The following is a 540,296-nucleotide window of genomic DNA, read 5'->3' on the forward strand; positions in this document are numbered from 1 at the left end:
AGTACTACACATTATTGGGGTACTTTTTCCAACTGGAAGTATGCCTCTAGGAATAATGGTTCGCCAGTAAAATGTCATATGCCCCGTTACCTATGTGCCCTGTACATTAAATATAGTACGGACTGTTATGTGAAATATTGTGTAGTGTTTAAGCCAACACGCACATTGCTTTCATCGCCTGCGAGAGAGCGGTCACATTATGAACCAAAAAGCCACTTGAAGGTAGCTTGTCATCCAATGAAATATCAGATTTTGACCGTATCAAAATTGAAGTCAACAGACGATGGGCTTGAAATCGTGATAATGAATCATTATTATGTTCACATGAACAGTTTTGTCACTGCGTATATGATTTCTCTTGAATGAATGGTTCAAACTAATATTAAAAAAGTTTTCGCACGTATTTTAGTTAATTTTTTTAAATTCATAGTAGGGCTATAACATGAACCCATATCCTTGATACATGTATTATTGTTGAAAACGATGTGGAAGGTTGAACTTTTCAATTGTGATTCATTTATGTGGCTACTCCCTCATTACTACTTTTATCCGCATGAAGAGAATAAAATTAATAAAACTGCTTGCAATACCACTTTTTGCGATTTTTATCATTATAAGAATGTATATTTTGGATGCTACAACTGACATTTCTCAATGAAACCATAATCTTTTATACAAAAAAAAAACAAAAAAAAAACACTAATTTGGAAATAATAACCATTTTATCCAGTACAGTAACTTTATGACATTGTGCCATCTTCAAGCGCAGAGTTTATATTGATTAAAAATATATTTGTTTCAATTGGACTGACACAACACATAAAACATACAAATCAAACTGAGAAAAACACAAAACAATAAACTTCACAAAAAGTAACATTACGATGATACAGACCCTTTGTGACCCCGAGGGATTTATTCTATTTTTACTGTATTCTATTATGCTTATTTTGCTTTTTCGTTATTTTCATAAATTAAGAACTAATCAAATTAAATTCAAAAATATTTATACTTCAGACAATTTTTGAATAACTATCTTCTAATGGGAAAACGGGGGGGGGGGGGGAGAAGAAAATTATTCATGTTCGCAAGGGGGCCACAGGAATGAGAAATGGTTGAAAGGGGGCCAGGGACAAAAAAAGGTTGAGAACCACTGCTCTAGACCATATTATCGATCAGAAATTAGAGATATGCTTGATTCTCACTGAGGAAGATCAAATCCTAATGATCCAGCATTCAGATGACGAACTGAAGAAAAAGATGGAAATACTGCAGAAAACCGGTACGGACCGAACCAAGGAGGAAAGGGCTTCCAAAAATTCTTGGGTACGAGCGGAAGAATAACCGACTCTTCAGAAAGGTGGACGAGAGAGGAAAACTGAAACTATTGTATGTAATTCCGAAGTGCATGCGAAAGAGTATGGCAATCAAATTCCACGATCTTATGGGACATTTCGCCACAGATAGTACAGTCGGAAAGATCAGGGAAATGTGTATTGGTTTCCGTACTTTAAACGCTGTGCAAAGCGTCATATAGCAATGTGTCTGGAATGTTTAGTCAATAAGTTACCCGCAGGTAAACAACAGAGATTGTTGCACGCAATCGAACCGGGAAAAAGACCGTTTGCAGTGATACATATGGATAATCTAGGACCTTTAGTCAAAAGTTCGAAAGGTAATCAGGAGCTACTAGTGATCATCAGCGACAACCTTACCATATTCTTACGGTTGTTTCCAGTTAGGAATACTACTACTACTACTTGTGTTATGAAATCAGCAATACTTGTGAATGACTTTGGACTATCGGATCGAATTGTAAGCGATCGTGGTTCTTGTTTTACGTCACAGCTATTCGAAAAATACTGCAAGGATAACGGAATTCACCATACGCTCAATTCAACGAAACACCCTAGAGCAAACGGGATGGTTGAAAGAGCAAATGGGACTATATTGTCATCGATAACTACAGGTATGGAAAACAAAGACCATAAAGACTGGGACGTGAAAATCAAGTTGGTAGAACGAAATCTGAACAACTATGTAAGAACAACATCTGAACAACATCTGGTAAGACACCATATGAGATGTTGCATGGATATTCTCAAAGGTTCAATGATGAGTTGTTGAGACGGTTAGCAGATGAGGAAAATATCTCATGGACTAATCCAGAGGAAGTACGAAAAGAAGCTCGAGATATAATCACAGCAAATCAACGAAAGATGAAGAACAGCTTCAATAAACTCAGATGTGCTGCAATAGTGTTCGAACCAGGCGAGGTGGTTGTTATGAAAAGAAGTCCGAGATCCATGGGACAACCGACGAAGACTCAACAGAAATATAGAGGACCGATGACTGTTACAGCGGTGTTACCGAACGACACGTATCGGGTGACTGAATCGGAGTCAACAATGAAAGGTCATCTGTACACGACAACAACGCACGTGAGTCAGCTCAAAGCTTGGAGGTGTGAGTCAGAATCTTCAATCAGAACAGTGGTGTATTTACAAGGGGGCAAAGCTGGCTATAGCCCTGGGCGGCAAATTTTGGAGCATAGAAAGAGGGGAGAGAAAAACAAAATTTTTTTAATTCACGTTTTTCACCAAGGTTTCTATTCTAGAATATATATGCACTTTTCCCAGCTGACCACAACGAACATTTCAATACTTCAATTTCGACTCTCTTTGAAAGTAAAAAGACAGAGCATTTTCTACAACGCAGGTTTTCTGAATACGGGGGAAAATCCTCTAATTTTTAACGACGCCCACCATATGAGTGATGTCCTGCTATAGGATGAGTAGACAGAACAGTGTTAATAGAAACAGTGTTAAGTGGCTATAAATCGAATGGATGAATTCCATTACAATACGATTTTATTAAACCTGTTTGGGAACCGAAATGGGATGAAGCTGGCCAATCCAGAACAACATCCGTTTGTAGTCCCTAATGAGACGTCATAATCATCATCAGCATCACTCTGAAGGACAAACACTGGATGATCCCCATAAAGATCAATGTTAAAATTGCCGATTTTAGCGTATAAAAGCGGAAATTTAGTGAAATTTCCTGCCACATCAACAATTTTAAAAATTGAATTGAATTTTTGATTTTCGAAATACTGAGTTCGCTTAGAGATACGAAGCCCAGAAAATCTATATATATAACATTGATTTTCTGTCTGTATGTCTGTTCTCTATACAAATCTACAATTTTAGATCGTTCGTCGCCAAATTTTGCATATATACCAAATGGGACCCGACTTGAACGATAGGCTACTTTAAAATTTCGTCAGAGCAGGGAAAATGCCCCAAATGGGCAAAAAACCGTAAGGCAACAATGGTTTTTGGGCCTCAACAATCACTTTCCGAACGTTTACTTTGATTACCGTGGTTCCCTAGCAATGCGTTTAAGACGTGTATATGCCTTTACAACGGTTTGTCACTTTTCTAATCCTGTTAGCATATGTATATGTATAATAGTTTATGCCTTTATAATGGTTTGCCACTTTTTTCAATCCTCCCAGTAATGAGAGCTTTTTGAATAGACACCATCATCAGCATCACTTTGAGGGTAAGGGAAAGGATGATCCCCCATAGAAATCAGTGTTAAAATTGCCGATTTTAATATAGAAATGCGGAAATTCGGTGGGGTTTTTTCTGTCACATCAATAATTTTAAAAATTGTATTGAATACTCGATTTTTGAAGCATTGAGTTCGCTTAGAGATATACGAAGCCCAGAAAATTAAATATGAAGCAATTAGCTGGACCTACTTTTGAGTTGGATATCCATGCAATAACATCGATTTCAACTTTTTATTTATACCTTCTCAAGAGCGAAAATGATAATTAATGTCCTCGTATTGTCTTATATTGTCCAATTGCATCTCAATCTATATAATTTAGGATGTTTTGAAATTAATTATGGGCCTATATAAATTACATTGAAGAAATTCCGCAGCTTTAATCAAGCATTTTTCAAAGGAAAAATAGACAGATCGATAACTTGAAAAAAAATTTCGAAATATCCAGCTCCCATTTAAAAGGGGGGAAAAAAAGGTTCATTTCTACGTTTCTTTAATTTAGATTTGTTTCTTGCATGAATCGCACAGGATGTCGCCATATTGGTTAACTTGTATGTCCCTCAAAAAAGAGAGAAATATCACGTGATCCAAAAAACCTCATCTATCTATCTATATAAAATTGATGATTTTCTGTGTGTGTATGTTCTCTATACAAATCTACAATTTTAGATCGATCGTCGCCAAATTTTGCATATATACCAAATGGGACCCGACTTGAACGATAGGCTACTTTAAAATTTCGTCAGACCAGGGCAAATGCCCCAAATGGGCAAAAAACTGTCCTACTTTTGAGTTTGATATCCATGTAATAACATTGATTTCAACTTTTTATTTATATCTTCTCAAGCATGAAAATTAATGTCTCCGTATTGTCTTTTGATATTTATTTGCATAAATTAATATAGTTTAGGATGTTTTTAAAATTAGTTATGGGCCCCGTAAAGTGCATCGAAAAAATTCCACAGCTTTAATTAAGCATTTTTGGAAGCTGAAACAGGCAGAGATGGATAACTTGAAGTTCAGGGGGAGGGAATCGAAATACCTAACACCCATAAAAAAAAGGGGGGGGGGGATATTCATTTCTACGTTTCTTTAAATTTAGATTTATTTCTTTCATGAGTCGCGCAGGACGTCGCCGCATTGGCTAACTTAAACACGGTTTGCATGTCCCTCAAAGAAAGAGGGAGATATCACGTGTTTTTAACAGCCTCATTGAAGAAAACCCGGGCAGCGCCGGGTATTATAGCTAATATCTATATAAAATTGATTTTCTGTGTGTATGTGTATGTTCTCTATACAAATCTACAATTTTAAATCGATCGTCACCAAATTTTGCATATATACCAAATGGGACCCGACTTAAACGATAGGCTACTTTAAAATTTCCCTAGAGTTCCGAACGTTTACTTTGGTTAGCGTGGTTCCCTAGCAATGCGTTTCAGACGTGTATATGCCTTCACAACGGTTTGTCACTTCTTTAATCCTGTTAGTATATGTATAATAGTTTATGCCTTTATAATGCTTTGCCACTTTTTCAATCCTCCCAGTAATGAGGCTTTTTGAATAGACGTCATAATCATCATCAGCATCAGTTTGAGGGTCAGGCAAAGAGGATGATTCCCATAGAAATCAGTGTTAAAATTTTACTGTAGAAATGCGGAAATTTTGTGGGATTTTCCGCCACATCAATACTTTAAAAAATTGTATTGAATTCTCGATTTTTGAAATATTCAGTTCGCTTAGAGATATACGAAGCCCAAGAGATTAAATATGAAGTAATTAGCCAAACCTATACTTTTGAGTTGGATATTCATGCAATAACATTGATTTCAACTTTTTATTTACATCTTCTCAAGCATGAAAATTAATGTCTCCGTATTGCCTTTTAATAGTTATTTGCATAAATTCATGTGGGTTAGGATATTTTAAAATTAGTTACGAGCCCGTGAAAAGTGCTTAGAAAAAATTCCACAGCTTTAACTAAGGATTTTTGGAAGCTGGAACAGACAGATGGATAACTTGAAGTTCGGGGGGGGGGGTCGAAATACCTAGCGCCCCTTAAAAAAAGAAAAATATATATTCATTTCTACGTTTCTGTGTAAATCTAGATTTGTTTATTTCATGAATCGTGCAGGTCGCCATAGTGGTTAACTAGGACACGGTCTGTATGTCAATCAACAAAAAGAGAGGGAGATATCACGTGATCCAAAAAAAGCCTCATTGTTGAAAACCCGGGCAGCGCCGGGTATTATAGCTAGTAGGTATATAAAATTGATTTTTTGTGTGTATCTATGTTCTCTATACAAATCTACAATTTTAGATCGATTGTCACCAAATGGGACCCGACTTGAACGATAGGCTATTTTAAAATTTCGTCAGAGTAGGGCAAGTGCCCCAAATGGGCAAAAAACTGTCTGACAACAATCAGGGCCGTCTTAAGAGCATCATGGGGGCCCCCGGGCCAAATGATTTCTTCGAGGCCCTATCAGGCAAATTTTCGAAAATCTCAACCGGATCCCATTTTTGTGAGGCCCCAGGGTGGGCCCATGCCTTAAGACAGCTCTGGCAACAATGGTTTTCGGGCTTCAACAATCACTTTCTAAACGTTTACTTTGGTTACCGTGGTTCCCTAGCAATGCGTTTCAGACGTGTTTTATGCCTTTACAACGGTTTGTCATTTCTCTAATCCTGTTAGCATATGTATAATAGTTTATGCCTTTATAATGGTTGGCCACATTTTCAATACTCCCAGTAATGAGGCGTTTTGAATAGACGTTAGTCATCATCAGCATCGCTTTGAGGGTCAGGAAAAGGGTGATCCTCATAGAAATCAGTGTTAAAATTGCCAATTTTACTGTAGAAATGCTGAAATTTGGTGGGGTTTTCACATTAAAAATTTTAAAAATTGTACTGAATTCTCGACTTCTGAAATATTGAGTTTGCTTAGAGATATATATACGAAGACCAGGAGAGAGAGAGAGAGAGAATTAAATATGAAGTAAAAAATTAGCCTGACCTATACTTTTGAGTTGGATACCCATGTAATAACATTAATTTCAAATTTTTATTTACATCTTCTCAAGCATGAAAATTAATGTCTCCGTATTGTCTTTTGATATTCAACTGCATAAATTGATATAATTTAGGTTGTTTTAAAATCAATTATGGGTCCGTAAAGTACATCGAAGAAATTCCACAGCTTTAATTAATCCTTTTTGAAAGCAGAAACAGGCAGAAATAGATAACTTGAAGTTCGGGAGGGGAATCGAAATACCTAGCACCCCTTAAAAAAGGAAAAAAAATATTCGTTTCTATGTTTCTTTAAATCTAGATTTATTTCATGAAGTCGCCATATTGGTTAACTTAGACACGGTTTGCATGTCCCTCAAAGAAAGAAGGAGATATCACGTGATCCAAACCGCCTCATTGAAGAAAACCCGGGCAGAGCCGGGTATTATAGCTAGTTGGAATATAAATAAATCATGGTACAGAACGGTAGACGGGGCCACGCGATTCCGTATATTGGTTCTATAAGGACAGCTCTCCTCGTGTGACTTTTCCTGAAGAAAAAAAAAGGAACAAATTTGGAGCTTTGCAGAACCCACACTTTTATGAATTGTATACAGTATTGCAAAACACAGCATTCAGTTATAAACGCAGGATCACCAACTAGAAAAACGGAAAAAAAGCTCCTGCTCATTGTACACTTTCCTGACGAAAACAAAGTAAGCATATATCAAATATAGATATTCATTTCTAATAAGTTCATACATTTTGTATTTTGCGAGAGTTTTCTTTAATGTCAATTTACGAACAATCCCCACAGTTCAATCTTAGGTAATTTGGATTCCTCTGTAATATACTTGTATTCAATAAGGTGTATAAGACGCATATTTCTATAAATTGAAAAAAGTTTGAACTAGTGCTCATTTAAGAAATTAAAGTAAAAAAGGAATATTTATTGTGTATTTTAGTTTCATTTTGGATGCAAAACCACATGAAGTTGACTCACATCTTGGCAGGGGCGTAGCCAGAAATTTCGTTCGGGGGGGGGGGGCAACCAAAGTGATAGAACAATAGATTTGGCGACGTTTTTCCCTTTTTCCGGTCATTTTCTCACATTTCTGGGGGGACCGGACCCCCAAGTCCTCCCCCTCGCATCCTGGTCTTAATACAGGGACAACAGTTAAATCGTGTTTTCTCTGCAATCTTTATATCGTCCTGCCTTACTTTTCAGATGTGTAACAAACACAACAGGTGAACAGTTTACATTTGCAGTTAGAAATATTTCTGTACATCAGAGAGATAATTGACACTATGTGCCAAAAGGGAAGTTTTACAAGAGAACCGTTCAAAGTGAATATATCCGTTATTTATTGAAATAAAGGACGATGTTCCTATGTGTAGTGTAACGAAACTGCAGCAAATTAATAGCGTTGTTTCAATATTGACGAAAGTGGACATGGTGCTTTTTACATGTACACAGTATTTTAATTGTTATGTTGTATTAATGCCCACATTTCATGGAACAAGCATCACGTTGCTTACGTTTTGAAAAACGTTATTTTGGAGACTGGTGGTGCTTACACTGAGAGAGATACGACGCATATGTGTTAATTTTCGTTTCAAAATATACAATTTCCAAGAGATAAGCTTACGACATCAAGTGATATTCAACTGTCAATTAAGCGAGCAGCATTTTTAAAATTGGTAAGCATTTTAGGAAGCATTTCTAAAATTAAAAAAAGGCAATAAATAAATTTTATGCCTTTAGCAAAAATAAAAAATATGCAGTGGATGCGGCCTTATGTTAAGTTCATAAACAAAATGTCATATATTGATGGTTCTTTTTTTCCCGATACAGCGAGGCATACGTTCATGCGGTTCTTTGTAAAAGAAATTCGGTACTACATTAAACTACATGTATTGCAATAAAAAAATACAGGCTACTGAATGAAATATCTAGATTCTAGAAACAAAAGGCCACAATGAAATATATATTAGTTATTGCTCATTTCGTTTTTAATTCTAACATAAAAAACAATTACAACTCAGTAAATCCCATGTTAATTCGATTTGGAATCAATTTAATATGATAAATTTGATTATTCAGACCTGTAGAATTGAAATTTTGGAAAATTGTCTGGAAACTGATGAATGTACAGAGTTTTGGAAACTGAAGTTTCGTGATGCATTTTTGGTCACTGATTTTAAATATGGTTCATTTTTGACTACCATGTAAAGATTTTGCAGAAAAAAATTTATTTCGATATAACAGGGGAAAATCTATAAAATGTGTATTATTCTAACTCTTTAAATACTAAATTAACTTTTCAAAGAATTTTTTACATAATGTTTGTATTATTATATTGTTTTATTATGTAGCTTTCAATACAAAAGTAGCATAGGGAAAAGAACAGAAGCAGTTTAATTAATGAAAATTTCTATGTTTGTAAACATTCACTGAGATATTTGAATTCGAAAATCTGAGGAAAGTTAGGAAAAAAAAGCCGCAAAAACTTACGGACAACGCTTCTTTCCCAACTTTTCTCCGATTTTGAATTCAGATATCTCTGCGATCTTCACTTAGGAACGTAGAAATTTCTTTGTTGGCATCCGAAGAATAACTTTCTAATTCGGTTTTTGGGCACAGGGTCTCCATATAAAAAGTTAATTTTTTTTATTTTAATAAATACATATATACAATCCCTTGAAACATGAATGGCAAGCTGAAATTCCTGACTTCGCATATTTACATGCCACCAGAATGACTCATATATCTGTCACCGATTTCCCATTTTTTCATATTCCCATTTTTTAAACCATCAGGCGATTGTTGGACATCGGTATATTCAAGCATTTAAATCATTCGAGCACAAACCACTGGCGTGTCCCTGTCCAAGTAATAGGGAAAAGAGCGTGCCTGCGCGATGTTGGACTTGGGTTTTGCCGCTCAAACGAGACAGTCCACGATCACCTAGATAACCTAAATGTGTGACTGTGTAATTTAGGTGGTCGTGGACAGTCACGCGGTTCACTCGTTCTTGTACCCCTTCGAGAATTTTAATCGGTCCACGAAATAATTTTGAAAAAGTATTTCATTATTTTTTCCAAACACACTTTAGGACGTGCGGTCAAAGTTAATATGCATAGAAATAGTCTGACGGAGTATACCAGCCAAATGTAGCGGGTTTTTTACTTTCGTTAGTGCTTCTTTCAGGGGCAAAACTAATGCTAAATGATTTTAGGATAGCCTACACATTTGGGATAAAAAAAAAGGAATTTTTGAAAGGGCACTTAAAGTGCCCTTTCAAAAATTCCTTTTTTTTTTTTCCAATCGAAATTATCTATTGACTGAATTTGAATGGTGTTGCTCGAGCATATTATGTTTCGGCAGGGCCGCTACTGGGGGGGCAGGCAGGCCTCGGGCGCTGGACCCGAGGGGGCGCAAACTTCATACTGAAACCTCTCCTTCAACATTACAAGGGGGCATCAAAATGCGCGTTTGCCCCGGGTGACCAAGCATCTAGTTGCGGCCGTGTTCCGGCGTCCCTGGTAAGCATGTGATCAGCATAACTGGAATGAAATCATCTTACTGCATAGGCAAGCTGGAATTCAAAAAAATTCCCCCAAAAGGTAAGGCTTTTACCCCCCCCCCCCTTCTCCTTACTAACTGTGGGAAAAAGTTCATGCTGTATAAATTTAATTTAATCTGCAAGAGGAAAAATATGATTTTTTGTCTTTCGGAGCCCGGCCAAACTGCAATGAAATTTAGGACTTGGTGCTAGGCCCACTACCAGGAGTGTCGAGCACACAAAAACAAGTGTCATTCGTTCTTTAACGAAAAGATTTGCAAATCTTTTAGTTTATTAAATGGGTCATTAATATTATATTAATAAATTAATTGCAAAATTTGGGATTCGTGGCGTGAAAACGTCGTGCAATTGAAGCGGTGCGGCGCATAAATGAAATATTGTAACTTTAAAAAAATATAGAGTAATTGAGGCCGAAAAAAACATCGTATAAACGGGGAGAGAGAGAGAGAGAGAGAGTCGGGTAAACAAGAGTTCACTGTAAATATGTAAATGTGATTTCGGGAATTCCCGAGAAATACGATTTTTCGTTCCCGAAGGCTTCAAAATGTCGGGAATTTGGAAACCTTAGTTACTGACAAGGAGTGGTTCTTAAACTTTTCTTACCCGCGATTCCCTAGTCCAAATCATGGCTCATCTGCAGCCTCCCAGAATATTTTAGTAGATATTTTCACTTATTAAAGAACCACTTCAAAGCATAATTAGGCACACAGCTCACCGCGACGCCTCTGACAAAGGTTGGTGACGCGCACTTTGAGAAACACTGACTTACTGGAAAGAAATAAGCCTCTGTCAACCTTAGCTTCAAAATGTACAAAAACAGCACATTCGATGGGGGGAAAGATAGCGTGAACTGAAATCATGATAACTAGAAACAAATTTCTTTGTTATCGATTGTATATTATGATGTACATGCTGTTCATACTTTAATTGGTAGCAATACTTTTATTCAAGTATTATTACCACTTAAGTATATGATTATCCTATATAATCATGACTTAAGTATATGATTATCCTATATAATCATGACTTAAGTATATGATTCTCCTATATAATCATGACTTAAGTATATGATTCTCCTATATAATCATGACTTAAGTATATGATTATCCTATATAATCATGACTTATCATAATCACAACTTATCACAATCCATAACTTCATGACTTCAATAAACAGCAATCAAAAACAGTGCCCCCTTATATTTCTTAGGTGATGTTCTAATGCTCGCAATGAATCAAACTTCCAGCCTGGCAGTCGAGTGGTTAGGGAGCTAGTCTCTCACTGTGCAGGTCTGGGTTCGAATCCCAGTTCGGGCATGGATGTTTACTAACACTAACAAATTCCCTGGAAGGATCATGCTGATCCCTTGGGAATACGTGAGGATCACGTTATTATTTATTTAAAAAAAAATTAATATGAAATGTGTGTGTATAAATTCAGAAATGAGGCAGTAATTCTCACTATGCATATAATTTTTATTTTGGAAAATCAAAGCTTTTCATAACTTATATATAAATGATTTTGGAATAATTAATAGACAAACTGAAAAAGTTAATTCATGCTCATAGACCATGTCCTCCTTTGCAAATTGGTGATTTGCTTTTTTGAATGACATCTTCTTTCTCCTTAGATGAAACAGCCTGAAAATCAGGGCATATAAAAAATAAAAAGAAGTACTTCTGCTAATATAAAATAGATAATCATCCATATTATACACTAAGATACATTCTATTTTGTAATGTGAATTGTAAATCTATGCACTATAACTTCAAATACTTAGAAAAATAAAAAAAAATGTTTTATAGGCCTATTTGCATATTTAATAGAGTGTAAACGTACAGATAAATAAAGGGTCTGCACGAAATCAATGGAAAAAAATTGGTATTTTAGACTATGTTACTGTGCAATGCAACATATTTAGCAGGGCTGGAGAAATCTCCAAAAGTTTGCATGCCCAGTCGGGCATGTGACTTGCAAAATATTGATTCGGATATGTATGATTATATGCCCAAAAAATATTACTAAACATTTTTACTGGATTTACTTACTTCCTTGTAAAAATAATTTTACATTGTTCACAAAATGCACAAAATAGCTTCTGATAGTTATTCATATATTCCTTTTAACAACCAGGGGTCAGCACAGTGCATGGCCTCAAAACTAGTGAAAATAGTGACCAAAATGTGTAAAAAAGTGAGCAAATAGTGACCAAAATATTTTTAAAACGAGACCAAATGGACAATGAATTTTGATTATTACCAAATTGAATGGATTGAAATTGAATTTAGTTTTAACTTTGAATTTCAATAGAACTCATTGAAATTGCTTTTTTTTTTTTTTACATAATAGTGTGAAATAATTAAATCAAACTCGAACGCATTCTGCTAACCAGAAAAGTTTTGAATAACTTATCAAATTTATCAACAACTATGTGTGAGAGAATAACATTACATTCTTTCTGAGTAACAGTAGCAATGCCCTCCCACCAGCGTCAATGGCCTACTGATGTATACATACACTGAAGAGCCAAAAAAACTGGTAAACCTGACTAATATTGTGTAGGGCCCCCGCGAACGCGCAGAAGTGCCGCAACACGACGTGTCATGGACTCGACTAATGTCTGAAGTAGTGCTGGAGGTAATTGACACCATGAATCCTGCAGGGCTGTCCATAAATCCGTAGGATTAAGAGGGCGTGGAGTTCTCTTCTGAACAGCACGTTGTAAGGCATCCCAGATATGTTCAATAATGTTCATGTCTGGGGATTTAGGTGGCCAGCGGAAGTGTCTAAAGTCAAAAGAGTGTTTCTGGAGCCACTTTGTAGCAATTCTGGACGTGTGGGGTGTCGCATTGTCCTGCTGAAATTGTCCAAGTCCTTCGGAATGCACAATGGACATGAATGGGTGCAGGTGATCAGACAGGATGCTTACGTACCTGTCAGAGTCGTATCTAGACGTATCAGGGGTCCCATATCACGCCAACTGCACACGCCCCATACCATCACAGAGCCTCCACCAGCTTGAACAGTCCCCTGTTGACATGTAGGGTCCATGGATTCATGAGGTTGTCTCCATACCCGTACACGTCCATCAGCTCGAAGACATTGGAACCGAGACTCGTCAGACCAGGCAACGTGTTTCCAGTCCTCAACAGTCCAATGTCGGTGTTGTCGGACCCAGGCGAGGCGTAAAGCTTTGTGTCGTGCAGTCATCAAGGGTACACGAGTGGGCCTTCGGCTCCGGAAGCCCATATCGATGATGTTTCGTTGAATGGTTCGCACGCTGACACTTGTTGATGGCCCAGCATTGAAATCTGCAGCAATTTGCGGAAGGGTTGCACGTCTGCCACGTTTAATGATTCTCGTCAGTCGTCGTTGATCCCGTTCTTGCATGATCTTTTTCCGGCCGCAGCGATGTCGTAGATTTAATTTTTTACCGGATTCCCGATATTCACGATACACTCGTGAAATGGTCGTGCGTGAAATCCAAATTTCATCGCTACCTCGGAGATGCTATGTCCCATCTCTCGTGCGCCGACTATAACACCACGTTCAAACTCACTTAAATATCGATAACCTGCCATTGTAGCAGCAGTAACCGTTCTAACAACTAAGCCAGACACTTGCTGTGTTATATAGGCGTTGCCGACCGCAGCGCCGTACTCTGATTGGTTCCATATCTCTTTATTTGCATACGCATGCCTGTTCCAGTTTTTTTGGCTCTTCAGTTTATATATGATGTATATTAATGGTCATCGTGCCACACCCCTAAGACCTTCAAGTCTATGTCCACCTATGGCTGGACTGGGAGAAGTGAGTGAGTCTACTATTTTACAGGCAGGGGGGGGGGGCACCAAAATAATACTGCCCTTGGGTGAGGGAGAAAATAAACCAGTTTTGAAATTGTTTGGTTTTTGAGAGAAAAATTTGTAAAAATATATATTTTTCTTTTTTCCCACACAACATACACCCCTGCAAAAAAACACACATTTACTCCTTTACCCAGAAACACAGGGGTGGGAAGTGACAAAGTCCATTTCGGAGCAGCTTTGAAGCAGCAAAATTCAGGATTCTGAGCAGTTTTGGAGCAGCAAAATATAGGATTCGGAGCAGATATTTATAAATTGGAGCAGGGAAATTAACAAGAATATTTTCGTTAACCCTCGCCCCTTTTCAAAATAAAACAACTGCACTGTCTCTTTTGCTATCAGCTTGTTTTTTGTTTTTGGTATTACAGGCTTTTGACAGCTTGTTTGAAAGAGAGGCTGTCATAAAAATTTTGCCACCAGTCTATTTAAGATGATTTTTGTCAAATGGGCTAAACATTTTCTATAAGTTTTCAATTTTTTCATACTTGGAAAGAAATTGTTGCAAAATGGGAGAGAATTTCGGAAGAATCAACACGACGTTTGGCGATTAAGTACTTATTATTTGGCGAGATTGGCGATCTGACACGCGTTATTTGGCGAGATTGGCGATCTGACACGCGTTATTTAGCGAGACTGGCGATCTGACACTCGTTATTTGGCAAAGTTTCTAAATTAGCATTCATAATTCGGCGGAAACGCACTTTTTACTCCCGGAATGAAAAATTTTTCACGAAACATCGGGATTTGAAGCAATGACGATCGACTACAGTAATTTCTGCTGCTTCCAGAGGCGACTTTTTTTTAAACGGCAACTGACTCGCATTTGCGCTTTAAAGCTGAAAGACCATTGGAAACCATCCTCAGTTGCACAATCACGGATATTATCGGGGTTTCGCGATGGAAAGGCCGATAGTTTAAATAAGGCGTACAGTTTAATAAAACACGCTCTTAGAAAGAATCGTTTCGCGGTAAGCAGGTACAAAATTTTTTTTGCGTCCTTTCGTTTGTTTTTGAATATGTTTACATTAGATGAACGCAGGTGTCGAGGAGATATGATCGAAGTGTTCAAAATTTTCAATGGGATGGACCATGAACTTTTAGTACACCGCCAATCGACTGCTTTTACAAGGGGACACCAGTATCGATTGGTGAGGGACAATGCAAGGCTATGGTGTCGCAGGGAATTTTTCTCTAATAGGGTTGTTAATAAATGGAATAGCTTACCCCCGGAGGTAGTAAATTGTAACACAATTGACACGTTTAAAAAGAAATACGATAAACATGTTGGGGTAAATCGAGAAGCTACCCATTCTTAGAATAAGACAACCATAAGTATTCTTTATGGGCATTATATAATATTTTATCATGTGTATATATTGTTTCTAATTACATTTTTAATTGGGTTGCTTTATTTTTGAAATATATGACATCCATATTTTTATGGGCATCTTTTTCTCAGCCACCTCGTTGGGCATTTTGCCTGTTGTGGCGTTGTTTTTGTATTTCCGAAATTCCGGGCATACTGAAGCAAAATTAGCTATTTGGCGCAGAAAAATACGAAAATACACTATTGGAGCAGGATGGCGCAAGATGTTAATTTTGGTGCAGTGTGGCGCAGAGTACCCACCCCTGGAAACAGCATAATTTTGGGGCCCCCCCCCCCGTAATTTTTAACAGAAAAAGAGACTCCGCTGCCTTCCCCGGTAAATTTCCCATGAACCTTGTAAGCACCAACGTGGCGACTTTTTTTCGCGCCAAGGAATCGCCGTTTTGCGGTAGTCAGTTCAAGATGGCTGACAAAGGGCACAATGAATAAACGCCAGGGGCTCCGCCACTGGACTTTCGTGGCAGAGTCTGGAACAAAGTGAGTGCACCTAACAGTCTGAGTGTTGTGTCTGATATTTCAGTGCTGCCATCTATACTTCAAATTGTGAGTGAAGTGTAATGATTGAATATTTGTAATGTTATAGGCCTGTTGCTCTCTGTTGCGAGACTTTTTAACGGGGAGATCGGCTCGCATTCGCGCCTTGAAATTGGGAACCACAGAAAACCAACTCAAGGCACATAAAAAATTACAAAAATATATATAATTTATATGAATCAACCTAATATGCGAAAATCGATAGAAATATATCGGGAAATACGGAAAATTAAGGTAAAATGAACACAAAAATCGAATCAACGACATACGGGGTTTATAAATGCGGTTGATGGATGCTGCTGTCAGGGTTACCTATTTTAGCGCGAAAAAAAGTCGCCGCGTTAGCGCTGACCCCCCCCCCCCCGTAATTTTCAACGAACAAAAACAAAGAATTCGCCCCCACCCGGGGTACCCGATTTACCATGGCCGTAATACAATTGGTTTTTTTGAAGGGGAAACGTAATTTTACTGTCCCTTGACTGTGAAATTCTGTGAAATAATTTTGCAAAGGAATTTTTATTGCCTTTTCTTAAATATACCATTCCATCAAAAACGCCGTCCGAGGCATTGCCCCCACGCTCCCAGTTTTAGATCTGATCACGGTATGTAGCAACCCGGGTCGCAAGTACGAACGAAAATTTACTATCACCCGGGGCCGGTATCCACTCTTTTTAACAGAAAGAGTAAACTCGGCACTTTTCCTCGTTCAATACCCGTGGAACCAGACCCCCGCCCTCTCCTATTGCGGTCATAATAGCGACTCGAGACAAAAACGTTTTAATAACTTCCGAGGTCTAAAAATGGGATTTTTGTACACAACACCAAGAATGGAGCGCAAGATGTCGATATTAAGTCAACAATCAGTACCGTGAAGATGCTCTAAATTAAGTTACGGCGAGAAGCGGATTAATATTAAAAAAAATTAATATTAGGCCCTTTAAATTAGGAAAAAAGTGTAAAGTAGAGGCCAAAGGCGCGCTCGGTGTGCCCACCGTTAAATCCGCCTCTATTTACGGCTCGAATGCATTAACTGAGTTTTTATCAGCCTGATGACCAATTTTCATCTGATTTGGAAACCCTTGCGTTACTCTAAATGTTGAATTGCAGGATTCTGTGATCTTTTCATAAATAATTCTCCTCTCGATCAAATTTGGGGTTACGGTTTCTTGCTGAGATTTAAATACAGTTAGAAAAACAGTACAAATTTTATTTGGAGATAGAGATCGTGATTTTCAATCGGATAATTTTTTTTATTGTAAGTAAATTCATACAAAATACCTGCGAGCTTCTTTAACCTTGTAAAATAAATTAATACGTATTAATAATACGCGTCTTTAATACGCGCTTTGGTATTCTCCCGTGCGCGTAAGTTAGCTTCTGCACGGGCTCTCTTAAATCGTCATTTCAAATAACATTAAAAAAAATTAACAAAAGTAACGATAGAACAAACAACAAATGTAACTTGCTCGATGCTCCAAGAAAGGAATTCGGCCCTTAGGACTAAAACTTTTTAAAACAAATAAAATAAAGGATCAATTTTAAAATAAGATGAAAATGAAAGAACGAGTGAGCACGTGGGGAAATAAGAATGAATGGTAGTAGGGGGGAAAATTCTTTGTGGTAAGTATATATGCCTTTTATCACTACCTCCTATATACAGGAGGTAGTGCTTTTGTGCTAGTTTTTTTGCCGACCGGCTTTTCCATAAAATGACGATTCTTTAACCAAGGAGCTTTCTTTCCAAGCGCCTTGAAATCAAGTTATGCTGACGTCACACGGTATAAGACGCCTTTGATCGTAGTTCAATGAAGGGAGGGAGAAAATTAGCGATATTGAACCGGTAAAGTGTTCCTCCTTGAAGAAAAGAAAAACACTGACAGTAGAATAGCGCGCGAGACCGAGGTTTTTTTGCTAAAAAAGTGGAAAAAGTGACCTGGGCCTGAAAATACGTAATAAAAGTGACCAGTTTCTAAAAAAGTGACCTTTAGGGGAAAAGGTGACCCATGCCGAGCCCTGTAACAAGTCATCATCTGAATGTGCCTTATCACTATTGTGACTGAGAAACTCGGTGCTGGTTTTTATCATACCAAAAATCTTATTTTTATTTTTCTTACTGCCCCTTGTCAGATTTTTTTCCCTATTGCCCCTCCCCTACTTGTTAAAACATCCCATTAGATTCACAGTCAAATTGATCAATTTTTGGACTATTAATGCTGATCTTCATAAAAATTAATGTGGTCACTAATTGAAAATCTAAGATCAGTCAATTTTAATTCTCTGCACTGTTGGTGTCTGAAAAGAAGTCTGTAAATTCCTGTTTACTTCACTCATAGAATCAGGGCCGATTTACATTCCAGGATCGGACTTGGTCAGGTGCAAGAGACACAGCAGCACAGGCCACAAAATATTAGGGCCATAAAAATTAGATGAAAATGCATTGACAGAAAATCGGAATGAAATTTGAGAATTTCATGTTTTAAAAACACTTAAAAAATAAAATTTCATTGTAAACAAATTTTAAAAAACACTATGATACTCATTATACCTTTTAGTTCCCAAAAATATTCATTTCATGAAAACATTTATGTGAAAAATATCTGAAAAAAATATTAAACAAAGCATCGCACAAACGCAACGTTAGTTAAAAATGGAATAAAAAGAAAACCTCATGAAAATATTGATGATTGCAAAGTCTCATATATATTATACACAGACGTACTGTTCCGAGACAATTCGGTGTTAGCGAGGGATCGATCCCCTTCCTTTTGGATCCGCACATGTCCCAGGGAGTTCCAGCGTCCAACATATTTTTTAATATAAATATATTTGTGCAATAAATTTCGCTTTGACTAAATTCAATTCAATAAGGAGAAAGGGTCTCGCTCTTGGATGAGGGATCCTGGGGAAAAGTGTGGGGAAGCAGCACGAGAAGAAAATATGGTGCAAAAGGGCATTGGCTAACAAAAAATTTGACAACCACTGGACCATATATTCTCTTTTTATTTAAATTTTTTTTAAATTTATTCAATCATGATATAATGCTGTATAATGATACTAAGAACATCAATCGATGGATTCTGACGAACACAAAGAACTGTGGTAACGAAAAACTTCATAAAAACTTCGTTTATCATTTTTCCCGATCAGTTATCAGAAGATGACACGAAGGAAACGTAATGTCCTTCTTACGAAATCATTTAAATGCTTCTTACTAAATCCGTTTGCACACAGATTTATGACTTTGCCACGTGCTGGCTATTCGAATTGCTCTGCCTTTTTTCACGATATAATTTAAAGTTCCTGACCACGAATTACTAAAATTTGCCGCCCCTCCGAACTTGCTATCCCGGCCCGCTTAACACCCTGTACTTACGGCACCAGGGCCGTAACTAGGGAGAAACAGGTAGGACTGATGCCAGGGCCGTTTTAAGAGTATCAGGGGCCCAACCAGGTAAATAATAGAAAATTTCAACCGTGCCCGGGTGGGCCCATGCGTTAAAACGGCACTGACTGATGCCCCGAACTCCGAGCCAGAGGGATGCGCAAATGTTAACCTTTCATCTCTCCTTCAATATTAAAAGGGGGCGCCAAAATGCGTGCTTGCCCCGGCTGACCACGCATGTAGTTGTGGCCCTGTACATCATTATGTATGTTGCAAGGTTTAAGGTGCATACAGGGCCGCAGCTGGATACTTTTTTAACTGGAGCTAGCAAGCTTTTGGCGTCCCCGTGTAAGGAAAGGTTAGAAGGAGTGTTTAAAGGGGAGTAATTCGGTGCTCCCTCTACTTCAGCACTCGGTACAGTGGACCCGCTCTCCCTAGTTGAGGCTTCGATAGTGCACTCTTCGATATTACCCGCATACAACGTTTTCTCTAGATCAGCGGTTCCCAATCTTTTTTGACCCACGGAGCCCTTTCCAGTATATAATGGCGGAGCCCCGTTGGACTATTTTTTATTTATTCATAAAAGTTACCGATTTATTTTTATTATTCAAAAATATTAATAACTAGCTGATACCCGGCGACGTCGCCCGCCCCGTAAAAAATGTATATACGTATAGCTTATTAATTATTTCTTAATCAAAAAAATTTCTGTATCAAGAAAAATTACTTTTATTTTTTAATATTTTAATTAAGAACTTCAAGCAATCGCTTGTGGATACACAATATTTTTTGTTTTTCCATCTGGTGTGTAGATGTACAAATTCTTGGGATTACCAACACGCGAACAGGCGACAAAAAGCTGTCCGTGTGGAAAACAGGGCTCGACTAGGTTGATACCTGCCACTGATAACGACTGGCCTTGCGCTTTGTTGATTGTCATGGCAAAAGCTAAACGAATCGGGAACTGTAATCGCTTGAAAATGAATGGCAATTCTTCAGTGATAATTGGGATACGTGGAATGAAGATGTCTTCTCCTCCGGTACATCCAGTTAGAATCGTTGCTTCAATTATGTAATTGTGCAATTTCTTCACGCAGAGTCTGGTGCCATTGCAGAGTGTCGGTGTCTCCAAATTTCTTAAAAGAATTACAGGTGCTCCGACTTCGAGGGTCAAGTTGTGCGGTGGCACACCCGGAATATCCAAAGAGTTCAGAAATTCTGCAGGATACAGAACTGTTTGGACGGAGTCTGTGACAATGTCAACCGATTTATAAGATGTGGAGTCTCCCGGAATAATTTTTAGAATTTTTTTTTTTTGTTGATCTTGTTCACACTGTCATTTTTCGATGCCAGAATCGCTCTCACAAAGCCCCTCATGGTTTCGGTGATTTTGTTGAATGTTTGGGAAGACTTTGTCTGCAAGTTCTTGAACTGAGATTAACAACTGGCAAAATCCATTTGGGAACGTAATGAGTCCAGTGCTTGGGTCTCTACGGGAATTCTTCCATTGCCAAGTTTGATCAACTGACGTGAAAATGATAGCAGTGCTGAGTCATTTTGCAGTTGAACTCGCTTGTTGGTGGATAATGCTAATTTTTTAACTTCGTGTCAGAGTGTTGATGATTTGAGGCAAGCATTGAGTTCATCAGCTGGCGTTAAACATTTTTATTCCCAATTTTGTCGTCGTAGTTGTTGTCCTCTGTTGTTAGCGACGTCATACGTCCAGCTTGTGCAGCGAATATTATTCAAACGCCTTTTAAGTATTTTTTAAATTGAAACTATACCTCTACGATGGGCGGTTGATGAGATAAAAGGCCGCATTATCACTTACAGGATACCCTGTATATAGGCTAGCAGAAATACCTGGCGCTCTTCCCGGGTTTTCTTCAATTACTGGGAGGATTGGAAAAGTTACAAACCGTTATACAGGAATAAACTGTTATAATAACAGAATTAAAAGTGTGACAAACCATTGTAAAGGCATATATACACGTCTGAAACGCATTGTTGGAAACCACGGTAACCAAAGTAAACGTTCCGAAAGTAATTGTTGAGGGCCCCAAAACCATTGTTGCCCGACAGTTTTTAGCCCATTTCGGGCATTTGCCCAGCTCTGACGAACTTTTAAAGTAGCCTACGGTTCAATCCCGGTCCTGTTTGGTATATATGCAAAATCTGGCGACGATCGGCGTAAAACTGTAGATTTGTATAAAGAACAGACATACATACATACCGTATATACTCGTGTATAAGCCGACCCCCCCCCCCCTTCAGGACCACCAAAACCGTAATAAATTGAAAACCCGTGTATAAGCCGACCCCCCAAAAATCCGTGCATTTCAGAGAAAAAAATTCTTATATTTTTATGCAAAGCCAACAGCTTACGAAAATTTACAACAGAAAATAATTCAAACTTTTTAATCCGTTTCTTTTAAGTTTCCAAGCTCATGATAATCCATCAGATCATCATAGGGGGCGCGGCATCTTCGTTTTTATCCTCATCTGGGCTGTCATCTCTATTGTCACTTTCAAAGAGGATATCTTCAGTTCCGTCCATCGCATTGCTGATGCAGCACTTTTTGAAGGATCGGCGGAAACAGAATTCCACGCCTCATGTACCCATTAGCACACTAGGCCAATGTCAGGTGTCTTCAAGGCACCACTTTTTGCAGTTTGTTTATCATCGGAACTCATTCATTTGATCCACAAATTCCTCAAAGTCTTTGAGAGGCTTGTCGATGCTCACATCTAAAGGCTGTACAATCAACGTTAGCCACCACCAGCCAATGATGTTTTCGATTTCTTTGCCTCGGCTTTGACATTATCAGTTCTGTGGGGTTCGAACATATCCCATACGAATAATGCCGGTTTCTCGAACACTGCTGCAAAAATTACTACTGATTGTGGGGGTCGATGTTTTCTCATCAAAAACTGACCCGAGTATAAGCCGACACCCCCCCCCCCCCACTTGAGGAACGAATTTTTAAACAAAAAAACTCGGCTTATACACGAGTATATACGGTACTTTCACATTTATATATAAGATTATTTTTTTCAAATTTACTGATTCTTTTTTCATTTTCGTCGCGGGCTGCGGTGCACTTGGGAGTTCACACGGAGCACCAGTTGAGAACCACTGGTCTCTAGATGGTTTTTTTTCATTGCGAAAACAACAGATAGACAGCCAGCCACATTCATATACGATACAAAAATAAATACCAAAAAGACAGACTGTTAAAAGACTGGGAGATATACAGTAGGAGATGTGCTACTTCTTATGGGAAAAAAAATTAAAATGTCTGTGAGGTAATGAAAGTACTAGTACACTAGTCTTTGTCCTTTAAGGACAGCTGGTGTCTTTATTGGATTACAGGACCACCTGACACTAGCATGATGGTGTCATTACTGTTGTTGCTTCTTTGTGAAGGGAAAAAGAAACCCTGTGAGAGATATATATATATATATATATATATAATACACCACTACATTTAGATGTGTCATGCAATCCTTATTCATGAATTTGCTTAAGATATAGAGCATCAGAATATAGCCAAAGGTTAGAAAATGTGATAAGAATGAAAAATTTTGGCTTCTGTATATAACTTTAAACAACTAAGATATTTCATATGAAAAACATATATATATTCAGGCCACCTTTATGAGACTTTTTGAAAAAAAACCGCTTATACCATCTTATGCCATTTAAAGATATACCATCAGAATGTACCCAGAGAATATAAAATGTGGTAAAAATGAAAAATTTTGACTAATAATAAGCCAATATATTTTTCAAGGAAAAAAATTATATTTAGGCACTTTTATTTGATTTTTTGAAAGATAAAAAACTGGTTTTTAAAAAAAACCACTTGGTTAAAACGAACGTGGTTTAAACCAAACAACCCTGGTAAATTTACAGCGCGAAAAGCCCTGTCAGCTCCACCAATGTGGGGGGGGGGGCATACAGAGGCACCCACACGAAGAAAACATTGAAGGGGGCTGAAAGTTGCTGGTAGTCCCGAATATACGGGACTCGCGCGTACGCAGGAAAGAAAGGCCCCCACATCTTGGTGCAGGGCCTCAAGCTGGAATATTTGTCATGGTCCTTCTATAGTGAATTTATAGCATGAAAAATAAAAAATGATAATTATCCAAGGGCTCATTCATTAAATGGAATAGCTTACCCCCGGAGGTAGTAAACTAACACAATTGACACATTTAAAAAGAAATACGATAAACATGGTTGGGTAAATCGAGAAGCTATCCATTCTTAGAATAAGACACCCATAAGTATTCTTTATGGGAATTGTATAATATTTTATCATGTGTATATATTGTTTATAATTTGTGTTAATTGCATTTTTAATTGGGTTACTGTTTTTTTTTTTTTTTTGAAATATATGACATCCATATTTTTATGGGCATCTTTTTATCAGCCACCTCGTTGGGCATTTTGCCTGTTGTGGCATTGTATTTGTATTTGTAAGGGCCCTGCCAGCAGCCCTATGTGAGACCATGTCAACCCATGTGGGAGCCATGGAGGTTGCATTGTTTTTCAGAAATTATTGGGGAGGGGGCTCAGTTCCCTCATAAAATTTATTGGGAGGGCCTCAAATGGCTCCGTCGCCCCACGGAACAGGAAAAATAAATTTTAAAGAAATTAAGTTTTATTTGAATATCAATATTTCATCAGCCATTGCAGAAAAATAACGTGTGGTGTGTAAAACACTGATGTTTCCACAAAAACTTTTGGCCCTGGGCTGCAATTTTGAGAGGACGGCAAATTTTAGGGGAAAGAAAAACTATCTTTCAAAGTCATCGATTTTTACACTGTGGAGGTGATGTAAAACTACATTTGTTTCAGCCGCCACAACTCGACAGCAGTAATTTACACTCTTAGTTACAGCCCTGTCTGCAGCACCCAGAAAGTGCTGCAACAAACAGATTCGGAATCACAGCCCTATAAAAATTTTACAGTACAATATACTGTACATTCAATATAATTTATCTGCAAAGTATCTCTCAGCAATGGGCCCCCACATCATCGAACAAGGCTTCTGGATTGAGATGCTTTGTGGGTATCAGGGCAGGATTTCCCAATCCCCTCCCCCCATCTGTTGTGAATTTATATGGTAAAAAACTGGAAAAAAATTCCTCTTGAGACTTCAGCCAGAAGCTCTGTGGGACCTTCCTTCATGGGAGAGCCATGTGGCTCACCCTCTGAAAATCATTGATATACAGCAGCGGACTAGACAGATTTCTGACTAGCGGAGCCCTTTTCAGTGTATAATTTCTATGGTGGAGCCGTGTTTAACTCGGGGGGCCCTTTTTAGTATATTATTTATATGGCGGTACCCTTTGGGCCTTTTTTTTTTTTGTTTGTTTATCAAATTTATTGATTTATTTTATTATTCTCGAGGAGCACCGGTTGAGAACCACTGATATACAGCAAGACCTCGGTATAACTTCAACCACTCTTAATGTCAACAGGCCTATAATGTCAGTTTCTTAAAGTCCTGCTAGCTTAACTGGCAAAACGTTTACTCGTAAGCAAATCACCCCGTTAATGAAGTTATATTTATTCAGTCCTCAGGTGTGACGTTATACCGAGGTCTGACTGATGATAAAATGGTGTCAGATTCGGAAAAGTGGTTGTTGCAAGGAGCGGAGCACCCCCAGATTCAGAAATGAACATTTTTTATAAGAATAAATTTGTAATTGTCTCCGCAAATATTGAACACACATGGCCCTCACATCCTAGAGCAGGGCCCCTCCCTTGTGAGGGCCATGATTGAATAAGTGAAGAATGAAAAATCCGCGTTTGCCGTCTGTGCGTTTTAAATCCCCTATCTGTTTGCAGACATTTGCTGCCCTCAAAATGGGAACTCTTGGGGAACTCGTATGAAGAAAAAGACGAGATCGTATGTGTATGTTTTGTGTGGAATGTATGTATGGCAGTAGGGACCTCTGTGCGTTATTAATACAGCACCAAAAAGGAAAAAACGTTCTAACAGTCCGATAAAACCGTAAGATAATAATGAATTCAACTCATAAATTGATTTTAAAAGGGTTTTAAATTAATAATTCTCTTAAAAGTGTTTAAATTAATTAATCAATTTGTTGTGTGAATGGTTTTAATTAATTAATAAATTAATTTGCACTGAATTAAAAAGTAATTGGTTGTTTATTAATTCTTTATTACCTTATAAACGAGTAAATTATTGCAGATCGGGCCATAGACTCATAGAAATTAGATTCATCGGGTCGCGATTTGAAAAAGGTTTAGAACCACTGTTTTAGGAGGATTTTTGGGAACTCATTATGTCTAGGCCTGCTCATCTAATACCTTCTCTTGCTCTAGAAGGTGTTGGCTCATCTCACTACTTTCTTGGGATGGATGCCATGCCCGCCCCCTTCCCCCAAGGGTGGTGTTGACAGGGCTCCAGCTCGAGGCAATAACAATTACTCGATGCGTGGCTCACTATTTAGAGGGCTAAGGAGGGTCGGGTACAAATTCTATTGTTGTGTTTTATTTTTTACATCATAAAATTTTTAATCTAGAAACCCACAATCTCAGCTTGTGAGTCGCCAACTTTTAAATTTTTTCGCTGATTTAAAATTATGATTGACCACAGATCAGTGGTCTTAACGCATGCGCCCAAAACGGGCGCGGGTCGGGAGCCTCAACAGAACAGAGACCTCAAAATGACAACAGTTTGATATTTTCGGAATTTACAAGGTAGGGCCTAAAAAAAATCACTTGGCCCGGGGGCTCATGATGCTCTTAAGACGGCCCTGCCACAGATATGGAGAAAAAGTGGAACTAACAAGCAATGCATCTAAACACGTGAACCGAAGGTTTAAAATCAACTGTTCTTAATTAGGGATCCTTGGAGATCAGTGGAGCTTTAGTGAGGAAACAATTAACTCATTTTTCTTATACAGTAAAACCCCTCTTAATGGAAACCTCTCAGATGCTGTTACCCCCTCTTTTACGGCCAAATAATAATTTACCCTTGTATAATAAAAAAGTATGCATTTCAAATCCCTGATTAATGATCACACCTCTTTTACAGAAGAATTTTTTTGTTCCACTGGTGTCCACAAAAGATAGGTTTTACTGCATTATACACTGAGAGGCCAAATTACTTGACAGTTTTAAGCAAATGAACCATGGCGCCACACTGTTGCCGCTAGAGAGCTAGGCTGTCATAAAAAAGGAAAGCTTAGTTCCTGAGTACAGAGCCGCAACTACAGGGGAGCAGGTGGGTCTGCTACCACGGGTGCCGGAGCAAATTTCCATTCTTTACATATAATTTAACACTACAAGGGAGGTGCCAAAATGCGTGCTTGCCCCGTGCTGACCAAGTACCTATGTAGTTGCAGCCTTCGTAGTATAGGTCAGCCGTTCTAAACATTTGGCCTGGTAAATCTCTTGTGTAAGTGAAAGGCTAGGCTTCGCAATGCAAATATAAGCCAATGATAGACATTTTTAAGACAAATCTAATGGTACTACACGTGCCACAACTAGGGAGAGCAGGCTGGTCTGATGCGCCAGGCCAGAGAGGACACGAATTTTACCATCTAACCTCTTCTTCAGCATTATAAAGGAGCGTCAAAATATCCGGGGAGCATGCTTGCCCCGGCTGACCAAGCGTCTATTTGCTGCCCTGGGTACTACTCTGGTTTTAATGGCTATCCTGGTCTGGACACCAGGTTCGCGTCCCGCTTCTGTAGCGAAATTATTTTGCCCTTTATCTCGAAAAGTTCGCAACGTAAATAGACGATATTAGTATCGTCTATGTATTAGCTATTTCAAAGACAAATCCGATGTGATACGATTGTCAGTAGCGACAATGCTCTGTATTGTTTATAAAAGTTTTCTCCGACACGGTCCCGCCCCCTTCACAGGGGCAATGGCTAAAATCGGCTCAATCCGATAGAGCCTGGTACACGTGTTCTTTTTGAAAGAAAGTACCGACAACGAGATTCAAGTCACAAAGAAAGTGTTCACATCGAAACTTACGAAACGATACGGCGCGTCGTATAAACGAGGTTTCGTAATATTGAAACTAAGGACCCCCCCCCCCAAACATTTTGAATAACTTTACACCTATGAATAAAGGTGTATTTATGTCACCTATATATGTCACATGTATATATTTTTCGGATATTTTTACTTGCATTCTTTGTATATAATCATTTACATGACCCCTCCCAGAGATTTCGGGATTCATGAGATCTGGGGGACCCAGGGGGATATACTCAGATTTACGGCACAACTCGATCCGTAATAAATTGCCTATGGCAACAGACCGGAGTTGTGCTTGGGTTAATGAGAGAGAGAGAGAGAGAATGAAAGTATATTTTTACTTCGACCGTGATCAAACTAGAATGGGGCTCAAGGTCAGAGGCGTACGCCCCAACAATTAAATACATTTTTGTTAATTAAATGCTTTTGGAAAATTGCCACCAACTCAAATTCTCTGAAAGAAATTCTGTGTCTCTCTTTCCCCCCTCCCCCCATAGATCGGCCTTCTTGGGTACGCTCCTGCTCAGGGACAGTCCCATTCCGAGGGCGTAGCGAGGGGAAGACTTGGGGGTTTGATCTCCCACCACCCTGAAATGTGAGAAAATGCCTAAAAAAGGGAAAAAATGACCAAATCTAATGCCCTATCACTTTGGTTTCCCCCAAAATGAAAATGATCCCCAGACGCTGGGGATCTACGCCCATCTCATTGACTTTGGTAGCAATATATGAAATGATTGTTATAATTAGAGCCTGAATTTCCCACTTAAAAATGGCAAAATATGAACTAAAACTGAGAAAATATATGTTAAAGAACAAATAACCACGCAAAAAACGCAAATATGTTTTTAAATGCATCTTTTCTATTTGTCTCGGTGCATATTCTCATAACATATTATGAGCAATATTAATTTGAAAAATTATAAAAATTTAATTAATCTTCCGCACAACTTGAAAATATGCACTTATTCTGAAAATTCTTCAATTTCATACATTTATACACACATTAATGCTAAAAACAGGTTAAAATATGTAAATGCAACGAACAGGACTAATCATAAGAAATTTATAAATAGTGCAAAAAAAAAAAAACAAAAAGGTAAATTTCCTGTCTCCTGCTGGGTGACCTTTCATTAAATTAAGTTGTATAATAACCAAGAAGGCCTCTACAGTTGTGTTTTCCAAAGTGAAATATCGCACCCTGGGGTGTAACGCTTTAATGTTACTTCCCGAATTCTATTTTTTATCCTCAAGTTTTTTGACAGCACAAGGAAATAAAACGACAACAGAGTTCAAATCAAGACATTTATTCAATTATTAAAACTAAACACAGTTACAATATTAATTCAGAAATTTTCCAACGATATTAAAAAATTTAGTTTAACGTTAAATTAAAAATATAAACGTATCAGAGACTTTTTCATATATTGCACTTATCTGGGGAAGGTCCGGAACTTCGGCATGTGGTTATAGGAGAGACACTAAGTCCGGTTTTGAAGTGGATGTCCGCTGAGACTGATTCTCACTGGCCCCGAGATCGGTGAAGCCGGCTGGGAGCCGTGTTTCCCATTTCAAGGTGCACTGTTTTGAATTAGCACAACATCGGAACCAAGAGTCTGGCGAAGCAACAGATGTGAATCTGTAGAAGAGACGATCGTCGGATGTCAATCCAGCGGGTGTCGAAGAGCTAGAGCTGCAGGAGATCGGGAATCAGGCGGCGATGAGGCGGATGTTGAGAACAGCCGTTATCGACACATCTATTTCACATAGTTGGCGATACCAACTAGACCAGGAACCCTGGGTAGAGACCTTTCCGACTTCACCCGGTTAGCGTTAGAAGAACCAAGCCATTGCTTGGCTTATGTAAAGCTACTATTAAAAGTTCGGACCTGCCGAGACACAAATATAAAATTAGATACTCATGATAGGATACGATTCCAAGCCTAAGGCTAGATGAGGTCACGTTACATTAGACCTGACTAGAAGATTAGCACCACTGTACTATAACATCGGAACACCGAACTCGTTAAACGAGTGAGGTGAAGAGAAATGAAACGAGATGTGATGTAATGCGATCGTTCAATAACCACAACTTGTATATATACGCTAGTGGGGAACAAGTATTTTGGTCCACTTGGACCGCGGAAATACTCTGTCACATCATGAAAAATATTACGTCACAACAATAAGAACATCATTATAATTTGCATATAATTTCGAAATATTAGTATAAACATTAAATTACCATTTGGCAACATGTCAGGCGAACTGGCCAGGTTCACCCAACACGACCAAAGACAATTGGAAAAGTTTACCAACGGAGGTCCGCGGCCATCCGCCGGCAAACGAAATACTTATGTTAACATAAAACTTAGAACATACGAAGGAAAACAACCTCCAATGAGACCAGGTGACATCTCTCCCGGGAGACACCAACAGATTAAGAACTCTAAAGGTAAGTACTCTCTTGACATTAATTAAGGAAAACATGACCCGGAGGACGTCATGTTACAGGGGAAGGGGACGATGCAATAATCCAGAGGCTCGGTAGAAGCTATGAATTTAGTATAGGATCCAATGGGTGGGCTTGAGTTAGGAAAGATGAGAAATTTTTTTTTTTAAAAGAAGGGCTATGAAACAAAAAGTTTGGGAAACTTTTCACTGAAGCAGCGATTCTCAAACGATGCTCCGTGTGCACTTCCCGGGGGGGGGGGGGGGCTCAGCAGCCACTCGAGAAAATAAAATAAATCAGTAAATTTGATAAATAAATAAAAGAGGAGCCTACTGGGCTCCACCATAGAAATTTTATGCAGAACAGAGGAGACCATTGAAGCATATTTGTGTTTGAGTACAGGTGATCATCTGGGGAGATTTTATTGCATTTAGGAAAATGTAATGGAACCCTTTCTATACGTCTCCCTATTATGTTTCTGACCTTACTCATTTGTACGCCGTTTGGCTTCAGTTGCTATACATCATCCCTGTATACAGGGCCTAATTTCTGCATGGGCAAATGAAGCCTTCATAACTTTGAGCCCCCAAAATTCAAACAACATACATTCACATCTTTGACTCTTGTCGCAAGAGCCTACTAATTCCTGCTTTATCCAGGGCCCTGCCTGTATACATTTCTATTAATCGACGTTTTCACTTCGATTCAAACTTCCAAGTCTTTGGAAAACACCATTTCTATCAATCGAATCACATAATTTTTCAATGGTAAAAACGCGTCACTGAAATACAGTGTTTCCCGGTTTTCAAAAACACATGAAGAAAAGTGGAATATAAATATGAAAAAAAAAAAATAAGTGGAAAAACTAAGCGGGATCGACTGTAGTTTCTCATGCATATTTTTTACTGAAAAAACCATAAAATTTAAGATGATTGACTGGTTCAATGGCTTTTGACAGGCACTGAAATAATTATTGAACGGGCTATGGTATGCTGATAGCCAGGGCCGTAACTAGGATTTTTGCCGACAAGGGCAAAAAATTTTGTAACAGTATTCTCTGTTCCCACCAAAAAAACTGCCACCCCCCATATTGCGCCACCCGGGGCAGTTTCCTCCTCTGCCCTCCCCCCCCCCCCCTCAAGCTGATAGCAAACATGTACACTATTAGTTCTTTCTTTATGAGAAAAATCTTTCAACAATGGAACTCAATATGTCAGGGGCCGTTCAAGTATTACATCATCATTGATGGGGGGGGGGGGTTTTCCGATTTACTGAGTTTTGATGACAAGGGGGAGAGGGGGGTTTGGATAATGCTTACGCCATCAACCACCCTTTACGAAAATGTGTTAGGATTCAGAGGGGCAGAGCTGATGACGAAATTTTGCTGACAAGGGGGGGGGAAGGGGTCAGCGTTTTGCTGACAGGGGTGGGGGAGGGAGGTCAAAAATGGCTAAAAATGTGCTTACGTAATACTTGAACGGCGCCTCGTCTACTTTTTGTTTAGATATAGAAACCAAAAGCAAAACAAACAAGTATAGGATGTTTTACATAAGGTTTAAATAACATTTTTTTTTCCTGTTAAATCTTGAAATGAATACTGTAAAATATTGCTTGAGACTTTAGCAACAGTAATGTTATGATAGTATAATATTTCTTCTCAAGCATAAGATTTTAAATCAAAACGACAGATTTTTTACATTTTTTTGGGAAACGTCTATAGAAAAAGGGGGGGGGTAATTTTCGAAAAAAGTTCCAGACATACGGTTTTCGCATTTATATGACGCGTCGTATAAACGAGGCTCCATTATTTAACCCTGAGGCCCCCCCCCCCCACCACCACCAACATTTTCGATAAGTTTACGCCTATGCTTAGAACCTGCCGACCAGGTGCACAGCACCCCTTGCTCAAGCTGCCCCCTGCATTCTAGTAAACTTTCTGGGCATGCTGTATTATTGGCCATAAAAAAAACTCATATTTTCCTCATTATGGTTTTTTCATGACAGTTATTGTGGATGAAAATGAGTGATCCTGGCCTTGTAGTAATTTCAGTAACATAAAAATTAGTTGTTTAAGGCCTTTCTTTCAAATTTCACAAGGAAGGAGATATTGAAGAAACACTTGCATCGGTTATAGAAACATAGTTCAATTGGAAAAAGTATATAAATATATTACGATTTTTCATCTTTTATTTTATTGGCCCCTCCCCCCAGCACACTTTATTTTTTTCTTTTTAAATTGTAAACAAATGCACACACATACACATCACACAAATACTGGACAATAACACATAAAAAGGAATACAAAAGAAAAAAAAAAGACATACACATATAACGAATATACACTATGTGGCCCCAAGGGACACTTAAGTCCTTACAGGAAGCCAAAAAGGCATTGTATTACTTTTTCTTTTTTTGGATACGTTGTACTTATTTGCGATAGAAATTCATATTTTCCTCATTATGCACCCATCACAGTTATCGTGGGGTAAGTCACAAAATAACTGATCCCGGCCTCATGGTAATTTCAGTAACATAAAAATTCGTATTTAAAGGCCCTCATTTCAAACGTCAAAAAGAAGGGATGTTAAAGAAACACTTGCATCACCTTTAATAATCATAATAAAAACACAAAAGTATTTTTTGGTGTTTTTTTCTATGTGCTCGAGTCCAGCAAGTGGTATTCATTATACATGCTCAGTAAGAATTTCTACATGCCCCAAGCATGTCAACAATAGATTTGTCCAGCCCTGATATGTCCCTAGTCTGGTAACTAAACCTGTAGGTGTCTTTGCACACATTCTTGTATGGTTCGCAAAACAATTTTGTTGCAAACCAGGACAACGGGCCTAGAGCACAAACAGGGAGAAGGTATTAACAACAATAGGCTATCATTGGATTTGTCTTAGCGATACCTTTCAGACATACCATTAGCTTTGACTTGCATTTACTTCTTGAGATATGAGTGTTTAAAGCATTTCCATTATGCAGCTTTTGGTGTTGTATTAGGTTTTGTCAGAGGATTTCAAAGATATATTCAAGTCAAGGAAAATAAACATCAATAACCTGTAAGCCAATATTGTTAAATTTATGTAAAATTGTATGGGAAAAACGAGTAAATTTACTAGCTTCAAAACCTGTTATTTCAGTCTTTTTACAGCAGGTGACTGAAAATCTATGGGCCAAGAACCAAACGTTGGTTGTAGGGGTTTCTGAGATGGGCCATATAAATTCACTTATAGTCCTGCCATGAATGTCCTGAATTCAAAAAAAAAAAAAATCCCATAGGTTGCAAAGCTGATCATATTAATTTTGAGTCATGGCTAAAAGAAGGTTAAGAATCCCTGCTTTACACAGTCATGGAAATTTTTTCCAGTACATTGTATGTCTGAAGTTTAGTCACTTTGAATAGTGAGCAGCCTCTTTGCATAGTGGCTTGTGTCTGAAGTCTGGCCAGACGAGCTATCTTATTCATATCCAAATTTGTTCTTATACAAAATTGGTCTAGTGTCCCTTTACTTTGGATAGAGAAGACTTCACGCTATATCTTTACTGAAACAAAAACTTAGTTTTTTCCCTTGGTTTTTATTTTATAACTAACTATTTTGCTTATAGTATGATGTACATATTTTCTGCATTTCTGTGACTCCACACAGTATCACTAAGTATTCACTGATTAGACTAAATAACACTGATTAGAAGCATGGCCTCCACAGCCTGTATCAGGGTCTCCCAGGCTGGGATCCTTTGCGGGCCCCTTTTGTAGTTAATTTATAGCATGAAAAAGCCAAAAAATGATAACCGTCCCGGGCCCCAGGGCTAGAGCCCTGTCAGCCCCCCCCCCCATGTGGGGGCCATGATTAGAAGAATGCAAATTTTAATATTGCTGTTTGCAGTTCAATGATGATTAAATGATAACATTTTAACATAACTACAGGATATTTAAACTTTTAATAAATTTATGGTGGAAGCTAATTGGTAGATTGATCAACAATCTTAAGAGATTTCACCCTACTACTTAACTGTAAGTGCATCTCATAAATGCTTCCTATGAAATTTCTGAAAATGGTATATAAATATCAGAAAAATAAAATATATTTGTAATTTATTTCGCAAGTATAAAGTTGGCATTATTTGTAATATTTCTATTTACGTAGCAATACTTCAGTATAATGCCAATCATTTTTAATATCCTCCTGCTTATGATGTAAATTCTTAGCATAATCCTGGAATTTGGTTAATTTGTTATCAATTTACCTCCTTAGAGAAACTCATTTTTATTCAGTCCCCAGGAGGAAGGGAGAGTGCTTTATTCTAATGACTTTATATGTATACCGCATATATATGTAAAATTATATATATATACCTCTATGGCCAAAGCATGTATTGGACCTTTCAATTCTGTGGCTAACAATTTGTTCACCATTCGATGCCTCTGGAATATTAATATAAAAAAAATCTCTTCAATTGGATAAAGTGAGAACAAATGTGCATTTTCAAATACAGTGAAATGCCTTTATAACAATACTCAAGGGATAGTAGAAACCTATCATCATGAAGGAGTTATCGTTACAGATGAGCATACTGTATATTAACTAAGGCTGTGTGGGAATCAATTAAAATTTTTAACTGGTTAATCAAAAAAATTTAATAGACTAATCACTAGATCGATTAATCACAAATTTTAACTGAACATTTTCAAATTCTATCATAGCAAACATAAGTGTTGGTAACTATGTAATATTAATTGATGCTGTAATAACATATTCCATTCATTTTATGCATCCATCCACTGAATGGACGTAAATAAATATAGAAATAGATAAAGCCACCCGCTCAAAGCTATTTAATATCGCCCCCCCCCCTTTTGACAGACACATGAATGTGCAAATTTTTGGAACTTGGAAAACGACTTTTGAATATTTACCCTACCCAGGGGGCAGATCTAGACATTTTTCGATTGTAAGCAAATAAAATATTTTGCCCCCCCCCCCCGGCCAATGATAATAAATGTGTAGGAAATTGTTAATGGACAAATATTCTGTAAAGAATCATAATAATTACATTTTTTTTTCAATATCCGTAGGTTCCCCAAGAATATTAATGGCCAATGGCAAAACTATAACTTGATGAATATAGAACAAAGTTCTAATTTTAATAATTACAAGTGAGCAATTTTTATTAAATATGCACCACTAACAAGGAAGGTGAAGCAGAGGACAGTCATCTGCTGAATTTAATGAAAATTAATAAGGCAAATGCATATCAAATAAGTAAGGCATATCAAAAATTTTATTTTGATAACTACAACTGAAACATAAGTTGAAACTCCCTGTTTCTGTTGTTACTCCAACATTCATGTTATAAAGAGATTTCTCTGGCCTTCAGTTTGACAATATCCCTTATTATTGCATCCATACCCATTTCTATGAGAATGTCATTTTTAATGGACATCAAAGCTAGTCTATTCAATCATTCTGGACTTATAGTCTATCTTAAATAAGTCTTTATTAATTTTAACTGTGAAAAACTGTGTTGGCCACTGATATTAGAAGAGTGAACAGTATTCTAAAGCTTACAAAAACGTTTGGAAATGAATCCACATAGCCATTTTTTGTGATGAAAGATGAGGTACAGAAGCTGGAGAGGTACCGGAAATCAACATAGTTGTAAATATTTGGAGTTAGTTGAAGGGAATCATGCCCATCAGTGCCACATTCCTCTTCATCATTCTAACACAGTTTCAAGATTCGAACAGGCTTTCTTCAAATCCTCTTTATCCCATGTTCGCAGATTGTCTATTTGATATAGAAATTCAAAGCTTTTGCTGTGGTTTTCCATAAAAAAAAGTGGAACCTTTCTTTCAGTGATGTGATCGCTTTGTAAAGCACAACATTAAAAAAGTTTACTTTGAAAGATCTTTTCCCAGCCCCAAAATAGATTCATCCTTACTTTTATAAGAGAATTGCTTTTTTATGTTCCTTGGGCGCAGAAGTTTTGACATGAAGAAAACATTGGGAGCGGGGAGCTGAAAGTTGTTGGTCGTCCCGTATATGCGGGACTATGTGTATACAGGAGAGGGAGGATGCATTACATTGTTTTTCTAGAAATTATTGGGTGGGGGATCAAATTGCCCCAGCCACTAGGTTATGGCGCCTATGCTTGGGTGCACTTCTTTGCCTGCAAGCACTGTTGCATCTGTAATAACACCATTGACTCCATCATCAGACCTCATGTTTTCAAGAAACCCTTAGACACTTTTGATGAGATTCATTGAACTTTGTAGATCACAGGTCACATTCTGTAACATTTTACTAACCATGTTTATTTTAAACAGTATCTCATGCCAGGTCAATAGCAAAGGAACTTGAAACTCTGCAGTTTTCGAGCAATTCCTAAACCAGTATTTTTGCTAAAAGTAACAGTTTTTGATCATGAGAGGCTTCATACACAGCATCATAAATTTGCTCAGGATAGTGAGGCTTGACTGTCTTTCCTCAACTATATTTCTACCTCTTCATCATTGGAAATCTACAGAAGAATTTCTCATACACAGATGTTTCTCCACCCCGCTTCTTGTCAATAGTGTATTTAGAGTAAGTTTTTAGCCATTCTACCCATCTTTCTTTCTCTGATCCTTTCAGTCATCTATCATTTTCTTCCCTGTCCTTTCCTAAAAAAAACCTGTCTAGGCGCCATAGAAATGTAACGCCTCCTGAAGTAACAATACACCCCAAGTATACAACAATAATTAATGAGTGACCTGCATATGTTCATGTGAATGTCAGTTTCTGTGAAAGATGATAGCAGTATCAATAGACTGAAAATAACCTGGTATGCCTTAAAATAACATAAGCATAAAAAAATTATTTTCAGTTAAAATAACTGTGCTCAGCTAGCAATAATCTAGTTAGCTAGCAATAAGGCTAGTTTGCCACGAGATCCAGGGAGAGAAACCCCAGTGGGAAGCGATTGTGGCCATGGCATTAGTGCCAGTCCGCCAGTTGATGAAAGAGTCCTTTTTATGGGGGTCCATTCAATTTTCTGCCTCTCTCTGCTTTCACCATGGTTGGCACCAAATTAACCATTATATCGCCATCGTTAATTCGCTAAGATTCGACCTTTTTATCTTTCTTGCTGTATTGTATAGTAATATTTTTTCTGAAAATATGCACTTTGGAAAAAACCTCTCCCTTCAGTTGGCGCCCCCTGCGACCACATAGTTCGCAGGATTCAAGATCCGGCCCTGACTCTACCCATGTTACTCTATGGAAGTTGTTCTCCTAAAATGTGTTTCAATAGGGATATACAGATTCACGTTTCTAAAAAAACTTGGATAACAAAATAAGTGATCCAACCCGCTGATGAACTCAAAAGTGAAATTCATGTCTCTGGTATAAAGGGGGAGGGGAGAGATATGCTGAACATACTTGTCATATCCTGAAATTGCTTAACTTGGATCTTTTCATTTCCCTTTTTTAAATCAGAAATTCTAGAAATCATTGCTAATTTTCATTGATTTGACTTGTGTTTCCCCATGTCGAAAAACTTTATAAAAATATTGATTCAAATGTTTTTAATTACCATCACTTATCTGAATGAAATGTTATGCATAGGAACATAATTTAAGGCGTTTAATCGGTTTAGTTAAATAAATCAAGTAAAATTATACACTGTTAATAAAAATTTTAATAGAATTTTGACTGGATTGATCGAGTTGATTAACTCATCTAAAATTTTTAACTGCGATTAATAAATGATTAATTAACTGACCTGATTAATCAGAACAGCCCTAATATTAACACTATTCAAAGTACATCTAGACCAAAAAGTAATATTGTTATAGAGGGTATCGTTATGCAGAATTTTCACTGTAACAGAATTAAAGAAACACAAAATGTATTAGATATCTATGATTGCCAATATAAAACGTATCCCACCATGGACTACAAGATAAGACGGGTAGGGGAAGGCTAATTGTGATGAACCCATTACCTAGTGATATAAAATTCTCTAGAATTATCTTTAGGAGGATACTAAGGGAATACTAGGTGCCTTTTTGGAATATACTATTCTCCTAAAGGAAGTACTTTAGGAGAATACTATTTGAAAGGACTACTATTATAAATAACTTCAGAATATTCTTATTATTTTCGATGAGAATATTCTCCAGAAGGACTACTATCATAAGTACTTATGAGAATACTCTTATCAAAAATAATAATTATATATTCTCAAGTTATTTATAATAATCCTTTCAGAGCATATTCTCCAGTTATTTATAACAGTAGTCCTTCCAGAGAATATTGTCAAGAATATTTGTAATAACATGTATTATAATAAATAACATCTATAAATAACTTGAGAATATTCTCTGGAAGGACTATGATAAATAACCAGAGAATAATTCTTTTTTATTATTCTCAATGTTACTTATCCTCCAGTTACTGATAATACAGGGTGTTTTAAAAAAGAATCATCCGATTTTAAAAAATCATAACTATTCAGCTTTTAATCCATTTTGATCTAATAATGTACAGGTAGAAAGAGGGAAATCTTGAGCTTCAAGCAGTTGTTGACAGGTAGCGCTAATGCTCTTCCTTCGGCCGCCACTTTAATGTTTGTCAAGATTGGCTTTTCCCACAGTTAGAAACTGATTCGGATGACTTCATTTTCCAGCAGGACGGCGCACCACCACACTGGAGCTTGCCATTCCAGAATTTTTGAACAATCACATTCTTACAGGGTTCCCAGCAAAATCTGCTCATCATTTCCCTGACCAAAAATGCATACACAGGGTTCCCACTCAAAAAATTATGAAAAGTAGGATTTGGGGGGGGGGGGCGCATCCCTCCTAAACATAATCATAGCATAATATTTAAAAAGTCCTTCAGAAATCCCCTTTTTTAAATTTGTAAAAAAAATTCAAAAATAATTTGTTTTTTCACGCCACTATTTCAATATCCTATAAGATTGACTCAAGCTAAAGCAACATGACAGAAATGACTTGGTAACAAAAACAATTTTTGGACAAAACAGTGTACTTGCAACCACAGATAATTCTATCCTGTCTCTCCTTACAATGTTATATTATTATTATTTTTTTTTAAGGAGTCTTCCAGAGTCCAGTGTGTAAACTCTCTTCCTCAGTGCATAGCAAATTACGAAGGCATGCAGCAAGTTTTTATAAGAATGACGCTCGTTTGAGACCACTTTCAAAATCACAGTGCAAAATGTATAAGTTGCAAGGTCCAATGTAAATAAGTCCAGGTGAACTGGATGGTTTTACTGCGGTTTCCATCTTTTTCAAAGGGATTTATTTACATTTTACTGTTCAATGCCAGTGTCATAATTTTTGATAAATAAAGCAAACTTTTATTTCTAGCTCTTTGCAGAGATTCGTAAACATTGTTTATGCTTCTGCATGTCTTAAAAATACAGAAGGAAATCTAATGCTATTGGGTAACATCAGTCACAAATCCTAGAATTAGTGGTTCTTAATTAGGGGTGTGAAAGAGCATTTAAAGGGTGTGAGATTAAAAACAAAACATGTTGACTGATTATTCAGGAAAATTAAAATCAGGGATGGCTTCCCAATCCCGATCAATTTCAAGAATTTTTTTAGAGAAAGTAAAAGCTCCAGCCTCTAATTTATCAGATTTCGGTCTTGCAATAAGTTTTCACGAGATCTTGAAAAAAGCCTCAAACAAAAAAAGAGCAAAATGTTTGGAGCTTTGAAATCTTTTTAGAAATGACTTGCACTATGGGGGGGGCAGTCATAAAAAACTCATCTCACACTTAATGGAGTATCTTTTACTGCCAGGCCAACAGAGGTAGCAAGCTTACCTCAAACAGACTTTTTCTATATGAATTTCACATTGTCAAAAATGCCTATAGCTCTTTCCGAACATTATACATTTTCAACCCATCTCTTACTAAAAAAATTCAGAAAAAACAATTCTCTCAATTTTACCCATTCGTGGTGCCTTGTAATGTCTGTTAACTGTGTGTAGCAAGGAGGAGAATTCTATAAGCAAAAATATATACTACTGAGGAGTTGTTTCATCCCATCCAACTGCCTTCCATATAACCCACAGGTAGAACCCCAACTCCCCCATCCTGACATATTTGAATTGCCCCCTCATACAGAGGCAGCAAAAAAAAACAAGAGGATAAACCATTTTCTCAGAAGAGATAGAAAAGAAATTAGAGTGAGAATTAAAAGGAAATTGATTACCGTATAGAAATATGCCATGCATCCCAAGGTGGACATATTGAGCTGTATAGTTATATATAACATTCTCCAGAAGGACTACTATTACAAATTACTGGAGAATATTCTTATCGAATATAAGATTTATTCTCAAGTTATTTATGATAGTCCTTCCAGAGAATATTTGTAATAACATGTATTATAATAATAAAGTTCTTCAGAATATTTGTAATAACATGTATTATAATAATAAATTTCTTCAGAATATTTGTAATAACATGTATTATAATAATAAATTTCTTCAGAATATTTGTAATAGCATGTATTATAATAATTAATTTCTTCAGAATATTTGTAATAACATGTATTATAATAAATAATCTCTGTACATAACTTGAGAATATTCTCCGGAACGACTATTACAAATAATGTGAGAATAATAATTATTATTTTTAAATATTCTCCAGTAATTTATAATAGTAGCCCTTCCAGAGAATATTCTCCGTTCCCATCTCCCTCCCCGTCAAGAAGACTGGTAATATTGAAGTTTTTAGCTCACAATGTGTGTGTGTGTGTGCAAAGCAACTTTGAAAGCAAGAAAATGAAATCAGTATGACTGAATTGCATAACTTGCAAATAAATATGAGTGATACAAAATTTAAGTGTATGTACATTGAAGAAAATTACATCTCTTTAGAATGAAGGTGATTATAAGAATAGCTTCCACTGTCAATCAACTTTGGTTGTACTCCTTGCTTTGAACTAACTTCCAAAAATTTATCTAATTTTAAAATAACTTTTTAAGCTTTCAATTTAAAATCTTTGTTTTATAAATAAAATTGGTAATTTTTTTAATTGAATGAAAGAAAAATGAATATTCTTGATTATTCTTCAATTTTTACATCCAGAAGAATATTATCAGAATATTCTCTCTTCATATCTCTATCCCATCAATGATTTCACACTACTACTCAACAACATATGAAACTTGTAAAAGCTCCTCTAGGGATTTCCCTAACGAATTGCTGTGAATCAGGGACTGGATGTTGATGACAGAGATATGGGTTTTTTTTTTTGTATTTTTTCACACTTTTCCACTTTAATTATTTTACTACCAATTTTAGAATCTGTATGGGACAAAAGAAATCCTCCTTTTGGAAATGTAAGGACATCTTAAGGAGGAACCTAAGCATGAAACTAGAAATGAGGCTCCTTAGATGCTATGTATGGCTGGTCCGACTGTATGCATGTGAAACCTAGACATTGAACAAGTAGATGTGCCAACTTCTGGAATCCAGAAATCCGAAGATTCTCCTGAGGGGGGGGGGGGGAACACAGAACCAATCAAAAAAAATTCTGAATTTTTATTTTTAAAGAAATTAAGGAAAAGTCTCTCCAACCCCCGCAGGCCCTGCGAAGAATATAATCATCCTGCATGCTATCAGTGATGGGCATACAAACTCTTAAAAGCAGTTGTATATTTTATTTTTTTGAAGACATATTTAATCAGAGAAAACAATTAAAAAAAACTTCAAAATATAAAATTACAGATGAAAAAGCTTCAATGTTATCACATGATATACAATCAATCTCTCTGTTATTGTGTTTGGCACATGGTTGTTAATAGAATCCAATAATAATTAAACAGGGATTTTGGCAACCAAGATCGTCCCCTGATAAATGGTTGCAGATAAACGTTAAGTAAACAAAGTCACGTCGTTGCTAGAATGCCTAGAATTACTAGCAGGCTCATCACTAAGAGTGGCAACTCTTTTGAGTCCGGTAATGGCTGACGATGCCTTGGAAATCGTTAAGATCGAGAATATCTAGTAGGCATCCATGTACTGATATTAAAAACAAAAAACAATAAATCAAAATTTTTTTTAAAGTAGTAGTGGTTTAGAATTATAGTGATAGATACTGAGAGACACCCAGGAGCAGTCTTAGGGCAGTGCGACCGGTGCAATTGCACCAAGTGCTAAATGAGTAGGGGGCGCCGAAACATGAGAAGGGCGAAAAATGGAAAAATGATTTCTACCCGCTCTAGGAGGAGCGCCAAATCCAAGGTAATAGGGCAGAAAAAAATTCAACATGATATGTTATGACATAAAATATCGCTGTTCCTTTGAACCCATCAAAACGAAAAGATTGAAACAAAAGTTTTTTTAATTAGGGGAAGTCAGGGACATAAAAGGGTCCCACTCGGGTAGAGATTTTGTCTCGAGCCGCCCCTAAGATTCTACAATCATGGACCCCCCCCTCATTCTGTTTTTTAAACTTAAAAAAAAGTGAGGTGCAAAATATATATTGCTTTATTCCATTGGGATCGTTGTCCCTAAAATATGCTTCACGACATTGTTTTACCCCTTGGTAAGGTACTAGGTGGAAGAGCGATGATATGTCTCACCAAATAGATCTATTAATTAAATAGTGTGCCAGTTTATTAAAACATGAAATTTTAGCCAAAGTCCCTGAGGTTAAAAAAAAAAATCTAGAGAGAAAAATAACCCCTTCTCAGTGCCGTTTTAACGCATGGACTCACAAGTAGAGGGACCTCACGAAAATGAGATGCAGTTAAAATTTTCTAGAATTTACTAGGCAGGGCATCAGAAAAACCACTTGGCTAGGGGGCCCATGATGCTCTTAAGATGGCCCTGCCCCTTCCCCAGGTCCGTAGCGTGCTTTCTCGGGGGCAGACTTTTCTTGAAATGGTTATGCTCAGAAAAAGGAGTTACAAGTGCCCCCCCCCCCCTCCCATTCCGCTCGGGTCACCGTCCAAGTTGCTCCGGAATAGTTACGGGCCTGCCCAAGTTGCAGAGCCCGGTGCTTTAGCTGGTGTTTGCCTGCCCCTTCCGTTTCTTAGTAATGGGTCTGTAAGGGATAATTTTAAATGAAGTTCACATGAGTTTTATAAATATGAAAGTAATCATACGAAAATATTACTTTCATTTAACCACTCTTATTATCAGTTTAACCCTTACGCGTGAAACTATACTTATTTTACCATATAATTCAATTAAAATAAGTATGAAGAAGATAGGCCTAGATCCTTTGTGATGAGTACCCTGCATAAATGTGTGACCTTTTTTTAATGTTTTTAAATCAAACAAGTTGGGTTTTTATGCTTGTTTACAAGTTAAATGGTGATAACCCCATTTTAGGAAGAAAGCTTTTCCGACTTCTTTGTCCCTTAATATCCAACCAAGAGAGGAGGGTTGAGCGATGGGGACGATCACCACAAACAGAGTCTGATAATATGGTAGAATGAATCTGTCCCGTATTGTACGGTACAGTACACTCTGGATCTGCACCTGGGGGGGGGGGGAGGCGCTGACCACTGTTTTTGCACCGGGCGCAACTAGGTCTAAGACCGGCCCTGGAGACACCCAGGCTCTGTCACACTCGGTGATATAAGCACATTGTCCCAGGAGACTCGGGTGCCTCTGGGGAACCTAACCATTTATAAAGCTTAAACAAGATACAAATACATGGGAAGGTGCCATTATGCACATTGCCAGAAAACAAGTATAAAATTTATGATCGAAAAATGGTAATTGAGGTAAGTAAATCAAAATTATAAATCACAGGTTATAAGTCACATAATCATCATAATTGAGAATAGTTCTTGATAAAATTTGATCAGGGATTCTCTTCAGGGATTTTCATAGACACTTTTTATTAATTGATAGTAACTAAATCTGAAGCCGGACTGGTCCAATCACTGCACCACATAGTTTGATTACGTCCAGAAGACATTCGTCAGACTCAAAAATTGCTACCTTCAATCAACTTCTCTGTAAGCGTGTGCCAATCAAATCTATCCTTGACTACTCTGGCTTCTCCTCTTCCTCCTATCCAAACAGATGTATGAGACGTATGTTAAGACAAAAGATAAACAACAAGTACTAGCCTGATGGTCAGTCAAGCCAATGGATGGATAATGGCACGTTTGAGGCTGAGCTTTTTTCCATCTAAAATGCAATCTTGGGTGCTTCTTTACATGAAGAAGCTGCCCTAATAAAATCGGACAAGCAGTCTCTAATCCTCAGTCAAGTCATGAAATGGCCAGGACAATAAGAAAATTTCACTGCAATCATACCAGAATAAGCCTTTCCTGGGTAAAAGCACATACAGGCTAATGGGACAATGAATTGGCGGATACCACAGCGAAGGAAGTTACAGAAGGCGGAATCATTAGAGATGATCTGCTGCCTTCCACATCGCACGCCAAAACAATCCTTTGGGAGGATCTACTGAATAAATGGCAGCAGAGGTGGGATGATAACACAAAGCCAGGACAATCATGGATTCCTGCAACATGTTGCAGCATAGAACCATAAGTGGTAACATGAAATTTCGTTATATGTTCATAACAGGTCATGGCCAGTTTCTGTCTAATTTTTACAGGTTCAAATCAATCCTCAGTGATAAATGTACATGTTTGGCCATAAGCACGCCTCTTCATTATGCAACTTTATGCCCAAGACTTAAAGACAATGCCTTCCACTTCAAAAAGTCAGTTGAACATCTGTAAATACCTTGGCTTGAGTGCATCCTGTAGGATTCACTAGAGTAGCACCCTGGAGATAGAGTTACAGCCCTGGAACCAGAATCAGATAAGAGAACCACCCATCCCTGTTAGGTGATCCAGTAGAATAAGATCTCAAGTACAGTCAAACCTTGTTAATGAGTCACTCTTGGGAGAGCAAAAATATGACTTAGTAAGCGGAGTGACTCGTTAAACGGAGTAAGCCATAGCTGTGCCAATTCCTGCCTGAGGATAATTGGGACTTCCAAAAAGTGACCCGGTAAGCAGAGTGGCGTGTTAACCGGGTGACGCACTAACGAGGTTTGACTGTATACACCCAGACAGAAACATCATACTAGGACTTTTTCTTCCACACCGAGCACAACTCAGGTCTATCATCATCTATGGGCGATTGACTACCTAGTGAGTTGTGCCAGAACTGTAACTGTGTGTGTACCTAACAGTCAGTGCATATGTAGTGTTGTGTTTGATTTTTTTTTCAGTGCTGCCATCTACATTTCATGTATGCATCATTAATTTCAATGTCTAATATTGGTGGAATCTGATGTAACAACATCAGAGTTGAAATGACGATGCCGATATAACGAGTATGAAGGGGTTGGTGCACGCATATTTTCCGAAAAACACATTTTTCAATTTTCAAATACCGTGATCTTTTCTCATCTAACTCTGTTCAAGTTTTTGTTCTGCCTATACTAGAAATATTTTAAAAATAGTTTGATACAAACTGCTGACAGGCATTATATATGATAATGTTTTCCACTAAAATGTTTCTTTCTCTAAGTTTTTTGTTAGTTAAAAGGAACATTTTTTTGAACACCATTCATTCAAATGTCTTGAAACTTTGTTTCTCTCAATACCAGGGCCATAACTAGGTTTGGGCAACCGGGACACTGCCCCCGAGCCAAATGGGAACCCTCAAAAAATTGACACATATTTTGTATAATAACAACCTTTTCAAGAAAGGCCCTGAAAGAAAAGTCTGCCCTGGGGCCCCTGAAAAGGCACGCTATGACCCTGCTCAACACCATGGTGATACATACTTTAAAAATCATGGCACAAAAATATAGGTAAATGTTAGTGATTTTTGAAAAAGTTGCATGTTGTTTAAAAGATTAGAGACATTATTAATTATCTAGTTAGAGAAAAAATAACTAACAATTAAAATCCTAAATGCTCTCGTTAAATTGTATAAAAATATCCATATAGTATTTGAGAAAAAGACTGAGTGCCTAAAGTGAATAAAAAATTTGTAAACGTTCTTTAAAGGAAGGAGATTTTTCCCATAGAAAAGCCAAGATCATGCACCAACCCCCCCCCCCCACACGATGTTTTTACATTGATATTGCCGATATAGTGAGTGCACTTGAGCAATGTTGTTGCATTGGACTACACCTATATAGTGAGTGAGCTTGAATGATATTGCTACATCGATATAGTGAGTGCGTTTGTGCGATGTTGTTAAATCAAATGCCACAGATAATAAACATTGAAGTTGAAATGACGATGCTGATATAGTGTTTTCTTTACGGGAGGGGGGACATACAATAATTAAAAAACTATTTGATAAATTTAGTGTTTAACAGGTATGATTGGATTTGGAGAAAAATACACTTACTTATTATTGTTTTTAACTCTGCCTCACATAAATTAGAACGTACCTTTTCAGATTTCCACAGTGTTTCAACACATGCCCACGTGACGTGAGCATGGCGGATGCAAGTTCACCACATCTACAGACAAAATGTTTGAGAGTCCAGATTCTGCACCCAGATTGGTCAAAACAAAAGGTTGCTGGAGCGCTGGCTGTTTGGCTACTTTCCTTTTGCTTTGCTAGTTTCCTCTTTGCTTAGCTAGTTTTACTTTTCATGCTATGCATCATTCTTCATATATTTTTCACTTTTTTCTCCCTTTTCGATTTTTTAATCCTCCTTTAAATTTTAATCTTACACTTAATTTTATTAATTTAACAAAAGGCCCTTCTCAGAGCCAAATCGCATTAATCACAATGGAGGATCTTCCTAGTAGTTACTGTTATAATAAAGTGATCAGAAATGAAGAGGAGGGAAAAACTGTAGTTTTCAGAGTAAAAGATGTAGTAAAAAAAGAAACTGCTGTGGTAAATGCTCAGGCCTGTAACCAAAAATTTTGTTCCAAGGAGGGGGGCTGAAGATCGAACAACAGATTTGGCCATCTCTTCCACCTTTTGAGTAATTTTCTTCCCCCCCTCCCTCGCTATGGCCTTGTAAGTACTGTATTAGCTTTTCGGTTATACCTGGGATCTTCAACGTGTGGCACATGGGCCACATTTGGCCCTTGGAGATTTTTGTCGTAACACATCAATCATTTTCAGAAAATGGTTGAAAATATTGAAAAATGATTTATTCCAGAAAATTAAAGAAATAATTTCGGAATCAATGAAAAATATAATTACCAAATTTATGAAAGAAGAAAAAAAAAATACTGCAGCATTTCTTTCTTTTTTCATAACATGTAACTACATGTAATTTCGGAATTTATGAAAGAAATAATTCTAGAATAAATGAAATAAATAGTTCTAGAATAAATGAAATAAATAGTTCTAGAATTTATTTAAGAAATAATTCCAGAGCAAATTGATGAAAATTCAGAATTATTGAAAGAAATCATTTTAGAATTTTTCAAGTTAATAATTCCCGAATAAGTGAAAAAAAAACTCAATGAGAGAGAAATATTTTCATAATTTCTGATAAAATTATTTCACAATCAATAATTGCATAGTTAGTGAAAGAAATGATTTCAAGGTACGTATAATGCAGTGAAAAGGAAAATAATTTCAGAATTGCCAAAATAAATAATTACAATATCATTTTAAGTGATTTCAGATTGAAACTAATCTCAGAATTAATTAATTTAATCAGTAATTAATCAAAAACTTTTTCGGGATTAACGAAAAAGATATTTCATAGCTAATCAAAATTGAAAAATAATGTTAATAACTTCAGAGTAAATAAATGTCTAATTATTTTTCTCCCTGTTCAACACAGGACCCCATTGACACCCCTTCTATTAAATGACACAAAATTACATAAGTTGGTGGCCCGCGAGCTTATATCAAATGAAATCAAAGTGAAGGCTTAAATCTTGTGGGTGTTGAAACTAGTGATGTCCCACTCATCCTATAATAATTCAAGGATGTTGAAGAAATTTTTAAGGTAATTTTCAGATAGTGACATTGCAAAAAAGGAAAATCTTGCATTTCTTGATTGTGTTCCGATTTTCCACATTAAGTGTATTTGAAAAGCATAAATGAGTGTTTAAAAAACGCAATAATTAATAAGCTACGATCATGATGGTACATGATAAGAATAATTATTATAATTAATTTTGCAATTAGTATAGTTAGTTTTTTATAATTCATTTATATTAAATTTTTGATTAAAAAACTACCTGGAACTTTTTAAAAATTTCACTGGAAAAGTCGGGGAAATTTTATCATGAAAATTTATTTTTTCTTAACACCCAGAATCCAAATTTATTTTGTTTTTACTCGGTCAAATGTAACCGATACGCTTATTGGTTGAATTTTTCATGTTTTATAAAACTACTTTTCTAAAACTTGTGTAAAACTTGAAAAATGCAACCAATAAGATTATCTGTGACATTTGCTCGAATGTAACTGATAAGCTTATTGGTTGTATTTTTCAAGTTTTATAAAAGAACATTTATACCACTTTTATAATGTAATCCCAGCCTGAGAATTATTTTTATAGCTTTCATATGCAGGTACACAAAATGAACTTTGAAATATTACGTTACTGACATTTTGTATTGCAATAAATGGAATACATTATTTTCAGATATCTAGTATCTTTGTTTTTCTGTAATTTAATCGAAATAGTATATGTTGCGGTTGAATAGAAACAAGCAAAACATCTCACCTGAACCAAACTTTTACCATCAAAAAGAGGTGATACTATAATGATCCTGATATGCGATGCTGAACCTGAAATGAAAAAGAGGAAAAATATTCAATTTGAGGCATTTATGCTTTGGTTATAATTCGGTGAAAAAGAGAAAACTCCATACATATATACAGTGTGACCTGCACTGTAAGGGCATCAAAGGGAGATACAAAAGTATACCTTATATTGGAATGGCTTGAAAATTTTTACTTACTGTAATTTCCTGCATATAAATCAGTGGCAGAGTATTATGCAAAGTTATGTATGGGATATATGTGAATTTTTGTTACTTTGAGAAAAAATGTTGTGTATAATATACTACTACTTGACTGTACATCTATCTCATATAAAACTTCTACAGAATTTCTAACAAATTGGCACATGCCAGAATGTGTGTTATGCTATCTGTCTTCCATTTTCTGAAATAAAGATGGAAATGCTTGGATTTTCATGTTATGTCAGTATTGTGGTGTAGGTCTGCCTGCTCTATGTGGAGATACTTTTTCAAATGGGGGACTAGCTCGCATTCGAGCCTTGAAGCTGGAAAAACCGCAAAAAACCAACTTCGGTCATCAACAACCACTATGTCGTTGATGGGGTTCGAACCTAGATACAAGACAAGAGTCCAGCACGATCCCCACATGATCGCGCAGTGGCTGTATAATATACTGCAGTGCATAATCCCTACATGCGAATTTCATTCATCAATAATAAAATATTTTGGAATGGAATGAGTTGTTATATAGACATGGTAATATAGTATGGTGATCGTAATAATAAAATAGATTTTGTTTTCTACTCGCTTTATATGACATCTACAGACTTAACCATCTATGGCCCACCCCCATAAAAATGTTGTTGCTGCAGTCGGGTCCTTCGCCAAACCTCTGTCACCAGATTCATCCCGTTGGGTGGATCTCTCCTGGATTCTTTGCAAAGGACTTGAAGATGGGTAGACACTCACAGGAACGAGGATTCAAGAACAAATAATCATCTTTATTTACATTAACTAAACATACTACTAAAACTAGAGTAGCCTTCCAAAAGTATTGTCTCTTCGAATTCTATTCTCAGAGTCCATTTAGGATCTTGTCCTCCTATTCTAACAATTGCATGCCACGTGTACCTTGCATGCGTTCAGTCTCTTCAAATTTTGCCCTTCATAACACATTACCCCCTTTTCTACAGTTGAGAATCCAGTGCTCTCGTTGACGGCACTCCTTTAGGCCAGCAAGAGCAGCAGTAACTTCAAGTCCCAATTGTATTGGTACTTCGACACAAAAAATGAGAAGTGATTCAGGATGGTCTTGTTGAATCCCTCCACCATCCCATCGGATTCCAGATGAAGCGGAGTAGAACACATCTTTTCCATTCCCAGAAGTTTGCACATCTGAAGGAACACCGCTGATGTAAAGTTACTTCCCTAATCGGAATAGATCAGCATGGAGACTTCGAATCGAGATACCCAATTCTATACCAACACTTGTGCCAGCGTCTCAGCCTCCTCATTGAGAAAAGGAAATGCTTCCGGACACTTGAACAGTCCATCACTACAAGTATATACTTGTTACTATCACGGGTTTCAGGTAACGGTCCTAGGATGCCCAAGGCGATTCTGTCGAATGATGCACCAACATTGTAGCATTTAAGTCGGGCAGCAGTTCACTTTGGAGGTCTTTTTCGGGCATCACAGGTGTCATCGGTACCAATAGAATAGCACACAAATCCTCCGTAGCATTCTGGTGATGATGAAATGTCCATCAGTCACGCTTCCGTGCGACCCTTTCAAAACTTCTTCCACACAGCCTCTGGGTATGATGAGTTGCTATCTGAAAGTCTCTTTCCAGCCTAACTTCCAATGATGATAGAGCATGCTGTTTCTCATCTCCAAGGAATCCCAGAGGGCCCAATATCTCTTTGTGGTCGTACTGGAAGAGGTGACATCTTGCCATGTTGGTCGATTCCCAGTGGATTCCTTCCAGTGTATGACCACTCGTATGTCCGGATCTTCCAGTTGTGCTTTTTAAGTGTTCTCGTCACTCCAAGGATCGTCACTCAAGTCCTGAGACTTTAGCTGTCTCACAATAGGGTCGGCAGGCTCGTATTTCCCTTCTAACTTGAGGCAACGATGGCAGTTCCGTGGGCATGGTCTACTTGATAAGGCGCAGGAATCTCTTAGTGATGCTCTCTTACGATGCTGGATCCTTCTCTTACGGCTTCCTGCCTTCTCAAGAGAGCTGTTTCGATCCCAGTATCGTCCATGCTCCCGTCAGAGATTCTTGCTTCTGGAATGGCCATCACTTTCCGCTGACGGACTTTGTTGTGACAACCTCCAATTAGGACGAAGTTCTGTTCTTTCATTGTACGCAACTGTCATTGTACAAATCAACTTTCATTGTATGAATTTCTGAAGAAAGTCCATGCTTCTTCATGTCGCCGATGACCGTGGTGATATCTTGTTTCAAGTGGGCAATATCCTCCTTGACAGCAGCTATGGATGTGTTGACAGCGGCGATACTGGACTCCACGCTAACTTTCACCTGGGCCATCATCTCCATCGAACTGTTCTCCTACCTCTTCCTTTTCCATCCTTCTTGTCTTCACCATTCAAGTCCTTGCAGCATCGTGCCACTGGGTCACTCGCCAAGAACCTGCCACCAGATTCATCCCGTCATGTGGATCTCTCCCGAGGTCTTTGCCAGGGCTGTTATTTCAACTTTTTCTGGGGGGGGGGCGGCAAAGCACATGTACTCAATGTATGTATATATTATATTTATTATACCACTTTTAGTGTATTTTCGAAAGCCAGGGGAGCCCCTGCCCCCCCCCCCCCCTAAATGACGGGCCTGGTCTTCGCTGAGGACTTGAAGATGGGTAGACACTTGTAACGTATCTATGGGCCCCAGACGTAAAAGTCTGAAGTCATCATCACTTAAAAACATAAATGTTACTTTTGGTTGTTTTTAACCGGCAGCGGTGGTCATGTGGCGACGATCAAGGTCGATCATGATGTTTCCGGCCTGCGATCACGATATGTAAATGAAATTACCTTGAAGCCGATTGGCTTGTCTAGACACGTACGGCTGGAAGTTTTCCTTCTAAATATCGGCCATACATTGTCACAATCACTCTATTTTGCACACACTCATTCGATTACTTCTTGCTTTTACTACTTTAGAAGCTAAAACTAGTTGGTCTCGGAATCAATCGTGAAATCTTAAACAGGATGTTGTAATAACAAATAACTACTTCTTTTGTTCCTGGCGGGTCCAGTGAAGATGTTTTAATGAAAATCTAATATGTTTCATAACAAATTTTCTGTTTGGTGACTGGCCGCCCACATTTGGTGATCAAAACCAGAGTGGTTTACTCTTGATGAAGCTTCTAACTTGGTTCTAATGGAGACGTTCAGTATTTCCTCCTACTTCCGACGTTGATTTGGCCAAACTCTGATGGACTTTCATCTGTAATCGTGGGGAGATCTTCTATCTGACATTAGCTGCTGGTGACTTGTCTTGAAACATGGAACTATTCAGTTAGTTCTAACGGAGTGAATGGACCTGCACCGTGATCGTGACTAAACGACACCAATCTAGTTAAGGAGTGGAAAGGTGATATTTGTCTAAATGGATATGGACTTCCAATGTTGGGACCCATCCATTGGAATACGAATATACATCCTATTGATACGAGCCATGGAATAGATGACTTTAACTCAAAAAATTGTTCCTAAAATTAAAAAATTTTTCTCAATGAATGAATGGAACTTAACTTAAAAAAATGTTCTAAATGAATGAACTGAATTTAATATTCATTAACCAAATGTAATAAAGCAATCAAAGTGAAAATTTCGAACTTGTTGTCTGCAATTTAACAATTATAAGGAGCGGTCGAGCACACAATTTGTAGCATCCCTTTAAAAGGCTTACATGCACGGTTCGAATTATCCAGAGTTAAGACAGACAAGTAGGAAATAAAAAACAAGTTTGTTTTGTATCACTTTTCAATTGTTTTATTACATTTGGTTAATGAATATATTACATTAAATTCAGTTCATTCATTTAGAAAAAATTTTTTTAAGTTAAGTTCCATTCATTCGTTAAGAAAAATTTTTTAATTTAAAGTCATCTATTCCAAGGTTCGTATCAATAGAAGTGGATGGGTCTCACGATTGGAAGTCCATATCCATTTAGACGAATATCACCTTTCCGCTCGCCGACTAGATTGGTGTCGTCTAGTCATGATCACGGTGCAGGTCCATCCACTCTGTTAGAGCCAACCGAAGAGCACAGTTCCCTGTTTCAAGACAAGTCACTAGCAGCCAATGTCAGATAGAAGATCTCCCCACGATCACAGATTAAAGTCCATCAGAGTTTGGCCTAATCAACGTCGAAAGTTGAAGAAAATACTGGACGGAAGCTATTGTTGTTCCAATATATAAAAAGGGAGACCCTTCTAGACCAGAGAATTTTTGTCCAATTTCTTTGATCTCCACGATCTTGAAGCTCTTCTCGTCTATCTTGAACAAAAGATTAAACACTTGATTACGAGTTCGTGAAATAATACCAGAGGAATAGGCGAGGTGCTGGGCGGGTTACAGCTGTGAAGATCATGTATTTACTTTGAATTATCTGATTCAGGAAAAACTCTCCAGACCAAGCCTTTATGCCCTTTTCGTAGATTTCAGAGCCGCATTTGATTCCATAGACCACGAAATTCTTAGAAAATTTAGTTGGACGTTCTTAGAAAACTTAGTGAGTGAACCTCAGCCAAGGTGATCTAGAATATGTACTACGGGTGGGGGGGGGGGCTAAAAAAAATTTATTTTTGCATTTTTGCAGCAGGAAAAATGTTTTTGTAACAGCATTTATCAGTTTTGTAGCACTTTAAAATTTTAGCAGCAAATAAAATACACAGTTTTTATATACATATATGCAGTAGCATATGCAGGATTACTTTTTACTTCAAAAAAGTGTTAGCTCAGAAGAACGGGGGTGTGTTTCCCCCCCCCCCAAAAAGGTACAAAATCTATAGAGATCTTTTTAAATTTTTAAATCATAAAAAGATTTCGAGAGACTTCTTGATATATATATATATATATATATATTTACATTCTCTACAATATCAACAAATGCGAGGCTAACATATAGTATTACAGATTTTAGAAATAATTCGAAAATCTGTGTTTTTAGATTTAGCTTGTAGACCTGGTAATCACTAATTTAAAAAAATCACTAAAGGAGAGACTTGAAACACTCATTAGAAAAGTAATTATTTTTCTTGTTTTTGTAGCTGATGCAAGTCTAAGTTGTGCTTTTGTTCTCTTCAGTTCTAAATATTTTTGAACATTTGATCTGGCTTCTTTTACCAGAATTTACCCATTTCATATTTAAAATAATAAGTGTTTCTTTTTGAGTTAGCTCTTGATCATTACCTCAGTCTGATTCAACATACTTTGAGATGACTTCTATTCCTTGCTCATTCTTAGAATATTTATTCGAAATTTTCAGAAATTTGAATATAGTGATTAAAAACTATAAGACTTAAATTATTTGAAAAGTAAACTATAGAAATAAAAACTGTAGAATAATGATTATAAACTATTAGATATTTATAATACAACGATTCTATTTTCATAAAAAATTCAATCCGAGTACATCTACTTTCATCATCTATTTTTCACTGATTTGTCATTACTCCATGTATATTTTATTCTTTAAGCATCTTTAACAGATTTCCAGTCTCTTGTTTTGTGTTTCCAAGTTTTACATCATTCACCAGCATGTTCAGTGTTCAATGGAAAATGGTTTCCAGATGACCATTAATTAAAATTACTTTGTCTAGACCATGGTCGTGGTTGGTTTGTTTGAAAGGTATTTGATGTAAAAAGCTTATTTAGGCAGACAAGCAGTGGTAAAAAAAAATTCACAAAACTTTTCTTTGGGTATGTGGTAGATACTCTGATGATGGAACGAAAAGAAAATTCATGTAAGTGTTGCACTTGTTATGTGTTTATGTGCTGCCATCCTTCTTCCAAATCAAAAATGAGAATGAAAATGAAAACTTTTTCTGAAAATTTCAAACTATGGCTGTATTGGATGGAATAATTTTCAGAAACCATTGTAATTTCTGATTCATTTTATCTAGCTGGAACACAACTCAAGATAGTATACAATAAATATGTGTAAGTTTATGAAGTAAGTGAATATAAATCTCAGGATGAGAGCTTTAATGATGATATAATGAGCCTATGTTATCTCTCACCATATTACTCATGGCATATACTAAATCTGAGTATCCCAAAGATAATTTTACTCATGCAGATTATATGCCAGAGAGGCACCAAAATTATGTCTTGCACAGGTGAGAATTTTGTCTTAAGCCTTCCCTGCTCCTTCACATGATTGTACAGAGGCTATTATATATTTTTTTAATAAAGGGACCTGTGAAAAATTGCGACCCAAATGTCCATAGAAAATAACAACCTAGGCAAACCACATTCCCAGTTGTGGAAGCCCCTAGCTGTCTGTATAACTGCTCTATCCCAAAGCACTGTAGCCTGCGTGGGATGGCCGTTAAAAAAATGACAAGTGCAGGGTGATTTATTTCATAGGTTTGTTAGATCATCTCATATTTTATGATACAGACCAATGTTTCTCATAATATTCAGATCTTAGAAGGGGCGATTGCCGTCCTCTGGAACTGTCTGTTTTGAAATCGGCTATAAACTGTAGATCCCAATACAATTACCCCCTGGTATGCAGAATATGATAATGATGTGACAAAAATGGTCACTGTAGTTGAGAGGGATGCTAGCTTGTTACTGTATTATTTTCATTATCAGAGTATCTACCACATACCCAAAGAAAAGTTTTGTGAATTTTTTCTTTACCACTGCTTGTCTGCCTAAATAAGCTTTTTACATCAAATGCCTTTCAAACAAACCAACCACAACCAAGGTCTAGGACAGTGATTCCCAACGTGGGCGATGGAATATTCCAGGGGACGGTAGAAGCTACGGGTATAACATAGGATCCTATTTGTTAGATTGCGTTGGGGAGTGATGGGAGAAAAAATTTCTCAAGGGGGCAATAGGACAAAAAAGGTTGGGAAACTATGGTCTAGACCAGTGTTTCCCAAACTTATTCAGCCCATCGCCCCCTTTTCAAAAACAAAATTTCCCATCGCCCCCCTGGAAGAGATGTTAAAAGCCCACATATTAAAAAGTTGAAAGATGCAGTGGCGAATTTTTGATTTTTTTACATAAATGTTTTCCTGAAACATTTCTAGTATAAAAAGGGTTAGAAATTCTAAAATAATTACAATTAAGAAAATTACAGTAAATTTCATTGCAAAACAAAAAAAAAATTAAATTTGTGAATTATAAAATTATAAACATATGCATATAACACAAAACATATGCATTTAGTTGCATTTATTGTGGTCAAAGTAATATTCACATCACACAAAAAATATCCATTAATGCGCAAAACTACAATTGTTACTTAGTTTTAATAAAAATAATTTTATTAATAGATGTTTTCTAAGTGTGATGATTGTCGCTTGGTTTTACTATGCAGTGTTCTCAAATCCTCACAATTAAATATCTGTAGGTGATTTCGATTTTTTTCGAAAGATTTGTGACTGCATTGAAACATCTCGCACATGAAAAATTTTCAGTTACATTAGAACCTCTCAATAACGGACACTCACGGTATGGCCGTCTTAAGAGCATCATGGACCCCCGTCAAGTGATTTTTCTGAGGCCCTACCTGGGAACTTCTCAAAAAATTAAACTACTTCTCGTTTTTCTGAGATCCCTCTTTTCTTCAGGAGCCCATGTGTTAAGACAGCACTGACTCACAGGACCGAAAATTTTTGCCGCTAATGAGGAGTGTCCGTTAATGGATAGTAAAATAATCAGTCTCAACGGGAGTCCGGAGACCCGTTGACATAATTCAAAAAGTGTTTGATAACTGGAGGCGTCCGCTAAAAACAGGGAGTGTCTGTTACGGGAGATTCCTCTGTATATCCCCATAAATTCCAGGCACGGTATTTGCTTTTACAGAAAGAAAAGTTAATAGCCATCTTCAAATTTGAACGTCACACCGTCTTTTAATGTTATTTCTGCCAATTTTTCTTGTGTAAATGTGATAATTGATATTGTGGAAGATTGAAAAGAAAAGTATCAAAAATTGTTATTTTTTTCATTCAGTACAGATTATTTATTTCATTGCAGATTGTAAGGATCTCTTGGGATGATCAGAGAGGTTACATAAAAAAAAAATATATTATTTTAATCTCCCTCTCCCCATTGTCAACTGCACCTTACACATTCCTGAAACAATTTAAACTACATTTAACATGTGTTACGTACTCCTATGAAATCGCGTATCCAGAAATTTTATTTTATACAAAATTATTCGCACCAACGCATGTTGGAGTTGAGTGTTCTACTTTGACATGGAACACAAAATAAGGTTTCGATGATAAGTTCCAGTGAATGCATAAAACTTCATTAATGATAAAATTCAGCCAATCCTTATTATTCAAGTTCGAACAAAGCCACTTGCAACACGGCTTAATTAGAAATTATATATATATTTATTTAATATGGAATTGATGCAAACTACTCGGCAGTTTCGATTTTATAGTGGCTGTCTTAGAAATATGCGCACATGGCTATCCAATTAGAATTAGTGTTGTTGTAACACACTAAATACACAATCGAGTTCACACTCTCTGAAGCATGGGTCGGCAACCAAATTTACCTGGCAATCTACTGCTTTGACTTTTCCCCTTCGTAGTTTTAAAATTTGATCATTTTTGTCGCACCACTGTCATTTTCTGCACACGAGGGCTAATTAGACCGGGACCTACAATTTATCGCCGATTCTGAACGGCAGGCTTATTTTTTATACTCATTGAGAGGTTGGTGCGCTAACCCCTCGATGGGGGACTCCCTGCGGTAGTAATTTCTTGCTGCGGTCAAGTCGCCGTTTTTTGTTGTCCCCCTGTGTCAGGGAAGTTTTTCTGACAAGGATGAACCGGGTATCGAACTCGCCACACCTCTAAACATCCTTTGGTACTTTAGGTGAGTATCTTATCGACCTGGGCTACCGCGCCCGTTTCAAAATTTCATCGTTAAAATAAATTCATTTTTGAAATTACCGATCTTGGGAGCTCATGAGACATTAGTTGGTGTTTTTGGTTTGTTAACCAAGTAAATTCTGAAACGAACTCGAACGCGAGTATTTTTTGTTATATTACCTTCTTTTTTCTGTCATGTTATTTCGGGTGTGTACAGTTCCTTAGGAGAAAATGAAGTTTCTCACCAAGGAAGATAATGAATGAATAAAAAAAGAAGACATCTGATATTTTATTTAGATAATTTCCTATACAAAACATTTTCCCGGCATTATATTCGCTGGGAAAACAAAATATTTGGACTCAAGTCACAGAGGCCCTAATTCCTGCCTTGCCCAAGACCTCTTCGTGTCTAAGTCGGACTCCGGCTAGCTGCCATTTATTTTTCAAATCGCCAGAGTTACTGCGATATTATATAGGTCCATATTTTAAGAAAATGTAATTTTACATTATTTCAAGCGCAGGTCTCTCACTTCTTTCTTGATTAAAACTGACAAGCATCGGGGGACTACAATTGACTCTCTCCCTCTTTGGTTTCTTCTACATATAATTCTGAATGACAATCATTCTAAATATTTACCATTGTTTTATGAATATATCTGAAAGCTCGTTAGATTACAATGAATTTCAACCCTTTCAGCTCAAACATATTAAAAGGAAAAAAATTCGGATGCAACCACGCTAATTAAACGTAAAACTACAATAAAAAATACTTTCAGAGATATGATTGATAATATAATTATATATCCTTAAGTAATACTATCAATATAAGGCGCAAAAAACCAACGATGTTCACTAAAAATACCCGGAAATTCATTGGTGTTTATTTCCGTGTATTTTTAACGAATATCGATGGTGTTTTGCGTTCTACATTGCTAAAAAGGTAATTTCATCATACTACACTGCTGGCCACCCAAATTGCAACACCAAGAAAGACAAGAGATATCGCAACAATATTTATTTTGTAGATAACATGTTGACCAAGCATCAAATGACTAAATTTATAGACTTCTGTGAAGTGTGGTTCCTGCCAAAATCAGTAGCCAGAGCAGCCGCCATTGTTGGAGATCACCGCTGCCACACGCCTCTGCATTGATTCAAAGAGACTTTGGATGTGTTCTTGGGGTACAGCAGACCAAGCAGCTTCCACGCGTTGCCAAAGTTGATCTGGTGTGGCAGCTGGGGATGTAATCTGGGTCAATCGTTGAGCAACCTCGGACCACATGTTCTCTATTGGCGAAAGATCCAAAGAGCGAGCTGGCCAGGGAAGCAATTCAATCTGGCGATTGATGAAGAACCTTTGGACAATGCGTGCCACGTATGGTCGTGCATTATCCTGTTGAAATATGGCTGTGGGCAAGCCCTGAAGGTAAGGAAGGACAACTGGCTCCAACACCTCGGAGATGTAGCGCTGGCTTTTTAAAGTACCGGCAATGCATACTAGAGGAGTGCGAGAGTGATATCCAATACCGCCCCATACCATAATACCCGGTGCAGGACCAATGTGGTGGTGCATAACGCAGCTGTTCAGCATCCTCTCTCCACGGTGTCTCCAGACTCGAATCCGACCATCGTGGTGTTGCAGACAGAAGCGTGACTCGTCAGTAAAGACAATTTCATTCCATTGTGCCGTCCACATCCTTCTTTCATCGCACCATTGGCGGCGGAGACGTCTGTGGTTCTGCGTCAAGGGTAGACGAAGCAATGGACATCTTGCGGACAGACCACTCTGCTGTAAACGCCGTCGAATGGTACGCGCAGACACTGGATGATGCGGTACAGACTGAATGTGCTGTGCTATGGTTCGTGATGTGGATGAGCGATCCGTCACTGCCATACGCACAATACGCCTGTCATCACGTGAAGTGGTGCACTGAGGTGGATGCGATCGAACACGTCGGTCCATCGTACCCTCCTGCATCCAACGATCACATATCTGCATTACAGTTGTTTGGTTTCGTCCAACACGACTACCGATTTCCCTGAAAGATAATCCACAATCTCGGTAGGCCACTATCCTTCCTCTGTCGAACTCGGATACTTGATCAAAAGATGATCGCTGTTTTCTACGAGGCATAATTGATCTTTTTTTTGAAAAAAACACAAGAAAAACACAATTGCCGTACTTCAAATCGTCGAAATCTCCAAGCCTTAAATAGCACTTTGAAGTGGCGCCACAGGCGCGCGTGATGTGCGTCTGCATTGAAATTCTAATCATTTGCATATCTCACCTCCGCTAATGCATGTTGTAAATTTCATATTATTTGCATGCTTCCTTCAGGGTGTTGCATTTACGGTGGCCAGCAGTGTATTAATATACTACGATGCTTAAGAATGAGTCGATTTCGAATTGAGTAAAATCACTCTTGAAAGGTCGTATGACAATGCATCATTTTCTTTCAAGGAAAAACACTACATAAGTCACCGTAAAAAAAAAAATTCAAGTCAAAAAAATAAATTTTAATAAATTTTCTACTAAACCGACACCATTGCGAGAAGAAATTTCTATCATCCGATGCTGAAGGAGCGTGTATCCCCCCCCCATATTCTTCGCAATATTCGAACAAGAAACGATGCTTGTTTGCGGAGATAGTACCAAAATTTCCCTTTTGTCCTTATTGTCATAATCAGTGCGGTTACGGATAACGCTCTTGATAAGCATTAATAGATAGTATAGGCACCGAAACCTAGGAGCTGAGGCCCTTTGCGCCCCCTCCCCCAATAAAATTTTTAAGGGGTACTGAGCCCCCCCCCCTCCCCCCCGCAATTAATTTCTAAAAATAAAATGCAATGCACGTTCTCTCTGTCCTGCGTACACGCTTGGCTCGTGTATACGGGACGACAAGCAACTTTATGCCTTTCCCCCTCCCAGTGCCGTTGGAGCCAGGGGTGCTGTGGGTGCTCGAGCACCCACGGAAGTTTGTAGAATGGGTCCGAGCACCCACAGAATTGATTCAAAAATCGAAATTTCCTACATGAATCTCAAGACGGGCACCCACAGGTTCAAAACACTTCCGACGCCCTGCCCCCTCCAATATTTTTTTTATGTCGGTGCCTCTGATAGATAGTACTGCCCAAGTGTTTTACATAAGTCATGAAAATCGGTCAATATAAGAGGATTTAGTAACATCAAAATTTTGGAAAAAAAACACATTATTGTACTTACGGTGTGGATTCAACAAACATCTCTTCCGCATAACATTCATTTCTTTTCGGACACCATCGAAATTACATATAGAAACACAAAGGCCCCAAGAGGCAAATTGTCCAACGAGGTGGCTGAAGCTGATATGCAGGTTTGAACCATGAAATGGAGGTCCATCCTTCAGTGCCGTCTTAACGCATGGGCCTACCCGGGCCTCACAAAAGTGAGATTTGGTTGAAATTTTCTATAATTTACGTGGTACGGCCTCAGAAAAACCACTTGGCCCGGGGGGCCATGGTGCTCTTAAGACGACCCTGCCATCCGTTGTATAACAAACACTTTAGGTATGTGACTTTTTTGCACGAAAATTCAAGACTGCTCATCTGTAATTCATAATTTAGTACTTCCATACGTTATCTTTGGGTTTAAGTAATTCAGGAACTTGAACGAACACATTACAAAAATTTTCTATTACGGCAGTTCCTCAAAGTGAGCGTCGGGGTTCCTAGTGGTGTCTTGACGAGCTGTTGACTATTGATGTTTGTGTCTGTTCCCAAGCGGTTCTTTTATATTAAAAAAAAAAAAAAAACAGAATGCAAAAAAGCCATAGCCGTAGGTGAATGAACAGGGATGCTAAAATCATGCCCCCACCTTGCCGCAGGGTCCCGAGGCTAGGCTCTTTGGTGGGCCACAATCTATATTGAATTTATAAGGTGAAAAAAAAATAACGAGAATCATCTCGAGACCCTGAAATCAGAACACTGATACCAGCTGCACTTTTTTGGGGGACGATAGTTCCAATAATGAATAGTCATTAGCAAAACCAGTCATTCCCAGATGGTGTTGAAATCTGCGACAGAAGGCTTTATTGATCAATTACAGCAGATGAAACAAGTACAACTACTGAGTGCAAATATTAGTTTTTTTTTCGCCCATAGGCACGGATATTTACGAAGGCTTTCTTTGGAAAAGGATTCCAGTTTCGAAAACTTATTTTTTCCTCTCGTCCTCCCATCCCCCCTTATGCTCATTCGTAGCCCCCCAATCGTGTCTGTAGCTAGTATCGCCCCCTTGAATAGTCCCATCGCCCCCTGGGGGGCGATATTGCCCACTTTGGGAAACACTGGTCTAGACAAAGTAATTTTAATCATCTGGAAACCATTTCTTAGAACACTAAACATGCCAGTGAATGGCGTAAAAAGAAATGGCATATCAAGAGAATGAATAGTAGAAAATGAATAGAAAACTTGGAAGCAAAATGAGAGACTGAAAATCTGTTAAAGATGCTTGAAAAAAAATACATGGAGCAATCACAAATCAGTTAAAGATAAGGAGTGAAAACAGATGTACTCGGATTGAATTGTTTGTGAAAATAAATTGAAGGAGTCAATTTTTTTGGAAAAAAATAGCTGGAAACAGCATTGAAGGGTTTTTTGTTCTGTGGATGAGCAGCAATTCGTTTTACCCCATTTTATATGCTGTCCGAAGCCTAGGCACCGAATCCTGGGGAAGGGGCCCCTCAAGCTAATTCCATTTGTAGCCCAAAGAAATAGAATTGTAGGGAAGAAAAATTATGTCATAGAAAAGTCAGCTTTTATTGTGACATAACTTCAAAATTTCTTAAGGGAAAATTTTGTTTTTGGGGCAAGATGGTGCCGAATTGAAGAATTTCGGCATTTTTGTAGCAGAATGTAGCAAATGAGAGAAAATTGTGAAAATTGTAGCAGAATGTAACAGATGTATGTACACTATCTACCAATAAGTATTTGGACACCTATGCAAATGACGATATCTGCGGTCCTGAGATACGTCACGCCCTCCACCGGTATATATCGTGTAGGAAACAACATCGGCATTAGTCGCATGCAAGATGCCGCGCCGGATAGCGCAAAAAAAAGAGACGTTTGACTACAGTCACGATTAATCCCCGTATATAGCTTTCACTATTAAAATATTTCATGTATGTGATGCACAATTCATTGACATTCAAATGACATTTCATTTTGACTGCGTATTATCAACATTAAATACAATAAATTTTAGCTCGACAGATACAAAGAGACGCATTGAGCTGGTTATGGACATTTCAAAGTGAAGACTTACGTGAGAATTTACTGCACTTTTCTATGAAATCAGCAGACGCAACACATCGGGACACATACTTGTGTCCCTGCAAAAGCCAATTCGGTGTACACACACATGATTTTCACGATGCGAAACGGTGACTACCGCATAGCAGCTATACACTATCTACCAATAAGTATTTGGACACCTATGCAAATGACGATATCTGCGGTCCTGAGATACGTCACGCCCTCCGCCGGTATATATCGTGTAGGAAACAATATCGGCATTAGTCGCATGCAAGATGCCGCGCCGTTCGGAGCTCTCTGATTTCGAGAAAGGTATAATTATCGGGTATCACAAAAATGATCGATCCTTAAGGGACATATCTAGCGAGCTGAAGCACCCAAAATCGACAGTGGCCTATGTGATTAAGAAGTGGAAGGTTAGCTGTGATTGTCGGAATTTGCCCCGAGTCGGCAGACCAACGAAACTGGGAGATAGAGACCGACGGGTGCTGTCCAGAGAAATTCGGAAGAACCGCACCCAACCGATGGCCCTCATCTGCGAGGAGTTTCAACAGGCATCTGGGAGTATTGTTTCAATGAATACCATCCGTAAGAAAGCATATCTGATTGGTTTTCATGGTCGTGCTGCTGCCCATAAGCCTTTGATCACCAAGTCCAACCGCGTTGCTCGGTTAATGTGGTGCAAAGCACATCGAAATTGGACCATAGATCAGTGGAAACGGGTTCTTTGGAGCGACGAATCAAGGTTCACCCTCTACCGTTCGGATGGCAGGGTCTGGGTCTGGCGTCTGCCTGGAGAACGTCTCCTGCCAGAATGCGTTGTGCCAACAGTCAAGTTCGGCGGAGGTGGAATTATGGTCTGGGGGTGTTTCTCCTGGTATGGACTGGGACCCTTGGTCCCCATTCATGGTAAGCTCAACGCCGATGCCTACTGCACTATTTTGGATGACAATGTGCTTCCTACATTGTGGCAGTTTCACGGGGTGAACCCCTGTTACTTCCAGGACGACAATGCCAGCTGTCATACTGCGAGGTTAACCAGGGCTTGGTATGGTGCCAATGGGGTTCATCGAATGGACTGGCCTGCCCAGAGCCCAGACCTGAACCCTATCGAGAATCTCTGGGACGAGTTGGATCGCCGAATTAAGGGGTGCCCTACCCGTCCAAAATCGGTGAAGGAAACTGGCATGTCTTCTCCAAGCCGAGTGGAAGAAAATACCACTAGCCGTCACACAAGGACTTGTGGAAAGTATGCCCCGGAGGGTTCACGCTGTAATTGCCTCTCGTGGAGGCTCTACCAACTATTGATTATGAATAAAGTTAGTTTTTCTTTTCTATCACAGGTGTCCAAATACTTATTGGTAGATAGTGTATAACACTCCTGTATGTACTTGGGCAACATTGCATTGCAGGTGAGAACTGCCTCGGGTTTGACAGATAAAATATCCATCACAAAGGGAATATTGCAGGGAGAAATCTTATCTCCAACCATATTTAATCTGTATTTAATCGGTTTAACTAATAATCTGAATAATTCCGAAACTCACCCGTTGCACATTGGCCAACAAAGAGCGATTCATTGTCTGTTTTACACAGATGATACAGTACTCTTCTCTGATAATCCAGTAGACTTACAAAAGAAAATAAGGACAAAACACTCACTCCCTGACAGACATAACTGGCTTTTCTTCGTGTGGAGAATATTTGACAATCGTGGCTTGAGTTTTACTATCTATGGACCTAAACTTGGTAAAAAAACACACCCAAAAAAATTTTCAGATTCTATGTGATCAAAGTTTAGAGGTAGTTATCAAATGCATATAATTCTACATCATTTTCCCAGTATAGGCTTGTAAAATCTAACTTTGGCATGGAACAATTTCTTCCGAATAACAATGATTTAAAATACAAGAGACTTTTTGTCCAAATTCGACTTGGAAAAGAACATATTTACATGAATAGAAAGGTGCTTCTCATTAACCCAGTCGAAAACTCTATTTTGTAATAAAAATTCTCCCGAGACCTGATCGCATGTTCTTTTTCACTGTAATGCTTGCATATACTATCAATCAAAATACCTAGACAAAACTTGACACAGGTATTAATGACACAGTGATCAATTCCTGAATTTCTGAAACATTATGAAACTAACATTTCTAAAATCTATTGGTTCTTGAATGATATTATAAAATTTAGAGATTTTTTTGAATATTGACAATTCACGATCAAATGTTGTCTTTTTTCTTTTCCTTTTTGCTTTTTTCATGTTCATATTTACGCATCATTTTTCTTTTATTCTGAATCTTTTTTTTTGATAAATATGTAATTTTTTGTACTGCTATATTCTGTATGTGGAGCTTCAAATTCATCAACTAATATCTGTTTAGTTTTCCCGTGTTGTTAACTTTTGCCTTTTGTCAATGGTATGTAACCATTGAGCTTATATTATTGGAGGGAGCATCCAGCCGCCGCGACGTCGTCTACATCTAACGCAAGGATACCACGTGACTCGGTGCAAACAAACACGATCCCCCATAGAGATCAATGTTAAAATTACAGATTTTTGCATAGAAATGCAGAAATTTAGTAAGGTTTTCCGCCGCATCAATAATTTAAAAAATTGAATTGAATTTTTGATTTTTGAAGTATTGAGTTCGCTTAGAGATATGAAGCCTAGAAAATTAAATATAACATAATGAGACAGACCCACTTTTGAGGTGGATATCCATGCAATAACATTAATTTCAGCTTTTTATTTATATCTTCTCAAGCACAAAAATGAAAATTAATGTCTCCGTATTATCTTATAGTTGTATTATCCAATTGCATCTCTCAATCCATATAGTTTAGGATGTTTTGAAATTAATTCTGGAATTATTTCTTTATTAATTATTATTTCTTTCATTACTTCTGAAGTTACTGCTTTAATCAATTCTGGATTTGTTTCTTTCATTAATGCTGAAATTATTTCTTTTACTAATGCTGGAATTATTTCTTTCATTGATTGTGAAATTATATCTCATTAATTCTGGCATTATCTCTCATTAATTTTGGAATTACAAATCTCATTAATTTTGGAATTAAAAATCTCATTAATTTTGGAATTATGTATCTCATTAATTTTGGAATTATGTATCTCAATTTTGGAATTATATATCTCATTAATTTTGAAATTATCACTTTTTCAATAATGCTATAATTATTTCTTTCATTAATGCTAGAATTATTTCTTTCATTAATTTTGGAGAACTATCTTTTACTTAAATTCTGGAATTACCGCTTATATTAATTTTTGAATTATCACTTCATTAATGCTGAAATTACTTATTTCATCGATTTTAGAATTATCTCTTCCATTAATTCTATAATTTTTTCTTTCATTAATTTTGGAATAATCCCTTTTTCTTAATTCTGGAATTATTTCTTTCATTATTAATGCTGAAATTATCGCTTTCATTAATTTTGGAACTGAAATTATGTTTCGTTAAAACTAGAATTTTTCTTTCATTTATTTTGGAACTGAAATTGTTTCATTAAAACTAGAATTTTTCTTTCATTTATTTTGGAACTGAAATTGTTTCATTAAAACTAGAATTTTTCTTTCATTTATTTTGGAACTGAAATTGTTTCATTAAAACTAGAATTTTTCTTTCATTTATTCTGGAATCATCTTTCATTAATTCCGAATTATCTTTCATTAATGCTGCAGTTATCACTTTCATTAATTCTGTAATTATCACTTTCATTAATTTTTGAATTATCTCTCATTAATTCAGGAATTATCTTTAATTACTCTCATGAAAGGAATGCCACATGCGACTCATGAAAGGAGCAAATCTAAATGAAAGGAACAGAAATGAATCTATCTGCCTGTTTTTGCTTCAAAAAATTCTTGATTAAAGCTGCAGAATTTAATTTATATGGGCCCATAATTAATTTCAAAACATCCTAAAATATATGGATTGAGATGCAATTGGATAATATAAGACAATACAGAGACATAAATTCTCATTTTCAAGCTTGAGAAGATATAAATAAAAATTTGAAATCAATGTTATTGCATGGATATCCACATCAAAAGCAGGTCTGGCTCATTATTTTACATTTTATTTTCTAGGCTTTGTATCTCTAAGCGAGCTCAATATTTCGAAAACCAAAGATTCAATTCAATTTTTAAAATTAGTGATGTGGCAGAAAACCCTACTAAATTTCCGCATTTCTATGATAAAATCGACAATTTTAACATTGATCTCTACGGGGGATCATGTTTGTTTGCACCGAGTCACATTATCTTCCGACGAAAGATGTTAGGGGACACCATTTTCAGCACTGCCAAGGCGAAGACTGCTGACGTCATGCTCCCTCCAGTAATATAAGCTTGTTGTATGTAACCCCAATGCATGTAAATAAAAATTAAAAGAACCAACCGAAAATTAGAGTTCCATGTTTCAAGACAAGTCACCAGTAGCCAATGTCAGGTAGAAGATCTCCCCACAATCACAGATGAAAGTCCATCCGACTTGAACGATAGGCTACTTTAAAAGTTTGTCAGAGGAGGGCAAATGTCCCAAATGTGCAAAAAACTGTTAGGCAACAATGGTTTTTGGGCCTCAACAATCACTTTCAGAGCGTTTACTTTGGTTACTGTGGTTCCCTAGATATGCATTTCAGACGTGCACATGCCTTTACAATGGTTTGTCACTTCTTTAATGCTGTACGTATATGTATAATAGTTTATGCATTTATAATGGTTTGTCACTTCTTTAATGCTGTACATATATGTACAATAGTTTATGCATTTATAATGGTTTGCCACTTTTTTCAATCCTCCCGGTAATGAGAGTTTTTTGAATAGACACCATCATCAGCATCACTTAGGTGATAAGGCAAAGGATGATCCCCATAGAAATCTGTGTTAAAATTGCAGATTTTACTGTAGAAATGCGGAAATTTAGTGAGGTTTTCCGACACGTCAATAATTTTAAAAATTGTATTGAATTCCCGATTTTTGAAATATTGAGTTCACTTAGAGATATGAAGCCCAGAAAATTAAATATGAAGTAACTAGCCGTACCTACTTTTGAGTTGGATATTCATGCGATAACATTGATTTCAACTTCTTATTGATATTCTCTCAATCATGAAAATTAATGTCTCCGTATTGTTTTTTAATTCATTCATTTCTACGTTTCTTTAAATCTAGATTTGTTTCTTTGATGAGTCGCGCAGGAAGTCCTCATATTGGTTACCTTAGACACGGTTTGTATGTCCCTCAAAGAAAGAGGAGATATCATGCTATCCAAAAAGCCTCATTGGAAAAAAACCCGGGCAGTGCCAGGTATTATAGCTAGTTCCAAATAAAAATGTAAAGCACAATTCACTTCTAATTTCTGACAGCAATAAAAATCTAGCAAAAAAGTTCAATGAGGCCGATTTTGTTTCTTGTTTATATAAATGACATATTCAAGCTGAATATAAATGGCAAATTAATTTCTTTCGCTGATGACACAATACTATATGTATTTCTAGAAGTAAAAAAAGGTGTACCCCAGGGATCTGTTCTCGGGCCGATTTTGTTTCTTGTTTATATAAATGACATATTCAAGCTGAATATAAATTGGAATTGGAATTGGCTTTTGGAATAGATGTCATAATCATCATCAGCATCAGTTTGAGGGTCAGGCAAAGGATGATTCCCATAGAAATCAGTGTAAAAATTGCTGATTTTACTGTAGAAATGCGGAAATTTGGTGGGGTTTTCCGCCCCATCAATAATTTTAAAAATTGTATTGAAAATTCTCGATTTCTGAAATATTCAGTTCGCTTAGAAGCCCAGGAGATTAAATATGAAGTAATTAGCCGGGCCTACTATTGAGTTGGATATTCATGCAATAACATTGATTTCAACTTTTTATTTATATCTTCTCAAGCATGAAAATTAATGTCTCCGTATTGTCTTTTGATATTTATTTGCATAAATTCGTGTGGCTTAAGAGATTTTAAATTTAGTTATGAGCCCGTAAAAAGTGGATCGAAAAAATTTCACAGCTTTAATTAAGCATTTTTTGAAAGCTGAAACAGGCAGATGGGTAACTTGAAGTTCAGGGGGTGGAGGTTTATCGAAATACCTAGCGCCCCTTAAAAAAGGAAAAATATATATTAATTTCTACGTTTCTGTAAATCTAGAATTGTTTATTTCATGAATCACGCAGGAAGTCGCCATATTGGTTAACTTGGACACGGTTTGTATGTCCCTCAAGAAAAAGAGAGGGAGATATCACGTGATCCAAAAAAGCCTCATTGAAGAAAACCCAGGCAGCGCCGGGTATTATAGCTAGTAGATCATAAAACAACACAAAATAAATCATTCTAAAAAAAAAGGAAGAAAATTCAAAAATATAACCATTCCTGCTATCAACTGAAAAATGCATGTGATTATATGACCATATGTGAATTCAGTGTATGCCAACTGAATAATTTTTTATGTTTGTATTTACACACATATATATGTATGTTTTCTTTGTTTCAGCTGAAAAAAAATGGGGGGGGGGACTAAAAATATAAATACCACTTTATAAAATATTTAACCAATTTGCACATTAACAAGGCTGTTGCATAACCCAATTAACTTGTGAATCTAATTTATATTGACCCACTGGAAGGACTTGTAGTCCCTTGGGGGTCACAGAGTGTCTGCGTCATTGTAATGTCATTTTTTGTGGGTTTTTTTCTCGGTTATTTTGAATGTATGTTTTATGTGTTGTGTTCCATCGAGTTAAAAAAAAAGACACAAGCGAAAAGAGCCGTGGAACGGACAAGTTACGCATCTGGAGGTGACAAGCGGGATTGCATACGTAAACTCGTACTATTCACAACAAAACTAATGAAATCCTGCTTAGCAAGTTGAACAGTTGTTACTTTGAATTTTATTTCAAATTCCCTCAATTCGGTGCAATTTTACAAATCTCTGAACACAGAAAATTACAACGGCCCTCAAAAAATGACACTAATATGGGTAAATGAACTCTTTATAGATAAAAAAGTATATTAATCATATAAGCATATTTTGTATTAAAAAGATGTTCTAAAATACCAATAAAATTGAGAAAAGAAATTTGTATAATGGATTTTTTTGACCATGTATATTCAAATACATATGGGGCCATGAAGGGTTAAAAAATTATGCTTCACACATTTTCAAAATACTCAAAAAATCGTCAACGAATAAGGTAAATACCAGGAAATACTAAAAAATTCCTAATGCATTTTGACATACTATGGATGTCGTCTTCAGAGGATAAGAGCATCATGCTGACCGAGTTTCCCACTTGGATTGAGTACCAAATCTTCAATCTCGGTTGCTCAGCGGAACGAAAAAACAATACCAACAAGTTCAAGTCAAACGTCGTGGCAAGAATGAAGCGAAGTGCCTACGTTTAAGTCTTTTGCAACACCCTGATTGGCTCTTGGAAAATAGAGCTATCCGATTGGTTTCTTCGAATTTTCTTTAAATTACAGCTCGTAATGAATTTAAGCCATGGCGATACGATCAGTGAATAAGATGTCAAGTGGTGTTGATTCACTGTCATTTACTAATTTATTTTTGAAGGCCCGGATGTATGTGCTTTCGTAGAAGTCTAAATTGGCTGCGGATTTCACTTCGTGAAAAACTCTCATTTCCTGAAATTTGAATCATGGCCTTCTTGCCAACAGTGAGCGGCGATGGTCAATTTTTTACATTCTTCATTTTTAACACAGCGAGAATGTTTATTTAATCTAGTTTTTATCTAGTCTCTGTGTTTGCCCTATGTAGCCAAGCGGGCAATCACCACATGAGATATAATAAATGCCCCATTGTTCATTCTGTGGTATAGCATCTTTAAGGGGGTTTGAAATAAAAGTTTTTAGTAGGCACATCTATGGCTGTAAGGCTAAGCTTTTTGAGAATCGGCATGATCTTAAGTGAGACTATTGGATCGTATGGTACATAACTAGACTTTTATTGAGTGGCTTCTCACTAATACCTTCCAAAGTGGTTTTTCTTACTGGTTTCATGAATTTTTTACTCACTTCATTAACAGCATTTGTGTAGAACCCCCTGTCTTTAGCAATTGCTCTGATGGTTTTAAGTTCACGGTCTAATGTGTTTCAATCTAAGCAAATGTTAAATGCTCTTCCGACATAAGTACGAAATGCTCAGAGTTTCTGTTGCATGGGATGGCAAGATCCAAAATGAGGTGGTAGTGAGACCCAGAAAGGCTTACAGACCAGTGATGCTCTCTCCCAACGTGGGCATTAATGCCCCCTGAGGGACGATGCAATGTTCCGGGGGGGGGGCAGTAGAAGCTACGGGTATAACATAGGATTCTATGGGTTAGATTGCATTGAGGGCGGTAGGAGAAAAAAATTTCTGAAGAAGGGTGCGATGTGACAAAAAAGGTTGGGAAACTATGCGATAGACCAAGGCTTGGAAATATGATTTTTGTTTAGTTACTTGTACATCCATGACAGGCAGTTCATTATTTGTTTCACACACAGCTGTCAATTGAACATGAGGGTCTATATCATATTTCCGAAACTTTTTGCTCCATTGCTCCTTTCATCAGAATTTTTTTTCTCTCATCGCCCCCTACTCAAGTGAACTTATAGGATCCTATGTTAAATCCAAATCCGTAGCTTCTATCAGCCTCTTGGGCCATTCCATCTCCCACCGGGGGGGGGGGGCGATATTGCCCACTTTGGGAAACACTGGTCTATATCATTCATAATGAGTAGCGATTGCTCCAAGTCATCTTTGGAACCGTCCCAAAGTATCATCCACATATCTATATATATAAAATTGATTTTCAGTGTGTCTGTCTGTGTGTGCGTGTGTATGTTCTCTATACAAATCTACAATTTTAGATCGATCGTCACCAAATTTTGCATATATACCAAATGGGACCCGACCTGAACGATAGGCTACTTTAAAATTTCGTCAGAGCAAACGCCCCAAATGGGCAAAAAACTGTCGGGCAACAATGGTTTTTGGGCCTCAACAATCACTTCCCGAAAGTTTACTTCAGTTACTGTGGTTCCCTAGCAATGCATTTCAGACGTGTATATGCCTTTATAATGTGTGGTTTGTCACTTCTCTAATTCTGTTACCATATGTATAATAGTTTATGCCTCGTAATGGTTTGTCACTTTTCCAATCCACCCAGTAATGAGACTTTTTGAATAGATCAGCATCATTTTCAGCATCATAATCAGCATCATTTTAAGGGTAAGGCAAAGGATGATCCCCATAGAAATCTGTGATAAAATTACAGATTTTACTGTAGAAATGCTGAAATTTGAGGTGGGGTTTTCCGCCACATCAATAATTTTAAAAATTTTATTAAATTCTCGATTTTTGAAATATTGAGTTCGCTTAGAGATACACGAAGCCCAGAAAATTAAATATAAAGTAATTAGCCGTACTTTAGCCCTTTTGAGTTGGATATCCATGCAATAAAATTGATTTCAACTTTTTATTTACATCATCTCAACCATGAAAATTAATGTCTCCATATTGTGTCTTTTAATATTCAATTGCATAAATTCATACAGTTTAGGATGTTTTAAAATTAATTATGGGCCCATATAAAGTACATCAAAGAAATTCCACAGCGTTAACTAAGCATTTTTGGGAACTGAAATAGGCAGATGGATAACATTTTAAGTTCAAAAGGGGGGGGGGGGAATCGAAATACTCAGTGCCCTTAAAAAAGTAAAAAAAAAAATTCATTTCTATGTTTCATTAAATCTAGATTTGTTTATTTCATGAGTCGTGCAGGAAGTCGCCATATAGTCGGAAGAAATGCCACAGTTTTAACTAAGCATGTTTGGAAGCTGAAATAGGCAGATGGATAACTTGAAGTTCAAGGGGGGAATCAAAATACATAGTGTCCCTTGAAAAAGGGAAAAAAATATTTTCATTTCTATGTTTCTTTAAATCTAGATTTGTTTATTTCATGAGTCGTGCAGGAATTCGCCATATTGGTTAACTTGGACACGGTATGCATGTCCCTCAAAAAAAGAGGGAGATATCACGTGATCCAAAAAGCCTCATTAAAGAAAACCCGGGCAGCGCCGGGTATTATAGCTAGTCTCCTATAAAATGAAAAGGGCATGGCGTTCAATAGCTGCCGTTCAATTGCTATTCATTATGTATAATATAGACCTACATGTCCAATTCACAGCTGAATTTGAAACAAATAATGAACTTCCTTTCTTGGATCTACTAGTAACTAAACAAAAATCATATTTCCAAACCTTGGTCTATCTTAAACCTTTCTCTGTTTCACTACCACCTCATTTTAGATCTTGCCATCCCATGCAACAGAAACTCTCAGCTGAGAAATTGAATTTGCTGGATGTTATGCTGAAACTGATATTTGGAAAGAAAAGTGATTTGTTTCCTCCAGGAATTGAAATCACTTCTCTTTCCAAATATCAGTTTTCGCATAACATCCAGAAAATTCAATTTCTCAGTATATTTCAGGCCGAAAAAATACCATCTCTTCACACAGAAACTCTCAGCGTTTCGTACTTATATCACGAGAGCATTTAGCATTTGTTCAGATCGAAACACATTAGACCGTGAACTTGAAACCATCAGAGTAATTGCTAAAGACAGGGGGTTCAACATCAAGATTGTTGACGAAATGAGTAGAAAATTTATGAAACCAGCAAGAGAAACCACTTTGGAAAATATTACTGAGAAGCCCCTCAATGAAAGTGCAGTTATACCATACGATGCAATAGTTTCACTTAAGATCAAGCTGATTCTCAAAAAGTTTAACCTTACAGCCATAGATGTGCCTACTAAAAACTTTTGTTTCAAACTCCCTAAAGATGCTATACCACAGAATAAACAATGGGGTATTTATTATATTCCATGTGATGATTGCCCGCTTGGCTACATAGGACAAACACGGAGACCCATAAAAACTAGATTAAAGGAACATGCTCTCTGTGTTAAAAATCAAGAATGTAACAAAAATCTACCATCACCGCTCACTGCTGGCAAGAGGGTCATGGATTCAAATTTCATGAAGCGAGAGTTTTTCACAAGGTGAAATCCATGACCAAAATTTAGACTTCTACAAAGGCACATGCATCCAGCCATTAAAAAATAAATTAGTAAATGACAGTAAATCAACACCACCAATCACATTGTCATAACTAAAATTCATTACAAAAGGGAATTTAAAGAAAATTTTAATAGACCAATAGGATAGCTCCATTTTGCAAGCAGACAATCAGGTTGTTGCAAAAGGCTTACATGCCTGCATTTCGCTTCATTCTTGCCACGACGTTTGACTTGAACAGATATATTGTTTTTTCGTTCCGCTGAGCAACCAAGATTGAAGATTTGGTACTCAATCCAAGTGGGAACTCTGTCAGCATGCTACTCTTATCCTCTGAAGATGACACCCATAGTGTCAAAATGCATTAAGAATTTTTTTTTAGTATTTCCTGGTATTTGTCTTATTCGTTGACGATTTTTTGAGTATTATTAGGCAAACTCATCTACTCTTCCGTATTTTCAAAATATTCAAGTATAATAAGTAAAATACATATGACATGAATGTCGCTCTCCACTTGTTAATACAAGATATACAGAAGACTGGATGTTGTGAAGATATTTATTATTTGAGATGTTAATTTTTTAAGGAAGGAAAAAACTCATCTCTGCCTCTACTGGGAGTCGAACCCGGGTCCCTCGATTGCCGGACGAGTGCTCTGACCACTAAGCTACAGAGGAGATAGAGATTTTCCTTCGCTAGAGCGTATATATGCCGAACGGAACCGTGCAATGGACGGTTTTTTTCCTTCCTTAAAAAATTAACATCTCAAATAATAAATATCTTCACAACATCCAGTCTTCTGTATATCTTGTATTAACAAGTGGAAAGCGACATTCATGTCATATATATAGCCCTCTGGTGGCTCGTCGTCCATGAGCTATTAGCTGGTCGGTTTCACCGTCCATTGCACGGTTCCGTTTGGCATATATACGCTCTAGCGAAGGAAAATCTCTATCTCCTCTGTAGCTTAGTGGTCAGAGCACTCGTCCGGCAATCGAGGGACCCGGGTTCGACTCCCGGTAGAGGCAGAGATGAGTTTTTTCCTTCCTTAAAAAATTAACATCTCAAATAATAAATATCTTCACAACATCCAGTCTTCTGTATATCTTGTAAGTAAAATATAGTTGGCAAAGCTAAGAATAGATACGAACCTGTAGGTACATTGTGCATAGGACTTTCGTTGATGACATCTAGATACTCTGGCTAAAAAAACATTTTACATAAATTTATTCATGCAAATAATCAATATATAGCAGAATCAACAACAATAAAGTTATGTAAAATTAATGACAGGCTTAGGCCTTTATGACTGCTGTTCGCTGAAAGATATGCAACTTTCATGGAATTTATACCCTGACATTTTGTCCACATTTGTAGTGGTATCTTCTGATGTTAAATAGGTCTCTGCAGCAAGTGAGAACAGTGCTGTGCATCGGATTACATACAGTTGCACAGGTTGCTAGATTCTTTATCAGTTGGGGCAAGCACGTATTTTGGTGCTCCATGTAATTTAAAAGGAACAGTTAACCAGTCAAGTGGTTACAACGGCATTTGCCGACACTGCCATACGTAATGGCGGTGCCGACACACAGACTTTTCAGTCTTTTTCACATAGATATGACAAAATAATTTGTCATACATGTGCTGCCATCTCACTGTACAGCCATCCTTCTAGTTTATTATCTCATCACTAGATGGAGTTGAACAATTATATTTCAAGGTCTGAGATTATTATTACTAATACATTTGTCATGTTTTGTAAAACTGCATCCCCATCGCTTTTTTTTTTTTGATTTCCGATTCCCATGCGAAGATGCATCTGTTTTATTACTCATATATCATTTAGCAAAGGTTCAACAACTATGGTTACACATAAATCCATCAACAGCATTTCTTTTAGTCACAGGACATTATGACAACCCCCCCCCCTCCCCTTTTGGGGTGTCATATTATGTCTCGACACATTCAAGCTATAAAAAACCATGCTATAAAAAATATTTTGATATTTACAACTTCCAAGAAAAGGAAAAAAAGGGGGAAAAGCGCACACATCTTCAAAAAAAGTGGGCACTGCGCGTAACGCTAGCTCGGAGAAATTAATTGGACAGTTGACTGATTAAAGGGAAAATTTAACACCCTATCTAGTCCAGCATCCGAGGCACCAGACCCATCTGAGCCTCTGCAGTTACGATCCTATACAGTTGAATAATAAAAGTGAATCCTACTTGTATCCCATAAACACCCAACAACGCAAAAATGTTAGCTTAACGAGAGCAAGAGGTGCAAATAAACCACAGATAAGAAACAACTAAACACAGTCGGATATAGAAAGCTTTCCTCACATGATGTGCAGATTCATGTGTTACTAAATCTCTGAAAATTCTTGCTATTGCAAAACATTAGAATATAAATTTTCTTGACATTGGCCTAGCAACACCAAAGGTACAGATGTTTCATAAATCATAGATTGTTCAACATTATAAAAAAAAAAAATAAAAGTAATTACTAATTAGTATAGCCCGGAAGTTTTGGCACTAAAAATGGTTCAAATAGACAAGCAAAAAGGCACTAAAAAAAGACGTTTATTATTTTTAGAAGGAAGAAAAAATAATTAAAAGCAAAGGTATTAGGGGTTCAAAAACTAGAGGAAAAATCAATTGCATTTAAGCCGTCTATTGTTTTAATTATAGTTTATAATAACTCTGCAGTATTATCCAAATTAAATTGACTTCAAGCCCAAAATAAAATGTTAGTAGACCCTCAGGATTATGGCAATTCCATTACCACCATTACCAGATGCAGAGCAGGTAGAGAAAATTATATGTGGGGCTCTTTTTTTCAAGTTATGAATAATCCTCGTTTATTTGTTGTATTATTATGAATAATCTTTGTCATTTCTATAGTTGAAACATGGCTATCTTGTTCTATTTTTGTAAAAGGAAAACATTTTTTTTTATATTACCACGTATGCAGGACTCAAAGTGAAGGGCCCTGTGTGGCCACATCTGTCACACATCCCTGAGGGCAACTCTGGTCAATTTAATTGCATACTAAATATGTATGTTTAATAAATAGCCATAGTGGTTTGCAGTGCATTTATGGTGCAAAAATACAAAATCAAAACAACATGGGCCCAGAGCCCTGTCTGCTCCTACCCCGCCTTGTGTGAGCCATGACGTCAATTCATGACCTCTTGAGAAAATCATCAGTCAGCTATACATATACAGTGCAGTCCGATGTCTGAGCAAGACATGTAAAGCATGTTTAGAAGAGACCGTTCCTGGCATCCACCTTGGGCCACTTGCGTAGTTTCTGCACCATACCTTATCCTCAGGTGCAAACTTTGGTTTGAAATCGGGATCCGTCGCCAGATGTTGACCCGGTTTCAACAGGTCCAACCTACTTCTCATGACTCTGTTGAACATCGCCGTACCAGGGGCTTGACTAGTTGAGGAGACAGGTGTCCTTCGATAGTGAAACAGAAATCTGTCAAGCCTTTCTTGGAAGGAGCCGCCCTTAATTTTCCTCAACGCATCCTTCATGGAGCGCACCGCTCTTTCAGCCAACCCATTTGACTGCGGGTGATACGGCGCAGCTCGGACATGGATGACTCCGTTCCTACGAAGGAAATCCGAGAACTCCTGACTAGTGAACGATGTTGCGTTATCACTGATGATTGTCCTGGGCAGTCCGAATCTCGCGAAGAGGGATCGTAATGCAGCGACCGTAGCAGCGGACGATGTCGAAGACACCGGAATTGCTTCCAACCACTTAGTGGCAGCATCCACTACTAACAAAACGATGTGGTTATCAAACGGGCCTGCATGGTCGATATGAATTCTGCTCCAAGGCTCCGTTGTGGAAGGCCATGGTGCCAAGTTTGATGGAGCAGCGGAAGCTTCGACTTGACAATCGATGCACGAACGTACAAAGTCCTCAATGGTCTTATCAATATTAGGCCACCACACAGACTGTCTAGCCAAGGCTTTGAGAGCACCCATACCTTGGTGACCCCCATGAAGCTCCGATAGCACGTACTTCCTGTACTTTGGTGGCACATATATTCTATTCGCACGAATAATAATACCGTTTTCCACTGACAAGTCAGTTCGGCAGAGCCAGAAAGGACGAATTTCAGCCGTTACACGCCTGGGCCAGCCTTGCGCTATGTATCTCTTCACTTTCAACAGAACAGGATCAGCATCTAACTCCTTCTGGAAATGAAATCTGGTCACCGCGCCATCATCCATAGATTCCAGCAATAATATTACATCAGCAGGCGTTGGAGAATCAGTCACAGTTGTCGGCACAGGTAGCCTACTGAAAGCATTAGCATTAAAAGATCCTTTCCGATACACAATGTTGTACGAGTACCCTGATAGTACAAGCGCCCATCGCTGAATGCGAGAAGCAGCCATTGGAGCCACTGGTTTAGTCTCAGAAAACAGGCTCACTAGGGGCTGATGATCGGTTACCAAAGTGAATGTTCTTCCAAGAAGATATTTCCGATACCGTGTAACCCCGAAGACCAACGACAAGGCTTCTCTTTCGATTTGGCTGTAGTTCCCTTCCGCTTTCGTCAGGGATCTAGACGCAAAAGCAATAGGACGATCGCCCACAGCTGAGGAATGAGACAACACAGCTCCTACTCCGTACGGACTAGCGTCACACTCGAGACGCACTTCCTTACTTTCATCGAAGTGGACCAGCAACGAAGACGTAGGCAATCTTCTCTTTGCTTCTTGGAAGGACTTCCTCTCCTGCTCAGTCCATTTCCAACATGAGTTCTTATTCAACAACTTATATAATGGTGCTAGCATAGAGGACATATTTGGAAGGAATTTTGCATAATAAGTCAGCAAACCTATGAAAGACCTCAGTTCATCCGCATTCTTTGGCTCAGGAGCTTTCTCAATGGCTTCCAACTTCGTTTGCACTGGATGTAATCCTTCTGCATCGATTCTATGTCCCAAATATTCTACTGACGTCTGCATGAACGAGCACTTCGAGGGATGTAGCTTGATACCAGCTTCCTGCAAAGTACACAACACTTTGCTCAGATTCCTTAAATGATCCGAAACAGAGCTGCCTGTTATCAGCAAGTCGTCTAGGTAGCATAACGCATTTTCATGCACTTGCAAGAGCTTGTCCATTTCTCTCTGAAAAATTGATGGAGCTGACGCTACCCCAAAAGGCAGTCTCGTGTACCTGAACAACCCTTTATGAGTGTTAATTACCAATAAGTCCCTGGAAGCTTCATCCAGTTCCAATTGACAGTACGCATCCGATAAGTCGATCTTTGAAAAAGTCACTCCTCCTGAAAGACGAGCAAACAAATCCTCGACCTTGGGTAACGGATACCTCTCGAGATCTGTAGCAACGTTGACGGTGAGCTTAAAGTCACCACACAGTCGGATCCTACCGTTCGCCTTTAGGACTGGTACTACAGGTGTCGCCCATTTCGATGACGACACTCGTTCCAAAACTCCTAAATCCAAAAGTCTACTTATTTCTTCTTCTACCTTCTTCTTATAAGCGTAAGGCACAGGACGAGCTTTGAAGAATTTCGGTGAAGAACAGTCTTTTCTTTTCAGACGGACCTTCACTTTTTTCAACTTCCCGAGGCCCCCCGAAAACAGTTCTTGATGTTCATCCAAGACGGCCTGCAAGTACCGTGACGAAGATTTCACGTCAACCTGGATCGCGTTTGTAGAGATAGCCGGATCAATAGTGCACAATACCCCTAGTTCACGGATCCAGTTTCGTCCCATCAAGATCACGGAACACTGATCCACCACCAGGATCGAAAGCATTTCACATTTGGATTCATACTTCACAGAAACATCCATCGCGCCCACTATCTTCAGACTATGCCTTGTAAAAGATCTGAGCTTTATACGAGTGTCTTTCAAAGGTGGAAATCGACATCGGTGCTTCTTGAACATCGAATAAGGCATCACCGAAAAAGGTGCTCCCGTGTCCACCTGCATTACCATAGGTAGCCCTTCAATCATGAATTGCACGGTACAAGGTGGTGGGAAATCAGACATCGAGTTCAACGTCAACACATCGAACGCCGAAGACGAGTTATCCAGCTGGTCGACTTGATTCACTCTGTTCGCACAACGTCCTTGGCCTTTGACTCCAACACTCCATTTGTTCTTCACTGACTTGCATACTCTGGCTAAGTGCCCCGTCTTCCCGCATGAATAGCACGTACTCTTGGCAAACTTGCAAGTTGAGGACTTGTGTCCACTTGCACCACAAGCATAGCAGGAAAACATAACCTTGGCTTGTGACGGGTGATGACCTCTGGAACTTTTCCGTTGCTGCTTCGCTTGCGTCTGCTTTACAAACAGCACTTCCGCTGGAGACGTGTTGTCACCACGCAGGTTAGAGGCGTTTTTCGAGGCCGCTTCCATCGACATCGCGATCTCTGACGCCCGATCGAAAGACAGATCTCTTTCCGCCAACAGCCTTCTCTGAATAGCGTCATCATTTATCCCACATACGAGCCGATCTCGTAGCATTTCCGCTAAAGTACGCCCATAACTGCAAAACCTGGCGAGAGTTCGAAGTTCGGCTATGAAGGTTGGCACAGACTCTCCCGGCTTCCTACAGCGACAGTTGAATTTGAACCGCTCTACGATCTCCGACGGAGCCGGTTCAAAATGATTCCTGAGAACGTCTATCAGTTCTGCTAGCGTTCGATCCGTGGGTAAGGCTGGGGACACCAGACTCCTTATCAAGCCATACGTCGGCGCACCCACCAGCGATAGGAATATCGCACGTCTGCGGACATCATCCGTAACTTCATTCGCAACAAAATATTGATACAATCGCTCGGCATACTCCGAAAACGGTTCTTTCGCGCGGTCGAATTCGCCGATTATACCGAAACCTGCCATCCGGAGCGTATGAGGAAATCGCTTGAAGAAACTAAGCCTACCTCGCTAGCGCTTGCTTCTATCTTGTTCCCGTCCTGCCGAGACGATGATTTTCAACTCCTGCAGACTGACGTTAGATCCCGTCCTCGTCGCCACTGAAATGTCTCTCACTAGACATTTATAAGAGTCAGACTGAAGGAGCATTCAGAATTACACAATAGCATAAATACGCTTTATTCCAACATTAGTACAATAGCTACGGAGAAACACAACCGACCGCCATGGCCGCTAGAACTCGAATCCCCAGCAATCGAACGGCACGCGCTCATTGAAGCTCGCGCTGTCCGCTGTTGCCAAGTCATACATATAAATGTAACACATATATAACACATGGCAACACCAATATCTCAGATCACTTATTTGCGTCTAACAGCCGTATTCACAGACAGAGTTTAACCGCAATCGCAGATTAAAGAATTAGCGATTGACACAGATTTGTAAAAATCCCGAATCCCTATCTGTTTCAATCTCTAATCCTTTAACCTGAGACTGTAGTTAAACTGCATCTGTGAATACGTCTGTAAATGGGGTTTTAAGGGAGGGGGGGGACGGTTCTGATGATAACTAGTACTGAGAGTTAGAAAATTTTCGAAAGAGCAATACTTTTGAAGTTCTCAATTCTCAAAATACCCAAGTTTTATCGATTATGGCCTCTAAAATTCACTAATAAACTTAAAACTATACTAAAATAGGCATTTATGACACGAAAATTTGAAAAAAGGCATTTTTACTAAAAAAAGTTTGAAAATAGGCAAAAAAATCATTTATATATATATATAAGCCCGGAAGTTCAGGGAAAATGCTATGTATATATATATATCGCATTTTCCCTGAACTTCCGGGCTTATTTAATTAGTGTTCCTAATAGAAATATTGAACTCAATTATAGATGCAATAACAGCATGGGTTGTTCAAATTCAAAATGAATGCAGGAAAATATTTCCGGAGGGAGTGAGCGCAAACGAAGCGCGCTGCGTTACTTGTTGGTCGATTTTCTTGCTACAGGGGTTATACTTGCCCTGTATATACAGGGGTTATACAGGTTATACTTGCTACAGGGGTTTCCTACAGGTATCATGGTCATTTTATCAAGAATGACCATCTTGCTTGAACCAATCAAGCAAGAACATCGACCAACAAGTAACGCAGCGTGCTTCGCTTGCGCCAGGGATATATCCGCTTCCCGCTCGCTCCCTCGCCGCAGCCTGCTGCGGCGACCTGCCCTTCGGGCGTGTGGCACAGCTCCCTCGCTACGCTCGGTCGCCCTGGGTAACTATTGACTTTGTTCCAACAGCACCAAGAGATCTGTAATTCAGTAAGGATAAAACCCGACGAAAGGAATGTACCGACAGTCCAATGAAGTAATTAATAACTATAATAACTTATAATTACTGACTATAAATATAACATAGGTTATATACATCAAAATAATAATTATTATAATAATATTACTTAGTTTTATTATATTAATTTGTATTTCTTATTATTACAGTATAAATTATTAATTACAATTGTTAATAATAACATTTATAATAAATATAAATTATTATTAATTATCTGACAAAATAAATCAATTTCAATTCATTAGTTCTCATTTAATTGTAAAATCGACCTTTTCTGCATATTCGTGACGTCACAAGATGCTATGACGTCACATAGAGCTGTTCTAACACAGCTACCACATATAAGCAAGTATCACACATTGGCGAGAAAAAAAAATTCGCCAAGTTGGCACGAAACCCGATCACGGAAATATAGCCAAAAAACCAAATGTCAGTTACCTCAAATGGATGATGTGCACAGCATAAGTGCATGTACCAAGACAGAAACGACATAAACTGCCTCCTAAAGTTAAAGTTGGTATCCTAGTAGGATATGATATGTGGTATTTACAAAATTATATACCAAATGGGACCCGACTTGAACGATAGGCTACTTTAAAATTTCGCCAGAGCAGGACAAATGCCCCAAATGAGCAAAAAACTGCCTGGCAACAATGGTTTTTGAGTCTCAACAATCACTTTCCGAACATTTACTTTGGTTACCGTGGTTCCCAAGCAATGCGTTTCAGACGTATATATGCTTTTACAATGGTTTGTCACTTCCTTAACGCTGCCAGTGTATGTATAATATTTTATGCCTTTATAACGGTTTGCCAGTTTTTCAATCATCCCAGTAATGAGAGCTTTTTCAATAGACGTCAGAATCAGCATCACTTTGAAGGACAGGCAAAGGATGATCCCCATAGAAATCAGTGTTAAAATTGTCGATTTTACTGTATAAATGCGGAAATTTAGTGGGGGTTTCCTACCACATCAATAATTTTAAAAATTGAATTGAATTCCCGATTTTTGAAATATTGAGTTCGCTTAGAGATACGAAGCACAAAAAATTAAATATGAAGTAATTAGCCAGACTTACATTTGAGTTGGATATCCATGCAATAACATTGATTTCAACTTTTTATTTGCATCTTCTCAAGCATGAAAATTAATGTCTCTGTATTGTGAGATATAGATAGCTTCTTTCTCAGCCAGAGATATCAAGGAAACAGTTATTTTCCGGATATTATGCCGAGGCGAGCTCGGAAAGAAAGGTCATCACGTCTTCGCCGGGACTCAAACCCAGGCCCTCTTGCATACCGGGCAAGCATGCTACCATCGAGCTCGCCTCGGCATAATATCCGGAAAATAACTGTTTCCTTGATATCGCTGGCTGAGAAAAAAGCCATCTATATCTTTCTAAACCGTCCCACCCGGGGGCCATTTCCTGAAGTTAAGAGAGGCTACTAACGCCTCTACTTCAGCGCCTCGCGACACAGTGCGTGAAGTTAGGAAGGCAGAGTCATGTGTCTCCAGTGATGTAGATGGTAGCATGCTTGCCCGGTATGCAAGAGAGCCTGGGTTCGAGTCCCAGTGGAGACGTGATGACTTTTTTTTCCAAGCTCGCCTCAGCATAAGATCCGGAAAATAACTGTTTCCTTGATCTCTGTATTGTCTTTTAATATTCAACTGCATAAATTCATATATTTTAGGTTTTTTTACAATTAATTGTGGGCCCATAAAGTACATCAAAGAAATTCCACAGCTTTAACTAAGCATGTTTGGAAGCTGAAATAGGCAGATGGATAACTTGAAGTTCAAGGGAGGGAATCAAAATACCTAGTGTCCCTTGAAAAAGGGAAAAAAATATTTTCATTTCTACGTTTCTTTAAATCTAGATTTGTTTATTTCATGAGTAGTGCAGGAAGTTGCCTTATTGGTTAACGTGGAAACAGTTTGTATGTCCCTCAAAGAAAGAGGGAAATATCACATGATCCAAAAAGCCTCCTTGAAGAAAATCTGGGCAGCGTTGGGTATTATATAGTTGGTATTAAATAATTTTTTTTTTTTATTGTTTGGATCCTTAATAATCTGAACAAGTTTTGATTTAGTAAAGATAATTAATTAATGCTAGATAAATTACCTCTTTATTACGAGAAATAAAATTCAAAATTACTAACCTGAAGCGCTTCATTCAATTTACCTTTGACTCCTTCAATAAATTTCTAAGGAAGGGAAAAATCTGTGTTAAGCATATATAATTTAAAAATTTAATCAGCAATTATTATCAGTCACACAAGTATTTATCCTTAATTGCATAGCTTTGCATATGTGCAAAGCATTTTTCACACTCTCATCACTGAGCTGATATAGGTTTTTGTGAAAACGGTAGGAAAAAGAAATACAGTCAATGCTTGCTATAGTGACCACCTTATGACTGTTTCATTATAACAAGCAGTACGATAAGTCATAAATGTTTTTCTATGCACCCCATGTTATCTGCTATCCAATATAATGACCCAAAAAAAAAAGTCATTCAGTCCTAACTCAGCTCTGTCCCATTTCTTATTTGCGAAGAAATAAACAAAAAATCTATGATTTCCTTTGTCAAAGTTGTGTTTGAGCTTTAACACTAGAATCGCAGCACTTTCGGTATACCTAGAACCACGAACTGGGTGAATTGACCCAAACTGTGAAGAAACGGTGTTTCATAGTGAAAATAGGAATTTATTTTAGGTTTTCCTGGGTTTTTCCCTTCTTTTATTCAAAGTTGTTTAATTGTGTATTCATAATAGAAAACTATATTTTTTATAAACACTATATTTATAAAACCGGCTTCAAAATTAGCTAAAAATTGATATAATGCTGTAAAAATAAGATTTAGTATACATTATTTACAATGCTAAGTACAAAAGCTTTTTTCAGTAATCTCATAATATGGCAAAGATGTAAAATGAGCGTATGGAATTAAGCATGAAAATGACTATAATACGATTCTGTCAAATAAGTATTGATTTCTTACTGGTAAGGAGAATTTAGGATGAGCACTGGAGAAATTTTTTTTAATTATTCTTGCGCATTCACCTCATGTTGAAATTGCACAACCCATGCAAAAATTAAGTTTTGTTTCCACATTTTGATATTACCTGAAATCAGACTTGTTTATTTATTTTTGTTTTTATTTTTATGGCTAACGAACAGTTACATGATCGAGAGCGCACTGACATTTACTCTTGCGCAAGGACAACAAGTATGATGAACCCAGCTCTTCAATAAGATTTTAGAGAAACTGCGTTCAAAAAATAGTTCTGGCCTTCTGTACACTGCTCTATACAAAATCCAGGATTTTTTTACACTGAGATCTAAGATGATGTAGAAAATGTGGACGAGCCACGGGACAGGCTTAGCCGAACACTTTCTGGCCATTTGATCACCTACAACTACGGCAAACTTTGTTGAATTGTAGTGTGAAATAGTTTTTGGAAGCTTTTTGAGACTACTGTCAATATCGACTGTCAGAGATGAAGCGTGCTGAGTAATAAAACATTTTTTTTCCCTTTATAAATTTTCATTGTGGCATCACTGTTTTCCTTTAGCTGTGTTTCATGAATCTGTAGTGTCACTATATTGCATCAGATAATATTGCTCTTCGATTTCATCTCAATGTCCCTACTAAGCTTGTATTTTTTTACTTTTAGCATTTGAGCCAGCTTCAGTGTAGTGAAAAAAGGTGTCGGTTGAGGCATTTTTCCCGTTCTTCTCAGTTGCATTGCAATGGCTTGATCAGTAATTTCACTATGTACTCAGAAAGAGAGAGATTCGTTGATGCCGATCCTTCCCAAGGTTTGGAAATCCGTTCAAAACTTATTTGGTGCAAGCCAGAATTTTATTCTGTTTCTCTGATATCATTTGCCTACAGAAATTTCAGCTACACGTTTTTTTCTAGAGTTGAGTTTTTACTTTCCCAAAACCTTTCTTGAGTTCTGTCAGAATTCCAGGTATTCAAGTGTACAATGGAAAAAAATATTTAGCTCTACTTGTCAGTGGCGTGGCCAGGTTTTGGTCCATGGGGGAGCGAAATTGTGAAAGGCGCCATTTTTTTATTTGTGCTTAAGGCGCAAACTTAAAATGCATTAGTGGAAAAAACTTTAAATTTCGCAATTTAAAAAAATCAAATTTATTTTGTTTTCAGTTGATGTTATTTTTAAAAAATTAAATTAATTACCTTTCAATTAATTAATGTATTTTAATTAATTTTAAATTCCATTTTATGTTTTGTGTACGTATACAAATGCAAACACCAAAACAACTGGGAAGTCACCCTAAAAGGTAGTTGGAAAAAAATTTAGATTAAAATATAAAAAATGATAAGGAGAAAAATAAAAAAAAAAGGGAAAAAATATTTTTTTTTCTCTCTCTCTCTCTAAAATTATTCCAAGATATGAAAGTACAGAGAAATCTTCATGCTTTTCCATTTAATCTGCTGGCAAACCTCACGACACCATAGTTCATATTAGAAAGTATTGTAAGCCCTCGGAGATGAGTGCTAATTGGAAAGATAACACCAGATAATCTTTAAAGAGTTGACTCCATGTTTCGTGGGCACTTTTTGTTTTTCTCTGAAATAGTATATGTATGTATCTTCAGTTACTTTTAAACTTTCCTCGTAATACATGGACAATTCCAGGCCCAGTCCAGGTGCCCCAACGGCAAAAGGGACTTCATGAAGATGAGATCCAGTTAAAATTTTCGAGAGTGAACTGTTAGGCAGGCATTTCTGAACAGGTAGAGGGCCTCAGAAAAGGCCCTTTGATGCTCGTAAGACGGCCCTGCGTAGACCACCAATGTGTTGTTGTCGGAAATAAAGAAACAAATAACGCCCGGAATTCTGCTTTAAAAAGCTATGAGTATATATATAGTGCATTTTTATTATTTTATTTCGGAAATATTCAACGGATTCTCAAAGATCGTGTGCTCGTGGCTCATCAACACCCCTTTTCTGAGGGACGTCTCAATGCGTTGGTGTATTGATGCGTGCTTATTCAGTTCTTTGCGGTAGGTTTTCTTTTTACATTAGACCAGGAGGTTCTCCAACTGTGCACCGCGACACCCTGGTGCGCCTCCAATCTTCATCAGGGGCACCACAGAGCGGTGACACTGACAAAGGTATTTCGAAAATATTTTTTGTTAAACAGTTTTAGGGAGCAGGCGGAGCTCGTGAATAAGTATCAAATAGGGGAAAGGGGCACCTCGTGTGGAAAAAGTTTGAGAACCCCCACGTCACGCAATTCTGGGAAGTCACGGATAAATTATGGTGAAGTCGGGGGGGGGGGGCACGGGTGCCAAAAGTTTAAGAAATACTGGGATTAATTGGAGGGGAGATATACGTGTCACACCGGCCATAACTTTTCCAGGAACCAGGAAATAATTTCTCAGATTCGGCACCCTGCTTTATATGCATAATGATGAAACAAACAGTGATTCATAGGAAAAAGAAACTACGCCATCAAAAAAAATGATGTGTCTGAAAAAGTCACATTTTAACATAAAACTATGCACTATCACCATATGATATAGCACAATATATTGCTGTACAAATATATATAGAGGGAAGACTACAATTTCCACTCCCATTGTCTACATATCAGAGTGCTATTGACCCAAAATTATAGGTTTTTATTTACCCACAATTAAGCAAAACTCTTCCAGAACCCCCTTTTGTGCCCCAAAATCTTGGGTTTTTAGGACTTTAAAAAGCTCATAGCTGTTTTCCACCTTTTCTTAGTCTTTGACACTGCCCTATATACAAGCTAGTAACTCTTGCCAAGGCACCTGCAGATAACGTGGCATTTGTAGGTGTTGTGAATCTAGCTAAGTTCCCCCCCCCCCATACATGAAGTGGTATTTCTAGGAGCCCAAGCTCTACCTAAGGCGCCCAAAGAAAAGGCGATACTTCTTGCAGCTTGAATCCTAGCCATTACTTCATAGGTTCAGTGGTCTGTACACAATAGGTTCCCGTGCCTATAATTTCTTCAAAAGGCGCCTTAGTCAATGCTCTTGGTGGCCCTTCAGAACAGAATGAGCATTACGTGAACGCCATATCCTCACACGTATGAAAGGTATTTCTAGGAGCTGTACCGAGAACGACCAATAGCAAGAGAAAAAAGTTAGAGCTAGAAGCGGGCAAGATTCTGCCCTTTAATAAAGGTGGGAAACAGAGGCTGATCTGAACATGTTTCCAGATGAAGAGCTTGAGAGCAATTGTAAAAAATGGTAATGAAAAAAACCTCCACTTTCTTTTCTTCTTCTCTTAAGGGTTAGTACAAACCCAATCACTGTGAAATTGCAAGCGGCGCAAATATTAATGTAGATTTTTTTTTCCTTACTCATCATTTTAGTCAATGAAGGTGTAAAATGAAAAAGTCAATATTTTTTAAAGTTTTTTTAAAGATCAAAATTCATTTAGAAAAATAGGCGCCAATGTAGGCAAAATTTTGACTGGGGGAGCAATCGCTCCCTCTGCTCCCCCCCCCCCCTGGCTCGTCACTGCTACTTGTCATTCCTTCATTGAATAAAAGATAACCTCCCCGGACAATAAATTGGCCTTGACAGGTCTTTATTCTTCACTATCTTCATTTAGAAATACTTTTTAGAAAAGGTAAGCAATTCCAAAAGAATTATACACCCCTTTTTCAATCACCCAAACTGTGGTTCTAGATATAAGCGCTTATATCTCTGAAACACGAAATGTGAAGATAATAAAATTTTCATTAATTAATACTCATATGATATCATGAAAAGTCACAAAAATTTTTTATTACCTGAGCGTAAGTTTATGAGATAAATGAAAACGAAGTTTTATTTGGGTCAAATTCACCCACTCTGCGGTTCTAGTGTTAATATTGGAGAATTTGATACATATGCGCATGCTAGTAATTAATTATTACATTTTTATTATGCTTTTCTAACCTGATGTATTTTCATTGAAACACTGCTTGCTTATTAATTATAAATTATATTACAAACTGAATATAATTTTTTATACTGTCCAAATATGAAATTCTCTTAGCCAACTTTTTTAGAAACGGGCCAAAGAACTAAAAGAAAAAAAATTAGCTGCCACGCTGTAAAATTTGAGGAACACTAGCCTTTTGAATGTTGTTGTCTGGTCATCCTGGCATGCTGGAAAAAGTGAGGGTTTACGATCACAATGTGCATTCAGCCAATTCAATGGATTTTTAAAATAAAGATACCAGTATTTAAGAATTTTCGAGAACTGGCATGCCAGAAAATACGGATATTCACAGCATACTGGTCTCTCTTGCTATTTCCTGATATGCCAGCTGAAAAGGGGGAATATGGTAATTGGAATTTTATACTTAGAAATGAAGTGGCAGAATATGTTATATATTTTGAAGACTGCCATGGTTCATTACAAATGAGGCAAGGGGTTATCCTTTACAGCTGTGAAAAATACAGTAAATATATTTTAACAACTTTATGCATATTTACTAAAATCTGTGTTTCATTTTTTGCACACACAAAAGTTTTTAAATCAATTGCTGTTTAAAATCTCAAATATTTTTTTCTATATTTTTTTCCTTTTTCCCATATGCAAAAAGGGATCATTCCCTTAATTGATTTAAATATTGAAATTGAAAATTTCTATACCATTATTTTGATATGTGGCGAGCCAGATAGAACTTCTAAGCTGGCTGTATCTATCCTGTGTGCCATAGTTTGCCCATCACTATCTTTGCCCATGAGTAGATGGGGTGGGTCTGTGAGACCCATGCACATGTATTCCTCTCATTTACTGGCAGGCAGCAAGAAGTATTTTCTTGAGGTAGTCGCTAATGTTTTGTTTGTGCTTGTTTATCTATTGTACCAACCATGACTCCCCTCCAAAGGTGAGACTGGCATGGCCCCAAGACTATTCTTTTCATTTTTATTTTTTCCGACTACTACTAAACCACACATGCACCTCATCCATATATTCCTCTGCAGAACTTCTAACGAATTAGTACATGCTAGAATGTGTGTACATGTTGTGTACCTAATGAGGTTTGTTTCTGTGTAATGCTTTTGTTATTTGTAGTGCTGCCATCAGTTTTTCTAACAATGATTGAATAATTGTACCACTGTAGGGCTGTTGCTCTCTGTGGCAAGACTTTTAACCGGGGAGATCTCACATTCACACCTCAAAGTTGGGAACCAATATTTTTTAGATTATAAATTCACTGTAGAAGAAGACAGTGAATCTGGCTTGGGGTCCTGATGCAGTATGTGGGAGCTATGGTGCCGATTTTGGGAATGTTGGCTATTTTTTCCCCCCAGAACAACTGAAAGATCTTTTTTAGAGTGTATGAGACCCAACCCATGTAGTCATGCAACTTTTTTTTTTCAAGGTTAGTTCATATCGTTATTTCTGAAACGACTGTGAAGATGAGATATGAATGTTTATATTTTTCACATCATATCAGATTTACTTCACATATATTAAAAAAATCATTTTAAGGTTTTTATCATTAATTTTTCGATTTAGTATGATATGAGTAACCCAGAACTGTTCATTTGAAATTTAATTACAAAATAATGCAGCAATGGTTAATTACATTTATTTTGTGTTCATAATGCAGCTAAAACGATATAATCATCAGTCAAAATATTATAAAAGATGTAAACTGAAGAGCCAAAAAACTGGTACAGGCATGCGTATGCAAATAAAGAGATATGGAACCAATCAGAGTACGGCGCTGCGGTCGGCAACGCCTATATAACACAACAAGTGTCTGGCATAGTTGTTAGATCGGTTACTGCTGCTACAATGGCAGGTTATCGAGATTTAAGTGAGTTTGAACGTGGTGTTATAGTCGGCGCACGAGAGATGGGACATAGCATCTCCGAGGTAGCGATGAAATTTGGATTTCACGTACGACCATTTCACGAGTGTACCGTGAAAATTGGGAATCCGGTAAAAAATTAAATCTACGACATCGCTGCGGCCGGAAAAAGATCATGCAAGAACGGGACTGACGAGAATCATTATACGTGACAGACGTGCAACCCTTCCGCAAATTGCTGCAGATTTTAATGCTGGGCCATCAACAAGTGTCAGCGTGCGAACCATTCAACGAAACACATAGATATGCGAAGGCCCACTCGTGTACCCTTGATGACTGCACGACACAAAGCTTTACGCCTCGCCTGGGCCCGACAACACCGACATTGGACTGTTGAGGACTGGAAACACGTTGCCTGGTCTGACGAGTCTCGGTTCCAATTGCTTCGAGCTGATGGACGTGTACGGGTATGGAGACAACCTCATGAATCCATGGACCCTACATGTCAACAGGGGACTGTTCAAGCTGGTGGAGGCTCTGTGATGGTATGGGGCGTGCATGCAGTTGCCGTGATATGTGACACCTGATACGTCTAGATACGACTCTGACAGGTACGTAAGCATCCTGTCTGATCACCTGCACCCATTCATGTCCATTGTGCATTCCGACGGACTTGGACAATTTCAGCAGGACAATGCGACACCCCACGCGTCCAGAATTGCTACAAAGTGGCTCCAGAAACACTCTTCTGACTTTAGACACTTCCGCTGGCCACCTAAATCCCCAGACATGAACATTATTGAACATATCTGGGATGCCTTGCAACGTGCTGTTCAGAAGAGATCTCCTACGGATTTATGGACAGCCCTGCAGGATTCATGGTGTCAATTACCTCCAGCACTACTTCAGACATTAGTCGAGTCCATGCCACATCGTGTTGCGGCACTTCTGTGTGCTCGCGGGGCCCTACACGATATTAGGCAGATGTACCAGTTTTTTGGCTCTTCAGTGTATGATTATTTTATAATGTAGGGCCCCACACGACACTTTTGGCATCCAATACCCCCAACCTCCTCCAATGAACCCAACTACTCGTCACATCTTAAATTCGTCAAGCAAAATATTCCTCAGGCACTGCAAATTAGTCATTCAATTGCCAGTTTCCCATTGATTTTGATAAGCAATGCACCACCATCACAAATACAGTACAATACACGATGCACCACAATAATGTAATGCACTGCAATACATACATGATGTGTCATGATATTCAATACAGCATAATAAGCAATACACTATGTTGTATTATCACTTTATTTAAATCAAGAAAAACAGCACATACACACGGAGAGCAAGATATACACATTGCTTGTCAGTCCCCCCTGCCATCCAGATGGCTTTGACTGCTCAATTCTTTGGCTGGTGATGATGATTATTACACATATCTCCTCCTCCCCCCCTTTTTTTCAAAGGTTGAGCCTATTAAGGGGTTAAAACAATTCTTCCACTTCTAGTTACATATGGCACCCTGACAGCTGAGTTGTCACTCGAATTCGATGGAGTTGCTGCAGGACAATGTTCCAATGAAGGAAAGTCCAATTATTATTCTTTCTCTGGGTGGAAATTTGATGATGGGATTAGATGTCTTCTATTTCTTCTATAGATGTTGTTTTCACACTTAATCAAATAAGATTTTGGGAATGAAGTCTTTTGTAGCACTACACTAGTAGCTCTTCTTATCCATACTACTTCTTCCTGTAATTTCTTGAGATCTCTCACCCCATGTCTTTGGTTGTAGTTTTGGCATTATCTTTCGATTCTCCTTTTTCCCTCGATGGTTTTTCTACCTACTGCTTGTGGTTGCAATTGACCTTTAGCCATTGGTAAAGTTGTTTTAATTCTTCTACTTATCAACAACTCTACCGGACTGAATCCATTTTCTAGAGGAGTTGCTCCATATGCCATCAAAGCAATGTATGGATCTTCTGACTTAATCAGCATTTTAACTGTTTCAACTGCTGACGCAACCAGTCCATTACTTTGAGAAAACTTTGGACTACTAGAAATGTGTGTGAATACATACCCTTTAGAAAACGCTTGAAATTCCAATGTACGGACTGGATCAAACTGAGGCCCATTGTCTGATCGAACAATATCTGGAATGCCATGTCGAGCGAATATGGACTTGCAATGGTTTACAATTTCAGCAGCTGTTAGTCTATCAAGTTTTGCAATTTCAGGAAAATGAGAATAGTAGTCAGCTAAGAGGAAATATCATGAGTTTTTGTACTTGAACAAGTCCATACCAATCATCTCCTATGATCTTTTAGGAAATGATGTTGGAATGAGGGGTTGGTGCCTGTTCTTAGGTTCTTGGATACAAGCCGTGTAATTTTTTACCTTTTCTTCTATTTCTTCACTTATTCTAGGCCAATAGACATCTGGCACTAGCTCTACATTTTGTAATTTCAGGTAATTCCAAGATGACTTTCGTGAATCTGATTTAAAACTTCACTTCGATGTGATCAAGGAATGATGATTCTACAGCCTCTCATCATTATCTCATCCTGGATGGAGATTTCGTAACGATGTTGCCAGAAAGGTAGACAAAAGGAATTGACATCTTTCTTTGCAGGCCATTCCATCATTGTATATGATGAAAGTTTCTGACAAACTTCATCAGCAAGTTGTGCTTCTTTCAGTTCTTCCAGTCTTTTCAATGAAGCCAGTAGAGTATCTTTAACCATTTGGACATGTACCTATTTTGTCTTCCAATTCATTTGTGTTGTTTGGATACATTTGAGGACTCCCGGATAAAGCATCTGCTGCATGCAGTTCCATTCCTGGAATGTGAACTATCTCATAAGAGCATCACATCATCCTCAATTCGATCCTTTGTAGCTTGGTGATAAGTTGTCCAAATGTTTTCTGGAGAAGATAGGAATCAGATGTGTATGATCACTCTGTATCTTGAAATGAGTTCCTGTTAAGTAATCCTTAAATTTCTCACAACCCCATGCAATAGCTAAGGCTTCCTTTTCGATTTGGGTGCATCAAGTTTCAGCTGTGGTTGAAGTTCTGGAACCATAGGCGATAGCACCAATCTGACCATCATCTTGCTTTTGGCGTAAGGTAGCTCCCAAGCCATATGAAGATGCAGAGACAGTAACTATGGATTCCTGGTTGGGATTGAAGATTTTCAAAACAGGATCAGATGACAGTATCTCCTTCCATGCCCGTGTGGCATGGTGGTAAGATGCTCGTCTACCATCGTGAAGGTTGTTGTCAGGGTCCTGGGTTTGAACCCAAAGGAAGATATAGATAAGATATTTTCCCTAACGAACTCGAGACGACCACCGATAGACAGCGCCTTCACTTCCAACCCATCTCACTAAAAGCAGTAAATTGCAATATAGCAATATGGCCACAGTTGGTGTTTGGTGAAGTAGTAGTAATATCTCCTTCCATTTAAGAAGAGCATTTTGCTGAGGTATATCCCAGACATATTTTGTTTTGTTTCTGAAAAGCATAGTTAGAGGAGAAAGCACTTCTGCATAATTTGGAATGAAATGAGCCAAGTAATTTGCCATGCCCAACATCTTTTTCAATTCCTTCATATTTGTTGGTGACTTATACTCCTTGATAGAAATGACTTTCTCATCATCTGGGTGAATTCCTTGGCTATCAATGATTTGACCAAGAAATTTAATTTTGCTAGTTGAGACGATACATTTTTCTTTTTTCAAAGTCAAATGAACATCTTTCATTTTCTGACAAACTTCTCTCAATCTCACATCATGCTCTTCTTGAGTAGACCTCTGCACTAGTATGTCATCCATGTGACAAACTGTTCCACTTGTGTTTTCCAGAACTTGTATCATTTTTCTTTGGAAATGTTCTAGAGCGGAAGAGATATATTCCAAAGGGCAGTCTAAGAAATCTGAATCTTCCAAACGGAGTAATAAATGTCATGAGATAAGATGACTTTTCACTTTAGCACCAGATAAGAGATTTAGTGTGTATTCCACTTTCGGTAAAGGATGTAATTCCTGTAGAAAATTTTTGTTCAGCTTGATCAAATCCACACAAATTCTCAATCTATCCATCACTTTTGGGCACTATTACAACAGGAGAGCACTACTCCATTGGTTCAGTGACTGGAGTTATGACTTTTTGTTCATCCATCTTTTTTTATCTCGATTTCTGTCTTCTTCAAATGCGGTTTAGGTACTCATCTTGGCAATGTTACTGCAGATGGAACATCAAGCTTGAGTTACATGAAACAAATTCCTTCATGAGTCCAAGTCCTTTGAACAGTTCAGGAAACTCTTTTTTCGGATCTATTGCAGTAATCTGTTGAACAGCACTGATATTATTGTGTCTTAAGCCAAAGAATATCAAAGCTGGTTCCCCAAGAAAGTTTTTCAAGCCATCGATGACACAGATTTTTTCTGTGCATTGCTTGATTACATAGCTAAGAGGTGCTTCAAACATGCCCAACACTTTTAACAGAGTGTTATCTGAACCACAGAGAGTTCTATCAGCTGGTTTCAAATTCAATTTCTGGAACAACTTGATACAAAGTTGCAGGTATCACTGTATGATCTGCTCCACTATCTAGTCAAAATTTCAATTTCTTATTCACAATATTGACAAAAACTATCCATCCTGGTTCATGTTGTGTCAAATATGACCCAAGAACGAAATTTTTGAATGCTGGTTTGGTTTCTTTGCTAAAAAAATATTTCTGAAATGTTCCAGTTTAGAACATTCAAAACATTTGGCATCTCTAGCTGGACATAATCTTCTCTCATGTTTTTGCTTGCCAAACCATTTGCATGTCTCAGAATGTTTGGAATCTGAAAAGTCCTTGCTCTTTGGTTTATTTTTCATACCAGACTTTTGAGATTGAAAGTGATCAGATTTTCTCGAAGACATTGCATGTATAGTAACGGTGTGGTTTCTGTTTCATTGAGTTTATGTTGTTGCTGCTTGATTGATTCACTGAGCCTAACTTGTTCTACTGCTTTTGATAGTGCAAGTTTGGCATTGCAACCTTTCACACTCAGAGCTTTATCTTGAATACCAACAGCAATATGATCATGTATCACATATCATATCAATTGTATGATCAGTTGATCATGCAATTCTCCAAAATCACAATGTTTCCTGGAAGGCTGTATAAAGCAGTAATGAAGTTGTTTACTGATTCTCCTTCTTGCTGTACATGTTTGTTGAAATGTGCTCGTGCAAAAATGGTATTCTTTTAACAATGAAATGATCACTAAACTTCTTCACAACGAGTTCATAGTTTCCCCTTTCAGCATCAGTCAAATTGAAAGAACTGTAAATGTCCTCGGCTTGTTCACCCATAATATAAACCAGCGAGTTTTACCTGCTGTTCTCTCGTCTTGGTGGAAAGTCCGGAAGCTATCTGGAATCTCTGGAAGCGAGTAATCCATCTTGACCAGTTTGCAAGTGTTGAAAATGTGAAATTTTCTGGCTGGTTCATCCGTATTGCTGGAATTGCGAAAGAAAAGTGCTCTGAATCAGCTATGTTTACTTTTCAGATAGAAAGTTCCTTGCAAGTACTGATTTAATTTACTTGATGTATATCAGAACATTTTTTTCTGCTGCTACTTTGTTGTTATGGCCTTTTACCGCTGCCGCTGTGTATTATCACTTTATTTAAATCAAGAAAAACAGCACATACACAAATAGCAAGATATACACCTTGCTTATCAGTGCCCCTGCCATTCAGACGGCTTTTATTGTTCAATTCTTTGGCTGGTGATGATGATTATTACACACTACTACATACAATACACCACAATAAGCAATGCACTACTATATGCAGCGCATCACAATATGCAATGCAGCATAATACGTGATTCATCACACACAATAAGCAAAGCACCATAATTCAGAATGAACCATAATACAGTCCTACAATACAATAAGCAATACTGCACGCAATGCGCCACAATACGTAATGCATCGCATTAAGCAAAGCACAATAATATGCAATGCCCCACAATATGCAATAAGAATTTCATTACAATACAGCACATGATGCAATACAATATGCAATGTGCCACCATTTGCAAATACACTGCAATAAGCACTGCATTACAATAAGCAATACAGCATGTGATGTACTACAATATGCAATGCATTATGATCAGCAATGCACCACTATTTGCAGTGCCCCACAATGAACAATTCAGCACAATATGCAATGCACCATACAACATAATAAGCAATGAATTACCATATACAGTACACCACAATAAGCACTGATTTACAATAAGCATTACAGCACATAATGCACCACAATCAGAAATACAACACAATATGCAATAAGCACTGCTTTTCAATAAGCACCACAGCCTGTGATGCAATACAATAAAGGCAATGGATAGCAATACACAACACACAGCAATATGCAACCCACCACAATCAGCAATGCACCGCAATAAGCAATATAGCACGCATAACAATATACAATGCAGCACAATAAACAATACAGCACAATATGCGATGCATTGCAATAAGAAATGCAACACAATACACTGTAAGCACTGCATTACAATAAGCAATACAGGCCATGATGCACTACAGTATGTAATGCATAACAATACACAATCTAGCAAAATCAGTAATGCACAACAATAAGCAATTCAGCAAAACAGGGTTTAAGCTAGATAAAAAATTTCTTTCGCAAAAAAGCGAAAATGGGGAGAAAAGCTTTAACAAACTGCTACAATGCTAATGTAATGATTGATGGTTGGATGTCTACTCGTTCCGTACCTCCTGTACGAATTTTGCAAAAGTTGCTACCACTTCTTTCGCATTCTAAGATTTTCTTTCGCATTTTGCGAAGAATTAGACCGTAGCTTAAACCCTGCAGCACAATACACAATATTATAAGCAATACAACATGCAATGAACTGCAATCTGCAATGTACCACTGTTTGCAGTGCACCACAATAAGCAATACGCAATAACCACTGCAGTACATTAGGCAATACAGCACGATGTACTACAATATATGAAATGCACTACAATATAAAATACACCATGCAATGTTTTCATTGCATTAAGGGTTTTTGTATGCGTCGCTGCAAGTGACCAGGCAAAGACACATTGAAAATGAACAAATAATTTATTAGGTTTCTTAACAACAAAGAATTCTGAACTGAAAAGTTAATCACCTTTTTCATGAGTCTGGGAATTCGAAGGGGTTGGTGAGTCCACAAATAATCAGTCCTCTTGACGACAAGTAGTAACGAGTCCGTAGGGTCTGGTTGAAGGAGATGAGCTATCGGCGACGATGAGTTAGTGGGGTCCACTCAGTGGAAATGGGTAGTCGACAACGAGTCTGTAGGGTCCGGCCAATAACGGTGAAGTCATAGAATCCGATTAGCAGCGACAAGCAGTCAACAGAGATGAGTGACCGGCGACAACAAGGAGTCTGTAGCAGTGATGGCAACTCGTGAGAAAAATTGGCCAAAATTGGTTCACATGGGAAATTTCGTGGCATTTGTGGGAAATTTTGAGAGTTCATCAAACAAAAGAATTTTTGTTGAAAAAAAATATATAAATGCAAAACAATGCTTTTCTAGTGTAAAATACTTGACTGCATATTTCTACCGATAGATGGCAGCGCAATTTTTGGAATGTGTGGGAAAAATTTAGTCAAAAGGGGAATTTTGCTTGACGAGGTTACCATCACTGGTCTGTAGGCCTGGTTGGCGGCGACGAGGTCATAGGGTCCGATAAGCGGCGATGAACTATCGCTATCAAAATTGTAGAATCCGGTTGGCAGAGAAGAACGATCGGCGACGACTCCGTAGGGTTTCAGTCGACGAAGGTGGTCGATCAACGACGAGTCTAAGTTTCAGTCAGTGGTAATGAACGATCGGCGATGACGAGTCCGTGGGTTCCAGTCGGTGGCGATGGGATACGTAGGCTCCCGATATTAGATTTAGTCCATCTGATGATGACGAAGCAAGAGCATTCAAGAACGTTAGTCTAGCATAGTAGATCGAGAAGAGTCTATCTGACACCTCGGCATAGGCAACTTCTGGTGGAGGTGATCCTCAGAGAAGGGGGAATTTCAGTTATTTTTCAGAGACCTCAGCAATAACTTGGCTGATCGCTTCTAAAGATGGAGAACTCTTATCACACCAGCAGTGCTCATGCACAAACAAATCACAAAAGCAGCCAAGTAAGAAGGAATTAAGAAAAGTTATTTTGTATACAGAACAGGGTTGGCCACAGAACAATAAACTGGATGAGAACTTGTATGAGAAACGACATGAACTGTCTTGAACAAGGGACATGAACAAGGGATTTTAATATTCAACAATCGCATTTTGTAATACCAAACAAGTTGAAGAACTGTGATATGTAAAATTTATGAAGGTCATGCTGGCATGACCAACTTTCAATGAAATCAGTAGCCAGAATGTCAGTATGGTGGTGATTAGAATATGTTTGGACTGTAACATAAATCATCCACAAAAATTTGTGAATCACCCCTATTGTTATTACAGGCAGAGCTTGGGACTGAGTACACGTTGACTTAGCACAGCTGAATGGTGATAATTGGCTTTACATCATTGACTATCATTCTCGATGGCTAGAAGTATTCAAGCTAAAACAAGTTAAATCAGCTCATGTGATTAAATGTATCCGACAGATGTTCACTTCATATGGAATTTGTCGCATAACTGTGTCTGACAATGGACCACAATTCAAATCATCTGAATCCAAGGAGTTTTTCAACAGAAATTGAGTCAAACACGTCAGAACAACTCCATACCATTTCAGAAGCAGTAGTTTGGCAGAGCAAGTAATTTGCACTTTCAAGACAAGATTCAGAAAAACCTCGAATCAGTTTAAAGACCAAGAACACCAACTACAAGTCTTCTTATTCAATTATCGTGCAACTGTATACTGTGCCACAAATGCCACTACAGCTAAACTGTTCCTCAACAGAGAACTGTATACTGTATTCGAAAGGCTGAAACCAGATCATATAAACGATGTACCAAGCCTGAAGTCCAAACTGTACCATGACGAAAGATCACAGTAGTTTCAAGCACTGGGATGACAGAAGATAGTGCAAGAAATTTCGTAAAAAGCTTTTCATACCAACTATTTAAACTCAAGAGTCCTCCATGGAAATCTGCAATCATACAGCATCGAGAACAGGTCCTTTGTCATATAGAACTGCAGATGGTCAATGTGTTCATTCAGATCATTTAAGAAAGAAAGAAGAAAAAGAACAGACTATTGATCAACATGAAGTTACTCAACATGAACTATGCAATCAATCACCTGTCTCAGCTTGAACATTCAACATGCTTCAGTGAAAATCATGAACAACCCACAGGGTCTATCCCACATTTTGATGATGACAAAGAGCAACAAGCACCTACACCTTCACCTGGTGGATCTTTGAAGAGATGAGAGGTGGATCTGACCTTGATCAGAGCGTAAGAGGAAATCACCTCTTGAGATTTCACGAGAAATTCACCTATTGAAATGGGGGAGGGGTAAATTTAGGGTATCTGGCAACACCAAAGAACAGTATTACTGCGCAGGCAATGGCAATACCTGGGCAGAACATAGATCATCAATAACGAGAACAGCCACTTGATCCTGGTCTCCAAGAACAAGAACATTGACATTTTTTGTATTTTAGTATTGTATTAATTATGTAACGTAGATTAATAAAACGAACATCACACAATAAGTACAGACTGTATTGTTTGCTGGTTAGTTATCAGTAGGGTTCAGATTTCTATGTCTTTGCATATTTACTTTTTTTTTAAATATTTCGCTATTTTTACATTGAATAGAGCATATTTTCAAAGTTTTAAAGCATATTTTGCATATTGAATAGTTTTTGATAAATGAAAATTTTTTCCTGGCTATTCAATTTCGGCATCAGACTAGTTTTTTTGTCCCTGCCTCTGAAAGAGCTCTTTCTTCATGGTAACTAACATGGGAAAAAATTGGGTAATATTGGTTCATGGGGGACATTTTGAGAGTTTTTATTAAATAAAAAGAATTTTTTTTTTTTTTTTTAAATTTCGTGCAATGCTTTTCTAAAGGTAAATACTCAGCTAGATATTTTCATCTATAGATGGCAGTACATTAATTCTAAATCTGTGTGGTGGAGAACTTGATGGGATTACCATTACTACATCTGATCAAGTGCGAGCAGATCCAGATAAAAACTATAGGGCCTCAATATTTTCAAATTTCTTGGAAGTTACTCTTACAGTAACTGTAAATAGTTTTTGCATTGATTGTGAATGATTCGTGTATTATTGAGAAATTTAATTTTCAACATGCCTAAAGGATTTCACAAAGGAAGCACAAAAAGGACTTTACAGAAACTGAAGAAAGTCATTTCTGAATATGGTGAAAGATATATACAGATGAAACAATATTGTTTTGTCAACTGTGTGATACTAAAGTTGCTGCAGAAAGGAAATCCACTGTGCTGCAGCATATCAACACAGAGAAAAAGGGAATGAGGTCTTCAACGACTAGAGGGCAAGAAAAAATATCTTTCCTTTTTTCATTTTTTACATAAAAACATTTCTGTGTGTTTGGTACATCTGAGATAGGAATTAAAAAAATTTAGGACATGTTAATTATGTTAATTTAGGACATTTTTATAGGGCTTATTTACAGTTTTTTAAGGCCATAAATACATTTTTTATAGAGCATTTTGTAGAAGTTTTTAGGGCATAAAATTCCTAGCCCTGGTTATCCGGATGACCATTAGCATGCTTTTTCACATTTCTTTAAATGATAAATAGTCTGGCCGGCATTCCTATTCAACTTTCTGATTTAAGTGGCGACTTTCTCTCTAATGACAAAACATGAGGCTTGGCTGGTTTCTCTCTTGCCAATTGAAGGTTGTCTCGATGATCAGCCAGAAAATATTGCATAATGCTTACATATACAGGGTAGTAAAAATAGTCCCTAGGCCACATTTCACTGCCGTACTGTTGATCTTGGTGGCATCATCATCAATCGTTGAGTATTATCTACTCAATATGATTCAATATTCCTGCAAGACAAACTGCGATACTTTACAATGGGCATGCAAGTGTAATGGACTGTCCCAACAGCTTGTGGGGTGTGCCAAATCAATGTATGTAAAAGCAACAACATCACTTATAACTATGAATCTAATGAAAGTTATAAAAATGATTAATTAGTGTTTTTTCTGCACTGAAACATTTCTGTAACAATCTTTCTTTTGTTCAGCCATCTTTTCAGCCTTTAGTGTTTTCTCACATTGGTGTATTTGTATTGTAATAACAATGAATTATTTCAATTGGAAAAGAAAAGAAAAAAAAAACAAAGCTTTTAAGCAGTAATTTGAAACGAATAGTGGACTGTTTGAAGATGTTTTAATTTTAAGCATACCTCAAGTAGCATTTGCCTTAAATCAAGAAAACTACCCAGCCATTTTGAAATTCATTTTTAGGAATGTTCCTGTTGTCCAATTTTGGATATGTTGTTCAGTAACGATTACTGATTAAAATGCAATTTAAAAAGCTTCTGCACATTTTAGTAGTGTGAACTTTTACTTAGGACTTTAGGATTTTTTCTTAGGACATGTTTTTTCTTACGTTTAAATATTAAACCATAAGAAAGAAAACATGTGCAAAATAAAAATTTGAGCACTTTAGGATTTGAATTAAACTCATTGTTTCCAAAAACTGTAATCTGGAAGTGTAAAGTGGAATCTGAAACTGTTCTTAATGTAAAACATTCAAAAATTGGAACTTTTATAAGAATCTCAGAACACTTGGAGTATAAATACATTTTGAAATTACTGTATGGTTTGTTTGTTTTTATTTTTACTCCATCACTAAATGATCCAACAAAGTCATTTATTTATACAACCATTATTGGAAGAATCCTTCATTAATGTTTGAGTTTTGAATTGCCCATAAACCACTTCTAACTCTGGTTTTTACTACATTCATTCCAGGCAAAAATACTATTTTTCAAAGCAATTGTTAGTCATTCATTTGATCTGATACGCAAAAAAAATTGAGCAATTTGACATTAAATGAAACGCTTGGTTGGCCAAATAACGTCTATGTTACTTTTTTGCTAATAGTTTTTTACTGAATAATATTCCATATAGCTTCTGTTACGTTCCTTAAGTGTGTTCCCATGGAAACCAGTTGTAGTTGCTATGGCACTTTACACAGCTGCAATCCAGACAGACAGACATGACCGCCCACAGAGACCATCTTGGGATGGTTTGTGTTCTTTCCCAAAGGGATGGACGGTATCGGAGAGCAATCCAGACAAAAGAGGTGTTTCCCTAATTCAGCAATGACTTTCATTGTGTCTTCTCTCAAGTTTGAAAAAACGACATAGACCGTTGTTTGGTCAAACGCTTCAAATAAACAAATTGATTGAAACCAAAGTTGATGATGATCTAAATAGAATATAAAGTTTGCTAACAGCATCTGTGTGGAGATCAATAGACATAGACCACAAATAGACATCAGAGTGCTTGTTGAAGATACTCCATCCCTTGTTGGACTTGGTGAGCACCCTTCTTACAGGAAATGCAATTTGATATAAGGTGGCTACATTAGAAAAAATATTAATATAATCAGCAATGCAATCTAGAAACATAAACATAGATATCTAAATTTTTTTAATTACAGTGATATCTCGACTAACAAAGATGATTCATTCCGGAATCAGGTTCTTTAGCTGAAACATTATTTCTCACAGTTTTCTATAGAAAATTGTTTGATTCATTCCAGGTTCTGCTCAAAATTTAAAAAATATAAGTTTTTTAAATCGTGAAAAGAATGTTACAAAAAGATAAAAACTGACTGAAGGCAGCAATGAATTCAAAATTAGATAAATGAGAATCTACAGGAAGATGCAGATACTGAAGATCTGGGTTGTTGGCACAACCCAGTGGAGTTTGTAAACTTTGTTCCTGTTAACTTTGGTCTGGATGTACACAAACCACTGCACCAATTTTTGATATCACTCCGCATCCTTTACCTCTATTAGTTGACCTTCCCCTTCATTACGTGTTGAGTAACACATGAGATTGTTTCTCAAATGTGAGATAGAAAAATTCTTTTATTGCAAATTTACAGAGAATAAAGTTTTCACTATTTTTCAAATTTTGTTGAAATAAAAACTGTTAATAATAATTTAAAAGAGAGAGGTGTTTTTGAAAATATACTTCCAGCCCTGATTTTATATACATTCTGTGGGAGGGGAATCAGCATCGCAATACTCATACATTATTACCAAAAAGTATATAGGAATGCTGAAAATATCCAAAAAAAAAAAAAAATAGACCAAATTGAATTTTTTTTAAACTTAATGAAAATTTCGAACTGAAGAAAATTTTAAATTGACGGAAGAAATAACTTTGAAATGAAATACAATATTGTGACCTAACGAAAGAAATTGTCTTAAATCTAATGAAAATTCAGAATAAATGAAATAATTCCAGAATTGATGAAAATTCAGCATTTATGAAATTATTGTAACTATAAGTATGGGAAAGGTCTCTTATAAAACAAGGGCTCCAGTGCGACACAAAATTACAAATAACTTACCCTTTTTGTTGCCGTTCTTTAATTTATTACTTATTTATTTTACTTTATTTTTTTACAGCACTTCAATATTCTACTAATTGGAGATTGTTATATTATCTGGTAGGAGTGAAATTCCTTCTATTTCACTTTCACTGGATGTTGATGAACTCTGTGATGGATTGATAATTAGCTCTTCAACAGTCAGATCAACATTAACGTCCAGTTGCCACAGCTTCTCCTCCCCGATGATATGAGAAATCGCATTTCGTCAATTGTCCACTGTCACACCATCCAAAGCAGTAGCTAATAATTCAGACTTCTGGAAGTTCAAAAGTTTTGTTTGTTTTTTCGACCAACAAAGCCCTTATCTTTTCCCCAAATTAATTCTATTGGATTCAGCATCCAATGGTATGTAGGTAACCGCAGGACTTTGTTACCTGATCTACAACATACTTATTGCATCCACTTTTGTATTTTTTCACAAGCTGTCGCAGTTCCACTTTGATGAGGGAGTCATCCAATATTTTGTATCTTTGCTTCAACCAATTGATGATATCCTGTTTCTTGCAGGACGAATTAGGTTTTCTTCCCATGCGAATGCTGTGGTATGAAGCGTTGTCCATCACGATGACACTATCTGGATGAAGTTTGGGCAGTACGCTCTCAAACCAGGTCTTGAAAACTTCGCCATTCATGTCCTGGTGATAATCTCCAAACTTTTCTGGACTCGAATAACAGTAGGCTACCTTCAACCATAGGCGGAGATTGACTTGGAAGTCTGGGGGGGGGGGCAAGGTCACTATTGCTGGGGGGGGGGCACAATGATGATGATATATATATGATGATTAGATCAGTCGACTCCACCTTTGACGCTGAGGGGGAAATGCCCCCCCCCCCCGTATCTCCGCCCATGCCTTCAACGAAACCACTATCACTTCCAATATGGGCTCTACAATTAGCCTTTTACCCTTCCCAACGAGGGCTTTCAACCTTATTGATAAACCCTCCAGGTATGCTTGTTGTTTAGTCATTAACTATGTCCCACAACGGTAAATCATTCAACCATAACACTTCACTCATAGTTAGTAAAACTGGGGGCAGATGACAGCACTACACATAACAAGCATTACACAGAAACAAACTTTACGTCAGGTTGCACTACACGTACACGCACATTCCCGCACGTACCGATTCGTTGGGGGTTCCGCGGGGGGGGGGGGTTGCATGTGTGGTGTAGCAGTAGTAGGTAGGGGCTCGGGGATCAGCCACCTCGTTGGGCAATTTGCCTGTTGTGGCGTTGTATTTGTATTTGTATTTATTTGTATTTGTATTTATTGTGCTGTCATACCACACTCGACTGGCTGTGTGCCTTTCATTAATCCAAGTCTCATCTAAAAAGTAAATAGTTTCACAGTCATTTCGGAAATGCATGATTGCTCTCAAGTACTGCCTCGGCCATAACATTGTCATCTCTTTCCACAATGACAGGGGTCTTGCTCCTCGCTTTATACAAAAATCCAAGACTTTTAATTCAAGTAACCAGCAAAGCATCATTCTTTCCAAATTCTGCAAATCTGGAATGTCTCATTAACACATTGCATAATTTTATTCAAAGTGGGAATTTCATTTCTTTTAAAATAATTATGAATCATCACATGAACTGCATTCCACACAAAATTATCATATTTACCAAGCACAGGGTTTTCTTTTTTCCTTTTCTTTCCTTGTGTAACAACCATTCCCGCATCCTGAAATAGGGTGTCTACCAAATATCAAAAGCAAAATTCTGTGACTTTTCGGGGATTTTTTGATGACTTTTCTGTGACCTTTCCCACTCAAAAAATTTGAAAAAATAGGATGGGGGGAGGGTACCCCCTCTGGACAACATAATAAAAAAATCCCTACAAACTTTTTTTGTTGGAAAATTTTAAAATTAAATTTTTTTTTTCATAGCACACTATTTCAGTATCCTGTAAGATTGACTCAAGCCAAAGCAAAATTACAGAAATGACTTGGTTACAAAAAAAAAAATTGGCCAAAATAGGGTCTTGGAAACCATAGAAAATTATTTTCTGCTCTCCTTACAATATATATAATACATTCTTTTTTTGGGAGTCTTCAACAGCCCAGTCTATCAACTCTCTTTGACAATACACACGACAAATTATGAAGATATGAACGTTTTTTAAGAATGACACTCTTTCCATACCACTTCCAAAAGAAAAAAGTGTAAATTACAAGGTCCGATATAAATAAGTCAAGGTGGACCAGATGGTTTTACTATGTTGTTCATCCTTTTGAAAAAGGATTTATTTAAATTTTAGTGGTCAATGCCAGTGTAATCATTTTTGACAAATGAAGCACTTTCATTTCTAGCTCTTTACTTGAGCATTGTAAGTATTGTTTTTGCCTCTGCATGCCTTAAAAATACAGAAAGCGACTGAATGCTATTGGGTATCATCAAAGTCATAAAACTTAGAATAGGTCTATTTACCCAACTGCTTTGTTATGCAAACTGTTGTTTCACCTACACACAAAACGTGCACCACAATTTTGAACGATGAATGTTAGTTACTGTCCAAGACAACGAAGAGAAGTAAATACAAAATATTTTTTTTCAACCAGGCAGAAGTTTTTAATGGCTACTCTACTTGTTGAACCCTCAAACTAAGCAAATGAATAATTAATAAACCACCAAATGGTCACTGTACACCGCCCCCAAATAACCTTAAAAACAATGCAATATCTGCTTTGGTAGAATCATTAATTGCAGTCTACTACATTTGTATTATATTTGGCATAATGTCCAAGATTCCCTCCTCAATTAAAATCAATTATAAAAATTTTGATGATAGGATTTTTTAAAAAAGTAGGAAAAGTAGGACGAGTGGGAGCCCTGCATCCAACAAAATGAGCCATGCTGGACTGTTTTCTTACATAAGTTGTTCCCAAACTGTGAATAGCGACCACCTGGGGTGTTTGGGTTAACAAAATAGAAGGTCTTAATGAAAGGGGGAATGCAAGTAAATTAACAAAAAAGACCAGAATTTTGTTTCAAATTTTTAAAAACTTTTAAATTTAAAGTTGACTTAAATACAACTCCCCACAGAAACTGGACCCTAAGGGCTCAAGCCACATAAGCCCCCCCCCCCCCCGCAACTCTGACGAAATTTTAAAGTAGCCTATCGTTCAAGACAGGTTTAGTTTGGTATACATGCAAAATTTGGTGACGATCGATCTAAAATTTATTGAGAACACACACACACACAGAAAATCAATTTTATATATATAGACTAGCTATAATACCCGGCGCTGCCCGGGTTTTCTTCAGTGAGGCTGTTTGGATCACGTGATATCTCCCTCTTCCTTTGAGGGACATGCGAACCGTGTCTAAGTTAACCAATACGACGACTTCTTGCGCGACTCATGAAATAAAGAAATCTAGATTTAAAGAAACATACAAAAATGAATACTTTTTTCCCTTTTTTTAGGGGCGCTAAGTATTTCGCTTCCCCCCCCCCCCCCCTGAATTTCAAGGTATCCATCTCTGCCTGTTTCTGCTTCCAAAAATGCTTAGCTAAAGCTATGGAATTTCTTCAATATACTTTACGGGTTCATAATTAATTTTAAAACAACATAAACTATATCCATTTTTCATGCTTGAGTGGATATAAATAAGTTGAAATCAATGTTATTGCATGCATATCCAACTCAAAAGTAGGTCCGGCTAATTCATTACTTCATATTTAATCTCCTGGGCTTCGTATCTCTAAGCGAAACTCAATATTACAAAAATCGAGAATTCCAATACAATTTTTTAAATTATTTATGTGTCAGAAAACCCCACCAGATTTCAGCATTTCTACAGTAAAATCGGCAATTTTAACACTGATTCCTATGAGGATCACCCTTTTTCTGACTCTCAAACAGATGCTGATGATTATTATGACGTCTATTCAAAAAGCCTCATTACTGAGAGTATTGAAAATGTGGCAAACCATTATAAAGGGCAAGCAAAGGACCAGGACCAGTTGATATCTATCCCAGGGTCCTCAGGGAATGTGCTAATGAATTGTTGGGCCAGTCGCACAGATATACAGGAGTAGTGTTGTTGAGGGTATCGTCCCAAGAGATTGGAAACTTGCTAACGTTGTTCCGATATTTAAGGGTAGTAGAGAAGCAGTGTCAAATTATCGTCCAGTGAGTTTGACGAGCTCCCTCTCGAAAATTTTGGAAATTATCATCAAAAGGCAGTTTGTGAAGTGGATAGACGAGAATAATGTATTGACGGATAATCAGCATGGGTTCAGGAAGGGGAAGTCATGTGTAACTAACCTCCTTTGCTTCTATGATCACATGACGAAGGCTTTGGGTAAGGGCAAGAATGTAGATGTTGTTTACCTTGATTTCCAGAAGGCATTCGATCGTGTCCAACATGGTAAACTCTTGAAGCGTCTACACAAGATTGGAATTGGTGGCAACTTGCTGAATTGGATTGAATCGTGGTTAAGAGATAGGTCGCAACGAGTTATGGTGAACGGGGAATTCTATAGTTGGACAGACGTCACAAGTGGAGTTCCTCAAGAAAGTGTCCTTGGCCCCATACTTTTTTCACTTCTTATCGATAAACTCGATCAGGGTATCGATGGGATTACTAGCAAATTCACAGAAATGTGAAGCTAATGGGGGGGGGGGGGGTAATCGGGAATCAAAACGATAGGGAGTTGCTCCAGACCAACTTAAACAGGATTGCAGCATGGGCAAATGAATGGAGCATGACGTTTAACATTGATAAGTGCATGGTTGCTCATTTTGGTTCGAACAACCCATGGTTCTCTTACGAGTTGAATGGTGTCATTATCCCGGATGCAACTAGGGTCACCAATTTGGGAATTCTCATTGACGAGCGGCTTAGGTTTTCTGAACAGTGTTCAGTAGTGGTCAAAAAAGCGAATAGAATGCTTGGTCTCATTTTCAAAAAGGTCTCTTCGCGTTCTCTCAGTCATTCTTCTCGCTTTTTCGAGGTTTAGTTCGTCCTGGACTGGAGTATGCCGTAAGGTTTTGGAGACCATACCTACAGAGGGACATAGACTTGGTCGAAGGGGTGCAGAGAAGAGCTACGCATGTCCTTATTGCATAACGGGGCTTGAGTTATGAAGAGAGACTTCATTTTTCGAATATGTTTACATTGGATGAACGCAGGTGTCGAGGAGGTATGATCGAAGTGTTCAAAAAAAAAAAAAATGGGATGGATAGGATGGACCATGAACTTTTAGTACACCGCTAATCGACTGCTTTTACAAGGGGACACCAGTATCGATTGGTGAGGGACAATGCAAGGCTATGGTGTCGCAGGGAATTTTTCTCTAATAGGGTTGTTAATAAATGGAATAGCGTACCCCTGGAGATAGTAAATTGTATCACAATTGACACGTTTAAAAAGAAATACGATAAGCATGTTGGGGTAAATCGAGAAGCTATCCATACTTAGAATAAAACAACCATAAGTATTCTTTATGGGCATTGCATAATATTTTATCATGTGTATATATTGTTTACAATTTTTGTTAATTGCATTTTTAATTGGGTTGCTATATTTTTGAAATATATGACATATTTTTATGGGCATGTTTTTCTCAGCCACCTCGTTGGACATTTTGCCTGTTGTGGTGTTGTATTTGTATTTATATTTGTATATGAAGTAAAATACTGGAGAAAAAAAAATAATGGTTTTTTGACCGTTAATATATTTATTCTGGCTCGCAACACAAAATTCATCGAAATAAGTCTGGATCGCTCCGATTTAAAATCATTCAACTAGATACTGAAATGCAACCCATCATCCCAGATTCCAATTATTTTTGTTGTTTATTACTTCTACCATCCTTGTTGACCATGCAAAATTTCATGTACATATCTCAAAAACTTTTTGAGAAAAAAAATGTTTTCTAACCTCCCAAATGACGTCTCTAAGGCTAACCATTCAAGCAATATTATTTATGAAAATATATCATAACTTCGCAGGCTTTCAATACATTCAAAAGAAAATTTCACTAAAATACTCACAAAAAAATTCAGATTATGAATAGAAAAGAAAATGTAAACCTTAGAGGAAAAAAGTCATTTAAATTCAATTTTTTTTTATTATTAATTTTTTTATTTTTAACACAATTTTTTAAACACTTTTTTTGGATGCACAGCATGAATTTTAATTATTATTTTTTTAATTTAATCCTATTATTTTTTTAATTTAATCCTATTAATATATTAAGAGATATATTAATATATAAGACTGTAGAAGAGTAAATATTATTTTGACAGTTAATACATTTGAGTAACAAAACACAATTGTACTTATATGACTACATTTATTATATTTGTACATTTGGACTTAATATAATGATTCATGCTTAGTAATAAGAAATTTATATTTCATTTTTTATGTACGCTTATACATTTATTACAGTATTCACTAAATTAAGTTTCATGAGTAGTTAATGCAAATAATTCAAAACAATTAATAAATTTTAAAATTCTAGGATTAAATGAATTCATGAAATAATTAGAAATGTTAATGTAATGTGTCAAATCAGAGTTGGTGAAAAAAAGGGGTTTTGGTTTAAATTCATACTTACACTAAATTCATTTATTGTAATAAAATATTTTTTAAAATTAAACCTTCATGTTTAGATTCTTAGAAAAGTGTTCACATTCCAAATAATTAAAATAATAATTAATTTCACTATTAATTGATCTGTAAATATTTCTTATGATGCAACAAAGGCAAACTTTGCAATCTGATATATTTTTGCATAAAGAATTATTTTACATTTGATAAATCTAAATAATATCCTTAATCATATACATAGATGTATTTTGAAGTTTTTTTAACATGCTTAATTATAAAGTTTTTTTACCAAAACAGTGTTGCAATTTTTTTTAATTACTTTGATTTTTACAGCATATATTTGAATAAACATATATGATAAATATGAAATGGTTATACTTGTGTCGAAAAAAATTCTACATTATAATATTTAATACAGGCCTATAGATTTTTCTCAAGAAATACTGTAATTTAAAATTGCTGATAAAAAGCCAGAATATGAGGCATCAAATCACAAAGAATGAAATAATTATCAGACACAAAAAATGTTTTTCTGTTGTAGCTAAGAGTATAATTGTAGTAGTAATTGTAGTAAATGTCTTCATGTTGTAGCTGAGGCAGATGGAAGAGAGTAGAATTAAAACCTATATATAATGCCTGGTGGTGATATATTAGATGTGATGTTTCTTGTTGTGATGAGGGTTGTAAAAAATAATAACTTCTGTGAAGATATAAACTATGGCACACTGGTCTTTGTCCTTCAGAGGGCAGCTGGTGTCTTATTTAATTATAAGACTTTATCATCCCAGCAGGTAATGATAAAGTCATTGCTGCTGCTTCATTGAGAAAACTAAAACAAAAGTGTTAGAACTAAACTGCACCTTCCCCCCTCCCCCCCCCCCCCCATCAAATGATGCAAGTCTCAATTATGATCTTGCTGAAGACATAGAATGTGCTCCATAAAGTGACTTACTCCAAGGTTAACTAATTTTTCTTATGATAAAACAATTTCCATTTGAGCTAGATATTTTATATCATTTTGGAATTCAAAGCAAAATGTCAGAAAAGACACTTGAAATTTATAGTGTTGGAAAAGAAACTAGATCTGATTATCATAAAAAATTTATGCAAAAGTGAAAAATCTGTTACCCTTACATCATTGGACCCATCAGACATCAATTGTTTGATCTGGAGGAGTGGAGCAATTTCTGAACATTTATCTACTGTGTGTAAGCATCATAGAGCTTTTTTCTCAGTATGAAATATACCTGAAAGCATGCTTTAATCCTTTTAAATGTCATAAGAAAAAATTACAAAAGGTTTAAGGAAAGTAAACTTGTATTTTTCATGTATATTTTATTTCACATGTATTGAAAATCTGCAAAGTTATGATATATTTTCATAAATAATATTGCTTGAATGGTTAGCCTTGTGAGGTTAGAAAACATTTTTTTTCTCAAAAAGTTTTGAGATATGTACATGAAATCTTGCATGGTCAACAAGGATGGTAGAAGTAATAAACAAAAAATAATAATAGGAATCTGGGATGATGGGTTGCATTTCAGTATCCAGTTGAATGATTTTGAATCGGAGCGATCCAGACTTATTTCGATGAATTTTGTGTTGCGAGTCAGAATAAATATATTAATGGTCAAAAAGCCATTAATTTTTTTCTCCAGTATTTTACTTCATATATTTAGGAGAAATTTAAAATAAAAGTTGTTTTGGTAACTGCTGTGCCTCTGGTCTAAAAATACGTTAGAAAAATTGTATTTTTTCTAATGAAAAATTCCACAAAAACAAAGTTTACATAATGTTTTTGCATGTAAATTTTAAATGTAAGTGTATGAATTATTTTCATTCATATTCTGTATGTTTTTGTGAACACTTTAGTGAAAATTTCACTTGAATATATTGAAAATTGAAAAGTTACGATTTATTTTCTCAAACAATGCCACTTAAAAATTGAGCCTCTGAAAAGTCATCTGCATCATTTTTTGATAAATTTCAACATTTTTTTCCCAAAAAGTTTTAGAGATATGCAAATAATATTTCACACGGTTAATAAGGATGGTAAAAGCAACAAATAAAAAAAGGAGTGGAATCCAAGATTGATACTGGGGCACAAGTCAATATCATTCCACTCAAAGTATTCAAATCTCTAAACGTCGAATGTAAACAGAACTTATCGCCAACTGATGTTGTTCTGATTTCGTATGGCAATCACAAATTAACTCCCGAAGGAGTCATTTCATTATCTTGTAATACTGAAAAATGTTCTAAGCTGAAACTCCCTTTTGTAATTGTAGATGTTCAGGCCAAACCTATTCTAGGTTTAGAAGCATGCAAACCAGGGTTGGGTTTTTGACGTGACAAGTGTCAAAAACTGGTTTAAACTGTCAAAGACCGGTTTAAATCGTCAAAAACCTAAATGAATGCTTTGGGATGTTTCAAATAGAATAGGTATATAACTTAATGATGAGGCACTTTGATATTACAATGTTTCATTTTCAAACACTAATTTATTAAAATTGAAACAAAATATTAATTATAATTTGCGATTTTGAATTTGAGGTACAAAATGTCTAGAATAGATATATAATTAATAGTATGGTTCATTTTTACCACGTAGCATCCGATAACATGTAACTAATTTTGCGCATTTTTCTACACCTAAACGATTTCTAAGTTTTGAATGGACAAATCCAAAGTTAGAAAATACTCTTTCAATGGAGGCTGAGCTGGCGGGACTGGACAGCAAAAGCATTGCTAGTTTTATGAGTTCAGATGCAGGGGGCTCAGCTGAAAAAGCATTACATTTAGAAAGTCCTTTCCACCAAATCACAGGGTTTGTCATTCTTCCTGCTGCACTGAAATAAGAAGGTGGATTTCTTCCGCTTCATATGAAATTAGCAATGGCAGACAACCGTTAATTTTCTCTGTTGCCCATGTGCGAGCCAAATCACTTTGCACATCAGTCAGTCCTTCACCTTTATATTTTGGGTGCAAATTATATGCCAAATAATGAAATGGTCTCAGAATCTGGTTCATCCTGTTTTGTATCTTTTCAATGTGAGGCTGAAGAGCACTTTCTTTAAGGAGGCTTAGCCAAACACGGCATGAGTCAGCTATTGTAGCTGTATCTGTTTGAAGAATATCCAATGCAACACTTATTGGCTTGAGTTGGAATGAAAGATCTTTACACTGTTTGTATAAATTATAATTGATTAAAATAACAATTCCTTTGTCAATGTCATTTTCGTGATCTTCTACTATTTTCTGAAAAAATGGCCTATTGTGTAAAAATGTTTCAAGACAAGTAAGTGTACTCTTCCATCGAGTATCACCAGGTAATTGGGGTTTTATTGACCCCATATGTTCATTAAGCCATCCCGAAGGCAAATGATAGTTTCTAAAGTATTTTTGTATTTTAACCACCTGTTTGAGCACAGCTTCAGGTGTTAGATCTTGTCTGAGTAAGTTGAGCCAATGAGAAGAGCACCCATATGCTATTAAATTTTGGTCAATCTCATTAAGCAAAAGTTGCCTGGCTTTCTCCATTACTTTCGCATTATCAGTTACAACTGCCTTTACTTCACAAGAATATTTATCGTGGGCCAAACGTATGGAATTGTCAATTATTTGCTTGTGGTAATCTGCATTTTTCATAATAGCACCACACTCAACAGCTTCAAGAAAATAGGATTTACCTTCAGAATGTATACATGTAGCTATGACTGGATCGTTATGAATATTGCTCCATCCATCTTCAATTAAAGTTACAGCTTTTCCACTGAGATTGTCTTTTGCAGTTTTCTCAACCTCTCTTGTAACTTCATCAAGCAATGACTGAGCCAAAGCTTTTCTACTTGGGGTATTATAACCAGGTCGCAAAGCAGAAACTAGATCTTTGAAACTTGAATGTTCAACAACACTGAATGGGATATTATTGGCATAAAAAAACTTTGCCACTAATAAATCAATTTTTTTAGTTGTAGCAGAATTTGATTTCACAATGAAGTCATCAATTTTTTGCTTCTTTTTTTGAGTGAAAATTTCAGGTTCTGTTGATTCCAACAAAATAATAGGCTGTGAAGCAGTGGACTCTGTAGATGTTGATGTAGTTGCTTTTTGTACATCAGGTATTTATTCAACATCATTGCCCCTTCCAATACACTGAGCTATATGGCTCTTCATCCTGTCCACACGATTACATCGCATAACTCCACAATTAATGCATTTTGCATATATCTTTCCATTTTTCTCTACTTTAACAAAATTTCGCCAGACTATATGCTGTGGCCTTCCACCACGATTCATTATATTTTAAACTAATAATAGATTAAATATTTATGATTTCTTAGAAATTGGTTTCACTAAACATAAAAATATCAAATGAAATTTCTGAAATTGGTTTCCATATTAATCCTCACTACAAGGGCGTAGCGAGGGGGAGGGACTTGGGGGTCTGGTCCCCCCCCCCCCGAAATGTGAGAAAATGACAGAAAAAAGGGAAAAAGATGGCCAAATCCATTGTTCTGTCACTTTGGTCCCCTCCCGAAATGAAAGTGGTCCCCCCCCCCGAACGAAATTTCTGGCTACGCCCCTGCCTCACTTCTTTACAATTCAAACAATAAATAGCAAAGTTGGAATTTTCTTTAGTACACTGGTCTTTGTCCTCTAAGGGCAGCTGGTGTCTTTATTGGATTATTAGACCATCTGCCCCTAGCATGATAATGCAGTCACTACTGTTGCTGCTTCTTGGTGAAGGAAAAAGAAAAACAAAACCCTGTGAGATAATATACCACTACATTTAGATCTGTGATGCAATCCCCATTCATGAATTTTCTAAAAATAGAACGTCAGAATGCATAGCCCAAGGTTAAAAAATGTGGTAAGAATTAGCAATTTTGATATTGTAATATAACTTAAGTAACTAAGATACTTTATATAAAAAATATGTATATTCAGGCTACTTTTATAAGGTCTTTTTGAAGGGAAAAAAACCACTTACCATTTAAAAATATACCACCAAATGTAACCCAAGAATAGAAACTGTGGTAACAATGAAAAATTTTGACTAATAATGAACTAATTAATTTTTCAGGAGAAAAATTATTTTAGGATAATTTAGTATTTTGATAGCTGGATATATATATTCTAATGTACAATAAGAATATTGTTTTAAATATCTGGGATTGTCTAGATAATATAATAACAGAAATCAACATTATATATAGCAAGCATGAAAGAACTTTTTAAACATGTATCTGTTGTAAAAAAAAAAAGTAGAGCAGATGTTGATATGCAAATATATATATATATATATTCATATATAAGTAAACAGTTGAAGAAATTTTAGAAGGTTGAAACTATCTTGAATACATTACATATCCTTCCGTAGTTTTATGCTATGCTTTACTCAAATTCTATATTTTACAAGTATATATACATGTATATAATTGTCCAAAATAATTATGTAAGGGGGGGGGAAGATTATTTTAAAATCACACATTATGTATTGCAGCATAGTCACTTTAAGCATTACATGCAATCAATGTTTGTATTTTCAATGGGAATTTATATGTTGAAAAGCAGTATTTGAGGTTTTTGACGGTGGGTTTTTGACGTGACAGTTTAAACCGTCAAAAACCTGCCAACCCTGATGCAAACAATTGAATCTTATACAGTTGATAGATCTTGTAACTATTGATTCTAAAGTAAAGGCCATTGAAACATATGAAAGTGTATTTACTGGTTTGGGACAATTTCCGGGAGAGCCTCATAACATAGTTGTAAAGAATGAAGTGGTGCCTGTAATAAATGCCCCCAGAAGAGTACCCTAGTCGCTATATAAAAAATTGGGTAAAACATTAGACGAGCTGGTACAATCCGGTGTTATATCGCCAGTTCACAAACCAACTGATTGGGTCAATAGCCTAGTAATAATAGAAAAACCAAATGGGAAATTACAAATTTGTCTTGACCCCCAGAAATCTCAACAAAGCCATAAAGGGGGGAAACATCACATTATTCCATCAGCTGATGAAATTATCAATAAGTTAGAAGGTAAACAGTTTTATTCTGTGCTTGACTTGGAAGAAGGATTTTGGCAGATACCTTTGGACGAGGCCAGTTCAGAACTATGCACTTTCAATTCGCCTTTTGGGCAGTTTAAATTTAACAGGTTGCCATTTGGAATTAGCTCTGCTCCAGAGGTTTTTCAGAAAGCCAATCAAAAACTGTTTGGTGACATAAATGGGGTTGAGATCTATTTCGATGACTTGATAGTAGCAGGCAATGACAAGAAAGAACATGATCAAATCTTGCTGAAAGTCTTAGAAAGGGCAAAAACAAGCAATGTGAAATTCAACCCTGATAAATTTCAATTTAGGGTTAATGAAGTCAAGTATGTGGGCCTCTTAATTTCTAAGGATGGAATAAAAGCTGATCCAAGCCACGTGAAGGCAATTATGGAGTTTGAAAACCATCCAACAAGAATGACATACAGAGATTGCTTGGTATGGTTAATTTTTTAGCAAAGTTCATTCCAAACGTGTCTGTTGTGACATCTCCTCTAAGGGAACTGCTAAAGAAAGACATTGAGTTTCAGTGGAACCATGAGCAAGATCGAAGCTTCGTGAATCTGAAAAGATTGATCAGTTCAACTCCTGTGTTGAAAGTATTTAACGACTCCTTGCCTATTGTTATTCAGTGTGACAGTTCCAAAGATGGGCTACTATTGGATGATGGGAAGAAGATCATCCAGTTTCTTTTGCATCCAGGAGCCTGTCAGAAACTGAAAAAAAACTATGCCCAGATTGAGAAAGAATTACTTGCCATAGTCTTTGCATTTGAAAAATTTCACAACTTGATTTATGGCCACAAAGTACTTGTCAAAAGTGACCACAAACCATTGATTTCAATAATTCATAAGCCCATCAGCAAGATCTCAACTCAATTACAAAGAATGCTTCTCAAATTACTTAAGTATGATTTCACTGTTGAATACTTGCCAGGCTGTCAAATGCATATTGCTGATGCATTGTCAAGGGCTTACATTAAAGACACGGGTGTAGACGATCCAGAAATGTTGTATGTTGTACATGAAATTTCCAGATCACTGCCTATCAGTGAGAGGAAACTGAAACAATTCCAAAAATGTACTGAGCTTGACCCAACCCTTCAAGAGATAATTCGTTATAATAAGAATGGTTGGCCCACTGACAGATGTTCAAGCACTGTCAAACAGTACTACAAGCTACGAGATCAGATATACATAGCTGATGGGTTGTTTTTTAATAACAAACTAATAGTCCCTGAAGCACTTCGTAAAGATATGTTATGTTTAATACACGAGTCACACATGGGGATTGTTAAGTGCAAAGCAAGAGAGATCTTATATTGGCCTGGCTTATCAAGAGATATTGAAAGAATAGTGTTGAACTATGATATTTGCGAAACATTCAGGAAGCAGAATGTTAAAGAACCACTGACATCACTCAATTCCTAACAGACCTTTTTCTAAGGTTGGTGTTGATCTAATGGAATTCGGAAACAAATACTATCTTGTATTGGCTGACTATTTCTCAAAATGGATAGAAATTGAGGCAATAAAGGACAAAAGTGCATCGGAAGTAATTAGCACACTCAAAAGCCTCTTCAGTAAAGTCGGGGTACCAAACCAAGTTGTCTCAGACAATAACCTTTTCAATAGCTTACATTACAAACAATTTGCTGATAGATGGAATTTTGAGTTCATTTTCGCAAGTCCCAGGTATCCCAAAAGTAACGGAATGGCAGAAAAATCAGTAGGAATAGCCAAGAGCATGTTTAGGAAATCCAATGGCGATGAAGAGAAGATTTTGGTTAATTTAATGGAATATCGGAACACGCCTCTTCCTGATGTGAACTTATCTCCCGCTCAATTACTGTTTAATCGTCGGCTGAAAACAAAATTACCCATTTCAGAAAAATTGCTCAAAACTAAGTTAAACAAGAATGTGACCTACCTTATCACTCTTTTAAATATTAATTTATTTGGGAAAATTATTATTTAGAACAGATTTCGTTTAGCAGACCAGTCATAATGGTTCTCCTACCTGGAAAGAAATACCTGCTACCCGATTTACATACTCAGTCAGAAATTTGATCAGATCTCATTTTTATGAGGCTCTTTCTGTTGCAGGGGGAATGGGCAAGACCCGTCCATATCGTCACCCATGAGCAGGGCCATCTTAACAGCAGCATGGATCCTCTGGGCGAGTGATTTTTCTAAGGCCCTACCTGGCAAATTTTCAAAAATTTCAACTGGTTCTACTTTTTGTAAAAGCCAGGGTCGGCACGAGGCAGCAGCATAAGGCAGCACTTTTTATGACAGTGTTTTAACTCTCGCAGATCGGAATCATTTTGAGGGTAAAGCGTGGTTGGGTAAAAAAAAAAACTCAAGTTAATGCAATACTTTTGAAATGCTATTCAAAAGTCTTTGTTGTTTAATGCTCAATTCATCTCAATACACCTCATTTATACACTTCCAAATCAGAGGATCAAGAATCAGAGGATTCATCAGGTTGAGGCCTCTACAGAAACTGGTTTCTGAATTACGTTTTTTGTCTCCATGGTAAAGGACTATTAAACTCCTTATCAACTTTTTTTTGGCCGAATTCCATGGCAAGTTTGTATTACTTGTTCATTTTTTGACAAATGCCTTTTTCTCAGCCAACACAATACTATAAATATCTCTAGTATAGTGCTCTTACGGCTGCCCTAAATTATCTGTGACCCACTCCTCTTGAGAAGGCTGTGACCGAAACTTTGGGAACTATTGTAATAGGGAGAAAGAAAACTTTTTCAGATAGTCATATCCAAAGAGCGGCAAAATTTCTAGGACCAACTCTGGGTGGGCCCAGGCGTTAAGACGGCACTGCCCATGAGAACTTATAAAAGTAATCATTTTGGATTACAGATACATTTATGGAATAAATTATGCTTGTGAACCAAAGTTCCACTGCATATTATTTAACTATCTGTTATTGTCATGAAAAAAACCCCATGGCTCAGTGTGATCACATTAAACAGCATGCAATTAATTATTTATACCGCCAGGCAAAAAAAAAAAAAAAAAAAAATCGGATATGATTTTATCATTTCTTTTTTCAATTTTTTTCTTGGGAGGAAGAGAATAGCTGTTAAAATTTTTCCATCTCATGATCAGTTCAGGGGCAGCATGTGTAAATCTGTCCAGAGAGGAGGGCGCGCGTCTGCATCCCCTACCTGTTGGCCATGGGGGAGGGGTTATGCTAAACGCAGTTGGGACCCTAGGTATAATTTGTACGAAACCGAAGGTTTCTATAAAAATAATCAGACAAAAAGAGTCGTCCTTTCGGCTTACGTCTTTTCAGACACCCCGTTCGGGAAATGGAGGGGGGGGGGCGGAGTAGCAAATCAGCAGAACTTCAATCAATGGGTCTTTGCTTATCAGCAAGTTTTTTTTGGCTACAGCAAAGAAAAGAAATCGGAAATCCAAAACAAACCTCTGAACCAATTCATGATTGAATCTTTTCTTTTCTTCAGTACAGTGATGGTGGCAACCAAAGCGCTTGCAGCCTCTTCAAGCGTTTTGGTGGCAACCTCTTCCCACAAAATTTCCCTTTTGACTAGGCTGACCATATTTCCTTGAGAGAAATACGGGACATTGGGATTCCAAATACGGGACATCGCCAATTATTACCAAACACGACGCCAAAATCAAACAAAGTTGCCAAATATTGCTGAAATTACGGGAAAATCACAACAGCGGGAAATGATGCATTACTGCAAATTGCAGTGGATCAAAATGTATTCCACGAAAAAAAAAAACCGTTCACCAAGGCAAATGTGGGAGATTAATATTCTCATATATAGTTGTAACTATCATAAAATAATTTATGAGTTGAAAGATAATGTCAATCTTTGACTTCAATAAAGAATAAAAATTCAAGTAGGCTTCGTGTAAAATATGGGAAAAACCGGGACACTTTTGCCAAAAAGTCGGGACGGCCAAAAAAAAAGGAAATACCGGGACTGTCCCGGGAAATACGGGACGTATGGTCACCTTACTTTTGACTAAATTTTTCCCATGAATCCCGAAAAATGTGCTGTCATCTAGCGAGGAAAATACGTAATCAAGTATTTTTCAATAGAAACAATAGAAAAGTATTGCACTGCATTAATTTCTTTATTTTTTTTCAAAAAATTCTTTTGTTAGATGAATTAAATTAGTCAAAATTACCCACAAATGTAGGGTGACCATACGTCCCGTATTTCCTGGGACAGTCCCGGTATTTTCTCTTTTTTTGGCCGTCCCGACTTTTTGGCAAAAGTGTCCCGGTTTTTCCCGTATTTCACACGAAGCCTACTTGAATTTTTATTCTTTATTAAAGTCGAAGATTGAAATTATTTTTCAACTCAAATTATTTTATGATAGTTACAACTATATATGGGATATTAATCTCCCACATTTGCCTTGGTAAACGGTTTTTTTTTCGTGGAATACATTTTAATCCACTGCAATTTGCAGTAATGCATCATTTCCCGCCATTGTGATTTATCCGTAATTTCAACAATATTTGGCAACTTTGTTTGGTTTTGGCGTCGTTTTTGGCAATAATTGGCGAAGTCCCGTATTTTCCCGTATTTGCAATCCCGATGTCCCGTATTTCTTTTGAGGAAATATGGTCAGCCTACACAAACGCTAAGAAATTTCCCACTTGGGCAAATTTTGGCCAATTTTTCCCACGAATATGGGAAATTTCCTTACGGCCGTATTCACCACTCACGGTCCTGAAACGCGGATCAGTTGAAACCCGTTTCAGTTTTAGAACGAATTTGGCATTCACCAGTGAGTCTCGAATGCGTATCAAGTGAAACTCGGTTCAGTTGGCGAGTATTTGGCGTATATTAGCTTGGCGAAAGTAGATCCGACGCTGATTGGATGAAGGGTTTTTGATCTTCTAATGAAGTAGAAAACTCAACGGTTGGATTCTTGTGTTTACGTTTTTCAACAATTTTTTTTCGATAAGCAAAATATGGTTTTATCATCCCCTTTTTAATGGAAATTCCATTTCATTCCAGCTACTGTTTTCTTTCCTACTTCCGCTATATCTATAATGATGGTTTTTCATTTCGCTACGGAATTGCTAATATTCTCAGATTAGATAAATTATATATCGCACGTACAATCAGCTTATGCGCTTTTCATTGCTTTGAAGAAAAAAAAAATGTATCAGCACATACAAATTTTATTAATCGTGAATGAAATGAAGGAAAAAAGGACGGTCGCAATTGTGTAAAATTTATATTTTAAAAAATACTAATAAATTTGGAAATTTTTCAAAAAATAATTTTTATCTGAATATTTTTTAAATTATGATTGTTTTGTACCTGAAATCAAATTTTTAGATACGCATATTAAAATGAAAAAGTACAAAATTCAGTGAATTTGATTTCCAAAAAAATTTTTTATGCTAATAGTAATTCTTGTGATGCTATATTTCCTATTAGCCAAATAAGTTAATATCTGAGACTGATTTTTTGTAATTATATTTGTTGAAACTTGTATGATAGTTGCACGCAATCCTTCCTACACACAAGATGTGCCCCCCCCCCCTCTCAATGTATAAAAATGCTAAACCCAACAGTTTCCTTTTCAACAAAAAACTGTTCTAACATGTGTACTAGTTTTTGATTAGCTTTAAGATTCGTAAAAATAAAAAAATCTGTAAACAAAGTTTCAAATCTGACAGTCAATACAAGCATTAGTGTATGGACAATTTTTTTTTTTTATGTGTAAAATGCATTGCCTTTGAATCATGTTTAACTAAAGGGTAAACTAATAGCCAAGACTAAAAATTAAAAAAACTTGACATATATTGATAGATTCAACGTCATTATTCATCAACAAAATCATTTTCCATCCCTCTTTTTACTAGCAGGATTGGTAGTTAAATCTGGATTTTTTAAAAATATATACTGTATTTACGTGATAATCACAATCTAGTAATTCGTTACTTTCAAAATTTACACTGTAACTTGAACATAATTAAGGCACAAATTCAAACTACGTAAAAAAAAAGCTAACATTTTCCTCACTTAAGAAATAACGACAAATCAATTATCAAAAATAATTTATTCATATTTATATGGAAGTATTTGAGATTGCTAAAAAAAATAATGGTACGTATAACACACACACAAACATTGTAAATAAATATTGAGATTTTCTTCTGTGATTGAGTCAGCTTGTCTTCAGTGGCCACATTTTATCATAGATGTGTTTTTACCCTACTTTTGCTCCCAAATACTTGTTTCATCTGAAAAATTAAAAACATAGTTTTCATGAAAAAAAATTTCCCTAAAGAATGAAGCAAATCATACTCATGTGTTGCGATTTCAAATACAGTGAAATCATACTGCATAATACGAATAAAGCACATGTAATCAGCAATCACGTGGTACTAGTTATGTAATGATAGATTACTTAAATATTATAAATTTCACTCAATCATTGCCCAATGCTGGCATGAACTGCACATAAATAAGGTTCCAAAAAGTAATTTCATGAATTTTTGAATTAGTGTTTTGAGCACGAAAGGTATGATCAAACACTAAAAATATCATTGTAGAGGGACTGCTGTTGTATTAAGATTAGAGATGTAAAATTCTTGAGAATATTACAACGAAGGACTACTATTGTAAATAACTTGAGAATATTCTTATTATTCTTAATAAGAATATTCTCCAGTTATTTATAATATAATTATATATAATATCCTAGAGAATATTCTTTGGAAAGACTACTTTTATAAATTACTGGGGAATATTCTTATCAAAAATAATAAGAATTATTCTCAAGTTATTTCTCATATTAATATTCTCATCTCTAATTGAGTGGCAGCAGTTTAACATTATACTATAGGAATTTCCAAACAAGACTTTCAAAATATTGATGTAGAGGGATTTATTTTTATATCAAGTATCATTGTAGTAAGGTTTAACTGTAAATAATAAACGAATGAACTGATATTTATATGCAAAATACTGATGCACAAATAGAATGAAATGAGCTGATAATTATATGATTTTGGATAATGAGAGTGCATCACAGAAAATATTTTTTGTTGTGCACATGTTTTCATTTGTGCAAATACTGTCGATTCTGCTTATAAAGGTTTTTTTTTTTTTCAAAAAATTACCATGAAAAATGTAAGCGGGTAAAATGCTTTAAACAGGAAATCTTAATAAAAATTAGTTCGAGTACTAAGCAGGAAAATATTATACATGGGAATATTATAAGCGAGATCGACTGAATATAGAAGGAAAATGTCATGTTTACACACAGCAGCAAAGTATCAAATATATTATTGCCAAGAGGTAAAAGCTAAAAAAAGGTAATATATTTTGCTTGGCATTAATATGAATATTTTCATATTAGAGACGAAACATTTCATACACAAATCTATATTTTAGAGTGTTGGTGAATATTGTATTGTTTAGGAATTAAAATGCACTACTGTAATGATCGCTTTTGCCTAGTACATTTTGCGAGTTCTTAATGTACGAGGCTCCTCAAGAGAAAAAGGGGCCCCACAAAAATGAGATCTGGCTGAAATTTTCTAGAATTTACCAGGTAGGACCACAGAAAAATTTCTCGTCTCGGGGGGGGGGGGGGCATCATGCTCTTAAGATGGTCCTGGTTAGGGAAAAAAAAATTTTTTGTATACAAGTAATACAAAAAAAATTTTTTTTGTATACACTATATACAAGTGACTATTCCTGCAATTCAAGAGAGATATTCATGACTTCTTTTCAGACCAATGATACATTATTTTCAGAGAGGAAAAAACTTCAAAAGCGTGACACTATACCCTGCCATTTTAACCTTTAGGTCAGGACCGTAAATAAGCTGGGGCAACCGGAGCACTTCCAGAGGGCCGAGAGAATGGGGGGCCCTCACAAAAATGTACACTTTATTTTACATAATAATACTTTCAGGGGCCCCCACTCAAGAAAAAAGTCTGCATCGAAAGAGCCCACTACCAGTGCTGTCTTAACGGATGGACCTAACCCGGGCACGGCCCGGGGGCCTCGAGAGAAGAGGGGCCTCACAAAAATGAGATTTGGTTGAAATTTTCTGTAATTTACCTGGTAGGTCCTCAGAAAAGTCACTTGGCCCGGGGGCCCATGGTGTTCTTTAGACGGCCCTGCCCACTACGACCCTGTTTCAGGTACCATAAAGACGAATTTGTCATTAATATCAATACATGAGTATATTACTCATACAATTCTATCATTATTTGATAATGATCATTTTGTTAGCGAATGAAGTTCAGATTTGAAGGAAATCATAGAAAAGTATCATTACTCACCTTCTTTCGTCACTTGTTGATGGCTTCAAGAAGTAGTTGAGAGCTTTCATTGATCGGGGATAATTACTTAACATATATTTAATACCTAAACGTGGTCACTCATCACTAGGCTGACCATATTTCCTCGAGAGAAATATGGGACATTGAGATTCCAAATACGGGACATCGCCAATTATTGCCAAAACCGAGCAAAGTTGCCAAACATTCTTAAAATTACGGTAAAATCACAATGGCGGGAAATGAAACGTTACTGCAAATTGCAGTGGATTAAAATGAATTTCACGAAAAAAACGTTCACCAAGACAAATGTGGGAGATAAATATTCTCATTTATAGTTGTAATTATCATAATATAGTTTATTACTTGAAAAATAATTTCAATCTTTGACTTCAATAAAGAATAAAAATTCAAGTAAGCGTCGTGTAAAATACGGGAAAAACCGGGACACTTTTGCGAAAAAGTCGGGACGACCAAAAATACAGAAAATACCGGGACTGTCCCGGGAAATACGGGACGTATGGTCACCCTACTCATCACCCTATAATTAATAAATTTTTCTAAATTCCCTATTTCATTTCGGGTCATCGTAAAAACAATTCAGCGCGACCGCCATTAGATGTCGATGTTTGTGTTTGCAGCGACGATAATGTTCACTGCGCATGCGCTGAAACTCAATCCACCCTGCTGGATCGCCGATATCGGAGGTTCAGTTTCAGGCTCGAAAAGCTGGTCCGTGGATCTCGATTCAGGGGTGGTGAATACCAATTTTGAGGTGAAACGCGGTTTAGAACCTGGATCGCGTTCTGAACCTGGACGGTGAATACGGCCGTTAGAGGAGAAATACAGAAATACTTTATTTCTCCTCGATGGAAATTATATAAGTCGCTTCAAAATTTTTCTCGATTGGTGACTTTTCAGTGATTTAAGCATGTGCTGACCATATTTCTTCGAAAGAAATACGGGACATTAGGATTTCAAATACAGGAAAATACCGGTTATTGCCAAAAACGACGCCAAAACTAAATATTGTTGCAATTGTGGAAAAATCACAATGGCGGGAAATGATGCATTACTGCAAATTGCAGTGGATTAACATGTATTCCACGAAAAAAAAAAAAGTATACCAAGGCAAATGTGGGAGATTAATATTCCCATATATAGTTGTAATTATCATAAAATAATTTATGAGTTGAAAAATAATTTCAATCTTTGACTTCAATAAAGAATAAAAATTCAAGTAGGTTTCGTATGCGGGAAAAACCGGGACACTTTTGCCAAAAAGTCGGGACGGCCAAAAAACAGAAAATACCGGGACTGTTCCGGGAAATACGGGACGTAGATTCTACAATCATGGACCTACCCCCCTCCTGCTTTTTAAAATAAAAAAAAGTGAGGTGCAAAATATATATTGCTTTATTCCATTGGGATCGTTGTTCCTAAAATACCCAAGTAGTAGCATGACGTCAAATATGACGTGAAAATTTGGTCATTTTCTCTGAATGACGTCAGTGAAAAAAAAATCACGCCATTTCAAAGTCATTTAATGACCACGAACAATAAAGGTCAGGAAATAACGCGATTCTTGATTACCCAAATGAAATATCAGATCATTTCATGACCTTATTAGCCATGAAGGTCATGAAATGACGTGATTTTTTATGGCGTAAACGATTTTGCGTCATAAAAATCACGAATTTCTTTCCAACTGAAAAATTCTGTTCCGGATGAAAATATCAAAATTATCCAAAATGTTTGTTAATGAACCTTCAGAGGGTGTTTCAAAATTACCCTAGGCCTATTCGTTACTGGTTGTCACAAGATAAATGAAGTACATTTAATTGCGATTTTGTTTTGAATGGAAATGCAAAATTTTTCAATGAGTAATTGTTCATATAAATTTATCAACATACGTTATATAAATTATAATTGCATCCATATCGTGTTTTTTACGGACAATCAGAAGATCTGTGAAATCTGTCAAAAATTCAAAAAGATGCAACGAATTCATTGAGCTAAAAAAAATGAATTTTTTAAAAACATTTTTTTTTCGATAATTATAAATAACGCAAATAATTATATTTATAATTATATTACTATATTTTTCATGGATAAAAAAATAAAATAAAACGAAAAAATAACTGCCATCGGCTAAACTCAGCAAGATATTAAACGGTAATTGCAATATAATTAATCAATACTTTTAAAGTCCTGGTAAAAACCAGGTGGTTACTGCTACGATAGCGCGATCGGTAAAGGCATGGCGTGAGATGCATAGGGACAATCCGACCTGCCCCAGAAAGTGATACTTCCCCCCGTCTCTCCGAATAGCGATATCTATCTTCTGAAAGTCTAACTATTTGCAAATGGTCATTTTTGACGTTTCCAAAATGGACATAATGACCATTTTATCACGTCATGTTTGAGACATTTTATGACTTCCAAAAAACGTTTTTATTGACGTCAGGCGACAACTTGGGTATGCTTCACGGCATTGTTTTACACCTTGGTAAGGTGGAAGAGAATTGCGCGTTATCGTTGAGATTGAAGCCGAAATACCTGAGGTTAAAAAAAAAATCTAGAGAGAAAAATAACACCTTCTCACACAGTGTCGTTTTAACGCATGGACTCAACCCGGCGCTGCCCGAGATCCTCAAAAGTAGAGGGGCCTCACGAAAATGAGATCTATTTAAAATTATCTAGAATTTACTAGGCAGGGCCTCAGAAAAACCACTTGGCTAGCTTTCTCGGGGACAGACTTTTCTTGAAATGGTTATGCTCAGAAAAAGGAGTTATAAGTGCCCCCTCCCATTCCGCTCGGGTCACCGTCCAAGCTGCTCCGGAATAGTTACGGGCCTGCCCAAGCTGCAGAGCCCGGTGCTTTAGCTGGTGTTTGCCTGCCCCTTCCGTTTCTTAGTATTGGGTCTGAAAGGGATAATTTTGAATGAAGTTCACATGAGTTTTATAAATATGAAAGTAATCATACGAAAATATCACTTTCATTTAACCACTTGTATTATCATAACCCTTACGCGTGAAACTATACTTATTTTACCATAAAATTCAATTAAAATAAGTATGAAGAAGATAGATTCTTTGTGGTGAGTACCCTGCATAAATGTGTGACATTTTTTTAATGTTTTTAAATCAAACAAGTTGGGTTTTTATGCTTGTTTACAAGTTAAATGGTGGTAACCCCATTTTAGGAAGAAAGCTTTTCCGACTTCTTCGTCCTTAATATCCAACCAAGAGGGGGGAGGGCGATGGGGACGATCACCACACACCGAGTCTGATAATATGGTAGAATGAATCTGTCCCGTATTTTACGGGACAGTAATGACTAGCAAAAATTCTCCGACACATCACTCTGGATCCGCACCTGGTGGGGGGGGGGGGGGAACTGACAACTGTTTTTGCACCGGGCGCAACTAGGTCTAAGACCGGCCCTGGGGAAATGAATTGGGAAATTCCGCTACTCTAGTTATTAAAGGATTAAAACGACAAAAGCAAAACGATTCTGACATTGGTACTGCTCTTCTCAAGTTGGAAGAAAATAAGTTGAGAATTATAGAAAAACAGCAATGTAGGTGATGATGATGAAAGTTTTTTTGACAGCCTGCTACCACACGTGCGTTCTCTCGCTCCACAAAAAAAAAAATGATATTACGAATTAAAATGCAAGAACCAGTTCATGACTTCGTTTACAGACAGCATGAGCCAAATAAATGTTAATGCAACTCAGGGGGTCCTAATGCTTAATCCATAACTCATGTCTACCATCTCGATCCTTCAAAAGTTCTACATGTTCAGAATGTACAAGATTGTCCAGCAGCTACGTTTGTACAGTCTTGTGAGTGATTTGCGTCTTTTTTGTGATTTTTTTCCGCTTATTAATTTTCAGTTCAAAATAAATTGTTAAATGTAAATTAAAAAATGTTTTTCTTACCTTAATGTCACTGCAAGACGTTCTGTGGGATTGATGGGGTTGCGACTGAAGTTCGTGCAATTTTTTAATATAATAAATAACTTGTTAGTTATTTTTTCTAAAATGTAGTCAAACGTAGATAAATTCATACGAAAATACGATATAAACTTTTCTGGATGTTCTCGAAGTTGGTTGTAGAGATGATGAAATTCCCCATGTATGTGTCGTGTTTTGTTTATACTGTGCACATTACAACTGCGTTTTATTTTACAACAAATACCAAATCTTAAGCCCAGAGTTTTCCAAGAGCAATAGATATATGTCACTGACCGACTCTAGAACAACGTGGGTCGTTCTTTGCTCCATCATGCTATATTCTTCCCGCGTTTTTTTCCCCTTCATTCGTTGCTTTACTCGCCGTCCCACTATGTTCTTAGCCTCAGTCAACGTTTCTCGTGAGTTGTTTTTTTTTCTCCTTCTTTTTCTTTCTCTCGTTTGGTTTGGTTTATGTGTCTTTTTCTGCCTTGGTTGTTTTTGGTTCAGTTTTGTTACCACACACTCATCTAGATGTCATAATATCATTTTAAAGCGGATTAGCATCGTCCCCTAAGCCTGAAGACTTTTTCCCCCATCATGAGATGGGGTGCGTATACACTAGCGCGCCGATCTTGCAACGCACGCTGCTTTCATTGCATGATCCACGCGCTAGTGTATACGCGCCTTAACATCTCCATCTGCGTTTGCTCGTCTGGTTTGTGTTTTTTTCTCCATATCATTCTGAAGAAGAGAGGAGAATAGAAAATGTTGGAATTCCTGTGTGTTCTGTGTTTATGGTAACTTTTTCGTTAATATATTTTTTTATGACATGTTCTATGCTCTTGTGGAATATTTTTCTCTAACAGGGGATGGCTCGAAGGCATAAAGCCCTGTATAATTGAAGAAGAAGAGATCTAGCCCAAAGCGTATCTAGCCGAAAACCCTGCTAAAATAAAGTCATTGATTGATTGGATATCATAGATATCATTCAAATTTGTACAATGTCGCAAGTTTTTATGAACAAAAGTGTACAGTACTGCTGCAGCTGTGATGCTCAGCGTCCCATTACAAAACTTTACTTTTGTCGCCACTGTTTGAAATTGAGGTGTGGTGAATGCGTATCTCATGAAGTGAGTTCAAGTATAATGCGTGCCATTCAATTTGTATCAATATAACTTATTTGAAATTAGTTCTTTGGGAACAGGTATAATCCAGAGATTGGCGATTTCTGGCGACTTTTTTTTTTCGTCGCCAAACATGTCCGACGACCTGATCAAAAGTCGCCAAGGCCGTTAGACACTGCGGACGCCGAAAAAAAAAACGCCAGCATGGAAAACAATAATAAAAACCCATTCAAATATGAAAAATATCATGGAACATAAAATATAATAGTATATTTAAATAAACAACGGTCCTGCATGTTATATAAATAAGCATATTCTAGGTATAAAAAAATTTAAAACCCGGACTATTTCCGGGTATCCAGATTCTTTTAAATAAATAACGGAAATTAAATAAAATAACGAATATTAATAAGAAAAATAAATAAAAAGGATACAACCTTACTGGCCGACGAAAATGTAATCCTAACGCTCGGAACGTTATAAGTTCCGCAGAGGAATATGGACAAGGTTCAATAGTAGTAAAAATTCCCTGCCACTGTGCGGTCGTGTAGGCATCGTGCTGGACTCTCGCCCTGATGATCCAGGTTTGAACTTTGTTGACGGCACAGGGGTGGTCGGCTGATGTTGGTTTTCTGTGGCTTTCCAGCTTTGAGGCACAAATGTGAACCGGTCTCCCATTTGAAAAAGTCTCTCTGCAGAGAGCAGACAGGCCTACAACATGATACTTACAAAACATGAAAATCCAAGCATTTCCATCTTTACTTCAGAAAATGGAAGCCACGTGGCAGCATGAATACAAAACAAGCATAACTCGACAACATAAATACATTAAGGCCAAGCATACACTCAGAGCACACATTCTCTCCCAGAACAGGTGCAGTGTAATCCAGATCGCCAAGGTGCTATAAGTTTTTCCCATGCCGGCGTAATGGCAGTGGGTTGCCGTTTCTTCTCTCTCGCTTTCTAGAAGCTTCCATTACCCATCTATTATAGATGGCATTTAAAGCACGGGCGATTCAAATGGATAACAGAGTTTTTCCCCTTTGTGCAGTAGCGTCGTTGCCTTGGATTATTCCTGATTACCTTTCACTAGTTCTTGTTTTTAGCGATTCTTTTCAAACGTTTGAACAGCCATTTAGTCTTTTTCGTTCCGATCGTTAGGATTACATTTTCGCCGACGGGTAAGGTTATATTCTTTTCAGGGTTGTTGATTTTTTTTCAAAAAAATTGATTCTTTTGATTTAAATCAGATTTTTTCGATTTAAACCATAATTTTTTTGATTTAAATCAGATTTTTTCGATTTAAACCATAATTTTTTTGATTTTAATGTTTTTTTAAAGAAAATATATATTTAAATATATTTTACTAATACTAGTCATTGATATATATTTTCATTAAAGAATATACAATTAAAGGAATTTTAATTTATAAATATAATGATACATAAAAAATATTTGAAAACTAAAGAATCATGTACTTGTGAAATATATCAGAACATTTTATTAAGAAAAGCAGAAGAAAAACTTATCTCACAGCAGTATTGAATAGCTTTACCCTCAATAACTGTTCATTCGCTTCATTAGAAACACTACTTTTGATGCTTTGTCCATTCCTAATCTGTTTCGCAATTTGGAATGAACTATACCAAATGTTGAAAAAATCCTTTCAACACAGGCAGTCAAAGCTTTGGCTGTAGTTAAGCATGTTCATAACTTGCATATCACTCTCAGCCTACATCTTTACCTGAAACATTATAAAAACTATTCCACCACTCAAAATTAGACATTGTATCAACAACCTTAGGGTCAAAAAAAAAATTTTCGGCAGGAAATGGTTTCAACTTCTCCAAAAATTTTAATGTGATTGCTAGGAAACCAATGCCACATTTTTGTTTGATAAATTCAAAACCCTTATTTCTCTCTTCTTTAGTGATATTAATATCCATATTAGAAATTAGCACTGATGGGCTTAGACTAACTGCAGCAAAGTGTGCATCTGTTAATGATTGTTCATATCTATTTTTATATGCTGATGACGAGACCTTTTTATTGTTCGATGTTGCTGTTTCTTTTATCTTCAATTATAGCTTTTTCCATGCTAATACACATTCAGCGAGGGAGCAGTTGTTCCTTTGTACAAAATCAATAGTTTCAGCTATTGGCTTCAGAATCACACTATCATGTCCTCGAGATTTCTTTTTAAACCAATATTTAGGATTTTACTAGAGATGTCACTATGTATCTGAGATCTGTGGTCTTCACAAACTTTAGTAAGAATTGACCAATTTTTAACATAAGATTCAAGAGAATCACAATAAGTATTCAATCTTACCTCTACAGGAAGTACCAATGCACTTCCACCTTCTGCATGATACCATGCTTTTGGCAGATGATTGCAAAAATATTTTAATATACTTGTAACATGCTTTGTTACATCAGTTTTAACCAAATCTTTGGCGAGCAGGTTTAAAATGTGGACACTGCACCCATATGTAAGCCCTGAAAAGCCAAGCTCTTCATCCAGAGTCTTTCTGGCAGAAACCATATTTTCAGTATTGTCTGTAACAAAACTTGATATTTTACATTTGAAGTTTTCTTCCAGTATGTGATGAGCCGGATGTGTCAATAGTACCGACGAGAATGACTTTACCACTCTCTTTGATAACACTTACTCACACAATTGGTTCATTGTGAATAATCGTCCATCCATTGCCATGCAAAATGTCTGATTTCCTAACTCAGCTTTACATCCCTTAACTTCATCATTGTAAATCTTGGGTAAACATTTGTCAGAGCTACATCGGTATGACTAGGTGGTTTATAACTTGGTTGTAAAGAAGTACAAAACTGTTGAAATTCCTTAATTTCTACCAACTTAAAGGGGCAATTCACTGAAAATATAAATCGTGAAACTTGTTCATCAAATTTATCTTTTATTGGTAGATGATTTTGTGATAAGGACATCTAACTTTAATTTTTTAGAAATTGTAGGCGGTGTTTTAGAAGTTTTAGGAGTAGGAAGTTCATCCGCATGCCCTAAAAAGAAATAAAAGTTTAAAATTTAGTAGTACTCAGATTAAGAAATGTGTTACCAACTAAAGCTAATGCTTATTGAACATTTGTTTGTCATATAGGCCCTCAAATGCTAAAAATAGATTGATCTTGATAACTGTGTGTAATATTTCCTTCTTGTGAGGCAGTTGTAAACAACCTCAAAAAGAATATTAATCCTTTCACAATGAATTATTTTTTAAATTAACATTTCATTACATTTTGATGTAATATTTAAATAGATATTTCAGTGTTCATAGGTTTAATTATTTTAACTTGAATTACAAGGAAATGCTTATATATCATATTGCTCAAATTTCAAAATTTTTTGGGAAAATTAATGAATTTGCTTATTCGAGACATACCACCTTCAGGGGGCGATTTCATTACAATATCATCTGATATATCGTTTTTTGGAAAATAAACATTCATTTGCATGGCTTTTCAAAAATTTTACATGCACATCATCGAACTGGAAGTTCTCAGTATGCCCATTATAATGAACTTTAATATTTAAAAAATTGAAAATAAACTAAATAAAAGATTTATGTTTTTGAAAATAATTTATTACTTTCAATATATATTTTTATCTCCCATTATTGTAAATATAAAGCAACATAAAGCAAGCATTATGTTATCAAAGAATAAATTTTAAAATGAAGAGTATTATATAAAGCAGTGGTTCTCAATCTTTGTAAGCCCACTGCCCGGTTTATATATTTTTGTGTGTGTGGAAGACCCGGTTATACACATGACTAATGAGCAAAATAAAACAGTGAATCACTCATGGCCCTGTTTGACTGTTGACAGGGCCTGGCAGTTGAGAAACACTGATATACAGGGTATGAATTAAAATCCCTTGGCCGTATTTTACTGGCGAACCGTTGATTCTAGAGGCATATTTCCAGTTAGTAAAAGTTTTATTGAAGTGTAAAAAGCAATTTTTTTTAATGTGGACACCCTGTTCTCAAAAACCCAATTAAAAAGTTGCCGTCTTTCTTGAGTTCAACAAAAAATAAAAAAAAATTCATATTTCTTGTGCAATATTCATTGAGATATTTGAATTCAAAATCAGAAAAAAGTTGGGAAAGAACAACATAATGAGCTTGTAGGTTAGTTTATACTGTTTTTTCCCAAACTTTTCTGTTTTTGAATTCAAATATCTCAACGAATATTGCAATTAAAAACATAGAAGTTTTTTTGTTGGCCTCAAAAAGAAACAGTAATAATCCCATAGAAATTGGATAATTGGATAAATGGCTGACTGAAACATTTTCAGTCAGCTAAGGGCTCGTTGCAGAACGCGCAAAACATTCTGCTTTGGGGATGCGAATATGCAAATCAGTGACTGCACCTGTAGGCCCAACTTCATTCGGGCTCGCTGCCTCGCTACGCTAGGACGTTGCCTTGTTTCTCCGGCCGTTAAAGGGGGCCCCTGACCCTGGACTGAAATTATCAATTCTGTTTCATCACAACCAGAAACATGGCAATATTATTTCACTAAGCAGGATTAAAGCCCTAGCAGACTGAGAAGGCAGAAGGTAAACAAACATTACCAATTTGCTACAGTTGGCGACTTTCTGAAGGGGTATAAACTGCATCCCACCCATCACCCTGCACCTGCTATTTTTTTTTTAATGGTCATCCCATGTAGGCTACATTGCTTTGAGATAGAGCAGTTATACTGACAGACATAGGGACTTCCATATCTAGGAATGTGGTTTGCCTAGGTCGTTATTTTCTATGCACACCTGGGTCATAATTTTTCACAGATCCCTTTATTAAAAAAATATATAATAGCCCCTGTGCAATCATGTGAAGGAGCAGGCAAGGCTTGAGACAAAATTCTCACCTGTGCAAGACATCATTTTGGCGCCTCTCTGGCATATAAGCAGCATGAGTAAAATTATCTGGGGGAAACTCGAAGATTTTTGTATATGCCATGAGTGATATAGTGAGAAATAACATAGGCAGTTTAGTCATTAAAGCTCTTATCCTGGCCTTTATATTCACTTATTTCCTAAACATACACATATTTATTGTATACTATCTTAAATTGTGTTCCAGCTAGATGAAATGAATCATAAATTACAATTGTTTCTGCAAATTATTCCATCCAATACAGTCATAGTTTGAAATTTGCAGAAAATTTTTTTATTTTCATTCTAATTTTTGATTTGGAAGATAGATGGCAACATTTGAACACATAACAAGTGCAACACTTACATGAATTATATATCTTTTCGTTCCTTTGAAACCAATCAGAACCATGGTCTAGACAAAGTAATTTTAATTGATGCTAATCTAGAAACCATTTTCCATAGAAGAATTAACGTATTGATGAATAACGTGAAAAGAAATGGCATATCAAGAGAATGAATTGTAGAAAAGAAATAATAGAAAACTTTGAAGTAAAACGAGAGACTGGAAATCTGTTAAAGATGCTTGAAAATAAAATACATGGAGCAATCACAAATCAGATAAAAATAGGGAGTGAAAACAGATGTACTCGGATTGAATTTTTTTATGAAAATAGAATCATTCTCTTGAATTTCTAATAGTTTAATTTTTATTCTATAGTTTAAATCAAAAATAATTAATTCTGTAGTTGAAGTTAAAAATAATTTAAACCTAATTTTTAATCACTCTATTAAATTTCTAAGAATTTCGAATAAGTATTCTAAGAATGATCCAGGAAAAGAATTTATCTCAAAGTATGTTGAATCATAGTGATAATGATCAAAAGAACTCAAAAAGCAGCAACACTTATCGCTTTAAATATGAAATGGGTAAATTCTGGTAAAAGAAGCAAGATCAAACATATATTCAAAAATGTTTGAAACTGAAGAGAACAAAATCACTACTTTTAGACTTGCATCAGCGGCAAAAACAAGAAAAATAGTTACTTTTCTAATGAGTATCAAACTAGTTTTTTTAATTAGTGATTAGCAAGTCTACATGCTAAATCTAAAAACACTCATTTAAATACCATGTTAGCCTCTCATTTATTGATATTGTAGAGAATGTAGAAATACGGGGTGATTATAAAAAAACTATCCCGACATATGGGCCCCTAACTATCATACCATTCACAGAAACTGAATGAAATTTTGGCATAAGGTATTTTGAGGTATGCGCTCAAGAATGATATGGAAAACAACAGTGTCACTCTAACAGTTACGGTTACAGTGAGAAAATTTCGAAAATATCAAATGGCAACACCAAGTTTTTTGTATTGGAATGCGATCTCCATACTGAAAAACACTAAATAGCGTTGGAATGGCACCTGTAGCACGAAAATCCCCGGAGCTAGGCAAGGAAAAAGTAAAAAGGACTTTGCCGTGCACCAGAGCATTAATGTTCGTTTCATTCGTCACACCGTTTCTTCGGCTGAGATCCCAGCCTGATTAGTCCTCCACAAGGTCATGTGGAAAATTTGTGAAACACAATAAAATGCTTTATTTTATGCTGCTTCTCTGTCCTTATTGGTTGTCCTCACTTTTAGCCTATCTACCGCCGGTGATTTTCATGCTACAGTTGCTGTTCGAACGCTATTTAGGGTTTTTCACAATGGAAATCACATTCCAATACAAAAAATTTGGTGTTGCCATTTGATATTTTCGAAATTTTCTCACTGTAACCGTAACTGTTAGAGTGACACTGTTGTTTTCCATATCATTCTTGAGCGCATACATCAAAATACCTTATGCCAAAATTTCAATTAGTTTCTGTGAATGGTATGATAGATAGGGGCCCATATGTCGGGATAATTTTTTTATAATCACTCTGGGTCAGTTTTTGATGAGAAAATATCGAGCCCCCACAATCAGTAGTCATTTTTGTAGCAGTGTTCGAGAAACCGACATTATTGGTATGGGATATGTTCAAGACCCTGTCAATGCAAAGACGAAGCAAAGAAATTGAAAACATCATTGGTTGACGGTGGCTAACGTCGATTGTATAGCCTGTTTAGATGTGAGCATCAACGAGCCTCTCAAAGACTATTTGAGGAATTTGTGGATCGAATGGATGAGTTCCGATGATAACGAGACTACAAAAAGTGGTGCCCTGAAGAAACCTGACATTGGCTTAGTGTGCCTATGGGTACATGAGGCGTGGAATTCTGTTTCCACCGAAATTATCATCCGATCCTTCAAAAAGTGTTGCATCAGCAATGTGACGGACAGAACTGAAGATAATATCCTCTTTGAAAGTGACAATGGAGATGACAGCCCAGATGAGGATAAAAACGAAGATGCTGCACCCCCGATGATGATCTGATGGATTACGATGAGCTTGGAGACTTAGAAGAAAGGGATTAAAAATTTTGAATCATTTTCTATCGTAAATTTCCGTAAGATATTCATTTTTCATGAAAATATAAGAATTTTTCTTTTCTGAAATGCATGGATTTTTTTGGGGTCGTTTTATGCACGGGTTTTCAATTTATTGCGGTTTTGGTAGTCCTGAAATGGGGGTGTCGGCTTATACACGAGTATATACGGTATATCAAGAAATCTAAAAATTTAAAAAATACATAAAAAATATTTCTTCTAGAGGAAATCTCTATATATTTTGTGCCTTGGGGGGATGGACACCCTCTTCTGAGCTAGGATAACACTGTCTTTTGGAGTAAAAAGTAATCCAGTGTACGCTACTGCATATGTGTATATAAAAACAGTGTATTTTATTTATTGCCAAAATTTTAAAATGCTACAAGACTGATAAAATGCTACTACAAAAATCAAATTATTATTTTCCACCCCTGCGACCACCACAGTGGCAATATACGGTAAGACTTCCTACCAAGAAAACCTCTATACTAGTTCACTGTCGAGAGTCAATGATTCTCTACTGTTCCTTGGTTTTGACACATTTTTCAGCGATCTAATTGGTCGCAGTGAGAGCAGGTGACCAGCTCACGTCAGATTTGAAGTGACATCCGGGGGTATCCGGACACACTCTTGCCCCCAAGAAATGCGTGAAAAAGAGTTGATGGGTCATCAGGGAAAAATATAAAAAAAAGGTGGTTCTCTCTCTGGAATTTTTGTAGAGATTCTAGTTCCAATGATTGAAATTTTAAATTTGCATTCCTCAAATTATTTGCCGTCAATTAATACCATTCTCGGTGTTGAGGACAAAGTTAAGAGGCCGAAATTGGGGATTTAATTATTGCACATGTTAATCAATTAAGGTGCAATTAAGGCAATTAACAAATGTGGAAGGTGTTCTTGTGTGTGACACATACATGTGATGGGGAAAATTAAGGTGTGACATAGGGGAACTGTCAAAATCACATAATAATAATGATATTTTTCATCACTTTCATTGAATATCATATAAAAAATGATAATCATGTTGTTAATTAGTGATTAGATGGAGTGTTTTTGTGTGGGATTTATATCATATGGGATGGGGCAAATTATGTGTGTAGGTGTGAATTTGTCAATTTCAAAATGATAAAAATACAACAATTTTCAGCCTCACTGAAAATATATAATAATTAATAATGATCGAGTAATTAATGACCGTGTAGTGTTTGTGGTTACGTGTGGGACCACATATTCAAATAGGGAATATGCATGTGTGTATGATGAATGAGTGGAGTTAATAATAATCATGGTACATTTTCCTTCAATTTCCACATGGCATGCCAGAATAATTAAAATACTTCTTCACCAATATCTATATGTGAGATAATAATAGCCACCCCTAAACCTTCAATTTTTCCCATGCTCTATAACACAGGCCACTAAATGGCAGTATTATCAATCGGCCATTGCTTTGGGTGGCTGCGTGTGCGAGTATCTCATAGTAGCGACCAAACGTACAACATGTATCTTGTGCCGTTTCTCATACATATATATTCAATAAAATTTATATTTGTTATTTTGTTAATAGTAATATCATAATTGTCCTTTTATTTATTGATGGTTCACTTATCTGAATAGGCAGATTTAGTTTTACCTTGAACCAGGGTTGTTTCTTTTAAACCAGCTGGTTTTTTTTTTAAAAATCAGATAAAAGTGGCCTAAATATCATTTTTTTCTTTGAAAAATGTCATATTTGTTCATTATTAGCCAAAATGTTTCATTTTTACCACATTTTATATCCTCGGGGTACATTCTGATGGTATATCTTTAAATGACATAAGATTTTATAAGTGGTTTTTTTCAAAAAGTCTCATAAAAGTGGCCAGAATATATATATATATATATTTCATTTGAAGTATTTTAGTCATTTGAAGTTATATATAAAAGCCAAAATTTCTCATTCTTACAACGTTTTCTAACCTTTGGCTACATTCTGATGCTCTATCTTTAGCAAATTCATGAATAAGGATTGCATCACACATCTAAATGTAGTAGTGTATTATCTCACAGGGTTTCTTTTTCCCTTCACAAAGAAGCAGCTACAGTAGTGAACACCATTATGCTAGGGGCAGGTGGTCCTATAATCCAAAGCCAGGACACCAGCTGTCCTTAAAGGACAAAGACCAGTGTACTAGTTGTTACATTACCTCACATACATTTTCATTTTGTTTCCCATAAGAAGTAGCACATCTCCCAGTCTTAATATTCAATAGTTGTTTTTTTTTTATACTTTCACACACACACTGTTAAGCCCAGTTAATCAAGGTTCTACTGTATAGTAGTAACAGATTTATGAAAAATAATCAGCTATATACAGGGTGATTATAATTAAAGTTTTGATTCCAAAACTATACAATAAGTACTGATCGGAATGACTTGAAAATTTGCATGGATACTCCTGAAGCAATGGACGTTTCTTTCACAAAAGAAAAAAGTGCAAAATGTTCAAGTAGATGATGCTGTACCTGGCCAGCAGTATAATCTATTTTGTGCAACCACATCATTTCGGCACTTCCACAGCATCAGTGTGTGGATAGAACTTCTATCAAGATGCACATTGCAATACCAGCAAAGCAGCTGCTGAAGACCCATTTTGACAGGATGCACCTTAACCCTTGCAACTTCTGGCTGTGGTGGTACCTCAAAATGTTATAAACAGTGGTCAGATTGCAAACTTTGGTGAATTGGAATCTCCATCACATTCCCTATATGTTAGAAGTTCCTCATTCCTCAGGAATATGAACGGGGCAAAGGGGGCGCGTTTGGTTTAATAAAGCTGAATTGCAGGTACATCCGCATTATGACCATGGCATACTCCGATTCTGTTGTTGAACAAGAATTTTTGTGCTTTCAACCTCATAGCCAGAACACGCGGTGGACAACATATTTAAAATTTCTTAAGTAAGTTGTAGTTATTTGTTCAATTACTTCATTTTTTTGTGATGTTTCCATGAATTGTGGAGTCGTGCAATGCTATAATTAAGTTATAATTTTGCCATGACTGGCTATCGTTTCCATTCTGCGAGCAAATTTCCCACATGTTGGATGATGTCATTAATTTTACATTTTTAAGTATTTTTTCCCTTTTATCAAATAAAATTGAATTTTTTCAGGAATATTCATGACAATTTTCAAGTCATTCTGACAATCGCTTTTTTTTTACAGTGTTTTGAAATCAGAACCTTAGTTATAATCACCCTGTATATCGTAAATCATTGCTAATTAATCTGCATTATTTATGCTTCATTAAATGAATTATATTCACCTAATTTTTATTACTTTTTGCAAAATAGCTTCGTAATTAAGTATACTGAAAGTAACTGGAGAAAAACCTTTATATATTATATGATTGATAATAACATTAAAAGAATTTTGAAACACACAGTAATCCATTGAGTTAAGCAAAAAATAATTAAATGGCAAAAGTTGGTTTTTGTTAAAATGTAAGAAATATTTATTAATTAATATGGGAATAGTGTTAATTACATTAATAAACATTTTATTTTTGTTAATTATTGGAAGTTTGAATGATTTTTCAGAAATTTCATTGTTTTTAATGTTAATACTATTTAAAACAAAAAAAACGGTTTAAACCAAAAAAACCTGGTTTAAACCAAAAAAACCCGGTTTTTTTCACCAACCCTGCCTTGAACTCATCTTGAAAATCGTGCCACAAGATTGTGAGCAGCGAGTGAAGTGGCGAGTGAGTTCTTTTGCTGTCATGCTTTCTTTTAATGATTAAAAACAAACATCACAATTTTTATACGTGTGATATTAATTTTGAGTTTTTATTTTGATTCGTATTTAATTTTTAATTTGTGTATTCCAGGTTGATTCTCATTATTGTCAGAACTGTTTGGAATACATGCCCTCTCCAGAAGCAAGACTAAAGCGGAATAAGTACGGCTTCTACAATATTCTGAATGTTACCAAAGATCAATATCATTAACTGTTTTATTATCCAGGGCCATAATTAGAGGCTTGGTAAGTTAAGACATTTCGTCCCTTCACCATATAATGTTGGAGGAGCAGTTGAAAGGAGTACCACAATTCCCTGCGACAGTTTATGCAGACTCAAATTTTTTGCTACTTTGAGAAAAAAGTATAGTATAATCCGCATGTGTCAAAATTTCATTTATCAATGATGAAATCCTGAGAAATGGATGAAGGTGGGTTGTTACATTTATGTGGTAAAATATTTTTTATACTGCCATCTATAAATCTTCATATCATCTAACAAATCTTTTAAAATTGCTTATTGCAAATTTTTAAAATAATTATTTCTATTCCAACTTGCCAGAAGAAAAAAATTGCAGTGGTATAATTATAATCCACACCAAGAAGTTCGTATGTTTTTTAGCATATAGTCCATGAATTACACACACAGACCTGCCAACTCTACAGATTTAGGTGGGATACTCTGGATTTTTCACCCTTTTACTTGCTCTCCGGATTTGTTAAAATTTCTCTGGATTTTGGCAGAAAATTAGATTTTCTGCGAGCTTTCACATTGTTGTGACATCAATGACTTCCGTCGTCGTTAGGGAAAACACCCATAGAGGACAGCTGTGGTCATTTCCATCGAGTAGCCATTTAAAAGTCTTGGTGACCGCATTTAAGCAACTGGCAAAGACGTGACTTTGCTTACGTAGTATTTATCGGCAATCATTTATCAGGAGGATGCCCTTGGTTGCTGATATTCCTATATAATCGTTATTGTATTCCATTAACAGCCGTGTGGTAAACAAAAGGTTTTTTTCAGCAGCTTTGTGTTATGAAGTTTTTAATTCAAAACATTTCTCCTCTGATTAAATATGTCTTCAAAAAGAAAATATAAAACTGCTTTAACACGTTCACACTGCTAATGACACCATGGTGGCATCATGAAGGACTTGTACTAGGGGGCTGGCGTCATGCACAAAACTAGTTTTAATCTTAAAAAAAAAATGCATCCCACAGACTCGACAAGCAATTTAGGCTTTGCAGTGAACGTGTTAATATACCCAAAATTATCAATTACTGATAGCATCCACGAAAGAAAACATGTTTTATGAACAGTATGTAGATGTGATTGCTCTATTCTGCATGGAAATACTGACATTAAATTATATGCTGCTCAGGGGCAATGCAGAACTTTCCTGGGGGGAATGGAACTTTTTCTTAATTGACTGATTAAAAAAAAAATTGTTTTTGATTGAGTCTATGAGTGCTGGGGTGGGGTACCCCTCCCCCTTGGGAGAATTTCCGGATTTCTGGATTCCAAAAGTTGACACATCTGCACACAGGAAATTAGGGTAATTAAGTTCCTGACTAGTCAGGGTGACTAGTGCACCCAACCCAACCCATTTGCTCTCTGTTAGTTGAAGGCAATTGTGTTTTGTAGGATATGTTGTGTATTATCAGTTAAATCACCAGCTTGAAGAAAATCCATGTATTAAACCCCTTAACAATAACGGAATAATACTCTTGCCAAAAAAACCCCTTTGATTTTCATTCTCAGTTGTCCTTTTAGTGCTCTTTTATTCTGGATGTAATAGCTTTGTTACCATGCATATGGCCAAATTTTCCACATTTTGCAATTTTATTGATGGTGACCTATTACCTACATATCAGGGTTTAAGATGGATAAAAAATTCCTCTCGCCAAAAAGCAAAAATGGGAGGAAAAGCTTTAGCAAAATGCTACGATGCTAAGGGGCCTTTCAAGTATTACGTCAGCAGATTCCTAGCCATTTTTGACCCCTCCCCCCCTTGTCAGCAAAACACTGATCCCCCCCCCCCTCCACCCCTTGTCAGCAAAATTTAGTTAGCAGCTTAGAATATTTCATATCTTCAAAAAGGGTGGTTGATGACGTAAGCAATCACATATGATATGCATTTGATATGTGAGTGCTAAGGGTGGCAACCTTCAAACCCCCCGCCCCTGTCATCCATCAAATCAAAAGTCACAAATCCGAAACGCCCCCTCGATGCTGACATAATACTTGAATGACCCCTAATGTAATGATTGATGGTTGGATGTCTACTCGTTGCCCACCTCCTGTATGCATTTTTGAGAAAGTGGCTACTACTTTTTTCGCATTCTCAGGGCTCCCACTCGTCCTACTTTTCCTACTTTTTGGTAAAATGTCCTACTTTTTGGTAAAATGTCCTACTTTCTCGGTTTTGTCCTACTTTCTGGTTTTTGTCCTACTTTTCCTACTTTTTTTACCAAATCCTATCGACAAAATTTGTGTAATCGATTTTAATTGAGCAGGAAATCATTGATATATTGCCAAATATTTTACAAATGTTGAAGAATGCAATTAATGATTCTGCCAAAGCAGAAATTTTATCATTTTTAAGGTTATTTGGGGGGGGGGGTGTATGTGGACCATTTGGTTGATTAATTTTTCATTTGCTTAGTTTGAGGGTTCAACAAATATAGTAGTCCTTAAAAACTTATGTCTAGATGGGAAAAATAATTTTGTATTTATTACTTCATGGTCTTGGACAGTAACTAACATTCAAAATTACGGTGCAAATAGGTGAAACAACAGTTTGCATTTCAAAGCAGTTGGATACATAGGCCTATTCTAGGTTTGATGATTCTGATGCTACCCAATTACATTCAGTTGTCTTCTGTATTTTTAAGGCATGAAGAGGCATAAACAATATTTACAATGCTCAGCAAAGAGCTAGAAATGGAAGTGCTTCATTTGTCAAAAATGATTACATTGGCATTGAACAGTAAAATGTGAACAAATCCCTTTAAAAAATGATGGACAATGCAGTAAAACAGGTTCACCTTGCCTTATTTACATCGGATTTACATTTTGCACTGTGCTTGTGAAAGTGGTCTCGAAGGAGCGTCATTCTTAAAAAACGTACGTCTTCAAAATTTGCTGTGCCTTGTTGAAGAGAGTTGACAAGCTCTGCACTTAGGAAGACTCCAAAAAAAGAATTTAATATATATGAGGGAAGACAGCAAAGAATTATCTGTGGTTGCTAGTACACTGTTTTGGCCAAAAATTTGTTTTGTAACCAAGTCATTTATCATTTTGCTTTGGCTTGAGTCAATCTTATAGGAAACTGAAATAGTGCAATGAAAAAAAAAAAAAAATCAAAATTATTATTATTTTTTAATTTGAAATTTTTTTTTTGCAAAAAAAAATATTTTTTTTTAGGGATTTTTTTCCATTATGCTATGATTATGTTGTCTAAGGGGGTTACCCTCCCCCATCCTACTTTTTAGTCCTGCATTTTCCTACTTTTTCTCATTTTTTGAGTGGGAGCCCTGCATTCTATGATTTTCTTTCTCATTTTGCGAAAAATGCGACCGTAGCTTAAACCCTGCTACATATATATATTTAATACTGTGGAGTGTAACTTTGTACAAATAACTCCACTGACCCGTATCAAATCTAATGAAATGAGAAGGAATTTTCTACACATTCACTTCTATGATGCAACTCGTACCAATTTATGTTATTATGTTATTTAAAGAAAAGACGTCTGACAGTCTGGCACCATCCCCATGAATGTAAGTGGCACCAGAGATCCGCTCTTGCAGCAGTAGTGTTTGAGAGTTGGTTGAACGAGGAAGTTGTTGACATGGCGTCCACGCCATGCTGTTTGTATTGTAGGCGCTGTTATCTCTGATGTAATTTGGGTTTTTATGAAATAAATTACGTTCCAAACAGTGTGTGGCTACAATTTGGTGCCCAACGTGAAAGATTACATTTTTTGCAACTCCAGGGGAATTCTCAGCGTTCAGCCTGAACATACCTACCAATTGGCAAGTGAAACTTCTATCGCAGATGTGATTTTCCAAAACCTGAAAGGAATTCACTGCATCAGTTGATTTGAAATTTGCAAAAGTGTTAGTCGAGTTCGAAAATGTTTGTCTGATAGTTTTTTTATGTTGCTTTGCACGTCTGAAAAGTGCCGACTTTTTTAAAATTCTTATTGAGAAATGTTGGTTTATATATAGTATAATATGACGTACTTAGCAAAAGAAAAAAAGAACAAGACCTCATTCTAGTTCAAGCATTGGGAGTAGCCGTGTCAACCAATATGACAGTTAAAATCTGTCTTAGTCAACCACAATGATTATGATGAGGACTTTATGAAAGAATTCCTGCTAATTGTCATCGATGAGAGAATTTCGGACTCTATGTGCAAAGGGAACAGCCACGCTTCAAGCGAAAAAAAGAATTGAAGTCCGAAAGTTAAAGATGCTATTCGAACTTGAGAAGTTTAAGCTTCAAAACGAAGTGGATCACAACAGTGCCAGTTTTGTGTCAATGTCCCTGGAACTTAAATGTGAACTCCAAAAACTGCTCTTGAGTTTCGACATTCAAAAAGATGACGTCATTGTTCATTCATTATTCATTTTTCGAGTTATCATTGTTCCCTTTCTATCGCTCGCTGAAAGGGAACTCAAATTGATGAAGGTCCCTTAGGATATCCCACCTAATCACAGATCTGCAGAACAGTGTAACATCGCACAAGAACCTGAAGATAAAGCATCTGATTATCATCATGTAAAAGGGGTCCTCCTGAAACGTTTCCAATTATCTGCCGAACAATTCTGTCAACTGTTTGCTATTCACAAGAAATCAGTACTTGTCATGATTACTATTTTGAGCTCAGGTTGTTCTTTGAGAACTGGTTAACCAAATCGAACATCGCCAAAATCGTGGCAGCCGATTCGCGTACAGGTGATTGTCTGTCAATATTGTGAGATGACCTTTGAGGACGAATCAGTCTTCCAGAAGCAATTAAATTTCCACAAGATGAAAGGAAAAGATGAAAACTGTAGACGCTCATCTCCAAGGCTACAAAAGTCTGAGATGTTCTAGAGATCCCCATACAGACATGCTTTGGCCAAGCCATCCCAACCTCAAGTACAACTTGGAGGTTGGGATGGAGCCATTCTGCTCCACCTATCAAAGCAGTATTTTGATTTTTGTGATACACACATATATATAGATGTATTTTGTGATTTTTGTGATGCATATATAGATGTGTTGTGTGATACATTTACAGGGTGTCCCATCATGATCGCCCAAACTCTACACAGCCAGATTCCTCAGTTAGAATACATAAAAAATTCCCAAAGAACTATATCTCTACGACCCATAGTTTTCAAGAAAAATGTGATGTCATATCCGGTGCAAGGAAAAAAAAAACTTTATTGGAAACCTGAACATCGGTATTTCCATATGTTTACATAGGAAGATGTTTGAAATGTCCACTGCACATATGCACATTCATGTGCACGCTGTTCATGTATTATGTGTTTCCAATAAAGTTCTTTTTTCTTGCACCAGATATGATGTCATACTTTTCTTTTGTATTTTTCTAGAAAACTATGGGTTATACAGGTACAGTTCTTTGACATTTTTTATGTATTCCAATCGAGGAATCTGGCTGTGCAGAGTTTGGGCGGTCTTGATGGGACACCCTGTATACATTCAGTTATTAATTTTGAAAATCTAAAAGATTTTATCTTAATGTTTCAGATGCTCTAACTGTTTTGACTGTCCTAGCTGCATGCACACATTATCAACTAGAGCTACTAGTGTTCAAATTCCATCGCCTGAAGATGCAAGTAAAACCACTCCTAAAAAGGTCTATTATTTAGTATGTGGATTTTGCAGATGGACTTCTAGAGATGTTGGCATACCTGATCAAACTACTGGTAATAGCTCTCTTCTCTTCAACTAATTCTTTGTAATGTCCAAGTCTAAATTATTTAAATCGTAGTTGGCTAGCAGTCCTGCTATTACCAAACTTCAAATAAGCTATAAACCAAAATCCTGATTACCAAGTTCCCCCCCCCCCCACCTCATGTTGGATATATGTCTGATCTGTGCATTGCAAAAGTGACAACAGTGTTCCAATGATCCTCACAGTTGAAATCGCTTCAGTACATACAAAATTTTTGTTGTGCAGAATAAATTTACAAAATCATACCACATCGTTTTGCTATTCCACAGAGATATCAAAATTGTGCATGTTGCAGTTGTCTGACCATATTTGTCATAGATTAAAATGGTGCATCTTGTCAATCGTTACCTGCTGCTGATACCCATTAATAGGTAAAATTACCCATGGTTGCCTTAGATTTTGTTAGCACTTTCTGTGGTGCAAACAATTAATTGAGTAATTAATTAAGTACACGGCTTCACAAATGTCCGATCACAACAGGAACAAGAAAATAAGTTGTGAGAGATACCTAAAATTTTCTATATGTGATTGCTAAGTTGGAGTCTGAGGCTGACAGAAAATTTTCCATTTTCATTATAGCCTTCCAACTTAGAAAAGGGTCAAGGGTCATTAAGTCTTGGCAAAGTGAAAGAAAATTAGGAAAGAGATTCCTTTTAACCGAGAGTTTTGTTATGCCGAGGTGATTTCTGAAAAAAGTTTTCCTTCTGAACAGGAATCAAATCCCCAGTTTTTGTGCAATCCAGGAAAGTGTGTGATACCCTATACACCATGAGACACCGTTCTACTTTCCTTATATCACGCACAGTAGCATGACACATTGAAGTAAATATTTTCTAGCCTCCCTTAAGGGCTGCCATGCCCTTAAGGGAGGTTGTGTTGGCATCATGCTGGACTCTCACAATGAGGATTCAGGTTCAAGCCCCTTTGGCGGTGCTGTGGTGGTCAGCTGAAGTTGGTTTTTTGCAGTTTTTAAACTTCAAGGTGTGCAAATGCAAGATGGTCTCCCATGTAAAAAAGTCTCTTGGTAGACACAAGCAAGGTAGAGCTTTGTAGCTCCACAGAGAGCTTCAACATGATACTTACATAACATATACTTATAGCACAACTCTGACAACATAAATACGTTAGGGTCACCCATACTTGCATGTACCGATTTGTTAGAAAATCCACAGAGGAATAAGCACGAGCTGCATGTATGACAGTAGTAGTAGCTTCCCTTAATCCTGCCATAGTATGGAGAGATTTTTCTCAGTCCTTGAAAGTGTTATGAGCTGAAAAGAATCTCTTTGTAATAAAGCATTATTTTGATTTTCCCCCCTTCCAAAAAACTGCTTGATTCCTACAAAATTTGGCTACAATTATGCACTGAAATCGTTTTTTTATTTATCAAGTCCTGGAGCAGTGTGAAAATTTGATTTTACATTCAGCAGTCAGTATATATATCTAGTGCCAGGGTTCCCAAACTGTGCTCTATGAAGAGGTCAGAAAAAAAAAAATAATTTTCCCAAGTGTTTCAACTAGTTAAGGCTTTTTTCAAATCAGTGAAAGCCCAGTTCGTCGTGAAAGCCTTGTTCTAGGTACTAATTAGTAATTGAAATGTGTGGGCATCATGCTGAAGTTTGTTTTCTGCGTTCTCCAACTCTGCGGCTCAAATACATTTAGAAAAGCAAAGCTGTACAGTGGAGCAAAGCAGTATAGGTGATGATATGTATAATAAATGCGGAAAGGGGGGGGGATGACGACATAGAAAATTAAAAAGTAGAAATGTTGCAGAGTCTCCGGATCATCTCAAAACCTCTGCTACCTTGTCCACGTCTTTAAACAAAAAGTTGTAGAAAGAACTTTTTACAAAATCTTGTAAAAAGAACAGGCAGAATTATCTATCATTTTACTACAATTAAATAAAAATTGGTGCAAGGAAAAAAAGTTGTCAGTTCAAGAGACTAAATTCTAAAAAAAATTGTTTTTCAATTAGTCTAAATAGAAAACTAAAAACTTTTTTAAATCAAATTACTTTTGTTCTCCAAAAACAGGACAGTTTGTTGAAAATGGGATGTATGGTCACATGACCTATATTAAAACTAAATTTTATTTGCACACTAGTCAAGCGTGACTTCTGACATCTGACATCCCTGTGAACATTGGTGCTCCACAATGAGCTTTCAGACTATGTGCTCCGTGACATGAAAAGTTTCAGAACCACTGGGCTAGTGGATCAAATCGGGTCCCACACCCAGAAACTCTTGGTACCATCTTATAATTTTTAGTGTGTTTCAATTCTACAGAAATATTCAATGCATACAGTTTCTTGTTTTTTTCTCTCCAGCCAGTGGAGGTTGGCAAGAAAAAGAAAACCCTGATGTTAAAAAAGTGAGTTAAAACCAGTTTTTGTGTTTACTAATTTTCTTATCAACGCAGGGGACAGAATGCTGTGAAATTAATCTCAAAATTTCTGAAATCTTTTCCTTGTGTTGTAAAATGCTTAGAAACCAAGTTACTGAAAATTCAGAGTTCGACTGTACATTTCTCAAAATATAAAAAAAGATGAATATATCTGATTTTCATATTTTTGATCTTCACTATATGATATATTGTGCATGCATGATCTACACACTATACACATTGCATTATATAAGCAAGGAAATCTAGAGAGACAATCTTCGTTCATAGTAAGCAATGGTCATTAGTAGGTTTTGACTGTATATCAGGTTTCATTTTTTTTTTTGCAGCATATTTCTTTTTTGTTATATTTACACTTAACAGTCAACACCAGCTAGAACAAAGCCTCATTTTCAGCAGCACCATAAGCGAGCAACACACACTATAATGCTGATATGTTATGCATTTGAACCACATTGCTATATTTTTTCTTAATGTTATAGAAAAAGAGGTTGAATTAGCAAAGAATTGAGTACTCGAATCGATGAATCTATACTTATAATTCAACATTATTTTCAATCATCAATTAGGGCCAGCCTTTTTTAATGCAAACTTGTCAATATTTGAAAAAATAACCTTTCAACCTCAAAACTTCACCAAGTGCATTAATTTTTGAAAACTTCATTTCTGTTGATTTTATCCAAAAAAATATCCATTGAATACCACAAGAAAATTGAGACCTATTCAACTATATAATATCCTTTATTTTTCATTAAAATAGACATGCAATATTCACTATATATTTTCAGTCATTCATTAAAAAAATATGTATAAGAAACTTTCATGTAATGTTGTAACGGTCAAGGCTGACCGTATCCGTTAATATAGGTGGCGCGCCCGAGATTCGCTCTCGTGGCAGTCGTGTTCGAGAGTAGTGGGGAACGAGGAAGTTGTTGTGATGTGGCCCACGCGGTGTATGTTTTGTAATAAGCCGGATTTTCCCCCAGATGTAAATTTATAGTCCCTTTTTGAAAATAAATACAGTAGTTTCAACCCTACGAGGCTACAATTTGACGCCCAACGTGAAATATGATGGTTTTTATTCAACTCGAGGGAAATCGTCAGCGTTCAGCCTGAGCGTACCTACGAATTGGTAAGTGAAACTTTCGTCGCAAATGTTCGTCCGATGGTCGTTTTCAACCTGAAAAGAACTCATGGCATCAGTTGTTTCGAATGTTCATCCGTGTTCCTTTTCAACCTGAAAAGAATTCATCGCATCAACTGTTTCGAAATTTGCGAAAATGTTCGTCGAGTGTGAAAATGTTCGTCCGATGTTCGTTTTCAACCTGAAACGAAATTCGCGAAAGTGTTCGTTGAGTGTGAAAATGTTTAATGTTTGTTTTTTTTATGTCGTTCCGCACGTCTCAAAAGTGTAGATTTTTTTATATTGTTATTGAAACATTGGTTTATATATAGTGTGACATGGCTTATTTAGCAAAAGGAAAGAAGCAAGACCTCATCGTTCTAGCTCAAGCATTGGGAGTAGCAGTGTCAACCGACATGACAGTCATTCAGATAAAATCTGCAATAATCAACCACAATGATTATGATGAGGACTTTATGAAACAATTCCTGCTAACTGTCATCGACGAGAGAATTTCGGACTCTAAACACCAAGATCAACGGGAACAAGCCACGCTTCAAGCGGAAATCGAAATCCGAAAGTTGGAAATGCAATTCGAACTTGAAAAACTCAAACTTCAACCCGAAGTCGCTTATAAAGGTGCCAGCTCTGTGTCAACGTCACCAGAATTTAGATTTGAACTTCATAAACTGCTTCCGAGTTTCAACGTTCAAAAGGATGACATATCCTTGTTTCTATCTCTCGCTGAACGGCAACTCAAATTGACGAAGGTCCCTGAAGAATTTTGGGTATCCCACCTCATCACAGTCCTGCAGAGTAGTGTAACATCACTCATCGCACAGGAACCTGAAGATAAAGCATCTGATTATCAACATGTAAAAGGGGTCCTCCTGAAACGCTTCCGATTATCTGCTGAAAAATTCCGTCAACTGTTTGCTACTCACAAGAAATCGAAAGACAGTACTTGGCGTGATTACTATTTCGAGCTCAGGTCGTTCTTCGACAACTGGTTAACTGAATCGAACATCACAACTTTCCATGGGTTGAAGGACTTGATCATTACCGACCAGATGAAAAAGAAAATCCCTCCTGAATGCAAAGAGCATCTAATGGATGAGTGGATAGAAGTAATCTCACCCACGGTTCTTGCCAATAAACTGGATGCCTATGACAATATCAGAAGTGTTTTCAACCGAAACAATTTTCCGAATAAACCCGAACAAGTTCGTCAAACTGTGCAACCCCAAAAATCCGTACCTTTTCATGACAGATTGTCTATCGTTTGCTATGGATGCCGTATGCCAGGGTTCATCAAAGCAAAATGTTCGAATTGCTCTCCATCGACTGCGACAGCTGTGAAATCACCAAACAACGCTATTTTGTACAGCTGTCAACCCACAGACACTCAGGTATCGCTACCGCTGATGGAAATTCAAGTATGTCAAGATCGTGGTCTCATATGTATCGACACAGGTGCGACACACTCGGTTGCAAGGGAACTCTTGTACAAGCTTTTCCTAAGTAAAAATATACCAATGAACAGTGCCACCACGACCATTTGTCTGGCTGATGGTACCCGGTCTATCAGCAAGGTCTATGAAGTCAAAGTACCTGTACGCGTTGGAAATCAAACTATTGGTACCACCTTTATAGTGTTTCCAGAAGCAAAGGGAAACCGATCGCTGCTGGGATTAGACTTCCTGACGGCAGCAGGCATCGCTGTGGATCTAAAAAGGAAATGTTGGTTTTTCAGTGACACTCCCCATCACCAATTCTCATTCCCACAGCTTCCAGCGGCTGATTGTGCAGAATCAGTGGACCTCATGCATTCATACCGATTGCGTGCTGACGAGGGAAGAGATTTGACTCCCGAGCAAAAGCGTCAACTTAGCGCCCCGCTAAGCGAACATCAGGATGTCTTCAAACCAGGGGGGAGAGCCTACTCCATTCGTTCAACATCATATCAACACTGGTAATAGTTCACCAACACCTGTGTCTCACTACCGAATGTATCCAGCGAAAACCAAGAGGGGTCGCAAGCCTGTCCCGCCTCGACTCGTGGACATCTGAAGCCAGAGAGAAAGGGGACACAAAAAGGTCGAAGCCTTGATAGAAACAACGGCTATGCCCGGAAAAGATGATGCAAAGAAACAAAGGGTCGCCGCGAATCCTCCGCTCAACGCCAGATATTTATTCAGATGCCACGTCTGCCAGTTCGTTCAGAAGAGTCAGTTTCAGAGACGCGTTGACGAGCAACACTCAAAAAACCATTCCAAGTCACCAACTTTAAGCAGCTGCAAGGTCGTGCCCGCCAGTCGCTTGCAGGCTGCATACGTTTGCAGAATCTGCCAGTCCACATTCAGTCGGAAATTGCAGATGATAAAGCACGTCAAGACCCACATGAACAAGGCGTACGCCGAGGAAACGACAGCGTCATTGCCAGAATCACGACAGCCGATTCGCGTCCAGGTGATCGTCTGTCAATACTGTGAGATGACCTTCGAGGACGAATCCGTCTTCCAGGATCACGTAGAGTTCCACAAGACGAAAGAAAAAGACGAAAACTGTAGACGCTCATTGCCGAGGCGCCAAAATTCTGCGGTGTCCCAGAGATCTCCATGTAGACATGATGTGGCCAGTACATCTTCACCTCAGGAAGTTCACCTTGGAGTGAATCATACATCAGCATTTCGACCTTGGAAGAACATTGCACAGACACCGGTGATGTCTATGCGTCGATGAGGCCGTCCTCCGAAAAAGTCGTAGATTGATCTACCTGCAAGTCATCGTTCTCGTGAAGAATGAACTATATATATATTTTTTGAAAATATGTGTGATTTTTTTTTTTTTTGCCCTCCACCATTGAAATGTGTTCGTCAAATATTTTTGATTGTTTATATGCACCGTATTGTTTATGTTTGAAGACTTCCTGGTTTCATACCGAGACGGTTTCATGAAACCAGAGGGGGAGTCTGTAACTGTCAAGGCCGACCGTATCCGTTAATATAGGTGGCGCGCCCGAGATTCGCTCTCGTGGCAGTCGTGTTCGAGAGTAGTGGGGAACGAGGAAGTTGTTGTGATGTCGCCCACGCGGTGTATGTTTTGTAATAAGCCGGATTTTTCCCCAGATGTAAATTTATAGTCCCTTTTTGAAAATAAATACAGTAGTTTCAACCCTACGAGGCTACAATGTGTATTTTATTAAAGGGAAGAAAAAACAGCAAATGAGTAAACAAATATATTTTGCTTTTCTCCTAAAATTCCATCATTTGAAAATTATAATTTAAACTATGGATTGCATGATTCTCTCTCTCCCTCCCTCCCCCTCTCTCCCCACACACACACACATACACAAAATAGTTTTTTTTGAAAATGTCACCAGCTGTTTCTTTTCATAAAACTTTTTAACTACTTATAACTTTTAAGTTAATTTATAACTTTCTAACTGACGTTAGAAAAAATCCACATAATTTTTTTTCATCACATTCTAAAACTTACCTCAAAGAAATATTGTTAGTGCCTGTCTATATTTCCCAAACCTGGCTTTTTAAATTAGTATTTGTAGATATTTTCCAGTTAAAAATGCAAAACCCAATTCATCTACACAGTATTTGTAATTTCTATTTCCCCAAATCGACTACTCTGAAATTGTAAAAATGTGTTCACATTTTTTTCCTTCTCTCGAACTGTGACATGCATTGTGCTTACCACAGATTCTTAAGTTTTGAATTTCTTGTGTTTACCATATTAGCATTTTTGTGTTCTTCATATTTGCATTTCTGTTGTTCCCCGTTTTTTTTTCCTTGGACTGTGACCTGCATTGTGCTTACCGCAGATGTTTATTTTTCATTGTTCTACGTTTTTGAGTGTCATAAACATATATAACTGATGTTTTCCCCCACCCTTTTCATACACATGTACCTGGACTGTGACGTGCATTGTGCTTCCACCAATGTTTAATTTTTACATTATTTTGTGGTTACTATATATATTTTAATTTTTTTTCACCCATATGCTTTGAAAAAGTGTTCTCATGTTTGATCAGGTGAGGTGGATGGATTTGATGGGCTGGGGAAGGTGTTGCTACTTTTCCAACAGATACCCTTTACGTTAGAGGTTCCGTAAGGAATATTAATGTGGTTATCTGTCTGGTAGTTCAAGTTCAAGTTTGTTCATTTAAAACATTTATTCTGATAACATGGTTCGTACGGTCCTTGAAAACCTTGAAAAGTCCTTGAAAAAAAAAAGTTCATTTTCAAGGCCTTGAAAGTCCTTGAAAATAAATAAGAGTCCTTGAAAAAGAATTTTTTTTTTAAGAATTCTGTGAGAGTCCTTGAAAAATTTGTGTTTTCCGAAATAGTTTTCGCCACTTTTTTTTTTTTACTTCGCAAGTGACGTCCTTAAAAAAGTGCAAAGCACAGGGAAAAAGCCTTAGTAGCCAATAACCCTGGATAATTGGATTTAAAGCACGTTTTTCCCCATTATTATAAAGCCGAGTTTTCGTAGGAGCAGGTTTTTTGTGCCGCGTGCAAAGTGAATCGCCCAGCGTGACACGCCGTCCACTCACCAATAATAAGAAAACCTAGATCCTAGAGAGCGCAACAAGCCTCACACGGCAGTGTTTTACGTCGGGCGTGATTGGCCGACTGTTTCTGGAGGAGTCAAATGCGTTGTGCGCCACTCGTTTTACCGATCTTCTCTTCATTTTTGTTTTCTTTCACTTCCCTTCATCGAGCTCGATGCTTCCCTTCAAACCGGAGCATGCAGATGACAGAGTAGCTGATAGCAGGGCCGTGAGCTGATGCGCCACGGTAGGAATACACAAACGCGTAGTGTGATTATGTAAAACGTTTCTGTCGACGCGAAATGATACAGTTCGGTTCATGCGGCGCCAAAAACCTATGTTGGAATGTTTTTTCCCTTTTTATTCTCTGTGCACGTGGAACCGCTCGGCCCGACGCAATATGTAAATCGCTGACGGCATGCTCTCACCCTCACGGGAGATCGGCTTTGTACTGTAGGCTGGTTTTTTTCCGCGTCTATGTCGGGATTGTTTTTTTTCTCCCTGAGATTGCCGGTTGTTATTTGTCGGCCGTTTTATTTATTTATTTCTTTTATGATCGTAAATGATCTTGTTTTTTTTCCTTGCAACTTTTATGGAATAAAAGCTAGAGTTCAAAATGAACTTCCGATCATTGTTTTTTTTCTTCGGCACACTCTGACCCCCCCAACAACCAACCAATACCTATTTCTAGAGTAGAAGTCCTTCTGTTCTAGAAGGTATTGCAACAACCCACTTCTAGGAAAACCCGGCTTTATGGTAGCATGTATCCTGTGATCGTATGTAGACGTATTTGGAGTCGTTGGAAGTCATGAAACTTTTGTACAAGGTATTTTTTCTGGAGGACTTGAGAAATCAATATCTTAATAAAAAAGTGTCATAATTTTTGCCGAAATAATTTCAGCCTTTCGGTCCGTGCATATATACATTAGATCAGTCAACTTCACATCCCCCCCCCCCCCCGTATCTCCGCCCATGCTGTCTAAGGTTGTATAAGGTTCTTTAAAGAAAGAAAACAAAAAATGAGTAACAAGTGTGTGTACTTTTAATTACTTGTGTGGCTGAAAAATCCCTTCTATCAAGATTGGTTGCTGAGTGTGCCAGACAAAAATGTCGCCAAATGCAAGCTGTATTTCAATGGGTGAATCGGCGCTGAAATCCATTGAGCTTATATTACTGGAGGGAGTATGACGCAGGGCCATAACTAGGATTTTTGTAATGTCTTGCCGCCCCCACCAATTCGGAATTCGATAATTTTATAACGGTGTTCACCTAAAAATTGCCACCCGGGGCAGTTGCCCCCCCCCCCTCCCGCGTTCTAGTACCGGCGCTGGTATGACGTCAGTGGTCTACATAATTACTTGGAAGATCACGTGACGCGTTGAATGTCGGCGCATCTCCGTTATTTTCTAATGGCATCCATAGTTGTTTAAAGGAGTTTAAAACAATAAATGAAAGAAATAATTTCAGTATCGATGATATGATTCCAAAATTAATGAAAGAGATAGTTCCAGAATTAATGAAAGAAAGAATTAAAATTAATGAAAGAATTACAGAATTAATGAAAGAAAGAATTGAAATTAATGAAAGAAAGAATTGAAATTAATGAAAGAAAGAATTGAAATTAATGAAAGAAAGAATTGAAATTAATGAAAGAAAGAATTAAAATTAATGAAAGAATTACGGAATTAATTAAATATAATTCCAAAATTAATGAAATATAATTCCAAAATTAATGAAATATAATTCCAGAATTAATGAAATAATTTTAGAATCAATAAAAGAATTCAGCATTAGCGAAAGAAACAAATCCAGAATTGATGAAAGCAATTATTCCAGAATTGTTGAAAGAAATAATTCCAGAATTGATGAAAGAAATAATTCCAGAATTAATGAAAGAAATTATTCCAGCATTAATGAAATAAATAAATTCAGAATTAATGAAAGAAATAATTTAATCTTTTTTTTATCTTTAGAAGAGTTCTTTTTTTAGTCTTTAAAAAGAAATTAATTGCAATATTTAGAGACTAAACTACGTTTCAATGAGGAAATTGACAGGCACGAACTGTGTTATTCAATGTGTCATATGTTTTGTATGATATATATGTGTATGTGGCCTCCTTTATTCATTACAGATGATGTGAAATAAAGTAGGTAGAAATGTAATCTCTGAAAGTTTTAATCAAAATTAAATATGCGCCTATTCATGTTAAAAATATGCTTTTGTAAAAAAAGTCCTTGAATTTTTAAGTTTTACCTTGAAAAGTGCTTGAATAGTCCTTGAATTTTTTTTCGTTGGAAGAGTACGAACCATGTGATAAATATTTTAAAATTCACATTCTGAATATAAAATTTTTCAGACACTTGGTTATCACTGTAAGTTATTTTTTCTCAAACATAATGATTAACTAAATCAATGATCGGAACAGTCTCACCATTTGTTGAGATGACCCAGAAAACATTTATCACATCATTCGTATCCTAGTCCAACATAAGTGGGATTACAGTCAAATTGGAGACAGTCCTGACTGTTGGTCGGTTAGTCCATTGAGTGTCGAACGGTCAGAGAAACACTAGAGCCAGGGTAACGTCGAAACACACCAAGAGGTATCCGATCAGGCTACCTGTCAACCATAGAGGAGCTGTCAACACCAAGGCGGTATTAGGATATATCCATAAGCACCTGGTCAAGCTACCGGTCTAACCATGGAGCAGACAACGGAACCAGGATGATGTTGAATCACACCGGGAGTTATCCAGCCAAGTCACCGGTCAAACCGTAGAATGGACGATAAGACCCAAGTGGTGCCGAGGCACACCTTTCGACTTTCAGTACATCACTGATTGAAAGATCACCTGGCGCACGCCTCAATCGAGCAAAACACCTTTATGATTAAATTGCTGCTTTGACGGAACAAGAAAAGTAGTAGAGTATCTCGCTGCGTCTCCTGTATTTATCCGAGAGCACTTTCATAATACATCTTGACAGGATCCAATCACAAGGACGAATCTACGGTACTAAATTCAATATTTCATTTACATATTATGACAGGAGAAAAATAATATTGCAAAAAATGACATAGAATCTGGCAACAATACAAATACAAACAATTGGAGACCTGGCCAGGGTCCACAATATTAGGCCTATTGCACAATGAAGTTATTTTACCGTAAAGTGGTCGATATGGCCCACAGACGGCATGAACGTAAAATATTGAACATTTATATATAACATTTTTGTAAAAACACTAATATTTTATATTGCTCTTTTATCACAATTTCACTGAGTTTGATCACGATCTCCCACGGAGTTCCCACTGGCAATCCACGAGACTTCCCATCGTAATATTGGCAACTGGCGGGCCCTTCATGTTACAAACAATAAAGCCAATAACATCCAAACCTGGATCAATTTTGAGAATTACATTATGGAGCAACGAGCCATCATAGACATGGAGTGAAATTATATTTAACACACTATGATTATACACTATTCACACATTGATATCAGTAATATAATAATTCGAAGGTTTTAACAACTGGATGTTGCAAAGATATATTTTTTTGGAAAGAGAGAAAATTCAACTGCCCCTGCGGGGAATCGAACCCACGTCCTTTCACTTTCCGGGTGAACGCCCTAGACCACTAGACTGCAGAGGCACCGAATCTCTCAGTCTTTCCTTGGAGCTTGTGTACACTGAAAGGGACCGTACATGGACGGCCGGACCAGACTCAGGCCAAGCTCACAACTGCTGACGCTGCCCTCCAGATGGCGACTTAGACAAGGATGGCGTCACTCTTCGCTATCATACGATATAATATAATAATTACCTGAATATTTTAACCAAACTACCCTGCCATTGTTATTGCCAATTCATCAAATAAAGAGCATCCAAATTTCTTGCCAATCACTTGTAATCAAAGTGATTCATTTCTTGTTTAAATGTTTATTTTATTCATTCAAAAACCACTGTGGTTTTTTTCAAAAAATCAGATAAAAGTGGCCTTTCCTTGAAAAATATCATATTGAATCATTATTAGCCAAAATAATCAATTCTTACCACATTTTATATTCTTGGGGTACATTCTGATGGTATATCTTTAAATGGCATAAGATGGTATAAGTGGTTTTTTTTTCAGTGTCTCATAAAAGTGGCCTGAATATATATATATTTTTTTCATATGAAGTACCTTAGTTATTTAAAGTTATATCCAAAAGCCAAAATTTCTCATTCTTACCACATTTTCTAACCTTTGGCTACATTCTAATGCTCTATCTTAAGCAAATTCATGAATAAGGATTGCATCACACATCTAAATGTAGTGGTGTATTTATCTCACAGGATTTCTTTTTCCCTTCACAAAGAAGCAGCAACAATAGTGACACCATCATGTTAGGGGCAGGTGGTCCTATCTATATATATAAAATTGATTTTCTGTCTGTGTGTGTGTGTATGTTCTCTATACAAATCTGCAATTTTAGATAGATCGTTGCCAAATTTTGCACATATACCAAATGGGACTCGACTTGAACGATAGACTACTTTAAAATTTTGTCAGAGCAGGGCAAGTGCCCCAAATGGGCAAAAAACTGTCTGGCAACAATGGTTTTTGGGCCTCATGAAAATTAATGTCTCTGTATTGTCTTTTGATATTCAACTGCATAAATCCATGTGGGTTAAGATATTTTAAAATTAATTATGGGCTCGTAAAAAGTACACCGAAAAAATTCCACAGCTTTATAATTAAGCATTTTTGGAAGCTGAAACAGGCAGATGGATAACTTGAAGTTCAGGGGGAGGGAATCGAAATACCTAGCACCCATCAAAAAAAAGAGGGTGACTATATTCATTTCCATGTTTCTTTAAATCTAGATTTGTTTATTTCATTATAAAACCCGGGCAGCGCCGGGTATTATAGCTAGTAATCCAATAAAGACACCAGCTGTCCTTAAAGGACAAAGACTAGTGTACTAGTAGTTACATTACCTCAGACATTTCAATTTTCTTTCCCATAAGAAGTAGCACATCTACTGTATAACTCCCAGTCTAAGCTCAGTTAATCAAGGTTCTACTGTTTAGTAGTAACAGATTTATGAAAATAATCAGCTATATACAGGGTGATTATACCTCTGATCTGTTGTTGAACAAGAATTTTTGTGCTTTCACCTCATAGCCAAAACACAGTGGACAACATATTTAATATTTCTTGAGTAAGTTGTAGTTATTTGTTCAATTACTTTGTTTTTTTGTGATGCTTCTATGAATTATGAAATTTTGCAATGCTATAATTTATCATTTTGCCATGACTGGCTATCATTTCCATTCTGCGAGCAAATCTCCCACACCTTGGATGATGTCATTAATTTTACATTTTTAAGTACTTTTTTTCCCTTTACCAAATAAAATTCCATTTCTTCAGGAATATTCATGCCAATTTTCAAGTCATTCTGACAATCGCTCTTTTTTTACAGTGTTTTGAAATCAGAACCTTAGTTATAATCACCCTGCATATCATAAACCATCGCTAATTAATCTGAATTATTTATGCTTCATTAAATACATTATATTCACCTAATTTTTATTATAGTTTTTGAAAAATAACTTTCTAATTAAGCATACTGAAAGTAACTTGAGAAAACGTCTTTGTATTACAATGATTAAGAATAACAAAAAAATTTTCAGACATGGTAATCCATTTAGTTAAGCAAAAAATAATTAAATTGCAAAAATTGTTTTTTGTTAAAATGTAAGAAATATTTATTGATTAATTAATATGGGAATAGTGTTAATTACATAAACATTTTATTTTAATTATTACAAGTTTGAATGATTTTTCAGAAATTTTATTGTTTTTAATGTTAATACTATTTAAAACAAAAACCGGTTTAAACCCAAAAAACCCAGTTTTTTTGTTTCTTTCAAAAAAAAAAACAACCAGTTTTTTTACTAGCCCTGGAAAATGGTAACCTTGTGATAACCTAACCCAGTGGTTCTCAACCGGGGGCCATATGGCCCCAGGGGAGCCCTAGGATATTCCAGGGGGCCATGGATGAAAATCTTGCAAAAGGGGAGCCACAACTACTGATACTGGGGCCACAAAGAAATTTGTGACATTAAATGTTTTTTAGTCACTCTGACTAAAAAAATTTAATTTCAAACAAAATTTATAGAATACCTTTTTCGTAATTTTTCCCCATTCAAGTAACATTAACATGGGGAAGGAAATAAAAAAAGTGGTTCATGTAATCTCTGTGATTTACAACTTGGGGGTGATAGTAGGACCTGACACAAACTATAGAAGTTTAAGCAAAATGGAATAACTGTAAAGACAGAAAATTGTGTGTTCAGAATTTTCATTCGAAGAGGGCTGCCATAAAGAAAACAGACAAAGATTTGTTGACCATTCATTGACATTCTTTTGAGTGCTGGTAGTAAATGTAATCCAAGAAGTAGATGGGTGAAAAATGAAAGCTTGTAAAAAACAAATTGTTTTCATGCAATTACAGACTGATAGCCATCTAGTTTAGCACAAAGCTATCTTCAGCCAGCACTGAGTGGTCTGATGGGGAATATATTTATAAAAATCTGATAGAGAATGATTGCTCTGGGGTATTTTTTATGAATTTTGAAAGCGGGTGCCAATCCATTGCCTCTGCTGAAAAGAAATAAAGTCAAATTCAGTTATAACGAACTCCAAGAGACCAAATCATACAGGAGGAAAAATACCCGCGAAATTAAAAATTTTTTTAAAACTACATTGCTGTGATAATGTATTGGGACAAGGGCGGCTTAAGCGAGGGTGCAAGGAGTGCGGTGCATCTGGGCGGCAGGTTATAAGGGGTGGCAGCGTAGACTTAACTTAAGACAACAAAATTTAACACAGTAAAAATTCACGACATCACGCTTTTGAGTCATACTATACCTCGACAACGGAAACGTTGAGAAAATAGACAAGGCCTCTGATCGTAATACCAGAAACAAGAATGTAAGCTATCTGGTGGCGGCTCGAGACAAAATCTGTACCCATGTAGGACTTATTTTTTGCGCCTTCTACCTATTGCTCGCTCCATAGCCCCTACCTCCTGCGTCAGGGAATCTTTCGTGGGGCCCATGCCCGATTTCCCACGGAGTCCCTTCTACAGTTAATTTATAGAGTGAAAAAAGAAAGGTTATAAGGATATAGTCCCGGGCCTCAAACTGGAGCCCTGTCAGCCCTACCATTAGAGGGTCATGCCTCTCCCTCACAATTTATCAAAACAATTCCTAACAAAACATTTTTTTCGGCCTTTCATTTTGGATTTTGTGACCCTGCAGAGCCGACAGTTTGGTTTTTTTTGGCCAATGGAATTTTTTTTACATATTCACCCCGGATTTAGCATCCTCTTAAGCGGTACCCCGTGTGGCCGCAATGGGTCTCATGGACAAGCGCCACTCCTGTACTAAATTTACCCCTGTACTAAATTTCATCCAGTACAGTAACTTGATGACATTGTGCCATCTTCAAGCGCAGAGTTTACATTGATTGAAAATAATTTATTTTTTAACTGGACTGACACAAGACATAAAACATACAAATCAAACAGAAAAACACAAAACAATAAACTTCACAAAAAGTAACATTGTGATGATACAGATCCTTTGTAACCCCAAGGGATTTATCCTATTTTTAGTGTATTCTGTTACAAGGGCCATGTGTGCATTTTGGTTCCCTTACCCATGGCTCCCACAAGAACCCGGGGTAATTCTCATAATCTTTTGGCTTTTTCAGGCTATACATTAACTATAGAAGGTTCGGTGAGAAATCTGACTGGGGGGGGGGGGGGGCCTGCAAAAGATCCCAGCCTAGGGGCCCTCACTCAGAATTTGATCCACAATAATCAAATGAAGGCAAAGGAAAAATTTGGTTTTTCACTTGTCCGGCACTGCTTGGATTTGATAGTTGGAAATGATGTGTAAATGCCAAAGATTTGGAGTTTGAATCAAAATTAAAATATCAAATAATTGAAATTGTGCTTCGTATAAATGAAATATTTTACTATTGAAAGCTATATATATAGAGATTAATCTCTCTTGTGCCCGTAGCCATACGTCTCATAAATGTGAAATTTTGTCATAAAACTGAGAGTGAGGCACGAATCCTTTTGCGCACAAGTGGAATTTCAAGGCATTTATGCACAACCGAGCCGTCTTGGTCTTTTCTTTTTTTCCCCACCTTTTCTTCCTTTTGTTTCCTTTCTAAATTTATAAAAGTAAAAAGGACATAATCATTATAAAAAGGACTGTTTTCAGATCAAATTGCTGAAGTTCAATTACTTTACTGCAAAAATGTCAGGTTTTTTGGTCAAACCCCATTAGACCGGAACTTCAAGAGACCCGAGAAATCACTTTGTAATAACGAAATTTCGTTACAAAGGAATTGCAGATTTTTTTATTATTCCTATGTAAACCTATCCGAGGGGTTAGAAAAGTTTTCGTTAAAACGATATTTTTCCCGTTATAATGGTATTTGTTAAAATAAGAGTTGACTGTATTTCATCTCAAACTATTTTTTTATGTGTATTTGGAGGCTGCATGGGTAACAGGGCGTATGGCACTTTACTGGCGAGCCATTAGTCTTAGAGACATACCCAACTAGAAAAAGTATCCAAATCACGTGTCCAACTCAGATACGTCATTCATGTTGTAAGGGGTTGTATAGCTATAAAATAAAAATAAAAAAACTTTTTATACCGTCCTCGTGTGCCAAAGAACCCAATTAAGAAGTTGTTGCTCTGTCTTTCCTGATGCCAACTAAAATAATTTCACGTTTCTAAGTGCAATATTCACCGAGATATGCGAATTCGAAAAATTGTGGAGATTTGGGAAAAGACAGCATTCGATGCGGGTAAAAGGGTTTCCCCTCATTTAATGCTGTTTTTTCCAACTTTCTTCGAATATCTCAGTGAAAATTTGAATTTTGACACGTTGAATTTTTTTGTTGGAAACCAGGAAACAACTTTCCCATTGGATTTTGGGGCTCAGGGTGTCCGCATAAAAAGTTAACATTTTTATTTTAATTACCATGCAACCCCTGGCAACATGAATCAAATATCTGAGTACTACACATTATTCGGGTACTTTTTCCAACTGGAAGTATGCCTCTAGGACCAATGGTTCGCCAGTAAAATGCCATATGAACCGTTACCTATTCGCCCAGTATATTAAATATAGTACGGGCTGTGTGTCATGTGAAATATTGTGTTGTGTTTAAGCCAACACGCACGTTGCTTCGTTTGCCTGCGAGAAAGCGGTCACATTATGAACCAAAAAGCCACTTGAAGGTAGCTTGTCATCCAATTAATTATCAGATTTTGACCGTATCAAAATTGAAGTCAAGAAACTGATAATTTTCTTATTTGAAAATCTGATTATTTATATTTTCCGATGGGCATCCTGATAATGCATCATTATTATGTTCACATGAACAGTTTTGTCACTGCGTATATGATTTCTCTAGAATGAATGGTTCAAACAAATATTAAAAAAGTTTTCGCACATATTTTAGTTAATTTTTTTAAATTCATAGTAGGGCTACAACATGAACCTATATCCTTGATACATGCATTATTGTTGAAAACGATGTGAAAGGTTGAACTTTTCAATTGTGATTCATTTATGTGGCTACTCCCTCATTACTACTTTTATCCGCATGAAGAGAATAAAATTAATAAAACTGCTTGCTACCACTTTTTGCGATTTTTATCATTATAAGCATGCATATTTTGGAAGCTACAACTGACATTTCTCAATGAAACCATAATCTTTTACACAAAAAAAAAAAAACAAAAAAAAAACCACTAATTTGGAAATAATAAAAATTTCATCCAGTACAGTAACTTGATGACATTGTGCCATCTTCAAGCGCAGAGTTTATATTGATTGAAAATAATTTTTTTTTTAACTGGACTGACACAAGACATAAAACATACAAATCAAACAGAAAAACACAAAACAATAAACTTCACAAAAAGTAACATTGTGATGATACAGATCCTTTGTAACCCCAAGGGATTTATCCTATTTTTAGTGTATTCTGTTACAAGGGCCATGTGTGCATTTTGGTTCCCTTACCCATGGCTCCCACAAGAACCCGGGGTAATTCTCATAATCTTTTGGCTTTTTCAGGCTATACATTAACTATAGAAGGTTCGGTGAGAAATCTGACTGGGGGGGGGGGGGGCCTGCAAAAGATCCCAGCCTAGGGGCCCTCACTCAGAATTTGATCCACAATAATCAAATGAAGGCAAAGGAAAAATTTGGTTTTTCACTTGTCCGGCACTGCTTGGATTTGATAGTTGGAAATGATGTGTAAATGCCAAAGATTTGGAGTTTGAATCAAAATTAAAATATCAAATAATTGAAATTGTGCTTCGTATAAATGAAATATTTTACTATTGAAAGCTATATATATAGAGATTAATCTCTCTTGTGCCCGTAGCCATACGTCTCATAAATGTGAAATTTTGTCATAAAACTGAGAGTGAGGCACGAATCCTTTTGCGCACAAGTGGAATTTCAAGGCATTTATGCACAACCGAGCCGTCTTGGTCTTTTCTTTTTTTCCCCACCTTTTCTTCCTTTTGTTTCCTTTCTAAATTTATAAAAGTAAAAAGGACATAATCATTATAAAAAGGACTGTTTTCAGATCAAATTGCTGAAGTTCAATTACTTTACTGCAAAAATGTCAGGTTTTTTGGTCAAACCCCATTAGACCGGAACTTCAAGAGACCCGAGAAATCACTTTGTAATAACGAAATTTCGTTACAAAGGAATTGCAGATTTTTTTATTATTCCTATGTAAACCTATCCGAGGGGTTAGAAAAGTTTTCGTTAAAACGATATTTTTCCCGTTATAATGGTATTTGTTAAAATAAGAGTTGACTGTATTTCATCTCAAACTATTTTTTTATGTGTATTTGGAGGCTGCATGGGTAACAGGGCGTATGGCACTTTACTGGCGAGCCATTAGTCTTAGAGACATACCCAACTAGAAAAAGTATCCAAATCACGTGTCCAACTCAGATACGTCATTCATGTTGTAAGGGGTTGTATAGCTATAAAATAAAAATAAAAAAACTTTTTATACCGTCCTCGTGTGCCAAAGAACCCAATTAAGAAGTTGTTGCTCTGTCTTTCCTGATGCCAACTAAAATAATTTCACGTTTCTAAGTGCAATATTCACCGAGATATGCGAATTCGAAAAATTGTGGAGATTTGGGAAAAGACAGCATTCGATGCGGGTAAAAGGGTTTCCCCTCATTTAATGCTGTTTTTTCCAACTTTCTTCGAATATCTCAGTGAAAATTTGAATTTTGACACGTTGAATTTTTTTGTTGGAAACCAGGAAACAACTTTCCCATTGGATTTTGGGGCTCAGGGTGTCCGCATAAAAAGTTAACATTTTTATTTTAATTACCATGCAACCCCTGGCAACATGAATCAAATATCTGAGTACTACACATTATTCGGGTACTTTTTCCAACTGGAAGTATGCCTCTAGGACCAATGGTTCGCCAGTAAAATGCCATATGAACCGTTACCTATTCGCCCAGTATATTAAATATAGTACGGGCTGTGTGTCATGTGAAATATTGTGTTGTGTTTAAGCCAACACGCACGTTGCTTCGTTTGCCTGCGAGAAAGCGGTCACATTATGAACCAAAAAGCCACTTGAAGGTAGCTTGTCATCCAATTAATTATCAGATTTTGACCGTATCAAAATTGAAGTCAAGAAACTGATAATTTTCTTATTTGAAAATCTGATTATTTATATTTTCCGATGGGCATCCTGATAATGCATCATTATTATGTTCACATGAACAGTTTTGTCACTGCGTATATGATTTCTCTAGAATGAATGGTTCAAACAAATATTAAAAAAGTTTTCGCACATATTTTAGTTAATTTTTTTAAATTCATAGTAGGGCTACAACATGAACCTATATCCTTGATACATGCATTATTGTTGAAAACGATGTGAAAGGTTGAACTTTTCAATTGTGATTCATTTATGTGGCTACTCCCTCATTACTACTTTTATCCGCATGAAGAGAATAAAATTAATAAAACTGCTTGCTACCACTTTTTGCGATTTTTATCATTATAAGCATGCATATTTTGGAAGCTACAACTGACATTTCTCAATGAAACCATAATCTTTTACACAAAAAAAAAAAAACAAAAAAAAAACCACTAATTTGGAAATAATAAAAATTTCATCCAGTACAGTAACTTGATGACATTGTGCCATCTTCAAGCGCAGAGTTTATATTGATTGAAAATAATTTTTTTTTTAACTGGACTGACACAACACATAAAACATACAAATCAAACAGAAAAACACAAAACAATAAACTTCACAAAAAGTAACATTGTGATGATACAGATCCTTTGTAACCCCAAGGGATTTATCCTATTTTTAGTGTATTCTGTTACAAGGGCCATGTGTGCATTTTGGTTCCCTTACCCATGGCTCCCACAAGAACCCGGGGTAATTCTCATAATCTTTTGGCTTTTTCAGGCTATACATTAACTATAGAAGGTTCGGTGAGAAATCTGACTGGGGGGGGGGGGGGCCTGCAAAAGATCCCAGCCTAGGGGCCCTCACTCAGAATTTGATCCACAATAATCAAATGAAGGCAAAGGAAAAATTTGGTTTTTCACTTGTCCGGCACTGCTTGGATTTGATAGTTGGAAATGATGTGTAAATGCCAAAGATTTGGAGTTTGAATCAAAATTAAAATATCAAATAATTGAAATTGTGCTTCGTATAAATGAAATATTTTACTATTGAAAGCTATATATATAGAGATTAATCTCTCTTGTGCCCGTAGCCATACGTCTCATAAATGTGAAATTTTGTCATAAAACTGAGAGTGAGGCACGAATCCTTTTGCGCACAAGTGGAATTTCAAGGCATTTATGCACAACCGAGCCGTCTTGGTCTTTTCTTTTTTTCCCCACCTTTTCTTCCTTTTGTTTCCTTTCTAAATTTATAAAAGTAAAAAGGACATAATCATTATAAAAAGGACTGTTTTCAGATCAAATTGCTGAAGTTCAATTACTTTACTGCAAAAATGTCAGGTTTTTTGGTCAAACCCCATTAGACCGGAACTTCAAGAGACCCGAGAAATCACTTTGTAATAACGAAATTTCGTTACAAAGGAATTGCAGATTTTTTTATTATTCCTATGTAAACCTATCCGAGGGGTTAGAAAAGTTTTCGTTAAAACGATATTTTTCCCGTTATAATGGTATTTGTTAAAATAAGAGTTGACTGTATTTCATCTCAAACTATTTTTTTATGTGTATTTGGAGGCTGCATGGGTAACAGGGCGTATGGCACTTTACTGGCGAGCCATTAGTCTTAGAGACATACCCAACTAGAAAAAGTATCCAAATCACGTGTCCAACTCAGATACGTCATTCATGTTGTAAGGGGTTGTATAGCTATAAAATAAAAATAAAAAAACTTTTTATACCGTCCTCGTGTGCCAAAGAACCCAATTAAGAAGTTGTTGCTCTGTCTTTCCTGATGCCAACTAAAATAATTTCACGTTTCTAAGTGCAATATTCACCGAGATATGCGAATTCGAAAAATTGTGGAGATTTGGGAAAAGACAGCATTCGATGCGGGTAAAAGGGTTTCCCCTCATTTAATGCTGTTTTTTCCAACTTTCTTCGAATATCTCAGTGAAAATTTGAATTTTGACACGTTGAATTTTTTTGTTGGAAACCAGGAAACAACTTTCCCATTGGATTTTGGGGCTCAGGGTGTCCGCATAAAAAGTTAACATTTTTATTTTAATTACCATGCAACCCCTGGCAACATGAATCAAATATCTGAGTACTACACATTATTCGGGTACTTTTTCCAACTGGAAGTATGCCTCTAGGACCAATGGTTCGCCAGTAAAATGCCATATGAACCGTTACCTATTCGCCCAGTATATTAAATATAGTACGGGCTGTGTGTCATGTGAAATATTGTGTTGTGTTTAAGCCAACACGCACGTTGCTTCGTTTGCCTGCGAGAAAGCGGTCACATTATGAACCAAAAAGCCACTTGAAGGTAGCTTGTCATCCAATTAATTATCAGATTTTGACCGTATCAAAATTGAAGTCAAGAAACTGATAATTTTCTTATTTGAAAATCTGATTATTTATATTTTCCGATGGGCATCCTGATAATGCATCATTATTATGTTCACATGAACAGTTTTGTCACTGCGTATATGATTTCTCTAGAATGAATGGTTCAAACAAATATTAAAAAAGTTTTCGCACATATTTTAGTTAATTTTTTTAAATTCATAGTAGGGCTACAACATGAACCTATATCCTTGATACATGCATTATTGTTGAAAACGATGTGAAAGGTTGAACTTTTCAATTGTGATTCATTTATGTGGCTACTCCCTCATTACTACTTTTATCCGCATGAAGAGAATAAAATTAATAAAACTGCTTGCTACCACTTTTTGCGATTTTTATCATTATAAGCATGCATATTTTGGAAGCTACAACTGACATTTCTCAATGAAACCATAATCTTTTACACAAAAAAAAAAAAACAAAAAAAAAACCACTAATTTGGAAATAATAAAAATTTCATCCAGTACAGTAACTTGATGACATTGTGCCATCTTCAAGCGCAGAGTTTATATTGATTGAAAATAATTTTTTTTTTAACTGGACTGACACAACACATAAAACATACAAATCAAACAGAAAAACACAAAACAATAAACTTCACAAAAAGTAACATTGTGATGATACAGACCCTTTGTGACCCCAAGGGATTTATCCTATTTTTACTGTATTCTGTTATATTTATTTTGCTTTTTCGTTATTTTCATAAATTAAAAATTAATCAAATTAAATTCAAAAATATTTATATTTCAGAGAATTTTTAAATAACCATCTTCTAATGGGAAAAGGGGGGGGGGGAGAAAGGAAGGGGGAGTAGAAAATTATTCATGTTTGCAAGGGAGCCACAGGAATGAGAAATGGTTGAAAGGGGGCCATGGACAAAAAAAGGTTGAGAACCACTGTCCTAACTTAACCGAGTTAGAAGAAAGGAAATAAGTAGAAGAGACATTAGAAGAAAGGAAAAAAAAGAGAGAAGAAGGGGGAAAAAAACGAATGAAAGAGTGAAACAGTATAATAGGTAAGTTGATAAGAATGTAGGTACAAAGTTATATTTCTCTTTTCACCCTCACCCAACCTGTTCTCTTTAACTCTAAGAAAGATACATCATATGTGAAAAAAAAATCACTAGCAGGGTATACAAAAAACCGAGAGGAAAAAAAATTTTTATAGGGTTGCAACAACTCTTCACGAGGATGAGGAGAGAAGAAAGAAAACACAGGGTGAACTTGTTCGAATTTATTCCACTAGCGTTTCATTGTTTTTTGACTGTATTATTTTTTCGCGTCCTTGATCATAAAGTGATTAAAAAACGGCGAGCACATGCGTGGTAATCAACCACCATTTTAATGGTGAAACAGGCAGCGTTGGTTGTGGGGAGAATGGCAAAACATGATGACGTCACGGCATTGAAAACATTCAGAGCGAAGGCTTTTTGCTCTAGCTGGCGTTTAGTCCAGGCAATTTCTGGATGAACCCCAGCAAAATTGCAGAAGCAGGGTTCTGAATTGTTTCTTAATCAGAAATCATTACCGAACAACATATCCAAAATTAGACCACAGGAACATTTCTAGGAACTGATTTTAAAATGGCGAAGTGTTTTTCTATTTAGGGGACAGGCAACTTGATGTATGCTTTGTATGGCAATATATATTGCTTCATTTTCGCTACCTAAAATTGAAGTATTTTCTAACAGAAGTTCACTATTCCTTTCAAATTACTAATTAAAATCTTTTTTTTTTTCAAATTTAAATAGTTTATTATCATATAGATACAACAATAATGAGAAAAGAGAAAAGAAAAAATTACCAAGGGGTTGAAAAAGATGACCAAATGAAAATGGAGAAGAAAGAAAGAAAATTGCAGAAAAATTTCAGTGAAGCAAAAAAAAAAAAAAACTTTAATCAATCATTTTCATCATTTTTTCATAATTAGAAGTGAAGTTGTTTTTACATCCATTGATTTGGCACACCCCACAAGCTATTGAACAGGACAGTCCATACATTTGCATCCGCATCGTAATATAGTGCAGTTTGTCTTGCAGGAACATCAAATCATATTGAGTATACAAACTGGACCTGGTTGCAAGTTGCAGAGTATTGGGTAGTAGAAGTTTGTGTGCTGGCTATTAAGAATCCGGTAGAAGCAGACGTTCAGGTGTAACAAATGATTTTGCTATGACTACCTTCCTTACCAACATTTGGTGACGTAGTTCTGAGGATTCCAGTGACTGGCAGTCATAAAACAAAAGAATTGCTTTTTTCCCAACGACAGCAATATCAGAATGTAGTCATGAATCTGAACAAAATGTTTTTTCAACAGAACAGAGCTCTGTCTCCATTAGTTTGACAAATGTTGAGGATTTTCCAATCGAAAAATTATGGATGTGGCATCACAGCTGGTGAAAGCATACAGAAATAAGTTGCAAATTTCCTGACCTAATAAAGATTGCATATTGAGGATATCACATACTGGATTGAAAGTTGATCCTCGTCTTATATCACTGCGATAGTACAGCTTGAAACCCATTATCCTTTGTGTGGTAAAGAAGCAGAATCATAAATCAGTGTCTTCCCCTACTAGAGTAATATGCACATGTTTTGAAGATATGACTACAGCACAAACAATGTCCACATCAGCATCGCCATTGTGAACAGTACATCCTTGTTTCCTCAGCAATTCACCTATGAGGGAAATCATTGCTCGCTTGTTTTTTTTCATTGGCCATGAACTTTGTTTTTTTTTCCGGCAAACTGAATGCACAGGATGAAATTAATATCTCTACTGGCCTTTGTATGTATGTGTAGCATTTTCTGTGAGCCAAATCCTTGATTGTCGGGGACCCAATGTAGCCATCAAAAACAATAATAGGTTTTCCATATGCTTTAAGAATTAAATCAACATAATAAATTGCAATGTTTTCGTATGTGTCGTTGCTACATCACGGAATACGATGTAAGAGAAATCCTCCATCCAAAATGTACCTTTCTGTACGTTCCATGTTGTCACATTCTTCATTGCACAGATGTTTTGTACATTTGACTATTGCTTGAGCTAACTGAGATTTGTCTGCTTACCTCATCATACTTTGTGATTCACATAATGCTGCAGGATACGCACAAAGTTCATAATGCAAAGTTCGATATGCTCAAAGTTCATAACTCATGACATCTGCAAGATTCATTTCACCACAAGTGGCAACAGTCATAGGCGGAAATAGACTTGAAAGTCTGGGGGGGGGGGCATGATGATGATGTCAATTCATATATACACATATATGTTAGATCAGTCGACTTCACCTTTGAAACACACTGGGCCTCCCTCCGTATATCCGCCCATGACAACAGTCATCATTATTTGGAAGAATAGAGCTGGATCTGTATCTGAATCATATTTAATATATATAGGGGCATCAGATCCTAGAGTTTTCACTTTATCTGATCTTTTAGCAAAATAACTAAATACATCCTTCCCTATCATTTTGGAGATGATGTTCGTACCAAATAAGTGTGACTCATTAACTTCATTTTCAGCTGTTACGCCTGTAATAATATTGCTTAGAGTAGAGAGCCAGAAATAAAGATATGGATTCTATATATATAGTACATTGGTTACCTTTTTAATGCCATTGCTGTCCTGCTTTTGTCTGCTGTCCCTCATTTCTTTGTGTCGTTCACTACTTTGCATAAAAACCCCTGCATATTCCTGCATAGCCAAGTTGTAAATCGAACAAACGAGCAATGAAAACAGTTAAACAGCCATGTAGCCAGGGTTGGTAAAAAAACCGGTTTTTTTGAAAAAAACCAAAAAAACGGTTTTTTTGGTTTAAACCAGTTTTTTTTGTTTTAAATAGTATTAACATTAAAAACAATGAAATTTCTGAAAAATCATTCAAACTTCCAATAATTAACTAAAATAAAATGTTTATTAATGTAAGTAACACTATTCCCATGCTAATTAATCAATAAATATTTATTACATTTTAACAAAAACCAACTTTTGCAATTTAATTATTTTTTGCTTTACTCAATGGATTACTTTGTGTGTTTGAAAATTCTTTTAATGTTATTATTAATCATATAATATATAAAGGTTTTTCTCCAGTTGCTTTCAGTATACTTAATTAGGAAGCTATTTTGCTAAAAGTAATAAAAATTAGGTGAATATAATGTATTTAATGAAGCATAAATAATGCAGATTAATTAACAATAATTTATGATATACAGAGTGATTATAACTAAGGTTCTGATTTCAAAACACTGTAAAAAAAGAACAATTGTCAGAATGACTTGAAAATTGTCATGAATATTCCTGAAAAAATGCAATTTTATTTGGTAAAGGGGAAAAAATACTTAAAAATGTAAAATTAATGACATCATCCAACATGTGGGAAATTTGCTCGCAGAATGGAAACGATAGCCAGTCATGGCAGAATGATACCTTAATTATAGCATTTCACGATTTCATAATTCATGGAAACATCACAAAAAACGAAGTAATTGAACAAATAACCACAACTTACTTAAGAAATGTTAAATATGTTGTCCACCGCGTGTGCTGGCTATGAGAGGTTGAAAGCACAAAAATTCTTGTTCAACAACAGAATCGGAGTATGCCATGGTCATAATGTGGATGTGCTTGCAATTCAGCTTTATTAAACCAAACGTACGCCTCCCCCCCCCTCCCGTTAATATTCCTGAGGAACTTCTAACATATAGGGAATGTGCTGGAGATTGCAATTCACCAAAGTTTGCAATCTAACCACTGTTTATAACATTTTGAGGTACCCCCCACAGCCAGAAGTTGCAAGGGTTAAGGTGCATCCTTTCAAAATGGTTCTTCAGCAGCTGCTTTGCTGGTATTGCAATGTGCATCTTGATAGAAGTTCTATCCACACACTGATGCTGTGGAAGTGCCGAGATGATGTGGTTGCACAAAATAGATTATACTGTTGGCCAAGTACAGCATCATTTACTTGCACATTTTGCACTTTTTTCTTTTGTGAAAGAAACGTCCATTGCTTCAGGAGTATCCATGCAAATTTTCAAGTCATTCTGATCAGTACTTATTGTATAGTTTTGGAATCAAAACTTAAATTATAATCACCCTGTATATAGCTGATTATTTTTCTTAAATCTGTTACTACTATACAGTAGAACCTTGATTAACTGGGCTTAACAGTGTGTGTGTGTGAAAGTATAAAAAAAACAACTATTGAATATTAAGACTGGGAGATATACAGTAGGAGATGTGCTACTTCTTATGGGAAAGAAAATGAAAATGTATGTGAGGTAATGTAACAACTAGTACACTAGTCTTTGTCCTTTAAGGACATCTGGTGTGTTTATTGGATTATAGGACCACCTGCCCCTAACATGATGGTGTCACTACTGTAGCTGCTTCTTTGTCAAGGGAAAAAGAAACCCTGTGAGATAATACACCACTACATTTAGATGTGTGATGAATTTGCTTAAGATAGAGCATCAGAATGTAGCCAAAGGTTAGAAAATGTTGTAAGAATGAGAAATTTTGGCTTTTATATATAACTTTAAATAACTAAGATACTTTAAATGAAAAATGTATATATATTCTGGCCTCTTTTATGAGACTTTTTGAAAAAAACCACTTATAAAATCTTATGTCATTTAAAGATATACCATCAGAATGTACCCCAAGGATATAAAATGTGGTATAAATGAAGCATTTTGGCTAATAATGAACCAATATGATATTTTTCAAGGAAAAAAAATGATATTTAGGCAACTTTTATTTGATTTTTTGAAAAAAACCAAAAAAAAAACCACTTGGTTAAAACCAAGGTTTAAACCAAACAACCCTGCATGTAGCCCTCTGATTTTCCATATGTCCACTTCCTCTTGTCTATCCTCTGCGTTTTAGGGAATGCATGAGCACATATAACATCTGATCTGAGTCCACCCCATAATTTGTCTCTACTTATCACAAATTTACCTTCCACAAACATTTTGTGCACCTTCACATTTTAAAATGGCAGACTAGACATTTGCTGCAAGTACAGGTAGAGTGACTTGAGATAATTGATATGTCAAGATAATTGATATGTCCCGCTGCTGCTATTATGGGAAGCCTCTCCAGCATAGCATGCAAGTGTAATTTCCAAGAGCCAATTTTGTCAGCTGTTATCAAATTCTTACAACATTGATCATTTGCTGATATTTCAACCATAGTTTACTTGTTCTTGAAGATAATTCCAAGTTATTTTTCTTTGTCTCCAAAGCGATGCCAATCTGAGACACAGCATCACACAGTTCTACCTTTTCATTTGTTTTTTGCCAGTCATAATATCTTCGAGCAGATTACAATCTTCTGTAATGATGTCACGAGGAGATCCATGTTCGTTGTGCAAAAAATACTCCAAAACCAAGAGGGTACTTATTCCCAAAGTCAAGGCGCAAATGCGAGCTGTTCTCCCCTTTAAAAAGTCTCACCACAGGGAGCAACAGACCTACAAACAGTACAAATATAATTCAATCATAACACATCAATCATAACTCACTTCTTCTGAAATATAGATGGCAGCACTGAAAAATCAAACACAGCACTACATACACACTCAGACTGTTAGGTACACACACACAGTTACACTTCTGGCGCAACTCACTAGATAGTGAATCGCCCATAGATATAGACCTGAGTTCTCAGTTTGAAAGAAAGAAAAGAGGGTACTTAGAGCCGCATGTACAATCATATGTCCTCGTATTGCCCTAGAAACAGCTTTTCCAGTCATCATATGCAACACAGCATTTGAGCCATAGATTTCTTGAAGTACTTTAAATAATCCGGAACCATTCATGAGGTTCCGATTGCACCTAAAACATTCATGAGAGTATGAAATGTTCCCAGCATTAAAATGACATCTTGAAGGTCTCTCTGTCTCTTAATGATTTGGGAAGCTTTCCAAAATAAAGGCTGATCAAAAGTAACTACTCATGGGACATTTTGATCTTGTGCTACTTTTTGTTGAGATATACTAGTGTTGAAAAAATACAAGTCATATCACCGTCTGCCATATCAGTGATAGAAAGAAATGAGATGATTCCCCTGGATGGGAAACACCTGATTTCGAATAAATTACTTGCATATCTCCTGACCAATTTGGATCTGGTTTTTCTGATGCTGATATCTGCCACAAAAGACTGAGCATATTTAGAGGAGCATTTGGCAGTACTGGAAGTTTACAAAATGATATGTCCTTCAGCATGTTTTTTGCATGTCGGTTTTCTACAGTGTTAACTGTGGACAGCTTCTTAATGTCAATATCATCAACATTAGTGTGGTGTTTTCAACAACATTCAAAGAAGCACAACCACCTGATGCTCCAGCTTTTTTTTCTTCAAATCTTGTTACTTCTGAGTAGGATGAACAAAATCCAAGATTGGGAAAAATATCAATAAGATATCTTGACCAGTAGTTATGATGAAGCTGAACGGACAAACCAACTTGTAGCTGACATAATGGTGCTATAGGGCGGATAGCCTGCATAATGGTTGGGATCCAGAAATTCCGCCTCAGACATTTAGCCCCTGGAATGCTTCATCCCCATTACATTTTGCCCCGGTACATTTGGCCTCTGGTATGTTTTGCCTTGAAAATTTCACACCTTTTATGGGTAAATATCCAACTCACTTGATCACCCATACCATCATTCATATTTTCACTCATATGGTCAGTGCAGTGAAATGTCCGGGGATAAATATCCAACTCATTTGATCACTCATTGGGTCGCTCATACAGTCAACGCAGGTAAAATGTCAGGTGCAAAATTTCTTTGGGCCAAATGTACTGGGTCAAAATTTCTGGGGGTCAAATATGCCAAAGACGGTATGAAAAACTTTTTAAAAAAAATCAGATTTCTTCTAATTAAATCAGATTTTTTAAAATTTTAATTTACTGACTCTTTATTAATTAAAACAAATCTGGTTACCATTAAGAATGGATATTTTCATATCACCTAACTGCTTTTTTCTCATAATTGCTCGAATTTAATTAAACATTAATGAATAAACTACAAATGACCTATAGGCAAAAAATAGGAACACCAAAAATTTGTGTTTATGTAACATGAATAGTCGTTGAGCCCAAATTAATTTCATGGATTAAAATTTTTTTGTAGAGAAGAGTGCTTTTATTCATGAACCCCTTCCCCCATTAAAGTGAATGAGTGGTGGCAACTCAGTATCGCACATCTATTTCAGTTGCAAGAGAGGTATTCGTGTAATTATCGGACCACTTAGTATCACACACCTGGTGCAGACATCTCAATTCACTCGATGTATAACCAAAGGGACATCAACTAATTCAAGGGTGTAACGTGATAGGCCTCCTTGTGGTGCACCCTGGGTTACGCTAAATCTATCACACATCATTGTCTTTGCATATTTGTGCTCTTATCATTCACTTTCAGAATAGCCTAGATTACATGTTTGTTTCTAGACATCCCACAGTATTGCCTTGTGTTTCGTTTTGTCCTGTACATGTACTCGTGTTTTGTGTACAACCCCTCATTGTGGGCCCCGCTTAAGCGGGGAGGGGTCCTCCCAGACAGGGCATTGCTTCTCGCGTATGCCCTATCTGGGATGCTGTCTACCTGCGCGTTTGCCATGCATGGAGACCTGTAAGGCTGGAGATAGGGATCCTGGTTAGCCTAATGTGCTAGCTTTGGCCTTGGATTCAGCCAAAACGGGAGGCCTGGATTAGCCCCGTCTGGGTCAATAGGGCCGAACAAATTATCTCCAAAACGGGGAAAAATTCAAATGCACCAAAATGTGAACGAACTGCTCTTAGCGAAACAATTGTCATTGAACCTGATCCTGTTGTCTCATTCTTTTTGCATTCTTCTGATATTGATAAACCGCTGTCCAAAGTATCACCATTCTTAATAGATAGGGCTCTCTATGGCACAATAGGCACATTAAAATCAGTGAAGGCTCTTTGTTCAGGAGACCTTCTCATTGAAACTATCACACCCAAACAATCCAAACTCATTCAGAAGCTCACATCTCTTGGAGATATCCCCATATCAGTTAAAATCCATCCCACATTGAATTATTCACATGGTGTCATTTCAGATACTAACTTAATTAACATGGATGAAGAACTACTAACAGAAGAGTTGGCGTTTCAGGGCATAACATCTGCCAAATATATCATGAGCCACAAAGATGGCATTCCAGCTCCATCACTTAATATAATCCTGACATTCTCATCACCAACATTGCCAAAAGATATCAAGATCGGTTATTACAGCCTCAAAATCCGACCATACATACCTAATCGTGTAAGATGCTTCAACTGCCAGAAATGCGGTAACTCACGAACGGCGTGCCAAAGTCGACCCACCTGTGCAAAATGCGGTAAGAAGGACCACATTTCGAACAACTGCACTTCAATATGATTCAATTGCATCAATTGCGGTGGCAATTACCCCGCATTTGACAGAAAATGTCCGAAATGGAAGGAAGAAAAAGAAGATCAAACTCCTTAATAACATCTCGTATATTGAAGCACGTCGTCAAATAACATCTAACCAAGCTCCAATAGTTGGTAAATCATACGCCAATATGACATCTCAATCACCAACTAACATGACTAACAATGCCACCAAAGTTTCCATTACAACTCAGACCGAACCAACAGCATCTACTCAAACTTCATCCAATTAACCATGCAATAGTTGTGACTGCTGTTACTCCGCTGGATTCCACCTCCGAAGAAGCGGGAAAAGCAACGGCAAACACTCAAGATATCCGAAGGCACTAAACCAAAAATCAGTTCTGCAAATAAATCGAAAAAGAAACAATTCAAGACCGGATCTGATTGATCAATTACCTCCACCATTTTTTCTTCTCGGAGACTTCAATGCTCATAACATGATATGGGGGCTAACAGCAACACCCCCGTGGGGAAATGGTAGAACGACTGTTAGATAACATGGACCTCGCCATCATGAATGATGGTAATGTCACTCATTTCCATGCCCCAAACAACAGTTTCACTGCAATAGATCTATCGTTATGTTCACCTACACTCTTGCCAAACTGGTCCTGGTCAGTTGATCTGAACCTCCATTTGAGCCTCCATTTTCCTCTAGTGGTTAAGTGCCTTGATCGACGCCATTACATTCCTGAGGGACCTCCTCGGTGGAAGCTTGTGGCCGCCCGATGGGCTGACTTCACGATCAAGGTAGAAATCACGGAGGATATGGTCTCGCAACCCGACGTCGACCACTGTGTCAACTTTGTGACCAGTTGCATGATCTCTGCAGCAAATGAAACAATTCTGAAAATCTCGAAACTTCCTAAATTTCCTAAACCTTGTGGAACCACGAATGTGGTCTTATAATTAAAGCGCAAAAGAAAGAATGGAGTAGGTTTCGGCGGTACCCTACCCCTGATAATAAGTTGGCACTTTTAAAAGCAAAAGCGATAGCGAGCAGAACCAGGTGCCAGGCTCAACGTGAGTCCTGGCAAAAGTTTACTATGGGAATCAATTCATCAACTTCATCCGAAAATTATTTGGGACTGGATCCGAAAAATCAGTGGTCATTATCAGTCTCATCCCATCACCATATTAAATACCAATGGCACTATCATCAGCGATGTAAGGGATATTGCAGACACCATTGCCGCCCATTTCGCCACTGTTTGCAGTGATGCAAACTATCCCCCATCGTTTCATCCCATTAAATCATCAGCTGAACGCAATGTGTACACCTTCCGTCCTTTTACACAGGGTACAATTCATTCATTGTTCACCCTTCATGAACTGATGATGGCCTAGCAGCGAAGTCCTGACTCAGCTGTAGAGCCCGATGCCTTTCATTATTCCATGATTCGACATCTCTCACCAGAATCACTGTCACATTACGGTGAGCAGCTATAGTTCTTGCATTCCCAAAAGCCTGGCGAAAATCCTCAGCAACCTAATAGTTAGACCTATTGCTTTGACCAGTTGTCTATGTAAGCTTATGGAATGCATGGTCAACTATCACCTTATGCACTACCTTGAGGTTAACAATATTTTATTGAAACATCAAAGCGGCTTTAGACGGTTCAGGTTCACAACATGCAATTTGTTATGCCTTGAGACTTCAATTAGACAAGCATTCGTAAAGAGGGAGCATATGATTGCCATATTTTTCCATATAGAAAAGGCCGGCGACCGTACTTGGAGGCACGGAATTCTTTCCGACCTCTATAATTGTGGCTTGTGGGGCAAATTTGCTGCTTTTGGTTAGAGTCATCTTTCACTTCGTGACATTTTATCTGACCATTGCGATGCATTTCACACTTTTAAATTCGTCAAAGCCATTGGTTTATATGAGAAATTATAGTTTTTACAATTCATGTCATTTCTTTACATTTCATGTAACATTGTTTTTATCATGCAGTTTTATTTTCTGGACTTGACAATAAGTTTCATCTTATTTTTAATTAATCATTTGTTTTGGTACATTTTGGCCTTATTGGCCCTTGCGCCATTAAACCCAAAATCCAATCCAATCAACTATTTCAGCACCAACTAAATAAAGCAAATTCTATTGGCAAGATTGTTTTTTGCACAATGAATGGATATGTTTCTGACTTGCATGATGTTGCTTAATAGTTTACACATTTTTATTCTTTCACAGATTTAATAAGTTTTGGTAAAAAAACGAGCAAACTCAAAATTTTAATATAAAAGTTGAAAGCCCAGTGATATCTATGTTGGTACACCATCTACTATTATTTTGAATCAGAAATTAAGGTAAGGCTTTATACCGAAAATTATTCCTGTTTTTTAATCATGGGAATCCTAGTGCCACATTGCAATGCATTGAAAATAGTGCAGTTTAGCTAAGTTATCTCCCTATATTTTTCTGCAATAGTTTATGCACAAAATCTAGAAATAGAGCAGCTTTCTTTCTGCACTTTATCTAGGGATTAAGTTCAAGTTCTATATTTACCCCAAAAAAATCTATACTTTTAATCACAACCTTTATCACACATCAGTAACATGCAAACTATACCAGGTTACATTTTCTTCAGTATCATTGAATTTATGTAAAAAAAACCAAAATTTAAAAAATTTAAATTTTGTTATTTAAATCAATGATTTAAATAAAAAAATCAAGTGATTTAAATCAAGCTGATTTAAATCGGTGTGCCATAGCTGGGGACAAAATGTGCTAGGGGCGAGATGCTGAGAACGAAATGGCATTAGGTGATGGATGCTCATCTACTGTAGAAGTTTTCAGGGATTTGACATCTCTTCTGATTATTCTTGCAGCAGCTTCTATTAACTGGATTTTCTGCAGCTCAATATCACAATGTTTTGACTTCTGTTGGTAACTTTGAAGAATTCCATTTGCTGTCTCATGAAGATTTACTATATCTGACTTCCCTTCTTCAGCCGATACTATAATATTTCGCTCATAGTGTTCTTAAAGTTTACTCTTCATGTTCCTATGTTTGTAGGCGCTGCTGTTACTTCCTTCAAAATATTGCTTCATTTTAGTGTCTTCAATCACCATTTGCTCTTCAAGGTATTCGTAGCAGGGTTGGCAGGTTTTTGACGGTTTAAACCGTGGTTTAAACTGTCACGTCAAAAACCTTTGTCAAAAACTCAAAAACCTCAAATATTGTTTTTCGATACTAAAATTTTCATTGGAAATGCACACGTTAGATGCATGTAATGTTTAAAGTGACTTTGTTATACAAAGAATAAATATTTAATATGATTCTAAAATAATTGTCTACTCTCTACAAAATTATTTTGCACAATATATATATTTTTTTCTTATAAAATATACAATTTGAATAAAGCATAGCATAAATACGAAAGGGAAAACTATGGAATGATTTGACATTCTCTGATTCAAAATAATTCTTGACCTTCCAAAATTTCTTCAACTGCTTATATATGTGTGCATTGATATAAACCATCTGCTGTACTCGTTTTACAGCAGATAAGAGTTTAAAAAAAGGTTTATTACATCATATATGTATGGTGATTTCTGTTATTAAATTATCTAGATAACCACTGATACTTAAAACAATACTCTTGTTGTGCATAACATTGAAATATATCTAGCGATCAAAATACTTAATTGTAGGACTAAAATGTCATTTAATTTGGCAATGCTAGCTTGTATGTCAAACTTGGTTTATTCTTACTTTTGCACTATGATATGGTACATTTACTAGCATTTATAATGCAATGGTTTTCCAATTGAAGCTGTATTCAAACGTGCAAAAAAAAAATGCTTTGGGTGGGTATCAAGTCTTGTCAGCTCTGCTTTGGTTGAAAATACTCTTTAAAGCTTTGTGAATTTATGCACCCTGATCTAAGAAATTTTTATGTAAAAATAAATGAGTTTAATTAGTGCATTAACAGATGCTGCATGAGAATTTTTATATGGAATAAAATTTTGGGCAGATCACAAAATTTAAAATATCAAAATTGGTATTTTTCCTCAGTAATTATAATTCTGAATATAAAACCCTTTAATCTAAATAAAAGTAAGTGTTTTGTTATTTAACATATCTATCAAGTTAACAAAAACTATTTGACATCATTGACAGTAAGAGTTTGATAGTTTTAATACCGAGTTAGTTTCTGGGGTCAAAAACCTAACCCTGATGCCCTATTATACATATTTTGAATAAGCAGCTCTATTCCACTTAGCAAATTGAACACAGGTAATGAGTAGCTTAGATAAATAAATCATAAAATTATATTTTATATGTTCTAGACTCTTATGTTGAAAAATTAAAAATTGCAAATTATAATTAATATTTTGTTTTAATTATTGTAATAAATTAATGTTTAAAAATAAAACATTGTAACATGCCAAAAAGTAAGTTTTTCATCATGTTGTACACCTATTGTGTTCAAAACATTATCAAAAGGCATTCATTCAGGTTTTTGATGGTTTTCAACGGTTTAAACCAGTTTTTGACATCAAAAACCCAACTCTGATTCGTAGGTATGAAGGAAAGCTTTGTATTGCTCTTCATTACTTAGTCACCCTTTTCCTGAAGATCTATTGGAAGAGCAATATTTGCGAGGAATATTTCTCTCACTATGAAAATTTGTAGTGCATGATTGATAATAGACACAATCTGCAGCAACAAATCACTTGTATAATATGCTAACCGGCCGCTTACCTCAAATGACCATTCATCGCAGCAGCATTCACTAACATTTTGTTATGGCTTCAGCATACTGTGCAGTTCTTACTTTCACATTTTCTGATTTAAGTTTATTTTTTGAAGATAAGTTACAAATTTTTCACAAAAGAAACGATAATAAAACCTCAGTTAAACTAATTTTTTCTTATTTCTTCTCAGCTAGCCTTCCATTTTGTAATTTCAATGCTCTTTTCATCAGTAAATATCTTCCGACACAAAACCTGAACACTAATTCCAGCAGTTGCAACTACATTGCTTTTACAGCTCTAGCTATCTTCATTTACAAGCTTCATTTACACTGTCTGCTCCCTTTTGCGAAACTTTGTCTGCTTCATTGTCTTATTTTTGTCCACAAATTACACAAATATCAGTACTGTTAATTTTTATACAGGAAATTAGTTATAACTATAAATACACAAAAAAATCAGGAAACTCAGAAAAGTATTGAAAATACAGCCCAACAGGACAGATCACTGACCGCCATTTCAGCTCTGTTTACATGGGAAAAAAATTGTACTTGGCATCAGGGAAAAATTGTGAAGGATTATGGGAAAGGAGCAAAAAAAACAAGCGAAAATCCACCAATAGGGTGTAAATCAATCTTTTTCTTTTTTTTCCTACAAAGGGGAAGAAGCTGTTTTGGTATCCCTAATCTTGCACATGTAAACAAGATTTTAAAATCTGGTTTTAAGAATGTTCCTGTGGTCCGATTTTGTCTGATTTTGGATATGTTCAGTAATAATTTCTGATAAGAATAATTCTGAATAAGAAACAATTTACAAAGCTTCTGTTGCAATTTTGCCGGGATTGAGGCTATTTTTATCTTAGTTTACATGGACTAGTTGACAGAATGATGTCACTGATGTACCAGAATGCCAAATACAGAAATTTTGGGAAAGGACGCATAAAAACTTGGTTCACGCATATTATTAAAAATTAGGTGATGAGTTCATGTAAGCTACAATGGCAACTCTTCCTGGGTTGTAAGCACTTTTTTTTGGGGTCACAAAGACATTTTTTGTGCCCCCCCCAAAAAGCAGTGCTTGCAACCCTGGAAGAGTTGCCATTGTAACTTACATGAAATTTTGAGTTACCAACCTTCAAAAGCATTTAAATTAACAAATCAATTACATATATCAATAAGTTCAGCTGTCCCGCCATTACAAGCATACGGCAAGGTGGGTTCGATGCAGCAATCGCAATTTCATAGCGATAAAAGCAAACAACTCTCTTGCAATACACTGAGCTTAAAAGGAGTTAACAACAAAAAGATATAAAACTTCAAAGTAAACATAAAAGAAATTGTGTGACAAACAAAAACATTAAAACTTAAAATTATCATTGAAATAAACAAGAAGCTTAACATATAAGATTAAAAGCAAAAGGAAGGATATAAAATATTACATATAAAAGAATTTATTGCATGTAAAAGATTTTTTTCATATTTTAATTTTGTTACAAAAATATTTAAAAGAATATAAAATTTTTTGTTGGCTTTGGAGGGGAAACATAAGTCCCTATGTCTCCTCTTCTCCCTATACATGCACCTAATCTCTTCCGTCTCCTTTGGTTGTTGTTCTGGATCATGCAGTGTGATTATGGTTCATATTGATGTTGTCTACCTCCCCCTCACAGTTTGTATGTAGAGTTATAAGAAAGACTGAATATATTATATCTTATTAATGTTACAGATATTTGCATTGATGGAACATTATCGTGTTCTAGCTCAAAAAGAAAAGTTAGAGAAAGAGAGGAAAAAACTGAGTCAGCGTTGCAGCTACCTTCACTTCTCAGTAAGTATAGCTGTTTTGTTGTTTTTATTATTATTTTAGCTTCTGTTGCTTTCAGGTTACGAAAAGGCGGAACATCAACAATTCAATTCACTACAACCAATTGGAACAAGCAGTGCCTAACAGGCTAAAAATGCATAAGCACATGCTGTGGTCATTGTCATCAGCTGTTGAAAAGTTCTGGATTCCTAGCTAAAAACTAATATTTGAATTTCAAATCAAGTTGCAGTACCTACTAAATTGAAACAAAGAAACTAGAAAAACAAGTTGGAGGACTATACTTAGAAAGATGGTAGAGGTTTGTGTGACCCTATAGATTTTGAGCATTTCAATATTATAGGTAGGTATATTTTTAAAGACAGAATAATGTTATAACACAAATTGAGGATGCAAGCATTTTCTATTAATATATTTTTTTATTCTTTAGTTTTTAAAGCATTATGGGCAAACTGCTCATAATGCGGTCAGTATGGGGGGAGAACACAGGTTTAGAAGAGTGTACATATGGACTGCAAAAAGTCTGTAGAAATTTTAAAAATTCATAAAAGCTGGAAAAATAACCGAAATATAAAACGGTTTGCCTTGTTAGCATTGCTAGGTCACAGGAATTTTTTTGACAGGAAAAAAAGCAAAAAAACAGCCTATAGGTGGCGCTGTGATGATCTCTGATCTGAGATCGCACAACGATCCTAGATTGTACGTCTCCCGAGGAGTGACGTCATTTTCCTCATGTAGATGTACATGTTTCTCGGCTATGTCACTGAACTAGTGCGGTGAGGGAAATTCTCTTCCTAGTATGCAAATAAGCCTAGATGGCACTTGGAGCACTTTAACTTGTATAAGAAGGCGTAATTTCTTCTTACTTGACTGCATTTGTGCTTTATTTGCGTGTGAGAACTGCTGGTGTGTTGAGAGTTTTCCATTTTTAGAAGCGATCTGCTAAGTTATTTCTGAGGTCTCTGAAAAATAATAGACTGAACTTCCCCTTCTCTGAGGATCACCTCCACCAGAAATTGCCTGTGCTGAGGTGTCAGATACTCTTCTCAATCTACTACGCTAGACTAACCTACCGTTCTTGAACTCTCTTGCTTCGTCATCATCAGATGGACTAAATCTAATAGCGGGAGCTTATGAATCCACTGCCACTGTCTGGAACCTACAGACTCGCCATCACCGATCGTTCGTTGCCACTGACTGGAACCTACAGACTCGCCATCGCCGATCGTTTGTTGCCACTGACTGGAACCTACAGACTCGCCATCGCCTATCGTTCGTTGCCACTGACTGGAACCTACAGACTCGCCATCACCTATCGTTCGTTGCCACTGACTGGAACCTACAGACTCGCTATCGCTTATCATTCATTGCCACTGACTGGAACCTACAGACTTGTTATCGATCGCTCACCTTCGTCAACTACTACACTGCACACCAACTCCGGTCATATATCGCCATACGGCAATGTCTAACCAGTGGAGTTGGGTGGGAAATGAAGGCTTCATCCATTGGTGGTCGCCCTAGGCTCGGTAGGTAAAGAACTTGCTTCTAATGTTCTATGCCAGGATTCAAACCCATGGACCTTGATGGTAACCTTCATAGTGGAAGACGAGCATCTTTACCACACTGCGCCACTTGGGCAACCTTCATCAACTGGAACTGTATGGAGTCATCGCCGTCGCCTGTCACTTGTCATCGTCAGTCAATCATCGCTGTTGACTGCTTGTTGCTGCTAATCAGATTCTATGGTTTCTTCATTATCAATCTGACCCTACAGACTTGTTGTCGACTACCCATCTCCACTGAGTGAACCCCATTAACTCATCATCGCTCATCTCCGTCTATCGGACCCTACAGACTCGTTACTACTTGTTGTCAATAGGACTGATTGGTTGTGGACTTAATTCGACCCCTTCGAATTCCTAGACCCATGAAAAAGATTTCAGTTCAGAATTCTTTGTTAGGAAACCTAATAAATTATTTGTTCATTGTCAATGTGTCTTTGCCTGGTCACTTGCAGCGACACATGCAAAAACCCTTAATGCAATGAAAATGTTGTAGTGCTGGTATGAGCAACTTTGGTGGAAATATGCAAATGAGGCGGTTATAAGAACTTGCGCTCCTAATCCTCAACCAGTTCACAGTTGTAAACTGTTGGATTGTTTTCCTTCTTTTCCCCCCCCCCTCCATGCACGTGCGGGAACCAGTTGTTCCGACGCTATATGCAAATCGGCGGAGGCGTGTTCTCACCCTCGGGAGCACGGATATATAGACTGGTTTTTTCTCTATATGTGAGATGTCTGTTTTTTTTCATGTATGTATGTATGTCGGGATTTGATTTGTCTCTCCCTTTTGATTGCCAGCCGTATTTTCTGATGAACGTAAATGATCTTTTTTTTTGAAACTTTTATAGAATAAAAGTTAGAGTTCAAAATGAACTTCCGATCGTTGTTTTTCTTTCTTCAGCTCAGTCGACACGCTCTGCCCCCAACAAGGGTTATGGGCCCAGAGCCCGTTTTGGACTGAGTTGTTGAAATTAGGGACTTGAAAAATTTTGAAAATGACGTTGGATGGTAACATCTTTGCTTATTCGAAGTTGAATAAGGACAATTATCATCATTGGAAATTCAACACAAAGATGTTGCTGATGAACCAAGGGCTGTTTGGTTTTGTGGATGGTTCTGAACCCGAGCCTTCATCGGAAGCTACACGGAAAGAAATATCGCAATTCAACGCAAAGAGGGATAAAGCGCTCTCAGTCATATACCTGAGCATAGAGGATGAATTGAAAAACCTCTTATTAGAAACCACAGATCCGAGAAAGGTTTGGAAAGATATAGAGCAAGCCTATGAACTGAAAACACGAGCAAGAGTGGCAGCACTTCGAAGTGAATTCATGGGAATAAAATTCATGCCGTCTGAAACTATGTCTATGTACGTCGGCAGAATTTTCAGAGCTGTCAATGATTTGGAACTAGCCGGACGAAAGGTGCCCGATGATGAAGTGGTGTTTCAACTTCTAGCCCATTTACCGCAGGCATATGACAACGTGGTGATGCAGTTGTATCAACTTCCAGATGGAAAGTTTACATCAGCGAAAGTATGCGAAGTGCTTTTGTCGGAGTACGATAGAGTTCAACATCGTGAAGATGAGATGACCTCTGAAGATACAGCGTTTGGTTCGACGGAATGTCGAAAATCATCCAAGAAGGTGAAATCAAGATTCAAGGACTCGAGAATGTGCTACAAATAGAGTCATCGGACATATCGTGAGAAACTGTAAAGAACGGAAAACTGTGATTAGTAGAAAAATGAAGAAAAACAATCTTCAGTTTGTGGACAATAGTGAAAGTGGTGCATTATACGCGTTCGCGATGATATCAACATCAAAAGGTGTGCAGTGGCTAATTGATACAGCCACGACTGAACATTTTTGCAATGACAGAACCTTTTTCTCAACTTTTTGAGAAATCCCGGATGGCGAAGCCATCATTGCAGAAGGAACGACAAAGGTTCTTGGATCCGGTGATGTTAAAATTAAGATACGTGGAACAAAAGGTAATGTAGAACTTTTGTTGAAAAATGTTTTGTATGCTCTAGGTACGTGCCGAAATTTAATTAGCGGGAGACTAATGGATATTGCGGGTTACAGAGCTCGCCTAGGTGATAGAAGAATTGATGTTTTCAAAGCAAATGGAAAATTATTTTTCAGTGCCCCTTTATCTGGAAAACTTTGTTGTTAATACAGAGGTAATTAACATGAATACTAAACACGAAGCTCATTTGCTTGATAGAAACGGCATGATGTTATGGCGCACCAGATTCGGACATTTAAATGCTAAAGCATAAAGTCAATTTTCAAAAAGTGGCTTAGTATACGGGCTTGATAAACTACGCGGGAGAATTGAAAATTGTGATACATGTATGATGTCTAAAGCAAAACGCGCATCATTTGAAGGAGTCGATGAAGTGCAAACTACCGATATATTAGAATTATGTCACATGGACTTATGGGGACCGGCGCCAGTATTATCAAAAGAAGGAGCGTATTTCTATACTATAATTGACGATTTTTCCCGGTATGCAATTGTATATATATTGAAACACAAAAATGAAGTTTTTAACTGTTTCAAATCCTATCACGCTAAAATCGAACGGCAAACGGGGAAAAAAATCAAACGGATTAGATCGGATAATGGGTTAGAGTTTTGTGCTAAATATTTCGAGACATATTTGAGAGAGAATGAAATAAAAAGCGAAAGAACGAATATCTACTCTCTAGAAATGAACGGTATCGCAGAACGATATAATTGAACCCTCATGGAATGAGTCAGGTCCTTGTTGCTTCAAGGAAAATTACCGAAAGACATGTGGGCCGAACTAGTAAATACACAGAACTATTTACGAAATAGATTCCCGCATAGAACTTTGAAAGGAAAAGCACCCTTGAACGTTTTCAGTGACAGAAAATTTTCTGTCAGACATTTTAAAGTCATAGGAAGTTTGGCTTACGTCTTCAATCCTAAAAGATATTGAGACGAACTAGATAGCAAAGCGGAAAAGGGAGTGTTGGTTGGCTATGCAATAAAAACAAAAGGATATAGAGTTTGGATTTTGAAAACCAACAAGGTTATTGAGACGAAGCATGTAAAATTCAATGAATTTACTATGGGTACAGAAATTCAAAGAGAGTCTCAAAAATGTCGTGAAAATCCTTTGATTAACTTTTATAATAATTCAGATGTAGAAATGAGAGATTCTGAAGAGGACATAGAAAATCAGAAAATGCAATATGACGAAAACGTGAAATGGAAAAGGGTTGTAAAAACAAGAAAAAAGGGGGATGCAGCGGGCAGAAAAGATGTCTATTACTATCCTGAAGAAAATATCCGACTCAGAAGTAGAAACGATGTACAAAAATATTGTGAATGAAAAGGGATCAGCATAAACTTAGACGATTTTGATTTCAAAGGGGATACAAAGCGAGAAAATGACGTTTATGATGATGCATCAAATGAATCGGATACGAACATCGAAGCTCACTGTGTCAACATAAAAATCCCTAATTCTTACTTTGAAGCAAGAAATTCATCACAGAAGGACGAGTGGCAAAACGCGATGAAAGATGAGATCGAAGCACTAAAATCGCGGGATGTATGCATCTTTTGAGCAGATGAAGCTCATTTTTCCAGTACATACAAAAAGAAACCATTGCATTCCCCAAAAGTGAGTGAGGGGTGTGGGTTTATACGAGTTTGTTCATCATAGGACCCTTCTTCAAAACACAGTGCCCAGTAAATGGGGGGAAAACGGCTACGGTGAATGCACAGTGTTATTTAATGCTTCTGCCAGAGAAGGTCGTGCCATGTTTGCATGAAAGAGATGTGTTTTCTACCGTCACGTTTATGCAAGATGGAGCAACTAGTCACACTGTTACTCCGGTCAAGGCATTCCTGATATAGACGTTCGGGGAAGATAAAATCATAAGGCATTGCAGGTTCCTGTGGCCTCCTTGGTCTCCAGATTTGACACCGGCAGACTTCTGTTTATGGGGATATTTGAAATCCCGGGTATATCAATCCGATTCAATCCAATCTGTCGGAACTGAAAGATGCTATCCGCAGAGAAGTGTCATGTATACATCCGGACCTGCTGCACTCTGTCATTGCTGGATTTGTGACTCGCCTGCAATGTGCTATCCCCTGTGATGGTCATGTGGAACACATACTGCTGCAATATATGATTTTGAGGCATTCTATTATTTGCGTATATTTTCTTTGACTTGTGTACATAAGCGCCACCTATTGGCTGTTTTTGAGGGTTTTTCCCTGTCTTAAAAAAATTTCTGTGACCTAGCAATGCTAACCCTGCAAACCGTTTTTAATTACGGTTATTTTTCCGATTTTTATGAATTTTTAAAGTTTTGACACAGACTTTTTGCCCAACCCATATATTTACTCCCAATAGGATTTCAGTGTTGCATCATTTATAAGTTTTGAATGGGATCAATGAGTGCTGATCTTACTTTCTATTAGATTTGAAGCAAGTAAAAAAGTAAGATAAAGCACCTGTACTGACAATTTTTCCAAAAGGGTTCAACTAAGCTTGTCAATTTTGATTTGTAAAAGTTTCAGCAACCAGGTTTTCTCATAAAATATTTTGGCATCCTTAATTAGAGGGTATTGTCGTCCTTATAAGGAAGAAGGTTCCATATTTCATACCCTTTCATCTGCAGTAATTTTTTTATAACTGACAGACGGGATGTCTCCGATATATTTTTGGAGATCAGTTGATGTTTGGATGTAGTTGTAGGTTGTTTTCTTGGCCTCAATGTTGCTTGTGCTTACTGTTTCCAGTAGCTTCACCAATGTATGGCTTGGAATAGTTTTTATTTTCCTCTGAATTCTCACCATTATCACACTGCTGGATATATCTTATATATAAATATACAATGTCTGCCAACTATGCGAAAAAGATTTCCTCTTAGTTAAATCTGCATCATCTTGCCTTTTCTGCAGCAATTATAGACACAACATGGATTTTCGTTCTACTTTGCCGAACAAAATTTGTAGGACAAAATAACAAAAATACTTGGAAAAATAATCTGAGACATCTGCAGATGAAAATGTTAGAAAAATAAATCTCATGAATGGGACATCTAATCCCATTGTATTAGATGCACAGACTATCAGAAAAATTTTGAAATTACAAAAATCAGTTGTGACAATGTTGGTAGCATTACTTTGTGGATGTGTGCTAATGTAATAAGAGGGTCAGTGTGATCCCCTTCCATCTTCCTAGGTATATTGGTTTGTATCTCTGCCATCAAGAAAGATAATGAAAAAACTTTGGTGAACAATAAGAACATGATGCTTCAAAAAAAGTTGAAAAATTACTAAGCCTTTGGTTTATTCTTACTTGAGATGTGGGAGCCAAAAAGGGTATGCTGGGTCACACAGACTCAGTCTATTTTTGTAGTATTTATGAGCAAAAATTTTTTTGTCACAAGAGAACTTTGGCAATGCTGGCTTAGATGAAGTTATATATTTGATCTCATTCAACAAAAGAAAATGTATATAAACAATTTTCTCATCAATAAATTTTCAGCATTGTGGAATAAAACTTTTTTTACACTTGTCAGATATATATATTATTTGTATTGTTTATTTTATAGGACAAGTATGGAATATCTGCTGTAGTTGCTCGCAAGTTGGCTGGTATGAGTCCCATATCAATAAGGTATGCCCATTAAGTTAAACGGTTTAAATTGAAAGTTTTCTTTCGTTCAGTTGCTGTATGAACGCATAGAACTAAGTGTTCAGTTATTTAATCAGATTAACAAAAACTATTTTACATCATCGATAGTAAGTTTTTTTACTGTTTTAATACTGAACTAATCTCCGAGGTAAGAAACCTAACCCTGATGCCCTATCACACATATTTTGAATAAACATGAGAACTTGTAAATTGAACACAGTAATAAGTAATAAATAGTTTAGATAAAATGGAACATAAAATTAAATTTTATATGTTCTAGACTCTTTTTTTTATGTCAAGAAATTCAAATTTGTAAATTATAATATTTTGTTTTAATTATTATAATAAATTAATATTCAGAAATAAAACATTGTGATATGCGAAAAGTAAGTTTTTCATCATGTTATATACCTATTGTGTTCAAAAAATTATCCAAAAGTATTCATTTAGGTTTTTGACAGTTTAAACCAGTTTTTGACACTTGTCATGTCAAAAAGCCAACCCTTGTTTAAACTCACAAGTTCCAAAAATGTAAATATATATCATGGCTTGACAAATCCCAGGGGTCAGGTCACCATGTTTACTAGAAAATTCTTATTGGTACCTAAACCTATGTGATTATGAACTATATGTGATTGCTAAATTGAAGTCTAAGGATGGCACTGAAATTTTCTGATTCTATTACAGCATGTCTTTGAACATGGGAAGAAGGTGTATATATCAAGTCTCAGAAAAGTGGGGAAAAAGGAAAAATATTTTGAATCACCTTTCTTGAGAAAAAAACCATACTTGGCTCCTAAGAAATTTGGCTGGCATGGCACCTGAATGTTTTTTTTTCATTTGTCGTGATATGTTTCTGCCAAAGAATGAAATTGGCTTCTTCACTAACTGACCTGCCCAGTTGACCCGCTCTAACTATGAGTGAAGTGTTATGATTGAATGATTTATCCTACAACGATAAATCATTCAATCATAACACTTCACTCATAGTTAGAAAAAAAACTGGTGGCAGATGGCAGCACTACACATAACAAGCATTACACAGAAACAAACTTTACGTCAGGTTTCACTACATGTACACACACATTCCCGCATGTACCAATTCGTTAGAGGTTCCGCAGAGGAATATGGACGAGGTACATGTGTGGTTTAGTAGTAGTAGTAGTTGACCCGCCCAATGTCAGAATTTCAGGCTTTTGCTAGCCCCTATATATTTATTGATCCCTATGATTCAGAGTCATTTCCACGTTGTCATATTTCTTTGTGATAATTATGGTTGACAACTATGTATGGCAAACCTAATGATCAGAAGAATCAGAATATTGATATCTTGGGGATCAATATATATAAGGGTCCGTCAAAGCCCTGCGAAAGCCAGATGTTTGCCAGGTCAGGTCAACTGGGCTGACCAGTTTGCATAAAGCATTTAAAATTTTGTTAAACACAGTCTTGGCTCTGCAATGATTTCAATGTTTTTATTCAATGACTAAATCAGTTCTTTCTCTTCTCTGCATTCATATCACACCTAATGCATTATTTTGATCATCCAATTACACATAGCCATTAATTTGTGCTTAAAATTTTCAAACACCTTATTTTCATTTTTGCATGAGCTCAGTGTGCTAGGTTGTAATTTTTTTTGATCTGGTATGTATTATACTTAGTCTTAAGCTTTTTTCTTTGAAATTCAAAAGATTTTTTCTTTTACGTTCAGCAGTTTTCCCAGGAAATCAATTTTCACACACTGTCTGAACTTTTGAAAGACTATTTTGTAAACTTTTCAATTTCTCTACTGAGTTTTTGAGAGAAGTTGAATTTTTTTTACAGTACCAAAGAAGATTCTAAATCGACAGAAGATTTGTGCATTCTTGAAGCAACCTCAGAATTTGAAGCACTGCCTGAAAAATATCTTACTGATCCTGTGAATTTAGCTAAAAGTATGTGCTTATATGTATGTGTTGTGTAAATCAACCCTAAAGTTAAAGTAAACTTTGTATACTCAAAATCAGAATTTAACCGCCACTATGCAGGCTAGTTTTAACCACAATATTGAAGTATTTTAGTTCATTTTTGCCACAAAATGATGTAATCCTATTAAGGATGCCCATTTTTTTCCTTTTTCCTTTTTGTAGGTTTCAATTTCCCTAGTACATCATATATGAAGGATGAAATAGAACAAAATTGTATCCAAATACCCATTCTTTTTCTTAAGATTTTATGGCAAATATTCAAAAAAAAAATTTAAATTGTAGTTAACTGAAAATATTTTGTATGAAGAGATGGTATTTTTTTCCGGCATGAAATATACTGAGAAATTGAATTTTCTGGAAGTTATGCCAAAACTAATATTTGGAAAGAAAAGTGATTTGTCTCCTCCAGGAATCGAATCAGAATACCCTTGCATACCTGGCAAGTGCGCTGACCAATACACCAGACAAACTCTTTCCAATTCCTTATAACACACATTAGTAGTGTGAAGCACTGAGTGGAGTCGTAATATTTTGTCACAAAATTTCTGCCATCCATTTAAAAGTTCAATTGAGTGGTTGAAAAACTTTATAAGTCATGCTCATTATGATTGCAGCTAACCAAGCTGTTGGTAACCAAATTTTACATTTAAGTATCCAAGTTATATTTTTATTAACAAAATTTGAAACCAGCTCATAGTTTTAAATTAACAAGATAATTTTTTATTTCTTTATCATGTATCTTTCAGTTTGTACTCTGAAGCAAAGACTGTCACAACCTCAATTTCAACCAGTATATAGATCAGAGTTACATCCTCAGCAGAAATACCTTCATATCAAAAGATCACAACGTTGTAAAGTAATTTGAACACTTGATGTGTATTTCATTCAAAAATTATTTACTGAATGATTTAGTTAGTATTCCATTGTGTCTTTCAAATTTATTGTTATAAAGCCATGGTGTGTAATTTTATGTGATCTAGTTTCACAGGGTTTGCACATCCTTACAAACTCCTTAAAAAGTCCTAACTTTTTTCCCCCCTGGAAGGGCCCTTATAACTCCTTACTTTTTGCGGCCACTCCTGAAAAAGTCATTTTTTTTCCTCTAAAGGGATGATTTTTCTTAGAATAGGGATTCCCCATGGTGATGAATAGCATTGCCTAGAAAAATAAGAGGAAGCTTCCCCTGAATATAAAGAGGGAAAAAAGAGAAAAAACGCCCTCCTTTTTGTAAATAGAAAATGTGAATGCAGGGGAATGGGATTGGGACATTCAATGGGTGGGCATACCTGCCACCTGTTACGATTTTGTCGTATTTAGTATGATTTTAGCGAAATAATACGATTATACGCTTTTGCTTCTAAAATTATGATTTTTTACCGAATCGCTAATTTTGACGGTTTCCTGCCTATGTCATAAACTGGTCGGCATTGGAAATTGATGGTGTGTTGAATATCACTCCGCGGAACCTCTTGTTCAGTCATCAAATTTAAGATCGAAAAATTACGAGTCGAGTCGGGCCAAGTTAAAAATAAACTATCGGCATCAAAGCCGGTTTTATTCAAGGCAAGTGAAAAGATAAGATACAAATACACATCATTCAGTCTATATATACACAGTCAGTAATCTGCCCATCTGGCTCTACGAACAAAATTACCAATGAAAACAGGTTTACTTGGCGGCATATTCAAAAGTGAAGATAACATCAGTATCAGAGAAGGGGGAAAAAAAAGAAAGGGAAAAAATCTTTATCGCTCGACGCGAGCGGATCAACATAGGATGCATGATCATGGGAAAAGAAAAATCAGCATTTCTGCCTAACAGAACCAGTAGATGAAAATTCCCCCACACCCAGCGGCTTATGCAGCAACACGATGTCTCGAACCGCCTATATTACGCAGTATACTGAATGCAGACCTCACACAGCTCTCCTATTTTTCCTACTTTTGCCGCAATCGTCCTTTTTTACCGCAATTTTTTCCTATTATATCCCTCCCTTCCTTTGTTTACAGCCAATATCTCACTACAAAAATTTCGAGAAACCTCAGAATGTCACTGCTTTCCGCAGTATTTTTTGGCGTGTTTTATTTACATCACAACTCGCTACTGACAAAGAAGAGAGAAAAAACTTCAGTTCCACTGGAGTAGGAGGTGACGACACTCGTATCTTTTTGTCGCCGTGCCATAAAGTGTTAAAAACCGAAGTCCAGTGGGGAAAGCGAATCTGTTTCGCAGATCGGTTGCCGTAAATAAAAAGGCAAAAAAAAAAAGAGGGAGGAACAGGCTCTATCCACACACGAGAGATTCCATGAGATTCCGTAATGAGCGTTCATCCCTGAAGCCAGGTCTTCCTAGGAGTAGGCTTTTTGTGACGCGTGAACCGAACTGGATAATTTCGTGTCGGCAGAAATGTGTTACATAATGACGTTACGCATTTGTGTTTTCCAAGCGTGGGCATCAGCTCAGGACGACTATATGGTATATGACCTTGGCATCAGCCAGGGCTGTCTTAAGAGCATCATGGGCCCCCGGGCCAAGTGGTTTTTTTGAGGCCCTACCCGGTAAATTCTGGAAAATTTCAATCGGATCTCATTTTTGTAAGGCCCCTGGGCCATGTCCGGGTGGCCCATGCGTTAAGATGACACTGGCGTCAGCCACTCTATCGGCTGCATGTTTCGGTTTGAAGGGAAGAGACAAACACGAAAATGAAGAGAATATCGCTGAAATGCGCGGCACACGACGCTTAACTCCACCAGAAGCAGTCTGCCAATCACGCCCGACGTAAAGCACAGTCGTGAGCTGTATTGCGCTCTGTAAGAAAACTGTCGTACTGCTTTTCTTATTGCTAAATAGACGGCGTGTCGCTCTGGGTGATTCACGTGCGCACGGCACAGAAAACCTGCTTCTAGGAAAATCCGACTTTAAGTGACAGCCCAAACCATGTCTGGTTTTACAGGAGGGGGGGGGGGGGGGTTGATGCTTACGTCATCAGCCACCTTTATAAAAATATGAAATATTCTTAATGGCGTCTTACTTGGTGCGCGAAAGACGAGTAAAACTTTTCACTAGTTTCTGGGCACCTGAACTAACATTCTCCCTATTGAGTCCCCTACAGAGCGACTTTAGTGATCTCTAAATAATTAGCGGATCTAAGTGATCTGGATCTGTGCTGCTCATCATACAAGTGATCCGTGATTATGCCGCGAATCACTTAAGTAATATGGGAATGTGCTGCGGATAACTTGAGTGATGTAGAACTGCACTGGTAGCCGCACCAATTCTCTAAAACTTTGTCGCATTTCACTCAAGAGATCTCTTAATGTACCACAGATCACTCAAATGGTCTGGAATTGTGTCACGGGTCACTTAAGTGATCTGTAAATGTGTCACTTGTTTCATTTTTACAAAAATAGATTTGGAGACAGGCCAAATGTTTACCGTGGGTCAAGGGTTACCAAAGGCTTAGAGGTAGGGTTGCAATGAATTTCTTGACCAATTTGAGTTCTTATCCTTCAAATAGCATTGAAATTAACAGAAATTGATTATAATAACATATAAAGATATTTTCTTTCGAAATTTTAATTCTTTTAAAAAATATTTTTGCATTAAAAAAAAATTTTTTTTATCTGGGGGAGAGGGTAGCCTCAACCCAGATTCCACCCTGTATGCATGGGCTGAGATACGGGGGAGTATGTATATACCAAGCGTCAAAAGTGGAGTCGACTGATCTAATGTATATATGTATATAAGCTGACATCATCATCATCGTGCCCCCCAGCAATAATGACCTTGCCCCCCCAGACTTCCAAGTCAATCTCTGCTTATGGCTGTATGTCCCTGATCCCGCCAATAAGCGTTAAGAAGGAGGGGTCAGAGTGCTAATGAGAGGGAGGTGAGAGTTTTGCTGACTTTTTCTGAAAGGGGGGGGGGTCAAAAATTGCTAAAAATTTGCTGACTTAATACTTGAACAGCTCCTTATTTTGAAGCATACATGTGCTCAACCCATGATGTGGATGCCCTAAATGTGGCCTGCCTCAAGTGGCCCCGATACACTTACAGATAAATTACGTGGCTCGTGGCACATTCTTACCTCATTTAAATGACTCGCGGCATATTTCCAGATCACTCAAGTAGCTCATGGTGAATTCTAATTTCAATTGAGCGGCCCGAGGAAAATTTCCCAATCACTTAAGTGGCCCGCACCAGCACATTCCCAGATTGCGTGAGTGAGTGATTTCCGGGGACTTTCTTTCAAACCGAGGACAACTGAGGTCTATCACCATCTATGGGTGATTTACTACCTAGTGAGTTGTGCTGGAAGTGTAACTGTGCGTATGTACCTAACAGTCTGAGTGCGTATGTAGTGTTTGATTTTTCAAAGCTGCTATCTATATTTCAGGAGTGAAGTGAGTGATGTGTTATGATTGAATTACATTTTTACTGTTTGTAGGTCTGTTGCTCTCTGTGCAGACTTTTTAAAGTGTGAGATCGGCTCACATTCGCGCCTTAAAGTTGAGAACCACAGAAAACCAACTTCAGCCGACCACCGCTGTGACGGCAGTGGGGTTGGGGGGGGGGGGCTAGATGAATCTTTTTTTTGTTATATAACATTGTAAAATTTGCAACAATGGAAGCCCGAGATAAATCCAGTCAGAGGTGACCCTGGAATTTATTTGTTGTGAAATTAATACAAATTAAAAATTTTCATGACCCTCATGGGGGGGGGGGGGGAGTTGATATGGCTCCAGGTCAGGGTCCCCGAAGGGGAAGTTGATAGGTTTCATTTCGTGGACCCTGGATGAATCTTTGTTTTTGTAACTTTAGCAGTGAGAGTTTGCTATAAATCCATGTATAAGGGCCCATAAAAAAATCTGAATATTGACTTCCCACTCCTTTGTTGGGGGCTCTTAGATTTTAGCCGTTGGTAAAATGAATATGAATTAAAATTTTTTGTGGTGCTCATGGGGCGGGGGGTACAACAGAGCTCCAGGCTAGGGACCCTTATGGAGGAAGTTGACCCATTCTGGAAGGGTGTATTTCTCCTGTTCTTCCCTGGATTTGAACCTGCAGACCTTGATGGTAACTTTAACGTGGAAGACGAGCATCTTGCCACTGGGGCAAAATGATTACTCTGGCATTGAACACTAAAATTTAAACAAATCCTTTTTAATCCTGTGGACAACACAGTAAAAACCATCTGGTCCACCTAGACTTATTTATATCAGACTGTAATTTACACATTTTGCACTATACTTGTGGAAGTAGTATCAAAAGAGCGTAATTCTTAAAAAAAACCTTACATATCTTCATAATTTGCTGTGTGTATTGTTGAAGAGAGTTGACAGACTTGACTGTGGAAGACTCCCAAAAAAGAATATAATATACATATTGTGAGGAGAGCAGAAAAGAGTTATCTGCGGTTGCTTAAAACCCTATTTTGGCCAAAAATTGTTTTGTAACCAAGTCATTTCTGTCATTTTGCTTTGGCTTGAGTGAATCTTACAGGATACTGAAATAGTGCTATGGGGGGGGGGGGGGAAGAAAGTTCTCTGGATTTTTTAAATATTATTCTATGATTATGTTGTCTAAGATGTATCCTCCTCCACCCTACTTTTTCTAATTTTTTGAGTGAGAGCCCTGCAAATGAGAAAAAGTCATAAAGTCCCTGAAAAGTCACAGAATTTTGCTTTTGGTAGACACCCTGGCAATAATTTCAGTGTCAGTCAAGGTGCTGCAAGTGTTTAGTGCACCTGTCCATTTCCACAAAATTGGAAAATGAAATTTCTTGCTTCAAGTGTTTTTAACCATTTAAAGGCCGAACTATGAACAAAGTCACTTATTGTATTGAAATTTGGAATTTGAGGCCCTTTTGCGTGCCTATACATACATCGAGTTTGAAATTTGAAGAAAAAAAATTTTTTTCTTTGTTTTTCACGATGTTCCATAAATGGAACATTGGCACTTGGGGAGAGGTGAAAGCAGAAACTGGTATCGCCTATATTCTCACGATTATTTATTTCTGGAGTACAGTTATCACACGAAATTTTCTATTTTCTACTACAAATTCAAATTCGCAACACATACCGATTTTTTAACATAAAAATGAGTGCAGAAAATTCAAATTTTTTTGAATTCAAAGTCTGTGATAAAAGAAGAAAAACATATATATTTAATGGACCTGTTTGTCACATTGGTAGGATTTATACATAGTGTTTTGTTTTGGCAAACCGCACACCATCCTTGCGTCGCAGACACAATATAATGGCCATCAGATGACCTGACATCTTTTTTCCAGTTGACAACAGGGATCTGGATGAATAATTAACCCCTCCTTAGATCGTAGAAGGTTCATTGTCACTTCTCTTCGGAATTCCAAATGAGAAATAAGATCCGTTTCTCGACACTCTGAATGAATTATCCAATGTGCAATAATGGTCATATGGTGAATCTTTTCCAATGGAATCCAGAGCTGAGGTTTTGATCGGATTCTGGAAAGAATTTTTTTTTTATCCCATATAATAATTTTTTTTTCGGATTGCTCAAAACTGTCTTGCTTTTTCTTGAAACTTGAGTGTTGCACTTACATTTTGCTCCTTTTTTTTGCCCTACATCTTTTGAAGAACACGTTTCAGGAGTTTTCTAACAACCCATCCTCATTGTTGCAAAATTACCTAGCATTTCACATACATCAGTTGGAGCTGTTGATACTAGATAGATGATTTTCAACAATATCATCTTCATCCACGATGTTCCCATTTTCATTAGCATGTAATTGGAATATATCTACATCCTCTAATTAGGAATCTGAAAGAGTTTCTAAATATCTTACAGCTTCTTCTAATGTTAGATATCTTTTTGATATGGTTACATTCAGCTGAACACAACAAGACTATCTAAGATTGTCGAACTCGGTTTGATTAGTCTGCAGTTTGCTAAAATATACATTTCTAAGAATGCAAGAATAAAACGTACTCATCCAATATAAACAATCCACCTCAGAAAGCACATTCCTCTGTGTCATACTACCCAGAATTAGCCCCTATATACATGGCAAACAATGACAGCACCCTGGGGTTTGAATGGTAAAATCGAAGCAGCGCACTGCGCATTAGATATCCCTAGAATCCTGCTCTCTTGAAAGGCCAATGTTCCATAAATGATTATGTTCCATAAATGGAACATGCATTTTTTAATGTGCTTAGCTCTTTAACGTTTAACAGTACAAAGAAACTAATTCATTTACTTTGATATATTAAGTGGTAGAAACACAAAATAATTTTCAATTTACTTCTGAAATTTTAGAAAATTTTAATCGAAATGGGGAAAAAATACCCCAAAAATGTCAAATTTCAAAATTCTGCCGAAAATTTTTATATCGACCTGAAGTTTCCTAATTTATTTCAGAACATATATCGAACTCTCCTCTATACACGGTAAAAAACTCGAAATGTTTGAATCAATTTTTATCTGATATTTTTGTAAATAAAAACTATGCCTTAAACTATTATTAACCTTTAAACGGTTAATAATGCCCTAATTTTCTGAAATTTCATTTAAACATTTTTCTGAGATTTCGTGAAATTTCAGTGAACCACCAGATCTCTTATCATAACATCTGACCATCACTGAGATGACTAATTCCAAACCTACAGCTTTCTTGAAGCATTTTTTAATTGTCTGTTTATTGAGTTTTTGCCATGCTAAACAAACCACATGCCATCTACCCTGTCAATTGTAGTATTCGCCTATGATTGACAAGACCCATCAACACAATGAACTGTAATTCAAATAATCTTTTCTTATCAGTTTTTTTCACTTACAAAGAAAAGCCAGGCTTGCACAAAAGAAAAGGAATTTGCGTTTCCTTTTAACTATCATTGGGTTTGGCCTTCGAGATATAGTTTTTTTTTTAATTACTTCGGGACACACGTAGGTGAAAATGCAATGATTTAGTACAGTAAATGCAAGGATTTTTAATTTTTTGAGATATACAGCAGGGTTCATACAGTTCTTAAAAACTCCTTAAAAAGTCATTAAATTTCATTTCTTTTTTGAGGACCCTTAAAAACTTAAAATCCTTCCAGCTGTTTCTACAAAAAAAGTCACGACTTTCTCCCCACCCTCGAATATTTCCTGCTAAGGTTAATGAATGGGTGATGATGAGTAGTACTTGATGTTGAAAGAAGGTCCCTGAAAAAAAAAAGGAAAAAGAAAACAAGGCATGGCAGAGGAGGGGGTAAGATTTCTTTATAGGGATTTCAAATCCACCCTGTAGTGGGTGGGAAAGCTCTGCGGACGCCCAGAGCAGCTAAAAGATAACAACACCTGATTGATTGGACTACAGTGGCCACACCAGCTTTTGATATGCTGAGAAAAACGGGAAAGGAAGATTGTCATGCTGTTGCAAAAATGGACAATTAAATTGAAATAATGAAGTTGGCTAAGTTCTGTCATTCCCGCCAGAAAATGATGCTAATACCAGTGGTGGAAATTGTGCATCAAAATTAACATCTTTCTCCTATAGTGTATTTTCGTTATTTTCTGCGTTAGCTCTTGTTTTTTTGTTTTGTTTTTTTTTGTACTTGGAAACCCCCTCGAAATACTTTTATATCTGCCTTGTATGTACCTTAGAGGAGAAATAGAGAAATACTTATATTTCTCCTCTATAAATAGTTATATTTCTCCTGGTATGTACAATGACGTGCTCAGCGCATTAAATTCCCAGACTTTCAGAAAAGGACACAAAAAAAGTTTTGTTTTTGCGTGCCAAGATTAGTTCCCAGAGAGCGTGTTTTATTCCTTCATACTCCAGCACCACCCCTTCCTTGCATCTTCCATAGTCGTATTTAGAATTATCTGAGAAAATAATTTTGAAGAGTAATTTCACTCCTCTCCAAAATTTTAAGGGGTATTTAAAAAATTTTTTTTTACTAATATTACTATTGAAATTTTTTTTTTTTTAAGCAGTATTTTATTTTATGAAAAAAAATATTACGCAAAATTTGAAATAAAGTCCTCTAATAGTCCTCTATAAAATTTGGAGGATTGAAATTGAATTTAGATGCGTATTGGATTTGTCCCTGAAAATCGGATTGTGGTAACCGCAGCTCCTTATTCAAATTATTGCCCCCTCATTGGGCTTTTCATCGCGAAACCCTGATCATATCATTGATCGTGCAGCTCAAGATGGTTTACCCTAGTCCAGTGTTTTTCAACCGCCGACCGCAGTTGCCGTTTTCAAAAAAAGAAAAAAAAAAGTTGCCACTGCAAGCAGCAGTAATTACTATGGCCGATCGTCATTGCTTGAAATTCCGATGTTTCATGGAAAAAAATTCATTTCATGAATAAAAGAGCTAGTCCGCCAAATTATGAGTACTAATTTGTAAATTTCGTCAAATAACGAGTGTTAAATCGCCAAACATCGTGTTGAATATCCTGAAATTTGCTCCCATTTTGCAACAATTTCTTTCTAAGTATAACTGAAAAACAAGAAGACAGCAGGAATAATGCCAAAAAAATTGAAAATCTTAATGTTAAAGAATTTGTATTGTTCCATTTTAAACGACAGGTGAATAAAGAGTTACTGCAAATACAAATAATTTTGTAAAAAAAATCTGTCAGCTTTGGTTTTTTATTTTAAATAATTGAGGGGAAGTAAATATCACTTAGAATTTTTATAATTTATGTGATGCTGTTATGAGTTATATTTTTAACCGAAACTTGAAGGTTTTAGAACACTTTGGGGACAACAGAAAAGTATGGATTATCTGTATGTGGATTGATTATTTTATGAATTCTTATAATGCTGGGTAACAAATCAAAAGTTGTAATTTCTGAACCACTACTACTTCTATATTTTTGAGAGGAGGGAAAATTAGTTTGGCAAATTAAATATATATATAAATTTGCATATGTGCCCTGCCCCGTTTTTTTCTTGCTGTAAAACTTGCAAGTTTTGAAGTTTGCCATGACTCCTTAAAAACTCCTTAATTTTTATTTAGAAAATTTTGCATGAACCCTGATACACCCTTGTATCACACATATTCAAGCAGATATGACCAGTTTTTCTTGTAATACTATGCAGCTGCTTATTTTATGCGTGATTCAATTTTATTTTATTTATTACTATATTTGCATAATATTCAGGACTTATTTTTTCAAAATTCTGAAATTAGGAATGTGAGCACAACCTTAGTAAACCAGAGTATAATCCATCTTCCATCAAATTCAAGATTCAGTTGGCAGCATTGTAAGCATATTGTATCTTTTTTTTGTTTCTATGTTGTTTGCTTAAATATTTTTTAACATGAGCGGAGATATGCTCCCATCCCCAGCATCAATGACGAAGCCGACTGATCAAATGTTTATGCATATATATATGTTACTGCCAAAGCCCAAAGTTGGCCACTTCGTGAATTGGCTAGCCCAGTTGACCCAGTCAGTGTCCGAAATTCTGGCTTTTGCCGGGCCCTATATATCCCTAAATCAATCCCTATGATTCAGAGTCATCATGCATATGACATATTTTTTGTGATAAGTATGGCCATTTATAATTTGACAAGTGCATGGTCTCTCGTTTTTGTTTGAACAACCCATGTTTCTCTTACCAGTTGAATGGTGTCACTATCCTGGATGCAACTAGAGTCACCGATTTGGGAATTCTCATTGACGAGCAGCTTTAAGTTTTCTTGGTTCCCAACTTCAAGGTGCAAATGTGAGCCGATCTCCCCATTAAAAAGTCTCGCTACACATACACATTCCAACATGTACCAATTCGTTAGAAGTTCCACAGAGGAATATGGACAAGGTGCACGTCTGGTTCAGCAGCTTGGGTTTTCTGAACATTGTTCAGCTGTGGTTGAAAAATTGAATAGAATGCTCGGTTTCATTTTCAAAAAGTTCTCTTTGCCTTCTCCTAAAATCATTCTGCTTTTCCGAGGCGTAGTTCATCCTGGACTGAAGTACTGTAAGGTTTTGGAGACCATACCTACAGAGAAACATAGACTTGGTTTAAGGGGTGCAGAGAAGAGCTACGCGTGCCCTTGTTGGCACACAGAGCTTGAGTTTTTAAGAGAGACTTCATTTTTTGAATATGTTTACATTGGATGAAAGCAGGTGTCAGGGAAATATGATCAAAGTGTTCGAAATTTTCAATGGGATGAATAGGATGGACCATTAGTTACTGTCAATCGATTGCGTGACAAGATACCAGTATTGATAGGTAATGGACAATTTTCTAGGTTCTGGTGTTGCAGGGAATTTTTCTCTAATAGGGTTTTAAATAAGTGGAATAGCTTACCCCGTAGGGTAGTAAGTTGTAACACAATTGGCAAGTTTAAAAAGAAATATGAGATAAACATGTCGAGGTTAATTGAGAAGCTATCCATACTTAGAATAAATGACAATCATGAATATATTTCATGGCCATTGTATAATATTTTATCATATATATATATATATATATATATATATATATTGTTTCTAGTTTTTGTAATTGCATTTTTAATTGGGATACTGTATTTTAGAAATATATGACATCCATATTTGTTATGGACATCTTTTTCTCAACCACCTCGTTGGGCATTTTGCCTTTTGTAGCCTTGTATTTGTATTAGTCATAGCGAACCTTAATAAATATGGTTAGCTATGGCAACCCTAATGATAAAAGGAATCTGAATGTTGATATCTTAGTGATCCATATATAGTAATTGACACATAGAGGTCAGCCAAAGCCTGAATTTCGAACATTGGCCAGTTTGCGAGGTGGCCAATGTCAGGTTTTGGCAGTGTAACATATACAGTAAAACCTCCTCTAATGGCCACCTCCGAACAATGGCCATATTTTGTTGGAACCAAACATATCCCATAGACTTAACATTACAAGAAATCTCCAAACAAAGATTTATGAATAACAGCCACTTTAAACATGGAGTCTGGAGAAAAAAATACACATATTACTATGAGAAAAATAATTTTCAAGCTGATTTTAAATGTTTTCCCACTCCCTAAACTTTATGGGAGGAAAAAGATTATGGATGCTTTCTTTCCTCGAGTACAAATGCTAGATGAGTATATTGAAGGCAATGGAGAGGAAAAAATTGTGGAGATAATATAGGGACAACAGAAGAAAGAGACTTGTTGTCAAAACTCTTAATGAGTAGAAGGATATGCAAGTTCATGGAACACTCTAGTCTAAGGGATGGTTCCGTCCAAAAGAAATTGTACTCGCAAATAGGAATGGAAACGTAAAGGATTTTAATTTTTTGAGAGGGATTTGTCAATCTTTTTTTTCCAACAAGAATGTATGTCAGTGCCTGTGTCTTCAGCTATCAAATTGGACTCAATGATGCCCTGGAAAGGTCTAGTTCATAATTTCCCAAACTTTTTGTTCTATCATGCCCCCTCTTCCACATTTTTTGTTCTCATCGCACTCCAACTCAAGTCAACTCATAGTCATATACTAAAACCCATAGTTTTTACCGCCCCTTGGATCATTCCATCGCCCACTTTTGAAACACTGGTCTAGTTGAAGGTCCAATGTGAACAAAGAACTATTTGGGGTTGCTGGTACTCTGTCTTGCCTCACATACCAGTTTTTCTCGCTTTTGTTCTACCTGAGCACTGCAAGCCTGAATTTTAGAATATCATAATGGTGGTGCAGATAGATTAATCATGTATTATAATATCAAAATATAATCATATATTTCATATATTTCTCGTAATCATTTACAGAATGGAAAAGGCTTCTACTGTTGTAAGATAACTGCTATTTCATATGCTATGTACATACACCGCAAATTTCAGTTGTTTTTTTCATAAATAAAACTACCTCTCCTAATAACGACCACCTCTTAATAGTGGCCACATTTTCACAGTACCAGTAGTGGCCGTTGTTGGGAGATTTGCAAATACAACACCACTACAGGCAAAATGTCCAAAGAGGTGGCTGAGAAAAAGATAACAAACATGTGTCATATATTTCAAAAATACAGCAACCCAATTAAAAATGCAAATACAAACAATATGATATTGCAAACATACAACATAATGCAAATTGATAATGCAAATACAACAATATTATATATGCATGATGAAATACACTCATTGCCATAAAAATTTGCACACCCAGAAGAAGTCGTCAAAATGAAACAAAATTTTACACATGTAAGTACTACATTGATATAAGTAAGTGATTAGAAAATCCAAGAAAAAGGATAATTTATTGCAGAAAAAAGTACAGATGAACAGAAGTTTTAGTACTCTGTTGGACCCCCTCTAGCGCGAATGCACGATGCGATACGAGCGGGCATTGAGGCATACAAGTTCCGTATGACGTCTTGAGACATCTCGTTCCACAGTTACTGTAAATGCGCCTCTAGTTCGACCAACCTCGTAGGGTGTCCAACTTGCTGTCCCAAATGATCCCAGATATGCTCGATTGGTGACAAATCTGGGGATAGAGCAGGCCAGGGATGGGTGGTAATGTGGCGGAGGCAGTCTTGTGACATCCTTGCTGTGTGTGGCCTAGCATTGTCTTGTTGAAAAATGGATCCTGGGAGCCCTGCCATGAATGGCAACACATGTGGCTGAAGGATGTTATGGACGTACCGCAGGGCTGTCATTGTGCCATGGATCAATATTAGGGGTGACCGTGTATCGTAAGCAATAGCACCCCATACCATGACACCAGCTGTGGGAGCGGTGTGTCGCTGTAAAGCGAAGGCAGGATTGAAGCATTCACCACGGGGCCTCCACACGCGAACACGATTGTCATCACTGCTCAAGTTGAATCTCGATTCGTCGGTGAAGACGACCTGGTTCCATTCCGTTGCAGTCCAATCCCGTCGTGCTCGACACCACTCCAAACGGAGGCGTTGGTGGGTTGGTGTCATTGGCAGCACATGTAATGGGCGCCGCGATACCAGATGTCCTTCAGCCAGGCGCCTTGCGATGGTTTGGGAAGACAAAGGGGCCCATAGTGAAGCTGCTGCCTGTGTCTGGATAGCGGTCAATGAGGCAGTTGGCTCTACGCGTGCGTTTCGGATGATGTGACGGTCTTCTCGATGATTGGTCTGTCGAGGGCGTCCTGAACCTGGTCGCCATGTAAATGACGTCTCTTCTGTCCACTGGTCCCAACACCTCCTCACAGTAAAATCAGAATGGCCTAGTTGACGAGCTACTCGCCGAGCTGACCACCCAGCTTCCATCATCCCGATGATTCTTCCCCTATACGGCATGTCTACCTCAGCGCAAATTTTTATGGCAATGAGTGTATTATACAATGCCCATAAAGAATACTTATGGTTGCTATTCCAACACAATTGACATGTTTAAAAAGAAATAAGATAAACATGTTGAGGTAAATGGAGAAGCTATCTATACTTAGAACTAGACGTTCTAAGTATAGATAGCTTCTCCATTTACCTCAACATGTTAATCTTATTTCTTTTTAAACATGTCAATTGTGTTGGAATAGCTTATCCCAGAGATAATAAATTCTATTTATTAACAACCCTATTAGATAAAAATTCCCTGTGACACACTATAACCTAGAATTGTCCCTTACCAATTGATACCAGTGTCTCCTTATAAAAGCAGCCGATTGACAGTGTACTAATAATTCATGGTCCATCCTATCTATTCCGTTGAAAATTTCGAAAACTTCGATCATATCTCCCCAACACCTGCGTTCATCCAATGTAAACATATGCAAAAAATGAAGTCTCTCAGCAACTCAAGCTGTGTGTGCCAACAAGGACACAGGTATAGCTCTTTTCTGCACCCCTAAAAACCAAGTCTATGTTCCTCTGTAGGTATGGCCTCCAAAACCTTACAGTACTATGGATGCCTCGGAACTATGCCAGGATGAACTACGCCTCGGGAAAGTGGAAGAATGATTTTAGGAGAAGGCAAAGAGAACTTTTTGAAAATGAAACCGAGCATTCTATTCAATTTTTCAACCACAGCTGAACAATGTTCAGAAAACCCAAGCTGCTGAACCAGACGTGCACCTTGTCCATATTCATTTGCGGAACTTCTAACGAATTGGTACATGTTGGAATGTGTATGTGTAGTGAGCCTGACGTGAAGTTTGTTTCTGTGTAATGCTTGTTATATATAAGTACACAAGCTCAAACTCGTGTGGCAATAAGAACATGCGTAGCTCTTCTCTGCACCCTTTCAACCAATTCAACCAAGTCTATGTCTCTCTGTAGTTGTGGTCTCCAAAACCTTACAGCATACTCCAGTCCAGGATGAACTAAGCCTCGGAGAAGAGAAGAATGACTTTAGGAGAACGAGAAAATACCTTTTTGAAAAATTCTATTTGTTTTTTTTTGACCACCGCTGAACAATGTTCAGAAAACCTAAGCCGCTCGTCAATGAGAATTCCCAAATCGGTGACCCTAGTTATATCCGGGATAGTGACACCATTCAACTCGTAAGAGAAACGTGGGTTGTTTGAACCAAAATGTCATGCTCCATTCATTTTCCCCCATGCTGCAATCCTGTTTAAGTTGGTCTGGAGCAACTCTCTATCATTTTGATTCCAGATTACCTCTATTAGCTTCACATCATCTGCGAATTTGCTAGCAATCCTATTGATACCCTGATCGAGTTTATCTATAAAAAGTGAAAAAGGTATGGGGCCAAGGACATTTCCTTGAGGAACTCCGCTAGTGATGCCTGTCCAACCAGAGAATTCCCCGTTCACCATAACTCGTTGTGTCCTTTCTCTTAACCACGATTCTATAAAATTCAACAAGTTGACCCCCCCCCCCCCCATCCCAATCTCGTGTAAATGCTTCAAGAGTTTACCATGTTGGACCCGATCGAATGCGTTCTGGAAATCAATGTAAACAACATCCACATTTTTGCCCTTACCCAACGCCTTCATCACATGATCATAGAAGCAAAGGAGGTTAGTCACACACGACTTCCTCTTCTTCAATCCATGCTTATTATCCGACAATACATTATTCTCATCTATCCATTTCACAAAGTGCCTTTGGATAATAATTTCCAAAATTTTCGAGAGGGAGCTCGTCAAACTCACTGGATGATAATTGGACACAGCTCCTCTACTACCCTTAAATATCAGAACAACATTAGGAAGTTTCCAATCCCTTGGGATGATACCCTCAGCAACACTTCTCCCATAGATCTGTGCGACTGGCCCCAACAATTCATTAGCACATTCTCCGAGGACCCAGGGATATATATCATCTGGTCCTGGTGCATTTGCTTGCACATACATTTTTTAGAAGTTTTAGGACCTCCATGTCTTCCACTTGAATATTATTGAGGATTTTAGTACCATGCAATACCTGTATATTGAATATCATTGTCTCCATTGAAAACCGATGCAAAAAAGTCATTGATCAACTACATTGCTCTATTACCTAGACCCTCCTATTGAGAGGGGGCCAACTGTCCCCTTACATTCATTATTGACGTATCCAAAAAAGGATTTTGGGTCAAAGCCAGTGTTATCTGCCAACCTAGATTGAACTTTTTTTACTATACCTTATCGCTTTCTTCAACGCTCTTCTTTTATCAGTAAACAATGATAGGTCACCTCATCCACTTTTATACTCTCTGAATGCTCTTTTCTTTTCAAGATAATGGTTACTCTCACCATCTGTGAACCATAGAGGGTGCGATGTACAAACACGGCTTTTTCAAACAAAGTGTATAATCTCATACAAAACACAGGACAGCTTCATACTAAACTTTCCCATTGACTTAGCATCCATACTGATTCCAAGTGGTCTTTGAAAATTTCCACTAACCTTCCTCTCAAAACATCAAAGTTAGTTCTCCGAAAACAAGGAACCAGTCTTTTGGTATCAACTTTATCCGAAGAAAAGTTACAGTGAAAACTGATGACACGATGATCACTGGAAGAAAACTCATTCCCCACTGAAATATGTTCAATAGGATCCTTGGAACTAGTAAGAACTAAATCCAAAATAGCAGTACCTTTAGTGGCTTATGATACATGCTGATACAAAAAATTTTTAAGCACCAACTTAAAGTCTTTTTCATACTGATCTTTAGCTGAAAGGTTCTCCCAATCAATACTCGGGTAATTGAAATCCCCAAGTATGATAACCCTATTATGCTTACATATGTAAGAAATTCCATCATGAAATTTGGCGATGTAGTTTGGATTTGTATTTGGTGGATTGCAACAAACCCCAACAATAAGTTTATTATGTCTTTTGTTTTCAAGCTCAACCCACATAGTTTCAATATCACTTCTCCGCATGTTACACTCCAACATGATTTCACATATATAAACACTCCACCCCCTTTCCTATCAGATCTATTTCTCAAAAAAGTATAGTCCTCCTACCACGAGATGAGATTTGGCTACGGCACGTCATGTCACGTCAAACGATTCTATTCTATCCTAGAAGGACATGCCAATCGTGAAAGCTCAGTCACTGATGAACTTTTCTCGATGTGCAATCATTTTACCAAAAAAAAATTGAATAAAATCATCTGACGTGACATGATGCAGCGAAAATTCATCTCGTCGTCGGAGGACTATATCATATCCTGAGATGTGTAAGAAAAATTCATCCCCATCGTTTGCCCAAGATTCTGTAATGGCTATAAGATCCAGGCCCTCCACAACTATCATACTTTCTAAAAAAAATCTTTCTTATTACCCAAGCTCTTGGCATTAATTAGCATACATTTTAATTTTCCAGTGATTTAGTGTTAATCAAGAAGCCATCCAAGTCAGAGGTGGGTAATTCCCCGTCAGTACTGTTGTGATTATAATTAACTAACCTGCATTCCAGACTACGTAGTCTGGGAGTAAAAACCTGATCTAAGCCTATCGTAAACCTCCCAGACCCTCCCTATTTAGATGGATCCCATTCCAACAAAGCCACTTATCAAGAAATGTGGGAAGCTCCAAGAACTTGACCCCAAGTGAGGAGCAAATGTCCTTCAGGCCTAAATTTAATTGGTGGATACTTCTCCTATACCGCCTACTATCCCTTGGCAATACTAGAATTACTGCCAATTCTGAGCCCCCCCTCCCTACGCGATCATAGTAAATCTCGGTACTCCGACAGAGACTCACTAATATTTGCTCCTACCTGATTCGTTCCCACCTAAAGAATTACCCGCAAGGGCAACTTTCAGGAATGAAAAACGTCTCGAACATTGCTAATCTTCCCCCCCCCCCCAGGAAGACAACAGTGCTTGAAACCCCAAAAATCCCTACACACTGTGTTCCCTAACCATAGAATTACTGATGATTAAACCCCTATCACTATCCCCGCTACCATATCCATGACCACCCATTTACCCTCTAAACCAGTGTTTCCCAAAGTGGGCGATGGAATGGTCCAAGGGGGCGATACAACCAACTGACTTAACATAGGATCCTATGGGTTTACTTGAGTTGGGGGGTGATGGAACAAAAAGTTTGGGAGACTATGCTCTAAACCAGTGTTTCCAAAAGTGGGCGATATCGCCCCCTGGTGGGTGATGGAATGGTCCAAGGGGGCGATAGAACCTACTGATTTAACATAGGATCCTATGGGTTTACGTGAGTTGGGGGGGCGATGAGAGGAAAAAATTTCTGATGAAGGGGGCGATGGAACAAAAAGTTTGGGAGACTATGCTCTAAACTATCGTTGTGCGTGGAGATTCTTCACCAATAGGTGTCTCAATGACAAGTGGCTCCATTATAACCGGGCCCTCTAAAACCCTAACTTTTTCCCATAATGCTTCGACCTTGAGTTCCAACTTTGCCCTATCCAAACACCCCTTACAATTGAATCAACTACTATACCCCTAGATCAGGGAAACGTCGCAAGCTCTACTCAACACTAGTCGAGGTCGAGGCTAACACTATTGCTAAAACTAGATAATAATACTTAAAAATAGGAAAATGAGAAACGTTAACAGGAAATTAAAATAACATAAAATACATTACAATGCAAAATATACGTAAAAGATTGTACAAAAAAATTAAGTAAAATAATTACTGTATAGATGAATTTAAATCATCTTGCTTTCCCCCCCCCCCCCCCAGCTTGCCATTGAAGTCTATCTCCACCCCCTATGACTTTTACCCTTTGAATCCCAACAAAGTAAATGTGATGTAATTCATATAATAGAAAATAACAAATTACACCTTTGAAAATATCAACGTAAAATGTGCAAACCATAACATAAAATTTATTTAATACTATTGCATTGTTGTATCCTGCTCTAAGGCTAAAATGTATCAAATGCTTTAAAGTAATAACTGGCAGAACCAACCCATTTATATTTCTGTATTGGTGAAACTGCTGCTCAACTACTTATTACTTAATAGTGCAAGCGCCAAAGGCACTTGAGTATGCAAAATATGAGGACCACATTTTGTCAATTGATATAAGCTCACAGCAGCTCAAATATTAAGCTCTGGATGCTGCCTGTCCATTTTATGGTCAATTTTTTTTTATCCTCTCCTTTTAGGTATCAAAGAAATTCATTGAGCACATGCTATAGAGTCATTAGATATTACATATTAAATAGAGTCATTAGATATTACATATTAAATAGAGTCATTATACAACCTCTGACAATAAAGTTCGGTGAATAGTCCTGTAACATTAACGTAGATGAAATGTTAACGGAAGTTACCTTACTGTCCTTCGAAATAGTCACCTCCCATTACTATGCACTGCTGAGATCTCCTATACATGTCCTGGAAACTTTGCAAGAAGTCTTCTTTTGGGATGGAGTTCAAAAGCCTTGTCACGTTTCGTTGGATGCCAGGAATATCGTCAAATCTTTTTCCTTTCAAAGCGAGTTTGAGTCGTGGGAATAGGAAGAAGTCTGGAGGATTGAGATCTGGCGAGTATGGTGGATGTTCAATTTACACCACCCCCTTTTTTGCCAGGAACTGTTTGACGATATTGGCTGTGTGAGGGCGAGCATTGTCGTGAACAAGAAACCATGAACTTTGTTGTGCATACTAAGGTCGTACCTTGCGTAGATGTTTTATGAAACTGGTCAAAATTTCAATGTACCTTGTAGCATTCATCGTCGTTCCCTCAGGTAGAAGTTCCTTGTGGATAATGCTATGATGGGGGGTTGTCCGAAACACTTTCCCGGCCTTCTCTAAAACGGGTGAATCACTCGTACACACACTTGATGGACAGTGCTTGATCTTCATAAACACGTACCAGCATCGAGTGAGTTTCTTTCGGTGCCTTGCCAAGCTTAAAACAAAACTTTAAATTGATCTTTTGTTCGTTCATTTTCCTGTTCTCAGTTAAGAACTAACGCATTAAACAAGCACTTCGTAAAACAAGTCTTACGGACAAGTCTTAAAACAAGTCAACGGAACACAAACGACGCTCAACTGAACAACGGTGCCGGCAGATGGTCAACACCTGCCGCTACGCATGTGCAGCGTTTTGCTTCGCCAGTGTTGCCAGATCGGCCGTTCTGACTTCATTCACTGAACTTTATTGTCAGAGGTTGTAGATTAATTTAATGATGATAGGTAGTGTTTTTTTTTCCTTATGATAAAATTAGTGGTTCAATTCAGGTACCTCAGGAAATGAAGAACCTTCTAGTTTGAAACATTTTGTTGGATCATCAAATCCTCCACAAATGTACATCTGCCAGTCTTTTATTTGTACATATGTGGGAGCAGTAGTGCAAAGAAATCTAACAAGTCGTAATTTATTTTCAGTGCTTGAAAAGAAAGCTGTTACAATCTGTTGGAATTTTTGTCTAATGTCTTGAAATTAGGATTTTTTTAATAGTTTTACCTTTACTCCGTAAGTTTGACTCCAAAAGTTTTATTGAAATATCATCATATCTATCAAACACTATAGCTATTCTTTTCACATCAGACTTCAAGAATTTATGTGGAACACCTTAGCAAAATTACCAAATGTAATAAACTTTTTTAATTGGATTTGATGGACAAGTGCCATACCATCAACAATATAAATGTTTGGAGTATTTAAAGCTATAATGTCTTGCTGAGAGTTTGTACCATACTCCTGATTGTTTTGAATGTCAAGGGCTAGTTGTGATTTTGGAGATTTTCTGTGGAATACTTCTTTGTCAAAAAGATATTTGCAGTAGTCCAATATTTCATATGATGCTAATATTTTTGTGTCAAATCCGCGCTGAGAAGCCAACATAAATGATTTTTGGAAAATAGTTATGTTTGTTGTATCTTGCAAGTTCTTGTTGGAAGGATTTTTATTTTTGTTGCAAGAGTATCTTTAAATTTGTGAAATATCGGTTTTTTTATAGGATCGGATAGCTTTTTACTTTAAAAAAAAATTGGTAATTTTTTTGTATGCACTTAAGACTCTCCATTTTCTTTAATATTAAGTAAGCATCGCGAACTAGATTCTTCAGCAAATGCACTGGTGTAAATGCTGTGAAGCACGTACTCCCCCATTGTCATTTGTTTTTAGTGATGCGAATCAAGCCTCCAGTCACTGCAAAAGATTGGATCTGTGATTGTTCTAGTGTTCAGTCACAGCCCACTGCATTGAATTTACCCTCAGTTCATTTGATGGACAGCATCCTTCTCTTCATATTATGTATGACTTCCGAAGGTATTTTTAACATATTTTGTAAATAAAGAGTGCCACTCGGCAGATATAATTAATGTGATTCATGGAGGTAAGGTAACATTTGTCTAGTAGTTACTAAAAATGTAAGTCATAATCATTACTTTCTGTCAGCTATAATTGAATTTCTACAAAAAAAAAGAATTTCTACCATTGCACAGTAATTATGTATTAATGTATAATGTATAATGTTATTAATGTATAAATTAACAATTTATACATTTCATTTTCAGTGCTCATGAGGTGTAAGAAATTTGAAAAGTTAGTCAAAAAATCAGAAATTATACGTTTATGTTGGTTATGTTTGTTGATCTCTCAAATGTGAAAATGATCTTTATCGACTGTAACCTCCCTTATCTCTTGAAGACAGATATTTAACTGCTGTATTTGTTAAACATTATATTTTTATGTGCTGAGGAGACATCACATGCCCACTGACTCTTAAGCACACTGAATGGCTAGGCGCGCATGCTCACAATAGGAAGCGGGGAGGGGATTTAAATGGACCATTCCAGCTGCCAGCCACACAATTTTCTTCATTATTTATGGTGTCAGGATTAAGAATCTGAGCATAGTTGCCAGTCCTCATATTTTGCAAACTCAGCCTATGGCACCTGCACTATAATAATTTAAATTTTTATGTTAATATATATCATAATATTTTTGATAAATAATTTTCATTTTTATTTCATTTTACAACCTATTATTAATTTCATCATAAGGAAAAACTACCTAGCGTCATTAAATTAATCTTTAAAATGACTAGCATGTTCTCAATGGATTTCTTTGATACCTAAACGGGGGGGGGGGGGGAGAATTCTACCATAAAATGGACCTGCAACATCCAAATATCCAGAATATTAATATTTGAGCTGTTGCAAGCTTATATCAATTGACAAAATGCAGTCCTCATATTTTGCATACCCAACTCCTTTCAGCTCCAGTCTATAACCACGAATGCACCTAGTTCCTTAAATAAAGATTTCTCTACGGAACTTTTAACAAATGTTTTCAGAAGAATGTTTGTGAAGTACATATCGAACTGAAAGAGGTATGTGATGGATGGAAAAAGGAAAGGAAGATTCTCATATATATATATATATAAAGTGAGCATATGCTGATAACACTGCTAAAAAAAAAAATTAATGTTTTGGGAAATCTCACTGTTTACATTTCACTATGGGATGTTATAATTATGATATGTGAAATAAAATAAAAAATAAGGAAAAAAAAAAGAGAAATAGGCACTGTCATTGTTGATAAAGCTGCCATTGACTCGCTGGCATCGCTTTTATCCTTCATCTCATGAATCATGCGATCTAGTGGTTAAAACCAATTCCATCTAACAGCCTCAGTCTTGTACGTGGCAAAGTTCATATTGATCCGTTGTTGCTGATTTTTTTTTATTTGTTTAATTAGTGACTTTGAACATTTTACATAAATTTTGTGGTCCGAATGTGAAGTAATACCCTGCTCCTGTATAAATTCGCTGGACAACTTTTGCTATATATGCAGATTTTTGGTCCCAGGAAGCTGCAATTAATTTCTGCAGGGAAAAAGTATATGTACTGTACTTGGGGTTTTCCATCAGAGACCAGAATAAATAAGGGGTCCCCACATTTGTTGTATGACTTGTTCATCTACCCTGAATATTGAATGCTTGGGAAAAAGTTTCCATGCATTTTGGTGTGGTCGTTTGACGTGAACTGACAAACCATAACACTGATTGTTATTTTTGCATAGTACCATGCTTGAAGAAAGGAATTAATACCAGGCAAAAAAGATTGAATACCCTGTGATACCATCTGTCATTCGCCCAGTAGTCCACGGAGAAGGATTGCCAGCCCCCAATCCCCTACTATAACATTTCGACTGATAGTGATATGGAGGATGATCGAAGTGAACTTGATGTGTTAGAAAGTGTTCCAAGCAACAATGATGTAGATCCATCATTTCAACCGACAAGTATCTCCCATATCATACACCGAATCACACAATGTGAACTTCATTACCTGATTAAGGATTTAGAACTGCCAAAGAATAAAGCTGATCTCTTCGCATCCAGATTGCAGCAGTGGAACCTCCTGGTGGATATAGTTAGAGTATTTACACTTCGCAATCGTCAAAAAGAACTGTCAAAATTTTTCAGCAGTGATGATGACTTGGTATTTTGCAATAATGTTGAAGGTTTGATGCTGAAACTGAACATTCTGTACAAAGCAGACGATTGGCGACTGTTTATAGATGCATGAAAAACAAGCCTGAAGGCTGTGCTATTGCATAATAGTAATGAAATATCATAATCCCTGTTGCTTATGCAGCCCTAGGTTAGGCTCAAACATATCCCATGTGTCGACGCCTTCTGAATCTTATAAATTACAATCAGCATAAGTGGTTAGTATGTGGTGATTTTAAAATGATAGCAATTGTGTTGCTATCATTGCTATCCTTGCTTATTCTACAAGGTAGGTACACAGAGTACTGTTGCTATATATGTCCGGGGATTGGCCACACGAGGCATGCCCTTTACAAATAGCTTTGTTACCTGGCACTAAAAACGTTCCAAACAAACCTCTAGTGAATTCTAGCAACATTGTCCTACCACCCTTGCACATAAAACTGGGACTCATGAAGGTATTTGAGAAGGCAGTTAACAAGAATGAATGTTCATTTGAATACTTACGCCAAATGTTTCCACGTCTAAGTACAGAAAAGGTAAAATAGGGAGTATTTATAGGTTCCCAGATACGCAAATTTTTGCAAGACACACAGTTTGAATTCTATCTTAGTCCTGATGAGCTACATGCCTGGCATTGTTTCCGGAATGCTAGTACACAATTTTTGGGCAACCTTCATGCTGAAAATTACAAAGACATAGTGGGAGAACTTATATGTGTCGTTGAGAAAATTGGATGCAACATATCACTAAGAATGCACTTCTTGCATTCACATCTTCCCCACAAATTGTGGCAATTTCAGTGATGAAAAAGGAAAGCTATTCCAGCAGGACATTTCTGCAATGGAACAGTATTACAAAGGAATGTGGTCAGTTTCAATGTTAGCAAATTTTTGCTGGATGATCCAGAGAGATGCACCAGACATTCCCCCGGCAAAAAGACGGTGTATATAAAAAGGAAAGTTTGTTAACTGTTATTCATACTTTTGTATTCCCCTTAGCATTATATGTAAAATGTAAACAGTGAAATTACTCAGAAACCTGAGCCAAGGGGCAATTTTAAGCATGATTTTTGTGTTCAGCGACCCGAGATCTATTAAGGACAGACATTTTCACCTGTTTAAAATGTTCACTGTTGAACAGTGTAATTCAACTCAGTCAAATGAATTCTAATGTGTGCATCATTTGGAAAGACAGGAAAATTATCAATGCTTTTCTCAAGAGTTGATCAAAACTCAAAATTTTGGATGCACATGTTGGAGAAAGGGGTTTTTAGACAACAGTGGAAACAAAGCTTCCTTAATTTTTTGAATTTTTTAGTCATGTGAAATAACTTCATGCATAGCATTTTAATCATTTGATCATTTTTGTCACACCACTGTCATTTTCTGCACACAAGGGCTAATTAGACCGGGACCTACAATTTAATGCCGATTCTGAATGGCAGGCTTGTTGTTTTCTATACTCATTGAGAGGTTGGTGTGCTAACACTGCGAGAAGGGACTCCCTGTGGTAGCAATTTTTTCTGCGGTCACGTCACTGTTTTTTTTTTTTGTTGTACCCCTGTGTCAGGAAAGTTTGGAAGGACAAACTGGGTATCAAACTCACGACACCTCTAAACATCCTTTGGTACTTTAGGCGAGCATAGCATTTTATATCCGATGATTTTTTCATACTGAAAAGGTCTTAAAATGGTCTTGATGATGTTCGAGTTAATGTTGATGTAATGGTTGTAATAAAAACAAAAAAATTTCATGGTTTCTTTAATGCCATTGTTTTTCTGTGTATACAATTTTATTCTATATAAGTGATATTTATAATTTTATATATTCATAAATTGTTAAAATTTATCATTCCATAATATTCTCCAGCTACCATATTCCAGAAATTCGAGTGAAGTCAGTTTCTCCATTGCTGTGTGGAAAGGTAAAGTATCAGTATCAATTCAAACACAGTGATTTAATCATGTAATTATTTTAGAGAAGTTTGGAATGAGAACCCTTTTTCAGTACCATATTATGAAAAAGTTAAATAATTATCATGGAAATTTTTTGGTAGGTCATTTTAGCTTTAATTAAAGCTTAAAAACAAATATTTTTTTCAAAGAATTATGTAGCAGAATGATTTAATTAACATTATTTTTTTTAAAGGTTCATCAGCACTAAACACTTACAATAAAAATAAAAAATACCAATTTAAATATGTTGAATAATAATGAATAATTTAACGACAAAGAACATCATGATTTATTTTATACATTTATTAGAAAACATTTTGTGAAAACAGTGTTTAAGTGCAATACAGTGAACATTTTTACAGGGGCAAAGCATCTAACCTAATTAGGATGCAGTATTTACAAAAAACTAATTCCACATGTGTGCTATTATCTAGTAATCGTAAAGTTGTTATACAGCCTTTATCCTTTATACTTAAAAATACCAACAGCCAACAATGTATGTAAGGAATGTAACAGGGTTTAAAAAATTGGTACTTTAAAGCACTGCTAGTGTTAAAACTTTACATTAAGATTTATATTTTTTGTCTTTAACTGATTTTTCGTACAGATTCTTTTCAATATCATTATTTGAAGTGAGATTTTTCTGCCAATGTTTGTGTATGATTATAGTCAAAAGAGACACATGCTTCACCCAGTTTATTTTTTCAGCATTACTTGTTTTTTCAAACACTCCAAATTTAACTTCTAATTGTTATTTTCATGTTGGTTGACTCATGACATCAATGAACATATACGTGGCAAAAAAAGCAAAGCATCACTGTTGTATTTCAATATAGATGACAGTATGACATCTGTTGTAATCGCAGTGAACACAACTGTTCTAAAAGCATCCAATCACTGTTCTGTAGAAAAATTATGCTAATTCAAAAGCATGTTCAGACCTGCCAACTTTCCAGATTTAGGCGGGAGACTCCAGATTTTTTATCCTTTCTCCCGCTCTCCGGATTTTTGCAGAAAATTAGATTTTATGCGAGCTTTCACATAGTCGTGATGTCAATGACTGCCGTCATCGTTAGGGAAACACCCATAGAGGATGGTCATTCCCATCGAGCAGCCGTAAAAAAGTCTTGGTGACCGCATTTAAGCAACTGGCAAAGACGTGACTTTGTTTATGTAGCGTTTATCGGCAATCATTTATCATGGGCATGACCTTGGTTGCCGAAATTCCTGTATAATCGTTATTGTATTCCATTAACAGCCGTGCGGTAAACACAAGTTTTTTCATCAGCAGCTTTGCATTTTGAAGTTTTTAATTGTTTCCTTCGATTAATATGTCTTCAGAAAGAAAATATAAAACTTTAAGCTATATAAAGCTTTTAAGAGTTCATATACCCAAGATACTGAATACCAAGATACAATACCAATCACTGATAGCATCCACGAAAGTAAACACTTATGTTTTATGAGCAGTATATGTAGATGTGATTTCTCTATTCTGCAGGGAAAAACTGACATGAAATTATATTCTGCTTCGGGGGAGGGGGGGGGGAATGGAACTTTTTCTTAATTATGAATGACATGAATGTCGCTCTCCACTTGTTAATACAAGATATACAGAAGACTGGATGTTGTGAAGATATTTAGTATTTGAGATGTTAATTTTTTAAGGAAGGAAAAAACTCATCTCTGCCTCTACCGGGAGTCGAACCCGGGCCCCTCGATTGCCGGACGAGTGCTCTGACCACTAAGCTACAGAGGAGATAGAGATTTTCCTTCACTAGAGCGTATATATGCCGAACGGAACCATGCAATGGACGGTGAAACCGATCAGCTAATAGCTCATGGACGACGAGCCACCAGAGGGCTATATATATGACATGAATGTCGCTCTCCACTTGTTAATACAAGATATACAGAAGACTGGATGTTGTGAAGATATTTAGTATTTGAGATGTTAATTTTTTAAGGAAGGAAAAAACTCATCTCTGCCTCTACCGGGAGTCGAACCCGGGTCCCTCGATTGCCGGACGAGTGCTCTGACCACTAAGCTACTGAGGAGATAGAGATTTTCCTTCGCTAGAGAGTGTATATGCCGAACGGAACCATGCAATGGACGGTGAAACCGATCAGCTAATAGCTCATGGACGACGAGCCACCAGAGGGCTATATATATGACCTTCCTTAAAAAATTAACATCTCAAATACTAAATATCTTCACAACATCCAGTCTTCTGTATATCTTGTATTTTTCTTAATTGATTTAAAAAATAATAATTTTTGATTGAGTCTGTGAGTTCCGGGGGGGGGGGGGGGGTACCTCCCTTCGGGAGAATTTCTGGATTCCAAAAGTTGGCACGTCTGCATGTTGAATGATGACGAGCAAAATTTCTAGAGATTGGTGGTGTTTTTCTAAGCTAATTGCACAATGAAAACTTTAAATGAAATAAATCGTCATAAAATCGATAAAAAAATTACATAAGCCTATGTTCTCTGTATATCATTCACTTTCTAATGAATTTTCGAAATTCTTCATAAGATATCTAAAATTTTTCATTCATGCTGTATTAAATTTAATTACAAACTGCAAAACTTATAAATTTATAACTTTAAACTTATTTTGTAAAAATTTGCAACAATGTATCAGTAATGTTTCTATGCATATATAAAACTGTTAAATAAGATAATTTCAAGACCTTGCTTATGCACTTGTAGAATTCCCAATGTATTAAGAAAATGCACTATATGTTTGTTATACATAATCTTTCCATTTCAGGAATGTAAATTTGAGTTAACTCTGTGCAATCCTACTCCTCATATGGCACACATCACATTCCTACCTTATAAAAGGAGTAAAGATGAGAGTTTTGCTGATGTAAGTTTTGTTTTAACATTTGTTACAAGTTGTGTTAAAGAGGGTAAGTTTAGAAATCCACTGACAAACATTTAGGATTAATCGTATACGTCACAACAAATAACTTTAGCAATTGAACTGTGGGTCCCAAGACCATTATTTAGTAGGAAACGACATTGGCAATGGAAGAACTGCCAAGCAAGCAACACCATATCTGGGGTGGTGGATCGGCCATAGTGGACCTGTAGCATGAACTGGCATGCTCCCTGGACATGTATTCACTTGACTACTTCATCTTTGGCAACCTGAAATCGTCTACGACACACCAATGGACCCAGTGGAGGAACTTGTTCCTGCTGACAAGATTAAATACAGGTCTCTGTGAACGGGACCCTGTGCCAGTGTCAGTTGTGCAACAGTACCCTCAGGTGCCACTTTGAGCAGGTACTTTGAGTGCTTGCATAGCTTTTTACATTAGCATGTTGTATTCTCTCTGATATCCGCAACCTGCTGATGTTTCTGTACAAATTTTTCCAATCAAATAAATGTGTTTTGCCCCCAAGGTTCCCTTGCAAAAATGATCGTTATTTGTGCAAAATGCAGGGGTGGGAACTCTGTTAGGCCAAAATTAACATCTTGCTCCATCCTGCTCCAATAGTGTATTTTCATATTTTTCTGTTCCAAATAGCGAATTTTGCTTCGGTATGCCCGGAATTTCGAAAAGCACGGCAAAAAATTTTTGTTCCTGCTTTCCGCGAAACGATTCTTTTCGAGAAGAGCATGTTTTATTCCACTGTACTTAAACTATCACCTTATTTAAACTATCCGGCTTTCCATCGCGAGACCCCGATAATATCCGTGATCTTGCAATTGAACATGTCTGCTGAATTACGAATGCTAAGTTAGAAACTTTGCAGAATAACGAGCGTTAAATTGCCAATGTTGCCGAATAACAAGTGTTAAATTGCCAATGTTGCCGAATAACAAGTGTTAAATTGCCAAATACCGAGTCAGATCGCCAGTCTTGCCAAATAATGAGTGCTGAATTGCCAAACATCGTGTTGATTGTTCCGAAATTCTCTCCCATTTTTCAACAATTTGTTTCAGAGTATAAAAAAATTGAAAACTTATAGAAAATTTTTAGCTCATTTGAAGTGCTGCTGCTCCAGACAGTAAATAGTGCCCTCAGTAAGCAAAAAGTGTGACCATCTTAAATAGACTAGTGTGGAAAAGTTTATGAGACAGCCGCTCTTTCATACAAGGTGTCAAAAGCCTGAAACACCAATTTTGCTGCTCTAAAATGGACTTTCAGGATTTTCACATTTTCAGAGGTGGGAAGTGACAATTTTTTTCAAGCTACTAAAAAAGCTTTTTCTCCCATGTTCTGTAAAAATGTAATGTTTCTGAACAATAAATAGAAAGACCAATAGACAGCAGTAAAAAGGTATGACATTTTTACAGCTGACATTAAATTTAACATACTGATTTAGATCAGTTTTGATTAAGATAGACAGTTTTGATCATGTTATAAACAAGTTACGTCAAAAACATCTGCATTTTAATACAAAAATTCCTACTGAGAATACATGTTGATTGCATTTAAACTTACAATGTTATACTTGTAACACATATTTAATATGGTTGTTAAATAATTTCTTTCTTTTTAGAGAATTATTAAAAAAAACCTCCTAAAACAATAAAGTAATTAGAGTAACCTTTTTTAGCCATAACAGCTGTATGTACGGTCAGCAGTTAACCAACGTTTTAACATTTCCTCACCCAGTTATCTGAAAAATGGTATTCTCTCTGCCTAAACGCCCAGTTAACTGCTGTTTTTTTTGTCGAAATTTAACCACTGCTACAAATTTTTATTCGTGAACTATGAATTCATATTTTTTTTTCTTGTTTCTGTTGGTCAGTCAATTTTGCAGATTTCAAATGTTTTTATACATTGTTTTCTTAATTCTAATTTAATTTCACTGACTTATTTTTTTGTTTGGTAATTTTTTTTGTAACATTTGTACTAGTTTTTTCAGTTTCTTTCTTGGATACTTCATAGTTGAATGAATTGAAATTCATATTACTTTTTTTGGTTATCCAAAGTTAATTTTGCAGGCATGGAATTACCAGAAAAATAAATAAATAAAGGAATTTAAATTTCATTTCTTCTTTTTCCTTTTTTAACTTGAATTCTATCTCACTGTCTGTGAATTCTTTTTTTTTTCCTGTTCATTTGGTAATTTAAATATATTAAACAACCTTTAATTTATTGAAGGAAAACATTTGATGAATGTGTTAAATTTTTTCCCCAGTACTTTTCATACGTGAAGTTCATACACTGATTAAAGTTTTTAGATGTTTATTTTAGAAAGCAACTCCATTAAATTTCACATACAACATAATTTCTCTTCATCTGTTTGTCATATCTTTGATTCTTTTGCTAATGTCTCTCTCCCTATGGCTAATGTCATATGTTGGAACAGTATACTACACTGGTGTAAGAAATTAAGAGAATTTGCAGACTTGGTCGATTATCTCTAGAACTACTGTACTGATTTTAATGAAATTTAATATGTACATACATTGATACAATACAAAACAAATCACCATTCAATAATTGTAATACACACACACACATGATCGTGAGTAAAACACTCGTTGGAGTCGGAAGGTATGAAACAGCGGTTGCAGAATAAACAAAAAAATGGGTTAATAGGGGGTATGGTCCCCTCTTACAGATATACAGGTCTCGCAGCGTGATTTCATACTTGAAATAAGGCAGTATATCATTTCCTGTGGCAATTGGTCCCACTCGTTCAGCAATGCTGTTTTCATTCCCTGGATGGTTCCCGGAGGGGAGTTGCAATTGCCCTCCCCAGAGCGTCCCAGACATACTCTATAGGGTTAAGGTCTGGAGATCTGGCTGGCCAATCCATCCGGCGAATATCCTCACTCTCTAGAAAATCGTCGAGCAGAAGAGCTCTATGTAGCCTCGCGTTATCGTCCATTAAAATGAACTCGGGGCCAACTGCACCCCTGGAAAGGCGAACACAGGGCTCCAAGACCTCATCCTTATACCTCACACCAGTCACAGTGCCTCTTTCAAAGACACAGAGAGGTGTGCAGCCATCCAACATGATGCCTGCCCAGACCATTAAACCTCCTCCGCCATAACGGTCTATTTCGCGGACATTGGAGGGTAGGTAGCGGGCCCCTGGTTCTCTCCATATGAACGTACGGCGAGAATCGATGGATCCTGTATCCTGGAACTGTTTCCATAAGTTACACACGACGCTGGGCGTTAAATTGAACTCTCTACAAATCTGGACTTGAGATTGGCCTGCTTCTAGCCTTCCCACAATTCGCCACCTCATTCCATCATCTAAACGTTGGTGGTTACTCATTTTTACTGTTACAATTTGAAATTAACCGATTGCTGCAAAATAACACCAAGAAATTCGCCGAGGTGTGCTAGTGAACGAAATGCGTCTTAACTTAAGCGAACTTATAAAGCCTGTTTCTCTACTGGCTCCGCCTACACACACGTGTACGCTTACGTATTTGACATACAAGGTTTGCATTTTGGTCTAGAAGCAGTGGTTTTACATTCAGTTCAGTTCTTTTCATGAAATTCGATAAAATATGCAAATTCTCTTAATTTATTTCACCAGTGTAGTATACTATTCCGACATGACTGTATAATGTAGACGTACAGTTTAACTACAGATGTAGTTATACTACACAATTGCATCATATATTTGAATACTAGACAGCTATCAGTACTGTATATATTTTGTATCGTTGAAAAATGTGTGTAACTATAAAAAAAATTATGCATTTCTGAATATTTTGAATATATATATATATATTGCTTTTTCCTCCCTTCAAAGTCTTGCTCTAAAATTTGGCTAGTTCAGCTTTTCAATGCAAAAATGAATTGGAGTGTTTCAAATACATGAACCTGTTGGCAGTTCACCAATTTTAATAAAAAATCAAAATTGCCATTTTTTGTGAAAATTTTGAAGAAATCAATCAGATTTTCAATAAACTAAAATTAATATTTATTTTACTCATAAATATCTTGATAGAATGAGGGAAGGCATAATTTTTATAAGCAACTCTCTTTAGCTAAATTGCTTCTGTTGAAGGTGGAAAGCACCTATTTCCTCAAAAGTGGTGACTGTAAAATGTTTGATTCACAGGATTTCTTGATTTGATCAAATTGTAATGAAGTACAGTATTAAGAAATTAGCACCCAAGTGACGTGGTAGTAAGATACTTGTCTAATTAGATTTTATGTGAGCTTTCACTTTGTCGTGATGTCAATGGCTGCCGTCGTCGTCTCCTCAATGTGGAAATCACCCATAGAAGACTGGCGTGGGCATTTCCATCGAGCAGTCGTAAAAAAAGTCTTGGTGACCACATTTAAGCAACTGGCAAAGATGTGACTTTGTTTACGTAGCGTTTATCAGAAATCATTTATCAGGGGCATGACCTTGGCTGCCAAAATTCCTGTATAATCGTTATTGTATTCCATTAACAGCCGTGCGGTAAACACAAGTTTTTTCACCAGCAGCTTTGTATTTTGAAGTTTTTAATTGTTTCCTGCGATTAATATGTCTTCAGAAAGAAAATATAAAACTTTAAGCTATATAAAGCTAAATATATAAAGCTTTTAAGAGTTCATATACCCAAGATTATCAATCACTGATAGCATCCACGAAAGGAAACACTTATGTTTTATGAGCGGTATATGTAGATGTGATTTCTCTATATTCTGCATGGAAAGACTTACATGGCATTATATTTTGCTCAGGGGCAATGCAGAACCTGCCTAGGGGGGGGGGGGAGGATGGGACTGTTCCTTAATTGATTAAAATTGTGAATTTTGTTTTTGATCGAGTTTATGAGTGTCGGGGAGGGGGTACCCCCTCGGGAGAATCTCTAGATTTCTGGATTCCAAAAGTTGGCACGTCTGTGAACAATAAATAGCATCTACTACCATGCATATGCATGTATTAGAAAAAGTTACATAACACTCTTTGCAGAATACAATTTTTTTTCTATACTAATTTTGAATAGTAATTGCACACTTACAAATAATGATTTCACTGATGAAAATAACATATTCTCTCTCTTCCCATCCCCAATTGGTATTGTTTACAAATAATGCTGATACAGTGAAACCTGTCTAAGACACACACTGTATGAGATGAAAACCTGTCTTAAACGAAATAAATATGGTCTTGTGAATAATTAATGGTTTCTGTATAATAGGAAGCCTCTATAAGACGGAAACTGTCTAATGTGGAAACAAAGAGCATAATTAGTCTATTTGTAGGTACAAAATCTGCTAAAATGGAAAGAATTTTTGGCCAAGTGCATGTTTTTGTCCTTTGGATGGGAGGAAAGTTAAGTCGTTCTGATCCCCCTTTTAGTTAGGTAAACTCTTTCATTTCTTGGAAAAACGATGGATGCTTATCTATCTGAACTGGTTCTGGGAGTTGGGCTTTAGAGGATTATCATTTAGGCTTTAGAGGATTATCATTTAGGCTTTAGAGGATTACTATTTAGGCTTTGGAGGATTACTATTTAGGCTTTAGAGGATTACTATTTAGGCTTTAGAGGATTACTATTTAGGCTTTAGAGGATTACTATTTAGGCTTTAGAGGATTACTATTAAGCAGATTTACTATTCAAAATTTAGTAAAAGTTAGCTATATTTAGCATTTCATTTATGATGGAAATGATGACTTATTAGAAAACACTCCTATTTCTTGGAAAAAGTTTGATAATTTTGGGAGAGTAGTACGTGAGGGAGACTGAATTATTGTTCACAATTTAATGATACCGTGTTTTAGCTACTGCAGAGATTTTCATTCAGTGTAGACATGGCTACCAGCAACAAGACATGCATATTGCATTTGAATTCGAAAATTGAGTTAGCAGAGGCATGAAAAAGCAAAATTAAAGTGTTACAGATATGTAGAACCTTTTTTTCCTTCCACAAACATTATTGGTTGTTGATCTCATTGTCATTGTTTTTTTAAAAAGGTATGCAATTCCTCAATTTTTATTTTAAATGTAGTGAACCTTGTTACTACGATACTTTATAACGATATCCTTTACTATGATAAATCCCTCTATAACCATATTTTTAGATATCTGAAATCACTATAAAAAATGTTTTTTTTATATTTTGCTCAAAATTGTTTTGAATTTAATTTTAACTTGCTCTCATCACTTGTTTTCCTTCTTCTAAAGGCATCTGATTACATCAACATCTTGCACTAAAAAAATCACAGAAAGCTAAAGGAAGTTACTGCTACTTTCTGTGTAAGACACAAAAGTGCAATATGTTAAACTTTACAGGGGCAGTGCATCTTAGTGAATTTTTCTAATAAATTAAGATTTTTTGCGGTCAATAAATACATAAAAGCACATTTTCTGATGCTATTAATAATGTCGATGTAGAAAAGATGACAACTACAGCATAAATTTGATCACAAGTAAGAACAATTTTGCCTCTTGATACAATAATATATATATTTTTCTTGGTCCACAGAATATCATTATATCGAGGTTTCACTGTATTTAAAAAATTTAATTTTTGATTAAAATTAGTGTTCATTCTATTGCTATTCAGGAGAATGCTTTATATTTAAGTTTAACTATTTGTAAATTTTTTAAATATGAAATTTCAAATGTATAGTTGTTTGAAACAGAAAAAATGAAACAAAAAAACATGAAAAATTCAAAATAATAATATGCATGGCTCTGTTTAACACTTGTGCATTTATAGAAGTTAGGGTGATGTTCTCAAAAAAAAAAAAAGATAGAAATAAATCACAGCATATTTCTATGTGCATCTCTGAAACAGAAAATAATTAGTCTCTTGACTTTCCGTTTTATACACGTTTTACTGTATTATAGTATGTTTACAGCAAGTGAAGTTCAGAGTTTGAGAGCATCATTGAATAGGCCTATACATAAATAAATCTCTGCTTTTGAGTAAAAGAAAAACTTATTTTTATTCCCATACTGAAAAAAGAAATTCTTTTCTTTCATAAAATCGTCAAACATTAATTTGTTTTCAGCATTTACAATTTGCTATGTAACACAAGTATTGTCACTGGCGAAAGAGGGATGGCTGACAGAACTTCAGCCCTCACAGCCGACAGGACTTCTGCCCTTGGCTCAGTGTGAATCATTGTTATTTTTATTTTTTTTACACTAGAAGTTTCTTTGAATAGGCCTGCAAAAAATCCTTGCCAGTGGCCTGGCTTCAGGATGTTTGGATTATTATTGTCGAATAATCACTGAGGAGTATCATGTATCACACTTAGATACTTCAATTTTTCTAAATAATTTGAGTAAAAAGAAATAGATAACTGATAAATTAAAGCTTTACATATCTTATCAACTGCTTGAGAATCATAATCAGCCTCCTCTACCTTTTCCAGAAGTCAATCTGGCTTGTTGTTTTTTCACATGGCAGACAACAATTTTTTTAGCTATATAGTACACATATGTGCAGCTTTACCAGAGTTTGAACTCACTTTAAATTGTTGCTGTTTTCAATAAAATAAAACTACAGATAACAGAAACATGAATAGCATTATGCCACGAATGTTCTCTATCTTTTGTTTAAAAAACACTCACAGCAGTAAAAGAAAAGAGAAGTGCAACATGTGATCTTCATTGATGAATCAGCATCGAACAATCATCGGTTAACTTACAGGTTGTTTAACTGATCCCCTGTTAATGCATCTTGCGTTCATCATGACTTAACTTCCCCCACCTGTCACTCACTGGTCGGTTAAATGATGTGCCGTGCATACGGCTGTTAGTTAAGGTAGTTAGATCTCGATGATTTTTTAGAGGGTTGTTGAGGTTTATACAGTGAAACCTTGATATAATGATCAGGGCTCCCACTCATCCTACTTTTCCTACTTTTTGGTAAATTATCCTACTTTTGTCCTACTTTCTCGGTTTTGTTCTACTTTCTAGTTTTTGTCCTACTTTTCCTACTTTTTTACCAAATCCTATCGACAAAATTTGTGTAATTGATTTTAATTGAGCAGGAAATCATTGATATATTGCCAAATATTACAAATGTTGAAGAATGCAATTAATGATTCTGCCAAGGCAGAAGTTTTATCATTTTTAAGGTTATTTGGGGGTGGGGGGGGGGTTATGTGGACCATTTGGTTGATTAATTTTTCATGTGCTTAGTTTGAGGGTTCAACAAGTATAGTAGCCATTAAAAACTTCTGTCTGGATGGAAAAATAATTTTGTATTTATTACTTCACGGTAACTAACATTCAAAATTACGGTGCAAATAAGTGAAACAACAGTTTGCATTTCAAAGCAGTTGGATACATAGGCCTATTCTAGGTTTGATGATTCTGATGCTACCCAATTACATTCAGTTGTTTTCTGTATTTTTAAGGCATGAAGAGGCATAAACAATATTTACAATGCTCAGCAAAGAGCTTGAAATGGAAGTGCAATTTGCATTTGTCAAAAATAATTACACTGGCATTGAACAGTAAAATGTGAACAAATCCCTTTAAAAAATGTTGGACTATGCAGTAAAAAAGGTTCACCTTGCCTTATTTACATCGGATCTTGTAATCTACACATTTTGCACTGTGCTTTTGAAAGTGGTCTCGAAGGAGCGTCATTCTTAAAAAACGTACGTCTTCAAAATATGCTGTGCCTTGTCGAAGAGAGTTGACAAGCTCTGCACTTTGGAAGACTCCGAAAAAAGAATAATATATATGAGGAGAGACAGCAAAGAATTATCTGTGGTTGCTAGTATATTGTTTTGGCCAAAAATTGGTTTTGTAACCAAGTCATTTGTCATTTTGCTTTGGCTTGAGTCAATCTTATAGGAAACTGAAATAGTGGAATGAAAAAAAAAAGTTAATTCAAATTTTTTTTTTTTTTTTTTTAATTTGAAATTTTTTTTTGCAAAATATATATATTTTTTAGAGATTTTTTTCCATTATGCTATGATTATGTTGTCTAAGGGGGGTTACCCTCCTCCATCCTACTTTTTAGTCCTGCGTTTTCCTACTTTTTCTCATTTTTTGAGTGGGAGCCCTGAATGATACGTGGCTACTGTAGACATTTCCAAACAAGGCTTGAAAAAAATTATCATTGTAGAGATATTTATTGTTATATGGAGTATCGTTGTAGTGAGGTTTCAGTGTATGGAGAATGGAGGTGTCTCTTGTTCTTTAAATAATTTTTCCCTTTCAGAATATTAGATTCACACCAAGGGACAGAGAAACTAGAGAAGATATATAGTGCTAAAACTATATTACACATGCTCACTGTGCATGTTTATGTTAATCGTTGTATATTAACCATAACAGGTGAATTATGTTCTTCTTGGTGGCCATCCTTACATCAATATTAAAAGCATGCTGTGACAGCCCATGTTGATTTTTTCCCTGCTGTTCATACCATTTTTATTTTTTTCACAAATATTTTGATGATAATTTGACAGTTACTCCATACTCATTCTACATATTTTTACTAAATCTTTGAATGCCCAAAAAGCCTCCAGAGACAATGTGCTAGCAACATTTCAGTGTTTATAATTGATCTACTTCTCTAATAGTTTTTAAGTTTGTTCTAATGAATAAATCGTCCTGGGATAGGCAGGTTATCGTTGTAGACAGTTTGAGCACTTATGCTATTCCCTATTAAATAGAAATTCTGCCAAGACCAAAGGAAATATCGTTATAGGTAGGTTTATCGTTGCACACAGGTTTCGCTGTATTATAATTATTGTTATGCATACATATATTTTTGAATTAAAAATAAAAAAAAGCACACACACACACACACACACTTTTTCTTTCAGGTGTTACTGCCATCAAATGAATTCATCATGTCTGCCAGGGATGATACTGCAGAATTTGATGATACCAGTGATGCACATTCTTTTGATGATGATCCGGAGTATGTATGAAAACAATTGAATACATTCTTTAATATTCTTTACTGAAACTTCTGAAGATACACATTTAAGATGTCATATACACAAGAAATGTTGCAATATCACATATCTCATTCCTAATCTTAATATTAAAAAGCTAGAATACACAAACATATCTTTACATAAATTTGCCAAAGACACACCTATTTTTCTTTGATTAAGGAGGGGGGGGGGGCACCTATAGTGACAGATACAAGCACTATCTGAGCTAATGTGGACCAGACCTACTTTGCACAACCAAAAAGTCACATAATACACACTTTATTGGAGATTTTGAAGTTTAAATAAAGATATGAATGATTGAAACTATGTATAAATTTTTGTTTTGAGATATTATACAATGATAGAAATGCAGCCAATGCTCATTATAACAATCCCCACCCCCATTCCACTTGAAAGAGATGCTATACTGGGAGTTTGTTATATTGAACGCGTGAAAAAAATAGCTTTTTAAGAGAGTGTGTATTTTTTGGAGAGTATAAAAATATATAATGTAAGCAGTTATAAACAGTTGCAATGAAAATACATCAGGTTAAAAAATTTTAATAAAATTATAACTTCTATATGCACGCTCTTATGTATGTGCAATTTAATGTTCAGTGATATTGCTTTGCACATATTTCAGTCAGCCATATTGAATGAATTTAAACAGTTTTTTTACACATCTTTAATTAAAAGTGTGCTCATTTTCATCATGGAAACATGTATCAGCTGTATCTATGTTATTAGTTTAGCTCTGAAGAAAATTTAATCATTAAGAATGTGAAGTGAATGACATATGCTTGTGTATCAAGGTGAGAACTTTCCATATCCTTTCTCATCAATCTGATTCTGAGAAACGGGGTCAGTCACATACACATATCAGACCTTCGATCGCGTCTCTCACCATCACAAGCAGACTATCCCGAATTCTCCAACATCAAAGGTCAAATACACTTCAGGAAAAATTTTATTCATTTTTTTTAAAGAGGTGGGACAGAGCTGAGAGTTCAGACATTGTATTGGATTGGATGATCTTTGCAGGTCGGTATATTGGATAATAAATGGCATACAATAAATAGGGAAATACAGTACTGGTCATTATAATGGAATGGTCACAATAATGTGGGTTGTCATAATGAATATAGACTGTATTATGAAATGAATACAGTGTAAAATTACATTAAAAATAATGGTCTGGGTCATATATATATAAAATCCCGACAGGGTCAAATTAAAAATTTTACAGGGTGTCTACCATCACCGAAAAGTCACAGAATGAGAAAAAGGTCATGGAAGTCTCAAAAAGTCACAAAATTTGAGTGAAGGTCACAGATTTTTTTATGGTTCTCCAGAGATCTTTTCTGATTTCCCCCTAAAATCTAGATTTTGGAGAAGCTGTGGAATTCAATATTTTTCCTTCTCTCTCTCTCTGTACGTACCAACAGAAAAGAACAATAACTATGTGTAGTCACCCTGCATTGGGGCAGACATGGGTGGGGAAAAAGCTATTTTGCCTGGATGAACAAAAAAAGAACTTTTATTTCTTTGGTTGTGGGGACCTTTCAACATCTGTTATATTACCCTAGAACAGTGTTCTCAGGATCGAGGGACAATTCATAGAGGAGTGGGGGGTGTTGACTGGCAGGACAGTTAGAAGTTGTCTTGGAAACAATATTGGTTTTCCGTAGAAAGGACATGACTTTCACCCCACATTGTGGTGCAGGGCTGTTGGATCTTTGGTGGGTTCGCAAGCCATAGTTTTCACAGGATGAGGACTCTAGTAAATTTATAGCATGAAAAAACAAACAATGATGGTGATTGTCCTGGGCCTGAGACTGCAACCCTGCCAGTATGGCCCCCCCCACATGGACGGGACTGACAGGGCCCAGAACAATTCTCATCTTTGTATTTTTATTTTTTCACACTATAAATTAACTCTGTGACACATAGCAATAGTGGGCTTAAAACCAGAGCTGTCAAATTTGCTCCCTGGGTAGATACCCATTCCCCCCCCCCCCCCCGCTTAAGCTAAAAAACCCGGGTTTTTTTTTTTTTTTTTGGGAAAATGGGTTTTTTGGGGAAAATAGTTTGTTTTTGAAGAAAATGTGTTGCTTTTAGGTTAAAATTTTATTTTAAGGTTAGTTTATGTGTTCTAAAAATCACTGCATAAGTGCAGTGTTTAGCATATGTATATTTTAAAAGATTTTTTTGGGAGCAAAAATATGATACTGAATTTTCATTTAAAAAATATTTACATGTTTGCATTACATTTTTATTAGAATATTAATTGTTGGATTATTATTAATCCAACAAATCTAATGCACCCAAAATCCTCAATTTCGACCTCCACTCAGAGTGAAGAACCTCATCTCCACCCAAAAGTCCAAATACCTATTCCACTCTTTACCAAATTACTTCAAAACAAATCCTACCAAATTTTGGAATTTCCTCAGACCTAAATCTGTTGGACTCGCTTCTCTCAAAATCTCAAATAAAAAATTCTGCTCAGTTTTTTCAGTTTTGATCTCACTCCACCACAATACTCATTCATTGATTCTGTCCATAACTCAAATCCCACCCTTTTCACTAAAGAAGGTATTTTAAAGTTACTAAAAAAATTGAAACCTCATTCTGTAGTCCTTGATGACATTCCAAACTCCATTCTTAAAACGCATGACCTTTCCAAAGCCATTGATAACAAGTTACAAACCGATATCATCTTGGATTTTTCTAAAGCCTATGATAAAGTTCCAGTTCCATACAATAGACTCCTCCTTAAACTTTCAAATCTTGGTCTTAATGTACAATTGCTCAAATGGTTAGAGAAGCTGTCCTAAAAAATTGTAAACAATTCGTTCATTTTAAAGATCACAGGGGTGCAAGCGCCCCTCATCCAGGAGCAGAACTATATAATGAGTCGCTTCGATTCCAATGGCAAGCTGCCGATTTCGACAGTCAAAGTTGATCGGTGAACTGATGGAACAAACTGCTCAACCGATGAACAACTGCACATTTCACTCCATTCAACGTTGTTCGGGTTTTTTGCTCTATTTCAAGCCCACTATTGCTATGTGTCACAGAGCCTCTTCGCAGTGCAACACGACTGTTGTGCACACGACTTAATATCGATCAGTAGTTTTGCATTTGCAGGATGCGTTTTCGACTTGCATAGCCACGCCCAGTGTTGTTGGGCTTGTGTTGGAAAGTTTCATCATAGGTGCCGAAGGAACTCAGACTCCGATATGACAAAATTATAGGGGTTCTAGGGTTGCCAGACATCCATATATACGACAGGCTCCACCATTAAGAAAACATTGAGGTGCTGAAAGTTGCTGGTCGTCCCGTGTACGTAGGAGAGAGAAGGTTCATTGCATAGTTTTTCAGAAATTATTGGGGGGGGGGGGCTTAAATGGCCTCAGCCACTAGGTTCCAGTGCCTATGATATACGACCCGCAAGGGCGTATGTTGGTATGGATTGCATTGGATAATGATCTACTTGAACTTGAACTGCCAGACAGATACCCACGTTAATATTTCCTACGGAACCTCTAACGTAAAGAGTATCTCAAGGAAACAGTTATTTTCCGTATATTATGCTGAGGTGAGCTCGGAAAGAAAAGTCATCACGTCTCCACCGGGACTCGAACCCAGACCCTCTTGCATACCGGGCAAGCATGCTACCATCTACACCACTGGAGACACATGCCTTCCTAATTTCACTCACTGTGTCGTGAGGCGTGAAGTAGAGGCGTTAGTAGCCTCTCTTAACTTCAGGAAATGGCCCCCGGCTGGGACGGTTTAGAAAGATATAGATGGCTTTTTTCTCAGCCAGAGATATCAAGGAAACAGTTATTTTCCGGATATTATGCTGAGGTGAGCTCGGAAAGTCATCACGTCAGTTCATATTTTCTGATGAAGTAGCTGTTTTAGCAAGTGCGTCTGCTAATTCATTCCCTTGATTACCCACATGGGCCCTGGTCCATGAGATAAAAGTGTTGGGCTTGTCAATTAGATTTGCTCTGATTTGTCGTACAAGTTGGGTGGGAGAAAAATTATGTCTAAGCGCGAGAATACTAGAAAGACTGTCGGATATAATCTGAATAGGTTCGTTCTCATGCAGTATATGGAGAATGTTCTGATGAATGGCATACAATTCTGCCTGAAAAACAGAGTTGAAGTCTTGGAGCCTTTGTGACCATTCGTGTACGATGACGTTGTTGCGAAAGACGACAAAAGCCGAAGCAACTCTATTAGAGGTTTTCGAGCCAACCCAATATATTTTGATGGCAATTGCAATGTCTTTTTCTTCAGTGATGAGCTGATTATCTTGAACATCTATGGCTGGATGATGAGGCCATGAGGTTATGTTTTCTTCGTATGCAGATGCTAGTAGACTGAAATCGTTACATATGACATTGTGTCTTACTAGAAGGAGTCTGCTTCTTTTCGATATAATTTCTATTTGAAGGCCCAAAGGTAAATTTCCAGTGGAAAGTTGTAACACATTAGTTGGCATAGTATTATATGCAACCGTTACAAAAAGTAAGTATTGCCTTTGAACTGTCAGCATCTCGCGTTTCATTCTGCAGGGGGGATTTTGCAAACCAAATACTCGATCTATAGGATAATTGGGGGATGATGATGGTTCGATAATAGATATTTCTGAATAGTCTGTTAATACTGCACTTGCTGAATCCAATCCTATAGAAAGACTGGAGTGTTTTATGAGCTTTAAGTATACTGCTATAGTATACTACTATAGGGGAGCAAGCAAAAAAGTGAAGAAAACCATGCGTAGTATTATATGATACGTATTGGCATACAATGGATGATAGTACACGCGTATCAATGCGCAATACAGAAAAAAGACGTTAAAAAATTTGGAATTAAGCTTTAATTCTTTGAAAATATGGAAAAAACATGAAAAGATGATTTAGGGCAACAATTTGGTTACATGTAAACGATAAAAAAAGTACTGTTTAGACATGATGCATGAGTTTTAATAGGGAGTGTGGTCTCCTCGAACAGCTAAGACTGCTGCACACCTGTTTGCCATGGATGCGATGAGGTTATCGATCAGACTTTGGGGAATACTGTTCCACTCCTCAAGAAATGCAATCTGCAAGTCTCGGACAGTAACAGGCGGCCACATGCTCGATTGGATTCAGGTCAGGAGAGCACGCTGGCCATTCCATACGCTGTATTGTTTCAGCTTCAAGCATGTTCTCCCCCAGACGAGCTCTATGCGGTCGGGCATTATCATCCTGGAAAACAAAGGAATCTCCAATGGCTCCAGCGTAAGGGATGACATGAGGTCGCAGTATCTCGTCTGCATACCTTCGGGCCGTCAAAGTGCCATTCCGAATGATATGCAGGTCCGTACGCCCGCCTATGCTGATTCTATCCCATACCATCCAACCAGCTGGTCTGTATTGTGACCTTTCACGAACGAATGCGGGGTTATTTCGAGTGCCCCTGTCCCTCCATACCAGAACACGTCGGGTGTCACACTCCAGACTGAATCGGGACTCGTCTGTAAACAGCACTTGGCTCCAATCATGTTGCTCCCAATCTCGATGTTCAGCAGCCCATCTTCTTCGGGCCGCATGGTGGCGTGGGGTAAACGGAATGCAGACCATTGGCCTACGTGCATAGAGCCCTCCCTCATGAAGCCGATTACGTACTGTTTGGCTGGACACCCTTCGTCCTGTTGCCAAGAGCAACCGTCTTTGCAGCTGCGTATCATTCTCTGTTCTGTTTCGACGGGCTGTTAACCGTATATACCGGTCATCAGTTGCTGTAGTGGCACGTGGCCGACCTTGCCCTGGTCGACGTCTAACATTTCCTGTTTCTTGGAATCGATTCCACAGCCTTGCAGCAACACTTCTGGCGACTCCAACAGCATCCGCGACACTACGTTGTGTTTGCCCGGATTCCAGTCTGCCTATAACACGCCATGCCATGGATTCCGGTAAATCACGTTGTTGAGACATCCTCAAGTCACCTTGTCTCAAAGAAAAATACTGCGCAATCGAATTTCACAGTTACGGCAGTAAAACAGACGTTTCTGCAACATCCCGATTTCTGCCCTTATCTCCTTTTTCTGGTTTTTGACGTCATGAACTTTGATTTGCATATGAAGTTTTCTTCTTCCGTTTCCTGCTAGGCTTTAAATTATGGATGATTCATTTTATCTTACTTATCAGTATACATCTTTGCATAATTTTGTTAAAACCATGTGCTCCCCTAATTGTTTTGAGCAGTGTACTTGTTGGTCAATGTGGTAGATCCTGTTGAATTTTTCGTCAAAATTGATTCCCAGATATTTAAAGTTCCGTGTTCTTTTGATGTGTTCGTTAACATGTTGGATTTTCAGGTGTTCTTTCTTTCTATAAGGCCAGAAATATGCAATCTTGTTGGCTTGAAGTTGCAGGTGATTAATTTCGAGCCATTCTTCTATTTCTTTTAGACATCGGGTGGCAATTTCATTGATGGATTTTGATGTGTTGCTTGATACTATAAGAATGATATCATCAGCATATGCTTGCAGGCATACATTGTCTGGCCATTGATGTTTGAGAAGGTCGTTAATAATAACATTCCAATAAAAAGGACCACTACAGGAACCCTGAGGGTATCCCGGTTTCTGTGTCTTTGTTGCAGGCCCTCTATCTGTCATGATAGATATACTTCTTTTTTCCAAAATACTTAAAGTACTTTTAAGTAAATTATCAGGTATTGTTGAAATTGATGATAGCCTATTATATATGAGGTCATGGCGAAGATCGAATTCTGACTTGATATCGAGAAGGATCACAGCTGAGAAATTACTCTTTTCTTTTTGTAGTTTTAATTCTTGCATCATGTTGTCTATTGCTTTTTTCTGTCGATTTCCCTTTTCTAAATCAAAACTGTAGCGGATGGAACCAATTCTGTTTGTTTAAGAAATAATCCATTCTATTTATGAGTATACGTTCAAATATTTTCCCAACATTCGATAATAATGTTATGGGTCTGTAAGAGTCAAGGTCTTCGGGCTTCCTCCATTGTTTCAGGAATAATAATAGCATGCCATTTTTGAAATGTTCCGGAAAGGTTCCAATGTCCAGGCATTGGCCCATTTATTGAACAAGATATAGAATAGAGAAGGGAACTTAGAATGAAGTTTTTTGATAGTTCTGTTACAAATTCCATCCATTCCTGGTGCCTTTCTATTGTTTAACTTGTTAATGATTCTTGTTATCTCCATGTGTGTGATAGTCGTATCTCTTGTATGATCTACTGAGGGCTTAAGCAACCAAACAACCTGTAGCTGCGTATGGTTTTGCAGCGCCGTAGGCAACTTATGTGGCTTATGAGCCCTTAGGGTTCAGTTCCTCTGGGGTGTTGTATGTAAATCTTCAATAAATTAAAATGTTTTTAAAAATTTAAAAAAAAAAAAAGTTTTTTTATTGTGGTTGAAGGGGTTGTCCTCCCCCCCCCCCCATCGTGGTGAAGCTCGTTACTGAGAGGCTTCATGCCAATGTTAGCATGTCTGTATGTGTGTATATGCATTGACATCATCATGCTCTGTGGTAAGTTTCAAAAGATTAAAATTGATTTCTTAACAAATCTTATCAAATGTTTTTATTTTATAAATTCACTCATATTCCCCCTTTCATTAAGAGCCCCTATTTTATTGACCTATACCCCCTACGGAGTTGCTACTCACAGTTTGGAAACTATGGATATAAGAAAACAGTCCAGCATTGTCCATTTTGTCGGATGAGAAAGGGTCACAGAAAAGTCACAGAATTTTTTTTTTGGTATTTGGTAGACAGCCTTTTTTAGTTCCACAGTATAAGCCGCACATCATGGTCTCTGTCAGGATTTTAATTTCTCATGGTGAGGGGTGTTGATAAGTATAATAAATTATGATCAAATAAATTTTTGAATCTCAGTTTTGACCTTATAAGCTGCACTTCATGCTTTCTGATGGGCTTTGAATTCCTCGCAGCGAGGGGCATTGGGGGTGCTTGTAACATTGCTTTGTTGGTGTTCGCCCACCCTTATGTAATAACATAGCTGCCAAGTCCCGAATTTTAGCTTCATCCCTTGACCTCCCGAAAAGTTCTTAAATCTCCTGAATTTTTACAAAAATCACAAAAAAATCTCTAATTGTCCCTAAAAATTCTCTACTTCATTTAAAAAAATCCCCACTTATGAAAACAATCCCTAAGGAATTTCTTGTGGGGTATGAAGTCTCATTTTTTTTTCTCCTTTTGAAATGACGTCAAACATCGTAAATGGGGAAATTACCATTTAACAAACCCTCTGATGGTAACAAGAAAGTTGTTTGTCTTATCGTGCAGGGAAATAGCTTAGCAGCCAATAGTCCTGGATAATAATTGAAGATTATAGTGATGCCCATGTGATCAAAATTTCTTTTGTTGAAGTTACGTACATGCGATATAACAAAACATGAATACTGATAAGCAAAAACATATTTTATCAATTTTAAAGATACTTATTCTGGTGAATTTCCTTTCATCAAACGTTTCAGAAAAGGGCAGACTTTTCCTTTTTGTACAAGTTGTGTTATGGACATAAACATCAGTCATAGAAAGACTGCCATCATCACTCATGTGAAATGAAAAAAAAAAACATTCAGCAAGTGTCACAAAAAGTCAGTGTTCTTCAAAAATTGACGCTTTTTTCCCCTTCATCTTCTGAAGATTTTGGGGTCATTCCCGCAGAATGTTTGTTCACAGCGTTTCTGATTGAGCAACACAATATTTATTTTTTTAGATCATTTTGAAATTTTGGTCTTCAATTTCATTTGTTTTTTGTGTAGGGATTTTATTCCCAAGGGTTTAACACATCCATGTGTACAATACCTATTTTACTTGACTTCAATTTTTGAGTAGGGATTTTATTCCCTACAATTTAACTTTTATGTGTGGAAAATCTCGATTTTACTTGGAAAAATCCCTTTCGTATTTATTAGGGAGTGGTTTTAGCATAAAATATGGGTTCCCGCATATCAGATTTAAATCACGACAACCCTGGTGGTACATGTGCATTGTTTTTCATTTGCATGCTTAGTGGTTTTGGGAGCTATATGTAATCACCTCTGTGTGCTTCAAATTGGTCTTCAGTCTCAAGTAGCGCTAAACTTGCAAGTCAACTGAACAACTCTGCTGGTCCAACGTTCCCGTCACAGAAGTTCCCCTTCAGTTGCTCTTTTAGAATGCTGTATGCTCTTTCTCGATTTTAATACTTTTGCAGATCTTGCAGACTGCGATCAGGTGTTGGCTGGCTTGGTCTACAGCCGCGATCTGATACCGCCTTCTCGTATGACGCCAATATCTGTGATCTGATGCTACCTGTTCGTCAATGCCCTGAGTTCGTCACGATATCCGTCATCTGATTCCACTGCTTGATTGCTTAATTCCATGTGTGGTTCTTCCGATGTCTGTGATCTGATACAGCCTCCTCGTCAATGCCTTGGGTTCGAAGCCGAGTTTCATGTGTGACTCTACTGACATCTGTGGTCGAGCATCGTTTCCTGATTACCATAGTCGAGTGACACTTCCACCCCGGGATCTTCACCATAAGTATACTTTGCGTTTTCCTGCTAGTGAAGGGGTTTCCTTGATTTAATATCTTGACTAATGTATGTCTTAGTTTGTAATAATAGTAATAAATAGTTGTTTGAAACTGTTTTATTTATTGGCAGTTAGAGACATACATTGCAGGTAAAATTAGGGGGGTTAGGATCAATCTGAAAATTTTTTCCGATCTTAAAATCTATTGTCTGCTTGTATGCTGTTTGATAATAGTTCATTTGTGACTGCTAGAACAATGAACAGCTCCGATGTAACTATTGATGATGTTGAGAATATATCGGAAACTGGTAGTACGGTACCCTTGCTCGGGCCTGCCGCTAGTACTTTTAATGTTAATCGCTCTTCGTTAGGACTTTGGGTCATTCTAGTTCCCAAAGAAACACATTTTGATCCCACTAATATTATGTTTTCTGGACCAGTTCCTGAAAATGTTCATGATTTTTTTAAATCATTGTGAAGAATTGTTTCGAGTTGGTCATATTCACAGGGATCAAGTCATAATAGTGACAGAAACCCTACAAGAGAGAGCAAAGTCGTGGTGGTTACGAGTAGGACGATTTTAATTGAAAGACAATGGTTATCAGATAGTTGGTCTGCTTTCAGGGATTTAATGTTATGTACGTTTTATGAATTTAGATCAAAGGTTGATTTAGCAAGAGTTGTTTTCAAAACGTTTGTTTCTAGAAAATTTTATGCAAAAAACAGTTGAATTATATCTTGTTTATGGTCAAAATGTGTCTGATTGTGCTATTATTGAATTAATTAAATATCAGGTTCCGTTAATGACAAATGATTTTAATCCATTAGTGATGGTCCTAGAACAGATCCTTATGGTACAAATTTTTTTGACTTCTAATCCACCATGCAATATTTCGGTATTCTGTAGCGTAATAAATCTGGTTGAAAAAAGAAGCATAAAGAACAAAGAACGACTTACGTGTTTTAAATTGTTTTATTGTAATTTATCACCCTGTCTGCGCGCCAATGCCCTCTCTGCGAGCAATGTAAACCCTGACAAAAATAGCAAAGTGAGACTTATACCATCAAAATTAAAATTTTAAAATTTATTTGATTGCAATTTATCATCTTGAAGGGCACCCCAACGCCCCTTGCTGCGAGAAATGCAAATCCCAGCAGAAAATGGAAAGTGCTGCTTATACGGTGGAATTAAGATTTCAAATTTAATTGAGCACAATTTAACATCTTGAAGGACGCCCAAATTCCCCTCGCTGGGGGAAATGCAAATCCCGACAGAAATATTGAAGTGCTGCTTATCAGGTGAAATTAAAATTTTGAAATTCACTTGATCGCAATTTATTATCTTGATCAATACCCCATGCTGTAAGAAATGCAAATCCCAACAGAAGGGAAGTGCGGCTTATATGGTGAAATTAATTTTTTTAAATTTCACCGTGTCTGGATTTCGGCTTGTTGGGATTTCGTCTGTCTGGATTATGAATGGAACCATGAAAATAAAATACTGTACAGTCAGCCCTCTGTATTTGCAGATTTCATATTCTTTGCTAGTTTTCTATGAAAACATTATTGCAGTGATAATTCTCATATCAGAACAAAATAAAAATTTCACATGTTAAATAAACATTTTAGAAACCCTTCCTAAAGTTTTTGCTAGCACTTAAGTCCTTTATAAGCCAAACTCCAAATGTAGCATTCAGCTGCTTGTTCATATGTGATGCGAACATTTATAGCTTGCTACACACATTACTGATGTAAATGATTATTTGCCTGCAATGATGAATGTCTGCACAATCATTATTGTGCAGGATTCAAATAAGATGTAATTTCAGGAAACATTTTAAAATCATAGATGAATTTCATTAGTGCCATTGCTAGAGCTGTGGAAGCTATGTAGCATGTTTTTTAAATAAGTACTGTTTTGGAATAAAAAGGAAACAAGTTTATACTTTCCTTAACAATTTTTTTTTACATGAAAGCCTGTACCTTAATCTACTTTTCAACATAATTTCCACCAATATTAAGGCATTTATCGTATCATAAAACCAGCTTTTGCATCCCATCCTCATAGAAGTCTGCTCCCTGATTTGACAACCACTGCAACATGGTCGTTTTGACATCATTGTTGTCATGGTTCTGACCACTCAGATACTTCTTCGAATGCAGGAACATGTGGTAGTCACTGGGTGCTAGATTGGGACTGTACTGAGGGTGATCAAGTTGTTCCCAGCAAAATGAGGCGATGAGATCTTTGGTTCGATTTGCCACGTGTGGCCGGGCATTGTCATGAAGCAAAACGATCCCTTTACTCAACATCCACGCCTTTTGTTTCTGATTGCACAACTTTCGATAATTTAAGTGTTTGGTCACAATTTCATAGAGAACACTTCTGGAAATTTAAGGAAACTCATTAGATAATGATGAAATCGTAAAGCATCTGTTCTCCCTCAATTTTTCATCAACTTTCTGCACCAAATCTTCAGTAATGACAAAAGGTTGCCCACTTCGTTCCTCATCACCAACATTTGTGCTGCTATCTTTAAAAGCTCTAACCCATTTGCATACCATTCTATCACTCATAATGTTTCCTCCATACACTTCACTGATTTTTGAATTTCAGCTGCTATTTCGCAGTCTGAGGCATTCTTAATCTGTGGAGGCATTTTAAATACTCACAAACAAACTTAAACATGGTAGAATATTTCTGTAATGGCATCTGGTTTGCCAACAGATGTAAGTACACAGCGCGCGTGTGCAGAATGCCAACCTCAGCACTGCAGCGGCAGAATTTCAAAACGGTACTTACTTAAAAAACATGCCTCGTATAAAGATGGGAGGATCTCATATTACATGATATTTTGGTCAAAATGTTTGCCACATCCAATGGACATATCCATTTCTTCAGAGCCAGCCGAAAAGGCTATGAAAGATATTGTTATGCTAACAAAGCAAGTGGATGAAGGAAGATTTCAATGAAGGAATTAGAGAATTAATTAAGAGTAATTCAGAAATCAACAGGAGAGGGATTAATTGAACTGACTGCTGAAATCAAAGTGATACAGCATTGATGATCAAGATTAAGTGGATGACAAGTTCTTTATGGGCAACATAGCGTAAGGACTTTGTAAGCAATCAGCGGTGAATTGTTTCCAAAATACACCATTTATGGTACATTTTTCACATTTTGAAAAATTGGTAGAGGAAGCCTCGTTACCATAATCCTTCTTTCAAACCGAACATGGCCAATGCTCTAACAACTTTGGCCATTACCCCTGTTGAGGAGTGGGACTGTGTAGGCTAACAGACATTATAATATTCTTTCAAGAAACATAGCAGAGGATCACTGGATGCCCCTTCTACTTCTGCAGCACAAAGCATATGTAAATGAGATGTCTAAAAAATGAAAAGTTCATGGTTTGTGTTATTTGCAGTTACCCCGATAATGTAACTCCTGTGAATACAGATATACGACTGTATTGTATGTACATAAAATTTACAACTGATCTAATATAATAATGATATGAATATTATATTAATGAGTGTTTTTTCCCCTCCTTGTCAGTGTTGTGACTTTCAGGAAATCAAATAAAATTGGTCTTCTCATGACAGTGAAACCTCAGATTGAAGGAGATGTGAAGGTAATTTCCCCCTCACTCTTTATCAAATAATTGTGTTCTCAAGAATCTTGAGGAATTTTCTTAGGCAGGTTTTGACAGTGCTGTTGACATCTCAAAATGGATAATGCATCCAGAACAATATTTGCAGGGCTCTTACTTTTTGGTTAGATGTCCTACTTTCTTTCTTTCTTTTTTTTACAAAATCTTATCAACAAAATTTGTGTAACTTTTTTTAAATTAAGAAGGAATCAGTGAACTATTTCTAAATAATACAAATGTGCTAGAGCCAATCAGAAGTGGTATTATTTCCCCCCTCCCGGCTATTTGGGGTGTGTGTATGGGCCATATGGTTTATTAATTTTTCTTTTGCTTAGTTTTAGAGTTCAAAAACTCATTTTGTGTTAATGCTGAATAGTCATTGAAAACTTCTGTCTGGATGAGAAAAATAATTTTATATTTACTACTTCATGGTCTTGGACAATTCATTTGATAGTAGGACTGGTTAATTGATCAATTGTTAATTGCAGTTAAAAATTTTAGTTCAGTTAATCTACTCGATCAATCTGATCTGATCAAAATTCAATTATAATTTTTATTAAAATTTTTATTATAGTTGTTACGATATAAATGTGAAGCCTTTATAATGGCTGGTTATGCCAAAAGCATGAAGAGTATTGTTGTTCTCCCTTTGGCAACATGTTAAGTGGAATGTCTCCCGTAAATAAAGTGTGATGATGAAGGACGTGCGTTTCCTTGTGTGATTAGTGTATTTCACTTACACGATGTATCCAGTCCACCCACCCCATTGTTTCGCAACACGTTATCAGCACGAAGGCTCCTGGATAGACGTTTCATCGGTAAGTGGGAAGTAGATAAGTTAAATCTAATTTCACAAAGGATCGAAAAAAAATTCTACACGCGCGGAACTAAGCCTAACAGAGATGGAGGAATTGAAGATTCCAAAGCTCATTAGGGACAATTACAACGCGTGGATTATACGAACGCGCGCCGCACTGGTGCAGAAAGACTGCTGGGATGCCATAGAACCCGGATACGGACCAGAACTGAGGGAGGACGAGAGGAAAACCAATGAAAGGGCCCTCACGTTTCTGTTTTTAGTGGTCGAAGATGACTTTTTAGACGATATCGCGGACTGTGCGAGAGCGAGGGACGCTTGGGCATCCTTGAGGGACGCTTGGGCATCCTTGAGGGACATTCACACGAAGTTCGGATTATTACACACACTGCAGCTTCTTAGAGAGTTTTTTAATGTGTCGATGAGGCCTGACGAATGCGTAAGTGCATACTTGGGAAGATTGATGGACTTACATCGAAAGGTAGCGTCCTGTGGATATGGTTTCCCTGAGAGAGAAGTCGCTCTTGTGATGTTAATGGGTCTACCCAAAGAGTACGAAGGTCTGATACTGAACTTGGAGCGTGATGAGAACGAACTGTCCACAAAAATGGTAAAATCGCGTCTGATTGTGGAAGAGAAGAAGTTACTGCGTGACTATACGCAAACGAATCGCGTAGTTGTGGGCGATAGAGCTCTTAAAACTGACGATATAGGAAAAACTCGCGTACAATCAGGGAGATACTCCAGAAATAATGAGAGAAGAATTCGATGTTTTTCCTGTGGTGTTTGGGGACACATAGCCAGAAACTGCCCGTCGAAGAACACGTCCCATTGGGCCGATAAGGTTTCGCAGAACGCAAATCGGACACTGACTGCCAACGCTGGTAACAAGAAGCCTAGCTGTGATTGGTATCTAGACAGTGGTGCAACGGAGCACATGTGTTCACAAAAACATAAGTTTCTCAACTTGACAACTGTGAAGTCCGAAGTGGAAATAGCTAATTCCGAGAAAATGAAAGTGGTTGGAAAAGGTGATGTTGTTTTGAAGCCTGTTAAATCCTGTGGTAAAGAAACATTCTATTTAGCCGACGTTCTGTACGTACCAGAGCTCGACGGTAACCTCCTTTCAGTGGGAAGAATCGAGGAGATGGGAATGACTGTTTCATTTCAAGGAGGCAAGGCCATCGTCAAAAACACTAACGAAAGAAATAGAGTAATCCTTACTGCATATAGAAGTGGGAGACTTTATAAGGTTGAAGAAGCGAAGCCTTATAAAGCGCATATCTCAAGGCATGAGGATCTTATCCACCGACGCTTAGGACATTTTCATTTGAATGCAGTGAAGAAGCTCATGAAGCAGGATGACACTGTCAACAGTTGCGCATAAGCAATGGAAGATGAAAATATTTGCTCTACTTGTGTCCTTGGAAAGATGAGAAAAATTCCTTTCCCTAAAGGAGAGACCAAACGTGCATCGAGGCCACTTCAGCTCATTCATAGTGATGTCACAGGACCTATCATGCCTACATCTAAAGGAGGGTCAAGGTATATTGTCAGTTTTGTTGACGACTACTCAAGGTATGCAGTAGTGAAGCCTATGAAATCCAAATGTCAAGTCCTAGAGAAATTTATTGAGTTCAAAAGGACTGTTGAAAATTTCCATGGAGTTAAAATCGCTACTCTACGAAGCGACAATGGAGGGGAATACATCGGTCGTGAATTTGACGATTTTTTGAACAAGAAGGGAATATCGAGGCAGCTCACGGTCTCTAGAACTCCAGAGCAGAATGGTGTAGCTGAGAAGATGAATCACACCCTATTCGACATGACCAGATGCCTTCTTCTAGACTCGAAGGTCCCAGACAACTTGTGGGCAGATGCCGTCGTTACCGCCAGTTATTTGCGGAATAAATGCCCATCTGAAGCTATCCAGGGAGATATACCCGAAGAACTTTGGACCAAAAGGCCAGTCAAAACTAGTCATCTTAAAATTTTTGGTTGCAAAGCGTATGCGCACATCAATAAAACGCAAGTAAAGGGAAAGTTAGGAAAGCGCTCACAAGAATGCGTTTTCATTGGATACCCTGAAGGAGGCAAGGGATACAAGTTGTGGAACGTAGACGAAGACATATTTTTTCCCAGTAGGAATGTGAGGTTTGATGAGACTGTTTTTCCATTCAGGAGGAGTCAAACAGATTGTCAGTTGAAAGGAAGTGAATTAATAGTCAATCTAAATGACCAAGAAGTACAAGTGACACCTCCTGGAGCCTCTCTAAGGGATGTATTGCCCGACTTGAAGCATGCAGAGCAAATGGTTGGAAAGTCGAAACAGCCTACAACCACTGCGAATCAACCTCCAGATGTTAGAAGAAGCGAGAGACAAAGAAGACCTACAAGGTTTTATGGGAATCCAGTGTCATACAAAGCTGTCAATGAAGCGCAGTTTAATGCTGATATTCGGATCGAGGATCCCGCCACCGTCGAAGAAGCGATGGAATCATCTGATGCAGAAATGTGGAAAGCAGCCATGAAGGAAGAAGTAGAACAAGTGGCTGTTGAGGAAGCTGGCAAAGTGAGTGACGCTGTCGTTGAAGAGAAACCGGTAACCAGGAAACGTGGTCGGGCAGCTAGATCGGCTAAGAAGACGACTGATAACGACGATAACTCTAGTCGGAAGAGGTGCAAGAGACCCGCTAAAGCAGCTGCCAAGGAAAGCGACCAAGACGACGACTCCGACAAGGATGGTACCGCCAACGTGAAAGCCAGTCCGAAAAATCGCGAGCGCAAGTCGACGATGACAAAAGCTAAAGATGACGAGCAAGAAGGTTCCGAACACGAGGAGGAGGACAGTGATGACGACACCGGCTCGGATTCAGATTACGAATCAAAGTTACCGAAGCAAAAGGCCGTAGGCCGGCAGACAAAAAATGACGAAGAAATGGTATTGGAGAGAAAGAAGAGGATGAAGTTTTACCGTTCAAGAAACACGGTGATGGTCACCAAGGTGGGAGGTCGAGGAACTATGGGTCCGACGTCGATAACGGTGCCGAAGAAGACGAGAAGGAAGAGAATGGGCCGGGGGCTGGGAAGTCCAGCGGCAGCAGCGGACCAGCTTCAGGCAGGGAGGATGAGGCGCATCAACGTTATTCTTCCTTTCGTCATGCTTTGGCAAGGAGGAGTGTTACGATATAAATGTGAAGCCTTTATAATGGCTGGTTATGCCAAAAGCATGAAGAGTATTGTTGTTCTCCCTTTGGCAACATGTTAAGTGGAATGTCTCCCGTAAATAAAGTGCGATGATGAAGGACGTGCGTTTCCTTGTGTGATTAGTGTATTTCACTTACACGATGTATCCAGTCCACCCACCCCGTTGTTTCGCAACAATAGTTTAACTTGATTTATGTGACTATACCGATTAAATGTCTTAAATTATGTTCCTATACACAACATTTCAGACAAGTGACCATATTAAAAATATTTGAATCAATATTTTGATCAAATTTTTAGACATAAGGAAATTCCAGTCGATTCAGCATAAACTTGTGATGATTTCTAAAATTACTGATTAAAAAAAAGTCAAGATCCAAGTTAGATTCCAGGATATGACGAGCATGTTCAGCATATCGTTGCCCTTATGCCATAGACATAAATATGTAAATTTTGACTTTTGGATTTATCAGTTGGTTGGATCATTTATTGTGCTAGTGCTAAGTTTTGCCAGAAACGCAATGTGTATCCCCTATTGAAACACATTTTACAAAACATTTTAAGAGATCAACTTCCATTGAGTAACATGGGTAGAGTAAGAATTCTAAAGTCGTTTTCCAGATTCTAAAAATTTGCACATTCATGTTTCTGGCAAAGCAGGGTTGGTAAAAAAACTGTTTTTTTGGTTTAAACTGGTTTTTGTTGGTTCAAATAGCATTAACATTAAAAACAATAACATTTCTGAAAAATCATTCAAACTTCTAATTAAAATAAAATGTTTATTAATGAAATAACACAATTCCCATATTAATTAATTTATAAATATTTCTTACATTTCAACAAAAACCAACTTTTCAATTTAATTATTTTTTGTTTAATGAATTTGTGTTTAAGAATTTTTGATGCTATTATTAACCACATAATTTGAAAGTGTTTTCTCCAGTTACTTTCAGTATACTTAATTAGGAAGCTATTTTACAAAAACTGTGATAAAAATTAGGTGAATATAATGTATTTAATGAAGCAAATAATGCTGATTAAATAGCAATGATTTACGAAATACAGGGCTATTATAACTAAAGTTCTGGTTTCAAACACTGTAGAAGATGAGCCATTGTCAGAATGACATGAAAATTACATGAATTACTGAAGCAATGGAATTTTATGTGGCAAAAAGGAAAAAAATACTTAAAAATGGAAAATTAACGGCACTGAAATCATCCAACTCAAATTTGCTTGCAGAATGGGAGCAATGGCCATTCAGGGCAAAATGATAACTTAATTAGCATTGCACAATTTCATAATTCATGGAAACATCACAAAAATGAAGTAATTGAACAACTGAATATCTACAACTTAAGAAATGTTAAATATATTGTTCACCATAAAATGGCAATGAGGTGAAAGCAAAAAATGCATGTTCAACAACAGATCAGACAATGTCATGGTAATAATGTGGATGTGCTTCTTGCAATTCACCAATGTTTGCAATCTGACCTCTGTTCGTAGCATTTTGAGGTAACCCCCCCCCCCCACAGCCAGAAGTTGCAGGGGTTAAGGTCAGGTGAACTGACGGCTGGCCAGGTGTCATGCCGTCCTGTTATTGTCAACACGGTTCTTCAGCAACTGCTTTGCTGGTATTGTGATGTGCATCTTGACAAAAGTTGTGCTATCCACACACTGATGCTGTTGAACTGTCAAAATGATGTGGTTGCACAAAATGACACCATCAGAATGTACCCCAAGAATATAAAATGTAGTAAGAATAAACATATATTAGACATATTGGCTAATAATGAACTAATGATATTTTTCAAGGGGAAAAATTATATTTAGGTCATTTTTATGTGATTTTTTGAAAAAAAACCCATTTGGTTAAAACCATGGTTTAAACTAAACGTCCCTGTGGCAAAGAGTGACAATATTAAATATCTTCAAGCAGCCGCCTTCATTTCTTAATCTATTTCTATATTTGTTTAAACAAATATAGAAATGGATGAATGGGAAATACAAATATAGAATGGATGTAAATACATCCATTCAGTAGACAGATGCATGAAATGAATAAAATATATTTTTATAGCATCAATTAATGTTATACAGTTACTGACACTACGTTTCGTTTGCTATGAATGAATAACATTTGAAAATATTCGGTTAAAATTTGATTAATCAACCGATTAATCATTAAAATTTTTTGATTGACCAGTTAAAAATTTTGATAGATTCCCAGCCCTATTATATAATAACTAACATTCATCATTTAAATTTATGATGCACATTTTGTGCATAGGTGAAACAGTTTTTTTGCATAACAAAGTAGCTGGATACATAGACTTATTCCAGGTTTGTGATTCTGGTGCTGCCCAATACCATTCAATCGTCTTCTCTGTGTAATGATAATGTAATGATATTACAATCATTTTGCTCTGTGCGTACACGAAGGAGTGTCATTCTTAATTAATGTATGATGGGCAGTGCAGTGAAACTATCCGGTTCACCTTGACTGATTTACACTGGACGTTTTAATTTACACATTTTGCACTGTTTGCTGTGCGTTGTGGAAGAGAGTTAACAGACTGGACTGTGGCTACTCTAATGATCTCTAAATGTGCCGCCAGTCACTTAAAGTAATCTGCAACTGAACTACTTGCTACTTAAGTGAAATGGGGGGGGGGGTTGGTTGTGTGTGTGAGTATGCACACCCGCCCGCCCCAGGTCACTCAAGTAATTTGGAAATGTGCTTGGGGTCACTTAGGTGATTTGGATATACACCGTTGGCAGCTTAAATGATCTAGAAATGTGCCATGAGCCACTGAAGTAATCTGGAAATGTGTCCCACTTGAATGATTTGATTGTCGTTCGTGGACCACTTGTGTGGTTTTATTATTCAGGCCATAGGTTGAGCATGAGTGTTTTAAGGCATACAAGGTTAGTTTTTATGCTATTGATGACTGCCGTCTTTGTAAAAAAAACAGGCATTCATGAACATATGCAGGCCATTCTAATCGTTTTATCCCTCGGGTATAATGTAACTTCCAGAGGTGTTACATCAAGAGTGTTCAACGTACAGTGTGGGCCATTTGATTGAGTGATCTGTACATTTTCCGTGGGTCACCTAAAGGATTTGGGAATGTGCCGCAGCACACTTAAATAATGTGGAACTGTGTGTGTGTGGTGTATGGCGCAGGTTACTTGTGTGATCTATGAATGTTTCATAGGTTGATTGATGAGTGATCTGGAACTGTGCTGCTGTGATCTGTAAATATGCTGCAGGTCATTTAAGTGATCTAGGAAGGTTTATAATGATCTAAGAATGTTATATAATACTGTAATTAAAATATTTATAAGGTGGGAATCTGAAGACACATTGCATTTGTAAATGTCACGATAATTTGGAAAGTCAATTTTTTTCTTTTTCTATTTTTTCAATTTTTCACTGTTAGGCCTGTATTTGTAGTGCCTTCATTTTCAATTTCAACATTTTTTCAAATGAAATTTGCAGCATAAATGTACACATGGACATTTTATTTTTCATAGGTTGCATTCAAAATGAAGCATGACTTCATAAATACTGTTGTACAACTTCAAAGTGATACAAGAGAACCACAAGTTGTGTGGTTAATGCAAACACTTCTTTTGCGTCTTGGCAGTGCAGTCAAGGATGAGGGACAATGAGTGGAAATATTTATGTGCATGTGAAAATCAAGTTCTCTTTCTCCTATCTTTCCTTGTTTTATGCTTGAAAAGCAATATAAACATATATGTATTACTTGTATGTGAAGGAAACTGTGATAACTTCGATTTTTTTGTTTTCGTATTTTGTATAATATAATAAATGCAATATAGGTATAGAATATTTTTCGACAAAATTGTACTTTGAATTAGTTATGTTGATCATTTGTTTATTGTTGTCGAAAAAAAATAGGGAAAACTTAAATTCGATAGATTTTTTAAAACGTAAAAAAATGGTTTTGTTGTTCCCACTGCTGCATTAATATTGTTAGTCAAATATGCATATGTTACCCGCAAAGTATGAAATATCCCACAATCCAGGCAAAGTATGAAATATCTTCTTCCACAACATCCACTGACAAAATTTTAATTATATAAGCTGCAGGATGCCAAATGCGCCTAACAAAATAAGAGATTCTTGTTGAATTATAAATTTTAAATAGATTTCTGATGAATGGCACATTTTTTTTTTCTCCATAAAAATTTCCTTTTCGCTTTCGTGAGAAAGGATCTCTTAGGAACGGTATAAAATATTACAATTTCATCAAATTCAAATTTCACAGAATTTTCGTCTTTTTTTCCCGGAAACGTTTCCCTTTGGCTCACGTGAAAAGGGATCTGTTGAGGGGCGGTACAAAATATACAGTCAAACCTTGTTAATGAGCCACTCTTGGGAGAGCAAAAATATGACTTAGTAAGCGGGGTGACTCGTTAAACGGAGTAAGACTTAGCTGTACCAATTCCTGCCTGAGGACAATTGGGACTTCCAAAAAGTGACCCGGTAACCGGAGTGACGTGTTAACCGGGTGACGCACTAACGAGTTTTGACTGTATTACAATTTCGTCAAATTAAAATTTCACAGAATTTTTGCCATTTTTCCCCGGAAACGTTTCCTTTTGGCTTTCGTGAAAAGGAATCTGTTGAGGGGCGGTACAAAATACGGGGTGATTATAAAAAAACTATCCCGACATATGGGCCCCTAACTATCATACCATTCACAGAAACTGAATGAAATTTTGGCATAAGGTATTTTGAGGTATGCGCTCAAGAATGATATGGAAAACAACAGTGTCACTCTAGTAGTTACGGTTACAGTGAGAAAATTTCGAAAATATCAAATGGCAACACCAAGTTTTTTGTAGTGGAATGCGATCTCCATTGTGAAAAACCCTAAATAGCGTTCGAACGGCAACTGTAGCATGAAAATCACCGGCGGTAGATAGGCTAAAAGTGAGGACAACCAATAAGGACAGAGAAGCAGCATAAAATAAAGCATTTTATTGTGTTTCACAAATTTTCCACATGACCTCCTTCACACACCATGACACTTTGCATGCGGCAGATGGTGGATAGCACTGCAGCACGTACCATGGCAATAGGAATCTCTTGAATCGCAGTTCTGATGGCATCTTTCAAATCAGATGCAGTTTGCGGACGAAACTGATACACTTTGGATTTCAGATATCCCCACAGCCAGAAATCCATTGGTGTGAGATCAGGAGACCTTGGTGGCCACGGAAACGGGAAATGACGGGAGATAACTCTGTCACCAAACTGTTGACTTAAGACACGTTTGACTGAAGACCCTACATGTGGAGGAGCGCCATCTTGCATCCACACAACTTTAGATAGAGCATTTTGCCGTTGCAATGCGGGAATCGCGTAACGAGTTAACATGTCCAGATAGCGAGCACTCGTTACTGTACATGTTTGCAGATCACCGGCAGTAACCTCTTCAAAAAAGTAAGGGCCGAGGATGAACGTACTCACACAATACCGTCTAGAGCAGACGGTACTCTAGACGGTATTGACTCACACCACACAGTCACTTTTTCCTCGTGTAATGGACGTGCAAGCACATCATGTGGATTATTGTCTGCCCAGTGCACACAATTTTTCGAATTCACGTTACCAGTTAACGAGAAATGCGCCTCATCTGTCCACAGAATGCGTAAAGGCCAGCTGCTATCTTCATCGTACCGGATAAGGAATTGATTCGCAAAATCCAGCCGTAATTGATAGTCTTCCGCTTCCAACATCTGGACACGCTGGAATCGATATGGAAACATGTTTAGAACAGAGCGCAGAATCTTGCGGACAGTTGAATTCGGCAGATTCAGAACACGTGAAACACCGCGTGCACTTGCGGGACCAACTGTGCTTATCGTCTGATGAACTTCTGCAACAGCTTCCACGGGAACGGAAGGTCGTCCAGACCGAGGTCGATCGTATGTGCAACCAGTTTCTTCAAATTTATGAATCAAGTCCCGTACAGCTTTGACAGTGCACGGGCCTCGCCGTAATCCATGGTTTCTGCGGTAAACACGCGATGTCTCTGCGGCATTTTGTCCATTCAGGTAATAAATCTTTACGATTTCCCCACGTTCTTTCCCTGAAAGCGGCATCTTGTTCGGAATGGCAGAAAGCAACATACGTGGCTCGCATTTCGCAGTGCCTTTTCTTTCACCTAGCGTGACGACGTCAGTCATGACTGTGTCTTACGTAGAACCCGAAATTTGCATTTCTTGGTTTCTTCTTCTCGTTTTGTGGATGACTAATCAGGCTGTGATCTCAGCCGAAGAAACGGTGTGACGAATGAAACGAACATTAATGCTCTGGTGCACGGCAAAGTCCTTTTTACTTTTTCCTTGCCTAGCTCCGGGGATTTTTGTGCTTCAGGTGCCATTCCAACGCTATTTAGTGTTTTTCAGTATGGAGATCGCATTCCAATACAAAAAACTTGGTGTTGCCATTTGATATTTTCGAAATTTTCTCACTGTAACCGTAACTGTTAGAGTGACACTGTTGTTTTCCATATCATTCTTGAGCGAATACCTCAAAATACCTTATGCCAAAATTTCATTCAGTTTCTGTGAATGGTATGATAGTTAGGGGCCCATATGTCGGGATAGTTTTTTTATAATCACCCCGTATATTACAATTTCATCCAATTAAAATTTCACAGAATTTTCGTCATTTTTTCCCGGAAATGTTTCCTTTTGGCTTTCGTGAAAAGGGGTCTGTTGAGGGGCGATATAAAATATTATAATTTCATCCAATTCAAATTTCACAGAATTTTTTTATAATCACCCCGTATATTATAATTTCATCGAATTAAAATTCCACAGAATTTTCGTTATTTTTTTCCGGAAACGTTTCCTTTTGGCTTTCGTGAAAAGGGATCTGTCGAGGGGCGATATGAAATATTATAATTTCATCGAATTAAAATTCCACAGAATTTTCGTTATTTTTTTCCGGAAACGTTTCCTTTTGGCTTTCGTGAAAAGGGATCTGTTGAGGGGCGATATAAAATATAATTTCATCCAATTCAAATTTCACAGAATTTTCGTCATTTTTTCCCGGAAACGTTTCCTTTTGGCATTCGTGAAAAGGGATCTGTTGAGGGGCCATATAAAATATTATAATTTCATCCAATTCAAATTTCACAGAATATTTGCCATTTTTTCCCGGAAACGTTTCCCTTTAGCTCTCTTGAGAAGGGATCCCTTTAGGGGCGGTGTCTTCAAATTGAAATTTCACACAGTTTTCTTCCATTTTTCCCGGAAACGTTAACTTCTGGCTATCGGGAGAAGGGATCTTTTCTCTTTAGCGGCGGAATAAAATATTCAATTTGTACGATTACAATTTAATAATTTTTCTCAATTTTTTTCTGTAAACTTTTTCTTTGGCTTTCCTGACAAGGGATCTGTGGATGGACGATATAAAATGTAACATTTTCGTCAAATTAAAATTAATTCGTCAAAAAAATCACAACTGAATTTGAGTGGGTAATTTCCTTTTGGAATTTCAAATCGGATACGGACAACAACATTTTATGGCTTTCGGACGCTTTTCGAGGAATACCTTTTATGTGTTACTGTAAACAAAACGGCATAAATCGGTAATTGCGCATAATCGCCGGATTTATATCGGTTACTATGCATAATCACCGATAAAAACGGATGAAATTATTGTGCATAATCACCAGATTCATCACAATCACTGTATTTTATATATGACACCAATGTGTAAATGTTGTCAAAATCAGTGCTCAATGATAACAATTCTGAAAAGTGCCCCGCGACATAAAAAATTGTTTAACCAGTTTTCTAACACCTTGGTCCCTTCCCACGAAATGTAAGTGATCCCCCTTCGAATGAAATTTCTGGCTACGGGCCCGTTGTTATATCGAACCACTGGAAGAATATATATATATATGTAATTATCTAGATTAACCCAGGCTCCTAGTGGTCCAATATACATTTAGAATAAAACGATGACTCATGAAAAGAAAGAATCAGTTAAATTTCAATAGCATTTAATATTTAATCAAGTGATCATATGAAAAGAACAATTTATATTTACACAAATAAAAAGTCAATTAAAAGAAAACCATTTCCACGATATCAAATTCTGCATAATACATAGACAAAATACTATATGTTCAATTATAATGATTTTAACTTGATGTTGGAATAACTCTCTTTTAATCACTTTCTATACCTAATTTCGCCATCTGCCCCCTGTTAATTCCTCATAATTTAGGTTTTAATTAAACCTCCATAATTTACTTAAAATGTGGTAAGAATTTCTTTCCTACCTTTCCTCCATCCCTTTTGGCACGGATGATCGCTGCTCCTGATGGGAAATCGATTACATGTCTAAAAAACAAATTCTAAGTGCTACATCTTTTTCTCAACTTGATTTCTAGCTTGCACTAATCAATCTACTTTAATTTTTCAAAGATTCCAAAAAGTAAAGTTTTGAGGGGTACCAACCCCCTATTTCTAATTGGTAGTCCGGCTTCAAAGAAAGATCCTTCCATTGGGTGATGAGGATTACGTAGGTACAAATTAGTATTAATATTGACATCATTGGTCAAGGTTCACCCCTTACGATCTTTCGAAGCATATGGGAGGAAGACGTTTTTTCAGTGGGGGGGGGGGGGGGTTGTACAAAAAAAAGAGAAGGAAAAGGAAAGAAGAGAGGAAGCAAGAAAGTTAGAAAAATCACATATTCCCAGGAAGGGATGTGTAAAATAGATGAAATAAAGCCGTAAAGTCAATTGCCTGCAGGTGGCAATGGTATCGCGTCAAATCATCGCCAACAAAAACATCGCCGTGACAAAAACATCGCACGTCAAAACATCGCCGTGACAAAAACATCGCCGAAAATTAATATATATATATATATCGTATTTACCTGCATATAATCAGCGGCTTTGAGTTTCAAAAAGACATCGGATATTTTTAATTGCGCTTCATTATTTTGTTATTGCTTTATTCCTTAAGATTATACACTATCGCATATTTTTCTGAGATTTTATTACAGAAATAATAAAAGTACAGGTGAACTTGGCTAGTTCGAACTTGGTTAATTCGAATATCAGGAATTCTCTTTGAGTTTCTTGCAAAAATTTCAATTCAATTTGAAATTACTTGTTTAATTTTATTTCCCCCCCCCGCAACGTTTTGGATAATTTGATGTTTGATGCAGATAATATGTCATTTGCAAAATGTCTCTTATATATGTGTGTGTTACTGCCAAAGCCCGAAGTTGTCTAGTTCTCGAACTGGCCGGCACAGTTGAAACGGCCATTGTCCGAATTTCGGGCTTTCGTTGAGTTTTGGCCGGTCCCTATATGTATCACCATAATATTGAATAATTTCTAATAAAAGAATAATTTCTTCTACGAACAATCCCCGTAATGAAAGAGTATCGACAACTCAATTATTGTAGTAGCAACGAATATTGCAGTTTGATGAAGAAAACTATAGTGAAGGGTTTATTAATTTAACGGTTTACCAGAAAATTCGAACCCCTTTTTTTGGAATCTGGAAACCATATTTCCATGATGGGGTGGTGCGAAATGTCTCCCCGGCTGAAAAAGCGCCTAATAACGGCTCTGGGTACAGATAATACAAAATCCGAGATGATGTCACTCTCCGCTTATCCATACAAACTTTATTAACAGCTGGCTGATGTGAAGATATATTGTGGAAAGAGAGAAACTTCAACTGCCCTTGCGTGGAATCGAACCCACGACCTTTCACTCTCCGGGTAAAAGGACGTGTTCAGTGCACACGAGCTAAGGAAAGACTGAGATATTCGTTGCCTCTGTATAGTCTAGGGCGGTGGTTCTCAACCGGGGGCCCCAGGATATTCCAGGGGGCCATGGAGGAAAATATCGCAAAAGGGGAGCCATGAGGAAATTTATTAAAAGAGTGGGCAAAAAAATTTAATTTCAAACAAAATGCATAGAATATTTTTTTTTTCGCAATTTTTTTCTTATTTAAGTAAATAAAGATTTGATTGGTGGGCAGAATATTTCAATGCCGAGCCTAAGGATTTGAGTAGATGAAAGATGAAATTTAGCACTTGAAATATCAAAAATTTTAAGACTTTCACAAAAATAAGCACAATGATTCTTTTGCGCGTGTGTGTGTAACCAATTTCTCATAAGTAGGGCTCTGATTTTTACCTAGAGATGAAACGTCGTTGCTGATAAATTATTAGCTGCTACGTTTCTTCTTTAGGTCATAAAAATCAAAGCCCTTGTCATAAGCTTGTGTTATTAATAATTATAAGGTTTCGAGATGAATGTATATATAAATACAGTGTCACTTTATTGACAGTAACATTTATTTGAAGACAACCAACCAGAAAACAACGTTAAATGCGGATAAAACGGTTTTTTTTGGCGTCAAAAGAGACGGGGCAAGAACATTGTAATTGGGGTTTTGAGCACACGTGTCCGTATAAAAAGTTAACATTTTTATTTTAATAACTATACACCCCCTTGCAACATGAATGACATATCTGAGTACTACACATAATTTTTCTAATTGAAAGTATTCCTGTAGGGTGAACGAGGTTTGCCAGTAAGTAAAATACCATACGTCTTGTTACCTATGCCCTCTGTACATTACATATAGTAGTGTCTGTTATGTGAAATATTGTGTTGTGTTTAAGCCAACTCACACGTTACTTCGTTCGCCTGTGGGAGAGAGAGGTCACATTATGAACCAAAAAGCCACTTGGAGATAGCTTGTCATTCAGCGAGACATCAATAAACCGATAATTTTCTTTTTTGAAATCTGATTATTTATACTTCCTGATTTGTTTGAAATTCTGATTCACCCAAATTAAAATTTACCCGAGAAAAACTAATTTCTGAATAATTCAAACTTCATCCTGAACAGTAACTTGATGACATTATGCCGTCTTCAAGTGCAATGTTTACATTGGTTGAAAATAACTTATTATATATTTTTTTTTTACTGTGTTTTAATTTTCATAAATTAAAAATAAATTCAAACACATTTATACTGCAAACAATATTTGAACAGTTGTCATTTAACGGGAAAACGTGGGGGGGGGGGGTAGGAAATTGATCATGGTCGCAAGGGGGGTGCCACAGGAATGAGAAATGGTTGAAAGGGAGCCATGAGCAAAAAAAGGTTGAGAACCACTGGTCTAGGGCGTTCACTCGATTCGTGAAAGGTAGTGTGGGTTTGATTCCCCGCAGGGGCAGTTAAATTTTCTCTCTTTCCAAAATATATCTTCGCATCAGCTAGCTGTTAAAAAACCCTATTTTTTGTATAATACAGAATTTATAAGAACTCTCTCTATTCATTGTCCATTACTCAAAAAAAAAAAGGCCGAATTCGAAGGATTGAGAAAAAACGAATAGGTGTGGAAACAGTCGAACACAGACATACACATGACAGTTTGGCTTTGTCACAACCAAAGCCGCTTGAAAGTTTAATGCACTTTTAGTGCAGCTTTGGTTACCAATTAAAAAAAAAAGGGATGAGGTGATTTCCATTACAATTTTTAATTTAAAAATTTTTCATAAAGCGATCTTTTTTTCAGGGCCATGTTCAGGCGATGTTTTGACCTGCGATATTTTGACGTACGATGGTTTGACCTGAGATATTTTGACGTGCGATGTTTTGACGTACGATGTTTTGACTTGCGATGTTTTTACGTGCGATGTTTTGACGTATTTGGCGATGTTTTTGACCGCGATGTTTTGACGGCGATATTTTGACTGGCGATGTTTTTGTTCGCGATGTTTTGACGTAGACCAATTTTATGGCCACTTACTTAAAGGGCCCCTTCAAAGTTTGCGTAATAGCCGCTCCGTATCAAAGCTGCATTAAGAGTTAACTTACAAGCGGCTTTGCTCCGTATTCTTCTTTTCTCTCTCTCTCCCCTATAATACTGAAACCTCTTGACTATTGTATTGCCACCGGGTCTACGTCACTTGTAAGTTAACTCTTTTAATGCAGCTTTGATACGGAGCGGCTATTACGCAAACTTTGAAGGGGCCCTTTAAGTAAGTGGCCATAAAATTAAGGAGTGTTGATGGAGGCGAAAGAGCATGTTTTGCACATTTAAATGGCTTAAGTCCCCTTTTCCCTTATTATATTATATTGGGCTGGAAATTGGAACTCTCCCGCTTCATCTGATAGCGATGGCTATCGACGCCATAGCACTGTGATGAGACACATAACGTCAATTATTTCACCACTGACGTAAGCCCCAAAGCTGAGGAAAATGATTTATTTGCTATCCAAAGTATTCACGTAATTTTGGTAGATTGTAAAAACCGTGTCGCTAAGTTTTATTGCACATTTTGGCTGACCAAATTTCTTTGAGAAAAATACCGGAACTCTGGATTTCAAATACGGGACATCGCCAATCATCGCTATAAATGATGCCAAATGTAAGCAAAATTGCCAACTTTGGCAGAAATCACTAAAAAATCGCCAATGGCAGGAAACGAAGCATTACTCTGAATTGCAGTGGATAAAAATGGATTCCACGAAGTAAGACATTTAACATAACGAAATGAAACGTTTGAAGGGGCAAACAATTTAATAAACGTTGAGTATATGCCGTTTTGCAGTGGATTAAGAGCTAGCATTTTAATGTGGAAGTGTTGGTTCGAACCCCGATTCGAGCATGGATTAACATTAACAAATTCCCTGGACAGATCATACAGGATCTCTTCAACATATTTGAGGATCACTTTATCAAGAAAGTAAAAAAAAACGTGACATATGTGAGGTGAATATTCTTACTCATAGTTGTAGTTATAGTAATATAATTTATGCGTTGAAAGATAATTTCAACAGACAGACAGACATGACCGCCCAGAGAGGCCATCTTGGGATGGTTTGCGCTCTTTCCCAAAGGGATGGACGGTCTCCGAGAAAAAATTTCAACAGTTGATTTTAATAAAGTACACTGGTGTAAGAGAGAATTTGCAGACTTGGTCGATTATCTCTAGAACTACTGTACCGATTTTAATGAAATTTGATATGTACATACATTGATAAAATACAAAACAAATAACCATTCAATAATTGTAATATGCACACATGATCGTGCGTAACACTCGTTGGAGTCAGAAGATATGAAACAGCGGTTGCAGAATAAACAAAAAAATGGGTTAATAGGGGGTATGGTCTCCTCTTACAGATATACAGGTCTCGCAGCGTGATTTCATACTTGAAATAAGGCAGTTTATCATTTCCTGTGGCAATTGGTCCCACTCGTTCAGCAACGCTGTTTTCATTCCCTGGATGGTTCCCGGAGGGGGGTTGCGAGTTGCAATTGCCCTCCCCAGAACGTCCCAGACATACTCTATAGGGTTAAGATCTGGAGATCTGGCTGGCCAATCCATCCGGCGAATATCCTCACTCTCTAGAAAATCGTCGAGCAGAAGAGCTCTATGTGGCCTCGCGTTATCGTCCATTAAAATGAACTCGGGGCCAACTGCACCCCTGGAAAGGCGAACATAAGGCTCCAAGACCTCATCCCTATACCTCACACCAGTCACAGTGCCTCTTTCAAAGACACGGAGAGGTGTGCAGCCATCCAACATGATGCCTGCAAAGACCATTAAACCTCCTCCGCCATAACGGTCTATTTCGCGGACATTGGAGGGTAGGTAGCGGGTCCCTGGTTCTCTCCATATGAACGTACGGCGAGAATCGGTGCTTAGGCTGAACCGGGACTCATCAGTGAAGAGAACGGTCGCCCATTGATCCATACTCCAATCTCTATGCTCTCTGCACCATGATAAACGGATTCTCCTGTCCGTAGAAGTGAGCGGGACGCAAACAGCAGGTCTTCTTGCAAACAACCCTCTCTCATGAAGTCTTTTGGAAACAGTCACCCTTGATCTCTTCTGAACAGCACGTTGCAAAGCATCCCAGATATGTTCAATAATGTTCATGTCTGGGGATTTTGGTGGCCAGCAGAAGTGTCTAAAGTCAGAAGAGTGGTTCCTGGAGCCACTTTGTAGCAATTCTGGACGTGTGGGGTGTCGCATTGTCCTGCTGAAATTGTCCAAGTCCGTCGGAATGCACAATGGACATGAATGGGTGCAGGTGATCAGACAGGAGATGCTTACGTACCTGTCACCTGTCAGAGTCGTATCTAGACGTATCAGGGGTCCCATATCAAGCCAACTGCACACGCCCCATACCATTACAGAGCCTCCACCAGCTTGAACAGTCCCCTGTTGACATGTAGGGTCCATGGATTCATGAGGTTGTCTCCATACCCGTACACGTCCATCAGCTCGAAGCAATTGGAACCGAGACTCGTCAGACCAGACAACGTGTTTCCAGTCCTGAACAGTCCAATGTCGGTGTTGTCGGGCCCATGCGAGGCGTAAAGCTTTGTGTCGTGCAGTCATCAAGGGTACACGAGTGGGCCTTCGCATATCTATGTGTTTCGTTGAATGGTTCGCACGCTGACACTTGTTGATGGCCCAGCATTAAAATCTGCAGCAATTTGCGGAAGGGTTGCACGTCTGTCACGTATAATGATTCTCGTCAGTCCCGTTCTTGCATGATCTTTTTCCGGCCGCAGCGATGTCGTAGATTTAATTTTTTACCGGATTCCCTATTTTCACGGTACACTCGTGAAATGGTCGTACGTGAAATCCAAATTTCATCGCTACCTCGGAGATGCTATGTCACATCTCTCGTGCGCCGACTATAACACCACGTTCAAACTCACTTAAATCTCGATAACCTGCCATTGTAGCAGCAGTAACCGATCTAACAACTACGCCAGACACTTGTTGTGTTATATAGGTGTTGCCGACCGCAGCGCCGTACTCTGATTGGTTCCATATCTCTTTATTTGCATACGCATGCCTGTACCAGTCTTTTTTGGCTCTTTAATTTACAATGTAGAACATTCGCGACAAACCGCGGCATTCTTGCAAAGAAGTCGGGACAGCCGACAAAGTGAAAATACGGGAATGTACCGGGAAATGCGTGACGTATGGATCATATGCACGTTTGCTAGTATATTTGTTATTTATTTTTTATTCTCACCGTCCCGATTTTGTTTTTCAAAATGTCCCGTATTTTCGACTAAACTTACTTGACTCACTCAAACTCGCTGAATCTTGACTGAAAACGTGGAGGAAGATAATTTTAATTTCTTAAAAATCACGGTACGATTAATTCTGATTGTAAACATAAACATTCATATCGCATAATTGTGACGTGTTTCTTTTTTAAATAACAAAAACGAGACATTTTTTTTAAAAATATCAATAACATAATAATTATTTCGTGAAATAAATTTTTAATTACTGCAATTTATTGTAGTCCTTCTTTGTACATACCCATCGGCATTTTTCTCTTACCAATTTTAACCATAATTAGCAATTTTTTCAACATTTGACAATTTTTGATAGGAGATAGAATAGCAATAAGTAGGGTGACCATACATCCCGTATTTCTCGGGGCAGTCCGTTTTTTTTTTGCTGTCCCGACATTTTTGCAGATATGTCCCGGGTTTTCAAGTATTTTCAACGAAGCCAACTTGACTTTTCATTATTCAAATCAACGATTAAAATTATCTTTCCAACTTAGAAATTACATCACGATATTGAGGCTCTTGGAATCGACGTCATAATCATCATCAGTATCACTTGGAGGGACAAGCACAGCATGTTCCCCCATAGAAATCAATGTTAAAATTGCCGAATTTACCGTAGAAATGTGAAAATCTAGTAAGGTTTTCCTCCTCATCAATAATTTTAGAAATTGAACTGAATTCTCCATTTTCGAAATATTGAGTTCGCTTAGAAATATGAAGCACAGAAAAGTAAGTATAAAATAATTACTCGGACCTACTTTTGAGTTAGATATTCATGCAATAACATTGATTTCAACTTTTTATTTATATCTTCTCAAGCACAAAAATGAGAATTAAAGTTTCCGTATTGTTTTATAATATCCAATATCATCAATCCATATAGTTTAGGATGTTTTGAAATTAATTATGGGCCCATAAATTACACTGAAGAAATTCCGCAGCTTTAATCGAGCATTTTTTGAAGCAAAAGCAGGCAAATCGATAACTTGAGCTTCAAGAAAATTTTCGAAATATCTAGTACCTATCAAAAAGAAAAAAAAAAACCAATTCATTTCTACGTTTCTTTAATTTTGATTTATGTCTTTCATGAGTTGCGCAGGAAATCGCCATATTGGATACCTTGTATGTCCCTCAAGAAAAAGGGAAATATCACGTGATTCAAAAACCCTCATTGAGACCTTAGAGGAGAAATAAACTATATTTCTTCTCGATGATTGAGACTACAAACAAGAATATTCATCACACACGTGTCATGTTTTTTTTCATTCACTGCAATTTGAAGTGGCGCTTTATTTCCCGCGATTGGCGACTTTTCTGTGATTTTAGCAAGAGATAACGACTTCGCTTACTTTTGGCATCATTTAGCGATAATTGACATTGTCCCGAATTTTCCCGTATTTCGAATCCGAATTTCACGTATTTTTCACGAGAAAATATGGTCTAGCAATAAGCAGTTCTTTATTTAGGATCTCTATCCCCCGTATTTCCACCGATAAAATATGGCAAACCTACGTATACCAATTTCTTTTCCGTGACCGACATACCACGGTCACTTTCCCTCGAATAGATGAGTTAACGCGCGCTTTATCTATATATATAAAATTGATTTTCTGTATGTCTGTGTGTGTGTATGTTCTCTACACAAATCTACAATTTTAGATCGATCGTCGCAAAATTTTGAATATATACCAAATGGGACCCGACTTATATAATAGGCGGCTTTAAAATTTCGTCAGAGCAGGGCAAGTGCCCCAAATGGGCAAAAAACTGTCGGGCAACAATGGTTTTTGGGCCTCAACAATCACTTTCGGAACGTTTACTTTGGTTACCGTGGTTCCCTAGCAATGCGTTTCAGACGTGTTTATGCCTTTACAATGGCTTGCCGCTTTTTCAATAGTCGTCAGAGTCATCATCAGCATCACTTTGAAGGACAGGCAAAGGATGATCTCATGGAAATCAGTTGTAAAATTGCCGATTTTAATGCAGAAATTTAGTGGGGGTTTTCTGCCACATCAGTAATTTTAAAAATTGTATAGAATTCTCGATTTTTGGAATATTGAATTTGCTTAGAGATATAAGAAGCCCAGAAGATTAAATATGAAGTAATTAACCGGACCGGCTTTTTGAGTTGGATATTCGTACAATAACATTGATTTTCCAATTTTTTATTCATATTTTCTCAAGCATGAAAATTAATGTCTCCGTAATGTGTTTTGATTAAAATTAATTAATTAATGATTTAAAATTAATTATGAACCCGTAAAAGTACATCGAAACATTCCACAGCTTTAATTAAGCATTTTTGGAGGCTGAAAACAGGCAGATCTCGATAACTTGAAGTTCAGGGGGGGGGGCATCAAAATACCTAACGCCCCTTAAAAAAGGAAAAAAAATTATTCATTTCTACGTTTCTGGATTTGTTTCAAGAGTCGCCATATTGGTTAACTTAGACACGGTTTGTATGTCCCTCAAAGAAAGAAGGGGAAATCGCGTGATCCAAAAAGCCTCACTGAAGAAAACCCGGGCAGCGCCGGGTATTATAGCTAGTACATTATATTTCTTGTTCATAAATCCGTAGAAAAAATCTCGGTTCCTTCAAGACAAAATGATATCGCATAATCCGCATTTGCAAGTTCCATTTATCAATGATGAAATATTAACAGTAGAAAGACGGAACGGGGGTCTTTTTGACCATGCACGCTGTTTAAGCTTACATATCTCTGCTAAGAATAAACCGAACCACCGGTAATTTTTGGACTTTTCCTGAATTAGCATGTTCTTATTGTATACCAAAGCTTTATTTGTTATTTTTTTTAACAACGAAGCTACGAGTGGATATACCTACAAAGACGGAAAAGGATCATAGTGACCCTTCCTTATATTCTAGCACACTATCCGGTAAATACTAGTATCATCATCACAATTGATTTCTAAGTAGGTTATAATCTTTCTGAAAGTCTTATTTTGCATTTGACCTTGCGTGTGACCTTTCTTTTCCCCTCATTCTTATCTGCAAGTGTCGTCAGCAGGTGTGTCATTTTTGGTTTTTATCAAGCATTCTTGCCGTATTATCCGTTAAATTGTTTATTCTGGGACGTAGAAAATTTGAGTGTATGTGATCTTTTCAAACAGTTAGTTTAGATTGACGAGAAAACGTATATTTACTGAAGAAGAAATATTCCAGGAGATGCAGAGATTAGATGAGAGAAACTCTGGAAGCAGTGATGATGAAAGTGCAGAAGATCATAGATCATAGATCTACCCTATGTCGAACTGTAGAAAAGAAAGTAGCGGTTCTAATGACGAAGATTTAAATGAAAATAAAATTATTTCTCGGGCGCGATAGCCTAGGTCGATAAGATACTCGCCTAAAGTACCAAAGGATGTTTAGAGGTGTCGCGAGTTCGATAGACGGTTCGTCTTTGTCAGAAAACTTTCCTGACACAGGGGTACAACATACACGGCAACATGACCGTAGAAAAAATTGCTACCGCATGAAGTCCCCCATCGAGGGGTTAGGACGCCAACCTCTCTATGGGTCTAAAAACAAGTTTGTCGTTCGAAATCGGCAGTAAATTGTAGGTCCCGATCTAATTAGCCCTCGTGTGCAAAAAATGACCGTGGTGCGACAAAAATGATCAAAATTATTTCTCCAACGGTGCCTCAGTTGGTAGAAAATAGAACGCCATTGAGAAGCAAGAAACGTAAAATGGTGAGAAAAGTTACTCGTTATAACTCGTTGAAGCCACAGAAACGATCTAACAAACTGCAGCAGATGGGAGCATATGGAAAATCATAGAACCTTCCTCAACTAACCGAAAAGAGGAAGTTCTGATTGCCCGGTTACGCATAGGACACAGTCGCATCACACAATCATATCTTTTACTACGAGAGAGTCAACCGCAGTGCCCTCATTGTCAAAGTCCACTTACCATGATTTTAGTTGTTCACATCATCGTCATCATTTTACGACCGCTTTTGGTCAAAGTCATCCTTTACTTCGTGACATTTTATCTGACCATTGCAATGCATCTCGCATTTTTAAATTCATTAAAGCCATTGGTTTTTATAATAAATTACAGTTTTTACAATTCATGTCATTGTTTTACATTTCACGTTGCTTTTTTATCATGTATAGTTTTTATTTTTCTGACATGATCGATTGTTATGGCGCAGTTTGACCAAATTGGTCCTTGCACCAACAAATTTGAAATCCAAGCCAATCAGCTTTAGGATGTCGAGGATCGCAAAATATACTGAGAGAAAATCAAGGTCCCACATTTTATGCGTCCAAAAAACATAAATGAAAAGTGTCTGAGTTCGTGACGCCTTATTTTCAGTGGTAAAATGATTCGACATATACAGAAATATACAGAAGCTGAAACCCATCGTCATCTAAATGAAACTTCTTGGTCAGTTTCTTTGCTTGAACTGGATGAAACGATATCCATTATCTACGCAAGAGGTGCAAAAAACTTCCTACTGAATTCATTGTGGTCCCCCATTTTCTTCCCAAACAATGACAAGAGATCGTTTCAAAGAAATTTTGAAATCCATGCGATTCGCGATCTGAAATCTGAAAGGTCTGAAATATTAAAAACTGACCTTTGAAAACCAAACACACCCCGCTTCCCATCTCATTGAGATATCGAAGCATTGAACTGACCAATTTGCTCTTGCATGTTCACTATGGAATTCATTCATAGAATACAGTGCGACTTGCTAAAAACCAGGGCCAAACGTAACTGTGGGCGAACAACTTCTACCCGCAAAAGCAAGATGTCCATTTAGACAGTATATCCCAAGTAAGCCAGATAAATTTGGGATAAAATTCTTCTTGCCTGCGCTGATTCCAAATATATTCTAAATGGATAGAAAATCCGTTTGGATTACACTGGAGCAGATAACACCAGACCGGCAAATCAACTTGTCTATGAACATGTAATTCGATTAGTCGAACCTTATCTAGGAGAACGTCGAAACATAACAACAACAGATAATTATTTTACATCACTGAGATTATGTGCATTTTCGAAATCGACAAGCTTGGTTGGGACACTTCGAAAAGACCGTCGTGAGGTACCTCCAACTGCAAAAACAGAAACACAGGATCTATACTCGTCTCGATAGTATTCAAAACTGAAACTGATATCACGCTGACATGCTATCAGGGTAAAAAGATGAAAAATGTTCTAGTTCTGAGTTCACTTCATACTGATGTAACATTCAACGAAAACGTGAAAAAGACCCCAGAAACAGTTGCCTACTATAACGAAACTAAATATGTAGCTGACATCGTGGATCAAATAGTGCGATTATACGCCACTAAGAATGAAAGTCATCGCTGGCCAATGCATGTTTTCGGAAAACAATTACGAAAATTCTGTGAAATTTTAATTTCTGAAATTGGTGAAATTGTAATATTTTATACCGCCCCTCAACAGATCCCTTTTCACGAGAGCCAAAAGGAAACATTTCCTGGAAAAAATGGCGAAACTTATGTGAAATTTTAATTTGACGAAATTGTAATATTTTATACCGCTCCTAAAGAGATCCTTTCTCACGAAAGCGAAAAGGAAATTTTTATGGAGAAAAAAAAAAAGTGTCATTCATCAGAAATCTATTTAAAATTTATAATTCAACAAGAATCTTTTATTTTGTTAGGCGCATTTGGCATCCTGCGGCTTATATAATTGAAATTTTGTCAGTGGATGTCGTGGAAGAAGATATTTCGTACTTTGCCTGGATTGTGTTTTATAATAGAATAATAAATAAATAAATATATATATATATACCTGGATTTCATACTTTGCCGGTAACACATACATTAAAGCTTGAATTACAAAGATTGGAAACAACACATAATTTTTATATTACATGAGGGAATTCTGTTCTAAAAGTATTATTAGACCATAATTTTTTTTCGTGCATGAACCAATGAAGCTAGGGAGGTATGGTCTGGTTCATGTACTAGCTAATCCTAGTGTGTACGCTTGGATTTTTTCCTGCCTGCAAAAGCTGCCAGTCACGACAGACCACTAATGAGTGGGGAAGTATAAGTGAGCATTATATTGCATTTTCATTCTTGACAAAATGGCAGGAAAAACTTGAACAACAACAGCTGCATTAATTGTGATGAAGCTGTGAATTAAGACGCAGAAACTCTTGGTACTGGTTTTGCCGTGTGGTGCGTACTCATGATGAACCATGCCAGAAGATTGTTAGCATGACTTTGACATAGCATATCCTGAAGCCCAAATCGTCAGTCAAAATAGAATGAATGGATCCAATTCTAATGCTTGCCTCGTCTTCCAGTTCTCTGGTCATGATTCGATGATCCTGCATATTCCTGCACACCCTCTGTTAATCGATCCCCCCCTCCCCAGTTTGAAGAGCAGGTATCAGCTTGTGTATGGAACTCTAGCAAATCAATCAAGGACAATGCATGGGATGCTCGAAGTGGACACAAAACAGTTAATTCTACACCCTCCCCCATAAGCAAGACAGGTGGAGGGGTGGGGGATCAGATCTATTGCGGATTTATTTATAAGAGTGCTAATTCAGATGCCTGCAAACTAAGAAAGTATTTTTATCGACTCATTTTGGCATTCCTAGTAAAGCTGCCATTGAGAATCTATCTGTCTATCTATATATATAAAATTGATTTTCTGTCTGTGTGTCTGTGTATGTATGTTCTCTATACAAATCTACAATTTTTGATCAATCGTCGCCAAATTTTGCATATATACCAAATGGGACCCGACTTGAACGATAGGCTACATTAAAATTTCGTCAGAGCAGGGCAAATGCCCCAAACGGGCAAAAAACGTCGGGCAACAATGGTTTTTGAGCCTCAACAATCACTTTCGGAACGTTTACTTTGGTTACCGTGGTTCCCTAGCAATGCGTTTAAGACGTGTATATGCCCTTACAATGGTTTGTCATTTCTTCAATGCTGTACGTATATGTATAATAGTTTATGACTTTATAATGGTTTGCCACTTTATTCAATCCTCCCAGTAATGAGAGCTTTTTGAATAGACACCATCATCAGCATCACTTTGAGGGTAAGGCAAAGGATGATCCCCCCCCCATAGAAATCAGTGTTAAAATTGCCGATTTTAATGTAGAAATGCGGAAATTTGGTGGGGGTTTTTTCTGTCACATCAATAATTTTAAAAATTGTATTAAATACTCGATTTTTGAAATATTGAGTTCGCTTAGAGATATACGAAGCCCAGGAGATTAAATATGAAGTAATTTTCCGGACCTATATATATATACTTTTGAGTTGGATGTCCATGCAATAACATTGATTTCAACTTTTTATTTATATCTTCTCAAGCATGAAAATTAATGTCTCCGTATTGTCTTTTAATATTCAACTGCATAAATTCACATATAGTCTAGGTTGCTTTAAAATTAATTATGGGCCCGTAAAAAGTTCATCGAAAAAATTCCACAGCTTTAATTAAGCATTTTTTGAAGCAGAAACAGGCAGAGATAGATAACTTGAAGTTCAAAGGGGGGAATCGAAATACCTAGCACCCTTTGAAAAAAGAAGAAAAAAATATTTTTTTTACGTTTCTTTAAATCTAGATTTGTTTCTTTCATGAGTCACGTAGGAAGTCGCCATATTGGTGAACTTGGACACGGTTTGCATGTCCCTCAAAGAAAGAGAAGAGGGAGATATCAGGTGATCCAAAAAAGCCTCATTGAAAAAAACCCGGGCAACGCCGGGTATTATAGCTAGTAAGAGATAAAAAAGGTAAAAAATTGCTATTATTTATTTTTTCGCAATCTATAAATTTTATTAATATTGTTATTTTGATTCATACTTCAATAAATTTCATATTACTTTAAATTTATACGATTTTCACAACATTGCACATTGAAACTGACGGCACTCCCTTAAGCCGTCATAATTTTTCGATAACTTGAGGTTACGACTTATCGAGGTTTTACTGTATATTTATTTCTACGTTTCTTTGAATCTAGATTTCTTTATTTCATGATTGGCGCAGGAAGTCGCCATATTGGTTAACTTAGACACGGTTTGCATGTCCCTCAAAGAAAAAAGGAGATATCACGTGATCCAAAAAGCTTCATTGAAGAAAACCTGGGCAGCGCCGGGTATTATAGCTAGTATTTCATATTTTCATAAAGGTCGGGTGGTAAAGTAATCATTCAAACCCCTCCCTCCATCCCTTGATGCTGATATAATACTTAGATGGCCTCTAATAACCCGTCTACGATGATTTGAAGTTCCGTCGAGATGAAATAAACAGTCAGTCATCTTGGATATTTAAGAAAATAGGTTACTGAAAATGAAATTGATTTCTTAGTCATGACTGCAAATTATTACATACCCAAATTGGACTTTAATAATGCTTACAATATTTTGTAAAAATTATATTTAAGTGAAACAAAAGAAAAGCAAAGATTTTTATAAGCGCGCGCACACACTGAAATCAATAAATCAGAAGCTTTGGTGTCTCCCAAGGAAATTCTGCTCTGCCAAAATGCCCATAAACACTTGTTTTCTGGTAAATTGGATTTTTTAGCTTCAGTTCCCTAAAGCACAGTAAGAGAGTAAAAAATTATATGTGTGTGAAGTTCAAAACATATTGTTGCTATTATTTGAAGCATTACATTTCAATGAATTTTAAAAAATGAAAACGATCTTACTTGATTATTTTTCCGGGTCGCAGGTCAAAATTATGCTTGACTATTCCCAACAGCTCTTGACTTGTCCGATTCGATGTTCCATATGAAAAGATTGCTATGGAGAGAGGCTCAGAAATTCCAATTGCATACGACAACTGAAATGGCAAAAAATGAAATTATTTGTAAGACGACCCTTAAAATGTCATCTTTAAAGACTGTCTTAAAAAAAAAGACATCTTTAAATAATTCCTAACTCGAAACCCTTTTACAGCTATCAGCATGTCAGGAGTTTGTATCATTTATGCCACTGCTCCTCAGGACATAAAAGAGCCTCCTGTGACACTTTAGTAGTTCTTGAAAACTTTTGTAACGAGCTGCTCCGGTATCTTCGCCAGTGTTTATCTGCAGCCTACCAGGGGGTCTATTACGCTGATGTCGTCATGCCCGCGTTTCAAACGTGTTTGGAGTTTGCGGTGCATTGTGGGATAGATTTACGTCATCATCGCTAAAGGTTGATTTTTCTCACATCGTTACTAGCGATTTTCGTTATCATCATCGTACGTGAAACGTTAGCTAACAAGAACCGGAGACCACACTCGTTAAGCTCGCGTCACGAAATGGCCGCTCGCGCGTACATTTTTCGATGAAGGTGAGAGCAACGGAGACAAATTAGTTAGAATTAGAAATTATTCATTCAATATTAATTTATCAAGTTGTTCATTATAGTGAATAATAATTCTCTGAATTACGTTACTTAATTTAGTAACATGATTCAGAGACAGCATTTATCGTTTAAAATGCTATCTGTACACACCAAAGCGCTTGCTCTTCAAGCGCTTTGGTACACACATACTGATTGGAAAAAATTATTCATAGTAATAAATCGTTATAAATTATTATACTCGGTACAAAGATAAATCACTCTACACAACGCGTTATTATTTTTTTTTAATCTTGCATGGAAATGGCTTTATTATAATCTTAAACTCATCTCAATATAAGAATATTATTTAACTGGTAAATCTCTCTCTATCGCGATGTTTTCAAGACATTTTGAAATTCACTACAATATTTTTTTTACATCTCATTCAAAATTGACGTCAATATATTTTTGAACGTCTCCACATTTCCCCCTTCTTAATTCGTTTAATAACATTGATATTTTTAATATCACTGATAGTGTTAAAATAATTGTGTTTCTACTTTCTGTCTGCATTACACAGAAGTGTAATGCAGACAGAAAGTAGAAACAAATAAATTTTTTCTAATCCTTGAGAGCATGTTCTGATCGGAGTATAAAAGAGATGTCAACAACAGTGTAAATTTGGTGGCACTTCATTTTCATGTGCGAAGCAAGGAAACCAATTGTCTAATTAATGATGTAAATAAAAGGTTACTTGTTCTTGATTTTGACTTAATATCAAGACGGTAGATAAATGTGTTAAAACATGGTAATATATGATGATGATATTTTTGATAGTCGTTTTGGAAATTCATAACATCATTGAACTTCAATAGAAAATCATTTTTTAAACGTAATAATTTCGAAAATTTCCCCGCGCCAGTTTCATGTGCGTGCATAGCCTACCTTTTTCTCAAATATTTGATGAAAATAAAAAGAATCCGGATGAAGTAAAAAAAAAATGTAGCTTAGAAAATTAGGGACAATCAACACACACAAACGCGCACAAATAAATAAAAATAAAATAATAATAACGCACGTGTTTCCCACTCGTTGATAGTGATGATGATTATCAGCAGCGGAGAAAATTATCCGATTGGTCCATCCCTTTCGGAGCTAACGCAACCCTCGGACCAGGGAGTTTTTCGTAAAATAGATAACGACATACCGCGGGTTGCTGAGAAAAATCAAGTTTTTGACGATGATCGGACTGAGATTTGCGTTATGGGGCTCGTTGAGAATTTGCGTTACGGGCGTGACGTCACTAACGAATTCGTTGTATAACGATGTGAGCGTAATAGACCCCCCTGAACGGTCTAGATTTTTCTTTTAATTGAAATACTTAACAGGCGCATATTAATATCACTAGTTCACCATGATGTCCATGAAGAAATTTGATGTTTCCCTCCCCTCTTTGTATGCCTGTGATTATAAAATTGGTTTAATTATTTAAAAAATCAATTGTTTTTAATATAATATCATGGACTTCTTCAACTGAAGTTGACAGAGCTGATGGCATGTTTTCATTTTCTGCATTAGATTTCTGAATTAAAACAGTTCTTGACATTACAAACTGTGTATTCAATTAAACTGTATTAATGTGCCAGCTCTTAATTCCAATTTGTAATTTAACATAAATTTATCAAAGTCTTTTCTTTTTTTTAAGTCTCTTCAAAAAAAGTTATACAGTTATTTTGGAAGAATTTATTATTTGGGGAGTGGGGAAGGAAGTTGACATATTGTCGCGTAGTTTTATTAGATACTAGCTATAATACCCGGCGTTGCCCGGGTTTTCTTCAATGAGGCTTTATGGATCACGTGATATCTCCCTCTTTCTTTGAGGGACATGCAAACCGTATCAAAAGTTACCCAATATGGCGACTTCCTGCGCGACTCACGAAATAAACAAATCTAAATTTAAAGAAACGTGGAAATGAATAGTCACCTTTTTTTTATGGGCGCCAGGTGAGCGCTTCCCTCTCCCTGAACTTCAAGTTATCCATCTGCCTGTTTCAGCTTCCAAAAATGCTTAATTAAAGTGGTGGAATTTTTTCGATGTACTTTTTACGGGCCCATAATTAATTTTAAAATATCCTAACTTACACGGATTTATGCAGTTGAATATCAAAAGACAATACGGAGACATTAATTTTCATGCTTGAGAAGATGTAAATAAAAAGCTGAAATCAATGTTATTGCATGAACGTCCAACTCAAAAGTAGGTCCAGCTAATTACTTCATATTTAATTTTCTGGGCTTCGTATATCTCTAAGCGACCTCAATATTTCAAAAATCGAGAATTCAATACAATTTTTAAAATTATTGATGTGACAGAAAACCCCACCAAATTTCCGCATTTATACAGTAGAATCGGCAATTACAACACTGATTTCTATGAGGTTCAACCTTTTCCTGACCGTCAAAGCGATGCTGGTGGTGATTATGACGTCTATTCAAAAAGCCTCATTACTGAGAGTATTGAAAATGTGGCAAACCATTATAAAGGCATAAACTATTATACATAACTGGCAGCATTAAAGAAGTGACAAACCATTGTAAAAGCATAAACACGTCTGAAACGCATTGCTAGGGAACCACGGTAACCAAAGTAAACGTTCGGAAAGTGGTTGTTGAGGTTGTTGGTTGGGCAGGGAGGGGGGGGGGGGGCAACGGCCCCCTACCCCCCTCCCCAAATGACGGGCCTGATCGTTGCCCGACAGTTTTTTTTCCCATTTGGGGCATTTGCCCTGGCCTGACGAAATTTTAAAGTAGCCTATCGTTCAAGTCGGGTCCCATTTGGTATATATGCAAAATTTGGCGATGATCGATTTAAAATTGTAGATTTGTATAGAGTACATAAACACAGACAGAAAATCAATTTTATATATATAGATTCGTTACAAAGCAATTACGAACACAGTGACAATCCACCCAGAACACAAAAACATATATAAACATTCCAGAAAAATAATCAATAAAAAAAAGACAAGAATAAAATATGCCTTGTTAATGGCTGGTCTTTTAGTCTAGAGTTAATAATGATACTTGAATATCTGTCCTATTTTTGAGTCTTGCCACATATCTCCCCTCTTAAAATGTTCAGCGGCTCGCTGTAACTGCTTAGAACGACTCCTCGTCACAGTTCCAGGAAGATTATGAATATCTGAAAGTCGGCTTACATTCACTTGTGTATGGCGCTGCTTCTCTGGATGTGGATCTTCTTGCTGCTCTTTTGGGTTATAATACGGCTTCATCCGTAAAACATGAACAATATCCTTTAGTTGCCGCTTTTGGGACCTTTCCTCACAAGGTTCCACTTCATATGTGACTTCACAACACGATAGGGCCCAAAATAACGTTTAAGAAGCTTTTCTGACAAACCGAGTTTTCGGACCGGTGTAAAAATCCACACGAGATCATCTTTTTTTGTACTGAACATCGCGATGAGCTTCGTCGTAACGGCTTTTATCTTTCGCCTGAGCTCTCGAGATATGCAATCTTGCAAGTTCTCGAGCTTCCTCTGCATTCTTTATTAATTTGGCCACATAGTCACTGGGAGTATGATCGGGATCATCCGGTAGTATGGCAGCCAGTGGTGTCTCTACATCACGTCCATGAACGCGCAAGAATGAACTAAAGCCCGTCGTTTCCTGTTTTGCCGAGTTATAAGCAAATGTGACGTATGGTAGTATACAATCCCAATCTTTTTGTTCTGTATCGACATACATAGATAATATATCTGCCAGAGTCTTGTTGAACTTTTCTGTTAATCCATTTGTTTGCGGATGATATGCCGTAGTTAGTAGATGCGAAGTCTTACACAACTCATTTATTTTCCTTACAAGATTTGACAAAAATGATCGATCTCTGTCACTAATTATTTCTCTTGGTGATCCATGCTTTAGAATAACATCTTCAACTAGAAATTTTGTGATTTCCGTTGCATCACCGCTTGGCAGAGCTTTCGTGATGGTGAATCGGCTGAGATAATCTGTTCATACAATTATCCAAATTATCCATCGGTTCCCTTGAGTTGTCAGCGAAAATCGTCCGAGCAGAACTATCCCTATTTTACGGAATGGGGCGTCAGCAGGTTTAATCGGTTGAAGATATTCTGGAGGTCGTTGTGATGGTGATTTTCTTCTTTGACATTCCTTGCAATGAGACACATAACGTCGTACACTTCTATAAAGTCCAGGCCAGTAGAACTTTCTGCGTAATTTGTCATGAGTCTTTGCCAAACCTAAATGACCAGCTGTGGGTGCGTCATGAAGGATTTTCAGTACTTCCATTCGAAGATGTTTTGGCATGACCAAGAGCCATGGGTTTCCCAAAGGATCGTAGTTTTTCTTATACAAAATCCCATCTAGTATTTGGAAATTTCGGTAACTACCAATTTCTTCAAGTTTCTTTCGGATAACTTGTAACTGACAGTCCTTTAATTGTTCGTCTTTAAAATTCGAAATGGCATTGAGAAATGGGATGTCGTCAGCTATTTCTTCTTCTTTAGCTTCAAGTACTGGGTGCCTAGAAAGACAATCAGCATCGCTATGTTTCTTCCCACTTTTGAAAACAACCGTTACGTCATACTCTTGCAGACGTAATGCCCATCTCGCTAGTCGTCCAGAAGGATCCTTTAGATTGGCGAGCCAGCATAAAGAGTGGTGATCGGTTACGACTGTGAAAGGGCGTCCGAACAGTTATGGTCGAAACTTGTTCATGGCCCATACAACGGCCAAGCATTCCTTTTGGGTTGTTGAATAATTATTTTCTGCTGTTGAGAGTGATCGAGAAGCGTATGCGATCGGTTTTTCATTTCTATCTTGAATCTGTACAAGAACTGCACCTACACCATATCCACTTGCGTCCGTATGTATATGGGGTTCTGCTTCGGGCTTGAAGTAGCCAAGGACTGGGTGTTTCGAGAGACATGATTTCAATTGATCGAATGATGATTGTTGCTCCTCTTTCCAAGTGAATTTTGCATTTTTCTTCAACAACCGACGTAATGGTGCAGCTATGACATAGAAATCCTTAATAAAGCGCCTGTAGTAGGAACAAATTCCTAAAAATTCCCTCACGTCAGAAATGTTTTTCGGGATTGGAAATCTTTCGATGGCTTCTATCTTGGCTGGATCTGGATGAATTCCATCTTTATCCACTAGGTGACCCAGAATCTTGAGTTTCTTCTGTCCGAAACAGCATTTCTTATGGCTTAAAGTTAATCCAGCTCTTTTTATACATTTCATTACCAGTCTCAAACGTGAAAGATGTTCTTCAAAAGTTGATCCATAAACAATTACGTCATCCAGATAACATAGGCAAATATGCCATTTCAGTCCTTTGAGTAAACTGTCCATCATTCTCTTGAATGTAGCGGGTGCGTTGCAGAGCCCAAAAGACATGACTTTAAACTGGTAAAGACCATCGGGAGTAATAAATGCTGTTTTTTCCTTATCTTGCTCGTCTACTTGTATTTGCCAGTAGCCAGATTTGAGGTCCATAGAAGAATAGATGCCTGCCTCGGCGAACTGTCTAATGCATCATCAATTCGCGGAAGAGGATATACGTCTTTTTTGGTAATTTTATTCAGGCGACGGTAATCAACGCAAAAGCGCCATGTTCCATCTTTTTTCTTCACTAATACAACTGGGGAAGACCAAGGACTCTCAGATGGTTCAATTATGTCTTGTTTTAGCATTTTACCGACTTCGTTTTGTATTATACGCCTTTCTGCTAGCGAAACTCTGTAAGGCTTCTGTTTTACGGGAAGAGCATCACCAGTGTTTATCTTGTGCTTCCCACTTTTGGATATCTTCACCGATTGGGTTTCAAAACCAAAAATGTCAACGAACTCTTTCAATAATTCTAAAATTTTTGCTCGTTCTCCGTCACCAAGATGAGGATCCAAGAATTGCTCTAGTTTCTCTAATTTTCCTTGCATGTCTGTTACGACTTTATGCTTTTCTTCGTCTTCTGATCCAGTATCGCAAGATAGAGAACACAATTGACAATCTTCTAGCTCTGTGAGTTCAACTAAAGATCTTCCCTGGGGTATGAGTTGAGACTGGGATGAAATGTTTGATACCCATACGTCCCCTCGACCATCTTCAAGCACGATGACAGATGCTGGCACACTCAGTTCTTTCTCTAGTTGAATTTCTTTTCTGCCAGTGACCATTTCCACATATTTCTTGACATTTGCCCACCACAGAAATTTTCCGGACAGAATTTCCAGGAATCACATGGTCTTCGGTTGCGTACAGATGAATCGCCTTTCCAGATTCAGGATTGTGGTATGAAGCTTCACCAATTTGGATCTCACCCATGCCGCAATCAATTATTGCATCTGTGGCTTTAAAGAAGTCCCAACCCAATATAAGATTATGGCTACACTGCGGGAATACTGAGAATTCGAATGGTTGCACATTTCTGTTAAAGTCCACTCTTAATACACATCGTCCAAGAGCTTCCACTAGCTTTCCACTGGCAGTACGAAGGATATTACCACGTTCAGCGAATAACGGTGTCTTCAACGCCTGAATCGACCGAAGCTTTCACATTATGTTCGTTTATCACGACAAATACAGAATTTTCCATCAGTCTAGCCGCTGTATGCACTGTAGGATTTCCTTCAATTGCGGCCTCACCTCCGTAACAAATCGCAGAGCCTAGTTTTCCTCAGCGGATCGACCGGGCGAACGGCTTGGACGGCGACTTGGGGAGCGCGACTGTCGGCGAACTGCATTGCTTCTGGGGGTATGGGGAGCTGCTTCTATAACGCCTGTCATCGTCTTCACTCTCATATTCATATTTGGCTACGGCTACAAAATTAGAACCCAGTGTTTGAAACTGATTTAGTTTTATCCTTGATCGTCCAGAGTTGTAATTCAGTTGTTGATTTGACTCCCTTATGGTCCTTACATCTGTAAGGTCACGTCTTTGATCGCGGCAATATCTGATCACGTGTCCAGCAACAGACCGGTACATTTTCAGGTGTACGCCAAAGATCGGTCTTCCTCTCTATGATTGGAGTTGCTGGTTGTCGTGGACGTCTCGTTCTGGTTTTCCAGGAATTCCTCTTACCTATTCCTACGGGCATCAAGGATTCGATGTCGTCTCGAGTGAGAGGAGCTAGCCTGTCCTGGATCGTGTTTTGTACCTTTTTCCGGATCATATCTTCCAGACATTGCTTCATAATCTCGTGCAAGCGAAGCTATCTGAGGAATCACTCGTTGAATTTCTTCTTTGACAATGCGTCGGATCAATGTTGACAAACTCTCTGTGGTCGTCGAAGATACAGCAGTCACGTTTGGTAACCTTTCATACTGTGGCTTGATTACACGACGTCTCCTCATAGTGTCGATCTGTCGACAAATAGATATGAACTGGTCTACTGTAGCTGCTTCTTTGTTCATCAGTACTTGGTAGGAATCCTCTGCGATCCCTTTCACAGGAGATGGGAAATTTTCTAGTCATCTGTCATTGATGGATCAACTTGGCGGCATAATGAGAGAACATCTTGAATATAGAATTCAAACTTCTCACACGGACGCTGCGCCCTGGTTCTCAACAGGTCTTCCGCTCGTCGCTTGATGTCCTCGGGCTGTCCAAATGTCTCTTTGAAGTCCCGTTGAAAAATTGTCCAGCTTGTAATGAGGTCTTCATTGTTCTCAAACCATTGCCTAGCAGTATAAATCAAGTGAAACACAACATTAGCTAAGCGAATCGAGTCATCCCAACGGTTGTAATTGGAGATCCTTGCATAATCTTTCAGCCATTTTTCGGGGTTTTGACCATCAGTACCGGAGAATATGCAGTGGTCGCGAGGCACTTGGTACATGGGATAAGGTGGGCATATGCATCGGGGGCAGGTTGAATAGATGGAGCTAACGACTCACCTTCCGGATTCTTCGGGCAAACTACATCGATTCTACTACATTGGGCAACGACGTCTTCTAGAAAAGTCAAGCAGTGATACGGGCTCAGAACCCAGCCCTTGCAGTCTGTCTCTACAGCTTCTTCTGATTGGGTTTTCCGTAATTTGGCATTACCCGGCGCCTCCATCAAAATATGTCGCGTAGTTTTATTAGATACCAGCTATAATACCCGGCACTGCCCGGGTTTTCTTCAATGAGGCTTTTTGGATCACGTGATATCTCCCTCTTTCTTTGAGGGACATACATCATACGAACTGTCTCCACGTTAACCAAAATGGCGACTTCCTGCGCGACTTCATGAAATAAACAAATCTAGATTTAAAGAAACATAGAAACGAATATATATTTTTTCTCCTTTTTTAAGGGGCGCTAAGTATTTCGACCCCCCCCCCCCCACCCTGAACTTTAAGTTATCCATCTGCCTGTTTCAGCTTTCAAAAATGCTTAATTGAAGCTGTGGAATTTCTTCGATATACTTTACGGGCCCATAATTATTTTTAAAACAACCTAAACTATATCAATTCATGCAGTTGAATATCAAAAGACAATACGGAGACATTAATTTTCATGCTTGAGAAGATGTAAATAAAAAGCTGAAATCAATGTTATTGCATTGATATCCAACGCAAAAGTAGGTCCGAGGCTAATTACTTCCTATTTAATCTCTTAGGCTTCGTATATCTCTAAGCGACCTCAATATTTCGGAAATCAAGAATACAATACAATTTTTTAAATTATTGATGTGACAGAAAACATCACCAAATTTCCGCATTTCTACAGTGGAATCGGCAATTATAACACTGATTTCTATGAGGATCACCCTTTTCCTGACCCTCAGAGTCAATCAATCATCAGCCATTCAGTCATTCAGTCATCAATCATTTTAAATTATTGATGTGACAGAAAACACCACCAAATTTCCGCATTTCTACAGTAGAAGCGGCAATTATAACACTGATTTCTATGAGGATCACCCTTTTCCTGACTTTCAGAGTGATGCTGATGATGATTGTGATGCGTATTCAAAAAGTCTCATTACTGGGAGGATTGAAAAAGTGGCAAACCATTATAAAGGCATAAACTATTATAAATATACTGGCAGCATTAAAGAAGCGACAAACCATTGTAAAAGCATAAACACGTCTGAAACGCATTGCTAGGGACCACGGTAACCAAAGTAACCGTTGGGAAAGTGATTGTTGAGGCCCGAAAACCATTGTTACCGGACAGTTTTTTGTGCATTTGGGGCACTTACCCTGCTCTGACGAAATTTTAAAGCCGCCTATTGTATACGTCGGGTCCCATTTGGTATATGTGCAAAATTTGGCGACGATCGATCTAAAATTGTAGATTTGTATAGAGAACATAAACTGAAGAGCCAAAAAAACTGGTACAGGCATGCGTTTGCAAATAAAGAAATATGGAACCAATCAGAGTACGGCGCTGCGGTCGGCAACACCTATATAACACAACAAGTGTCTGGCGTAGTTGTTAGATCGGTTACTGCTGCTACAATGGCAGGTTATCGAGATTTAAGTGAGTTTGAACGTGGTGTTATAGTCGGCGCACGAGAGATGGGACATAGCATCTCCGAGGTAGCGATGAAATTTGGATTTCACGTACGACCATTTCACGAGTGTACCGTGAAAATTGGGAATCCGGTAAAAAATTAAATCTACGACATCGCTGCGGCCGGAAAAAGATCATGCAAGAACGGGACTGACGAGAATCATTATACGTGACAGACGTGCAACCCTTCCGCAAATTGCTGCAGATTTTAATGCTGGGCCATGAACAAGTGTCAGCGTGCGAACCATTCAACGAAACACATAGATATGCGAAGGCCCACTCGTGTACCCTTGATGACTGCACGACACAAAGCTTTACGCCTCGCCTGGGCCCGACAACACCGACATTGGACTGTTCAGGACTGGAAACACGTTGCCTGGTCCATGGGACCCCTGATACGTCTAGATACGACTCTGACAGGTGACAGGTACGTAAGCATCTCCTGTCTGATCACCTGCACCCATTCATGTCCATTGTGCATTCCGACGGACTTGGACAATTTCAGCAGGACAATGCGACACCCCACACGTCCAGAATTGCTACAAAGTGGCTCCAGGAACCACTCTTCTGACTTTAGACACTTCCGCTGGCCACCAAAATCCCCAGACATGAACATTATTGAACATATCTGGGATGCCTTGCAACGTGCTGTTCAGAAGAGATCCCCCCCCCTCTTACTCCTACGGATTTATGGACAGCCCTGCAGGATTCATGGTGTCAATTACCTCCAGCACTACTTCAGACATAAGTCGAGTCCATGCCACGTCGTGTTGCGGCACTTCTGCGTGCTCACGGGGGCCCTACACGATATTAGGCAGGTTTGCCATTTTTTTTGGCTCTTCAGTGTACATACCCACAGACAGACAGACAGACAGACAGAAAATCAATTTTATATATATAGATTCGTTACAGAGGAATTACAAACACAGTCACAATCCACCCAGAACACAAAAAACATATATAAACATTCCAGAAAAATAATCAATAAAATAAAGACAAAAATAAAATATGCCTTGTTAATGGCTGGCCCTTTAGCCTAGAGTTAATAATGATACTTGAATATCTGTCCTATTTTTGAGTCTTTCTACAATATTAATATCAATTTAGAAGATTTTTTGAGGAAAGATTTCTCACTAGCAACTAAATATGCTTTCAAAAGAATCACTAACTAGATTCAGTACTTGAACATCGTAGTGGGCAATATAATCAATTCATGAACAAAATTACCGACATCTATGGTTACCACTGATTCTCTGTTCTGTGAGGTTAGTTTTGTATCTCGGGTAATTTTTTTCTTTAAATTGACTATCTTCTGAGGAATTATATTGTCTCTTACCTGAACCAGACACCTTGAGCAAAGACCTGCAGCAACGAGTGATTTCGCGACCCATCTGGCTGCATATGCAGCGGATCGGTCGACTTTCGTCGGGTCTTTTCCAGAGAATGCTCCACCGCCATGCGCTCCCCAGCCACCATATGTATCCACAATTATTTTTCTTCCCGTGAGCCCAGCATCTGCCTAAGAAAAGACCAGTAATTATAATCATTCCTTTTTTTCTCTCACACGCCAAAACTGTTCCTATATTACTACTTCAAATAGTCAAGTAATGGTTATGTTGTCCGAATTTCAACTTCTAACGACAGATTTATAAATCTTTTCATTCATTGTATGAAATCACTGAAAAAAACTATTTTAATATAGAAGTTAATTAAAATATGTAAATAATAAGCTATTTAAAGATGATTCTTGTTCCGAAGAAGGAAAGTAACAGGCACAAACCTTTTAATTTAGCCACCCCATCTTTTTACAGATTCCCGAAGTAATTTTTCTTGTAGATAAAAGATGTCCTCACATCCCAAAGCTGGTAATTGTCCCCAGGACTCCCGGAGTTAATTACCCCCCTTATAGTTTTCCATTAATTTTTTTATAGTAAATATATTTTAAAAAATTGGGGAGGGGGATATGAAGGTCAGTCGCTGGTTCCCAGTCCAGAGAGTATTGTATTGTGTAGCTGCAGACAGCAAAGACAGTGGAACACGGTAATATATCGGCACTTGACGGCACGGTATTTTTGAAGGGCCGATGCGAAATTGATTTGTCAGTCAGCTATGATTTAACGACCAAGAGCATCTCTTACCCGGGACATTAAGCATGGCCATTTTGGCTAAGGTGCCTATAAAGTAGAGCGGACTCAATGTCCATCTTTAAACAAAGAACAGAAATAAAGAACACTTGGAACAGGTTTGCTGTTCCAAGTATGTCTCGGAAAGTGTTGAAAAAATAACAGGATAGGGAACAGCGATTACCTGTAGCAATAATACTGATGTCACACTTCATATCAAAGATGGTCCGATGGCCATGCTGAAAAACACTGGTTCTTGTCCGATCACCGAAGCAGCATCAGGCGTAGTTAGTACTTGGGAAAATTACCACCTGGGAACACCGCATGCTGTTATCATTACCCTGGTGGCCCGGGTTCGATTCCTGGCGTGCACAATACTTTTTGCCATAGCTCCCACATGGTTGGGGGCCGACAGGTCTCCAGCCCTGGGGCCCGGGAGTCAGGGGGGGGGATGACCTTTCCCTTTTTTTTTCAGCTATCCCCAATTTGTTCAGGAAAATAGAGCATTTTAACATCAATCTTATCAATTTGTATAGATATCAACGCATCTCTTGAACTAAGTATCTCCTCTTTTTTTTCTACAATACACATATACAATATTCTGTACAAGGCAGCAGCTTCCGGACGAAGAAAGGAAAAGACATTGAGATGATTGTTCAATGTAGGCTACCGACAGCCTTAGGCCCCTTTCACACGGAGCGGATGCGGATGCGGACGCGGGTCCGGAAGAAGTTTTAACAATTGGAATATACTGCGCCTTTCAGACGAGTCGAAAAATCTCCGCACCTAGGAAATGTTCATGCGGGTCCGGACGTCGTCCGCATGTGTCAAAACCTAAGTGCGGGCTCCGCATCCGCACATAGAAGTTTTGACAATAGGTTTATGCGGAGCTATTCATACGATGCGGATGCGGAGCGAATTTGTCCGCATCTTTGGCTACTTTTTGAAGGTGATTTTTCACGGAATTTTTTCAATTATTTGCCATAAATACCCTTAAAAACACTATATGATGGTCCCTGCTCATTAATATAATGTACCTACATACGTCTATCCCTCCGTTTCCTTCTGAGATGGAGATATAGCAACTTCAACTGCCTTTTGTCCATATTTTACAATTTTATACAATAAAACCTGTCAACAACGGCCACTGACGGGACCAAAATTATAAGCCGTTATGTTCATTACGAATATTTAATTGACTAAATACTTTAATAACTTTTAAATTTAATTTAAAAATTTTAATTTTTTTCTTTTTAAATTTTTAAAATTATTTAAAAATATAAATATCTGAAATATTATTTTAAATATTTGTTATTTTTTAAAATTTTTTAACTGTTAATTTTTTTTAAACTTTAAAAAAAATTCTTTTATTAAACAACGTTATCCACGTACGGTGTTCACTCAGGGCCGGATTAAGACGTTTGAAGACCCTAGCACTTGAATATTTTTGGTGGTTCCCCCGATACCTACAAGTTTATTTTACTCGATATTCAGTCTATAAACTTGAAAAAATGAAATTTTATATTTCAGAAGTGAGACTAATCTAAGGATGGGATTTTACTCTAAAAGGTTTATGAAAGTTATTTTATAAAACTTGAAAAATGTAACCAATAAACACATCTGTTACATTCGAGAGAACTTAACTGATCCGCCTATTGGTTGCATTTTTCAAGTTTTATAAACGAACTTTTATAGTGTAATCCCGGCCTAAGACAGAATTGTGATGTGAATATTTCTAAGCACAGGCATTTTGAAAGTCTCTACCCCTTCCCTTTTTTACTACTTGCAAATTCTTTGATATCTCCTGAATTTTTTTCTCTTTTTTTTGGATTGTTTTTGGATTTGATTTTTCGAACATTGGATGTTTTTGGAATTTTTCTTCCATATTTTTCCGAAAAGACGGATTTTTTTTTTCAAAATATTTTGAAAATATTTGAAGACATTTTCTCCATCGACTACTTGTGAGGATCGGAATGAAGACATCTTTATTCCCATATTCTATGTGGCTCTAGATTAAACCACCAAAGAATGCCTCTAGGCTGCCTATGGGCACTGAATCAGGGGTGAAGGAGAAAAATAATTACAAAAATTGCGAAAAAAACAGTTTATATGCACGAATTTCGAACTAAAGATGCGGGCGATTCGTCCGCATCTTCAACGCTCGTTTGAAAGGGTATGCGAACCCGCGTCCGCATCCGCTCCGTGTGAAAGGGACCTTAGCTGTTTCTAGTTGTCTGGATGAAACGGAAATTAGAGGAAAGGCATAAACGGCTTCGTCTTTTTCCGATTCATACTTCAGGTCAAAATAGTCGCGGTTTACACATCCAATCTTTCTTCCCCCTAAGCGTAAGTGATAACTTATGATCAATAAGTGGTGGTTTTGCAGTAAATAAAATTGCTTCGAATAAAAAAACAGGACATTCAAGAAGTGTGGGACGGAGCAAAAAATGGGACAGCTCCAAAAAGTACGACCCAAATTGCAGGCAGGGCTGGCTTAAAAGCATCTCGGAGCCCCCGGGCCAGGACCTCCCTTTCTGAGGTCTGGCAAATTCTCGAAAAATTCAACTACTTCTCATTTTTTTGGAGACCCCTATTCTCTCAAGGCCCCCGGGCCGTGCCCGGGTTGGCCCATGCGTTAAGACGGCACTGATTGCAAGACGTATTGGCACTCTATCTAGAGCAATTTGTAATATCACCCCTACCAACAGCGATCTCTAGATCTGCTTGTGGTCCCGTGTACATTTGAATATTAGCCGAAAAAATGTAATTTTTGCTTTAAGTGCAATTTGCTAATTACTGCTACAATTACTGAAGGGCGTGAAAATAAGGGGGGTGGGGTTACAAATCGCAGTTCACAAAAATGAATTTTACGAAAAAAAATATTAAACGATCGGCTGACCATATCATTGAGAGAAATAAAATTCGTTGAACTGGATTTATGAAAACTCTATGTATGTGTGTACTCACGACCCTTTAGTAAACATTACAACTTCAAATAAGTATCGTTAAAAAAACGGGTTAAATGGATAAAAAAAATATCCGAACAACGAAAAGTACAAGAATGTCCCGTAATACGGGAAACAAGTGGTCCGTCAAATTGTTTCAGGCATTTTAGTTGTCCTTGTTTTCAGAAAGCTTGAAAAAAAAACTGCATTTTACCAATTTTTTTTCTCTTTTTTGGCATTTCAGAAAGTACATCTTTTAGTGTCATTTTCTTAAAAAATACGGCTAAAGTGCAATACTTATTTATCTACACTCATGTCCATAAATTAAAGATAATTCAGAATCACACGGAAATCGAAATCTAAAGTAAAAATTTCACCTGTAGAATTATCAAACACATCTGCAAGAATGATATGCAAATTTCAGGAAGCCACCAGGTAATGCCGATAGTACGTCACAATGACGAGAGTGTAAGAGGGGGGTATATAAGGAATGGTGGCAAAGAAGTAAAATTGTTCACAAGAGTTCTGTAAGGCGCTCAGTGCCGTAAGCGAATAGTTATGACACAGAGGACGCATGTGGATGATTTTTTACTTGGTAGAATTATCGGCTGCCTGGAATGTGGACGTACTCAGATGGAAGTATCCGAGGGACTTGGAATCGCCCAAAGTGTCATCTCTAGGCTTTGGCAACGATTACAAGATAACGGAAATGTCAGTAGACGTTAGAGTACAGGTCGCCCCCGAGTTACAACGCCGAATGAAGACCGGTATTTGACAGTAACTGCCAAAAGAAGCAGACGGAGCACAGCATCCGACCTGTCTCGTCAGCTATCTGCAGCCACGGGTACCACAGTTTCAAGGCAAACCGTGTACAGACGTTTGGGAGATATATTGGGTCTATATGCTCGCAGGCCTGTCAGATGTGTTCCGCTCACTGCAACTCACTGTCGGCAGCGATTAGTAGAGAACATGCAATGTGGACATCGTCACAGTGGGCTTGTGTGATGTTTTCCGACGAGTCCAGGATTCTCCAACGCTTTCGGCTTCTACTTCGGGGGAAATAAGTGACTAAGACACCTTGTTCCAACACAAGTACATTCGAATCAACATTTCTGAGAGCAGTTGTGTTTCATCTTATCCCCGATATCACGTAACAGAGAGAAAATTAAGGTTGCTTTGCAAAAAGCTGCAAGAACCTCTGAACAATTTATTGAACGAGCTGAAACATCAAGATACATATAATAATCAAGGATCACCAACCTTAGTAGAGAAAATCTTGGATCTTTTAACGACTGCATGCAGTAATACTTTCACTTTAAAAGTTCCCAAAACTATTTCCAAATTATCATGGTGGAATGAACAGTTGACTAAAGAAAAGCGCAAACTTCGTGCCATGGAAAGAAAAACAAATTACGTAAAAGAAGATGACAGACCAGGACAGGGGCGTAGCCAGAAATTTCGTTCGGGGGGGGGGGACCAAAGTGACAGAACAATGGATTTGGCCATCTTTTTCCCTTTTTTCGATAATTTTCTCACATTTCGGGGGGGGGGGACCAGACCCCCAAGTCCCCCCCCCTCGATACGCCCTTGGACCAGGATATATACTAGAATTTAAGAAAAAGCGTGCTATTTTCAAGAAACTAATTAGAAGCACTAAAAAAAAACAATGGTATGAATATTGCAGCCGAATGAAAGAACCTTACGGGAATTGCTTTAAAACAACGAAGAACAACAAATATTTCCCGCCGCATCTCCTTCATTTGTAAGATAACCAAAAAATAGATATTGTGCAAGCAGCTGTACGTCAATTAAATCTTATTTATCCAGATCCGATCGAGAACACCGATCTCCAATCTCGTGACATTCCACTGCACACAAGAGATAAGACTATCACACACATGGAGATAAAAAGAATCATTAACAAGTTAAACAATAGAAAGGCACCAGGTATGGATGGAATTTGTAGCAGAACTATCAAAAAACTTCATTGTAAGTTCCCTTCTCTATTCTATATCTTGTTCAATAAATGGGCCAATGCCTGGACATTGGAACCTTTCCGGAACATTTCAAAAATGGCATGCTATTATTATTCCTGAAACAATGGAGGAAGCCCGAAGACCTTGACTCTTACAGACCCATAACATTATTATCGAATGTTGGGAAAATATTTGAACGTATACTCATAAATAGAATGGATTATTTCTTAAACAAACAGAATTGGTTCCATCCGCTACAGTTTGGATTTAGAAAAGGAAAATCGACAGAAAAAGTAATAGACAACATGATGCAAGAATTGAAACGACAAAAAGAAAAGAGTAATCGATTATAATAAAAGGATTTAGTTAACATAAAAATTTTGAAAAAAGAAAAAAAGAACATTATTGTACTTACGGTGTGGATTCAAGAAACATTTTCTTCCTCATGTCAATAGTTTCATTTCTTTTCGGACACCATCGAAATTACAAACACAAACACAAAGACCACAACAGGCAACTTGCCCAACGAAGTGGCTGAAATTGATCTCTATGTTTGAAACACCTGTTGTGTCAAAAGCACTTTCGATATGTGACTTTTTAACACAAAAATTCAATATTGCTTGTCTGTAATTCATATTTTGGCACTTCCACACAGATGTTATCCCTGGGTTTGAGTAATTCACGAACTTGCCGAATTCATTAAAAAATGTTTCCATTACGGCAGTGTTCCTCAGAGTGAGCGTCACGGCTCCTAACGTGAAAAAAAATATGATGAGAATCGTCTCGGGGCCCTGAAACCAGAACCAGCCTCACCTTTGTGGGGATGCATGGCTCCAATAACTCAGCCATGCCATTCCCCGGGGGATGCCAGACTTCTTAGGCCCAGATCCCACTGCGTCGCGGCAGACGCAACAGCACTCGATGGGGAATCGAAAATATATAAGTTTATACTGTACGCGCACCAATACATTGCCTTCGCCGCTGGCGGTGGAAACATCGAGTTTTCTGTCGCGAAAATTTACATTTTCTTCGCGGCGAAAGCTTTTGTAACCTATTGAAAGGTCTCTATTGTGTGTTCCCCCAACTCATTGTGTACGACAAAGGAACTGCTCTTCTTCCAAGGTTGCAAGAAACAGAAGGGATGGAAGAGAAAATAAAGACACTGAGCATGGCGCTTTATTACTGTATTTTCAAACTAGATGGGTATTTTTTTTCCAGTGAAAAAATATCAATCTATTTCCGAAGCAAACTAAGCTACATAATTAAGATTATTTTACTGGCAAAAATTTTCTTGTTCTTTATCTTTATTTTTTACTATTGCCCCCCCCCCACAGTCTGCTGCAGAGCCCCTAGCAGGCCCGTAGCCAGAAATTTCGTTCGGAGGGGACCAAAGTGATAGAACACTAGATTTGGCCATCTTTTTCCGGTCAGTTTCTCACATATCGGGGGGACCAGACCACCAAGTTCCCCCCCCCCATCCATCGTTACGGCCTTGGCTGATAGGCATAGCCCTTGAATCCTGAACCGGGGGGCCAGGTCAGATTTTTTACGGGCTCTAACAAATGAATTTGTAGAGTGGAAAGGAGTGCCATCTTAAGAGCGTCATGGGGACTCCGGCCAAGTGATTTTTCTGAAGCTTCTGAATTTTTCAGAAAATTCTTGAAAATTTCAGCCGGTTCCTATTTTTGTGAGGCCCCCCCCCCCGGGCCGTGCTCGCGTAGGGCCATGCATTAAGACAGCAATGGTGAAAAGACAAAAGTAAGAACTGGCCTGTTAGCTTCCTTGGAGGGGGGAGAGAGAGATGACTTAACTGCAAATTTACGAGTGTTCATGCATACATGTAGAGTCAAACCTAATTATGACAGCCTTTATGAAATTACGTTATTGTTTCGCTCGTTGAAACTGAGATAAAAGCAGGGTGGAATTAATACATGAGTCGGGCCCTCAAATAAGGGAGTCTCGTGTTCACAGAAGTGGAAAAAAAACAACTATAAATAAGATTCGGAATCGAAGTCGCAACTAGAAGGGAGCAGGCAGGTCTGATGCCCCGAGCGCTGGACGTGAGGAGCGCCGAATTCATCCTTTAACTGCTTCATACCGTGCACCACCCAAGCTCTATCAACCATTATCAATTTCAGCCATTGCCCCGGATGAGGGGGCTGGGCGATGTCGGGTGCTTTATTGTGCATATATAAATAATAGAGATGGATATAAAACACATATATTAGGAAAAAAGACAAACAAAAAGTACATACAGATTTGAAAAAATTATGATGAAAAATTCGTATTGTACAAAATTTACGTCCATTTAGTTAGTTACTAAACATTACGTCCTTTGTAGCTCTAGTGAGCCCTTTGTCGTCTTCTGTGGAGAGGCGCCAGGTCCTGGACCACGTCTTCTCTTCTAGGTTTGGTGGCTTGTACTCTACCGCATTGGCGTACGCAAAAGGAGGGTTTGAGGTTCTAACACCCCCCCCCCCTCTTGAGTCAAGATTATAGTGTTATTTTGCAGGAAAAAAAAAAGTAACCCCCCCCCCCCCAGAAGGAAAAAAAACTTAAACCCACCTCGAGAAAATTCTGCGTACACCTATGCTCTACCGTATGTTTCTAATTGAGGTTGCTGAGGAATTTGGCAAGAGAAAAATTCAAGGAACGGAACGGTGAAGTTCCATTTGGCACAAAATAATTGTTTGATTGGCTCGCTCGAACTGATAACAGTAAAAAATATCGATAAAAAAATTATTTTTTTTCTGCTTATAAAATTTGTTCATTTGCAAAGGGATTTTTTTTAAAATTTGGATGTCCTTCCTTAATTCTGAACTAATTTGAAACGTCAAATATTGTATCAAAAATTTAAATCATTTTACCGCTTGAAAATGTTATGTATATCTAACACTTTGAAGTGTTGAAGTTGAAAAAGATTTATGGCGGGACCTATCCGTTTGGGGACAAATGCCGCTCTCAAAACGGGCTCCTGGGGAGCCCTGTAAAGGAGAAAGACAAGAGAGTATGTGTATGTGTATAGTGAAAATGCATGTAGGTCGGTCAGAATCGGGGTTACGTCAAAGTCGGGATCCCATAATTAATTATTATTGGCTTTACAAACACAACATGTCCTTTCGAGCCGTTTAGTATTATTAATTAATATTAAATAATTTGGGCAGGAAAAGTGAACTGCTTGGCGACGTCTTCATCATCTGCGTCTGGTCTCACCTCATTGGTCGGTTGAGTCGCTATCTAACACTTTGCGAAAACTAATTAGCCCGCTAACCAGACACAGCTTCAATTTGACGCTAAATAATTTAGCCAGCCCCGGGATGTCACGTGACACTTTATTAAAAAAAGAAGAAAAAAAAAAAGGCGGCAAAAAAATGCGACGGGTGTTCTTCACGAAATTCCCTAATGTCGCGGCAGATCGACGAGCGGCAAAAAACTTTCGCGTGATCGCAGCCTATATCCCCAGATGAAAATATATCTGGAATTGCACATATTCAAAGGGGGAAAAACACTTTAGCTCTGTTTCCTTAACAGATGAAACAAGTACACTATTGTGTATAATATTCTTAGGCTTTTTCTTTGCCCGTAGGCACGAATATTTGCGAAGGCAAATATCCGTCCAATATCCCTCCTTGGAAAAGGGATCCGAGTTTTCGAAAACTTAATTTTTCCTCTCGTCTTCCCATCGTCCCCTTACGTTCACTTGTAGCCCCCTATCGTGTCTGAAGCTGGTATCGCTCCCCGAAGTGTCCCATCGCCCAATTTGGGAAACACTGCTTTAGATTAACATTTAAGCAAAATATTAGAAATTTCAGTAAATTACCATGGGGCCACCGACCGTGAAGTGTCCGCATGGGTTGATGTGGTAAATGGTATTTGCATCAAGGTATTCAGCAGGGATGACAGCTTCCACTACTTTCTCGCGAACTTCTTTGCGAAGGTCGTCGAGTGTTATTTCTGGTTTATGCTGCACAGAGACGACAACAATGTTCACTCGCAGCGGTACCGTTGCTCCATGCTTCAAGCGGTATTCACAAGTCACCTGAAAATGAATGTTGCAAGGTTAGAAAGCACTTCGTCTAGAAAGTTCCATTGTTAACATTAGGGTTTCTGGGAGGGAACTCTCGCCTGCCCGTTCTCGGGAATTTTAACGATTTCCCGTTCCCAAAATCCCGAGAATTTGGGAAAAATACTGTTGCAACAATAGTAATACTTGCAATGGAATATAAAAGAATTTTCAAAAAAATCAGTGTGAAATATTCATTGAAAATTAATTTCCTCTAGCGCTGCTTGGAAAGAAAATATAGGAAAGAAAAATACATGGAGGGGGGGGGGAGGGGGTTGGAATGGCTTCCATTTTAAAATTCTAACAACTGTATAAGTAACCTTGTGCCTACTACATAATCCTAATAAAGAGAACTATACAAAGAGTCTGAAGCAAAACAAAGTCCCTCTTCTATTTTATGACCCTGTTTGGGGAACATCACAGATGAACATGATATAAGATCTGAAAAGAAGCATTGCGTTTTAAGTAGAAAGAGTTTAGTCTTTCGCATGAAATTGCATTGTTGTATACCTCGATGTTTTTGAATCTATTTTTTTAAACCAGCTGTGGCTTTTACATAGAAAACGCCACCACATATTAATGTGTTCAACGTGGTGTGGATGCTGTACCACGAATTCTCTGTTCAAGAAAGCTGGCAGATTTTACAAAAGCCGAAATAAATTTAAAAAATAAAATGACGGAAATTTTGGAAGAACCTGAATCTATTTGCGAAATGTTTAGTGATAAAGTAGAAGACACTCGAGTCATCGGTTGACAAAAGTGAATTTGAGAATTCTGGTTTTGACATTATAGATGAAAATGATGAAATGTATGTAGGTGAAGAGTTAAATGATGAAGTCCAGTATCCCATTTGAAACTAAAAGAGCAGCCGTTGAATACTGGCGTAGCAATAAAAAAAAAATGAAACATCGCACATTAAAATCTGTTCAAAGCAAGTATAGATTTATAAAAAGTTTGTCTCAGGTGTGTTTGTGGGAAAATCAAGTCAACAAATTTGGTGATAAGAGGAACAAACTATACGAAATTCAAAAATATGTTTTTCAAAAGTTTCAGAATGCGAGTCATAGGCATGTAAACGTGCATTCAAAGCTTCAGGAAAATGGCTCTGTAATTTTAAATAGAAATGTATAGAATTGTTAGCAAAAAAATCACTAAAATGATCGCTCAAAAGAAGATTTATGAAGAGGATCACATTGTAAATGCTTCAAAAGAATATGTAAATGATGTATTTTTTTAAAGAAGTCGCTGCTGAAGATGTTTAATACTGATCAATCGGGTTTTAATAAAGAAATTCATTCGGGAAAAACGCTTGCTTTTTGGGTTCAAAACACATTGAAAGTGCTGCACAATCTATCTATGCTACGACCCATTGATATACTGTAATGTCAACAATCAGCAAAGATGGAATGCGCAATTGTCTTTATTTATCGTGTATTCTGAACCTAAAGGATAATTCGGAACCCAACTTCGGCAGAAAATGTTTTCAAGCTGACAATACCGTCGCTTCGATAATCGGGGAAAATGGGATCAAAAGAACTGCGTGAATATTTATCGGAAGTGTATTTTAAAAACACACCCGATGAAACCGTACTTTTAAAGTGGATTCTTGGTCACCCTTCAAAAACAATGATTTGTTTCATAGTGTTATGCCACCGGGTAAAATCGTTCATGTGTTTGTGATATGCCACCTAACACCACTCATCTGATACAACCGCTTGATAGGTGCGGTTTAATAATTTCGCAAATACACCGCTATTCCGCGATTACACGATTTCAGCCAATCACGTCTCTTCTTGGTTTACGATACACAACCTTAATATCGTACGATCTGTTGTGCTTTCTGTCACACAAGGTGGCTTCGTTATGTAATTACTGGAATGTATTCTGAAAGATTAACACTGTATGCCAAACAAAATTGCTCATTTTAATTTGCGTAAGGGAAGGATTAAAATTCCGTGGTTAATGGTAGCGAGTGATGAAGGTGGTAATAAATTTCTAACAAAACATTTTTTCACTAAAAGTATATGCTTCCGGTGATAAACAGTTTTAGGACCGCCTCCGTCAGCAGAATTAGTGTAGGTGGTCGTGTATCGGACTGTGAACCTAAAGACTAAGGTTCGAATTCAGCTCGCGAAAGGTTTTTTTTCTTTAAACTCCTCGTCAGAAAATGATTTAAACATTTTAATTCCTTTTGCTGATGCAATGCATATTACAATATATTTTGCGGACTCTTAAAATAAAAGTATTGTAAATCAGTTAAATATTATAACAAAAGCATGCAGAAGAAATGAAGACTAATAATGTTATAAAAAAATGTAGTTGTCTTTTAGTGTCTTCTTTTCCCAAGTTCCGATTTCTAAATATTTTATAGCTGTTTACGACTAATTAACGTGCATAATATATATATATATATATATATTTTATACAATAATTTCTAGTTTATTTTTAGTCAATTTGCTATGGAAAAATGCATTGATAAATTGGAGAAATATTTCATTAAAATTTAAAAAGATTTTCGTGATCCGCCTCTTTAGCTGTTTGCATATTTCAGTTTGTACCGAATTTATAATGTATTTATATTTTGCCGAATCTTAAAAATTTGGTATATAATAAATCAATTAAATATTATAACAAAAAATATGTAGAAAAAATTATCTAGACCAATAATAATGCTCTAAAAAATGTAATTCCTTTTACCATATCTTTACTGTTCTGAAGTTCTGATATTGAAATAGATGTTTAAATATTTCATAGTTGTTTGCGATTATTAACATGCACGATATATTTTTTCATACTATAATTTATCGGAAAGAGGGAGATATCACGTGATCCAAAACGCCTTATTGCACATAACCAGGGCAGCGCCGGGTTAATTTAGCTCTAGTCCATATATATAAAATTGATTTTCTATTTGTTTGTATGTTCTCTATACAATCTGCATCTGCAATTTTAGATCGATCGTCGCCAAATTCCGCATATATACTAAACGAGACCCAATTTGAACGATAGGCTACTTTAAAAGTTCGTCAGAGCCGGGCAAATGCCCGAAACGAGCGAAAAACTGTCGGGCAACAATGGTTTCTGAGCCGCCTCAACAATCACTCTCAGAATGTTTTACTTTGGTTACCGTGGTTCCCTAGCAATACGTTTCAGACGTGTAAATGCCTTTATAATGGCTTGCAACTTCTTTAATGCTGCCAGTATTGTGTATAATAGTTTATTCCTTTACAATAGTTTGTCAGCTTTTCAACCCTTTCCAGAAATTGAAGGAAACCCGGGCACAGCGCCGGGTATTATAGTTAGTATATTATAAATATACTTGATCGCGTGTGATGTGGCCACACCTTGCATTCCATCCATAAAACAAGCTGCAATAATTCTATTAATCGCATCGTATTTCGATACCCCCCCCCCCCCCATGAACTTCAAGGTATACCTGTTTCTGCTTCAAAAAATGCTTAGTTAAAGCTGTGGAATTTATTCGATATACTTTACGGGCTCATGATTAATTTTAAAACAACCTAAACTATATAAATTTATGCAATTGGATATCAAAAAGACACAAAACGGAGACATTAATTTTCATGCTTGAGAAGATATAAATAAAAAGTTGAAATCAATGTTATTGCATGGATATCCAACTCAAAAGTAGGTCCGGCTAATTACTTCATATTTAATCTCCTGGATTTCGTATATCTCTAAGTGAACTCAATATTTCAAAAATCGAGAATTCAATACAATTTTTAAAATTATTGATGTGACAGAAAACCCCACCAAATTTCAGCATTTCTACAGTAAAATCGGCAATTTTAACACTGATTTCTATGAGGATCATCCTTTTCCTGACCCTCAAAGCGATGTTGATGATGATTATGACGTCTATTCAAAAAGTTTCATTACTGAGAATATTGTTCCGGATAATTTTTCACAAGACTTCGAGGTTGCAAAAACAAGAAGCGGTTCGACGGACCAACACAGATTTATTCACAGAACAGTAATTTACACGTATTTACAAGCTAATCAGAGAGCTAACAACTTTCTCGCAAAGTTTAAACACAACTGACTGTTCATCGAATCTCTCTCTATTCAGGAATCTCCTTGAGCCTGCCATCTTGTGAGCGCCAGACTATTTATAATCCTGGCAGAAACTTCGAGGAATAGAATATTCTACCAAATTCTATTTTACAGTTTCCAAGTCCGCGGTGCTACCGTACGGACTGTCTGGAGGGGCGGGACTTTCTGGAATGTTCTCAACAATAGCATCCCTCTCCGATAAACCGAAACCGGCATCAACTCCCGTTGCCAACAGAAGACCGCGATAAAGATTTGCGCCATCTTTCGTCTACAGTTCATATTGCCCCTCTCTTAGAATTGCTCGTCCCGACAATTCAGTTCTTAGGTCGGCGGGTTGCATTCACCATGGTAAGAGGCCAGTCTATTGAAGTGGACCACCTTGTACTTCGAGGACGGGGTTTTCTGAATCCGAGCTACGACATCGTTCAGCCTCTTCACGACTCTGTAGGGTCCTTCCTATGACGTCTGAAGTTTCGGGCACAGTCCTTTCCGGCGCTTCGGGTTCCACAGCCAGACGAGGTCTCCTTCTTTAAGTCATGAGACGTGGCCTTCGTATCGTAGCGGGTTTTCATCTTTTCAGAGCCGATGTCGATCCTGTCTCTGGCGATTCGATACATGTCCTCGAGGCGCTCCTGGAGTCCCTGGACGTGTTCTTCCGTTTAAAGAGCAGCATCTATCGGTCGCCGAAACATCAGATCACCTGGCTGGCGAAGGTCCTCTCTGTGGTGACAGCGTCCACCAATGGATGGCGCTGTCCACGTAATAGGAAAAAGAACGCTCCTGTGCGATGTTGGAACTGAACTTGGGTTTTGCCGCTCAAACAAGACAGTCGCGCGGTACATTCGTTCTTGTAGGTGCGTTCTGTTGCGTCCGCGGATTGTAGTAGCGGTTTCGCAAGCTTCAGTTCGTCTGGGCCAAGCGCACTGATGATGAGTTGGAACTTCGTGAGATCATCTGCGATCTTGTGAATGAAGAATAATGACTCTGCGCTGCTGAAGAAAAGTTCAGGTTCGCGGCTCCAGAAAGGTGGCAGTTTCACATTCGTCGCCATGACAGAAGATAACGGTGGAGGCGGAATGGAAATTGAGCAGAAGAGCGTTCGGGGTCGGTCGGGTCACCACTTGTCGTAGAAGGAATAAGGCGGTTGACGACAAACACTTCCTTCTACGATTCAAAGATATTATTAAACATTTATTAAACAATTAAACACAAATAAACAGAACCTACAAGAACGATTGTACCGCGTGACTCTCGTTTGAGCGGCAAAACCAAAGTTCAGTTCCAACATCGCGCAGGCGCGTTCTTTTTCCTATTACGTGGACAGTGCTGGACGCTGTCGCCACATCTCTCATCACCGATGGCGAGTATCCGGTGCTCTCGTGGGCGGTCCTTGGTAACTGTCGCAGGATGTATGGGGCGATCCCTTTGCGGGTGGAGCAGGCGTCACAATTCTTGCACCACTCTTCCACGTCGGGTCTGGATTTGTCCCAACAGAATCGTTCACAGACCTTCTGGAGAGTCTTAATCATTCCGAAATGTCCACCGGTCGGGCTTTCGTGCAACTCCTTGGCTGGACGAGTTGCCACCGGAACGTCTTTCCATCCTCCGACTCCCATTTGCGGTACACCACGCCATCTCTCATCTCCAGAGAGTCCCATAGCGCCCAGTATCTCTTGGTCGTCGGACTGGAAAAGGCGACGTTCTGCCATGTTGGTTTACTACCGGTGGATTATTTCAAGTCCATTATCGGCCGTATGTCGGGATCTTATAGCTGGGCCTTCCTGATGTTCTCGTCACTCCAAGGATCGTCACTGAGACTTTAGATGTTATCTGTCTCACTAGAGGTTTCACCGGTTCATACTTTTCCTCTGCCTTGAGGCAATGACGACTGTCTCTGTGGACTCGGTCCTCACGTCAGAGCGTCGGCATTTCCATGCGATTTTTCCTTACGAGGCTGGATCGTCCTCTTCATGCCATCTGACTCTTGTGAGAGAACAGTTCCGGTCCTGCCATTGGTCATTCTTTTCCTGACCCTCAAAGCGATGTTGATGATGATTATGACGTCTATTCAAAAAGTTTCATTACTGAGAATATTGTTCCGGATAATTTTTCACAAGACTTCGAGGTTGCAAAAACGAGAAGCGGTTCGACGGACAAACACAGATTTATTTACAGAACAGCAATTTACACTTATTTACAAGCTAATCAGAGAGCTAACAACTTTCTCGCAAAGTTTAAACACAACTGACTGTTCATCGAATCTCTCTATATTTAGGAATCTCCTTGAGCCTGCCATCTTGTGAACGCCAGACTATTTATAACCCTGGCGGAAACGTTGAGAAATAGAATATTCTACCAAGTTCTATTTTACAGTTTCCAAGTCGGCGGTGCCACCGTGCGGACTGTCTGGAATGTTCTCAACAATAGCATCCCTCACCGATAAAACGAAACCGGCATCAACTCCCGTTGCCAACAGAAGACCGCGATAAAGAATTGTGCCATCTTTCGTCTATAGTTCGTAACAGTATTGAAAATGTGGCAAACGATTATAAAGGCATACACTATTATATGTACATATACATATACTAACTGGATTAAAGAAGTGACAAACCGGTGTAAAGGCATATTACACGTCTGAAACGCATTGCTAGGGAACCACGGTAACTAAAGTAAACGTTTGGAAAGTGATTGTTGAGGCCAGCAACATTGTCGCCCAAAAACCATTGTTGCTCGACAGTTTTTTGCCCATTTAAGGCATTTGCTCTGCTCTGATGAAACTTTAAAGTAGCCTATCGTTCAAGTCGGGTCCCATTTGGTATATATGCAAAATTTGGTGACGATCGATCTAAAATTGTAGATTTGTATAGAGAACACACACACACACACAGACAGACACACAGAAAATCAATTTTATATATATGCCTATAGATGTACGTTTGCTTTAACTGCTAGATTCATTGAATGTTGAATAAAATTAAATTACGAAGGTTTTTAACAGCTGGCTGATGCGAAGATATATTTTACGAAAGACAGAAAATTCTGCTGCCGTCTTTGCGGAGAATCGAACCTACGTCATCTCTCTAGCCGGGAGAGCGCACTAGATTACAAAGGCAACAAATATATCAATTTTTCCTTGGAGCTTGTGTGCACTGAACGGGACCGTACATGGACAGTCAGACCTAATTCAGGCCAAAGCTCACAATTGCTGACAATGCCACTAGATGGCGGCTTATCCTAGAATGATGTCACTCTCAGCTGGCAGTGTCAGCAATTGTGAGCTTCGGCCTGAATTAGGTCCGACCGTCCATGTACGGTCGGGAGTTCAGTGCACACAAGCTCCAAGGAAAGATTGAGATATTTGTTGCCTTTGTAGTCTAGTGGTCTAGGGCACTCTCCCGGCAAGAGGGATGACGTGGCAGTTCTTTAATGTAAAAACTTATAATATATGCAACAGTAGTTACTTGTGTTTTAGAGTCTGGTCCTGCCCACCAAAACGTGCCGCTTCGCCTTAATTCAGCTATTTTTGCATTTAGTTTGTGAGCGAGTACAATTGTCAGCGGCATGCATTCTTTTGTTTCGTTAGTAGCGTAGCCGAACATCAAGCCCTTAAAAATAAAATAATTGAAGAAAATAAATGCATAATTGCAATAAATAAAATAATATAATAATCACAAAAAGTATGAAGTCATAATTTTCCCATGTTTGGCAGGACCAACTTTTGAAGCGGGGTCACAAGGAATTGCTTCCAGAGAAAAACTTTGTGTTACCAACCTTCAAAAGCATTCAAATCAACAGAAATTCGTTAAAATATCGTATAGGACAGTGGTTCTCAACCGGTGGCCCTAGGATATTCCATGGAGCCATGGAGGAAAATATCGCAAAAGGGGAGCCAGGGCTGATGATAATGGGGCCACGAAGAAATTCATTAAGAGAGTGACTAAAAATTTAATTTCAAACAAAATGCATAGAATATTTTTTCACAATTTTTCCCCTATTTAAGTAACATTAACATAAAGATTTCATTGATTTTTCAACACCGCAGGATATTTCAACACCGAGCATAAGGATCTGAGTAGTTGAAAGATGGAATTTAGTACTTGCAGTATCAAATATTTTAAGAGTTTCAGGAAAACAAGCACAATGACATTTTTGTGTGTGTTCTCATCCAATTTTTCATAAGTAGGGCTTTGATTTTTGTGACCTAAAGATGAAACGTCGTTGCTGATAAGTTATTAGCTACTACGTTTCTTCTTGTGGTTGTGTTATCAATAATTATAAGGTTTCGAGATGAATGTATTTATATATACAGTGTCACTTTAATGACAGTGATTTTGACAGTAACATTTATTTGAAGACAACCAACGAAAAAAACTGCGCGTTAAATGCGGATAAAACGGTTTTGTTGGCATCAGGAGAGATAGGGCTACACTTTAGAGCACACGGTGTCCGTATAAAAAGTTAACATTTTTATTTTAATAAAACTATACAACCGACATATCTGAGTATTACACATTATTTAGATAATTTTTCTAATTGAAAGTATTCCTGTAGGGTGAACGGTTTGTCAGTAAAATAACATACGTCTTGTTACCTATGTACCCTGTATATTACATATAGTAATGTCTGTTATGCGAAATATTGTGTTGTGTTTAAGCCAACTCACACGTTGCTTGTTCGCCTGCGAGAGAGGCCACATTACGAACCAAAAAAGCCACTTAGAGATAGCTTGTCATCCATCGAGACATCAGATTTTTACGATGAATGTAAATCTCACCGTATCGAAATTATAATCGATAAACCAATGGTGTCTTTATTTGAAATTTGATTATTTATAATTTCTGATTAGTTTGAAATTCTGATTTATTCCAATTCACATTTACCCAAGAAAAACTAATTTGTAAATAATTCAAACTTAATCTTGTATAGTAACTCACTCGATGACATTATGACGTCTTCAAGCGCAAAGGGATTGTTCAAGTATTAAGACAGCAAGTTTTTAGCCATTTTTGACCTCTTGTCAGCAAAATTTCGTCAGCAGCTTAGAATATTTCATATCTTCAAAAAAAAAGGTGGTTGATGACGTGAGCAACCTTCAAACCCCCTCCCCCTATCATCAAAAGTCAGCAAACCAGAACCCCCCCCCCCCCCCGATGCTGATGCAATACTTGAATTACCCCAAAGTTTACATTGATTGAAAATAATTTATTATATTTTTTTACTGTGTGGTATTACGGTTTTGCTTTTTCGTTATTTTCATAAATTAAAAATTAATTAAATTCAAACACACATATTTATACTTCAAACAATATTTGAATGAGTCTTTTAACGGGAAAAAGGGGGGGGGGTTGGAAATTAATCATGGTCGCAAGGGGGCCACAGGAATGGAAAATGGTTGAAGGTGCCACAGGAATGTGAGAAATAGTTGAAAGGAGGCCATGGGCGAAAAAAAGTTCAGAATCTTTGGTATAGGAGATATTTTTATTCGATACTCTAATTTTTTTTTTTTTTTGAAGAGAATATTATAAACAATGTTTTAAATTTTTGGTTGGCTCGTGTGGGGACATTTTTGTGCATGCTTCTGTAGTTAGGTAATTATTATTAAACTGTAGGCAAGGCAATTATTATTAAACTGTAGGCAAGGCAATTATTATTAAACTGTAGGCAAGGTAATTATTATTGAACTGTAGGAAAGGTAATTATTATTAAACTGACTTTACTTGCACACTCGTCACACTCGTGTTGCCTGTTCTAGTGGAACAATTCAAATGAAACCTTGAATGCACACTATGAGTTATGGGAAAAGGTGTGTGCACACCATCTTTTCCCATAACTTCATAGTGTGCATGTTTATAATATTCATTCTTATCCATGAAAAGATGTGTGTGCGCACACACACACATCTTTTCATGGCCAACACCCAAGCAATTTTGAAAAATTAGTTGTGGTAACACAGTGGATCATAGTCGTCTTAAGCGGGGTCTTGTATTGAATTAGATTTTTTCCACTAATTTAGCTTTGTGCAAACCACGGGAATAATATGACTCGACAAGTTAGTAAAGTTATCTACGTGTTGAGTTATCGAGATTCTCTACTGTAATGGTATTACAGTTAAACCCTGTTAAGACAAAGAAACGGCTAAAATATTTTGTATTAACCGACAAAACATGAACTTGGTTGTGTCCAAAGTAAAAAATATCTAAGCGAAACTTTTTATTGAGCCAGTTTGTCTTGACAGGGTCTAACTCTGCATTAAATTGAAATTATAGTTTCAACTGTTTTTCTTCTGAGTGTGTGTGCGCACACACACCCATATTTTTTGCAGATAATGCTTTCCCTACCTGGCAGCGCGTAATTATTTTATGAGGAATATATATATACTTGGGCCCAGATAATCGTTCCTGGGCCCAAAACCTGCTACCAGACATCTGGGCTGGAATTTTCTTTTTTGGGGGGGAGGGGCCTTGGTAGTGAATTTATAGCGAGAAAAAAAAATGTCTAGAAACATCTCATGGCCCTTCAGCACCACCCTTGTAAGGGTCATGCCTGTCAGTCCCACCCTTGTGGAAAGAATCGCTCGGAATCATTTGATGGCCTCTGTGAAGATGACACATGGCAGTAAAAAGAGTGGTGCTGAAAAAATTCTGAAAGGCAACTTGAAGAAAAGGCCTGAAGTAACTTTTAGATCCCATAATTTTGACTCGCAGTTTATAATGTGACAAAGTGGGCGAAGAGATTGAGAAATGCAATTGAAAGAAGAAGGATGTAAGGAAGGAATACAATTTAAAGATTGCCTGGATAAATTCAAATAGTTTATTTAACTTACTTAAAAACAAAGTAACTACAGGTGCTTTATGAATTAAAAAAAAACCCAATGAATTAATTCATAACTATAGGACCGAAATTTTGAACCCCACGCATTCTCGGGTCGAAGTTTGACGCATCCACTGCCGGATCAAAAGATTTATCGATGCTCATTGAACTCCCCTGGCTTTTGTCAATAAATTTGGACGAAATGCAGTTGAACTAGTAGAGACAAGTCTTGAATAGTAACATTATTAACATATAGGAAATAAAGGGGGAAAGAAAAGATGAGGAGAGATAGAGAACGGGTTTTACCCTTTCTTCTTTTCTCCGTCTACAGCCGTTACAGCCATCCCCTTCTATAAGTATTACTTCTTTTAACCTGTCAAACCGTAGCGAGGGAGAAAAGAATGCCGAGGTAAAAAAAAAGAAAAAAGGGAAAAAACAATTTTTTCGTTTACGGAGAAAGGAGAAAGTGCTCGAATGTATATATTTTGAGATTTATTTACAATATGCATGCAAGATATCTTACAGCGGTTCTCTACCTGAGTACTCTTGCTGCCCTGGAATATTCTAAGGGGGCAACGAGTGAAAGAGAAGTCATGACAGGTAATTAAGAGGACCAAAGAGAACTGCAGCTTCTTGGCCTTACTAGGTTAGGCCTGAAGAAAACAGCCGAAGTCCTTGTACCCTTGCCTGGTCATAATTTATTCGCCATGTTTTTTGACGTATGCAGCCGTTATTTACCAGTATATATGTATATATATAGCCACTGCCGCTGTGGTGGTCGAGTGGTCATAGTGACGGACTCGTTGTCCCGGGTTCGAACCCCACCGTCACCACAATGGTGGTCCGCTGAAGTTGGTTTTCTGTGATTTCAAGGAGCGAATGCGAGCCGATCAACCTTTTAAAAAGTCTCGCCACAGAGAGCAACAGACCTACAAACAGTACAAATATGTAATTGAATCATAACACATCACTCCACTTCTGACATACAGATGGCAGCACTGAAAAATCAAACACAACACTACATGGCCACTCAAAGACTGTTAGGACAGTCTTTTTACACACACACAGTTACGCTTCCGGCATAACTCACTAGGTAGTAAATCGCCCATAGATGGTGATAGACCTGAGTTACGCTCGGTTCGAAAGAAAAAAAAAAGTTGTATATCTCTCTACTCTATAATATAAAATCACAAACTCGAAAAGGGCCCGTTTCTAAGCAACGAAAATTAGTGACGATTTTATGTAACTGACGTTTTTGAGTGACGGAAATCTGTTACGTTTTTGTGTTACGGAAGTCGGTTACGATTTTGGGTCAAATTTTTTCATTTAACTCCTGAACACATCGGGAACCGCTTGACCTGTAGGGACCGAGTTTTGTGTATGTACCCAGAGGTATGTATACATCACCAGTGCTCCCAACACACAGGGCGGGGCATTGGACAGATCTCTTCATGGGGGAAATTGACAGTTTTCATTTTGAGTCGAGGATGAGTACTTGCTTCTCATTGCGCATTGTGCTGCATTGCTTATTGTGGCACTGCAAAAATAATGGCGCAGTACTGATTGCGGTGCATTGCATATTGTAGTGCATCGCGTGCTGTATTGCTCATTGTAATGCAGCGTTTAATGCGTATTGTGGTGCATTACGTACTATAGTGCTTTTTATAGTGCTTTGCTTATTGCGATGCATCGCATACTATGCTGCATTGCTTATTTGTGGTGTACAATATTATTGATTACACACATTACTAATTGTGATGCTTTATGTGTTGTAGTGCACTGAGTGTTGTATTGCTTATTGTAATGCAGTGCTTATGGCTTATTATGGCTCATTGCGTATTATGGCGCTTTGTTTAGTGCGATGCATCGCGTATTGTGCTGTATGTCGGTGCATGAGGTATTGTGATGCATTGGTTATTGTGGTGCACTGTAAATATTAGTCAATTGCGCATTGTTATGCATTACGTATTTTAGTGAATCACGTGCCATATTGCTTATCCTAATGCAGTGCTTATGGTGTATTGTGGTGCACTGCATATTGTGGTGCATTGTTTATTGTGCTGTATTGCCAACGGTGGCGGTGTACTTGTTATTGAGTTTTATTGCCGATGGAGGGGGGGGGGGAGGTAAATTACGCATTGTGTTGTTTTGCTTATTATGGTGTATTGCGTATCCTGCTTAATGTGGTGCACTGAATATAGTGGTGCATTGTTTTTGTTATGCCCTTAATATAAGTCTGCACTACTTATTGTGCTGCATTGCCTAAAATGGTGCATTGCTGATTGCACTGAATCGCCGCCGATGGTGTGGCATTGCGTAGACCTGTTATGCTGTATTGCTTATTGTGGTGCATTCCGCATTCTAGCGCATCGCGTGATATATTGTTTACTGTAATACAGTACTTATGTACTTGCGTATATTATGGTGCTTCGCTTATTGCGATACTTCGCGTATTGTAGTGCATTACGTTTTATGCTGTATTGCGGGGCACTGTAAATAGTGGTACATTGCTATTTTTGGTGCATTGCGTATTGTAATGCATCGCGTGCTGTATTGATTGTTATGGTGCTTTGCTTATGTGATGCATCGCGAATTGTACTGTATTGCATATAGTTATGGTGCTTTGCTTATGTGATGCATCGTGAATTGTACTGTATTGCATATAGTTATGCATTGAGGTGCATTGCGTTCTGTATTGCTTATTATTGGATTGTTTTCCTTCTTCTTTCCCCCCCCCCCTACATGCACGTGCGGGAACCGGTTGTTCCGACGCTATATGCAAATCGGCGGCTGCGTGTTCTCACCCTCGGGAGCACGGATATATAGACTGGTTTTTTCTCTATATGTGAGATGTCTGTTTTTTTTCATGTATGTATGTATGTCGGGATTTGATTTGTCTCTCCCTTTTGATTGCCGGCCGTATTTTCTGATGAACGTAAATGATCTTTTTTTTTAGAGTTCAAAATGAACTTCCGATCGTTGTTTTTCTTTCTTCAGCTCAGTCGGCACGCTCTGCCCTCAACACTTATTGTGATGCATTGCTGATTGTGGTGTGTTGCTAATTGTTATGCATTATAGTGCATCGCGCGCTGCATTTCTCATTGCAATGCAGTGCTTATTGCGTATTGGGTTGTATTGCTTATTGTGGTGTAGTGCAAATAGTTGTGCATCGCTTGCATATCGTGTTTCAGTGGTTATGGCGTATTGTGGTGCTTATTTCGATGTAGTGCTGTATTGCGTATTGACCTGTATTTCTTATTGTGGTGTGTGTTGCGTATTGTTATGCATTACGTGTTGTAGTGCATCGCGTACTGTATTGCTTATTATAATGCCGTACGTATTGCGTATTGTGGTGTATTGCGTATTGTTATGCATCATTGCTATTGTATGCGCATTGTAGGGTACATTACGTATTGTGGTGTATTGCGTATTGTTGGGCACCGCTGATTGTGGTGTATTGCGTATTGTGGTGCACCGCTGATTGTGGTGCATTGCGTATTGTATGCATTACGTAGTACATCGTGTTCCGTATTGCTTTTTATAATGCCGTGCCTACTGCTTATTGTTCTGTAGGCCTTATTGTGGTGCATTGCGTATTGTTATGCATCACGTATTGTTATGCATCACGTATTGTTATGCATTGCATGCTGTATTTGCTTATGCATGCTTATTCCGTATTGTGGTGAATTGCGTATTGTACTGTATTGCTGATTGTAATATATTGTTGCGTATTGTGCTGTATTGCCTATTGTAATGCATTGCGTATTGTAGTGCATCGCGTGCTGTATTGTTTAATCTAATGCAGTGTGCATTGCTATTTTGCTGTATTATTTATTGTGGTGCATTGCAAATACAATACTGATTTTAGTGCATCGCATGCTGTATTATAATGAAGTCCGATGCAGTCTGTATTGCACATTATTGTGGTGAATTGCTTATTGTGATGCTTCGCTGATTGCAGTGCATTGCTGATTTTGTTGGTTGTTGATTTGTACTGTTATGCAAACGTGCTGTATTGCTTATTGTAATGCACTTCTTATTGCATATTATTGTGCTTTGCTTGATGCGGTACATCGTGTGTGCATATTATGGTGGATTGCATATTATACTGTATTGCTGATTGAGGTGCACTGCAAATAGTGGTGCGTTACTGATTGTAATGCATTGTGTATTGTAGTGCATCGCATGATGTATTGCTTATTTTAATGAGTGCTTATTGCGTATTGAGGTGTATTGCTTATTGCGGCGTACCGCAAATAGTGGTGCATTCCATATTGTAGTGCATCGTGCATCGCGTGCTGTATTTCTTATTGCAACGCAGTGCTCATTGCGTATTGTGGTGCATTGCGTATTATTGCGTTTGGCTTAATGCGATACATTGCGTACTGTGGTGCATTGCATATTGTGCTTTATTGCTTATGGTGTATTGTGGTACATATTATGGTACTTTGCCTATTGCGATGCATTGTGTATTATGCTGTATTGCGTATTGTGGTGCATTCCTTATCATGGTGCACTACTTAGTTTGCTGTATTGCGTATTGTGGTGCATTCCTTATCATGGTGCACTACTTAGTTTGCTGTATTGCTGATGCTGTTTGTTGCATTGCATATAGTGGTGCATTGCTTATTGCTGCATTGCCAATGGTGGTACATTGCGTTTTGTGCTGTATTGCCGATGGTGGTACATTGCGTTTTGTGTTGTATTTCACATTGTGGTGCACTGCATATAGTGGGGGGAATTGAGTATTGTGCTTTATTGACGATGGTGGTGCTTTGCGTGTTGTGGTACACCGTGTTTAGTGAATCACTTCTTAATTTGCTGTATTGCTGATATGGGAGTGCATTGTATACAGTGGTGCATTACTTATTGTGCTGTATTGCCTATCGTGGCGTATCACGTATGTACTGCGGTGCATCGAGTATTCTGTTGTATTTATGACGGCAGTGCATTGTTATCGAAATCAGAGTGGGAAACTGGCAATTGAATGACTATTTTGTAGGCATTCGCAGTGCCTGAGGAATATTTTGCTTTATAATTAAAGAAGATGTGACGAGTAGTTAGCTCTATTGGAGGAGTTGGGGGGAGGGTTGCCCTTGTATATATATATAAAAGGAAATTATTTGAAGAAAAAATGAATACAAGATGTAATTTTATGAGAGTGAAATGAAACCTATGAAAATGGGTCATCATCAGAGGGAACCCCATTCATGGTTCGAAAAGAGTAGGCGTTTCTGAAGGGTAGCTATGCCTGATCGCATTAAAAATGCCAACCCTTGTTCCCCGACGCCTGCCTTCACTAAACACATGTTGGACGAAAAAATGACATTGAAAAAAATATATTCAAGAAATACAATACTAGAAAAAATATATACAGAGCTTCAGATTATAAGCTCAAAGAAGCACGAGGAAAAATAAATGCAAAGTTACAAGAATACAAAATTTACAGGGAATATTTTATAGAGATTATAAAAGATGTCAAAAAATAAAAAGTCCAAAATATAGTCAAAAATCACTGGACATACATAAATAATGGGGACACTTGTTTTTTTGAAGATTTTTTTGGAAATGTCGTTGAAGAAGACGGTGGGAATACTGTTGCCAGATGCAGCAGATATGTCGGAATCTATACAGATTTGCGAAATGAGTGTGTTTCTGAATATTTTGGTGTTGATGTTTGAATGCTAGTGGCTTAAACAGTTAACGAAAAAGTTGCAGTCTTTTCTTTTGTCATATACACCTGTTTCCCATTTATTGTTGTTTTTATGTATTTTTATATCCGAGAAATTTATTTGGTCTTCTTTTGTGGTTTCCTTCAGAGAAAGCTATCCAGGGTAGATGTTGGGGAAGATACTGTTAAAATTTTAGTTTTTGAAAATGATTAGATCAACAATGTAACGAAAGCCAACAAAGTTGTATTGCAGTTTGGATTTTTGTTGAAAGAAGTGGAGAAAAAGGTTAGCAAGGGGCGCTTTAGTAGCAGGTCCCCATTGGTATTCTTTTAATCTGCTTGTGGATATGTATGCCATTTTAAATAACGTTTTCAAGAATGCAGAAGTTAACAAGGTTTTTCCAGTGTGTAAAATTAAATTTCAGGGAACCTTCGTAATTTTGAAAGAGATGAAAACAGATGTCAATGTTCTTATTGTGTGGTATGTTGGTGAAGAGGTTTTCGAAGTCATGTGTGCAAAAATGAGATATGTTATTGTTGTTATAAAGTCAAGAACCTTATGGTTGTTGTTAACGATAATGCTGTCTTCTTCGATAAGTGAGAGTATATTGTTCAGTGCTTTAAAAACATTTTTTCTGCAGCGATGTTGTAGCTCCCTGTCCTACATTGACTAGATTTTTGACTACATTTTGGACTTTTTAATTTTTTTTTGTAATCTCTGTAAAATATTCCCTGTAATTTTTGTATTCTTGTAACTTTGCATATGTTTTTCTCATGCTTCATTTTACTTATAATCTGAAGCCCTGCATATATTTTTTCTAGTATTGTATTTCTTGAACATATTTTTTTCATTGTCATTTTTTCGCCCAACATGTTTTTTGAGAAGGCAGGTGTCGGAAACAAGGGTTGGCATTTTTAATGCAATCAGGCATAGCTGCCCTTCAGAAACGCCTACTCTTTTCGGGGTTCCCCCTGATGACGACCCACTGCATAGGTCCAATTTCACTCTCCTAAAATTCCATGTATTGTATTCATTTTTTCGTCAAATAATTTTCTTTTAAGTATATATTTTTGAATGAACAAGTGAGCAGCACTAATGCTCTTTCTTGTCATTCAAAAAGCAATTTTTGCTATTTCTTCATATATATATATATATATATACACGCACAACTTCTATATATATGCAAAGAGAGAGAGAGAGAGATCCCTTGGAAAGTAATATTTAAAAATGTCTCCGCAGAAAATAGGTAGACATAATAGGTAATATGGTACTTACATAACATGAAAATTCAAGCATTTATCATCTTCACTTCAAAATATGGAAGACAGATATTATGATATAGATTAAGATAGTATGGCAGCACCAGCAAGACCATGAAACAAGCGCAACTCGGAAAACATAAATATGTTATGGCCATGCGGTACATACACTCACACAACACGTTCCTACATGTGCCGATTTATTATCAATTCCGCAGAGGAATGTGTACGATGTGCATGTTCGATTAGGTATAGCTCCCCTTACCTTACTCAGAGACGTACGCAGGAAGGGGCGCATGATGCCTGCCCCCCCCCCAAGACGATTAAAAATATTTTTAAATGTCTTTGTAAAATAATTAAAATATCGAAAGAAAATTCCTTTACATGTTAACTCAATCAATTTTTGTTAATCTGAGTTTTTGAAGCTCAGACTTGTCAGTAACTCAAAATCCTCTGGAAGAAATTCATTGTGCCCCCTTCACAGATCGATCCTGCGTACGCCCCGGGCATCATTCAGTAGACAATAATGGAGACCACTTGTGATATCATTAATAGATATATGCTGGAAAATAGAATGTTCAGGAAACAATTTGCACGCGCAATGATACTTGTTTGTCCACTCCAGGTAAGATGCCATCGCTGAACTGGTGCATTTACTGTATGCATTGAAATCTTCATACATTATCGTGCTCTTTTTTTTTCTTACCTGATCACCTGCACCAATATCTTCTTCCTCTTTGTCCTTGTGAACACCACTGGCTATTTCCTGATGTTGATCGTCCACAGCAACCTCTATAGTACATGTCTTGTAATTGATTCCTGTATAGAAGTTTGATTTTGTTGATTCAGTGAAATTGCCCTAATGCATGTGTACAATTATAATCGTTACACATCTACAAATCAGAATATACATAAAAAAACAATGATGAAAGTTATCTTTGAAAGCTCTCTCTCCGTAGGTTTAATTATATTACCTTTATCCTAATAATTATATTTGATATCATTCATCACTTTTGTTTACTCACGTTCATACAAAAAGTGGATGAGAACCAAATACTCTGTAGATATTATCTACACATATTTTGGGCAAGAGATACATTTAAATGAAGACGGATCGAAGTGATTGCTTTCAGAATAATAAATATCACGGAATATCAATAGACTGACCATAATTAATACGTGGTTCGTATTCTTACGAAACGAAGAACAGTTACGACAAAATTCAAGGACTTTTCTAAGCAAAAGTTTAAAATTTAAGGACATTCACATTGCAATCTATAAAAATTGTGAATTTTTTTCAACATTTGCTCATTTTTAACTTGTAGTTTGAAATGATACTTTATTAAAGATACCGTGAAACCTCGCCACAACGCTACTCGAATTTAACGAAAAATCCCTCTAGCCTCTACAACGATATTTTTTTTAATCTTGTTTGGAATCGCCTATAGTCTAATGTCGAACTCCTTTGATACAACGATAACTTTTACTGTGATAAACTCCTCTCTCTTTGGTACCACCTGATCGCCGAAAGTGTTGAAGTTTTCGGTATCGCAACTTTTTGTCCGATACAACAAAATGTACTGCGATAAACCTCTTCACAGGGGCAAGATGATCTCCGACACGACCCAGCTTCCTAGGAGGTGAAGAGAGGAAGTTGTCTTGCACAACAGCTCTGAGCGTGAGCGGTCATCAATCAATCAATCTTTACAGGGGCAATAAAATGAACATTTAATTTTAATTTAATTAATGGCCAAATGAATTTTCTTTATCAACTAATAAACTAAAATTTATGGTGGCAAATAAATACTCAAAAGCACATTCAATGCCGATTTAGACAAGATGCCAAAGCAGCATAAATTTGATGGCACGTGGTATAACAATAATCCCTCTACAACTATATTTTTTTCTTGGTTCACATAATATCTTTATATCAAAGTTTCACTATATACAAGGTGGGCAAAAAGTCCGTAGAAACTTTAAAAATTCATAAAAACCGGAAAAATAACCGTAATAAAAAACGGGTTGCATCGCTAGGTCATCGTAATTTTTTAAGACAGGAAACACCCCCCTCCACTAAAAACAGCCGATAGGTGGCGCTGACGTACACAAGTCAAAGAAAAGATACGCAGATAACGAACATAATGCCACCAAATCGTTTATTACAGCAGTATGTGTTCCACATAACCACCACCACAGGGGATAACACATTGCAGGCGAGTTACTAATCCAGCAACTGCAGAGTGCAGCAGGTACATATACACGGTTTACAGCGGTGAACTAATTGTGGATTAGGAGCGCAAGTTCTTATAGCATTCTCATTTGCATATTTCCACCGTAGTCGCTAGTACCACACAGTGCCACCTATCGACTATTTTTTTGAGTTTTTTTTCCTGTCTTCAAAAAATTCCCGTGATTTAGCGATGCCACCCCTGAAAACTGTTTTTATTTCCTTTTCCGGATTTTATTCATTTTTAAAGTTTCTACGGATTTTTGCCCACTCTGTATAATTTTTAAAATAGTTATAATTATCATTTAACTTGTAGACCATATCAAGTTCTAAAGTAGGGGTCTTCAACGTTTTACGCTCGAGGGCCACATAAAAAATTTGTCGGCGGGGGGGGGGGGGGCAAAGATGATCACAAACTAAATATATTTCAAAATATTTTAGAAATTTAAGCATTCAATTCAATTAATTTTAACAAATATTAATTTATTAATTTATTTTTATTTTGAAAAACCATTTCGAATTGGTGTCAAAAAATTCCTTTTTTGCTTTATTAATACATTTCTGTTACTTGAAAATGCTTTTGAAAGTTGATGAATCTAAATTTTTCTCAGAGATTCCTTCAATCAATTTCGGTGTGTACCACTCCTCCTGCCAAAGGTTGATCCTACGTATGCTCAGATACGACAAATTAAAATGTGACGCGTACTACATATATTATGATTCCATTATGTAGCATTTTTGTTTAAAAAATTAAGCTGAATTGGGGTAAAAACAATTATTTTAGGTATTTTTTATATTGCATGAAACAGAATGAAAATGGATTATTTCTGTTTATACATGCATATGTTGAATTAATTACATACCAAAAAAAAAAGTATTTTGTTACTTACATTACGAATGCGAGTGGATGCAATTCCTAAATTAATGCGAAACGAGACATTGTTTTTGCCCTACTAAAGCTTCAATGTTAGTTAAAATTTGTGTTGTTGCTGTTCGTAAAGTATTCTCCAAATGCCGATCAGTTATATTTGTTCTAATTTTTTATTTTGTATTCTTCATTCGACTAAACAACTCTGTTCACATATGTAAGTACTACTGCCAAATATAGAAGACATGAACAATGCATGTTTGCGTATTCTGGATACTTTTCTTAGGACCCATATTTAAAATAAAAATCAATTAATGAAAGAATTTCAAAAAACTTGCATTTAACTGCAGTCACATTGCAAATCTGCAAATTCTAATTGTAGCTCTGGTGTAAGACTTTCGATATCGACCGAGAATGGTGAGGAAAACATTTTCATAGAAATTTTGTTCTCGCGGAAGTCGGAAAATCTGCTTCTGAATTCCATTCTTAGATTTGAAATGCACTGTATATAATCGTCCGGTTTCCAAGTTGTAGATCTATTTACCAACTCCGATAATTTAGGAAAATCTATGCAGTTTTTGTTTTGAAATTGACGTTCCCAAAGGACTAATTTAGTTTCGAATGCTTTCACGTTGTCATAAAGATTATGAAACGGTTTTTTCCCAGTAAGTGGTAGTTTAGATCAGTGTTTCTTAACCTTTTTCAGCTCATGACATGTAATTTCCACATTTTTCGGCATCTGACTTTATCAGTATGATTACCCCTGTCTTTTCACCGGTCATATATAGAGGGAGCACCATCTGTAGTTATGGCAGATATATTTTGATTAAGTCCAACTCACATTTGGTCAATGTTTCTGCCAAACTTGAATATAAGTCAAAACTTCGTGTGGTATCCTTAAGTGCAACGACACTAGCTAACTCCTCAACAATTTTGAAATTTTTGTCAATACCGCGATTGAAAATGGCTGCTTGTGCGGTATCTGTTGCACCCATCGATTCATCCATAGCTACTGATTAAAAACAAAAATTCTTCACATTTTGGTTTGAGGTCTTGAATACATCTGCTGACAGATTCTGCACGCGTCTTGCTACTGTCACGCCAAACTAATGTTCGAGACAGCTTGACCCTGTGATGGGCAAAACACATCAACTGCAGACTGAAGGCATTCTTTTTCTCCATCAATGAAGGGCTTCCCACGTTTCACAATTTTTTTGCTATTATATAACTAACACGAACACAATTTTCAGACTGTTCATCTCTTCAAAAGAATAATGACTGTTGACAGCTCAGCTTCGATTTCAGTTCATTGACTTTTTCACTTCGAAAAAATGTCCCTCCAATCCAGAATACTTCGCACTATACTTGGTATCGTAATGTCTCTTAATATTGTATTCTTTCATCATGGCTACGCTCTCACTGCAAATGAGACAAACTGCTTTAGCCTTGTGTTTGACGAAAAAATAAAGGGATGACCACTTTTCTTGAAAAAAAAAATATAACTTCTTTTCACCTTGTTTTTTCTACAGGGTTCGCCATCATGCACTCATTTAAAGACTAAAAGGCTTCTGATCAAACGCTTGAAAGACCGAAAACACAAGTAAACTAACTGCATCAATATTGTAAAAATCCTTCAACTAGTCAAGATGCATACATCCACCTGCTCCTTCCCCAACCATGCACCGGAGAAATACGATATCATGGAAAATCCGTCCATTTCTGCTTTCTCCCACTAAAAGATAGGATGTACTCCCAGTTATATATGGTAAAGAAGTATATGGTATGGTTTCTTTTGCGTTAAAAGCTTTATAAAAAAGCTATATATAAATACCAAAGCCTCCTAGATACTACTCTCTAGGAGGCTTTGTAAATACTGTACACTGATCAGCCTGCCCTTGTTATAAGTCTATATGAAGCTGGGTGACTTTTTTTCTCGAAATCCTCGTTTTACCCTATTTTTGAATGATATTGCGTCAATCGATCGAAATGTTTTGGCGGGCCACCATAATAGCGACGGTGGGCCACGGGTTGAAGACCCCTATTCTAAACGATTTGCTTTTGAAAAAAAGACATTACAGTTCAGCATGCAAATAACAATTAAGCATAAATCATTCAATGTTTTAAACATAGGCGGAGATTGTTCATGGTGGCAAAGTGATTTTTTCGAGGCCCTAGCTGGTAAATTCTGGAAAAATTCACATACTTCTTATTTTTCTGAGGCCCCTCTTCTCTTGAGGTCTATGTGTTGTGAGCCTATGCGTTAAGACGGTACTGCTTGAATGTCTGCGGGAGGGGGGGCACAATGATGAAGATGTCAATTCATATATACACATATGAGTAGTATGGGCCCCACTATACCGCCGGAAGTGGCCGCTGAGATATAGTACGAGTTGCACTTCCGTTGTCTTATCGCTATTTACATCCGGTGTTTATTAACTGACAGCTGTTGTTTATTAAACGACTTCCGGTGTCTTATCGCTATTGATTACCGGTGTTTATTGAGTGATATATGTTTTTTATTAACCTATGGGGACAGACTCCCCTATGTGGGCAGAGCGGGGGGGTCAAGGTTGGTGTGGATGTTGTTTATTAAACGACTTCCGGTGCTCATTAAGTGATATCTGTTGTTTTTCCTCTCAACAGAACCCAGAGTTCAAAGAATGCCGACACCTTGTCATTAAGTGATCTACGAGGGGCTTTTTTGTCTCAATTTCCGGTTTTTGCAGGATTCTCACCTTATCTCGGCATTTCCTGTCTCTTTTTCTCTTAAGTCAAGAGTCAAATTTATTTACAATTCAAACTTCTATTATGTCCGGTAATTAGTTTGCTTTGTCAGTGGTTATAACTTTTTTTTCCAACTTGCTTCTCACCATTCAATTTGCTTTCGAATTCGCTGTCGAGCTTTTACAATACTGTATTGCCGTTAACGCTGAATCGTTTTAAAAGATGAAACATTACAGAAAAATAGAGAATTTAAATAAAAAAACGATTTAAAACAAATTTTATAAAACTAAAATAAAAATGATGTTTTATACAAAATTAATAATTGAAATAAGTCTCCAAAACAATAAAAATAAGATATAATTACAGAAGTAAATAATTTTTAAAGATTAAAAATAATACGCTAATATAAATAAAATAACAAAAGTAATGAAAAAATGAAACACGTGAAATAGTAACGATTAAAAATAAAGGAGTGAAAAAAGCTAACAATGAAAATAAAATTATTACACAAAGATAATAAAAATCAAATAGATAAAATAATTACGATGAGTAAATGAAATAAAGAATTTAAAAAATATCAAAAAACGAATAAACCTAATATTAAAATTTTGAATTATTAAAAATAAATTAAATAAAAAATGATAATACAAATAACATAACAAAGACAATAAAAATCAAATAGATAAGATAAAGACATCAAAAAATTGAATAAATAATAAATAAATGAAAAACTAACAATAAAATTAACACAATGATAGTAAGAATAAAAATAAAATTAAAATTTTGAAAGATTAATAAAATGAAGTAAAACAAATGAAAATAAAATAATCATACTATGAAATAAATAAAATACCAGCATAAATAGATGTATTAACAACTAAAAAAAATAAACCGGATCAAAATAATTAACTATGAGAAGGTTGTTTGAATATATTTTCTTACTAAATTTAAATGTATTCGAATGCATTTCTCACCAAGCACTCTCGTTGCATGCAACGATTTCAATATAACATTAATGAATTCTTCAGCGGAAACTTCATAGAGAGTTTCATAACCACTATGCAAACATTCAATTTTTCCTGTATTACTGATTTGAAGAAAGATTTTTCTGATTATATTCTTGCAGCATTATTCCTTAGATATCACTGTTCCATGCCATACATATGCACAAACATCCAAAGTGCATGCAGTAACTGCTACCATTCACCGAAACGAACATTTTCTTAGAAGACGAGAGGAAAGTCATAATTTTTCGATTACTGATGACAATAAAAGTTTGCAATAAAAGTTTAAATTATTAAATAGAGAATAAGATGGATAAAATAAAATAGAGTGAAATAAATAAATTTTTAAGTGTTTGAAGTGAATAAAAATAAAATTGTTAAAATAAAAGCATGAATAAAGTGGTATAATGAAAAACTAAAAATAGGTTTACATTTAAAAGATAATATCAATGAAAACAAAACAAGTGAAATAAATCATTTTTAAGTGGTTGAAAGGAATATAAAAATAAAATAATAAAGTGCGGGAAGAGACTTTAGGCTACTTCCACACGGAGCGGATGCGCACGCGGGTCCGCATACCCTTTCACACGAGCTTTGAAATTCGTGCATAAAAACTATTTTTTCGCAATTTTTGTAATTATGTTTCTCCTTCATCCCTGATTCAGTGCCCATAGGCAGCCTAGAGGCATTCTTTGGTGGTTTAATCTAGAGTCACATAGAATATGGGAATAAAGATGTCTTCATTCCGATCCTCACAAGTAGTCGATGGGAGAAACTGTCTTCAAATATTTTCAAAAGATTTTGAAAAAAAAAATCTGTCTTTTCGGAAAAATATGAAAGAAAAATTCCAAAAACATCCAATGTTCGAAAAATCCAATCCAAAAACATCCAGAACATTCGATGTTCCAAAAAAAAAAATATTCAGGAGATATCAAAGAATTTGCAAGTAGAGAAAAAAGGGGGGGGGGGTGGAGACTTTCAAAATGCCTATGCTTAGAAATATTCACATCACAATTCTGTCTTAGGCCGGGATTACACTATAAAAGTTTGATAAAAGTTCGTTTATAAAACTTGAAAAATTTAACCAATAAGCTTACCACTTGCATTTCCTCGAATGTAAACTATGAGCTTTATTGGTTGAATTTCCAACTTTTATAAAATATATTTTATAAAACTTTACAGTGTGATCCCGGCCTTAAGCCCAGATTGCACTATAAAAATTTTATAATAATTCTCTTAAAAATGCAACCAATTAATTTATCGGTTGCATTCGAGCAAATACAACCGATAAATTAATTGGTTGCTGTTTTCAAGTTTTATAAAATAACTTCCATAAACCTTTTAGAGTGAAGTCTCATCCTTAGATTAGTCACTTCTGAAATATAAAATTTTTTAGTTTATAGACTCAATATCGAGTAAAATATACTTGTAAGTATCGGGGGACAACAAAACTACTCAAGTGCTTAGGGCCTGCAATCGTCTTAATCCGGCCCTGAGTGAACGCCGTACGTGGATAACGTTGTTTAATAAAAGTATTTTTTTAAGTTTAAAAAATTAAAAGATTAAAAATTTTAAGAATAATAATAAATATTTACATAAATAAATATTTACATATTTTAAATAGTTTTAAAAATTTACAAAGAAAAAATTAAAATTTTAAATTAAATTTAAAAGTTATTAAAGTATGTAGTCCATTAAATATTCGTAATTAACAGAACGGCTTATAATTTTGGTCTCGTCAGTGGCCGTTGTTGACAGGTTTTATTGCATAAAATTGTAAAGTATGGACAACTTTAACTGGGAGTTAAAGTTGCTATATCTCAATCTCAGAAGGAAACAAACGGATACATCATATTTGATGAACAGGGACCCTCATATGGTGTTTTTAAGGGTATTTATGGCAAAATAATTAAAAAAATTCCTTTCAAAATTCTGTTAAAAAGTAGCCAAAGATGCGGACGAATTCGCTCCGCATCCGCATCGTGTGAATACCTCGGAATAAACCTATTGTCAAAACTTCTATGTGCGGATGCGAAGCCCGCACTTAGGTTTTGACACATGCGGACGACGTCCGGACCCGCATGAACATTTCCTAGGTGCGGAGATATTTCGGCTCGTCTGAAAGGCTCAGTATATTCCAATTGTTAAAACTTCTTCCGGACCCGCGTCCGCTCCGTGTGAAAGGCCTCTTATGTCTTAATGTTTCTTAATTATGTGGTATAAGAAGTGATGTCTAAAGAATAAGCTTTTTATGGGTGTTGTTACAAATCTCGTTTCGTTAAGGGGCCTTACGGAAGGAAATATCGGTAGTGTTACCGTAGATATTAAATAAAACATTTAATTCTCCACGTCGCATGGATGAACTGTTGAGGAAAGAGACGTGGGGGATTATCTTATAATAAGAAAATGGGGGGGGGGGTACTTCTCGGCTTTGAGGAGAAAAAGAAAGAGACAAGTATTTTTCGTTTATGTGCTCCACCCATAATTTCAGTACAGAGTAGGCTGGAAGTGGTGAAATAACGACTGCTTCAGAAATATTAAAATGTTGACAATGAAAACTTTTGTTTTGTGCATATTCTCTGATTATTGGTATTTAATCTCCTAAAGATCCAAAGACGATGACGATGGATAAAAAGAATAACGCATTTGCATTAAGATGTATGGAAGTGAGTGTTTTTTGGATCATGTTTGATTAACTTATAAATCTTGGTTATTTGTTTATAAAAGGCTCTTCTCGTAGCATAGATCGAAGCAGCATAATTTGAACACTAGTGGTTAATTAGCATCATCAACCACAAACGAACTTGTTCCGAAAATCTTTTCAAACTTGGGGATTGAAAACGGCTAAAGAAAAATCTTGGTTAGTCTTGTGCCATAATTGACATTTTCGCCGTAATATTTGGCGACTTAATTATTTCTTTTTAAAATTCATTTCTACTACAACAACTTCATGTCCAAAGAGAAATCGGGACGCCATTTAAAAATTTGATAAAAGTTATTTTATATAACGACTTAGTGAATAATTTTCACGGAAGTTGTGACGATTGGTGAGGTGTATACGAAGCGACGAACATGAAACATTCCTTTATTTTGCATTAACATGCGAAACACACAACCCTTCGTGATGAAGGTTAAAATCGAACTCTCTAGAATGTCTTCGTCTCTCGATACAACTTAAATCTCACGTGTCTCGTGAATAAAAGTATTGCTGTACATCCTTGTTAACAGCTTGCCTGTTACATACTCCCCCTCTGGTTTCGCGGACGTCCCGGCAAGGAACCAGCAATAGGCGTTATGGGAAGTTGTTCAGTGTTCTTGTTAGTTCCAACTTTGAGTGGTCGTCCCTTCTTTCGTGATGGCACTACGGATACAGCATCCGGTTTCGCACATGGTGTGAGAGCAGAAGTACAATATACGCTGACAGAGACACCCGATTTGGCCGTATCAGCGACTATGTACCTCGTAGGCGATCTCTGGGCTAGCACAGGGTACGGTCCATCTCGTTGTGGCGTGAACTTTGTCGACCAGTTCTTCCTTCGAGAACTCGGTTTGGAACCGTTGTCAACATAACCTTTGCGTTCATCCCGTTTTTGTTCCACTTTCTGCTTCACAGAAACTCTTGTAAGGCTTTGCATGGGAGTCAACCTGTTTTCACGACTTCTTTGGGCATGGCTGCGACTTTCTGATCGACGCGCGTTAGGGGTTTGATCCGAATATTTAATGCCGCTCCCCCTGCATTTATCGTTCCCTTCTCTAGCACTGTTTATACTTGTTTGGGTCCTTGACTCATGGAAGCTATTGCTAGACGTTATTGTTTGGCTTGGCATTTTACAACGATGCAGTATGTGATAATATCCTGGTGATCCTGGGCTGCGTCGCCTGGGACCGGAAAGTTCGACTCGTTCGTTCCTGCGGAAACGTAAGTCTAGTACTTGCCTGCCTGTCGGAGTAACTCGTGGTTGCCTTTGCACCGATTGGTGATGAAAGCTTCTTGCGGATCGGTGGATTTCGCTATGGACAGCAGGACGTGGATAGCCAGAAACATGACGTGGATAGTCACGGACGCGACCTGTTTGGTTCCTGAGACGTCTAGACCAATCCCACCGCTGAGGTTCCGATGCCATATCACCATGGTGAACTTCGCCTTCGGGAGTGTCTCCTCCCCCTGGACTGAAAAAATTTTCATTCTTTTTCCACGACCTGTTCAGCACTTGTTTCCGTTGCTCTCCTTCAACTTGTCGTAGTTGGCAAGAATTCAAGTTAACATGCTCTACTACATGTTGAACAGTTTTAATCGTAGACTCGTTCACAAAGTGGAATCGCTTCCGAGTATTTTCCCCGAAGAACCATTCCCTTCGCTTGAGATCCAACACGATACCAGCTTTCTCTAGAAAGTCGATTCCCAAAAGAGTTCTATTACCGACGATTCCAGGAAGAACTATAAATTTCGTCCTTAGTCGCTTCCATTGGATGTTGACCAATACCGTTGTGGTCCACACATTCACCGTTGATTGCTGTCCGTTTGCAAGACGCATCTCGATAGTTTCCTGATGGAATTTGGCGTTTTGCTCTTTCAAAATACGATGCAGAGTATCACTTGCGATACAGTGCGTAGCACCGCTGTCGGCACAGGCAGTTCCCACTTTGCCATTTACATGAATTTTTAACAATGCTACGGGTTTTGTTACAGAAGAGCATAGATTCAGTTCCAACTGACCAAACTGAGCGGTTGTCGCTGTCATTTCGGGATTACAGGTCGGACACTGCGCTCTAATTACCCCCGGATATCCACATCCATAGCTGCTTAGAGGTCGCTGTTCATCCAGGCTGATCATGGGAAGTGTCTGTTCATCTGCATGAATCACTGGTTTTGATGACGTCCATGGATATTTCCTCGGTGTTTGCTTTCGACGACCCTCGACATCGTACTGTTGGTTGAATTTCTTTGGGAAAGTACTCCTGGCATCTTCATACGCGTCGAGTTTCTCCGCTAGTTCCGATGGGGAGATCAACATGGCCCATACATCGATGAAATGTTCTTTCACTTGTGGAGGGCACTTCTTCTTCATCTGATCAACTATGACTAGATTAATCAAGTCCTCGAATGTTGTGACCTTAACTTCTGTTAACCACCCTTCAAGATACGTTTTCAACTCAAAATAAAAATCACGCCATGAACTCTCCGAGTTCTTCCGATGCTCTACAAAAAGCTGTCGAAATCTGTCCGCATGTAGCTTAAATCGCTTTAACAGCAGTTCCTTGAGATACCGATAGTCCTTGAACTTCTCGTCAGGCTCCCTGGCACAGATCCTAGCCACCTCCTTCGGTAAACTATTGATGAGATACGTAATCCACAATTCTTCCGGAATCTGGTGTAATCCCATGTGTCGTTCGAACAGGACCAGGAACAGTGAAATGTCATCTGATGATTCAAAACGCGGAACCGACACTTGAAAGTCCCGATTTGTCACAGCCGGTCGAACGGAAGCTTGGCACTTCTCCGCTTCTATCCTCAGTCTCTCGAGTTCGAACTGCATTTCTGCTCGCCGGTTCCTCTCTTCGGCATCTTCCCGTCGAATCCTCTCCTCTGTTTCTTCTCGTCGAATTCTTTCTTCTGTTTCTTCTCGTCGAATTCTTTCTTCTGCTTCTTCTTGTCGAATTCTCTCTTCTACGAGGGTCTGTAGCACTCCTTTTGCGAAGACCTCATCGTATTCTTTACTGGACGTAATCAGCTTCTTCAGCTCTATCACTTTCATCTCGGGTTCGGTAGGTTCGCCCATCTCTTCGGCAAGGCGACGGAGTTCGTCTTTTCGATATTTCGCCAAGTATGCCATTTTCACTCACTTGGTACCTAATTAGGATGTCCGCTTAGCTAAAAACACTCACGCGTCTATTTTAAACGTTGGGCGCCAATGTGACGATTGGTGAGGTGTATACGAAGCGACGAACATGAAACATTCCTTTATTTTGCATTAACATGCGAAACACACAACCCTTCGTGATGAAGGTTAAAATCGAACTCTCTAGAATGTCTTCGTCTCTCGATACAACTTAAATCTCACGTGTCTCGTGAATGAAAGTATTGCTGTACATCCTTGTTAACAGCTTGCCTGTTACAAAGTTAAATATCGGTAGTGCTGCCATCTAGTATCTTCATTAATGTCATCAACGTGATCAACCATCTTGAGAAAATTTTTTAAAATTTATTTTATAAAAAAAAGGTTTGTGGAAAATTAATATGTGAAAATAATTGAGAAAAACAGTATAGAGAAGACAATTCACGATAATACATAACACCCTTTTCCCCAATAACTTCGTGGACGAGTGGTAGCCTCGATCATAGGCATATTTTGAGATCATCAAAAATATTTTTAGAGCGCGACATATTTTTTTTTATACTTTTAATGTGCTGTACCATTATTTTTATTTTTTTATATACTTATTTCATAAGGCAACCATTTAGTGAATAATTGGTTCGATGGTTAGCACACGGAGAGGGAAAGGTTCTCTCAGCTGTCATGGGTTCGAATTTCGACAGGTCACTGAAAAAGTTATTTTTCCAAATAAATAGAATTGGTCTGTGTCAATGCCATTTTGAATCTGACAAAATAAGTCTGGCTCGAAAAGTGCGAAATCCGGCCAAAGTCGGTTAAAAACGCGCGCGAAAATAGAAAACATTTATGGTGGTGCCATCTAGTGGCAGAAATAGACATTATAGTACCTCAAGCGCTGCCTTGCTCGCATCATGTTCGGGCTACACTGATGATAAAAGTGGTTAAATTTAAGTGATATTTCCCTATGATTTCTTTCACATTTGCGAAACTCATGAACTTAATTTAGAATTATCCCTTTCAGACCCAGTACTAGGAAACAGAATGAGCAGGCCCGTAACTAGGCTGAGGCAACTAGGGCGGCGCCTCGGGCCATGAACCACACATCCTGGGTCAGGGCTCTAGGCTGGGATTTTTGGTGCGCCCCAAGCCAGACTTTTCACGGGCCCTTCTATAGTGAATTTATAGCTGTCAGCACTACACATAACAAGCATTACACAAAAACAAACTTTACGTCAGGTTTCACTATATGTACACTCACATTCCAACATGTACCAATTCGTTAGAGGTTCCGCAGAGGAATATGAACATGCTTCACATAAACATGTTTCGCTCAAGCACTGGATTACATCGTATGTATATAGCTGACCAATCAGTGTTCCAAGAGGTCATCAATTGACGTCATGGCTCACACAAGGCGGGGTAGAAGCAGACAGGGCTCTGGATCCCATGTTGTTCTACTGATTTTGTGTTTTACACCATAAACGAACTGCAAACAACCGAGGCTATTTATTTTGCGTATGTATAGTATTCGATTAAATTTACCAGTCACCCTCAGGTGTGTGCGACAGATGCGGCCACACGGGCCTTGCGTTGATCGAGTCCCGCATTCGTGGTAATATAAAAAAAAGTTAATTTTTTTACTACATTAGAACAAGACAGCCATGTTTCAACAATAAAAATGATAATGATTACGGTATTCCAAATAATACAACAAATAAACGAGAATTATTCGCAATTTGAAGTAGTCCGACAGGCCATTTTCTCTACGGGCTCCGTGTCTGGTAATTGTGGTCCTGGGATTGACCTAATAATGAGCGTCTACTGCCATTTTATTTTGGGCTCGAAATTAGTTTAACCTGCATCATAATGCAGTAATAATTAAAGTAGTAGAGGGGATTAAATGCCACCAATTTTTCAGCTGGTTTTTAGACCCTTAATACCTTAGTTTTAGTTATTTTTTATTTTTCCACAAATTATAAATGCCATTTTTTAGTGCCTATTTTAGGCATTTTTAGTGCCTTTCTGCCAGAATATTTTAGGTATTTTAGTGCCTGGTTGCCTGCCTATTTTGATCATTTTTAGTATCTAAACTTCCGGGCTCCACTTATTAGGAAGGCTAAGTAGTGGGTGCTCCATCACGACAATGCACTTGGTGGAGGATGAGACAAAAGGATGCTCGCACAATACACTTTTACATCTTTGTATGAACAATGTCAAAAATGCATAATTGCAAAGGGTAGTTACTTCGAAGGAAACACCAAATAATCAGGTTCTATCTGTTCTCGTTCTTCCGTAATAAGTCTTGGAACTTTTTGAACGAGTACAGTATATACTGTAAATAAGAAAACAGTGGAATATTAAAACAGCATAATTAAACATGACATACTGTACGGATTAGGTAACAGGTTGAGGTTATTTGAAGAGATGCTGGAAATCGATGTTGATGAAAAAAATGGCATAGAAATGAAAGATGACTTAACAAGAATAACTTGCCTGTCTCAGCGTTTTCATAACCAATATGTTTGAGTGTGTCGCGGACAACTTGCTCGTAACTAATTTTTGCTTTCGAAGTGATCTCACCGCATACCAGAACTTTCTCTTTCTTGACAACTGCCTCTACGTAGCAAAAAAAACAGTAAAAAAAACAGCATTTTATGTTACACGAAGTGAATTATTGGTGACATTTTCGCATAATTAAAAAAAACGGTACCAATTTTGTGGGTGCTTCCAATCAATTGAAACTGGTTGACTGGGATAAAATTGCCCGACATAGCACTACAAAGAGAATTCAGTGGTTCTTTAACCCACCTACTGCTGCCTGGTGGGGTGGTTTTTGGGAACGATTGATTGGTGTTACCAAACAGATCCTGAGAAAGGTTCTTGGTCGATCTCTTCTGTCATATGAAGAACTTCTGACTGTGTTATGTGACACCGAGTCAGTAGTGAATTCTAGACCACTTACCCATGTATCCACTGTGGATAGTAGCCTCATTCCGCTATCACCAAACAGTTTCTTGATAGACATCTGTGAAACTGGAGTGCCTGATGTTGATCAAATTGATGAAAAAAGTCTTAATAAATGAATGACCTTCGGAAAAGATTTCGATCTGAATATTTGGGGCTTCTGATTCAGAGGGGTGAGTGTAAGAAATATGATAAGCAAGTAAATGTTGGTGACATTGTGCTCATTGGAAATGACTCAACAAAATGTCTCGAATGGCCATTAGGAATGGTAACCGAAATATTGCCTGGCAGAGACCAAGTGAAGAGATTGGTGCGGTTTAAAACATCTAAAGGTGAATGCCTGAGACCAGTTCAGAGACTTATCTTCCTAGAAGACTCAGTGAATGATACTCAAAGTTCCAAGATGCAGGAGATGAAGACTAGGTCTGGCAGGACAGTAAAAGCTCCTAGAAGACTGAAACTTTGAAAATTGTCTCTTTTTTTTTTTATTTGGTCTCTAATTGAAAATAATTTTTTTTGCCTTCGAGTTGAAGTCGCAATTTTGCATATCATGTTTGTTTCTTAGATTTTGATAATGATTAAGTTTAAGTTGTTTTCCAACAACTTAAGGTGGGAGGATGTCAAGTCTTGTATAGACTTTTCGGATATTTTTTATAATTATTATTTTTCTGTTCATGTGAGTGGCAACAGTTAGTTTGTCAAGCTGGCAAGTCCAGTCCAGTCTTGGTGTGTTCCTTTGAAAAGATGTAAATAAAAACACGTTAAGTTTTTTGTCGCTCTTCAAATTAATAATTGAACCCGCGATGCTGGTAGCAGTTAATTTCCCCGGCCAGCACGTTTCGAACTGAACATCATTCTTAACGTACAAAATTACCTGCAAAAATCGGTTAAAACTTAAACGGATTTTTTCAACTTATGTCGGCCATGAGATTATCTTCTCATGGTTTTTCATCAGCTTGCCAGGCCTTTAGTAAGCCGTTGCTATAGCCTTGAAGGCAGGATTCGGTGAAAAATTTCTCGCATTCCGCGAATTTATTATTCGCAAATGCGGACTTGTGTAAAATTATTTTTGTTCACTTTTTTTAAAAATTGAATATTTGTTTTTCATCTCTTGTTGTGTTCTTTCCGGTTTGTTTTCTTGTTATCGGTGAAAAAGGATAGAAATCAACACTTACATTTTAACATCGGGAAAAAAAGGTAGATTTTTTTTTTCCATTCCAAAGTTTCAATGTTTGCGTTTCTTTAGTCCCTACTCAAGCTTGAACAGAGTTGACAATGTAGTTATTTTCCAACTAGATAGGCCTTTTTTCTTGGCCATTTGGATGGGAAAAATACCCATCTAGTTGCTAGTTGTTTGTCCTTTTCAAAAAAAAATTTCTGTATACTAGTAGTCTATTAGTAAATCACGTGAAAATACAAGAATATTCCGGGAAATACGAGACGTATGGTTATTAAAATAATGATTAAAATTAATAAAGTCCAAATTCTAGTTGTTTTCGATAAAGAGATGAATCTATTTTTTGAAATTCCTTTTGTTTTCCTCAGAAGAGACACGGCAACAACTTTCCAATTGGGTTTTTTAGGACAGGGTGTCCATTTAAAAATTAAGATTTTTTAGTTTGCGACGCTATATGTTCACTCTCAAAAGTGGTACAGGGTGACTTTTTTAGCACATTTTGAGAATTTTTTAAATTAGAACCATACTTTTACGACTAATGGTTCATGAGATAAGGGCCACATTGAGATTCACCACTGTGTAGTGAATATTCGGGGGCACGAAAATTTCAAAAATTTTCTTCTTCCGAGATTAAAATATCCATTTTCTAATTAATTCAATGTGCTGAGTACGAATATGACAAAAAGCTGAATTGACTACGGTTTCTTGTAATGTGTACGCATTATTGAGAAAAAATTTATAAATATGTAAATACACTGCTCAACAAAAGATCTCTTTTTCCATGTTCATAAAGAAATTTCAATGGTTTTAAGAAATATTGGGGGCTACTAATTCTGAATCTGGCATTGGTTTTGTCAGATTGATGGCTTTAGTTTTTGAGATAAATTAAAAGTCAAATTTTTAAATGGTAACACATAAGTAGCATACAAATCACATTGAAACTGTGCATTATAAATAAATACAGTAAATCATTAGCAAAGATATTTCAATGATTTTAGAATCATTCTGGGACGTTGATTCCGAATCTGGCATTGGTTTTGCCAGATTATCTCTAGGTTTTGAGATAAAGGGAAAACTAAATTTCAATACAAATACAAAAGCAGCATATAAATCACATTGTTGAGAGTATGCATCATTCCAAAAACTAGAACCAATTCGGCAAAACCAATGCTAGATTCGGAATTAGCGCCTGTATCACCCTAAAATGACTGAATTATCTTTAGCAATCGTTTACTATATTTGTTTACAGTGCACAGTTTGCATGAAATTCATATGCTGCTTATAGAGTATTATCAATGACATTTAATTTTCACGTTATCTCAATGTTTGTTAGAGCCAATCTGGCAAAACTAATGCCAAATTCAGAATCAGCAGCCCCAATATACCCCACAATCACCGAAATATCTTTGATAGCAAAATCAGTGTTGAGCAGTGTTACCTGAGCTGTAAGTATTAACTTTAAAAGTTCTTACCACATGCAACTTTCGCATCAGGATCTATCCTTAGATGGGCATCCAGTACTGCGTCACTTATCTGGTCACATAATTTATCTGCAAAAAAAATTAAAAAGTAAAATTTACTGAAAATTGTTTTTGTACACAAACCACTCTGGACGATTTCTTGAGTATATAGGTGTACGTAGGGGATTTTCTCGGGGAGTGAAGAGTTTACATTTTTACGGCAAAATAACACTGTAATCTCAGCTCAACGCACGGGGGAGGGGACTTGCGTATTCCAATGCTTCAGTATATGTGTGAGTTTCCATCATTTTCATCCAATACGAAGAATGAAAATTGTCACGTAACCAAAAAATAAAATAACTTTGAAGGGTGGAGTAAATAGATTTAGAATTCACTAAAAATGTCTAACTTTGATCTATTAACCAGCTGCAAACTTCGAAACCTTAATACGCATCAAAAAACTATGCGTATCGTGTAAACGTCTGTGCTGTCTTCAAAATGATCGAGATATAGCGGACGCAACCTCTAGTTGAACTTTTACCTATCGTAGATGATGCATGTGACGTCACGCTTCGCATTTTTCTGGTGCGACTGATTTGAGCTACAGCCACTATATAATAAGCCACTATCCTTATACAATCGTCTTAATTTAAGCCGCTTCCATATACAAACGGAAACGTGCGTCTGCAGCCTGCGGTAAGGCGATATCCTGCAGTAGACCCAAAACAAGCAACCAATGAAAAAGCAGCATTTTCTGACGTCACCGAAAGTGCAGTTCCTCCCCTTCCTCGCTTAACGGTGACTATATAGTCCTGCTTTGGTGACTTGCATAGGCGTGCCCAAGGGAAGGGGGTTGGGGTTCTCTCTAACGCCCCCCCCCCTCCTCAAGCCGAGATTACAGTGTTATTTTGCAGGAAAAAACGTACCCCCCCCCGAGAAGAAAAGGAAATGAATCCCCCCCCCGCTCCATTGAGAAAATTCTGCGTACGCTTATGGTCATTTCTATGTCATAATGGCGAGAGAAATTTGTGGCGTCTGTAAAAAGAATTTCAAAAATAAATTCCAATTAAGGAAACACGTGAGAAATGTCCACAAAATTTTATGTGAGGGTTCCATTTCTTGCGTTGAAGAGTTCAGCAAAGTTTGGAAAAACTTAGTTTGTTCAGCAGCAAAGTTTACTTTTTTAGTTTATTAATCACCTTTGCAATTTAAATATTTGGTGACATAAATAAATCACATTTAACCATACATTAAAAAAACGAAGATAGTAATGAGGAGAAAAACCTCAGCCAAGTTAGTGGTATTCGAACTCACAACTTTAACAATGCGTATCTCACGCTCTAACCAATGTACTAACTGCAAATATTGAACTCGTGTTAAATTAAGTATATCTATCATAAAACGTCACCAGAATATATGTTGGCACCAATCAACAATCGCGCCAAATAACCAAGACCATATTCTGCGAGCAAGCTCTAGTGAAAAAAGATGAGAGAAAGCATCTCTTTTCCACTCCCGATTTATTGACGTAATAAAATGCTGTTTTTTCATTGGTTGCTGGTTTTGGGTCTACCTCACAGAGTAATAATACTTATTTATATCTTAAGTCTATGGTCTACCTATAGCCACTAGAATCCTTATCTAGTCGCCTTAGGTCTACCTAGATCCCATTTATACACTATATGAAGGCGTCTTAGAGGCCTTTCACACGGAGCGGATGCAGACGCGGGTCCGGAAGAAGTTTTAACAACTGGAATATACTGAGCCTTTCAGAAAGCCGAAATATCTCCGCACCTAGGAAATGCTCATGCGATTCCGGATGTCGTCCGCATGTGTCAAAACCTAAGTGCGGGCTTCGCATCCGCACATAGAAGTTTTGACAATAGGTTTATTCGGAGCTATTCACACGATGCGGATGCGGAGCGAATTCGTCCGCATCTTTGGCTACTTTTTAACAGAATTTTGAAAGGCCCTTAATAAATACCCTTAAAAACACCATATGAGGGTCCCTGTTCATCAAATATGATGTACCCACATACGTCTATCCCTTTGTTTCCTTCTGAGATTGAGATATAGCAACTTCAACTGCCTTTTGTCCATACTTTACAATTTTATGCAATAAAACCTGTCAACAACGGCCACTGACGGGACCAAAATTATAAGCCGTTCTGTTCATTACGAATATTTAATGGACTACATACTTTAATAACTTTTAAATTTAATTTAAAATCTTAATTTTTCTTTTTAAATTTTTGAAACTATTTAAAATATGTAAATATTTATTATTATTCTTAAAATTTTTAATTTTTTAAACTTAAAAAAAATACTTTTATTAAACAACGTTATCCACGTACGGCGTTCACTCAGGGCCGGATTAAGACGATTGCAGGCCCTAAGCACTTGAGTAGTTTTTTTGTCCCCCGATACTTACAAGTATATTTTACTCGATATTGAGTCTATAAACTAAAAAATTTTATATTTCAGAAGTGACTAATCTAAGGATGGGACTTCACTCTAAAAGGTTTATGGAAGTTATTTTATAAAACTTGAAAACAGCAACCCATTAATTTATCGGTTGCATTCGAGCAAATGCAACCGATAAATTAATGGGTTGCATTTTTAAGAGAATTATTATAAAATTTTTATAGTGCAATCTGGGCTTAAGGCCGGGATCACACTGTAAAGTTTTATAAAATATCTTTTATAAAAGTTGGAAATTAAACCAATAGGCGCATCGGTTGCATTCAAGCAACCGGTGATCTTATTGGTTGAATTTTTCACGTTTATCAAAGAGCTTTTACAAAACTTTTATAGTGTAATCCCGGCCTAAGACAGAATTGTGAATATTTCTAAGCACAGACATTTTGAAAGTCTCCACCCCTTCCCTTTTTTTTTACTTGCAAATTCTTTCATATCTCCTGAATTTTTTTTTTTTGGAACATCGAATGTTTTGGATGTTTTTGGATTGGATTTTTCGAACATTGGATGTTTTCGAAATTTTTTTGAAAAGACAATTTTTTTTAAAAAATCTTTTGAAACTATTTTAAGATATTTTCTCCCATCGACTACTTGTGAGCATCTGTATAATGAAGGCATCTTTATACCCATATTCTATGGGGCTTTAGATTAAACCACCGAACAATGGCTCTATACTCTGTTCGCTCTAACTTGGGTCCTGATGTAAATAAACCGCTGTACTAACTTTTGATATCACTCCGCATCTTTTATTACTATTGGTTGTAATTTTACCCGCCCGTTCATTACGTGTTCCGAACACTTGCGTTTTTTCTTCAAACGCGAGATTGTAAATTCGTTATGGCGAATTTTCTAACACTAATTAAAATAGAAAGAGGTATATATCTCCCAAAGAAAAAAGTTCGATAAGGTATTCTGATGTTATTATGGCATACTCCTCAAGAGTTGGGATATTATTTGTTTATTATTCATATTATTTTACGGCAGATAGTGGAAAAAAAATCCATGTTTTTCTTATTACTTTTTTTTTCTTCAGAATTTTACAATTTTATTTCTGAGCTAATTTACGCGGTATGATTTTCCTGGGCTGAATATGCTACCAATTATAACGTGAAACAAATTATGAGCGTTGTGTTGCCACTTTTTATTTTTCTTGCGGGTCTGTATAATTAAATATTTCATAATTATAGGCTGTTTATGGGCACTGAATCAAGGTTGAAGGAGAAAAATAATTACAAGAATTGCGAAAAAATAGTTTTTATGCACGAATTTCAAACTAAAGATGCGGGCACTTAAGTGCAGGTGTGAAAGGGTATGCGGTTGCGGGTCCGGAAGAAGTTTTAACAATTGGAATATACTGAGCCTTTCAGACGAGCCGAAATATCTCCGCACCTAGGAAATGTTCATGCGGGTCCGGACGTCGTCCGCACGTGTCAAAACCTAAGTGCGGGCTCCGCATCCGTGCATAGAAGTTTTGACAATTGGGTTATGCGGGGCTATTCATACGATGCGGATGCGGAGCGAATTCGTCCGCATCGTTGGCTACTTTTTAAAGATGATTTTGCACGGAATGTTTTTAATTATTTCCCATAAATACCCTTAAAAACACCATATGAAGGTCCCTGTTCATCAAATATGATGTACCCGTATACGCCTGTCCCTGTTTCCTTCTGAGATGGAGATATAGGAACTTTAACTGCCTTTTTTGTCCATACTTTACAATTTTATACAATAAAATCTGCCATTAACGGGACCAAAATTATAAGCCGTTCTGTTCATTGCGAATGTCTAATTGACTACATACTTTAATAACTTTCAAATTTAATTAAAAAATTTAATTTTTTCTTTTTTTTATATTTATTTGAAATTATTTAAAATATAATAATAATTATTTGAAATATTATTTTAAATATTTTTATTTTTTTAAATTTTTAAACTTTTAATTTTTTTAAACTTAAAAAAAAATACCTTAATAAACAACGTTATCCACGTACGGCGTTCACTTAGGGCCGGATTAAAACGTTTGAAGGCCCTAAGCACTTGAATATTTTTGGTGGTTCCCCCGATACCTACAAGTATATTTTACTCGATATTCAGTCTATAAACTGAATTCATGACAGTCTATAAACTGGAAAAAAAAAAAAAAATGAAATTTTATATTTCAGAAGTGACTAATCTAAGAATAGGATTTCACTCTAAAAGGTTTATGAAAGTTATTTTATAAAACTTCAAAAAAGCAACTAATAAATTTATCAGTTGCATGCCAGCAAATGCAACCGATCAGCTCATTGGTTGCATTGTTAAAAGAATTATTATAAAATTTTTACAGTGTAATCCGGGCTTAAGGCCGGGATTATACTATACAGTTTTATAAAAGATCTTTTATAAAAGTGGAAAATTCAACCAATAGGCGCAGGTTGCATTCAAGCAAATACAACCGGTGATATTATTGGTTGAATTTTTCACGTTTTATCAAAGAGCTTTTACAAAACTTTTATAGTGTAATCCCTCTTTAAGGCTGTTATTACCGTATAAAACTTTGATTAAAAATTCTTTTATAAAACTTGAAAAATGTAACCAATAAACACATCTGTTACATTCGAGCGAACTTAACTGGTCAGCCTATTGGTTGCATTTTTCAAGTTTTATAAACGAACATTTATCAAACTTTTATGCATAGTGTAATCCCGGCCTAAGACAGAATTGTGATGTGAATATTTCTAAGCACAGACATTTTGAAAGTCTCCACCCCCCCCCTTTTTCTCTACTTGCAAATTCTTTGATATCTCCTGAATATTTTTTTTTTTGGAACATCGAATGTTCTGGATGTTTTTGGATTGGATTTTTCGAACATTGGATGTTTTTGGAATTTTTCTTTCATATTTTTCCGAAAAGACAGATTTTTTTTTTCAAAATCTTTTGAAAATATTTGAAGACAGTTTCTCCCATCGACTACTTGTGAGGATCGGAATGAAGACATCTTTATTCCCATATTCTATGTGACTCTAGATTAAACCACCAAAGAATGCCTCTAGGCTGCCTATGGGCACTGAATCAGGGGGTGAAGGAGAAACATAATTACAAAAATTGCGAAAAAATAGTTTTTATGCATGAATTTCAAAGCTCGTGTGAAAGGGTATGCGGACCCGCGTGCGCATCCGCTCCGTGTGGAAGTAGCCTAAAGTCTCTTCCCGCACTTTATTATTTTATTTTTATATTCCTTTCAACCACTTAAAAATGATTTATTTCACTTGTTTTGTTTTCATTGATATTATCTTTTAAATGTAAACCTATTTTTAGTTTTTCATTATACCACTTTATTCATGCTTTTATTTTAACAATTTTATTTTTATTCACTTCAAACACTTAAAAATTTATTTATTTCACTCTATTTTATTTTATCCATCTTATTCTCTATTTAATAATTTAAACTTTTATTGCAAACTTTTATTGTCATCAGTAATCGAAAAATTATGACTTTCCTCTCGTCTTCTAAGAAAATGTTCGTTTCGGTGAATGGTAGCAGTTACTGCATGCACTTTGGATGTTTGTGCATATGTATGGCATGGAACAGTGATATCTAAGGAATAATGCTGCAAGAATATAATCAGAAAAATCTTTCTTCAAATCAGTAATACAGGAAAAATTGAATGTTTGCATAGTGGTTATGAAACTCTCTATGAAGTTTCCGCTGAAGAATTCATTAATGTTATATTGAAATCGTTGCATGCAACGAGAGTGCTTGGTGAGAAATGCATTCGAATACATTTAAATTTAGTAAGAAAATATATTCAAACAACCTTCTCATAGTTAATTATTTTGATCCGGTTTATTTTTTTTAGTTGTTAATACATCTATTTATGCTAGTGTTTTATTTATTTCATAGTATGATTATTTTATTTTCATTTGTTTTACTTCATTTTATTAATCTTTCAAAATTTTAATTTTATTTTTATTCTTACTATCATTGTGTTAATTTTATTGTTAGTTTTTCATTTATTTATTATTTATTCAATTTTTTGATGTCTTTATCTTATCTATTTGATTTTTATTGTCTTTGTTATGTTATTTGTATTATCATTTTTTATTTAATTTATTTTTAATAATTCAAAATTTTAATATTAGGTTTATTCGTTTTTTGATATTTTTTAAATTCTTTATTTCATTTACTCATCGTAATTATTTTATCTATTTGATTTTTATTATCTTTGTGTAATAATTTTATTTTCATTGTTAGCTTTTTTCACTCCTTTATTTTTAATCGTTACTATTTCACGTGTTTCATTTTTTCATTACTTTTGTTATTTTATTTATATTAGCGTATTATTTTTAATCTTTAAAAATTATTTACTTCTGTAATTATATCTTATTTTTATTGTTTTGGAGACTTATTTCAATTATTAATTTTGTATAAAACATCATTTTTATTTTAGTTTTATAAAATTTGTTTTAAATCGTTTTTTTATTTAAATTCTCTATTTTTCTGTAATGTTTCATCTTTTAAAACGATTCAGCGTTAACGGCAATACAGTATTGTAAAAGCTCGACAGCGAATTAGAAAGCAAATTGAATGGTGAGAAGCAAGTTGGAAAAAAAAGTTATAACCACTGACAAAGCAAACTAATTACCGGACATAATAGAAGTTTGAATTGTAAATAAATTTGACTCTTGACTTAAGAGAAAAAGAGACAGGAAATGCCGAGATAAGGTGAGAATCCTGCAAAAACCGGAAATTGAGACAAAAAAGCCCCTCGTAGATCACTTAATGACAAGGTGTCGGCATTCTTTGAACTCTGGGTTCTGTTGAGAGGAAAAACAACAGATATCACTTAATGAGCACCGGAAGTCGTTTAATAAACAACATCCACACCAACCTTGACCCCCCCGCTCTGCCCACATAGGGGTCTGTCCCCATAGGTTAATAAAAAACATATATCACTCAATAAACACCGGTAATCAATAGCGATAAGACACCGGAAGTCGTTTAATAAACAACAGCTGTCAGTTAATAAACACCGGATGTAAATAGCGATAAGACAACGGAAGTGCAACTCGTACTATATCTCAGCGGCCACTTCCGGCGGTATAGTGGGGCCCATACTACTCATATGTGTATATATGAATTGACATCTTCATCATTGTGCCCCCCCCCCGCAGACATTCAAGCAGTACCGTCTTAACGCATAGGCTCACAACACATAGACCTCAAGAGAAGAGGGGCCTCAGAAAAATAAGAAGTATGTGAATTTTTCCAGAATTTACCAGCTAGGGCCTCGAAAAAATCTTTTTCAAAATCTTTTGAAAATATTTGAAGATAGTTTCTCCCATCGACTACTTGTGAGGATCGGAATGAAGACATCTTTATTCCCATATTCTATGTGGCTCTAGATTAAACCACCAAAGAATGGCTCTAGGCTGCCTATGGGCACTGAATCAGGGGCGAAGGAGAAAAATAATTACAAAAATTGCGAAAAAATAGTTTTTATGCACGAAATAGTTTTATGCCGCTGTGGTGGTCGAGTGGTTATAGTGACGGACTCGCGATGCGAGGATCCGGGTTCGAACCCCACAGTGGTGGTCGGCTGAAGTTGGTTTTCTGTGGTTCCCAACTTCAAGGCGCAAATGCGAGCCGATCTCCCCGTTAAAAAGTCTCGCCACAGAGAGCAACAGTCCTACAACGATAAATCATTCAATCATAACACTTCACTGATAGTTAGAAAAAAAACTAGTGGCAGATGGCAGCACTACACATAACAAGCATTACAGAGAAACAACAAAACTTCACGTCAGGTTTCACTACACGTACACGCACATTCCCGCATGTACCGATCCGTTGGGAGGTTCCGCGGGAGGGGGGGGCATGTGTGGTGTAGTAGTAGTAGGTAGGGCCTCCAAAAAATGGCTCGGGGATCCATGATGTTCAAGTCAGCCACCTCGTTGGGCAATTTGCCTGTTGTGGCGTTGTATTTGTATGATAAGATGCGGGCGATTCGTCCGCATCTTTAGTGCTCGTGTGAAAGGGTATGCGGACTCGCATCCGCTCTGTGTGAAAGGGGCCTTAGGTCTACCGCAGGGTGTAGACGCACGTCAAGCAGAACTGTCAGCCATTTTTTGAGGAGCGAGGGTTTGCTGCATTCAATCGTTGCGTCGGAAATGAACGCCAAACAGATTTAAAAAAAGGATCGCGTTGGAAACTTCATATGGCAGCCTAACAGAATCCTCCCGCGCTGAAAATGGGGGACGAATGCATATGAAGAATTCGATTTGAGGGAAAAATTATAAATTTCAATGATCGAACTTACTGCGAGAAAAATATAATATATACTAATAATTTCATATAATATTATTAGTAACGACGAGTGGAATTCATTACAGTTCGTGCGCGATTACGATGTAAAATTCAATCAAACACTAATAGCAGCGGTTCTCAACCGGTGCTCCGCGGAGCCCTTGAGGCTACTTGTGCACTACCCAGGGGCTCCCCAGCGACTCAAGGAAAATAAAATAAATAAGTAAATTTGATAGATAAATGAAAAAAGAGGCCTACAGGGCTCCGATATAAAAATTATGTGCTGAAAAGGGCTCCGCGAGTCAAAGAAGGTTAAGAACTGCTGGTTTATAGCAATAACATTCATATTTACTTTTTAACTTAATTTTTTTTTCTCTTTTAGCAAAAATGATAAATACGGAAACATATAAGGTGAAAAAGGGGGGGGGGAAATCCATTCTCCCTGATCCTTAATTTTTGGGCGGGGTGTCAGCATAAGAAAAAAGAAACACTTATTTACAGAAATGACTAGGTTACATAAAGGAAATAACTTCAGAAACATTAAACACCCAGAAGAAAAGAATTTCATAAATGGACACTACTGACTCTGAATATTATAAAACTTATAACAAAATTCATAAAAATTTTAGAAGAATGTTTGATTATCATTTCATTTCAATTTTCTTTAAATGCTGAATTCACACAGGTTCAATAATTTCAATCGATGAGCTCAATGAGTGAATAAATTTATTTAATAAAAAAATATGCACACACATAATTAATCACTTATGAAAGCAAGACTTTACAAATATCATATTCGTAACACCACACGTTACGCACACTATATAATCAACTACCACCTTACTTTAGTAAATTTTGAATTACAGAAAAATCTGTAATAACAAATCAGGAAATTTGGAATTTTATTGGACCACTAGCTATAATACCCGGCGCTGCCCGGGTTTTCTTCAATGAGGCTTTTTTGGATCACGTGATATCTCCCTCCCTTTTTCTTGAGGGACATACAAACCGTGTCCAAGTTAACCAATATGGCGACTTCCTGCGCGATTCATGAAATAAACAAATCTAGATTTACACAGAAACGTAGAAATGAATATATATTTTTCTTTTTTCAAGGGGCGCTAGGTATTTCGATCCTCCCCCCCACCCCTTGAACTTCAAGTTATCCATCTGTCTGTTCCAGCTTCCAAAAATCCTTAGTTAAACCTGTGGAATTTTTTCGATGCACTTTTCACGGGCTCATAACTAACCCACATGAATTTATGCAAATAAATACCAATAGAGACAATATGGAGACATTAATTTTCATACTTGAGAAGATATAAATGAAATCAATGATATTGCTCGAATATCCAACTCAAAAGTATAGGTTTGGCTAATTACTTCATATTTAATCTCCTGGGCTTCGTATATCTCTAAGCGAACTGAATATTTCAAAAATCGAGAATTCAATACAATTTTTAAAATTATTGATGGGGCGGAAAATCCCACTAATTTCCGCATTTCTACAGTAAAATCGACAATTTTAGCACTGATTTCTATGAGGATCACCCTTTTCCTGACTCTCAAAGCGATGCTGATGATGATTATGACGTGTATTCAAAAAGCCTCATTACTGAGAGTATATTGAAAATGTGGCAAACCATTATAAAGGCATAAACTATTATACATATACTAACAGGATCAAAGAAGTGACAAACCATTGTAAAGACATAAACACGTCTGAAACTCATCGCTAGGGAACCACGGTAACCAAAGTAAACGTTCGGAAAGTGATTGTTGAGGCCCAAAAACCATTGTTGCCGGACAGTTTTTTGCCCATTTGGGGCATTTGCCCTGGTCTGACGAAATTTTAAAGTAGCCTATCGTTCAAGTCGGGTCCCATTTGGTATATATGCAAAATTTGGCGACGATCGATCTAAAATTGTAGATTTGTATAGAGAACATACACAGACACACACACACAGACACACACACAGAAAATCAATTTTATATATATAGATTTTACTGCAGACAAGTTACTGAAACCGGTATAAATGATATGTAGTTCTTTGCTCTAAACTGTGTGACCCAACAGCAATTCATCTGGAAAAAATTAAAATTATTCAGATTAATCATTTATTTCTGGTAAGAATCCACAGTGTCCATGGGGTTTCGGACTATGTGCGATACAAGAGCATTCTATAAATGACACAGTATTGAGCTCCAATAAGTGTTACTACAGAATTGCTTCGGCACCAATTATTCGGTGAAGGAGTGCAGAATGATTCCTGGTAGGAATCCACAATGTTCATGGGTGTTCCGATCATACGGAACACGAGCATCTAAAAAACTCAAAACATGGTGTCCAACTTATAACCAGAGAGTTTAGTTGAAGGAGAGAGAGAGAGAAACTGTTACTTACAAATGTTGCTTGACAAATCTCAAGTGCCAAGTCCATATGATCATGGCCCCCACATAGGGGGGGGGGGTTGACAGGGGTCTAGCCCTGGGGCCCGGGATGGTTATCATCGTTTTTTTACGCTATAAATTAACTACAGAAAGGGCCCGTTAAAAGTCTGACCGAGAGGCCCGCAAAAGATCCCAGCCTAGGGGCCCCGCTACAGGATGTGGTGGCCATGCATATGATGATTATAAAATCTGTATTGGCACTTAAAATTTTCTTCGTGATAGCTGAATTGCGGAGTATATATTCAGATTTTTAAGACAGTTGTCTTTTAACATAGAAAAAGGATAGAAAGTCCCGAAAAAGTAAATATTTTATGTAAAAATATTTAGGGCTGTTTTTTCTCGTGAGATTAGGATCATCCTTGGCTCCTAAGAAATTCGGCTGGCACCTAAATTTTTTCTCGATTTGTCAAGCCCTGACCTACACCTTTTTTTATTTATATTTGCATTTCTTATTATGTGTATCATAAAGTCCATAGTGTACTTTTGAGTTGCATTACAGTTTATTATTATTACGCAAAATTCAGATACGCAAATAATGAACAAAATGCCTCCAAATCGTTTATTACAGCAGTATGTATTCCACATGACCACTACCGGGAATAACACATTACAAGCGAGTCGCTTGTACCAGCGCCACCTATAGGTTGTTTTTAAGTTTTTTTCTTACCTTAAAAAATTTCCCGTGACCTAGCGATGCTAACCCTGCAAACAGTTTTGTATTTCGGTTATTTTTCCGGTTTTTATGAATTTTTAAAGTTTCTACGGACTTTTTGCCCGCCCTGTATTACTCACAGAACATATTAAATGTAAAATACAGACTGCAAATAAATTAAGTGAATTTTTGCTGCATTAATTCTCAAATCTGTGGCTTTTTTAACTTGCTGTGTGTTGAGCATTTGAAGCTGCAGGCTTCTCTAAACATTAAATAACAAATTAAAGAAAAAAAACATGCTCGCAATACAGTTGAATCCCGTTTTAACGAATACCGTTATAGCGAAAATATCGTTTTAACGAACACTTTTCTAATCCTCCAAATAAGTTTACATAGGAACAATGCTAAGGTAACCTGGAATTCCTTCATAACGAAATTTCGTTTTAACGAAGTGATTCCTCCGATTCTTTTGGCGTTCGTTACAACGGGATTCGACTGCATTAAAAACTGATAATATTTTTGAATATTTATAGGTTATTTTTCATGTATCTATGGTTTTGAGGAAAAAATAGTTTCATCAAAATTAACACTTCACAATCTGTGAATGCATTTTTCGCGAAATGTCAATTTTTGTCATTGCGCACACAATTACACAAAAATGGTTTGACCAATCATTATGAAATTTTCTACACTTATTAAACTTACTGACGGCTATGGAATGAACAAGGATCTTTGAGATTCATTGGAAATTAAAAATTTTGAAAATAGTGAAAATTTTGAAAATTTTATATATAAATTAAAAAAAAAAAAAATACTTTCCTTCATAATTAGAACCCCATTGAAATTTCACATTCATATCCTTGAGAAGGAAGCACAAGCCATAGGTCTAAGAAAAAATTACTCATGTAATCATGCGTGAAAAGCACCTACGTTTTTGCAGAGGCAAAATTTAACGCGCAGGTTTTTTGCTTTAAAACTCATAGTGTAAATGAAAAAATTTAAAGCATTTTCCATGCAAGATAATGATACAAGCTAGACATGCATTTTAAAACATTATCATTAAACTAATTCTAAATTAATTTCCATAGTAGTCACTGCATATCCCTTGCATGAAATGCTGTGTTCCCTTGAGGATATGAACCGCACTAAACGAAACAGTTAATTGTCAATTTTCTGGTTTTATAATAAAGAGAATAGATAAAATATGGTTATTTTTTCCAACACAGTACATACAAAATCATTGCTCGGGACTTTTCCTTTTGGGAAAAATCATCCCAAGAGATTGCAAAATACTGTTTAGTGATGCGATGCTACATCGATTACGAACGAGAACATAACTGAACTTTAATAATCATCCAGCAGTGACATATGTTGCCATAACAACCGAGCCGACATTCAAATGCCATACTGTTGCCATTCCGAGTTACAATAATAATAATAATAAATTAATACCATCTTCATCTTCCTCCCTTTAGGGGAAAACCATAAGTTTCTTATAATTTGTGAGAATAAGTCAGCCTGGATGGAGGCTTTACCAGGCGATCCGATCTTGTGACCGTGTAAGATCCATTATCCCGGGTTGTCTGTGCTGACGGCCTGCTACTTTTTCTGTGGTGTTGGAACCTAGCATTGGGGTGATACCTCATTCTTGGATGCTGGAGATCTAGGACCACTTCTGTCTGGCTTGAACTCAGGCTCTTGCATCTCAGGTAGGGGATGTCATGTTGTCTTGGTGGTGACAGGCTAGCTGTTTGCGTGATTTCCATATCTTGCTGGACACGTGGTTTAATGAATTGTCTGCTTCTCAACGTGGAGCCCTCATTTGTACAGATCTCGTACGTACGCGGACTGATCTGTTTTGTTACGCAGGCTTCTTCCCAAATCGGTCTCTTGTGTAGAGGGTTCCGGTGCCACAATGAAGCTCCAGGATGCAATGGCACAAGGTCTTGTGATGTTCTATTATGTCGCTGAGCCATATCATTCTGCCTTTCTAGCAACTTTGCATGGACTTCAGGAACCTGCGGTAGAGTGAATTTTAGACGGTGGCTACTGGTAGGCAGGCTCGTCTGCAGCCATAGAAAGAATACCGAAGGAGAGGGGGAATGCAGCATTGATGTGAGTGAGAGGCCATGTGGGCGAACGTGGAAACGAGGAGGCATATCAGTTGGCGAAGGAAGCGACGAAACTGGAGACAACGTCCCAGGAGAAGGAGATCCCGGCGGCAACGGTCAAAGAATAATTAAAGAACAGACAATAGTGGAATGGCAGAAGCAATGGAATGATCCAAAAACAAACGGACGGCTTATTTATAGAGTTATCCCAAAAGCCCAGTGGAAAGAACGTTACTGGAGTAGGGAAAAGACAATCTTCTTCTCGGACCATGGACCGTTTCCCACCAACTTCAAGCGTTTCAAAACTTCCGACAACGAGCAGTGTATATGCGGAGGAGTGGGAAGTCCAGTCTCCATTTTGGCACGGAATGTATCCACACTAGTCGCTTCCACTTCGTAAAGCCACGGCTGGTATTAGAGAACGAGTGGTTTAGAAGAATGGCCAAGGATGATAAAGCACTTAGAAACATCAAGGAACTGGTTGGCCTTTTATTTATTTATTTATTTATACAATAATGTTGGCCGAGGCCTTAACACGAGAATGTGGTTGATGGTCACAGAAAAAAAGTTTTATATATTTTTCAAAAATAAAAATGGTGTGGGTGAATCAACGACAGTGGAGGGGAGAGAGTTCCAGTTAGAAATGGTATGAGGAAAAAAAGCTAAATTTAAAGCAGTCGGTGGAAACGGAGATAGGGTTAATCTTAAGTGGATGATCAAGTCTACTAGAGAGATATGTTGGCTTAGAAATAATACCGGTGGTATCAAAATTAAAAAAGCCATGGAGAATTTTAAAAAGCATGGTTAATCGAGGAAGAAGGCGGTGAGTATTTATAGGGAGAAGATTAAGTTCGCGTTTAAGTTCAGAGACAGACACATAGGAGGACCAACTGTCATAGATAAAACGGGCGGATTTATTTTGTATTGATTCCAGCTTCTCGATATTGCTAGCAGTGTAGGGGTTCCAAATTTCGGAAGCATAGGAGAGGACTGGAAAAATATAGGTTTGAGAACAGAGAAGTCTAACGTCACGAGTAGAGTGTTTTAGATTGCGACGAAGGAAAACGAGTTTATTGAGGCATTTTTGACAGATATAATCGATGTGTTTATTTCAGCGCAGGTCTGCTGAAATGATAACACCGAGGTATTTGTAATGAGAAACCTGGAATATGGACGAGTTATTGAAGGAGTATGAAAATTCGAAAGATGTGGTCTTACGTGAAATCCTCATGAGAACCGTTTTAGAGATGTTAAGAGGCATTTGCCATGTGGAGCACCATTGGGAGATGGAATTGAGATTGTGTTGGAGAAGTTCTTGGTCTGACTCGTGAGTTATGGTGCTGTAGATTACGCAATCATCAGCAAAAAGTCTCGTGGTACAGTTGAGGGTTTCAGGGAGATCGTTAATGTATATTAAGAATTGAATTGGGGAGATTACTGATCCTTGTGGGGGTTCCAGAATTTACAGTGGCCAGTGGAGAGTTGTGGTCTTTGAAATGGACAAATTGTTTGCGATATTTTAAGAAGGCTTCTAACCAATTAAGTAGTTGAACGTTTAAGCCGAGGGTGGAAAGTTTAAAAAGTAATTTATCCTGGGGGACTTTGTCATATGCTTTTGAGAAATCTAAGAAAATGACGTCAGTTCGTAAGTTTTTATCGACGGCTCCCGAGAGGTCATGGATGAAAAAAGCCAATTGAGAAGAGGTGGAGAGAGAACGTCTAAAGCCATGCTGATAAGGAAAGAAAAATTTTATGGAGTCAAGATGGGCGCGGAATTCTTTTGTTATAATGTGTTCAAGAATTTTACAGCAAGATGATGTGATTGCAATAGGTCTGAAATTGAGGGGATCGGTAAGAGGCCCAGATTTATGGGTTTATTATTATTTTTGTTTGTTTTCCAGTCAGAGGGTAGAATGGAGGAATTTAGAGAGACATTGGAAATGATCAAAAGATAGTCAGCGATTTCTTCAGCACAGAATTTGAGAATATAGTTAGGGATTCCATCCGGACCCAAAGAGCTTCCAATCAAGGAGATATAGCAAGAGCATTCCAATCTCCAAAGGTTCCAATCTCTAGTGAGAATTAGGGAATGTGTAGGGGAGAATTTTTCAAGAATAAGTTCAAGTTGGTCAAAAAGATGTAGATCTGGGGAGGGAGGTATATAGAGGGAAAAAATGGCTAGGGGAAAATAGTTTGGGTGACGCCATTCTGCTGCAACCGTTTCGAGGTCAATGTGCAAGGTTATTTCAGTGAGAGGAATGGAAGTATTGAAAACCAGGGCGACACTTCCCCCACGAGAGTATCTATCTTTACGGAAAGCATTGCAATTAGGGGGAAGAAATTCGGAATTCGACACGGAGTTATTTAACCAAGATTCGGTGACTCCAAGAAAGTGGGGAGTGTGGCAAGCAAAATGGATTCGAAGGAGGGGATTTTATTATTTAAACTTCTAACGTTGATGGTACCTAATTTGAAAGTATTTAGTTTGGGGGCGGGAGGGGTGAAGGTGGGTGAGGTAGAAAGGGGGAACATTAGGGGTACGGGGGAGACTGGTGGATAGAGTAGGGTTTGGAACTTGTTGGGGTTCTCTTTTGGAAGAGAACATGGAGTGGCTCCATAATAAGCGGGCGGGAGTGGCAGATCGAGTGACGAGCACACCCTGTACCCAGGAGAAGGAGTGAGAGGATCAGGAGATAGGACAGAGAATGGAGTGAGGAGGAAACAACGATCAAAAGGCAGACGACTCGGACTCCGACTTCCAATGAGGACGAGGTGAAAGTGAGGAAGTCACGAATCAAACTAATGAAATAAGGGCAGAAGCTGTTCCATATGGGCAACAGTCACGAATCTCCCTTAAAACCATGCCAGTTGGGCAACTGCTCGAGAGGCAGCTGGACTTTTAGGGCTGGGTGGCAACTGGTCAAATGTCAGGCAGTTGAGTGTATTTTGTGTAATGTACACTTAGTATACAATCGCTTGAGTGGCCCGAGGGATTTCAAGGGACACACACTCATATTTCCGGCACAACTCAATCGGTAGTAAATTGCCTATGGCCATAGACCGGAGTTGTGCTCGGTATGAATGAACGAGGCTCGTCCGTGTAGGTCTTCCAAAGATCCTTTGCGCTGGGCTGCACCTCAGTTGACCGTCTGGCATGTTGCGTTGAGCTAATAAGCCTAAAGTGTATGGGTCCTCAAGAGAGATAGATTTTTGAAGATAGATTTCACAATTTTAACAGCAGATTCTGCCTGATCATTGGAGCGGCTGTTCCCCGGGCTCGACATGAGATGACGGAAGCCCCAGCTATTTGCGAAATCTACGAACTGTTTGTTCTTGAGTTGCGGACCACCGTCTGTGATGACCGTGCAAGGAATTCCGTGCCGAGCAGAATGGTGCTTCAATTTGTGGATTACTGTGCCAGCTAGAGTATTTTGCAAGAAGTCTACTTCTATGAATTTGCTGAAGTAATCTACCAGGACCTTTGAAGACCGGACACACCCCGCTTCCCATCTCGTAGAGATATCGAAGCGTTCCCGAAGGATGGGTGCATCCAGAAAGTTTTATTAAAAACAACGTAACATGACCACCTCAGACGAAGGCAGCAAAAAATAAAATAAATTACTTAAAAATTGATCATCACCCTGATGTCTTATAACAATAAATAAAATCCAGACAATCAACGCCAATGGGCAATCACAGTTATAAACGGGATTATATAAGATGGTGGCTTAAGGCCCGTTTACACGAGGCAAGCGCTTTAGTTGGTAACTTAATTTTTAGTTGCCAAGTACGATACAACGTATGCAGACGATAAGGGCCGTTTACACGGCTTTAGTTGGCAAGTGCGCAAGTGATTTAGTAATTTAGTTGGTAAGTGAATACGAATGGTTCTATTTTTTCCGGTTAAGTAGACGTATGCGCATGCGCCAGTGGGCGTGACCTGCCGCGCTGGAGGGGTCTTTTTGCTCTCTCACGGAGGGGTTTATTTTGATCTCAAGCGTGAACCTGTTCATACTCCGTCGTCTCCTGAAGTTTCGCTAGAATTCCGCGGAAATATTGGATGGTGAGTTGGCCAGAGGACACAAGCTTCAAGTTTGTTGAAAAATATCTTCGCCATGAATGTTTGTTGAACTATTGAAATGAAAATTACTTTAACAAACAAGCTAAAAATTATTCGATGTTGGAAAAAGCTATGGAATATTCTGTCGACGTGACGTCAGGAGTTGAAAAAAATTGAAGGTTCATAAATATATATCAGGTGGGGAGGATTTATAAATTAAAAACTGGAAGGGGGGCTTTTGAATATTTCTCTCGTCCAGAACGAATTTGCTGCCATCTGTTGTAAAAATACATGATCAAATATTCAACATAAAGATGTCATCTCTATAGATTAAATTAAAAAATAATAATGATTTCGAAAATTTGGAAATAATTTTTGTTTAATGAATTTTTATTATTTAATTTTTAAACCTTAGAATATCCTACGAATGCCAAGAATCTTCTCCCATATTTTCGGCTTATATAATTCATAATTTATCTCCTCTTTAACTTCGATTAAAATATCATATAATCGATATTTACAACTTAGAGGAGAAATAGAGAAGTCTCATATTTCTTCTCGATGACTTACATAAGTTTATAATATGTTGTGTATTCTTTTTTCCCCTGTGGCGTCATCTCTCGCCCCCCTTACGTGGGTGCAGAGGCGAAAAAAGGAGACAAGCGAACTGTTTCCCTTGCGTGACCTACTTCTTGCTGAGTGTGTTGCTCTCACGCAAGTGATATAGTTTCCCCTTTTTTATTGAATAAATTTATTTAAGTGAATAAATTTATATTCTTTAAAAAAAATATCATATAATGTGGCTCTGATCACAGTATTCTTAAGTTCTACCTGATCATCTTCATCCATCGTTACGAAAGCTATGAGCTTTAAAAAAAGCACCTCTCTGAATGCCAGATAAATAAAAAATTATTACTATTATACTCCCGCACGTTGCGTCTCTCTCTCTCCGTGGATTTGAGTAGACTGAAGCGCGCATGCGCTAACTGCGCTCACCTCCGTAAAAATTATCCAATGAGCGCCTACTTACCACTTATCGTGTGGACACTTTCAAGAAGAATCGGTAAGTTAAAATTAAGTTGCCCACATTTTCACTGTAGTGACCAAGCTGCATAACTTCAAAAAGGGGCTTCTTTTTTCCCTCGGAATCAAATACAAGTATTTCTATAGGGAAAGGAAAAAATCGTTTTGCGAGACTCATTGAACACATGCGTTCAATTAACAATATTGAAGCTGTCGGTTTTTTTTTACTCAGCGATAAGAGAGTCGCTGATAGCATGCAATTAGTGTGCGGCTAAAATTCCCCGGCTGTTTTCTTGAATAGATATACAGTACCACACACACACACATGGGGGGGGGGGGGAAATCGTTTCTGCTGTACAGCAATACGGATTCCTATGCTGGATTCAGGGCCGCAACTAGGCTTGGTCACCCGGGGCAAGCGCGCATTTTGACGCCTCCTTGTAATGTTGAAGGCGAGGTTTCAGAATGAAATTTGCGCCCCCTCCGGGTCTAGCGCGCCGGGTAGACCCGGAGTAGTGCCCCTCCCCCTCTAGTTGCGGCCCTGGCTGGACTTCCTATGGTGTGTAAATTTTTTTCCCCGCTCAGTGTCTGTCGGATGACCAGCTGCATGTAGAGAATCGAAACATTCCCCGCCGTTCGTGTAAGATATTTATATCAGATAGTAGTAACACAAATTTGCTCTATTGGAATAATGAAACGCTCCTATGTGAGCAAAAAAATGCTTAAGATTTGTTTATTTCAAAGTTCCAAGGATTTCATAGTGACATATTGATGAACTAGATTCTACCCCACATAAGTTTGCTTTTATCAAAATGATATATTTGTTTTGCTTTCTTTTGTGTAATTAACTGTAGAAAAACCATCTGCTGATGTTGCCAATAACTTTAAAGTTCACCTCTTAAATTCCGTAAAATTGTTGTGCAGATGTCGACGCCCGATTTCCGTATGGCCAAGTTCGGCATTTGACCCCACAAGGGTAAGGCCGACATGAAAACAGCAACGGTCCTGGGGCTTGGGACAATTACCATAATTTTTTGGGGTGTTTTTCAAGCTGTAAATTCACTACAGAAGAACCCGTGAAAAGTTTTGCTTAGGAGGGGGGGGGGGGGGAGGGGAAGGGCAGATGCGGATTAAAGTCAGGTGAGGCCACCTCGTTGGGCATTTTGTCTGTTGTGGCGTTGTATTTGTATTTGAGGCCCCGGACGCAAAAGTAAATACTGGACCCCTTAAATTAGAAAATAGTGTAACGTTTGTGTTTTACGTGGCCCAGGGTGTGCGCCTGGTGCGCCCCATGCCCGTCATTTCGGGGGCGCAGGGGGGGCAACGGCCCCCTCTGGCTTTTGAAAATACACTACAAATGGTATATATATATACAAAAATATATATATGCGTACTTTTAGTACATGCTCTTTGCCCCCCCCCCCGGAAAAAGTTGAAATGACGGCCCTAGGGTGCGCCCGCCCTTAAATCCACCTCTGCTTCGGGCTGACAAAAATCCCAGCCAACACAATTTAAACAACACTGACAAACGGTTGAGGCTGTCAAAGAGAAATGAGGAAAAGTGATATCCGCTGTGAAAGTGAGAGCTGCTCTCAGGAATGTGGTGTGAAACTGGGCACCGTGCTTTGTGGTCCCCCGCATTCACGGTAAACTATTTGAGGCTTTCATGAATTCTGAAATTACTTCTTGCATTAATTCTGAAGTTTCATCAATTCTGGAATTATTTCTTTCAACAATTCTGACAAAATTTTCCTCCCCGTAAATTCTGAATTGTTGCAGGAATTATTTCTTTCAATTATTTTTGATTCATCAAGTCCAAAATTTTTATCAGTTTCAGGATTTTATTTTCTTTCATTAGTTTAAAATTGTTTTCAGTGATGAATTTTCGCCAGTTTTTGTATTAATCTATTGAATTGTGTATTTAACATTTTCTGTATGGATATTTCACAGCATTTTTGTATATTTTGAAATAATGGATGCCGATTCCTCAGGGGCGTAGCCAGAAATTTCGTTCGGGGGGGGGGGAACGAAAGTGATAGAACAATAGATTGTGCCATCTTTTTCCCTTTTTCTCGGTCATTTCGGGAGGGGACCAGACCCCCAAGTCTTCCCCTCACTACGCCCTTGCGATTCCTACCCCCAAATATATAAAATCGGGCAAATATTTTTCGTGTCCGAAACTATTGAGACGCACCGAGCCCCTTAGGTAAGGGGTCATTCAAGTATAACGTCAGCATCGAGGGGGGAGGGGGTTCCCGATTTGCTGACTTTTGATGACAAGGGGGAAGGGGTGTATGGATGATGCTTAAAGTCATCAACCACCCCTTATGAAAATATGAAATATTTTTAATGGCATCTTACTCGGTCCGTCAAAAACGAAAACAAATCTTAGGATATATTGTGGGCTCCTGAACTAACATTCTCCCTAAAGATAAATTCCTTACAGAGCCTCTTCAGCGATCTCTAAATGTTTCACGGATCCCTCAAGTGCTCAGGAAATATGTCCGGGCTGCTTAAGTGCTCTGTGGAACTGTGCAACGCATCACCCAAGTGATCCGTAATTATGCCACGTACATGACCCCCACATCCTGAAGCAGGGCCCCTAGGCTGGGATCTTTTACGGGCCCCCAACCAGACTTTCACGGGCTCCTTTACGATAAATTTATAGCGTGAAAAACAAAAAAATGATGAAAATCAACCCCGGCCCCAGGGCTGGAGCCTTGTCAGACCATCCCTTGTGGGGGTCATGGTCACGGATCACTTAAGTAATCTGGGAATGTTCCGCGGGTAACTTGAGTCATGTAGAACCACAGTGGGGGCCGCTTAACTGCTCTAAAATTGTACCACATGTCACTCAAGGGATCTTAAATGTGCCACGGATCGTTCAAGTGTTCTGGAACTGTGTCGCGGATTACTTAAGTGATCTGAAAATGTGCCACAGGCTTACTTAAGTGATCTGAAAATGTGCCACAGGCTTACTTCGGTGATCTGAAAATGTGCCATGGGCCACTTAAATGCTCTGGAATTGTGTCACGGATTATTTAAGCTATCTGTAAATGTGCCGCTTAATTCATTTTCAAAAAATTGGGTTTGAGGAGGCAATCCACATCAGATAACCTTCAGGCCCACATTTGGTCCGGGGGGTCCAGGGTTTACCATATATGGCTTAAAGTGAGGGTCGCAATGAATTTCTTAAAAAGAAATTTTGAGTTCTTACCCTTCAAATAGCACTGAAATTAACAGAAATCGACTATAATTACATATAAAGGTATTTTCTTTTGAAATTTTAATTTTTTTTTTAATGTTCTTTACATTAAAAAATATTTTTTTCGTCTGGGGGGGGGGGGCGCACGAGTTCCCTTGGCTCCCCTCCTGCGTACGTTTCTGATCCCAACAATATGCGTTAGAGGGTAGGGGGCAGTGCTGACGAAACTTTGCTGACGGGGGAGGGGGGGGGTCAAAAATACCTAAAAATTTTCTGACGTAATACTTGAACGGCCCCTAAGGGTGGGAGTGCCGTCAAAAAGAATGGGCACACCCAGGCACGGCTCGAGGGTCCAAGAGAAGAAGAAACCTCACAAAAATTAGATCTGGTTGAAACTTTCGATAATTTGCCTAATAGGGAGGGCCTCAGAAAAATCACTTGGCCTGGAGGCCCGTCAAAGATACCAGCGCAGGCAGCGTTGGAGGATGTGTGGGACCTCTTATACACTTATATTATGTCAGGGGTTCTCAAACTTTTTCCACCCGCGGCACCTCTTTTTCTAATCATCGCTTATCCGCGGCTCCCCAGAGCAGTTTAATAGTCTCTTCGGAAAACCTTTTCAGGGTGCCGCGGCACACAGTTCGATAACCCCTGCATCATGTATTTGTATCACTTTCTGTTTTCAATGTAAGCTTCCCCAATATTCTGAAACCACTTTACTCAAATGACCCGCAACGTTACTGTGTGGTATTGGTTGTCAATTTAAATGATATCGAGGAATTGAAACGCGAATTCAACTAAATTATCAACAATCCAATCCAATCACTGATTAAAAACTGTAAAATACATACGATAGAACTATTCGATTTCAGAATACGCATTAGCATGGTTTTAAAGAATTGATGATCAAAACCATCATTGATTGATGATTAAATCCATTTTCCACCACTTTATTTCGGTTTATAATAGAATTTCACAGTTCTATGTAAATATTATGAGGGGGGCCCAAGGCAACTGTTCCAGAGATATTTTTAATTCATTACCTTCAAAAAACATTTTAAATTCACAGAAATTGGAAAAATATGGCACGTAAAGGTATTTTCTATCAATATTTTAATTTATTCAAAAAAAAAAAATTTAATTTTTGTTTGTATTTGGCAGGGCCGTCTTTAGAACATCATGGGCCGCAGGGCCAAGCGATTTTTCTGAGATTCCCATTTGGCAAATTTTCGAAAATTTTAACTGGTTCTCATTTTTGTGAGGCCCCCCAGGCTGTGCCCAGGTGGGCCCATGCATTAAGACGGCACTGGTCTTGGGGCAGACACGGGACCCCTATACCCTCTCCTGCATAAGTTTGTTATACATTTTAATGTAGTGAAAATTTTACCACTACTACAAAAGTAGGTTTAAGAACGGGTTATCGCTAAAATCCAATAGATTCGGAAAAAACGGGACACCGTACTTCAAAAAAGGACGTGTGGTCAGGCAAAAATATATGTAAATGTTATGGTCTGTACAGAGAAATGACTCGCATACTTTGAGCTACACCAATCATTTCGGACTTCCGGCGTCCCTGCAAAAGACTATTATCAATGTTGGTTGTTGTTGAGCTGCGGTGTCTACTTTTTCGTTGCCCGGTATTCCAACATGTCCTGGTACCCAGTAAAATTTTACTGTGGTACCATGATGGATGAGATGATTCAATTCATGAAAAATGGCATGAATAAATGGATTGGTATGAAAAGTGAAGGAACACAGTGCTTGTAATGCGCTGAGAGAGTCGCTATAGATGATGCATCGTCGGTGGCGTTTGCGTCGTACATGACGTAGAGCCTGATGGATAGTGTATAGCTCCGCCGAATAAATAGAGAATGTGTCAGGAAGTTTGAAAGATGTCTCCTCACAGCAGATGCAGGCACAACCGACATGTCCAGGGCTCTTGGAGCCGTCGGTATCTATGGGGAAGTACCTGTTGTACCTACCCCTGTGCCTAAAGAATATCTGTCGATATATGACATCTGCTGTGTTGGCTCTGGAGTTTGATGATAATGATAGAGAGACATCTGATCTGGCACAGACTGATCCCATGGTGTCAGTTGCGAAGCAACTGGGGCCACACGACTGACGTCCATTTGTAGTTTTTCCACAAGTGCTCTCATACGAAGACCGTAAGACGGAACACATGAAGGGCGAGCAGCAAAAAGTCTATGAAAAGAAGGATTAAAAATGACACGATGAAGTGGATGATCTGGTAAAGACTTTATTTTGATATAATATTTTAACGATATTTGCTGGCGTTTTGATGTCAGTGACGGCTCATTGCATTCGACATACAGGCTCTCCATTGGAGATGTGCGGAAAGCTCCAGAGCAAATCCGTAGGGCGAGATGGTGGACTGGGTCGAGCACACTCAGATAGCTCCGAGGTGCTGGCCCGTATACGATGGAGCCGTATCACGCTCAGATCTTATTATAACTTTATACTGGTGAATAAGCAACTTACGGTCTGCTCCCCATGATGTAAACGAGATGACCTTCAAGAGGTTCATCGTCATGCAACGAGCTCCTAACTGTGAAATATGAGGTTTAAATGTAAGTTTCTTGTCAAATGTGATGCCGAGGAATTTTGTGTCCTCTACAATAGGTATTTGACTATTATTTAAAAATAATTGTGGGCAGTGTCGTCTTAACGCATGGGCCTACCCGGGCACGGCCCGGGGGCCTCAAGAGAAGAGGGCCCTCACAAAATGAGATTTGGTTGAAATTTTCTATAATTTACCTGGTAGGGCCTCAGAAAAACCACTTGGCCCGGGGGCCCATGGTGCTCTTAAGACGGCCCTGATTGTGGGTCATCATGAAGTTCACGACGCCGGCAAAATTGCACAACGACGGCCTTGTCGGCGGAGAAAGAAAAGCCGTTATCATGAGCCCACTTGCTGTTGTCTCTCGGCTGACCTCATATTCACTGATTGATACGATATCAGCAGATCATCCACGTAAAGTGCGCCAGTGACAGACAACGGGAGTTGGTTCAACACCCCGTTGAGTCTTAAAATAAACAGTGTAACACTTAAAATTCTACCTTAGGTACACCTAGTTCTTGAATTTGGGGAGCTGATAAAATGTGCTTCCGATCCGTGCCTGGAAGATGCAGCGAGCCAGAAAGTTCTTAATAAAAATGGGCAAGTTGTCCCGCACGCCGCAATTATAGAGGTCCGAAAGAATTCCGTGCCTCCAAGTACGGTCGTAGGCCTTTTCTATATCGAAAATATGGCTAGCATATGCTCCCTCTTTATGAATGCTTTTCTTATTGATGTCTCAAGGCGTAACATGTTGCATGTATAAAACATATTGCAAAAAAAAAAAATAAATAAATAAAATAAAAATAACAACAAAAATACAGTATTGTACAACATTTCAGTATTATATTCACTGGCTGAAAAATACTGGCGCAAATCAGTCCAGCCCGTCATACCTCGACACACAAACTCTCAAATATTGACACGTTGATATAAATACATATTACTAAGGGGGAAAGGAGTGTCTCGGGTGGGAAAAGTTTCAGAACCCTTGCGTTAGACTATTCGGGACAGCCATGGTTAAACGATAGCAAAGTCGGGGGTGGGCGGGGGGGGCTCACGGACGCCAAAAGTCTTACAAATATAGAAGACTGTAATTTCCACTCTCATTCTTTGCATTTCAGAGCGCTATTTACCCGAGATCAGAGGCTTTTTTATTTCACCCACCTTTAAGAAAAACTCTTCCAGAACCCCTTTTGTGTTTTATCTTGGGTTTTTCAGGACTCAGAAGCTCAGAGCTTTTTCACCTTTTCATAGTCTCTATGGCACTGCCCTATACTTATGACGACTGTAATGGTGCTCAACACCCGGTCCTACAGATAGGCGCACAAATCACTACCTATAAAGACGTTGTTTAAACAATTCGAATATCTCCTTGAGTTAGGATAGAGGTCCTTTTGAAACCCTAGACTAACTTATCCGCCATCTTTGAGTGGCGTGTGACGTCAGTATTATCGCTGTTCCCTACCCCGATTTTTTTTAAAGATCATCACTTTGAGCAGAAACAAAACTAAACAAAAAAATTGGTGGCCACTCTAAGATGTAGAACGATGAGGCGCCTTAAGTTAGATTATCAGATTTTGACATTTCTAGGTCTGGTGATGATAACCACTGCGCCACTTCACCATAAAGGTGTCAGACCAAAGCCGCTTGTACTCTTAATGCAGCTTTGTGTCAGACCGACAGTACTAAAGAAAACTGACATTTCGAACGCTTAACACGCATTTTTTAGTGAAGTGATCTCTCAAGTATACGTTTCTCTCAGTTATAAGACGATTTTTTACAAGGCTATTAATCCTTGGGCAAGTTTGGGAAACTAATGCTATTCACTTATACGCCTCTCTCACTTGTTCGTCATTTTTTCTTGTTCCCTTGTACCGATGCATAAGTAAGAGATCACTGTACATGCACAGTTAAATGGGTCAGAAGTTTGTTTGTATAGAAATCTTATGATAAATCCAATGTCTTCAAGTTTGAATACGAGGCTTTCGTACTGTAACGGAGTGCGAAAAACATATTCATGTCCGAACTTGTGCCCATGTCAAATCCCACTCTAATTGACTCTACAGAAATATAATGCGCAATCAATGCTAATTCTTACGTTTTAATGTAATACAATAGTAAATTTGCCACACTAACCGAAAGTGGAAAATCCACATTCGTTTAATGTGGATAACAGTTATAACATAAAACAGTTATTAACAGTTAACACATAAAATTATGACAGTTTACCTCTCGCATTTCTCTCTTTAGCGAATTTCTATAGAAATTTATTTCACTTTCCTTTCCTTTCTTTTCTCCAGCCTCTGTTTCTAAAAACTAGTGTTGCTTAGTTGTTCTTTTATTATCTTTCTTTATCTGTGCTGTACCAACCCAACATCATCTATAGCAGAAGGAATCCGCGCGAAGCTAAACTCGTGACGCCACTGAAGTAGGTTCTCATCTATAGCCATTGGATATAGCAGGTCGACGCATGCACCCTGCTTACTTTTTTTTAGTATATCCAATGGGTATAGGTGAGATGACCTTCAGTGACGTCCCGAGCTTCACGCGAAGACCTTCTGCTATAGATGGTGTTGGCTTGATAATGTGTTGATTAAATGCCGTCACTAAGATCAATGGTTGCAGGATTTTAAAATTAATTCTTGTCCTGCATTAGCTTTCAAAATATTAATATTTACAATTTTTCTTCTATATTTTTGGGCGTATTTGAATGAGTAGAGACAGTGGTAATTTTTTCAAAACTTTTTAAAGACGTCACATTCGGACCTTTCCTTGTAACTTGTTTTAATTTTAGACAGGCTCATTAACCTGAATCAGCAATCTTAGCCCGATTCCATCCCCCCATCACAAAGTTCCTTCGGAATCTTTGTTGATCCATTCATTCAACGATGTGATTTTTTTGTTCCTGTGTGTATGTATCATGTTTCTATGGATGTTCAGACAACTCTATCAACCTTCCTATTTGACTTTTCCTCATCGCTGGCTTTCCAGTTCACTTCCTTCAGAATTGTTCATTATGTTTCCATCAGCCATAATTTCCCTTCTGAAAAAGTTTATTTGAAAGTCCCACGCATTAATCGATTTTTCTTCGTCTTCTCACATAATTTTTCGCCGTTTCATTGTGTAAAATACATGGCAACAATAACAGATTGATTCGAGTGAATTAATATACATTATCAGAGTTTCATTCTGTTTCTTAAGCAATTGAAGATTTCGATAGCACAATTACAACAGGGTTTGACAAAATTGGAGAAAAAGTTTAGATGACAGTAAAATTTATTACGGTAGCCAGGTTATTTTTCCCCGAGAGAACAAGGTATAAAATAATCCTTTCCTCCACTTTTCTGAGGCCTCTTACATGTTAATACACAAGCTGAAATGAGTTGGAAAATTTTATGATGTCCTGAAACTAATTCAGAGATCAGTGATAAAAAAATTTAGAATTAACGGATTTCAATTATTATTTTCAATTTTAACCATACGAAGGTTTTTAACAACTGGCTCTTGCGAAGATGAATTTTTGGAAAGAGAGAAAATTCAACTGCCCTTGAGGGGAATCGAACCAACGCCCTGAAGAAAATCCCGTCAGAAAGCACGAAGTACGGCTTATGCGGCGAAATTAAAATTTGAAAATTTATTTGATCGCAATTTATTATTCTTAAAGGCTCTCCATTCTCTACTCTTTTGGTGACTCACGTGCTTGCGTACTGTTTTGGTCTTGTCCATGCTCGTACACTGTCTTGGTTATTTATATATAATACACGCGTTCTAGGTCACTCCCATGCTCACAGACTTTCTAGCTAACTGTTTTACTCGCTAAGAAGCCTAGTCCCTCACTCTGTAGGCAGAGGCGGAGCGGATTTGTAGTTTTACAACCCGTGGGCTGTACAAATTTTGATTTTGCAGCCCTTCTCCTAGTCTACTAATTTTCTGGACCCATTCATTCTTCAAAGCTGCCGTCCGGTAATATACCCGGTAATTTTCCGGGACGAGTCAAATAATGGCAAAGGAAAAATTTGGGTTCTCGTTTGTCCAAGGGCTGAAGACCCAGATACCCCTCTGACTTCCACCTGTTTCCACCCTAGGAAGCTTAAAGTACACGGTGATCAGCGAATAAGCCCTTATTTCAAAATTAAATATATCTACAACAAAGATCAATAGAATTATGCGGTAAACGGTACGTTTATTAGCAAAACTGTAAGAATGTTGTACAGAAATTTCGAAAATTTAGTTTTTTTTTCAATTTTTTAAAATTTAAAAAAAAACAAAACAAAACTGGAGATTTTGGGGTTCCGAAAATCCTCATTTGTGTGAAGAGAAACCACTGCATTCGCCTAAAGTTACTGCATGGGCTGCGGTATGCGCCATGTGTGCTGACAAATTGTTCCAAAATTGTAACGTAACGTTCAGTAGTAATCGTTTCTCGCACGAAGAATTGGCCGATAATGCCTCTGGCATAATTAAGAACGGTGAAATAATTGTGAATAAAAAAAAAACAAAAAAACAGAACAGTTTCTTCAAAAGCGGGATGTATGGTCAAATGCATTTTGTAATCTAAACAATGGTTCACGAATTTGGACGGGTAAAAAAAGTCAGGTTCAAATCAGAATCAGCCTAACACCAATGTCGTCTTTAGGGGCGTCACATGAGGCTTTGCGCCCGAAAGGCGGGTGAAGTACAACCCAACTTCGAGGCGCAAAAGCTAGCCGACCTCCCCGTTAAAAAAATCTTGCGAAGAAAGCAACATGCTTACAACGGTATAATTATTCATTCATTACACTTCACGCAATGTGAATTGAGGAAAAACTCAGTTTAAAAAATTGATTGCGGATGGAAGCACTACACATAACAAGCATTACACGGAAACAAACTTCCGCAAGGTTCACTATACATACACATACATTTCACTGTGTATTAATTCGTTAGATGTTCCGTACAGGAATATGGACGAGGTGCATGTTTGGTTTAGTAGTAGTAGGTGAAGTAGACCGTCATTGATGATTTTCATCGGCGGAGGTGAACATTTACCCCCACAGTATATTCTACGGATACAAACCCCATATCGATATTAATTCGTCTTCCTATTCGGACACCCAGCTTGAGGCACACTTTCGTCTTGCGGCATCCTTTCGCAAGATGAAAGTGTGCCGTTTCGTTGAGACAATCCAATGATATCTCCCTTGTATCAACACGGCTTCCGATTTGAGGCTAGTTTTCGTAATGTATTTCGAAATAAAATAAAAGTGTTCATTTCACTTTTTTCAATCATTTTATCGCTGAAATATGCACACAGTGTCTTTATAATTAACGTTCCACTTTGAAATGACCAGAAAAAGGACAAAATGATATCAGACTTGGTAATAGTAGTTCAATTTTCCGAAAAAAAGTTCTTCACCACTAGAGGGGAATGGCGCTGTATGCAATATTGTTAAACGAAACAAGACATGAAGACATCGTTTAAAATGTTTTTAATTGTTTCTGAAACGTGTTACAAAGCATGTTCAATGTCGCGTCCACCATTTTCTGAAAGCAAATTAAATCTCATTACTGCTTTCTTAACAGTAGCTTTTAGCATATCAGGAGGAATGTTACGGACATGTTGGCGTATGCATTTTTCAATTCCGCCAAATTGTTTAAGTTATCACCATAAACAGTGGCAGCATAAACAATTTGGTGGAATTGAAAAATGTGATACACCGACATGTCCGTAACATTCCTCCTAATATGCTAAGAGCTACTGTTGAGAACACAGTGATGCCATCTAAATTGCTTTCAGAAAATGGTGGACGTGACATTGAACATGCTTTGTAACACGTTTTAGAAACGATTAAAAACATTTTAAACCGATGTTTTCATGTCTTGTTTCGTTTAACAATATTGCCATTACCCGCTGGTAATGATTTTTTTTTTGCGGAAAATTGAATCCCACGACTCCTGTAAAACTACTACCAAGTTTGATAACATTTTGTCCAGTAGTTTTCGTTTTATGGTCATTTCAAAGTGGAACTTTAGGCCCTGCACAAGACCAAGTGTGCGGCTCACTTAATTGCTGTGGGAACTTATCGCGGGCCACTTGAGTTATCTGAAACGTGCCGCAGGTAATTTAAATGTAAATGCTCTGGAAAAGTGCACTTTGAGTCACTTAAATGATCTGGAAATATGCCAAGAGCCGCTTACGTGATTTATAAAAATGACGTGCGCCGCTTGAATGATATGTATGTGTGCTGCGAGTCATTCAAGTAATCTGGAAGCGTGCCACGGTCCACTCAAGTAACCTGCAAATGTGCACCGAGCCACTCAAGTGAACTGGAGGACTGCTTGTAATCACTCAAGTGATTTGGAAATGTTCTCAAGTGATCTGGGTATGTGCCGTTGGTATGATCCGGAAGTGCGCCAAGGGCCACATCAGATTTGCCTTGCGGGCTATGGGTTGAACATGTATGTACAAGACGAAGATAGATCTCGTTGAGAAAAATCTCTTGAGATCACCTCCTTTTCATATGAATATTTCTCCAGTTTTATTTGACCGTTTAAACAGATCGTGTTGGACTGCATGGGCAGCACTACACTATAAAAGTATTAGAAAAGTTCTTTCATAAAATTCGAAAAATTCAACCAATAAGTGTATCGGTTACATTAGAGCAAATGTAACCAATAAGCTTATTGGCTGTTTTTTGTTTTATCAAACTTATATAGAGTAATCCCGGCCTAAGGCAGCATTCTGCCATAAGAGTTTCTATGCATAAGAGTACGAACCTAGTGCAGGCTGATTCTGTTAGTCAGCGCCGTTACGAATTGGATAAAAAAAAACCTACAATTCAAGTTTTTAACCGGTGGCATATTGCAGAATCGGAAAACAGCCTTGTGAGATGTGCTTCCTAAAGACACGAATGGCAGAAGTTGAAGCGAAGAGAACCCTCCTTGTTCTTTAAAATGGAATCGCCGAAACATCGGGACACCTGCCTTTGAGGGACAAAGGAGGACAGAAGAGAGACCTTGGACGATCAGTGGGTCTCGGGAGCTGCCTATGTGCAGACGTGAATGTGAGGCGTGTAGTTTGTAAAATGATGGAGACCATTTGCGTTATTGAGTGATCAAATAAAGATCATGCAAAGTGGTAGATACGTGTGATGTTGATTATGTGAAAAGTTTTATTATTGTGGAAAAAAAAAAGGAATTGAAGTTCACCCACCAATAAAGGTGAATCCAACAGTGGTGGCAGCGGTGGGATTCGGAAGAAACTGGTGATGTGTTTGTGATGAGCCCGATACATCGGTAGCGAGTGAGAGAAACAAACATATACATCGAAGCGACGCCGGCAAGAAGAGAATCCAAACAACGAAAAGGAAACGATAGTCTCCTGGTACAAACGATAAGTTCGGTGGCGTAATTTTTTTTTCTCTCTCTCTCTCGGCGGTAAATATATGGAGTTCAGACAGTTTTGGTTTGAATATTTTATTTTTTTGTGTTTGTTGCAAGTGTAACCGCAAATCGCGATCAGGGTGTTTCTTGTATTTTTACTGTCTTTTTGTATGGTTTTTTTTACCTTTGCCTTTCGAAAAAAAAAGAAGAAAAATGCGTGGGTGAGATCATTCGTTGCATGAAACCTTTTAATTTTGCAACAAATTCGGTAGATAGTAGGAATCCGATAGTGTTTTTGAATTTCGGTTCATTGAGTGACAGGAAAATGACTTTTCTGATGAAATACTGCAAAGAGGAACTGAAGATACTGGCCATTGAGCTTGGTGAGGCAGTGGCACCTGATATCAAGGTAATGGAATTGAAAGATATCATTTTGGGTAATAAGGCATACGATGAGGAAATAGTTAGAGAACTATTAATTACTATAAGGCGCGAAAGAGTAGAGAAGGAGGAGATTCAGAGAGAGATTTATCAAAGAGAAAGAGAACTCCAATTTCGATTAGAAAGCGAGGAGCGTTTAGCCCTAGAAAAAATGCGTATTGGCATGGAAAATCAAAGTGGCTCAAACGAGTCTGGAAGTAAGGTTAAGACTTTAGATGATTTCGTGAAGGTAGCAAAGATGTTGACAGTCAAAGTCCCGTCTGAACCTGAAGGTTGGAGCTATTTTTTCACCAGTCTTGAGAAAGCTTTCGAGAGTGAAAATGTACCTGAGGCGGCAAGGGCAAAAATTTTGATTTGCATGCTGGGGGAGAGAGCTGCTAATCTATTAACATGTTTGAGCAGTGACAAATATGATGATTATAAGGAGTTGAAATTAATTGTGTTGAGGGAGTATCAGCCCTCCCCGCAGACATGTCTCGAAAACTTCCAAAAAGCGAGTCGGAACGAGGAAGAGACGTTCATGCAGTTTGCCACAAGGCTTACGTCGCAATGGGAACAATATATCAGGATGAGAGGAGCCACGGATTTCGAAAGTGTGAACTCATTGGTTGTAGCCGATAAATTATTCCAGACACTGGACCGGGAGACAGCGTACCACATTGGAATCCGACAAAACGGGGAGTGGTTTAAACCTAGGGACCTTGGGAGAGAATGTGATATTTTTTTCGCATCGAGGGGAAGAGAAATGGCTTCGAGTCCGAGGGAAAAACGTCGAGGCAGTTGGAGTGACAGAGTTCATGGGCAGTTTCACGATAGACGGACAGAGAACAAACTCTTCGATGGGAGCAGTAAAGGAGCACAATACAGGGAGAGTTGGAGAAAACCCACTTGTTTTGAATGTATTTCAAAATTTCATTTCAGACGTAACTGTCCCATTCTGGAGAAGCGAAAATTTACTGAATTTGAAGGTGAAAAAAAAAGCTAACATAAACCATACCCGAACTTTGGGAGAAGAGACAGACGAGCACGAAAGGGTGGTGGTGGCAAAAGTCCGATCTTTTGGGGAAACAACTTCGGGAAAGTCTGTTCGAGAACACCTTAGCAAATTAGAAAGAATTCCAATAAGTGTAAACGGGAAACTAGTTTATGCTCTCGTAGATTCTGGTAGTGAGATTACCGTAGTAAGACAGGATGTACTTCCTGAAATCCAAACAGAAGGGAGGCCGACTATTTTTTTAAAAGGTATTTTCGGACCTGCGGTAAAATGCCCACTTTTAAGCATTCCTTTAGGAATGGCGGTTGGGGATAGATCAAACGTGATACACCAGGAGGTATTGTGTGCGATAGCCAAGAATTTGGTGGAAGACGTTTTGTTGCCACCAGACGTAAGAAATATGCTGTGTGTAGAAGAGGGGAATTCGCTCGACACTCGAAAAATAGAAACAGAGGAGATTAACTCCAAGGCAGGGATGATGGAACCCAAGAAAATGTCCGAGAATGATCAAGAAGGCAAGAGTTACGAGTTTTCCGAGGAAATTGATAATGAAGGGATGGATCAAGAAAGAAGCAATTTAGATGAAAAGGATAAAATGCTGTCATCGACAGATCAGTTCCTTCGGGAACAAAATTTGTGTACGGATTTACGTGGAGCATGGGATAACGCGAAAATTGGGAAAGCAAACTACTTTGTTGCTGGGGAACTTTTATGGCATCGAGATAAGATTCTGGGGGAAACTGTGATGCAGCTAGTTCTGCCCAAGGGCAGAAGAGATGAAGTATTGAAACTAGCGCATTCCTCAGTATTTGCAGGACACATGGGAAAAAGAAAAACAATCGAAAGAATACGGTACTCTTTCTTCTGGGACATTCTGAAGAAGGATGCCGAAAGGTACTGTGAGCTGTGTGAAGAATGTCAATTGACTAAACAAGTATTAACGAGGGAAAGAGCCCCAATAACTCCCGTAACAAGACCAGAATTGCCTTTCCAGGTGGTCAATGTTGACATAATCGGTCCAATAACCCCTAGTAGTTCTAAGGGGCATAAATACATATTATGTCTGGTCGATCAACATACCAGGTGGGCGGAGGCTTTGCCACTCACTGGCATCTCTGCAAAAAGCACTTGTGAGGCATTATTAAGCATCTTTGCTAGAACGGGCATACCTAATGTCATAGCATCAGACAATGGTACCAACTTCAATGCGGAGTTGACTAAAGAATTCGAGAGAAGAATTGGAGCGTGCCCGAGATTTTCAACTCCTGGATACCCCCAATCAAATGGATTGGTTGAAAGATTCAATCAAACGTTGAAAAGGATGTTGAACCACATTATACACGCCGAAGGTAGGAAATGGCATTTGCAACTGCCGTATGCTTTGTGGGCGTATCGGGAAATTCCTAATAATACTACGGGAGTCGCACCATTTCAACTTCTATATGGCAGACCTCCACAAGGCCCATTATGCATTTTGAAAAATACATGGACAGGCAAATATGACGGGTTGCAATTGAACACGAAACCGATATCGTTGTACCTATATGATATGAAATGTCGGTTGGAAAGAGCAGCGGAACAAGCAAATCTTACAGCTCAAGTACAACAAGATAGAATGGCGAAATATTATAACCTGAGGTCTTCGGTTAGATCATTCAAACAGGGGGACAAAGTCATAGTGTTAATACCAGACTCTAACAGCAAAATCTACGCTAGGTGGCAAGGTCCGGGTTTTATCAAGGAACAAAAGGGCCAGCACTCATTTCTAATTGAGATGGGGGATGGCAGTGTAAAACATGTACATGAAAACAAAATCAGGAAATTCTCCTCATGTGTAAATTCGGCCAGTATTATTTTCGAAGGGGATGAAGATTTTGGAAGAGTGGAGACATGCCCCACCCAAACTTCAAAGGCCACTGATTTTTTTAAAGGGGTGAATGATCTTAATATATATTCACTTAATAAACGGCAATCAGCTGATTTAAAAAATCTCATTTTTAAGCATAGGATCTTGTTCACGAGACCAGTTCAACCAGCTAAGGTTGGCGAACACACGATTGAATTGGTACCCAATGCCACAAGGAAAAAACCTCATTGTTACAAAATACCAATGGCATATCGCGCAGAGGTCGATAAACAAATTCAGGAGTTGTTAGACTGGAATCTTATTGAGATATCAGAGGCAGAAATTGTATACCCTGTAGTATGTGTTGCAAAGAAAGACTCCTCCATTCGTATGTGTATTGACTATCGAGCACTGAATTCAGTGACTAAGGTCCCCGTCTTTCCGATGAAAGACATTCAAGAACTAATGTACGTGGCAGGAGGGGCGTGTTAGCTTACCAGCTTACATTTATTGAAAGGATATTGGCAAATCAAAATGGACGAAAACTGTCGACATCTTACGGCTTTCGCGACTCACAATGGCGTATACCAATGGAAGACCATGCCGTTCGGGTTGGTCGGGGCCAGTGGTACGTTTCAAAAACAAATGAATCGAGTTCTCAGGGAACATCATGAATATGCTCAGGCTTACATAGACGATATAATAATATTTTCTAAAACCTGGGAGGAACACCTTATGCATATATCTGCTTAAGACACCGTTTTTTTAGTTTTTTTTTTGAACATGTATGTAAGTCTGAATTCCATGTGTGAATTTTTGTAAAGAGAGGGAAAGATTTATTAGAAACTCATGCTTATTGTGTTTTTAAGAGAAAACCAGCTTCTGCTAGGCAAGTTTCTCTCTTGGTGGGGGCGTGTGAGATGTGCTTCCTAAAGACACGAATGGCAGAAGTTGAAGCGAAGAGAACCCTCCTTGTTCTTTAAAATGGAATCGCCGAAACATCGGGACACCTGCCTTTGAGGGACAAAGGAGGACAGAAGAGAGACCTTGGACGATCAGTGGGTCTCGGGAGCTGCCTATGTGCAGACGTGAATGTGAGGCGTGTAGTTTGTAAAATGATGGAGACCATTTGCGTTATTGAGTGATCAAATAAAGATCATGCAAAGTGGTAGATACGTGTGATGTTGATTATGTGAAAAGTTTTATTATTGTGGAAAAAAAAAAGGAATTGAAGTTCACCCACCAATAAAGGTGAATCCAACAAGCCTGCACCCTAAACGCGGTTTTAAAGACATTCACGTTTGAACGTGCTGCTGTTCGATATATTTTTTTCGTGTGTCGTGATGGAATAAATGCCGAATATCAATTTTTACATCTGTAATCTAACTCGCATCCTGAAATCAAAAATAAACTTCGAAATCTGTGAGGTAAACTCATTTGTCAAGTATCAAACATAGAATGACGTACCACATTAAAGTAATAAACTAGCATGACACACGAATGTGCCCCGGAGTTTTAAATGAGTGAAATGTATGACAGTTAAAGTATCGGATTCACTGACCTGGATGACCTTCCCCAACAGATTCCGAGCTGAACAGAAAAACCTGGTCTTCCCCGTGAAAGGGATGAGCATGACATTTAATTGTAGGGCCATTTTCCTGTTTTGGCGGAGTTGATGTCTCGTTGTTGACATCGTCTTCGTCTGAAGATGATGAAACTCGAGCTCCTAGAGTGGCCATGTCGTCGAGAATAACAGAAAGACGATCTTTGGCTCCTTCAAATTATCAAAGACGTATCAAATTGCAAAACTTTTAACAGCACTCTCTTTCCTTCCCGATTATTCTAATCTCTATAACTATGAAACTAACGTATTCTCACGATTGGCCACTCTCAGATAAGATGAAAATACGTAAATGCATTCTTTTCAAGCAATGTTATGTCTTGCAAAACGTAAACGCGCTGATGCTGATAAGGCATTGGGCTTATCTTGGGAGCGATAGGAAACGTGAATCAATAGCGCTCTTCTCACAGAAGAATAAATGGTACTGTATATTTTTTTCCCACGCAAAAAATGTTAAAAACGTTTTTTTCTGGTGTGTCACACGCACACCAAGAAAATTAAAATTAACAAATCAGCTTCAAAAGTTAGAGTATCGCGCCACAAAAGGCTGCTTTATACACATAACCCGAAATTAAATATTATGAAAAGGTTAAAGATGAGAAGTTATTGAAAATTTGTAAAAAGGAAGAATATGGATCAATGAGGAGGTCGTTCTCAAGGGGGAACCCCCCACATTGCTCCAAACTGTGGGGGGTTCCCCCTTGAGAACGACCTCCATATTCTTCCTTTTTACAATTTTTCAATAACTTCTCATCTTTCACCTTTTCATAATATATATTTATATATATATATATACAGGGTAATTCAGAACATATGAGAAAAAAACTATAAGAGGTGGTAATACACATAGCAACTGACAATTTTCATCAAAGAATGCATAGTTAGGGATACGTAAATTTCGTATTTATGAAATAACCGCGATAAATTCGAAATTTACGAAATACGATAAATGCGAAATTTGCCAGTTTTGTCGAATAAATGCTAAAATTTGATTTTTTCACTACTTTTAGCGAAATCTAGGTCATAGGCGGGAATAGACTTGGAGATCTGGGGGGCACGATGATGATGATGTCAATTCATCTACACATATATGCATTATATCAGTTGACTCCACTATGCTCCTTGCTCGCAGCTATATTTTCGTGTCGCTTCTCTTCCTTCCCATTCGTCGCTTTGCTCGCCCCGCTTCCACTATGTTCTTATATATCTTTCTACTTTATTCACGTCAGAGCGAAAAAAAAGTATGCACGGAAAATATTGCAACAAAAAATTAAATAATTTCATTACTTGAAAATTTTTATTATAAAATGCAATTTATGAACGCGAATTAGAACGCTAACCGTAGCAAACTTCAGCTTGGCGTAAAATACTTTAGCGAAGCCCGCATGTCACGTGACATAAAAAAAAAACATGCGTGGCTGCTAACCGCTATATGTGTTTCACACGAAATGGCGCGGATGCTGATAAGATCATTCGCACCCGCCTACCCGCAGTCAGTTCCCGGCCTAAGACCGATACACAGCCGCAACTAGAGGGGAGCAGGTGCGTCTGCTACCAAGGAGCGCCGGGCCGGAGGAGGAACAAATTTTCTCTCTTTACCTATCATTCAACATTACAAGGGGGTGCCAAAATGCGTGCTTGCCCCGTCTATACCTATCTAGTTGCGGCCTTCTTAGTATAGGTCAGTCGTTCTAAACATTTGGAAGCCCGTGGCCTGGTAAATCTCTTTTGTGTAAGTGAAAGGCCCGCCTTTGCAATGCAAATATAAGCCAATGATAGGCATTTTTAAGACAAATCTAAAATGGTACTACCAGGGCCACAATTAGGGGAAGCAGGCTGGTCCCGTGCGCCAGGCCAGAGGGGGCGCGAATTTTACCATCTAGCCTTTTCTTCAGCATTATAAAGGGGCGCCAAAATATCTGGGGACCGTGCTTGTCCCGGCTGACCAAGCGTCTAGTTGCGGTCCTGTGTACTACTCTGGTTTAAATAGCTTTCCCGACATAGGCGGGGATACACTTGGAAGTTTGGGGGGGGGCATGATGATGATGTCAATTCATATATACATTAGATCAGTCGACCCTACCTTTGACGCTGGAGAGGGGGGGGGGTCGGCAATTCGCCCCCCAAGCCTCTCCGTATCTCCGCCTATGTTTCCCGGTCTGAACACCAGGTTCACGTCCTGCTTTCGTAGCGAAATTGCTTTCCCTTTTATCTCGAGAAGTTTGCAACATAACTATTAGCTATTTCAAAGACAAATCCGATGATACCAATATCATTATGTCAGTAGCGACAACGCTGTGTATTGTTTATAAAACTTTTCTCCGACATAGTCCCGCCCCCTTCACAGGGGCAATGACTAAAATTGGCTCAATCCGATAGAGACTGACCGCGTGTTCTTTTTGAAAGAAAGAAAGTACCACAACGAGATTCAAGACACAAAGAAAGTGCTAATATCGAAACTTGCGGCCTTGTCCCCGGTACACCGTTTACCACAATTTTTTTTTCTCAGAAATAGAAACTAATGACTTTGAATTAAAATCAGTAAATTCTATAAAAAAGGGCTATGGCTAGAGAAGGGGAGGGGAAATTTTCAAAAAATTTCAGTAAAACGATTTTAGCATTTATGCGACGTTTTGACCTGTATGAGCGCACACACTTCGTTTATACGATGCGTCGTATAAACGAGATTTCGTTATATTGAAACTGAGCCGCCCTCCCCCCTCCCAACATTTCGAATAACTTTACACCTATGGCTAATATACGCCTAATACTCGCCAAATGAACCGAGTTTCACTTGATGCAGACTGTGTAGTTTTTGGAGAATACCGATTTCGTGTTGAAAATTGAAACGGGTTTCAACTGATCCACGTTTCAGCATGCTGAGTATACGGCCGATAGCTTTTCACAGGCACCAAGGATAAGTTGTGGTGCGGTGACCTATTGGAAACCAGTAGTGAGTCAGAGTTAGCTTGTGTATAATGTATTGTGAATTTTTCCTTTGCTTTCATTTGACTATTGTGAAACATATTCTAACAGGGCATGCCCCCCCCCCCCCATCCTTGAGCAGAACCCCTAGGCTGGGATCTTTTGTGGGGCCCCCATGCAGTCAGACTTCTCACGGGCCCTTCCATACAGGGTGATTCAGAAAAGATGGGAAAAACTAAGACGTGATAGTACACACCAATACAAACAATTATCAGCAAAGAATGCATGGTCTAAAACGCGAACGCGCTAGCGCCTTTCGAAACGGCCGCTCCGCAAACGTTGAAACGGCATTCCTGTTGAAATTTATCGGAGGAAAAAGAACACCATGCATGCAAATGTAACCTGGGGAAATACGCTAAGTATTTCATATTTAAATGCTTGTCTGTTTTCTCAGTATTACTAAAGTGCGACGCTATCCCGTACGTTACTAACTGTTAGAACGTTTGCATGCTGGAATAACTTCACAGGGCTGGCGCCCACGCCTTTTATTCACTGTGACGAGTATTTTTATACGGTTTCTTCTTCCCCAGGTTACATTTGCATGCATGGTGTTCTTTTTCTCCCGATAAATTTCAACAGGAATGTCTTTTTAACGTCTGCGGAGGGGCCGTTTCGAAACGCGCTAGTGCGTTTGACTTTCATGTTAAACTATGCTTTGATGACAATTGTTTGCATAGGTGTGTACTATCACCTCTTAAAGTTTTTCCCATCTTTTCTGAATCTTCCTGTAGTTAATTTACAGCGTCAAAATAGCCAAAAAATTATTAGAATTGTCGTGGGCCCTTGTGGGAGCCATGGGTGAAGGAACCAAAATGTACACTCGCCGCTTGCGATAGAGTACAGGGGAGGCGCTTGGCCATGTGACCCATTGCGGCCGCACGGCGCACCGCTCAAGAGCTGTGCTAAAGCCCAGGTGAATGGGTAAAAAAATGTTCCATTGGCCGAAAAAAAAATCAAAGAAAATGTTTTCTGTCGGCTGTGGAGGAGCGGAAAATCCGGGATGAAAGGGCGAAATTTTTTTTTTTGTTAGGAATTGTTTGGATAAATTGTAAGAGAGGGGCATGACCCCCAAGGGTAGCTTGGGGCCCGGGCAGGGCCGTAACTGGAGGGGGGGGGACAACTGCCTCATGTGGCAAAATTTAGGGGGCAGCAGTTTTAGGTGGGAACAAAAGAACACCATTACAAAATCACGAAATTTTAAAGCTATGGGGGCGACAAAACAATATTTGCCCCGGCTGGCTGTCCGGGCGGCAAAAATCTTAGTTACGGCCCTGGGCCAGAGGGTACGTGGTAGCCCAGGTCGATAAGATACTCGCCTCAAGTACCAAAGTATGTTTAGAGGTGTCGCGAGTTCGATACCCGGTTCGTCCTTGTCAGAAAACTTTCCTGACACAGGGGTACAACAGAAATACCAATACCATGAGTGGTAGATTCATGGTTCCAATCATTGTTGTTATAACAATGCATACCCCCTTTATTTATTGCCGCCATCTGCTAGCGTTATTTGCGTGTAGCCATATTTCTGTTATGCAGATTTAGATATAAGGGATGCTTCACTTTTTTGAAGCTGGTGCCCAAGTGGGCTTTACAATTTAACATTTAGCACATGACGCTCTCTCTACTCTCCGCAGAGGAGCTGGGTATTTGGCTGCGTTTATTTCATCCTAACGATTGAGTACTTTTGTACTGTTCTTGGCTCCGGGGTGAACGGGCCGCTGTCGTGAGAAGTTATGTACAACAGAAACGGCGACATGACCGCAAAAAAAAATTGCTACTGCAGGGAGTCCCCCATCGAGGGGTTAGCACACCAACCTCTCGATGAGTATAAAAAACAAGCCTGCCGTTCGGAATCGGCAATAAATTGTAGGTACCGGTCTAATTAACCCTCGTGTGAGGAAAATGACCGTGGTGCGACAAAAATGATCAAATGACCTGGGCCAGGGACTTGTGGGGTTTGCAGTCAAGTAAATACCCGACAGATGGTAGCACGGATACTGGCAAAAGGAGAGTCGTCTTTCTGTGAGGACGCAATATATCTGTCGACACCAGTGGCGTAGCCAGGTTTTGGTCCATGGGGGAGAGAAATTGTGAAAGGCGCCATTGTTTTGTTCGTGCTTAAGGCGCAAACTTAAAATTACGCATTAGTGGAAAGAACTTTAAATTTCCTAATTTAAAAAAAAAATCAAATTTATTTTTGATATGTTTTATATATATTTGAGCATATATACGCTCTAGCGAAGGAAAATCTCTATCTCCTCTGTAGCTTAGTGGTCAGAGCACTCGTTCGGCAATCGAGGGACCCGGGTTCGACTCCCGGTTGAGGCAGAGATGAGTTTTTTCCTTCCTTAAAAAATTAACATCTCAAATAATAAATATCTTCACAACATCCAGTCTTCTGCATATCTTGTAAATTTATTTTGTTTCAGTGTTGATGTTATTTTTAAAATTAAATTAATTACCTTCCAATTCAATTCAATTCAATTCAATTTTATTCATCACATCATAAAACTTACATTGGCAAAACGAAGAAAAAATCCATCCAAGGGATCGTTGTTGATCCATACTGGTGGACACGATTATTATTAAGTTAATTTTCAAACACGAATAGTAAATATTAATAATAAACTAATAATTAAAAAAAACAATGAAAAAACGCAAGACAGAGAAATCATCTAATGAATATGACATACACACACACACATATACGCAGACACAAAATATTACATTGATTTGAATTAACAATGGCAGCACTACACATAACAAGCATTACAGAGAAACAAAAAAACCACGTCAGGTTTCACTACACGTTCCGCATTCATTCCCGCATGTACCGATTCGTTGGGGTTGGGGGGGGGGGGTGTGGTGTAGCAATAGTAGGTAGGGCCTCCAAAAAATTGCTCGGGGATCCATGTTGTTCTTAAGTCAGCCACCTCGTTGGGCAATTTGCCTGTTGTGGCGTTGTATTTGTATTTGTATTAAGATTATTGATTTGTTAAAATATAAATAAAATAAATTATAAATGAAGCAAATAATTAGTATTAAGATAAATAATGGCAACAACGGAAGGTGCGATTCAGAAATTTTTTGAGTGATGGGGTAATGTTTTTTCCTTTTTTGCGAGAGCTCAATAGGGAAAAAATATAAATAGCACACACACACAATTAAAAAATATCAATAGCATATTAAAAATAACTTTCAGTATCATTTATAGAGAGCAAATATTTGAGACGTTTTTTTAATACAAATATTGAAGTGCAGTCAAGAATGTCAGATGGCAGATTGTTGTAAAATTTCGGAACAAGAAACGTAAAGTGATTTCTCTTTACTGTTTTATGAATAAGTGGTATAGATAATGTATTGCTAAATCTACTCGATGTTCTTGAAGTATTGAAGGGTAAATCGAGTTGATTTTTATGTAGAAGAATTATCGATCTGTGAAAATATAGATAACGAAGGGGTAATATATATAGGTTTAGAAAAAGTTCGTGTGAAGGAGTGGAATAATCGTTAGTAAGTGCTCTTATTATTTTTTTTTGCATTTGAATAATGGGGCGTAAAGTGCTTATGTAATCGATTCCCCATACAGTCAGGCCAATGACGGCGAATGAATAACGGCATAATAAAATGACAGTAGAAAAGGTCGATTTACATATTGCTTAAGGTAATAGAATTTGTATAGGGTGTATCGAAGTTTTGATTGCATGTGTTTTATATGTGTTTTCCATTTTAGGTTGTTGTCTATATGTACACCAAGATACTTTAATGAAGATACTTGTTCTAAAGATGAACATGCGCACGAAAAGTTACATGGGCAGTTTTGGCTATGAAAAATAATATTGTATCTAATTTCTGTATTGTTATGCAAAGAAAAGCTCATAAATTTTGTTTTCGATACATTAATTTCAAGATTATTTGCAGAAAACCAATTGCGAACTTCAATTAAGTCATGATTTATGGTGTTCGTTAAAGATTGATGATCTATTGCTGAATAAAGTATCATCAGCGAATGTTATAATTTTAGCAACTAAATCAAGGTTACAGAAATCGTTGATAAATATAGTAAAAAGTAGTGGCCCTAAAGTAGATCCTTGAGAAATTCCTTTCTTCATGGACATCGGAGTACTAATATATTTGCCACATTTAACTCTTTGGATCCTATTCTTAAAGTATGATTTAAATAGGCTATGTGCATTACCTCTAATTCATACAGTTGAAGTTTATTAAGTAAAATGTTATGGTCAATGCTGTCGAAACATTTTCGTATATCCAGGAAGATAGCTATTGTTTTCTTTGATTTGTCTATATTATCAATAATATAGTTACTAAATTCAAGAAGTGCAGTTTCTGTATTTCTAATTTGGAAGAAAACCATGTTGGTTATTTGAAAAGAAATTATGCACATTTAAATATGAAAAAAGTCTGTCTCTCATAATTGTTTCGATAATTTTTGATGCTGTACAAAGAACTGAAACGGGTCTATAATTGTTCAAGTCATTTTTGTCACCTGTTTTGTAGATTGGGGTTATGACGGCATGTTTTAATGAATCCGGAAAAATTCCATTTTCCAAACTATCATTGATAAGCTTGGAAAATATATATAGAATATTATCCGGAATATGTTTCCAAACTTTTGCATTAATTGAATCAGAAGATGTAACTGAAGTTTTTAAATTATTTATGATTTTTTTTACTTCAGCAATATCTGAAGGAAAGAGAAAAATGGAGTTATTGATGTTTTGAATATATTGTTCATGAGCATCATCCGAAACTCCTCTGTTTGATGAGACATTAATAAAATGTGAATTGAATTGATTAACCAGGTTTTGAGGTTCAAGATTATCAGAGAGAATATTTGTTTTTTGTTTTGCACCCAGTATGTTATTAACAAATTTCCATCGTTCAGCATTATTCTGACACTTAGTAAATTCGGTTGAGTAGTAGTTTTTCTTGGCAATTCTAATTTTTGATTTAGTTAGTGATGTTACATTTCTGTAAGCTGATTCAACTGAAATGTCATAAGGGTATTTTTTAGTTTTCAGATACAGTTTTTGTTTATTTTTTATTAAACAACGAATTTCGTTGGTAACCCACGGTTTCCCATAATTTCTTATAGAAGCATTACTCACATATCTGGAGTGATTCTGAACAATAGTGTGTAAAGTAGAAAAAAAGTAATCGAAAACAAGTCCATTATGCGAATTATCAGTTTTAAATTTATAATTTTGAAGATATGATATCATAGCAGTGTAGTTAATAACTTTCCTTTTCATTGCTTGCACGACTGTATTCGATTTATTTAAGTTAGGAGAATCAAATTGTAACTTACAAACAATCGGGTAGTGATCGGTAATATCAGTTTCGATTATGGACGAGTAATATCCAATAATGTTGATGAATTACGTAAATATATGTGATCGATACAAGTACCAGATGTGTGTCTCGTTACATCACTGATCAGTGGAAATAATCCATATCCTGACAATATATCCATGTAATTTGATTCGTCATTTGAAGCAGGATTAAGTATATCTATATTGATGTCACCGATTAATATAATATTTTTCGTTTTAATGGTATTTAACGTTGAATCCAGTTCTTCAACGAAGTTTGAGATGGTGAATGAATGAGATCTATACAAACAAAGGAGAGTTAATTTCAGTGAGGGCTGATGGCCACCAATTACTTCCGCTGTTTGCATTGTGACGGATGTTAATTTGTTGTAAACCAAGGACTTATTAGTATACACCAATATACCACCTGATTTATTATAGATTCTGCAACATGAAAATAGATTAAAACCTGGTATATTATAAAGTTCAATTTCCTCATCGAATACAAACCTCTGAAAGGACTATAACGTTTATATAGTGGAGGCAGCTATCCATGTAAGTTACGAAATTATCAAAGTTAGCTCTTACACTTCTTATATTTAAATGTATTATATTGAAATGAGAATTATACTGCGATATACAATTGTTGGAACTATCGCTGTTGACAGTTAAAAATTTTTGTAGATCTTCCAGGGTGTTCAATTTGAAATTTTGATTCATATTAGAAATCAGTTAACGTGTGTTAAATCATCCACATGGGCGATTCTGAACACCCTGGAATCATCTAATTTACGCATGTAAATCCTACCGTCACGGATCCAACAATGTTTAAATCCTGTCTCTTCTTTATGCATTCTAGAGTAATAAAACACATTTCATATACGGGCACAAGTGTTCATTGAAATATATAGATGTAGGTCTAAGTCTGCTGTCCACTAATGAGGCAAGCAATTTCTTGGACTTGGCCGTTCTCAGAAAATAGTCTCGATTGGATTTTTTGTCAAATTGAATGATAATGGGCTTGATTTTGTCCTTTTTCACGGTAGGCACTCTGTGTATCACAGTAATATTTTCCATCAGATCCGGTTCAATTAAATTCACCAAGTTCTCTTTCAGAGTATTTATATCTTCATTTTCTGTCTCAGGAAGCCCCTGGACTTCAACGTTGCATCGACGGGAGTATTGCTGAAGTTCACCGATTTCAATTTGTAGTTTCTTAACATCGGATTTTAGCTGAGAATTCTCAGAGGATAATTCTTGCTGTTTTTCATGCATATCGGTTATTTGAAGCTGGTACATTTTGTTTTGATCACTGAGTTCTCTGAATTGATTACATATGAATGTCTTTAACGATTTGATGTGAGATTGGAATGCCTCGTTGATTACGGTAACCACATTTTTCACCTCTTCCGGTAAGCTTTCGACGTCGAATGGAAACACGGTTTGAATGTCGTCCACGGACAATGGTTCTTCAGTATTTTGAGATGCAGTTGTTTGGTTCCGTTGTACAGTCAGATCGTTCGCAGTAAGTTTGGGCGATTCTTTACATTTAAGACAGATCCAATTTGTGAGGCGATCTCTTCGGGGTTTTCGAAGCAGATTTTCACAACTGTAATGGAAAGTGTTCTTACATTTACTGCACTGGATTTTGTCATCAGAAATCGTAATCGTTGTACCACACGTACCACACGAATCATCCGCCATGACGAACGCTCTTGTTTATGATGGTTGATCAGAGCTCTCGTTACGTTAATATTAAGTAATTCATTAAAATTTCACTCACTATGTGTATGTTATCATTCTGAATCTCACACTATATAGTAATTTTTCAAATAATATCGAAAAAAAATAAACAAATAAACACAAATAAAAAAATAAATAAAAATAAGTTGGTAAATTGGAGCTCTGGAGAACACCCACACAACCGGCTGTTGCCACCAAAAAAAAAGAAAAGTGTATCATGCATTAATGCATTTTATGTTTTGTGTACTTTATACAAATGCAAACACAACAGCTGGGAAGTTAACCTAAAAGGTAGTTTGAAAAAAATTTAGATTATATATATATAAAATATGTAAAATGATAGGACAATATATAAAATAGAGAGAAAGGAAAAAATATATTTTTTCTCTTTTCTCTCTCTGAAATTATTCCAAGATGTGAAAGTATCGAGAAATCTTCATGTTTTTCATTTAATCGCTTTTCTCGTGTTACACTCTTATCGTAAGCACGTATCACATGTATCTACACTACTTCTACTCGGGTCTAGGTCAATTTGTCGCGGGACAATTCGTCGCAGTCAGTTTGTCGCAGCGTCAATTCGTCGTGCTACAAACTCGTCGCGGTACAAATTTGTCGCAGGCTTATTTCGTCGCAGTACAAATTTGTCGCAGGCTCATTTCGTCGCGGTACAAATTTGTCGCAGGCTCATTTCGTCGCGGTACAAATTTGTCGCAGGCTCATTTCGTCGCGGTACAAATTTGTCGCAAGCTCATTTCATCGCGACAAATTTGAATTGCTTTAAAATTCATATATTTGTTGTGATCTTATAAATAGGGTAGTTGCTTTAGGCGTAAAAAATGGAACTAATTTCCTTTCTCATTTATTGGAAATGTTCCCCCTGCCCATCTGTTTTAATTTTTAACAAATAAAGGAAAGTATTCATCGAAATCATTAAATTTTTAAAATTTAATGTTTACCATATAAGCCACATTTTTGTCGGGATTTCCATTTCTCGCAGTGAGGGATTGAAGAGCTCACCCAAATAAAAAATTGAGATCAAATAAATTTTTAAATTTTAATTTCCACCGTATAAGCCGCATTTCCCACTTTTTGTCGGGATTTGAGTCCCTTATAAACGGAATGAATGGCGATTTTCAGCCCCCCCCCCCGCTCCTCAATGTTTCCTTCATGTCGGCACCTTTGACTGGCCAAGGATGCCGGAAGTGTTTGGAACTTGTGGGTTCCTGTCTTGATCTTGAAGTAGAAAATTTTGGTTTCTAAATCACATTTCTCTGGGTGCTCATACCCATTCCACAAAGTACCCTGGGCACAAACAGCATCTCTGTCTCTGATACCACTGCAAATGTCAATCGATTTTTGATTTTCTTTCAACTCTAAAGTAACAACTCTCCAGTGAAAAGAATGAAATCAGACTTTTAATTAGATCATTGTATGTAACTTCATGTACATGACACTCGAAATTAAAATTACAATATCAATTACATTTAAAAATTTAACTGCAAATAAAAGTTTAATTATATTTGAAAATTCGGTTATAAAAATTTGAAATGTTAAATAATTGATTTTTGCTGTGATAAAATTTCAATATCATGTGGAAAAATTTCGGTTTGTATGATATTCCCCAAATTACAGTGAGCCTATCTTTAACGGTAAATTTCTATCTGCCCCATTACAGTATCTCCATAAGAACCTGAAATATTTAATTAATTAATAATTTAGTTAAATTAATATTTAATTTTCACCGTATAAGCCGCATTTCCCGCTTTTTTTTGGGATTTCTATTTCTCACAGCGAAGGGAGTTGGGCGCAGATCAAGCATGGAAATGTACAGTGCTTATGAATGACGATTTGATGAAGTTTTCATAATGCCCACAGGATGAGCACCGACAAAGGCAATGTAATCACCAATAAGAAAGATGACTATGGGTCAGTCGCATAGATACAATATAACCATTAATCTTATGTTTATAATCAGTCGCATATCTTTGGCTGGCTTGTTTGAATATTTTCACATAGTTTTCATTAGCGTCTAAGCTGTTGGAACAAGGTTGGTGTGCTTGGTCTACGGCTCCAGTCAACGATTAGTAAAAATTTCTTCTTAAAATACAAGTGAATTAACATTAACAGACAATGTAAGATTATTATATTCACAGGTATATTTCCTAGGTGTGGAGGGGGATATGCGAGCTTTATCCCAAGACGACAAGTTCAAGTGAAAGGGCGTGACCAAAATTAAGTAATTGGTGATCAAGAACATGAATTAGAAAGGAAGAAGGAAGGCAAGGTTTGAATAGCCCACAGGTGGGAAAACTATAAATCCGCCTCTGATTATAGCCTACATTTATTAGGATAATTCTAATTTTAAAATTAATTCGTATCGTACATATAAACACTCCACAATATCTAAACCTTTATTTATTTTCAGTGCTTTGAGTATCATTTTATTTACACTTATATACGTGAATATCGCAGTAAAAACCCGATGATGATTTAAAGAATGATAAGTGATGGTATTTTGAACTACCATAATTTTTTTTTTTTTTTAAAGATACGTAGAAGATTTCAATTTATTGCAATTTAAATTGAATTCAAACAATTTCATTTTAAAAAGTACTACATTATTTTTTGTCATCCGTATAACCTGTATTTCTCTTTAAGATACAACAAAAAACTCAAAGAAAATTAATAATAGTCTAATTCATTTTGAATTGCATTAAAAGTTTTTCTAATTTCGGAACATGAATTATGGGGGAAAAAACTTTTAAACACACACGTAAACCAACATATCATTTCCACGTTCGGTTTTACAATATTCCATGTTTATGCCAACAGAAATATGTAGACCAAGCACACCAACCTTGTTCCAACAGCTTAGACGCTAATGAAAACTATTTGAAAATATTCAAAAAAGCCAGCCAAAGATATGCGACTGATTATAAACATAAGATTAATGGTTATATTGTATCTATGGGACTGACCCATAGTCATTTTTCTTATTGGTGATTACATTGCCTTTGTCGGTGCTCATCCTGTGGGCATTATGAAAACTTCATCGAATCGTCATTCATAAGCACTGTACATTTCCATCCTTGATCTGCGCCCAACTCCCTTCACTGTGAGAAATAGAAATCCAAAAAAAAAGCGGGAAGTGCGGCTTATACGGTGAAAATTAAATATTAATTTAACTAAATTATTAATTAATTAAATATTTCAGGTTCTTATGGAGATACTGTAATGGGGCAGATAGAAATTTACCGTTAAAGATAGGCTCACTGTAATTTGGGGAATATCATACAAACCGAAATTTTTCCACATGATATTGAAATTTTATCACAGCAAAAATCAATTATTTAACATTTCAAATTTTTATAACCGAATTTTTAAATACAATTAAACTTTTATTTGCAGTTAAATTTTTAAATGTAATTGGTATTGTAATTTTAATTTCGATGACCTTTCTGCATTGAAAAAAATTAATTATTGCCTGCAGGTGGCAATACAATGGTCAATAGGCTTCAGTATATAGGGGGAGAGAGAGAGAAAAGAAGAATACGGAGCGGCTATTACGCAAACTTTGAAGGGGCCCTTTAAGGGCCCTACACACGTTCAGTTATGCCTGCACAGTTATACCTGTACAGGCATAACTGTGCAGGCATAACTGAACGGTTCGATGCATCCACACCATTCAGTTATACTTGTGCAGGCGAAGCTTCTGGAACCGGTTCTATGCAATCTGTGGGGATATTTTCGTTCTTCGATCTCTGTCTTCGCGGTCTTTTGATCAGTTCGGATTTTTTCATAGTCTATAAAGTTCGGAATTTTCTAGTATGATTTCCACAGATGATGCTTTGGGTGTAGTTGGATTGGTTATGACACTGAAAGTTATTAACCCAAAAAAAAAGGAAAAAACGAGTAACGTGGTACAAAGATTGGTTTTAAAAAAAAGGCAACAATATTCGCACGTTAAATTATTACAGGAATTGAGATTTGCACCAAAAGATTGGCATAATTTTCTCAGAATGGATCAAGATACCTACTCAAAGCTTCTTTTTTTTCAATTCCTCTCGGAAATTGCTTCGCAAACTGTTTGTTTTTTTAACAACACTGTCTCTTTTCGCTAGAGGATCTATTTCTCTCATTTTCCACACCAATCTCTCATAACTATCATCTTTCTTAATTTTGTTATGGCAATCTTTAGTTTTCACCTGCCACAAGCATTTCTTATTCCTATACATTTCAATGAATTCTTCCAAACATTCGCGCTGCCCGTTTCGAAGATCGCTCGTCATTATAAACCCCGAGTCGTGAAAACTAAACTAAACTGAACTCTGAACAAAACTCTGGTGGAGTGTTGAAATCGGTGTTTCCCAAAGTAGGACTATTCAGGCTATGAATGGACACAAGGGGGTGATGGGGGGACGAGAGGAAAACATCAGTTTTCGAAAACTCAGACCATTTTAGCTAGGAAGCCTTTGTAAATATGGGCCTTGGGCAAAAAAAAAAAAAAAAAAAAAAAAAAAAAAAAAAACTAATATTGCACACAGAAATTCGTACTTGTTTCATCAGAGCTAAAGTGTTTTTTTCTCCCTTTGAATGTGCGCTGTACATTCCAGATGTATTGTAACTGTAAATTGATCGGTAAAGCCTACTGTCACAGATCTCCACACCATCTGGGGTCCTGCATCCCCGGGGGCTGGTTTTACTAATGAATATTGTCATCATTCGAGCCATTTCCCCCCTACCCCCACAAAGATGGGATTGGGATCAGGATTCTGGTTTCAGAGCCCGAGATGATTCCAATCATTCTTTTTTCCCACGTTAAAAAATTCACTATAGTGGCGGCTCGGCAAAGAGAATAGCCTCTGTGCCCTGCGGCAGGATGTGGGTGGGGAGGGGCAGGGGGATGATACCCAAGAGCCGCGACGCACACTTTGAGGAGGACTGCTGTAACGGAAGATGTTTGTTGAATCTACACCATAAGTACAATAATGTATTTTGATGTTACTAAAACCTCTCATAATGACCGATTTTCATGACTTAAGTAAAAGGCACTACTGCCTACTCATGCTTATCAAGAATGCTATCCATATCTACAGTGATTATGACAATACGTATAGGCAATAAAAGAGAAATTTTGGTATTACAATCGACGCCCGATATAACGACCCCTTCGTCTCGTCGAGAATAGACGTTATATTTAGAGCAAGGTCGTAGCGAGGGGAAGACTTGGGGGTGTGGTCGGGCCTGATTGGGACGGTCGTTATATAAGTAAAACATAAAACATTTGGGACCTACCCTACCAGTCTTTGTCGCTATAACGTGAAGTTCTCATAACAAGCGTTGACTGTATCTTCGAAAACAAGCATTGTTTCTCCTCTGAATATACAGATAGGGTGCAGATATATACAGATAGGGAGAATACATGCTCCTTCAGCATCGTATGATAGTATTTTCTTTTCGCGATAGCGTCGATTTAAAACAAATAATTTTTTTGACTTGAAAATTTATTTCGTACCGTAATAAATTTATTTTACCGTATAATTTTATTATACGGTAACTTACGTAGTGTTTTTCCTTGAAAGAAAACCGCATTTTCACGCGACCTCTTACGATTAATTCAACTCAATTAGAAATTGACTTATTAGGAAGCATAGTATGTATATTAATAGTATTACTCAATGATATAATTATATTATCAATCGTATATCTCTCTCAAAGAATTTTTCGATTGTTTTCTTACGTTTAACTAGCGTAATTTCATCTGAATTTTTTTCTTTCAATGTTTGAGCTGAAAGTTGAAATTCGTTGCAATCTGACGAGATGTGTCCAAAAAACAAATTCAATGAGATTCATTGAGAATTACATGTAAAAGAAAATAATAAATTGCAGTGATTTTTGTCCTGTTGATGCTTGCTGGTTTTCGGTCAAGAAAGGAGTAGGAATCCTGCGTTTGAAATTGCAAACATTAACTGACTCGTATAAACACGTGCTTGATTTCTAAAGGAAGTACATGTGAAAGAATACTAAAATAATCTGATGTCACGGGGCCCCTAAAATCTCCAAGAACCCTGGTTAAAAACCTCTTCTCTAAATAATCAATAAACAATTAATAGTCATAGCACATTATTTGAATATAAAGTTTGTGTGTTTCGGTGCATAATTTCGGGCAAATTTATTGAAAAGAGTGATTTCAGAAACACAATTGCGAATTTTAACAATGGTCAAAATATTTCTAAAATTTTATTTCGATTTTTTTATTTGATATGAAATTGCAAGAAAATATCGTGAAAATTACGCCATTAGAAAATTTTCTTCTAATTAAATGGAATCCCTCTCCTAAACAAGTTATTCAGTTGTTCTATTACATTATCAGTGAAAAAAGAAGAGGGAAGAAAGAGAGAGAAGGGCGAATATAAGAAAGCGGGGAAAAAAAACTGCGCAGTTATACCTGATGGCCCATACAAACGCTCAGTTATACCTGCGCAGGCATAACTGCACAGTTATACCGAATCGAAAAACCATTCCCTTCAGGTCGCCTGTGCAGGTCAACTGACGGCCCCTACACACGCTCAGTTATGCCTGTACAGGCATAACTGCGCAGGTATAACTGAGCGTGTGTAGGGCCCTCTAAGTAAGTGGCCATAAAATTAAGGAGTGTTGATGGAGGCGAAAGAGCATGTTTTGTACATTTAAATGGCTTAAGACCCCTTTTCCCTTTTCTCTTATTATTATATTATATTGGGCTGGAAATTGGAACTCTCCCGCTTCATCTGATAGCGATGGCTATTGACGCCATAGCAATAAGGTGACTGATGGGCCCCTGAGGAAGACTGGGTGGGTCTTCTTAAGGCCGGTTTACACGCACCGTTTTGTCGTCCGTTTTGGGGGGGACCAAACCGGTCTGAAAATCGTGTCATTTTTTGGGGGTGTCTACACGCAACGATTTTTCAACCGTTTTATCGTGCGATCCAGCTTGTGACTGTTGATGGATGTCCACAATGGAAGACGCGCTCTTGCTATTCACTCTTTACCAATTACATCAGTTGCAGAAGAGCAGGAAGAAAAATAAAAGAAGTCGCAGGTCAGAGACATAATTTACTATATTAAAGAATCGATGAAGTGGAGGGAACATAATATAAAATCAAAATAAAAAAAAAAAAGAAACGAACTATTCACAAAAAACGAAAGTTACCCAACAAAAAAATGTTGGCGCACTGCCATGGGTGGAGATACGCCTGGGGGGGATGCACCCCCCCCCCAGCGTCAAAATTGAAGTCGACAGATATAATGTATATGTGTATATATGAATTGACATTATCATCATGCCCCTTCCCCCCAGACTTCCAAGTCTATCTCCGCCTATGCGCAGGGCAAGAAAAATACGTACAACTGAGGTCGGTAAAAGGCAAAAAGTGCCCTGAAATATGTCTTCTGATACGTGGATTTTATAGACTCCTTTGAATGAAGTCTATAAAGCCTATAATACCATTTCAACTTTCGGGGGTCGCCGAGAGATGTGCAAAAAGTTTGACCGTTTTCTTCGTAATTGTTTACTTAATCCGAGGTGCCCTCGGTCCGATCCTCCTCGAATTATCGAGAGACTGCCGTCACTCTCTACTTGAGTTAAAATACCACTTTCAGAAGTTTCTCGATAAGCAAAATGGATTATGGCGTGCAAAACATTTCGTATACTGCCCTCAGCCCGAAATTCCGTATCTACATAAAAAAAGTTTTAGGTGCCAATACTGATCAAAAAATGTTTCTGACCAGTTCAGCAATTACAGATCGCAAAGTTATAATTAAAAAAAGTACTTTATTTATACAGCCAAACACGGTTAAAATGATATCGAAGATTCTGCGAAATTTTTTTGGTGCAAACGATTCGTCCTTAGTAGAGCCCGGAAGTTCAGGCAAAATGCCACATAAATGTTTTTTTTTTACTTATTTTTAAACTTTTCCGGTAAAAATGGCTTTTTTGAAATTATCGTGCCATAAATGCCTATTTTACCAGTTTTAAGTTTATTAGTGAATTTCAGAGGCATAATCTGTAAAACTTGAATATTACGGGCATTGAAAACTTCAAAAAAAAAATCGCTCTTTTTAAAATTTCACAAATCTCAGTATTACTTATCGTCAGAAAGCCGCCTTCCCCAGCTCCATTTAGACGCAACTAAGTGATCTGAGAGATTGGTGTTGGCATGTATTAATTTTGCTTTGACCGGATGATATTAGCCGTGAATGATTTTGTTTCAGATGAACGCAGTCCGTGTTAGAAAAGCGGAGGAAAGTTAGAAATTTGTTTCTCCTCACAGGCTTCATATGTCTCGCTCAGGCATTCGACTGCGTTGTATGTGTATAGTGGCTTGAAGTAGTCTTGTATACGTAGTAATATAAAAATATTTTTTTCTTTTTACAAAAATAGAACACGATAGCCATGTTTCAACTATAGAAATGATAATGATTATTCACAATGATACGACAAATAAACGAGAATCATTCGCAACTCGAGATAGCTCCACAGATTATTATCCCTACCGACCCCGCGTCTGGTAATCGTGGCCCTGGAATTAGCAACCTAATCCTGACGGTCTAGTAACATTTTATTTTTGGCTTGAAATCCATTTAACTTAAATAATAATGCAGTTATTATACATTGTAATTAAAATAATAGACGGATTAAGTACAATCAATTTTTCAGCTATTTTTTGGGCCCTTAGTTTTTAGTTATTTGTAGTTTTTTTTCCATTAAAATTATGTCTTTTTTTGTGCCTATTTTATTCATTTTTAGTGCCTTTTTGCCTGCCTATTTCGACCATCTTTAGTGCCTAAACTTCCGGGCTCTAGTCATTACAAGCGAGGCTGACGTACTTATTTTTTGGATCAAAAATGTAATCAGATGAAATCAAATATAATGTAAATAAAGTGTTCATTGACCATAACTGATCTAGAACAGTACGGTGAATTGGGGTCATAAATACGAGGCATCACCAATTTTTGCTAAAAATATAACCGATTGTAGGTAGAATTATCGAAAATTGGGAAAAATGGGGAATTTTCTTAAAAAGACATGCCATAAAAACAAAAGAAAGAGTGACAAAAAAATGAATCGTTGTAACCGAGGGCGTTGAATTTCTTCGACGTTGTAAGCAACGTTCATGAAAATTCTTCTGTATGGGAATTAGTCATTCCGCCAAGAATTGTTGTTATAGAAAAATTGTCATTAAAACCGCGATCGTTATAAATAGGTCTGACTGGGAAAAATAAATTCAGGAAATTAAAATAAAATACAGGGGATCCCGCTTATAACGTTTCAAAAAACCGCCATGAGAAAACGTTGTAAGCGGGAAAACGCTTTTAACGGGAAATCTTAATGAGAATCACCTAGACCCCCCCAAAATTATTTGCATCAAGCGCGAAAACGTTATAAATGGGGACGTTATGACCGGGATCGACTGTACACGAAAATTCATTCGATAAAAAAAAAGGGTACGAGGAGGGAAAAACTGACGACAAAATGGAAACGCGTTTACACGCACCCTTTTATCGTAGGATTTCACGGAAACTATTGCTCGGCCACCAGATTTTTTGACGCGACCTTGAACCACTTGACCTTCGATTTTTTCCGTCTACACGACACCATCTTATCGCAGACACTCCCTCTTTTCCCCAAAACGGACGACAAAACGGTGCGTGTAAACCGGCCTTTATCCACAACACCTTTGGATTGATGGGTGGCATCTCCGACAATCCGAAAGCCGCCCGGTCAAGTCGGCCTGTGAAAACAAAACCACAAAGAAGACGAACATCAATGTGTGCGCGAAGAGACTGTTGTCTTGTCGGACGCTCGAGACGGCTTGTCGCCATGTCGGAATCGATATGCTTTGTGTCGCGATAATGACTCCCATAGAGAGACTTGATCCACAAAGAGACTTGAAAAGAGTAGTGCGTGTGTCATCTGAATGACGGGATTCTGTGTTGTTCAGGGAAAGAACATAACTTCTTCACAGTGTTTTCGTGATTGTATATTGTTTTTTTTTTTGCAAGAATAGGTTGACATGTATTTTTTGTTGAATTTGAGTTTTACAGGGAATTTATATAACTAGAGAGATAGAATTATGAAGATTGGGGCCTCACCACCATTAGGATATTGATTTTTATGTTTAAAAGCCGGTTTACACGCACCGTTTTGTCGTCCGTTTTGGGGGGGACCAAACCGGTCTGAAAATCGTGTCATTTTTTGGGGGTGTCTACACGCAACGATTTTTCAACCGTTTTATCTTGCGATCCAGCTTGTGACTGTTGATGGATGTCCACAATGGAAGACGCGCTCTTGCTATTCACTCTTTACCAATTACATCAGTTGCAGAAGAGCAGGAAGAAAAATAAAAGAAATCGCAGGTCAGAGACATAATTTACTATATTAAAGAATCGATGAAGTGGACGGAACATAATATAAAATCAAAATACAAAAAAAAAAAAGAAACGAACTATTCACAAAAAACGAAAGTTACCTAACAAAAAAATGTTGGCGCACTGCCATGGGTGGAGATACACCTGGGGGGATGCACCCCCCCCCCCCCAGCGTCAAAATTGAAGTCGACAGATATAATGTATATGCGTATATATGAATTGACATTATCATCATGCCCCTTTCCCCCAGACTTCCAAGTCTATCTCCGCCTATGCGCAGGGCAAGAAAAATACGTACAACTGAGGTCGGTAAAAGGCAAAAAGTGCCCTGAAATATGTCTTCTGATACGTGGATTTTATAGACTCCTTTGAATGAAGTCTATAAAGCCTATAATACCATTTCAACTTTCGGGGGTCGCCGAGAGATGTGCAAAAAGTTTGACCGTTTTCTTCGTAATTGTTTACTTAATCCGAGGTGCCCTCGGTCCGATCCTCCTCGAATTATCGAGAGACTGCCGTAACTCTCTACTTGAGTTAAAATACCACTTTCAGAAGTTTCTCGATAAGCAAAATGGATTATAGCGTGCAAAACATTTCGTACTACCCTCAGCCCGAAATTCCGTATCTACATAAAAAAAGTTTTAGGTGCCAATACTGATCAAAAAATGTTTTTGACCAGTTCAGCAATTGCAGATCGCAAAGTTATAATTAAAAAAAGTACTTTATTTATACAGCCAAACACGGTTAAAATGATATCGAAGATTCTGCGAAATTTTTTTGGTGCAAACGATTCGTCCTTAGTAGAGCCCGGAAGTTCAGGCAAAATGCCACATAAATGGTTTTTTTTTACTTATTTTTAAACTTTTCCGGTAAAAATGCCTTTTTTGAAATTATCGTGCCATAAATGCCTATTTTACCAGTTTTAAGTTTATTAGTGAATTTCAGAGGCATAATCTGTAAAACTTGAATATTACGGGCATTGAAAACTTCAAAAAAAAAAATTGCTCTTTTTAAAATTTCACAAATCTCAGTATTACTTAAGGTCTGGACACACATATCCGCACCGTGCCCGACACGTGCGTCGGCCGAGTGTAGGTCATCACACGGTCAAAGAATAATTCTTTGCTAAGCAATGCAGCCGTTCACACATATCCGCACCGTAACCGAGCACGGTCACCGCACCGCGTCCGCACCGTCACCGAGTAGTTTATTTTATATTTTTACGGTGACGGTGCGGTCTCGGGAGAGAGAGAGCAGATATATTTTTCTATAAAAGAGCTCTTTTTTTTTTAATTTTATTTCGCTTCTCAATTTTCATCAATTGCCGAACTATTAATTCTATTTATTTCTTGATTTTCATCAATTCTGGAATTGTTATTTTCATTAATTCTGAATTTTCAATAATTCCGAAATTATTTCTTTTGTTAATTCTAATTTTCATTGGTACTGAAATAATTTCTTTCAATTATTTTTAATCCATCGATTCTAAAGTTTTCCTTAATTTCGGAAACGGTTTCTCACATTAGTTTAAAATTACCTCCATTTAATTTATTTTTGTGTTAATTCACATTTGAGTAGTTATATATATTTTTTGTATGGGGGTATTTCTTAGCGTTTGTGTGTATTCAGTATGCCGATCCCCTCTTCCCACAAAATATATGAAATCTTGTTAAAGGGAGGGGGTGTCCTAAACATTTTTGGTGCCCCGAAATTATTTAGATGCACCTTGTCCCGGTTCTGTGGCACTAGCGTAATATGTAGAAAACATATGGATAAGCATTTTCACAACTTTGATGGGAAATAATTAGAATCATCACAAATAACTTTACTACACCATCAATACAACTTCATCAACATCTTGGAATACTTACATTACGTCAATTATATTTCTATAAATCTATTCTCCTCCTATTCAAAGGTCAATTTTCCTTGCCTTTAAATACATCTCGATCTTCAAATCGATTAAATAATATGTATTCACTTCCGCTGCCTCATAAAACACTGTTGAAGAAACATTTTACTTACCTTATCCCAAAATTCTACAATACATTACCACCAGAAATCACTCACAATACTAATTTATCATCCTTTAAAAAGTGTGTCAAGCAATACATATTCTCACTAGATGGTATAGAAAATTTGTTTTAATGTTTTTTTTCACTTGCTCATATAATCCTTAAATAACGTAACAGTTTAATTTAACTACATGCTGCATCTAGTCGTTTTTGCTTTCATTCCAACATCTAAAAAAAAAATTATATTTTTAGTTGCAGCATGTAGAACTGTTTTTTTAAATTGCACTCCTCTGTTGCCATTAACTTTTATTTTAATTTGAATAATTTTGATTTTTTTTTTTTAGTTGACTATTCTGTTTTCCATACTAATCTTTACTAGCATTTACCAGAATGGGCCATTTTTTGATTGACTCCTTGGTAAATTTTTTTCTTTTTGTACTGTTATATGATAACAATAAATTTGATTCATATATATTAAAAAAAAAAAAAAAAAAATTATGTTTCATAAATTTTGCCGGGGAGATTTTTGTTAAATGGGAAACTGTTCGAAAATGTTTGGGTTTTTTCTTATGGAAAAGTATAGGCGACATTTAAATTGGTACTCACATCAGATGCGACATGTTAAACCATAAATGCTTAACCCATGTCCTGTGCTCCAAATGCGGCCCTTGGAACTATCTGATGTGGCCCGTAACAAAAAAAAAACAAAACAAACCTCTCTAGTGGTCTCAAGCACATTTCAAAATCACTTGAGCGACTAGCGGCACACCTCCAGTTCCCTTAAGGGGATCGTGATACATTTGCAGACTCTGAATAAAAACGAGTGCGTACGTGAGTAAGAGAGTTCCACTCTCCATATATATATGACTTTTTTTCTTCTCTCCCCTCTCTTTTATCACTCCGTAAATAATCTCCTCTCTCCAATCTATAAACAAGAATGTATACAGTCAAACTAAGCAAATTGCCGTCTTTTTATTTTCAGCTGCATTTAAAGATCTTATCCTTTTTTGCGGGTTTGTCACATACAAAAAATCTATCGGAGATCAATCCAAAATAAAAACAAAATAAAAATTTCTATAGAAAACAAACACGCACACATATACAGATAGATAAAAAAAATTATACATGATTATTACAGATGATTATACAGATTATTTCCAGAAATGTTTAAAACAATTAATTATTGTTAATTTACGCTAGAGCTATTGTATCCAAATCACTCTTGTTAATTAATTTACTGAACATTTTGATTACACCGAACCGGCTGCGTTAAAGCTTTGAAGCAATCGACACAGCTTCGTTAAGCTAGTAGTCAGCATACGGCAGCGACACGGGCAACACACGGAAATGTGTGGTCTGAAGAGGAACGAGCAGAGCCACGGCCAACTGACGCCCAAGCTACGGTCCTGGCACGGTGCGGATATGTGTGTCCAGACCTTTATCGTCAGAAAGCCGCCTTCCCCAGCCCCATTTAGACGCAACTAAGTGATCTGAGAGATTGGTGCTGGCATGTATTAATTTTGCTTTGACCGGATGATATTAGCCGTGAATGATTTTGTTTCAGATGAACGCAGTCCGTGTTAGAAAAGCGGAGGAAAGTTAGAAATTTGTTTCTCCTCACAGGCTTCATATAATATGTCTCGCTCAGGCATTCGACTGCGTTGTATGTGTATAGTGGCTTGAAGTAGTCTTGTATACGTAGTAATATAAAAATATTTTTTTCTTTTTACAAAAATAGAACACGATAGCCATGTTTCAACTATAGAAATGATAATGATTATTCAAAATGATACGACAAAAAAAACGAGAATCATTCGCAACTCGAGATAGCTCCACAGATCATTATCCCTACCGAAACCGTATCTGGTAATCGTGGCCCTGGAATTAGTAACCTAATCCTGACGGTCTAGTAACATTTTATTTTTGACTTGAAATCCATTTAACTTAAATAATAATGCAGTTATTATACATTGTAATTAAAATAATAGACGGATTAAGTACAATCGATTTTTCAGCTATTTTTTGGGCCCTTAGTTTTTAGTTATTTGTAGTTTTTTTTTCCATCAAAATTATGTCTTTTTTTGTGCCTATTTTATTCATTTTTAGTGCCTTTTTGCCTGCCTATTTCGACCATCTTTAGTGCCTAAACTTCCGGGCTCTAGTCATTACAAGCGAGGCTGGCGTACTTATTTTTTGGATCAAAAATGTAATCAGATGAAATCAAATATAATGTAAATAACGTGTTCATTGACCATAATTGATCTAGAACAGTACGGTGAATTGGGATCATAAATACGAGGCATCACCAATTTTTGCTAAAAATATAACCGATTGTAGGTAGAATTATCGAAAATTGGGAAAAATGGGGAATTTTCTTAAAAAGACATGCCATAAAAACAAAAGAAAGAGTGACAAAAAAATGAATCGTTGTAACCGAGGGCGTTGAATTTCTTCGACGTTGTAAGCAACGTTCATGAAAATTCTTCTGTATGGGAATTAGTCATTCCGCCAAGAATTGTTGTTATAGAAAAATTGTCATTAAAACCGCGATCGTTATAAATAGGTCTGACTGGGAAAAATAAATTCAGGAAATTAAAATAAAATACAGGGGATCCCGCTTATAACGTTTCAAAAAACCGCCATGAGGAAACGTTGTAAGCGGGAAAACGCTTTTAACGGGAAATCTTAATGAGAATCGCCTAGACCCCCCCCAAAATTATTTGCATCAAGCGCGAAAACGTTATAAATGGGGACGCTATGACCGGGATCGACTGTACAGGAAAATTCATTCGATATTCATTCATTGATAAAAAAAAAGGGTACGAGGAGGGAAAAACTGATGACAAAATGGAAACGCGTTTACACGCACCCTTTTATCGTAGGATTTCACGGAAACTATTGCTCGGCCACCAGATTTTTTGACGCGACCTTGAACCACTTGACCTTCGATTTTTTCCGTCTACACGACACCATCTTATCGAAGACACTCCCTCTTTTCCCCAAAACAGACGACAAAACGGTGCGTGTAAACCGGCCTTAATATGTGAGCTATATGACGATGAATACCGACGTATCTATAAATCTACGGTGTAGATTTCCATGAAGGGGAAAGGTATGTAAAGGCCGGTTTACACGCACCGTCTCGTCGTCCGTTTTGGGGAAAAGAGGGAGTGTCTGCGATAAGATGGTGTCGTGTAGACGGAAAATCGAAGGTCAAGTGGTTCAAGGTCGCGTCAAAAAATCTGGTGGCCGAGCAATAGTTTTCCGTGAAATCCTACGATGAAAGGGTGCGTGTAAACGCGTTTCCGTTTTGTCGTCAGTTTTTTCCCTCCTCGTATCCTTTTTTATGGAATGAATTTTCGTGTACAGTCGATCCCGGTTATAACGTTCCCATTTATAACGTTTTCCCGCTTGATACAACTAATTTTGGGGGTCTAGGTAATTCTAATTGAGATTTCCCGTTAAAAGCGTTTTCCCGCTTACAACGTTTCCTCATGGCGGTTTTTTGAAAAACGTTATAAGCGGGATCCACTGTATTTTATTTTAATTTCCTGAATTTATTTTTCCCAGTCAGACCTATTTATAACGATCGCGGTTTTAATGACAATTTTTCTATAACAACAATTCTTGGCGGAATGACTAATTCCCATACAAAAGAATTTTCATGAACGTTGCTTACAACGTCGAAGAAATTCAACGCCCTCGGTTACAACGATTCATTTTTTGTCACTCTTTCTTTTGTTTTCATGGCATGCCTTTTTAAGAAAATTCTCCATTTTTCCCAATTTTCGGTAATTCTACCAACAATCGGTTATATTTTTAGCAAAAATTGGTGATGCCTCGTATTTATGATCCCAATTCACCGTACTGTTCTAGATGAATTATGGTCAATGAACACTTTATTTACATTATATTTGATTTCATCTGATTACATTTTTGATCCAAAAAATAAGTACGTCAGCCTCGCTTGGAATGATTAGAGCCCGGAAGTTTAGGCACTAAAGATGGTCGAAATAGGCAGGCAAAAAGGCACTAAAAATGAATAAAATAGGCACAAAAAAAAGACATAATTTTAATGAAAAAAAAACTACAAATAACTAAAAATTAAGGTATTAAGGGCCTGAAAAATCGATTGTACTTAATCCGTCTATTATTTTAATTACAATGTACGTATAATAACTGCATTATTATTTAAGTTAAACGGATTTCAAGTCAAAAATAAAATCTTACTAGACCGTCAGGATTAGGCCAATTCCAGGGCCACGATTACCAGACGCGGGATCGGTAGGGATAATAATCTGTGGAGCTATCTCGAGTTGCGAATGATTCTCGTTTTTTTTGTCGTATCATTTTGAATAATCATTATCATTTCTATAGTTGAAACATGGCTATCGTGTTCTATTTTTGTAAAAAGAAAAAAATATTTTTATATTACTACGTATACAAGACTACTTCAAGCGTGGGGCCCTGCATGACCGCATCTGTCACACACCCATGAGGGGGAGCTCTAGTCAATTTAATCGATTTTAAATGTGCATGTTTAATAAATAACCATGGTTGTTTGCAGTGCATTTATGGTGCAAAAAATAAAGCCAAACAACATGGGCCCCAGAGCCCTGTTTGCTCCTATTCCGCCTTCCATAAGCCATGTTGCCAATTCAAGACCTTTTCGGACAATCATCGGTCCACTATACACATACAAGTCAAGTCAACTCATGTGTTGACATTTTGTTCTTGTGTTCTTGAGCGCTATAATTTTAATTAATTTATATACTTTTTGCTGTTGTTTTTGTGGTTTCACATTCATTTTTTTTGAGTTTGGAAGTAAATTGTGATATACTTCGAACTAATACGGTCTTTTTTATTGCACGAACATATGATACTGGGAGAAAATTGTTCTGTTTTTATTTAAGCCTAGCTTGCAATTGCAGCGTAAAGTAGTGTTTAATATACAAATACTGGAATAGTTAGGGTTAAGATCAAGATGACAGACGAGTGCCCTTTGTCGCCTATTGGAAGCAAGGTCTTCAATGGTGAGTTCTACAAGCATTTGGATGAAATGACCCTCCTGTTCACAAGAGTCTGTGATGGGAAAAGGGCAGAGGCAGCCGAGAGAGACCGGTTTCTCGTGCTGAGGAATGAAATGATGAAGCTGTATGATGAAGTCCATGTCGTAGGAAATGAACGTTCTTTGTCGGAGGTTGCTATCACTGAGCCGCCGCCTAGTATCCATGAAACTGCTAATATTTCAGAGATTATTGAGATAAACTTTCAGAAGTTTGAGGAACGTTTTAGTAGACTAGAGAGCATTGCCCAGATCATTCCCGGAATGCAGTCAGAGATAGCTAACTTGTCAAATGCTATGCGCTCAAACGTGAACTCATCTGGAGCAAACAATTGTGAATCATTGCCAGAGCCTGTTGCTACCGCTTCGTATGCCCAAATATTGACTGATACTTTTAGGGGAAAGGAAAATTTGTCAAATAACAACACGTTTCGGGCAGTCCACCCTCGCTTGAAAGTGGATGGTATTAATCAAGTACCACCTGACCGTTTACAGCGATCCAACGTCGCAACTGGGACTGATCGGCGTAATGAATTCAGAGTGGGAATGTCTACGACGTCGCAGGTGCGTGTAGTGCCGACGGTTCGCAAACGTCGGTTGCTGGTGAACAGATTTGCTCCAGAGACATCTATCTCGGACGTACGTCGCATACTGCAAGACACGCAACTCGAGTACGACTGCGTTAAGCTGAATACAAGGAACTCAAACAACTATGCATCTTTTGTACTAACCACTGTCGATAGTAATTGGGATTCATTGAGTGATCCATTCCACTGGCCATCTGGTATACACATCAGAGAGTTTTTTGGTATTCCCAGATATCATCTGGAGGATCCGGCTGGAGATTGTACTATAACGGAAGCATTGCCCGGTCAGAGGGACACCTCTAATCAACAATGACTGTACGGACAAGAGTCATCGTCAATTACTTCAACAAATGAACACGCATCCGATTCTGAATCAAGAGTTACAGGTATATTCATGAAACCCAGAAGTATTGTGAATAAAATTGACGATTTGCGTTGTTACATTCAGTCATACGAGGTCGACATTCTGTGTATAGCAGAGACTTGGTTACATCAGTCAGTTTCGTCTTCTTTGATATGTCTACCAGGATACGATATTTTCCGATACGACAGAGAAACTACTGCGGAAGGAGGTGTATGCATTATTATTCGAAGCAGCCTGAAACCTAAGCTGGTGAACGTGCATAATGGAAATCAAGATGTTGAGATAATATCGGTGGATATAAAAAGCGGAAATAGGAAGTGCAGGCTTATTACGGCGTACGTTCCACCAAATAAAGCATGTAATTTAGATCATTGGTGTGAGTTTTGGAGAGAACTAAGGCATTACTGCTCTGCGCGCTTTCCGGTGATTTTGGTCGGGGACTTCAACATGCGGGGAATCGATTGGATAAACGGGAGATTCTCGTCTGAATTGGAGTCACAGTTCATGTCAATATCAGCAGAACTAGGCCTTGTTCAGTTGGTCGATTTTCCCACGAAAGGGGAAAACTTCTTAGATCTTCTGTTTGCTACCGATCCTTCGGTGGTCTACGACGTATATGCACTTCCACCCAAAGCTGCATTAAGAGTTCAAGCGGCTTTGCTTCCTTTCAAGCGGCTTTGCTTCCACCCTTCTGCAACAGCGATAATCCACCGCACTTGCCGATACACTTCTCATTGCATATTACAGCAGGATTAGATTGCCGATCAACACTAAACTATCACAATGCAGATTATCCACGATTATCAGGTATTGTAAAAGATCTGCAGAACCAAGTACTGGCTGGAACTATCTCAGCTGCGGATGCTTTGCCAGCTCTATTTCTGCGGTCTCGTGAACATGTTCCCCGTCAAATGAGATTTAGAAAAAAAGATGAGGTTTTACGAATGCTAAACAATAGGAAATTGCATGCTTGGCGTCAATATAGATCAATACCTAGTCAAACCACTAAAGAACAATACAAGGTCATGGCTAGGAACTATGCAAATTACGTCCAAGAGAAAGAGAGTTTACATCTCCTCAACCTCTGTAAAAATCATGATCGGAACTTTTTCCACCGAGATGTCCGCAGTAGACTTCGTGTATCCCGGGACATACCAACGCTAACTGTGAATGGTACCACGATAACGGTAGATTATGAGAAAGCAAACGTTTTTGCGGACATATTTTCTGGTTCATATAATTTCAGTTGTTCCGGTTACGACTATCGTTATCAAGGCCTTATGAATGATCATCCCTTCTTTCGTGACATGTTCAGCACTCAGACGATAAAAGCCATTATTGCTTCTTTTCCTGGTCGATCATCTCCGGGTCCTGACGGAATACCCAGTTGTTTCTACAAACGTCTTTCAGACCCGATATCTTCTCTGCTTAGCTCCATCTTCACATCCTTCTATGACTACGGGTCTATCCCATGCTCTTGGAAATCTGCAGTTATTGGTCCAATTTATAAGAATAAAGGCTCCAGGGCAGATCCGAATAATTATCGCACGATATCGTTAACCGATATATCCTGCAAAATTTTCGAGAGATGCATCGTCAATCAGTTACTTCCATTTGCCGACGATATGGGCTTAATCCCCTCAGTTCAGTTTGGCTTCATTCCTGGCCGTTCCTTACCAGTGCAGCAGTTGATTTGTCATGATATATGGGAGAGTGCTATAGACTATGGACAAGAGATTGATGTAATTTACGTCAATTTCCAAAAGGCATTTGATAAAGTAGACAGATTGTTACTACTGAGGAAGCTAGCTTGCATGGGGGTTCCGGATAAAGTTGTGAGGATAATTCAAGAACTGCTATCAGGCAGAGTTCATCAGGTTCGCATAGCCAGCATGATGTTTAAAGAATGTCAGGTGCCAAGCGGAGTCATCCAGGGATCGGTGTTAGGCCCGATCTTATTTACTTTGTACACTTACGATATTACTCAGGCTGTGTCACCCATCTCTCTATTGCAATTCGCTGATGACGTGAAGTTATTCTCTCCAGTGGAAAACACTAGGGGCCTAAGAATTGCATGCCAACAACTTTTCCAATGGAGTTGTCAGTATAAACTACCTATTTCATCATCAAAAAGTGTATCAATGCATTTAGGTAGACGCACGGATCCTGAATATTACCAACTAGGTAATGGAACGTTACAGCAATTGGATACATGCGTTGATTTAGGTATTGCAATGAGCCGCATTCTGGATTTCACTGATCATTATCATGGCATAGTCTGCAAAGCTAATAGAATTTCATATATGTTACGTACGGCATACCGTAAGTGTGATGCGCATACGCTGTCATATGCTTTCTGTGTGTACGTTCGCCCGACCCTGGAGTTCTGTTCGCAAGTATGGAGCCCTTACAAAATCAAGGACATACAGCTCCTCGAAAAGCCACAGAGGTCGTTTACTAAACGAATACCTGGCATGAGGGGTCTATCTTATTGCCAGAGACTTCAATTTTTGGGTTTACACTCACTGGAATGGCGTAGAATCGCTGCAGATCTGAAGATGTGCTACAAACTAGTCCACCGAATTGTTTATCTACCATCAAGAGAGCCTTTCTTTGAGATCATAGACAGGCGAGTTAACCTACGTAGGCATCGCTTCCAAATAAGAATACCAATGGCTAGAAGGGATTGCTTTTTCCACGGATATAGATGCCGTGTGGCAAGAATATGGAACAGTCTTCCATCAGAACTTATATGTGCCTCCTACGCAATATTTGCTTCCACTATTGGGGATTTCGACCTGGCTCCGTATGCGAAGTGCTTCCCGTACTGACTATTATTTTTTTTTTCTTCCAGTATAAGTGCATTTCATGCCTTCTGGGGTTATTGTAAATAAATAAATAAATAAATACAACGCAGTCGAATGCCTGAGCGAGACATATTATATGAAGCCTGTGAGGAGAAACAAATTTCTAACTTTCCTCCGCTTTTCTAACACGGACTGCGTTCATCTGAAACAAAATCATTCACGGCTAATATCATCCGGTCAAAACAAAATTAATACATGCCAACACCAATCTCTCAGATCACTTAGTTGCGTCTAAATGGGGCTGGGGAGGGCGACTTTCTGACGATAAGTAATACTGAGATTTGTGAAATTTTAAAAAGAGCGATTTTTTTTGAAGCTTTCAATGCCCGTAATATTCAAGTTTTACAGATTATGCCTCTGAAATTCACTAATAAACTTAAAACTGGTAAAATAGGCATTTATGGCACGATAATTTCAAAAAAGGCATTTTTACCGGAAAAGTTTAAAAATAAGTAAAAAAAAACCATTTATGTGGCATTTTGCCTGAACTTCCGGGCTCTACTAAGGACGAATCGTTTGTACCAAAAAAATTTCGCAGAATCTTCGATATCATTTTAACCGTGTTTGGCTGTATAAATAAAGTACTTTTTTTAATTATAACTTTGCGATCTGCAATTGCTGAACTGGTCAAAAACCTTTTTTGATCAGTATGGGCACCTAAAACTTTTTTTATGTAGATGCGGAATTTCGGGCTGAGGGTAGTACGAAATGTTTTGCACGCCATAATCCATTTTGCTTATCGAGAAACTTCTGAAAGTGGTACTTTAACTCAAGTGGAGAGTTACGGTAGTCTCTCGATAATTCGAGGAGGATCGGACCGAGGCCACCTCGGATTAAGTAAACAATTACGAAGAAAACGGTCAAACTTTATGCACATCTCTCAGCGACACCCGAAAGTTGAAATGGTCTGCGTCCATTCAAAGGAGTCTATAAAATCCACGTATGAGAAGACATATTTCAGGGCACTTTTTGCCTTTTACCGACCTCAGTTGTACGTATTTTTCATGCCCTGCGCATAAGCGGAGATAGACTTTGAAGTCTGGGGGGGGGGGAAGGGGCATGATGATAATGTCAATTCATATATACGCATATACATTATATCTGTCGACTTCAATTTTGACGCTGGGGGGGGGGGGTTGCATCCCCCCCAGGCGTATCTCCACCTATGGCAGTGCACCAACATTTTTTTGTTGGGTAATCTTCGTTTTTTGTGAATAGTTCGTTTTTTTTTTTGTATTTTGATTTTATATTATGTTCCCTCCACTTCATCGATTCTTTAATATAGTAAATTATGTCTCTGACCTGCGATTTCTTTTATTTTTCTTCCTGCTCTTCTGCAACTGATACAATTGGTAAAGAGTGAATAGCAAGAGCGCGTCTTCCATTGTGGACATCCATCAACAGTCACAAGTTGGATCGCAAGATAAAACGGTTGAAAAATCGTTGCGTGTAGACATCCCCAAAAAATGACACTATTTTCAGACCGGTTTGGTCCCCCCCCCCCAGAACGTACGATAAAACGGTGTGTGTAAACCGGCCTTAACACTGCGAGACGCAGACGGTGTTACAGTTCTGGCGCCTCGACGGTCTCTCGAAATAATAGAGCCGCCGACATGAAGGGAACCGCTGGTACCATCGGGCCTATATAAGGTGACACGCTGCAAAAAACGGGGTCTTTTTCCCCGTAGTCGTGAAGGAGGTGAGAAGAGTCGAGGTGAGAGGAGAACGAAGGGAATTTCTGGTGATGAATATGGACGATCAGGATTGAGATGGGTCCGAAAGTTTTGGTGGTGAGTGCCGTATGAATATAGTCTCGGAATTATCTCCCTCAGTAAATAATCTAAGTTTTATTTCTATGCAGATAATTAATCACTTAAAATTCGGCCTGTCAAGTATTTGCGATGGCGTTATATCATGTTGGAAGCTCTTATTTTAATTGTTAATTGAATAAATTAATTTGTCATTACTAACCCCTTTGTGTGAACTCTATTAATTTTCAATGGTCAATTTCTTTGTTGACGGACGTCACAAAACACAACGCAAAAATAGTCCTTAATCGTAAATTTAATTGTTTTCCTTTTTGTGCTCCTTCCCCAGTCGACACCGTCACAATATCCCCTAGCCCGAAGGAGTTTCGGAACCGTTCACGTTTATATAAAGACGCACACGGGGAAATTCGTGTCATTCGAACGTGGAAAGGTGATTGTTAAATACACTTTAGACTGAAACATTTATGAACATGCCGTATCAACCATACCGGTGTGCTTGGAGGTCATAAAAGAAAGCGTTTAGCGAGGAGAGGTATCATTCGAAAGAAAGCGAAGAAAGTAGCAACACATGATATTTTTGATTGAAAAGATGGCTCTAATCATGGCAAACTCACCCGAGTGCTTGAAAAGCGAAGTGGACTTGTTTGCTTTACCTCCCACGCGAACCGCTATTGAAGGAGGTGAATGGATCGAATTTCTCCCGCTCTCAAGCATCAGAGACGGTCCGTGGTCCGTTGGAATTTAATATTGCTGGAAGCACCGAAGATTGCATTGACTTGTCAGCTACACAACTATATATCAAGTTGAAAGTTACGAAGGATGGTAAACCTCTACCGGATAAAGATCCTATCTCTCTCGTGAACCTCTCGCTACATTCTTTCTTCTCTCAGGTTGATGTATCTCTAAACGGTAGGAACATCACGAATTCATCTCACACTTACCCGTACCGAGCATACATAGAAACCTTATTATCAGGGTCGAGATGCGAAGAATGGACCACTCACGATGGAAGGATACTACAAGGACACCGCGGGACATATGGCCGACGCAACAAATAATGAGGGTATGAAGAAGAGAACCAAAAACATTGTTAACAGTCGGTCTTACGATATGATGGGAAGAATTCATTGTTCTTTATTCTTCCAACAAAGACTGTTGCTCAACTTGGTGGACTTGAAAATCCGTCTAGTACGTTCTAAACCCTCGTTCTTCCTGATCGCACCAACTAGCAATTATGACGTCATCATTGAACATGCCAGTCTCTTCGTAAGGAGAGTGAGGGTTAATCCAGCCGTCGCCATCGGACATGCAAAAGCTTTAGAGAAGACTACGGCCAAATACCCCATCGATAGGGTTCTCACAAAAGTATATTCAGTGGCTCAGGGTAGCATGTCATTCGTGCAAGATAATGTGTACCTCGGTGCAATGCCGCGTAGAGTTATAATTGGCTTAGTGGATAATGACGCATTCAACGGCACCTTTACATGTAACCCATTCGATTTCAAGCATTACAACCTCACCTTTGTCTCCGTATACGTAGACGGGCGTCCGGTGCCACATAAACCTCTGGAACCCAACTTTGAAACCGGGAACATTGTCAGAGCTTACAACAACCTATTTAGAATCGAGGAAGATCGCGGTATTGATATAACGCAACAGGAATTCCAAAACGGGTACACCCTCTTTTGTTTCTCGCTGCTGCCCGATCAAAGTGACTGTGGACACCTACACTTAGTCCGTCAATGTAACTTATGTGTGGAACTGAAATTTGCACAAGCATTACCAAAAACCATCTCGGTAATCATCTACGGTGAATTTCAGAGTCTGATAGATATAACAAAGTCTAGAAGTGTCTTGTGTGATTTCTCAAGCTAATGGATTCCGACCAGATCCAACGTGCTCTTCGAACAAACCCGATAACTAAGAAAACATTCACAGATGTTTACGCTAGTAATACGTTACCCTTGAAAATACGGAAGTATCTAGCAGCTTTGATTGTTAACACTGATACCAACAATGAACCCGGAACACACTGGTTGGCGATTTATCTCCACGATAACATGACTGCCGAATTCTTCGACTCATTTGGAAGGGCACCTTCTAACTTCCAGAAAGGTAACATCATGAAATTCCTCAGAAGATATCAATGGTTCAACTACAACGATGTGGCGCTACAGTCGGCTGATACGCAAGTTTGCGGACATTACGTCATTTATTTGCATGGGGATTCCGGATAAAGTTGTGAGGATAATTCAAGAACTGCTGTCAGACAGAGTTCATCAAGTTCGCGTAGCCAGCGTGATGTCTAGAGAATGTCAGGTGCCAAGCGGAGTTGTCCAGGGATCGGTGTTAGGCCCGATCTTATTTACTTTGTACACTTACGATATTACTCATGCTGTGTCACCCATCTCTCTATTGCAATTCGCTGATGACGTGAAGTTATTCTCTCCAGTGGAAAACACTAGGGGCTTAAGAATTGCATGCCAACAACTTTTCCAGTGGAGTTGTCAGTATAAGCTACCTATTTCATCATCAAAAAGTGGATCAATGCATTTAGGTAGACGCACCGATCCTGAATATTACCAACTAGGTAATGAAACGTTACAGCAATTGGATACATGCGTGGATTTAGGTATTGCAATGAGCCGCATTCTGGATTTCACTGATCATTATCATGGCATAGTCTGCAAAGCTAATAGAATTTCATATATGTTACGTACGGCATACCGTAAGTGTGATGCGCATACGTTGTCATATGCTTTCTGTGTGTACGTTCGCCCGACCCTGGAGTTCTGTTCGCAAGTATGGAGCCCTTACAAAATCAAGGACATAAAGCTCCTCGAAAAGCCACAGAGGTCGTTTACTAAACGAATACCTGGCATGAGCGGTCTATCTTATTGCCAGAGACTTCAATTTCTGGGTTTACACTCACTGGAATGGCGTAGAATCGCTGCAGATCTGAAGATGTGCTACAAACTAGTCCACCGAATTGTTTATCTACCATCAAGAGAGCCTTTCTTTGAGATCATAGACAGGCGAGTTAACCTACGTAGGCATCGCTTCCAAATAAGAATACCAATGGCTAGAAGGGATTGTTTTTTCCAAGGATATAGATGCCGTGTGGCAAGAATATGGAACAGTCTTCCATCAGAGCTTGTATGTGCCTCCTACGCAAGATTTGCTTCCACTATTGGGGATTTCGACCTGGCTCCGTATGCGAAGTGCTTCCCGTACTGACTATTATTTTTTTTTCTTCCAGTATAAGTGCATTTCATGCCTTCTGGGGTTATTGTAAATAAATAAATAAATAAATAAATCCCGCTTCAATGTAAACAACGATTTGCGAGTGTTTAATTTTGTGAAAAAATATTTTTCTTTCCAATAAAACTGATTTACATAACGTGCATCTTGTCATTATTCAAAATGGAACCATTAACGCTACACCACCGTTTACGGCAGTCTGCGCCGGAGCAAGCGGGAGCGGGAAAACTTATTTTCTGAAAGGGCTGCTTGAACACCGCGATAAACTCATAAAACCATTACCGAAACGAATAGTATGGTTCTACGGTGAATCTCAACCACTGCATAAGGAAATCAAAGATGTCGAATTCCGAGATGACTATGATTTTGAAAGGGGTTAATAACGCGTTGCTCATTTTCGATGATCTTATGTCTGAGCTTTCGTCTGAGCAAAAGATGGTTAAACTATTCACTAAATACAGTCATCATAGAAATTTATCAGTTATTTTTATAACTCAGAACTTTTTTCATAAAGGGTTGCGGGAAATAACGCTAAATTCGCATTATATATTTTTATTCAAAAATAGGAGGGACTTGAACCAAATCACCCACCTGGGAAGACAACTGTATCCCACGAAAATTAAGTTCTTCCAAGATAGTTACGCAGATGCAACGAAATCCGCCTATTCATACCTCTTGATTGATCTCAGACAAGAAACCGATGAAAAAATGCGTTTACGCACTAACGTGCTACCTACGCAGGTGCAATACGTGTATCAACCGAGACGTTAAAAGACTACGGTATCAAGCTGAGCTACTTATTTGATGACATGTCTACGAGGAAGCAACAAGTGTTGAGGCTGTTACGTGCATGTCCTCGAAAACAAGGTGCGACATTATTAAAAAGACTTCCTAAATCAGATGTCAAAACAGTCTGTGAATGCGCGTTGAACTTGCTGCACGGTAATATCCCGATATCGACCAAGGAGAAAGAGAGACTTCGAAAATATAAGAACACACTCCGAGTGTTAGCAGAGAAAAAGGTGCCTCTATATAAAAAGAAAAGGGTTCTCGTACAGATGGGCGGTTTTTTACAAGTTCTATTACCAGCAGCTATCGGGCTGATATCCAATCTAATAGGATATGGAATTCACCAAAAAAATGGTGGTGATTGTTCCAGAAGAAAGAGTAAATCGCCACGTTGTCAAGGAGTCACAGCTTTCGGAACTCGACCGCGAGATGGACAAGATAATAAACAGCAAACTTCCCGATGATGTTAAGATAAAGTTTTATCATCAAATTCTAAATAAGAAGAACACTGCGTTAGAGAATAACTCGCAGTTAAATCATTCTCCTCTTGTCTCAGAAGAAAAAGAGGAAGAAAAGTCGAAAGTGCGAGATCTCGACAAATCACCGAACCCGTTGTTGACAATACCGAAATCTCACCGTTTACTTTCTGGAAAAATTTTGAATTATTTAAAAGATTTTCCCGAAGTCATTCAATGGTCGCCGAATGGTCGATTCATATATAAAGGGGTGAAAATAAAAAACTCAAGCATTTCCGACCTGATATCGAAAGTTGTTAGCGTACAAAAAAAGAAGAGCCTTCCAGCCGAAAAAGAATTCCTAGACGGTTTACAAAAGATACGCCTGCCCCAACACTTGATAAGAAACAAGAAGTTCAAGAAGAAATGGCTGACTCTGTGAGACAACGTTTGTTTAGAATACTGTTGACCGCTGTTTCCATTCTCTCGTTGATAACCATAATGACACTTGTCTCCGAAAATGCTGTACTGATAACAAAGAACTGCACTCTTTCCGAACCGCTCGGTCATAATGTATACTTAACTCAATGTAACAAAGCATATGATGTTAGAATGCTTGTGGATAACAAAACGCAGATAATTTTGAATTCGAAACAATTACATCGCTTGATAAACAATGTTTGGAAATAAAAACATTTTTTTCTTTGATTTTAACCGTTTTATTGGAAGTCGTCGTCACTATCTAGCAAGTTCCATAATCTACCTAAATATTTAATCTTAGGCATAGACGATTCGGGGCTTGAAGACCCCTCTAACAACTCAGGGCTTGAGGAATTCTCATGGTTGGGGAATGGTTCCGTTGATGCGTTGTCATCATGTTAAGGAGGAGACCATCGTGCATCATCATCATCATCATCTCTCTGGCGAGGAGGAGGCCAAAAGTCAATTAATGCCTCTGATGATAATGAGCGTTGCGACCACAGTACATCATCATCATCATCTCTATAAGTGGGGGTGGGGGGAAGGCCAAAGATCAACGGAAAGCTAATAATCATCCTAGGGAACACAACAGCTACCGGCTTTACCACAGCAACGGTTCGCTCTCCCTTGAAAAAAAAAAAATGTTTTTTAATACAAATTCCCCTTTCTAAGAAAATGAATTTGTTAATCGTTGAATTTAACAATTGTTCAAGGGTGTTAGCCGGAGCGCCACCTCCGTTTCTGAGCTGCACGTGACTGACACTCTACAACCACGGCAAGTGATGTGGATGAGTAATCGACCGGGCGTACCCTTTCGCAATTCATAGTCACTTTTTTTTTTAAGTTGGAAAAGGGTCGCTCTTAAAACCACCATCATCATCATCAACGACTTCTCCGCTGATATAGAGCAACCCGCCATCGTAAAATCCAACCTCTCCAACCTCCACACAGGAAAAAAGAGTCGAACACACGCACGCACGCACACACACACACATACACAGGAGCGTGTATGCAGGCATGCATGCACACAGGTGCCCGCTGACCGAGTCGTTGCGGCACCTGCCGCCCTAACACGAGAGTCCCTCCGGCCGACGCTGCCGTCGCTACCGAGGTTTTTTTTTTGGACATCTCGCCATCCAGATGTTAACCGACTCGGTCGCGGTAACATTATTTTCACCACTCCTAACACAAGAGCCCAAACCCATATGGCCGACGCTGTCGTCGCAACCGGGTTATCTGGACATCTTGCCACCCAAGTGTTAATTGACTCGGTCGTAGTGACAATATTTCAGCCACCCGTAACACGAGAATCCAAACCCATTTGGCGTCGTTACCGGGTTGAACATCTCGCCATCTGGATGTGACGACCGGTCGTGGTGGCATCATTTCAGCCACCCCTAACACAAGAGTCCCTTCCGACGCTATCGCCACACCGGGGTTTTTTTTTTTTGGACATCTTGCCACCCGGGTGTCTATTACACTTGCGTCACTGCCAAGCTATAATAGCATCCTCGTGAGTAAAAATGAAACTACTTAATTGCAAATGGTGAAAGAGAATTTAATTAGCCTAAAGACCCCCCCCCCCCATAGCAATATATTGATATGTATATAGAACTACTTAACAGCTAAATAAATAACCTGAAGATACACCACGCAGCCCCCCCCCCCCCGTAACGTAGTTTAAATAAAGCTACTTAATATTACAGACCTCGAATGACATTTTTTAGTGAGGATGGAACCGTAATTAATAGCATTTTCGGCAGACGCCACCTAGGTGTCGTACACAAGACTCCCATCCTTGGGACAGTCTCGTCACCCAGTTGTCGATACTGATAACTCACACCACCATCTGGTTATCATCGAATGTGATATCGAATTAATTTTAAATAAAAAAACTACTTAAAAGCAAAAGTCGAATGAGGATTTAAATAATCTAAAGGTTCCAATGTTGCTCCCCAAACCTCCCCTAACATGAGAGATGCAGTGAAATTTAAATAAAAACTACTTAACAGTTAATTTTGAAAGGTAACTAAAAGGTGTAACCATCCCCTCCCCCCCCCAAACCATAATAATGTAGGCGAAGAATTAAAAGAGAACATACACACATGAAGTTAAAATAAAATTACTTAAAATAACTGAATGAGATCGATATCTTTAAGCCCTGATACAACCGAGGTGATTAGACCAGTGGGCAGTCTTGTCCCCCGGTTGTGTACACTCCTGGTCGACGTCACTGCGGCTCACAAGATAAAGCTACTTGATATCGAAAGAAAAATTTAAATAACCTAAAGGTATAACCCCCCCCCCCAACATTGGAGATAAAATAACTAAAAAAGAAGTTTAATTATATCTACTTGAGAATAGAATTTTAGATGAGGTTAAAAATGAGTGAAGTTCAAATAATCTTATCTTAACATTATTATAAAAATGAGATATATAAACATTTTTTAATTTTAATTATATTAAAATAAAAAAAATAACATGACTTAAAAGTAACGGGAGGCCCTATCCCACCCATCTACCTAAAACCCAAGCTAACTGTGCATTAACCACTTAGCATAAAACATATGCTAATGTGGAGCACCCATCCCCTTAAAATATAACGCTTGTCATCCAATGGGCATAAAGTAATCTTCCTGATGACTGATGTGTAGAGCTGATGTTTGAAATGAGTTATCTTCGTCATGTTATGCCGATACCTCACTTGGTTGAAAAAGGAAGATCTGTACAGGTGATGACGTAACTCTTTGTTGTTGACTGCTTTGCACACTCCTTTTGCAGTAGGTTTCTCCTGTTTTCCTGTAACGTAAGAGTACATCTTGGATCTTAGGCCTATGAATTCGAGGATAGGATCTCCGGGTGATTCATCTTTCATCTTTCCAAGCACTGCCTTGTTTTGAACATTGTAGAGTCTGTGATCGGACGGATGATTCGAGGTGTCGAATTCTTCCATACTTGATAAAATAACGCTGTGTAGGTCATCAGTTTCTATGGCATACGTCAAGGAATCTGTATCCGTGAACAAAAGTTGAGCCTTGTTCCCAAACTTTGTCTTTACCCAGCCGTAATGGAAGCTGTACATCCGTATCTTGCTAATATCCATAACTGAAAATCCGACATAAATGGGTCGCATTAACTTCAACTTCAGTCTTTTCATTTTGACCGCAGTTAGATCATGGTTAAATATCCTGAAAGCTTCGAAGGCGGGGAAAGCAACTAATTTTTTCGCTTTTCTTTCAGTGCAGACAATCTTGACATTTACGTGTTTTCTTTGGTTTTCCATCGTTTTCCCGAATACAGCGTTGTTAATCAATTTGAAGAATGATTTTTCAAAATCGTTTGATGCTGTTTGGCGACACCTAGTGTTGAAATCGATGTACGGTTTAAGCCATGGTCTCTGTTCAAATTCGATCACTCTCTTCACATATTTCAGTTTTAGTCCGTGACCTAGATAAAATTGTAGATTCCTATAATGCACTATATAATTTTCCTTGTCGAATAGGTTCGGTGTGAGCTTTGTGCATTTCACTGGTTTTTTCGTGGGGTTCATTTTTTCCCAGATGTTCTTCATGTGATCAGAATACATATCTTCCGTAATTTCAATGTTTTCTGGAGCGAGAGGATAATCCGAGTGATCGTCATGTAGTTCAATTGGTTATTCCAAACCCACTTCCAAAACGTAGCCTTTCGGTGAATCCTCGGGTATGCAGGAGAAATCGGGTGTTTGCTATTTCTTCTTCGCTCCTTCATCGGAAACCTGAATGAGGGAGATATTGAGACATGGCGAGTCCATATAAATTATTAGCATCCCAGTACACAATTTCTTTCGTTGGTTCATTAGGATTGTACTGCTCGCTGTATCGACTGTTTGCTTCAGCATGGCGGTGTGTAATCATCGAGACACCACCTCTAATACCACTCTCAAACATGAGATGCATGTCGATGTCGGTGAGAAGTTCTAACTGTACGTTGGTCATCCTTAAACAGCTTTCCCAAGCAAGACCTGGACCCGTGTATAGATGGCAGCAATCAATCTTGTAGTAGGTCATGCATAAGTTCCTGAAATTTTCCAAGACATCTGCTAGAAGGACAGTATCGCTTTTGACGTAGAGGTTGCGATAGTCTCCAAGGTTTCTTATGCGAAATTTTTCCCATACGAGCTGTGCGTGGGCGTAATCTTCTTCGCTAATTCCATCGCCAGACAGGTTACTGAAAAAAGCTTCGCGGGGTGGAAGTTGCGTTTCTGAAAACCTGGAAAAAGAATCCATATACTCGTACGGATACACACCTTTCCTCACCAGCATATCTGCTTCTTGGAAGATGTCGTCCATCAGGTGAAACTCCGATCGGGAAAGATTAGATACCAATTTATCTAATGACGCTGGAAGGAATTAGAGGGAATCCAGGAAACGAAGGTCAACGATTGAAAAAGATATGTATTTTTTCATGTTGTTGGGTATCACCGAGATGTCTTCACTTTTGAAAATACCCGCTGCCTGCATAACAATATGACTGTCGTATCCGCGTGGTACGTGGCTGGAATAACGTAATTGCAAGTTGCACGAGTTATGTAATGCTGCGACGTACTCACCGGATATATGATCATGGTGTCGAACCTTATCTTCGCGGAGTTGCTTATCGCACACTATACAAATGGTTGCCTCTTCAAATTTCTTCTCGTCATTCATTGTCATGCGGAGAGGTTTCACAGTTTTGAGAATCCGCTGGATTTCTTCATTCTCCTTCATTAACATCCGTAAGAACACCGGTATACAATCCTCCCCTCTGTACACCACTGGAAGTTTGTGTAGCTTACTTTTTGGACCAACTATTACATAACAGAAGCCGCTGGGAGTATGCTTCTCTGTGTTAATGGTTGATGAGTGCGTTGGGTCTTGTACACACCGAGAGATTTTTTCCAACACACACTCAAAATCTGCATACACCGTGAAAGGTACTCTCAGTTGATGTTGGTAATTGATGAATCTTAACTATTTCTCGTCACCCTGTGGCATGAACGTGCGTTGTGGACCGTGTAGTTTGCAATACTTCTTATGTTCAACCATTAACCCTTCAGCCGAAAATCTGTGAAGGCAATACGGGCAGTAGAACCGCTTTCCGTTGTGGTTTGTGAGAGTTGAAAGCAGTCGACTCATACTCTTTATCAGGGCATAATGGACCGTTGTTTCATTACTCATAATGTAAAATCAACATGTAAATCAACATGTTGAGGACAACCACTTTTCTCACTCACCCTCAGTGGAAGCAGTTCTTTTTCAAATGTATACACATTCACTGAGATGTTGTTTTGATTTTCGAAGCGTTTTATCTGAGGAATTTTCACTGGATAATCAATTCCATCCATGTTCAACTGCGATTCAAAAACCTAATATTTACTCACTCTCTGTGGGTTTTCAGTTTGCGGATGCAATGCCGCTAGAATGCTCCATAGGAAACATTTGTTATCATCATTTTGAATGTTAATAACAGCTCTAATTTTCACAATCGATGGAGGAAGAGGAATAAATGACGCTGCTGCTAGGAATATATATGATGCAACATGAATGTCTAATTTCAAAACTTTTTCGAAGACCCATCCGCTACCCATATTGATGTATTCATCAAATGAAGATAAGATCTTGTTGAATGCGGCGTCTATCTTATCATCAAGCCCATCTTCTGAAAGTACAACCTCAACCCTTGATCTAAAAAATGGCTCAGCATATTCTACTTCCCCCGACTCGGATTGTCTCGAAAATAGAACATTAACCACTATGTAAAACTTTATACCCTTCCTTCCTTCTAATTCTCGGATCAAAATATCCCGCAGCTGACCCCTGGTGTGGTTTAAAAATGCTATCAAATCAAACTCGTTATTGGGTAATGGCTCTATTGTGATAACACTAAAGGTATTTAACGCATCTTGCTGCAAGGGTTCCGCTGCTATAGGAGGTTGTTCTACAGCTGGACGACCGCGGTTGCATGTACGTTCATGCAACTTCCTATTATCGTCTCGTGCGAAACGTCTTCCGCATTTTCTACACGTGAATTTCTTTTCACCTGTGTGTTGCTTAACATGCCTGTTCAGGTTACATCTGTTTTTGAAAATTTTTCCGCAAACCTCACAAATGGGAGATACATCAACGGGTCTGCTACCCTCATCCCGCTGGATGAGTTGACAAGAACGCTCATGTCTCTTCATATTATCTCTCCTGGAGAAGTGCTTACCACACTTCTCACACGACAAATTTTTTTCACCTGTGTGGAGTTTAAGGTGACGGATCAGGTTACTCGATCTAGAAAACGTCTTCTCGCAGAACTCGCATGTTATCTGGGGTTGCTCTACGGTTGGAAAACCGGCCCCTTCACATTTCTGAAAATGCGTTTTCGAAAATCAACTACCACTGTGTAAATTAAATTATCTGTGGCTTACAAAATTATTGGGAATTACGGGTATTAAAATAACTGCATGAAATGAAATACACTCACGGTTCTTGCAGTTGAGCAACTTGCCCCTACATTAACTCCACATTCCTGTAAAGGAGTACTGAAAATTAACTAAGACGCGGGAAAATTAAATTAAATTAGCGATACCTTACTAGCTAAAAATTATCCGAAATTATAGTTATTAGAATAACTGCATGAAATGAAATTAAAAAAAAAATTTACTCACAGTGGTTTTCACCTTCTTCGCTGATGATTTAACCTCCTCCGAGGGTCTCTTCACACCGAACAATTGCTCGCCTTTCACGAAAAAATCTTGTAACGACTCGGAAATCATTTCATCCCGAGAGACGTCCTCATTTGTGACAATTGAATCAAACTCTGATTCCGATACGCCAAAATTCACGAAAGTTGGTACATCACCAGAATTTAAAGCGCCAAACTCCGCTTCAGGGATCCCGAAATCAATAAATGCTGACATCTTGCAAATTCGTGCAAAAAATAAATAAATAAACACGAGAGAAGATCACTAAAAAGAAAGTACGACGAGAGAAAATCGCTAGAACAAAAAGGAAAACTCGACTATGAAAGTGAGGTGGCTATCATGATGTACCACGAGTATTTAAACCCTCTTATCTGATAATGGCGTGTGATTAGGGATGGGATTTTAAGGAATAAGGGGTGAGGTTTTGAGGAGCGAGAGGTTGAAGGGGTCATCTGAAAAGGAACGTGGATAACAATATATCACATCATTGCGAGTAAAAGCCATACAAAACTAAAAGAGGAGAAATAAATACATGATAGAGAATGCAAACATTTAATCTTAGAATGTGAACCATGACATCAACGGGTCTTTTTGCACATACATTTCCTTGACCACTGATAAAAACTTATCGACGTTCATTTCATGTAAAAAGTTCGGATCCGCGTCAAAGTTCTTAGCAATGTCTCTGATATTTATCTTCGCAAAAGCACGATCAAAATATTTGAGAAGCCGTGTCTCGTGAGAAAACTGTATGCAGTCATGTGATAGTTGACTCCCAGCTTCGATATCGCAACCATCGCATTGGATTATTTCACCGATGCATTCTCCCAGCTTATCACACAGCAGCTTCGCGAATTCGGTTTCAGGATCAGGTAGTTGCACGAAATTTTCTTTCACCCCAACGCATTCACGCATGAAGTCGGTACACATCACACGACGTAGGTAAGAAGAGCACTTGGAATCGGTTAGCGCGTTGAGATAGTCACTGTGGATGGATATGAAGTTTTTACTCGTCGTGTAGGAACCATCGTCATTCTTCGAGATGGGTTGGAATGACACTTGGTGACCGTTAGACCAAACTAATAAATCTTGGCACACCGTGAAGAAAAATTGCTTTCGAGGTTGCGTAGGAATTAATTCTCTCAGTGACTCGAAAACAAAAGGGTTCATTGAGACTCCTTTCCTGGTGGGTATCAGATAAACCTCTTCGCTGCATTCGTATTGCCGCAGGTGCACTCTCAGTGTCTTTTTGAAAATGTTGACTAAGAGGGAGACGCCGTCGTGCGCATGGAAAATGTTCTCTTGCTGAGGATCTATTCGTGGGCGTTTCACGGTGTCGATGACTTCGACATCGCGGGCACGTTTGGTGCTGATGTTGAAAAACGTGAGGCTGATTCGGATGTCTTTAACTTTTGGATCGCTGGGAATGCCGTGGAACCAAAATTGGTGGGTGGGTGGACGCACCACCAGAAGAGAGTTGTTCCGCAATACATAGTTCACGGGTTCGAATCCGGAGCGGGTGAAAATGATCTTGCGCTGCGCACCGAGGGAGACAGTAGCAACAGTTGAGTCCTCCTGATCTCGGTGGCTGCCGATACGATGTTTACCATCGGAGTACCTATTCACGAGGACGAAGTTGAACTTGCACTTCGTCGCTGATTGAACAATGTCCCGCACTTTTTGGAGAACTGGAAGCCATTCTTTCGCCGTTAACGTGAGTCCACTGAAACTGTAAGAAACATCTCGGTCTCCATACGCTGCATGTTGACGTGGAATTTGATAAACCTTTCCTTGCACCGTAACTCGAGACTGTTCGGGAGGTAGACAATCGACTTCTCTTTCCAGATTTTCGAAGACATCATCGGGTGAAGCCAGAATGTTTTCTTGATAATTCACGTCCATGGATTCAGCTAATTGAAGGAATTTTTTTTCTTAGATTTCAGTCTCTACACTCCACAAAGTCACTAGCATACATTTTATGTATTATTACTTAATTTTTTTTTCCTGCTAATAAACGCAGTTCAACCATTCCCTGAATGCAGCAACTTTGGCTAAAGTGCAATGCTTTCTCTGCTTTGGGTGATATGGGCATGAAGCCCTGCTCTTTGAAATAGATTTAGGGCAATCCAGTAGCGTGAAAGAGTGAAGACCGAATTGACGCTTCAAAACATTGGCCTTGTCTTCACCCTTCACGTAAATGGTGCTGAAGTTTTCATTAATTCGGTTAATGTCAACCGCTACCATCTCATATGGATTAAACCCCTTAGACCAACTTATGTTATGGATGTTCCTATACACCCATGAAACTTGGGCCGATTCCCAATCTGATAAATCACATACGTTGAATGGTGGTTCATAAACGGTGTGATAAGTTTCACTTGTTTCCAAATTGGAAAAACTTAATTCCCTCACGATGAATTCATGGGAATTTAATCTGAAACCTTCGATATCTAACACGCAAGACATGGTGCCCACAAGAGTTTAAAAAAAAAAAAGAGAGAGACTTTACTTACAGGTAATGCTAGCTGTTTAGTGCAGAGACCGAGAGAACTTTTAAACAGGAGAAACGACGAGTGAAATGAAGTGATTGTGATGTAATAGCAACACGTTTAAATATATAACGAGTTACGCCAAGTTGGCGTTTACCGCTTGTATGGAATTGTTCCTCGAAAATCAAAGTCTACGTTCTTTGGTGTGGCGTGTAATGTAATCGGTTGGTAGCATTTCAAACATGGTAACCTGGTGGGATAGAAACTGAGGAGCTAGAGTGAGGATTAAGGGTTGGAAGCTGAAGAGCTAGTGATGGAAACTGAGGAGCTAGGGATCAAAGGTCACCGATAAGAGGGTTTAGGGATGGAAAATGAGGAGCTGGGGGAGCTAGGGATGGAAACTGAGGAGCTAGGGATCAAAGGTCACCTATAAGAGGGTTTAGGGATGGAAGCTGAGGAGCTAAGGTGAGCATTAAGGGATGAAAACTTAGAAGCCGGAGGAGCTAGGGATGAAAACTGAGGAGCTGGGTGTCAAAGGTCACCGATAAGAGGGTTTAGGGATGGAAACTGAGGAGCTAAGGCGAGGAGGATTAAGGGATGAAAACTGAGGAGCTAAGGCGAGGAGGATTAAGGGATGAAAACTGAGGAGCCGGAGGAGCTAGGGATGGAAATTGAGGAGCTAGGGGTCAAAGGTCACCGATAAGAGGGTTTAGGGATGGAAACTGAGGAGCTAGGGGTCAAAGGTCACCGATAAGAGGGTTTAGGAATGGAAAATGAGGAGCCAGGGGTCAAAGGTCGCTGATAAGAGGTGGCTCTTGCCTCCTCATCCTGTTTTTCAACTCTCCTTTTTATACTATACACATTTTAAAATGTCGACTTTTCCATCAATTCGTCGTTGATATGTATGCAAAAATTGAGAGCGAGCGCCTTCTTTTCATAAGGTTAAACCAAAAGAAACTGCGAGTGGATGACTACATTCACTTGAGAGATGCTGTAGCTAGCAATGAAATGTATCAGACATCGGCCAAACAGTTATTTTACCGATCATATAGCCGTCCAGATCTATTCATCACTTTCACGTGTAATCCTGCTTGGCCCGAGGGTAAAGAAGAACTTATGGTCGGTCAAGTGCCAAGTGATCGACATGATTTGACCACGAGAGTTTTTAAACAAAAACTGACAAAGTTTATTGACGCAATAATCAAGAGTTACGTTTATGGGGAAAGTCGCTGTTGGGTGTATTCAGTCGAATGGCAAAAAAGAGGACTTCCACATGCTCATATACTAATATGGCTCAAAGATAAGATTCATCCAACTCAGATCGACAGCGTTATATCAGCAGAACTCCCCGATTCAAAAAAAGATCCACTGCTGTTTGACGTCATTACGAAGAATATGATTAATGGACCATGTGGAGCAATAAATCCCAATTCATCATGCATGAAGGATGGGAAATGCTCGAAAAATATCCCTGACAACTGAGGCAGGAAACGGAAACAGGAGACGATGGCTACCCTCTGTACAGAAGGCGAAAACCTGGAGACGGTGGATACACGGCAAATATCAAATTGAATTAACAACAGTTATAATGAGATTGAAGTGGTCAACAAATGGGTCGTACCATATACTCCAACTCTTGAATACTGCAACTCTGTGAAATCTATCAAATACGTTTATAAATATGTGAACAAGGGCAGTGACATGGCCGTTTTCGAGTTAGCTGATGGAAGTAGGACAAATGACTAGATCACAAGATATCAAATGGGAAGGTATATCAGCAGTAATGAAGCAATATGGAGGATTCTAAATTTTCCAATTCATGATCGTTATCCACCAGTTGTGCATCTCAGTGTTCACCTAGAAAATGGGCAACGAATCTATTTCACTGCTGAAAACGCACGAGAGAAAGCTGCCCAACCCCCGAGCACAACATTGAGAGCCTTTTTCTTTTTGTGTCAACAAGATCTATTCGCAAAAACGTGCTGTACTCAGAAGTTCCCAAATATTACTCATGGGAAACATCGAGAAAAATGTTCAGCAAGAAGGAAAAAGGTTATCCAGTCCCAGAGTATGATGTTCGAATAACAGAATCATTAGGACGCGTTTACACAGTTCATCCTAACATTGCAGAGTGTTACTATCTAAGATTATTGCTCCATACTGTCCGAGGTCCGACATCTTTCACACATTTGAGAACTTTTGAGGGAGAAGTGTGTCAAACATTTAGGGAAGCATGTCAGAAGCACGGTTTGCTCGAAGACGACAAGCATTGGGAGATGACATTATCTGAAGCGTCACTCACGTCCTTTCCTGCTCAATTGCGAAGGCTTTTCGCAATCATACTGACAACTTGCAGCCCATCAAATCCCAAAGATCTGTGGGAAAAGCACAAAACCAATCTGAGTGAAGATATTCTCATGCAAACAAGAAGAGCGTGTCCAGGCTTGGACTTGAACTTCACATCAGACATTTTCGATAAAAGCTTGATATTGCTTGAAAATATATGTTTAGCCATGAATGGAAAAACTCTCACTCAGCTTGGTCTCGATGCGCCTTTGCAAAACGTGTCTGATGCCCTCGATAGAGATTTACTGAGAGAAACGAGCTACAATAAAAGCCATTTGGAAACGTATGTTTCTGACAACAAGCCCCTTATGAATCAAGAACAACCAGATGCATACAGTACTATTTATTATTTTGTTACTGATGGAAACGGTGGACTTTTTTTTCTGGATGCAACAGGAGGTACAGGAAAAATATTCCTCATCAACTTGTTTTTTGGCCGAGATACGTAAAGATGGTGGTATTGCTGTCGCCGTGGCTTCCTCTGGAATTGCTTCAACGTTACTTGAGGGAGGACGAACTGCACATTCAGCTCTCAAATTGCCTCTGAATATGGCGTTTTCTGAAACTCCTGTCTGTAACATCAGCAAGCATACTGGAAAGCCAAAGTATTCCAGGCATGCAAGATCATTTTTCGGGATGAGTGCACAATGGCCCACAAAAAGTCTCTTGAAGCACTTGACAGAACCAAGGATATTAAAGGAAACTTGAGTATAATGGGAGGAGCTGTAGTTGCTCTTGCAGGAGATTTTCGTCAAACTCTCCCTGTCAACCCACGTTCAACACCAGCGGACCAACTGAACGCAGGTCTCAAAGCATCCCATCTTTGGAAGTAAACTAAAAAGTTGTCACTGAAGATAAATATGAGATCTTGTTTGCAGAGAAATACGTCCATGCAAAAATTCTCGCATGAACTACTACGTCTTGGCAATGACAATTTTCCGACATATCCGACCACCATGCTAATTTCTTCCCCCCCCCCCCACCGATTTTTGTCAGCTGTTACCGTCGCTCCAGGAAGTTGTCGACAAAGTTTCTCCCAACATCCGTGAAAATTTTAAAAACACCAAACGGCTATGCGAACGAGCAATTTTGTCACCTAGAAGTGACAATGTTAATGCAATAAACATGATAATACAAAGCAAGCTTCCTGACCCCGAAGTTGTTTATAAATCTTTCGACACTGTCCTTGAAAATGATCAAGCCACCTACTACCCAACCGAATTCCTCAACTCTTTAGAACCACCCGGATTACCACCTCATAGACTGGTTTTAAACGTCGAGCTCCAATTATGCTTCTGAGAAATCTGGATCCTCCGAAATTGTGTAATGGAACCAGGCTAAGCATCAAGAAACTTATGGTCAACATCATAGAAGCGACAATATTGACTGGAAGTGGTAAAGGTGAAGACGTGTTCATTCCACGAATTCCTATGATACCAACTGATTTGCCTTTTGATTTCAAACGATTGCAATTCCCGGTAAGACTTGCCTTTGCCATTACCATCAATAAAGCTGAAGCACAATCTCTCACAAAAACGCAGGTATCAACCTGGAAAATCCATGTTTTTCCCATGGCCAGCTTTACGTCGCTTGGTCCAGGGTGGGAGCACCTAAAAACTTATATGTATTTGCTCCGGAAGGAAAGACTAAAAACATTGTTTATCATAAAGCTTTAGAATGATAGTTTCTAAATTCGCAACATGCTTCAATTTTTGTAATTATGTAAGTTCGTAGCATGTTTTCTCCCGCATTTTTGTAATTATACAAATTGGCATTTCTATATCATTTTGGCAATTGTGCAAGTACGCAACATGTTCCCTTATCTATTTTTGTAATTATGCAAGCTCGCAACATGTTTTCTCCCGCATTTTTGTAATTATACAAATTGGCATTTCTATATCATTTTGGCAATTGTGCAAGTACGCAACATGTTCCCTTATCTATTTTTGTAATTATGCAAGTTCGCAACATGTTTTCTCCTGCATTTTTGTAATTATACAAATTGGCATTTCTATATCATTTTGGTAATTGTAGATAAAGGAACCAAATCAAAGTTCGAAAATTATTTCAATAACCTAATAAATGTAATTACGACACTTGAAACTAATCTATCATTTCTTTAAAAAAACAATTCGTTGGAAAAAGGAAGAAAAATCGTCAAATAGACTGAAAAAAAATTGCAATAAATATTATCGCTGAAAAAAAATTATTTTCATTGTATACATCTCTTTTTTTAGAACGATAATGAAAGAAGACGACGCAGGTGTCGCGAATCAGTGCATGAGTATGTGCGTGGAAAGATGTTTTTCTCATATACACTGCTCAAAACAATTAGGGGAGCACATGGTTTTAACAAAGTTACGCAAAGATGTATACCGATAAGTAACATAAAATGAATCATCCATAATTTAAAGCCTAGCAGGAAACGGAAGAAGAAAACCTCATATGCAAATCAAAGTTCATGACGTCAAAAACCAGAAAAAGGAGATAAGGGCAGAAAATCGGGATGTTGCAGAAACGTCTGTTTTACTGCCGTAACTGACCTACCGTGGCCGATTTCTAGCTCTCAAACTGAGACTAGAAAACAAGGTTTATTCACAAGGAGCGAAATCGCAATTCGATGACGATAGCGTGGTGAGTGTAGCTGCTTCTACTACAAAGCGAAAGTTCAAGCTTCGGAAACTGGAACTAAAAAGGTTTTCTGGGTATGCCAGAGAATATCTTGGATTCTGGAGCCAGTTTGAAAAAATTCACGAACATCCAGATATCGCTACAGAAGACAAGTTTCACTATCTCTCGCAGTGTATGGTTCCGAATTCTCGAGCTTCGCAGGTCATCAACAGTTTTCCAATGACAGCGGAGAACTACGAAAAGGCTATTACCCAAATGAAGAATCGCTTCGGTCGTGAGGATATACTAATCCAAGTTTATGTGCGAGATCTTCATCTTGTCTTGAGCAACAACAGTGGCTCCAGCAAGGAGTTCAAGCTCGCAAATCTATACGACACCCTGGAGACAAAATTACAATCATTAGAGACTAGGTGTCACTGAGGATAAATTTGCAAGTATTCTTTTCCCACTAGTTGAATCATGCCTTCCTGTGGATATCTTGAGAGTCTGGGAAAGAGCGAGGAAAGATAGAAGGTAAGAGTGACTTGAATTCTCTATCTTAGAATTTTTGAGAAACGAAGTGATATCGGAAAAGCGAGTTGCAGACCTGCCAACTCTCCCGATTTAGGCGGGAGACTCCGGATTTTTCATCCTTCCTCCCGCTCTCCGGATTTGTTAAAATTTCTCCGGATTTTGGCTGAAAATTAGATTTTACGCGAGCTTTCACGTTGTCGTGGCATCAATGATTACCGTCGTCGTTAGGGAAAACACCCATAGAGGACAGCCGTAGTCATTTCCATCGAGCAGCCTCAGAAACGTCTCTGTGACCGCATTTAAGCAACTGGTAAAGACTCGACTTCGTTTTCGTAGCGTTTATCGGCAATCATTTATCAGGGGCATGACCTTGGTTGCCGAAATTCGTGTATAATCGTTATTGTATTCCATTAACAGCCGTGCGGTAAACACGTTTTTTCGTCAGCAGCTTTGTAATTTGAATTTTTTTTGATTGTCTCTTCCGATTAAACATCTTTAGAAAGAAAATATAAAACTTTAAGCTTTTAAGCGTTCATATACGCAAGATTATCAATCACTGATAGCATCCACGAAAGGAAACACTTATGTTTTATGAACAGTATGTAGATGTGATTTCTCTGACATGGAATTATATTCTGCTCAGGGGCAATGCAGAACCTGCCCTGGGGGGGGGGGGATGTAACTTTTTCTTAATTGATTAAATTTTTTTTTTTTCGAAATTTTTTTTGATCGAGTCTATGAGTGTCGGGGGGGGGGGGGCCTCGGAAGAATCTCCGGATTTCTGGACTTTGAAAGTTGGCACGTCTGGAGTTGCTTTGGCTCATACTGGACTTGGCTTTGAAAAAACCAAGAGACCAAACAAGCTCGTCGCTGAAGAGCCTTGTATTGCCACAGCGAATGATTTAATGATCAATCATAAGATTGATAAACAACGCATGCTTAAAAAGACTGACGAATCTTGTATATTTTGTGATAAATTTCGTTCGTCAGATAAGTGTTCATACGATGAAAGCTCACTATCATACGATGAAAAGCGAAATTTGATTATGAAAAAGGGAGTTTGTTTTGCATGCCTTAAGAGAAATTATGTCTCGCGAAATTGTAGAGCCAAAGTCAGATGTTCTAATTGCAATAAAATACATTTGTCAGTAATGTGTCAAGGAGGCTTTCCCACTGAGGTTAAAAATGTAGAATTAGAAAGTACTAAATTAGAGAAGAGAAATAACGTACTGACAAATCAAGTAACCGATTCTGATGTTTTGTTGCAGACTCTGATAGTTAGAGTAAAGCATGGCGATCGAGAGAAATCTATTAGAGCCATCATTGATACCGGGTCCGAGAGAACATATTTGAAAAAAGATGTGATTGATTTTTTGAAACTTGACAGTTGTGACGAGATTAAATTAATCCATAAACTGTTTGGTGGTGTTGAGACAAAAGAAAAATCACACCTAAATACAAAGTTCATGTTAAGAGTCTTCACAACCAACGGAGTTGCAATATGTTCTGTTTATATCAGACAAAAATATGTTCCGATATCAGGAGTATATCAAACGGTCCAAATTGACCAAATGTAGTATTCAGATCACTGACATGGAAAATCGATCATATGGCGCTGAACCTGGTATCAAATTGCTTATAGGTGCAGATATAGCTTGTAAATTGCTAACGGGAAACATTAAACCATTGTAAAGTAGTCCAGTTGCTGTACAACCCCATCTAGGGTGGACTCTAATGGAAAAAATGCCTAGAGTAATTGAGAAAAACACTCCAAATCATGCTTTGTCAACAACATCGTTGTTTCTCAATGGTTCCTGTACAGAATTGTGGAGATTGGACACTTTAGGCATCACTGATCCCGTTGAGTCACAAACAACATCTGAAATCCATGAGCAGACAATGCAATATTTAAAAAATACCTTAAATGTTGATTGTGATGGAAGGTATGAAGTTGCATTGCCGTGGATTTTGAATAATTCGCATTTGCCCACAAACAAAAGCTTGGCAGAGAAACGACTTTCAACTACTTAAAAGAAACTTATTGTTTCGAATGAAACTGATATCTATCAGGAAGTTTTTGATTCGTGGTTGAAAAAGCAAATTGATTATCGAAAGGGTGACTGACTAAAACAAATGCAGGTTCATTTTCTCACGCATAGACCAGTATTCAAGGAATCGAGTGAGACTACAAAAGTGAGACCTGTTTTTGACGCTTCAGCTCACGTTACTAATTGGTTCCATCCGCTACAGTTTGGATTTAGAAAAGGGAAATCGACAGAAAAAGCAATAGACAACATGATGCAAGAATTGAAATGACAAAAAGAAAAGAGTAATTTCTCTGCTTTGATCCTTCTCGATATCAAGTCAGCATTCGATAATCTTCGCCATGGGCTCATATATAATAGGCTATCGTCACAATTTCAACAATACCTGATAATTTATTTAAAAGTACTTAAAATTATTTTGGAAAAAAGAAGTACATGTATCATGACAGATAGAGCCAGAGACCACTGTCCTGCAACAAAGACGCGGAAAGGACGCAGACAGGATCCCTGCCCTCAGGGATGGCGATTACATCGGCATACATCGCCAGACGATGTATGCCTGCAAGCATATGCTGATGCTATCATTCTTATAGTATCAAGACACACATCAGAATCCATCAATGAAACTGCAACCCGATGTCTAAAAGAAATAGAAGAATGGCTTGAAATTAATCACCTGCAACTTCAAGCCAACAAGGTTGCATATTTCTGGCCTTATAGAAAGAAAGAACACCTGAAAATCCAACATGTTAACGGACACATCAAAAGAACACGGAACTTTAAATATCTGGGAATCAATTTTGATGAAAAATTCAACTGGATCTACCACATTGACCAACAAGTACTTAAAGCTCATAAAACACTCCAGTCTTTCTATAGGATTGGTTTCAGCAAGTGCAGTATTAACAGACTATTCAGAAATATCTATTATCGAACCATCATCATCCCCCAATTATCCTATAGATCGAGTATTTGGTTTGCAAACCCCACCTGCAGAATGAAACGCGAGATGCTGATAGTTCAAAGGCAATACTTACTTTTTGTAACGGGTGCATATAACACTACGCCAACTAATGTGTTACAACTTTCCACTGGAAATTTACCTTTGGACCTTCAAATAGAAGTTATATCGAAAAGAAGCCGACTCCTCCTATTAAGACACAATGTTATATGTAACGATTTCAGTCTACTAGCATCTGCATACGAAGAAAAAATAACCTCATGGCCTCATCATCCAGCCATAGATGTTCAAGATAATCAGCTCATCACTGAAGAAAAAGACATTGCAATTGACATCAAAATATATACGGTTGGCTCGAAAACCTCTAATGGAGTTGCTTCGGCTTTTGTCGTCTTTCGCAACAACGTCATCGTACACGAATGGTCACAAAGGCTCTAAGACTTCAACTCTGTTTTTCAGGCAGAATTGTATGCCATTCATCAGGCCATTCTCCATATACTGCATGAGAACGAACCTATTCAGATTATATCTGACAGTCTTTCTAGTATTCTCGCGCTTAGACATAATTTTTCTTCCACCCAACTTGTACGACAAATCAGAGCACATCTAATTGACAAGCCCAACACTTTCATCTCATGGACCAGGACCTATGTGGGTAATCAAGGGAATGAATTAGCAGACGCACTTACTAAAACAGCTACTTCATCAGAAAATATGAACTCTGATGTTTTTCCTCCCTGATCTCATGCCAAACACAAGATACTTTGTGTAGCGAAAGAAACTTGGCAGTCCAGATGGATTGATGGTGAACAACGGGGCAGAAAGGTCTTCCAAATCATAAATAAGACCAAAATCTTCAACCAACCATGGATTAAAGAAAGGACAATCCTATATAGTGAGCACGGCCCTGTTCCGTATTACCTAAGGAGATTTAATATATTTAAAAATAAATTATGTGCTTGTGGGGAAATCGGAACATTTCCTCACTATATTTGGTCGTGTCCTAGCACTGCATCCTACTATCAGCCCCCGATTAATCTAAAACATTTCCACATCTGGAAACGTCAAGTAATAAAAACTAAAAACTGGGCTGACATCATTAAACTTATCAACTTTCTAGAGGAAAATCTGTCGTTACTGCAGAGCAAAAATGAAGATCTCTTTGAATCTGATGAGAATAGTGAAGACATCCCTGTCTTCACCATGGTGACTAGATCAATGACCAGATCAGCATCGACACCCCAAATCTAATGACTACGCTGAAATTGTAAAAATATGTGCACATCTTTTTCCTTCTCTCGGATTGTGACGTGCATTGAGCTTACCACAGATGTTTAATTTTTTCACTGTTTTGTGTTTCCCATAGTGATTTAACTGATGTTTATTTTCTATTCCTCATACATATTGTTATATCGAACCACTGGAAGAATATATATATATGTAATTATCAGATTACATATATATATATTCTTCCAGTGGTTCGATATAACAATGGTACCGCGACCATTCCCTTACAGTATTATTCCAAATTTTATTTTTTGTAATACTGTTCTTAATTCATAAATTTACCCTTTTATCACCTTCAGATAAAAATGCTAAAACATGAACAAATGATGACTCTTGAGAGAATGTTCAAATTTATATGGTCATAATGATAATTTAAAAGGAAAAAAAAGAAACATTAAGTTGGTGTTGAAATTTATTATTGTATAGAAACTTTTGTGTTTTGGGAATTTCTACATTTACTTTCATTGAATTTTGATTTTATAATTTTGTGAAATCTTTTGAATATATTGCACTATGGCTGAAGATCCTAGCAATTTTAATAAGTTAGCGGGGTGCCAGGCATTAATTCCCCATTTTGATAACGTATCCGCTGTCACTCCCCGATATTTTGTTGATACGTTAGAGGCAATCGCAAAAACCGCAAATTGTACTGAATCAGAGAAATTATTGTTGCTAAAATCCAGAGTTAGGGGAGATGCGTTGACACAGATCATTAACAATGTTGATTTGGAAAATGAGCAGAATTATGAAAACTTTAAACAGAAATTTTTGGATTTTTTCTCCACCAAAACAAGCCTTGCTACACGACAGCAACTTTTCTCGAATTGTCGCATGTCCTCCGACGAAGGGGTCAAAATCTACGCTGCTCGTGTTTCCACAAATACACAAAAATTTTTCGGCAATGCCGATATCAGTAAACCCGAAGTGAAATCACTTTACGAACAAACACGACTAGCCAAATTCTTGGAAGGCCTCCTACCAAAATATAAAAGTTCTATTTTAGTGAAAGACCCTCAATCGTTTCAAGATGCTGTGAATTTCATTGAAACTTTACAAGTTAATGAATCATCAACACAACACGAGACAATTTGTAATGTAGAAAACAGCAAAGATAAAGAAATCAGGAGCTTACTAGAAACGCACACAAAACTGACCCACAACACACTTGCTGCACTACAAAAGCAGGTGGAAAATCTTCAACTGCACTCCGTGCCAAGGCACGAAAACAGTGCGCAATTTCGTTTTGAAAATAACCCCTCACACTTGCTGCAACGAAACAATTTCACACAGATTTCCACTCAATGATTTTGAAGGTCATAGATACCCTCATTATGCTCAGAATTTTTGTGAAAACTGTGGTCGAAACAATCATACAACTTCAGAATGCTATGCTTATAATCCTGAGCACCGCTTCAACCAACGTTCACACGCACCACGCACTCAAAATTTTAGTCAGACATTTCATTCTAATCGAGGACGTTTTAATACACGCAATCATTCACCACATCCTCGAAGAAGCAATAGAGGCAGATCAGTAAGATTTGAGAACAACAACACATCTCATTTTAAACTAATTAGGGGAACGAACGAAAGTGCTTCCACTTCCGCGGCTAGAGTCCGTTCCCCCAACATGAATACCACTTCAACTTCTACAGAGCCGCAACAAGATACATGTATTACACAAGTTAAAACGATAAACACACAGATTCTGGATTCACAAGAAAATGACTTCTACCTTCCTGTTGCTGATGTCAAATTTGCTGGTTGCCAAACAACCAGTTTGATTGATTCTGGCGCCTCAGTCTCATTACTTCAGTATTCTGTTTTTCAGAAAATCAGAAATGATGCACGGATAAAAAAAGCTAACACTGATGTCAGAGTTAAATCTATTTCAGGAGAGCCACTAGATATTTTGGGGTCATTCAAAATCCCTCTCACTTTGGGAAATAAATGCATTATTCATTCATTTTTTATAGTCAGAAATGATTTGGCTACACAATACCAAGCAATAATTGGCTATGACCTTTTGAAGGCCCACAAATTCACACTCAACCTCGATAATGACATATTAGAAGCTGGTAATACAAAAATTAAAATACGAGACGCCAATTCTCCAACTTGTAACACATTATCCACAGAGTACGCCCGACTAGCAACGAAAATCACACTTTTGCCACACGAATCCAGGGTAGTGTATTTGAAAACGGACATTTTGACTAGTGAAGGGGATGATATAATGTTGACACCTACACTACAAAACGATGCTATAGAAGTACATAGAGCTGTGTGCTCCATCTCTAAAGATAAAACGATCCCCATTATGCTTTCGAACTTGACCGCACGAAAAGTGGCTCTAAACAAAAACACTTGTGTAGGTACAATCACGAATGACATAGTAATCAGAGACATGGAGGAAATCAAACAGTTACGCAGGCAGGAATGGTCGGAAAATGATTTTGAGCTGAGCCACTTAGACCTTCCAACTCGTTCGAAGCTATTGAAATTACTTTTTGAATTTGGTGATATATTTAGTAAACGCTTATACACCATAGGTTGTACAGATAAAATCACTCTTTATGCCTAATTTCACCATCTCTGCCCCCGGTTAATTCCTCCTAATTTAGGTTTTAACTAAACGTCTATAATTTACTAGAATTGTCGTAAGAATTTCTTCCCTACCTTTTCCTCCATCCCTTTCATCACGGATGATCGCCGCTCCTGATGCTACAGTTGAAAAATGTGTTTTCAAAAAAATTCTCCTCTTTCTACATTTTTTTTCCAACTTGATTTCTAGTTTTCACTAATCAATCTGCTTTAATTTTTCAGATTCCAAAAAGTAAAGTTTTGAGGGGTACCAACCCCCTATTTCTAATTGGTAGTCCGGCTTCAAAGAAAGATCCTTCCATTGGGTGATGAGGATTACGTAGGTACAAATGGTATTAAAATTGACATCATTGGTCAAGGTTCACACCCTACTATCTTCGAAGCATATGGGAGGAAGACGTTTTCTGTGGGGGGGGGGGGAGTTGTACAAAAAAGAAGGAAAAGAAAAGTAGAGAGGAAGCAAGAAAGTCAGAAATAAAGGTGAAATTAGGCATAAAGAGTGATTAAAGAGAGAGTTATTCCAACATCAAGTTAAAATTATTATAATTGAACATACAGTATTTTGTTTATGTATTATGCAGAATTTGATATCGTGGAAATGGATTTTTCTAATTGACTTTAATTTTGTGTAAATATAACTCGTTCTTTTCATATGATCATTTGATTAAATATTAAAAGCTATGAAATTTAACTGATTCCTTCTTTTCATGAGTCATCGTTTTTTTTCTAAATGTATATTGGACCACTAGGAGCCAAGAAGTACATAGAGCTGTGTGCTTCATCTCTAAAGATAAAACGATCCCCATTATGCTTTCGAACTTGACCGCACGAAAAGTGGCTCTAAACAAAAACACTCGTGTAGGTACAATCACGAATGACGTAGTAATCAGAGACATGGAGGAAATCAAACAGTTACGCAGGCAGGAATGGTCGGAAAAAAATAAAGATGAAAGAAAAAAAATGAAATTATAAAAGGAAAATTGAACGTATAAAAAAAAAGATGAAAGTATAGAAAAAAAAAGGGAAATGAAAGTATACAAAAAAGACAAAAACAAAATAAGGATGAAAAAAATGAAATTAAGAAAAAAAAAATGAAATTAAGAAAAAAAAAATGAAATTATGAAAGAAGAAAAAAAATGGAAGTGAAGGAAAAGAAAAAAAAAATTTTTTTTGTCAAAATGTTAAAAATGTGCATGAGGAACAAAAGTATTAATGTTGTACACTTATGCATGCAAGTACTTTCATGTAAATATCCACATATAGCATATATGCAATTTTGTGTTAAGAATACAACATACTGCGTAATAGTGTAGTATAATTTGATGTTGGGATCTATAATCCCTCAGAGTTAGGGAGATCTTTCATTAGGGTTTTAATATTTATATTGAGCATTTAAACAAGTTTAATTTGGGGATGATTATAAATGATCACACTGTGGTAAGATTTTTTCTTTCTCTGCCAAATGTTTTATATACTATGTTTCTATATCCCCAAAGTTCATAGTTCGTAAGTGAAATGTGCTCTTACTCTCAGTGCACCGCTCACAAATTTCAAATAACTCTGCTTCGAGGAGACAGTTATCAACTATTTCAATCTCGCCCTTCGAACGATGCAAATTCCTTTTAAGCAGACAACGACATCGATCACTCTGACTCGTTGATGCGATGGTTCACCGAGTAATGTGGCAGTGATGTCTTCAAGCAAAGAAATTTGCTAACTTCACTAATGTGTTCAAAACTTCACATTGAACTGCCATTTCCAGACACCATACACTGAAATTGTTTACGTGCAATTTCTCTTGGATACGCCTACGGAACGAGATGCTTCGTCGGTGTCGCACTTTGGTTGTCCTCAGTCGTCTGTGTAACAAATAGTGTTCGGGACTGACTGCACGTCTGAACACGAACGAACGGTCGAATAATTCTCTTCGTAATAATTTCGTTTAATAATTTTCGCTTCGACAGTACTCCAGCGTCGTCCTCTATTCAGTGACTGACATGTGAAAAGAACAAACACATTCGACGCTCTCTACGATACACATTCGCTGCAAAGTGCAACCCACGCTGAACATCATGAGGACTGATTCCTGACATTGGGTCTAGTGCGGATTGAGCCACGACAAGCCAATTTGTTTCCTGTACAGCTGGATTTTGAAAATTTACACTTTCGAACTAATAACACTCGAGGCACTGAACAAGTACGTTGAAGTTCAGAGTAATGAATGTGCTGTAACTTATCTAGTATCAATGCGCAAAATTTTCAGGGAAACATGTTCTGCGACACTTAATGTTACATTTATTTCAGTGATAAATGAGACAGTGATTTTCTTGTTGCTATGTCTAAACGTATTATTGATAAATTTTTGTGACGTTATCCGAAGAAATTGTATGTATCTTCGCTATTCCGAGAAAAAAAAAAAGTACTTCCGATAAATCATCGAAAGAGATGATAGGTAATCTACGTTATGAATTTAAGAAATTTTTAAAAGCTTCCGTGTATTTCATGCTCAGTGGGTTTTGCAAAGCTATTTTGTATATTATTTTATTTCTGCTTATATTATCTTTCTACAATTCACTTACGACAATATCGAAGCACATGTATATATCTACAACACATAATGTATATTCACTTCTAATTTTTATATTACATATATATTTTTTTTTCTTTTCGCATATGTATAAGTATATCTAGGTACGAGTATTCTTTTCAATGCATTCCTACATTGCTTACCTTTGTGTCAAGTGATGTACATTTGTACATACCAGATTTTCATTCATGTTTTGAAGAGCAAACATAATTTTATTGCCAGTATTGTAATCTCCCGACTTATATTTTCTTTTTCTTTTTTTTTCGTTTTTTTTTCTTTTTCCGCAAGATGGATGTGCATTGCTATGGCGTCAATAGCCATCGCTATCAGATGAAGCGGGAGAGGTCCAATTTCCAGTCCAATATAATATAATAATAAGAGAAAAGGGAAAAGGGGACTTGAGACTTGAGCCATTTAAATTGTAAAAAACATGCTCTTTCGCCTCCATCAACACTCCTTAATTTTATGGCCACTTACTTAAAGGGCCCCTTGAAAGTTTGCGTAATAGCCGCTTCGTATTCTTCTTTTCTCTCTCTCTCCCCTATATACTGAAGCCTATTGACCATTGTATTGCCACCTGCAGGCAATTGACTTTATTTCTGACTTTCTTGCTTCCTCTCTACTTTTCTTTTCCTTCTTTTTTGTACAACTCCCCCCCCCCCCACAGAAAACGTCTTCCTCCCATATGCTTCGAAGATCGTAGGGGGTGAACCTTGACCAATGATGTCAATTTTAATACCATTTGTACCTACGTAATCCTCATCACCCAATGGAAGGATCTTTCTTTGAAGCCGGACTACCAATTAGAAATAGGGGGTTGGTACCCCTCAAAACTTTACTTTTTGGAATCTGAAAAATTAAAGCAGATTGATTAGTGAAAACTAGAAATCAAGTTGGAAAAAAAATGTAGAAAGAGGAGAATTTTTTTGAAAACACATTTTTCAACTGTAGCATCAGGAGCGGCGATCATCCGTGATGAAAGGGATGGAGGAAAAGGTAGGGAAGAAATTCTTACGACAATTCTAGTAAATTATAGACGTTTAGTTAAAACCTAAATTAGGAGGAATTAACCGGGGGCAGAGATGGTGAAATTAGGCATAAAGAGTGATTAAAGAGAGAGTTATTCCAACATCAAGTTAAAATTATTATAATTGAACATACAGTATTTTGTTTATGTATTATGCAGAATTTGATATCGTGGAAATGGATTTTTCTAATTGACTTTAATTTTGTGTAAATATAACTCGTTCTTTTCATATGATCATTTGATTAAATATTAAATGCTATGAAATTTAACTGATTCCTTCTTTTCATGAGTCATCGTTTTTTTTCTAAATGTATATTGGACCACTAGGAGCCTGGGTTAATCTGATAATTACATATATATATATTCTTCCAGTGGTTCGATATAACAATATGTACTTGGACGGACTGTGACGTGCATTGTGCTTACCACAGATGCTTAAGATTTGAATAATTCTTTTTGTTTACCATATTAGCATTTTCGTGTTCTTCATATTTGCATTTCTGTTGTTCCCCGTTTTTTTTCTCGGACTGTGACCTGCATTGTGCTTACCACAGATGTTTATTTTTCATTGTTCTGTGTTTTCCACTGTTATATAACTGATATATAACATATATAACTGATGTTTCCCCCACCTTTTTCATACATATGTACCTGGACTGTGACGTGCATTGTGCAAATGTTCAATTTTTACATTATTTTGTGGTTACTACATACAGTAAAACCTCGATAAGTCGTCACCTCAAGTTACCGAAAACTTAAGCGGAGTGCCGTCAGTTTTAATGTACAATGTTATGAAAATCGTATAAATTTAAAGTAATATGACATTTATTAAAGTATGAACCAAAATAACAATATTAATAAAATTTATAGATCGCGAAAGAAAAAATAATAGCAATTTTTCATCGTTTTTATCTCTTATTACTTGAATTATTGTGGTGAAATGTACTGTACACTTTGATTTATACTTAATTTTTAATTTATAGACTAACAGAGCAACTGTTTGAATAAGTAGCTTTTCTTCATAACAGAACTTTCTACTGCACATTAATTTTACATATACATCAAATTTAATTTTAGTGTTTGAATTCTTCATCGGTAGTTCATGATGCAACTACAAAGTAATCTCGAACACTTTTGACTTGTTGGAGGGGCCCTGGGCAGGCAAAAGTAAACAGAAGACCTCAACTTGGGAAAGAATGACTGATTTTTTTCAACAAAGATATTTTGTTTAAATTTCAAGCCCCTAAATTAGAAGAGCCCATGCTTTCTATGATTATTTATTATCCGTGCCCACGTTGTACTTTGACTTTAACTTGATTAATTTGATTCTTTGATTTACGTAATATTTGATTTTCTTGCATTATATGTAATCTTTGACGTATCAATAAATTTTGCCAGAGATGCCCTGGGGGCCGAAGTGCTTACGTTGCTTCTTGCGACAGAGCCTGGGTGTCTCGCGGTTTGTCCAGTTTCTCCAATGGAGCCCCGGCAGAAATGAGATCTAGCTTGAACAGTCCCCAACGTTTAAAAAACCTTAGTCGGCAAATTAACTTCCCCAGCGTAACTTTTGTTACTTAAACTGTTCCGTTTGGGTATATAGGATTTTATGGTGACTTTTAAGCATATGGCAATACTGTTAACAATCTCTTTTTTAATGGGAGCCATAAAAATAGTCTGTTCCTCTTTCTCAAACTTTTTCATAGTGACGACTTAACCGAAATTAGCGACGAGTAAACGAGGGTTTAATAACGTTGTGAGAGTTAGTTAGTTAGTCAGTGTCAACTCCATATGAGAGCTGGAAGGGTCTGAAGAAAAATGACGAATTAACCGGAGTGACGACTTATCAGGGTGACGACTTAACGAGGTTTTACTGTATTTTAATTTTTTCCCCCCATATACTTTGAAAAAGTGTTCTCATGTTTGATCAATTAGGGTGGATGGATTTGATGGGCTGGGGAAGGTGTTGCTACTTTTCCAACAGATACCCTTTACGTTAGAGGTTCCGTAAGGAATATTAACGTGGGTATCTGTCTGGTAGTTCAAGTTCAAGCTCACGTTACTGGGTCTCCTTCACTGAACGACTGCTTATGTAAGGGTCCAAATTTAATCGAAATAATTTCAACGTTATTGAATCGCTTCTGGAAATTTCCTATTGCAGTAATCTCTGACATTGAAAAAGCTTTTCTACAGATCAGTGTTAGAGAAAAAGAGATTATCTGCGATTTTTGTGCAAAAGGGATCAAGATCCTATAGTGGTGTACAGGCATAAGCGTGTAATGTTCGGAGTCAATAGCAGTCCTTTCTTATTAGCTGCTACACTGAATCATCATCTTGACAAGGCTCCTGATGTCCTATCCACTACAGCTAGAACTCTGAAAGAATCTTTTTACGTAGACAACTGTGTGTGCAGCCTGAACTCAGTTGATGAAGCGAATAAGTTTATAATAGAATTGCAACTACTTCTTTCATATGCAAAATTCAATCTAAGAGACTGGAGGTCAAATCACTCTCTTGGTGTTATCGCTCCGTCACATAGTACGGATCCCGTTCCTGTTCTTGGCCTGTACTGGGATTCAGAGAATGACCTACTTTCCTGCAGAGTCGAGCTGCAGGAAGAAGAGAAAATTGTAGCTACGAAACGAGTTTTGCTTTCATTGGCAAATATAGTATTCGATCCCATTGGATTTACTTCATCGGTCACTTTGCTTCCTAAGTTAATTTTACAAGAGTGCTGGAAGCTAGAGTTGAAGTGGGATGAAAATTTACCCGACCATTTGGCCAAACAATTTTGGAAATGGGTAAAAGGCATACGATTGATTCCTACTATTAGTATACCGAGATGGGTGAATCTAGGTCGATTTACTGATAAAGTCAGTATGCACATATTTTGTGACACAAGCAAATATGCTTATTCTACTTGCATTTTTTTTGAGAATCGAAACAACGGACTGTGTTTCAGTGAATGTATACGAATGACGAACGCGCCGTTACATACGGAGAACGCAAAGGTTTAAATTATAATAAAGAAACGTTTATTTATGAGATGAAGCAAAGGTACGACTGACTCGAGCCGATACAAATAACATCTGCCTCAAATGGCGGGAAAAATAACATAGATAATAATTGTGTAAGTGGTGCCATCTAGTGGCGATAGAGAAAAAGAATATAATACGAAATACTACAGCAGAGTTGCCAGATTGGCGGTTTTCCCGCCAAATTGGGCTCTTTTAAAAACGGTTAGGCGGGAAATTTTTGGCTTTGGCGGGTGGCGGTTTTTCCAAAATTGTGTTCTCATGGCGAATTTCTCCCAATTTTTCTTTATTTCTCTTTGCTTTCGAGCAAAGAAGTTTTTCTTTTTCACTTCAGTTCCCACCTCATGTTGTGTTTTCTTCCCGACAAGGCAGAAGGGGTGGGGGGGGGGGGGGCATCTCACCCAACTATGGAAAGCCAGAACTTTTAACCATAATGCCTTGCCACCCAATAATTGAAGGGGCCGTAAAACAAAAACTTGGGAAACTGTCCTGGGCTTTAGATCAGTGGTTTCAACCGTTATGATACCGCGGCCGGTCGGTTATAATATATCCAATGTATTATAAGGGAAGTAGTGACTATAAGGGAAATTGGAGACTTCAGTGACGTCACGAGCTTCGCGCGGAGGCCTTCTGCTATAGAAGGTGTTGCTCCGGCCCGACGGTTGGGAAACACAGCATCTAGACTCATGGCCCCCACATACTGAAGCAGGGCCCCGGGCTGCGAGCTTTTGCGGGGCCCCTTTATGATGAATTTATAGCGTGAAAAACAAAAAAATGTTGAAAATCCCGGGTCCCAGGGCTGAAGCCTTGTCAGCCCACCCCTTGTGGGGGCCATGTCTAGACCACAGAAGCCTGTGAAAGAAACCGTAGCCTCTACAAGCGTGGAGCTGGCAGGACTCAAGCCCGGGAACCAGTTCTGTCTTAACGTATGGGCCCGGGGGCCTCTGAAAATCGAGAGGTAGTTGTATTTTTCGGGGATTTTCCATGTAGGGAATCAGAAAAATATTGGCTCTCGGGGTCCATGATGCTCTTAAAACGGCCCTGCCAGGAACCCAGAAGAGTTCTTAATTTTTTTGTTTACTAGACCGTGAAAAATCTGGTCTGGGATAATACCTAATATTTAAAATCATTGTACCAAATTTCGTAGGCACCAATGCACAATTTGAGGCAGTGCCGTCTTGACGCATGGGCCAACCCGGGGGCACGTCACGGAGGCCTTGAATGAAGAGCGGCGGAGGGGGGGGGGAAAATAAAAAATGAGATATGGTTACGATTTGCGAGATTAAGCATGTGAATTGGTAAGTAGGCATTTGCAGTCTGGATAGGGAGCTGAGCAGAATCAATTTGCCCGGGGGGGGGGGGCGCCATGATGCTTTTAAGACGGCCTCGGCTCCAGGCCATCTCTGAGCCGTTTTTCCAGGACAGAGAATGTGTAGCCCTGACTTTCGCTAATTTTAAAAATCAATTTATTCGGTAAAAAAAACCATATTTTTTACGAAAAAGTGAAAAGGGGGGGGGGTTAGTGACTATAACAAGAAAAGAGCTATAAGCCACACCTTTGCAGGCTAGAATATCGTGAAACTGTAGCTCGCTTGTTGCTCCATAGATGGCAGCACAAGTTCAAATATTTTGGGCTACTTTTTGGCTACTTTTGAAGAGGATTTTGGCTGGAAATTTTTGAAGGACCTGGCAACTCTGTACTACAGCTACACACACAAACAATGAATTTCGTTCAATCACGTTTCACGTACCAGAGTTGCTCCGTTGAAGAGCATAACCATTTCTCGCTTAGAACTTTTAGCATGTTGTATTGGGGCGAAATTAGGCAGCACCGTTATTTCTTACATGGACATACCGGAACTGAAGATTTACTATTGGAGTAATCAACAACTGCTTTAAGTTGGATCCAGCGAGATGTACACTGGGGTGTATTCGTTTATAATCGTGTACTCGAAATAAGAAAGCTGACTCATATAAAAGAATGGTGGCATATCACTGGGAAACAAAATCCTGCTGACCTTCCCTCAAGAGGTTGTTCGGTTGAACATCTATTGAATCTAAGATGGTGGGAGGGACCAGCATGGTTGAGTGAGCCCGAGTCTACTTGGCAACGGGTTGTCGAATTGCCAGATGAAGAAGTTGTCAATTCTGAAAAGCGAAAAGGTGTAGTGATTGCACATAATGAGAGTTCGAAACCAGATAACTGGTATTACAGGTATTTTTCATCGTACTTGAGAATAGTACGAATGCTGGCGTGCATCCTAAGGTTCATCAATAATTTGAAAAAATTGGATGTTTCGAAAGAGTTTTCAACTGTTTTGAAATGCAACGCGCAGAGAGAATGCTTATTATACTGATTCAGAAGGAAACATTCAAGGGTTGCGATGATGAAAAAATATATGTATTGAGGCTAGTCGTTAATGAATTTGGTATAATCAGAATAAAAACGCCAGTTATGTACAGAAAAGACACCAGAAATTTCAGATATCCAGTCCTTCTGCCTTCGGATCATCCAGTTGTACATTCCCTGATTTCGTGGAAACATAAGGAACTTCTACATGCCGGAGTTTCTCTCTTGATGTGCAGTTTACGTGAAAAATATTGGATCATAAAAACAAGGAAAACGGTTCGGTTTGTTGTTCAACGTTGTGTGACATGTAAGAGATTCAATGCACGTAAAGTAGAGTCTGTTCCTATAGCCTTGCGGAAAATAGAGTGCAAGACGCAGCAGTATTTCAGGTAGTGGGAGTTGATCTGCTGGTCCATTGTATCTGAAAGAGAGCCAGAAATCGTGGATCGTGTTATATACATGTGTGGTGTACCGAGCTTAGAGCTTACCGTGTACTTAGAGCTTGTGACATCACTATTAACTGAAGCCTTTTTCCAAAGCTTGCGACGTTTCATTGCTAGGAGGGAAAGACCATCCACAATCTATTCGGACAATGGAACAAATTTCGTTGGAGCGAATAAGGCATTCTCAGGCATTAACTGGGATGAGATCTCTGCTGCAGTGACTATTCAAAGGATCAATTGGAAATTTAATCCTCCTACTGCTGCTTGGTGGGGAGGATGGTGGGAGCGGTTGATCCAAATGGTAAAACGCATCATAAGAAGAGTAGTAGGACGAGCGTCTCTAGCCTACGAAGAGCTGATCACAGCACTCTGTGATTGTGAGTCTGTTGTAATGACAGTTTCTGATGGAGATACGATCATCAAGCGTTGCGGACCTGGATGCTGTGAATGCCAAAGAATTGAATAAAAGAGCCGTATACCGACAGAAGTTGCGAGATTTGCTAAGACGAAGATTTCGTTCAGAATATCTGGGACAGTCGCGTCAACAAACGTTCGGTAGAGGAAAAGTCAAGTCTCTCTCTGTTGGTGATGTTGTGCTCGTAGAAAGTGACAGGAAACGTTCATACTGGTCCTTGGCTCATGTGATAGATCTGATTCCAGGAAAAGATGACCACACTAGACTTGCTCGAGTGAAAACGGACACTGGTGAACTTCTGAGACCGATTCAGAGGATTTACCGTATGGAGATCGAAAATAAACTGGAAGAGAAATTGCCTCCGGATCCAGTTTTACGAACGAGAAGCGGAGGAAAAGTGACTGTTCCTGAACGTTTGAGTTATAGTTAAATTTTATTTGTGCTTGTGATATTGTTTTTTTTCGCGATTTTTTATGATTTTGGTATTTTTTTTTAGTATGCTTTTTGGAATTTTTTATTTTTGAAAGTTTGTCATTATGCTTCGAGAAAACTCTTTATCATTTATTTTGGTAGGTATTTTGGTACATCTGAATACTTTTGCGAAAATTTTATGCAATTGATATTTTGTTTATTTTGATCTGAGAATATTGAGTTTAATTGGCATAAACTCAAGGTGGGTGGATGTCGCGAATCAGTGTATGAGTATGTACGCGGGAAGATGTTTTTCTCATATATTTTGTGGTGTCGATCAATTTTTATGTAAATTATTTTATTTTGCTGCCTTCGTCTGAGGTGGTCATGTTATGTTGTTTTTAATAAAACTTTCCGGACACACCTATCCTTCGGGAACGCTTCGATATCTCTCTGAGATGGGAAGCGGGGTGTGCCCGGTCCTCAAAGGTCAAAGGTGTCAGATTTGACCCAGACGATTGTGACGTCATTAACGAAACCCCTCTCCCTCTGTGTTTTGTTTTTGCTTTTTTCTCTCTCTCTGTCTGTACAAGATATCTGCATAAGTTGAAACGATGCTTTCCGCTCGAATGGAAGCAGTCTTTTTTGAATGTGCTAGAGAATTTGTATAGTATGTATCAAGTGTATTAAATAATATTTTAATCCAGTTCATCCTTCGTGTCCAAAGACAACTGCGTTTGCTTCTCGGGCACAGTTGAAAGAAATTTCGAATGAACCCTTCATAATAGCAGGAGACTAGGAATTCGCCCCGTTTTTGCCTGTAGGTTGGGTTTGCGTTTAGATGTACGATTTTGAGTTCGCGATTGCACGCTGGAATAACCAGTTCCAGCGCGGTCCTAACCGCACACTTTTTTCGCCTTTACACGCACACTCTTGAAGGCGGTTCTGAAGTTGTTTACAGCCATCGCGCGCGCAAAAGCGTACGTATAAAGGGGCCTTTATGCTGACAACGGTCCTGGGTAGAGTCCTCGATATACATCAGGTATCACATGTTCACGTCACTCTGCATTCCCTTAGCCATAAAAGGAGAAACTGATCGGCAAAGTTCACGCCACAACGAGACGAACCGTGCGTTGTGCTAGCCCAGAGATTGCCTACGACGTACGCTATCGCTGATCTGGTCAAACCAGGTGTCTCTCTCGGCATATACCGGGCATCTGCTCTCACACCATGTAGGAAACCAGATACTGTTACCTTAGTGCCATTACGGAAGAGGGGACAACCTCCCAAAGTTGGAGCTAGTAGGAACACTGAACAACCTCCCACAACGGCTTTTGCTGGTTCCTTGGCGGGACGTCCGCGAAACCAGAGGGGGAGTATGTAGCTGTCAAGTTGTTGGCAAAGACTTACAGTAATACTTTTATTCATCAGACACGTGAGGTTTAAGTAGTATCGAGAGACGAAGACATTCTCGAGGAGTTCGATTTTAACTTTCGTAGCGAAGAGTTGCAGTTTCGCATGTTACCGTAGTGTTGTTCTGTATTAACGTAGATTAAAGGAATTTTTCATGTTCGCCGCTTCGTATACACCTCGCCATCTTTCTTTTTAACCAAAAACTGCTTTCTGCTTATATGCAGTTATCCTGTCTCTATAGACAGTGACATTCCCACTCAGCAGTTGGTGACACTTCCCCCTACCGTCATCCACAACGCCGAAAATCAGACTAGGCGCAATCAACCTGTTGGGAGAATACATTGGAAATCGAAACACTCCCATTTTGAGAGCAAATGTCCGAGCCCCGTCGGGCAACGATGGTTTTTTGAGCCTCATCAATTACTTCTAGAATGTTTACCGAGGTTTCTAAACAATACGTTCCAGACATGCATATTAGGGTGGAACGAAAAAACAAATTTTCGAAATTGCCATTCTAATAGAATTTAAAATATGCCTTTATGTAAAAAAATGTCATTCCTAATTTTTTTAAATAAAATTCAAACTTCTTGAGGTTCCTTATCGTCCCTAAAGTCCAACGATTCTAAGGAAAGTGATCTTTCCTTAGAATGATATATGAGATCTATATGAGCCAAAACACAGTTTACCGTTGAAGTAAGCATTTCCATCTACCAGTACTGAAGCTGGTCCAGCAATCCGTGCCGAAGCAAGTACTTCATTTGCTTTTGAAGTTCTACCATCATCCTCACAGGTGAGAACTAAATTACCAAATGTTGCTCTTGCTTGTGATAGAACTGGCGTGTCTGATCGATCAGCTACAATTATTGCGAATGCTGTGCTGGAAGATGTTGGGTTATTGACGAAAGAGAAGCCAAATATGACAATAGACCGGATGAAAATAAGACGTGAAAGAGCATCACAGAGAGTTCTTTTGCAAGATAAAATTCCTAGAACAAAATGTGCGAGGAATATATTTTGATGGTCGAAAAGACAAAACCTTAGCTAATGTCAAAGGTGATTCTTTCCATAGAAGAACCATATGTGAAGAACACGTAACTATATTGCAGGAACCTGGGTTAATTTATCTCGATCACACAACTCCAAGCAACAGTAGAGCAATGGATATAAAGTCATCAATCCTAGACTTTTTTAAGCAAGATTTTGATACGAAAGAATTGATGGCGATCGGATGCGACGGAACTGTTACCAATACTGGTTATAAAAATGGTGTTATCAGATTAATAGAGAAAAAAGAAAGGCCTGCAATGGCTTATTTGTCTTTTTAACTTCAATGAGTTACCTCTAAGACATTTTGTGAAGCATTTAGATGGATGTTCCATCAATCCACACGCGCTTCAAGATGATATCGGAAAAAGTTTGGAAAATTGTGAAAGATTACCTATTGTGAAATTTAAACCAATCTCTAATAACCTTCCGGTAATGGACAGTGACAACAATGATTTAAGTGCAGATCAGAGATATCTCGTGGAAATAGTACGGGCAATAGAAATGGATGATTTACGTGCTTCGTTATCACACCGTGATCCAGCTAAACTTTCGCATGCTAGGTGGCTAACGACAGCTAACGCTATTTTAAGAAATAGTAACAGAAAAGCCCAATGAAAATCTCAGCATTTTGACTGAGTACGTAACGAAAGTTTGCGCACCAGTGTGGTTCAATATTAAGATAAAGTCATCGTGTGCCGATGGGGCAAGACATTTGTTCAATTTAGTGGAGTTATCCAGGTTTTTACCTGACAACATACTATGCATCATTGACCCAGTTATTCAAAGGAACGCTTTCTAGGCTCACCCAGAGAATTTATTGCTCTCATTACTCTCAGATGAGAATCTCATTTACAAAGAACTGGGAATCAAGAGAATTCTGAAAATTAAAAATGAAGGATTATCAGAAGCAGAATATCCGTACATTCCATGTTCCGAAAATAAGCTTTTCTGCTAAGCACTATTCGGAACTAATTGCATGGGATCAAGTTCGAGTGACTGAACCACCTATTATAAAATATCAGGAAATGGACCCACAAAAATTATCTGCACCTGCTTTTCCATCTATACCTAATTTTCCGTGTCACACACAATCAGTTGAACGGTGCGTACGACTGGTAACTGAAACATCTCTTGCTGTATCAACAACCGAGAGTCGTGAACGCTTCATTCAAGCCAGAATAAATGTCACTTCTTTAATGCTGCCAGTTACAGTATATGTATAATAGTTTATGCCTTTATAATGGTCTTTGTAGCTTTTTTAATCCTCCCAGTAATTGAAGAAAACCCGGGCAGCACCGGGTATTATAGCTAGTTCCGCTATAAATTTAGAACTATCAAAGATTAGAAAGAGAGCCGTGACTACGGGAAGGGGGCTTATTCCCTCGGGCACGTTCAGGGGCAGTCTTAGGGCAGTGCAACCGGTGCAATTGCACAAGGCGCCAAATGATAAGGGACGTCGAAACACGTTAGATATACATTACTAGAAAAAAAAAATCTTTAGAGTACGTATTTAAAAAAATAACTGTATAAAATATACTTGAAAAATGATCGAGATGAGAGAAAAAAAATTGAAGGTTTGAGTGTAAATAATATTACGGTTATTTTTCGAAAGGAAAAAAGTCGATGGGCAGTGCACCTATATACGTAGCAATTTTGGTCACATAAAAATACACACACACTTGAGCTCTTTTCTTTTCGTTTGATCATGCAGGAGATTTTGGGGAGACGACACAACGTTCTTTCTGTTTTGTTGTGCTGAAAAAAATAAAAAGAATGGAGGAATCTTCTCTCTAACGAGAGCAAGACTGTTTTCCTGTGTTGTAGGGAGTATTACAGAAATTGAAGGTGCTTTTTTTATATGGGAAAGATTTTGAGCCAGAGGCCTTTCATGCCTCTTCTTTTCCGACTTGTATTACTTGTATTAAAAACGCAGAATCGAATCATCAACTCAGTACAGTATTGAAAAAAAAATTGAATAAATATTTGGAAAAAAATGAATGAATTAGAACCTATGATTTGCTGACAATTTTAAATAGGGATCCTGTACTTGGGCCTCGTCTCTACCTGTGACACGAAGTGAAACAAAAATGTGCTCACACGAGAAAACCCATGCACTTTGGCACCTCTGATCACTGGTCAGTCTCCCGACTCGCCAGACTTTCCTATTAGTGCAACCAGGGGCAGCTCGGTCGCACTGGGTGTGCTCTAGGGCGTCAAAGCTGAAGTGAAAGGGCGAAAACAATAAGGAAAAATTATTTGTGTCCGCTGTAGGAGGGGTGCCAAGTCTGAGGTATAAAGGGTTAAAAAAGTTAGGGCAAATGATTTTTGTTCTACCCCTCCCCCCTTTAATAGGAGCGCTGAATCCGACGTAAAAGTGCGAAAGGAATGACAGAAAATGATTTCTGCCCGCTTTAGGAGAAACATCGACCGGTGAGTAATGGTCAAGCCTCCTATGAGTAGCCTAGACCAAGCATCTTCAATCCGTTGCTCGCGAGCACCACGTTGCTCCCTGATGCGCCCAGAGTGCTCGATGCTCGTACCCGATTTCGTGCTCGCGAGCACTTGACCACAGTTGCAATTAAACACCTTGTACATATTGCATTCGAGGATTGGCATCATCCTGATTTCATGCATTCCTATTTCATACTTGCTGTAAGAGTGCTCGCGGTTGAAAAAAGGTTGAAGACGTCTGGCCTAGACAGTAGGAAGCTTTGGTAAGGTGTAGCCACAACGGGACTCTAAAAAGATATCGTTGCCCTTTCAAGAAACTAATAAGGAGAATATGTTGAAAATACAATTTGATTTTTTTTAAAAATAGCTTTGCGAACCAGATTCCGCAATCATGAACTTCCCCCAATTCTGTTTTTAAAACTAAGATAAAAGTTTGAGGCGTAAAATTTATATTGTTATCCATTGAGATCGTTGTCCCTAAAATATGCTTCACGGCATTGTTTTTGTTCCTTGGTAAGGTATTAGGTGGAAGAGCGATAATATATGTCTCACCAAATAGATTTATTAATTAAATAGTGTGCCAGTTTATTAAAACATGTAATATTTCCTGTGAACTTATTATTACTTAATGTTAAGGGTGAACTTAATCAATCTAGCTACCTGTAACATGACTTATATACAGTATTACAATTTAAGGCACAGTGGAAAACATTTGGATACACAAAGGGCACCACGAACCAAAAAAAAGTTCGGGAACTAGAATGATTTTTATGACCATGTTTTAGGAAATGGAAAGACAGCATCTCGAGGGAAACGCGGTATTTTCCTGGAGCAGATTGGGTGGTCTTTTGCTGCCATTAAAAGGAGATGTAGAACAGTTGGAAGTTACGATTAGCTGAGCTTTTCATGACCATAGATCGAACTGCTTTTTCAGAACAGTTCGGAAAAGTCGACAGACAAAGTTTTCTTTCCTTCAAAAGTTGAGGAGGTTGATAATCATCGATTTAGAACCAATACTATAGGAAACTGGACACGGCTATGTCTGTTAAGTCAGAAGATAGGAATGTAAAACGATTGTTATTTCTCCACGTTTTTTTTATGACCTTTCAAGTGGGGTTGGGCCATTGATTATTGTTAAAATCTAAAAGAACAATAGTTTACATACGTATCGCGAGAGACTGTTGACTCTTTAAATTCGTAAGAGGGGGCAGGTGCACTTTCGAGGGGATATTTTGGAGACAGCCCTGCCTTGGAGTGGTCGGTCAGCTAATGAAGGATGCCGTAATCACAAATTAATGCCGAGATTGTTTGACAAGATATACCAAGCGATTTTCAAGAAGCGCCAAAAACCTAAATATAAATTCGATCGAAATGAAAGTCTGGTGATCCAAGTGAAATTTTCGATTTTATATATTCTTTTGTATTAGTTTTCTATAAGTTGTAAAAATTTTAATCATTTCAAAAAAAGTCATTTTGCAGGTGTCATTTCTTTCTGTTTTCTGTCCTCGACGGGAATCTTGAATAATAATTAAACCTATCGAATTTTGCGGCTTATAATCCGCAGATGCAAACTTCGCTAGTTTGAGAAAAAAAGCCACCACAGCGGTATATAACCCATATAAAAAAATGTCATTTATCGATATAAATTCTCTCTCAAAGAGGGGGGGGGGGAGTTGTTTAATACGGTTTTGTAGAGAAAATGTCAATTTTTGTACTGCCATCCACTCCATCTATAAATATTTGAAAAATATATGAATTTCTAAATAAATTTTAACATAATAATTAATCAAACCTCCCTCAGGAAAATAAAGCTGTAGATAGGATTCGGTGGTTTATCCACACTAAAGCCGCTTCATAGTTAAAACTCTTTTCTCATTGGAGCTTCGATTCACACTAAGAGATTCATTTCCGACGTTTTGTTTTTATTTCAACGTAATTTTTTTAAACGTATAATCCACGGATTATACGCGGCAGAATAGGATAGGTTAATTGGGATTTCCACGGTAATAAGGAAATAAAGTAGTAACTCACGCGAGCGGGCGCGTGTCCAAAAACGAGGGGGGGGGGGTGATGGCAAATCCATTTCGGATATGTATCTTCGTCTATTTGAAATGAGTTTTTTTGAAGCTGATGAAGTATAGAATTGAATTATGTTATTATTTATGTGTTGAATCAGTAATGCATAATCACCAATCGTCTTGGTAAGTTTGATACATTGCGCAACATTTATCACTTTTACCAGCGAGTATGCATATTCCTTTTAGATCCTGTATGCACGAACGTGCTGGTTACTTTTTTACTTTAGATATTATTTTTTTAACCTTAGGGATGTTCAGCCCAAACTTCAAGAATTGTGCATTATCATTGACATTAAAAGACATTAAGTCTCTGAGGTTAAAAATAAATAAAATCCACGGAGGAAAAAATAACCCCTTACCCCAGTAACGTAGCTTGCTTTCCGAGGCAGACTTTTCTTGGCGTCTCCTTGAAATGGGGGCCCAGGGCACCGCCCAAGTTGCCTCAGCCTAATTACGGGCCTGCCCCTTCTGTTTCTTAGTACTGGGTGTGAAAGGGATAATTTCAAATGAAGTTCATAAGTTTCATAAATATGAAAGAAATCATACGGAAATATCACTTTAATTTAACCACTTTTACTACCAATTTAGCCCGTGCGTGATGGGTGTACACTACACGTATTTTACCGTAAAAATTCAATTAAAATAAGTATGAAGAAGATAGATCCTTTGATATGAGTATTTTAAGTATTTACAAAAACAAAATGTGTGGCATTTTGTTTTTTTAATGTTTTAAATCTCTTAATTATATATATAAACCAAACAAGTTGATTTTTATGCTTGTTCGCAAGTTAAATAGCAGCAATACCGTTCTAGAAAGAAAGCTTTTTCGGCTTCTTCATCCATTAATATCCAACCCAGAAGGGGGGGACGATGGGTACGATCACCGCACCAAGAGATAATATGGGAGAATGAATCTGTCCCATATTTCACGGGACAGTAATGACTAGCAAAAATCGCCTCCTCCGACACCACTTTAGATCATAGTCTCCCAAACTTTTTGTTCCATCGCCCCATTTGTTCCATCAGAAATTTTTTCCTCTCATCGCCCCCCAACTCACGTAAACCCATAGGATCCTATGTTAAATCAGTAGGTTCTATCGCCCCCTTGGACCATTCCATCACCCACCAGGGGGCGATATTGCCCACTTTGGAAAACACTGCTTTAGATCGAAGAACGGGGGACGCTGACTACTGTTTTTGCACAGGGCGCCACTAGGTCAAAGACCGGCCCAAAGCAAGTTGATTAGATATAGAAAGATTAGAATCCAGCTCTCGGATATTAATTTTTCTGTGGGGTCCTCCTTTAGGCCACGGTCCAGCCGTGGCTTATTGTGTGTTTTATTTTCACCATACTGATTTCACTGAAAGGATTCTCGCCAAAATTTCGTTTGTCCACAGATACTGACAATTTAATTAGGCAAAATCGGTGGCCAGTGAAGCGTATATTAGCGCTGGTGTCTGAAAAAAAATGACAGGTTTTTCTAGGATTTGCTCCGAGCATTTTCTTATTCCACTTTTCTCAATGTCCTATTGACCATTTATTCCACTTTACAGTTTAAGTGTTTGAAGAGAGAACTATTTCGGTTTCCAACTAAGAGTATATAATTAATGCAGTCTTTCCGATCCTAATGCTGCACGCGCCTCACACTTTTGTTGCATCGGTAAAAAACTAATTTATAAAAGAATGAGTAAGAATGCCGATTTCAATCGAATGTATGATCTTTTACGGACATAAAAGGGATTAAGTAATAAATTAAAACAATTTTTTTCCTCTCAAAACTATTTGGGACGAGTTTAAAACTATATGGAAGAAAGAAAATAATAAAAGAACGCTCCCTTTTTCAGGCAATTGTTTAGAAAATGCGGGGAATTCATCGCTGTTGATAGGGTGCACGCTAAACAAGCCTTCGGTGGTTTTAGATCCTTTGTTGAAATATTGATTCAACTACTATTAAATCAGTAAGTAGTGCATCCAACGAATTAGAAAGAGAGAAAAAAAAACCTCTGGAACACACAAAACAAATAGGGAAAGAAAACAGATAAGAGAGCGCTAGAGGTAGATCTTTTTTTTTTTTTAAATTTTTACATTAGTGAGTTAAAAACCAGAAAAAAGAAAAAGAAAAAACGTGGGCTCGTATCTATGAGAGAAAAAACCCTCTATATATACATTGAAGAGCCAAAAACACTGGTACACCTGCCTAATATCGTGTAGGGCCCCCGCGAGCCCGCAGAAGTGCCGCAACACGACGTGGCATGGACTCGACTAATGTCTGAAGTAGTGCTAGAGGTAATTGACACTATGAATCCTGCAGGGCTGTCCATAAATCCGTAGGAGTAAGGGAGGGGGGGGGGAGGTGGAGATCTCTTCTGAACAGCACGTTGCATCCCAGATATGTTCAATAATGTTCATGTCTGGGGATTTTGGTGGCCAGCAGAAGTGTCTAAAGTCAGAAGAGTGGTTCCTGGAGCCACTTTGTAGCAATTCTGGACGTGTGGGGTGACGCATTGTCCTGCTGAAATTGTCCAAGTCCGTCGGAATGCACAATGGACATGAATGGGTGCAGGTGATCAGACAGGAGATGCTTACGTACCTGTCACCTGTCAGAGTCGTATCTAGACGTATCAGGGGTCCCATATCACGCCAACTGCACACGCCCCATACCATCACAGAGCCTCCACCAGCTTGAACATTCCCCTGTTGACATGTAGGGTCCATGGATTCATGAGGTTGTCTCCAAAACCGTACACGTCCATCAGCTCGAAGCAATTGGAACCGAGACTCGTCAGACCAGGCAACGCGTTTCCAGTCCTCAACAGTCAAATGTCGGTGTTGTCGGGCCCAGGCGAGGCGTAAAGCTTTGTGTCGTGCAGTCATCAAGGGTACACGAGTGGGCCTTCGCATATCGATGTGTTTCGTTGAATGGTTCGCACGCTGACACTGGTTGATGCCCCATCATTGAAATCTGCAGCAATTTGCGGAAGGGTTGCACGTCTGTTACATTTAATGATTCTCGTCAGCCGTCGTTGATCCCGTTCTTGCATGATCTTTTTCCGGCCGCAGCGATGTCGTAGATTTAATTTTTTACCGGATTCCCGATATTCACGGTACACTCGTGAAATTGTCGTACGTGAAAATCCAAATTTCATCGCTACCTCGGAGATGCTATGTCCCATCTCTCGTGCGCCGACTATAACACCACGTTCAAACTCACTTAAATCTCGATAACCTGCCATTGTAGCAGCAGTAACCGATCTAACAACTAAGCCAGACACTTGTTGTGTTATATAGGCGTTGCCGACTGCAGCGCCGTACACTGATTGGTTCCGTATCTCTTTCTTTGCAAACTCATGCCTGTACCAGTTTTTTTGGCTCTTCAGTTTATATCTATATATCTATATTTGATTTTTTATTTACTTTTAATTCAATTTAAAAGCACTGAGCAAATAAATTCGGTTAAGATATCCGACTGCATTGAAAACGTCATTTTCAAAGGAATTGATTTTTTAAATTTTTTGTCCTGTTTGTTGTGATTCATCCGTAAATGAAAAACTGCTCTTCTCTCTCTCTCTCTCTCACACACACACACAAATATGGATGTCATATATTTCAAAAATACAGCAACCCAATTAAAAATGCAGTTAACACAAATTCTAAACAATATATACACATGATAAAATATCATAAACTGTAGAGCCAAAAAATTACGGCACTGCGGTCGGCAACGTCTATATAACATAACAAGTGTCTGGCATAGTTGTTAGATCGGTTACTGCTGCTACAATGGCAGGTTATCGAGATTTAAGTGAGTTTGAACGTGGTGTTATAGTCGGCGCACGAGAGACAGGACATAGCATCTCCGAGGTAGCGATGCAATTTGGATTTTCACGTACGACCATTTCACGAGTGTACCGTGAATATCGGGCTCTTCAGTGTACAACGCCCATAAAGAATACTTACGGTTGTCTTATTCTAAGAATGGATAGCTTTTCGATTGACCCCAACATGTTTATCGTATTTCTTTTTAAACGTGTCAATTGTGTTACAATTTAATACCTCCGGGGGTAAGCTATACTCCCCAGCGAGACCCAACCCGCAAGGGTAAAAGGCTTATATCCCTGGAGGGACAGAGCTTGGGCCGTGACTGGTTTGTCGGGGGTAAGCTATTCCAAAACAACCCTATTAGAGAAAAATTCCCTGCGATACCATAACCTTGCATTGTCCCTCACCAATCGATACTGGTGTCCCCTTGTAAAAGCAGTCGATTGGCGGTGTACTAAAAGTTCATGGTGCATCCTATCCATCCCATTGAAAATTTTGAACACTTCGATCATATCTCCTCGACACCTGCGTTCATCAACTGTAAACATATTCAAAAAATGAAGTCTCTCTTCATAACTCAAGCCCTGTGTGCCAATAAGGACACGCGTAGCTCTTCTCTGCACCCCTTCAACCAAGTCTATGTCCCTCTGTAGGTATGGTCTCCAAAACCGTACAGCATACTCCAGCCCAGGACGAACTAAGCCTCGAAAAAGCGGAAGAATGACTTTAGGAGAACGCGAAGAGAATTTTTTGAAAATGAGACCAAGCATTCTATTCGCTTTTTTGACCACCGCTGAACAATGTTCAGAAAACCTAAGCCGCTCTTCAATGAGAATTCCCAAGTCGGTGACCCTAGTTGCATCCGGGATAGTGACACCATTCAACTCGTAAGAGAACCGTGGGTTGTTCGAACCAAAATGAGCGACCATGCACTTATCTACGCTAAACGTCATGCTCCATTCATTTGCCCATGCTGCAATCCTGTTTAAGTTGGCCTGGAGCAACTCCCTATCGCTTTCATTCCCGATTACCCCCCATTAGCTTCACATCATCTGCGAATTTGCTAGTAATCCCATCGATACCATGGTCGAGTTTATCGATAAAAAGTGAAAAAAGTATGGGACCAAGGACATTCCCCTGAGGAACTCCACTTGTGACGTCTATCCAACCAGAGAATTCCCCGTTCACCATAACTCGTTGCGACCTATCTCTTAACCCCGATTCTATCCAATTCAGCAAGTTTCCCCCAATTCCAATCTCGTGTAAACGCTTCAAGAGTTTGCCATGTCGGACCCGATCGAATGCATTCTGGAAATCAAGGTAAACAACGTCTACATTTTTGCTCTTACCCAAAGCCTTAGTCACGTGATCATAGAAGCAAAGAAGGTTAGTTACACATGACTTCCCCTTCCTGAACCCATGCCGATTATCCGACAATACATCATTCTCGACTATCCACTTCACAAACTGCCTTTTGATGATAATTTCCAAAATTTTCGAGAGAGAGCTCGTCCAACTCACTGGACGATAATTTGACACCGCTTCTCTACTACCCTTCTTAAATATCGGAACAACGTTAGCAAGTTTCCAATCTCTTGGGACGACACCCTTCAGCAACACTAGTCCTGTATATCTGTGCGACTGGCCCCAACAATTCATTAGCACATATCCTGAGGACCCTGGGATAGGTATCATCTGGTCCTGGTGCTTTGCTTGCACATACATTTCTTAGAAGATTTAGGACCTCCACGTCTTCTACTTGAATATCGTTGAGGGTTTTATTACCCCATGCAACACCCGTATATCGAATATCATTATCTCCATTAAAAACCGACGCGAAAAAGTCATTGAAAGCACTACACATGCCTGCATTGCTCTCTACCCTAGAGCCTCCTATCGAGAGGGGGCCAACTGTCCCCTTACATCCATTATTGACGTATCGAAAAAAGGATTTTGGGTCTGAGCCATTGTTATCTGCCAACCTAGATTCAACTTCCTTTTTACTATCCCTTATCGGTTTCTTCAACAGTCTTCTTTTATCAGTAAACAATGATAGGTCACCTCGTCCACTTTTATACTCTCTGAATGCCCTTTTCTTTTCAGGATAAAGGTTCCGCACACTATCCGTGAACCATAGAGGGTGCGATGTACAAACACGCTTTTTTCGGACAAAGGGTATGATGTCGTGCAAAACAGAGGACAGCTTCGTACTAAATTCTTCCCATTGACTTACCACCCCTACTGATTCCAACCAGTCTTTGAAAACTTCCGCTAAAAATATCAAAGTTAGTTCTCCGAAAACAAGAAACCAGTTATATTGTTATCAACCTTGCCCGAGGAAAAGATACAGTAAACTCTGACGATACGATGATCACTGGAAGAAAACTCTTCCCCCACCGAAACATGTTCAACTAGATCCTCAGAACTAGTACGAACTAAAAAGAATTTTGATGGCTGTCTACTTAAATAATATATTTTCGAAGTTTCAAAAAATTGGACATGAATTAATTGTAAGAGTGGTCAAAAATTGGTAAACTTTTAGGTCTTTCTTTAACTCCGAAATTATTTCAAACGTCAAATATTGCAACAAAAAATTAAATCATTTCATTACTTGAAAATTTTTATTATATAATGCAATTTATGAACGCGAATTAGAACGCTAACCGTAGCAAACTTCAGCTTGGCGTACAATAATTTAGCCAAGCCCGCGTGTCATGTGACATAAAAAAAAAACATGCGCGGGTGCTAAACGTTGTGCGTGTTTCGCGCGAAATGACGCGGGTGCTGATAAGATCATTCGCACCCGCCTACCCGCAGTCAGTTCCTGGCCTAAGACTGATACAGAGCCGCCTCTTCACAGGGGCAATGGCTAAAATTGGCTCAATCCGATAGAGACTGACCGCATGTTCTTTTTGAAAGAAAGAAAGTACTACGACGGGATTCAAGACACAAAAAAAGTGCTCATATCGAAACTTGCGGCCTTGTCCACGATACACAGTTTACCACAATTTTTTTTCTCAGAAGTAGAAACTAATGATATTTTGAATTAAAATCATTAAATTCTTTACAAAAAAGGCTATGGCTGGAGAAGGGGAGAGGAAATTTTCAAAAAATTTCAGTAAAACGATTTTCGCATTTATACGACGCTTTGACCTGTATGAGCGCGCAAACTTCGTTTATACCCCCCCCCAACATTTTGTTGGTCCCCCCCAACATAACTTTACGCCTATGGCTAATATACGCCAAATACTCGCCAAATGAACCGAGTTTCACTTGATAGTTTTTGGAGAATACCGATTTCGTGTTGAAAATTGAAACGGGTTTCAACTGATCTACGTTTCAGCACGCCGATAGCTTTTCACAGGCACCAAGGATAAGGCGTGGTGCAGTGACCTATTGGAAACCAGTAGTGAGTCAGAGTTAGCTTGTGTATGGGTCAGTGTGAAGGGGGGGGGAAGAGAATTCGGTGCTCTTGAGATAAAACACCCGAGGTCAAACACAACGACAGAGTTTGTTTGTTCCAGGAAGTGGAAAGTGGGTCCCCAAGTAAAAGAGCTCCAAGGCCTGGAAGTTCCTTAAGTTGTTGTGCGCCTCTAAATGATTGCAATGAGATAGTAAATGACAACTGCTGTGTGTTAAACGTTGGATCCACCGACAGATATGTCCGCCCAGACAGACGGCATCATTTTTAACAAGGAGATGAGCGGCTTCTGTTCTACAATTCAAAGATATAATTAGCATTTATTATACAATTAAATTTACAGAACCTACAAGAACGAGTGGACCGCATGACTCTTGTTTGAGCGGTAAAAACCTTAGTCCAGTTCCACCATCGCGCAGGTGTGCTCTTTTCCCTATTACGCGGACAGCGTCATCCAGTGGTGGACGCTGTCGCCACACTTCAGAGAGCACAATATATACATGGCAGAAATTATTCCAAGAAAAAAAAAAAAATATATATATGACACTGATGCTTCATCTATTCTCTCCATATGTACTTGACGGCCGTGTACATACAATCAAATATAGACACAATTAAGCATACACTATACCAGTGTTTCCCAAACTTATTCAGCCCATCGCCCCCTCTTCAAAAACAAAATTTCTCATCGCCCCCCCCCCCGGAAGAACCGAAAACCATAATTGATGAAACAGGGTTCCAATGGGTAGTTATAACCCATCAAACCCCCTTCATCTCCAACTCTGCCAATTCCTGTTGCAGTAGTGCGCTTTGCAAATGAAAAGAAAATAAAGATCAACGAGGTGGGTGAAAGACTTAAGTTCACCTGAAACCTAAAGGGTAGCAAATTTTTTTTTTTTGATAAATAAGTACTTGAGAAATAATACTTGAGAATATTCCTGAGTATTACACTGTTCCAGTGCAATTTGTTTTCGCAAGACATATCTCACAAGGATAAAATTGAATATCACGAAAAGATGCGGGTAGTAAAAATGATTAAATGTATTTACAATTCCCCCCCCCCTCAAAAAGAATCTCATCAGGGCCAAGGTGAGTACGCTCACCGCATAATTATAATTATATGAGTATTAATATATATAAATAGATGTACCGACATGCAGCATCACCTCGTTTTCAAGAGCAATGTGCAATGTTTTTGTATACTTCGTACAATGTTCACAGACCTGGCAGCGCAGGCCTGGGCATATGAAGAAAAGTTTTTGGTCTTTTGAGACGTGCTTTATCTCTGCTGTCGTAAGAGGAAATCTCCATGAGATGTGGAATTTCAGAGTTGCTAAGTTTATCGTATAGTTTTTCCGCTAGCTTCTTAGCATAAGATGTTACATCAGTCACTCCAGATTCCTTTCTGATGTTGACGTTTCTGACAAACCATGGTAAACCGGTGTAACGCCTCAGGATTTTATTTTGAAATCTTTCCAATGCGGTGATATTCATCCTCCCTGAAAACAGCCAGACAGGTGCGGCATACAACAGTATCGGTCTGATCGCCATCTTGTACAATATAATTTTATTTCGAACTGAAAGACTTGAGTGCCTGTGGCTTAGCCTGTTGAGCATGACCGACGCCACAGTCGCCCTGCGAACGGCATCCACACACTGCCGGGAGAAACCGAATCTCTTGTCCACAATCACACCCAAATATTTATTGTGAGTGACAGGGTTGACAATAATTTTTTGCACCTCTATAAATGCTTGTTGTGGTAGTGATGTTTTGTTCGTGAACCACATGAACTTAGTCTTATCTGCATTCAGTTCAACACGGGTTCGCACACACCAGCGCTCGACCAGTCTCACCATTTCTTGTAAATTTGAAAGGGCCTTGCTAGGGTCCTTATCTGTGCAACAAAGAGCACTATCATCGGCATACAAAGCCGTAAAGCCTTTAGGGGCAACTGGGAAGTCGTTCATGTGAAAATTGTGTAGGATGAGACCTAACACACTTCCCTGCGCTATTGATGAACGAATCTGTCTGGAATTAGATATTGAGTCATTTATCTGTACTCGGAAAGAACGTGAGTCGAGATAATTGCTCACAAATTTAATGATGTTGTATGGCATTCCCATGCGAATCATATTAAGTAGTAGCCCATTATGCCAGACCTTGTCAAAAGATTTCTTTAAGTCAAAGAAGGCTACTGCTGCAGTATCTTTAAAAATTTTGGCTTCTTGGATTCGTTCTACAAAGCGTAAAAGTTCAGTGGTGGTTGAGTGCCCGCAGCGGAACCCGTGCCGCTCTGGACCGATAATGTTGTTATCTTCAATGAATTTATGTAATCTGCTAGCCACCACCTAGAGAACTAAGGAGTGAGATTGGGTGAAAATTCTGCGGATGATGTAAATCTTGCCCAGCCTTAGGGAGAACCTTAATTTTAGCAAGTTTCCATTCTGCCGGGAAGTGATTTGTTCGAAGCAACTCATTGAATATATTGACCAATTGGCGAACTATGTTTTCGGGAAGATTCTTAAGAGTGTTGTTTGTGATGGCGTCCTGACCAGGTGACTTTTTCTTTTTAAGGTTTTTAATAATAGACTTTACTTCATCAATGTCTGTTGGAAATAAAGCTGAAGGTTGTTCTGGAAGAATATCTCTAAAGTATACCTGAACTTCTCTATCGACATTGGCTATAACTTGAGGAGGAGCGTTGTCACATGGAGAGAACTGCATCTCATACGTGTCGGCAAAAACCTCTGCTTTGTCACTATCACTATATGCTGTTCCGCCTATGCCAATAATCGGAGGAATCCTCGAATAAGAGGGCTTGCATGTTTTATATACTTTATATAACGTGCCATCAGCACAGTTTGCCTCTCGCAAAAAACTTAAGTAACGTTCGCTCATAAATTCTCTGATCTCTCTAGATACATCTCTTTTTAAAGATCTGTATCTATCTTGGTAATACGGATTTAGCGTACGTTGCCATTTCCTCCTAAATTTATTTTTTAATTTGATGCGTTCCTTAATCCAGCGGGGAATGCCCAGTGGATTATTAGTCGGAGCATCTCGGGTGGATTCCTTTGCAGTATTAGTAATGGTTTCTGTGAGAAGCAATAGTTCAGATTCAATTTGGTCAATATTGCTACCCGTGGAGGAAGGCAAGGTGACTCTGGCCAGCTTTCGCTTAAATAATGGCCATATCACAATTTTCTTGGGTTTACATATAAAAGGGATATTGAAATCCGCTACCAGAAATATAGGGTTGTGATCAGAGTCTGTGACTGGTTGAACATGAACCGACATTGCAAATGTAAGGTTCTTAGCAAGCGTTATATCAAGAATATCAGGTGTCTGGCCAGCCTGGTCAGGAAAATAAGTAGGTGTGTATGGCGCATAAGGTTGTATACTCTTCCTGATACAAAAATTTTCGAGCACCCTACCTTGAGTGTTTGTAGAGTAAGAGTTCCACAGAAAGGATTTTGCATTCATGTCACCACACATGATCACGGGATATTGACAGTTGAAAAACTCGTGAAAGAGTGGAAAGTCTATTGTGTTTCTCGGAGGTTTATAACACACTCCTATCCTAATTTTTTGATTGTTTACAAAAATCTCTATGGCTATTATCTCACATTGTGATGAGGGAGGTAGCTGAATAATATCATAATTTATATGTCGTTTCACATAGATAGCTACTCCTCCCCCAGGACCAAAACTTCTATCCTGTCTGATACAGTCGTAGTTTGCCACTTTTGCAGTGTGATAAGGACGGAGCCACGTCTCTCCCACCAGTGCTAAGTGAACACCCTCAGTGTCAAGGATGTCTCTGAACTCAGTCATGCTCGAGACCAAGCTTTGGGCATTCCAAGCCATGATCTTCATGTTATGCAACACAATATTTGGTGTACTAGACATTTGTGAGCGTTGAAGGGAATAAATGTTCAGCAGCTGTTAGAAAACAGTTGAAAAAGATTTCTATCTTCTCTTCATTTGTAGTAGCTTTGAAGATTTTGAAAAAAGCAATCCTTCGTAATTGAAATCAGTTGTTGAATCGGGAAAATTATTCTGTTAGAGTTCATATTGATGTCATTATTCACTGTATTTGTGGGTTCACTTTCCACATGGTTGCTACCACTCACATCGGGCCTCTGAACCGAAGCTGTTGGTTTCGCAATACTGCGGACAGTTTCTGTACTGTTGCTGGGAACCACTTTGGAGACCCGCACTTCCTTGACAGTTGTTGCCAGTGATTCTCTTCGTCGAGGAGGGGACTTCAGAATTTTGGCAAAAGGCACCACTTCATCAAGAGTTTGCCGAACAATGATATTTTCATTACCATCATTTGTTGGCACTGCCTCGGCTGTTGGTATGGTGAAAGTCCTTTTAGTTTCGTTGAACCTTCCCTTCCTTCCATTAGGCGAGTTCCTGGCTGAAATCACACTAGAGCAGTCGTCATCACGATCTTCTTGTGATCTATATTGAGAATTGTGTCTTGGTCTCGACTCATCGGATTGTCCAACATTTTCACGACGGTAGGAACCAAAATTTGGTCTGTTTGTAGAAATTTCTGGACGCCTTGTCGTGTTGTCATTTCTGGCCATTCTGCCTCTGCTAGAGGGGCACGATAAACAGCCTCTATAATTTGCACTGTGTTTTCCACCACAGTTTGTGCAAATCGGATCCTGCTCACCCCGCTTCAGATCGCATTCGGAGGAGTGATGTTCCCCCGGACATTTGACGCAGCGTGGATCATTATGACATGACTTCGATGTATGTCGCCAGGCCTGACAATTGAAACATTGGACCAAACCCTGACGTTTTCTGTACATCTCCACTCGAATTTTGATATAGTTCAAAGATGTCAGCTTGTAGATTTCCTTGCTCCGATTTTTTCAGGGCATTTCCACTAACCAAATCGAGAACTATCAGGACCCTGTCCTCTGTGGCTTTTTAACTGAGCAACATTTATAACTTCAAAGCCCTCAGTTTCTAGTGACTCTTTGATCACTTCACAAAGGGTATTTCTTTCTAAGTCCTTGATAACCACTTTTATGGTTTTATCAGAATGAAGCATATACGTGCTATACCTTATATTATTCGCATCGAACATTTTCGTAATCGCACGGTGGTCATCTTCACAGTTCAAGAATAACATCATGTTTTTACCGGCTGTTTTTGCCGAAAAAGTCTGTTTGCAAGTGCTTTTGATTTTTTGCAATAACTGTAACCAGTCCCCGTATTTAGTGAGAGTTAAGGGGGGAATGCGAACTTTCTTATGAGAGACTCCTCTCATTGATTAGGATTATCAGGATCTGGATCAGCAATTTCTTTATTTTCTGTATTATTTCCAGAGTTATCGATATTTTGTCCCGTATTTCCTGCAATTCCTACGGTACTTGTTGATGCTATAGCTTCAACGGCTTCGCTCCTGCGCGTCTTGTTGTTGATCGAGCCCTGATTGGCTGTAGCAATGACGTCACAAGTAGCTGTTTGCCCATTAGCCGGAGCATCTACGCCATTACATACTGCTGCAGCATTGGTCGGATCGACCTTTGATGCGCTGGCCACAGCGTATGCACTTAGAGGGGGGGATTCATTTGAATCTTCATTACACAGGGTACCCTGGGGCACCTCACACCTTTCAACAGTAATGGACTCACTAATAATGTCATTAGGGCCGTTGTCTCTCTTCTTTTTCTTCCTATTCCTCTTTTTCTTTTGAGCTCCCTTTCCATTGACACTATTTGCGTCGTCATCAGATGATTGACGGGGAGAAGGGCTGTTTTTGCGATATAACTCGCAAGATGACGCCTCAGCGTCGAGCACTTCACCTAGTTTACAGATCATACCATCTTCAATTTCGTACTTGTCATAGTCAATTTCACAATTTACGAGCTTGAAGCCCAGTTCACAGAAAGAATTGTTACCTCTGCACGCGCCTCTTGAATACGATTTAATCTCTGTATGCCTCGTATGGGACGAATGCATATTAAGAGTTTTCAGTATTGTGACTATGAGGTCGTGCCTAACGCTAGCTTCGTTTGGGGCCTCGTCGTCGTCACCACGTGCATTCATGTCATATTCAATCAATGAAATATAAGCATTGGAGACCTTATCCCATGCCGCACGATGGCAGGCAAAAGAAATCCCGTGCAAGAAACTAAGTTGCGACATATTCTTACTTCCCATAATTATGCAAGCGCAAAAATCTGCTCAGCAAAATAGAAATCGGCAGACTCACCACTTACAGCAACCACCATTTTGCCGCCAAAAAAGTCACGATGCCGCTGAAGGCAACACAAAAAATGAAGATAACAAAAAAGCCCCCGGAAGAGATGTAAAAAACCCATATTAAAAAGTTGAAAGATGCAGTGACGAATTTTCGATTTTTTTTGCATCAATGTTTTCCTGAAATATTTCTAGTAAAAAAGGGGTTAAAAATTCTAAAATAATTACAATTAAAAAAAAATTACAGTAAACTTCATTCCACAAAACAAAAAAATTAAAATTCTGAATTATAAAATTATAAACATTTGCATATAGCACAAAATATACGCAATACACATATTGTTACGAACTATAGACGATAGATGGCGCAAGTCTTTATCGCAATCTTCCGTTGACAACGAGAATCGATACCGGTTTCGGTTTGGTGGAAATACTTGCTATTGGCGGAGAACTGGTGGGAAGATTCTAGAAAGTCCCGCCCCTCCAGACATTGGTTCAACACCCCTCCAGACAGTCCGTACGGTGGCGCTGCCAACTTTGAAACTGTAAAATAGAATTTTGTAGAACATTATTTTTCTCGAAGTTTCCACCAGGGTTATAAATAGTGTGACGCTCACAAGATGGCAGGATTAGGGATTTCTGAATAGAGAGAGACTGGATGAAAAGTCAGTTGTGATTTAACTTTGCGAGAAAGTTGTTAGTTCTCTGATTAGCTTGTGAATACTTGTGTAAATTGCTGTTCTGTGAATAAATCTGTGTTTGTCCGTCGAACTGCTTCTTGTTTTGCAATCTCGAGGTCTTGTGAAAATTATCCGGAACAATATGCATTTAGTTGCATTTATTGTGCTCAAAGTAATATTCACATCACACAAAAACTACCCAATGTTAAAATTATTAAAAAATACAAACGCAAAAATTACAATGGTTACTTAGTTTTAATAAAAATAATTTTATTATTCATAGATGTTTTCTAAGTGATTGTCGCTTGGTTTTACCAAGCAGCATTCTTTTCTCTCTCTCTCTCTCCCTCTCCTCTTCAAATCCTCACAATTGAATATCTGTAGGTTATTTCGATTTTTGTCGAAAGATTTGTGATTTCATTGAAACGTCTCGCATATGAAAAATGTTCAGCTACATTAGAACCTCTCAATAATGGACACTCTGTCAAGGTGGAAAAGTCATGCCACACTTTTCCCCCCTTTTGACATATGACATATAGTTTTTGTAATCGAGAGTTATTCATATCATATTTATGTGTCATGTTTTTGTGTCAAATAGTGGATATGTGTCATGTGTTGTAAGAAAATTAGTTTGTTGTCCTTTTTTTTTCAGTTGGGAAAACGAGTAGGTTACACACCTATTTTTTTTACACACGGTATGTGTTTTCAAAATTTTTGATTTTCCACACGATCTCGATATCGTAGACTTTGACCGATTTTTTCTAAATTAATCCCCTGGAAATTTTTGCTCCATGGTGCCAACAGTGAATCGATTTTGAGGCATCTTTGTTGGAAAAATTAAGAGTTTGTAAAAATTTAAATTTGTTCCAGGATAGTGAAGCAGGAGATGGCCATTTTTCGAACTTTCGTTTCCGATCACGAAGGTGACGTGAAGAGAATATTTTTTCTGTTTGTTTGTTTATTTTTGCAGAGGGAAACACACAAAATTACCACTTTTCGTGTTTGAAACTTTTTGCAACGTCATCAGAATTTTTCTGGAGGATGAGACATACATGCTGATCTATTTTGTGGAGTCATTAATTAAGTAATTCATTAATAATTTCTTTTTTTTTTAAATGGAAACTTACACACGTGCTGTTGATATTTGTTAACGTTGAATTTGGATAATAATTCTGATTGGAAAATATTTAGATATTTCAAGAAAGTGTATTCTATGTGTCATCTTGAATTTAAAATCATGTGTTAATTAATTTTTTTAATTTTCTCTGTCATATGACGAAATTCTTTCTGTATCATTAATTATGCGTCGAAGTATGTCATGTGACCTATCATTGGAACGCGGAATTAATTTCCCGTCTAATGGTCAAATTTGATTTGTATTTTTTTAATGATGTGTGTATGTAATTAAGCGTTTTCCTTTTTGTGTAACATTTATGCATTGTCCTTGGGATCAGAAGAGTCGCCCCGTAGGAAGAAAGTTTCGTTCAGGGCGTTATTTTGTCCGGATTTTAGACTTGCCCTTTCACCTTAATTGGTCAAAATTGATGTCGTAAAAATTTACGCCACGAATCAAAGTGTGCGCATTTTCGAAGCCACGCCCACTTGTCATTTTACTTATACCCTCGAAACGTCGGTGGGTTGGTCAGTTTTGGTTAGTCGTTGGTCAGTCTTGGTTCAGTCTTCCGTGTTTTCTCTCGTCGAGAAAAACGCGGTAAATTTGATGTTAGTAATGTGAAATCGTTCTCACGAGATGTTGCTTTCGCTACCGCAGTAGTTTCTCCATTTTGTTGCCGAGGCAATCCTGAAGCCTGTCACCATGTCCAGAGCAGAGCCTGTTATGCCAGCGGAGAAGGATCCGGAGAGTTTTGTCCTATCTTGGATAGGCCGCCTGTTTCCCGATGTCCCTAGAACTTGATTCGAGATCCAAGAACTGTGGCAGGAACACTGACCCCTGGGTGGCAGAACGTCGAATCACTCGGAATTTGTGAGTATGTGAGGTATTTCCTCTTTGGTTCTCTCTCTCATTCACCATTTCTTATGAGTTCGTGGCGGTGATCCGGAAATTTTTAAAATATTGTTAATATCATGATTTCTTTGAGGTTAGATCAAACTCCCCCCGTTGAATTATTCAGTTAAGTAGAAATTTCTTATTGTGTCTTAATTCTAATGATCGCTATGACAATGCACATTTTCGGGATTATTCTGTTTGTTTCGTTGTTTAAAGTAAAGTTTTGTTAAATGTTGATGTTGGAAAAGTATTTATTTTCTGCTATAAGAGACTTTTGAATTTGCTCAATGCCAGTTTTGAAGTATTTTAAATGAAGCTGCTGTATTGTTAAAATATCTCATTGAGGAAGAAAAGTAATTAAAATTTAATTATTTTAACTATTATAAATGTGTATGTGTGACTTGTAGTAATTTGGTTCTTTTTACTTGTTTTTCATGTGGTAAATGTTAAGATGGAACACTAGCACTCCCCGTTGATAAGGGTTATTTTGTGGTCAAGGTAACCACGCTCTGTGTGCCCTATTCGAATCACTGGCCAAAGTGTAATCTGTTATGTTGGTTATTTTCTTATTAGGAGAACACGGCACCAATATATTATGTCGGTTATCTTCTAATTAGAACACAGCACCAATATGTTATGGTGTTCTCCCCAAAAGATATATTTTACCATAACAATTTTATTTATGAACTATGATCATTTTTCCCCTTATATGAATATCTTTCAACACTTTGGCCAGTGATTCGAATAGGGCGATAAAATGACAAGTGGGCGTGGCTTCGAAAATGCGCACACTTTGATTCGTGGCGTAAATTTTTACGACATCAATTTTGACCAATTAAGGTGAAAGGGCAAGTCTAAAATCCGGACAAAATAACGCCCTGAACGAAACTTTCTTCCTACGGGGCGACTCTTCTGATCCCAAGGACAATGCATAAATGTTATACAAAAAGGAAAACGCTTAATTACATACACACATCATTAAAAAAATACAAATCAAATTTGACCATTAGACGGGAAATTAATTCCGCGTTCCAATGATAGGTCACATGACATACTTCGACGCATAATTAATGATACAGAAAGAATTTCGTCATATGACAGAGAAAATTAAAAAAATTAATTAACACATGATTTTAAATTCAAGATGACACATAGAATACACTTTCTTGAAATATCTAAATATTTTCCAATCAGAATTATTATCCAAATTCAACGTTAACAAATATCAACAGCACGTGTGTAAGTTTCCATTTAAAAAAAAAAGAAATTATTAATGAATTACTTAATTAATGACTCCACAAAATAGATCAGCATGTATGTCTCATCCTCCAGAAAAATTCTGATGACGTTGCAAAAAGTTTCAAACACGAAAAGTGGTAATTTTGTGTGTTTCCCTCTGCAAAAATAAACAAACAAACAGAAAAAATATTCTCTTCACGTCACCTTCGTGATCGGAAACGAAAGTTCGAAAAATGGCCATCTCCTGCTTCACTATCCTGGAACAAATTTAAATTTTTACAAACTCTTAATTTTTCCAACAAAGATGCCTCAAAATCGATTCACTGTTGGCACCATGGAGCAAAAATTTCCAGGGGATTAATTTAGAAAAAATCGGTCAAAGTCTACGATATCGAGATCGTGTGGAAAATCAAAAATTTTGAAAACACATACCGTGTGTAAAAAAAATAGGTGTGTAACCTACTCGTTTTCCCAACTGAAAAAAAAAGGACAACAAACTAATTTTCTTACAACACATGACACATATCCACTATTTGACACAAAAACATGACACATAAATATGATATGAATAACTCTCGATTACAAAAACTATATGTCATATGTCAAAAGGGGGGAAAAGTGTGGCATGACTTTTCCACCTTGACATATTACCGACGGATCTGAAAAAAAAATTTTCACACAGGGAAAATTTTTGAAGACTGAACATCCACAAAGAAAAACAGGTGTCAGGGTAAAAAGCTGAGGATATGTCACTGTTTATGCCAAAAAGAAAATGAATGAAAGAGTGACTGAGTGAGTTGTCTGGCAATAGCAAGTGTGGTTTTAGAAGAAAAGAACAAGTGCAAACGCTATACCATTCCATAACTAAATTCTGAGACGAGGAAAAAGAATATTGTCCACGCAGACGAATAAAATCAAAGTGTGTCACCTGAGCAAGTCCATCAAAGTACCTCATGTTGATTCTCCTTCACAAAAAAATGCAAAAATACTACTTCCAATTCACCGATGTCTTCCTGGCTAGGACTCTGCACACGAACTATGAAAACGTAGAAGAAATGAACGTACAAATACTTGAATCATCAATATGCAACAGTGATCTGGTGTTTCACAGATACGACAAATAAGATCTGGTGTTTCACAGATACCACAAATAAGATCTGGTGTTTCACAGATACCACAAATAAGATCTGGTGTTTCACAGATACAACAAATAAAATCTGGTGTTTCACAGATACCACAAATAAGATCTGGTGTTTCACAGATACCACAAATAAGATCTGGTGTTTCACAGATACAACAAATAAGATCTGGTGTTTCACAGATACCACAAATAAGATCTGGTGTTTCACAGATACCACAAATAAGATCTGGTGTTTCACAGATACAACAAATAAGATCTGGTGTTTCACAGATACAACAAATAAACAAATTTCAAATCTACAAACCGACTTCTTCCGAGATTCTTTTGATTGTCCACAATCATCTACATTATCACATCCATGGTTAACACTGATTTGCTATCAGAATTTTTTCTTCGCTTTTGGTTTCCTCCCTCTTTTTTTTTCTGGAATACTCAAGTAACAACACATGATTAGTATTCAAAAGGTGACATTTTTCTGCACATATGGACATTTGTTATGCATAAGAAAATATATATTCTTTAGAACATGTTACATAAATGAAAAATACATCCAAGCATGTGAGATTTCCCGTCTCTCTCTCATTCTGGCGGTCTGGTAAACAAATGCAACTTGTTACAGAGACATATGAAATAGTGAATGAAAAAAAAAATTGTAATGTGGTCTCGAGAAGGGGGGGTGCTGTGACGTGGCAAAGATGTAGAAATCGATTATGGATTGAAAACCAGGATTTCGATGAGTTGCAATAGCCCGACCTCTGGCTCCCAATCCTCGCTCCACAGTCAAAGACCCTACCTTCAACTGTAGAACTCAGCGGATTAATGCCGGACAAAAACGAACAAGCCGAATTTGCCCAAGCAAACTGGCCCGAACCGGATCGCCAGGGGTTTACCTCGGGTGGTTTCCGGTAATCACAACCCTAGGGTCTAAAGAAACTTGCGAAGTTAAAAGTGAGAAAACAGGGTATAAGGGATTCCTGTTCACCATGGTCACAACACCAGCCTACGTCATAAGACAAATCTTTCAAAAAAAATGGCGACAAACATTTTCATGACATATATACTGAATACTTGAGACATGTATCTTACAATATTTCTTTGTCTAGAGACACCAATTCTCATGATCTACACATGTTCAATGAACGTCTGATTTTTCCGAAAGTTTGCACTGGAGAGTGAGAAATTTGGGCTAGTTTGACAAATCCTTTCTCTTTTGTGTATCCCAATGTAGGATTCGAATTTGGACAGACTGTGTGTGTGTGTGGCTGCAGCCTAATTTTTGAAAGAAAAAAAAATATTTGGCAGCTCAATCACCTTTCCCAAAGAAGACACAACAGTTACATATCATCAATGTATGAAAGAAAAGAAAACTTGAATATGTATGTTCACATATTTATCCTGAGCACATTCACAATTAGTTTTGATTATAAACACAGAAAACAAAAAAATAATGAGTAATTCTTACATCACACATTTTATAGCATGAACGTGAACAGTTCTACAAAACACCAAACCTTTTATATGTCAAATAATTATTACAGAATATACTTTTAGAAACAACAAGTACTCAAAGAAAATTATAACGTTAAAACAAATATATATACATATACAGCTGAAATATAATAATGTAACTAGTCCCGAAACCTTGCAGGTCGAACAATACTGGGACGAAGGTTATGAAATTGGTTATGTCTTCGAACAATAGGTACATTACGTCTGGAAACAACAGGCACATTACATGACTTGAACAAAGGAATGTCACTAAATGACAACAAAGAAGGAGTATTACTCATGTACTGTGTCTCTTCGTTCGACTCTGGGTTTTGTGAATTACTGGACTGATTTTCATCTACGTTAGAGTCCAAAGAAAGAGGTGGAGATTTTGTATGTGGTCTTGACAATCTGTCCACATGGACAACCTGGGTATCCTGCTCATTATTGACTTTCTGGATACGAAAACTCACTGGTGACAGCTTATCTACCACTTTGTACGGTCCTGTGTTTTTCTTGAAAAATTTCTTCGAAAGGTGAGGTGGCACTTTAGGAGTGAAAAGGTATACGTGGTCTCCAACCTGTATGTTTTTGTCAACTGCTTTCACTGAACGATTCGACTCTTGGATTTCTGCTGCAACACGAAGATTCTTTTTAACCACTTCAAAGGATTTTGAAAAACTTGATACATGAAATACTTGGACAAGTGGACGTTTTCTGTCAACTACCGAAAGATTAGACGACACACGAGGTTTGACAACAATGGGAATGAATATCTCTGAGTGTGGAGGAATTTTGACTTGTTTGGTTGACCTACCATATGCTAGTCTGTGTGTAGTTGACCATTCTTGTTTAGAGTCTGGGAATGTCAGTATCATACCATTTGAAGAAAACGTGAAGTGAGCCTTGTGCTTAGTCAAGAAGTCAACTCCTAAGAGAGCTTCATACAACTGTGACGAACTAGCAGGAATAACAAAAAATGTCTGCTCTACTGTTTTGTCCAAAATTTGGAAAGAGAGAGTGATAGTGTCTTGAATTTTAAGTGTCTCTCCGGATACACCTTTAATGATAACAGGCGTTATATGTGTGTACTTATGAGTCAATTGATTGTTTCGACACCAAACATGAGAAATCAGAGTGAGCGAAGCACCTGAATCAACGAGACATGGGAGTTTACGACCATCCACTGTGACATCAACAACTGGTAGTGATTTGTCCGACTCAGAACAGTCTACAGTCTCTTCATTTGTCTGCACATTGTCTTGAAAAGTGACCCTTCTTGGAGAAGAGGAGCGTGCATTGTTTTCATTTGTGGTTTTTGGTGATGTAGGCCTAGTTTCATGTTGTTGTAACTGTGTATTCTCATTACGTGTGAAGTGTGAGCTTCTGACAGGACGATTCTGGTTTGGACGTGAAAATTGTGGACGATGAAATGACTGGTTACGAGAAAAGTGTCCACGTGAGTAAGTGTTAGACTGGTCTCTCAACCTTTTGCGGCATTCTCTAACAACATGGCCACGATATCCACAATAAAAGCATGTAACTGGATGCTTACGAGTGTCACTATAAGGTACATTTTGTGACTGCAAGTTTTGTGGTTGAGCACTTTGAGTAGACGAATGAAAATTTGGTGAACGTGAACGAGTAGTTGGTACACTAGGCTGAGTTGAAAGTAACAATTCTTTCAATGACTTTTCAAGTGACTGTACCTTGTCCATAAGTGACACTATCATGTCTGAATCAACACTGTGTGACACTGAGGGAGTCACGTGCGACTGCACTTGTGGAAGAGATGGTTGAGGTGTGGTTTGTGAAGCTGTGGCAGCCCAAGCTGTGAGATTTGTCATGTTAGTCACCGACTCAATTCGGTGAGCGATCTGCACTGCAGCTTGAAATGTGGTGGGACCTTGCGTCGCCATCAAGTGTCTAAGTGTGGGTTTGACACCATGAGTAAATCTAGAAAGGAGGAGTGAATTCCTCAAGGTCGTGACAGATTCATCCTCACCTTCAGTGACTGGCACTGCTTTACGAGAAAGAGCTTCCAATCTGTCTGCAAAGTCTTTCACTTTTTCATCATCCTGTTGGACTGAACTAGTGAGTTGTGCTAATGTGTGTTCAGGAGTGACATGAGCATCGAAACGCTCAATTAAGTACTCTCTCAATTGATCTTGTACTTTTCGTGTTTGAAACTTTTTGCAACGTCATCAGAATTTTTCTGGAGGATGAGACATACATGCTGATCTATTTTGTGGAGTCATTAATTAAGTAATTCATTAATAATTTCTTTTTTTTTTAAATGGAAACTTACACACGTGCTGTTGATATTTGTTAACGTTGAATTTGGATAATAATTCTGATTGGAAAATATTTAGATATTTCAAGAAAGTGTATTCTATGTGTCATCTTGAATTTAAAATCATGTGTTAATTAATTTTTTTAATTTTCTCTGTCATATGACGAAATTCTTTCTGTATCATTAATTATGCGTCGAAGTATGTCATGTGACCTATCATTGGAACGCGGAATTAATTTCCCGTCTAATGGTCAAATTTGATTTGTATTTTTTTAATGATGTGTGTATGTAATTAAGCGTTTTCCTTTTTGTATAACATTTATGCATTGTCCTTGGGATCAGAAGAGTCGCCCCGTAGGAAGAAAGTTTCGTTCAGGGCGTTATTTTGTCCGGATTTTAGACTTGCCCTTTCACCTTAATTGGTCAAAATTGATGTCGTAAAAATTTACGCCACGAATCAAAGTGTGCGCATTTTCGAAGCCACGCCCACTTGTCATTTTATCGCCCTATTCGAATCACTGGCCAAAGTGTTGAAAGATATTCATATAAGGGGAAAAATGATCATAGTTCATAAATAAAATTGTTATGGTAAAATATATCTTTTGGGGAGAACACCATAACATATTGGTGCTGTGTTCTAATTAGAAGATAACCGACATAATATATTGGTGCCGTGTTCTCCTAATAAGAAAATAACCAACATAACAGATTACACTTTGGCCAGTGATTCGAATAGGGCACACAGAGCGTGGTTACCTTGACCACAAAATAACCCTTATCAACGGGGAGTGCTAGTGTTCCATCTTAACATTTACCACATGAAAAACAAGTAAAAAGAACCAAATTACTACAAGTCACACATACACATTTATAATAGTTAAAATAATTAAATTTTAATTACTTTTCTTCCTCAATGAGATATTTTAACAATACAGCAGCTTCATTTAAAATACTTCAAAACTGGCATTGAGCAAATTCAAAAGTCTCTTATAGCAGAAAATAAATACTTTTCCAACATCAACATTTAACAAAACTTTACTTTAAACAACGAAACAAACAGAATAATCCCGAAAATGTGCATTGTCATAGCGATCATTAGAATTAAGACACAATAAGAAATTTCTACTTAACTGAATAATTCAACGGGGGGAGTTTGATCTAACCTCAAAGAAATCATGATATTAACAATATTTTAAAAATTTCCGGATCACCGCCACGAACTCATAAGAAATGGTGAATGAGAGAGAGAACCAAAGAGGAAATACCTCACATACTCACAAATTCCGAGTGATTCGACGTTCTGCCACCCAGGGGTCAGTGTTCCTGCCACAGTTCTTGGATCTCGAATCAAGTTCTAGGGACATCGGGAAACAGGCGGCCTATCCAAGATAGGACAAAACTCTCCGGATCCTTCTCCGCTGGCATAACAGGCTCTGCTCTGGACATGGTGACAGGCTTCAGGATTGCCTCGGCAACAAAATGGAGAAACTACTGCGGTAGCGAAAGCAACATCTCGTGAGAACGATTTCACATTACTAACATCAAATTTACCGCGTTTTTCTCGACGAGAGAAAACACGGAAGACTGAACCAAGACTGACCAACGACTAACCAAAACTGACCAACCCACCGACGTTTCGAGGGTATAAGTAAAATGACAAGTGGGCGTGGCTTCGAAAATGCGCACACTTTGATTCGTGGCGTAAATTTTTACGACATCAATTTTGACCAATTAAGGTGAAAGGGCAAGTCTAAAATCCGGACAAAATAACGCCCTGAACGAAACTTTCTTCCTACGGGGCGACTCTTCTGATCCCAAGGACAATGCATAAATGTTATACAAAAAGGAAAACGCTTAATTACATACACACATCATTAAAAAAATACAAATCAAATTTGACCATTAGACGGGAAATTAATTCCGCGTTCCAATGATAGGTCACATGACATACTTCGACGCATAATTAATGATACAGAAAGAATTTCGTCATATGACAGAGAAAATTAAAAAACTAAAATTAAAAATGATTTTAAATTCAAGATGACACATAGAATACACTTTCTTGAAATATCTAAATATTTTCCAATCAGAATTATTATCCAAATTCAACGTTAACAAATATCAACAGCACGTGTGTAAGTTTCCATTTAAAAAAAAAAGAAATTATTAATGAATTACTTAATTAATGACTCCACAAAATAGATCAGCATGTATGTCTCATCCTCCAGAAAAATTCTGATGACGTTGCAAAAAGTTTCAAACACGAAAAGTGGTAATTTTGTGTGTTTCCCTCTGCAAAAATAAACAAACAAACAGAAAAAATATTCTCTTCACGTCACCTTCGTGATCGGAAACGAAAGTTCGAAAAATGGCCATCTCCTGCTTCACTATCCTGGAACAAATTTAAATTTTTACAAACTCTTAATTTTTCCAACAAAGATGCCTCAAAATCGGTTCACTGTTGGCACCATGGAGCAAAAATTTCCAGGGGATTAATTTAAAAAAAATCGGTCAAAGTCTACGATATCGAGATCGTGTGGAAAATCAAAAATTTTGAAAACACATACCGTGTGTAAAAAAAATAGGTGTGTAACCTACTCGTTTTCCCAACTGAAAAAAAAAGGACAACAAACTAATTTTCTTACAACACATGACACATATCCACTATTTGACACAAAAACATGACACATAAATATGATATGAATAACTCTCGATTACAAAAACTATATGTCATATGTCAAAAGGGGGGAAAAGTGTGGCATGACTTTTCCACCTTGACAACTCACGCCAGGGCCGTCTTAACCATCCACCGGGCATGAGTTTTTCGTCGAATCGTTCTCAAAATGGCACGTCAAAAACACAAAATCGTTCCAAAATGGGCAGGCTTCTCTAGTAAAACATGATGCCTACCCCCCTTGCGAACAACGGTATATAATACCCCGGACAGTGTGGTGATAATAAAGATTGACATTTCGGTACCGCCCAGTCAGTAACACTTTTTTCCTCTTCGGTACGAAACATTTTCTTTCCCCTACGGTATTTGCAATACGGCACATTCAAAGGCGGTAAAAACGAAAGTCTCCTCATTGACTCCAAAAACTGGTTGAAAAGAACTTCGAATTCTCTCAGAATTCTGCTCATGTATTGACTTTTCATTTCTTTCAGATAAAAATTTCATAATAAAAATTCTTGGAGTTTCGGACGCACTCCAGTTTATATATATATATATATTTTTTAGCAGTAAAAACGAACCCTCGCTTTGAGGGAAGAAAAGTCCCCCCCCCCCCGAAATAATCTTGCTCACGCTACCGCTCGTACATCTGCAACATGTAACATGTTCTGTAAAAAACCGTCGGGTAAAATAAACATTTTCCATTCTTAAATTTTGATAATAGTGAGGGGAAATAAAAATGCCGTTTCTCTCATAAACAACGCGGTCACTCAATTATTACGTAAACTGTGAGCTCTGCAATCCCTTCCCAGGGCAAGCGTGGGTCCAGAAGGGGAGACAAATAATATTGGGAAAATTTGTCTGTCCCGTAAAATACGGGATTATCCGATGCACCTACACAAAAAAGCCGGATACGTACTGGACCCGATATCTATTCACAGTTGCAGATTTATTTATTCATTTACATCCACAAAAGTCTAGTTGCATTTACATTGCGGGGAAAAAGCAGGAAAAAACGAAAAGAACATGATAAAATCAAAAGAAAAGGACCAAATAATGGCAAACTGTACGTACATGGGGAGCATTAAATTAAAATGGATATCTGATCAAGAAACTCGAATTGTCAAAGCTTGATAGTCGTTTGCAAAATAACGCGTACGTCGGTGTAAAAGATGCCTCAATTTATAATACTCACAATGATTATGTATGAATCCAAGTTCAATTGGGAAATATGATAATCTTTCAATTAATTATTTGATTAACTGAACATAACTCTGGTCCAGGATGATTATTCCGCATAGCAACGTTGGTTTTGTTTGCACATGTTGATAGGCGTGAAAAAAGCCAACACTACAAGACTGATAAAGGTTTTATAGATGTTTTTATCGTCTTCACACTTACGTTAACTTGATTAAATTTTTATTGTAAAATATGTCGGAACCACTGAACAGGTGTTCACTTTTACTGTATAAAACGGTTAGAAATTAATTTATAATATGTATAGGGCATTTTAACATTAAAATTTAGTATAGAAACCAATTGCGACCGAAGTCAAACGTCGAATAAATGCGAAAGTTGTATAAATGAGGTTCCTCTGTATATCGTACCTCCCATAAATCGACACTTCCCGTCAGGGCCGCAACTAGGGGGGAGCAGGTGGGTCTGCTGCCCCGGGCGCTGGACCAGAAGGGGCGTAAATTTCACACTTTTACCTCTCTTTCAACATTAAAAGGGGGAGCCAAAATGATTGCTTGTCCCTGCTGCGGCTCTGCGTCCCGTTAGCGGACAAAATTTTTGGTCCCATGGGTGACCATTATCGAGATGCTGTACTGTATCTGCATCGGCTTCATCCGCTGCTGAAGACATCCGACTCCATTCCATTCGAAGCTGAAGATATTTGCCTCGACTTTATTAGCCGCTGAAGATGCCTGTCTTCACTCAGGCGGGGATCGAGGAGGCGATGGGAACAACCACCCCCTACCAAGAGCCAAATAAAACGTGAATATTTGTCTGTCCCATAACATATCAATATGGGACGGTGAAACAAGCTTACACAATTCGCCCCTCCCGTCACATCGTTTTGGGTCCGCATCTGTCTTGAGTATTATATTTATGGCCTTGCGTCTCTCTTTTTTCCTTAGTAGCATGGCAAAATCAAACTATGGTTCACCTTTTTTCCTCGGTTCAATCGGTCATTTCGACTGCCCGTAAAAGGAGAAAGAGGTAGTTTTTTTCCATTTGTTCCATCTATCTATTTTGGCTTATAAGTGTCACTGAATACGAGAAACAATTATTTCCCATCTTCCCGTTCTTTGATGGTGTCATTTGATCATTTTTCACGCATTCATTCTTTTACACCAGCGTTTTTTAACCTTTTTTTGCCTGTGGCTCCCCTGTCTTACCCAGAGTTTTCGATCCTCATCTAGGAGCAAGGTTCTTTATACGTATTGAATTGATTTTTTCAGTGAATTTATACTGAACGAAAATTTTGCAAATAAAATTGGCTTCCAGACCACTGGCCTAGAATTTATTGAGCTCCCTGCTAATCCGACTTCTATTCAGGACTGTCTGAACATCATGGACCCCCTAGGCAAAGTGATGCTATGGTAGTCCTATACTTAGCCGGAAATAAACAGCCTACATATTTCCTACTTATTTACAAAATATATTGTACTATACAAAATATCATAAGGGATTCACTTATGGATATGAGACTCCCGAGCATGACCCTTCACAAGTGGGGGGAACCTACTGCAAAATGTAGGTGGTGAGGGCCGAACGGGTCTATGCCCTAAGACAGCCCTGGTTTTGTGGGTGAAGTTTTGTGGATATGTAAGTGTATATAGTTACTAAATATAAAAGCTTTATTTCTTTACACCTTAATTTTTCTTCTCAGCTCTCTGCAGCCCTCCAAACCACCTGTCATGGCCCCCTTCTAAATTTTCTTCCGTGGGCCCCCTGAAGTATCCCAGTGCCACCAGGCCCCCCCCCCCCCCCAGTGAGAACCATTGCTTTACACGACGATTGGCCAAAACTGGCCAGTTTATTGAAAGAATTTCAATTGTTTTGTTCCATTAACAGAATAAGGGAAAAGTGTGCGCGGGAAAATATCCAAGGAAGCCGTTTATAAACTGTTGACATTCTTTACTTCATTTTCAACAACAAAGACTGACGGAACATCAAAAGTAGTTTTTTTCCCGTTTACTCAGTGACCATTCCACAATAGAGATCCTCCGCCTCAATTTGTTCAGTAGGACCTAGACAGAGCTGCACCCATCAGAACAGGTGCGTGCCGGGTATTTCTTTCTGAAGTGAGAGAATGAGATATATATATATATATTATGCTCGTGAGGAAGCTTTATCGATTCTGAAAACTGATAAGAATCACTGTAGTACCGACACAAGAAACTACATGAAAATAGTAGAATTTCCTTCATCCTTCGTCAAGTCGACATTGTATATGGAGGCAGAAAAGCAAAACTAATTTTTTGTCTCAATTTGTTTTCAACTAGGAAGCCATTATGAAGTATAGGCGGTGCCAATTGCTAGAGAGCAATGACAAGCCCTCCAGTTACAGACTGGCCATGAATTGAAAGCTACGCCGCTGATTGAACGCTTGTGCTATCAGTGTCGGATTTATGGTTTGGTCGCCTGTGGCGCAAATTTTGCCGGCCTTTCTTGTCTAATTTTCTTGATTTCACATTCTTCAAATTCGCCACATTAGGCTGCAGCCCGCTAATCCATTCCTCCCGCTCCTAGTAAATATGTCTCTGTCTCTAAATCACTCTTATGGTCACTCAAATGTTTGCAGATTTTCTTGGTCATTTATTTGGTCACTTACTGCCTTGGCTCTTTGCTCTCAAGGGCACTCTTTTTATCATTCACTTGCTTGCACCCTGTTTTGGTCACTCGTACTGTCATCAGTCAAACCATTATCATTTTATTTTTTTTTCATAAATTTTCCATTAGTCGTGTTTACTTCCGGGCCTTCCACTCAAAAAAAAAAAAGAGGAATCAACCGGGCGAGCTTCTAAAGATTGAAAACCACTGCTCTAAATCGTTATTTCGGTTGGTCCCCCTTTTGGTAACTCACTGACCAGCTCCCTCACTTTTTCAATCACTGCCATGCTCAAACACTCTCTAGGTAAGCGGTTCTCAACCGGTGCTCCGCGGAGCCCTTGGGCTCCTTGTGCACTCTTCAGGGGCTCCGCGGCCGCTCGAGGAAAAAAAAAAAAATAAATAATTATAAATATTTTTAAATAGTAAAAATAAAACTATAACGATTTAATGAGATTTTTTTTTTTTAATTTTTCGAGATCCAGCTGTTTCATAACTAAGGTTAACGTTTCCTGGGTTTTTCTCCCAATCCCAAAAAATATAGAATCAAAGTGATCCGATCCCAGAAATTTTCCTGGACTTCAATCTCATAAACGTATGGGCATGGCCCCCCCACAAGGGGTGGGCTGACAAGGTTCTAGCCCTGGGGCCCGGGGTGATTTTAATCTTTTTTTTGTTTTTGTTTTTCATGTTATAAATTCATCATAAAGGAATCCCCGTGAAAGTCTGGTCGGGGGGCCCGTAAAAGATCCCAGCCTGGGGGCCCTGCCATGTGGGCAATTTAAAACAAAAGTAGTAAATGAGAATAAGTAATCAAAAAATACTCATAAAAAATTAATTATTATTAATTTATTTTAAAATTGACATTGGTTTGTAGAAATGAGTCCTTACCGGTTGTACTTGCATTACGCTTGCTTTTCGTTCGTGATTCGCAGCTTTGGTTTTTGATTGATGAAAATTATCGCATTTGCTGCCACGTAAATTAGGCTGGAAATCGGGGTTCGTCATTTGGGGGGGGGGGGGTCAGGGAGACCGTTGAGGGGAGGGGGAAATCAATGAAACTATATGTAAAGTCCCAACTCGGGGCACCATTGTACTTTTTTTGTGCTGTATGCCATCTATTGTTCCTCCTGTTCCTTTTTACATATTTTTCTTACTTTCGGACTTTCTTATATTGGTCTTTGTGTGAATATAATATGTTGTACCAAATTTAAAATGTTACAATGCATAAATAGTCTTGACTCTGGTGTCGGATAAAAAAAAAAAATTAAGAGCACTACAATGATCGTATTATTGGCCGAATTTATATTTCTGCCCCCCCCCCCTCCATAATTTAGTTGTCTTAAACATATATTATTGTCGTAGGATCATGACAGTAAAAAACGATTTCGTCGATAATATCTGAGTGAGAAAAAGAAAAACTAGAAAAAAATGAAGCCCGGCATGTGGGAGGCTTCAGCTGCTCTAAATAATCATTTCCCTTTGAAGGGAATTGTGTGTGTGTAATTTGTGTTTCACCCTTATATTTCTTGGAAATAGCTAGTTCCCATGCGTGTGGAGAAAATGAACTCTAAACAGACAAGTACAAAACTCTTTTCCCGCCATTTTTAGAATGAATAAACAACTTACAATTGTAGTTGCCGATTAACAAAACTGGGCATCTCGTGAACGATGCCGAAGTATGCAGCAGTCTACCGAAGCCATTTTATTGTATTTATGGCTTGGGAATGTCTATAGCCTGTCGTCTGCGGTACTTGAACATAAGCACGGCGGTCTTGTTGAAAGGACACAATAAAATACGCACTCTTTCCTCGAGTATAATTTTCTGCTCTTGTGAAGTAGCCCCAAAGGGACACCTGAATGAGAAGGGGAGTTACAGCTTGTCAATCACGACACAAAGGGTTTTGGGGGAAGGAACTAGCTTTCACGAGCGTCTAAAGGCGCTCTCGCCCAGAATTGACATGGAAAATTTCGACGTCTTAAAACGCTCCTGCCCAGAAATGACATGGAACATTTGAGCGTCTAAAAGCGCTCCTGCCGAAAAGAAGGTTAAGAGCATCATGGACCCCCCCCCCGGCCAAGTGATTTTTCTGAGGCCCTTTCTGGGAAACTTCTCAAAAAATTCACCTACTTCTCGATTTTCTGAGGCCCCTCTTTTCTTCGGGAGCCCATGCGTTAAAACGGCACTGGCTCACGGGACCGAAAATTTTCGCTGCTAACGATGAGTGTCCGTTAATGGATAGTAAAAAAAAATCAGTCTCATATCCGGAGTCCCGTTGACGGAATTCAAAAAGTGTTTGGTAACTGGAGATGTCCGCTAAAAACAGGAAGTGTCCGTTATGCGGGAGATTCCACTGTATATCCCCATAAATTCCAGGTACAGTATTGATTTTGCAGCCAGAAAAATTAATAGCCATCTTCAAATTTTAACGTCAGACCGTCTTTTAGTATTATTTCTGTGAATTTTTTTCTTGTAAATGTGATAATTGTTATTGTTGGAGATTGAAAAGAAAAGTATCGAAAATTGTTATTTTTTTTTCATTAGTACAGTTTATTCATTTCATTGCAGATTGTAAGGATCTCTTGGGAATATACGTGATGATCATATTACATAAAAAAATAAATATTTTAATCTTCCCCCAAGCCCCCCCCCCTCCCTATTGTCAACTGCACCATACACATTTCTGAAACAATTTAAACTACATTTAACATGTGTTACGTACTCCTATGAAATCGCGTATATAGGAATTTTATTTTATACAAAATTATTCGCAACAACGCATGTTGGAGTTAATTCTTCTACTTTGACATGGAGCACAAAATAAGGTTTTGATGAAATAAATAAGTTCCGGTGAATGCATAAACCTTCATTGATGATAAAATTCAGCCAATCCTTATTATTCAAATTCGAACAAAACCTTTTGCACCCGGATTAATCAGAAATATATACATATATATACCGGGTGATTATAAAAAAAACTATCCCGACATATGGGCCCCTAACTATCATACCATTCACAGAAACTGAATGAAATTTTGGCATAAGGTATTTTGATGTATGCGCTCAAGAATGATATGGAAAACAACAGTGTCACTCTAATAGTTATGGTTACAGTGAGAAAATTTCGAAAATATCAAATGGCAACACCAAGTTTTTTGTATTGAAATGTGATCTCCATACTGAAAAACACTAAATAGCGTTGGAATGGCACCTGTAGCACGAAAATCCCCGGAGATAGGCAAGGAAAAAGTACTTTGCCGTGCACCAGAGCATTAATGTTCGTTTCATTCGTCACACCGTTTCTTCGGCTGAGATCCCAGCCTGATTAGTCCTCCACAAGGTCATGTGGAAAATTTGTGAAACACAATAAAATGCTTTATTTTATGCTGCTTCTCTGTCCTTATTGGTTGTCCTCACTTTTAGCCTATCTACCGCCGGTGATTTTCATGCTACAGTTGCCGTTCGAACGCTATTTAGGGTTTTTCACAATGGAGATCACATTCCAATACAAAAAACTTGGTGTTGCCATTTGATATTTTCGAAATTTTCTCACTGTAACCGTAACTATTAGAGTAACACTGTTGTTTTCCATATCATTTTTGAGCGCATACATCAAAATACCTTATGCCAAAATTTCATTCAGTTTCTGTGAATGGTATGATAGTTAGGGGCCCATATGTCGGGATAGTTTTTTTTATAATCACCCTGTACATACATACATACAAAGTTGTATATATGTATGTATTAAAAATGGAATTGATGCAAACTACTCGGCGGTTTTATAGTGACCGTCTTAGAAATATGCGCACATGGCTATCCAATTAGAATTAGTGTTTTTGTAACGCACTAAATACGCAATCGTGTAGACGCAAGGTGTAGCAGAGTAAATAACGGAGTTTGCAAAGTAATACGGAGTGCTTCATACTCAATTATTACTTTAATTAATAGTAAAGTGAAACAAAAAAATTACATGACGCTTAGCACATACACCATACACAACCCAATCTCCGCGAGTACAGATCTTGACTGATGGCGAACGAACTGACTTGGCGGTACTACATGTTTCGGTCGCCAAGTCACCGCCAAGGTTGGCGAGATATCGTAATTCAACACTACTTCCCGATATGAAGCCCAATACTTTTGCGAATACAATTAAAAATTACTCTTGACAATGGCTTTGTCATGATATCAGTCCTTTGATCTCGGGACGGTACATACATCACAGACATTACATTATTTTCACATTTTTCACGCACTGAATGAAATCGAACATCAATATGCTTTGATCTACGATGAAATTGTGGATTTTGCACCAGCTTTATAGCACTTTGGTTGTCCACATAGAGAAGTGGAATGTCACAGAATCCGATAAGTTCTTTGAATAACAGCTTCAACCACACCAGCTCATTAGCAGCTTCACTTGCAGCTACACACTCGGCTTCCGTGGAGGAGATGGCTACACTGTGTTGAAGTCTTGATCACCAGGTGATAGCAGCACCTGAATTCAAAGAGACCATTCCAGAAGTTGACCTTCGAGTTTTCTGATCACCAGCATGATCTGCATCACTGTAAACACAGAAGCTTGATCTCAGAGATGAACGATACATCAGGCCCAAATCAGTGGTACCACGAAGGTATCTGTAAATCATTTTCACACGAGTCCAGTCATCTTTTGTTGGTTTGCACAAAGCTCGAGATACAAAAGCTACAGCAAAAGCTATATCCGGGCGAGTAGCCACAGCTAGATACTGTAAGCACCCAACTGCTTCTCTATAGGGAACATCGACAGGATCAGCTCCCTTCTGAGCTTTCATATATATATATATATATCGGTGAATAGTCCTGTAACATTTGTTATATCGAACCACTGGAAGAATATATATATATATATATATATATATATATATATATATATATATATATATATATATATGTAATTATCTAGATTACTCCAGGCTCCTAGTGGTCCAATATACATTTAGAATAAAACGATGACTCATGAAAAGAAAGAATCAGTTAAATTTCAATAGCATTTAATATTTAATCAAATGATCATATGAAAAGAACGAGTTATATTTACACAAAATAAAAGTCAATTAAAAAAATACATTTCCACGGTATCAAATTCTGCATAATACATAGACAAAATACTATATGCCCAATTATAATAATTTTAACTTGATGCTGGAATAACTCTCTTTTAATCACTCTTTATGCCTAATTTCGCCATCTGCCCCCTGTTAATTCCTCCTAATTTAGGTCTTAACTAAACGTCTATAATTTACTAAAAATGTGATAAGAATTTCTTTCCTACCTTTCCTCCATCCCTTTCATCACGGATGATCGCCGCTCCTGATGCTAATCGTTGCAATGTGTAAAAACAAAAATCTAACTACATCTTTTTTCAACTTGATTTCCAGCTTGCACTAATCAATCTTCCTTAAATTTTTCAAAGATTCCAAAAAGTAAAGTTTTGAGGGGTACGAACCCCCTATTTCTAATTGGTAGTCCGGCTTCAAAGAAAGATCCTTCCATTGGGTGATGAGGATTACGTAGGTACAAATTAGTATTAATATTGACATCATTGGTCAAGGTTCACCCCGTACGATCTTTCGAAGCATATGGGAGAAAGACGTTTTCTGTGGTGGGGTAGTCTTGACTCCCCCAGTGGGGTGTACTAAAAAAGAGGGGAAAAAAAAGTAGAGAGGAATCAAGAAAGTCAGAAATAAAGTCAATTGCCTGCAGGTGGCAATACAATGGTCAATAGTCTTCAGTATATAGGGGGGAGAGAGAGAAAAGAAGAATACGGAGCGGCTATTACGCAAACTTTGAAGGGGCCCTTTAAGTAAGTGGCCATAAAATTAAGGAGCGTTGATGGAGGCGAAGAGCATGTTCTGTACATTCAAAAGTCCCCTTTTCCCTTTTCTCTTATTATTATATTATATTGGGCTGGAAATTGGAACTCTCCCGCTTCATCTGATAGCGATGGCTATTGACGCCATAGCAATGCACGTCCATCTTGCGGAAAAAGAAAAAAAACGAAAAGAAAAAGAAAATATAAGTCGGGAGATTACAATACTGGCAATAAAATTATGTTTGCTCTTCAAAACATGAATGAAAATCTGGTATGTACAAATGTTCATCACTTGACACAAAGGTAAGCAATGTAGGAATGCATTGAAAAGAATACTGGTACCTAGATGCGAAAAGAAAAAAAAATATATATATGTAATATAAAAATTAGAAGTGAATATACATTGTGCGTTGTAGATATATACATGTGGTTCGATATTGTCGTAAGTGAATTGCAGAAAGATGATATAAGCAGAAATAAAATAATATACAAAAGAGCTTTGCAAAAATCACTGAGCATGAAATACACAGAAGCTTTTAAAAATTTCATGAATTCATAACGTAGATTACGTATCATCCCTTTCGATGATTTATCGGAAGTTTTTTTTTTTTTCTCGGGATAGTGAAGATACGTATAATTTCTTCGGATAACGTCACATAAAAATATATCAATAATACGTTTAGACATAGCAACAAGAAAATCACTGTTGCATTTATCACTGAAATAAATGTAATATTAAGTGTCGCAGAATATGTTTCCCTGAAAATGCTGCGCATTGATACTAGATAAGTTACAGCACATTCATTACTCTGAACTTCAACGTACTTGTTCAGTGCCTCGAGAGTTATTAGTTCAAAAGTGTAAATTTTCAAAATCCAGCTGTACAGGAAACAAATTGGCTTGTCGTGGCTCAATCCGCACTAGACCTAATGTCAGGAATCAGTCCTCATGATGTTCATCGTGGGTTGCACTTTGCAGCGAATGTACATCGTAGAGTAGAGAGAGCGTCGAATGTGTTTGTTCTTTTCACATGTCGGGGTGTAATGTGATAGGCCTCCTCGTGGTGCACTCTGGGTAACGCCAAATCTATCACACGTCATTATCATCGCTTTTTGTGCTCATATACTTCACCTTCAATACCCCAAATTACATGTGTTTTTCTACACATCTTGCAGTACATGTCTTGCGTCTCGTTTTGTCCTGTACTTGTTTATGTCTTTTGTGTCCAACCCTTCATCGTGGGCCCCGCTCAGGCGGGGAGGGGTCCTCCCGGATGGGGCATTGCTTCTAGCGTATGCTCCATCCGGGACGCTGTCTATCTGCGTGTTTGCCGTGCGTGGAGACCCGTAAGGCTGGAGATGGGAATCCTGGTTAGCCTGATGCGCTAGCTTTGGCCTCGGATTCAGCCGAAACGGGAGGCCTGGATTAGCCCCGTCTTGGTCAATTGGCTGGTCACCTCGGTGGCTGAAGGGGTTACACTACTGGGCAGGTAGAGGGACCGGGCCTGCCGGACGTCGTTGAGGTTTGTTGGTGCTGCTTCACGACGATCTTGGATCTTGAACGCGTCTGCTCGCCTGTTTCGGTGGTGTATAGTTCCTACCTAACCTGACGTTGCTACTAACCTTCACCAGTTGGGTGTGCGCGTCCCCTCGTAGGGCTCCATGGTGGGCATGGTCGGTAGGGGCCGAACAAACTATCTCCAAAATGGGGAAAAATTCAAATGCACCAAAACGTCAAAGAACTGCCATGAGTGAAACAATTGTTACTGAACCGGATCCTATCATTTCATTTCTCTTCTTGCATTCTTCAGATACTGATAAACCGCTGGCCAAAGTGTCACCATTCGTAATAGACAAAGCTCGCTGTGGCGCAATAGGCACATTAAAATCAGTGAAGGATCTTCGTTCAGGAGACATTCTCATTGAAACTAACACACCTAAACAATCCGAACTCGTTCAAAAGCTCACATCTCTTGAAAATATGCCCATAACAGTCAAAATCCATCCCACGTTGAATTATTCACGTGGTGTGATTTCAGATACTAACTTGATTAATATGGATGAAGAACTACTAACAGAGGAGCTGGCGTCTCAAGGCGTAACATCTGCCAAACATATCATGAGCCGCAAAGATGGCAATCCAGCTCCATCACGTAACATAATCCTGACATTTTCATCACCAACATTGCCGAAAGATATCAAGATTGGCTATTACAGCCTTAAAATCCGGCCATACATACCTAACCCCGTAAGATGCTTCAACTGCCAGAAATTCGGTCACTCACGAACGGCGTGCCGCAGTCAACCCACCTGCGCAAAATGCGGTGAGAAGGGCCACATTTCGGACAATTGCACTTCAACATCATTCAAGTGCGTCAATTGCGGTGGCATTCACCACGCATTTGACAGGAAATGTCCGAAATGGAACCAAGAAAAAGAGATACAGAAGATCAAGGTCCTTAATAACATCTCGTATATCGAAGCACGTCGTCGCATAACATCTAACCAAGCTCCAATAGTTGGTAAATCATACGCCAATACGACTTCACAATCATCGACTAGTAACAAGACTAACAGTGTAACAAAAGTTTCTATTACAACTCAGACCGAACCAATTGCTAACACATCCACTCAAACTTCATCCAATCAACCATGCAATAGTTGTGGCTGCTGTTGCTCCGCTGGATTCCGGAGGGAGTCCACTACCTCCGAAGAAGAGGCGGGAAAAGCAACAGCGAACACATTCAAAATATCTACTGGTACAAAACCGAAAATTAGTTCTGGAAATAAATCAAAAAAGAAACCTTTCAAGACGGGGTATTCCAAAAAAGCCATACAGAGAGCTTTGACACATCCCACCGTTAAAAATGTGTCACTTATCGATGACACATCGATTGGTGACATGGATCTTAACAATCCTACAGAATCCGGTACTACCCGCCGCAAGATTGACCGGAATAAATTTAAGGACCTTGAACCGTCTACTTCTATTTGATATTTAAATTTATGGCCAACATAATTCAATGGAACATTCGTGGTCTTAGATCCAATTATGAAGATCTCAAGGATTTGATCAATCGATATCATCCTGTTTGCGTGGCACTCCAGGAAACTTTTACGAAGCCCTCGGAGACATGGAACATCAGGCGACATTGACTTTTCCGTATTGATTACGATGACGGGAGTAGAGCCTGCCGCGGTGTTGCTATGCTTGTTCCGCATCACGTGTCGTCGCGCGTTCTAACGCTGCGCACGAACCTGCAAGCCATCGCGGTGGAAATCTCTACAGGCCTAAGAATTACCATCTGTTACATTTATTTGCCACCAAATAACACCATCTTACAGAGAGATCTAGAAGATCTGATTGATCAATTACCACCACCATTTTTTCTTCTTGGAGACTTCAATGCTCATAACATGATATGGGGTTCTAACAGCAACACCCCTCGTGGGGAAATGGTTGAACGGCTGTTAGACGACATGGACCTCGCCATCATGAATGATGGCAGTTTCACTCATTTCCATGCCCCAAACAATAGTTTCACTGCAATAGATTTGTCGTTATGTTCACCTATACTCTTGCCCAACTGGTCCTGGTCGGTTGATCCGGAACTCCACGGGAGCAATCATTTCCCTCTAGTGGTTAAGTGCCTTGATCGACGCCATAGCATACCTGAGGGACCTCCTCGGTGGAAGCTTGTGGCCACCCGATGGGCAGACTTCACGATCAAGGCAGAAATCACGGAGGATATGGTCTCGCAACCCGACGTCGACCACTATGTCGACCTTGTGACCAGTTGCATGATCTCTGCAGCAAATGAAACAATTCCGATAATCTCCTCGAAATTTACGAAATTTCCTAAACCTTGGTGGAACCATGAATGTAATCTCACTATTAAAGCTCAAAAGAAAGCATGGAGTAGGTTTCGGCGGTATCCTACCCATGAAAACAAGTTGGCATTTTTAAAAGCAAAGGCGATAGCGAGAAAAACCAGGCGCCAGGCTCAGAGTCCTGGCAAAAGTTTACGACGGGAATCGACTTCATCCAAAATCATTTGGGACCGGATCCGAAAAATTAATGGTCATTATCAGTCTCATCCCATCACCGTTTTAAATACCAATGGCACTATCATCAGCGATGTGAGGGATATTGCGGACACCATCGCCGCCCATTTCGCCGCTGTTTCCAGCGATGCGAACTATCCCCCATCGTTTCATCCCATTAAATCATCAGCCGAACGTACACCTTCCGGCCTTTTACACCGGAGGGGTACAATCATTGTTCACCCTTCATGAACTGACGACGGCCTTGCAGCGAAGTCCTGACTCAGCTGTAGGGCCCGATGCCATTCATTATTCCATGATTCGGCATCTCTCATCTGAATCACTCTCACATTTACTCATATTATTTAATCGGATCTGGATCAGTCATTCATTTCCTGACACCTGGCGAGCAGCCATAGTTCTTGCATTCCCGAAGCCTGACAAAAATCCTCAACAACCGAACAGTTACAGACCTATTGCTTTGACCAGTTGTTTATGTAAGCTCATGGAACGCATGGTCAACTATCGCCTTATGCACTACCTTGAGGTTAACAATATTTTATCTAAACATCAAAGCGGCTTTAGACGGTTCAGGTGTACAACATGCAATCTGCTACGCCTTGAGACATCAATAAGACAAGCATTTGTGAAGAGGGAGCATATGATAGCCATATTTTTCGACATAGAAAAGGCTTACGACCGTACTTGGAGGCACGGAATTCTTTCCGACCTCTATAATTGCGGCTTGTGGGGCAACTTGCCCATTTTTATTAAGAACTTTCTCGCTCGACGCATCTTCCAGGTACGGATCGGAAGTACATTATCAGCTCTCCAAATCCAAGAACAAGGTGTACCTCAAGGTAGTATTTTAAGTGTTACACTGTTTATTTTAAGACTCAACGGTGTGTTGAACCAACTCCCGTTGTCTGTCACTGGCGCACTTTACGTGGATGATCTGTTGATATCATATCAATCAGTGAATATGAGGACAGCCGAGAGACAATTACAAACCGCACTCAACAAGATCAGCAAGTGGGCACATAATAACGGCTTCTCTTTCTCCGCTGACAAAACTGTCGCTATGCACTTTTGTCGGCGTCGAGACCTACATGATGACCCACAATTGTTTCTAAACAATAGTCAAATACCAATAGTAGAAAATACAAAATTCCTCGGCATCACATTCGATAAAAAACTTACTTTCAACCTCATATTGCACAATTAAGAGCTCGTTGCATGAAGACGATGAACCTCTTGAACCTGATGAAGACGAGGTCATCTCGTCTACATCATGGGGAGCAGACCGTAAGTCACTCATTCACTTGTATAAAGCTCTAATAAGATCAAAGCTCGACTACGGTTCCATTGTATACGGGTCAGCACCTCGGAGCTATCTGAGTGTGCTCGACCCAGTTCATCATCTTGCTCTCCGCATTTGTTCTGGAGCTTTCCGGACGACCCCTATGGAGAGTCTGTATGTTGAATGCAACGAGCCATCTATTACAACAAGACGCCAACAGCTTTCTTTGAAATATTATATTAAAATGAAGTCTTTACCAGGTAATCCCCTTCATAATGTCATTTTCAATCCGTCATTCCATAGACTTTTTGCTGCTCGCCCTTCATGTGTTCCATCTTACGGTCTTCGTATGAGGGCACTTGTGGAAGAACTACAATTAGACATCAGTCGTGTGGCCCCAGTTGCTTGGCAACTGGCACCATGGGAGCAGTCTCTGCCAGATGTCTCTCTTTCATTATCATCATACTCTAGAGTCACCACAGCAGATGTCATATATCGACAGATATTCTTTAGGCACAGGGGTAGGTACAACAGGTACTTCCCCATATATACCGACGGCTCTAAGAGCCCTGGGCATGTCGGTTGTGCCTACATCTGCTGTGAGGAGACATCTTTCAAACTTCCAGACACATTCTCTATTTATTCGGCAGAATTGTACGCAATCCTTCAGGCTCTACGTCATGTACGACGCAAACGCCACCGACGATGCATCATCTATAGCGACTCTTCTCAGCGCATTACAAGCACTGTGTTCCTTCACTTTTCACACTCATCCATGTATTCATGCCATTTTTCATGAATTGAATCACCTCATTCATCACGGTACCACAGTAAAATTTTCCTGGGTACCAGGTCATGTTGGAATATCGGGCAATGAAAAAGCAGACAACGCAGCTCGAACAACAACTAACATCGACAATAGCCTTTTGGTTCCTGCCAGTGACCACTTCTCAATCCTCCGAGAACTGATGTATCGCCGCTGGCAGGATCACTGGAACAATCAAATTAATAACAAACTACATTCTATCAAGCCCACTATCGGCCATTGGCGTTCGAGCTGCAGAGCTAACCGAAAGGAGGAAGTTCTGCTTGCCTGGTTACGCATAGGACACAGTCGCATCACACAATCATATCTTTTACTACGAGAGAGTCAACCGCAGTGCCCTCATTGTCAAAGTCCATTTACCATTGCCCATGCTTTTCCTTGTTCGCACCATCGTCATCATTTTACGACTGCTTTTGGTCAGAGTCATCTTTCACTTCATGACATTTTAAATGACCATTGCGATGTATCTCGCATTTTTAAATTCATCAAAGCCATTGGTTTATACGACAAATTATAGTTTTTACAATTTTTGTCATTGTTTTATATTTCATGTTGCTTTTTTATCATGCACAGTTTTAGTTTTTGACATGACAAAAGGACATTTTTCTTATTTTTATATTTGTTTTGGCGCAGTTTGACCAAATTGGTCCTTGCGCTAATAAATTTAAAATCCAATCCAATCCAATCCTTTTCACATGTCTGTCACTGAATAGAGGACGACGCTGGAGTACTGTCGAAGCGCAAATTATTAAACGAAATTATTACAAAACGAATTATTTGATCGTTCGTTCGTGTTCAGACGTGCAGTCAGTCCCGAACACTGTTTGTTACGCAGACTACTGAGGACAACCAATGTGCGACACCGGCGAAGCATCTCGTTCCGTAGGCGTATCCAAGAGAAATTTCACGGAAACAATTTCAGTGTATGGCGTCTGGAAATGGCAGTTCAATGTGAAGTTTTGAACACATTAGTGAAGTTAGCAAATTTCTTTGCTTGAAGACATCACTGCCACATTACTCGGTGAACCATCGCATCAACGAGTCAGAGTGATCGATGTCGTTGTCTGCTTAAAAGGAATTTGCATCGTTCGAAGGGCGAGATTGAAATAGTTGATAACTGTCTCCTCGAAGCAGAGTTATTTGAAATTTGTGAGCGGTGCACTGAGAGTAAGAGCACATTTCACTTACGAACTATGAACTTTGGGGATATAGAAACATAGTATATAAAACATTTGGCAGAGAAAGAAAAAATCTTACCACAGTGTGATCATTTATAATCATCCCCAAATTAAACTTGTTTAAATGCTCAATATAAATATTATAACTCTGAGGGATTATAGATTCCAACATCAAATTATACTACACTAATACGCAGTATGTTGTATTCTTAACACAAAATTGCATATATGCTATATGTGGATATTTACATGAAAGTACTTGCATGCATAAGTGTACAACATTAATACTTTTGTTCCTCATGCACATTTTTAACATTTTGACAATTTTTTTTCCTCTTTTTCTTCACTTCCATTTTTTCTTCTTTCATAATTTCATTTTTTTTCTGAATTTAATTTTTTTCCCTTAATTTCATTTTTTTTCATCCTTATTTTGTTTTTGTCTTTTTTGTATACTATACAATTTGCACCACCCCCTTTTTTGCCAGGAACTGTTTGACAATATTGGCTGTGTGAGGGCGAGCATTGTCGTGAACAAGAAACCATGAACCTTATTGTGCGTACTGAGGTCGTACCCTGCGTAGACGTTTCATGAAACGGGTCAAAATTTCAATGTACCTTGCAGCATTCATCGTCGTTCCCTCAGGTAGAAATTCCTTGTGGATTTTCCTATTCATTTTCCTGTTCTCAGTTAAGAACCAACGCACTAAACAATCACTTTGTAAAGCAAGTCTTTCACGGAACACAAACGACGCTCAACTGAACAACGGTGGCGGCAGATGGCCAACACCTGCCGCTACGCATGTGCAGCGTTTTGCTTCGCCAGTGTTGCCAGATCGGCCGTTCTGACTTCATTCACTGAACTTTATTGTCAGAGGTTGTATATTTAATTTCAAGAGTTGCGGAGAGAAATTGAACGTGTTGTCTCATTTTTAGAAAAAGATGGAAAGTGATGGTTTTCTCCGCTTCGAATACGCTCGCAACGTGCGGGAACGTCCCGATGCTGTTCTGCGTCAGCTAGAGACTGACATTTTTTGTACCGTCCGGCCGAGGAATGCGTCTTCAAGTTTGGTGACAAAAGTTGTACGATGCCCCGTCAGCATGCGGGTTACGGTGACCCAGGACTGAACTATAAATTTTCCAGGATGACCCTCCAAGCCCAACGTGGAAACCTCTCCTCTTGGATTTGAAAGCCGTGGTTGAAAGTATCACTGGTTATGACTACAATTTTGTAGTATCAACCGCTACTCGGATGGAACCAAAAGCATCTCCCCGCATTCCGATGACGAAGCACAGCTCGTGAAAGATCACCCCATCGCTTGCCTCTCCCTTAACGTTGAAAGAAAAATCATCTTCTCTCGACGGGGTCATCAATCCGTGGACCGAATCCTGGAACACAACAGCCTGCTGATGATGCTGCCTCCAACCAACCAACTGTGGCGTAATCTCGTTATACGTAAAAAAAATATTTTTTACGTATATATTTTTAACGTAATGCTTGTAGAAAAAATTGCAGTCAGTTAGTAACAATTAGCTAATGAAAAAAAAAACCATCGTCGATACTTTCAGAAATTAAAGTGCGGGTTTTGAAAAAAAAATCAATTAGTTGGAAGCTATTTTCGGGAGAAAAAAACAAGAACTGATCGAATATTCATCTGGGTGTGTAGGGCTATAACTACATGCAAAACTGAATGAAAAATTGTATCTATTGGAAAATTCAACAAAATGACGATATAATATATATATATAGTGCAACCAAAAGAAAAGCACGACAGTGATATTGGCCGGGAAAATTTCTTGGAAATCACGCCAAAATGTTCTCGAGCTCGGCATGGATTTTTGATAATGGTAACCAATATTTTTTCTAATTTAAAATTTTTAAACGAATATACATTGGTTCAAAACGGTATTTTTTCAGTACCTTTTTCGAAATCATAAAAAAATTTGGAATATTCTACATGAATGATCATCAGAAACCTCCGATGTATGGGAACTATATTTTGCGGCGAAGGAATACACTCTCTACCTTTCTCTTCACTGCAAAGTTAACCTGAAACAAACTATAAATGGGAATGGGGTTCTGATGCAACGCATCCATTGCCTCCCCCCCCCCCCATGAGCCTGAGCCTGCCATACATTCTCCGAAGTTGAAGAGAAAAAACAGAAGATATTCTTGCATTGTTGAATGACTGCGCGCGGACGGCAGTTTTGACGAGAAAAAAGAAAGTGTTTTCTGTCAGTTGTCAAGACATACCCTATGATGACATGAGGTCCGAAAATTCTGGTTCTTGTCAGTGAATGCTATATACGTGCTGTAAGTAAATTGCTACTTTTAAACCATCTTACAAACGTTTTCAAATTAATGATGTCTCAAAAACGAAAACTCTCATCTTTATCTTTAAAGGAGAAAAAAAATTTGGTTGCTCTTTTCGAAAAATCTAATGTTTCGAAGTTTGCTTTTGCCAAGGAACACGGTATTCCGCGGACCACGTTGAACGATATTTTATCGTCCAAAGGAAGTATAGAGGCAAGTGATTGCACGGATCAAAGGAAACGATTGCGAAAATCAAAATTTGAAGTTGTCGAAGAAGTCCTTCTCAGATGGTTGAAATTCATTAGATCAGAAAATGTCCCAATTTCCTCTGTTATTCTGAGAGAAAAAGCCCTAGAAATCGCAAAAGACCTTTGAAGATGTTGAAGGTTTCAATGCCAGTAATGGCTGGATTGAATGCTTCAAGAAGAGACATAGTCTTTCCTTTAAGGAAGTGAACGGGGAAGCAGCATGTGTTAATGTCAGTGTGGTGGAACACTGGAAAAATTCACATCCTCAAGGATATTTTAGCACGTTATTCTGAATCGGATGTGTTCAACATGGATGAAACTGGACTATTTTATCGTCTTTTGCCCGATAAGACTTTAGCATTTAAGGGAGAAAAGTGTACTGCCAGTAAACTAAACGTTTGACAATTTTGCTTGGTGAGAATATGGATGATGAACTGAAAAGCTAAAAGCCTCTGGTGATTGGAAAAAGCAGGAAACCTTGGTGCTTCAAGAACATTAAATCCCTCCCAGTGGATTATGATAGCAATTCCAATGCTTGGATGTCATCAACAATATGGGAACAGCAAATTCGTAAATTGGATAAGCAATTTTCAAACCAAAGAAAGAAAGTCGCTATCATAGTGGATAACTGCCCGGCTCACACTCGTCTTGAAAATTTGAAAGCCATTGAAATGATATTTTTACCGCCAAATGTTACCGCACTTCTCCAGCCCCTCGATCAAGGAGTAATTCGAGAATTCAAACGAGGTTATAAAAAATTGCTTATTAAAGATTTACTTACTTACTTTTAAAGATCTAATTACTTAGATTTTTAAAATTGCTTATTAAAGATCTTTACTTAGATTTTACTTTACTTAAAGATTTACTATTGCTGTTGAAGAAAATGAAAAGTTTGAAGTGTCCGTTTTAGATGCAATTAAGTATACCCACAAAAGTTGGAATTTAATATCACAGAAAACAGTGAAAAATGTGTTTAAACACGCAGGGTTTGTGAGTAATCGTGTCCGGAAAATTCACCGCCGGAAAATTCACCGACCAACAATTCACCGCTAGGAAAGTTCACCGACCAACAATTCACCGCAAGGAAAATTCACCGACCGACAATTCACCGATAGGAAAATTCACCGACCGACAATTCGCCGCCATGCAATTCACCACTAGGAAAATTCACCGACTAGCAATTCACTGACAACAGTTTTAGTGCGAGTCAGTTAGCGAGGGAGTGAGCGATTGAGTTACTGAGTGAGTGAGTGACCCAGTGAGTGACTGAGTGACCGAGTGAGTAAGTGATTGAGCGAGTTACCGAGTCAGTGATTGAGCGAGCGAGTAAATTGGTTAGTGAGTGAGTGAGGGAGTGAGTGAATGGTCAGTAAGTAAGTGAGTGAATTGGTTAGTTAGTTAGTTTTTAACCTAGTAGTGTCACAAATGATTAAAAAATCCGATTGTTCCGAAAACGTATTTATGATGAAGTGTAAAGATTATAAGGTAGAAAAGAATGTGTTATTGGCACAGGTGGAGGTGGATATTTACCCCCCCCCCCTTTTCTCTTCACAACATATCTTGTTTATTTCGTCCCACTTCATCAGCGTGCTATGGAAAGGGACACGTGAAAACACCAGCTTACTGAAGAAGCGAATTTTATAATAATAAAGCAACAAAAAACAAATGTGATTCATCAAGTAACCCCAGAAAACTTCCCCATGGGGGTCCCCAAACTCCAATTCGTTGAATTTTAGTGGGGGCCCTGACTGGATTTATCTCGAGCTACCGATGTATTGCAAATTTCACAATGTTAAACAACAAAAATCAATGAGATTCATCCAGGGACAACCGAAATGAAACCTGCCAACTTTTCCATGGGGCCCCGATCTGATGGTTTGTCGCACATACCCCCTGTGAGTGGCCACGAAAATTTTTAATTTTTATCAATTTTAAAACGAATAAAATCCAGGGCCCACATCCAGTAACGGGGACCCAATACGCAGATTTTTAGTGGGGCACCCAGACACTGGATTTATTTCGGGCTTTTGCTGTTGAAAATTCTACAATGTTAAACAACAGAAAAGAATGAGATTCATCCAGTGCCCCCAAAATGAAACGGGACCCCTGACTCGGAAGCTAATCGGGCATCCCCCTGTGAGGGCCTCTGCAAATATTCATTTTACCAACGAATAAAATCCAGCCCCCCCCCCTCTCACGCAATCACCCGTGACCGAATTCGCAAATTTTATGGGCCCCAGACTGGATATACCTTGGGCTTCCGCTATTGCAAATTTGTCAATGTTAAACCAGCAAGAAAACAATGAGTTCCATCAAAGACCCCTGGAAATGAAACCTTTTAACTTCCCCATGAAGGTATATGTGCAATCTCCCGGGTACCCCGACCCTGTATGTTGGGAGCACTGGTGATAAGTATATGTATATTTTACGTATACATACCTCCCGGCATGACCCCCACGAAAGCAGGGTTGACAGGGGCCGGAACGTTTCTTATCCTTTTTGATATTTTCACACTATAAATTAAGCACAGTGAAAAAGCTGGTTTGGGGGCCCGCCATCTATTACAGCTTAGCGGACCTGCTGTAGGATGTAGGAACCTCTGGGTACATTCACATAACTTGGTCCCGATGGGTCAAATGGGTCCCGATATATGCAAGAGTTAAATGAAAACTTGACCCCAAAATCGTAACCGACTTCCGTAACACAAAAACGTAACAGATTTCCATCACTCAAGAAAAACGTCACCGCCTCCCGTAATAAAAAAATCGTCCTAATTTCCGTTGCATAGGAAGTATATATATATATATATAGTAAATATAGAGTAAGCAAATATATATATATATATATAGTAAGTAAATATAGAGTACATATAGATATAGATACGCACTAAGGCGGGATTTCTGAAAGTTCATCACGTGAAATCGCGGGTAACAGCTAGTTCAGCATAAAAAAAACCTATTGGTTACTGATGATCAGCGATGTTTTTTATAATATTAAAGTGATAACAGGAGATGATTTTAAGCATTTTTAGGGGGTTGATTTATCGCGTATCCACTTATTTTATTATCTTTTAATTCTGTTATTATCTCTTTTAACATTTCATTAGAAGTTTCTGAGTAAAACAGAGTTAATGGAATTTTGTTGAATATACTATCTTGTATTGGGCAACAGCAATTTGTAATTTATACAAATACAAGGCCACAACAGGTGGCCCAGCGAGGTGGCTGAGAAAAAGATGCCCACAATAAATATGGATGTCATACATTTCAAAAATACAGCAACCCAAATCCGTATCATCTGAATTTCTTCTCATAAAGTCATTATTTAAACTTTTACTTTAGGATATGGCACTTACTCACTCAATAGATCACTCACTCACTAGATTGCTCACTCACTCACTAGATTGCTCACTCACTCACTAGATTGCTCACTCACTCACTAGATTGCTCACTCACTTAGCAGCTCGCTCACTCACTCACTAGATTGCTCACTCACTTAGCAGCTCGCTCACTCACTCACGGACTGACTTACTCGCTTATTGAATCAGTAACCCACTCGCTCACTGACCCACTGAATCGCTTACTCACTGGGTCACTCACTCAGTAACTCAATTGCTCATTCCCTCGCTAACTGACTCGCATAGAACTGTAGTCGGTGAATTTTCTGGCGGTGAATTGTTGGTCGGTGAATTTTCCTAGTGGTGAATTGTTGGTCGGTGAATTTTCCTAGCGGTGAATTGCATGACGGTGAATTTTCCTGGCGGTGAATTGTTGGTCGGTGAATTTTCCTAGCGGTGAATTGCATGGCGGTGAATTGTTGTCGGTGAATTTTCCGTAAACCGCGAGTAATGATCAGCAAAGTGTGGTTGGAAATGAAGACCCCGATTCTGATACTTTTCCCAATTTATTGGATGTCACAAATCTTGAAAACTCAAATATTCCCGATATCATTGATTTCAGTCAAACCTCGTTAGTGCGTCACCCGGTTAACACGTCACTCCGCTTACTGGATCATTTTTTGGAAGTCCCAGTTGTCCTCATGCAGGAATTCGCACAGCTATGGATTACTCCGTTTAACGAGTCACTCCGCTTACTAAGTCATATTTTTGCTCTCCCAAGAGTGACTCGTTAGCGAGGTTTGACTGTATATGGACATTGATAACAACCTTGCAATATGTTCAGAAACGACCGTGAAAGCATTATGTGCGGAACTATCAGAGGAAAAACAACATAACAGTTCAAGTGACGAAAGTGACATAGAGGAAATTCGTTTGCCACCTAAAAAAACAAAAGTTCTTGAAGCTTTATAGACTGTTCGAGATTACCTTACATCTGTTCAAGGAAAAACCGCACAATTCAAAGCACTAAATGTGTTAGAGAAACAAGTCATTCGTTAGCTGCTCTGTTCAGTCTAAATTAGAAAATTACTGGAAAAAGCTATAAATGCACCTATATACATACAAGAAATACAAGAACAAAACCACACAAGAAAAGTAAAATTCGAAAAGGTAAAAGTTTTTTTGTTTTTTTTTGTGATCTGAAAAAAAATTTATTACTGTTGTAAACTCCAAGTTATTTTTTAATACAATGCTATGCAGTGTAACCTCTCTATAAGGGACACCCATAGAAGTGTCCCCTTATTCAAAGGTAAATTAATTCATATTTGAAAGTGACAGATCATGGAATAGAGGACTTAAAATAGTTTTGTGCTTTATTTTATTCCCTAAAACAGAGGTTTAACTGTATATTTAAATTTTATAAAGGTTTACAATAATGCACATTTAAACTGACGGCACTCCTCTTAAGTCGTCACTCCGCTTAAGCCGTCACAATTTTTCGATAACTTGAGGTGACGACTTATCGAGGTTTTACTGTATATTGTTTGTGATGTTAGAAGAAGGAGGAAAAACTTTGATAAATTTTGATAAACTTTGATAAAGATTTTTTTTTTAAATGGTATTTTTAAAATATACTAATGAAAATTTTGATGTGACATGTCTAACTGAAATCTGGATTAAATAATGTGAAGTGAATATGTATAAAATCCCAGGTTATAATAGTTTTTATAATTGTCGTGAATATAATAAATCAGGAGGGGTTTACATATACATTAGAGAAGGTATAAAAGTCAATTTAATTTCCAGTCAAATTTAGACAGTAGAAATTTTAACACTAAATATTTGTGAAATTAAAATTTAAATATTATTTTTTCACTGTTTATATATCTCATAATTATACCATTGAACAATTTAATGATGAACTTAGAATATATTTGAACAAATTTAAAAACTCGAATATGGTAATTATGGGTGATATGAATGTGAACCTATTCAATGATAATGACATAAATATTAATGAATATTTGAATTTATTCTATTTAAATGGTTTTTCTTCATTTGAAAAATGTGTTACAAGAATCGGATTTACTGATTCAACTGATGTTGACCATGTTTTTTACCGTTCGCTAAAAAATAATTTTCAATGTAAAATGGGCGTATATGATGCGGGAATTACTGATCATCATCTACTAATTGGTTACATAAGAAAATGTTCACCATATAAAAATGATAACAATTCAAATTATATAGAAAAAACTTGGATAAGTTATGAATTATTTGAACGATTTGTTAGGGATGTTGATTTCACGCAGGTTATAGATGAAAACGATACAAATCAGGCTTATATACGTTTTATTGACATCCTTAGATTGAATTCAAACTTATTTATAAAAAAAAATTATGTTAAAGATAGAAATAGGGCAAAGCTTAATGAATTGATTACGGATGACCTAATCAAAATGATAAATATTAAGGAAAAACTATATATGAAGCATCGTAAAAATCCATTCAGACATGATTTTGAAATCAAATATGAACAATATAATATTAATTTAAAGAAAGCAATCAAAAAACAGAAAGATGATTATTTTAGGAAAAAGTTTATCAATTTAAGATCAAATAAAAGAAGGCAGTGGAAATTTATAAACCATTTTGTAAACAACAAAGAAATTATGAAATTACCCAATTGTGATGATCAAAACAAACTAGCTAACGATTTTAATGATAATTTCATAAATCGAGTGAAGGGTACTGAAGTAAACAATCAAATAAATGACTTTGTAAATAACAAAAGTTCTCACCTCAATTCAATTATTCTTCACGAAATTGACTTGTCACAAACTGAAAGCTTAATTTACTCAATTAATATTAATAAGCCGGCAGGAAGTGATGGTCTGACACCAAGAATGATTAAAATTATCTATCGTCACCACCCATCACTAATAACCCATTTGATTAATAAATCTCTAGATACTTTGACCTTTGAAGACCGGACAGACCCGCTTCCCATCTCAGAGAGATATCGAAGCGTTCCCGAAGGATGGGTGTATCCGGAAAGTTTTATTATAAACAAGGAAACATTGTCGCCTCAGAGACGATGGCAACAAAAAATAAAATATATATATAAAACGATCGTCAATCTGAGATAATTAAAATCGAAACAACAAACGCCGATAGGCAATCAAAATCATAAACAAGATTATACGATGATGGCTTAGTATGATGGCATTCTCATAAAGAATCTAGTAATCGTCAGTTGATCGAATGATTGTCAATAATCTAAATCTAATGTTGGTGAATAACGAGTATAAAATTTCGAATCGCAGTGGATCAGCTGATCACAGTCATCCACGTTTTTAGATTGTCCAGCTTCGACATCAGTTAGATTGTCGGCATCGGTCTTCAGTAGTCATAGGTCCGCCGTCGTCTAGGCCGCAAGTTGTATGACCTCGTCTGATTGCTGCACTCTCGCGAGGGCGGGTCAGCAACTCCTCTCCGTCTTGGCCGCAAGTCGTAATTCCCTCGAAGGTACATACGTCAGGTCGGTGCCCCTTCTCGGTTCGCGTGCTCCTCTGGTTTTGTCGTGCATTTTATGTAAGTTCTGAAATCTCTAGATACTAGAATATTTTATAATGAACTAAAAAAGTCTATTGTTACGCGTATATACAAGAAAGGTAACAAAGATGACATGAAAAATTACAGACCAATTTCGATTTTACCTATTATGTCGAAATTATTAGAGAAATGGGTAAAACAACAACTTAATAGTTATTTATTATTATAGTTAGACACGCCATTGCCTACCGCTCACATCATCGATTTGGTTTCAGAGAAAAAAGGAATACTGAAATGGCTATGATTAAATTAATGGATTATATACAAAATAAAATAAATCAAAACATAAAAGTAGCAGCTGTATTTATAGATATCAGTAAAGCGTTTTATACAGTAAACTGAAATATTTTATTGGAATAACTAAAAAATATTGGAGTAAGAGGGCTCCCGCTCGATTGGTTCAGATCTTTTATAACAAATAGGAGACAGACCCTTAAAGTAGGCAATGCGATAAGTCAGGTAAGTCAATAGATACAGGCGTACCACAAGGACCGGTCCTGGGCCCAATACTTTTTTCTATTTAAGTTAATGAAATTCATAGTATCAATATTTCCGGTCAACTTGTTTCATTCGCAGATGATATAAATCTGGTTTCCTCTGCTGAAACAACTGAAGAACTGATAAAAAATTTGGAATAACACATCTATACAATAAATAAAAGAATTCGAAACCTTCGACTTAGACTAAATGCTAACAAAACTCTAAATGGGTTCTTTTTAATTTAACTAACTCAAGCACACAGACAGATTTAATGAAATTTCATGAATGTAACGACTTTCCTTCAAATAGTATATGTAACTGTTCAAACATTGAAAGAGTACAGCATTATAAATATCTTGGAATCATTATTTCATCTAACCTAAAATGGAAAGATCATACTGATAAAGTTTAAGCCCGTAATAAATTACGAGCAATTACAGCAATGACGTATAAAGTAAAGGCTATCATCTCCCACCAAAGTTTGAAAGCTGAAAGAAGTGTTTTTTGCATGGGTGTTCCCACATATTCTATACGGACTACAAGTTTGGGGGGGGGGGGACATATAAAAATTCAATATATACTATAGATAATCTTTATGATTGTTTGCGACGTGACATTATACAAACCAACAGTTCTTCACATAATAAAGTACCATTAATTCAATTTAATATACGTCAACTTTATCTGTGTAAAGTTTTAGTATTCATGTATAAGAATCCTGATTGGTATCCCAGAGTGAATATACAAAGAAGCATTATGAGATCACAATATTTATATCAAATACCATTACCTAAAAAAACAATTTTCAAAAAATCAATATGATTTCTTGCTCCAAGAATATGTAGGGAATTTGATGATATTATTAGACAACAGCAATCATTTTATATGTTTAAAAAAGCTATAAAAGATCGTATACTGCAAATAGCAGATATTGAGAGGTTCATTTCGTTCGATGGTTAATGAAATTGCAAATTAAAAGGAGTAAAATCTGTTTATATATTTGTTCTATGAAAATATATCTGTATTTTGACACATCAGACTATAGTATAACATTTCAAAGCAATATATTTGGCGTGACTTGCCTGCGGCAATTGTAGTAAAATATACCTTTGTATGTTGCCCAGAAATTCTCTATGTAATGTATCAATACGACCCATGGAAGGTTATTTATATCCATTTGGGTCGAAAAGTGTTTGTTTAAATTTCTTTTTTTTTTCTGTTTTGTCCATTGTGCTGTTTGTTTAATAATAATAAAAAAAAATCTCTGAAAAACAATAATTTAAGAAAGATCCCTTACAAATACAACGCCACAACAGGCAAATTGCCCAACGAGGTGGCTAACTTAAGAACATCATGGATCCCCGAGCCATTTTTTTGGAGGCCCTACCTACTACTACTACACCACACATGCACCCCGCCCACACCCACAAGTGTAACTATTTGGAGGTGGGTGGGTTTGAACCCATGTACCCTGAACTCTTCCCATCTCTAACTCCGTATCTTACTAACCCACCATTACAGCACTACAATCGGTAATTTGGGAAAGATCAGAGCGCCATCTAGCGAGCCTTACTTTCGTCCTCCCCTTATCGCGTGGAAGCAAAGGGGAGCACCCCCCCCCCATTGTTCTCTATTGTGCATCAGAACCGCTAAAAATTTCCCTTCAAGCACTTCTAAGCCCCGTTCACATGTGCAAGATTGGGGGTCGCTTTGGTGATAATTACCGGCATGACAACTTTTTTCCCCTCGTAGGGAAGAAAAAGGTTTGATGAGAAGCTCATCAAAAAAAGCCCATCCTTCTTGGGGTTCATTGGAGGTCGACACCGACCTTCTCTCCCATAATCCTTTGCGCCGCGAAAACTGCTATAAGCTCCTTCGTCAACTATCTTGAATTACTTCCGTTCAACCTACGTAACCAGTGACGACTTCTGAAAAGAAGAGGGGTATTACCGGCATGAACTTAACGACATGTGAACGGTTTGTAGCGAAAATCCCCGTTACCGGGAACTTCCCGGGATGTTTTATTGTACATGTGAACGCGGCTCTAGATCCAACAAATAGAAACAGAATAGTACTGTTATTGAGGCGGCGTCTATTAGATAACCCAAAAATTTTCCTAGGTAGGACCAATGCCCATGCAGGTAATCGTGGAAACGAGAGAGCAGACTCTCTAGATAAAGCTGCAATCAACTTGTGACGAAAAACTTGATAACCCTTTCCCAATAACGCTCCTGAAGCGACAACTTAAACAAACGACAACTAAAACAACTTAAACTCCAGAAATGACAGCAAATTTGGGACCAAGGAACAACATCTAGGAAAGTGTACGAAATTGTTCCTCGAGTCACATACAACACACTGAACTGGAATAGGAAGTGACTGTCTTCATCACAGGACACGGCCCATTCCATATATATATACACGAACGGAAACGCCGCCGGACAGACAAATGTGCCTGCGGTATGGTGGGTACTCCAGTTGACTATGCCACAAAGTGCAAATTTACAAAGCATCTACACATGTACAAATATTCCGAAAATAATACAAAACAATAGTTCACTCAAAAATAATCAAAAACAAAAACACAACAGCAAGTCTTGCCAAATATATACACTTCAACGAAAAACAAAAAAATCTGTCCAGGAGATTTATAAAATAATGTTTCAAGTTTTACAAAAATTAGGGGAAAAAACAGAAACAGATAAAAACAAAAATCATATCCACATGACTGCCACTACTAATACATAACTATTACATGTACAAGATACAGCATTTATAAACGGGACCCGAACAAGAATTTTTATGACATTCCCGTTACAATGATGTAAATGTGATTCCACAAGTGTTCATTCCGCTATTCTAGTGGGGTGCTAGGCAGGAGGACACGAATGGTTTCATAATAAGCATTGCATGTGTATAGTTTTTATTTTATATATATTAATTTTTTTTAATATAAATATAACCAGCCAGAGCGAGTCAACCAAAACAACAAGACCGAAGCTGAACCTTAGCTAAGGCTCTCTCCAGACAATTCCCCATTTAAACTATCTCACATTGCTCACCAAAATAGGTTTAGAGCGAGACAACTTGGCCTATCAGTTATATATATGTATATGAATGTATGTGTATATGTGTATTTCTCTTTCCTCTATTCAAGTTCTTCATGCATTCCATGTCCATAACACACGTGCCTACTCATATTGTCGTATTCATGTTGCTCACCGAATAAGGTGCTAAGCGAGATGGCACGGGTGAGATCCCTAATTGTATATATTCCCCCACACAATATTTCTAGTTTGCATATTTTCATCAAATCCACCGGAACGAGTGAACTCAAACCCAATAAAACGGATGCTGGGGCTATACTATCTCTTCATGCTTATCAGGAATCCGATCCGTATCCGCGCCGATTATGACAATATAAGCATGAAAGGGAAATTTCCGCACTAGCGGCATTCTCCCTCTGAAAACAAGCATCGTATTTCTCCAAATATTCAGATGACGATAAGGATAGGGCAGACCCACTTCTTAAGCACATCGGATGATCGTATTTCATTTATTTATTCAAAAATTTATTTCTTGGACTTGGAAATTCACATTACGAGATGAAAGAAAACAATGCAATTTCGTCGGCTGATTCAATTAGAAATCCAAGTGTAGTATACAGTGAAACCTCGCTACAAGGATACTCGATATAACGATAATTCCCTCTACAGCTAAATATAGCTGGTTTCTAGTCCGCAAGTTATCAAACCCATTTGCTCACCAATAAGCGAGATGACTCGCTCCAATGGATATTTTATATTTCACAATAAGATTCTCATTTCGTTTGTTTGTTTGTTTTGTATCCTTCCTGTGTATATAATATGGCAAGTTTAAGATAACAGACGAGATGGCATGGGGCCCCCCCTCCAATTGCTTTTAAAATACACCTCCATCCTAATAATGTGTGTAAATTCATCCGTCGTAATGAAACCCTGAAACTTTTCTCCAACTCTCCACCCCATCTCGTCTGTAATCACCACAAAATTTGTTAATCGCGACAGTACCCAATTGTCCGGGGAAAACATGTTGTAAAAATTTTTTGTTTGTTCTTTTTTTTTTTTTTTTACTTTTTTTGACACAAAATAAAGTGTTCTAGACTCTGGGCTGGAAGAGATCTCGGCAACGGGATAAGTCCAGTGTTAAAGTTCAGGCGTTCATTCATTCATGTGACACTCTCATTGATTTGGTTGAATCCATGCCAAATTGTTTTTTTGCTTTGATTAGTAACAGAGGTGGTTGTATAAAATATTGATTTTGATTTTGGTAAATTTATATGTAATTTGCTTGAATTTTATTTTACTTTTCCCTCAAAAATCAGTAGGTGTCTTATAATTCTGAATTCTGTCCATACTATATTTTCTGTTTTTCCATAAAATAACGCGAAAATATTTTTAAAATTTTCAATATTTGGTATAAAGTTATTTTTTGCCGTCATAAAACAGCTTGAAATTTTTGATATTTTTACTTTGCTCCTTCTTGTGATTTCACTAAAATTTAAACGTGTCTTATAATTGTGTCTCACACTGTATCTCCAACCACTTCTAAATGAATTGCTCATGTTGAAAAACATACCAAGAGGGAAACGTATGATTTAAATGTTCTCTGTCTTCTTCGAAGCGTAATAACGAAAGGACAGGCGAAATCAGCTCGGATGAATGGTCTGGTTTGCTACATTCTCGAAGCAAGGAGATAGCCATAAGCTGTATTGCCGTTTTTGCTCTATGCCTATACAAAATAGCACACTTGTGTCGAATCTTCTGACTGCCTCTTTTCTCGAAATTATTCAAACCTTTCTCGTATCACAGGTAGAAGAAACTCTGAGCCCACGTGGAGATGAGTTTTATGATAATGATATGATTACTCTTGGGCAGCACCATTTGATATATCTTAGCCGTTGACACACGTACGCTCTGCCGTTTGACGCACATCAAACGACCAATTTGTAATGAGATACCCTCGTTCACATTTCAACAAGATAAGAGAGACATTTACACCGAGCAAAATATGGATCGGTCCACTTTTGTAGAATGTAGGATCCCCGAACACGAGATCATTGAACTCATTCTGTAAGTTCAATGACACAGAAACACGCGGCATATCTCCCACAATTTTACGTAGCCCACATACGGATTCCCAAAAACTCGATATCGATGTAAAATGAGGAAAAAAGCACCGTTACTCTATTGGTGCAAAAACTTGATGTACCTAAGCACGAAACGGGAATTTTCGCTTGTTCTCGTGACCGAAACAAAAAATATTCTAGACTCGCTGTGCTTAATTCATAGAGAATTAAGCACAACGAAAACGTCATAAGAATATCGTCTGTCTGCAATGAAACACACACTCTTCACAGACGAGATGGATATGGTTTTGTCTATTACAACTTCTTTTTTCTCTGATAATGTTCCACGTAGGTTTTAACAAACACACTAGGAAATAAAATTGCAGAGATTTCCCCCCTCTTATCTCAAATAGAATAATAACCAAGAATTCTGATGATTATCTAAAACTGTATCAAAAGAAATATTGAAAAGAACATGCGAGAAACTAGTGCCAAATGTGGAAAAAGGATAAGTTAAATCAGGGCTTGACAAGTTTCAAAAAATCTAGGTACCAGAACATTTTTTTATGTGCCAAAAAACAAATATTATTTTCTACAAAAACTTATCAAAAATAATGTTTCGATTTTTCAAGGACATAGTGATCGCCTTCAGCATACGACAATATACGATAATATATAAATTTCAAAAAATTTGTATATTGTGCTCATATTCCAAAATTCTGCAACCACACATAGAAAATTTTAGGCGCCAATACTAACTTCTTAGTCGTCGTGGTGTCCTAGGACTTATCACGCCCCGAGTAAAATAAACCAAAACCGCTTTAGTAACTGCACCCCCCAAAATAAAAGAGATGAAAAAATTGTCATTACGTCCAGAAAACAGGACGCATGGCCATGCAATACGCAAGTCATCCCGATATTTCCAATGTTGAGTCGGTACCAGCATTTTGGTGAATTTTGTCTTTTCCTCGCCCTAATTAAATATTTCACAGTGATTGGGCACGATACGATATTTAACATAAGCAGGTGATTTCGTTTTAGGGGAAAAAATGAAATTAACAGACTTTTACCGGGGGTAAGTTCTTTGGTAATAACCTACTCAAAAAAAAAGTAAGGATTTATTGCAATTCCATTCCATATTGGGTAGATACAGGAATTTTTGGGGAAGTCCGGGAGATAGGATAGAAATTCGGGAGCCTCCTAGAAAATTCTGGAGACATGGCAGCTCTGCCATTGTATTTGTCGTTTTTTTTCGACTGTCCTGTTCTGTCAAAGCATTTTTTACTGCTCATAGCTAGTTATCAAAAAACCGACGTAAAGTAGCTCATCAATCAAGAGGATCAACCTTCAGATTGATGAACGGAAAAAAATAGCAGGCAAAACGGCGATTTCTATTTTATTTGAGGCAAATAAACTCAAACTCTTCCGACCCGATCGTTTGCTCATTCATACGTCGTCGGAACCGCAGACGATAAAACCTGGGTGATTCAAGCAATACCAAACTAGAGATAACTCTAAAGCGGTATTGGCTCAAGGCATTGCCCCACCTCACCCCACCCCACATCCCGAAGCAGGGCCGGGATCTTTTCAAGGGCTCCTTCATAGTGAATTTATAGCGTGAAAAGACAAAAAAATGATGAGAATCGTCATCATTTAATAAATAAATTGCGGCACCTTCATTTTACAAGTGAAAAACACGCGAGAAAACGTGATGACATTGAAAATTGTTTTCATTGACACGATTTCAAACTTTTCTCACGGAAAATTTCGTTTTAGCGCAAGATGGCGCAAAGTTGAACAATTTCGGTATTTTTGAAGTAGAATTTAGCGGACATCGGAAATTGCAGCAGTTTGTCACAGATTTTCACTTATGACTTATTTATTTATTTTATTATTTAACAAAAGAGATGTACAAACATACATGCACAGATACAGCTTTTCATCCAAGGTGAACATGACTGTCACATACTGGATGGTTGGTTATTGATAAAAAAAGTACAATGTGTTATGGGTGAAAAAATACCTATATATACATTTGTATATAAACACAAATATAAACGGGGGGGGGGAGAATTGATAGTTAAATATCAAGTAATCGATGGGTTAAATATCGAAATGAGACGTAAGTATGATTCGAATAATTGAGCTAGTGTCGGAAAGGCAAAATATTTAAGATGTTGATAAATATAATGGGAAAAAATCAATAATTTTTATTAGTGTGAGGACAAATGCATCATCAATAGACAATAGATATCTTTTTGAGGTACTTTTTTGTAGGTGTAAAGAGAGGAAGAATTCTTAATTTCAATGGGAAAAGTTATAAAACTTGGATATTAGGTAAGAGAAATGAATTTTTTAAATATTTTTGTGAATAATTACGCCTAGCAGAAGATCGAGTAGATATTAATTGTAGGGAGTATTGACGTTTATAAAGAGAAGCAACAGGGATTTATAAACATATAAGTATCTAAGTGGTAGGATTTCTATACTTTTGAAGAGAGTGATGGAAGCAGTATAATAGTCATTAAAAATTAGCCTTATAATTTTCTTCCGTAGTGATATAATAAGTTTTAAGTTAGTCAAATAATCACTACCCCAAATATGTAAACCGTATAATAATTAAGAATGGAACAGTGTTTGTAAAGGGTGATTACAAAAGAGCGATTAACAAAATATTTTAGAAAATAAAATTTATGCATTGTTAATCTTAATTTAATTTGTAGATTATGAACACATGGAATTTCTATTTCATGTCAGAGTCAATATAATTATTCAGATATTTTATAGTATTCACTTCTAATTTATGACAGTTACAACCAGTGTTGATGTTACATATAGGTTTATGAATCATAAAGTCAATATTCAAGGCAGGAATGCTATGAAAAGAAAAGTGAATATATTTCGTTTTAGAGATATTAAGTTGTAGATCATTTGCATGAAACCAGTCTCTAATTTTTATCATGTCAGAATTTACTGTATTTTGGAGAGATTCATAAGCAGTAGCAGAGTAAAGAACGACTATATCATCAGCAAACGTGATTATCTTGCCATCAATTTTTAGATTACATAAATCGTTTATGAATATATTAAAGAGTAGAGGGCCAAGAACAGATTCCTGGGGTACTTCTCGGTTAACATTTATTTATTTATGCATTTAATGTCAATAATAACTGACAACTACTGAGGCTTGATGTCAAGTTTTGAAATTCTCTCGCTTTGCGAATATATACTTTAATCATTCTATTGCATTTTGGAACATGAAAATTCGTTTTTCTTCTTCGAATCCATCGAACCGAGACGACAATCGATGGAAGCCGATTCCGGTTGTTTTCGGAGAGCATGAATAATGCACAATGTAACTGATCGTAAGAACGCTTTCTGATATTAATGAGGTAACGGAATACGACCTGCTGTTGTTGTTTTTTTCGAAGTAGGACGAATAAGTTCGGCTTAAGCGCGTGATTGTTTTTGGAGATTGATCCGGGGTTTCGGAATCAGAACACACACACGCATTTGCCGCTACAAGTACTTTACTCGAGGATATCACTTATAGATAATTAGATGATTACATGATACTTAACTGAAATACGTGTTTCTCTTTATGATATCGAAGGATATCTCTTTTTCCCCCTGAAGATATATGAAGCCTACGTATCATCGCCAATCTTTATCGCGTTCGGATTAAGAAAGACCGTCGTAAACATATTGGTTATCAAGTGCAAGAAAAAGATTATAACCATTTGATACTGGATGTGGACAACTGGAATTGAGTTGGGAAATAAAAAACGTTTCAAGTACAAATTGCGAGGATTCTACCGAAATTTGTTTCATCAGTAAATGGTTCATTGTTTCACTTTGCATGATTTAGACTGCAACCTCTAACCCATTTGCATCACGGCTTTAGATACGCTACCAATCTCATCAATCCAATGATGTCGACTCATGGTCTGCCCCCGTATTAGAGTTCCTGGAAATACTAGGCTGGCCTTTGCTTTTTTTTTAGCTAAAGGAACGCATTTTATGGCTATAATCATAGAGGTCCTGAAACCCCAGGCTGTGACCCATCCACCGTCTTTGAGTGGAATTGTGATGTCAGCATTATCGCTATAACCAATCGTCTTCCCTACTCTGCTTTTCTAACGATTAGACGCCACTTATAACGAAAAATTGGTTTTGTCACTTCAAGTTGAAGGGCGATGAGTGTAATCGCTGTTCCCTATCCTGCTTTTTCTTAACAATTTCTGAGACGTCACTTCAAGAGGAGTTGATTCACATCTAAAACAGGCATGGAAGTGAAAATTAGAAAAAAAAATAGGAACACCATTGACAGAAAAAAGGAAAACAATACGAGGAAAAAAAAATAGAATTCCCAAATTATACCGTAGTAATTAAAAATGTTCTGTTGTTCAGAATCATACCTTGAGTATTTTAATTATAGTATTATCTATTAATATTTCAAGAAACTCAAGCTCTAACGAATTTGAAAACCTTTCATTCCCCCAGAATGTCGTATCAAAAACAATGTAGCAAAACTAAAAAGAAAATCAAATTTGAATGAAACCGAGCCGTAGGCTTGAAACGGTTAAGAATCACTGATCTAGAACAACGTCCCGGGTCATTTAAATAAGGTAAGAACGTGCCGCGAACCACTAAAGTTATCTCTGAGTGTGCCGGGGACACTTGAGGCGGACCACATTCGGCCCTCAGACATGCTTTAAAATAACAAAGACATCCGAAAGTCATGGGCGGAGATACGGGGGGGGGGACATAACATAACATGACATGACATAATTTATTTGTCCCCAGTCAATTTCAATAATACTATACAAATTAGAGTTTACAATCAAATTACATATTTTACAATATTTGACAGAAAATGCAAAGAGAAAGAAAAAATGTTTGAATAGACACGGTAGAAAATAGTTAATTCATAATATGGTGAAGAAAGCTGGGACAGGGAAGAGAGCAATAGCTAAAAGCTAGTTAGGCCGTACCTAACTAGTAAAATGCTCTCGACCCTATGACATCTTTGCTCTTGCGATACACGTAAATCTTCTTATTTCTTTTGACCTGAAAGAAAGATAAAAAGAACGAAGTATATATCGGCCAAATAGGTGCAAATATATTTATTTATTAAATTAAAAAACGAATTATGGCAACCCAAAGCTGATATAAGAGAATTTCATTTTACGCGTTTTTTTTTTCACTTTAATTCAATGGCAAATTTTTAATAATACAGAGAAAAAGCTAGACAAAAATAACAATTAAAATAAATAGCATCTACACTTGATGTTATAACCATATAACCAAATCGAATTATTGTTTCACTTAAATTTACCTGTCGAAATTATTTATTATTTGATATAGAAAATTTTAAATCAGGATAAATTAATTTTTCATTGTGTAATATTTGTTTAAATTTCATTTATTGTCTTCCCATTCATTAATGTGTTAATGTGACATTGCTATTGCAGTACTTTTCTAACCACAGTTAATGAAAAAGAAGGAAAGTTGCTTTCACCAACAAAGGAGTTTATTTGAGTTTCTGTGAAAAGTTCATAATTGTTTGTATAATTAGTTCAGAAGAAGGAGTCAGCAAAAAGAATTAATTTTTTAAGAAAGACCAAGCAAGTCACTTTACAAGGGTCGTTGATAGGGGGGGAGGGGAGATAAAAAAGTATGGATAAAGTAGAGGTACTGATAAGGACACGAATGGAAGGCCCCATGCCAATTACAAAATCCGGTAATGTCCCTTCAACAGTTTGGTTATGGAGAACAGGTGTTAGAAAAAAAAACCAGAATGTATAAAGGGAGAAACATTTACAAAGATTACAAACACATTACAAAGATTGGATTAAAAAAGAAAATAGTTTTTGGCGAGAGGAGAGGGAGGGGGGTGAAGAGAAAGAAAACCCCTTATCAGTGATAACAAGTGCTTTTGTACATGTGTACAGACGAGCACGCGTGAACTGTTCATTCCAAGGGATTTTCATCCAGAAGATGATTAAATACAGTCATTTTGAACAATGCTAAGGATTTATTTCGAACACTCAATGGCAGAGAATTCCAAATGTGAATACCCCGGCAGAAAACCGTATTTTTCTTGAAATTTGTTCTCGCTGTAGGGGTCGGGATACAGTTTCTAGAGGAGAATCTTGTTGGATATCCGTGTGCAGTGATAGGAAAAGAGGGAATATGTGTTAGTTGATGTAGTGATTCATACATTATTATATCTAATCGATATTTTACCAAGCTATCTAACGGAAGAATTCGCCATAGTTTAAAAAGAGGAGCCGTGTGCTCATTAAATGAGGCAAAGCTCATTACCCTCAATATTTTCTTTTGAGCAATTATCAAGGGTTGTAGAGATGTTTGAGCGGCAAATGGCCATACTTCCAAGCAATAAGTTAATTTAGAGAAAAAAAGTGAAAAATATAACATGCGTATTACATAAAAAGGTACGAAATGCCTTGCTTTCGAAAATATGTATATATAGGAGTTTAATGATTTGCTGACTTCTAGTATATGGTTAGACCATGGAAGATGCTCATCAATTAAAACTCCGAGGTATTTAACCGAATCGACAAACTTTAACTCATCCTGTTTGAATTTTATTGGCAATAGCACAGTGTCCAACGGCTTTTGCCAAGGTCTGAAAAGTATGCAAACTGATTTAGAAGTATTGAGTTGTAGTTTATTCACTGATAGCCAGGTGCTTAATATGTTCATATCGTAGTTGATTTCATCTGTGATTTGAGGAATTTGATTTCCTGAATGTAAAAGGGCCGTGTCATCTGCATACATAAATACTTTGCAATTTCTGAATATTTTATAGATGTCATTGACATAGATCAGAAATAAAAGTGGTCCGAGGCAAAAACCCTAAGGCACCCCGCAAGTGACGTTGTTGACACTAGAGTTGTACGCTCCGATATTTACAAATTGTTTCCTGTTTGAGAGGTAACTCTTAAACAACTTTAATGCTACACCACGAATTCCATAGAGAGCGAGTTTTTTTAGTAAAATTTCGTGGTTTACGAAATCAAATGCTTTCTTAAAGTCTAAGAATATTCCGTACGTGAAATTACCATCATCTATAGCGCATCGCACTGTGTCAATGAACCATATAAGTGCAGTTTTAGTTGACATATTTTTACGAAATCCAAATTGTTTTTCATATATGGAGCAATTGTTTTCTAGAAAATTGGAAATTCTATTGTACATCGCTTTTTCAATGATTTTACTCAATGTTGGCAAAATTGAAATGGGACGATAGTTTAGGGGATCAGTTCGATCACCCTTTTTAAATAATGGAAATACTTTTGCAGTTTTTAGCTGATCTGGAAAAATTCCGCTTTCAAAGATCAAATTTATTAGATATAAGAGAAAATTTTTTAAAAAATTCTATATTTTCTCTCACAATACGTATACTTATCTTATCGAAACCAACAGAAGATTTAGAGCTAAGTTTTGATATTATTCTGTTTAGTTCATCAGCTGTAACTGGGTTCAGGAACAAAGAATTCGCGACAGATGTTATATTATAATTTACAAAAATTTCGTTGTTAACAGCAGGTGACATATCAGTGTTTTGATTACAGAATGCATGATTCAGTGTTTCTGCAATCTCTAGAGTATTAGTTGATTCTGATAAAGACTCTAAAATTTTTAGACTCGGGATCACAGTAGATTGTTTGGTATTCTTATTTAAAACTTGATTAATTACTTTCCATGTTTCTGAAATATTTCCATTAGATTTTAAAAATTGATCTTCAAAATACTTTCTTTTGGCATTTCGTAAAGTAGATGTCAGTATATTTCTATAGGTTTTATATTTTTCTCTTAATTGAATGTTGAAAGGATTGGATTTTAATCTACTATAAAGCCTGTCTTTGTTTTTAATAGACTTGAGAAGTGAGCTAGAGACCCAGGGTTGTTTGGGGATGCTGTACTTTTTAATTCTAACTTTTTTTATTTTTGCTTCTTTCAGTATATCCTCAAAATGTTTAGAAAGGATTTGATAAGCAGCGTTAGGATGATTGCATGAAAATACATCGGAGGCCCAAGGTGGATCAGATAATAATATATTTAGTTTGCTATGATCATAACGAGTGTGGATTTCATTACGGCTATCAATGTTATTTTTAAAATTATCAAGATAAATAAAGATCGGATGATGATCTATTATATCAGAGTTTATAATGCCCACTGTAGATATTTGTTTCTTTGTTCTTATAAAAATATGATCCAAAGCTGATGATTTTCTAGTGGCATTGGTTATAACACGTTCTAGTCCGTAAGACAATAAAATACAATTGTAATCTGAACAAACTTTGTTATCAGCTAATAAATTTATGTTGATATCACCACAAACTAATATTTCGGTAGATTTTGTGGACAGCGAGTTTAAGACAGAATCAAGTGACTCTAAAAATCTGTTCAAATTAGAGCTAGGAGGTCAATAAATTGATCCAATTATTAAGCTGTCCTTTGAATTATTATAATTTACTTCAATCCATATTGATTCACATTCATCGATAACTATTTCTGATTTGCATTTGTAATTCAACTTATTATGCACGTACATTCCAGAGCCACCATGTGACCTATCATTTCTAGGTGAAATTAATAGTTCAAAATCTTTAATACCCAAGTAATTACATTCTACACTGCTGGCCACCCAAATTGCAACACCAAGAAAGACAAGAGATATCGCAACAATATTTATTTTGTAGATAACATGCTGACCAAGCATCAAATGATTAAATTTATAGACTTCTGTGAAGTGTGGTTCCTGCCAAAATCAGTAGCCAGAGTAGCCGCCATTGTTGGAGATCACCGCTGCCACACGCCTCGGCATTGATTCAAAGAGACTAAAGGCGACGGCAATGAGAAGATGTAAATTTCATTTTTAAAGACATGAACATTTTATTTACACACACGGACAAGTTATACGCGACATCCATACTCTATGACGAAATACAATCAACTGATTAAAACGTTCCAAAAAACTCTCTGGCCATCCGTTGCTAGGTTACCATCCATCACCAGGCGAAAAGCGCTACAACGAGAAAACGTGACATCGTGACGTCACAGAGCATCGTTTATGATCGGTCACTACACACTCCCCCCCTAGTGTCAACGAAATTTGTGGTCGAATATCTGTCGGGGAAGTGGACGTGACGACCGGAGCGAGTCACAGTTGCTGGTACTGCTTGTGCTGGCAACGCTGTACTGGATGGCTGTATGGGCACTTCTGAAGGTACCTTAAAGCTATCTCCAAGGAAAGCTGGAATCAAACGATCAATGGAGATCCTCTTGCTTGCCCCATTGATGCCAATGTCGAAAAATTTTTCTCTGCGATCTTTGACAGGAAACGGGCCTTGATATGTTGGTTGTAAGGCAGGATGTGGTGCGTCGTTGCGTACGAAGACATGCGACGCGGATTGCAGATCACTAGGAATATACGTCGGCGTGTATCCGTGAGTTGTTGTAGGCACCGACTTCATTGAACGCATTAGCTTTTGGATTTGATGGACGAAATCGGATTGTATAATGTCTGGTGTTTTCGAAAAATACTCGCCGGGCAACTGCAATGGTGTTCCGTAGAGTATTTCTGCGGAAGAGCATCCCAGGTCTTCTTTCACTGCTGCTCTTAGACCCAGTAGGGCGAATGGAAGAGCATCAACCCAAGCAGGATTCGATTGAATACGGCATCTCAGGGCAGTTTTCAGCGATCGGTGTTGTCTCTCGATCAGCCCATTTGCTTGTGGATGATAAGCAGTCGTTTTATGATGTTGGAATCCTAGATATCTGCTCAAGCTTTGGAAAAGCTGGCTCTCGAACTGCCTGCCCTGGTCGGTGGTGATCCTGTGCGGTATGCCGAATCTTGAAAACCAAGTGGCAATTAATGTTTTGGCGACTGTTTCGGCAGTTTGGTCTGGCATTGGAGAGGCTTCGATCCACCTGGAGAATCTGTCTATCATCGTTAGGAGGTACCGAGAACCTTGGCATAATGGTAATGGACCAACTATGTCAAGATTGATATGCTGAAATCGGTTGTTAGGTACCTTGAATTCAGCCAGCGCGGATCGAGTGTGTCGGTGAACTTTAGAGCGTTGGCATGGAATACATGCTCTAGTCCACTCACGACAGTCAGATCTAATTGAAGGCCAAACAAATCTGTCGCTCAGCAGTTTTGATGTTGCTCGGATGCCAGGATGTGATAAGCAATGTAATGATTTAAACGCTCGTCGTCGTTGAGAAATTGGTACAAAAGGCCTTATTTTGCCGTTTGACACATCACACCAAATTTCGGCTGTTGCGTCAGGAAGGCTGAGTTTTTTCAGTTGTAAAGATGATACACTAGAATTTAAGATGGTTTTGAGATCGTTGTCATTCTCTTGGTCAGCTGCGAGTTGCACATAATCTAAAGGTGTGGGTACAGAAATGGTCGATATTCTAGAAAGAGTATCAGCTGGAATATTTTCGACACCTTTCATATGAAGAATTTCTGTTGTGAATTGGCTGATAAAGTTCAACTGTCGTAGCTGGCGAGGTGAACACTTTTCTGGTTTCTGTCTGAACGCATACACCAACGGCTTATGGTCACTACAAATACAGAATTGTCTTGCTTCTAGCATATACCTGAAGTGCTTGACAGCAGAATAAGCTGCAAGTAATTCTCTATCGTAAGCAGAATAACTTCTTTGTGCGCTTGAAAGCTTCTTCGAGAAGAATGCAAGTGGTTGTAGCTGATTATCGTTAGATACTTGATGCAAGGCGGCACCTATAGCAAAATCACTGGCGTCCACATGTAAAACTAATGGTGATGATGCTGAAGGATGGTGCAAAAGAGTGGCATTAGCGAGCTGAGTTTTGCATTTTTCGAATGCTTGACTGGTCTCAAGAGTCCAAGGAATTGATGTCTTGTCATTCTTCTTGGTGCTGGACAAGAAGGAATGAAGTGGTGCTTGCACAGCTGCTGTAGATGGTAGAAATCGCCTGTAAAAGTTCAAAGTTCCCAGAAATCTTCGAAGCTGCTTGATGTTTTCTGGAAGAGGAAATTCTTGGATTGCACGAACTCTGTCCGGGAGAGGCTTCGAGCCGTGTTCATTGACCAAATAGCCCAGGAAGGAAATTTCCGGTACATTGAACACGCATTTAGATGTGTTGATTGTCAGTCCGTACTTATCGAGTCTTTCAAACACTTCTCTAAGGTGCTTGTGATGTTGCTCTGCGTCATGGCTGGCGATGAGCACGTCATCAAGATACGAGAAACAGAAGTCGAGATTACGTAGCACCTCGTGGATGAAGCGTTGGAACGTTTGTGCAGCGTTTGAGAGTCCGAACGGCATGACTACGAATTCAAACAATCCAAAGGGAGTTATGATTGCTGTCTTGGGAATGTCGTCGGGATTTACAGGAATATGATGAAATGCTTTGACCAGATCTATTTTAGAGAAAACTTTACATCCACGCAGATTCTGCGCAAAGTCCTGTATATGTGGCACTGGGTAGTTATCCGGCACAGTAATTCGATTCAGACTTCGATAATCACCAGTTGGTCTCCACTCATTCGGTCCTTTTGAAACCATGTGCAACGGGGAAGCCCAGTTTGATTTCGATGGACGACATATACCTTGGTCTAACATCATCTGGAATTCGGTCTTGGCAATCTTGAGTTGAGCTGGGTGCAATCTGCGTGGCTTTGCGAAAACAGGAGGACCTTTAGTTTCTATGTAGTGCAAGGTATTATGGGAAGCTTTCCTCGAAAACGGACGAGGTCTCGTTAATTCGGGAAATTCCTTCAAAATTTCAGTTATAGCACTGTTTCCTGAGATTGTTTTAATCGTTGTCGAAGGTCCATTGTAAGTAAAACCTTTACACGTGAGAGAAGTGAGTGGATCTATAAGTCGCTTGTTTTTGATATCGATGATGAGTCCGTAGTGAGCAAGGAAATCCGATCCGATAATTGGTCTCTCAACGTCAGCGAGGGTGAAATGCCATTTGTAATTCCGCCGTAAGTTCAAGTCCAATTCCAGGAGTTTCAAACCGTAGGTAGATATACGGGAACTATTTGCAGCGAAAAGCTCAAAAGTTGTCGGTTTGCCGTTGCCTTTGTAAGGTAAAATTGATATATCAGCTCCAGAGTCAATTAAAAACTTCATGCCGCTTTTCCTTTCCATAATGAACAAACGGCTATGATGAAGACTGTTATCGCCGCCACCGCATGCCGTTACTGCGGGGGGCTTGGACCGTTTCCCTGAATATTCTGAGCGTTGTAAGCACAGGGGGACTTGCATCTGAAAGCTTTATCTCCGAACCTGCTATGATAATAACACACGTTAGAGTTTTCATCGGAGTCTCGATATCGCGAGCGATTCCTAGAATCAGAATAACGTCGGTCTCGACTGGAGTTTCGATAGCGGTTCCGGCTATTCCTCGGATATTTGCCCAACTGCTCAACTCTTTTAGTCAGCTCCGAGATTTGCAGTTTAAGGTCTCTTATTTCCGAGCAAGACGAGGCTTCTGCTACATGACCGTAATTGGGTTCGGTGAGCTCAGCTACTCGATCAGCTAACTCGGCTAGCTTGTCCAGTTCTTCACTGCTAGCTGCTAACACCGTTTGCATACTCTTTGGTAGCCGTTGAAGCCACAAATTTTTGAGGAAAGTCTCATCGCTAATTCGCCCTGTCGAAAGCTCGCGCATTTTACGTAGCAACGTACTAGGCTTCTGATCACCTAGGGATAGGTCTTCTAACAATATCTTGACCTCTTTCGCGGCTGAATGTTTATATACAGCGAGAAGTCTCTCCTTGAGTTTCGAGAACGGTTTCGATGCGGGAGGATCGTAAACAATGTCACTTACCGTTGACAAGACCTCCACATCTAGGCAGTTGACTAGGTAGTTATACTTGGTTCCTTCGGCTGTAACATGGTTGATCTTGAAGGCAGCGTCGAGCTGGACGAAAAAAAGTTTGATCCTGTCCTTCGAGAATGTCGGCAGTTTCGCGTGGACAGCTTGAACTCGAAGATCGCTTTCTTGCTGTTCAGCCATGGCGATAAGTTCTTGGCAGGTTCGGGATCACGTCCGGGTCACCAGTAAAGGCGACGGCAATGAGAAGATGTAAATTTCATTTTTAAAGACATGAACATTTTATTTACACACACGGACAAGTTATACGCGACATCCATACTCTATGACGAAATACAATCAACTGATTAAAACGTTCCAAAAAACTCTCTGGCCATCCGTTGCTAGGTTACCATCCATCACCAGGCGAAAAGCGCTACAACGAGAAAACGTGACATCGTGACGTCACAGAGCATCGTTTATGATCGGTCACTACAAGACTTTGGATGTGTTCTTGGGGTACAGCAGACCAAGCAGCTTCCACGCGTTGCCAAAGTTGATCTGGTGTGGCAGCTGGGGATGTAATCTGGGTCAATCGTTGAGCAACCATGGATCACATGTTTTCTATCGGCGAAAGATCCGGAGAGCGAGCTGGCCAGGAAAGCAATTCAATCTGGCGATTGACGAAGAACCTTTGGACAATGCGTGCCACGTGTGGTCGCGCATTATCCTGTTGAAATATGGCTGTGGGCAAGCCCTGAAGGTAAGGAAGGACAACTGGCTCCAACACCTCGGAGATGTAGCGCTGGCTTTTTAAAGTACCTACCGGCAATGCGTACTAGAGGAGTGCGAGAGTGATATCCAATACCGCCCCATACCATAATACCCGGTGCAGGACCAGTGTGGCGGTGCATAACGCAGCTGTTAAGCATCCTCTCTCCACGGGTCTCCAGACTCGAATCCGACCATCGTGGTGTTGCAGACAGAAGCGTGACTCGTCAGTAAAGACAATTTCATTCCATTGTGCTGTCCACATCCTTCTTTCATCGCACCATTGGCGGCGGAGACGTCTGTGGTTCTGCGTCAAGGGTAGACGAAGCAATGGACGTCTTGCGGACAGACCACTCTGCTGTAAACGGCGTCGAATGGTACGCGCAGACACTGGGTGATGCGGTACAGAATGAATGTGCTGTGCTATGGTTCGTGATGTGGCTGAGCGATCCGTCACTGCCATACGCACAATACGCCTGTCATCACGTGAAGTGGTGCACTGAGGTGGATGCGATCGAACACGTCGGTCCGTCGTACCCTCCTGCATCCAACGATCACATATCCGCATTACAGTTGTTTGGTTTCGTCCAACACGACTACCAATTTCCCTGAAAGATAATCCACAATCTCGGTAGGCTACTATCCTTCCTCTGTCAAACTCGGATACTTGATCAAAAGATGATCGCTGTTTTCTACGAGGCATAATTGATCGTTTTTTTGAAAAAACCACAAGAAAAACACAATTGCCGTACTTCAAATCGTCGAAATCTCCAAGCCTTAAATAGCGCTTTGAAGTGGCGCCACAGGCGCGCGTGATGTGCGTCTGCGCTGAAATTCTAATCATTTGCATATCTCACCTCCGCTAATGCATGTTGTAAATTTCATATTATTTGCATGCTTCCTTCAGGGTGTTGCATTTACGGTGGCCAGCAGTGTAGTTCCGAAACGCGTATCGCCGTGTTCGTTTCGGAATTTTGGGTACACCCAAACGTTGATTATTTAATCGTATTATCAAACCCAAAAGGTAATCCATTTCTATTTCTAACTGATCTCCTTGTTCAAGTAAAGAGGTGACAAGAAAAAATTTAAACGCTAGACTAGAGCTATGTTTTTACGTCCTTTCACATTAAATGTAATTAGCACATTGCATACAGGTTTCTTAAGGAAAAGCCGGCTATGTATGAGTATAAAAATAAGAATTAACTCCTGACCAGTGAACAATATGTTAAAATTTGATACTCTAATTGTAATGTACACGTGAATGACAAATAGTATATAAATTTAAAATTATTCCCATAATAAAATAACAATAATTCATTATTGTTATATTATTTTATAACGCAGCTGTTAAGCATCCTCTCTCCACGGGTCTCCAGACTCGAATCCGACCATCGTGGTGTTGCAGACAGAAGCGTGACTCGTCAGTAAAGACAATTTCATTCCATTGTGCTGTCCACATCCTTCTTTCATCGCACCATTGGCGGCGGAGACGTCTGTGGTTCTGCGTCAAGGGTAGACGAAGCAATGGACGTCTTGCGGACAGACCACTCTGCTGTAAACGGCGTCGAATGGTACGCGCAGACACTGGGTGATGCGGTACAGAATGAATGTGCTGTGCTATGGTTCGTGATGTGGCTGAGCGATCCGTCACTGCCATACGCACAATACGCCTGTCATCACGTGAAGTGGTGCACTGAGGTGGATGCGATCGAACCTTGGACTTAAGATATAAATAGACCGCGCACGCTATTCATAAAACTTGTCGAACGTGAAGAAAAGATGAGCAGTATTGTCGGGGAAAGAACAGGTTCTGCGCTATTACATTTGGCGCGTTTTCGCAGAAGCTAGGATGTTGCTGTAACGAAATTTGACTCAATTCGATCAAGTTGATGAAAACTTTCCTTCATTTTTTCAATGAATTTCACTCATTTTTATGTGAAATATTTAGGGAGTATCAGATTTGAAAAAATAAATTCTATAAAATAAACAAATATTGGAAAACGGAATTTTTTTATTTTCCATTAAGGGATAATTCTTAATAATTTCTTAACACATGGGTTTTTAAATTTTAATTGAATATATAATATTTGAAGGAAGTGAATATAAACAGTATAAATTTCATGAAATAAATTTTTTTGGCACAGTTTTTAATAGCTTTCTAAATATCTATACACACACAGGAAACAAAATATTGTATACAACAAATATATAATGTTTATGTTACTGTAAATTTGATACATTATACATAACATGTTGGAGTAAAAATAAATGCTAGAAAATCGTATATGTTGTAAAGCCTAATTCATTTATATTTTTAAATATTCTCTTCATTCACTTTGTCGCTTTTAATTTCGAAAATTTATTTATACTAGGGGTTATTAAAACAAAAATATATCTTTCCAGAACATTACAATTACTCTATATACTCATAATTAATGTATAATTAATTATAATGCATCATATTATGTTATGTAATGTAACACATTCACACTCATACCATATTCAGTCATGAAATAATATTCAAACAATAAGAAAAAGTTTCATTTCTAACATTCCTGAAAAACCTTTTATAACCTCATCACACAAAACTGTAAACACTTACATAATATTTCAGGATTAAAATAGATTTTACTCAAGAAAATTACAGAATCTCATCATCAATTTCTCTAAATTATAAGAATTAAAATTCCATGTAGAGTATATATGTAATAATTTAAAGTGTATATATATAATATTTTAGGATATAATATTTCATATATGTATATATATATATATAATATTTTAGGATATAATATTTCATATATGTATATATATATATATATAATATTTTAGGATATAATATTTCATATATGTATATATATATATATATAATATTTTAGGATATAATATTTCATATATATATATATATATATATATGTGACATATGTAATCTCTTCGCTCCAAAAGTATGCATATGTTAATCTTAATTTAAGGTATTAAATCGTTTTTAGAATGATTCTTTTTCAAGATAACATCTGAGGTACACAATATATGACTTCAGGTCTTAGTACAGATATTGAATCAAAAAATCAATTGAATAATTAATTTTCTTGTTTGAAGCGGCAATTTCACATACAACAAACATAAATTAATGAATAAAAAAAATTTCTTTTCTGTAATAGTTTTATCTCAGGTGTGAAGAGGGGTAAAAATACTATTATTTTTAGAGGTTGTTATGCATTTTTATGCCAAACTGCAATTGTCTAGAGGTGGGGGGGGGAGGAGTTTTCCTCACATTCTATTTAAATAAAATATTTTTCATAAATTTCTCCTTCTGAAAAGCATATTTTCTTCCAAGTTGAGCAAAACTCGAATGAACTCACTAGCTCGCCAAATCTCGCCAAATCTTGCGGAGACGTATATTTCAGTTAAAACTTCATAAAACTCACAATTTCAATCATTTATTGCCAAAAATCCTATTAAAACATTTAATAATGATTCATGACATTTGAATTTTACCAAAACTTGGAACTTTAATTGAATTAAATCTAAAATGGAGTCGTTAAAAACTGAGATTACGTCAGAAATCCATTGCATCGTCAATTTAATATTCCAATTTTTAATTTATAAGAAGGGGAATAAGCAAAAAAGTATTCCCATGTGAAAGGACACTGGTCCCCCTTTCCTAAACCGTTCAGACATCCGAAAGCTGCACACGTGGTGACCATTCTAATGAAAAATAAGACAGCACGTGTAGATCGTCATACGAGTAGCCATAAGGAAAGCATTGCCAGCGAGATTCCCTGACCAGCCTTTCGACCGGAGTCACGTGACTCCGGATCTTTGCTTCACATTGTAACCCCTCGCGCGCACTCTATAGTATTATTACTCTGTGGATCGAACACGTCGGTCCGTCGTACCCTCCTGCATCCAACGATCACATATCCGCATTACAGTTGTTTGGTTTCGTCCAACACGACTACCGATTTCCCTGAAAGATAATCCACAATCTCGGTAGGCCACTATCCTTCCTCTGTCGAACTCGGATACTTGATCAAAAGATGATCGCTGTTTTCTACGAGGCATAATTGATCGTTTTTTTTGAAAAAAACCACAGGAAAAACACAATTGCCGTACTTCAAATCGTCGAAATCTCCAAGCCTTAAATAGCGCTTTGAAGTGGCGACACAGGCGCGCGTGATGTGCGTCTGCGCTGAAATTCTAATCATTTGCATATCTCACCTCCGCTAATGCATGTTGTAAATTTCATATTATTTGCATGCTTCCTTCAGGGTGTTGCATTTACGGTGGCCAGCAGTGTACTTTATTAGTGACCCTGATTTCACTTAACGAGATAATTTTAAAAGGTGTTTTGCAGCACGTCAAAATTTCAGATAATGAGTCGAAGTTCTTTTTAAGGCTTCGTATATTTGCATGAAACAATGATAATTCGCAGCGTTTGTTGTTGTATAATGGATAAATTTCCTCAGTGCTAAAATTTCTACAATTAATTAACCGCGAAGAGTTTGTACTATTCATTTTTTTATTACGTTTTAAATTTAACTGAAAAAAAAATTCTATGAGATCAGAAAAAATTCGGAATAATACTTATCTTTCAAAAACCTTGTCTTTCGTAGACCTCCTTTATATCGTATTTAGAGCATAGCTGGAACACTCTGCTCCCCTCGTCCTTTCGGGTGTAGATAGCTCCATTCTTCGTCCGTAGGAAGCGCCAATCGTGAGTCTTCTTTGCTGCCAGGGCCAGGGTGTAGATATCTTGCATCCTTGGTGTCAGGTGTTCACCGAAATATAGCCTTGTTGCTTCTCCTGGAAATCCAAGATCCTTTGTCGTAGACTGCCTCTTTTTCGCCTTGGTAAGTATCTGCTCCTTGTGCAGACGGTTGACAAAACGGACTATAATTGGTCGACTTTTGCCTTTGTCTTTTCTGCTTCCGAGCCGGTGACTTGCTTCGATGTTGCTTTTGTCTACTGTCACTTCCATCTTCTCCGCAAGTTTCAACACAATCTCGTCCGTATCCTCTCCCTTTCCTTCAGGAACATTTGGGATGACGAGGTTATTTCTTCGTGCATAGGCATCCATGTGTTCAAGCTTATCTTCCAACATTTGGTTTTGGCGTCAAATCATTTCGTTCTCCTCCCATAGTTTCCTATTCTCGTCTTGTAATTTGTTGATGGTTAGTTTCAGCTACTCAAATTTCTCGCTCATGAATTTGACACTTTCTGACAGATCACTCAGTGAATTCAAGCATTCTAGTTTTCCACTGATGGTATCCAACGCAGTCAGCTTAGCCTCAATTTGGTCGACGGCAGACAGCCTTATTCTCCATAGCGGAAATCCGCTTATCAAGTTCGGCGCAGGAGGGTGCCATTTCTTCGATCGGTGCAAAAGAATGGAGAAGAAAAACGTGCGTCTTATCTCAACGAAGTATCAGTGGAGATACAGTGCAATCCCTCTCCCTCCATTATAGACATGAAGATCCTGGTCATGCCCACATAGACCCAAGGGTTAAGATGCCCCGGGTTCTATGGACGGATCTGATGAATTCTGAAAGTAGTAAAATTTTTTAACCATGTTTCAGTTTTAAAGCTTTTCTCTTCACAGCTCTTTAAGACTCCCTTTCATCACATGTCGTGGATCACCTTTCTTCTGATTTTCTCCCGTGGCCCCCCTAGAATATCCCAGGACCACAAGGGGGCCATATGACTCCAGGTTGAAAACCACTGTGCTAAAATATATATTCACTTTATTTTTTACCCTAGATCAGAACAACAGAAAAACTCCAAATCACCTATCTTTTTTTCTGAGGCTTGCACAGTAGACGCAGTAAAATATCTTACGACCTTTTTTTTCTTCGCAATATAAACTACATATTGTAAAAACTATACAAGTACAATATTGTACTACATGAAATTGATTCTTCAATGAACTCTCCAATAAATTCTTTGATAGACAGAAAGGTGGAGGTGAATAATTCGCCACCCCCCACCCCCCCAGCCTGTAACCGCTTAAGGCGGTATTCATAGCATGTTTCCAAATTTGACGCATGGACACATTTCTCTTCAAATCGAGATGAGTTCTATTTATTGCAGAAAACTTTAAAAATTTCTAAATCTCAAACATTCACTTATATTAGTCCACACATGTATCTCTGAAACTGAAATTTTCACTGATATTTTAGGGTTTTGATTTGTTTGCAAAATTTTTAGATTAGACTCCGGCGGTGCGTTAGTCCGGCCAGCCCAGCCATCCCGCATATTTAGACGCGGTTTCTTTGTACACAGATGAGGAAATCATGTCACTGCATGTCTTTGCAAAGAATTTTATATTATTTAAATGGACTTTTTCAATTTACTTCCAGTATTCGGGCGATTTCGGAAATTCGGCACACACTCCGGTTTGATATGTGCCGGATAAGCGAGATCTACTTTATTTCAATCCACAATATATAGGATATACAGGGAATATCTACAAAAATTCGAAATACATCCATTAATGAAACTTGAACAGTTCCGATAGTCGAAGACTTGGTGCTGCGAGCACCATGATTCGCGTGCAAAAGATTGAATATGCCTGCTTTACATTCAGTGTCGCAAGCTTGTCACTATCATCACGTTTACTGTAGAAGATGCATCGCGCGATGCATCGCAATAGGCAAAGTACCATAATATGTACCACAATACATCGTAAGCACTGCATTACAATAAGCAATACAGCACAATATGCAATGCACCACAGTACGCAATGTATCGCATTGAACAAAACACAATAATACGCAATGTATCGCATTGAACAAAACACAATAATACGCAATAATAATGCACTATAATCATCGATGCACAACTATTTGCAGTACACCACAATAAGAAATACAGCCCAATACGCAATAAGCACTGCATTGCAATGAGAAATACAGTACGCGATACACCTCTTATAATGCATAACAATTAGCAACGCACCACAATCAGCAATGCACCACAATCAGCAATGCCCTACAATAAGCAATATAACACGTAATATAATACATATAGCTATATACAATACAGTACAAATACAAATACAAATACAACGCCACAACAGGCAAAATGCCCAACGAGGTGGCTGATAAAAAGATGCCCATAAAAATATGGATGTCATATGTTTCAAAAATACAGCAACCCAATTAAAAATGCAATTAACACAAATTACAAACAATATATACACATGATAAAATATTATACAATGCCCATAAAGAATACTTATGGTTGTCTTATTCTAAGAATGGATAGCTTCTCGATTTACCCCAACATGTTTATCGTATTTCTTTTTAAACGTGTCAATTGTGTTACAATTTACCACCTCCGGGGGTAAGCTATTCCATTTATTAACAACCCTATTAGAGAAAAATTCCCTGCGACACCATAACCTTGCATTGTCCCTCACCAATCGATACTGGTGTCCCCTTGTAAAAGCAGTCGATTGGCGGTGTACTAAAAGTTCATGGTCCATCCTATCCATCCCATTGAAAATTTTGAACACTTCGATCATATCTCCTCGACACCTGCGTTCATCCAATGTAAACATATTCAAAAAATGAAGTCTTTCTTCATAACTCAAGCATGTACATATAGCTATATACAATACAGTACATATAGCTATATACAATACAGTACATATAACTATATACAATACAATACATATAACTATATACAATACAGTACAATACGCGATGCATCACATAAGCAAAGCACCATGATAAGCAATGCATCACATAAGCAAAGCACCATAATAAGCAATGCATCACATAAGCAAAGCACCATAATAAGCAATGCATCACATAAGCAAAGCACCATAATAAGCAATGCATCACATAAGCAAAGCACCATAATAAGCAATGCATCACATAAGCAAAGCACCATAATAAGCAATGCATCACATAAGCAAAGCACCATAATAAGCAATGCATTAGAATAAGCAATACAGCACGCCATGCATTAGAATAAGCAATACAGCACGCCATGCATTAGAATAAGCAATACAGCACGCCATGCATTACAATACGCAATGCACCAAAAATACCAATGTACCACTATTTACAGTGCTTCGCAATACAGCATAAAACGTAATGCACCACAATACGCGATGTATCGCAATAAGCGAAGCACCATAATATACACAAAAAGTACTGTATTACAGTAAGCAATATATCACGTGATGCGCTGCAATGCGCAATGCACCACGATAAGAAATACAGCATAATACGCAATGCTACACCATCGGCGATTCGGTGCAATAAGCAATGCAGCACAATAAGTAGTGCAGCCTTAAATTAAGGGCACCACAAAAAACAAAGCACCACTATATCAGGATACCACATTGAACAATACACCACAATACTTTGTGGCGTCGCCGCCGACACGTGTGGGAAAAGAAAGCCACTTCCTCAGAGCGAGGATTGATGTACGCGCTCAAAGCGCCATCAGGTGATTATTCTAGTTATTGCGCTGTTCGTTTCTCGTCCTGTATATAGTATGTCGTGTAAAATAAAGTCCGTCCCTTGTGTAAGATATAAATGCATGTCTCTGTCTTGTAACTACACGCAACCGATGCCTCTCATAATTCCCGATAATGGTGACCCGGACGTGATAATATCGGGAATCATGAGAGGCATCGGTTGCGTGTAGTTACAAGACAGAGACATGCATTTATATCTTACACAAGGGACGGACTTTATTTTACACGACATACTATATACAGGACGAGAAACGAACAGCGCAATAACTAGAATAATCACCTGATGGCGCTTTGAGCGCGTACATCAATCCTCGTTCTGAGGAAGTGGCTTTCTTTTCCCACACGTGTGGGCGGCGACGCCACAACTTAATGCATCTCCATCGGCAATACAGGACAGTGCTTATTGCACCACCATCGGCAATACAGCACAATAAGCAATGCGCCTCCACAGGCAATACAGCACAATAATTAGTGCACCACCATATTCAAAGCACCGCAATAAACAATGCACCACTATATTCAAAGCACCGCAATAAGCAATGCACCACTATATTCAAAGCACCGCAATAAGCAATGCACCACTATATTCAAAGCACCATAATAAGCAATGCGTAATTTACCCCCATCGGCAATACAGCACAATAACAAATACACCACCACCGTAGGCAATACTGCACAATAAGCAATGCACCACAATATGCAGTGCACCACAATACGCAATGAACCACAATACACCATAAGCACTGCATTAGAATAAGCAATATGGCACGTGATTCACTAAAATACGTAATGCATAACAATGCGCAATTGGCCAATATTTACAGTGCACCACAATACCTCATGCACCGCAATACCGCATAATATGCGATGAATCGCACTAAACAAAGCACCATGATACGCAAGTATTACAGTAAGCCACAATAATCATCAATCCATAAGCACTGCATTACAATGAGCAATACAGCACTCAGTGCACTACAACACGTAAAGCATCACAATCAGTAATGTAGTAATGTGTGTAATCAGTAATATTGTACACCACAAATAAGCAATGCAGCATAGTATGCGATGCATCGCAACAAGCAAAGCACTATAAAAAGCACTATAGTACGCAATGCACCACAATACGCATTAAACGCTGCATTACAATGAGCAATACAGCACGCGATGCACTACAATATGCAATGCACCGCAATCAGTAATGCGCCATTATTTTTGCAGTGCCAAAATAAGCAACGCAGCACAATGCGCAATGAGAAGCAAGTATTCATCCTCGACTCAAAATGAAACCTGTCAATTTCCCCCATAAAGAGATCTGTGCAATGCCCCGCCCTGGGTACCCGGACCCTGTGTGTTGGGAGCACTGGTGATGTATACATACCTCTGGGTACATGCACAAAACTTGATCCCTACAGATCAAGCGGTTCCCGATGTCCTCAGGAGTTAAATGAAAACTCGACCCAAAATCGTAACCGACTTCCGTAACACAAAAGTGTCACCCATTTCCGTCACTCAAAAACGTCGCCCATTTCCGTAACATAAAATCGTCACTAATTTCGGTTGCTTAGAAACAGGCCCTTTTCGAGTTTGTAATTTTATATTATAGAGTAGATTGGTACAGGGCTGTGCGTGATTTCCAATAAGTGTGTAAAGAATTTTAGAGTGACGCAACCACGCTTCAAGAGCAGGAAAAGGAGCCACGAGATACTTAAAATTTTGATCCAAAGGATGCCGCAAATATGAACAATTTGGAGAATTTTTCTTTTATAGCCTGAAGATAATTCAGAAATTATTGTTAAGCACATCTCCCACATTCTTCAATAGACCTTCATTGAGAATGTGGAGGATGGGCTTATTGGCATTCGGTTTTTTTTTTTTCTCCTCCTTGTAGTATTAAAAGGATTTAACTGTTTTTAGGAATATAGAGCTCTTCTCATGAATAGCTTGTGATCTTGATCCAATGTGTGATCCTGGTCAGTATTATCTATGTTATCCTAAACATAATTTTGAACTGTCGTTGGAATTATTGACTCTCGTTTGAAGCTTGCTACCATGCGACAGTATTCGGTAGTTTGTGTTATTTGACAAGTTAAAATTTCCTCCCATAAATATATATATTTTTGGAATTATCAGTTTTATCTTAAAAAAACCCCATTATTTCTAATGACAAAAATTTCTCCGATAACGTCAGTGATGATCTTGTTCATCAGCCAGTGTTCTATCTTAATTAGCCTCCATAATCCTGGTAAATTTTGAGTAGTATTGGGTAAAAGCAAGCCAGGGAGGAAAACAGTAATTGTCACTGCGAAAGCTGCGAACAGCAGTGGTTAGACTGCTGACAGGTACGAAAATAAACACAGAGCCGGCTGATGACCATTTTTAGATTGGACACTCAAGTGTTTTGTTGATTGTTTTTTTTTCCTTTCCTTTTTTTGCGAATGCAACAGACGCGGCAAGCCCCTAAAAAACCAGATTTCAATGATGACCATATGCGCTTTCAGACATTTTCCAATGTTTCTGGCGTTATTCCTGGCGGGTAGGGAACTTCACTGAAAGCATTTGAGGTGTTACAAATATGTTAACAGGAAATATGTACATACAGCACCAGTTCTTGCTTTCATTTCCAGGGGTATTTTCTTTGATTATGGTGCTCGGCTTGTAGTCTTACCAATCTTGTAAGGGATTAATTACTATAGGAATACTCAAGATTTACGCAAGAAAAGGTAATGTATATATACATACCTTTTACTAGCCTATTTCTAGTTATTCAAAGAATTCGAAGCATGATATAATCAGTTTTACGTATTTCCTTTTATAATTAAAACGATTCTTTTATAAGAGAAATGAAAATGTCATCAAAACCATTTAATTTTTGCAGTATATTTGTATGAGGCTTACTATAGAGAGAAGGGGGTTTATATTCAAATAAGTTTCAGTTGTATGGATTTCGCATTTAAACGAAGTTTTGCTAAACTTATTTCGATACGATACTGAGATAGTCTTATAACAGTGGTTCCCAATTTGTTGTGCATGGTTGTCTGGAGCTAAGTGACAAACCATCCAAGGGTACCCGAAAAATATTCAGCTATAGCAAAAGAAAAAACTGTCACGTAATATAAAAGTGTAAAACATCAGTTATTGTGCAGTATACCATATTTTAATGTGCATAAGGTACCCCATTTTTGCTAAAAAATTGGGTCTCAAAAATAGGAGAGGTTTCTTATATATATAGTATTATAGATATATCTTTACAATTTCTTTAAATATTTTAAGCCCAAAAAGAAAAAAATCAGGGGGTTTCTTATACACATTAAAACACTGTAGGTTTCGTAGGAGTACAAAAAGCGCCCCATACGCAGAAGTACTCGTCCCTGCCGATGCATTTGTAATCGTGCCATGGGTGGAGATACTATCGGAGATACGGGGGGGGGGGTATGGGGCATTCGCACCCTCCCCCCCAATGTCAAAGGTGGAGCCGACTGATCCAGTGTATATGCGTATATATGATGCCCCCTCCCCGATCATCATCATGCCACCTCCCCGACTTTTAAGCCTATCTCCGACCAATGCTAATCGTGCTCAATCATCCCGTGAAGGTTCAATCCTCTTACCAATTTGTAGCATGCGCATATCTTTCTCGCACTTCTAGTGTTGTGCATGCCTCTTTCACATTTTTAGGGGTACCTGAAGCATGAAGGTTTTGGAACTATTGGTATAAAAGTGGGGGAATATATAGATAGCAGTGATGGGGCATCATGTTGCACGGTGAAAAATAATTTTTAATGTAAAGAAATTAATGTTTTTTCCTAATCTGTACAATGAAAAAAAAGTAGTCATTTACAAATTCAATGAATATTAATTAAAAACACTGTTCAAACACAAGTGCATTCACAGTAATAAAGAACCTTTCGCTTTTCTGCTATCCTGGTTACCGTTGTTTGACCATTTCGGACGTTTCACTGACAAGTTAAAGATTGGCAATTAAAAATTCTAGTAATAACTCTTGATAACGGCTACTAGTTGTGCCGAAACACGTAAGTTTTTTCATTATTTTAGATATTTGTCTTTAAGCGTTGTTTGTGATAGGAAATTTAGAAAATTTAGTTTTTGAATAATGCAAAGGCATTCGATTCAATTATTAGAAATTCTGATTAGTTCCAGTAGAATCTCACTTCAACGCAACGATACTCGACATAACGCTAAATCCCTCTTCATATTTTCGAGTCGTATTTGAACCTATAGCCTAATTTTAAACTGCTGCCTCTCAATATAAGGTAATCCCTCTACAACAATATCTTTTTTTCGTCTCAAAATTCGTTATATCGTGATTCAACTGTACTGTGTACTCTAACTGAAATTTTTTGAGAATTTTTTTATTTTTTTTATTTTTGAAAAATTTGTTTCCATAAGCTTCAAAAAAAAAAAAATTTAAAACAATTGAAGAGAAATTTAACATTAGATTATAGGCAATTCAAATAGGACGTAGTAGCCCAGGGGTCTATATATGATATTCACCCAAACTGCCGAAGGACGTTTAAAGATGTCGCATGTTCTATACCCGATTCATACTTATCAGAAACTTAACTGATACGGGATGCAATAGAAACGGTGACAACATGACCAGAGAAAACGATTGCTACAACAGGGATTCCCACACCGAGGGGTTAGCGCACAAACCTCTCAATGAGTATAAAAAAGGCAAAATGTTTAACGCTTCCGTTCGGAATCGGAAACAAATTGTAGGTCCCGGTCTAATTACCTTTCGTATGCAGAAAATGACCTTGGTGCGACCAAAATGGTCGAATGAGCAATTCAAACAAAATTTAACATATCAAACAACAAAGAAACATATCGTTGTAGAATAGGTTATCGTTATACCGAGTATTGTCGTAGCGAGGTTTCTCTGTATACGATAAAGGAGCAACTCATTTATTATACATATAACTAACTTACAATACAAAAAAAAAAACCTCTAAAGCACAAAACAACGCGCATTTAATCTGTAAAATTTAATAAAGGGATTGCTTGAATTTTTTAATTTGTGTTAATTGCATTTTTAATTGGGTTGCTGTATTTTTGAAACATATGACAACCATATTTTTATGGGCATCTTTTTATCAGCCACCTCGTTGGGCATTTTGCCTGTTGTGGTGTTGTATTTGTATTTGTATTTGTATTTGTTACCTAGAAAAATCCGCGAAATAGTCACACTAAATGGAGGTAGTTTGGTGAATATAAACCTGCTCGGCATTTTTTCCATTGCAGGCCCGTTTAGAAATGAATGAAATGAAGGAAGTTTTGAAAGAATTGCGGTCATACTGTAGGTATCGGCAAAAGTCAGGCAACCATGGCTCCCATATTCTGATGTTACACTCGTTTTTGCACCTCTGTGTAGACGTATCATGATAACATTTTTGTAATACATCATTAGTTTGCAATTTTACACTGTAATGCCCACCAAATGTGAGTTTTGAAAATGTCTCGGTTTCGCCCCGGTTATTATTAATAGATTTCCCGGTTTTTAACAATAATTTCCGTGATTTGTCTCGGTTTTGCAGGCACGGCACCTCAACTGGTCACCCTATTGAAGTCTGCATTACTTTGACTTCCAGGCTAATGCTTTTATTTGTACGCCATCCATGGCCCCCACATGCTAGTGCCGGGCCCCCTACTCCCCCCCCCCCCGAAAAATTTTGTGCACCTCCCTGGAGAAAAGATTATGGTGTATTTTTTCAGTAAAAAAAAAGAAACCCCTTTTGGGAAGAAAAAAAATGTTGAATGCCCCCCCCCCCCCCATGAGAAAATTCTGCTTACGATACGGCATTTGTATAAGCAGCAAAACATCGCTACAACGATAATCAATACATCTACAATGATATTTTTTTCAAATCTTGTTTGGAATTGCCTGGCTTAATGTTAAACTCTCGGTACAACAACATCATCTACTATGATAAACCCCTCTATAACACGATATATTTAGATTTTTGAAATCGCTACAACAATATTTATTATATTTTGTTCAAAATCGTTATGAATTTAATTTTAACTTCGTCACTTGTTCTCGTTCTTCTGAAGGCGTCTGATAACATCAATATTTTGCACTAAATGATCACCGAAAGCTAAAGTTATTTGTATTGCTGCACTGTGTGTACGACACAAAAGCGCTATGCGGTAAACTTCTTTACAGGGACAATACACATCTAAGTGAATTTTATAAATAAACTATAATCAATTACAATTTTTTGTAACGAATAAATACATAATAGCGCATTTTCCGTAGCAATGCCGATATAGAAAAAATGACAACAATAGCATAAATTTGATCACACGTGAGGATAATGTTACCTCTGTTACCTCTTTAGTCCCTCTACCACAATATTTTATTTTGCTCCGTAGAATATTGTTATATCGAGGTATCACTGTATATTTAAACTAAATAATAAAATATAATTGTGTGTGTGTAATACCAAGACTTCATCACATTTATCGGTGATTATGTATATTCCCTAGTTCATAAGATCGTATTGATAAATACAATAAAACGTCAATGAATTACTTGAATTTACCAAAAACTATGCATTCGATCGGCAATGTTGGTTTTATTTGTATATAATTATGTATGTGAAGAAAATTTGGCGACACTTATTTGAATTTAATTTTTCTGACAAAATACGTGTCGTGGACGTATCGCAGACTAATAAACAAGTTAAATGAAGACAACAGAAGCGATAATTTTTTTTACATTTATCAAATATACAGACTTCAATTAGGAATTATGGATAATCGCCGGTGAAAGTAATAAACACATTAAAATTCATTGAATTCACCGAGGCGATCAGTGATTATGTATAATCACAACTTTAGCAACTTTCCCATAACATTTATGGGTAAAAAATAGTGTGGAGATTCCGAAAAAATTCGACGAGTGATAAAAAAAATAGTTGCAGTAAATTACCAATGTAATGTGGATACTGTCCTTATACAACTCCTATCCACTTCAGGAAAGCAATAAAAAAAAGTAGGGGTAGAAAGAAAAAAAAAGAAGATATTTAAGAAGGGGCTTGATTGAGTGGAAATGTGTACAAAATTTCCCCTATGCGGAAATGCACCGTGCGGATCTGCCCCCGTTAGAGATGAACGCTCATTACGGGATCCAAGGAGAGAGAAACCCGTTGCTCGCGATCATCACCGTGCTCTCCGAAGTACCCAGAGTGCTCGATGCTCGTGCTTGATTTCGTGCTCGCGGGCACTTGATCAACGTTCCTATTAAACACCTTGAAGGACTGCATTCAAGGATTGAAACCATCGTCATTTCATACATTCCTACATTGAACTTGCAGTAAAGATGCTCTTCTTTTGATGATGGGTCTTGGGGCAGCCTGCCCCTTTTTTTTGTCTTCCTTATTTTATGGCAAACGATCTGGGGAACATTAATTTTCCCCATTGGACTTCATGGACTTCAGACTCTTTTTAAGCATTTCGATTGCGCACGGCGTTGAAAAGGTACGCTTGTCGTCGTTCCTCTAATACAACTGAAAAAAATAAATAAATAAATAAATTCTCTTTCAGTAGCGAGCTGTGAATAAAACATATCAAAAAGGGAAGCAGTGATATTCTGCGGTTTTGTGTCGTTATTTTCGTAGTGAGATTTTGGCTGTAAACAAAAGAAGGGAGGGATAAAATAGGAATAGTAAATGGGAATTTAGGTAAAAAAGGACAATTGTGACGAAAGTAGGGGAAATAGGAAGACATTTCTAAAAAATAGGAAAAGTAGGGAAAATATATATATAGAGGGGAGAACTGCGAGGCCCCTGAAGATAACAAAGGAAGGTGGTATTCGGCTTTCTTCGGATTAATTGGACCCAACCAAATTTTAAAAAAATAAGATTGGTGGGAGGAGTTATAATCTCCAGAAAGATTGTTTTAAATTTGGTGTAAAACGACCATAGACGCCAGCGGACAATTTCGCTTTTGGTGATGAGGGATAATCGCCATTTTGCGGTTTTCCCACTCTTGGCGACAATAAAAGGATTCCAATGTGCGTGTGTGGATTAGTTTTAATTCCTCAGCGTTCCGGAAATGTCGGTTTCACAATGTCAGAGCAGAGAACTTGAGGCGATCGTGTGGGGATGTTCCAAGTCATCTGTCCCTGTTTCATTATCTTTCTGAAATAGAGCTGTTGCATCCTCTGGTGATAGATATATGGTAATTTATTTTTAATTCCCTTCAAACCCCCCCCCCCACCTCGTATGCTAGCATCTTAACCATGGGTGAAGAGTGGGCTTTAATGTTTTACGAATATAGGAGCACAATTATATGCACATCATTAGAAGAAAAGCGCCAATGTTTAAACTATCAACTACTGTAGTAGCATAAGCGAATTCTTCAATGATTAAGACTGGGATAACACTTTAAAAATTTGATAAAAGATCTTTCACAAAACATGAAAACAACCAGTAAGCCTGCCGGTTGCATTCTCTCAAACGTAACCCATACGCTTATTAGTTTTTTTTTTTTCAAGTTTTGTTAAAAATCTTTGATCAAACTTTTATAGTGTAATCCCGGTCTACTTCGGATATCGAATCAAGACCTCGCAAGTATGAAAAGTCAGGCACATTGGGCACACTCTTAGTAATTTAAATAAAGAGCAAGCTCAGGTGCTCGTGAGCTGTCGCCAGCATCTGAACTCGAAGCTCCTTCATTGTTTGGTGTGATGAGACAAAATAGGAAGAGAGGAAGAGGATTTTAACGGGACAAATTTTTTTCCAACTGAGGTTTAAACTAACAGTTGTGTAATCTACTTGAGCTGCTGTCTTTTGACTATTAATTAATACCGTTGTCACACATTTAATTTTCCACTGGGACAAACGATCTGTTTCTCTCGAACCACAACCAGGGTTCATTCTCATAAAAATTCAATTACAATCTTTCGATACGATGAAACTTATATAATAGCTGCGTGATGACTCAGAAAAAGAGATTGTTGCATTAAACTATTCGACTAAGACATTTTTTGCTTCTGATCATTTTCGTTCAATATCGTCACACTACGGTCATTTCATGTGCTCAATCATCTGGGCTAATTAGACTGGAACATTTGCTTGAATCTGATTCAAAACATATACGTACATTTAATTAGGTTTAGAATCCAGACCCATTAACCCGAAATTTCGTTGATTAACCTCTGTCTAGATGTCACTCCCTCATTCTGTTTGAAAAAATGAATTAACAAATTGCTTTACAATTGCCTTATCATTGACGTGAATACGTCTAGTAGTAATGGGAATACAGTAGAACTTGGTTAATTCGAATTTTGAATGATTCGAAATTCTACTAACTACCTTTGAGTTTCTTATCTAATTTAATGTTAAAATTTCTTGTTTAATTCGAACTTTTTTCGAATTTTTTGGGTAACTCGGAGTTGGAGGAGAAAAAATGATGAGTTGTGTGTGAGGAAATTTAGACCAAAAATTATACAAGAAACCAGACTTTCTTTTTCTCGATCAAGTTGTTAGACAACAAATAAATTTTCAAATGGAAATTAAAGTTAAAGTTCTGTTTTTCTCTGCTCTTTGTTTTTCTTTTTTTCTGATAATTTAATGCTCATTATTCAGCTCAAATGCATCAAGACTGAGTATATATATACCGTGCAAATATTACTAGTTATGATTTTCAACCTATAGGATCAAGACGTTCCTTTCAAAATCTGAATCTTTTTGTCGTCATTAAGAACATATAAAATATCGGAAAGTTCAGATTTCGTAGCGAAAATATTCCTTAGCATAAAAAGTATAAGCAAAACTTGGGAAGCAGTTTCATAACGGATGATCATGAATTGTTTCCACAAATCAAGCTTTGAGCATGGGTCAAGAAATTCTGCAGCGATGCTTATTCCAGAACACTGAAATAATGTTGCAGCTAAGATCAATTATTACAAGTTATTAAAATTTGGAAACAGTTTCGTAACTAATGGTCAAATTTGAATAACTGATAATTATTATCCTATCATATTTATTTATGTATTTATCACATAACCCAGTAGGCAAGATTGCACTTACACTGGTAAGATTCAAAACAAAAAACATAAGATAACATAAATCAAATAGAAAAACACTTCATTGTAAAGTTAAAATCGTCCAAGGAAGAAACGAATCCAGTATAAGGGACAGAAACGAGGTCACGTGGGAGGCTGTTCCACAGTCTAGCTGAACGGCATCTAAAGCCATAAAAATGAATGATTAAGTTGCAATTTGTCGTCATTTTATAGATCCATGCTCATAATTATTGAAAAGAGGACTTTTTCTGTGAATATTGTATAGCCAAGAATTGAAAGCTGTTTTTGAACTTATTGACTGATACAATTTTACTGATAAAGATTATAAAAGTTGTATACTAAGATTACCATACATAACACTTTTAATAGTCTTTTTTCTTTATTGATTTGGAAACATTTCTTTTTTGGCGAAGTACCAGTGTAAACAAAGAATAAATAAAGTGTATTTTGTGACCCTTTATAGGAGAAACCATGATTTTTATTGCTCTTTTTTTTGTTACTTCAGGAACCCATAATCAAACACGATGCTTGTGATAGAAAATTATATTTTTTGAGTGCAATATTTTTTCCAATAATTGATTTTTGAAATCATCGACAAGTAAGTTTTGGTTCATAAGAACAAGAATTTTTTTTTTTCCTATTAGTGATGCCACAAGATATTCTATGGACCGTTTCAGGTTAACTTTGCAGTGAAGGGGAAGCTATGAAGGAACCGCGTCACACGTTGCTATGGCAACGAAAGCCTATCAATCAATGTATCGATGTGCGGTTGCGGTAAAGTATGGCTGATTCTCGCCAATCTCACTGAGAAAATCTTTTTTTTACATGTAACGTACACGTAAAAATAATTCACAGTAAGTTAGTAATAACCAGATAGTGAAAAAAAAAACAAAAACACTGTCGAGATACTTTCAGAAATTAAATGTGGTTTTTGAAACCTTTTCTTTTATGTGCCGTAAGTAGCACTAAAATTTCGAAAAACAGTGATATTTTTCTGCAATATTTCCCTTCCCTCAGCTGAAATTCATTTAGGCCTATGTAAAAAAAATGCTACACAATAACACGAAAGCAACGTATAATTTTAAAATACTGTGGCTCTGAAAAACTCAAGAGGTTTTTGATTTTTTTTTTCAATTTATATGGAACAAATGAACGATAAAGAAAATTTTTGAAGCCGATCAAAAAAAAAAAAAAAAAAATAAATAAAATAAATCAAGAACAATGAGATTAACTCTTATCAACCCGGTTTTCACGTTTCAATATCGGAATAGTACTAAATAATAATTATATACGGGAAAGTTTAGAATTCTTTTACTCACTTTTCTTCCCGAAATTTCTGTCGTTCACCTACTCGAACGGTGTACGTCAGTGGCACTTGTTTTCACGACAGTTTCACTTGTTGATATACTGCTCATGCTTATTACGGATGATTCTTATTAAGTTTCATTTACAGCAAGTATTCAAAAACCAAAAATATAGTACTGAGGAATGAAGAGAGCAGAGAACTTATCAGCGTGGCTATTGCCGCTGAAAAGAAAAATACAGCTGCCACATAAATACCGCTCTCACATTCTTGTAATATATCATTTTTTAATGAAGAACTGGAATCAAACATGAAAAATTTAAAAAACAATACATTAATAGTTGGAGATATAAATAATATAAATATAAATTATAATATCTTGTATAAACTTACATAGCGCCTAGATAACGAAACTTCAAAATACCTTGACATAATGACGGATTTGTACTCCTTCATAATAGTAATGCAAGAGAAATTAATGAATCTAAAACATGTTTAGATCATGTTTTTTACAGAACACAAATAAACACAACACAAAAATTTCTGGTGAACAAAACTCAAATAACAGACCATTATCCAGTAATAGGATTTATAAATGTTTTACAAAAGAAACCAGGAGAAAAAAATGATCAAGACAAATATTTAAATGTAATAAATTATAATAAATTCGCAGATTTTATTAAAAATTTAAATTTGGTTGGTGGCCTAGAGGAGAAAGATGTCTAGAAAATAAATACAAACGAGATTCTTGGATAGTACAGCTGCCACATAAATACCGCTCTCACATTCTTGTAATATATCATTTTTTAATGAAGAACTGGAATCAAACATCAAATTCTAATCTATGGGCAAAGAAAGTTAAAAAGAAACTCAAAAAAAAGCAAAAACAATTGGATCACTAAGGAAATAGTAAACAGAATAAATTACAAAGAAAGGTTGTACAAAAAATATAAAAACACCTAAATATTGTTTCGTACGAATTAGAATACAAAACATATAATAAAGATCTGAAAATGTATATTAAAAAAATAAAACAGGGGCACATATTAGGGATACATTTAGGGTATGTGGAAATAACAAGAAACAGCGATGGAAATGTATAAATCACAATATTCTAAATAAAAATGTAAAGCACAATACACTTCCAGTTTCTGACAGCAATAAACATCTAGCAAAAAAAATTCAATGAGGACCTTATAAAAAGAAACATAGAAGAATGGAATTAGGTACAGACTACAGACTGTAATTGTGAGGAGGAGCAAACAATAACTCTAACAACTCGATGTATTTTTTTCGAAATTAATGATTGATGAGATTATAAGAAAATGAATAATTTTTATGTTTGTATTTACACAATATGTATGTTTTCTTTGTTCAGCTAAAAAGGAAAAAAAAGGGAAAAAACTAAAAAAAATATATATATAAATACGACTTTATAAAATATTTAACCAAGTAGTACATTAACAAGGCAGTTGCATAATCCAATTATTAACTCTTGAATCTAATTTATATTGACCCACTGGAAGGACTTGTAGTCCCTTGGGGTCACAGAGTGTCTGTGTCATTGTAATGTGTTTTTCTTTCACAGAGTGTCTGTGTCATTGTAATGTGTTTTTCTTTCGGTTGTTTTGATTGTATGTTTTATGTGTTGTGTTTAGTTCCAATAAATAAAATAAATAAAAAAATGCACTGCAACCCTAAATCACTGTGGGGGCCCCCTCTATCACTTATTTTATCTGAAGAGGCACTAAAGGGGCATTTGGAGCAACAGGTGGCCCCGGCTGAAGGTGGAAGATGGCGTTCAGGTAGGTGGAAGACGCATTACTCGTGTCAACACTCTCCGTGATCGGATATAGGAATTCAGAAACCACCCCTATCCCATGAACATGGCAAGGAATAAATAACTGAGAAAAGGAGGACCTGATACCCCGAAACCTACACCCATAAAGAGCCTGACACATTGGTATCGGCGCTCTCGCTCCTGTAATTTATGAGTGAATATATCTGAATTCATTGAAACCTATTTTTGGGAGGGAAAAGAACTGATTGAAAATATCCGTCTGGAAGTAAGCCTATAACTACATGCAAAACTGAATAAAAAATTGTATCGTTATGGAAAATTCAACCAAATAATGATATAAAAAATATATATATAATCGTGTAACGAAAAAAACACGACAGTGATATGGGCGGGGAAAATTTCTAGGATATCGCGCCAAAATGTTGCGGTTGCTATGGATTTCTGATAATGGTAACCAATATTTTTTTCTAATTTAAAAATTTTAAACAAATAAACATCAGTTCAAAACAATATTTTTTTCAGTATTTTTTTCAAAATCATAAAAAAAACAAAAAAAAAAAAAACATATATTCTGTATAAATGATCATCATAAACCTCCGTTATATGGGAATTATATTTTACGGCTCTCTCTCACTGAAAAATTATCCTAAAACGGACTATGTATAGACGTAACGTCATTTTGAACGTAGTTATAGGACTATGATTCTCAACCAGTGCGTCACAGCGATCTACAGTGTCTCCGAAATGTCCCAGCAGATTATTTCAAATTCTTAAGGATGCAGCGAAATTTTGGGAAATCACTATATTCCAGCAATTTTCTCACAGTCAGGCGCACCGGCTTCAGGACCGTATCTAGATACTCGGGCTGCCAGAGCATAGACGGCCTCAAGTGTTTTGCGACCCGTTGCAAAAACAGCTTGGCCGCCATCTAAAACTGGTTTAATCGTTCCCCCGGTATCTATGGGCAAACTAGCGCGCACCAGCATGCCAGGTTTACATTGGCACCCGAGAAGGACTACCAAATTAGTATTTAATGGTGATATAAAAGCCGTTCGGCAATCAATTTGGATAATAATGACCGCTCCCCAGTGAAAAAATTACAAGTGCGCCCCCCCCCCCCAGGACCACTGCTCTATAATATTGGATATGCGGGGAAACATTGTGGAAGAACTGTCGAAACCAATTATCTACCCAGAGCCGCAACTAGATACCCTTTATGCCGGAGCGAGGACGCATTTTGCCTCCCTCGTGTAATTTTTAACAATTAGTTAAAAGAAGCACCCCTTTTAGTCCAGCGCGA

General features: G+C 37.7%; 5 protein-coding genes, 1 long non-coding RNA gene, 1 other non-coding gene and 1 pseudogene across 9 annotated transcripts; 2 read left to right on the top strand and 6 right to left on the bottom strand.

Annotated features, from left to right (window-relative positions):
* Positions 1–11,629: 11,629 nt before the first annotated feature.
* LOC149081134 (uncharacterized) lies at positions 11,630–121,034 on the bottom strand. The gene is made up of 7 exons (XM_089238293.1): positions 120,899–121,034; positions 103,650–103,777; positions 84,474–84,518; positions 75,176–75,227; positions 48,502–48,566; positions 34,186–34,254; positions 11,630–11,815 (listed from the first exon to the last, which is right to left on the bottom strand). Exons 1-7 carry the CDS (start codon positions 121,032–121,034, stop codon positions 11,738–11,740), a joined length of 573 nt encoding a protein of 190 aa, XP_089094419.1. The 3' UTR covers positions 11,630–11,737.
* Positions 121,035–123,512: 2,478 nt separating this feature from the next.
* On the bottom strand, positions 123,513–125,865 carry LOC149081135 (uncharacterized). The gene is made up of 2 exons (XR_016193356.1): positions 125,771–125,865; positions 123,513–123,715 (listed from the first exon to the last, which is right to left on the bottom strand). It is a non-coding gene; the product is annotated as an uncharacterized LOC149081135 (long non-coding RNA).
* A 4,761-nt stretch (positions 125,866–130,626) lies between these two features.
* DCTN4-p62 (dynactin subunit 4) lies at positions 130,627–255,199 on the top strand. Of its 2 annotated transcripts, XM_089237925.1 has the most exons (14): positions 130,627–130,858; positions 142,106–142,176; positions 147,782–147,960; positions 150,316–150,359; positions 186,164–186,265; positions 193,434–193,498; positions 195,344–195,453; positions 196,233–196,342; positions 205,659–205,732; positions 221,145–221,199; positions 224,004–224,102; positions 233,960–234,057; positions 247,223–247,298; positions 254,881–255,199. In XM_089237925.1, exons 1-14 carry the CDS (start codon positions 130,730–130,732, stop codon positions 255,016–255,018), a joined length of 1,350 nt encoding a protein of 449 aa, XP_089094051.1. In that variant the 5' UTR covers positions 130,627–130,729; the 3' UTR covers positions 255,019–255,199. The 2 variants fall into 2 exon arrangements, with proteins under 2 accessions (XP_089094051.1, XP_089094052.1); XM_089237926.1 differs by lacking the exon at positions 247,223–247,298.
* On the bottom strand, positions 222,918–222,989 carry TRNAA-GGC (transfer RNA alanine (anticodon GGC)). The gene has a single exon. It is a non-coding gene; the product is annotated as a tRNA-Ala (tRNA).
* Positions 255,200–274,843: 19,644 nt separating the features above from the next.
* LOC149081138 (S-adenosylmethionine synthase-like) lies at positions 274,844–369,871 on the bottom strand. 2 transcript variants are annotated; one of them, XM_089237927.1, is made up of 9 exons: positions 369,581–369,871; positions 332,542–332,619; positions 329,422–329,544; positions 314,978–315,090; positions 303,992–304,135; positions 296,214–296,432; positions 286,686–286,868; positions 275,180–275,313; positions 274,844–275,065 (listed from the first exon to the last, which is right to left on the bottom strand). In XM_089237927.1, exons 1-9 carry the CDS (start codon positions 369,756–369,758, stop codon positions 274,963–274,965), a joined length of 1,275 nt encoding a protein of 424 aa, XP_089094053.1. In that variant the 5' UTR covers positions 369,759–369,871; the 3' UTR covers positions 274,844–274,962. The 2 variants fall into 2 exon arrangements, with proteins under 2 accessions (XP_089094053.1, XP_089094054.1); XM_089237928.1 differs by lacking the exon at positions 303,992–304,135 and having other exon boundaries at positions 369,581–369,860.
* Positions 369,872–417,858: 47,987 nt separating this feature from the next.
* On the top strand, positions 417,859–418,440 carry LOC149081139 (uncharacterized). Its single transcript, XM_089238294.1, has one exon. The coding sequence runs from the start codon at positions 417,859–417,861 to the stop codon at positions 418,438–418,440; it is 582 nt and encodes a 193-aa protein (XP_089094420.1).
* Positions 418,441–479,899: 61,459 nt separating this feature from the next.
* On the bottom strand, positions 479,900–480,235 carry LOC149081140 (uncharacterized; annotated as a pseudogene).
* Positions 480,236–515,958: 35,723 nt separating this feature from the next.
* LOC149081141 (uncharacterized) lies at positions 515,959–516,780 on the bottom strand. The gene has a single exon (XM_089238295.1). It carries the CDS (start codon positions 516,778–516,780, stop codon positions 515,959–515,961), a length of 822 nt encoding a protein of 273 aa, XP_089094421.1.
* Between the last annotated feature and the right edge of the window lie 23,516 nt (positions 516,781–540,296).

The sequence above is a fragment of the Pholcus phalangioides genome, unplaced genomic scaffold (genome assembly GCF_987345545.1).
Source record: "Pholcus phalangioides strain wild (caught in Gottingen) unplaced genomic scaffold, Ppha-v1.0 ptg000010l_1, whole genome shotgun sequence".
Classification (NCBI taxonomy): Eukaryota; Metazoa; Arthropoda; class Arachnida; order Araneae; family Pholcidae; genus Pholcus; species Pholcus phalangioides.

Excerpts from the sequence above, each read along its gene's own strand:
- LOC149081139 (XM_089238294.1), top strand. The coding sequence starts at position 417,859 with ATGTATGCAAAAATTGAGAGCGAGCGCCTTCTTTTCATAAGGTTAAAC.
- DCTN4-p62 (XM_089237925.1), top strand. The coding sequence starts at position 130,730 with ATGTCGCAAGTTTTTATGAACAAAAGTGTACAGTACTGCTGCAGCTGT. Across the intron at positions 224,103-233,959 it reads AAGATGAGAGTTTTGCTGAT|GTGTTACTGCCATCAAATGA; the intron begins GTAAGTTTTGTT and ends TTTTTCTTTCAG. Across the intron at positions 234,058-247,222 it reads TCTTTTGATGATGATCCGGA|TGTTGTGACTTTCAGGAAAT; the intron begins GTATGTATGAAA and ends CCTCCTTGTCAG.
- LOC149081134 (XM_089238293.1), bottom strand. The coding sequence starts at position 121,034 with ATGGTCAGCCTAGTCAAAAGGGAAATTTTGTGGGAAGAGGTTGCCACC. Across the intron at positions 84,519-103,649 it reads TTGATCTCCACACAGATGCT|AAATTTATTGAAGGAGTCAA; the intron begins GTTAGCAAACTT and ends TCCCTTCCTTAG. Across the intron at positions 11,816-34,185 it reads TACATGCTTTGGCCATAGAG|GCTGTTTCATCTAAGGAGAA; the intron begins GTATATATATAT and ends CCTGATTTTCAG.
- LOC149081141 (XM_089238295.1), bottom strand. The coding sequence starts at position 516,780 with ATGGCTGAACAGCAAGAAAGCGATCTTCGAGTTCAAGCTGTCCACGCG.
- LOC149081138 (XM_089237927.1), bottom strand. The coding sequence starts at position 369,758 with ATGGCCACTCTAGGAGCTCGAGTTTCATCATCTTCAGACGAAGACGAT. Across the intron at positions 315,091-329,421 it reads TTATGAAAACGCTGAGACAG|GAATCAATTACAAGACATGT; the intron begins GCAAGTTATTCT and ends ACTTCTATACAG. Across the intron at positions 304,136-314,977 it reads ATATTGGTGCAGGTGATCAG|GGCTTGATGTTCGGCTACGC; the intron begins GTAAGAAAAAAA and ends TTTATTTTTAAG.